General features: G+C 38.1%; 4 protein-coding genes across 5 annotated transcripts; 1 reads left to right on the top strand and 3 right to left on the bottom strand.

Moving 5' to 3' along the window:
- Positions 1 to 170,833: 170,833 nt before the first annotated feature.
- MTRR (5-methyltetrahydrofolate-homocysteine methyltransferase reductase) lies at positions 170,834 to 196,943 on the bottom strand. Of its 2 annotated transcripts, none has more exons than XM_005153370.4 (16): positions 196,739 to 196,943; positions 195,751 to 195,879; positions 193,028 to 193,216; positions 190,401 to 190,554; positions 188,950 to 189,067; positions 187,447 to 187,819; positions 185,068 to 185,190; positions 183,540 to 183,693; positions 181,743 to 181,831; positions 179,952 to 180,132; positions 178,114 to 178,156; positions 177,380 to 177,566; positions 175,572 to 175,690; positions 173,948 to 174,040; positions 173,680 to 173,862; positions 170,834 to 172,749 (listed from the first exon to the last, which is right to left on the bottom strand). In XM_005153370.4, exons 3-16 carry the CDS (start codon positions 193,169 to 193,171, stop codon positions 172,605 to 172,607), a joined length of 2,106 nt encoding a protein of 701 aa, XP_005153427.2. In that variant the 5' UTR covers positions 193,172 to 193,216; positions 195,751 to 195,879; positions 196,739 to 196,943; the 3' UTR covers positions 170,834 to 172,604. The 2 variants fall into 2 exon arrangements, with proteins under 2 accessions (XP_005153427.2, XP_030908790.2); XM_031052930.2 differs by having other exon boundaries at positions 196,801 to 196,943.
- A 41-nt stretch (positions 196,944 to 196,984) lies between these two features.
- FASTKD3 (FAST kinase domains 3) lies at positions 196,985 to 203,650 on the top strand. Its single transcript, XM_005153371.3, has 7 exons — positions 196,985 to 197,013; positions 197,565 to 199,028; positions 199,963 to 200,048; positions 200,407 to 200,569; positions 201,147 to 201,216; positions 202,564 to 202,678; positions 203,380 to 203,650. The coding sequence occupies exons 2-7, from the start codon at positions 197,594 to 197,596 to the stop codon at positions 203,476 to 203,478; spliced, it is 1,968 nt and encodes a 655-aa protein (XP_005153428.2). The 5' UTR covers positions 196,985 to 197,013; positions 197,565 to 197,593; the 3' UTR covers positions 203,479 to 203,650.
- Positions 203,651 to 206,824: 3,174 nt separating this feature from the next.
- CFAP90 (cilia and flagella associated protein 90) lies at positions 206,825 to 214,418 on the bottom strand. The gene is made up of 3 exons (XM_005153563.3): positions 214,227 to 214,418; positions 210,574 to 210,690; positions 206,825 to 207,049 (listed from the first exon to the last, which is right to left on the bottom strand). The coding sequence occupies exons 1-3, from the start codon at positions 214,416 to 214,418 to the stop codon at positions 206,870 to 206,872; spliced, it is 489 nt and encodes a 162-aa protein (XP_005153620.2). The 3' UTR covers positions 206,825 to 206,869.
- A 7,446-nt stretch (positions 214,419 to 221,864) lies between these two features.
- ADCY2 (adenylate cyclase 2) lies at positions 221,865 to 427,250 on the bottom strand. Its single transcript, XM_031052834.2, has 25 exons — positions 426,971 to 427,250; positions 407,981 to 408,178; positions 363,274 to 363,435; positions 326,826 to 326,975; positions 291,096 to 291,244; positions 289,852 to 289,963; positions 288,652 to 288,779; positions 285,204 to 285,362; positions 284,731 to 284,863; positions 284,221 to 284,397; positions 282,796 to 282,839; positions 279,611 to 279,691; positions 274,817 to 274,886; positions 272,984 to 273,081; positions 265,709 to 265,793; positions 256,826 to 256,963; positions 249,777 to 249,896; positions 245,347 to 245,531; positions 243,739 to 243,823; positions 237,159 to 237,317; positions 230,618 to 230,764; positions 229,368 to 229,475; positions 227,221 to 227,335; positions 223,668 to 223,792; positions 221,865 to 222,369 (listed from the first exon to the last, which is right to left on the bottom strand). The coding sequence occupies exons 1-25, from the start codon at positions 427,199 to 427,201 to the stop codon at positions 222,217 to 222,219; spliced, it is 3,312 nt and encodes a 1,103-aa protein (XP_030908694.2). The 5' UTR covers positions 427,202 to 427,250; the 3' UTR covers positions 221,865 to 222,216.
- Positions 427,251 to 576,716: the final 149,466 nt, after the last annotated feature.

The following is a 576,716-nucleotide window of genomic DNA, read 5'->3' as shown; positions in this document are numbered from 1 at the left end:
GCCAAGCTAATCTGGAACATTAAAGTGGCTGGGCTGTGACATCCACAGAGTGCTTGTAATCATGGGTTATTTCCTAAAAATAAAAAGAAAGGTTAGACATAACTGAAATACCTCAGGTGTATTTCCTTTCCACTCACTTTTCCTTTCACCTCATCTCTTTAGAATCCTTCAGGATTCTCAGAGGTTTTTGGAGGACTTTTTGTTTTGTTTTATTAAAAAAAAACAACGGTAAAATAAAACCCTGTGTGTGGTCTTCTCTATATAACTATACAATGTGCTTCAGGAATGGGGCAAGTCAAACAAGGGAAGAGATTTCTGCTTGTAATGGCAAATGCACACAGTGTGAAAAAAACATACATTGTTTCTCTAGAAACACTTCAGTTTCTGGTTTCTTACATCTGTTTTTGAACCTACCTTAACAAAATTAACCCTTAATATATTTTTGAAGCCTTGTGGCTCATTGCACTCTATTGCTGTGATTCATCTATTGGATGTCAGCTTGGTGGCCTTCCTAAGCTGTTCTAGCTTAACTGAGCAGACAACATGCATCAACTGCATGAGGTCTCTCACCAATTCATAAGAAGTAGACACTTAGCCACAGAATGGGGACACATATCACCAGAACAAGGAGCAATACTCAGGCTTGCAAGCTGGCAACATACAATATGAACAAGAATGCTTTTTGACAGATTTTTCTCATTATGAATAGAAGGAAAGCATCAGAGCTGACCTGGCAGCTTTCTGAGGATTCAAATTACCAAGCACTTTAGACAGGAAAGAATTTCACTGAAAAATAAGTATATGGGAAGAGAATAACCAGTCTCAGTAATTAAGTTTTCTTCTGGACTTCATCAAGCATTATTTTGCTTTACAAAATAAACCCCATAAAATATGTTAAATGATAAGCACAAGGAAAAATGGGTCAATACAGTTGTATGCACAAATTATTATCTTTTTTTTTTGGATGGTAAATAAATATTTTCTTTAAAGGATCAAGTTCACAGGTAACTTTTTTATATCCAATAATAATAAATAAAACAATTTCTTTATGATTCACTTCTCTTTCCCTCCAAATCAGGGCACTTTTTTCTACTTGGGTAAAATCCAAAAGCACAAAATACTTTTCTCTGAAACAGTCCAGCTGTGCATCCCTTCTCCCTAACCAGACCAACAAAGGTAAGCTTTCCCCAAAATGTAGCTTGTATCTTTCCAAACTTTTTGCGCATCTTCAGGGGTGTACACCCTGAAATTCTTAGCAATGGCTAGACACCTCAGTTCAAATGTGCACTGTGGGTTTTTGTGTAATTTCCTTTTTTGTACATACACCATAAAATATCAAGGTGATCTCTCAATTTCCTGCAGACAGATGGAACTAATCCTTAATATGAAGAAATCTTGCTATGTGGATTCTCACAGCAGAATATAATGTTCTGCTATTACCTAAGACTTCATCTTACCTTTTTTATTTCAGATACACAAAGCAAATTAATTTTTGAGGGTTATCTACAAGTATTTTTTGGGGGTAAAAAAAGAATTCACATGTTTTCAAGGAAAAAATATTTTGTAAAAGGCATATAAAAAATTGCCAAAAATCTTCCAGCTGACATAAAAAGCTGCATGATAATTTTCAGTGATTAATCCTATACTATCATGACACTCAGCCAGAAAGAATATAAATCACTTCTATCTACATTTAGAACTTTGTTTGGTTTTTTGATTATGGAGAGCATATTTACTTTTACTGAGTAAGCAGCAGAAGTTTTAACAGGGCCTTCTTATTTGTTCAGAGATTTTCCCTTTGGAAAATGAAAACAAGTGCCGGAGGGCCTGAACATTTATTTCTTCAGTCTGGTTTTGCTTCAGCAGCAGTTTTAGTAGATTTGAATTCTTTGAATGTTTACACCCCATGGGGTGTAGCATTGTCTGTATTTTGATAGAAGAAAGTAGCATAACAAGACATATACCTATTGTATCATTACGATGGACTGGGTGTGGTGCAATGGACACTTTTGCTCAGGCAGTAAGTGATGAGAGTCACAGCCCTGACTTTCTGAGGAAGCTCTGCCTGAATGTGAAGGCATGGATTCAAAATACGAGCAGAAGAGTTGTAAATAACAGTATACAATGCTGACAGGTACAGCATCCAGTAATCAAGACCCTAGCACACACCTACCTGAGATTTTTCAGGACAATCAGATCTGAAGAGATCATCAGGGGACATTTATGTTAGATATAAGGAAGAAATTCTTTACTATGGTGGTGGTGAGGCACTGGAACAGGTTGCCCAGAGAAACTGTGGCTTCCCCATCTCTGGCAGTGTTCAAAGCCAGGTTGGATAAGGGCTTTGAGCAACCTGGTCTAGTGGGAGGTATCCCTGTCCCTGGCAGGGGGGTTGGAACGAGATGACCTTAAGATCCTTTCAAACCCTAACCATCCTATGTTTCTATGCAACATTGACTACATTCTGATAAGTCACAGAGGTGGGACAGGATAGAGATAAATCAATACTCTGAAGGGTATGATGAGACACACCAAACTCTAGCACTCTCATAGGAAGAACTCAGGGAGGTGGGGAGGGATGCAAAACCTGACGTCCCTTGTCCTCCATGTTACTGCAAGCAATCCTTCATAACTTGCTTATTAATCACTTAATAAAATTGTGGTGGTGATGGACAAGACCACTGGTTTTGTTTTGTTTTGTTTTTTTTTCTTTTAAATTGTTGCTAGGAGTACCTGCTACTCACTTCCTCATTTTTTTTTTCTCCCAATGAAAACACTTCTTTTATCTAAATAGGCCTTTATGGAGTGTTAAATGCAGAAACCAGTAAAAAGTTTGTCCCAATAATCTGGTGTTATTATCTTTTGACTGAATTCTGATTCTTTAAAATATGTAGGGTTTTTTTAATCACCAGTTGAGTCAAATCTCAACATCGTGTAAACAGCTGCCATTCATTTTAGAAATAATAAAAAACCTGAAAAGGTCTTTGCAGCCTAAAGAAGAAAGCTTCTTATGAACTGGATTTATTTTCCTTAGAGAAGAATGTGTAAAAGTCACCTATCGAAGATAAAATTACTATTGCCACTTCAAACCCCTCTATAATATGTAATCTTGTGTTTTAGTCAGGCCTTTGAGAGTCTTCCATTCTCATTTTCAAAAGATATCCAACAACTGTATACATTTATTAAGTCTGTTTGGACTTGTCTTATTGGAATTTAATTTAAGAAAAATCATTAAGTTGACTTTCTTTAAAAAGTCTGCACAAATTGAGTTAGGATCCCTTTTAGGATAGAATGTCTGAAAGTAATTATGTCTTGGAGGTATTCCCATGCCGTTCTTTTCCATGATTAATATAATTCATATCTGATTAAATGTTATTAGGCATTTTGGATTTCTGCCAAAACAGGAAAAGTGAGAAATAGACATCTAGGTGTGTGAAGTCAGAATCATACCACAGTACCCAACATAAAGTCCTGCGGGGTGGTGTACGCCGTGCATATATACTGGGGAGGGAGCCCCATCTCGTCGTTCGTGGAGTCTGAAAACTGTCAGATTCTGGTCTCTTATCACAGCATCAGTTCCCTATGCAACTCTGGCCAGATAGGGCTAAGCTAACACCTGTATGCACATACAGAAGAATGACCATTAAGAGTAAACAGGATTGTTTAATTTTGCTGTATTCTGGCTAGGATATATTTCCAGCTATGGTGTCCATAATTTAAGCATTAGAAGACAGGCCTTAAACCAGGAGTGGTTAGTTTTCTGGAAATACTTATGCAAATAGGATTGTGTTTAATACCCATGTAGCAAAGAAGACTGGTAAGAAATCTAAGGATACTCTTGGCATAACAGAGCTCAGTGCTGAGCTGGGTAGCAGTGAGCTTCTGAAACACAGTGATACCAGAACCAGTGCCTTCTGCTAACTTGCTTCCTCTCACACCTTCTTTACTCTTAAGAACTAATGCTAACCAGTGTTGTAGTTTAATCACCCCTGTCAGAGACATACAAGCATGGATCAAGTAAATTTCTTTCAGATAAGTTAAACCAAGTTATTTTGTCAAGGACTGTAAGAATCCTAGTAAGAAATGATAATGTGATCATAGAAGATACTATAACAGTCAGGACTGGAAGCTGAAGGTAAGCAAATTCAGTACTGAATAAAATCTTGGTTTCTGTGTCTTATTTAAAAATTACTTCAGAAGGAGAGGTGTATGTGGTAAAACGTTAAGCCTGCTAGTATTGAAATTACTCCAACTCGGCAGATAGAAATCTGGAGGGTCAAATTCTTCTAACTAGCATAATTCATGATGCAAGTAATTTCAACTCAAACTATATAATTAACAAATTATATAATTAGCTGCTGAACACATATGATGTCCAAGAAGACCCACAAAGGACAAAAAGTCATAAGAAAACTAAGTTTATGATACAGATTACTTACATAATAGTTTCAAAATATACTGTTGCAAAAGTTTCACATAATTAGGGAAGCCTCTGACAGCCTGGGATGGTATGTAATACATCAAAATAATGAATATTTTTAACATCAAAAAAAGGCTGTTCATACCCTTATTTCTTGATGTAACTAATGTTTTATATGGGAAAATTTAGGAGGAATTATTACTAACTATTTTTCTGAGGAAAGGCTTGGAGCTCAGCCTGTTACTCCTCCAAATTTCCAAAGAAAGAAGAGCGATTATCTCCTTGTCCTAGCATTTATTGTCATCTTGTAGCCTTTAAGAAAATCGGCTACATTACTGGTTACACTGTAAGACCACGAATAACTTTGTGCTTTAGATGTGGAAAGCAAAATGAAAACACTTTGATTATCTCTCTCCCTCCAAATTACAGGCAATGAAATCTCCTATGAAACATCATCACCATATCTCTCCTGCATATATGCAGCTTGTTACCCTTGTACCAGGCAGTGATAACACTGGATTGCCCAAACTGCTGTACTTGCACCCTGGGAGATTTTGTCAGTAACACAGCTGCACCCAGGTCTTGTCCTTTTCTCCCTATTGTTTCTCTTTCTCCCTGTGAGACAGCTGAATATGTTGTTTAAGGTCCACTTCTTGATTTTACCTTTATATTTTCACTGAAGTTTTTACACTTGAACCATTTGTCCCTCTGTCTTGCAGTTTTGTTCTGCTGCTGTTTGCTGCTTTGATTTCTATCAAAAACACCCTGTTCTTTTCTGAAGGTCTTGACAGACTGGCTGCTGACACTCCAAGAATTCTGTTGCACTTGAGAGTGCATCCTCCTTGTAAACCCAAGCTTTGCTGAGAGATCTTGCAAGCACAGCTGACATTTCAGCCATGGGCCAATGAAGTGATTTATTGATGCTTCTTTCCATTTCTTCCTTCGTGCTCTGTGGGCATGCTACCTTTCAGACAGATTTGTCCAGAAGTTGTGTTATTTTGTCTCCTGCTTCCAATCTTCACTACTGTCCATGTGCTCACCATAAAACTAAAACAGTAGTCCTTTCCCAGAAGAGCTCTTGGTGCCATATGAGACACTAAGTAATAAGCATCTTTAAACAGATAATAATAAAGATTAAATTAGTGAGATTTAATAAAGTAAAATCTTTTGGTCGAACGTATTTTGGATGTATTTTGGTCCAATACACAGAACCTTGTCCAGCCCTTCCCCATCAGACAATTGGGCCAGAGCCCCCACTTTGACAGCATAGCAATTTTATTGCCTTCTAATGTCTAAGTTGTAATTCATTCCAATATATAAAAGATTTTATCTAGCATGTGTGTGAAAACCAAAGCATATTACTGGTAAGCTAACACTTATAAAAAATGATAATACATACTCTGACACTGTTATAATATTCTAAACCCTCTGTACTTTTGTTAACACAGACTTTTAGCAGTGGCAATCAAAGCAAATAAAACCTAATATTCAGGTCTGGCAGACATTTTAAGACACTGAGTCAGTCTGGCATTTAAAATATTGATCTTCCTGATGGTGCCTTACTCTGCTAGTTCATATGTACTGTCAGGAGAAGTTCACAGGATGGCTGATTTTCCTGCTCAAGGCAGCCCAAATGGGTGGTGTCTTATTCCAGTCTTTACCCTGCCTCCCCTCTTTGCTGCTACCCTTGCATCTCCTTGAAGCTCATCTACCCCCACAGGAAGGCGATTCAGCTTTTTAGAGCAATAGAAAAAGCACTCAGCAGCCCGTGCTTGGCTGTCTTGTGAAACTTCAACCTAAGGTTATTTCATGAATTGGCAAGTATAACAGCATACATGGAAGACTGCCAAGTAAGCATCAAGTGGCAACAGAAGCAGAAATTTAATTGTAAGAAAGTTTCTTATAGCACAATTAAAATTAATATTGCACTATCAAACTGCAAAAAGATACACGTTTGGTAGGCCTCCCCTGCCTCATAAAAAAATCACAACAAAAGATAAAAAAAAAAAAAATGTTACAAAAAATCTTTTGAAAGACAAAACATTCCAAAACTGAAGGGAAAAACGTTTTGTGTATGAAAACATTCTTCAATATTTTGGCAGACATTATATACCTCATATTAGCTCCACTGTAACTTAACAGCACCTGGAAAAAGAAAAGGGCTTCTTCTCGAGCTAACAAAGATATATCTCCTATGATGCATTCTGGTTTTGGCTGGATAAGTCAGCAAAGATTGGGTGTCCAAGCAGGTAAATAAAGACACTAAATATAAATAAGAGATTGTCCTGGGTTCAGCAATAGCAGTATTTTTTTTCCTTCTTAGTAGCTGGTGCAGTGCTGTGTTTTTGACTTTCAGCCTGGGAACAGCGCTGATAACACTGATGTTTTTAGTTGTTGCTCAATAATGTTTAATCTGACCAAGGACTTTCTGAGTCTCATGCTCTGCCGGGAAGGGGGGCGAAGCAGGGAGTAAGCGGAAACAGGACACCTGACGCAAACTAGCCAAAGGGGTATTCCATACCACATCATGTCATGCCCAGTATATAAACTGGGGCAGTTACCCAGAAGAGCTAGATCACTGCTTGGGTCAGGCTGGGTATCAAGCGGTCAGCAGTTGTATTCTCTTCCTTTGTTATTTCCCTTATCATTATTATTATTGGTGGTAGCAGCAGTGGTTTGTGTTATACCTTAGTTACTGGACTGTGCTTATCTCAACCCATGGGAGTTAAATTCTTCCAGTTCTCCTCCCCATCCCTCCAGGAGCAAAGAGAAGAAAAAGAGTGCGGGGGGGCTAGCAAGTGGCTGTGTGGTTCTGAGCTACTGGCTGGGCTGAAACCATGACAGTCTTTTGTGATGCCCAACATGGGGCACGAAGGGTTGAGATAATGATAGATCTGACCAGAGTGTGTCTAATCATATTTGTGATAAATATTAATTGTTTCAGATTAATAGTCAATCATCACAATGCTGATTTATTGGCTCTCAAAGTTGTTGCTTCTGATCTCACAGTTCCAGCATGTTGTACCTTACTTACAACTGGTATTTGCTGTGTTAGTGTTTATCGGCTGGGGGGCCTTGGCTAAGGTTCTTATTTTGCTGTACTTTATGGTAATGACTTGTAATACAATAGACTTATTGATCATGAAACTGATCTGGCTTGTGTTCCCAGTGTAGTCATCATCTCTATATTTTCATAGGTATATAATGGGAGCACATATTTTTTCCCCTCCTCAGATGGTCAACCCATGAAGGAGACATTCCCTTACGTTCCCAGCTCCCCCACCAGAACATTTACAGCATCATTTGAGAGTTCTGAAGGTTTTAAATGGCCTTTGGATACCCCTGAGACCTGCTTGCTGATTGTCATGGGGATCACCACGTTGGCATGCATACAGAGTGTGTTTTACCCACAGCCATTTTGTCTGATCTCAAAAGTTAAGCAGAGTTGGGTTTGGGTCTTGTCTAGGGTCAGACAACGATATAGAAGAATCAAGATATTTTCCTGAGGCTGGACAGTCATGAGTGGCAGGGTGTGTGGGACAGTATGGGCAAGTATTTAGGCTAGTGGGCCCCTCCAGTAGTTCGGAACGTCACCACTGAAAGTTCAAAATCCAGAAAAAGTAGTAAAACACTTAAATGGGGCGTGTTGTCATACTGGTCATACCAGAGACATCTTTTTCCCTTTGAAGGTGCTGGATAGTGTTGAACAGGGCTCTGTAAGTGTAGGCCAAGCGCCAGCACATTGCCATGATTTGTCCCTCCATATAATAAACTGTCAGAAAGCGAAAAGCAATATGCCTTGTTTACTGATGGGTCCTGCTGTACTGTGGGAAAGCACCAGAGATGAAAGGCAGCTGTATGGAGTCCTCAGCGACAAGTTGCAGAAACTGCTGAAGGAAAGGACGAATTGAGTCAGTTTGCCGAGGTGAAAGCCATCCATCTGGCCCTGGACATTGCTGAACGAGAAAAGTGGCCAGTACTTTATATTGACTCATGGATGGTGGCAAATGCCCTGTGGAAGTGGTTGTAGCAATGGAAGCAGAGCAACTGGCAACACAGAGGTAAACCCATCTGGGATGCTGCACTGTGGCAAGATATTGCTGCCTGGGTGCAGAAGCAAGTATGCCATGTAGATGCTTATGTATCCAAGAGTCAGGCCACTGAGGAATACCAGAACAACCAACAGCTGGATAAAGCTGCTAAGATTGAAGTGGCTCAGATGGACTTAGATTGGCAACATAAGGGTGAATCATTTTTGGCCCTGTGGGCTCATGACATTTCAGGCCATCAAGGCAGAGATGCAACATACAGATGGGCTCGTGATGGAGGGGTGGACTTAACAATGGACACTATTGCCCAGGTTATTCATGAGTGTGAGACATGTGCTGCAATTGAGCAAGCCAAACGGTTAAAGCCTCTTTGGTATGGAGGACAATGGCTGAAGTACAAATATGGGGAGGCCTGGCAGATTGATTATATCACACTCCCATCAACCCACCAAGTCAAGCGGCATGTGGTTACCATAATGGAAGCAATCACCGGATGGCTGGAAACGTGTGCTGTGCCCCATGCCACTGCCCGGAGCAGTATCCTGGGCCTTGAGAAACAGATTTTGTGGACACATGGCACCCCAGAGAGAACTGAGTCAGACAACAGGATTCACTTCCAGAACAACTTTATACCTGCAGTGCCAGCTGTAGTGTAGATATATTTAAGCCACCTGTTTTGTTTAATTTTGGTTTAATGTGAACATGTATTGAAACACCATATATCTTCTGAGTATGATTTCAGGTTTCAGGCATGCTGCATTTGCAATCACACCGTAGAAACTTGTCATATATTCAGGCCATAGTCAAGGGAGGGGATTTTTAAGAACAAACAACAGTGTTATGTTATTTACTTTTGTTTCAGACAATGAAGAATGTTTTTTTCTGTGAAGTCCTTCTACCTGCTTCTAGCAGGAGTATTTTGTAACTATTCCATTCTGGTAATGTTCACAGAGCCTGTGCTTGCCAAATCTTTTGTATTAAGATTTGTAATCTTAATACTAAATATTAATACTTAATCTTTCAGTATTAAACACTAACAACCCTTGTTAATGAGAATATGAGGTTAAGCAGCATGTGTGTGTATCAAACACAAAAAACTATGCTTGCCAAAATCTAATCATGTTTAAGAGGAAGATCGCCACCAGCAGGATTAAACAGCAACAGGAGAATTTTAAAAAGATCTTTGAAACAAAGAATAAATAAACCTCAAAAAAAAAGTATAAAGCATGAAAATTCATAACAGGGGCAGAGACCTTGGAGTGGAAACAGCAGCCACCAAAACTCATTTTGACACTGCCAGAAGTTGACCCATCAACATCACACCTTTATCTCAACCAGCAAGAGCAGCTTTCCCCTCAGCTTCGCCACTGGACACCACTGAGGGCTGCCTGCTCTCAGCTTGAGTGATGACAGTGTGTGTTGCAACAAGCAAGGACCCACACCTTGGGTTTTGTCTGTACGCAAGGACTCCCTGGGATGCTTTCTCACCAACCTGTGGATTGGTAGGCTGTAGAGAGCAGCACAGATACACATACCTAAAGCAATCATGTCTCCTTATAGGACATGTGCAAGTAGGGTAACCCATGCTTCCAAAAAAGTGATGGTGCTTGTAACACACACACTTTTTGAAGAATGTGTGATGGTAGCTCTGTGAATGTGTGACTTTGTGTGTTTGTGATTAGAAACTTTGGAGACTGGTTATTAAAAAATGTTCAGAAATTTGTAGGTGCTTAATAGAATTTTGAAAATGTCTAGTACAGTGAATTATACACTGTATTACAGATATTGACTCTGAAAACACAGTTGGTTGCTGGTTAGTTTTTAATAAATTCATAATCTGCTTCTATCCTTATTCAGTTTAAACAAAGTGAACGGAGATTTTCTGTATAACATAATTTTTCATTAATTTTCCTCTTAACTGTCTGACTTTACTTAAAGCACAGTCTTCCATTTTATTATGTATGTTAAGTTGTCTTTTCATATTGTGTCTTGGAGATTGTTTGTAAAGATACTGGCCAAGACACAATTCCAACATGCATGCTAGGAATAAATGAAAGCAGCAAGCTCCTCATTCCCCAGGCTGTTTTCTGTGTTTTGAAATAGCAGTACTATGAGAACGAAAGATAAGCTGCTGTTCTTTGTCAAAGATCTTTCAAGCTTGTCCAATGGAAAGGTGTTGTCGAAAGCTGACACCCTTTTTTTAGGCTCCTTTTTTGATAGATAGATAAGTGAAATGATTTATTTATATTGATTTCAGATTACACAGTGCAAAAAGGTATACTGCCTTAGAACTGGAGTCCAGGCAACCTTTTACAACCTCATAGCATGAGAGATCTCAAGTTCTGGAGTTTTACAGGTTATCTCCTACAAGACAATTTTACATGCAACAGATAAAGATATTTTCATTTGGAAATCAAGAGTTGGCTAAAGGGTTGTGTGAGTACAGCTTGTATTGTTCTAAGCTATGCACCCTATTACTATAGTCAAGCTGTTTCAGACCCAAAATTTGATACCATCTTAGTTAAAACCAATATGACCACACACAACCACATACACAGATATCATTATGATCGAAAGTAAAGAACTAGCAAAAAGAACACCAGAATGTGAAACAAGGAAACATTCAATATGAAGGAGACCATTTCTGCTTTAAGCATTTGTATGATGCATGATACGATTTCTAGCATATAATTTTCGTAAAACACAGGTGGCTGTTTGACAGAAAAATTAAAAACATCTAAAAGTATTGGTGTAGTGGCTGGTTATTATGTCTCAGTTGAATGTCATTCTATTATTACTGGGTCTATGCAGCATGCCATTATAACGAAGAAAAGTATTGAAGTTCTTGTTGAATAACAATCAGGTGTAAATTCCTTCAGAATTTACTGTACTCCAGATGACATACAGTTCTGAGGGATGATTTGTAATTGGAACAGTTCTTGAACTGCTCTTCACCTGCTTAGACATTTGGATTTATATAATGTGAGATCCTTTACATACTAAAAGCAAATAGTATTCTCACATTTTGCTTGTTTATTCAAGCTTCCATGTAAATAACCTGTCATTCCCAGGTTTTTTTTTTGTCAAAAAAACACTCACAAACAAATGCCTGTTAAAATATAGTTAACGGAGGTTTTGCATTGTATTTCTTATACATTCCCACGCAAATTTATTTCTGTTGTTAATGTCTTACCCTAGGTTGTGTGGCATAAGTCCAAGAAGCAAAATTGTGGAATCGTTGAAATATAAAATAATAGAAAAGTACAGGATGGAAGGGATCTTTGAAGATCATATGATCCAACCCTAGATTAAGTCACTCAGGACTCTGTCAAACACAGAGCTGTATATTTCAAGGAGGGAAGATTCCAACAATTCTATGGGCAGCCTCTTCTGACATATAATTGTTTTAATGGTGAATAATCTTTTTATTATGTCCAAGTGGAATTATTGAAGTGTATTGTGCCCATTGCCTCTTGTCACTGCGGATCCTTGTGAAGAGAGTATCTCTGTCTTCTCCGTATTATATTTTAGGCATTGGAAGACTGGATTCCCTCAGCCTTCCTTTTTTAATAGGCTAAGCAAACACCAGTCCCCCAGCCTTTCTCCAACTGCCATGTTCTCCAACACTTTACTCGTTTTGGCAGGCTTCAGTGAACCATCTCAAGATTTTCAATCACTTTACCTGCAGAAACCAAACTGGACATGGTACTCCAGGTGTGGCCTAGCAAGTGCAGGGCAGAGTTTAATTAATCACACCCCTTGATGGCTGTAATCCTGCTGATGCAGCCATGGAAATGGTTTGCCTTCCTTGCTGTAAGGGTGCACTGCTGGCTAGCATTTAGCATACTATTCACTAGGACCTGTGGTTCTTTTCAACAGAGCTGCTCTCCATCCAGTCAGACCTATTCCTACACTCACGCTTGGGATTTTTCTGTCCCAGGTGTGGGACTTCAAATTATTGTCATGCAAATTCTTGCTGGCTTTATCTCTCAGCCTGTCCAGAATTTTCTGAATTATGACTCTTCCTTCCAGAATGTATATCTCTCCTACTAGATTGCTTGATTGTACTTGGTGAGGGTACATTCAGTTTTACTATCCAGCTTGCTTTAAAGATGCTGGATAGCATCAGACAAGCTACCAACCCCAGAGAAGCTCCATTTGTTACTGCCTGCCAGCTTGATTTTGCATCATTAACCACTACCCTTCCGGCCTACCAGTTAGCCAGCTTTTTAATTCATTGTCTGGTCCATGTGTCCAGTCTATGTCTTATTAGTTTACCAACAATTATATCTGGGGGAGACAAATTGCTACGATTTAACATTGACAGCTTTGTCCTCATATGGTGAATAAACTCTTTTGTCACAGAAGACCATGAAGTTGGTAAATCATGACCTAGCCTTGGACAATCTTTGCTGTTTTTTTCCAAACATGTTGTTGTCCTTCATTGGACATACTCAGAAATAACTTTTGTGAGGACATGATCCATAATTTTCCCAGAGACTGAATTGAGACAGACTGGTCTGTAGTTCCTCAAAATCCTTTTCCCCTTCCTTGTATGTGGATGTAATACTTTCCTTCTACTCATCGGGGACTTTCTTTTGCTTCTATGAGTTTTCAGAAATGACGAAGGACTGCTCTGTAGTGATGCCATCCTCATCTTTTAGTACCCTTGGATGGATGTATGCTGTCAGGTCTCATGGACTTGCAGATCCCAATTTGTACAGATGATCTCTAAATTGACTGTCCTCTGGGGTTTTCCATTTGCTTTGCTGTTTCAACTCATAGAGACATGAGGGCTAAATTTACCCATGAAGGTTGAAGAAAAGAAGGCACTAAGTACACCAAACTTTTCTGTGTAATTTGTAACTAATTTGCCAGCCACTTTCAGTGGCAAACATCTCTTCCTTGTACTTCTGCTTGTTACTAGCAAACCTATAAAAACCTTGTTATTCTTGACATCTCTTGACAGTTTGAGTGCTCACTGAACCCTGCTTTGCTGCTCTGGGCCACCACAATTGCTGATGCTCAGCTAAATATCAAACAGAAGCTAAACACAGTCATCTGTTGGTCCTGTGTGAAGTTTCTGCCCCGTGGGTCCCTTCTCCGGACATGATGAACCCCTCCCTTCCTCTGCTCCTCAACACTCTCCATGTGTGGTTTGCTTAGCTCATGAGTATAGTTGCTACCACATGGACATGCTGCCCTCACAGCAAACTTCAGGAAGAAATCACTGTCTATTAAATGCTGATTCTCCACTGACTTATTTTTATATATAAGCTCTTTCAAAGAGTGGAGTTATTCAGACACCAATTTGCTTGAGTGGGAAGAGCAGGGAATAGAAATGCTGTGTCTGTTGTTTGTGAGTTAATGGGAGCAAAATATAGAAAGGGCAGGAAAGTATATGTATATTCATCTGGACCAGTCTAGAAAAAATAAAAAGTAATTTGTCTTTCTGTTCAAAGACAGCCAGCTAGAGATAGCTAGTTATGCTGCTCTGCTGATGGCAAATAAGACATCCCATTTTAGTGGCCACAAAATAACAAGGAACACACTTTAGAATAAATTTTCAGATACCAAATGAAACAAATTCCAGACAGGATTTTTTATTTTAAGAAGTAAATATGTTAAAGTGACATAATAATGGGCTTCCACTTTATTGATCAAAACATTTATGCGGATTGCTCTGGTCAATATGACATTAATAAGCAATAAAGTATTCAAGTATGTAAAGTACATCTTTTCAATCAGTTCTCAAAATAAATAAGCACTATCAACAATAGTAATTACATGTCATGCTGCATTGCTGGCAGCTCTGGGTTGCCTGTTTGCACATGAGCAATCAAAATGATTGTCATGAATTACTGAAATTCTCTTTAACATATGCAACACTAAAAATTATCACAGAGTCTGAGAAAGAATGTTGGGTCTAGTATGACAAATAATTTGAAGCAGTTGTGAGTCCACCAACTACTTCTGCACAGACTAAATACTCAGTAACATAGATACATGCAAATGTGCATGCTCAACAGTGTAATAAGGAATAAAATTTGCATTGCAGACCTCAAGTGCACAGGTCTTCTTATTGCAGTATTTTTATACTAAAATGTTAACAGAAAATTAGGCCTTGAACTGTACTTGCAAGCTATGCGATCTTTTCCCATTCAGACAGCTCATATTGCAAAGTGGTGTAACCTGGCCATTATGGTCAATTTTAAGGGACAATGATTAGGAAGAGGAAGAATTATTTAATCCATAATTCTTCATCCATGCTTTTCATTGCAAAGGCTTCCTAAAATATGAAGAGTTAATTTTCCATCCTGATGTGATCCATGCCAACAGAATTTAAAAACTTATTTTTAGTACACTTTTGTCGCTATCTAGAAAGACAATACAAAAAGCACGTCCAAAATATTTTTGTAATACAGGTTTCCACAGGTACGTAAACCTGAATACAGAGGAAAGGCAGTTAACTCCTTTCACACACTAAAACAGGACTCCTCTTTTTGCTACTTTATATAACATTGTCATCTCTGGATGAATCTAACGTGGAAATTAGAATATTATCATTCATTTTAGAGAACAGGGAACAACTGATGTATTTCACCTTACTGTACCAATATTTTGTATTCAGTCTCCACTGGAAATACCATCTTTGTTATTTGGATTGAACTGAAATAAACAAGCTGCAGAAACAGTTACTTTCTTCTTCTGAAAAAAGGCAATTTGTGATATAATTAAAAATTTTCATTTTCCTGTAAAGAAATGAAACGTGGAATACTCTTTGGCATCAGCTGCATTACATGTCAGCATGATCAGCTGCAGTACAGAATCAATAAACAATATTGCACATGCCCAAATGCAGTAAGAAGTCAATGGTTTTAGTATTAAGATGATAAGTTTTGCAATCTATAATGTTCTCAAGTTTTGTCTAATAATCTTGTAAGAATCTAATAAAATAGCAATATTTAATGACAGAATTTCATAGCTGGATTATAACATTATGTTATAATAATATAACCCTTTGCATTTAGATAACTATCATTACTTAAAATAAAGAAGTTTTAAGCTTAGGGAAATACAAATTTTTTTACATGTCTAATTTGGCATTTCAAAATCAGGGTTGTCTTTCTTTTTTGTTATTTTGTGGGCAGCAAGGTTTGTGATTCAGAGGATGTGGCATTCTCATAAATAAAAACTGGATTCTTTGGGTGTTGCTTGCTTAGCCAGTGGAGCTGCTGAATAAAACCTCAGTGTCTCTGCAGGTTCTATGCCAAAACATTGATTTACATACATAATTACCTCAACCCACATCTTCTAGAGATTTATGTAGAGAGAGAGTCCTTCTTCCTTGGACACTCCCTTGCCTTCAAGTTCAGAAATATGCAAGTCATTTTTGAGCTCTTGCTGGAAAAACTCCTGGGTGGCTGAGCATAGGGTGGTCAAAGAGATTCTCCTTTCTGTTGCTATTTGAATTGAAAGGGAAATAACTTGGACTTTTCAGTTCAGTCTGTCCTTTTCTTTTTTGATCCCTCCCAGCTGCTCAGCACTACTAGTCTACTGCATGGTTACCAGAGGTTTCATGCAATTTGAAAAACTGGGAAATGGCTTGGGGATTTTTTTTTCCTGTTTTTTTCTTCACCCCAATGTTTCATTGTCTGATGCTATTTCAAAGTGAGATACAGTTTCCAGAGTTTTTCTTATGCAGTCAGTAATTATTGTATCCTTGGCCAAACTCTCAGTTACTGGTTTTATAGTAATAAAGTCTATTTCCATTCAATCCTTTGATATCTAGGACTTTACATCCATTTAATTGAAATCTACTAAGTCACTATGACTACTTTGAAATCCTTCAGACAATTAATTTAATTTAGACATTTTTATTATATTTTCACAATAATTATTTCATATAGATCCCTGAAGGGTTCATACAAAGCATTTTAATTGAATTTGAAGAAAGAATAGAATATTAAAGGCTGATCTTTTGGTATAGTAATTGCAAATTTAAGTAAAAATTAAAAACAATGAACCCTTCTATTGCTGTTTTTACGTTCAGCAATGCATAAATGCATTTTAAACCTATAAAACCACAAGATATCCACCCACAGTACTTCTATGTGCACGGATAATATATTTCACATAAAGCACCTCTCAGTTCCATATCTCTAAGTTACAACATAATTTATAAGTACTATATAATAAGATTGACTTCATTTGTTCAGTGCAGTTAATTTTTATTATATATTTTGAAATGCAGTCAGATCCTTACTTAATGAGTCAATAGATATGTGCAAGTCCAATTACAAAAATAGAAGGGTTAGTTTCTGAATTATCTATTCCTTAGGTATGCAAACAGGGTCTAGAAATATGGAATAGACTTTATATTAATTCCTAAAATAGATTTTTAAAGACAGAAAATAATTGAACTTCAATACTGCAGAAAATTAGTTTTCTTGTTTTCACAAACACGGTGAGTATGCATGCATTGAACAGGCAGTACAAACTGTGTGAAGTCTTTTACATTGCAAGTATACAACATCAAATTACATACGTTATAAGAAATAATAAAAATACTATGTAACCTAAGCAAAGCCTTACAAAGAGGATTATAGCATTAGCTATCATGCATTTTGATGTACACATATGAAGTTACTAAGTGTATCAGAAACTGGACATGCAAAAATAAGAGATGGAGTAGCATATTTGATTAAGAACCAGATGTTTGAACTGAATAGCACAGTTTGAACAATCTAGTAACTGCTGGGAAAGTTTAATTGTTCAACTTTGCTTAATCTTATTGAGAAATAAGAGCTAAATTCTTTCAGTTCATATTGGCCAGCTGTGGGAGGAGAATTGTTCTCAATAGCTCTGTGAGCCGTATGAAGGGAGACTTTACAGCAGATAGAGAATGTATTTCACTTTCTGCCTATATGACAGAGAAATTTACTCCTGCTATAATGCTGTAAATGTCAACAGACCTTGCTGAATCTAGGACTATCATGATGCAGAATTCACATGAATGTAGGCATAGCACTGATATTAACACATTTACTATGTTATTTTTGGAAAAAGAAAGCTTTGTACAAGATTTTTAAACTACCTACATTCAGTCCTGCGAGTCCAATGGTGCACATCGTTGTCTGTGAATATACTAGAACATATACTTCTTCCTCAAAGTCATTTTATTCATAAGCCTTTGAACATATTTTCCAAAGCTGTGAGGCTTGATAGGATTTTTCAATAGTTTTCTTAATAATCCGGGAATTCTAACACCCTGCTTAATATCACTTTAAAATTTAAATAATGATCATCTTTAATGATCAGGCAGTGTCTCCTGCAGAATCAATAACATGTGAATAACTAGTAATAAACTGTAATCTATATCACAAAGGCACTGATTTTTTCCCTGCCCTCAGATTTTACCCTATGTTTGTCTCATGACCTTCCCTATTAGATCTGAAACATTGCCTTGAATTAATTCATAGGCTGATACACTATTGCAACAAAACACTTTAAATTAAGCATGGAATAAAATTAAGGTGGGGTTTTTTTCTGCAGTAACTACATAGCAGAAGAAGGAAGTTTAGAGCTTATTTACTAAGCCTGAAAAAAAAGTTATTGCAATTTATCTTGACAGTTAAATGCAAACATGACATAAGGATTTTTGAAAACAGCAGTGTATTAATGGCAGATTAACAAAGTATTGCAAATCTATTTGTGCGGCAAGTTTAATGGAGGCAGACCTTTGTCTCTCTGAGATATATGACATTTTCCCAAAAGCGTAGGAAATTGTGATATGGTAGAATTTGCTTAAATGAGGTAAATTGTGACTGGCGTAACTCTGGAAATTATTGCCTTTGTCGATTAAAAAAAAACCCTCAATCCCTCTCAGACTGAATATAAATGAGTAGCCAGAAAGAATCGCTCTCCTTAATCTTTTTTCTTCAGTGTAGGTATACCGTGAAAGTGCAATACAGTGGTAACTGATGAGAGCCAGTTACAGAACATGAATTAGTTAAACCAAAGAGACTTGGTTGAATGAATCATTCAAAGGTGTAAGTACCGGGTTACAATGAACAAAACTTATTCCTAGAAGTTCTGTTGAAGATAGGATCCTTGATATTTCCAAAGCTGATGGAGCTCTGAAATTCTGATTAGATCCACCAAATGGCTTTTAGAATATTTTCTTATGGCAAATTCACCGCCTTTTCAGAAGAGCAAATCTGCCCAATAGCACATGAAAGTAAAACAACCCCTAAGGATCAATAAAGCTGGAATAAGCAGATTTTCTTCGCAGTACAGAATAGGAACCAGGTAAGAGTGGAACACTGGATTGCCATTGGAGAAATTGATGGTGCTTTCACATTTGTCTTGTAGTACACCAAATATATTTTTGCAGTAGAACATATCTAACTTCAGCCTCTAAAACCAGCTCCTTTCCTCCTGGGTGTTACTGTTTTCAGCAGTACCTGAAGGGTCTTCAGCTAAGCCAAACATTGTTTGCCCATGAAGAGCCCATGAAGAGGTGCATTTGGAACATTCCAGAAATTGGCTATGGACTTGTGGAGCTTTAGCCTTTGCTGGCTTGTAAGCAAATTCTTGTTGTGTGTTTGATCCATTGTACTACAGTGGAAACATAATGGTTTGCAATTCACAGCACTAATGTTGAAACTAGCTTTGCCATCTGCTGATGTTTATTATTAGATCATGATCAGCCTGGTTGTATGGCAGTGAAGTGGGAATGATGAGCAGCTTTCACTCTTCTTGCATGTCTTCTGAAGAAGACAGTTTCAACCACAAATCTCTGAGGAAACCTGTCAGACTACCTGCAGAGCATTCACCTGTGTCCAGGAAGTTCTGGGTTCTGTGTGGTTATTGTGCTGCTTATATGCAGCAGTTTGTGCATGGGGAGAACTGGGTCCACTGTATCTTGTTTTCCTTTATACATCACCGGTGCAACCAGAACACCTGACCATAAAATACAAATCCAACCTTCTATGATAGGTCCTCAATAAATAAAAGGATTCAGGAAAGCAAATATTCACAATTTGGTAACTAAGAAATTTCTATAACCAAGCACATGGAAGTGTTTGAGTTGCAAAAATGTCACAGGGATCAGGAGCAGTGCCAGGTTTTCTGTGTTATTTCTATGGTGGTATTAAAGCTCTTGTAACGGTTAGCAGCAGGCTTTCCTTTCCATGTCTGCTTGCATGAAAAATTAACGTCTTAATTTCTGGTCACTATGAGAGAGCAAGTGGATCTGTTCATACATATGCATACAAACTAGGATAACTTATTTACTGGCAGAAAGACCTTTAAAAAAACAGATGTAGTTTTTTGCATCAATTCCTCTAGCTCTTAAAAAAATTATTTCAATCCAAGTAAAGAAAAATATAGCTTAAAATTACAAACTTTCACAGATATCTACCCTAAGAAATCTACTTAGACTTCAGATTGGAAGGGATTTGGTAGTGAATAGGGTGTAGCTAGCAAGGTGTTGCTAGAGGGGGCTGGGGGTCTTGCAAGGATCAGTCAAAGTCAAGTCTGCTTTTCCTAGCATTTGGTGACTGTTTTCCTTGTCTTGATTTTGACAAACCATGAATTTTCTCTCATTCCTATGCCTCTTCTTTTCTCTCCTGTCACACTGTGTGTGTGTGGGTAGGAAGCGAACAAGCATCTGGGTGGGTCCTGCTTGACAGCCTGGGCCAACAGCATGAAGATAGCAATTTTGAAAGTCTTGCATTTATGCATAGATGGCAAATTCATATAATTGATAATTAATTATTTCCCCTAATACATATAGCTTATAGTATATTTTTCAACTACTAATTTCAATGTGTCAATCCCCATCCAAAAGAATTTCTCCATCCAATAATTAGCTCTCTTTTTTCTTTTATCTTTCTGGAGTGCAATAAAAGTGCAATTTAAAAAATCTATTCTTTATTGTTTTGCATTGAGATTCCTGTCTGTTATGCATAAAATTGCAGCCTCTCTCTCAAACTTTGGTGTTGGGATATTAGTCTGTTAAAGCACACTTCCAAAGCTGTTCACAATAACATTTTTACATGGCAGGCAGTTGAACTTTTTTTAGCAGATCCTTCCCATTTCTCTTTTCTGAACAGCTTATCTCAACTCACTCTCTATCAAACCACCAGTATAGCAGCATAAGGCAGTAATGTTTCTTAATCAAAATGCAGGGCTACCTGCAGTGTAATTTGAGCAGAATCCAATTGCAAGAGAATTTCAGTGGAATCACACATTTTTTATATCTCAGTGCTACTGAGTTAATGCAATTGTCATTGATCTGACATTAAGATATTTAGGGTTTCTGGAACATATGATACTACAACATAGAGTTAAAACATGAGTTTAGTTTCCTAATGTTTTGTTGACAAGTTTTCAACAATAAATCAAACAGTACAAAGCACATATGAACCCAAAATTCTTTTTAAACCTTTGCACATGGCATTTGCAAACCAGTCTCACTAAGAGTCAACTTATTCTTCTAAAAATTATATATAGCAGCTATATTGACACAGGGTTTGTTACCTCTTAAACATTAAAATTGCACTCCTCTGGCTGTTGAAAAGCCAAGCATTTGTTCTGCCAGAGCATCTAAATTTTCCAAGAACAATTTTGGCTTACTAGATTTATATTTAGATGAATTTTCTGTTTGTAATAAAATAATCTTTGTATTTTTATCTGTGCTACATTAAAGGCCAAATTTTTGCAATGTAATTAATAAGATTTTAAGTGCAAGACTGTGATTTTCACATTTCATTTGTAATTTTTCTTTTTCTTCTGCTTAGGACTATTTTACAAAAGAAATGAATAGGCTTTTTTATTCAGGAAGAAAATGTTGCTGTGACTGATTGATCTCAATAAAATAGTTTATATTACATAAAATGTACTATGACTTGTAAGAGTACTTTTCAAGCTTACTTTTACATTATAAAAATGATCCTTTGTTCAGTTTTGGCACATGCAGACATGATTCTAAAATCCCATCTGGAAATCATTTAATGGGAATTTTCATAAGAATTATGAACAAATGAATACCAGGTTCATAATAAGGTTTTGTTCTACTGCAGTATTACTAGGAATGATATAAAATTTAGTGTGTCAACTCAAATCCAAATACTGAAAATAACTATAGATATCCTCCATAACCTTCAAAGAAATCTGAACTAACAAATCATAGTTCTTTATTCACAAAGAATTGTACCCTTTTACTAACCTTCTGAAACCAAGTTATAGTTCACACTTCTTAATCATAAATTTTTAAAAATAGTTTTTCTGCATTTTCCTATGAATTTTAGATTTGAAAGAGCAGTATTTAATTAAACTGACTAAAATCCTTGACATTTTTTGTCTCATTACAAGACGAGAGTTTGTATAGCTTTCAGGTAAAATATACGGAGTATAGATCTTATCCATGGCATATATCTTAGCATAGAGAGTTACACATAAGGAACAAGTTTCACTGCATCTCAGAGTGGAGGGTATAACTCATTTGTGTTTTGAAAACTAATCTGAAAAATGTGAAAAAAATAATCTGAACAATGTTTTTGCATTTAAAATGCAAAAAAAAAATCAGCTTACAGTATTAGTGTTACTGGTACAAAATCTATTACTTGAATGTGTTATTTAGCCTCACTATTTCATCAGCAGGCTTTTTAAGCAGAAAACAAAAACATTAAAAGTGCCCTGACCTGTATAAAGTTTCTCTGTTTCAAATATGTTTTTCCTTGATATTGCTTCCCTCACAATACAACATCAATATGTAGTAACTGCAAAATAAATTCTGAAATGCTTAGGGAATGCCTCTGCCTTGCCTTGCCTTGCCTTTTTTTTTTTTGTTATGAACCTCACATCTGTAACACAGTTGACTAAGAGAGCACTGCACTACTTCACCTAAATCACTCATAGAATCATAGAATAATTAGGATTGGAAAGGACCTCAAGATCATCTAGTTCTAGCCCCCTGCCATGGGCAGGGACACCTCACACTAAACCATGCCACCCAAGGTGTTGAACACCACCAGGGATGGAACAGTCACTACCTCCCTGGGCAACCCATTCCAGTACCTCATCACCCTAACAGTAAAGAATTTCTTCCTTATATCCAGTCTAAACCTCTGCTGTTTAAGTTTGAACCCATTACCCCTTGTCCTATCACTACAGTCCCTAATGAAGAGTCCCTCCCCAGCATCCCTGTAGGCCCCCTTCAGATACTGGAAGGCTGCTATGGGGTCTCCATGCAGCCTTCTCTTCTCCAGGCTGAACAGTCCCAACTTTCTCAGCCTGTCTTCATATGGGAGGTACTCCAGTCCCCTGATCATCCTCGTGGCCCTCCTCTGGACTTGTTCTAACAGTTCCACATCCTTTTAATGTTGAGGACACCAGAAATGCACACAATACGCCAAGTGAGAGCAGAGTAGAGAGGCAGGATTACCTCCTGCGACTACTTTGCTCACCCTGATGACCTGGCAGAGTTATGTAATATTCTCTGCCTCCCTAGGATTTAAGAGAGTATACCCTTGATGGAGTGGAGAGAGAAAGACTGCAAAACCCAAATGTTAATGCCCTCCATAAAACTCTATCAAAAAGAAAGAAACAGTCCTGCAACAGACCTGGTGGCTTAATCTGACACTAATCCTCAGAATTAACATGTAATACAACTGCTCTGGAATTCCTTTATTGTGCTTTCAATTTGCAATTAGCACAGTGCTAACCCAGTGCCTTTTAGGACTTTTTACATCAGTGTGTGCTTTTGCACAAAGTTACACAGGCCTCCTTCATTTCAGCATTTCTAACTTCTGAAGACTTGGGTTTACTGCATTACTGTACTTTGAAAGCACTTGAGGATGGCAGATTTTTGCCATGTGTGTCATTTACTTATTTGCCACAGTTTCTAAAAGCATAGTGGCAGGTTATTGTAAGCTAGACCACCACTTTAAAACATCCTGTGAATACCAGCTCCATGCAGAATACTTCAAGTAATTTCAGAGAGCTGGGAAGCTGAGAAGCCTGAGGAGGATCAGAAGGGATATTGCTGAACAGCTTTGGGAAGACAAGGCTTCCCAGATGGCTTCTCCCCCTGTATACTGAGCTCAGCACAACACAAGAAATCATGCAGCTGTAGAGGAGGGTTCCTGCTCAGCCTGCTGACACTCTGGAGTACAGGGAAGGCCCAGCTGCAGATCAAGACCATCACCTTGCAAGGATGCAAACCTGTGTAACTGCTTCCAGCAACCTGTTTTTCTGACTTCTCCTGGCTGAACAGCTGGAAAACAACTCACCAGTGGGGTATGTCTTAGTTCAGAGCTCTTACTGAAATCTTATTGCAGCAGGAACTGTGGGATGTTGGTACAGGAGCAAAATCCTACCTCCCAAAGAAAGTCAGATCCTTCTAGCTCCCATTGCCAAGCCTGATAAAAACTGGGATAATGAGTCCCACTGTTACTGAGCTGGAACTATACTCCCATAAGCCTTCCGCTTCTCACACCAAACACCTGCAATAACTTTTCCTCAGATATACATCTACATGCTATAATGTCCCCTCATGTTCTATGAAAGGTCTCCTTGCAACATTTCTTCTGCTGTCTTGCTGCTGCTGCTGCGACAGGCCCATGACCTGAATCATCACCATTGCAGAGCAATTCTCTTTGACATTACATCAGAGATTAATTTGTTTCCTGAAGCCTGTGCTGTGATTGAGAAATTAGTCATTAAAAAGTGATGGTCTACGTTTGTTTGTTTCTCCTCTACAGGCACTGAACCAAAATGTTTTCAGGCCGTTCAGCTGAAATCTGCACTGTTAAAATTAGGTCATTGCCCTGAAAAATCCTTCCTAACTATATATCCAGAGAGCTGATTAAAATCCAATCTATCTGACATTATAATTAAGCCTTACATCTAGTTTACAGTTTTATAATTACAGCTCTGCATCCTGAGAAAGATCAGAGGTCTCTCCTGTTCAGCTGAGGGACCAGAACAGTTCTGCTGAGAGCATTCAGGGGTACTGGCCTTAATACATATGCAGGAGATAGATACATGCTGCTGAAGGAACCCCTTGTTGATGAGCAGATCTGCCCAGACCCGCAGGAGCAGGGTGGCATTTGGAATACGAGGGGGAGACTGATTTTTCAATGCATCTTAGCAAGCAGATGTCAGTTACCAAGAGCAACACAGGCTGATTCTTTGTAATCAGTATGGCATAATCCAGCTCTGTGCAAACATAGAAGCAGGCCTCCAAGTCTACCACTACCCTTATTTTGCCTCATTTTCGTATGCTTGATTTTCCAAGCCAGTTTTTGCTTTTTTGTGTGTTTCTCAAAAGTGTGTGTAGGGAGGGCAAGGGAGGTGCAGATGGGAAGGGAAAGGGCACAGGAAAGAGGGAGAGCTGCCCCTGAAGAGATGCCCATAATGCTAGAAGATTTTTTCTCACTCTGAACTTGCTTAAAATATGCTCTGAGGAAATGGAAGCTTGTTCCTTTCTTCTGGTTTCAACGAATCTCAGGTTATTTGGAAAGTAAGGGGAGAAGGCTGAGTTATGGAGTGTCTTCTACTACAAATCCCAACAGAACCAATAGCCTTTCTCAGTAAGAAGCGCAAAAATCCCTCAGGTTTTCTTTGGCAGACAGCCACTTTCATTCTACCTGGGTTTATCCTCTCTAATCAGAAGTTTGTGTTGTTTGGTCAAGGGCTCTTCCTCATCTGTTATTGCTGGTGCTGGGAATAAACAGAAAACTGATGTTTTGAACCTCACCAAGTGCTAATCCTCCAGAACTTTTGTTATTACACCATGGGCTGATGCATGCAGTCCTTCTTCTGCAGAGAACAGTACAAACTCTGGTGCATGAGGACAATACATGTGTGACTTCCAATGGGATTTCTTTAAAAAGATGGCAATGTGCTCATACATACTTTAAACATCACTTATCTACTTACCTGATGACCACTTACATGAAAAGCAGTATTATACTTTTCACCACCATTATACTGCTTGGAATAAGTGTGAAAAGGGACACATGGGAGGGGAAAAAAAAATCCTGGTAATGGCTATTACATCCAATCAGAAACAAAACCTCCACGTGTCCATTTTAGCTCCTCAGCACTTTACTTCAATTTTCCTTCCAAAATGTGCTAGAGACTCTGTTTCTCAATCAGCCTTTTATCGAGGTCCCTAACCAGCCTGATAGTCCAATTTTTCCATTGACATTTCTTCTAAAGAGAGAAAAAAAGTTTTATCAGTTTATTAACTTCAGAAAATATCTAGTCATTGCAGAAACATAATTCTCACAGCTGTTACATAGCAGAGTGGCCCAAACCTTCACTGTATTTTAGGTGCCCCAAGAGCCAGTGGTGGTTTGCATTTATTGCCTGTTCTGTTCAGTTGCTGTTGCTCATGTTACATAGCATCATTTTGCTACCAGGACCTTTACCTCTGTATCTCACAGCTGGATGAGGAACACATACTGATCACTTATTTTTCCCATTCAAACAGATGGCTTATTACTCTTCATTACCTTGGGAAGCTTACCAATGCATCCTAATCTGATTTCACTCTGCTTTTTCACTGTAAAAAAGAAAAGCTAATAACACTGTAGGTAGCTCTCCAGATAAACCCTTTTGTCAGCCTTTATAATTGTATTGTTTTTAGAAAGTGTTGTTCTTCCATACATAACATTTTCATTTGATTTCTGCTGTACCATTTGCAGCTTTAAAAAATAGCAGTAAAATGTTTTCTTATACTTTTGTGTTCAATTGTTTCAGTGGCTCCAGATCTTTTTTTCAGTAAATGCAAAGATTTTTGTAAGAGTATTTTGATATGCATTAGAAAATCTCAGCTAGGGCATTTCTTCCTGCTTTATTGTGATATTGCTTGCTGCGTTTACCAGAATACTGTATGTGTTCAGGTGTCGCAGTGAAGAGACTGGGGAGCATCCTCTCATCAGGGCTTTCTCCAGCTGAAATCTCATTTCCGTTCTTGTACATGCTCCTCTACAGTGATCTTCTTTTGTAAATGTATTTCTAAGTATTTGCAATTTTGGAGTTATCTACCCTTTTTATCAGGAAAATACAAATTTCAAGATGCTATTAATTGCTTCCTTTTCTGGTAATGTGTCATATTACTGGCACTAGTTGCACAGATATATATATATATATATACTTTTTAAACTGGTTTTACTTTCTGAAAATGATCAGTCACATTCAGACTTTATTTTGCAACCTAGACGAACCAAAATGTAAAATATACCTTGTATTACCTCTGCAGTAAGACAGATAGGTTTTTTTTTTTCCTTCTGCATGTCTTTCTATCACCTTTTCTGTTTGGTAATATGCATCTCTCACTCTGTGAGAATCAACCCCATCTGTTTCTGACAGATTTTTTTTCCTTGCTTCACTCATATAACTCAGATTGTCTTTAGTTATCTGCCTCCTCTCTCCCTGTGTCAGCCATGAATGAATAAAATTCATGCAGTCTGTTACCTTCTAACTATAGGCAGAGAGGCAAAGTTAATATAATATCAGCTAACAGGGCCACACTTGGCAGTGCTTGTTTGCTGGGGTCCGTTTCATCCAAAGTCACACTTCCCTGTTGGGAACTCACAAGCCGTTCAGTGTTGTCTCTCTCGAATACAGATCTGTGCAGTGATAAGGAAATTACAGTTAACACAAGAATGTTTGATCCCATAGTCAGAATTTATTCTTCATTTATGCAGACCAGTCTGCAGTTTTTTTCCTACTTTCTCTCTGTTTTAGTGCATGTGAAGAAGCTTTGTCCTGCTATCAAGCTTGAAAGAATGGAGAAAAAGAGTACTTAGCTAAGGCATGAATGGTTCTTTCTGAGCTCTCTACCCTCCATGCAATTAGTTTAACTGTAACCTTGTCTGAGAGGTTTAGACTGAGACTATTCTTACCTATTGCTTTGTGCAACTGGGAAAACATTTAGGCTCTACTCTTTTTTCTTTTCATATCAATACTAATACTACTGGGAAAACAGTTAAACAACTTCCAGTTAGACAACAGTCTAAATCCCTAATTCTATGAGGCTGTATAATTTTGATATATATAAGTGGTATATAGATATGTATATGTATAATTTTAAGTAAATTATTAGTCATATATAGCTTGAACTTCTGATAGTCTTCTGTCCTAGTGGCTTATATAGCTCATCTTTTCCAATTGTTTGACAACAACAGATACTCATATTCACATACACTAAAGACTAAACATACCTACTAAAATTCTGGCATTGACTGGCTAGACAACACTAACCAGTTAAGTCTAATTTTCATCATGAGGAGAGTAACTGAACACAATCAGTTCAAAACACAGAATTAATTGGAAGAAACTGTGTTTGTCTTTCCGTAACATTCCCTTTACATTGATTGCTAAACTGGATTCCACTAAAAATTTGGTTATAATGGAAGCTCAGAGACAACAAACACAGTGCCTACTTCTAACTGTTATAATTCTTTTTAGTAAATATTAAAGTGCTTCATTTTCAGATAGAAGATGTAGTGAAAGAAAGCTAGAGAATTAATAAATCCACTGTGCTAAACCTCTCTGCTCTTCTGATAATTATTTTGAAGATGTTATAGCTGTATTTTCATGAGAAAAATTATTTCTGTTATATATAACCTGTGATAGAGGACTAAAAGAAGGAAATATGCAAATTAAAATGAATATAAAATTAAATAATAGAAAAGGAAGGACAGCCTGTACATAAATAGTCTGCTATTTATTCACTTTCAGAAGTCACAATGTTTGTCTAGTTGGTTTCTCTACCTGCTGATAAGCTTTTTTTATCTATTATTTCTTTTTAAGGAAAGGCAAATACAAAGGAGAACTAAAACCATTTTATCTAGCTAGTGAGAAGGAAAAATTAAGCATGACTGTTGAAGTGCAAAATAAATACAGTCATTAGGGTCAAGTATTCCCTGTGTGCAAGGGATTTTTGAAGGGGTTATAACTGAGTCATTTCTGTTATGATAGATGAATTTTTTAATACAAGCTTCCTTCTCTTGCTGATATTTGTTTGTATTCAGGAATCCAAAGTCTTGTGAAATAGGGAACTGTACAAAAGTTAGTGTTATCCTGAGTAAAACAAGGCAAGAAAGTGAGAAGCAGGAGAATGAGTAACTATGCATGAGCAGCATCTAGTGGCTAACATCTCATTATGAAGCATGGAGGCACTGGACATTATATCAAACTTGGTTTTGACACTGAATGTTTCTGGGAAGAAGTGAAGCATATGTGTGGAAAAGATAGCACTGCCTATTGGTGCAGCTTCTGAACCTAAAGTTCTCAAGAACTAATATTGGTTCTTTCTTCACCAAGAGGTAAACGGAATGTGAGCTGGCAGTATGTGCTTGCAGCCCAGAAACCAACCGTACCCTGGGCTGCATCAAAAGGAATGTGACCAACAGGTCAAAGGAGGTGATCCTGCCCCTCTGCCTTTGTGAGACCCCACTTGGTGTATTGCATGTAGTTCTGGTGTCTTCAACGTATGAAAGACATAGAACTGTTGGAGCAAGTCCAGAGGAGAGCCACGAGAATGATCAGGGGGCTGGAGCACCTCTCATATGAAGATAGGCTGAGAAAGTTGGGGCTGTTCAGCCTGTAGAAGAAAAGGATGTTTGGAGACCTCATAGCAGCCTTCCAGTATCTGAAGGGGGCCTACAGGGATGGTGGTGAGGGACTCTTCATTAGGGACTGTAGTGACAGGACAAGGGGTGATGGGTTAAAACTTAAACAGGGAAAGCTCAGGTTCAATATAAGGAAGAAGTTCTTTACTCTTAGGGTGGTGAGGCACTGGAATGGGTTGCCCAAGGAAGCTGTGAATGCTCCATCCCTAGCAGTGTTCAAGGCCAGGTTGGACAGAGCCTTGGGTGACATGGTTTAGTGTGAGGTGTCCCTGCCCATTGCAGGGGGCTTGAAACTAAGTGATCTTAAGGTTCTTTCCAACCCTAACTATTCTATCATTCTATGAAAGAGTTATAGTTTTTTCATCAAGAATATCAGTTTTTCCTACATTTCTTCATAATGCCATTCATTACTTCAAACACCCATTTTCTGTTGCTGCCTCTACTGAACCAAATTCCACTTCTGCATGTCTGCTTGAATTTTTCCCAGCTACATGCTAGAAATGGATAACAACATGCCTTCTTTTAACAATATTTATTTAAAATTGCCATCAAACCCAAGTAAATTCACTGCTTAAAATATTTTGTTTTATCTGCATCTCCTGCTATTGTTATTTGAGACATAAAATACTGCTATGATCTGAACACAAGTTTGAGTATATTTTCTAATGTTCCTACCTTCTTATTTTTCCATTGACTTAGTGTTGACAGCCTTATCATTGGAGTTTTGACTTCTCCTGTAGCTAGATTAAATCCTTTTTTCCTTCTCTTTTCCAAATCCTAAGTCTTCTTACAAGTTAGCAAGCAGCTATGTGAAGACTGTAATCTGGGGAGCCAGCACACAGTCTTCACTGAGAATCGTAAAGTAACAGTAAGTTAATGTCTGTGGTCACACGACAGGTGCAGGTGAAGACAGAAGGCTACATGACTTCCATTGACTTATTCTGCATTGTGAAGGTCTCTAAAGTAAAGGAATTATAAGGGATGCTGACAAAGATTATAACTCATGTACTAAGATCATCAATCCAGTTCCTATGCAGTGAGTCTGAAGCCACAGGTTCGTTTTGCCAGATTGTGATGTGTGGAAACAGATCTTTTGTGAGAGATTCATGCTGAATTTCCAGGTTGTATTTCAGTGTTTGTAGAGAGTATTTTTCATAGTTTAGTGGGATGGTTGAACATCAGTACCTATTCCCTTTGTAAACTCTGACAGCACAAGAGGAACAGAAAACCTGTCACAGAAGGACAACTTAGGAAGCGTCTTGTGCAAGTCATAGCTCTCTAGTACAAAGCTGGACAGATACCCACAGATCTCTGTCAACCCTGGTTAGCTACAGAGACATTATATTTTGTAAAAATGTACACAGTTAACTAAAACCATTCCTTCTCATTTGCAATGCATGAGCCTCTCCCCATGGCTGTTGACCCCATCACAGTCTGAAAACAACACACTATGGGGAATACATCCTCTGATTTTACAGTACATTAAACACAACACCTCCTGATCCAGTTTACCTTGCTTTTGGGAAAACAGCTCTGCTTGTCTTAAACTAATAGAAGTAGTTAAAAAGCTATTTAGAAACTTTCCTTATCCCTTTCTATATGTCCTCCTGGCAAGCTTCAAAGGGTGCCCAGCTGCAGAAGCCATTATGAGATGACTTCATTAAGCAGTTGTCTTCCCCATGATGAAAAATTTCCTAAGAAAAGGGAAAATACTTTTGTATTTATTTTGAACTGTGAACTGCTGCCTTTCAACACCCCATTGCATCATGGATTTTAAAGGATAGCTGAGAAGGTGGCAGACACACTCTGAATGGGAGACTACAAGATGACCTCCAGACCACCTTTCGGTTTCTTTAATTCCATGAAATATTATCACACTGAGTCTCCAAGCTGATGTATCTGCCCATAAAGGACTATAGTTAACAGCAGAATTCAGAAGATGAACAGACTTCCCAAAACAGTAGTTTTCTTGATCTCAGATCCTCAGATTATATCACCTAATTGCCTCCTATCCTCAGCTGTCATTTTTAGTCCTTCATACTAAAGTTCTAACTGATCTCAGAAATAGTCTACTCATTTTTCTGCAAGCATCTGTCAAATCATTGGATTTTATAGCATATTAGAAAGCTTTTTTATAAAGGGTCAATAACCCTTTCAGGCAGTGTTGAAGAAATATAAGCAAGGAACATGCTAAATTGCAATAGATCCCAAATGATATATTTTGCACTTTCAAAAGGTAATTCACAATTTTCTAGCTCCTCAGCTGGGATGTTTTAAATTGGTACTGCAAAATGTCTGCCTTTTACCACCCAGATGCTCACCTCAGCCCTGTTATACCTGCAAAAAGGGAAAAAAAGAAAAAAAAAAAGGCAGAAAAAAACCCAGGAGGCAAAAGGAAGCATAAACTTAGAAAAGAATATGGGAAGAAGGGAGAAACAGAAAAAAAATGAAAAAAGTGGCAATGTCCAAAAAACAGCTCAGGTAAAAAAGGAAAAAGGCAACAAAAATAGGAAGAGAACTGGGAAAGTGAATAGAAATGCAGAAAAGCTAATGCGGGGAAAACACTGCCTTATTGCAAATCTTTTTGTACTAGAGGAAGTATTTTTTTCTGTATATATTAATATTCTGTAGTTTATATCAAGTGATTGAGAAAATATTCAAGCACTAGCAATAGGGTTTAGTTCCCATTGCCTATGTATGCTCACTGTTTTTTTTCGAGTTTGAACTGCTTGGCTATAGCAGAGCATCCAGGAATTATTTGTAGGGCAGTTTTTCCTTAGAAATTTTAAAACAGACAGGAAATGGCACGTAGCAAGATAGGAGGAAGAACTATCACTTTTATATCTAAAAGATCCCAGTGTCATGGTACTTCAAAAAGCCTGATTTCAGAAGCAAAAGCTTGGCCGATATTTTTAATTTGTATGAGTATGTTGTGAAATAGACTAAAGAATATGGGGCCAGACTTCTTTGGTTCCACTTAAAGGCCAAGAGACATTGGGCAGAATTTAAAATATAGCAAATTCCACTTAAGCCTCAGGACTTATTTTTTGTACTTTGAGGCTGGTCAAAGGTCACTGGTTATCCAGGGAGGCTGTGCAGTCTCCACTGTTGGAGATATTCAAAACATGATTGCAAGACCAAGGAATAACAAGGCTAGATTATACATCTTTAGAGTTCCCTTGATTCTGTGATACTAAGACAATGGGACACCAGCTCTGGGAGAGACCAAGACTGTCTGGAAGCAGATTAGGACTAGAGATGGCTGGAAAAGAAATAGGATGGAAGAGGACAAAGAAGAGAAGGGCAGGAAAACAGACTGCATGAGGAAGGATATTTGGGTTTGGATAGATTTTCAGAACATTTCTAAGAGGTGATTCAAATAAAGTAAAGCTGTGAAAAACTGTGTGATGATACTTGACAAAGACATAATACTTTAAAGGCACAGAGTATCTCTGATTTTGTTTCAGGGAGCTGCAAGGACAGGGTTGTTGCATGAGTAGGGCTGAGCTGGAAAACAAGGCTGACCACACGGACAGCAGGAGACAAATCTGGAGATAAGAGTGGAGGCAAGTCTATAACAGGACTAAGTTCTACACAGGAGACAGGGCTGGAGATAAACCACAGACAGTCTATTCAATGTCCATCAGGAAACATGGCCAGAGAGTGAACTGGAGACAAGTACAGTTACAACATAGTTTAGGCAAGGAAACAAGGCTCGGGTCTGAACTTAAACGGGCCGTCAGTGTATATGTGCATGGACATTCCAGATCAGGCTAGTCAGGGCAATGAAGGCCCATTTGTACACACAGGATCCCTACATTTTGAGACTTTCTGGGTTTGGTGCTTGGTTTTAAGCCTTCAATTTCTTTAAATATTGGGTGTGATTTCCCAAATCCTGAAAAGAACAACCAGTATGTAGTCATTCTGTCTTACAGATATCTACCTTGATCATCAGTATTATTAACATTACTAGAATACTTATGATTAATATAATTTTTGTTACTGATGGTAGATCCTTGAGAACAATACAGGCAAGGGTCTTTGGTTTTACCCTTATGAATCAGAGTTTATCTACAGTCCATTGTTCAGCATGTATAAAACATGTAGTGTCTAGTCAAGATAAAGACTCATGAGGGACTAAGGCATATTCCATCGAACAACAGCAGAATTTTTACCTACTGTGCTCCTATGTATAATATCCATGGAGGGTACATGAACTGAGATTATTTTCAAAATTAACTTGAGTAGCTTTTCACTGTGCCATAAAAAAGCACATCCACCACAATGGTCACCTTCTAGAACGTTTCAAGTGCCAGTATTAAAGTGATGAAGCACTGAGAGAGCAAAGAAAATGTAGGTAGTATATTATTTAGTTCCGTTATCTGTACAGCTTATACTGCATGTGTATCATCTTATTGTCAGGACTTTCTTGCTTGATTCATTTCCAAAATAAAAGCAAGTCCTCTCTTAAGCCTCAGGCACAGCACCAGCATAGAGAATTTCATTCCCAGCCTTTACACTGGTGAGTATGTAGAACTGGCCTACAACAAAGGCTATCATGGAAATGACCTGATAAAATGAAGCAATTTCAACAGTCACCCTCCCCTAATATTTCAATTGGATTTATAATTTGAAATCCTCAAGCTTCAATTTATTGCCTTGTTTACTGAGAAGAAAAAATTTGGGTGTAATAATACAGTACAGTTCTGCTTATACAGTTTCTCAGTATTAACCTCATCAAGGATCTTTAACCCTAATATTGGAAGCCAAATCACACAAAAGAACAGTAACTTAAGACCTTTTATTTTCCTGTCACTTCATTCTCTTTGAATCTTCTAATGATGTAATTCAGGACCAGTTTTTCTGATTTGGATAACACCCACCTTATGTCAGTGTTTTCACCAAGACTGAAACCTTCTAGAGAAGTAATAAAAAAAAAGTCAAGTCATAATGCCTATCAATCATCTAGTGCAAATGTCAGCTGAAATTGAATGAATGAGTTGGAGGAAAAGCACAGGCATCTTTTGAGTTATATTGACTCTCTTTTCTGACATGAAAACATTAATACAGTTAAAAAATGGTCATGTTGAAGCAAGAGTAGGAGTCAGAGATGTCAAAATGAAGATAAGGGTATATTAGCATATTGTTGTGGTAAATCTGCATGCTCTTGTTTCATATTCTGTATAGAAAATAATTTGTTCATTTTTAGAAGGAAATCCTCTCAATGCATATTGAAACAGATGATAGTGACTTCCAGATATATTATGCAAAGGACTCAGTGAATTATGTGAAAACTGCTAGCAATATCATATGTTTTGAAAGACAAACTCTGTGTAGCATGAAATGCTTAAGAGCTGTATTGTTCCCCAGGTGCATCTGAGATAAGAAATTAATCCTAAGAGTTTTAACCCATATAATAGGAAGTGACTGATAACTCATTACATAAAACCACTGAAATTAGCATTATTATCTCCTATGCTAAAGGTGTGGTAAAAAACTGGTTTTATAATCCATTTAAAGTCAATTAAAATGTCAGTTAATAATGAGAATTGTTATACAAGCATGCATCCACTCAAAGGTTACATTCAGTGGCTCCTCCTCTGCCCTTCTGGTGTTTCATTCACTGAGGTGATTATTAAGTACTTTGTGGCTCCATCTATTGTGAGCATGGAACTGCTCTATAATTCTTTCTTCATTTAGATCAAGTTCATTGAGAAGTTTAATATTCTAATTCACAGATTTTATTCAACAACTGATACTTCAAAGTAAGGAACAGTTAGAGAAGGCTAGCTCAAGCTATGTCACTCCTCAGTTGTTTCTTGACAGCAGTAAACCCACCAGCTTTGAATATGTGGCCTCTGTTCCTGCCAGCCTACAACAGTATCTAAACCATGAATGGAAGAAACACATAATGAATAACAAATACCAAAAGAACTATAGTCAGTTTATGAGGCAGTAAAATAGGATCACTTTGAAGGAACAGAAACTGAATCTGAGCCCTCTCAAAAGTGCCTCATGAAGTTTTAAAGTGTTCTTTCTTGTAACAGACAAGTGTGAAGGACTTAAAAAAATATATCTCGTGCTTTGCCTCCATAAAGAAGAAAAACAAACTGAAATTTTTGTTTTAAGAAAACTGCTTGATCCTTGTATTTCACTTATAGCAGTGCAAAAAGAAACATGGTTTGAACCTCCAAGGAAAGAATTGTTATTGCTGTAATCCAGAAGCCAGTCTAGGAAGAGGAAAACAGGCAAAATTCCACCAAAGAACAGGGAAAGGCAAAACTTCTTCTATGTAGGAAGATAGCATGGATACAAGAACTAAATATAAATCCCATCACAAATCAGTTTCATATAAACTCTTGACATTTTCTGGATAAGAGAATGTATTTTTTTAAATTTTTTAAAACTATATTTTTATAGAAAGATATTACCATTCACATCATGCATTTACATATGGGATTTAACTGTAACTGAATATTGAATTTTCAGGACTAATTTGACACTTGCATGAATGCTAAAACTATGAAACAAGGCCCAGACCCCCCTACTACTTCATTCTTTTCTGGTTTCTTATGCTGCCTTGTACCTGATGGTAGCTCAGCAACTCAGCATGTTCTGAGTTGCTCCATATGGATCAATCTTGTCCTTTCCACTCTGCTAAAAAGAGATTTGTATGTTTAATTCATGATGGGTTTTTTTGTCTTACTGTGCATTTATCCTAGAGGATGTGAAACTGAAGAACACCCCAAACTTGAAACAGAGGCTGTGGAAGTTAGGAAGGTCTAGTCTCCAGCAACAATTTGGGACCAGTCTTTCACAGTGCTTTGCTTCCCTCACAGGTGACTTCAATCATTGCTACAAACAGTGCTGTTGTTCCTGAAGGGGTTACTATGAAGGTTGCTATCTGCTATTTTAAAACTCTGGGACATCTCCGTGCATTGGGTCTAGGTCACTGACTGGCTTATAAGTGAAAAACTTGAATTCAAGAATGAGGAGAAATGCACAAAATTCACAGTAGCCTGCAAAACAGACGACTTGCAACATTTTCTGCTGTAGGAAACCTCTGTTCTTAATGACAAATCTCACCAGTAAAGTCCACACACAGCAATGTGTTGAAAATCAAAACTGAACACTTGTCTCTGGTTTCAGGAGATATTCTCCACTCTTGATACTATCACTTTTCTCCTCCCTTTGCTGCTTTTCATCTGGCTGTGACTTAAAGACATACAAGCCACAGCTGGTAGCTCAGTTAGAACTTTTCAGTGGTTCTTGTAAATTAATTTGTTCAATCCTAAAGGCTGGCTATATAAAATAAATATGTACTGTATAAGATTATTATTTCTATTAAAGCAAAATAAGCAATACTGAATATGAAACCCTTAGACGCAGTGTTCTGTTCCAACACTGTAAATTACTTGGAAGCCATTAGGGCATTTCACTTTGAAGGTTCATGTATATAAAATGCATTATTAACTTACTAAATGTTATTGAAATGTACAGTTAAATAAAGTGACTAACAGAATACAGACAGTGACTCTAAACTCAAAGTGTCCTTTCCATTATAAAGTAGTGGTTTACCTTTTTTTACAGATTATAGTGGGGCTTAGTTTAGTAACTAAAATTTTTTGTTTATAAAGGGAATATTCTATCTACTATGTACAAATATAAGGTAACTCAAATTTTGATGTTATTACATGACTTTAGATGTTGTAGTGCTAGGTGTGTACTTATTATCTTGATAAATTGACCTGACTCCTTTTGAATTACCACTGATATTAACTGATGGCTTGGCTTCACGAGTGAAGATTTGGGAAGGGCTTTACCCACGCTTACTACAGGCAGGATAACCAAGGGCATGTGGGATAGGCAAATCTGGTTGGAAAAAAAGCTGCTTAGTAATCAGGAAGTTTCTGACCAGGATTGTCAACTCCTGGGGCAATCTCGAGCGACCCATGTCCCATGCCCTGCTCCGCCCAGCTCTGTGCACCACTGATACAACTCTATGGGAACAGGACATGAGCTTTCATTCTCTGTACCACTCTCAGATTATCATGTTTGTTCACACTGATGGCTTTCAGACTTTGGGCAAGTAAACAGACTTCTTTATGGAAACTCGGTCTTGGTTCTTTCTGTGTAATCAAATCTTCATAATCCCCTAACTTCACTTTTCTTTGTGAATATCTCCTGCAAATCCTCTTTCAAAAAATCTCTTCTGCCTGCAGAACATTAGGTTTTAGAAAGGATGTAAATATCATTTCTATGCTGACGTATGATCTGAATGTCACCTTTGTATATATTCTGTTTTGTGTTTATACTGGGGTTAGGGCTAGAAAGAAGCAGCCACAGGCCTGTACATGTACAATAAAAAGAACAATGGCTGACTCAATGAGCTTACAGTACAAATGAGTGATACTATTTTCTTTTCAAGTGTATGTTAATGATTGGCTGTATTGAAGAGGTACATATTAATATGTAAAGTCAAAGAGGGAAACCCTAGCATTTCTTGCATATATTTGAACAATTCAAGTAATGCAGTTTCACTGATCAGGTCACAAGGAATTTAAATCAAATCAAGGCTTTCGAGTCACCCAGGAAAATGCACTAAGTTTTACTCTTCCCTGCAATAATAAATGTAATTATGGAAAGAATTATTTGCAACTTCAGAGGTCTACATCTCTTTTTATTTTGCAATATTAATATTTCATGTACACCTCTTTATAGCTCACTTGATCTGGTATTTGTCTTCCATTGTCAATAATTCGCTTGCAGCTTTGTAATCTGTTAATATCACTGCCAGTTCCCAAATTTATGCCTATCAGAGCTCTTTAGTGATCTTTGCATATGTAAACCCTAGTTAACCATACAAATGTTACAATCAGATAAGTAAAGCTATAAATTTCTGGACAGCTTTGATATCATTAGCTGTATTTATGGTACTATTGCAGGAGCTGTTATGCATTTGAGACTTGAGAGTTGGTGGTAATTGTACAATACACTAGCCAGGAATATGTTTAGTTAAATCAAGACTCGATTGAAAACCAGTTCAGAATATATATTTATGTTGAAACTTGGAAAGAAATAAAGAATCTCTTTATTGGTTTTGCTATCAATAATAGTTAAGAAGACATCCACAATCTTCAAAGGTTATCTTCTTTTATCTTTTTAGCACCTCTAGTTTTCTCAACTTCTGGTTGTTAAACAGGACACATGGGCAACCTATGATTAAAGAAAAAACTAATACATCTTTCAAAAACAGATACTATCTAGTCACAGAGCTTATCTGCTTAAGTAGAATGTATTCCCAAAATGACACAGAGGAAACCAAGTTCTTAATCAGAAATAAGAAATGAAGAATGACAAATTTCAGGGTTTATATGGAGAAACATTATGCAAGTGCCTCATCATAACGTTTTCAATATTTCAAATGTGAAATATATTGCTTCCTCCATCATCATCAGTGTCCTAAATGTTGTGGTTTAAACCAAGTCCCCCAACTCCCAGAGAGTTAGGAAGGAGAATCCAAGGAATGTAGCCCCCATGGATTGAGATAAGAACGGTTTAATAGCTAAGGCATAACACAATAATAATGATACAGCCAATAACAAGCGAAAAGAATACAACACCCCACCAGCCACCGACCCATAACTCACTCCACCCTGCCTGGCCGAGCACCGCGTGCTCCCTTCTCCATTTTCCTCCAGAGCTCCACCCCTCCTCCTCTCCCAGTTGCATCCTGGGCATCACGTGCTATGATATGGAATACCTCATTGGCTAGCCTGGGTCAGGTGTCCTGTCTCTCCTTCCTCCCAGCCTCCCCTCCTCCCCTCCAGAGCACGCGCTCAGAAAAAGCCCTGAACAAAAACACCCTCAAAACATGCTCACCACCAAGCAACCGCTCCCAGCCCAGAAGTCAAAACCCAGCACTGCACCAGCTACAAGAAGGAGAAAAAATGACTGCTACTGCTTAACCCATGACACTAAATTACAAACATAGCATTTCAGTATCTTCATGGACAACTCTACCTTTACAAAGAGTAAAAAAATCTGATGAAAAGAGCAAAAATGCTCTTAATTCTATAAGTCATTTTCACTGTAGATAAATATGATTACATGTAGAAAATATCAAACCAAGAGTTACATTTTAAACAAAAAAACCCAAACTTTAATAATTTCAATTTTAATTAATTTACTAATTAAAATCCCTCATTATCTGCAAACACCATTCATTTAGAAAGAACAAATGAGAGCAGGTTTAATAGGACAGAATTAGAGGAAGCTATCACACATAAGAAGCATACATAATTAGGAAGCAAGAATTTCAAATTCGGAGCCTTATAAATTGTTGCATATTGTATGCATCATGTGCGTATTATTTGCTAAAGCAGATTGCAACATTGTAAGAAGCTATTTTCATTTAAATTCAGCTTAAAGTTTCATTTTACCACAGGGATGAGTAGAGGCTTGTCTAAAACAAGAAATTATCAGAAAAAAAGGGTGTTCTTAAAGTTTTGAAAGGTTTGATTAGTCTTTTCTTATCTTCATTGTTTTGTGCATTTGTCCTAAGCTTTAAAAAGGTTGCAAACAGATAATATAAATACAAGGAAAAATAGAAAAATTCTCAAAGAGTCTCAAACAATGCCAATGAGTGTGTCTTACTGAAATAAAAGAGAATTACAAGAGTTTACCTTGACTGTGAACCTTGCCAATTGTTTTTATAATGGAGTCTAAACAAGCAGTACTCACAGTTTATCAAGAAAATTCATCTTTACTTGTTACCTAATGGGAAAAAAAAAGCAAAAATAAACCCAGCCAACCAAAAAAAAGAAGAAAAAACCAACCAAAACCCCAAATAATACCTTTATTACTTTTATTACTTACCACCTTATCCAGTACTTTAAGATAACCTTAAGGAAAGAGAGAGGAAACAAATAAGAACCTGTTGACCTAAATCAGACTTCACTTGCACCTGCATGATGTTGTTCATCTAGTTTGCTAGCAGTCTTATCAAATTAGAGGAAAAGTATCAAAGGCTTGTGATAATTCTAAGTTACCCTGATCTGCCATTCTCAGGAGCTAGCTGTGGCTTGGATATTACATCCACAACCCATACAAAGGTTTCTTCTATAAATATCAGCCTTTCTACTGGTGATGCATGGACCATACTTAGTAACATAAGATGTTAATACCATCCATCAGTAGCCTTGTAGTAATCAAAAGGTTTCATCACTTTCTTTCTGTTGGTTGGCTTTCATAAAGGCCAAAGAGAACTTTGTTGGATATTCATATATCAGCGAAACCGTGGATCATTAAACATGTCTCTGTATATAACAATTCATGTGAGAAAATGCTGTCATTTGCACTGGCACAAATAACATCGGTTAAAATGTTTTGCTTTCATTCCTAATAGTTCTTTGACCAAGAAAGGTTAGATTTTAGAAACAGAGAATTTTCTGTCAAACTCCCTGAACTATTGAATTTCTTCATTTCTCTAGGCAAATATGCAGATCTGCAGTTCTTTAACTATGTAAAAGGGAAGAGAAATATTACCTTGTTAGCATGCCTATCTGGCTGATAAGCTAATATATTTTGATGTGTGCTGAAAGAAATGTGAGGGAGAAGGTTTATGCAGTTTACAGTCATGTACTCTTAAAATGAATGTTTTATCATGAAATAAAATGTAGGAAATGAAAAAGTTAAAAACAAACTGCAAAGTTTTAGATTTAGTCTTAATAATAGAAAGTTTTACTCATTCTCTGCTAGAATTTCACTCTTTCTAGAGCTAAGAACTAAAAGGTCAGCACATTGTTCTCTGTGTTAGTCTTTTCTATGTAATAGTGTATCAGATCAGTAACTAAAAATATATCAGATTAAAGTATTTGAAGACAGTCACAATTATCTTGTTCCTGTGATTGCTTATGTTTAACCAAGCTAATTATGCCTTACTTCTTTCCAGATTTATACAGTAATTGCCAAAGTGTGCTTTTAGAAGGATGGCTGCCAGAAGGTCAGAAGGAACAGCTTAGACAATGCTAATGGGACTTATAAACAGCAGCTTTAAAAAGGGCTGTGACCTATCATTTGAAACTATTTGACTGCTGCATCTTAAATAAGGATAGGGAGATGGGGACTAGTTTTGTGGTTTGCCTTGAAACTGATGACACTGCTCCAATTCACAGAATAACAAAATTTGTATGGCAGAGCTCATATTATGATTAACAGCAAGGAGTAGGTGTTACCCTAAGGCTCAGTCTAATACTTCACTAGCAATGAATATACATAACTATACAAAAGGTAAAAAATAATATGGACTTGATTTTTTTTCTGCTCAGTGGGCACTTTAAAAACAAGCAACTCATACAGTTTTGTATAGACACTAGAAAACGTCTGAGGCTTGCACAGCTGATTCATGAAGAAAGTGACGTAAAACTTCAATTGCTAGAATCTTTGGTGGGGATACTACTTAATAGCTTACTTCTTCCCATTGTAGAATAAATACAATTCCAATTTCCTTTCTGGATCAGCTACAGAACATAGCAGTATCTTGAATTTTTAATACCAGGTTATAAAGTTCATATAGAAGCATGTTTGCAATCAAATCTTATATTAAGGAATACCTTTTTAAAATAGTGTAAATTTAAACTTCTACTAACTTTGGAGATGCTTAGGCATCCCAGGAAAAAAAAAAGGAAGTTAAAGTTGAGAGGTGCATTAATTATAATGTGTTGTTTGTTTTGTGCTTTAAACACACAGAGATGCATCTGAAAGTTGCTCCACTAACCTACATTCCCTTTTTCCCAGCAGGACTATGGAAATGACTGGTGTGACTGGTGGAAATGATGAATATTTTGATATTGTCATTAGTACAAATCTCATCGAAATTAAGGCACTCCTATTGCCTAAGCAAAGCAGGATCTTAGAAACAGATCCAGAATGTAAGTCTAAACAAAATATGGGTCTAACTGTCATGGAGATTTAAAGTTGCAAAGGTGGTCCATCTTAATGCACTGATTTGCTCTAGGAAAATTCTGGGCAATCCAAGGCTGTGGGAGTCTGAGATCCAGTTCCACCTGCAAACTGATACAGTTTAAATTAACTCTTTAAATATCCTGGAAGGTGTTAGGCTGTTGGCCATTCTGGATCAGTAGTCAAATTGATGATTTTTGTTTAAATATTCAAAAGACAGTAGAATGGGATTGAGAACAGCAGTGAACATGACTTCAAAGAGTAATGATTCAACAGGTAGAAACAAAGGAATTATTACTGTCAAACCCTACTCAAAGAACTGGTAATGTTCTCCATATAGTAACTTTATCTGAGAACACTCAGATTTCCTATTGAGGACATTGGTTTTGTCATGTTTGGACCACCCTGTTTCAGGTAGCATTGATCCAAAGACTAAGGAAACAAAGGACATGCTCTGCAGAACCAGCAGCTGTCAGAAGTTCAGTGGAAGTACAGCTCTTGTGTATAATATAATGACACTCTTGTGATTAGTTCCTTGCTTAAAAGGCCATTTTTATTCTTAAATTTTTTTAAGTATTTTGTCCATCAGTATATCACATAACGTCTTTTACTTCACTTGTCTGTTTATGTGATAATTTTCACAGTACTTCTTATTCTGCATGATACACCTAAGATGACAATCAACTGTTATAAACATTTAGTTTGTATTGACTGCACTTTGTAGATAGGTTATAAAATATTATGGCACTAAAACATTTCATTAAGCATCATCACTCAGCCACCCAGCACTGTCTTACAAGTAATATGAATTACTTCTCATACATCACTGATGTTGTTCCATTTGCTTGGGTATCATTAGCACATTTAAGTATTAAAGCCAATAACAAAATCCTAAGATTGTGAATTTCACTAACCCACTGGAAATACTGATCAATCAGTAGCTAGGCAGAAATGAAGTCAACTTAGTTTAATTACATTGAAAATTATCTGCCTATACAAGATGTATGAGCTACAATTTAACAGCTTAAATACCTCCTCTATTGAATTACTGTATTTTATCTGTTTTTTACAGAAGATGCAGTGTACTGGTGCCTGAAAAACCATGTATGGCATTTTGTGATATTTTAGTACCTTCAGTGTACTCATCTACCAGGAAATCTGATTCTGTACTAATTAGTTATAGGAATTAGCTATATGTGGGAATGATTTTCTGTTCTCAATATACTGAGCTTAAGCTCAGTGAAACAGCAACAGTAAGGGTAATGGAGTGAGGCTGCCCACACTAGTTTTCATTCTTTCAATATAACCCTTTTTAACTAGACTGTGTTAGTCTTGTTGATAGCATTATATTAGTGTGATATTATTTATTGCAGAATCAAGCAACAGCAAATGCTTAGATTTAAAAAAAAAAAATTCTTACCAAGAAAAAGTTTGCTATGAATGAACAACATTGAAACTATTCATCATCTAACAGCTACAAGATGTGTGGCTTGTTCCAGGGAGGGTTGATCTTGTTCAGAGATTGATGCTTTTAGTTGTCAGAAAAACCCTTCAGGAGTCTTGCACTTGCACACAGTGCTCAGAGTCCTCTCATCTACTAACTTATCATTTTGAGCTGTTGCTTCCAGAGTTGCCTGGACTGCTTACTGTGTCTGGCATTTGAAAAGAATGGCAAAAGGCTATTACTTTTAGTGCAGAGGTAAAATAAATCAGACTCCAAATGAGGACTATTTAAGTTTGCATTCTAATTCTTGGAGTGAAAGTTGCATGAGAGAATATTTTCGTTCTTATGGACTTTGTGATTTAAAGCAACAGTTGGAAAATGCTGGATGAGCATCTTTTTGCAGTACTGGTGATTTTCAATAGCAACCAAAACACTAGTAGAGACCCAAAAGACTGAAATAAAACAAATATTACACCTTTATTTTGAAAGAGAGAGACAGGCTAGAGAAGTGGCCTGACAGGAACATAATCAGTCCAAGAAAGGCAAGTGCAAAGTTCTGCATCTGGTAAGGAAACACCCCATGCACCAGCATATTCTGTGAGAAACCCAGCTGTGTAAAAAAGGACCTGGGAGACCTGGTGGACACCAACTTGGACATGAGTCATCAATGTGTCCTTGCCACAAAGAAGCTAGATGTTAGCTTGAGCTGCCTTAGGCAAAGCATTGCCAGCAGATGAAAGTAAGTGCTCCTTCTCCTTTATTCAGCACTGGTGAGACCATGTCTGGAGCACTGTGTCCAGTTCTGGGTTCCCCAGTACTAGAGAGACTCAGAACTACTTCAGGGAGTCCAGCAAAGAGCTACAGAGGTGATTAAGCAACTGGAATACGTCATGAGAGTCAGGGAGAGCTAGGACTGCTCAGCCTGGAAAAGAGGATGCTCAGAGAAAATGTATAAATACCTGATGGGAGGGAATGAAGAAGAAGAAAACAGCCTGTGAGAGGACTAGAGGCAATGGGCACAAACTGAAACATAGGAAACACTTTACTGTGAGGGTGACAAAGCACTAGCATAGGTTACCCAGAGAGGTTGTGGAGTCTCCATCCTTGGAAACACTCCATCTGGGCATGGTCCTTGTCAGCTGGGTCTAGGTGACACTGCTTGAGCAGGTCGGTTGGATCAGATGACCTCCAGAGATCCCTACCAAACTTAACAGTTCTTTGTTTCTGAAATGGATTTTTGCAGTTCTGTCAGCTCCACATTCATCTTAGGAAAAAAAAAAGGTGGAATAATTGGTATGAGAATATAAACTTGTAATAGAATTATTAAATAGCTAGGAAAAATTTAGAGAAAGATATTTTTAAGATCTATATAATGAAAAGAAGGGTAATAATTTTCTTGAACATAGTCCTTACATACATACATACAAAGAGAAAGAATCTTTTAATTAGTAAAAACATAAAAACATGGCCGAAAACTGACAGTGGGAAAGTGTAGACCAGAAAAAACTTGCTCTATTGCAGCAGTTATGGTACTTAACCATTAAACCATTTTTTCCCCAAAAAGAATTGTTGTTAGATCACATTTTCTGTAGCAGTATTTATATTGGGATAGAAATACAAGCATCCTCTGATCTCAGACATGAAAGCAGACTACATTATCTCAGTGTCCATACTAGTTTTACAACCTGTGACTTAAGCATTGTCCACTGCGGTTCATAGTGTATTTTTATTAAGAATCCAAAGTGGTTACACTTTTTTTGTTCAGTTTCCTCTCCCAGCCCTTTGTTAGAAATAGGCAAATTACTCTAGAGCTTCAACTTCGTAACATAACACTCTTTTTGGTATGCTGGACGTGATTGGTGTAGGGTAGAATCCAAGTAAATTATAACAAGCAATCTTTCTGTGGACTCCACAGACTTTGCTATATTCCAAAAAAAAATTGTGTGATTTTTCCCTAAATTATCACCTGAGTTACTTATACTCCAGGGTCAGTCTTTTTCTGTGTGGGTCTGTTTGCTGGGTTATTTTTAATTACCTAATCTTCAGGTCTATAAATTCTAGGCTATAATTTCATGAAGATACAATGAAGACCGGTGAAGATCAGTTTTCTTATTTGGTTAAATAAGAAAATTGATCTTTTATAGGTAACTTCATGTCAATTCCTTTGGTGTGGAAGAGCTATGTTACATCAATCTAATGGGCAACAAAATCAAAAGTTTAATTACCAACAATTTTCAGTTTAAACATATCTGCATTATAATCATTGTGATAATTTACATGATGCTACTCAAATAACACATTGCAAGTTGTCTTTTAAACTTGAAAGGATTGATACAGAATAGTGTAGAGTGTATATTTCTGTTTAGCAGGTAGTATTCTCATTTGTATAACTTGAACCTGTATATATGCCACTAATGTAACATTTCTGATATGTACACATTTCTGTATAGAAAGATACATTTTCCAAACCCTTCTTGCATATAAACATTACAATTATTTCGGTTCATGTTTTGGGATATGCAGAGTATTATATGCATAATCTGAAGAACAATGCAACAGGTAAGGTGGGGCTATGAGCGCCATAAATGTTACATCAAAGATGTATAGGGCTATCTCAAAGAACTAACCATAAAATATTTTTCTTTTGCTTGCTGTTTCTATGTAATCTTCACTTTAGCATCTAGACCTCTGATCCCATAGAACTTAAGCCTAATGTATGAACTAGCCAGGGTTGCTGACTCAGCAGCTGCTAATTTACTCTAGGCAGATGATTATTCTTTGAACAAAACTTAATTTGCATTCTTGTAAAGGTCCTGCATCCTCTATCGGACTATAAAGAGTGCTGATCTTTACATGTTTCTCTCTATATTCTTGCTTTCTGAACAAAATGCCTCATCCACATGCATTAGCAGTTTTTAACTTGCATGAGTGGGCTGAATATGTGATAGGTATTCATAAAATGTTTGTGAATAGAGCTGGTAGGTCAATGGTGTTTCCTAGAATCTCTCATTCAAAAAATAAGTGTACTTGCTCCATAACTTCTCTTGAAAATGACTAATTAATATATGTTTAAGGCAAATTCCTATTTTTAATGATACAGTCATTCTACTTGTGAGGCTTTATGCAGCTGTTCATTGATGGGGTTCAGCTAGTTGGTGTACTGGAAAATAAACCTAGTAGAAGGAAAGTTCTCTGCCAAACCAAGATCTTGCGGAGCAAGAGTCCTAGAATTCATGGTTAATATAGGGAAAGAGGGAGAATAGACCAGGACTACCCTCTTTCAAGACAGTTTTCTGTTATATTTTCCTAGTCTTTATATCAAGTTACATCAGTACCAAGAGGTGTGATGTTAATCAAGACTCAGAGAATTTTTGAGTTATATTCCCAAGTTTGATTTAGCACAAGCTAACTAGATTAGCATAGGAGGTTTATGATTCTGCTGTTAATCATTGTATTATTTGAGTTCTGACTGCTGAAAGACAGTAGTGATATTCCTGTTCCTTATTTAGGACTGGGGAGTTGTTAAAGCTGACACAGGATTAGATTTCTGGTTTTGTTAAAATTTACTACTCCTACTTTGCAAGGTCAGTTTTGGCAAATGGCAGAGGCTTGAATATGGGGTTCTAACTTTGCAGATAATTTGCAAATGTTTAAGCTAGTTATCAATATCACAGCTGGAGAATATTTTAACATTGAACTTGCTGCTAGTATTTCGTGGACATCAGTGAATTTTGCCTAAATGTATAGTTTTGTATTGCTGTTAATACAGTTTGCTTCCTGGGGAGTTTTAACATACTCAATGTAGGTAATCGTTGACCATTTTCATGTTATTAAATAAAGCAGTTTAAAGAATTAAATAAGTAGATAACATTTATCTTTATCTTGTCTTCATAGATGAATTTCCCTTTTACATGTTTTGGTCCTCTCAGAATTTGTCATGCATTACAGAGAACACATATATCCAGCTGGAAAGGCACAGCTATTATTAACTTAGCACAGGCTTCACAGGGAAATAAACAATGGGGGAAAATGCTCAGTTTTTTCATAGTAAGTAAAACAGTTCAATATTTAACATTTTCTGTCTCTGTAACCTTACTGATTTCCCTACAGAAAATTCAGATGTAAACAATGATATTAGGTAGGGAAATTTTTACACACAGTTGACAATTCCATTTACTGATGCTCCTTTTCAAGGCTTTTATTTCAAGTGAAAATAGAAAGTGTATTCTCCATTGATGGTGTCCTGTCTCCTGTGAATGTTTACTGAACATCAAAGGAAAAGAGCAATGTTCCCTGAAGGTATGGTCTCAAAAGACATGAACTCTTTAAACTTTTCTGCTTAGGATGCCATTCTAGCTTCTGCAAACACTGCAATGAATCCCTCTCCTGCATCTGCAGACTTATGCCTTAATCCATTGCTGACTTAGTAATAATAATGAGACACAGTGATATGGCTATAAATATAATTCTAGCATTTATTTTATTTTTTTTCCAGCTGGCTTAGGGCATTTTTTAAGAACTGAATTCTCAGAGTGAAAATGGCATTCAGCAGTAACCTGGACACTGGATTTGAGTACACTGAATAAGTCTGCCAGCAATACCAAATTAGGAGGAACTGTTGATTCCCTCAGGGGTAGAGAGGCCTTCAAGAGAGATCTTGATAGATTAGAGTATTGGTCAAACCCCAGTCTTGTGAAATTTAAGAAGTACAAATGCTGAATTCTGCACTTGTAATGGTGTAGTCCTGGATGTAGTCCTGTACAGACTGTGGGCAAGGGGCTGGAGTGCAGCTCTGCAGAAAGGCATATGGGGGTTTTAGTTAATGGCAAGCTCAATGTGTCGACAACTTGTGCTGATGGCCAAAAGGGACAACCATATCCTGGGCTGCATTAAGCCCAGTATAGGTAACCAGCCAAAACTGATGATTGCCCCACCATATTCTGCACTGAAGCAGCCTTACCTAGGGAACTGTGTTTTGGGTCCCCCAATAAAAGGACATAGAAATATTAGAAAGTCTCCAAAAGAGGGCAACAAAGATGTTGAAAAGACTAAAGGTCATGACTTATAAAGAGAAGCTAAGGATACTACTTTTGTTCAGCTTAGAGAAGGGGAGCCTGAGGAGTGCACTCAGTGCTATCTACAACTTCCTTATGAAGGTGAGCAGAAAGGGAGGTGATGATCTCTCTGGTGTCCAGTGATAGAACACAATGGAATGCCTTAAGGTTGTATCAGGGAAAATTTAGATGAGATGTTAGGAAAAGTTTTCCATTTAGAAGGTGGCCAAGTACTGGAGCAAGCTCCCCAGGGAACTGGTTAACCTCAAGTCTGTTGATGTACAAGAAACATCTGAACTATGCTCTTAAATATATGGTTTAACTTTTAGGTGGCCCTGTGTGGAGATAGAATTTGGACTCCTGTTTGTAGAGCAGCAATCATTTACCTTTTAAACTAAGACAAGTCATTCTACTTGAGCCTTGAGTAATCTATCGATTTCTTAATTAAACACAAGCTTATCCTATGCACAGACCATTTACGTGTCTGAACAACAGACTAACATGCTTTTCATGTTCCGGTTTTGTGCTCACACAGCATCCTTGCCCTTGAAAAGTTTTAACTACTTTTCTGGTTCCTGGCAAAGGCTGTAGGTAGTTATGAGGTTTTTGCAGCAGCAGGACCTCTTGCTTACAGTAAGACAAGTCACAGGTTGGATCCAGAATTTTTTGGGACCTCTGCTGGGTACAATAGCCAGAGCTCAATATTACTCAGCACTACAAATAGTAGCATAAAAATACTTTTGCTGTGCTAAAACTGCAGTTTAAGACCACACATGCCATGCAATTCTGTATTTTTTTTTCTTACACCCTGTAATGAGACACAGTATGAGTAATTTTCTACTTCCCTTTCCTGGATTGGCTTCCTCAGTAAGTGGGGTTTAAACCCCCTCCCCAATATGTAGACAACTCCAAAATTCTAAAACATTCATCCTGTAGATTGCTCTTCTCTTACTGGATACAGATCATTTTGAAGTTTCAGATTAAATGCAATAGGCATTTTTGCACAACATATGACACATGTGTACTGCTATGATAGCAGAAGCTTCCTCTACCCCACTCCAATATCTTTTCCCTATTGACAGCTCTCCAACCAGGTGCATCAATTATGTTTTAATCGTATTCACTGTATTTTTTTTAATTTAAATTAGTTTTTAGTTTTCTCTCTAATTAGTAACTCCTGCTTTGGGTAACTTTCTGGAAGATTTCTTTGTATACACTTTAATCATTAACAAGTACGGATAACTAGAAATATGTATATATAATTGATATAAACTTTCAGTTTTATATACAAAACTATCTGCATGACAGTTTATTTAAAAAGAGACAACCTGAGAAATTCCTCTTACCCATTCAACACATTTTCCTCAATAATTTTATATTGCTTTGTTAACAGTATTAACAAGAAAAATTAACAGGGAGTTCAGATTACAGTATTTAGCTCAGTTTAGAAACTCCACAGTGATCAACAGAAACAAAGCTTTCAGTATAATTTGGTGTAGGCTTTATCACCAAGCTGCCAAATGATCAATCCAGACAATGTGAACACTGAGGAGAGAAAGAGAAAAAGTAGGTAGACAGCACACAATGTAGTGTGGCTGTAACAGAAGCTTTTAGGATGTACTGAGTAGTTCCTTAAGTGCATAAAAGATCTTCTAGACTCCATAAATTCTCATCTATACCTGAAATATAATGCAAAGGCTTCACCTTTTCTGAAGACAGTTCTCATAACAAACACTTTTCTCGTTTTCATTTCAATAAAAGTTCTGGGTCCAGAAGTGTGTCCAGCATCCCCATTGTGCATGCTGAGTCCAGTTTACCCGAGCTCCAGAACCCTCTTACATTTTCAACACATTTAAAATCAACCTCAGCAATGAATCAACCTGCATGAAGATCTGACAATAACAAAAGGAGAATGCAAGTAAGTGACAAGGGCTAAGAACAGACCAAAGAAAGACTGCCAGGACGCTAACCATGGCACACTTCTACCACTCAATTCAGTAGAATATCTTAAGAACAAATTTTGTAGAGTTTTGTGATTCTTAATATCAGGAACTCGCTTTTCTTCTCTGATATAGAGTCTAATGATAAATCATCACACTTCAGAAAACCTACTTGTTCCCCTAAGAAAAAGAATTTTTTATTCCTGAAAGCAACTTTAGTATCCTTGTTGTTATCTCAGGGGTGAGAATATGCAAAGACTTTTCTTATCTTTAATGGATTGGGAATATGTAATGAGGATTAAATGGCATAGGGTTTTTTGGAAAAAAAATTACAAAACAAGAGCATAGGACTATTTATGAACTAGATTAAGCATTCAAGTGCTTTCATTTTTAGTGTCTTTTTTTAATAATGGAAAACCTGGAGATTATGACTTTCAGCTGACATCCACAGTTTTGTATTAGTCTCACTCTGAGAGCAACAGTATAGTGGTGCCCTGACTTGAGATAATAATGGTCATATGTTGTAGCCTAGAGACCTTATCTGTAGGAGTCCACTAGAATCAAAAAGCCAATGAAAACCTCATCACTTACCTTATGTTTCTAGTTTTATACCTTTGGTACATCACTGGCTTAATCTCTGTTTGTTTGCATTGCATTTTACATTTATTTCTAAATTCTTTCAAGAGCATATTTAACACTTCACGATCACAAAGAACATTTCCCAGAATATTTACTGATCACTGAACTATAGTACTATGATTACAAACCTGCTTTCATAAAATTTCATGTCACTTGAAAAGATTAATGTGAGTGCGTAATATGCCTCTGCTGCCTACAGTCATACACATCTGCAAGTTCTCCTTCACTTGTGACCTCTTTCTGCAAATACATCAATTTCCTAGATTTAATACTAAAATTCTAGTCATAAAATGCTCCAAAAGAATTTTCCTCTAGAGCTATTCTGAGATTTTTCCAATTAAGTTAAAAAATGACTGACACTATAAAGGTCACATATTCCATCTCCTCTTTCATAACACCGCAATGTCAGAGAAGCATTTGGAATAGTCGCATACCACAGGATCTTTTTTTGCCCTAGCAATATTTTTTGTTTCTTTTAATTATGATGTAACATGATTCTAGTACATGAAAAGGGTAACAATTAAAAATAAAATAATAATAAGCCAACAAAAACAAAGAACAAAACAAACAACCAACAAACAGCAAAAAAAAAGCCTTATTAAAAAAAGATTTCTTCTTGGAAGACACCTTAATTACCGATATTAACCTAACTTCCTAAGCAATTAGAGTCTTTAACTGCAGGTGAATGTATGTCCCCAGTACTTTTTGAACTGATCTGAGATACTAAAACAAAAGTATTTCAACAGACGCTGTGAAGATTGGTGGAGTAGAGAGCTTTCATCACAAGAAAGACTGTGTTATATCAGACATCAGAGAACCCAAATACAGGTTACTTTCACAGTGAGCAAGGTTTCATTACTGCTGTTGTACATTCTATGATTCTATGATTTAAATGGTTTAGCTTAATTAAAAGACTGAAAGAATATATATATATATATAAAAAAATCAGCAGTTTTCTTCAGAAAACAGACATTTGTTCCTAGCAGAAAAGTCAAGAATAGAGATGTATGGTTTTTTTTTAATTCAAATCTATCTTTGATTTCAAATTGTAACGGTATTTGCATGTTTCAGTATGGTTTGCTCTTCAGATTCACAGTTAATTTTTGTGAAGATCTTCATATAAATTAAACTTCATAAATCGGTCAAAGCATTTAATAAGAAAGAAAATGCTTCTTGGATTTTTTTTCCTTAGGTTAAAGAAGGTCCTTTAAAAACTAAGGAATAGTTCTGCAGTGGTTGCTTAAGTATTAATTTTAGGTAAAGTATGACATGTTTCACTTCTGTTTTGCTTTTTCTTACAGTAAGATACTTCTATCATAGCCACATTTAATCTCCATATCCAGTCATTCTCACCTAGCCTGACTATAGTTCTTTGGCAGGAAACAATACAAAATATCATCAGATAATAACTCCATTGGTAGTGACCTCCATTAATTTCTTTCAAAGATTAAGAAATTCAAATCACATTTTTTGGTTGCCAGCTGCCACAATTAATGATTTTTTAACTACTTTTTAGCTCTGCCTCAGAGGGGAGATAAGAATATGGCAGAAGTATTTCTGGAGGAAGCCTACCAGTTCCCATCAGACCTAGTCACCAGAACAAACTCTCTAAGTAATGAAAGAAAAATGTAGCTTCCTTGATGCACACCAAAGGTCTGCCATAAAAGCAATCTCACTGGGAACATGAGATACATTTTGTAAGGCTGGTATAAGCTTCTTTTGAAGTCTGGCTGTTGGAAAAGTGAGGAAGTTAACATGGAATGGTGCCCATGTGTAACACTGCCTTATACTGTCAATGTGTCCCTAGGGGTAGTTAAGGATTCAGTAAGATTTATAGAAATTACAGTCATTATATGACAGATAGATAGACACAACACTCAGAATGACAGTAAAACACATAGAAACAGCATCCTTTTTTCATCATTTTCTTAAATAAAGATTGAGGAGATGAAGTGCAGAGGTGTTTATTGGAAGGTATTTTTTCAAAAACAGAAGAGGGAAGGATTCTATGACCCACTGGAGAGGTTCATGTTGTTATTGTACTCTCATATCACTAAAGGTGTCACACATGGTGTTAAAAATCCAACCAAACAAATCTGTAAAGAAATGGAAAATAAAATTGGAAAAGTTTTACAGACAGAAGGAGCAAAGTACATTAACTGTTCTGGGAATCAGTAAAGTGTATTCCTTCACTGATAGCTCAAATTCACCACTGGATGCTACGTGTTTATAAGAATTCCAAGTTTCAGATAAATACAAGAGGTCATGCAGGGCCATGGAAGAATGGAGAAAATCCAGAGAAAGCAAGGAGGAATTCATAAAAAGGTTCTACATCTCTGGAGACAGGTAAAAAAAGACTGAAATACTTTATGTAGGACACTTCCATAAGGATGACCCAGTGTTAGGGTTTTTTTTTCATTGTGCTGACGACGGAGGAATTAAAAATTAAATTAAATACATTTTTGTAAGGACAAAATATTATCCTGAGAAAGCATCTTAACTGTACCTGCAGTGAAGCATACCACAGAAACAGAAATGCTGCTTCAGTGATTCATTCCACACCCTAGTTTGTGGGGAGCAAAATATTAATCAGACCATGTTGCCTGAATTTTACTCTGGGTCCACTAAAAAATTGCAGGCAGTGTCAGAAAACCTGTCTCAAGCCTTAGTCTGGAAAGAAAAACTGCCTCTTTTCAGATTTAACTATCTAAATTCTCTGGTTGCTACAGCACATGCCCACCAAAGCCTCTGTCACTGTATTAAGATACTTCCTGAAATATTATATTATTTTTAAGAGCAAAACATCATTCTGCAGCCAGCTAGGGAAAATTGAGCTTGAGAATTACGTTGTATTACCACATCCTAAGAAAATGCACAATGAAAGAAATGGATAATTTTTTATCCAGGCTTTTTAAATTTCTTCAGTGAGAACTTTCCTGGAAACTCCACACTTCTCAGCAGTTTTAGATGACTATTCCTCTGATTAAACACTAGTTTCACCTTATCATTCTTTTAATCACTATAGATAATTTAAATTCTTGTGAAATTATTTTGGGTTTTTTTCTCCACATGTGTTGACAGAAGATGTTATCCTTTAGCCCTTCCATAGGATGAAACAGAATAATTTTAGTAATTGACATAACATGACATACTGGAAAGAAGTTTTTCAACTTAACATTCTAATTTAATAATAACATTAGCATTCTGCCTACGTAAGGAAATATAGTGACACAGGTTGTTAAACTTCATGATGGAAGGAGGAAGCTAATTGTCTGTAGAGGTCAGGAAGGAAGTTCCCTTTACTACAGTCTATCATCATACAACGGGGTTTTGTATTACCCAAGAGTTCACTTACATTTAGAGTATCAGCTTCAACTTATCTCTCAAGGGAGAATACCAGCTAGGATAAGCCTATGTTCTACTCTTTTATAGGCTTTCTTACATTTTTGCATATGACAACTTATTTCTTAACAGTTACTCTTAATATTAAATAACCTTATGTTTGATACCCTACAAGTTATGATTATTTGCCCCACTCATTTACACAGGATTCACATATGTCTCCTCTGGTCTCCTCATTTTGGTTGAAAATGCTGTTGAATTTAACATACTACACTCCCAAAATCACGTGCTTAGAAATTACAAAGTTCCCTTAGTAAAGCAGAAGAAAAGTAATAAATATTCTACAATGTATTTGTCAGTGTATTTTCACTGTACACTTGTGTATTGTGCCTTTTATAGTGTTTAATTTCCGATGGCACAAAACTCTGTTCTATACATACTAATCACAATACTCAAGCATGGAAAGCAGTTCATTCTATATTCAAAAAAATGCATTAAGTCTAACAATAAATTTGCTTTGTTGTTACATATGCAGACTACTTCTAACCATATTCTAAATTCTGATAGAGAATAAACTGATGCAAAGTGATATTTTTATAAAGAAACATGTAGAAATATCTACCTACCTCATGGGATTATTCAAAATAGAGGTGGTCTCTAAACCAGTTGATATCACTTTTGAAATAATTCCTGTTCAGTTTAATATAATGTCAATATACGTCACTGTTACTGGTAAGATCTTTTACATACCTAATGTTGGGTGCCACAGAGATAATCAGGCACCAGCTGTGCCCATGTGCCCTAAGATCCACAGTCTACTAGACATAGTTGAATATGGTGGATTTCATGACCTTGCCTGACCCACTAGAGCTAAATGTGGTGGAATCTGAGATCTACTGGGCAGAAGGGAGGGTGCTGCTGTTGTGTGCTGCCAGGAGTAAAGCTGAGTGTGCACTCCCAGTAGAGACACACAATGCACACAGAGCCATCCACACAGGAGGCATGGCTGGAAAGCCTCTTTTGCTGGAAAACCTTCTTTTTAGCTATTTTTTTATTCTAGCAGTTTTTACCTTCAAAACAGCAAATCTGATCACAAATGAAAACTGTAAAGCAGTTGGCATGAAATTAAATGAATGGACCACAACATCCAGTTCCCATCTCAATCATATCTGTAATTTGTCTTTTAAGGGTATAGATGATTTCACATGATGTTGATTTCCATTATAAACCACCTTCTGCATCAGCCATTCTCCTTTTGTTTTCTAGTGATACACTTGGCTTCCCAGTTAATGGTCAAAATGTCATAAATTTGTCATCCTTAACTGTCTCCACTCTGTCAGCATATAGCAAATTTGTCAATGTTTTTTGATTACCTGTGGTGAGCTTGTTTCTTTTTATGCTCTTTCCAGCATTGTGTTAAACCACCTAATATTGAAAAGAGTATTAAGCAACCAGCAATATGACCTTATCAAAGAAATATCATCTCAGGAACATGAACCTAGCAGCAGCCGCAACACTGATTTGTTGTTGCAAGCATGTGCTTGGAGCCTCGAGGTTTATTGCCAAGTCATATGAAGTATCACGGAGAACATAATCACAGGCCAATTCCATCCATTTATTGCCGCATCCCAAGGGTGTGAATGCTGGCAGAACATCCTGATTTTGTCTAGCACTAGTTCATTGTTCATTGAGTTTTTAGGTGTTCTTACAGAGAAGGTTTACATCTGCTTAATTAGCAATTGCCTGAAACTACCTTCCTCAATAACATTTTATATGTTCTTTTCTTCCAGAACTGTTATTGATTTTAAATTTGAATAAGTGACAAGTCTTCACACCATTGTAAGGAATGTGAAAACACCTCTTGAAAGTGTTCAGCAGCTTGTCTTAAGGAGGGCTTTCAGCTCCTGCAAAGTGGTTAGAGGAAAGTTATGTACAGAACTTAGTTCTTCTTTCCTATTCAGTCCAACAACTTCTTTATTGACTTAAATATCCTTTCCCCTACCTACAACTTAGAAGGATCTAAAAGACACCACTTACCACTTCAACTGTGATCTGAGCTTCAGGAAGGAAAATGAATGGAGCTGATTCTTCTCACACTGCTGCATGCTGATAGAAACCTTACCATTCAATGTGGCCTACTGTTGTGTTTTTGCATAGTCTTCACCATCAGCTGCAAGACCATGCCCTTCTTCCCCTTTCCTCCATTCATCCTTGAGTAGCAACCATCTCTTAAACTCTAGCTGCTCTACCTATGCCACCAAGCTCCACAGAAGAATGATGAATTCCCACAGCAGTCTGTTTTTCCATAGTACTGACATCACTGACTTTCTTACTGACACAACTATACAAAAAAAAAAATAAAACCCACCAAAAAACCCCCAAACCATCCACTTTACAATGGCATCCAGAATTATGCACTATCTGATTGCTCTCCAAAGCGGAAAACATTGTGTCTATTGTCCACCCCTCTCTGCTGATTCTAATAAACTTCCATGGTTCTTCCATGCTGTTTGTTCTGAGCACATGCTGATTGGAAGCTGGTTTCTGCATTTCTATTGATAAAACATTGAGTCCTACTCAAAGTCCAGGCTCATGACTTGGTCTTATTCTTTTTGTTTCCTTTAGCATCTTCCTCTCATGTGCCACAGGGGCTACAACAGTGGTCTGTTCTTCAGACATCTACTTCAATCCTGACAAAACCACCATCTGAGTGTGTTGTTATCAGAGGCATTACATCCTTTTTATTTACAAAATGTGATATTCAAAATTCACTTTCCTTGCATTTACAAGACAAGAAATAGGTACTCAGATTTCAGAGCCTCTGCTGAGATGTTCTCTCAGTTTTTGTCAGGGGCATCTTTCAAATAGTTTTCAGATGTCTGCTATGTATTTCAGTTTTTCAGTGTTTCTGCTGCTACACCTATCATACTAAGCCAGGCCCTTACACTATTTATTATTAAAAGTAGAGCGGGCACTATTCCTTACAGGCATCTCTTCTCTGACTAGTGGCTTTTTACTTTCTTGCGTGGTAACAAACCCATGGACAATTAACTGCTTCCTCATTCTGTCTGACAATTCCAGTGAAATAGCTGTGGTTTGTTCACCAGCACATTATACTTCTTAAATCCTATATTAATAGTGAACGCTCTAGGCAAATGATCAGGTTGCTGACTAAGCCCTGGCTTGAGGTTAACCAAACAATGTTGTGCATTAAGTTTAGACAGATTAATTCCTTTAACTGTTTCTTTTTTTTTTTTTTTTACTAGAAGGTTTTGCTTAGCATGAGTAGTCCCTTAGCATGGGAAACTGAAATTGCTGGAGACTTAAGTTGCAAGCAGCTAACTCCTACTTAGATAAAGCTAAACTTTATTTACAACCTGTGTTTAGTTATGTAAACAAAGGCTTTGAGACCAGTGCAAATTGAAAGATAAAGGAGTTGCATCCATTAGCAAGGAGCAACAACCTGAAAGACAAGAAGAAATTTATGTCCCACTTTGAGACAATGAAAAAGAACCAAAGATGGTTGAGGAGACGCCATACCAAAATTCTCTATGGGATCAAGAGATGCATACCAGGCGAGAGAAGAGCCTGTGATAGTTGTGTGCATAGATTGTAAAGTTATAAAACCCCAGTAATTTCTTTGTTCTAGGTCCCTCCCTGGAGGCACCCAGCTCAACTTGTTCCTATTCCTGTACCACTCAATTATTAAATTATTTTTCTAAAAATTGGATGTCTGAGACTCTGCTGTGGGAAACTTAAGGTGGAGAATTTTCTTTAACAACAAATATGAAGGACTACTGTATATGATATTATAAGCTGTTGGATGTGTCAGGCCAGTGTAAGGAGCTGGTAAAAGTTAGAGGAAACATTATAAAGAATGGCTGGACTTCACAAGTAACTAAGGAAAAGTCAAGTGGAAAAAATGGTGAGGAGACATGAAAAACAAATGTGTAGCTGAACAATCACTGCTATGTTTTCATTTTATTGACCTGGAGCACATTAAGTTATGAAGTTTTCCCAGGTTTTTACTGGAGAGACACAGAAGATGTAACTTTCCCGATTTTATTAACACAGAGCATTTGTAGAGCCAAACTTTCCAATATATACTTTCAGAAAATATTCACACAGAATAAACACTCACAAATATGCTACAGCATCCCACTTAAAATTGCTACTTATTTCCAGCACTCTCATGTAGTTTTTTCTTTCCTTTTTTTTTTTTCTTGGTCTTCTTTTACTTGTTTGTGAATGTAACACACAATTCATAGCTTGTGTGTTATAACTTGACAGATACTCTTCCCACTGTTGAACCATATTTCTCCTAGGCAAGGCGGAGATTTTGCTTTGGGGAGTTTGCTACTTAGTGCCGTTGGCTGTGAACATTCAGAAGTATAGGTCAAAAGATACATAACCTGATTTATGCAACACCAGTATTCCACTGTTATTGCCCATGTAAAGCGATCTGACAGCACTACCTACAGCTGGTCTCAAGGCACCTCCAGTGATGTAACTGTTTCCATTCTTTTTCTTTCAATATAAGTAATTACCAATAAAACTTAGAAAATGTTAATGAAAAGCTAAAAAATGACAAAGAACTGTTTATTTAACTGTCTTATCTCCCAATTATGGTTTAAAGTACGATCTCTGATTACATGATCACATATTATTTTTTCTATAGGACCCTGTCTTATTTGGTACACAAAGTACCATTGTAATATTAGTTCTTTGTCTCTTTATTAAAAAGTAAGGAATTGTCTATCAGTAGAATTTTTGCCTTTTTTGTCACAGAACCTAAAGGTTTGATAACAAACGAGAGAGAAACTGCAGGAGCATAAAAGATGGTTAAAGCCAAATAATATGTCTAGAAAAGTGCTGTAATATTCTTATATCATGCTGACATTATGCTTTTTTCTTGCTAAGCTAAAATATACTTAAAACGAGGGATCTATTCAGCCTATCCTGACAGTAAATCTTATATAATATTAAAGTCATATTCTTTCTTGCCCCACTACACAGACTGGAAATTACGGCATTTTCTTATCTACTTGTGCAAGCGCATTGCTTGTGAAACATTCAAGTATCTAAACTCTAGGTTATCTGAACCCATTCTAGGCTCTAGAATGGAACAGCTGCTCAATACTGGTATGTCTTAACACGCACACTAAACATATTTGTTTTCAGTTGGCAACTGCAGTGAATAAAAATGACATGTGGAATATAACCACCTTGATATACAGTATATTTAAGTTTCATTCACCTACAGGACATGCTTTATAAATTATCATTTCCTATAAGAGATTAAAATGATTGTAATAACATTTATCTACCTCAGGGATCTGTATACTATTAAGCTTGTAATATGTGCTATTACTGTTACAGCAGGCTGCAGCAGGATAGAGAACCTGCAGTAGAAGTTAACAAATAAACTCCAATAAACTCCTAGTATTAATAACAATGTTTCTCAGTGAGAACCATGAAGAACTTTTGTTTAACTCACTTCAGATTCATTTATGTATTCATATTTACGCTTATGCTCTTGTAGTTATTGCTTAACCTTGAGTAATCTTAGTAACATGCTTTTTTATTTAAGGAGTGTGCATGGAAGAGTGAAGGTTAATGAGCTATTAATATGACTTGTATACTTTAAATATATCTAGCTCAAACTATTCTTCTTGGGGTGATGCATCAGGCTCATCTGCTTTGGTTGCACTAAAAAGGTCAACAGCTATAGCATACCTAAGTTGCATAAAACATAATCACATCAGTGTAATAAACCTGTTATTTCTGTAAAACTAGTGCATGAAGACATTATCCTAAAAGATATAAATAGCCCTGAGAATGTCTGCACAATTTCTTCAGAGACTGTTAATTGCTTTTTGAAATACAGCTCCTCAGAAGGAGGATTTAATTGATTTTGTAAACATTTCATTTTCAATTAAAACATCAGTAGAGAAGAATTATGGTTAAACTCCTTTTTTTTTTAGGTAAACAAGTATCTTAGAATAATTTCTACAGCATGTTCCTATTAGCGGTACTTCAGCCATAGTGGTCCATGGGCCATGACTTCCACATTCCGCTGTTGATGCGAACTATTGTAGCATCAGTGACATCTGTGGCATTATGAGAGTGCACAAGGGCTCCACGTCCCTTACATTATGATGCCTTGTAATTCCTGCTAATTGCCAGCCCACATGCAGTGTGCAGAATTACAGAATCCCAGAATCCCAAGGGTTGGAAGGGACCTCGGAAGATCATCTAGTCCAACCCCCCTGCAAGAGCAGGGTAACCTAGAGTACATCACAGGAACTTGTCCAGGCGGGCCTTGAATATCTCCAACGTAGGAGACTCCACAACCCCCCTGGACAACCTGTTCCAGTGCTCTGTCACTCCCACAGTAAAGAAGTTCTTCCTGATGTTAATGTGGAACCTCCTATGCTCCAGTTTACACCCACTTCCCCTTGTCCTATCACTGGATATCACTAAAAAAAGCCTAGCTCCATCATCCTGACACCCACCCTTTACATATTTGTAAACACTGATGAGGTAACCCCTCAGTCTCCTCTCCTCCAAGCTAAAGAGACCCAGCTCCCTCAGCCTCTCCTCATAAGGGAGGTGTTCCACTCCCTTCATCATCTTTGTGGCTCTGCGCTGGACTCTTTCAAGCAATTCCCTGTCCTTCTTGAACTGAGGGGCCCACAGCTGGATGCAATATTCCAGATGCAGCCTCATCAAGGCAGAGTAGAGGGGGAGGAGAACCTCTCTTGCCCTACTAACCATACCCTTTCTAATGCATCCTAGGATGCCATTTGCCTTCTTGGCCACAAGGGCACATTGCTGGCTCATGGTCATCCTCCCATCCACCAGGACCCCCAGGTCCCTTTCCCCTTCACTACTTTCCAGCAGGTCAACCCCCAACCTGTACTGGTACATGGGGTTGTTCTTCCCCAGATGCAAGACTCTGCACTTGCCCTTGTTGAATTTCATCAAGTTTCTCCCTGCCCAACTCTCCAGCCTGTCCAGGTCTCGCTGAATGGCAACACAGCCTTCTGGTGTGTCAGCCACTCCTCCCAGTTTAGTGTCATCAGCGAACTTGCTGAGGGTACACTCAGTTCCCTCATCCAGGTCGTTGATGAAAATACTAAACAGCACTGGTCCTAGCACCGACCCCTGAGGGACTCCACTAGTCACAGACCTCCAGCTAGATTCTGTGCCATTGACCACAACTCTGCCTTCTTCCTTTCAACCAATTCTTGATCCACCTCACTACCTGATTGTCAAGCCCACACTTTCTTAGCTTATCTATGAGAATGCTGTGGGAGACAGTATCAAATGACTTACTGAAATCGAGAAAAACCACATCTTCCACTCTACCATCATCCCTCCACCTAGTCACTTCCTCATAGAAGGATGTAAGGATGGTCAAACATGACTTCCCCCTGGTAAAACCATGTTGGCTGTTCTTAATGACCCCCTTGTGGAGTTCAGAGTGCACTCAGTCCCCAGGCTAACATGACATAACAGTACATAGATACAGAACACATACTTCTCCATTACTAAGCAATTATCAAACTTGTCTTTTCCTTAACCTCTAGTAAGTAGCCATTGTCTAATTATGATATCCCAAGCTTTCTACTCAGCACTGAGTGAAGTATTACCACAAAAATCTCAGTCTCTGCGTGCAGTAATTAACATCTGTACATATTTCTCTTTCTGAAGGACTGACCCAGAGCACTGTAATCTGGAAAATGCAAATGAACTTTCAGTTATATTACTAAACCTATGAAAACTTCATAATTCTAAGAGCCATCACACTTCATATTTCTAAGAGCCATAGTAAATGTTTTAAATAGAATTGAGCATAGCAATGAAAATCAGTGATAGAACAAGAATATGAGATGTTAAGAGAGTTACCAATTTACAGTTTGAAAATTATGCACCCCATCCATACCAGCATGGGTTTTGCTTTGATGCCATGTGGCTTTTCTTCCATGCTTACTACATGTTCATTTCAAAAATAGTTTCCACTAGACTAGACCTGAACCTATTAATTGCCCTTTGCAATCTCAGATAATGCTGAATTTACCTATTATTGCAACAATCTTTGTCCAAGTTAGCTCTTGTGTTAGATATTACCACAACTTTACACCCTACAACAACATTAGAAAAGCTATGCTCAATGACTTTTCATTTTTGCCTTTGAAGAGAAAAAAAATAAAATCTTTTATTTTATAAATATGACCTTCTCATTTTTTAACAATTAATTTAATTGACTGTGATTTCCATCACATCCCAAGAAGAGAGCCATGGGAACTACCTACCTGTCAGCCTACCTTCTGAGCCTGGGAAGATCATAACAGATCCTCCTATATGGTAAGCAGAGTGAAATGATTCAAGACAGCCAGCATACTTCACCAAAGGCAAGTCCTGCCTGACCAATTTGGTAGCTTTCTATAATGAAGTGACTACACCAGCGGACAAAAGAAGAGCTATGGATGTCATCCATTTGGACTTCTGTAAAGCCTTTGACATGGTGCCCCACAACAGTCTTCTCTCCAAATTGAAGAGGTATGGATTTGATAGGTGGAATGTTCAGTGGATGAGGAATTGGCTGGATAGTTGCATAGCTGGGTAGTGGTCAACAGCTCAGTGTCCAGATGGAGATCAGTTACAAGCAATGTCCATCAGGAGTCCTTATTAGGACCAGTACTGTTTAATATATTGGTCAATGACACATCAGGATTAAGTGCATCCTCAGCAAGTTTGCAGATGACACCAAGCTGAGTGGTGCAGTTGACATGCCTGAGGGATGGGATGCCAGCCATCCAGAAGATGTAGACAAGTTTGAGAAGTGGGCCCATGTGAACCTCAAAAGGTTCAACAAGGCCAAGTGCAATGCCCTGCACCTGGGTTGGCTATCTTCATATGGGAGGTGCTCCAGTCCCGCGACCATCCTCGTGGCCATCCTCTGGACTTGTTCCCACAGTTCCATGTCCTCTTTATGTTGAGGACACCAGAACTGCACACAATACTCCAAGTGAGGTCTCACGAGAGCAGAGTAGAGGGGCAGGATCACCTCCTTTGACCTGCTGGTCACGCTTCTCTTGATGCAGCCCAGAATACAGTTGGCTTTCTGGGCTCCAGCTGTACATTGAAGCTGGCTCATGTTCATTTTCTCATTGACCAACACCCCCAAGTCCTTCTCTGCAGGGCTGCACTGAATTTCCTTTTTGCCCAACCTGTAGCTCTGCCTGGGATTGCTCCGACCCATGTGTAGGACCTTACACTTGGCATGGTTAAACTTCATGAGGACAAGGATGTCATGTGGGACAGTGTCGAACGCTTTGCACTACTCCAGGTAGATTACGTCAACTGCTCCACCCCTGTCCATCAGTTCCATACCCCCATCATAGAAGGCCACCAAATTGGTCAGGCAGGATTTTCCCCTAGTGAAGCCATGCTGGCTGTCACCAAACACCTTGTTGTTTTTCATGTGCCCTAGCATGCCTTCCAGGAGAATCTGCTCCCAGATTTTGCCAGGCACAGAGGTGAGACTGACTTGTCTGGAATTCCCTGGGTCATCCATTTTTCCCTTCTTGAAAATGGGGGTTATATTTCCCTTTTTCCAGTCATCAGGAACTTCACCTGACTGCCATGATTTTGTATCAATAGTGGCTGGGGATAAAGAGATTGAGGGCAGCCCTACAGTGAAGGACTTGGGGGTACTGGTGGATGAAAATTTGGATGTGAGCCAGCAGTGTGCACTCACAGCCCAGAAACCAACTGTATCCTGGGCTGCAGCAAAAGGAGTGTGACCAGCAGGTCAAGAGAGGTAAGGTATGTCTTGTCTGCCATTTTCCATTCAGACTTAGGAGTTCTTTGGATTTTGGTTTGTGAGAAGTTAAACTTGACTTGAAAATTTCTGTAGTTATCAAGCACAGAAGCACTAGTTAGATATTAGACATCATTTAATGACTTCAAGTCAAGTATTCTAAGTCAAAGTCTTTCTGCATCAGAAGGATTAAATCAGTATTCAAAGACTGTCATGACTAACATTACAACAGAAATCTCAGGAATTAAGTAGCTTTCTGAAATAATTTCAATCACCTTTTCCTATTTTTCCTTCTAATGTGTCACAAGAAGCCTAATAACAATGTATTAAACTATTAATTACCATCTTTGTCATACTTGTCTCAGTACTCATTAATATGTGATGCTTTTCTTTCAGTGATATCAGGAATAATGTTCTTGATCCAGCCCTGCTAAATCAAGATAATTGTAATTTCCTTTGAACAACATGACAGCAGCCCTGCCTAAGTATACAGTCTCTTTTTCTCTTTCACATAAAAGCCATAAAGGGACAGAAAAAAAGCATTTTCTTTTCAATAGTCATTTACTCCATACATTTGCAATTCTGTAGAAGATATGGACTGATCCAAGGCAAAATTACATTTTCTCTGAGAAAGACCAGATATTTCTGATCAAAATATTTGTCTTTTTCCCTGCACTTATATATTATTGACCATACTCTATTTGTTGTAAAACTTTGATTTGTGGTACAGTGACATGTGGGATATGTGACTGTATATTGCTGGAAAAGAGGCCTCCAAAGAATGTTTTCACCTTTTTGTCCACCAGCTGTAAGTCTCTTAAGATCAAATATATTTTAAATAAAGATATTGGATTTCAGAGATCAGGAAGAAGGTAGCCTGATGGACAGGAGTTTTGCTTGGTAGACACAGAATAAATATTTGAAAGTTTTTAAACATCATACTATAGCATGCTTGACAGCAGCATTTCCAGAAGCAGAATTGTGACTCTTTTGTCTCTAAGTACATAATACTTGTTTATTTCATGAATAAATATAGCAGCAAGAGGCCTCCTGGGTCGCTTCTTTTGTTGCAGGCAACTGCATTTAAAATCCCTCTTCATAAAAGAAATAAGATTATCTTAAAATAACTTTTTAATTTCCAACCTACATTTGCTCCTAGTTACTTTATATCAGTTGCTCAATACCTTTAATAACTGGGGAGTCTGTTTATTCAGTACAAAAATGTTTTCCTACCGTTCTTTGTGCTGTGCCCTATAAACTAATTGGTCATTGTGCTACTGAATTTCATATGGATTCAATAAATCTATCCCTCAAAATTATTAATTTTATTATGTGCCCATTCCAACCCTCCTGTGTATTGGCCTCCAGACTTTGCCTCACCAACTTCATGTGCCATGGCATTTGGGTTGTTGATTAATGGTAGCAAGAATTTAGATCTGAAGGTCATTTTTAGGACTGATGGCAATTGGATGACATTAAGTCAGTGAAATTAGTCAGGGCACTTAATACCAGTTCTAGTAAATTAACATATACAAGAGCAGTAGCTCTGTGGACAAACTTTATGGCAGTGAAAGCACCGTGTAAATGCAGCATATCAATTAAATCACAATTTCAAATTAATACAATTCCCAAAGCAGTGCATAAGATCTCTGATAAAAGCTTAAATAACTCCAGAAGCTTTTGTAACCAGTGAATACTTTCTGAAACACAGTAAAATACTGCCCTTGAATATCCTCATGGTGTTTCAAATTTCCCATATACCAAGATTTATCACAATAATTATTTGAAACTACTTAGAAACTGCGTTATCTTAGCCAGATATCAGATGTTGTTACTGAGCCCTTGAGCAAAAAAGTATAAATGCTGCTAAACATTTTACAAGGTGAATGGTTTAAGTTTCTAGCAGAAACGTAAGATAATTTAAAATGTTTTCATATAGAATATTATAGGATTACTTACAGTTTAGTCAATAAAACATAGGATTAAATATATGAAAAGACCAAATACTTAGATTCCTTTAAAATGACCCAATCTAGTAACTCTTCTCTTTATATTTTGCCCTCCAGGCATTATTTTAGGTCTTCTCATCTATCTAGAGAAAAATCATAAAGAATGTAAAGTCTTAACATTATTTACAAAGCAGACATACAAGTCTAATACTAATATCTGTGTGCAGAATAAAAGTGTTGCATAAACAATTCTCTGAAATGCACACTTTGGGAAGCTTTTCATAACTCAATATGAAATATTTAACTATGTGCAGCTGTGGATATGGATCCACAGATCTTTATTAGGATGCAAAAGCAGAAAGAAAGCCCAAGGAAGCAAAGATATTCTCAACAGGTTCACCATGTATAATCAGAATAACATGATCTTAAGAAGGATGTTGTAATTACTGTTGCTGCTTTTCTCAAAAGCTAATAAATGTAAAGAAGCTTCATTCTTTAAAAATAATCCCAGTAGAACACACAAAAATATCTCAGTGAAGAAACATTTTATTAAACTATTTTGCAATAACATTTTATTCCATGAGCTGGAGGTGTAGATTGCTTTTGCAGCAACTGTTGAAAGCAATTCAATTATATATTTACAGCAGTGTTTACCAGCAAATCTCTGTTGCTCAACAGAGTTCTGTTTAAAAGCACAACTGCTTGTTTTCAAAGGGTATCAGAGGTGTGCAATTTGATTGCTGCCTGCTCTCTGTTATGCCTATGTCAAAGATGTTGAAACCGAGATGTAACAATAGCTGAATTGACAAAGGCCTGGCATTCTAGAATTACATATTCTTATTCTACTCTTAGAATAACTCTAGAGGCAAAATATGCAAATATGATTTTTCTCTAGTCTGTAAGGGAGGACGGAAAAGCCTGTTAAAAATCTTGCTTGGCTGTGTGTAAATACATGACTGTTTTGCAGGAAAAAAAACAAACCTGATGTTTATATCTACAATCAGTGAGAAGTGTGGGGACTCCATAGCTAGTTGCATCTTTCCAGTCCTTTATGTTTGGTGGGAATTTAAGCTATGATGTCATCACACCTGTATTGTATATTCTCATGGAATAGCTTCTATAAACCTTCTCACTCCGTAATGCAAATACTCTGCAAAATTATTGTGACTGATTTAGTATCTCCCCCGTAGCAGAACTTCTCCTGAAAATGTTCAAAAACCAAGTGTTAGAAGATCTCTACTAAAGGCAAGTATGAACCAAGCAGCTTGGATCTTACAGACAGTGAATTGTCACTATTTAGAATGTCGGCTGCTTTTCTTATCTCTGTTCCTCCTTCTTGCCTCAGCTTTGATTGCTGAGCATGATGTTATATGGTACAGGATATCCCTTTGGTCAGTTTGGGGGTCAGATGTTTCAGCTGTTTCCTCCTCCAGCTTCTTGCCCACTCCAGCCCACTTGCTGAGAGGGAGCAGTATGAGAAGCAGAAGAGGCCTCAGTGCTCTGCAAGTTCTGCTCATCAATACTAAAACATGGTTCTGTTATCAGCACTTCTTTTCATCACAAAGTGTAGCACCACACAAGCTACTTTAAAGAAAATTATCTCAGCCAAAACCCATACATCATTAAAATAGAATTACTATCAGTCTTTACGGTAAGTATGACTTTTTCTGCCTTGCTAAGGCATTTTAAGTGAGGGCTTTCCCATTTTCCTCTCAGCTGTAGGTTAGTAAGCAATGTGTTGCAATGTATTTGTATACAAAACTATTTTAAAGCAGCACTTGGGCACACAGCTGAATTGAATCTATGTTATTATGGCTGGAAGATATTTCTGTTATGGCTGTTATCAAAATAGCATATCAGGCTTAAAAGTGTGGTATTGTTTACAGTAAATATATATACATGCATCTATCTATACCAGATATAGATATATAGATAGATATACAGATATCTATATATCTGATTTTGTATGCCTCCGTGATGTTTTTCAGTAAGAACTCTTCCTAAATCTTTGGCAGGATTCTCTCAGAACACTCAGAGTTCTCTCAGAACTCAGACTTTGACTTTTTCTAATATTTTATATGACAGATAAACTGTATGTTTAAATGAAACATGAAGAAACCTTCACAGCAGGAGATGGCTGTGATACACTGATGTATTCATCTGACATTTTCAGATATGTTGTCTGGGTTTATATCCAGATACATCCCACATAGCTGTATCAAGTGCTTATTCCTGTGTGACAAAACAGAGATAACATTCAAAATGCACATAATTATATTTCTATTATCTTCTGCTTTCAAGTGAGCATGTAAAAGCAAGGCTTATAATGATGCTGCAAATCAATGGAAAATAAAAAAAAAATCTTTACATTGGAAAATAAAAATCAAACTAAAGAAATCTGTAACTCAGCTTTTTACCCAGAAAACTTCAATCTGTTTCCCAGTCTTAAAACTCTTAAAATAAAAGGTAATCTTGACTAATGAGGGCTACAGTATTTCCCATTAGTAAAAACATGACAGTGTTGAATAATATTATAAGAAGCCAAAAATAATTAACACTATTGAGATATTATTTGAGGAAGTAATGTTTGCCTCAGCTGTGAAAAAAAAATAAAGAAACAAAAGAACCCAGACAGTTTATAAATTGGATATAGATGAAGACAGAAAGAATACAAAAGCTCACTTGATATTGTTAAAGATGTCCTGGAAATTTTAGTGTATGTTGTCTAAGACTGTTCTACCAGAAGCTGTGTATTCAGAAGTAAATGTCGAAACCCATCAATAGCAGACTGAAGGATACCCAGTGACTCCTTGTACATGACTTAAAAGGAACAAGGACTGTGTATACACCTCTGAAAACTGAGGAAATAGACTTTATTTGACAAATGAGAATTGCTGTGGACAAAAAATTGAACATGTGGTTCAAATATCTGAGTGTTTCATGTGTTAACATCTCCAGTGAGATCAAAAAGGGAAGGGAATTATAAATTTTTGCACTATCTTTATACTGGTGTTATCTCATGTGAGGGTTCCTCTGGTTACTGGTGAGAGATAAGAAAGCATTTGTTCTTATTCCCTCTGAAACACGTGATAATGAGAACAAGAGGTACGATGTAAAGCGGCACAAATGGCCATACAAGCAGCCTATAATCTCTGATCTCCCATCTTCTGCATGCTCAAGATCAGTCCATTCACCAATGAGCAGGGAACAGCAAGGATACACTTATAGTGGATACACTTGTAGTGGAATGCTAAGTTCTGACTGTGGCTTGGTGGGGTTGTCCAAGCTAGCACTGATTTAGTTACATCAGATCATAACTGCAGTGGAAATAATTTATGGTCTACAAATGCTGTGTTGGATTTCAGATTTTCTAGTGCAATAGGAAAGCTATTCATTTAATTCTCTGTAGTAAAGTCTTTTAAAATGTGAAATAAATTCTTTTTTTTTCAGCCAGACAGGGCCATATGTACCTTAGTCTGGTGGGACTGGCAACAAATGTAACGTTGTTCACTGCTGCAGAATTAATAAATTCAAAGTTATTAAATTCTGATTTATATTACTAGAACAATTTGTTTGCTAAACTCAAGAGGTTCAACACAATTTATTATTGATTATTTTACATATATGATTTATTTTTGCTCATGGATCTAGTAGCATAGCTCCATAATCATCTGCTGACCCTATTTTTTTTAAACTCTAAGTCTACCATACTAGTTATGTTTCAGGATAGTTCTGGGAAAAGAAAAAAACCAACACTTGGACAATTTTATTTTCCTGAAATACAGGGCACATGTTGAAGTTAAAACAAAAATTAATTTAAAATTCAAATTGTCCACTGCTGGATTGCTGTTTTTTTATATATTTGACTACTCTATTCTACAGAAAATCTATTTCTAAATTTGCATGAAAGTTTGCCTGAAAAGTACTTTTCTCACAGCCTGACTATAATGTAATCCATACTGTATTTGAATATCATCTTAAGAAATTAACCAGAAGTAGTAAGAAACTAAGCAACTTTGTGAATTTGCAATAGCATGGCTTTACTCTACACATCCTGATGAATAATTCAACCTCGTCATACAAACAGCACAGTGAGTTTCAAGAGTATCACTAGTGAATAAAGATGATTAAGATGTTAGTACCCAGAGAACATGCAGAGAGCTCACTGGTTTGGTGAATAAGAGCCAATGCATTTCATTTTATTTCAGCACACAACTGCATGACATCTCAGTAATCTCTGTATTCATGGAGGTTAAACATAGGCATCACATGTGGGACACCATCACACCGCTTTACATCTTCTGAGAGGCAATATAATGTAGACACATGTACAAATTTCCTTTTTGCCAGACAACAAAGGTTCTGTCTGTACAGGACATTAACAGTAATCTTATTTAGCACCAGAAGTAGTTCACATTAGAGAAGCATACCTATCGCTTTTAAAGCGAGATAGACAGTCCTTTTGGAACCACTATCAAAAACGTGGATAAAACATGCTTGCCTTCATCTCTTTATAAATTAATTAACAGTGGCATTCAAATCTGTCTTTCCCTCCCTAATATCCCCAATCCAGAGGGAGAAATTAAACACATCTTTTCTTTGCTCCAGCTGTGAGACCAGAACATTACAAGTGGAATTTACTACCTTCACTGTCCACCTCTAGCAGGTTCTTTGCCCTATTCTTAAAAAAAAAACCCAAACATTTCCCAGTTAAAAATATGGTGTGAACTTGCTTAAATTTATTAAAAGCTTGGGGCATGATAAGACAAAACATCTTCATGAAATTTGCTATTTTTCAAGGGAGAAGAGAAAGTCCAGCCAGAATAATTGGCAGATTCATTCAATTCTGAAATCCAAACTAGAAATAATAGCAGCAAAAGTAATTTCGGGTCTCAGATATTTTCTTTTTGTTTTCCCCTGAAACAAAAAATCAATTCAGTCAGTTGGAACAGGCTATGTGTATTTATTGTGACAATTTGAAAAGTGAGTACCACCTTTTAGCTTTGAGAATTCTAATGACATCATTAGGGTTCCTCATAGAAGTCTACAAAATCAAATCATTGCTGTTGAACAACATCATCTCTGAGATGAAGGCTGAATGACATCTGGTTCTGATAAGAGGAAACAGTCTTTCATTTCTAGATCACTGCTTTGAATTCCAGCCAGGATCACAACAATGAAAAGTTATTATCAGCAAAAGACAGGCAGCATGCTCTATGAAAGGAGTTTATTGTGTCAGGTGGTTTCCTAAGGTGCTGGTACCTTCCCAGGAAGCATGTTTTGCATGCTGTACTGCTCTACAAGGACAATAAGATCAAGCTAATGCCTAACCAAGAGCACAGTCCCTATTCTGGAGAGAGAATTTAGTTCCAAGTATTACCAAATATCCAAATTCCACCAAAATTAAAGTAATTGTGTAGAAGAGAAAGTAGTGACCTCCCTAATACATATTGTTTATGATTCTGACAAAAAAAATAATATACAGCTGCAGATAAAACAGCCTCTGTGATGGGGGAATCCAGGAAGAAATCCCCGGTGTGACTGGCTGTGTATGCTCTTGGTCTGGACCCTAATGCTGATTTCCTGGTTTGACCTTGAACTTTCCTGGAGAGCAATGAGCTATGGCTAACCCTAGGTACTATCTCTGGATCTGACCCTAACAATGGCTGTAGCTTGCTGACTTGACTTTGCTATATGGCTTCATACCTACCTCATCACTGCAGACTATCAGGTGATCTGGACCTGTGGCTGGACCTGCTGGCTGTCACTAGACCTGCTCTATTTACCTCGTTCAGGTCTGTGGGATCATTCCCTTGTTGGTGAGGTCTATGTATTTGCCTGCTTTTTTATTGTGCATACTCCTCGTTACCTGTCCCTGGCAGAGCAGTCTGCCCTTGCTACTGCCCAATCCTGTGTTTTGAGGATACTCAGCAGGGTTTGGGTGGCAGGAGCTGTGGGGTGCCCTCTGTAGATGAAGGTGATAAACCACGCTGTGCCAGTGTCCTGGGTTCAGCAGTTGCAGTCATTTTTTCTCCTTCTTAGTAGCTGGTGTAGTGCTGTAGTTTTGACTTTCAGCCTGGGAACAGCGCTGATAACACCAATGCTTTTAGTTGTTGCTCAGTAATGTTTAATCTGATCAAGGACTTTCTGAGTCTCATGCTCTGCCAGGGAGGAGAGGAAACCGCGAGGAAGCAGAGACAGGACACCTGACCCAAACTAGCCAAAGAGGTATTCCATACCACAGCACGTCATGCCCACTATATAAACTGGGGGCAGTTCCCCAGAAGGGCTAGATCACTGCTCGGGTCTGGCTGGGTATTGGTTGGGGGGTGGTGAGTGGTTGTATTCTCTTCCCTTGCTATTTCCCTTATCATTATTATTGTTGGTGGTAGCAGCAGTGGTTTGTGTTACACCTTAGTTACTGGACAACTTTTATCAAAACCCATGGAGTTACATTCTTACGATTCTCCTCCCCATCCCTCTGGGAGCAGCGGGAAGAAGAAGCAGTGGAGTGAGTGAGCAGCTGTGTGGTTCTAAGTTCTTGTCTGGGCTTAAACCACTACAGCCAGTCATTCTGTTTCTCAATAACTGAATTAGTAAAAGTTTATGTTATTCAGCAATAAAATAAATTCAGTGAAATTTCCTGAATTTAGGTTTGTTTTGCTCAAAAGAACATGGAAAACTGAACTACATCAAGTTACTCAGACTCGTTCTCAAAAGAGCTAGCTCAGTTTTCTGCCCCCTGAAGTCTTGGTGTGAAAAATTGTGTTTAAAACAGCATGCTTCTAGATGTTCCAGACTTCTTTTTAATGACAGTAGTATAAGCTGGATAATACCTTTTATATGCAGGAGAGGTGGGCAAAGAGGTTACCTATTCAGAGTTTCTTTCTGCAGCTCACCTTTCAGTTCTGCTTGTTTGACTGTTGGTATAACCAGTCTCTAACCTAGTTCTGTGAGACAGAACAAGTCCCTAGCATACATATTTAAAAATAGTATGTTCAGAATAGAGAAGGCTCAGGGGGCATCTGGTCAATATATATAAGCATCTGAAGGGGGGGTGTCAAGAGCATGGGGCCAGACTCTTCCTGAGTGCAAGGCAATAGGCCAAGAGGCAACAGGCATGAACTTAAACACAGGAAGTCCCACCTAAGGAAGAACTTCTTTACTGTGAGGGAGACCAAGCATTGGAATAGGTTGCCCAGAGAGGCAGTGGAGTCTCTTTACCTGGAGATACCTAAAAGCCATCTGGAAACAGTCCTGAGCAATGCGCTGTAGGTGACTCTGCCTGAGCAGAAAGGTTAGACTAGATGACCCCCACTGGTTGCAACCTCAGCCATTCTGTGATTCTGTGATATTACCAAGCCTTTAAATACCAGGGAGTATCTCCTGGAGTAACAGCTGACAAAAAGTCTCATTTCCTTACAATATTAATACATATTCTAGAAAAATGTGTGGATGACAAACACCACCACAATACTGATACTGAAGAACACATCTCTTCACACAGCTTGGTACTTTAAAGCTCTGACATGCCACTTCTAAAAATGCAGTATTTTTATTCAAGTGATTATTCATAGAATTTGGCTTTAATTTTTTGGCATAAATATTAAGAAATTATAATTTATATGATGAGTTCTGCATTCATGACTCTGAAATTAGACAAACACTTAGCATTAAGTTAGTTTAAACTTATATTGAATGCTAGGTGTTCCCATGGATATTTTTGAAGTTCTTAGTATGTTCTTGCTTACATTTTTAACAGTTTGTCTGAGTTGTAGCATGCTAATCCAGATTGTATGAAAAGATCATTCTTAGATTGCCACAGACTCTGAAAAGACTGAATGGGTTAATTATTTTATTTATTTTTGCAGAATACTTCCATCTTGGCATTATTTAAACTATTCTTTTTCTTTTATCTTTTCAGAGCATTGTTAGAAAATTGCACTGGTTATGAATCCTTCAGTATGGCCATGGCTTTTTAACCTGAAAATGACAAGGTGCATTCATCATTACCTGAATAGGCCTGCTCATAGTAGCTATTACAAAAGAAATTAAATATATGCCAGTGTCATGTAGCAATGTGCTACTTATCACTGCAGCTTTGTCAGTAATCTGCACAACATTAGAAATATAATCTTTACTATTTCTGGTATTTAAACGCTTGTTTTATTCTCAGACTTCCTTGACCAAAGAAAAAAAATAAAATGGCATTTCAAGAAATTTCTACTAACCTTCAATTGCAAGCAAACATTTTGTAGAGACTACTGCCTGGAAGCAAATGCAAAGACACAGCTCCTGGTTATTCACACTGTTAGACAGCTTCTGAGTCCTGCTCTGGAGTGATATAACCAGCTCCCTCTGGGACCAAACCTGGAAAAGCTGTGGGGTAAGGCTCTTCAAAAATCAAACCATATAAGTGGTAGGGTTGAGACTGACCAAGTTTATCCTACTGCCCTTGGCATAGCCCTCTCAATCTCTGCCAACAGGCCTTTCATGCCTATTTGCCCTCACACTATTACTCTAGGCAGTGCTAACCATTCCAGCATCCTGTCATAAAACAAAACAGTATTTTCAGACATTAGGTAACATACATGCATGGAAGATGCATGGTGAATTGAGATTATGAAGAGGTTTCCTTCCGTAGACAAGTTGCCCAAGACCTTTGCTGGCACACAGGTTTTCTGGTCATAGTATACAGCTTCCTACATCACTGTGCAGAGCTGCTCTAGTTAAAAGATGAAGGCAGCTACACCAGAGCTTTTGCAGGACTACACAGTCAAACACAGCAATAGCAAAATAGCAGCACTCATCTTTCATAAAGAGAAACTCAGCTGCTTGGATAACATCTCTACTGCCTGAATTGCTTCAGTTCCAAATTAAAGCTGTCCAGCTTGTGACCCTCCTGGAACATGGTGTACATTCACATGCTTCACCAGGCACTGTCCCTCTGAGGCAATCTCTGCCTGCCCCAGCTGGACCTGCTTTGAGCAGGCTGTTTGGTGATTTGGAAATCTTATGTGGTCCCTCCCAATCTCAGTGATGCTGTGATTTCAGATCAGTGCTGGAGCAGCAGCTCAGTTCACAGGCACTGTGGTGGTTGGTCAAGAATGTTAGGAGTGTTTCTTTCTCAGTTAGACTTTCCAACCACCAAATCCAGCTAGTACATGCAGAGGGAGGCCCCCAGGCAGAGTCTTTGTCCCATTCCCATAGCTGTGGACACCACTGTTCCTTTTTGCAGATATGATCGGAAGGGAAGCTAAATATGTATCGCAGGCAGGCACACACACACACATGTGAGGAGCACACTGACATAGCTGCCGCAGTCTATCTGCCTTTAACAGCATTCAGATACCACCATCAGAACTCACAAAAATCATAAGTAGAGAAATACAGAGACCAGTGCTCTTCTTCCACTCTGGCTGATCAGGATTGGAGTTCATTTGTGAAATCACACACACTGTCACCGTCTAGTCTTACAAGCACACTCATGTTTGTGGATCCCTCAGGTGTCATCAGTGTGTCTAATATCCATGCCCAGACCCTGGTCCCACTTACCCAGTACACGGGTTTCTTGCACATTGCCTAGCCTAGCTTGATGTTCACTAGCAAAGTATATGTATGCACACACACACACCGTCATCTTACAATCACCACAGCAGACACACATCCCTCAAATCCTGTCACAGATATTAGCCTGCCTAATATATATGCTTGGACCTGGGGCTCACTTATGGCCCATTGGCTCTGACCTTGGGGACACATATGGTATTAGATTCACTGGAGGGGAATAGCCACGCTTAGCTCTTTCTACCTCCTGGCATTTAGATTCCTCATATATACACATACATTGATGTCCTTCCAGTTGCTGAGCACAGACCTATAGGTCCTGTGGCCTGAGGTCTTTTCTCCAGTTGCAGGCATGCAAAACTCTCTTACATACAGTTCTCTCCAGATAGCAACATATAGACCTTGCAGCACACACTCATAGGTAGAAAATGGGTTTACACAAGGAAAATTGTTAAGAAGAAATTTTGTTGGCTAAACTGAGGTGATCATGCACAGAGAATCTGTCAGACAAGTCATTGACTGGCAGGCTGGCCCCTTTTCTTATTCTTTTATCATTTTTTTCTAGTTTATTCCTCCTGGATCCACCCTGGACCCAATTTCTCTGCCTTCAGCCTTTCCCTTAGGTTTTCCATAATAAGATTTGAAAAGCCCACAGGGCCCCTCAAGTATCTCCTAATACTCACTCTAGTTTCCATCTTCTTATCAGCTACAAGGTTCAAGCTGACCCTCTTCAAGACTGTGCCTAAACAGTTTTTCAGTGGCCTGTCTGAGAGTGTTCTAGTTTTTGTTACTCTCTCCATTATCACCTACCTGTCAGATTTGTGTATCTGTGTGTTCAATTTATCATCTTTCTTGTTATTTGTTATTTAATTTATAATTAATATTTCTTAACCAGGTAACTTAGTGAAACATTCTCTCAAATTTCCTGTCCCCTTACAATGATCAATCAGCCTGAAATGTCTGCAAGTGAAGTCCAGGATGCATTATGTGATATAATAGGGGAGGGAGGGGGGTGTCCTGTATGTGTCCTTTGATTTCTAGCATGTGAATGGTTCGTTTTTGCTACTTTGAATTGTTGTGTTCTGTGCTTTGTGAGGACAGGATGGACCCACTATATGACCTCTCCAGAATATGCTGTGACAATGAGCAAACAAGCTTCTATAGCCACATAACCATAAATAGACAACATTTATGTTTGTCTGTCTTCTCTGCTTCACATCCAACTGTGGTAGCAGTTTCAGGTTGGACATACGAAAGCTTGATGATCCAGTCCGGCAGCAACTGGTCTATAAGGAAGGGAAATAACATCCTCACATGCTGTGCTAAAGAGGCATCTCGATGAGTAGGCACAAAGCTCTTTGTGATGTTGTACAGAGAAGATATCCCTTAAAGTGCAATGCAATATGAACACAGCTTTTCTCTCTAAAGTGCTTTGAGCAATATAGACATGAAAGAAAATACACAACTAGTCCTGAGGGGCAGGGAAAACTCTCAGTGCTGAATACTGTCAGCACCATAGACACAGAAATATTGTATTTACAATGGTGAGGAGCAAAGAAATATCCTTATGATTCTCCTTTTTATTTTTTTAAAGAACCAAGCAGATCATATACCTTTCTCTTGATCAGATTGAGACACTGTACAGAAATAAAAATGCCCTGTGTAGGTGGAAAATAAAGAAAACTAGAAGAAATAATACACTTATTATTTTTGGTGCTGAATTGCAATACCACATTGCTCTTATTACAAGGTAATTTAACTCAGTGTAATACTCCCAGTTGTCTTATCTTCCTTTAAACAGTTTGTTTCTATCCATGGCTGAAGTAAGTCTTCAAAGTTCTGCAAGAATGATGTAGGGAAAATTCTGCTAGTCAGCAGTGACTGCTAATGGGAGAAACATTAAGGAATTATTATTCTTCATCCACACTTTATTACCTAATATATAAACCAACATTTCCTGGTGAAAAGGAGCAGATGAAAAACAATTGAGAAAGTCAGAGCATGGCTGAGAGGGTTGTTCACACTCTCACCAATGCTTTCAGTGCTAAAACATGAATATGAAGTTACATTAATGTCTGTGATTAGGCAAATCAGCTTTCAGACACTTTCCAAATTAAGTGTAAGGTACCAAAGTGCTTGTATTTCCACGAGCCTTGGATTAGCACTTGGGTTGTGCTGTGGCATGGCTGTGATCTGAAAGTTAAGGCTCTAAACCAAACGTATGTGGTCAATATCAGCTTGCTTTCTTTGAGTTAAAACAGAAGGCTTCTCTGCAACAATCTCTGCCACAGAAGCAGACCTGGATTGACTTGGAGTTAGAGCAGATGAGGCTCTAGTTCGCTCCAGCTACTGGAGCACAATTCCGTGTCCATTTCCTCTCCCCCTGTCCTTCCCTCTCTGCCACCTTTACACTGGAGCTGCCTGCCTGTAATCTGTGAAATCCGATCCCATAGAAATCAATATTTTTGCCACTGATTTCAATCTGTTCCACAAGCATTCTGTGTCCTTCTTTGACACAAACATTTCAGGATCATAATTCTGAGCCACAGCAAGAGGCACTCTTGTGTGCTGTTTGAAGAAACAAGCAAGACAAAAAAGTCTGTGTACTCATACATGTATATGCATGTGTGAAAAGGGAGACACAGACATTTCTGTTTGCCTGTGGTCTTTATAAGAACTTGCTTTAGCCACAAACATCTCCAAGTATCCCTAAGTTCTCTAGTACTAAAAATGGAGATGTAACTTTAGTTTGAAACAGAACGTACTAGTTTGAACACATCTTCACCTTTCATAAATCTTTCAGCTAAATGTGAAATCAAAATACCACAATGCCTGGCTCTTCCATGTCTTTGTTTCTCAGTGATACTAGCTAAAAAAAGAAAGGAATCATGAAAGTAACATATTTTTTAATACCATATCTGGAGAGGACTGTTTAAAATGCACTGTTTTGAGAGAGGACTTTGATTTGTAGCACTGTTTCAGACTTTTATATTCACAAATTGAGTGCAAAATTATGCTCTTCCTTTTGCAGGGTTTTATTTTTAACCTCTGACCTGCCAATATGAATAATGTTAATTTAATGGAAAATGCAAATATAATTCCACTTTAGCTACTTGAAATGTATATGGATTTTCCTGTGCTAGTTAACAAAAGGCTAAAACAATTTCAAAGGTAAGGTAATTAGTGAAATGACACAGCCCTTTTAAGTGAAACCATTTCAGAACCTTTCTGTACGCTACTGGAAAAGAGACAGATGTGCCTTACAGTGCACATCCTGAGATCAAACATGGCCTTCATTCCCAAGGCCACTTATCTTACCTTGATGAACTCAAGAATCAAGTCCACAATCAATTAAGGCTTTGAACAGACACTTTATGTGTGCAAGTTGTCCTGTTGTTTTCAGCACTTCCATTCTGTAAAAATGAGAAACAATGCTGCAATTCCCTGTGACAGCATAAAGATGTCCCTTAAGGTTTATAAAGATGAATTCATTATGCATTTGAATATCTTAGCGATAAGTGCATAAAAAAGAAAATACCAGAAACCCGTGAAGGCAGTGTTATTACTGTCAGAGAGGGATTTGGATGTGATTCAGTAAACAAAGCATGCAGCCACATGCTGAATGAGTATAAAGAGACTTATAGGACAGCTGGTTCCTCACTTGAGCACCATCTATTCTGTGTTTCAAGGACCTGATCCAAAGTCAGTGATTGCCACAAAAAGGTTCCAGCTAACAGCAGTCAGCTATGGACTAGCTCTTGGCAAGGCATCTCTTCTAAAATTAGCAAACTGTGTCTTAAGACTTACAACACGTACTCACACAGGCAGGAAAGATCCTGGAATCACAGAATAATTTGGATTGGAAGGGACCTCTGGATGTCTGTAGCCTAACCTGCTGCTCAAAGCAGGGCCAACTTCAACCCTATAACAGGTTGCTCAGGATCTGATTCTCTCGATATTTTAAAATCAACACTATCCTTTTAAAGCTACCAGGCACCCTATTCCAGTGCCCAGCAACTCTTGTGTGAAACGTGCATAAGGAGTCCTCCTTCAGGCACTTTCTAGCTTTGTGGTATTATATTTCCCAGGTATGCTTTTTTTTAGTCAGGGGACTGGAGCACCTCGCATATGAAGATAGGCTGAGAAAGTTGGGGCTGTTCAGCCTGGAGAAGAGAAGGCTGCGTGGAGACCTCATAGCAGCCTTCCAGTATCTGAAGGGGGCCTACAGGGATGCTGGGGAGGGACTATTCATTAGGGACTGTAGTGACAGGACAAGGGGTAATGGGTTGAAACTTAAAGAGCAGAGGTTTAGACTGGATATAAGGAAGAAATTCTTTACTGTTAGGGTGGTGAGGTACTGGAATGGGTTGCCCAGGGAGGTAGTGAATGCTCCATCCCTGGCAGTGTGCAAGACTAGGTTGAACAGAGCCTTGGGTGATATGGTTTAGTGTGAGGTGTCCCTGCCCATGGCAGGGGGGTTGGAACTGAATGATCTTAAGGTCCTTTCCAACCCTAACTATTCTATGATTTTATGATTCTATAATAGCTATTTTTGCAAGTTCATATCCAAGTTCATTTGCATATAAGGGAAGCATCTTTGAGATAGAGTTGCATTTCATACAAAGCTTTTACATTGTCTGTTCTTCATTGGTGAGTTCAGCAATGACTGTTACAACAGCCATAAAATTAGGACTTAAAATAAGCAGGAAACATTCATGTTTTGTATTCAGTCTTACTTTTGGTGCTCCAAGCCTTTGCACCTTACTGTTAAAAGATTCTTTGCCCCATAGATAGGAGTGTGCACCCTTCAAGAAATCACTGACGTAATGGAGAAACACTTTACAAGGACTGTATCGTGGTTTAAACCAAGTCCCCCTACTCCCGGAGAGTTAGGAAGGAGAATCCAAAGAATGTAGCCCCCACGGATTGAGATAAGAACGGTTTAATAGCTAAGGCATAACACAAAACCCCTACTGCCATTTACTACTACAAATACTAATGATACAGCAAACAGCAAGTGAAAAGAATACAACACCCCACCAGCCACCGACCCATAACTCACTCCACCCTGCCCGGCCGAGCACCATGTGCTCCCTCCTCCATTTTTCTCCAGAGCCCCCCCCCAGCCTTCTCTTTCCCAGTATGCATCCTGGGCATCACGTGCTATGGTATGGAATACCTCATTGACCAGCCTGGGTCAGGTGTCCTGTCTCTCCTTCCTCCCGGACTCCCCTCCTCCACCTGGCTGGAAAAAACCTTGAACAAAAAACACCCTCAAAACATGCTCAAACCATGACATTATCCACCCCTTATTCCATACCATTCACGTCATGCCCAGATCTCACATTTCCAATACACAATCACTCTTAAGTCCACCCCTCGATCATGAGACATCTCTATGTTGCATCTCTGGAATGATGGCCTGAAGTATCTGGGCCCACCAGGCTCAAAATCATTCACCGTCCCCTTTAGCAGTTCTACAGCTTGCTGCTGGGGACTCCATACAGCTGCCTTCCACCTCCAATGCTTCCAAAGCACTGGAGGGGCCCAGTGGATCAGATACCTGGCCATACTGTCCCACATGCCCTGCCACTCATGACTGTCCAGCCTTGGGGACAGTCTCCTGGTGCTCCTATATCCTTGTCTAACCCTAGACAAGACCCAAACCTGACTCTGCTTAACTTTTGGGATCAGACAAAATGATTGTGGGTAGAACACACTCTGTGTATGGGCCAACATGCCAACCACCATCACAATCAGCAGGCAGGTCCCAAGGGCACCCAAAAGCCATTCAAAACCATCAGAACTCTCAGATGATGCTGCTGCACTTGTCACTGGGGCTGATGTAGCTGCCCTGCTTGCCAGCTCTCCCACTATCAGCTTCTCTTCTCCCGAGTCCAGATCTTCCTCCTCTGCCTTGCTGGGAAGTGCTGCCTGGTCTCCTGTATCCTGCTGGGGCTCGGCGGGTGACTTCCGGGGAATATTCTCGGATGCTGCGGGGTTCGGAACGGCGGCAGGACTCGGTTCCTCCTCTGCCTTGCTGGGAAGTGCTGCGTGGTCTCCTGCATCCTGCTGGGGGTCGGCGGGCGACTTCCGGGGGACACTCTCGGCCGTCGGAGGATCGGGAACGGCCGCAGGACTCATCCCCCCCACCGCCTGATCCCCCTGCTCAGCTACCGCCCTGCTCCGCTCCTCCCCCGCCTGCTCCCGCTGCTCTGCCACAGCCGTTTGGCTCCCCGTGCCGCTCTCCCTGGCAGCCTCAGCTGCCGGCAGCTCCCGGGGCCGCTCCTTCCTGGCTTCATGCAGCTCCACACAGACGACGACGAGGATAAAGACAAGGACGGCGAAGAGCAGCGGGACGGCCTGGTACAAGTCCAAGTCCACGGCCACGTCCATCCCCCCCTGCTGCTGGAGCCCCACCGTATTACAAGCCTCCGACACAAAGTACAGTGAAACAAAAGCTTTAGCCCGAGCCTCAAACACATCCAATCCATACACAAAGTACCCGGCAAAATCCCGAAACAGCGAGATCCAGAGAAAAACCTCTAAGAGCCAATAAATCAGCATTGTGACAAGAGACCATAAATCCGCTCAGATCTGTTCTTATCTCAAACCCTCGGGCCCCACGTTGGGCGCCAAAAAAATGTGGTTTAAACCAAGTCCCCCTACTCCCGGAGAGTTAGGAAGGAGAATCCAAAGAATGTAGCCCCCACGGATTGAGATAAGAACGGTTTAATAGCTAAGGCATAACACAAAACCCCTACTGCCATTTACTACTACAAATACTAATGATACAGCAAACAGCAAGTGAAAAGAATACAACACCCCACCAGCCACCGACCCATAACTCACTCCACCCTGCCCGGCCGAGCACCATGTGCTCCCTCCTCCATTTTTCTCCAGAGCCCCCCCCCAGCCTTCTCTTTCCCAGTATGCATCCTGGGCATCACGTGCTATGGTATGGAATACCTCATTGACCAGCCTGGGTCAGGTGTCCTGTCTCTCCTTCCTCCCGGACTCCCCTCCTCCACCTGGCTGGAAAAAACCTTGAACAAAAAACACCCTCAAAACATGCTCAAACCATGACAGACTGTTTGTTCTTTAATGCAAAAATGAAGGTTTTCCTATGATGGGCACTTAGAGAGGTGTGATTAATTTAATAGCACATAAGGATAAAAACTTCATGGGGAAGAAAGACAGCTCTGGGATTTAGCTTTTCTGACATGTAAGCTTTTCTGACCCTAATATCACCGGGTGGTGCAGCACCTGTGGTGACACACTTCTGTCTATTCAGAAGAGAGCTGTAGTCTGCCTTCAATGTACACACAAAACAACAGTGCCTGTTTTCCTCCTATAGAATATATTTTATAGATTTAGCATTCTTGTTATTACTAAAAAAAGTTCATTTATTGTTTTCTGTTTGATTCTAATTAAGTTTAATTTCCTTTTCTGTTTTCCATTGTAATGCTTACCCATGATCCTTAGTAAAAGTTGTTAGTCATTTTCAAAAAACAGACTTGATCTAAGGACTGTAACCAGTACACAGTATTAGACAGTTTGCTTAAAGTCTCATTTTCTGGGGTGTTTGCTTTTTGTGGACCATTTCATTATTATGCAAATAGAGTTGGGCCATTTTGCAGATAATCTAATTGTTAGCATAATACATCCTCATTATTTGTATAGCGCAGCTGTTTGCATTAGTCATTATCAAGTGTAACAAAAACCCATATAACAGCATGAGTTTTGAGAAATTAAGGCTATTTTTTTTTTACCAAAGGCTGTACATACTGGATACCAACTCCATCCTAGAATCACTGACAAATCTCAGCAAGCCTAAGCTGCACACCTCTTCTGGAGTCTGTGTCGATAGGAGCAACATCAATTTCTTAGCCCATACATTTAAAGTCTTCTTCCCCCAGTGCTTTCATTTTTGAACAAGCTTTAGTCTTAAGCCTGGAACACAGTATTATGCTATGCCTACATTTTTGCACCAAAGAAATTAAGATAAATAAAGCACTACTAAAATTGCAAATGGAAACCAAATTGATCTCCTTTTAGCTAGCAATCGGAATGGAAAAGCTTAAACTTTCATCTTGTTTCCAAACAGTAAATCTCATCTTTTCAGAAAATGCTGCCAATTTAATACTGTTGAACTTTGGAATACAGCCATCAACACATAAACACATTTGCACATTATTTTAGTTGGCTTTTGCTAAAGCCATATGCTGGGGTTTTTTTAATTAAAAAGACACCTCAGAAAAACTTCCAGTCTTCACACAGAGTAAAACACCTTTCAAGAGTCTATAATATCAACAAAATACTAAAGTAGAATGGTTACCTCCTCTTCCCCAATGCAAGTAATGTTTGCAGAGTGAATTTTAACAGCCATTTTCACTTGTTTATGAAGACACTTTTCAGTTGCTTGTGTTGTGACAATCAAGGTTTTGATACAAGAAGGATTGGTCATTTCCAGATCACATTGACAGGAAACAAGCAGTTGATGCTCTTTTGTCAGTCACCAGGGTTATAACTTTTATCTAGGTAGCACAGAGTGGCAAAGAAGTGAAAGATCATGGGTTATTTTTCATTTTCTGACAATATGCAAATTTATCTAATGTAATTGAGTAGATCAAATCTGAAATATCAGAAGAGGGTTTATATTTTTTTACTATCAGCTTCAAGCTGAAAAGTGCAGCTTGTAAATATATATGCTGTGCTAACAAGGAACAGATTAGATTGCAAGTACCATTGTACCTCAAGTACGAAGGAATTTGTTTTCTTGTCTCCTTTCACTTTAGCCATTAACTTTTATTCAACAATATTGGATGCTGGGTGTGGATTTGCCTCTTCTAGTCATTAGGAAGTGATCAATCACTGTCAACTGTTTATGTAACTGCAGAGTATTGAGCGGTTGTCACTAGTGCCACTGTTTTTCAGCCAGAAGAATGGACAGCCCAGTTTCCATTGCCTTTCTTGCACACATGCATTTAAACCAAATTTTCCAGTCTACTAAGAACTTCCAGTTTGCCATACTCTTAGTTTTCTGTAAAAGGCTCAAAAAACTTTCTTGAATCAAACCAAATGTATATTCCCTGAATAGGACAGAGAGAAAGAACAGATGAATGAATGGGCCAGTGATGTGGTGGGACTCCGTTTCAAGGCCTCACTTCCAGCAGCAGCTCTATCGCTGATAGTGCTAGAGGGCTTGTGAGGAACCATGGCCCTTCTGCCTCACTGGGGAGGGTGGATGGAGGAAACCTTTCTCCCTAGGCTTCCAGCTAAACACTTTCATGCTTCAATAAACATTTATAACTTTAGTTATAAAGAGTACAATAGTGTCAACAAAATAATTTTTCCCATCCCCACTCTTACCAAGAGTAATGCATAACCTAGTAGTAATGGCAATCCCAATGAAAGTGAAAGATATGACCTGGTTTGATTCATTTGGTTGATAGATTCAGATTAATTTGACAGTTATGACCAGGAGCTGAATTTTCAGATCTTCACCAATGGTTACTAGGTGAAGGCAAACTAAATATACATGAACAGCATCAGCTATTGCTCCTTTTATTTTTATCACTAAGGCTCTGTGTTTTCCTTTCTTTATATTTGTTGCTGCCTTTATTACAAATGCCTGAATTGGTAAAAAATTAAACAGTTTGCATTTTGGTTCAGTCCAAACAATACATGCTTTTGTTTTTTCAGTTGCAAGGACACATCATTATGTTATCTACTCCTACAATCGCAACAGCATGCTGTACACTTTCTTTACAAAATGTTTAATATTGTAAATTGTAATCTAATGCTAGGATTGAATATCGTCGTTGTCTGCTTGTAAACTCCTTCAGTTTTATACTTTCAACACTTTCAATATATTCTTCTGCCAATAGGTAAATTATTACCAGCTGCCAAAGGTATCATGATCTTTGGCAACATCTTTCTCCCCCATCTTTTCATTGTCATCTGTAATAAGCATTGATTATGTGTGAAGCTTCTGGTTGATCTCTGACTAAGCTGATCTCATTCCTGTCCTACAGCTTTTCCTGCTTTTCCAGATTAAGAGAGTAGGGGTTGGGTTAGCAACAAAAGTAGTGTGACTCAAAGTCGTCTAATGAACTGCACAAACTTGTACAAGTTTCAGAACTTAATCTAACAGCCTTATCAGCCTGATGTAGCTTGATATGAAGTGAGAAATAATGTCTTTTCTTTGTTCCATACAGATCAGTGCTGACTCTCCTGAGTGTTAAACAATGATTATTCAAAGTGGAGATTTATGTCTATATCAAACCTTGTCAGGACAGAAATCTAGATGTTTGGGGGAGGAACAGATGTACTGACAAGAGCATACATGCTGAAGAATTTTAGCACGTTATCAGTGTGAGAAGTACTTCAATGTTCCTTCTTTTCTCCTTGCAGGGACTTCTATATGCCCTTTTCTCCCTCATTCTAGTTATGGAAATACTTGTAGCCTCCTCATCTAGTTCCAGCCTGTGGCTGGGTTTGGATGCAAGTCAATTTCAAGAGAACAGTGGCAGCTGGAACCAGTGAGAGGCTTCAGGATGCTATAGCTTGCCTCTGCACTAGTGGGCACCTTTGTACTATCAACACTGCTACCTCACCTTCACAGTATTCAGTTCAGCCTTGGCTCAAAGCTGACGGTGTTTCTCCAAACACCCCTCTGAGCTTTCTATAGAAATACTGACTGATTGTAGTGGTTTTATATATGACATACATTGCTACAGAACCTAAAAAAAAAATTGATTTGTAGCAGTGTAAACACTTTGGTGATTTTGTCTAATAAGTTACTGGTTCAGGCTACAATATCTTGCACTGATTAATGTTGGGGAAAACTCTGTTTGCCTGTAAAGCTTTTCTGAGTCTTGCTCACTTTTCTGGGTTCACTTTTGATGCATTTTTAAAAGGATTCTTTGTCACACTGGGCAAACTGTGTCATGGGAGAGTCCTTCTTATTTGTGTTTCTGCCCTGAGACAATAGTTTTATAAACAATATGTTAGATATATTTCAGACTCTTTCCACCACACATATTTTCATCAAAAAAGTCAGTGAATGTTCCTAGTAAATTTTTGGACTAAATTATGGTATAATATAATACTATTGACAGTTACAAAGAGATTTGTTCCTCAGTTTTAAGCATGTTGTGATCATATCATGTGAATTAGTTTCCTCTTCCTGAATTGTGAAAAAGAGTGAACACTGTACACTTTTCAATCTTTCTGTTTCTGCTTGCATTCATTATTCATCTTAGATCCCTTTGTGGAAATGATGTTGCCACAGAGAAGAACCTGAAATTATTCAGTCCCTGTACCTCATAGTTTTATGTTGGTTTAACCTTTCTGGATTTACTCCTCTTTGAATTCTTCCTTATGTTCTCTCTTTGTTTTCACACTGAGCTAAAACTTTTTGTTTGTTACCTGTAGCAACCCACAGGTGTTTCTACCTGTTACAGTTAATTTAGAATCCAGGAATACATTTGGTGGTCAGTGTTCCTTTGGAACTTGTATTTGTCAACAGTGAATTCCACCTGATGACATGTTTCCTGCTTACCCAACATGTTTTCTTTGGGACTCTGAAATGCCTCCATCTGCCTGAGTCTAAACAACATCCTGTCATCTGCAAACATTTGCCTTTCCTTATTTATTGGCCTATTTATTGAACCCAGAGTGGTTCAGAAATCAGTTTTGTTTCCTACTGCAAAAATATTAAAATTTTCGGAGAAGCCTTGAATCCCAAGATGTAACAAAAGATTGCATGGAAGTCATAGGTGTCAATCTTGATTGTGAAGATGTGAGAGAGCTTGAAACTGACTTTTCTGACTCATCAGGCAGAGGCGCTGCCTTTTCTGCTAGAGAAACCAGAAAATGAATAGCTTTTTTTCCTGTTCAAACAGTGATTATTGTTCAGTGTGCTTAGGCAGGTAGCTCTTGAGATCTTGATGGATTGGAGAAACAGACAAAAAAAATGTAATGAAATTACATCCAGATGCAATTAAACAACTGCACATGTACATAGTAAAAAGAAAAGTATTTAAAAGTTATTGTACTAAAAAGCCAGTCAGTTCCCATTGTGGAAGAGGCAAACACACACATAGGAGTACATTCTGTAAGAATAGGAAGTAGTCCTCATGCTCTGTTTGGTAAGATGTTAGCCAGAACGATGTTCATGTTGCAGTGCTTTTATTTAGTGGAAGATCTTCTCTAAGCAAGAGAGAGACCAATTAGAATGAAGTCTAGAACTTGCTTTGTTAAGCCTGATGAGGGAAAGACAAAGGGGAAAAGGACAACTGTTTGCAAATGCATAAAATGCTGTTGCTAAAAAAGAAGGAAATAACATCTCCCATGTCCATGCGACTAGTTGAACAACATAGGAGTCTAACATTGTTTAAAGCTGAGTTAGAGTTTTCTTCCTAGTAGGTGATACAGTGCTGTGGTTTATATTTAGGATGAGAATAATGTTGATAATGCACTCATGTTTTAATTGTTGCTGAGCAGGGCTTACCTTAAGTCAAGGACTTCTCAGCTTCTCATACTGCCCTGCCAGCAAGGACTCTGGGGGTGCACAAGAAGCTGGGAGTGGGCACATCCAGGAAAGCCAACCCCAGCTGGTCAAAGGGATGTTCCATACCATTTGATGTCATGCTGAACAACAAAACTGGGGGGAGCTGGCCAGGGAGTGGTGGCCCACTGCTCAGGGAGTGACTGAACATTGATCAAGGGGTGGAGGTCAAGAGCAACTGCACTGTGCATCACTTGGTTTGTATATTGTGTTATAATTATTATTATTTTGCCTTCCCGTTCTGTCCTATTAAACTGTTTTTATCTCACCCCACAAGCTTTATCTTTTTTCCAGTTTGCTCCCCCACTCCATAGGGGGAGAGTGGGCAAGTGGCTTTTTTGGGCTCACTGGGCTAAGACACAACAACGGGAGAAGCAAGTTGTATGGTAAGAAAAAAATAATCCCTTCTTAAAGTAAGCACCAGGTGGAAGTGCTGGAGAGGCTACGAAGCAACAAGACCCCCGTAAAAAATGTCTGTTGCAAAATTTTTGAGGCATGACATAGCTGGTATCCATCTTGCCCAATTCTATCTGTCAAAATGGATTCACCATTCAGTTTGTCATCTGAGAAGTCCTCACAGTCAGTGAAGGCAGGGCAATTTATCTTATCCTAGATGAGGTATCTAGACTAGGCAGCATAATGGGGTGTCCCTTAGTTAAAGTAAAAGGTGTCTGGAGGTACCATACAATTTGGGTGGTGTGACTAGCTTCTATGGTAATTTTTTAATGGTTGAAAACTGAAGGAAATGTGTGACACTCTTTAAAAAGCATTACATCCTGCTTCTTAAAAATGTATACATCTTTACAGCTGTGGCTGTGACCCAGGTGGTGAAGGAGAAGCTGCTGTGTCATGCCATTGTGGGAGAGGAGGGAGTGAAGAATCTGATCATGCAGGTGGACGTCACGTGCGAGTTCATTGCTCCTGCTCTGCAAATATCCACCAGAGAAATCACTTTCTGGGTGGAGAAGGTGAGTCTCTGGATTCCATCCTGGCACTGACTGGTGTGGCTGGGGTGTGCCTGTGTCCAAAGGAGGAAGTTCAAGAGCTTCTCCAAGTCCACGGAGCTTTAGTTATTGATTTGAGCCAGGCCAAGCTTTCGTCATGAATGCCGAGATCATTATTTCCCCCCTCTTGGGCTGGGGACAGTCTCCGCAGCTCTGTCGTGCCCTTCTTGATGTGGAGGCAGAATTGAGCTGCTGAGCCAAGAGCACGAGCTGAAGATGTGGGACCCATGAGAGCAGCGTGGGCTTTGGAAGAGCCACCCTGTGTGCTGGGGCTGCAGGTGGAGAGCACATCCCTCCTCACCCGGGCATTAAAAATTACAGATTCTAATCCAGGAAAACATATGCTTACAAAATTGACCGTGGGTATAGTAACTAATCTTGGACAACTGCAGCATAATTGGCTGTCATCCCATGAGGACTTTGTCCCAAAGTTACAAGTAAAAATCTACTAGACCAGTGAATTGGAAAAATGTCATTAGGGCTCATATGTTTGGTGATAGAGTTTGTACCAGATAAAATCTAATCTAGGAGAGGATAAGTACCTTATGTGATGGCATAAAAACTGCCTGGAATGGTGAACCTCTAAAAAACTGGAAGAGACATTGTCCTTGGAAAGGCACTGTGGAAATTTTGTCTACTGACACATAAACCCAGCTGTAAGTCGAGATGAAGCAGATTTTTTATTATTTCTCTTTCAGGGGGAAAGAAGGGAAAAAGTCAGATCATAAACATGAACAACATAAAATGACCTACTGCGTCGAGTTGACCTTGGCTGGACACCAAGGGTCCACCAAAGCCGCCCTATCACTGCCCTGCTCAGCTGGACAGGGGAGAGAAAATGTAACAAAAGCCTCATGGGTCGAGATAAGGACATTCAGAAATCTATCTCCATGAGATCTATCTATGAGATTCTATCATGGGCAAAGCAGCCTTGACTTGGGGAAATTTATTTATCATCAATCAAATCAGAATAAATAATGAGAAACAAAAAATCTTAAAAATACTTTCTGCCCACCCTTCCGTTATTCCTGGCCTCAACTCTGCTTTTGATTTTCTCTACCTCCTCCCCAACAGTCATGCAAGGGGATGGAGAATGGGGGTTGCAGACAGTTTGTCCTACATCGTTTCTGCTGCTCCTTCTTTCTTAGGGGAGGACTCCTCATGTTCTTTGCCTGCTCCAGCCTGGGGTTCCTCCCACAGCAGACAGTCCTCCACCAACTTCTCCAATGTGAGTCCTTCCCATGGGCTGCAGTTTTTCATGCACTGCTCCAGCGTGGGTCCCTTCCATAGGTGCAGTCCTTCAGGAACAGACTGCTTCAGTGTGGGTACCCCACAGGGTCACAAATCTTGCAGCAAATCTGCTCCAGCATGGGCTCCTCACTCCATGGGCCACAGGTCCTGCCAGGATCCTGCTCCAGTGCAGGCTTCCCACGGGGTCAACAGCCTCCTTTGAGCATCCCCCTGCTCTGGTGTGGGGTCCTCTGTGGGCAGCAGGTGGAGATCTGCTCTACTGTGGACCTCCACAAGCTGTAGAGGCACAGCTGCCTCACAGTTGTCTGCACCATGGGCTGCAGAGGTATCTCTGCTCCAGTGCCTGGAGCACCTCCTCCCCTCCTTCTGCACTGACCTTGGTGTCTGCAGAGCTGCTTCTCTCACACATTCTCACTTGTCTCTACAGCTGCAGCTGCTCCTGTGCAGCAACTTTTTCCCCCTCTTAACTATGTTACCCTGGAGGTGTTGTTCCCATCACTGATGGGCTCGGCCTTGGCTAGCGGTGGATCTGTCTTGGAGCTGACTGGCACTGGACGTGTCTGACATGGAGGAAGCTTCTGGCAGCTTCTCACAGAAGCCACTCCTATAGCCTTCCCACTACCAAAACCTTGCCATGCAAACCCAAGGTAGGCTAGGTGTGTCATGATATCAGCATCCAAAGAGTTGTATGTTCTACATTCTCAGAAGGTATTAGCATCAATTCCAAATATTCATGTAACACTACAGAGGCTACTGTTGTCTCTTATGTTCTTATTTTAATATATTTGTCAGGTAATTTTTACCTGCTATTTTGTATGTATAAGAATATTTGTGCAAAACATGTAACACTACCACAAATTGTGGCATATTCTCCACTTTGACTCTGGACTTACAATTGACATCTTTTCTATGTATTATGGTGTGTCTTTTCCATGCCTTGCAGACCTGCAGGTGAAATGGGGTCCAGTTATAGATGGTTGTCAAGTCATAGCATTTCTCTCATTTTGCTGCAAACTCAGTAAAGCTGTTAGAGGTTGAGAGGGTCACATCAACACCTACTGACAGTTCTGTGATCTGATCCCTTACATTCACACAGGAAAAAAAAAATCCTACTGCAAATTCAGTATCCAGTATTCCCTGATAATAATTTGGGTCATGTGAAAGCTCAGGTTATACATGAAACAGGACTTTGATCTTACAGCAAGTAAATCCCTAATCCATTCCAGGATCCCTTTGTCTGAACAATGACTAGACTTCTGGAAACAAATATCCTGAATAATTAGGAGTCTTGCTTGTGTTTGTGGCTGCAATTTTTGTGACTGCTATGCAAGCCATATTGCTACAAAAGAAACAATTCTGTAAAGCAATCCAGGCATCTTCTAAAGTATGTACCACATCAAAACTTTAATCAATCCAAGTATCTATAGAAATGCTATGTTCTTGTTGCTTATGTTAGTGGTGGATGATTTATGTTGGCCATGATTTCAATTTTGCTGCCATCTGGCTGTATTCTTACTGCAGACAGAAGGGTTTTCATGTGATTAACTCACATTTCTTCGGGGTGGATAATATCTTGATTGAACTTTACGTAGTCTGGGTCTTTGCCATCACTTACATTTCTAGTTCTGTTCTGCCTGAGTTGATGTCGCTTTTATCACAAAACCACGTCTTTAATATACAGTATCTCCAAAAGTTGTATTGTTCTTTTGCTGAATTCTTTCATTAATGGAAGACATAAAAAAATGGTTACAACACCTTGGTGCATACTTGAGATAATTCTTGTCTAAACCAAATTGCATATATCTGACTTTGTTACCCATAAGAATATTTTTAACTGCCAGTTTGGCTTTATATATATTTTGATCCAGAACAGCCTTGATAAAAACTGGCAGTATCAAAACAAATGTTAAAAATGTAATCTCTATAAGTATAACAGCCTCTAAAAACATAAGACTAATAATAAGCCCTAATGCCTAAACAAAGACAAACAATAACCCTAATCCTTTACCCTAACCCTAATCCTAAAATTAAACAAAACCCTAAACGTAACTCTAACCCAAACCTTAAATCTAACCCAGGTTTAGACCTAACCTTAATAATATTCACAAAAGACTGAAAAACAAAATCTAAGCCTAAAGCATAGCAGCTTTACCCCAATCCTTAATTCTAACCTTAAAAGCTGTCCCTAACCCTAACCCAAGCATAATGCTAAAGCCAAATCTTAACCTGAACCAAATTATTGAACCCTAGACAAACATCTAAATCTGAACCCTAACAGTAAACCGTTACTCCAAACATAAATGCCCCTATCTCAAACCCTGAACTCTAAAAAAGGCAAAGCATAACACAAATTGCTGGCTACAAGCATAGCCATAACTTCTGAACCTAATCCTAATCTGAACTCTAGTTCTACTATGCCCAAACCCATAAACATAATTGTAAACCCTAGTACTAAACCTGACAATATGCCTTAGCCATACACTCTTATCCTCACCCCAACACTAGATCAAATCCTCAGCATCAAACTCAAACACAAAACCAAACCTAAATTTTTACACTGAACCCTAACATTAATGCTATCCCCAGATTTAGCTTTAGGGGTTAAAAGCTAGGGGCTTCATTTTTGTTTGGGATTAGGGACTTATGGTTTTAATTATGGGTTAAGTTTTGCTTAGGATAGGATTTCTAATGGGGATAATGATTGGAGTTTGCATTAAGGTTTGGACCCTGTGTTAGAGGTTGATTTAAGATTGGCATTACAGAGCATTTTTTCATGGCATGAGAGATACCACAGAAGAATAAATTTTAAATTTAAATGTAAGGAGAATATTAAAAAAAATGGTAGGAATATCTGGCACAGAAAATTTTTCACCCAGGTAGTCCTGAGAAACTGTAGGGTAAAGAGCTGAGCTAGTAACCCAGATCTGTGACATTAAAACTGCCAGAAAGCTGGAATACAGAACACAGAACGCTAATTTTTAATGATAGTGGGATCCAGCATCTAAAGACCAATACATCTGATTCTTACACAGATAAATCAGTGACAATCATGATAAAAAAGATAATTAGAAAAGTCATAGATAGATGTCAGGCACTGTGGGAGTCAAGAAGACTTTTGTTGATGTAGAATTACATTACATATCATGCATCTCTAAAAAAAATATATGAAGTGTTACAGAAGATGGACATCCTGTTCATAAAGGTTATTTAGACTTCAAAAGATATTCAACAATGTTGGTCGTCAAATGCTCTTCAAGAAATTATTCTATGGGGGATAAAAAGCAAGTCCTTCACATGACCGAATAGCAATTCAAAGGTTGGAATTAATTATATTAAGTTTTCTGCATATATGGAAATTGCTAGTGGAGTGCAATGTGCTCACCATATTCATAAAAGATGTGGAAAATCTTGATGGTTATTGAGGTGACAGAGTTTGACACCTCAAAGTATTTAAAGATATTAAAGACAGTGACTGAGTGTGCAGGAAGGCCTTTAAGTACAGAAGAGTGAAGGAGCAAAATTACATTCAGTGTAAAATGGATGTAAAATGACATAGAAACAAACAGTTCTAACAGTATATACAGAATGATTGACTCTACACATGCACTGAGTGGTAATCGTGTATTACCACCTAGGAAAAGGTCTTCAAAGCTCTTCAGAAAAAAAACCCAGACTATCAGACAACTCTGGAGATAAAATCAAATAAACCAGAAAACGTTACAATAACAATGTACACAAGAAATGTGTACTCATTATTGGATTACTCTATATAGCTCCAATACCACCTTCTGAAAAGGGATAGAGTAGAATTTGAAAACAGAAAAGAATGAAAAGGGCAGCCAAACAACTGAAATAGCTTCAGTACAAAATCAAATTAAATAGACTAGTACTCTTCAGTTTGATAGACAGACAGGTTATGAACAGTTGTTCAGTGTCACTCCCAAGATAAGAATTAGGTAATACCAAACACAACCAGATTCGAAAGTGATATAAAGAAATTTAATATGTAGTTAAATTCCGGAAACTTCTGGGTGCTGAATGTTGTGGTAAAGCTGACACTACTTCAGTAAAAGGCTGGCTGCTTTACTGAAAAAAGGTTGTGTTATGTAATACAAAGATATCTCTAATTCAGGAATCACAATTTACCAGATACTAGGAGAATATCTGCAGTATAAAAAAATATTTTCACCTACATATTTATGGCCACTGGCCACTCTTGAAGAAAGGATGTTAGCCTAATTATAGCTTTTGATTTAATCTGGAGTGGCACTTCTCAGATTTCAGGTTGACAGAATGGATGACAAACCAGGGCAGAGTAGATGGATAAAAAGGAAAGAAATAAGTGAATGAAAGCAATAGAAGAATGAAAAATAGGCTGGATCATGGAATAGAGAATAGTGAGGGATGAAGAAGGAACAGGATACAGGAACAGTGATACAGAAGAAAAAAGGGAATAAAATACAGCACACAATAACTTCAATTCTTCAACACTCATGAGCTCAGACTGAAACAAATGTAAAGAAGGACTGCTGGGGTAAATAGAAGAACAGAGCCATGTATTATCAGAAAAGACAAAAAAAACCCCAAAAAGGCAGTTGCACCAATATAACAAAAAATTCAGTCCAGACATGACTGTTTTACACAAATATTTCCATACACATCAGGAGCATAATCTGAACGACAATGCTGTCATGAGAATGAATGAGCGTAAGGAAACCATGAATGGAAGTTTAGTCAGCAAGCAGTGAGACTCTGAAACAGCCTTTGAGTAGGAATATTTGGGGCTGTTTGCGAAATTATCATGAAGTACCGTGACCCATCAAAACAGCAGACACGAATCAGTGAACCCAGTGGTCTATTACAACTTTAGGTACCATGTTATAAATACCAGGAAAAAAAAAATACGGGAAAATATTTCAGACTTTGTTTTTTTTTTTCCTGGAATGTGTTTATGCATCTCTGTACAACATAACAGGAACAAATAGATTCAGAGAGCATAAAGCTTGCAAAGACCATTAACTTGCATCTTCTTGAAAAGATTAAAGAGACTGATCTAAGCGAATCGTTTCCTCTAGCCCACAAATACTGCTTGTGTATCTCTTCTAACTCTTGTCATTTTTTTCATCAGTCTTTTCAGAATATGGATACCAGATGCATTTGCACAATTTCAAGACCAGCCTTCTGTGCTGGAGTTTATAATTTGGAATCATAGGTCTTTCAAAGACATATATATTAACAAGTTGCACATTATTAACCTACAAAGTATGGCAAAAGACTGTTACATCAAAGTATCTTTGCTATACATGTATTTTCCTGGCTCATTGAGTAATGATTTTGGAGAAACTACTGCAAAGATAAGGAGAATTACTGTGAACCATTACTATAAATTAAGTACATTCACCTATGGAAATTTCCACATTCAAGAGACATGGAAATCTATGTGTAAAGAGAATTCAAATACAGGACACATATACTGGCAATGAAACAAAGTCTGGAATTCAGACTTGACAAACCATTATCAGCATGAGTCCAGTATTCTGACCAACTTGCTTTAAATATTCCACACATGAAGGATTTAAAGTTTAATGCCAAATTTGCTTATTTGAATCTCTTTTTGTGTTACATGGGATTTTGATTTTACAGGGTGATACAGAAACGTACTTAAATCACAACACAAATACAAATAATCAGAGTACAGCAATTGCTTTTTTGTTGTTGTTGTTTGATTTTTATACCCTCTGTTGGTCACACTTTATGTTGGGTATTCTATTACAAGTTATGTGACTGCTTCAACTTTTAATTAACTGAGGGACAAAAAGTTATACCTGCTCTGGCATGGCAGGGACTACCACGGAGTCCTCTGTGTCACACAACTTAGCCTGGCTCTACTTTCATAGGCCATGAGGTTGCCGTTGAAAGCTGTAGCAACTTGTGCCAAACTGCCATACCACAATCCAATGGAGCACAAGGAGACTTGGTTTTGGCTGGTAACATCTGAACATTTACGTATAACTTGCTAGGTGCTAGCAAAGAATATTGTAATAGCTGAGATTAGTACCAAAAAACAAGAGGGAAAAGGATAGATTACTGGTGGAGGTGGCCCTGGTTTGAAAGTTATATATAAAGTAATGAGAAGCTGAAGAAGGAAGGATAACAGGAAAAAGATACACACCTCCTGAATGTATCTTCTTAGATTATGGAACTGCTGACAAAGAGACTGGAAGAATAATAAAAAGTCTTTGCCAACAGAATGACAGGAGGTACTGGCAAACCCCTTCTGTTTCTCATATTTTTGTTCCTATGGTTCTGTTCAATACATTTATGTCACATGTGACTGTATTATATATAAACTGGAATGCAATGACAAAACCAGGTGTCTCTAATTTCATGAAGTATATCATCAGACTCATAATACATTAAGAATATTTTTACTTTCACATTCGAATTTACTTGAATGTTTTGCAGAGTTATTACCAAAGCATATGATTTTATTTAAAAGTTTGGTTTATTCTTCATCTTGCTGTATTTTTAGAGGAGCTGCTTATTTTTTTTTTTTTGTTGTTCAAATAAAATAGTGAAGTCAAATAGGGAGTAAATTCTGCATAATGGATAAAAACTTGTCTGGAAGAATAACACATGTTAAAATAGTATGAGAAACTCAGACCAAAGATAGCTGAAATACATTTTTCTCTGAATATGTGATTGTGGAAATAGATGTAATACACATACCAGATGTTCAATTTAAAAAAAAAATAAAAATAAAAATGTCAATTCCTCAATGTTGATTCTATTTCATATTTAGTAAATATGTGTTTTTTCTTTACTTGAATTGGGACAGATAGTTAGACAACTTCTTAAATATAGTAAACTAAACTATATAAATAAGTAAGCAAATATGCTTATATATAACTTAAAAACAAAATAACCAGATGACAACATAGTCCATTTCTAGATCATTATATGCCACAGGAACTTTAATATTTTACAAATGTGGCTCACCCACAAAATATCAAACCTGCTGAATGGGAACTGGGCTGAAGTTATTACATCAGACTCAAAAGGATATTGTTGGTATGTTTTGTAACAGACTCCACAGAAGAAATACAATTTAGTGATTTGCTTGGTGTATTTAACAAGCTGGTAGAAATCTACTGTTACAGAATGCAGTGGAATCTTGAAAGCAAAGCAGTATTGAGAAGTGCTGCATATATGGATTAATCTCATTTCTTCTGCAGAACTGAGTTCCAATTCCAGAAAACAGGAGTTTCTGAATAGAAGGTGCTACAATATTTGTAGCAGTTAGCATACTAGGCTTCATATTTTTGTCCTGCTTGCAGAATCTCTTTGCACTGGGCTAAGGAGCCTGAACAAACCAGCTCAAAGAGGGACCATCACAAAGGGTGAGAAACATATTTTGGCAACAGTGAAGACTGCACTACGTCAAGTGGTTGCATAGCTATGGCTCAGTCTGTGATACTGCTTTATCAGATAACATTGCTTCTATTTACTAGAAGACATAAGGAATTCATTACTGTGGTGCAACATGGACACCAGCATGGAGATATGGCTCTGCATATAATCAGAATTCTAAATAAAGAAATAATGTAAGGTAAAGGTATTAGAATACATATTGGTTCAGCATTAAACAATGTATTTCCTATTATCAGATCTCAGTTTTCTCCACTTTGTATTAAAGTGTTAGTGCTTTGCCTTGCCAAATTCTGACTACCGAATGTGTATATATATATATATATATATATATTTAATAAGATACTGCCAAAATATTTCTTGTTAAGAAGCTTAATTACTGGGATCATGAAGGATGGTAATTTAGATCTGTCAAATAAGTAATGCCCAATTTGCTGCTTTCTGTATATGAATCATTTTCTTCTGTTGACTACATTTGCATTTGTTCACAATGTAGAAGCTACATGTTAGTATAGCAAGATTTTTTGTTACTATTTACCAGAATGATAGCCTTGATGATTCTTCTCTAGGAAACATGATATGAATTAGAGATATTCAAATATCTTCACTGGTTCTTGCCTCTCCCTGTCTTTTTCATAGAAGACTTTCTGTGCTTTGAGTTTGTAATTCTGTACAGAAAGAGCAAAGCCAAACACTACAGTAAAGTTTTGGGTAGCAATGGCTGCCAAGGAAATAAATTTGATATAGTCCTATAATATTTCAAGAGCCTTTTGTAGATACTCTTATCTCCATCCTAGGCATGGATCAACAAGCAGCTGTACTACAGATGAGGGAGCGGGAGTGGATGAGTATGAGCAGTAGGGAGACTGAAAAACCCTTTGCTCACAGATAGTTTTGGGGTAATTTGGCACCTAAATGTGTTTCTTTTCTTTTTCTCTCCAACAGCATGCTTATTGTGATGTTATTAAGCATTTATATCTACAGTTCATATCTGTTAGAAACTCTCTTGTTGGAAGCTAAGGTAGGTTACTAATTGCTGCATTGGTAGCAGGTAAAGAAAGCCATAGAAAAATCATTATAATCTTCCTTTAAAGTCTGTTCAAGAATTTGACTACACAGGTACTCTTCAGAACATCCCAATGAAGCTACACTTGTGACAGGGACCCCCCAGGAAAGAGCAGACAGTACAAGGACCAGTGTGTTACATAAAAAGAGCTTCTGTGGGGAAACTGGGCCAGAGGGTCAAAGCCATAGGTATCTTTCACTGGATCACAGAATGGTTGGGGTACAAGGAACCTTTGGAGATCATCTTGTCTAATCCCAGTGCTAAAACAGGTTCACATAGAGCAGGTTGCATGGGATTGTGTCCAGGCAGGTTTTGAGTATTTCAAGAGGAGACTCCACAGCCTCTTTGGGGAGCCTGCTGCAGTGCTCTGTCATGTTATTACTAAACGAGATTTTATCCAGATGGAACTTCTGGTGTTTTAGTTTGTACCCATTACCCCTTATCCTGTTGCTGGATACCAGTGAAGACGCCTTGGCCTCATGCTCTTGACACCTTCTCTTAAGATATTAGTACGCATTGATAAGATACCCTCAAGTTTGGCCTTATTCAAAGACTGTGATACACTATATTCCTGGGTGTCTTCAGGTTTCTGTGCTGGCCGTGGTTTGCAGGTCCAAAATTCTTTGTACTAAGTCTTTCTCCCTCATATCCTCTTTCATCAAATAATAAACACACTTTTCCCCCACCTAATTGTCATAAATTTTCAGCTTACCACTTGTAACTCTGCCTTGACAGTCTTGTATCTCTGAGTGACATTAGATATGAGACACTTGAATACATTGTATCCAGCTTTTTGAACTTCTCAGAGCCTGCATGTTGTGCTAATTTATGTTAATTTGGGTGATTGGAGAGATGCATTTGCATCATTGCCTTGATGCACAGTGTTAGGCTGTGTGTCGTTTGCACAAGCAGTACTCTTGTCCATGAAGGCTATCAGCTCTGCCATTGGATCGGGTCTCCTTCAGTGCTCTAAGCTCCTCACACTGCAGTGATTCTTATGTTTGTTCTGCATAACAGTTTTCCACAGCATATAAGTATTTTTCAAATAAACCACATTCAAAATATCTAGGGAACAGTTACCATTTCAGCAAAATAAAACCTCACCAAAAATGCTCCAGAAACTAAAACACTGCCACATGAGCAACACCTGAGAAGATTCTCTCTTCATCATAAGTAGGTAACAGAGAAAGGTTAGATCAAACTTTGTCATTTACCCAGTGCTCAGGTCCTTGAGCTCAACAATTTTTTTAATGACTTGGCATTAAGTTACAACATTCCAATTACTTTGGTTAGTCTACTCAATTAGATAAAACATATGAGGACAATTAATGTGTCTTTTCCCTTCACGTGAAAATTTTACTTTTCTTTCATGAGGATCATTAGTCTTTTAGATTAAAATAACTTCTTGCTTGTGAAACTACAACTTATATTGTCTCAGATGACTAATTCAAGTCTTGTCTTCTTTTACTGACCTTTGCCACACCTCTTTCTACATTATACCTGACATCCATCCACTAATGAAAAAGATTAATAATTTGAAGGAGTTTGGGTTTGTCAGCTCAACATGTTTTTGCTGACTTAGAACAATGTATGCTGAGTTACAACTTTTCCATGCTTACTGGAATCAAGACAAATGAACAGAAGTACATTCTGAAAATTCATCATTTTTCTAGCAGGCTACAGCCACACAAGAAACTGTTTAGTATGCATAGAATGGTTAAAATTAATTTTTATATATTTGGTTAAGCTTAATAAGCCCTTGCTTCATAGCACAGTGTGACCACCTCTGGAATTAGGAAATATTTAAACATACTTTCAAGATGGATGTCAAATATGAAAACAGTGAAACTTTCAACTTTGCCTAGTAGTGCCCTAACAGCACATTATAGTAAGGGTTTATTGCCCTCAAAAGCATTAGTGGCCACTCCACTAGAGACACTACACTATTGAAATTACGATAAGAGCACCACTGGACAAAACATGGGATAACAATGAAACATTTGCTGACATAAAGATCCAATATGATAGACTATTTGTCTTGGCTAGAACTCCAAACCCACTACTTGTTTTGTTGTACTTTCCTATATTTTTCTTTCTGAAAATCCATGCATTTTCCTTATATTCGTAGCTTCAGTTATATAGTTTGAGAAAATGCAGTGCATCTTGTTGAGGATGATCTACTGCTTGCTTTTCTAGTTGCTTCCATAAATACAACTATAAAGGTTTGTTAACTTTGCACCTTAACAAGAATTGTGAACAAATTTCACAGTGCTGCACCAAATGAGCAAAATTCACCTGATGGGTTGTAGTGGATTCTGATAGAAATGACACTTGCACGTTCAGTTTTAGTGCAAGCTGCAATATGAGGAGTAAGGAGGCAAAAGATGGAAAACAGAAGGGAACCTGGAAGCCATTGTGTTGCTCATTTTATGCAATAATCAGACCATCCAAAGTTTTGAGGTGCGGCTGAGCCAAGCTACCTGGATGAGTGCTTGTATCTCAGCAGAACCATTCCTCCTAGATGCTATAGGAATGGCCAATTCACCATGAGGCCAGTAGTTATTAGATGTTAAGTCTTCCAATGTGGTCTTTAGACTTCTAAATAATCATCAATTCGAAATTGCTCTAAAATCAGGAGGAAGTATGCTGTGCCTTCAAGATCCCGCTGGGTTGTAGATTGTACTTTCTTAGAGTAACCAATTTTTTTGTACCATGCTGTCTCTTTAAGCAATTAAATTAGTGTATTGTAACAGAAAAAGAGGAACACAAATCAAGCATATGCATCTAGTGCATGTGATCTGCATTGCTATGGTTGTGCTGTATCAAGATCGATTATCTTACTACCTTATGGCCAGAAGCCTGTATGTGATTTTTGAAGCAGTTCACTAACAGGTTGAGAAGAAAATATTTACAAAATGTGAGACCGCAAATAAAAAAAATGCTGTAAAAATGGAATTCCTTTAAAGTGACTTTTCTTTTTTAATTTTTATTATCATCTTGTTTTCAGGTACATTCACATGGAACTAGAATTTCAGTCTCTGCCCTTTAAATGGATGTTTATACACCGATAAACATCTGTGTAGTATTAAATTAGGCCACAATTACAGTGATAGAAATGTCAAACATATGCATGCCTTAAATAAATCAAAATGCTGATAAGATTTTTTCATTGCTTCTTTTGTGGAAGAAAAAGAAGTCATCTATTTCCTCAATTTACATTGGGCTTCCAGTTTATCTGAGTGTAAACAGGTCTCCGGACTTACCAGCTGTGCTTGCATTTCCTTTGTGTTCTTCCATTCCTATTGTAGGTTTAACCTAGATATTGATTAAATCTTGTTGCCCTCTGCCCAGTCCTACCACTTATTTCTCTGAACATCTCTAAATATCCTCAGGGGTGGAGTGCTGGCGTAATTCTATCACAGTTTCACAACTCACTACATTGGTTCAGCTTCAGACAAACTTCTCTACAAGACAGGATGTATGCAGTATGCCGTGGCAAAATCCACCCAGGATGCATTCTGTACTGCACAAATAATGGGGTTCCCAGCATCTGGAGTGAAGTAAAATCTAATTGCAATCTATATTCCCTTTTCTATGCTATCACCTTATTAAAATCTTATTAAAACAACTACTTTATTAAGGTCAAGGAAGAACCTGCACTGCCTCTCTTACTTCCTTACCCTGGCACAGAGCAGTTGCAGTCTCTGCATGAGTGTTTGTGAAAATGGCTGGAAAAACACTTCTGCTTTAGAAGAGTGCTTGTAAGCAGCCTTACTTCCATCCCTCTTCTTTCCTAGTGTGCACTCAGATCACAGTGATATCACCCATGTTTGTTATTTTAAGACTGACAAAAGAGCAAATTTCAGTCTTCATTTGAATTTTCTAATTATATGAGTTCTCTTTCCAGCCTCATGCTGAAAATAAACAGGGTCTTTATTCTTTAAAAACATATATATTTTTATTATCTAAAAACATACATAATCATCAGATAATTATTGGAGGGTTTTCCTTATTTATGATGACAGGAAAAGGAGGTGTCTCACTAGAGTTCACAGGCCAGAACTGTCTGAAGTACTTAAACAATTAAAATAGTATATACTGAGTTCCACAGTTTTATAGGGACATGCATCCAGATGGACTGTAGCTTGGCAGGGGAAAACAACAGACAAACTGAAAAATAAAAATAGATGCTGAGAAGAAGCTAAGAACATCTCCAAATTTACAGCCCTGATTCTGCTTTCATTACATAATTATACAGCTTCTATTATTCACATTTGTTAACTATTTGCCCTTGCACTTCTTGGAATGCACATTGACAGAAGATGTAACTGTAACTGTATTAGGGTATTGGGGAGGGAAAAAAGAGGATAATTATTCTGAGCTCAGCAAGAGCTAAGTGACACTATCTCAAAATTTTCTATCAGCTCAGCAGTGACACTTTGTATGTCTAAAGATAGTGTCCACAGTTCAAGGAGATTCTGTAGCAAAGAAACACAGCCATATACTTGTGAGGTGTGCTGCTGATATTGTTCAACATGCTCTCAGTGCCCTGTGTACACTGATAGTGTGACAAGAAGATGTAAAAGTGAAAGAGACAATTAATAAATACAAGAAATAAAGGTGACAATAAATGAATGCATAAAATCATAGAATCAGCTAGGTTAGAAAAGATCTTTAAGACCATCAAGTCCAACCTTTACCCCAGGACATCTCAAATTTTAAATAATTGCTAGACGGTCCTGCGGTTATTAACAGTGGATACTAACAAAAAAGCCTGTAGACCTTAAATAAATAAATCCATGTCTCTAAAGGGTGTTCTGGTCTGACATAATTCAGTATGCATGCAGTAAAAAAATGCGTAAACTCTTTGGCTCACACCTCACATAAAGTAAGAGTTGTCAGATGAATACTGAAGTCAAGATGTTGTTGGTTCTCAATAAGAAAAAGTTAGTTCTAGAACTCAACTCATGCTCATTCTTCAAAAAGTCAACAGGATTTTTTTTTTGTAACCATATATGTATTTCTTCTTTGGCATTTTATAATGATTCAGATCTTTACTGTTAATGAAAACAACAAAAAATGTTGCAATGTGTCAGCAAATGAATTTGGATCTAACTGTCCAAGTGAGGAAAAATGAGGGCAAGGATGGAAAACCCAAGAGACACCACACAGACTTAAGGAAGGTAGATCTTTGTTTATTAGCACTTTGAGGGACTGCCTTTTAAACATACACAGGAGAAGGCTGGAGCAGCTCTGTTAAACAGTAAGGGTGCACAGCCTTTATCTTCTAGAAATTAAGTGTCAGCAAGGAAAATAGACTTTAAGACATTCACTGTGAGTCCTGCAACACTTCATGTTTGACAGCAGGAGGCTTCAGGAACTGTCGTGTTACTGCTTCCTTTACAATTTTCTCCTAGGTTTTAAGTCAGAAGATGAAGGGTTAAAGCTAATAACACTAGAAGTTACATTAACTTACATTATTTTTTCCAACTTTCATTTCAAAATTATGTTAGGAGTCAGAATCTAATATCAAATTCTGAATATCTGCCTCTAACCAAGAAAAGGAGTACATGGGGTCTTATCTGCACTTGGTTACTGGTGCTGTGCTACTGTTCCAGTTGCCCTAGCAATAGCAGGCTCAGCCAGAACCTGATCTTATTGTGTTGTGTGCTGTAAAGTCCAAAAGACAGAGCTTCTGCTCTAGAACTGATAAATTGAAAAGCTAAAAATTGACAAGGACACAATGCACACATGAACAGAAAGACCAGATTCAGAAGTGTTCAAATTCCACTTACCTTATATGGAAATCATGTTTAATTGCAGCCATGCAGTTATTTGCTAGAAATCACCTTGCAAATTAAGACAAGAGGTATGAAATGGTAACAGAAATATTAATTATGTACAGTTCATATCACTTTTCAAGACTACAAATCTTCATTGTGGTGTTTGCTCTCAACATCAGCTCTAGCAGGCCTTCTTTTAATTTCTTTATTAATTTTGCCTTGTTTAATGTTGTAAATGTATTGCCATTTTTGAGATGAAATTGTATCTATTTTTGTTGCTGCTGCTTCCCAGGAGTATGAGGCACAGACAAGTTACACCTCATCAAACCTCACATTTTTCTTCTGTGATATAACTAGTCATGTTTTCTTGCTTGTCCATAATTCAATTTGTAGATGTCTCATCAGCCTCCCTCTCTCCTTGATACCTGTCAAATGTTTGTCCTCTTGGTGAAGGTGTTTAGTGCATTGTTATTCCAATCTGAGGAAAGTCCTTGGGAAGTGTCTGTCAGCAGAGTGTGTATCATTGAAATACAAACTTACATATTTCTCTAATCCACTATTCAGGAATGATAACACAAGTCAAAATGCTGAGGCAATACAAGAAATAGTCATTAAAACCCTTATGCTTTAAACAGTCAAATAATTTTGCAACATATTTTAAGGATCCTTATCCTGCAGTGAGCTCAATGCACATATGGAGAACCTTGGCTCAGTAAATTTTCATAGCTGCTTGTAAGATTTAATTTTGAATTACCAAAATGAGTTGTAGCTGTTTAGAAAGCAGAAAAAAAAATGTATTTTATTTCTGTCTCTGAAGTAGAGCCTCCAAAAGCATTCTTCACAATATTTAGACCTGGTATGTTTTAAAGGGTAGATGTAGGCAGCATGAACAAACAATAAAGGTTAAAAACAAATAACGTTAAGATATATTACTGATAAGGACTGGTGGCTTAAGCAGAGATTTTTTGCCAGAAAATTATGGCCTTCAGGATTTGTGCAGTAACTTTTTCTAGGCATGTGATCTCTTCTAAAGTTAGCATAGCAATTCTGAACCATGTTAGATTGACAGGCACAGAGAATGCATGCTCTCAGCATGCACTCACACAAAGAAAACAAACCAAGCAGTCAGGCATCAGCAACCTCAGGCCTGAACTGAAATGACCAAGTCTTGGAGTGACAGAATCATTTAGTCATTTATCTCCTAACTGTTTCAATGCCCGACCTCTGCTGAAACTGTCAAATAGACATTAATGCCAGTTATAACATCAACTGTATAATATAAACATCTGTCAACTGAGAACTAGCCACCACCTACATTTCAGTTAAGTCACCAAAGAGCCATCACTCAGCAGCACATCTTGTAGACAAGCCTGCTCAAGCTTGGAATGTAGTGTACTCCACGTTTACTTCAGTGGGGTCTTACCTTTTCAAATAAACTGAAAGATGCTGCACTGAGCATAAGAGAACAGAAGAAGGCATCAAACACCTCTGCAATGAGGATTAGTCACACAAGATTCTAGGATCAAGAATATACAAATACAGATGTGATAGGGCAAATGAAGGAAATTAATCAGATCCACATGACCTCAGGGACCAAATTTTATAAAGTGCTGGGTGATGTGTACATTTGGAAAAGCAGGAAGTAAAAAGGCACCGATAGTCATTAAAGGGTATTACAAGAGTCTAAATGGGAGGTCTGGAATAAGATAATGAAAATGAGGTGAAATGGGGGAATGCTAAAAATGAAAAAGCAATGCAGGAACATATCATGGTTATCTGATGTAAATGAGCAAAACAAAGCCTTCAAGTTTTGTTGTTCAAAATTGTCACTGAACAGGGATGGAGGGGAAGAGAAGCTTCAAAAGAAATTCAAGGTGTTAACTTTTGACCATACTGAGTTAAAAGAGGTGATGAATCATTCTGGGTAAGATATTGGAGATACCACCACCAGCATGAGATTAGAAAATTCATAAATCAGCACAGAGCAGATATGTATGGATAAACTGCCAGAAATAATGTACTTCATGGGAGAAACAGAGAGTGAAGGACAGCATTTTGGAGTACCTCGGAGGCAACAGGAGAAAAGTGGTGCCATCAAAATAGCTGAGAAAAGAACAGTTTGTCATAGAATCATAGAATAGTTAGGGTTGGAAAGGACCTTAAGATCATCAAGTTCCAACCCCCCTGCCATGACCAGGGATACCTCACTCTCAACCATGTCACCCAAGGCTTCATCCAAGCTGCCAGGGATGGAGCATTCACAACTTCCTGGGCAACCCATTCCAGTACCTCACCACCCTTATAGTAAACTTCCTCCTTATATCCAATCTAAACTTCCCCTGTTGAAGTTTTAACCCGTTATCCCTTGTCTTATCACTACAGTCCCTAATGAATAAAAATGTCCCCTGTTTAAAGAAAACAAAGTGATTGGATTATTATCCTGAAGGCAAATGGCCCTCAAGCACCAGCAGCATTGCTAACAACTCTCAAAAAGAAGAAATAAAGCCAATTCCCCCAAATGCAATAGCAACTAACATTACTGGATTCTGTTTCAGCTTAGGGCAGCACTCAGAATCCCAGCAACAGGAAGGCAGCAGAAAATCAGCAATACCCATTTCAGCTAAAATCAAGAAAAATTACAGTGTATTTGAGTATTTGAGGCTCCAATTTTTGAGCAGGAGCAGACATTACAAGCAATAGATATGTACAATGAATATTTAAAGGAGGGAAGGCAGCATTTACACAGTGTGCCTGAGGAACAAAATGGAACATCAAATGAAGAGGGTGTACTTTACCTAAAATATTTCTACTTCTTTTTAAAGAAAAATGAAAGCAAAACTCAGTTGAGTTGATTGGTACTATAGTTCTGTATTTCAGAAATTTGTTTCTATAAAAATATGTCATTCCCTAGGATATGATACTAGGTTTCTGGCTTGTTTTCCAGGCAAGGTCCATCTATTAATATAAACTTCAGGCTTTACTCACTAACCCTTGAGAGATTTTACCTGATTTCCATCATTCTTAAAAACATTCAAAGTTTTAATCAAGGTAGTAGATAGTAAAAAATTCGTTTTCTAAACCTTAAAGGTTTTTGCACAGAGAATCTTAACTAAACTGGGCCACACAGTTGCACTCTTGCATTTCACTCTGCTTGGTGCAGAACATCACTTCCAGAAGCCCTGTTCACTTCAGAAACATTTGACAACCACCCTGATTGAATTCTGAGTAGCTCTAAGGCCTTCACAAAGGAGTGATGGTGCTGGAAAAAAAATAAAGAATTTATTTTTAGATGAACTTCTGGTATTACAGAAAATGAATGCTAAAGGCCATCTGTGACACAAATACAGCTTTCTGTAGTAGTGTGATTAGAGCTAATTTTGTGCTGGAAAAATCCAGAGCAGCCTGTGCACCAGAAGCAGTTCCACCTGTCAGCTGTCCTACCATATTATTTGTAATTTCTTACATATTTATGCTTTAAGTGCCTCTCTCCATATAAATTAGTTCCACATTTCTTACATTAATATCTATTCCTTTTTCTCTGAAAAAGTATTCCAAGACTAGTGTGTCTAAAAGTAGATTATTTCGTGTCTTCCCCATGATAACAGAAAATAACGATAATAAAAAGATATCAATCTTCTCCTAAACTTAAAAATAAGTAGACTAAGTAGCAGCTTTTACGGGGCTCTAAGTATTGATTCCTTTCCATTTGAATGAGCTCTGCCCTTAAATTCAGCTTGATCAAAAACAAACTGGCAGTTAATTGTTCTCAGTTAAGCTTTCAATAAACTTTGATTAACGTATGTATACTTTGCTGAATTCAGCAGTACAACATAGTAATCAGTGCATTGACTAAGCAAGCTGTTATCATAAAAGTACCTGTCTTTAATAACAAATCTGAAAAGTTTTTAAAGAATAAGCTCTTTCATATAGCCCTGGAAATATATACTCAAGCTGCATCTACTTGTTCATTTGTGTTTGATGTGAAATCCTTGAACAAAAACATTTCTTAAACTATGCAATCTCCTATTGCTTATTTTCATTACACTAAAATTAACCTTGACATTTTAAGTTAGTTAATTCTTAGAGAATACAAGCAGTTGTTATTTTATCAAAATCAGTGAGCAAAACTAGGTTTGAGTGTTCAGTCTAGAATACAAAGCTGAGTGAAGATCAACATAAATCTGTCCTACAGGGATTTTGCACAGAATGCTGAGCTCAGGCACACACCATGGAAACTGCTATGCAAGAGACATACCATGAATTGTAAACACTGCATCACAAAGCTGCTAGCTTCAGGCTGCAGCCTTGCTTTCTTTGTTGATAGACCTTTTATCTGTGGTTTGAGATGACGACACAGACATTATTCTTTCATATCTAGCCCAGCTGAAAAGTTAGTCGAGACACAGCATTCCTATGTTATTTGTTTTTGAGTCAGTTCATTCAGTAAAGCTAACACAGCCACTTAACAAGCAAATAAGCCTTGGTACTCATGGTATTGCCCTCTCCATTCTGAAAAGACTACTGTGGCTTGCCTGCAAAGGACAGTGTTATCCCTGAATGAAAAGAGGGGCAAGAACTTAACTGATGTTGAGGGCAACTCTCAACTGATCTACTGCAAAGCATTTATAAAAAGTAACTTTTTCCTGTAATTAGAAAACAAGAACAAAGCAAGCTGTTACTTCTGTGAAATGTCTTTGGATATCTAGGCAACAATAACAGCTTTAGATGAACTCCCAAATGAGCTACAATGTCATCCAAGCATTAAGATTTTGAGTCTAAAGCTCAAATAAGTAATGAGAATTAAAATATGGATTGAGATTTTTTTTCTAAATATCGCTACTATATGTTTCTATCATGTAGATAACGATAGGAGGAATGAGAACACTGAAAACATCACAAGATCTCTTTCCTAAGTATTGCCAATAAGGTCATAAGCAATACTCACACATGGTTGCTGGCCCAGCCAAAAAAAAATAAAGAGATGATGTAGCTCAAGATCACCAGAAAGTCCTCCTCCTGAGCATTTCATACAGAAATGGACTGACAGTGTAGTTTGCCAGAACTCGCTTAAACCTAGTAACCCCATCACCTATCAGTGCTTTACTCACCTAGGCATCCAAAGGCCCTCTTGAGACAGATGAATCCAAGAAAAGTTTTTCTTAAGAACCGGGCTGGCTGGCACAAACATGTTTTCACCAGCTTCTTGGCATCAGTAAATGGGGAACATTTCTTTCAGCAATTACCACATAAATAATTGCAAATTAATGTGCTACTATTAGTCCCCTAAAAACCTTCTAATCTAGTGTAAGCATATTGCTAATGGCTAACTATCAAAGAAAAATGCAAGATTGTAAAATGTAAGATGGTCAGCTGCTTATCAAATACTGGTTCTCATCAATATCGACTTTAAGTAAACCAAAAGATTCTGGTATCATCCAATTAGTAGTCATAGGGAAGCTCCATACAATCAGCTATGCACTGGACTCCGTATGTGTATGTATTTATAGGCCATCTGAGTCCATTAATGTCAATTTTTGCCCATTCGGTTCTGCGGTCAAAAATGTTTCAGATACATAGTAAAATTCTTAATTAGATTGGCATTTTAGGATGTGCGAACACATTAAATCCTTTCAAACCAGATTTATATGCAGAGTAAACAAATGGAGAATCAGGGACACATTATTCTTAAATTCATAACATTGAGCCCATGCATTTTAACTTAATAAGGTCATAATCCAGAGGCAACAAGTGCACTCTTATAAATTTGAGATTCAACATTATGTGGCATGCAATGTTGTATCATTTTAAATAAAATATTCCAATTACATTTGACTATCCATTCCTATTAAGCTTAATGAGGCAGGGGAAGTGAACACAGACTAAAAGCTAACATTGAAATACATGGATATATATATTGCATATGATACATTGATTTTAAACTTCTATGTACAGGATTTCAACCTGAAGCAGAATGGCTTTGGGTACATGATCTTCTCCAGAACAAGTATTAATAATAGAGACATTAATTAAATATGTACACTGAAAGTTAGTGTCTATTAAATATTATTTTTGTGTCAGTGTTCTGAATTACCTTAATACTTGCTATTTGATACCCAGTCATCCAGCGGTTCAGTGGTCTACATTTCTCTTTTTTTCTTTTTCAAATTAATTGCTTGCAAATCAAGTTGCTATGTGAGTAAATGCTAGTCTAGCTATTCAACAAGCATTTATGCCAGGATGCAAATTTTTATCATTTTTCTGTGGAAGATTAACATAAATGAAATCAGATTCATGCTGCCTTCCAAAATAAATTACCAGCAGTTTTATATTAGAACAAGTGCTTATTAAATTCCCAAATTACAGAGAATTTAATTTAATGCATTTTTTTGCCATAAAATTATTTTTGGCCATGCTGGAAAACACGTCTAATGTTGGTAGTAGGTGCATACAGGAAATAGTAATTACTCAGTTATTAGCAATGTAAGATTTTTGTCCCAGTCATATTCCCTGTTACAGCTAAGGGGCAATTTCCACCAGCTTTATTATGAAATGGATCAGACAAAGTGAATATATATATACATATACACACACACGCACACACATATATATATATGATAATGGTTGAACTTGATGATCTTAAAGGTTTTTCCAGCCTAGCTCATTTTATGATTCTGTGATTCTGTGAATGACTCACCACCTGAGTGGTGAGAATGGCCTTAAGCCCCAAGAACTGTTAACAAGTTTTATAAACCTTCCTTTATCTAAGGGAGTAAGAGTTTAAGGTATGACTAGCAACTGTTTTACAGGACTTTCTACACTTCTCTCTTCTTCAAAGTATAATACAGAAGAGCAGCTTTAGGTCTTTAGACTGAAATAGGTGCAAAACCTTATAAAGGAGAACATGATCTTAACCCTTTACCAGGATTTTCTATATGCTGAAGAATACTACAGACATCAAGAAAAACCTACATTGAATTTGCATATCAGAATCTTGTTTGCTCTCCCTTCTACCCCAGACTTTATGAAACTTGGTTCCTTGAGTATATTCCCCAAACATATTTCAACAGATCTTGTGACAGATTTCACAGGGTGATTTCTCTGGCGATACTGAAACATGGGATGGCCTGAATTACCTTAGTTTTTCAAATGTGGTGTTAATAAAATTGACTACTACTAATGGCTATAAAATGTCTCTGATTTTTCCTTTTTAATTTTGTTAGCTAAATTAATTGCTGCTAAGTTCATGTCCTGATTAATTTTTCCTGTGCTCATCATTTAATACATTTGCATTTAAAAAAAAAAAAAAAAAGAGGGAAACACTGATAAACTTTCAGCAAGTTTAATAACCCCTAAGGACACATTATGATTATGCTGAGAGATTCAGGGGCTGGTGTTAATATTAAATGAACATATTCATACGGTACAGACAATGAATTAATATTTGGATTATCCTGACACAAGAAAACCAAGGCACGAACTTGTGGGATTGTTTGGGTTTTTTTCCCCCTTTTATAATATAGATTCAGTTTTAAAATATTCTCAGCCGCCAGTGAAAATGTTTCCTTTTGTATTCTTATAAGATTTAAAATACTCAGTTCTCAAGGTAAGTACAAATAATTTGATGAACATCAAAAGTGTTATCTGCCTTTAGAATACTCTGTTCTGGAAGATTTATTTTCCATTGATCAGCCAGCTGAACTAAGAGAACACAGGCAGGAATATTGCATTTGTTTCTTGGTTTGCCCAGTTCAGGTCTGACCTGCACTCACTGTTGTTTGTCACGACCTGCCTAACCTCCTTCCCAGCCTCTTTACCAGATACTCATTCTCTATTTCCGTATTTTATTCTGGCTAGTCCCAGTCTTCTCTGAACTTATTTCCCACCAGCAGGGGCAATCCTTTCTCTCCTTATGCCTTTGCACCAGTCTCTCTTTTATGAGATTGATAGTCTTGCTAACTCTGCCACTTGAGTAATAGGTCTGAACTAGAGCACCTGATTAAAAACCTTCAAACATTTCTGTATATGATTATCTATGAATGTTAATAAATGAACATGATTTCTCAAAGCTTATTAGAACAACCTAATTTCTGGCAGCAAATGTCACCTCTCTGTTATTAGCAGAAAGGGTAAACCATGTTGCATACTGTATTTTGGAAGTCATTAGCAGAGAATCTGCTCTGCAAGACAGTCATTGACTTGTTTAAAAGATCACATTTTTTTACAACATTTTATAATTAGGATCTTACACAGTAGACTAAAGCAAATCCAGCTCTATGCAGATAGAAACAAATAATTGATACTTCAACAGTGATTACAAATAACGACCATCATGATTTTTCTTTTAAGGGAATTAGTTATATTTGTTTGTTATAATATCCCAATAGATAAGTGCTGCAAGAATCTAGAAGAAAAATAGGAAGAGTCACCTCGTGACTTTTCTTCTTGATTTCAACACATCCTTGTGCTGTATAAGTAGTTTCCCATTGTCTATCACATTATAATTCAGAGATATGCTCTCACTAAATTATCTTGTAATTGTCCTGCTTTCTCTTACTCACTCTTCCATAGTTCTGTTACCCCTTCACTGTCTTTCTGTTCAAAAAAGGATCTGTCCGACTGAGCCTATCATATGAATCTACCATATACATACCAATAGTATGCTTAACTTAAAGCATTAATGCACCACTTCTCACCAAAGTGAGCATATCAGTAATGCAGTCTGACAGAGAACCTATAAAGTAAAAACATTGTGCTGTAAGTACTGTTTAGTTCTTTCCGATTTACACTATCTGTAGATCTTTCTTCATCCTTTTGGTTGGGGTTTAGGACAGTCTATTCACAAAATGGCAATTTGCATGTACCTTCTCGCTCTCAGTGGAGACAAACGTAAAGTAGCCTGTTCTTGCAAGAACTGCATTTCTTTCTTTGGCTTAGAAACGATATATGAACATTACAGATTATAAAGATGTTAGGCTTATTATCTCCTTTCACTCTCAGGTTTCTTTAATTATTCTTTTCCCACTTTTTACCATCTCCTATATATGTAGACAGCCTAATGCAGCCTGGAAGTACTACTTCCCTTCTGCTGGTCTCTCTCCTTAGTTTGTATGCCATGCCTGTATTATTATATTATACTGTCCCAATAAATTTTCTTTGGTGTTGGAATCAAATTTCTTTAGAGTTAACTTTCTAGAATGGTGTCTGGTATAGATTTGGTCCGGGCCAAATAGCACATTCCTGAATAATTTCCACATATGGTTCAAGAATTAAAATGGACAAGTGGCTATGCCTAGCAGGGTTAAAAAGAGGTCAGCTTGTTTCACAGACTGGATTTCATTAGTACAGTTGTGGTCCAGAGTGTTCACATTTAATTCACTGCCATAGACATCGCAGATCTACAGAAAAGTTTAGATCAAACATCAGTAGCAAGTAGTGAAATGTTTGTAGCTAAAGGGTGGAAATGCTGATTGATCCTTACGTTTTAAGATTAGCTGTTATCTATGGTGTCTATAAAGTACTGGCTATAGATTTTTTACTGCTTCCTGTAATATTTATGCCTTCCCTAGACATCATTTTTCTTCAGAGTGACTACATGGTCAGTCTTTTTCTGAAATCTGAGTAGGTTCTTTTATCTTCAAAGGCCCTTTATATTTTTATCTCTACCTTTTTATAATATTTTTTATGGTAGGCTGTCATTTCTTTCCATGTAATTTCAATAAGACTTGCTTGACAATGGTGGCAGTGAATAATACTATAAGGGACAGAATGTTGTATAGTGAGTTGCTGTTCAGGTTGAGTAAAAGAGGTGAGATCAGTTTTCGCCTAGACTTATAGGACAGCATGGTTTTGTACAAGACATGGGTCTTGCCTTTAAACACCAGTCAAAGCTTTCCACCTCAGAGGGCCAATTAGACCAGGAATTTAGAGCCTGTATATCTGTCACTTTCCCTTTATGAGGACCTTTTCCATGCAGTCAGCCAGCTTTAGAGGACATTGCTTAGAAATATGTTTGAAATTCTTCCTATCCATGTCTTCTTTCAGATGTTCAGAGTACAAGAGAGAACAGGAATAGACTAGACCATAGTTAACCATCAAGCAAGAGCCTTGCCCTCTCCACCTGGCAATTGTATACTTGAATAATACACAGAATGCAGCAATGATTTGTACAGTATAGCTACCAGGTTCACCTTCACCACAGGCTTGTACTGCAGCAGGTCATGGATTCCTCTGTTGCACTGGGAAAAAATGTCTTCAGTTTCATATTGTCTTCCAGAGTTAGGGACTACTAACTAGCTTACAACAAATTTCCACAGTCTTGTCATTTCTTCTCAATCATGTTGCAGGCTTTCTAATTGCTCCTTCTCCTGAGGAATGGGGGGATGATTCATGGTTTCCTGGTTGCTTGTTTGTCTGGGTTTTTTTGTTGGTTGGGTTGGGTTTGGTAATTTTTTTGTGAATGGTAGTATGGGGATGAGCAGGTTATCTATGTAGTCTCATCCTTCAAGTTTTCCTTCTTCAACTTTCCAAATTTCTAATTTTATTAGTTGAATACTTTTCTTAGTTTTGACTATTTTCAATATTCATCTGAATGTCTTCCATCATATAACTTACAGCAGTCTTTCAAAACATCAGAGAAACTGTCATACTTTGCCTGAATGTCACTATTCGTTTAATCCACCACATGCATTTTAAAACTGTTTTGCAGTACATGTTTGCTTTCTTTACCTTACTTGTTGGACACCTCATAATTTGTCATCATTCCAACGTATACTATTACTTTAAATTAGAACTGCTGTAAGAAGTTAATCAAGATACTGATGTCTGATGAAAAAAGCTTACTCACATTCTTGTATAATACGATTATAACTGCTCTCTTCTTTACCGAGCTAGTAAAAAAGTGCACATGAAGGAAGGAAGGGTGGGGGGAAGAGTAAGTTAGAAACAAACTAGAATCATACCAAATGAGCTTAAAAAGTCAAACTGCAACAGCATGAAATTCAGAGAATAAAATCATCTGCTTTTATTTACAATTACAGACTTGTGATGCAATTGCCTTTTAGTGACTGGTTAATGGCCCAGTTAAATTGTGAAGTAGATAAAAATACATTAGTTACTGAGATTTCAGGCTATGAATTTGCTTTATATGAGGACTTTTTTCCATCAGTGCATCAGCACAAAAAAGTCTTCTCAGAAAATAGTTGCTGAGCTGGTAACTCCATCATCCATTTTCTGCCATTCTGTTTGGGAAAGAATAGGGACTCTTCTCCTGTGGATTACTACTGTTGCACTCAGAAATGCAGCAGTGGTCAGCATAACTGTGTCAGCCTTCAAATTATGATACACAGAAAGCCTGCATGCCGGAACACCTATCTATATAAACCAGCTGCCATCTGAAACATACAACAAAAGGAAGAAGATCAAGGTGAACCCTCTTATAACTTTTCATATGGTTTGTGATAGTTACCTTAGTAAATAAGAGGACTTTTACCCAAAAAAAGTTACCTAGAATAAGAGATCGTATTTCTATAAGTCTCCAGAACAACATAGGAAGAATTATATAGCTATGAAAAAAAGAAAAAAAGTCCCACTTAGCCCATATCATTCCATCCTGAAACTTGCATAGAAAGTCACTAAACAGAGCCTCTACTGAAAGAAAATCCTGGAAAGAAATCTTTCCTCATCTGCATTCCTGAGCCTTTAAGCTGCTTCTTAGCTTCATGAAATCAATCAATAGAAACAAATGCTTCATAATCCTAAATACACTGAATATAGACTTGCATGTAAGCAGCAAAAGTGAGGCATATATGTAGCTGATACTGGGCAACTATTATGCACCAGCATGGACCAATATATCCAGGCTATGTACTCAGCTGTCAAAGAAAGGTATTTCCCAGAAAACAATCACTCCATCTCCATCTTTGTGAGATATTTTTGCCTCCACAAAGGAAACATAACAAGACAAACCTCAGAACCTTCTTTATAACATATTATTATGCTCACCACAGCACTGACCTTTCCATTTTCCGCAGACTATACACTACGTGTCTCTTTCCCTTAAGTGATCAGTATCTCTCTCAGCTTCTCTTGTTCTTGCTTTCACACTCTGTTTTTCTCTCCCTTCAGCTCTTTTCACCCTCCCAACATTCCCCCTGCTCACTGGGTAACAAGACCTATTTTTTCCAGAGACAGTTTAACTGGTATATAATTAAGTAAATTTTAAGTAATTGTTCTTCACATGTATTTTGATTTGAAAGCTGCTATTTCTATTTTGAGACCTGGCAGAGACCTTGGGTGCATGCTCACATCTACTTTTTTTTTCCTCAACAGTATGAACAGGTCTGCTAAACCACAGTACTTCTGCCTACAAAACATTTCTTGCCTATGAATTCTTAGAAAATCATGCAAAAGAGCAAACTATTCTCATGATTAGTCTTTCTAAATAGTTAGATTTCCTAAATAAATTTGCTAGATACTTTTCATAGTATGCGCTTTATGAAGTTATTTGTTCTTGCTTGTGCTGTGTAATGTATTCATGATGGAGTAGCAGAGATGAATAGTCAAGTTAGAAATTTTTTACTGATGATAGTACATTGTTGAAGATAATAAAGATGGGGACTGATTGTGAAGAATTTGATACTGAGTAACTGGGCAATAAAACAGTAGGTAAATGAAAACTGATGCACATTGGTAAAAACAACTCTAATGTTCTTTATGGAACACTGTGCTCTGATCTGGTGAGATTGCAGGGCTACAATAGACAGTTGGATTGAAAAAGATCATTCAGAAGTTGTCAACACAGGAAGTTAGATGTTACTAATTACTAGGAAAGTTAAAGAGAAGAAAATAGAAAGCATCATTATGCTATGCTGTAAATCCATGGTGTGCCATCTTCTAAGATACTGTGTGGGATTTAGGTCTTTCAATAAAACAGGGTAAATAGAATTTGAAAGGAGAAACGTGATACGAATAATCAAGAATTTTGAAGGGATTCTGTACAAGAAATTAAATAGCCTCTTCAGGATAAAGAGATGCCACAAAGGAGAATGATCTGGCTATAAAATAATGTGTGACATAGAAAAAGTGAACAGTAAAAATTTCACTGTCTTCCAGTATAAGAAGCAGGGGTAACAAATATGCCTCACAACAAAACCCATAGTGAAGAGCTTCCTTTTTCATGCTGAGCTGTGAAACACTTTCATTGAGGATATTGTAGGTGACAAAAATTGACATTATCTCTCAGAATTATTGATTGGCAGTAGAAAAATCTGTTGATGGATATGGAAAACAGAAATGACCTCCAGCCTGGTAAGTATTCGGGTAGAACAGGCTGAAGGTCAGGAGAACGATCTGGGGAAGCATCACTGTCTGCTGTCAGAAACAGGATATTGGTCTAAATGCACCTTTTATATGAATCCACACAGACACTCAACAGCTTTTGTTGGGGCTAAATTGCCAAAAAATGTTCTTAGGAATCTCTGCTGTCCCATAATTGATACAGATTGGGTGACTTAATCACAGTCAACTCAGAACAGTTATCTTCTGGGCAAACTATTTGCTAAGGTGACCATTTCTTGAGGATCCAGGATCTTTTGATGGGAGGTAGGATGTTAGCCAGAATGATCACATTTCACTGCTGAAGCCCTTAAACTGATAACCTGTTTATATTGTTTTTTTATAGTAGTTTCTAAACCTCCAGTACTCCAAGTTTCTTGGGAGTTTTAGTCCAAAAATGTTTTTGCAAAAGAGAAAGCAGGGTGGTGCTTGCCTTCTAGCAATATACATACACACCAACAACGTTGAACCAGTGTGTATGAAGCATGTGTAAAGGGTTTCCACAAACTGTCACAACCCCAGTATGCCTAACATCTTTAAAAATTGTGCATGAGCTACAGAGAGGTGACTCAGTTTGCTTTTCATGTTTGCTCTATCTTAAGAAGACAAAATGTCCTATGTGCATTTTAGTTGATTAAACACTCCTTAAAGGCTTCAAATCAGAATTCTTAATTTGCATTAATTCTTTACATTATTAATACTATTCATGGGCTTCAAAAATGTGATTCTTCTGAAAAATCCTCATACTTCTGAGCTTATCTAAATTAAAATGCACTATTTACATTACACATGTTGAGGTCCTAGAAATTCTGCTAGTACAACATGGCAGTCATCATGTGTTGCAAGTTTCCACTCCATTCAGAATTACATTTACAGGACTGCAGTAATCCTACTTAAATATATAACAAAGAGCGAATTTCAAATAAATCATTAGATCCAAAACCAAGTTCTATCATTACAGTCAGTTTATTAATCACTCTAACCTTAATATATTATCTGTTATGCCACAATGCCTATAAAAATCTGTGGGACACAAACCTATTTCTCTCAGCGATGTCTCGATCTGAGGAAGAATAGAATTCAATGCAAAACTTCTGCAGTCTTCATTTTTAAGAGATCATTGCAAAGATACATGCTTTTGTATCATAGTGTTTTAGAAATATGAGAATCATTTCCTACTAATACCGTTGCATTATTGGAAAGTAAATAAACATGAGCAGAATGTACATGTTCTTTCTATCTGCTACTAGCCAAGAGCTAGCCCATGTCCAGATGCAATATTTTCAGTTGTACATAATGGAATATTTTTATATGATATATTGCGAGTGGATATTAATACAGAAAGAAATTTCTATATGTGTTTTCATTTGTCTTAGGAAATTTTTATTATGTTTTGGTCTAACATGAAATCTATCTGATATATCAGTAATGAATGTTCTGTGGCTTACAGGGCAGCCTCCTGTGTCAAAATGTAATAGATCACAAGATCCATCTTGGTGCATGAAATTATATAATTGCAGTGGATTAGAATCATGCAGCGTGCTAGTAATCCTTTTAAATCACAGTGTGGGGTATGGGCTCTGTTTTTGCAGATCATTTTCAGATCTTAAGATTTGTCATGACAACTCCACAGATCTGAAAATACAAGACTAAATAGAGCTCTGGGAAAATAAACACACTTCAGAAGCTTGGTGCTTTATTTAAACCAATATTACATTTCTATTTAACTTACATCTCACAGAATGCAGAAAATTATTTTGATAATTCCCAGAAGACTGTTAGTAGTGTTTTGCACACTAATGTAAACCAGATGTGAAACTGAGGTAAACAAAACCAGTAAGAAACAAAATATCTTCTGCAAGTCTGCAAAAATGCTATGTTGGTACACAGTTACAATTTACAAATGTGTACACAGAGCTGGGGATAAAACACTCAACTAGATATCTTCACATTTAGGATAATTCTGGGGGAAAAAAATTGAATAGGCTGCCCCAATATAGTAACTCCATTTGCTATTAAATGTAGATTTATTGTTTGGAGGATCACCCAAGTGCAAGTATTTGCTTTTCCAAGTGCTTTGAAATACTATGGTGCATTAGTTCTATATATATGTATACAGAAAAGAATTTTTCATAAGCACTTTGCCAAAAGAATTTTGCATAAACACTTTGCCTTTCTATGAGAGAAGAAGCATACTAGAGTCATCATATCATCGCTGTAAGAACAGGTCAAATCTAAACCTATATTTGACATGAACTCTCTATTTCATGTTATCTGAATAGTGCCAGCACACCTAAGAGGAATAAAAAACCACTGCATCTCTCACACTCTCTCTATTTATAAATTGGAGTCACAATTCAACTCAGTAAGAGCCAAGTTCTATCCCTTATCCAAACTATCAGTCTACTAAATCTTAGCTGGTCTTTATGCTGTGCCATAGGCTTTCTTCTTAGCCTTCCAGTTAAAAGCCTTGGCTGAGTATTCTGTATATCAGATTGCTTCTTTTCACTCACAGGGGAAAAATGCCAGAAAATGGCTCCTGCACCTCATATTATCTGATAAAAATATGCATCATTTAAGTGTTAAGATATGTCCAAGTTCAGGGATGAGGCACGCCTCAAAACAAGCACACTTGGATAAGAAGGAAATTTTAACTCTAAGTAGAGTTCATGATACTGGCTCAGACATAACTTGTCTTCTCAATGTTGACATCCATATAGTTCTGGAATAGTAATCCAAAAGAACCAAACTAGAAAAAAAATAGAAATAGAAAAAGTAGAGATTAAAATAGGAATATTCATCCTATATATGTATTGCTTATTATTATAAGGTATATAATTCCCTATGTTTTCAGTTGAAAATAAAAATGAAAACATGCCCACAATTATAGTTCTCTATAGTTCTCTATCTCTTTATAATTCTCAGACTTCCACTTTAGATCTTCTTTACTAAATCAGTTACTCTGACATCTTTCAGATCTCTTCTGATAGCGACTGACAATCCACTGTTCCAAACCCTCATCCCAGTTCTACATCTAGAAATCACCAACCCAACCAAGAGTCATTATGTCGTTGGAAATATTCTACATATAATGACGTGGGAAGTTACATGAATATCAAGATAGTTCTGTCAGAACGCCTTATGTACAATCACTAAGCCTTAGGCTGTTTTCTGTGGTACCTCCTGGCAGATACAAGATAATAAAGCTTCTTAACTCTACAAAATCAATTATCCGGAACAGGCGAAATATTTTTGTTGTTGCAGTCCTGTTTTTCCCACTAAGAACTGTTTGCAGTCCCTTCATGAGACTGCTTACCACAGATTTCTTTCTATGGTATCTTTCATTATTTGAAAACTTCCTTGCCTCAGTGCTACTTTATATGTTTATCCTGAAGACAAGTCCTAATGCAACTGAAATATAGATATTCTTGTCCTGTGATACAGTATTAGAAATTTTCATTTTTTCTTCTTTTTTATTCCAGTCTTGTTCATGGTTTCTCAATTGAAATATCTGTGAATTCTGATATCAGTTCCAGATAAAGATCCAAGGTCTGTGCTGCATACTCTTAAAAAAAAAAATCTCTATAAATTGCTTTTTAAAAGCTATTTCCTAGTTTTAAAATTCAAATTGAGACTTCTTCAAATAAACAAAATTGCTGAATCTTATTGTATACATTTGTGCCTTCCAGAAGGGCTTATGCGAAAATTGTTTTCATTTTTCTCCTTGCTTTTTTATGCAAACTTTTTAAAATTAAACATTTTCCTTCCCCCTTGATACCAGACAAGATATTTAAACTTTGAGGAAGCTATGAGAAACCAGAAATAGGGTTAAAGATGAAAATGCTAACTCACATATAAACTGCAGGTAGCTGCTATGCATCAGAACAATGCTGCTGTGGATTTCTGCTGTGAAGAGTTCTGTACCTTCTGTCACAACTGTTTTTTACACCAATTAAACATTATGAATTCAAAAGCTGTCTCACATTGTCTGTAAAGCCAAGCTGTATTCCCTTTTCAAAATAAATGTTATATAATATTGCAGTTAGCCTATACATTAAGATCTGATACCAACAATGGTACCATTGTCAATGGAAATTATTTGCACCACTGAAAAGTTTTGTTGTTCTTAAGAAGTTTTCTTCAAGATACCTGAGTACTGTACCAAAAAGAACAATTCCTTAAGGAATGCTACTTTGTCAAACACACTCTGGTAATAAAGGCTTCTAAGGAGGGAATCAGCAGCCTATCTTCATATGAAGGTGTAAGAACTCGGAGCTCTACATGTGTGAAAAATCACTGCAGAAGCTAGGGTCATGTTAGGCAGAGTTTCTTACTTCACAATTAAATTTAAACTACTTTCATGCATCAAGTCTTCATGTCAAAGGACAGTAGAAAAATATATTAAACAATAATTTTAATATAAAGATATTTAATTCCTTCACTTTCTTCTTGACTAGTAGCTAAAGAGCCATCCAGAAGAAGCTGCTAATGGCAAAATATCACTTCAGCAGTGAAAGGGCATTAAATACAGCTTATATTGTATGGCACAAGTATTGCTGAGTCAAAAGCAGAAACTTTATAGCAAATACATAAAAAAATATCTCCTATCAGAAAAAAGCATGTTGGTTGTGCAATTCAATGGCTCTAAGGGATGCTTGCGAGAAGCTCTGAAGCAATGTCTTACAACATACTTTTAATTCAAATCTTGCTTTGTTCCCGACCCAATTCACAATACAAAATTTCTATAATGCTGTCATGAGAAAAGGTTGAATAAATGAAAGCTTAACTGGTAAATAAAAGCAACAAAATATCGTTCATAATCACTCAAGGAATCATTATCTACTCCTGTGTATACATCTTGCACCACACTCATAAAAGAATATGCATTTTTTAGAAAGACAGCCCTGCATAACAGTTTCATATGAAATACTTCATTGAAAGACTGTATCTGGGTAGCACAGGGAAAGCTGCAGCTCTTACATTATTTACTACTATACTTTGGGACAAGTGGACCCTTCAGAAATTAAGGGGAAGATATATTTCCCCTGAGGACATACAAGTGTTCATCAGCAAACAGAAGCTTTTAGAGTTTCTGTTTCTGAGGGAGAAATGAGAGCTCCCCAGGATTGTAGTTTACAGAGCAACAGATACAGATCACTTCAAAAGAGCAAGGAGCAGGTTTGCTGCCAAAGGGGTGGAAGGACAGAATTCTTGCGAAGAGACTGTCTATGTTCTGCTGCAGTCTAGAAAAACACTTATTTAAGAGTTTAAAAACGAATCCAGGAGATAGGATATGCTCTGCAAAGGCAACACAGAGAAGGTTTCTCCATGATGCCCTTTTTTTTTCTTTTGTCTTCTTCAAGTGACTTTGTGCTCTCCCTGTTTTAAAAAAGTCTATGGTCTGCTGCTAAGTAACTGCTCAGTTTTCAAACCTTTTCAGTCTTTTGATGTGTGCACCTTCAGGGAAGAGTTTAGAGAGACTCAGCTTGAAGGGCTGTCACAAAACCACTCTTGAAAATATAGTAACTGTCAGCACACATTATTTTTCTCAAGATCTTCCCTCAAAAAAGTGTCTTTCATTGTGTATGGAATCACATAATTATCAAAGGCCATCTAGGTCTCTAGTTCTCCATCTCCTCCTTCCCCCACAGTTTGTAGGGAATGATACAGTCAGAAAGCCCAGAGAATACCTTATCCATGTGTGAGAAATGAGAAAAACTTCCCACAACACTATAACAAACTCAATGAATTCTAGTACAAAAGTTAAAATCTATTATGAGTTAGGGTACCCTTTGAGAATGCTAGAGATCAGAGGTAGCTGGTGTGTCTTAGGTTAACTGTTAAATGACAGCTCTGCCACTAATTTTCTGGTAACAGAAAAGTCCCAAAGCAATGGGGGAGGGGAGGGGGGGGTGTTGAAGGGCAAGGGGGGAAACAGAGAGGGAGGACAGAGAGAGAAATCTGGTTTGAATTCAAAGTTACCAGTTGCAGATTTGAAGGGGAAACTTCCCACATTTGCTGCTAATTACTGTGACACCAGCTGCGAGACACCTTTGTATGGGTACAAGCCATAGGCAGTACTTGATTGTGCAGGATTCCGAGTAACCTGATTTAGCCTTGAAGTTAAAAACTCATCTTTATGTCATACTATAGCTCCTACAAATGGCCAGAATCAGGATGAGGAGAGTCTTCCAGTTCTTTCTTGTGTCACTTTGGGACCTGAGAAGACCAACAGCTCCTACAGAGAAGAGTAACACTTCTCAGGTAGGAAGCATGCCTGGTACCTGTGCATAGGAGAAGCACAGGAAAGCACTTGATAGTGCTCTGTGCCATGACAGGAAGATCTCCACCTGCCCAGACAATAGTGGAATCATAGAATCATAGAATAGTTAGGGTTGGAAAGGACCTTAAGATCATCTAGTTCCAACCCCCCTGCCATGGCCAGGGACACCTGACAATAAATCATATCACACAACTCTTCATCCAACCTGGCCTTGAACACTGCCAGGGATGGAGCATTCACAACCTCCCTGGGCAACCCATTCCAGTATCTCACCACCCTCACAGTAAAGAATTTCTTCCTTAGATCCAGTCTAAACCTCTGCTGTTTAAGTTTCAACCCGTTACCCCTTGTCCAATCACTACAGTCCCTAATGAATAGTCCCTTCCCAGCATCCCTGTAGGCCCCCTTCAGATACTGGAAGGCTGCTATGAGGTCTCCACGCAGCCTTCTCTTCTCCAGGCTGAACAGACCCAACTTTCTCAGCCTGTCTTCATATGGGAGGTGCTCCAGTCCCCTGATCATCCTCGTGGCCCTCCTCTGGACTTGTTCCAACAGTTCCATGTCCTTTTTATGTTGAGGACACCAGAACTGCGCACAATACTCCAAGTGAGGTCTCACGAGAGCAGAGTAGAGGGGCAGGATCACCTCCTTCAAACTGCTGGTCACGCTCTTTTTGATGCAGCCCAGGATACGGTTGGCTTTCTCTTCCCAGTAGTTTTCCTCCTTGTTACACCTTCTGACCACTCACCACTTCTCCATGTCTCAGCAGCTGCAAGCATGGATTCACAACATGTGCAAGCTGACCCCAGTACAGAGTTATCCTCAACAAGCCCTAAGAAAGATCACAGCTACATATTGAATCATCGTATCTGCAGCCTGCCTCCAAGCAGTCCTTTCAGGATATAATCTGTAGAAGAGAAACACCTCCACAGGTGCAGAGATTGTGCCCATGAACATGATAACCTTAACCCAGTGTCTGCAGGTGGAATAGGTACAGATAACCATGCATTGTGTCTCCAATTCTACTAAAGCTTATTAATTTTTTTTTCTTTTGAGGAACATCAAAAGGGAAGATTTTTATGTCCAAGCCCTTTCCAGGACTGCCCCACTTTGAGTTATAAGCTCCCTAAAGATGATAGATTGGAAGTAGAGGCTGAGTCATATAAGCGCACAACCAATTTTGGCAGGACAAATGCCAGTGTCTGGCTATTTTTAAGTGTTGGTTATTTCTTTGAAGTTATAAATATAAGAATCGTTATCAAAAGATAGGCACTGCAGCCCAGTTCTCAGTTTTTATCACTTCTCATTAAAAAAAACCCAGGGTAATAGTGAGCATTACTTTAAGCAAAAACTGATGTCTACATGTTGGAAGAGGTTACCACTTTAAGAATAAAATTATTAGGCAAACATTGTTCATGAATTCACAGTGACACAAATTCAAAAGATAATGTATACATATATTTGGCACCTGGCAATAAGAAGCTAACAGGAGCAGACAGATAGCAAAGATCACTTCACAGATAATCTCATTACAAGAGAGACTTCTACATGCCCTTCAAAAAGAGAAAATGAAATTTGCATTTTTATCTGTATTAACCTAATCAAAGCAGATAAAAATTAAAAATCTGGTTTAGGCCAAGAGTCTAGGTAAACAACTACATTCAAACAAAAATTTGCTGATTTAGTACCCTCTTTAGGATGTTCCTTTTTCTTGTTAGAAAACCAGAAATCTTGAGAGAGCCAGATCTTTGTGTGTTGAAACCTCCTGTGTGGCAGTGAGGAATAAAAAGATGGATGCATAAGGAAATCCCAGGGTGACCATAACTTCCTAATGGGAAAGTTGAACTAAAAGTTACCATTTTCTCTACTGGCAGCACTGCACAGTGCAGATGCTTGCAGAAATTCATCTTCATAACATGATTCTTGACTTTTTCTTTCCAGAAGAGGAATCCCTTGTGAGTGCTGCCTGTGAGTTTGGTCACTGTGCTTTGCATGGCAGGTGAAGGAAGAGCCACTGACCACATTTTAGCTATGTCTCCGTATTTTTTTTTTGTTTTTTCACAGACCTGTTTTAAAGTAATTGAAGGGAGAAAGGAAAATGTGCTTTATACTTCCCTGTAAAATATTTTCAAGAAGGAAGTAAATGTCCCCCAAGTTGTACACACGGAGTTAAGTCTTCAAAATAACCCTGAAACAAAGTGAATGGATTTTCAAAGGCCAAGGAGTTACAAACTTCTTTGATTATTTGTCTTTTATCCTCAAAACTGTTTGTTTTTTGCTCAGGATCAGTTCCCAGGTTTATCTACAGCATGCTGCACCTCTGATTTCTGGCAAACACCTTTGCTTTGTCTGGTATTCTGTCACTATCAGAAAAAAAGCGATGCAGCTTTAGGCATATTTCAAATCTCAAATTTGTTTTGACTAATTAAATCTACAGCTCACTAACTAAATCAACACAAACTTATTCAAATTAAAGCCTGATATTAAATTCAATTCATTTTATGTTTATAATATTAACTTTTTTATGTTAATATAGTCATATGCTGAGAACACACATCTGCATTGACTGTTGCCTGAGAAGATGTACTGGGTTTAACTGTTGTTTTGAGCTGGGCTTCTCAAACTGTAGACATGAGGAAATATTTGGGCAAACAAGATGATTTGAAATTATATGTTTTTTAAATGCTATTGAGGTATTTATGTCTTTAGTTGCTGGGGAACTCAGTAGAAGATAGATAGTAGGGACATCACATTTTTGTGGGTCTTTTTAAATTTTGTAAAAACTCTTTGACATTTTACTTAAAATTGTAGCAAACCAAATTTCTACAAAACTGTTGAAGAAATATGTGCTCATCAAAAATGTATAGCAAAGTGACTGTGAGAAAAAAAGTTCCTGTGGAATGTTGAATGTTTTGTTAATAAATTATATTCAAAGTAGTATTTATATGATAAATCTTACGTATTTTGTTAATTCATTTATTCAATATCAGTGACAGTACAGCTGGCATAACAGCAGACTCTAATACCAACTGTCTACTGAGTCAGAATGCTTACCTGTAGCCCCTTGGGCTCCAGGCACACCAAGCAATAATGACAAGACTATAAACTCAAGCAACTATGATCAACAAACTCTGACAATCTGAATGCATAAAATACAATGGTAATTATTTATAACAGAAATGTAATTATGAGTCTAATACCCACCTACTTGCAGCACATACACTGCAAAAAGACAAAGCCAGTTTTCCACCAGTTTCAGTGAAATGTATTTGCTTGTCCCTTTCTTTCCAAGAGATTGTTTTCTCCCTCTAAAAATTTACTTATTAGTAAAAAGATTTTCCTCAGGAGTAGCAGTTAAGAGAACTTCTCTCTTTTTGAACTTGTGCAAAGGACAAAAACCAGGTGTTTGTAAAGAAAGAACTGAATCTTATGGCTCTCAAGAATTCACTGTGTTTGGCACTCAAGCTGCTTACATAGTACCTGGGCAGGGTTAAGCATCTCATGGCAGAAATCAGTATAGCCTAGGGTTTCAGCTGTTCGTTCCTAAACCACTGGAAAATACTTAGAGGTGGAGGTGACCATTTGTCATGGTTTAACCTGGCAGACAGCTGAATACCACACAGCCACTCACTTGCTCAACCCCCACAGCGGGGTGGGGGAGAGAATTATAAAAAAAAAAAAAAAGAAAAAAAAAGTAAAATTAGCCTGTTGAGGTAAAGATAGCTCAATAGGACAGAAAAGAAGAAAAAGAAGGGGGAATAATAAAATAATAATAATTGAATTAGAATATATAAAGCAAGTGATGTACAGTGCAATTGGTGGCCCAGCATGTTGCAGTGATTGGTGCCTTGCTGGTATTGCCAGGGTGGCAGCAACATTTTTTCAAATATTTTACTTTTTTTTTTAACTACTCTGCACATGGTCGGGGGTGAAATTCCAAAACTTTGAAGGTGACCATTGTCCAAGGCAATTGCCCATACTATGCCACACACCCTGTCATAGAATCATAGAATCATAAAATCATAGAATCATAGAACAGTTAGGGTTGGAAAGAACATCAAGATCATCTAATTCCAACCCCCCTGCCATGGGCAGGGACACCTCACACTAAACCATATCACCCAAGGCTTCATCCAACCTGGCCTTGAACACTGCCAGGGATGGAGCATTCACAACCTCCCTGGGCAACCCATTCCAGTACCTCACCACCCTCACAGTAAAGAATTTCTTCCTTATATCCAGTCTAAACCTCTGCTGTTTAAGTTTCAACCTGTTACCCCTTGTCCTATCACTACAGTCCCTAACGAATAGTCCCTTCCCAGCATCCCTGTAGGCCCCCTTTAGATACTGGAAGGCTGCTATGAGGTCTCCACTCAGCCTTCTCTTCTCCAGGCTGAAGAGCCCCAACTTTCTCAGCCTGTCTTCATAGGGGAGGTGCTCCAGTCCCCTGATCATCCTCGTGGCCCTCCTCTGCACTTGTTCCAACAGTTCCATGTCCTTTTTATGTTGAGGACACCAGAACTGCACACAATACTCCAAGTGAGGTCTCACGAGAGCAGAGCAGAGGGGCAGGATCACCTCCTTTATCACTCATAACTATCCAGGTCTTTGAGCAGAGAAGTGTTTGTTTAACCTTAAACAAGACCTGAAAGACATTCAGAAGAGATAGCAATAGGAACATGCTGATTTGAACATCCTGAGATTATTAAAAATTCTCAAGAGCTATGTAACTGGCCTGGAAGAGAAAGGGGAGATAGGGGACAATGTCTCCCCCTTATATTGGCTCTCCGGCTAAAGTCAAAGGTTGTAATTATCAGTAGTTTCCGATAGATGGCTCCCGAAGTACAAAGGCGATGACAAAGCTGAGTACACTTACCAGATTGGTCTCAGAACTGGTAATTTTGTCATAAAAAAAAGCACAAACCACAACAAAGTGATAACCTTAACCCAGCCCCCAGAGGTGATAAACACCACAACAGGGAGCATACACAGAAAGTAAGGTGTCACATAAAACAACTCTGAGAACAACAGCAACAGCTCTTGAGAGCAAATAAATCAACATTGTGATCAGTGACCATTAAACTAATATAATGAATGCTTACAATGAATTTGTTATAACACACTCTGGTCAGATCTGTCATTATATCAACCATTTGTTCTCCACGTTGTGTGCCAAAAAGGATGGTAGTGGTTTAATAATAATAATAATAATAATAATAATAATAATAGAATTGGAATATGCAAAACATGCGATGCACAATGTAATTGCTCACCACCTGCAGACCGATGTCCAGCTACTTCCCAAACAGCGGCCCCCTGACATCCTTCTGCCCAGTTTATGTACTGAGCATGACATCATAATGTATGGAACATTCCTTTGGTCAGCTGGAGTCAGCTGTCCTGCCTGTGTCACCTCCCAGCTTCTTGTGCCCTCCAGCCTCCTCATTGGTGGGGTAGTTTGAGAAGCTGAAAAGTCCTTAACTTAGTAGTGTAAGCACTGCTCAGCAACAGCTAAAGCACCCGTGAGTTGTCAACAGTATTCTTACTCTAAATCCAGCACTATACCTGCTACTAGGAATAAAATAAACTCACTCAAAGCCAGGACCCTGCTGCAAGGAAGATCTTCCATCCACCCATGATGATTCAAAGAGAAGAGATAATAACATTCAGTGGGAGAATAATTTATCTGTACAACAATGTTCCGTCTCCTCAAATGTTTACCTTTTTTGTGAGACACGTATGACCACAACTATAATCTTAGTTCCAACCAAGACTGATATTTGACAATTAAACCTCAATCCTTTCAAGAACAGAGTCTATCTTCAAGACTAAAAAAATGAAAAAAAGGAAAACCAAAACTTGAAAAAGCATGAAAATAAAAATTTGGTGGGGAAAGAAAATGTACCCTTTACTCCAGGTGATTTCTAAACTTTAGCTGGTAAAGCACATGTTCCCTGGCAGACTCCTCAGGGATCCACAATACCAATGTTGGACAGAAGTCTTTATATGCAACTACATATACTGAGTAGCTTTCATCTTTAAGTATCCCAAACTGCTTTACAATATTTTTTGCATAGATCCTTTCATCAACAAAATGCTGCCATTTTTTGCAGTGGAATATGATATTTTATTCCATTAGCGTTATAGATAGTATGTAAGAGAGGATCTTTGCAAAGACTAATTACAAAAAAGCTTAGTTTCTAGTACTCTTAACTACAGTGAACATTTCATTAACAGCAGTGAGGCAATTATTTTAGCGGGACTAAGGAAGAATGGGAATAATTTCTAGTAATTTTCCTTAATGGATTAGTTTGGTCTTGGTCATATTTAACCTGAGACTGCAGTCCAAGGGGGTATATCCATAAGCGTTAGATGCTAAAAATCTAACAAAGCATAAAGTCATTATGTTCTCTACAAAATTTATTAAGTCATCGTGACCTCTAATTAACAAAAAAAAATCAGTTCTACTTGCAACTAGATGGGAATTAAAAAAAAAAAAATAGATTTTCCCCACAAACTAAGAAATACTGATCCATCAGTAATAGAGCAAGAGTTAGTGATTGCGCAATTTACGGTTCAGATCATTCACCTGAACTGAAATGGGACTAAATCAGACTCTCTGCTATGGTTAATGTTTTATTTAATATTAAAAAAAAAGCCAACCCAAACTAAACAAAAAACAAACAAACAAAAAAACCCTAGAAAGACATAAAAGATACTAGGAAGCAGACTGCCCTGGCTATCCAGTACCTACAGGACTGAGTTATTTTTGTGAGAAGACGAATACCTAGAGCTCAAACTATAGGCCAAATTTGGGAAAATAGATATGTGAACCAGCAGATCACATTACAAATGAGACTTCTTCTGAAGTACACTGGGTCTTCTATTACTCTCTTTCTTGCATTCCTCCCTGGTTTTGTGCTACCTTACTCAATAGTGGGAAAATCCTTGAAACTTCAGTAAAGTTATATAAAATGATAAGAAAATGTTTCTTTTACAGCTCAGATTCCCAACATTTTGTTATAATCCCATCAGGAGTTAGTAAACCTTAAACAGGATTAGGTAAATCATATTTTACGCTACCCATTATCAAGACATGTTTTTTCCAGCATTCATATGAGCGGTTTGATATATATTCTCTACTAAAAGGTAGCAGCTCTCAATATCAACACACTTCTCACTAACAAATCATATAAATTTATTTAACATCAGAGAATGAGTCACTGGAGACTGAAAAATTAAATTTCATTTCACTTTCCTCACCAAAAGAAAAAGTGTTATAGCACGTCCCCTGGTTACTTAAAAATGGCATAATTGATTAGCTTTGAGAGGGAATATTTATTGAAATTAACTTTTATATTGTCAAAGATCAAAATATTAAAAGCACTCACATAAAATGGCTCAGAATTTAAGCTTCAGTTTTACAGATTGTTACTACACCTCTTAGCAGATGCATAGCTGCTTAAAACTGAGCTGACCACCTGCTTTCTCATCAGATATATTTATTTCTTTGAAAAAGTTCTAGACATGACAGAAAGGAATGCTTTTAGAAAGGTAATTTTTACAAAATCACAGTTGCTGTGATTTTTAAAAGCACAGATTTCTGAACCATTTACTTGAAACTCAATTGTATCATATGAAGTTATCAATATAGATTGATTAATATAAAAGGCTTTATCAAAATGACAGGGTAATGCAATTAGTGTTGGAAGAAAATGGGGTTATGTTTGATGACAGAGCTGATTAAGGCAGGAGAAAAAGAAATTAATTCTATGTTTAATTTGGCAATGCTATTAACCTTTTTTTAAAGCTTGTAAAATAGAATGGTTTATTACATTTTTCTTTTCTAAATGGTCTACACAACAATAACTTGATCGCTACTAGCTGCAACCTTGAGAAGAATATAAAGTCACTCATCATTATAAATTCAGTCATTCTCTAATATGCCTCTTTTACTATGACTGACCTTTACTGTAAAGCAACACAACTCTAATATCAAAACATGATCAAAACAATCATGACCTTTCTGAGATAGTAAGAATGATACCGTAATGACATATACACTTAAACAGACAAGAAGGAAGACCAAGACAAGATCAAAAATCTCATTATTAAAAAGAAAAAGAAAAAAAGAAAACCCAAACAAAAACCACTGTTACCCAATATACATGAGAGGCTTATTTTTGTCACCTATATTTTCCATGCAGACTCTTAGACTGAAAGATCAGAGGATGAACTGGTCCTAGTCATCAGTATTCAAGAGACCCCTTTTGTAAAATCTTCCCTTTGTTGTTCTCCCATTCTTATAGAAACAATCCTATTATTTCCACTTTTACTCTCATTCCTCAAGAAAGGTTCTATATTGTTTCCATGTTAAATCTGCCTTTTGTCTTTGTTCTGTCCTCTGCCACTGTTGTGAAAGATCACGTCTTTCTACGCCAACAACTCAGTTTTTTCTAACAGGTAATGGAGCTTCTGTGGCTATTGATAGAAACAGTGGGAGCCAGGGATTTTTCTTGCAGCTTCTAGTTTTGCAGTGCTTCCTTGGAGAAGGAGAATATTTTCTGCTGTAAATAGAAAAAAAGGTTACTTGTGGAAAAATTTCTCCATCATAATGGTGTCTTCTAGGTAAAGTTAGGCTGAATGGGGGTCTGTGGAATTTTAGGCCCTCTATTTCTGCTGGTACTTCAGTTATAAGGAAGATGATACAAGTAGAAATCAAGACTAACATCTTCAATAATGATTAACGCAACAGGAGATTCAAGGAGTATGCACTCCTGCAAACTACCAGGTGTGCGGGTCAACTCTTCATTCCCCTTGAGCAGCTGCAATGGCTCTGCCAATGAATGTGAAATAGCCATTGAATCACTTGCCAGGAACTAACATCTGTCTCAGTCCCACTCTCAGAGAAGGGTAAAATGTTGCCAAAAAAACTACTTCAGAATTTCACTGAGGCCTTTGGAACAATTTTGTACCCTTCGGCTCCTTCCAAACTAGAACCCTTCCCTTTACAGGCTGGATATTTCATCATCTTCTTCTAGACCATGCATTTAGAGACACTCATTGAAAAAAAAAATGCAATTCACCATGTGTTTAGATCACCTGGTTTGTAAGAAGCTAACAAAGGAAGCAGTAGCATTTGCTCCATCAATAAAACAAACACTGCAGATTTTTTTGTTAAATTACTGCAGTCTGCCATAGGACACTCATTTGTCCAGCACAAACTCTTAGTTTCTATGGCCCACCAGGGTCTGTGGTGCAACCAGTTATCCATTAGGTCAGTGGTCTTTAATCTAAATCTCAGTTCCTTGCCTGCATTTCTATATTTGAGACATCAGACTCCAAATTCTAAATGCCAGTCATCGCTGAGGTTATCTGTTTAAGCATGCCCTAACTCTGAACAAATATGCAGATAAATTAATACTAGCCCAATTTTGGTATGATTTACACTGACTGGAATGTTTGTTCCTTCCATAATTGGAATTCCATTTTATAATATATTTATTAGAATAACTGAGCCTTCAAGTTCTCAAATTTCTTGTCATATCCTTCCAGCATTATTAAGAGTGTTTGAAATTCCACTTTGGTATACCACTTCTCTATACCAGCTTGTAGGAGAGACTCTAGATAAATTTCAGGTTTGTTTTGCTAAATAATTTTCCTTGAGTCACAGAGATAAAACATGTGGGCTAAAAAATAAAAGCTACATGCTAAAGCCTTCAATAATGTGTGTTCTTTTGGCTATCAAATATAGAGAAAACATGGCATTTTGACGCTATAGCTTCTCTTAGGACTCTAATTGGTCTCATCAAAACCTGTGAAAAGAAACTTCTGAGATCATCTGTGGGAACACCACTGAAGGAAAGGGAGAAAGATTCGCTTTTCTCTTTCTCCTATCACTCTGAGCATAAATGCATAATATAAATTCAACTGTGTATATATATGCATACATTAGTGAACAAAATACAGAAAAGCCACTTCTGTATGGCATGGAAAATATTTAAATCCTGGGAAAAATGCTGGCAGACATAAAAATGAGGCAAGGGACATTACTATAGAACCCACATCCAAGAGAACATAAGCTTCAGAATGAAAAAGATATAAGCTTCAAAATGAGCTCACCCAGGAAGCAGATAATAACGAACTGGTGTTATTGCATATTGGAAAACTGAAAACACACAAAGGAGTCAGTCTTGACCTTACACAACTGTTCAGATTCATCTGACGCCTGTGGAATTGCTCCTTAGCAGTGACACTAAGATTAGGTCTCTCCTCAGGCTGTTAATTTCCATTTTTAGTTCTCCTCCAGGAACTTTTTGGCCGTACAGAACCTGTACAAGCAACAGCGAAGGAGCTCTGTGTGCAGCGATCTCTACACAGGCTGTATGGAGACAGAGTAGCAAAAGGTCATCATGTGGGGAACATGCTTATTAATAAGTTTATTCCTGCAGTAGAGATCAGTGTTCTTCAGTTAGTGGCTGGAGCAGTTTTATTGGTGCCAGGTTTAGCTTTAAAAAATGGCATGCAGTGGTTTATAGAGGGAACAAAACAACTGTTTCTCTTACCCTTCCTTCCTGCTTTCAGATAATGTCTCCGGTGTATATGTCTCTTTTCATCTTCAGGATTTCTGCTCCAGCTGTGCCACAGGGCTTCTAGATAAGGCTGCAGAATATACTATGCATCTCACCTTTTTCTAACCACAAACACAATGTTTCATTTTGGGGTTCAAATATGTTAATAAAGCTACAAATACTTCAGTTGGTATTATAGACACTGAATGTTTCAATCCTTTTTTGATGAGCCTATTAGCTTCTTCGAGCCAAATAAGAATTCTTTCAAAGGTGAAACAAAATCCTCCTTTCATTCATTTCTTCAGCTGGTGACTGGGGTTTTTGGGGGGGTGGTGGGGTTTTGATTTATTGGTTTGCATTTTTTGCTTTATTTTTCCTGCAGGTTCCACTAGGAACTGTGGGAAAACTGTGGAATACACTACTGAGCAACAGTGCAAATAATTTCATTTTCTTTTGTTTTCATACCTTTGCAATATCTTGATTTTCTATCACATTTCAAAGCTTCTTAGAATTACTTGCAGCAGGCAAGTGTCTGAGCTTCACTGACTGCAATTCATTTGGTGCAGGGACCAGACTACTGACTGATAGTGTTTTTTTCCTCATTACATTTCTGTTTAAAAATGAGTTTTGGAGAACAGAGACAATCTGAAAATCAAAATCTCAAAGGATTAAAGGAAATATTTTTCTAATTATGATTTTATCAGTGAAGTCTCAAAGGTTTTATTATACAGAGCCAGAACCTGCTAAAATCCAGATTAACTATGTTTAAGCATACATAATTAGGCTGGGAAATGGCCTTAAGCTTATAATCATAGAAATACTATTCAAGCACCTTTAATTTATAATGGAAAGCATCCTATAAATTGGATGAAGAAAATATGAAGCCCTTAATACTTCCCATTCTTATCAACTCACAAAACAAAAATTTATGTCTCTTAAATTCCTGGGTACCCTGAGCTGCAAAATATATGGGAAGGTTTCAGCCATCATCCAGGCAAGCACATTGTCACCTGGATGCTTCAAGATTGTGATAATGGGGTCAGTAGCCTGAAATCAAAAGGTAAGGAAGCCATGTAACTGGAATCCTTTTCTATGGAAGCGAACATTGACAAAGTAGTTGGAACAGAGACACAAAAAACATGATGCACAATGCAAGTGTTCATCAGCCCTTGATCAACATCCAGGCAATCCCCAGGCAGCAAGCAGCCACCCCTCCAGCCAGCTCCTCCCAGTTTATATACTCAGCATCGGGTCAGCTGGTATGGAATATCCCTTTGGTCAGTTGGGGTCCTCTGTCCTGGCTGCATCCCCTCTCATTTTCTTGTGCACCCCAGCCTACTGGCACTGACAAGGCAATATGAGAAGCTGAAGAACCTTTGACTGAGTGTAAAAACTGCCTAGCAACAACTAAAAAATCAGTTTGTTCTTTAACAGTATTCTCGTCCTAAATCCAAAACACAGCACTATAACTGCTGCTAGGAAAAAACAATAACACTATCCCAGCCAAAACCAGGACATAAACTTTTCAATACTGAGAAAACAGAGAAATGTGGGTCTAATACCAGTCAATGTTCTGGGAAATCCTTAAAAAATTGTCTCCCCTTTTACATCATGGGACAAGTAGTAGATGCTGGAAAACCCTGAGTTCCATCATGGAATCCCCTAAGCCTAGCTTTTTCCCAAGTAGGAAACTAGCATGAAAAAGCTGAGCAAGCACACAGCTGCTTTACTTCTAAAGGCAGAGACACATTCAGATCTCCTTGCCATACCGAAATCTTGTACACTGTGGTTGTCCTTTCAACTGCCTCATTAATCTTGAACTTCTGTTTGACAGTAAACGTGAGGTATTTTCATACATGTTTCTAATGGATGGATACAGGCCCTCTGAGGAGGAGGAGTTGCCTTTGTAGCAGAAAGCAGCCGGAACAGATGCAGTTTTGCCTGGGGACAGATGATCAGGGCCTTCATAGGAATAGCAGCAGCAACAGGAAAACTAGGGAATGCTAGAAATAGTCCTGTGCTGAAAAAGCCCTAGTGATGAAGGACAAAAAAACACCAAGGTGCACAATGTTTTCTTCATCTCCTCCTTTTTTATGGCTAGGATTGCCCCCATGACCTTTAGACCAATGGCAAAGTCTGAAGAAATGCAAACTTGCCCCTGATAGAGCAGGCCCAACTTAGGAAGCATTTAAATGAACAGGACATGCACAAGCCCATGGGACCTGACAGGTAACAGCACTCTTGAGTACTAAGGGATCTGGCATTGTGAGACCACTCATTATCATCTTTGAAAGGTCATGGTGATGGGCGAATTTTCCTGAGTACTGAAAAAAAGCAAATGTCACTTCTGTCTTCAAGAAGAGCAAGGAGGAAGATCCAGAGAGCTATAGCCCAGTCGGCTTCACTGTATTCCCTTGAAAGATGATAGATCAAATCCTCCCAGAAACCATTTCTAACCTTATTAAGCACAAGTTTGTCACTGGGATTAGTAAGTGTAAGTTTGTGAAGGAGAAATGCCTGAGCGGCAAACCCTTTTTGATGGGGTGACTGGCTCAGTGGACAAGTAGAGAACACTGGATGCCGTTTATCTTTACTTCACCAAGGCTTTTGACACTATCTCCCATTACATCTATAACAAATTCTTCCTTCTTCTCTAATATAATTTTTTCTCACTCACTCTCTCAAAGATACATAAATTGATGTGTTGAGATTTTATCTACAAATTGTGAAAATTATTTCCTCTCAAAGTGATTTGGCCTATTTTGTTCAGATTACCCCTTAACCTCAAAAGTGAAGATTAAGTTATGGGCATATTCATACTGGAAATTGACAGTCATGAAAGACTATGTTTTTATTTTGTCCATAGATTCAGTGTGGCTTTTAGCTTGTATTTGTATTTGCTGTTAGCAGATGGAATACATGTCAGAAGATCTGAGAATTAAAATGGCATAATGAAGCTGATGACAAACAAAAAGACAATCAAGAAAATATATATTTTTAACAGGCACTAGCTTACTATGAACTTGCAAATAAAACACAAAAGGCAGTACTGACATATACAGAATAACTGATACTGAAACATCAATAGGACAGCAGCAGTGTTTTATGAAATACCCCAGATTTTCTTTATTAATCTGTCTAATACGTTTTATCTGTAAAAATAAAGCTGCATTAATTTTGATAATTAAGGAAAAGTCTTCTATGTTCAAACATTGCAGTTCTCTATTTTGTATCATAAAGGCTGGCTATTACTCTTTCATATCACAGATGTTGTGTTCATATAATGATCCTGCATGCCACATTATGCAGACGACTTTGTTACACTTACCACACTGACTGAATCATGCATACTTCAGAAAAGCTCAGAAGAAACATTTGTTTTTTATTCTGAAACTTCTGAAAGTGACATTATAGTCAATGGAGTGAAAAATATGGATGAAGCACAGAAAACTGGAAAGTTTTAAGAGGTTGGTGCTTTTGAGATGGTAGAAAATAATCTAGCTCTCCTGACCTTTATCTTAAAAGTTGTAAGGAAATTGGCATTGTGGAAAAGCAGAGAGTGCAACGGGAGATGAGTTTAGATAAGAGTCAAGAGAGAAATACAATAAGTGAAATCCGTAATGGACCTGGAAACAGAGAAAAGATTCTACAGAATGGCACAATTATTGATTGAAAAACACAACGGCATTTGAGTTAGGTTTTTGAATGAATGTCTGTCGTGGTTTAAGCCCAGCTGGCAACCCAGAAGCATGGAGCCACTCACTCACTCCCACACTTCCTCCCCCCGCTCCCAGAGGGATGGGGAGGAGAATCAAAAGAATGTAACTCCCATGGGTTGAGATAAGCACAGTCCAGTAATTAAGGTATAACACAAACCACTGCTGCTACCACCAATAATAATAATGATAAGGGAAATAACAAGGGAAGAGAATAGAACGGCTCACCACCTGCTGACCAATACCCAGCCCAACCAATCAGTGATCTAGCCCTTCCAGGTAACTGCTCTCAGTTTTCGTAGTGGGCATGACGTGCTGTGGTATGGAATACCTCTTTGGCTAGTTTGGGTCAGGTGCCCTGTCTCTGTTTCCTCCCATCTTCCCCTCCTCCCTGGCAGAGCATGAGACTCAGAAAGTCCTTGGTCAGACCAAACAGGATTTAGGTAGAACTAAAAACATTGGTGTTATGAGCGCTGTACTCAGGCTGAAAGTCGAAAACACCACACTGCACCAGCTACTAAGAATAAGAAAAATGACTGCTACTGCTGAACCCAGGACAATGTCCAAGATATTTCCACTTGTTTCCCCAACAATAGGTCTGTCATCTGTACAATTAAATACTAGTTTGAAGAAAGTAGATGTGGTACATGGGAGGAAAGTCAGTAATCTTTATTTTCTCAAATACTGAATTTCAATTTAAAGTTGAAAAGGAGTGGAATATATTGAAGGAAATAAAGTGACAATCTAGCTTCCATCATGTCATTATTCAGTAATTTATATAATTCATATAAATCATAATCTGTCATTTATATGTTCTAAAATGCTGTTGAGAAGCAACACATTTGTACCATGTTAACCATTACAAACACACAGTCTATTAGGCATTTGAAAGTCAACTTGAACATATAGTTGACAACTAAAATTACTTCTCTTCATAACCTACTTCTAGTTCAGGCTTTTTAAGGCTTTTTAAATGTAAGACCCCTGCTTTCAAAGTATTGCATAGAAATAGGAAGGTATAAGTAAGTAGGTGAAGCAAAAATGTCCATGGGCTACAGGGGAATCTCTTCTCTGGTGCCTGGATCACTCCTCCTCCTCCTTCTGCATTGATGCTGGTGTCTGCAGAGCTGTTTTTCTTACATATACCTACTCTTGCCCTCTGGCTTCTGTTTTCCCTTCTTAAATATGTTACCCCAGAGGTGCTACCATTGTCACTGACGGGCACAACCTTGACCAATGGAGGGTCCATTTCGGAGCCAGCTGGCATCGGCTCCATTGGATATGGGGGAAGCTTCTGGCAGCTTCTTACAGAAGCCACACCTGTAGCCCCCCCTGCTACCAAATCTTTATCATACAAACCCCAATACATTCTGACCCTTGCCTCTCAAATATTTAAGAATCACCATTAAAATACACATTCATCATGTGATCTTCACAAAATTCACCTACATTAACAAAAATTTTTTCTTCACCAAAACCACAATAATATCATCATAACATCAAGAAAAGTGAATAATTTACAATCCACCCTTCGTCCCTTCACCACAAATGCAACAACCAAAATTCCCCATAATCATTCAGCTCTGCCCCCTCTAGCTACATTCAGTCCATGTTTTGCCCATTACCTCTCTGATTATTGTCCTTATCTTGACCCACAAGCCTTTGTTATACTGTTTCTCCCCTATACTGTTCTGGAGAGGAAGTGATAGGTCTGCTTTTTTGGGCACCTGGATTCCAGACAGGGTCAACTCACTTCAATAGCTAAGACGTTTGGTACATAACAAGGAGTGGTAGCCATTTCATGCACACTGCTCAATATGCTATATGTATTCATAGTATATTCATAGTATCATAGGATGTGGCTAAAGGTCCACCCAACCCTGCAACATGCATGCCTTTTTGTACACATAATGGATGGTAATTTCCTAGCCATACTGATAAAATTTTTTGCTGCATAAAGTACCTTTCTGGCTAAAATATTATACAACATATTCTCAATTCTCAGAAATTAAACAAGATTCAGATAAACTAAAGTAAAAAAAGAAAAAGTTCAGGTTAAATGAGATGTGCATAGTTTCAATCTTCAAAGCATTAAGGATTTTTACTAATAATATATACAATTGCAAGCATTTTTGCGAAATGCATTACAGCTGTTTAATGCACAAAACTGAGGCTGATTTTTCTCTAGAACTGATAAACATATTCAGCATGAGAATCAACCTGATGTTCATAAAACAGAGATGAATACCTTAGGCCTGCCTGAGGTGGCTAAATTTTTAATCACTTTGGAAAATTCATCTGTTATGTATATTTTTATTAGCACATTGCACTACAGAAATTCCCAGAGAATGTAAAATAATAAATGTATTAAAGTGACATGGGATAGTCACATTCTGAAGGCATCAGACCGTTTTGAAGACCACCCTTGATAATCAGGCAGTCACTTAATTTTAAGGCTTCTGTAATCTGGACTCCACTCTGGTCAAAGTTTAGTTGATAATAAAATAAAGGTTGGTAGTAAAATAAGGGTTTATTTATACTTAAATTTAATTACAATTTGCTGACACTTCTGCTGCAGGTTTCTTCTTTCTTCCCGGCAGTTACTGAAGCACAAAAACACAAAAGTACTGCTTACTTTAGGCTGAAGTTGTGGGTTTCAGTGGAAACCTGAATATGAAGGAAAGCAAAATGTTCTGCTCCAATAAGGGGCTTCTACATTCAAGTGCCTAGAAATTATATATAATCTAAAAGTTGTGATTCTGTTATATTCTGTAGTACCCTAGTCTAGTTCTATTTGGGTTCATAAAGTGAAATCATGTGAGAAAGAAATAACAAATTAAGAACAGGTTATAGTAAAAAAACAAAGGTATCAGAAGATAGCAGCAGTGTTATAAGCCATTACGTCCATGATCCAGAAGGCCATCTTTTTATTTAAGCACAAAAAATATCAGTTCATAGAGACTTTTGTGTCACTGCTTGTAATTATTTAACCAGTTAACTCCCTCTATAGCTCATTTTGAAGCTGCTTTGCTATCACGCTTCTTTTAACCCTATGGGTGCATCTCCTTTCATAAATGATCAGAAAGCAAAAAATCAACTTTAAAAGCAAATATGCAACTCATTTAAACTTTGCATTTACTTTGAAAGAACTAATTCAATGTGCAGAGTTCATCAATGAAGCAGATGTAATTTCTTTTTTAAATTAAATCTTAAGTCTGAGAAATCAAAGCCTACACTGCGGTTAGTCCAAAGAATCAAGTATTAAAAATATCTAAAGAACATATGAGGCAATATGGCTTTGCCTCAGGCCTTTGGTACGCAAAATTTCCATGGACATTTTCAAGACTCGTCTGGATAAAACCATGGCTGACCCAACCTTGCTGCAAATCAGAAGCTGGCTGAGTACCACCGTTGATCCCTTCTAACCATACAAAGTCTGTGATTCAATAAAATAAATCCGAGCACTGTAAGCTACTGCTGACATTGATGCTATCCAGAAAAAGAAAAATGATCAGTGATGATGACTGGAAGGAGCCCAAGGGTGAGAATGGGACATCCAGTGCTTCAAATATCTCTATTTTTTTAATTGTCTCACTATGGCTCAGAGTTCTTGTCCTATTAAATCAGAAAGGAAAATGCCTGAAATTAGTTAGCACTTAATATAACTTAATTACCACATCTAGCAGAAACAAAGTCATTTTCCCTTGGTTAACAGAGCCACCTATAGCTCATTGCCCAGATGTTCATTCTTTGGTTAAAGGAAAGCTAAAAATGTGTTTTGGTGATCCTGAATAGCAAACTGGTCTTTAGTTTCTTGTGTCCCATTTTACTACTGCAAGATACAAACCATGACAAATATAGTTAGAATTATAGCATACTGTCTTGACACATATCTTGAATTATATTTTCAGTAGGGTCTTCTGTACAAAACTTTGAGTTTTTGTAACAGGTATGAATCAAATTCAGCCTAGCAATGAAACAAATCCTTTTGGAAAACCTGCTGACATGAAATACATGTGCCAGGGTGCTTTTCATACAGAAAAAAAGTATGTTTAAAACTATGGTCAACCCTTCTGTTCTGATGGACACTAGTACATATTTACCTAAATTTAACTTAGTTGCTGTTGTAAAGCAGCGACTGCAGCCATTCAGAAATACTTAATACTCCAAGAAACCAGCAAAGCATAACTGCTGACAGCATTACCACTTTTAGAACAACCTTTACAAAAAGGCATGCTTGTTAGAACTTTCAGTATCTGATCTGTTCAATGAAATGCAAATGCTCTGGTTTATGGTCTTCTCTGCCTGTCTGTTGTGACCTTTAAAGGTGAAATTTAAATCAGCAATGTTTTTTCAATAAAATTATCAATATTACCTTGCATTATCCTAAAAGACTGAGAACTGTTAATTTGCCTATTTATAGAAAAGTAGCTTGTTGCACAGAAACATTACAAGAGCTGATGCAGAAAAGAACAATTTAAAGTGGGATCTAAAGCTTACTGAAGTCAACAGAAGTATCTGAAAATATTTTTACTTATGTGCCTAACTTGTATAAAATTGACCCTTTATTTTCTGTCAAATTTTATATCTGTAAAAGTAAACTACATAATCCAGCTAGTCACAAGTATTGTTACATATACCCACTAGGTATACTGGCGATAATTACACATGCAAATAGTTCTACAGTGACTTTTAACAAGCACCTTTGAAATGTGATCTATGCGTGGCTTCACAAAGGACAAACAGAAAAAAAATTAAAGACATGACCAGGTTTGGAGAACTGAGCTTCTTTTCCCCCATTTTATCCTTATCCTCTATGTCCGGTGAATTTGTCAAGGCATGGGTAGTAGAAGCTCAGTTGATAATCTCTGCAAACATTTCTTCTTTCAATAAAACAGATTTCCAATATTGCAAGCTTATGTGAAAAGCCTGTTATATTTTCCTACATACCTCACAATCAGAGCAGTGTCCATACTGACTCCTTGTTTTGCACATAATTTTACTATATCTTAAATCTAAAAGTGATGATATAAAAGCAGATATAATTCTGTGTTTTCTACAATTTGGGTGCTTTCTCTTTTAAAGGAACATGTCTCAGACATTTTCTTGGCATTACTTTTGAATTCAATATATCCTTCTAAATAGCTTATCTTTTTCTTTATTGTATTTCACAAAATTTGAAGTTATCTTTAAGGGTGAGAAGGAATATGATTAATGTCTATAAATACATCATCAGAAGCATAAACTCTGGGAGGAAAAAGAAACCTACTTAAGCTAAAGGACATTTTTTGGCACATGAACAAACGGTTCTCTGTTAATGAATAAATGTATGCTTGAATCTAGAGGTTTAATCTACTTGAGAAGTGAGTTCTGGAACAGCTTTCTAAGTGAAACAGGAGGGAAAACACATAATTGGTGTTAAAAATTAAGTTTCTATCAGTGTATAAAAGAGATGAGGTAGTGTGGCTGTCTGCAACAGCAGGAAACTTGGTGGCTCTCGGTGAGCCAAGTGGCCCATACTTTGTATATTTTCCTACTCTTTTTGTCAATAAAATTAAACAAGAAAACTTTAGACACTGAAGTATTAGCACTGCAAAACTTGGAAAGCTCCTCACAATGGGTGGCATTTATATTACTTTTTAACCCAGTAAGAACTGATTTTTTTTTACACAGAATTTCATCTCATAGTAAAAATATTATCTTCTGGCATTTTCCATCCCAAATAATTGTGACTGACACCTGTAGAACCAAGATGGGAATTATTTTTCCTCAGTGCATATCTATTCAGATGAAATGTATATTAAAGCCACAAACATACATCACTGAAAACAGGCATTTGAGAGGATGATGAAGTATTCATCTGATTTAAATATTCTGTGCTCAACATCTTCCCAAAAAGGAAAAATAATTGCCTCAAGTTACCAGGTGGTGTTGGATTATGAACATGTCACTGCAAACAACCTGGAGAATAACCTGGGATGGAACTTCGACTGAAATTTTCCTTCAACAGCATACCGATTTCATTTGATTGACTAATCAAATTTTGTGTGAGCCCTTCTCTCCAATGAAATCTGATATTACCTCTATCTCTAGCCAGCAATTTAATCACAGAATCATAGAATAGTTAGGGGTGGAAAGGACCTCAAGATCATCAAGCTCCAACCCCCTGCCTCTCACTAAACCATGTCACTCAAGGCTCTGTCCAACCTGTCCTTGAACACCGCCAGGGATGGAGCATTCACAGCTTCCCTGGGCAACCCATTCCAGTGCCTCACCACCCTAACATTAAAGAATTTCTTCCTTACATCTAATCTAAACTTCCCCTGTTTAAGTTTGAACCCGTTACCCCTTGTCCTGTCACTACAGTCCCTAATGAAGAGTCCTTCCCTTCCTAATGAAGCCCCCTTCAGATACTAGAAGGCTGCTATGAGGTCTTCACGCAGCCTTCTCTTCTCCAGGCTGAAGAGCCCCAACTTTCTCAACCTGTCTTCATACGGGAGGCACTCCAGTCCCCTGATCATCCTCGTGGCCCTCCTCTGGACTTGTTCCAACAGTTCCATGTCCTTTTTATGTTGAGGACACCAGAACTGCACACAATACTCCAAGTGAGGTCTCACAAGAACAGAGTAGAGGGGCAGGATCACCTCCTTTGACCTGCTGGTCACGCTCCTCTTGATGCAGCCCAGGATACGGTTGGCTTTCTGGGCTGCGAGTGCACACTGAAGCCGGCACATGTTCATTTTCTCATCGACCAACACCCCCCAGTCCTTCTCTGCAGGGCTGCTCAGAATCTCTTCTCTGCCCAACCTGTAGCTGTGCCTGGGATTGCTCCGACCCAGGTGTAGGACCTTGCACTTGGCATGGTTAAACTTCATGAGGTTGGCATCAGCCCACCTCACAAGTGTGTCAAGGTCCCTCTGGATGGCATTCCTTCCCTCCAGCGTATCAATCGAACCACACAGCTTGGTGTCATCAGCAAACCTGAGGCCTGGTCTCCAGCCAGACATTGGCCATTGATTACAACTCTTTGTATGCGGCCATCCAGGCAGTTCTTTATCAATGCCCTGCCTGGAAACTTGAACAACATAGGACCTTTTCATGTCACATGCATACATCACCATTGATTGCTTTAACCGTTGAAGACCTCTTTATTTTTTTACTGTGCCTTTTGATATGAGAAAGATTTTAGGATGGTCTACACAAAGTTATCAAATTATTTATGTGGTCCAATTTTTTGGGAGTATGTGTTAAGGAGAGCAGATTGGAGTATGAAACAGATAGGAATGCCTACACAATGCAGTTGTTTATAGCTGCAGTTTCCTCACACAACATGTTAAAATTTGACAATGCTGTGATCAGTACTAAATACTGTAATTGTGCGAGTCATTCTGTTAATTCACTGCAGCAGAGCTCCTGTTGAAACCTTTGTATGCTATTAGACTTCATACTGTTGGGTTTAATAAACAAATCAAAGGGAAGTTTTACATTTGATCTGTGAGGTATTTGAAGTCAATATAAACATCCAAGCAGAGGAGTTAATTCAGCACTTGTAAACAGTCAGTCAGACAGGACTTCATTAGCAGAGGTTAGGGTAAAAACCACTGCATGATTTCTAGGATGCTCTTGCTTTCATTCTCTTTGCAAGAAACAGAATGCCACTGAGGGGAAGAAAAAATAGGTGATTACAAAAGAAGTTGACTCAGAATGAGGAGTCTTGAGACAGCATCTGAGAGGCTTTTTGAAAACTAATGGCTACTGGAAATTCTTGACTTGATTGCCCAATATTTCCTTTCTTAAAACTAAGATTTCTTTTGTTCCTGGACCTCAAAGTACTGATGCATTCTTAAAACATTTCCTTAGTCTATTATGCTAAAGGACACACTGGCTTTACTTAAATCTCTGATTGCTTCCATTTATTATCCTCCACTGGAGCAATTAATTAGCTGCTTCCCTTACAAATACTTAGAGTTCATTTCAAACTGCACTTAAGGAAGCAATATTTTGTGAGCACGAATTTGATGTCACTAGAGACCCTATTTAATCTTTTCTTGATTTTATTTCCAACTGAACTAGCTGAAATTTAAGAGGCATATTCACATGTAAGGACATAAGAGTGTCATGAGACATGTTCCTCTGTGAGTCTAAACGATACTAGTTGCTGTACCACTACTATTTTTAAAATAGTTAAATAACAAACACAATAACTTTAGATCATTAATCTGATAAGGAAAATGTATATTTCTAGATCATTTGTGAATATTGGAGAAGGGAACATTTATTGGTATGCGGCACTTCTGAAAGGGCAAAAAGAGGTATAGAACAGAGTAATAAGTTGACCGTTTTGATCTCCAGCTTCCTGGTACCTGAATAACCAGGTTCCAGGTTCCTAATTTCAGTTCATGAGGAAACATCATATCATAGAATCGTAGAATAGTTAGGATTTGAAAGAACTTTAATATCACCTAGCTACAACCCCCCTGCCATGGGGGGTTGTTCCAGATGCATTATCGAATTAATGTCTTTACTCACAGTTTCTCTGGGTTGTGTTTCTCCTACAAGGACACAAGTGGTTTCTTTCTTCAGAATGTTATGCAGAAAGATCTGTGGTGCTCACTGGACCAAAAATTCCTGAGAACATCTATGCTTGGGGGTGATTTTTCCAGTCCAGCTAGATAAAGGAGAAGACAGGGTAGCAAAGATCTAGCCAGTTGGAAGCCTTCTACAGAACCAAGGGCCTCCAGGCTGTATAGGAGAGGAGAGCACATGTATCAGACCCCAAGGTGACCAAAGAGAGGTGGGATGGGCATTTGCACCATCCATTACAGTCTCTGAACTGTCCTGAGAGAAAATCTGACAGAAAAAGCTATTTGAATTTAAAGGTCTTTTTGGAGATGTTCACTTTAGGGAAAAGGACAGCCTCGGCAGTCCAGCCCAGGCATTCAACATGACCTAAAGTCACATCACAGTGTTTATGAAGAAATATGACCTGCATGACTGTAAGACTTCTCTGCATATGGTAAGCTTATAAGCAGGCTCCCAGAAATGCAGTACTGTGGCTGCTTACATCTTCACCTGTCTGCCCTTGTCCAAAGAACTTGAACAACCTTTCCTTATACATCTGGAAACTCAGCTGTGTACAGGCAAGCATTATTAGCACCCACAGCTTCCTTGTTCACTGTATCTGGCATATGTATTTCTGAAGTAAATGAATGCATTTGCAAGTCAGTGACCATTTCTACACCAGCACAGAGATAATTCATCTAGAGGAGCAACACACCAGCCACACAGGCTCTGAAGCAGTAGCACAGCAGGCAACTTGCATGCTTGTCTAAACAGTGCTGTCTAGGTATGAAGAAAGTGCCATTTTTGTCTCCTGATGATGCAGCATTCAGCCATCATTTCATTTACTGTGGCTAATTTACTCAGAAAAATGTGGTATTTTATGTTGCTGTCAAAAGTAGCCCTTGTTATTTTTTGAGTGCTCAGACATAAGGACTGTTTCCCTGATGACTTCACAGTGTTACAGTGCATCGCAAAACTGGACTGCTTTTTGCCCATTTTCCCCTGCTTTGAAATCCCTGCTGCTTCAGCTATTAAAAAGAAGGAAAGGACTAAGAGGCAAAGGAAAAATCAACTCCAAATTTGATTAATGGTATTTATATTTGTCTCACATGTGGCCAAGAACCAGTTGCACACAGAGAGCATTTAATGTCTGGATGAGAAAGTGTTCATTTACATTTCTTCCATTTAGGTCATCTTTCATATCAGCAGTTTGCCTCTGTTGTGATTGAAATGCCAGGTTTTTATATAGCAGTATTAACGCGCTGGGTGTGGGGAGGGGAGAATGGGGTGTTTTATCATATAGTCTCATTTGTATTTGTTTATTATTTCAATATTCATGATGAGCTGACAAGTTTATGAGTTCAATTCTGGGGATGAAAAATATGAAAAGGGCTTGTGGGAGCATAGATCCTGAAAGGATTTCACTTTCAAATTTTGTAGACACAACTTATATTCATCAACACCCCCATATAAATGATCAACCTTTAAAGCCCACAGGGATGGTTTCAAGCTTCACTCTATTGTAACAGCATGTCAGCCAGACAGTTGTTAGTGAGCAGATAAAAGTGATGCAGTTAGTTAGATTTGAAGGTCTCAAGACTGAGAGGTAAGAAATAAAATTCAGAAATGCTGCAGCTGGAGTTACTGAGGCTAGAATTTGCCATCACTCAGAAGTGCAAGGTGAAAATGGAGAATGTGATAACATGATAAATGGAACTGATCATATCTTTTGATCTTCAAAAGCCCAGAGGGTTTGAATTTTGCTGATAAATCTTGCTATAATTACTTTCTGTCATTCAAACTCTATATGGCACAAGACTAGAGAAGGCTGCAGGTGATACTGTTATGGAAAAGGGCTTGTGAGCCTTCTGATCACCTCTACATCCAAGATGACACCAAAAAAAAGGCTGCAACTGATGGGGTTTACACTGACAAGTAGGGGTTTTACTGTTTCTCATGATCCTGAGATTTCTTGGGCTTTCAAGGAGTTTTTATGTATCTTTCAGACACACTGCCTTTCACAGAAATTTAACTTCTCCAGTTCAGTGAGGAAAACACTAATTCTTCAGTATTAAGTAAATTCTATAGCAAGTTTTTAAGGTCTGTGCTGATTTGGTACAGTGATTTGTCCTGTATCTTCTAATCTTTATTTGTTGAAGCATGACTTTAAACCAATGGTAGAGTAAGCACAAGCACATGAAAGCAGTCCCTTCCCCACAAAAAGCTAAAGCAGGAATTTCTGCATGTGACATCTGGGATCACTAGACCTGTTCAGCAGCCCTCTAAATCGTCTCTTCTTTAATGTCTGGTTGTGCTGGGTAGCCAAATTCTGTTGGCCACATAAGGGAGTGAGGATAGACAGGCTGACCCGAGTAGCATAAGAGGGGCTGCCTCTAGCATTAGGACCCCAGCTCAGGCATCATCACCTGGACCCTCTGAGGATCAATAAAGGGCTTCCTGAAATGGAATCAAACAAGCCAGCACAGGGGCTCCTCTGACTTGTGCAAAAGACACTGTACTCGGAGGCCAGCAGTTCCCACTTTCCCAAGTGATGGCTTCTGCTAGAGAGGAAGAAGCATCCTGCCTGTACAAAATCCTCACCCAAAAGGAGGAAGGGAGATCTGGAATGAGGAGGGGGATCCATACCCTCAATACATAGGGTTCTGAGGACCTAGGGTGACTACAGTTAAATATAGGCAGTATATCACTTCAAGGGTAGACTAAACTGGCTAAAGAAAATTATTCCCAGCAGATGATGGGAAATCCAAGTAAGAATGAGTGAACAAACATGAAAATGAAGATATAAAACTTCTTTTCTTCTAAACCTAAACCAAGGTTTTGCTGCAGTTCACCTGTAACCATTTCAGACCACAGGTCCTGTAAGAATAGTTTTTAATGCTATGATCCCGAACTTTTAATATCACCAGAAGCCACAAGAGGACACTGTTAGAGAAATGCCTAAGAACAAACTTTATCAATAGGTCATTTTAATGTATTTCATGTATCAATAGAAAAGTCTGTTTCCACCAGGCTGTGTTACTGGGAACTATTTTTTTTAAGATGTTGCCTAATAATTATCCACAAACAAATGTCTTAAAATACTGATTTTTGTAAGAAAAAAAAAAAAAAGTCCCTTCATTTTCCTGTTCCTAGTGCTTCAGGGTAGGGCAGTGAAGGGCTTGCCCAAGCTCCAACAAATTGCACTAAGCAATGGCAACTGTTCAACCGATTTTTCACTCAACGTGCAGGTCAGCATAAGTCCATACAAACATGTAAATGAATATATAAAACTTCTCTTTTCACTAGAGAAATCAAGCAGCTCTTAAGACAATGAGAGAGGACAAGCTGAAGCAAGGCAGAAGGTCCCCTTAGGAAGAAAGAACCTCAGGATAAAGCATAGCTGAGTGAATGAACCTTGCGCGAGAGTACAGAAAGCTTGAATAACAACCCAAACTGCTGGATGAAAGCTCCAAGTCTCTGTCTGATGCTAAATGTCTGAATCTTCTGAGAGTCCCTGATACAGAGTCCCAGCCAATACAATCATTGGCTGTTCGGACTTGATTGCAAGTTGCCATCTGCTTTATTAAGCTGCTATCATTTGATCATTAGCCATGTACGTCTCTGCAATTTACTACAAATGGAAGGCATTCTATTTTACCAGTGCCAATGAACATTGCTTGCTGGGGCTGGCAACTGGGAATTGTATGGACATGAATGAATTCAGAAACCCAGCACATGAAGCTAAACCATTTGCAATTTGACATCATCCTAACAATACCCGAGGAAGAGCAATAGAATATTTACAGTAACATTACATTAGTATATCAATGATTGGATAGTGGAATGGAGTGTGTTAAAATACTGGAGAGCTATAATGTGTCTGAGAGACTGCAGAATCGACCAGGCAACCACAACTGAAAAATTAGAATGTGCTTTGTAATGGCAGACTGAAATGCACAAAATCAGCAAGAATTTTAAATTGGTTGATTTTTTACTGCATTGGTCATTTATTTGTATGTTTTGCTTTTCATATATATCTTATTATATATTATGTGAATACAGCCTATTTATAGTTAGGATATTTGAAGAACAGGTAAGTGAAATAGTTGTATGCTGTTTTTGCCATCTGTAGAAGTACCCCAAATCATTTACAGATTTGAGGTGATCTCAGTAAGGAGCTTACAGTGAACTTCTGGAAGAATGACATTTTTCAATGAGACAGAGATAAAAAAAGAAAAAAAGGAAAGCAGTTTCTATCTTCTATTTCAGAATGTAGAAGAACTAACTTTTTAAACAGGGAAAGTAAAAGGTGATAAAACCCCCTAAATTATAAAATCATAAAAAATTAGCAAACCACAAATTTTTAAAGCTCATAAGCCACTTTTCTCCCTGCTTGCTTTCAGTTTAGTCAAGAACTTTCTGGGTTGCAGGAAACTCTGCACAAATCTTTTGAGTTTTCACTGTCACCCCCCAGGTGTGGGTTTTAGCTGCTCCCTGTTCCTCCCAGTAGTGTCTCCCTGTGGACTGCAGGCTCCAGTTCTTTGCCTCTGCCCCAAGGTCTGTCGGCTGCAAGACCGCTCCTGGGAACAGTCTCAGGTACTCCCAAGGGAAAGAGCAATGTGCCCTGAAAGGTCTGATCTACTTATTGCTTTTTGAAGGAACACAGCACATAGATTGAAAACAAAGCAAACAAATGGATGTTCTCCATTGCACCCTGCAATCCCTGGGATAAAACTTGCATTGTGGTCCAACATAAACAATCCCTGTAGTTCACTATTCTTCAAGCACAAAAGAGCTCTTTTAAAAGAAAACAAACTGCTATATCTTCTGCTTTATAGCAAAACAATAGAGGAAAAATCTTAGAACTCAGAATGTTAGAACTGTTACTGAGATGGATGATTTGTCAGAAATGAATTTTTTTCCCCTATTCTATGCTGACAATAACCTATATATCAAACTGGCTGAATCGTATTGCCTTATTTTCGTCATATAAATCTGATAATTTTTTTATAGTTCTGACTTGGAATGTTATCTTTCGAAAAGACAGCACCCCCCTGGAAGCAAAGAAAACACATGTAGCAAAGCTTAAAACAAAAAATCAACCCTATTTTGTATATTTATGTAATCCATTCTTGAATGAAATATGCTGTAAACATACTGCTAGTCCTTCTGGATGGTATTGCTTCCTTCTGCATGGTCTTTGAGAGACCTGAAAGATAGAAAATTTAGCAAGGTAGAGCAAACTGAAGGGAATCAGTCATTTTCCACATTACTGCCTTGAAATCTGTTTTCAGTAAAAACTAGAACAACTGCAGAAACTTTGCACAATATTATCTTTCAAAACTGAATTGTTTTGAACTGGAGAAGCTGGCCAGGGAGTGGGAAGGAAAAGACCACTCATGCCGCTGTGAAACTGTCTCAGATGCCTTTTCCCTCCCCATAATTTTTGTTAAAGACATCTCAACTTTAATGAAGGCTCATTTTATCAAAATTAGTTTTGACAAGCACTTAGTGTTAGCATTGAATTGCACCAATTCCTCTGATTCCAGTACATCCACATTATTCCAAGGAATTGCAAGCACTCAGTCTCACCGGCACAGCACACCCCATCTCCCAGCAGAGACATCACCCTCCAGCTTGACGGCAACCTTCCTAGGGTTAGGAAAGTATCACTGAGGGCTGCACCTTCAATGGGAGCTCTGTTCTCTAAGCTGCCTAGGTTTTCACTGCTGCTTATAAACTCTGTTACTGCAGGCCTCAGTCAAATGTCATGTACAAGATACATGAGTGATGGGAAGACATGCAAGATGTGTTGAGGGGTACTGGAAGGGATTGGGGAAGTGGTTCTGAGTACAGGACCCATCATAGATAATTACCTGGGTTATGTGGGACAGCAGACAGGGTTGACAGAGCTCAAGGCAGACAAGAAGGATGTGTGAGGCTGGAGAAAGAGGACTCATATGAAAGCCCTTTTCAGGGAGAAGGAGGAGGGCTGTAGCAACATAGGAAACAATAAAAAAAAAGAAGAAAAAGAAGAAACACAGAAATAAATGCAGAATAAACTAGCATGAACTTTTCTGAGATTGCAAACCAGTGAAAGATAGGAAAATGGACATTTTAAATATGCATAAAAAGTTCATGCCAAAGCATAAAACCTAATAAAATTTATTTCATTTTGGTTTAAACTACATCCACAGCTTCCTTGCAAACTTATCTCTCAGTCCCAAAGACCACATGGCTCATGAAAGGAGAGACTGTGCAACATGACTCCTCATATTGGTTCAATAGGTGTTCTTTTTGAGGCTGTTTCAGCTCCCAACAAAGCAAGTCACCTTAAATCCTTGTGTTTTATCATTCCTTGCTCAGTCTCCAGTCTCCTGGCTGCCTCCTGCTAGAGATGCCAGAAACTCAGTCAAGATTTCTCCTCTGGAGGACTCGTTACACAGAATTGGAGGAACTCCAGTGCTATCCATGCGTGATTTGACAAAGAGCTACACATCATATACATCAACAACTCCTTTGCTTTCCTTCTACTGTCTCCTCCAGTGGCAAAAATATCTCTCAAAAATGCAAAAACCTGAAAGTAGAATCTCATGTGAGTCAAATGTTTTTTTTAGACCATGAACTCTCTCAACAGGATAAGAAAAAGGAGCTTGTGGTAGCTTTCCTAACAATCTTTACCTACGAGAGCCTGAAGTCTTGGATATTTCACTGTTAACAATTTCAAGCTTCCAATCAGATTTGTAAGTACCTCAGTCTTCATTCTATCATGACTTTCTGTGCAGAATCTCCTTCAGGAACCAGCAGGGCTCAAGTCCTGGCTTGTCAGTGACTGTAGTTGCACTGAGTGCTGCCAGATACTGAGAATTCTTTGATGCTTTCCAATAGCCCGAGCCAGGCGAGGGGTTGTCAGCTTTCCACGCAGGATGCCAGGGTGGATATTAAACTAACCTGAGCGTTTGTTTCTGGTCTGCTCTTGTCAGAATTGATTTGTGTGTGAAGGCTCCCAATTCTCAGCCTGTATACTTAATACGTTTCTCCAGTGATGTGCTTTGCACAATCTGCTAAAGAAACAGCCATAGGGATTTCTTTAGAATCCTCTTTCTGGAGAAATTGGGCTGAACCCCAGTGATCATTGCCAGTATTTCTGAATATGCAAAACATAGGCCCAAGAGTCTTACTTCATGTCAGCTGCTGACTGTTCACCTTCAGGGGTAGGAAAGGTTATTGTACTCAAGAGTGGAAGAGCATAATTGTCCAGCCTTTTCATTACTTTTCTGGAACTTAGTTAGTTCTTTTGACAAATGCTGGATACAGAGGATGTGGCCAGCCAAATTAAGGTGAAATTATTTGTTTTCTTATTTCCTGTTTGAATTTGGAAAGCTTTCCCTGGGAAGTCAGAAATTGCGTTTTGTGTGCAAAACTATGCATTGTTAGTGACACAAATATGACTTTATTCAGGTTCAGGAAGGAAAAAAAAGGTGTGGAATCTGACTCAATTTCATTCTGAAGCACCAGATGAGGTTGGTGCAAGTAGATGGAAGATCCCTTCCTTTCTGGAGCAATTCCATATAATTCTTAATGAACCTCATAATTCTTGCAACATGGATTTCTGACATTATTTTAATGAAATGTGGGTAAACCTGGTAGGCACTCTCTTTTAACTGGTGCACCAGGGACATGCTTCAGCCTTGCATTCAGTCTATGCGCTTACTGCATTGCCCTGGTTCTAGGGACAGACAGCACATTGCCCCTGACAAAGGGTTAAGAAAGTATTGCTAGGTCAGATATAAATCTATTTCACCTACATTTATGGGCAATTGAGTCTAATGGAGAAATATTTTCTTTACTGATTTTTAGAGCCATCCTCGTAATAAATTATAGGAAATTAGAAATAGTGTGTGCAACTACAACACATTAATGCCATGCCTTCAGGGTAAGTCACAGCAAGCCCACCTATTGTTTTCCACTGAACATATGCCAAAAGAGGAATGATTTGTTGCTCCTAACACCATTCTTTGTGTTATTGTGGACCCAAAGGAGCCCACAGACCACACTTTGAGCCTTCATGTAAATGCAGTGAAAGCTATATCATTTTCTGAAAAGGTTGTAATGCAAGAGCAAGGTAAATTCAAAGTGGAGGAATTATCATTACTGTGTTTATACAGCTTGGATTCTGAACATACATAATTCTCCAGAGGCTAAATAAGAGCTGTGTGGCAGAACCACAAATTATCACAGATTTTCTGAATCCTGTACAAAAACCTTACTTATGAGGCTATTCTTTCATGTTTTCTCTGTACTCATCATCAGCAATTGATGGCTTGGAGGTACTGACGGAGCATACAATTTGCAAGTCACAGTTTTCCTGACTGATGCTTATTAATGAAAGACAATGCCTACAAAAGGTCAGCCAAACAATAAATAAGTAAAGCATGTGATGACAGAAATAATCACTGGAGATAGAGAGCACTGGCACTGGATGGAAAATGCTCCCAGTAAATCATCCCATTAATACAAATACACATTGTACTTTGATAAAGTCTCTGCATGTGAGGATAAGATTATTCCAAAAAAATAAATCATTCAAATGAATTATTAATTTAAATAAAAGGACTGTGATTTTGGAGCTCTCATGGATGAGGCAGTGAATAATGAGCAGTAATGAGAATTAGAGGAAGCAGTAATGAGAATTAGAGGAAAAGAGCAAAATGCAGTATTTCTCCCCAGGCAGGTCTAAGAAGAGTTTTGGGTTTATGTAGAAACAATTAATGGAGGCTTTCCTCTTTAGTGATACTTGAAAGAAAGAGGATATTTCAGGTTCTTCACTTTCATACTCTAGTTTCCTAGATTTCAATAATGCCAAATGTTAAACAGGTCAGATCTTATTTTGTGATTTTACCTTTTCATAGGAGGGCAAGAAATGCTAAAGCATGTACTGTATGGAATCTGCTCAGATTTCTGTTTAGCTTGATCTCTAGCCAAATACAACTAAAAAGAGGCTAAAATGAGGAGGAAAATATACAGGAATGAAGTAAGAGTCTGTGGTGTTTTCTACAACAGGACACTCAATTTCATACATACCCTCGAGAGAGAAAGGCCATTTACAGTATTACAGAACGCTGAATAACTAATGAGAAGTTACTTTGGGAATCATGGTGTTGATGACCTTTTTGTTATGTGTTTGGTTAAGACTGCTACCTTAGTAAGAAGTCAGTGTGGTGGGATTTCCACACATGGGGTCTCTCATTCTTAGAGGTAGGCTTTGACTGCAACCATAATCTTCTTTTGATCATGGGAGACACTAGCAAGATAAATACCACCTTTCCTGGAAATTAAGAACATAAGAGGCGTAGGTTTACACAAACAAGTCAGTAACAGCCTGGACAGAGTTCTGCTGTCTCTTTTCCATACACTCATCCTCTTGTGATGTTTCTGTCTGCCATCTGTATTTTTGCTTCATATCTTCTCCTTGTGCTCCATTTGTGCCCTTCTAACACTTCTGAAACAATTCAGCCAACATTTAAACACTAAGATGATGTATAATCAAACGCAGACCTGTGTGTTTTTTCTTGCTATCCTGTGGTCCGACTATCCAGGATCAATTCATTCAAAAAGAAATTAATAATGGCTTGCGTGAAAGTTAGAAAGATGAACAGACTCAAGCAGTGTATTGGGAGGGGAATTGAGTTGAAAATGCTGGCATTTCACAGCTCAGCGGCAGTTCCTAAATACTCACACGATGGTGACTGGCTGGGGGTCCTGGAGGGGATCCCTTCTTTCCTTCCAGCTCCTTTTGTACCATATCAAGTGTTTCTAGCACTTAATGAAGAGATCTCTGATGGCACTTTAATTTTGCATCATTCTTTAGATAAAAGTGGCCAGTTTGCAGCAATACATCACAAATGGACAAAATAGGTTGTTTCTTTAGGACAAGGTTGTTCATACAGTTTATAAATCATTTATGTTAGGACTTTAAATTCAAACATTGTCAGTAGATTGTGACCTCAAGACAGTGAGCATTGCCAGAAATGGGTCACTAAGCATAGGATTCACTTTATTTGTTTGCCTGGGTGGAACAGGGGAGGCCAAGGAGTCACTTTTGATATGTCTGAGATTTGCCTGTAGGATCCCTTGTCTTAAAACTGTGCTGCTCCTTTTTTAACTGCTGTCTGAAGCAAAGTTAAAAAGAAAAGGAACTTTTGGCTTTAGGGCACAACAAACTGAGGGTTTATTGGCTTAGTGTGGAAACTACATTTAAGAGTGCTACAGCTCTCAGGTTTCTGCCTCTCCCCCATCTTTTCCTGAAATGCTTTTCCAACACAGACAACCAAAGGAAGTAATTATATTTATATGATATAAAATTATGCTTAAACTATATATCACAAAAATTAAACATCCCCTTTCATAATTATTTTATTATATGCTTATTCTTGATGTAATAAATGCCATACAGCTTCAGGCTGCATGTTTCTAATCTAAAACTCTCAGTTTTTAGAGATTGTGTGATGGCAGTTGGTAGGGCATGCCCACCCCCTTCACTTTCCAAAACATTGAAATCTTTCGCAAATTTCAGAATTAAAAAAGAGGGAATATCACACTTCTCAGTCAAACCAGTGCTCAAAAGAATAGTTTAGAAAAAAAAAATCATTTATTTCTACTTACTTTCTTGCTTCAGCTTGAAATGTTATTCTTTTACATAAGAAAATCGATTTTGTAAGTGAATTTAGAAAGTAAATAAAAGTCAAAGTAAATAATTAATAAAAATAATAAAAATTATTATAATAAAATAACAAAAATATTATGTAAATAAGTTATTATTTTTTTATTATTTTTATGACACATGCTCCAATTCCTTAATCATCTTTGCTGGACATACTACAGTATGTTCATACCATTCTTGCACTGGGGAGCCCAGAACTGGGCACAGCAGATCAGGTGGGTCTCACCAGTGCTGAGCTGAGAGGGAAGGATCCCTGATCTTCTGGAAACATCTTTACTAACTCCGTCTAGGACAATGTTGGCCCTCTATGGGAAGGGGACACTGCTGGTTCATGTCCAGCTTGGTGTCTACCGCATACACTGGTGCATGGGTTTTTTCTCCTGTTGTTGAGGACTTTGCATTTCCTGCTCTTAACTTCATAAGGTTATTCCTCCCATGTGCAGTACTAGGCATTCCCCTTCACTAAACTTCATGAGATTCCTGCTGGCTCCACACTCTAGCCTGTCAAGGTCCCTGTGAAAGACAGCACATTCATCTTGCTAATTAACCACTAACCTCCCAGGTCTGGTGCTGCATTATCTGCCAAATTGCTGATAGTGCACTGCCCGATGGTCCAAGTCATTTATGACGTTAAGCAGGACTGGACCCAGTACTGGCCTCTGGGGCACACCATTAGTGGCTTGGCTCCAGCTGGATTTCATGCTGCTGATGGCAACTGTCTGAACCCAGAAGTTCAGCTAGGTTTCAATCGCTGTCTATTCCTCCAGACTACGCTTCATCAGCTTGTCTGAGAGGGATGTCATAGCAGGCAATGTTGAAAGCCTTTCCAAACTCAAGATAAACAACATCCACTGCTCTCCCTTTATCTGCCAAGCCAGTCATCTCATTGTGGAAGGCTGTCAGGTTGTTCAGATACAATTTCCCTTTCATAAATCTATGCTGACTACACCCCAAAAGCTTCAGAGTGTCATTTTAGCCCTTCTGATGTGGGTAAGAACCTATATCTCTGCCTGTAACTGCAGCCACAGATTCTTTGCTACTTTCTGGAGTGATTTCCCTGTAAACCTTTTCAGGTAATATGATAGGACAACCTGCAAAGAAATCTATTGAGAAAGAGAGAACTGGGGGTAAACTGAAATTTTACAAGAAAGTGTCCCAATAACTTGAAAGAAACCTGCCTTTACTTAGCCTAGAAAATTTACTTCACTACCTAAGTGAAGGGCTCAACCAAGAAAAGCACATTGTTCTGATAGCAGAAACAAGTTGCAAGTGCTGACATGCTGATAACAGGCTGTCACACAATTCATTGTCATGCTTCCTTCTAGCGTTATTAAAAAAATAAAGTTTCATCCCTTCCATTTCAAAAGCTTCACTTGTATTGATTTGACATACTTACTATTTTCCCCTTTGCGGTGGACTAAAGGCGGCAGTTACCATACCCCCATCCTTATTCTGATTTTCTGTTTTTTCTAGCAGATGACAACAGTTGATTATTCTCCAACAATTACTATGCTTCAACAGTTCTTGTAAGTAGAGAAAATGTATTATTATGCAGTAAAAACACCAGTACATACTAAGAACAGGATACTACAAAATGTAAGCTAATACTGACGGACAAGAGATGAAAGTCAGGAGACAAATAGAATAAACATGAAGAAAAGACTGTTCCCTAAGAATAAGCAATATTTTCAAGACCAGCTCTGCACATAAATCAAGTTCCTCAGAGACAGTTAAATATTAAAATTATAGAAGTTAAATCATACACTGAGATCTTCAGTCGTAAATTTCTCTTCTGATTATTGGTAAGACAAGCAAGAAACCCCTTGTAGTAAGTAGTACAGACACATTCGAATATTACAGACTCTTATAAATAAATTTACCTCATCATTTTTTATTAAATAAATAACACCTTAAAGCCCACTTTAGCTTTATGTTAAAAAATGTTTCCTGTTTCAAAAGCTTATAATTATGCTCTGCCCAAAATCACACCTATATGCTGCCTAGTTTAATATAAAGGTCCACATCCCATCTTGCACAACTTTTACATTGTTTATTCCATACTTCCATGCCTGAGAAGAGGCAGAACACCACAAACTGCAGGAAAGCAGCTCCTCTCACCCTTTATATTGATTTTACAGCTGTTGCAGAGTAGATCTACATATTTAACATTCTTTGAAAGCTTCATCAGTGTTGACACATTTCCACAGAGTGTTTCACCTTCAGTGCATCAGTGCACTGTGATAGAAATGTACCTGTGTGGAAATTTCCACTGATCCTAAATCCAGTGTCTTGACAGCACTCAGGCCTGCTCTATTTCCCTGGTGCTTGCTGATTTCAAAAGGATTTAGAACAGATCCTGAACAATTCAGTAGAAGACCACTATCAAAGATGAGAAACTTCAGACAACTAAACCAGAATTTATTAAAAAGAGACCATCTTCCACTCTCATAATTCTTTCTGCGTAATTGTAATAGTTTTAGAACTTGAAACAGAAACCTAAACTTTAAAAAGTTATACTGATGTATGTATACATATATATCCTCCTCCACACATAGCAATTTTCACGACAGCTGGACAGTGCCACAGGTTATCTGAGTAGCACTGGTGGCAGGAGTGCTCTGAGCAGAATGTTGAACTAGAAACCGCCAGAGAAGGAGGTCTTCCAACCAAGAATTCCCAACACTGCCTTACTTTCATCATGGAAAAAAAAACAATGCCGGAAAGAGAGTCACTGGTTTAAACACCTTTGAGTAGTTCTGGAAGAGCATATTGTGAGATAATATCTTCTGAACACTAAAGCAAAAGCCTCTGTAAAATTGATGAGCTCTTTTACTATACTGTAGCTACAAATATAAAAGAATTACATGAAAATATGTTATAAAATCAAGCTAATTTGTGTTATTTTTATAATATAAAATCAAACTGTTTTCACAGTTCATTTTGACTACAATTCAGAATTATGTGTATTTCCTTTTGAAGCCAATGCAGCCCATCATTTTCCCATTAGCGCACACTTTTAACAGAAATGTAATGAAAAAATTGCACTTGCTCATTTAAATCTGAGAATATTTTTTCAAAGCTAAATTTGTCACAGGTACAAAGAAATCAGTCAGTGTTAGGATTTTACTATTTACCTATCTGCTTTAAAAGCTTCCACAGCATGTAACTTGACTGTCTGAGAGAAAAACGGGCTGTATAGGCCAGACAAAGTAACATGCTATAAGAAGAGAGATCGTTATCTCAATCTTTTTAAATTGAATCCTGCTAACACTTGGCAGGAATGCTGACAAAAAAAAAGGACCTGACTGCCAATATTTGTTAATCATCTGACTTCACAAAACCCCTTGTGCATTGGGGAAATAGGGAACAAAATTAAAGTGCACAATTACATGTACAAACTTTTCAAGACCAAAGAATGAACTTACAAAGAAGTCCCAGTGTGGTGCAGTACCACACTGCAAAAAAGACTTTGAACAGTATTTCTACATTTACATGTAACTGATAATGGAAATGGACTCAAAGTGTAGAAGAATGAAAAAGACTTGATAAGAAAAACAGAGCCTGCAGTTGTCTGAAACAGCAGTGTCAGGCATGGTGCTTCTACTCATCACTTTGGGAGTTACACCTTAGTCAGCCTCGACCAGTGCCCCCCACCCAGCAGTGATGACAGATGATAGGAAATATGCTCAGTCATGCATATTTTCTCGACATCTACATTATCTCTTAGTCATAACTGTCTTTATCATGAAGTATTGCTATTTGCCAATGGATTTGTTTTTAACTCTCCCAGCTGCAGGAAGATGGTTTGTTTATTTTCTTTCTTCCTTAAGTACACGAACGCATACAGATAACTGTGCTTTGGATTTAGCCTCATGTGATTAGACTTGATCACCTCATAGGATCATTGAAGAATTTAGGCTGAAAGGGATCTCTGCCATCTAAGCCATTACTCTGCTCCAGATGCAGCTGACTTCCAGGACTAGATTGGGTAGCTTAAGGTCCAAATCAGGCACATTTCACAAATCCCCAGCAACAGAGATTCCAGGACTGCTCTGCACACCTGATCCAAGGAAGCACTTGACATGCTCCACTTACAGTGGTAGATTTCCTTGCCCATAGCATCAGGCTGAAACAGATCCTCTAGACTGCAAACTCCTCACACAGCATCATTTCCCAATTCTGATGGAATGTAATGTTCCAGAACTGCAGACGAATCAGCAACATCTGAGATGGGGAAATGAAAAGTTGAGAATATATACATGGGAATCATGGCCTCTCTCACTGAGAGAAAGTGTAGATGTGCAGATGTGAGCCTGTGCTCAAGGAGCATGTCCAACTGGAAACCACCAAGAATTCAAATCTGACAATACTGATGGCTCCAGCAGAAGCATATCTATACAATCCAGCAGAGCACCCAAGAATGTAGACACCTAAGCAGTATATCTCAGTCATGTCACTGCAAACGTGAGCTATCTGTGCTGAAGGACAATATTTAAGTGTTAACTCCTGATGACATTTGGCTTTCTTGATACCATTCTGACATGAATGGACAATGTTTTCCTTTGTTGTTTATTGCTGAAAAACAAATGTAACATATATATAAATACTAGAGCAAAGCAAAGCAGAAGAGTGGGTGGGAAAAGAAAGAGAATAAAAACCAAACAAATTCAGATGTTAAAATGGTTAAGACAGAGCCAACTTTCTAAATGCATCCAAGACAATTTGAAGTATAAATAATTAAGCATACTTGAAAAATCCTGCCAAGTTTGAACATGTTTCTGTATTTGGGAGAGCAGAAGCACCAATGCTCATAAGGGTTTCTCTAAACTAAAGCCCAGCCAGGCCCAGGTGTTCATCTCCCCAAATCTCTCACTGACCAGCCTAACCACTGCAGTTGCCTAAAACTTAAAACATTACTGTTCAACCACACAAAGAAGCATAGATCCAAGCTTGGAATAAACCCACCAGTTTTGAAAATCAAGTTGCTGCTTTAAAAACATTTTCAAACTCATTGGTGGGTTGGGTGCTTTTTGGACATCTTATTAACAGCAGTTTCACTACGAAAGATTATGTCTTAAAAAGAAAACTAAATAGAGCATGAAGACTGATGACTGTCTTTTGTAAGATGTGATTTTGTGGCTACACAAGGAACTTGCCTTGTCTTCTGTTGGAGATCAATAGAACTCCCATAGGTCAATAGAAAAGATTTTTGCTACAAGGGTTTTAAGAGTGTTTCAGGCCTCAGCCGAAGTGTATCATAAATCAAGAAATCTATCTGTCATTGCTTCTGAAATGAAGCTAATTCTATGAGCCAAAAATGATAAATAGAAGTGCTTGGGGTTAAATTTGTTAAACAGTCTCTAAGCTTTGCAATCATTTTTAGCTCTTCTAAAATTGTTCCAAACTTAAATCAATGGTCAGACACATTTTGGTTTCTCTCCTGCTCTCTTCTTTTAATGTAATCTTTTATTTACTTCTCAACATTGACATGATACTTTCTCTTTACAAAGGTCATCACAGCAGGTATCTCTTTATATGCATTCTCTCCTTGTATGGTGCCAATGCTATTGAGGCATGTCCACATGAGCAGGAATAGTACAAAGAATACAGCCACAAAACCAAAAAAAGAACCCAACTTATCTATAGCTCTTGTATTCTTTCTCAGGGAAGTGAAACAGATTCAATGTAAAAGAAATGCAGAAACAGATGTCAGGCATTAGCTAGACTAGAACACAACAGATGACAGTGGATCATATCAGTAATGATTTCCTGTGACACAATGAGGATGGGACACTGCAAATAATGTGTTTGATCACCTGAAATAAAGACACAATAGATTTCTTTCATGCTTAACCCTTAACATTATGATTTTTTCACTGATGATTTCACACATAAAATATATGGGTTGCAGAAAGACTGTGCCATCCACCCACAATCTCTAATTTAAGACTTAAGAACTCCATACTGATGCCCAAGCACAGATTTCTGCTGATTGACAGCATTATTTGGGCAGAAGTTCCATCCCCATTTATTTCAGTATAACACCATATTTTGCCTTATTTTGAGTAACAATTTCCTATAAAGCAAATAGATGGTTTTTTCCCTAGTAAATCTGTGCTAGCCTTAACTTCTTTCTACAAGATAATGTCAGAAAACTCCTTTTAACATCACCCAGGCTGCCATTTTCGAAAGCATTTTCTCTTTTCATCCTTCCCCACCTTAAACAAGGCATTATAAATGCCATCAAAATGTATTCTCTAGTACTGCAGCTACACATGGACCTGCAATGAGAGATCAGTGATGCAGTCTTCCTGTAACAGGGCAAGAGTGCTTGAGGAGCACAAGAGGCTACTGTTCATATACCCGGTAGCATGAAACCTGGGGGCACACTCACTCCCTCAGAGAGGTCAACAAATTCACTGAAGGCTGATGTGCATGCCACTCTTTAAAACATTAGCTCACCAGGAACGTAAGTTGGCCAGAAAGCACTCACCCTTCAAAGCAGGTGATTGACTGTGTTAGTTCAGCACATTTCCCATACTGCTGACTTTGGTGGAATTTTGATCTAACTTCAGTTGCAAATTAAACCTGACCGCAAGACAGCAGGCCCCAGCAGCTACTGACAGCAGTGCAAGCGTTCTCTGCATCCTGAGAAATCAAGTCCGCCTGTGGTAAAACTGCCTTTATTGTATTTCTCTACTACAGTTTGCTAGCAGAGATAAACTGGGCAGTCTGTCTCAAGAAAGATGCTGTGTTTAGTCTGCACGATGTAAGCAATGGATCACAGGTGCCCTGTCAAGAAATCTTCTCAACCCCAGCATGCAGCAAGGAGGCAAAAATCTGAGAATGAAAATGAAGTATACTGAAAACTAACACCCTCACTCTTCAGACACATTATTTCCACCCCAGTGATCCTTCTCCTTTCTTAAAAAAAACAATGCAGATGCATATACCACGGGCAGATTTACAGCAACAAAAATCTGCATCTACTGTATTGATCATTGATTACTTATTTGCTGGCTTGCCAGCAGCTGATTTCCATACACAAACACCCTGCCTGGATTATGATAAGATAGGAAAAAGAGGATGTCCATTTTTTTTCTGTCATCTTACACACAACCAGTGCTGGGGGCATGTATATGATGCATGTATATTTTTTGTTTCCCTTGTCAGGAGATTTTTGAACCTGAAGTTCAATAAGCCCAAAGGATGACATGGCTATCTGCATCATATTCACTAGGAGCTCACCAATGTCAGTGCTAGAGAAAACAGTATTTCTATCTCTCTCTATTCTGAACGGTCTATCAGAGAAAAAGAAGGGCATATCCTCTGTAGAAGAAAACCCAGAATTTGCAGAAATTCCCTGCTATGACTTTAGAGATGCAGAATCAATTCCTTAAGAGACAAATATTTGTCCTATCAAAAAATGGGGATTTTATAGCAATCATTTCTGAAATACACAGCAAGGGGTAGGAAAGTTTTCCATTGCTGACTCCTGGCTTTCAGCCTTTTCTATATGCTTCTTTACACTTTATTGCAAGAGAGGTCCCAGACCTCTGCAAGAGAAAAGAAAGTCAGATTTTCAGCCTAGATGCTGCCATCGTAATCATTGTCATGAAGCAGAAAAAGGTACAAAAAACACGAGAGACCTTCAGGACAGCAGAATCACCTTTGGAAGTAGGTATGCTCAAAATCTGCCAACAGGATACCTTTTGGCATGAGAAACACAACCACAAGTGAGTGCAGAGGAGAGAGGAAAGGTTATCAAAGGAATATATGTATCTGCAAAAGAGGATAAGCAGATGACAGAAGTGTATACCTGAAGGTGCAAGAACAAAGAAGCAAGAAAGAAAAGAAGAAAATAGAGAAATTAGCTAACCTTTTGCAAAGGTCCCTCTCAGTTACATCGTTGAAAAGACCTCTTTAGTCTAGCTTTTCCATAAAATAAGCAGGAATTGACACGAAACTATGAGAATTAAGAAGCAAGGAGGTGGTTTGTGCAAGGTGACAATGGAGGATTGTAAGACATGAGATAAATCGTTAAATCAAAATGTGTGTAATACTATAAGACTTAAACACCTCAACAGTGCTTCATATTTATACTCAGTACTGTCCAGTATCTGAAAACTAGTTATTTAACAAGAATTTTATATTCTTATGGATTTTATGAAGTTTAATGAGAAAATAATTTAAAGCAACTGTGTTGCCCCAAGTAACCACAACTTATTTGTGAGGGCAGTAAGAATTTCACAGAGATCTCTGGCAAAATGAACCAAAATTCCTAAGAATAATGTAATGACTATGTTATCGTATATGATAAAACATGGATTGGCATGCTGCACATACAAGGTGATGACAAGCAGCTTGTGAAACTGTTCACTATTCAGCCATCACTAGGTCATAAATACAAGAATGTACAGAGTTTGTCCTTGACAGGAGCACATGCATTCAAAATCTGAGTCCTTTGTTTCAATGCAGAGTATTGTGAGTTAGCGCTGGTAGGCTTAGCCGTATATTAACATGTACTTTCTACTTAAGACTCCCAGAGTTTTCCACTCTGCACATCAACAATACAAGTAAGTATTAAACACTCACTTCAGATGCATTAAAAATGTAAGTGATTATCTGAAGCTCAGAATTACCTGTATCTCTGCCCAGATCAAAGCTGACTATTCTCCAGTGCTGCAGAACCTCAATAAATGACTCAAAAGCAGTGCTATCATTCTTTGCACAGGCCTAACATTAAAAATATAAACGAAAATTTAGTTTATTAGGCCACCTGGAATGTATACTTTGTCTTTCTGAAGCCTATATGCATACTTTTTGCAGTCTGACTCGCAGTGAATCACCCAGTTCGTTTTTAATTTATCTCTGTTGAGGACGAACTTGCCCAGATGTACTGAATTGCAGAAGTTCATACCATGACTTCAGCATTTCCTTTCAGGAGGTTAATCTGGATTTGGCCCCAAACGAAGCAGAAACACAAATAAAATGTAGTCACAAAGCAGTGCTTAAGATGCTGCCGAAAACCTTAAAAAAGAAAAATATTGTTGAACTTCCACATAAAATTTTATGAGGAAACAAATATAATAATTTTAAATGTAAACATCGAGGAAAGGGAAACAGCTCTACTGGGTAGTCTGTGGCAGTGGTGCAGGAAATCTCTTCCCCTTCTTAATATGTGTAACACTGAACATTTCAGAAAGCATTAAGTGTCAGGAGAAAAAAAATGTAGATCACAGACCTTTCCATAATGATGTAAATATCGGAGCCATCAAAGAACACCTCAAACTCCCTAACATGCAAGCTTTGCATAATCACTACAGGACTTCCTCTTCATGTGCAGGTTTCCTTAGGGAGTATCTTTTCATTGTCTGAAGCTCAAGCCAGATGCCTTCTATCTGCAGGAAACTATGCTTCATGTAAGAGAGGTGCCAGCAGTCTGGTTGAAGACAAGCATGTGAAAGTGAGATTTCTGTTGGCTCTGTGCTCCAGCCTGTCAGGTTCCCTCTAAAAGGCAACATATTCATCTTGACTGTCAAATACAACTGTATCTCCTACTCTGTGTCACCTGCCAGCTTGCTGAGGGTGCACTCTGCCCCTGTCATCCAGGTCATTAATGAAGATGTTAAACAGGACTGGACCCTGTATAGTCCCCTGAAGCACACCTCTGGTGACTGGCATCCAGCTGAGCTAATCACAGCCATTGAAGACCAACAGTTCAGTCAGTTTCCAATCCACCTCACTGTTCACTTCTTTAGTCTGTATTTCATCAGTAACACAGTGTTGAAAGCCTTAGTGCAACTGAAATCAAATGACATCCAATGCTTTTCCTAATCCAGCACTCAGCCTTCTTATTTTAGAAAGTTACAGTGTTGGGCAGGCACTATTTCTTCATTATCCATGATGACTAATCCACATCACTGCCCTTGGAAACGGTTTCCAGGAGAATTCGCTCCATCACCTTCCCAAGGATGAAGACGAACCTGATCAGCCTGAAGTTATCCAAATCTTCCTTCTGGTCTATCTTGAAGATAGGAGTGATGTTTGCTTTCTTCCAGCACATTCAGTACAGCAGTTTACAGATTTATGCCTTCTTTTCTATTTATCATTTGTGCACTCACAAAGTTCTTCCTCTCTTCAAAATGAAAAAGCAAGGGAAATCTATTCTTCTCGTAGTGCCAAATGGAGGGAACTACCATTTGGCATTTTCTGAATAAAGATCTACATATATTTTAATAGCAAAATACAGCTGTGTAAACTGAAGGACACAGATATCCATACAGGTGTTTCACAATATAACCTGTAAAGCAAGGACAAAAAATAAATTAAGACCTTGGCAATGAATAGATACGTATCTTTATATTTAGATACACATATATGCATATGTATGAACAAAACAAAGATGTTTTACACAACCCATTAAAAAAGAAAAAGCAAACCAATTAAACTGCTGAAAGAATTATTATCCCCATTTCCTAAGAGTTCTGAACTGACAGTTGCAGGAAATTTTACAAACATGAAAAATGTTTCCATTTACCTTAAAATGCAATACTCTCCTTGCGTAAAACTCTAAGAGCCTTGTGCATTGGTAAAGAAACACTGCAGTTTCTATTTAGCAATTAGCTTTTTGTTTGAGAATTTTACAAAAATAAAATAAATCAGTGTGTTCTACTTCTCAGAGGAACAGATGTTTCAAACCCCAATTTGTGTGAAATTCTTGGACATCAAATCATCTATATTAAAAAATGTTACAGGATCCCTATCTCCTCCTCCTATCTGTGTTTGCTCCAGCTGTTCTTATGCAAGGAAAACCTAAAAATTTACTTCCACTGGCCCCATATGCCACCCTCTCCCATCATGTTTAGGAATTGTAACATTGAAAGGGGAAAGAGATTCTGCCCTGAGAACAGTGTCTTCCAAGACCACAGGTTATCTGGCTGCTCCTATACTGCTCCTATACTGCTCCTTTCTCATCTTCACAGAAAACAAAAAGTGCTGGTGGCTTGTTCTACAGGAATCTGTGCCCACCGAAGGATGCAGCCAAGAAGGCCAACAGCATCCTGGCCTGTATCAAGAAGCAGAGTAGCCAGCAGAGCCAGGGCAGTGATCATCCCCCTGTACTCAGCACTGGTGAGGCTGCACCTTGAATCCTGTGTTCACTTCTGGGCCCCTCACTATAAGAGACATATTGAGGTGCTGGAGCAGGTCCAGAGAAGGGCAAAAAAGCTGGTGAAGGGTCTGAAGCATAAGTCTCATGAGGAATGGCTGAGGAAACTGGGGTTGTTTAGTCTGGAGAAGGCTCAGGGGGGACCTTATAATTCTCTACAACTAGCTGAAAGGAGGCTGTAGTGAGGTGGGGATTGGTCTCTTCTCCCAAGTAACAAGCAACACAACAAGAGGTAACAGCTTCAAGCTGCACCAGGGGAGGTTTACATTAGATATTAGGAAAAAATTCTTCACAGAGAGGGTGTTCAGGCATTGGAATAGGCTGCCCAGGGAAGTGATGGAATCACCGTCCCTGGAAGTGTTCAAAAACCATGTAGATGAGGCTCTTCGTGACATGGTTTAGTGATGGACTTAGCAGCCCTGGGATAATGGTTGGACTTGATGATGTTAAATGTCTTTTCCAAATTAGTTGATTCTATGATTCTACATTGTAGACTTCAGAAGTAGTGGCCTTTAATAACCACAAGCAGGGATCTGGCATTTAACTGTGAGACAGAGCAGTTTACATAAAAACACAGAAAAAGGTTCCTGCAAGCCAGGCACAAATACCTATTTCAACATCTGTCCCCTCCCAAAAATGCTGAGCAGTCATAGCCACCTAATTCTGCTTTTGTTTTCACAAGTCAAGGGCAATTGACACCGTTTGCTCCCAGCACTTAAAAACCAACTACAGAGTGCCACTGCCCCACCACTGAGTACTGCAAACAGCTCTGCTGATCTCCTAGCAAGTTACAATAAAATGAATTTAAAAAAAAGTTAAGGGAAATCAATCAATCATCTAAGCAATACAGTTAAAAGCAGATTAGAAATGAATATCCCTGACTGATGGAGCCTTACAAAACCGCTGTTTTCAAACCCACTATAGAACCTTTTCTTTTTTAATCAGCACAATTGGCTTTGAGTGCTTTGTCAGTGCAACAAACCTTTTCCACCAGAAGTGAAGCATTTATTCAAATGCTAATGAAAGAGAATGCAATTTGTAGTGGTGCTGAATCAACTTTTCAAGACTGCAATTTGCATTTGTATGAAACTAATTTTTTTCAATATAAAACATATCTGAATACGGTTCTGAGACTAAACAAATTGATGCACTGCTTTTGCTATCGATTCAAAAGTATTTTGATTTCCTTATGATGGGCAACTCTAATAATACTGAGCAGCTTTTTATATTTACACATTATTTTTCAACTGGAGAGAAGACTCAAGACTCATTAAAATCATAGCTCGTATATTAAACCATTGTATCTACTAGCTCAATTTTCAGATCCAAAACAATACCTCGTACCATTCTGCCAATGTAGATTCATCTCTCAATTCACCATAACTGACCAGAGTTTGTAGACCATAACTTTCAGTAATGTAATGAACTTCCTATAATCATCAGCAGGCACACGTGGTTCTTCCATTTTTATTTCTCCACAACAACCCAAAACCCAGAAGAGAAAAGAAAGTAACACTGAAAATATTCTGCTGTTATTTATTATAAAATCACTGTGATGTCTGAAACTGGATTACTGGATTGTTTTGGTCTTCCCAACTCAGATGAAGCATAACTGGAGTGAGATAATCAAGAGATGGAGGCATAAAGTTTCCATTCAAAGAGCAGGAAAAACTCTGAAGCTGTGTCAGCTTGACACCAAGGATGACAGCTGAGCAAAACAACCCCAGGCCTTTTTCTAGAAGGGATATCCAGTGAAACTGAGACATTAATACATTGGTTTTGCAAGGCCACCAACATATCAATTGCTAAACGCATAAACACACAATGAGGATACCCATATTTACTTTATAGAAAATAAAAGTAACAAGCATGTGATTTCATGTGAACCCTAAAGCTCAAAGTTGAGCTTCAGACAGGTCATTTCATAACTGCTCACTATAGGTGTTCTTTTATTCTTCTTTCAAAAAAAAATCACCTACAGAATAATGGGTTATTTAAGGGGAATTCAGCATTATATACAGCTGCAGCTGAATTTGTCCATTCAAGCAGAGGATTTATGGGTAAGGTATATTTAAAATTATCTATGGCATGGTATTGACAAAGGTTTTAAAAAGCACAAAGTCTTCAGGTATAGGTTTCTGAGATCATATCCAGCATGGAAACTACTTTAGCCAAGCATGGAACTTAACAAAGTATTTCTATCCTCGACAGAAACACTATCATCTGGGAAGTACTATTAGTAAGGCAAATGGTAACATTTAGTTAAAACATGCATGTGTTTTCAGTATGGTTTATGTAACAATTCATCTTTGCCTAGTAACTACTATTAGGTAACATAAAATACAACCTCTGGAGAAGTATATGCAGGGATGGTTTAAACAAAATTTGGAATTTCAGAGTATTTACAACAGCTAATGGCACAGTAGGCCACTGTTACTGGGAGAGTCCACATAAAATACGCATAGATCATAGAATCACAGAATCATAGAATAGTTAGGGTTGGAAAGGACCCATGCACACATGTGCAAACAGGCCTCAGCTGACCTCCAGACTCCATTTCTAGTTCCAAAGTAAAACTGGAATGCAGTTATGCCAGAAACAGTAGCCTTGGGCTTAATTACCAAAAACCCCACGCAGTCAGCAACACACTACATGTTCCCCAGGAGCAATCGAAAATAGGATAAGACTTATGTGTGAAATGGGTTCAATAAGCACAGCACACAACTTGACTCTGCCCTGTTCCCTTGGGGTAAAAAGCAGTTTATCAGCCAAGAGTTTGTTTTTTGGGTTGGTTTTTTTTTGTGTTTTGTTTGTTTATTTTAAAGTCTTTTCCTATTCTATTCACAAAGTTGAGCAGGAAAGGGTTTACAGAGGCAGTCTTGGCAAGTCTGTAATGTATTTGGTGATGTATAGATCAGTGTGTAATATATTTACTCTGTAGCTTATTTATGTATACATTATAGGAAAAAAACCCCGATGATAAAATGCAAACATACAATTGTATTTGTACAAGTGCAGAAGCATTTGCTTTCTGCATTAAACTGACATTAAAATGAGAGAATCAAGGCACTGAGACAATCCATGATATAACATTGTTAACCACCATACAATTCCAAAGGCAGCTGGTTTCCTGTCATTTAAAACGTGTTTATCATCTTCCTGCTTGAAAGGTCAATGGAGAAAATTAAGATTTGGGTGACTACAGACCACACTTTTGACAATAACTTTTAGTCAAAAGCATGTATGAAACAAAATCTTCAGTGTTACAAAAGCATAGGAAATGCTAAATATTTAGCTCCACACATCCTGCAAATATCGTTTTGCTTCTCGAAGAGTGGCCAGGAATTTCATTGCTTCCAGTTTGTCGGTCTCCATTTCCATGCTTAAAATGTCCACTACAGCATCACTTACACCATCAGCCATGTGCTTCTTATCTCTGAAAGAAAAAAAATATATATACACTAGGAAAATGCTAACAGTGAATTTTTGGTTTTATCAGTAGCTTCAGAGGTGAGGCAAGATAATATTGGAAAAGAGGCATTAAAAATCCAAACCAAAAATATAGCTTGCATGTAGCACAGCAAAATTCTCACTGAGTTCTCAGACAGACGAGCACTGACAGCAACAAGGGTTTCTCGCAATCAAACATGACAAAGTTTTCAGCATATTATAATTTCTAAGAAAAAAATCCCTTGGAACCCTACTTGAATTGTCCCAGAATAACTCTTCTTTTAGGGAGAATTCGACCTGCTGAAATATTTTTATTATTAAATCACCATATGGTTCAAATATAACAACCCAAAACAACCCAAACTCCTCGCATATTAATAATGGTATTTTTAATACACATTACTGAAATTTATTCCTGCAGAAGAATCTACTGACATTGGGTTTCATATTCAAATGTTTTGATAATTTATCAGCACACTTCCTAAAAATTTCAAACCTTCAGGTAAGTTAGCAGCCACAAATAAAAGTTGCACTGTAAATTATATTACTGAGATTTAGCATTCTGGCCCACCCAAGCCTGGAGCACTGCTGCTATCTCACAATGCAGTTCATAGTCACATGTACTCAAATATCTCATTTTCTCAAGAGAAATCTATTAGCTTGAAATCTCCTGCTATTAAAAAACAAAATAGAAATAATAAGTGACTAAAGCAACCATGGATTTGTGTGATTACAAGCTACACTTTCAAGACAGTATTGAAGAAAATAGACATAGTTATAAAATTCTAGCATTCCAGAGAGGCTCTTTCAGTATCATGTTGGTCCTTTTTTTCAGGCACCACTAAGTCTTTGTAAAGCCTCAAACTTCTGCCAACTCTGTTCTCTTTCTGCGACAGTCTATCTCCACTCTACTTACCCACATACATAGAAGTAACCTCTCTCTTTCAGCAGGACTCTGGCAACTTCCTTAGCATGAAGCCTAATGACATCTTGCACATATTTAGGTGGGGCTACTTCTGCAGTCGAAGAAGAGTCTCTTGAGAAACAAACCTTAAGATGATTTAAGGTGCCATTTTCAAGAAAACATCTGAGCTCATCTCTGAAAGGCAACAGCAACTATTAGTAACAGCTCAAAGATAAGAATTCCTCATGAATACAAAAAGAATGCTAAATAGCGAACTTGCTTGAACAAATAGTCTCGGTCCTGATGCCGACAACCAAAAAACAGCCATGTCTCTCCAAATTCCCAGTCTGTATGTTCCTCTCTGAGCTTTTGCCTAAACAGACCAAAAAAAAAAATCAAAAACATCCAATCCTGTTTTATCAAGTGCAGAATATAAAACATCTATAACCTAATTCTCATGTAAAGTAGTGCTTTAATAAACTTCTGAATTGGCAGAAATGTGAAATGACTTAAAGTAAATCACAGTCAAACCCTTCTTACTTACTTGATTTTCTTGACTACTCACTTTTGGCACAGCTCAAAATCAATCAACTTCAAAGAGAGGCTTTTTTTGCCAGTTTCATAATGGAATACTCAAGACTGACACTTCCAAGCGCCTCGCAAAACAATCCTGACTGCTGAATAAGGAGATCACTAGCCTTTATCCTTCACTGGAAAGGGAAAACTCAGCACAAAGCAGTTTTAGCATGCTTTCCATTTAGCTGTAGAAAGCTGCTAGAGTTTATGAATAACAATCTATTTACTACCACATCATCAGAAGAGTTATTGCATTTTCTTGAAATAATGTTGAAGGTATTACTTTAGAAGGGTTTTAGCTGAAACTTTCTAGTTACATTTTGAGAGATTTCACTTCTCATTGATCAAATGCTTATGAAATGCTGTGAATCCTTTAAAATAAAATGCAAAATACTTCTGAGAGAAAAAAGTATATTTGGGAGCTAAAGATAAGGAGTAAGGACATAACGATTATACATAATGATTTGGTCAAAGTGGAAGCATGGAGTCAGAAACGCTGTGTCTAAATTTCACTTTTCTCTCAGCTAAAATGATTTAAAATTAATTGCTGCAGGATTCAAGGAACTCCATAATCTTGCTAGAACTGAGCCACACAGGAATCATATGTGTTGGTTACCTACAAAACTTGCAGCCATTCCCACTCAAATATTCTACTCTTCCTGTTCTTCATTTTCTCCAAATAAACATATTTTTATATATTCTTGGTGATGTGGTATCTGTCAATTTTTAAACAAGCATCTCCTTGCCATGCAAAATTTCACTGCTGGAGTTGGAGGAAGGGAAAAAAGGGACCTACCTTCCCTTAAACACAAAACCCACAAAACCCAAGACCACTGCCCATTGGAAGGTTTATGTGCCAAGCTCCTCATCTTAAAACAACAATATATATAAACACACAGAAATAAGGGAATATGGGAGAAACCTTGATATTCATCATGCCAAGGCTTTTAATATAGATGTCACTTCTGAATGAAATAGATTTTGAATACCAAACTTAATCCACAGCATTAATCAACAGTGTTACTATAAGTACCAACATCTTACAGGACTTCCACACAGATAAAGGATTTAATTCCTTATAACAATTTCTGCAATCCACCCAGTTCCTCATATATCTACTATGGATATTACATACTGTCAGATGAAAGTGTAACCTCTACTCATTTGAAAAACAAAAATATACAAACACTGCTTGTTTAAAATTAGCAAGACTATTTATAATCAGAAAGAAAGAAAGAAAAAGATTAACTGCATCTGCACTCAAATCCTAAGGCTTTATTGTCTTCAACATAAGAAGGCTCCTTTCCAGATAACAACTTTGTACATACCTATGCTGTAGGAAACCAATAAATGGTGAAATTCCTGTTCCTGGGCCAACCATCATGAGTGGGACAGATGGATCTGAAGGTAAGTGGAAAGCATTGTTTGGACGAGCAAAAATAGATATCTAAAATGAAATTAGATAAAATACAACTGAAGAACACTGTTAAGAAGTGAATATATCATGAAATTTTTAGAACCTTGAGGACATTTACACAGTGTATGTGTTGACACAACATTCCAAAAACTGAGCTTCAAGGTTTATCTTTAATGTCACATAGACATTTAGAATTAAATTTCAGATGAGTTTCTGGAAAAAATCTACATCATATTTACAAACCAATTAATCCATCTGGAGGAAAACTAGGGAAAACCACACAAATGTAAGCTGTTGGTTATGAAAATTTTGGGGAATACTGTTACAGAATTCATGGAAAGTTTAGTGTTGGTACTCAAAGAGAAATAAAGCTGGTTTATTGCTATTATAAGCAGCTCAATCTTTTTACACAGTGGACATCTAAAAATATTCCAGTGGAGGTGAGAATTTGTTTATAGCAAATTGAAGCCTACTGATACTGAGCTTGCCTTCTTAATTTTCGTAGTTTTACATGATCTCCAAAAATGCATATGGGTGAGAGGAGGCAGTTAAGTGCTCAAAGATCTTGGAAAATGGTTTTTATCACTCCACTGATAAACACTTAATTCTGATCTTCAGCTATGTCTGAAAGGAAATCTAAACATAATTTTTATAGGAGCTCCATAACTATTCTCTGAGGCATGGTTAACAATGTACAGAAAATGAGAGATGACTATTTTTAATTCTTTAAAAGATGATTCAAGTCTCTGGTTTCATGACGATTAAAAATTATGAGATAATTATTGCCTGCGGGGGGCAATATTTGTATTTATGCTATATTTACTCCTTCAAACCACACTTAAGTTAAGAGGCTATTTTCCCCATTAATGATTCCAAACTGATCATTCCTTTAAAAATACTGTAAATGGTAAACACATTTATACTGCAGATAATTCTGAAATTTATTTGCTCATTTTGTAATAATCCTTTTTAACTCCACCTCTTTTTTGTGTTTGATCATTAATATACTTTAAATTAACTAATATTTTAAATAAAGAGCAGATGTGAATCCTGGAATAAGATATATGATACACACATTTTAAAAATTAGCTTACACCTAAGAACTTTGAACCTGATTATATAGACAGATTCTCTGCCACAAAAAGAAAAGAGAGGGAAAAAAAAGTACCTTCTCCTAATAATACCCATTATGTCAAACAATCTTTGATGCATATCAGAAATGACACAGACAACTCTATCCTGTGTCATATGCAATAAACTGGCCTTTGCAAACTGTGCAAGACCTGGCGAAAAATGAGTTTTACAGTTTCTTTCCTACTATCTGACACCCTTTCCTGGAAGTGACCAAGCACCTCTCTTCTACAACACTAGTAGTCATAACCATTTACTTGCACAGTAGTAGTTTAGTCCACAAGAACATTCTCCATGACTCACTCAGGACTACAGTGGGGTGGAAAACAACCCTGGTCTTTCAGCAATAGGAAGTGTCACAATTCAGGTATCCATAGATACCGTAAAATATAAGCTTAGCAACTTAGCAATTAAGTTCTAGACATATTACAGTGGGAAGGGTGAAATTACAAGTAGGATAGAACTGCAAAATGAAGATATATACTGCCAAAACACCTGCATTACACCAGAGGAGTGAACAAAATAACTGCAGTTGTTTCAAAAATGTATAAATTTAGTCGTTAAGGAGCTTAGATCTATTATCCATACCTTTTCAGTTGAACAGCTTCCTCTATTTGTATCCACAGTGTTTCTGTTGGCACGCAGCTGAGGTGCAACTAACTCTGCAAGCCACCCTGTACATACTCCTTTCCGTGAGACTGGTCGAGTGGGACAGGCAGCAAACTCCACAATACTAAACACAAAACTCAGTTTCCCTGGCTGATATAAGTTTGAACTGGAAAGCCAAAAATATTGATAAATAAAATTACAAAAGAAAAAAACAACCCCAAAACCCCAAACTCCACCAAAAATCCCAAACCACAAACAAAATAACCCCTCAACCCAAACCCCACAACAAAAACAACAACAAACAACCCTGAGAGATAGCTGTACAACCTTGCAGCAGGTCAGTCTGCAGTCCAAACCACATTAACTGAATCAACATTCTCAGTATTCAGTGTGATATTTATCCATAGTTAGAAAAAAATCTTAATATTGGACTCAGACGCCAGTACCTACAGAAGGGAATTCAAATTCCTACCAGATTCACATGTATGTGAGCTTGTTCTTAAAAACACCAACAAAGTCTTGCCAGACATTCAAAAACAATGTTGTCTGAAATAGTCAAACCCCACTGGATTTTTTGCAACAGGTATACAATCACTGTACCCTCAGGTTTTAGTCTTCATGTCTCTCTTTCTTCTTTATAACATGCATACATATATATGAGTAAAAAAGCATACCTAAATTATCAAGGAGATACAACTTGAATATTTAATTACCTTGATGCTGAATAGTATCTGGCTTGTAATTTAGGAAGATGTTCTGAAAAATTTAAAAAAAACAGCATCACTTATTACTCGAGTCTCCCAAATGCAAATACCATATAATAAGTGTTTACACTGCAACACAGTACAAGCACACTATAATTTAGCTGTAATTTTACTCTATTAACATTCAGTGTTTGTGGTTCAGAAATAAGCTATTAAGACCTGAACTCTATTTTGAATGGTTTTTAGACTTCATGGAATATGTTACAGAGCCTATAAAAATGAGGCTGCAATAGTTAATTAATGGGGTTCTTGGTCAATTAAAAACAACCGTAAGGTGCACAGAAGAGATGCCAGGAGCTGGTGGATACAGTGAAGCCTGAAATTTAATTTTGCCCACTTTTCATCTATGAGCTTGAAAGCTATCAGAATAGGAATTGCTTCATTGAAAGTTTCCTATATAGTATGTCCTAGAAACAGATGTGCCAGTTCAATTTTAAACCACTGTGAGTACATAAGCAAGTTTTTGAAACCACAGCTAAAAACCCAACAGAGACAGGATTTTATTTGAAACTTTTTCAGTGAGAAGTCCACTCTATATATCACACATCACATTTTTATCCATGTATGTATGTACGTATACAGCAAAGGTCAAACTCACTGATGCCTTCAAAGGAATGACTTGCATGCAGACTACAAATGGCTGATGACAAGGGTATATTGAAAGGAGAGAGATATATCACTAAGTGAACAGTGTGGTGAGGACAGTAAGTGAGCAATACCAGAAAAAAAATGGCATAGCAAACGCCAGGAAACACAGTGGAGTAACAGAGTAACCTACAGTTTAACTGCTTTTTAGTTGCTTTTCTACATGTACCACCCCTTTGCAGATGTTCCAACCAGTACATGGACACTCCGACATATTTTAAAGATGTTCTGCTACATAACATAGTTGCAAATCAGAGTGAAGAAAAGCTAGTTCAATGAAATTACTTAAAGATGACTTTAAGACCATTCAGCACATTATTCCCTGGGGGAACACATTTCAAGAACTTGGAATATTTCCTTTTGTTCAGTTCAGTTGCTACAGCACATTCCATACCACCTTTGAAAAGCAAAGTAGTTTTGCTTTCACTGTGAAGATTCATGTATTCATATAAAGTGGAGCAGAACTTGTATTTTTTTTAATCCCCACAGTGTACTAAGAAGGAGAGATTTAGGGTAGTGTGGAGAAGGTGACAGCAAGAAATAGAAAGCAATTTTTTTTGGTTTTGTTTCTTATAATGCAACATGTTCAGAAATTCTGGGTTTTTTTCATCTGGAAAATAACTGTCATTATATTTAGATGTATTTGAGATGGCTTCAGTTGGAATCTCATTCCTTCAATGTTTTATATAAGGAATGCAATGAGCGTGTTGGACATTACATAAATACCAATACACTAGGAAAAGCTTTCTATTTTAACAGGTAAAAGTGCAAGAAAAGAACATATAGGTAGGGACATCAGGAGTTGTAAAAACATTTATTTTTTAATTGTAAGCAGTTATGAACTCTTTCTTAAAGACCCTAGTCTTGCAAACACCTTATGCTTATTTTTTATGTACAGGAGCAATCCAGAGTCAACTGAAGCACAGGTATGTACCCAACTGTTTCCAGAATGAAGGCCAAAGACTAGAAAGTGAAAAACAGAGCTTCGCTCCCCAGCGGTAGTTTTAGTTTGATCACTATGAATACTATAATATTTCTAGAGCAGTTAACTGAATAGTTATTCCACTTTCTTGGAAAAGTGAACATTTAGTCTGCTGTATTTTCAGGAACTGTATCTAATTAAATCTAAATTGGTCACTTACCAATTAACAGGTTAAGCGAAGGCTTGCAGCTTGGAAAAGCATGTAATAAATCCAGCAAACAAACATTAGGATCTCTAATAAAGCGTGTGTAATCAGAGGCTCCTTGTCTGCTGCAAAGCTCTTGAAGCCTCCGTTTTTCTCTCACATCACTCGTACATTCTACAAGAGCTCGCAAAAATGCCTGGGGGGAAGAAAATGAGAGTAAAGGGTAAAAATCCTTATCCATTTGAGAAAATGGTAACAAACTGGGAAAAACTTGGGATGCCTGGGAACAGGAAACAGTCACCTTACAGGTTAGTGGATAACACAATTTATTTCCAAATGTGCCACTTTCACCTACTATGAAAAATTTACAAGCTAGCAGGTCAGAAAAATTTTACTTAACCTGAGCAGGGAAGAGACAGTCACAACCCATTCCCTGAAAAAAAGACAAATTTATGAAAGGCTCTCTTATTTACGTATTTGCACTTTAGTTAAATAAACAGCTCCATAACACAAATTAATTCAAGACAAAACACCACTCGCTAAGTTACAGAGCCAGGAAAGGAATAAAAAAAAAGTCTTAGGAAAGGTATTACTGTAAATAAAGCATGGTATTTAATGAGTCATGTAAATATTGCTGTGGTATTTTATTCCATATTTTATGCTTACATAATGGTACTGAAAGCTTTTCTTAAGGGAAAATTAAATTGAGCATTGCAAGATAAAGTAAAAATCAGATGTAAAGTGTTACAGTTTTTTTTTTTCCAAAAGCAAGGTGGAAATAAACACAGTGCATAAAAGCAGGGTGATCCAAAACACCAAGTGCAATCAGACAACGTATTCTACACAAAAGAATACTTGGAAAATAATTTGAGTGTACTCAAATGCTGAGCTTTCAGACAACAGTTTTCAGTACAGAGTTACATAAAGCACACTGTACATTGTACAGGTAATAAAGCAGATTGTTATAAAAACGAGCCTGGGTGATATTCCCCAGCCAGCACTCTCTGCCTATTCTTATTGTCGAGACAAATCTTCCAAATTGTTAAATGCAGTTTTAAAAAGGTTGAAACATTTGGAAGATTCTCTTCTCTTCTGCTGCAAAATCCACTAAATTGAGTGAAAGGGCCTTCCAAAAACTGATTTTTCCCAGAGACCAAACCAACACAATTGTTTAGCTTTATCCTTCATCCAAAGTTATCTTTACGTGTTTTGACAGTATCAGAAATACACACGCATTTCCACTTGCAAGCTTCCATTTTTTTGTAGGCACAGAATGAAAAGAAAATAACAGTCACACGTCATGATAACAAATACTATACAAGCAAAAATATTTCTTTAAATTCTGCCAGTCTACTGAAAAGCTGAAGAAAAGCTTTAAAATAATTTAAAAGGCATTATGATATGTTTGCATAGAGCAACATGTGCATTTTCAGCAACAAAACTTGACAGATACAGCTCCCTCTGATTAGAAAGAATGATTTCCCTAAAATACCTATGGGGCCAGCCTCAGCCAGCTCTTCAGTTATCTGACACCAAGCATCTAATACTCTTCTGTTTATGTCCAGACTAGTTATGAATCAAGATACTGCAGAACAGGAATAGAGATTTCAGTATCTCATAGTTTGCCAGATAAAGTACCAGAAGTGAAATTTCTCAGAATAAAGTACAAACAGTAGCATACAAACTGACAATCCTTATTCACCAAGAAACCTGGTAACTGCACACAAAGCAAGTACAGAGCTGTAAAAGCCCACACAGCATAGAATTACTAAGGATTTATCTTTAAGAAAACAAACACATAAACACCTTTTTGGGAGTTGCCCTTAATTCCAAACACCAGGTTAGAATGAATTTCAGAGTGCTTCTTTCAGGGATGTGTTGTGGACGAGCTGCTCCTAGTTCAGTGGGACAAAAACAAAACGTGCATCTATTAACATCCAAAAATGGTATCACAGAGTGCTTGTTCCTTCAAGAAACACAAGAGAGCTAAGTTGCATTCAATTCTGTAGGTTTATGCCCCAGCCAGTTATTGAAAATTATAAACTAAACAGCAAGACAGTTTACCAATGAAGTATCAATAATAATTTTCCAATGAAAAGTCAAAACATACTAGGAAAGCAGAAAACAAAAGGAGGAGTACAATACATCAGTGTTCAAATAAATTTCACTGCTAAACTACTCAAGGCTTTCTTACTACTTTCAACCTTGAGGAAATTCAGAGGAAGACTTACTAAAGAAAGGAGCATACACATTTTTTCCCCTCCATCAATAAGCACTCCTGAAAATCGGAACATGCTGAGGTTTTCAAATGATCTAACCAAAGGTGCATGCAGCCAGTTCCATGCTGGAGCTTCTGAGGGTTCCAAGAACCCCAGCAGACCCAAGGGGTTTCTGTACAAGCAAATAATCCATCCTGTACTCTGAACAGGTTCCATTTCTGAGAAGGAGGTACACTGACATCCCATTTATCCCTGCATGGAATCAGCTAGGGTGCAGCTTGGCTTATCAGCCTCATGCCACATCATGCTAAAGTGGCTATTCTAAATTAATCCCAAGACCAATCTAAGAGCATTTATGTGACAAAACACCTTTAATTAATAAGCTCTGCAGGTTTGAAATTGCTGGCATTTCTCTTTACAATGTTTCTCAGATTTGACATCCAGCTATTGATTCTTACTGTGTTTTTTCCATGCCCAAGAGCCCTCTAATACTACAGAATTTTCTCTCCAAGAATATACCTATATAACTTGCAAAATTACCTCTTTGTATCAGCATTACTTGACTGTATCCTTGCTACAAAGAACAAATTTTACTTTCAGAAGAGGACTGGCATAAATATAACGCAGGAAAGAAGCATCCACCTTCATATTTATATAAACTTCTTTTCCTTGAACATGCAAATAGCATGTTACAAGAAGTACTTAATCCTCTTCCTAGGAGGCTATTCAAATTCAAATCCAATATTTGAACAACAGACTTTGTACCAGAGTGCAAATAATTTGTTTTGTCCTCTCAGCTTATCTCATGTACTTCATCAAAGAACTGACAGACTGGAAAAAGAGAGGTTGTGAACAAAATTCAGTGGAATACCTGGTAAATCTTGAAGAAACAGCAGAGTCACAGTCTGCTGTCCACGCTCTTCTCCCAGGTTTTTCAGTTCTTTACATTCAGTAAACACACAACCGTAATAGTCTGTAGTAACTATTACAAATTCTTCAGAAATCTTAATGCAGTTAAGAAACAACCATATCAAAAGTAAAGCAACACTGGAACACTGCTAGGAGTTGTGAAACTACATTATAGATGAATTCTTTGGCACAGAATGGCAACAAGTAATTAAGTTACAGTAACTTAATGAGTCTCTGCTCACCAGCAAAGCTCCAGTGGAATTAATTTCTGTTTGATCCTAAACCATTTAAATTCATAACTGCAGTGCATGGAAGTCAGTGCATCATCTCTTTTTTAACACATCTCTGACTTCCAACATACCTCCCTGAAGTGACTGCTGTGTCCCAATACTAAAGATAAAACCATTCAAAACTATGTATGATGACTATGACTAACACAGGAGTATCTGTTCATGACCAGTGCATCACACCATACCTTTCTTTTTAGTGCCCTGCTTAACCTTTACACAAACGAAGTAATCTCCTTTTTCAGAAAGTTCTAAGATGTGAAGAAGTTCTTCTACCTCACTGACATTATTGGGACACATCACACAGAAGGCATCTCCAGGTTGGTAGTCAAAGACTGTATCCTGTTTTAAAATACAAAATAATTTCTATTAAGCTGTAACACAAACCAATACTAATAGCATTCCCATTCCTAACAACAATCTTCTCACTATTGCAGTCACATAAAGTCACAGGTTCTTTTACTTCGTACAAGCCCTTCACTGCTTGAAGTACATGTTGGAGCACAAATACTCGTGTTTTCTTTTCAGGTTTAACCTTAGTAAATAGAAAAATCTTTTCTTATTTGGTTTAAATATTTGGACACTCTTCAATAAGAGCTGCTGGGCAGCCTAAACAGAAGGAAAATAAATATGTATTAAGAGGATGTGTTATATATCAGCCCAGATCACAGGTTCTTGTGTGCAACTGCTGAAAGCCTAGTCAAACTTCTGCCATTATAGGAACATACAGAACTGCAATTGAATCATTGTATTTCTCTTATGCACCAGAAAAAGTTTCCTGCATACACAGACTGTTAAGAATGGTAGGGAAAAAAAGATTCCAAATATTCAAATTTTCAGTGGGTGCTGATAACAGGATACATGTATACACACAAATAAATGCAAAACCCCAAGTAATCTCAGAGACTCAGTTGCTCAAAACTTAATAGACTCTACTTATTACTGGGATTTAAAGATGACCTATGGCTACTGACACAGATGAGGCTGAGTACAATAAAAGTTACTGCCAAAATCACAAAATCCCAAAGGTATTACTCTCCAAATTTGGAAAAATTGCTCAAAGGCAACATACTTTCCTTTTAAATATTTCTTGTAAAGTAATTTTGAGCATTCTCTGCCTTTCATCTTCAAACCAGTATACAAAATATTATCTTAACTGAATAATCTAAACCAGCATTTACACCTAAGGTAACAGAGATTGACAGTTTAAATAGTATGTTGACGAGTCAGAGCAAATGAATGCCAGAGGCAGAAGCAGTGCTCAAGAGCTAACAATTCTTATCACTTAATTGTATTAATCAAATTATTACCTACCACAAGGAACAGTCACAATTTCCTATACAGTTCCTGAATATTCCCTGAGTTGTATATTTATGAAAGATTATTAATTCTCAGTATTCCCTGCCTGCCATTCTTCCCTGCAAATTCTCTTCAAAAAGGTACTTCAGTCAACACAATATCCATGGACCAACAAAGAGATTAACTTGACATTTTGTTTCTGTTTTGACTTCCACATAGTCATACCTTTCAGTGAATAAATCAAGCTTTGCATTTGCAAAATGAATCAGCTTAAGCTGACATCCTGCTGTATAAGGAATTAGGCTTTATAACTTTTCAACAGTCTGGTAAATACATTTCCTCCAGCTATTATACATAACACACATGCTTTTCACCCTTTATTTTTACCCATTAAACAAAAAGCCATCACAAACTTACTGCAATATCAAGTTCTAAGAGTAATGCTGTTTTTACTGCATCTTCTCTAGTGAGCTGGACTGCTTTTGTAACTGGCACTTCAAAGACTGCTCCCTCTGAAATCAGTGAGGACAAACATGGATTCTGAAAAAAAGTACATGAAAACTTACACTAAAAATGCAAAAGCTGAATGATATCTTATTACAGCATACAGGAATTACTGTTGCCACGTTTGGTTTTTTTTTGTCTCAATCCTAACAATTCAGAACAATAAGGAAAAACATGAATATTCTACATACATACTGAGTTTTGCTCTACCTGTCTAAAAATCATATCCAAGCAGTAACAGGCATATATTCAATTATAAAATGTCAGTAGGCTTAAAAAGCGTAATGGGCCTAAACTACTCTCAAATGCAGCTTGCTGTTCCTTTTTCAAGAGTTGCTCTGAAAACAGCCAAATTAAAGAATGGCATTTATGTGAAAATGCTGAGAACTCCCACCTAATTAAAGCATTAGTAGATGTACAAAAAAGACCTAAAGAATAAGAACAGAATTTATTTAAAAATATCATTGCAGATGTACCGTTTAAGACTTCAGGGAGTAGATGGGGCTATTATTATAGACAATTTATAAAAGGAATATTTAAAACTGCAGTTAAATTTAAAGGTAATCAGCAAACTCTACACTATGAAACAGCATCATGTTATGTCGCATTTCTATGCAGGTGAAAATGTGCCCAAATGATTGCAGATGGGCATCAAGAATAATCCCAGACCACTTCTGTCAAAGGCTGTCAGTTGAAGATTTGACTACAGTCCTCATTTCTCCATCACTATTGTCAGCAAACTTCATCTGAGTTACAGGCAAAAATGAAGAGGTAGAAGAGATACCAAATGTCCGTAACAATACCCTCATATGGAAAGGAATTAATCTACAAATAAGAGAATATTTGTTAATCTGAGGATTTCCTATTTACAAAAAAAGAAGGTAGGAGAATGACTTGAGACCAACAGTTGGAAGTTTTATTATTCTTTAAAAATCTGACATGGTGAATAGCGGCTTGGGCTATATCAAGTTAATGTGCATCAGCTGGACTATGATAACTGTCCACATTCATATTCCCTCCAAGTCAAGTTCAAGGCACAGTGAGAGAAAGATTTAAGCTAAATTGTATTATCTTACACTTGCCATAAAGTCTTAAGATGCAGACCCCTACTGCTCAGCTACTAATAAGCAGCAGCTTGTTAATTCAATCCTGAGATTCAACTGCCCAGGACAGAGATCATATAAGAAACTGAAGAGACCGTGTACCCAGCCATTTTTAAACAGCAGAATGTCTCTGCTTTTTTGGGTTTTTTAAGCCAATTTCAGATGTAGTTGGCAAAAAATACCACAATTTTTGCAATGTGACATACTGGAAAAGGACATGAACTGTTGTCATCGTTTAAGCCCAGCTGGCAACCCAGAAGCATGGAGCCGCTCGCTCACTCCCCTCCTCTGTCCCCCCACTCCTGGAGGGATGGGGAGGAGAATGGAAGGAATATAACTCCCATGGGTTGAGATAAGAACAGTCCAGTAACTAAGGTGTAACACAAACCACTACTGCTACCACCAATAATAATAATGATAATGAAAATAACAAGGGAAGAGAATACAACCGCTCACCACCCCCCAACCAAAACCCAGCCCAACCCGAGCAGTGATCTAGCCCTTCTGGGTAACTGCCCCCAGTATACATCCCCAGCATGATGTTAGTTTGGGTCAGGTGTCCTGTCTCTGCTTCTTCCCGGCTTTCCCTCCTCCCTGGCAGAGCATGAAACTCACAAAGTCCTTGGTCAGAGTAAACATTACTGAGCAACAGCTAAAAACATTGGTGTTATCAGCACTGTCCCCAGGCTGAAAGTCAAAAAAATAGCACTGCACCAGCTACTTAAAAGGAGGAAAATGACTGCTACTGCTGAACCAAGGACAACTGTGTCATACTTATAAAATCATACTTGACCCTACATGGCACCTACTTGTTTAACAAGGTCTAGCCAGCTATGTCAAAAATGGTGCCAAAGGAAAACAAACCTCCATTTGATTCTTTCCAAGACTCAAGACACCCATCCAGTTTTATACTTGAAATTTGGACTATAATCTTTAACCTGTACACTGAATCACAGATTAGTAGATTCAGCTTTTTCAATCTGCTGCTTGAAAGCAATATTTACTTATTTATCTCTATTTACAAAAAAGTTAAGGCAAAAATATTGGAACCTGATGACTTGCAATTCAAAAACCTCCTGTTTTCCTTTATATAGGAATCCACTTGTTCTTTTGAGCCATACGTAGTAGTATACACACTCATGCTCTTACCAGAGCTGGAGGCTTCCCTCATTCAAAACCAAGTCCTTACCTCACCATGGGTGTCCTGAAACTGCACCTCTATATATTCTGGTGGTAAGGCAGGAATATTAAGAGCAGACTGAGAGATAGGAGGGACAGAATGAACAAGTGAAGCTTCGTTCTCTCTATTTGAAGCCACAAGGCTGATGTCAACCAGTTTCTGAGAAAGAACATCAGAACTCTTCACTCCTTCATGTTCCAGCTTTAAATTCTGTACTTCGGAGCTTAAGTTTAGTTCATGCACAACATGCGGGGCTTCAGAGAGAGAGTTCGAAACAGCATCAACACCACTGTTCATGCCTTCTCTTTCTTTCTGCAATAGAAATACTTCCTTGAGAGCATGCCAAAGTCCATCAATCCAAGGATCAACTACTAATTCCAAACTGGGAAAGAAGGAAGGAAAAAAAAAGGAAAAAAGAGAAAGGAATGGATGAATTGTTATGATTTATTGGAATGTTAATTTACAAATAATGAAAATAACACAAAACCTAAAATATTTCTTTTCAATGTTTAATATATCTCTGCAGAAGTTAACAAGATGACCTTTTTGTTAAAAAGCTATTTTTATTTGTTACAACTGTCTAAATCTATGGAGTCTAAAGTGTATAACAGTCTTGCTCTTCCGAGTTTTTCATTTTTATTTTCTCGTGATGAACTTTATGACAGGAAGTTAAAGGGATGGTAGCAAAATATGCAACTTTCATTGTGCAACAGCAACATCAAAAGCTTACGCTAATAGTCTATTTTTATTATTTTAGAATGCATCATATAAGTCTTATGGTTATGGGAATGTTTGTATGCAACTGTCTTGCAACATCATGCACAGAGCTGATATAATCTCCAGTTCAACATAAATAAGCCAAGACTGCAGCCTACTGGCCAGAAGGAGCAACAGAACTGGAAGGGTGCTCTTTTCTCACATAATTCCCCTACAGCAATAAATTCCCTACCCCCTTTTTTCATAATTCCTCTACAGTGATCAAAAATCAGACAAACAACCCCCATCCCACCAAAAAAGAAAGAAAAAAAAGGGGAAAAATGTTTTATGGGAGAGAGAGAGAGAAATTAAGTAAATGCTGTAGGGTTTGCCTAAAGTAGCTCTACTGCAAGATGTGAGCTTGGATTAAAGTCTGATGTGCATGCAGAAAGACATCCCATTACCAGTACCACACATTCTGGGAACTGCATTTATTTTTATTTGCTTCAGTAAAAAGACTACATTTTTAAATCCCTCCACTTATTCTGAATTACTTAATTTCTAGAACTGCTAAATACCCTCTATTTTTCCAGGGTGTACATCTGTTCACTCACACTTTAAAAACTGAGTTTTATTTAATGGCAATTGAGATTGAAAAGGCATACTGTGTTCAGACAGGACTTGTTCAGACAGGACTCCTATGAGGTGCTGAATTTTCAGCTTCAACTGGTTTAAAAGAGTTCAGAATATTTAGCCGAACTCACATGTAATTATTGCATCTTGATAAAATAAAATCCAGAGTCATTCAGGTCTTACCCTACACAATCATCTGCTAATCCTGTGTCGTAGAAGTGCCGGGCTCCAAGTTCTTGAAGTCGTTGGTCTACTGTCTTTCCACCATTACAGAAGAACGTATACTCTGAATCTCCCAGACCTAGCAAATTCATGGAAAGAGGAATCATGTCAACCAGCCAGCCACCCAGGCTACACAGGCAAAAGATCTGCAAAGGCAACACAGGGTTTTCCTGTAGATAGACAAAAGAATCTGATATAGTAAAGTGGCCAGTACCGTGACACTTTTATGACTTCTGAAAAAAATCTGTGCTTGTCCTAAACTAGAGCTGAAAAAGTGGTTTCTCCTTCACAAATGTAAGACACAGAATTTCTGTGAAAATATTTATTTTTCAATATCTTTTATTTCAGAAGAAAAAATACAAAACTGCTATTAAGAAAAATGTAAGAAGTTGAAGTAATTAAAAAGAGTGAAACTGATAAACTGTATGTGAATTACCAAACTAAATTATCTCACCTTCAGATTAAAATTCTTAATATATGTCAGTAATGTAACAGAGTATTTGAAGAAATACTGGAAAAATATTGGAAAAATATTTGAAAATATTAGAATCTGAAAAAAAAAATCAAATATATAAGTGATTTAAAACAGTATGAAATAAGAAATGTAGGAAAATGGAATCTGGTGCAACATCCTCCTCCCCAGAAATCAGAGGTTCTTTGTAGATCTCATTTTCACTGAACTAGCTTTTCTGCCCTTTAACAGTCATGAAGATGTTCTGTTAGAAGATGCTCTTTATTATCAATTAAACAGTCTGTGCATTAGGAGGTATGCTCATGGGGGACCACTGACTCACCCTAAAAGTGATCAACCACACATACCTCATCCTTAACAGATGCTTATCTAACAATCCCAAAGACCACTGGTTAGATAGTCCTCACAAAGTCTGTCAGTAATCCAGAGCAGCACTCTTTCACTATCCTACCACAATTTTTCACAGCCTGACGCTTTCTTGTGTGCAGTTTCAAACCACTAGATCCTTATTATTCCCACCTAACAATGGATGATTCCTTTCTTCTTTATAACAGCCTTTTTTTTTCACTAAAATACTTCTGTTCCCTCTCAAGTACAGTACTTACAGCAAACACGTCATGGGATAAGATGAAATGGACACCATGAATGTATTTTAAGACTGGTTAACTTTTTAGACTAAAATAACAAAACATGTTGTAAGTTAGATCCCACAATATCTGTTACAACAAAAATTAGTATTACTGCAATGCTTACCTTCATATATGCATGGGTACATATGCATTCAGTCAGCAATGAAATATCTGATCATTTCAAAAACTGTAATGTCTAACTAGGCAGTAGCATAACAACTTCTCAAAATGTTACATAACTAGAATGCGTATATTTCAGACTTCCACATTATATATCCACTAGATAAATAACATATGAAGTACCAGATCACCTAGCAATCCATACTGAAGATGTGCGAAATGATCAGGTGGCAATGTCGTGTCTTGAATTTTCTTCACAAGCTTGCGGGCAGTGTCTGGTGGGTCTCCAGTACCAGTAGTGGAAATAACAATAACTACTGGATCCTTTTCTGTTTCCAAGTTATACTACAAGTAATAGAACAAGTAAGTTACAAGGTGACATTTGATACCTATTTGTAGCTTTAGATATTACCTGTCACCCTTGCTTTCCCCAAAGGTACACAGAAAAATGTTTAATCTCAACTGTATTAAAACACAGAAAGTCTTTCATGTAATTCTGGGGATACAATTTATGTCAGTGGTGTTTTCAAGACAAGATTGGGTAAAACCCTGCGGAATTTGCTCTGACCTCAGCTGACTCTGCTGCGAGATGACCTCATGAAGTCCCTTCCAACCTGAATTAACCTATGATCCCACACAAATGCCAAAGGGCACCATTTTGAGCAGGCTAGTCTGCATGCAAAGAATATTTCACAACTGCACTCAGGCAGTCTAAATACATAATTCCTAGAGTTTTTGCTTTGTCAAGTGGAAAAAGTATTTTTCTACACAAAGTCACAATCACATAGTGAGCCATAATCCCAATAAATTCACACAGATAACAGGGGTGCGGTCATACAAATTGAGGGGATCATTTACAAATTTCATTAGGGATCATTTGGTTCTCTCTGATAACTTCCATATTACATCTGCCCTGGCCATAAGAAAACTAAACCAAACCAACACCAAAAGAAAACCCACAAACTATGCTTTGGGTGAACTAAAGTAGCTCTGAACAGTGATAATCAGTCACTGTATTCTACAGTCTAATGCATCTCGGCCCCACTCCTCTGACCCAAATTCTTTTCTGTCCTCTTTGCTAATACCAATCTTCCACATTTCCCACAGTTTTACGAGAGCTTCTCCCATTATATCAGGTCAAGAACTGCTTATACTTGGGACTGTGTGCCAGTTCCGTAAATTCAGGCCTCATGGAACCATTTAGTTTTTCTCAAGTAAAAATCATTCTGTTTCCTTGATTATTCCATCTTTCCATGGATAGCAGGCTGCAGCACTGAGCACTGTGCTAGCATGCTGTCTGTCAGGTCACCCATACAACATGCTCTTTCACAGCACTTCTGCAGGCTATGGGTTTTGAATCAACAGCTAGTGACCTATGTGAAACACAGCTCCACAGAACTACAGACACCTTGTTTGGGAGTGACCTCTGGATGTCATCTAGTCTCACTCCATGCTCCAGTGGGACTAACTGCCAAAACTGCATTATGTCAAGCTGTGACTGACTGAATTCCAAAAACATCTAAAGGCAGAGATTTCACTTTACTGGCAGCCTTTTCCAACCAGAAATTCTCCACTGCTGTAAAATCTGAGTTTATCAGGCTGCACTCAGTGGATTTTGCATCCTGTTGTACAGTCTTCTGCTGCCAAGAAGAATCTGGATCAAGCAGGTTGCTATTAGGTCACTCCTTATCCTTCTTTTTGCCATAATAAGTAACTTAAGCTTTTTTTACTGCTCCCTGTAGGTTTCAGTTTGAACTTTCTCCCAGTATTCCAAGTTTAATAAAATAGTCCTGTTACGAGAAAATATAAATAAAGACTGCAAGAGAAACTATGTTTCATTTCAAGCAGAAGTCAAATGCAGAAGAAATGAAATGGAAGAACATAAGGAGAAACTTCACCTTCCCTACTGGGTGTATAAGTCTCTTCCCAAGACTTTGCTCCATACTTGGTAAACATTAATTCAAAAGCAGATGTCCAGCTACCTACCATGTAGTGCATACCCAAGAAAGCAACTTGCTAAAAGGAAACTTAGTTTTATAAGCTTCTCACATTTCCAAGTGCATGAAAAAAACAGGTGTTATTTTCTGCTCCTACAAAATACCAGACTATCAAGTTTTGTTTGGTTGTTTTGGGTTTTTTCTTTTAAATGTTTTTGTTTGAGGACATATAGTTGAAAGTACTTTGTGAAGGAAATTACAGTCCATATTGCTTTAGCTACAGACAGATGCTAACAGTTTTCAGATCCTTATCCTTGGAAAATAGCAAATAACAAAGTCACATCCTTGCTTCAGCCAAGCTTTTAATTTTTTTCTAGAATGTAACTTGAATGAATCCAGTGTGAGCTGGAGTGAGTGCATATGCTAAGTAACTCAAGAAGACCCTAAAAAAGCTCAGGGTCATACTGGAGCTCAGTTAACAGAACACAGGACCTCAATGCAACACAAAAACAACAGGGGAAAAAGGTGGCATTTCTAAGAACAGGAGAGCTGACCAGTAAAATACAGAATTTGTTTGCATACATAAATAGTTTTCAAGAACTCACTGTGCTGTTATTAGATGAGAGGTCAAAGATATATTCGTTTACTGTTCTAATAACAGAAATCACAATGAAGATGTACCTTTGGCAGAACGATATTAAATGTCTGTGAGTACTGGTTAAAATTAGTGATTCATAAGAAAGTAAAATTTAAAACTAGATGGTATTTTAGGTGGGTGCATGTGATCAGTCTTAATGATTATCAACACCCACCACTTGAGCACATAAAGAAAAATGCAGCTCTTAAATACCTTTCTTTCAAAACAGCATGGAGTATCTCACCTTGTCCATTTCACTCATACAGTGCATATCAGCTTCAAATCCACGGGCACCTGCCTGCTGCCATATTTCCTCAGCTATAGCTTTTGCCTGCCCCTTTTGTGTTGCATAGAGGAGCAAAAACCTCCTTTTTAAACCACAGCACATTTCCCAAAATAGAGTTGGTTTGGTTTTGTTTTTCTTTTAAAGACACTGCAGGAGAAAAAAAAGAAGGGGAAAAATTGAATTTATTACACGCAGAACAGCAAGATTTTTCTTTGCTTATTAAATTAAAAAGACATACAAAAAGGACAGCAGTATCTGTGTTTAACTTGGAAATGAGGCATCTGCTCTGAAGAGGCACCATTTCCCATAACCAAGCTTTGCAGGCCAGGTTGCAAAGGACTCTTGGTATTGGTTGTATGCTCTGTACTGCCTCAATGGTGCAGTCATATTTCAATATCCCTCTATCAAGAATCTAGTTTGTAAACAACACAACAGAGAAACTAGTTTCATAAAAATATATGCTACTTTTATTATATAAGTTACGTTTCCACTTTAAAATCAGTGACTGCTTTAGTTACCTTTCTGGTATGTATTTGAAAACAAAACAACATACAGACCTGCTGAAATCAAACTACACTGGCTGAGAAAAAAAAATAAATTCTCAGGTTCTTCCTTTCTTAAATCAGTGCTTTTTGCCTGAATGCATTTATGATTCACTGCCCACTGTGTCTATACCTTAGAACACAAACATGGGTTTTCATTTCACATTTCAAAAAGGAGCAACTACAGCATTGACTGCTTGGGCTTCTCTCTCCTAAAAATAAGAAAACATCTTAGAGAAATCTGCTGTAGTGTACAATGCCACTCCCTCACAGTCTTGCAAGCAGTTGGGGTGAATGAAATGTATATCCATCACCATTTACCTGGCCCATAAAAGTTCAAAAGAGAGAAGCTTTATTTCATGATTTTGACACAGAACACAACAGATCAAAGACAACTTCAAGAAGCAGTGAATAAGGAGAGACAAGCAGAATGTCTCTCATGCATATATTACAAACTAATCTTCTGTCTATTTTGTCGCTGCTAGAGAGCTGCAGTAGAACTCAAACACGTAGAATTACAACTGAGTAATTTTCAGTTCCAAACTTGAGGTTTTTTTCATGTGTCCGGGCCCAGTTTGCTGTACTCCACCTACTGCTCCCACACAGGTTCAACTACAAAAAGCTTTCAGTGTCCAAGCCACACACAGTGATTTATGGAAACCTGGGGCAAAGGTGTATCTTTTTCTTGCTTCTTTCAAGGGAAAACATGTGGTGAAACTAAGTGATAGGTTCTTAAGAGTACAGTGCCTGTGCCATACATGAATTCCATGAAAGATGTAATTAATAGAGAAATGTAAGGCTTTCATTGTATTTTGTTCTAGTACATTTTCCATTATAGTTTTCACTCTAAATTGATTACATGACCTAAAAATATTAATAATTACCTTAGCAGTTGCTTTAAATAAATTCATTTAAATAACCAGCTTCAAGTGTATATGTACATGCACAGACAATGCATACGCTAAAACAATCCACAACCTTTTTCAGTCTCCTTTTCCAAAAGAAATACAAAGAAATTTGATGACATGCAAATTATGGTGATTCATATAAAAGAAATACCGTCAGATCCCTGTAGCAATACAGATTTATCCAGTCATATGCTATATTTTCACTTTAATTGTTCTCTTGTCAGTAGGTGGCATTGCCTAACTATAGATGGAGAAAAGCAAAAGATGAAGTGGCCTGTCATTACAACATTCTTTCTTACACCTTGGAAAGGGAGAAAAATAATCAATTTTCTACAGGGACAACACCACAGTGCAGAAGCCTTCTATACACAAAAAGCTGAGGGGCAAGCTGCCAACATTATTGCAAGAGGATTACCAACAGACTTCAAACAAGAGCCAGCTTGGGAACACATATAACAGAAGCATGAGAATTTGCAATGGTAGAGGGAGAGCAGAGAACAACAAAAAGAACAACAGTCACAATGTGGTCTGATATGGTTAGATGTTGCCCTGATAGTGCTATGACCTCTCTGTAGGCCAGGCAGAGCAGCCCCCCACATAAGACACTGTGAGCTGCTTCCACTCCAGCTAGTACAGTAACAATAAAGGGTGCAAAAAGCAGCTACCCACATCTTGGGTGGATGATTGTGAACATGTGGGGAGCTTTCTCATTAGTGTGGGGACTAGTAGGTTGCATAGAGACACAAAAATTAGAGAAACCACACCTCCCACAGAAGGGACAAGAGAACCCACATGGCCAGAAGAGGGGCTCATGCTTGAGATGTGCTTCTCCTGAGAGGAGACTGCTTGTATGTAACAGTGAGAACGTGTGCATGTGGGAAAGTGATGGGCCACAATTAGAAAAATCCTTAGAATTAGATAAAGAGGGGTGTTTAAATATTTGCAGGCATTTATTAACATTGAGTGCTTAGTATCATATCTGTTCCACTGTTGTTATTGATCTTGAATATATAGTTCAATTAACCAATTAAACAGCAGTTAAATTATCTTTCCATCAGTTAATTACATCACCAATAGATCAATAAACTTCTTCAATCCTGATGTGATCTAAACCACACAAGTTGAGGAGTTTCTACATGTTAGAACATCTTCTGTCATCAACCAGAAAAGCTCCATGCACAAACTGATGAAGTGATGCCTGCTAGAAGAAAGGAAAATTAGTCGTGCCTACCTGCAGATGATCACAATTGAAAAGCAGGAGCACACCTGCACTCAGATGAAGGTACTGCCCACATTGCTCTTGCTTTGCTCTACTCTTCAAAGATGATATACCACTTCCACTTATGTGATAGAAGTTCAACTGAAATAAAGAGGGGTGAAAATGTTAATTCCCAACTGTCAAGCTTTCTAGAGAATCTTTCTAGCTTTAAAAGTATTACCACATCAGTGGCCTTTAACATGGCGATGTGCTGGAACTCACATGTTAAAGAAACCCAAAACAGTGTTAGGCTAGGAAAATAACCCAGGGTTTGCTGGCTCAAACCAAGGCTTAACATGAAACTGAAGATGAAATTCCAAATTATAGCTTGTCTGATCCAGTACTCAGAAGTCAGAAAACTAAAAGTCTGCAAAAGACTAGCAGGGATTCCATCAGCTCCAGAAGTCAACACCATGTACAAGCAAACAAGCCATACAGTTTCACTGAACCAGATGTGCTGGCCCTAGCAATTACACAGCTGTACTGCAAAGCCCAAATACCTACTTCATGTACCTGATCTGCCAAAAAATGTCAAACTGCACGGCCACAGAGTAAAACCACAAAAAGCTTCTCTACTAGCTTTACACACTTATGTATGGCTTCAAACCGGGTTGTGGGACCACGCCTTCAGAGCCGTGAAGCTATTCCCTTATCATTTTATTAAGTTAGTGACTTGCTCAGCATCACCTTCTCTCTACAACCAAGACAAACATAAAAACTCCACAAAACCTTCAAAGTAACCCGCATGTGAAACCCTCAGCGGCCCAGGCCTGACCTTTCCGCCCAGAAGCATTTGGCTGTACCACAACCCGCTACGCAGGCGGAGAGCTGTCTCTGAAGGACAGCGATTTTCGTCAGTTAAAGCCAGCTGCGCACGGCCGGCGGCAGCAACAGCGTCCCCAGAGAGCCGGTGCCTCCATCCCTCTTGGGGCGGGCCCCGGCTGCCCCCCAGAGCGCGCACCCGCCAGTCCGCGGGGAACGGGAGAACTTGCACTGAAGGGCGATGTTGTGATCCACACGTACACAGACACAGATCCGACTCCGCGGCCGCCCGGGAGCCGTCGCGCCACGCCAGACCTCCAGCGGCTGCGAGGAGACGAATGCGGCGGACTGGGGTAATGCGGGGTGAACAGAGATCCGCGACAGAAACCGCCGGCTGCCGGCGCCCGGACGTAGCCGCCGGGAGAGCGCCGGAAGCTCCCGGCAACCCCGGCGCTGCCCGTCATGGCGGCGGAGGTGAGGCGCAGCGCTCGCCAAGGGCTCGGGCACCGGCACTGCCGGATGGCCCCTGTGGCAAAGTGGGGAGGAGGGCGGATAGGGAGCGACCCCCGCCCGGCAGCAATAGGCCCTGGGGTGGGAGGGACTCATCTCGACCCCGTCGGCGGAGGAGGGCTGGGACGGAGCGGCTGTGCCTGTCCCGTTCACATGTCGCCCTCCGGCTGCGAGCCCTCCTGGGCCCGCTCCCGCTGTGGGTACCGGCGGTGTGCCCCTCTGCTGCCCGGCCTCCGAGGATAAAGAGATTGGTTCCGGCGCTGTGCGGTTCCTGGGCTGTGTCGCACGCGATCGCTGGTGTCCTAACTTAGGAGACACGGGGCAGGGATGCCCTGCAACCTGTAACTCGGGTCTTGCTTCCGGTAGTTCATCTTCTCTTTGCATTGCCTTACGCACGTGGTCCTGGGAGAGGGATCTTGCCAGATTGTGTCCAGCCACTAAACGTTGGGTGGGTTTTTTTGCTATATCGTAATGACATTGGTGCTGTTTTCCAAACTGTATTTTTCTTCCTCTAGGTTTCTTATGAGACCCCACTTGATCCAATATGGCTTTGATTAGCCAAAAAAGTTTCCAGTTTTATTCATCCTGCGCACCAGCAAGAAGGTCCATTTTGATGACGCTAAGCAAAAGGTTGAGTTTTATCAGTGGGCAGCGAAAGCCCCAAAGCTGTAGCTCCGTAGCCATGAGGATGCTATGTTTCAAAGATAAATCTCAGTATATGTTTTGTAGAAAAAATCATGTACAATTGCGGATACAGTCTCTTTCTGTTAATGAAACTGTGCCCCTTTGTGCGGATACTGGGAGCAGCACTAAACCTAATAATGTGTGGATGGATGAACAGCACTTTTTCCAAAAGTTGAACAGCCTTTCTACATCAAAAGAGATTTTTGACTTTCTCAGCTCTGTGGAAATCATGTCTGATACTATGGCATCAGGAGCCCTGCAGAGGATTTCTGAAGTTGAGATGGATGACAATGGTCTGAAAAATCCTGAAGGAGTGTTAGAGAATGAAGTTTTCAGGGCATTATGCTTCCATTTTGAATTTGAATCCTCAAAACTGTCAAACACTGGGCTGCTGAATGCATTGCAGGCTTTGATAAAACTGCGTATAGAGCCACGGAGTATGCTCATGGTAAGCTTGCTTTCAGAGGCTGAGGAACGGCTTGGCAAAGGGCAGTTGACTGTTAAAAATCTCTGTGCTCTTGGGGAGAGTTTGCTTGAGTTGGAAGGCCCAAGTTGTGTGACACTGGAACAGATTGTGAACCACATGCAAGAAAAAGACATGGAGATGTGGACTCCTCGGGAAATAGTGATGGTTTATAAGATGCTGCAGGGGACTGTTGGGGAAGGGAAACAATACCAAGACTTGCTAAACAGGCTGAACAGTGTCACGTTAACCATAGTTTCCCAGCTAAGCCCAAAGTTCACAAGCATTATACTGAATTCACTGGTTGTCCTTCATCAGACTCAGGCAGTTCCTTTAGTCACAGCACTGTGTAGGCATTCTGTGAAGCATATACCATATTTCACAGGTGATGAACTCATAAATGTACTGGAAGCCTTCCTATACTTTGGACATCGTGAACAAACGTTTACAGTGGCACTGGAAGCACATGTTCCCAAGTCCATCATTACCATGCAGCCTCAAACAGTCAGCAAAGTCATGAAGTACTGCTCCCAAAAGAGGATCCTTTCTAAGCCCATTTTCGATGCAGTGGCAGAAGATTTCATTGCTGATGCTGACAGATTTACCACTGAACATATTGCTGAGTGTATTATGCCATTTGGGACATTAAACTATCTGCCTCCAAGTGCTTCTTCTTTGTTCAAGAAGCTTGAAATGGTACTGCATGCTCGCCTTCGTCACTTTCGGCCTCACACCTTGCTGAACTTGCTGCACTCGTGTGTCCTTATTCAACGTTACCCAGTAAATTTTTTGCCAAAAATATTTAGTCCCTATTTTCTGCATCAGCTTCAAGGTAAGAAGGAGTGTTTCTCTTTCAACGTTTTGCATTTCTTACTGTTGCATGGTGTGTTTGTTGTCAGTCACACATTTCTTACTACTGCCATCTGTCAAATCAACAATGACCTGGTTGAAGTTAATGGAGAGTAGTCATCAGGAGTGCAGAGAACGTTGTTTCCTTGTGGGGTGAGGTAGAACTAAGTATGGACTTCTGCTGTCATCTCCACTTCTGTTCTTTTGGAATAAGAATTATTGTGTTACATTCTTGCTTCCAGCTTGGTGTATTTCTCTTTTGTATTGTTATCACAGTCACCTTGTGATATATGAAAGGGGTAAATGGATAAAGCTGAAAAAATTAATTTGCAGAGCATAATTGTTGGCTTAATTAAACCCGAAGTGAGATCTGAACCAGTAAAACATAACAGCATCATAAATGTGAGCAGTTAAGGATTGGCTGGTATTTTTTTTTTATTATCTGGGTAAAATTATAAATTGAATTCTAAGCTCACATATGCTTTTACAGGCATAAAATTCATATTTCTTCCTGATTTTTAAATTACTTTTAATCTAGAATCTGATATAGTGATGTGATGCTTTTTTCCATTGGCATCCCATCTGCAACTACACTCCCCTGGCAGAGGCTTCGTGTGCCCTGAGCTCCTTTCCTTTCTACCTCTGAACAAGCACTACAGTCCTGTCCTTGGCCCTATGTCTTGAAATACTGAGGAAAACATCATGACATTTAAAAATCTCTCCCATGTTTTATCCCATCTTGCTTAGGAGATCTCACAGTCTGTTCACCTAGCACTTCTGTCTTGTCTGCAAGGGCTGCCTTCACCTAATAGTGTTTTTTCCCCAGTCTAGTAAGCTTCTAGAGCAACCCCCATATGATTTTGTGTAAGAATACTTTGTTGAAGGTACACCTGAAAGCCTCAATATTATCCTTTCAGCTCAGCCACCTGGTTTGGACAGAACTGTTACCACCCAGCTAACCCAGCTTTTTCTGACTGTTACCCTGGAGTGCCCATTTTATGAGGTATGGTACATACGAAACCAGAAGAGATGTTAACAAACTAATTTGGTAATTAACTGAAGACAGTCTTCTGCAGAAAACCATAGGAATTGGGTGAAACAGTTGTGTTCCTTTGATGAAAATATGAAGCATTTCTACCTGTTTGATTGGCTTGATATATTTGTATCAATATTTGTGTGTTTGACAGAACTGAGTTGTTTTTTAAGTTTCCAGCAGATCATGCCTTGGACTGTAAGTCTGTCTCACTGGATGTGGCTTTGAAATGCACAGAATATATTTTGCTACATTAATATGAGGCAATTACAAAAAAATGTTATCTCCTCATTTATTTTGTTTGATTTGGTTTTCTGTCATTATGTAGGGTCCCAAACTCCTTCCAAAGTATCAAGTAAAGGCCTTTCCCACATCTGACAGTTCTATGGATGTTCACCTTCTTAAAAGGGTGAAGGCTGGATTACTTCATTTACTGAAAAAAAGAATGTATTTTTCATCAGAGGTATCAACACCATATTTCTATACACTTGGTAAGTATAATTTCTTTAGAGGTGTGCTCAATGTTGTCTAAACTTTATGCACAGTTATTTTCCAGAAATAAAAATTATTTCTTTTATTCCTTTTCTGGGAATTCTAAATAGTGCAAATACAGAAAAAGATAACTGGAATAAAAAAGTCTGTAAAAGGTCTGCAATAAGGAAATACAAGAACTTCAAGGAACTGCTTTTTCAAAGTCAGGAAGAGGACAGGGAGAGAAAAGAAATGCAATGTTACTTGGAATTTAGCCAGTCTGCACTGAAAATAGCTGCTAACTCTTGTATTTTATTATCAGCTCCTCTTTTACTTATCTTGTACGCAATTAGTGTCATTTAGCTACATTATAGGTTTTAGTGAACTTGGAATACTGCTTTGCTGTTAGCGTTATGGAAGGCTGAGTGAAGTGTTACCATCTGTATTAAAAATAGCCTATACACATCTTTTGCAAGCTTTTGTGATTCAGAAAAATTATTGCAATAGTGTTCTAACAATGAACTGTACGAAGATGAGAATTACAGTAAAGATTGTTATATGCAGTCTTAATGTCACTTCTCTTTTCATTCATACTAGATATTGAGATTAAATTAGATGAAGAAGGTTTTGTACTGCCTGCTGCCCAATGTGAAGAAGTACACAGACGGTAAGAGAAGCAAATAAACCACTGGTAAAATGTTAGTTAACACTAACAAAGAGCATCCAGGTTAAAACCTTGGCAAAATTTAAGCTAATTGGAGTTTTGCCATTGACCTCTAACAAAGTTCAGGTTTCACACTGAAACCACTGACAAAAGGACAAAGTTGGCAAAATTAATGATCTATACCTTTTCATCACTGTTTTGCCTCCTGACTATAGGGTGTCAGACAATTAACCTCTTTACCCAGGGATAGTCAGGATCAAAGTGATCCTGAATAGTAATGTAGTATTTTGTATTAATTTTGTAATGTATTTTGATGTTCTGTAATTAATTTTCAAATTAAAACCAAATTAATTCTAATTGATCATGTATGCATAGATTTAACACATTTTTAGCCAGTTTGAGTTCACAAATTTACTTCTGTAAGGAATCCTGTGTAATGAAGATAATTGACACAGATGCTGTTTTTAATTGGAAAATGCAGAAGTGTTTAAAAATGCTTTAAACAAGGATTATTTTGAGAAACCTCAGAAACAGAGTTAAGCAACCTGCCTGTGTCATATCTGCAACAGCACTTACATGGATTAAGAAAAAGTCTTTGGAAAGGTTATGTTTTCTTCAGCTTAACCTTCCCAAGACTGACAGACTAATACAGGTTCTTTCCAAAATCCCAAGTTTAAATGTTTAAGAATGGGCTCTGATTTTTTTCCTTTTTAAAGTACAGCTTTCATGTGTAAATAAGGTCACAATATACGTAACTTATTGAAAATTTAAGCAACTTTTTTACAGTGGATATATAAATTTTGATCGAAGTTGATGTGATTTTTATCACCAAGAAGAAAAAATACAGTCATAATCCATGATGCTGCCATCTATCCATACAGGTTTAACTTGAACAGATTTATCTTAAACTTAGCTTGAGCTCCCAACAGATTTAACGGGTACACTAATAAGTTAAATAAAAATAACTGCTGAAATGTTTCAAGCTGAGACAAGTAGTCTGTTTGCTTTTCCTTCTAGAAGAATTCAAAACAGTTTACTAATACTTATTTTTGTTCAGAGCATATAAATAAGCTTTTCAGATCAGTTTCACTAAGCTTTCAGGCTTTACCCCTCCCACTGTTCAAGTGAGTGATTTTAATCATCCTGAACTAGGTAACTCCCATTCTACAGCATCTAATTCTAGTGATACTAGGGAGTAAGAGTAGAGGCATTGTCTCCTGGTTCTTAGGAACTGCAGTAGTTGTGGTTATTAAAATAACCAAGTTTTTTTTGTTTGGGTTGTTTGGTTTGGTTTTGGGTTTTGTTTGTTTAGGTTTTTTTTTTTGATACTACTCTTCTGCTTGATTGTAGAATTGCCCTCTGTGTTGATGGTCAAAATAGATTTTGCATTAATAGCCACAATCTGTTGGGAGAAGAAGCCATCAAACAGAGACATCTTCAGTTACTTGGTTATGAAGTTGTGCAGGTAAAGTCGAAAGACAGTGGTTTGCTTTTGCTCTGAATAACGCTACAAGTGAACAATTATTATATTATAATGCTTAAAACTGTAGTTGCAATTACTTGCCAAGGCAGATATAGTCTTGTCCTTTCTGTATTGTGTTCTCTCTGCCTAGATTTGCCTTTTGGAGGGTGTTACAGAAATTCCTTCTTCTTCCTCGGATCAGTTAGTGTATTCTAACTGATTAAGGTCCAAATCTTGACTTAAAGGAAAATGTTATCTAAGAGTTCAGTAGAATTGGAATTTTTAATTAAATAATTTTTAGAAAGGTCTGAATTCAGAGTTTAAAAAGCGTTAAAAAAAAACCCAAACTGCTTGTATTGTAAATAATATTTTCACAACACAGTATATCCTTTATTTTGCCTGTTGAATTAATAGGGGTTTTTTAAACATACTTTGGACCAAAACAGTTACTTTTAGATTTTTGAGGTTTTCTTTTCCATTTATCATCAGTTATCCATTATATTTAACTTACACTGTAGCGGATATCACTCTTTATTTTACAGTAATCTTATTTCAGGTAGTTTAAAGACCAGTAATATTATTGGGCTTAAATGTTTAAAACAGATAAATCTTTGATGGGTGATTTTACATCAGTTTAATGAACATTGGTCTTATCCAGTTGTTTATTAAATGTATTTCCAGTAATTGTTTGCTTTTGTTTCCAGATTCCATTTTTTGAGATAGAGAGTCTACAAAACTGCAGAAAAATGGCAGAATACCTACACAAAAAAATCTTTTCTCATACATATGGACTCAGCTGCTGACACTGAAGAATAATACTAAATCACAGGTTGGCTTTCTCTGCTGTAGATACTGTAAATATTGTGCATGAAGAACAATTCTGTTTTCTAAAATAACTCCACCTAAGATAATTTGAGCTTCTGAATATGAGACCTTCCAATAAGTGGAACAGTTGATATGTAAAGAGTAATAAAGAGCCACATATTTTCTTAAATTTTGTGTAAATATTTATTATAAGCTAGCAGATATAAGTGCCAGTCACTGCTGTGTTTCCTTTGTATGAACACTGGTTCTCACAACTGCAGATGGACAAATCAGGGATACTGGCTGGTCTGAATGTACCTAGTGTGCCATGCTACCTACCAGTCAGGGTTTTTCTTAACAGTATAAAAAGAAACTGTGCAATTTGCTTATAGCTGTTTGTGTGATTTCTCCAGTGCTTCATAAACCCAGAATTTGCAGTAGCTGCACAAGCAATATTGGCTTATTGCTCATACTCAAAGAGATTCAGACGGCTGTTCACTAAATAGCAATGCCTTATGGAAAATGAGAGTTTTTATTAAAGATTCACTTTACTTTGTAGAAGAAAGCTGCCACAGGATAGTGGACTTGCACAGCTGTTTCTGTGAGGGCCATCTGAAGTTCTTAATACATACTACTTGTAGTTTTGTCTTTGGTGGCAGTTTTAGCTAAACTGTCAAATGGGGTATTGTATATACTCCGGAGTTCCTTCAGTTTACAGTCTGCCATTCAAGCCTAAACTGAAACACACTGAAGCTCAGAATAGCTATGTCCCACACAGTCCGTTTGTTTGAGTATTAATTCTGGCAGAAAGGTAGAACTGAGAACTGGAATCAGTAACCATGTCAGTTGGAACAAGGTTGCCCTTACTTGGGTCAACATATTTCTGTAGAGATGGATGAAGGGAAAATAACATAACCTTACTTCCAATTGCATAAAGTATACTTGATGAGCTGCCATGTAAATACATTTTCATGTTAGCTTGTGCATCCCGTCCTGTGTGGAATTATTATTTGTAAGTAGCAAAGCAGAATTCCCAGTATCACTTGGTTTGATTTTAACTCTTAGGATTTGATACAGAAAAGGTACATCCTTTATGTTCTGTGTTTCACCAGTAGATACAGAATGTGGCTATTTTTTCTTTTTAAGGCTACTGTTTTGCGAGTTGTGGGTGTCCCAACAATCCCTGGAGATTTTTTTATGCAAAATCCAGATCCAAAATATGATTTACATTGTGTCATGTTGTGCAGTCTGTTAATGTTAATTTGTTGCATGTATAAAACCCTTACAGTAAGTAGTACCTCAGCCCTAGCAGGTGAGGCAGCATAAAGAAGTAATGAGATACTTTCCAACAGTACAGCAAGCTTACAGCACATCGGTTATCTACCAGTTGTCATGCTAGTGAAACAAACTGAAGAAGGACTTACATATCTTTGCAGACAATTATAAAAAGCTCCCTAATATGGAAGAAATCATCATGGTACTTTTTTGACACAGAACTGAAGGGAAAAGTCAATCACTAAGCTGAATGAGAAACAAGTAGTAGGTGGAACAACTTGTGAAAAGTTCAAAAATGAGGAGGGATGAGAAGGAACTGAAAGAGAAGGGGGGTGACATAAGCAAAGAAATGAGACAGGAAAAATACTGGTGTTTTGATGAATTATGACTTTCCTCACGGTGGAAATGAGCCAGTGATGCCTATTTCTCATATAGGCCAGAAGGTGGCGGTGTTCCCAAACAAATTTGATTTCCAGTAGTTTTTTTTTTTTTTTTTTTTTTTTTTTTTTTTTTTTTTTTTTTCAAACACAGATGGTTTGTAAATATAGTAAGACTAATTAAAACAAGTAATTTGTACTGACTGTCCCAAGCTAAAAATAACCTGCTTAGAATAGGGCTGTATTCCAGCTCATTCTTCTCTGGTATACATCTGATACTGTTTTTTGAGAAAGCATTCTGGTATTGTTAGGAAACATTTCCTTCTCACTTTGTTCTTACTGTGATTCATTAAATGCTACTGGATTTGTTTAACGAAGTATTTATTGTTGTAAAGGAATGTAGCAGTTACTGCTCTCTTGTTCCTAGTTCATTGAATATAGAGGAACTTTGTGGTCATGCTCTCATTATGAGAGTAACAAACACTGCTCAGAATGGGCTGCTCTGTGTGCTCTGCTTCTCACATCATGCCAAACAAGTGCTATTGATTGCCTACTTATGCAGGCCCCAGATTAGGAAGTTATTTGGTTTTATTATTTTTCACTAAGAGATTCACGGTGTTCACAAATGATCCATGTTCCCTCTGTGTAATTACCTGACAGAACTCCAGTACCAGTTAAACCTGTGGACTTCCAGTCCTTGTTCTGGTGTAATCAGCCTGGCTGTTGTTCTTTTTTGAACAATACTGCTTCAGCTTTAAACAGCAACAGGATCAGTGGCTCTTGAGAACCAAACTGATGCATATCCTGTAGGAGATATTCTTTCTCCTGAAATCACCGTAAAATATTAGTGCTGGATTCAGTGAGAATACAAGGCACTAAATGTTTAAGCAGGGTTAGACCTTTACTCTTAAACATGTTTTAAATGACTATTGCTCAAATCCTTATGATTTTTCCATTCTTTCTACTAAACTATTTAGTGCTTGCTCTGCTAGTATTACTGTTTGGTGGTGTTTATTTCTTTTTTTCAGCACTGGATACGGAACCAGAGATGATTTTTCTTGTGATACTTTTGAACAGGTCCAATCCGTCAGACACCATTTGTATAGTGAAAGCAAAATGGATGTCCAAAATCAGCTAAACCCAGATTTTATCTATTTAAATGCTAAATACACTGAAGTTCCCTTTACTTGGTCATCCACCTGAAGTTTACTGAAACTGCTAAGCACTTCTGGAAGTCAGATAATTTCTTTACTTGTCTTTTTAAGGGTAAGCCCACCCTTTGCAGAAAATCTGGGTTGAACACACATTCAGCTGTTAGGCAGATAAAATGGCACCTGGCAATTCTGTAACAATACTGTAAGGACTAAGTCAGTGAAGACTGATTCCCTGAGGACCAGTCTTGCTTAAATGTTAAGTCTATGTATAATTATGTATAAGCACTGCCTAGAATTGCAGAGACAGCTGTCTTCTAGGTCTTGCTTCTAGTGTTGCTGTCCAAAATGTTCAGCTCTTGCTGATGGCTGTTCTTCATGAGATTTTCATGAGATTGTATGAAGAAGACATGCATTTGAATAAGTATGAGGAAAAGTACAGCTGCTATTTCATCCTATTTTTAATCTGAATCATTCTCATTAACTAAAATGTAGAGGAAAAGGCAAAAGAGCACCATATTGCTTTTTGACAGGAGGTGGGTTTTTTTCCCACATAAATGTTGCTGGCAATGACAGATATGAGAGATTTAGCATGGATCCAGGCTTGGACAAGGTCTTTCCGTTAAGCAGATGATGCCATTTCTCCTGTAGAAATCTGCCTTCACGTGATTAATCCTTGCATGAGTTTTAACTGGCTGCTCTAAGGGCTTGTTTATGCGCTTCCCATACTCTGAAGATGACAAAACAGCGACAGGTCTTGCCATTTCCTGTGAAAATGTAGAAGTTTCCTTATGAGAAAATCACAGAGTGAATACTTGACAGTTACCCATTGCTAAATGTGCTGTGGCCAGAGTCAAAATGACAGGACTGTACAGCATCTGCTATACAGATGTATGTGTACTTAGCAGTGCTCTGCACTCTGACTGTTCCATCCCTGATCTAGTTTTTAATGTATATTAATAAACCATGAATGTATCACTAGATGACAAGATGGTAAGATGGGTCTGTTGCATGAGTTACTGTGGACTGGTAACTTTTTATACTATCACCTGCGCATACGCACAAAGAGATGATTACTATGTGATTACTAGCAAACTAAATGCTATGTTACTGGAAAGTGGCATAGATTTTCCCTTCATATTTTTCTTGTACAGTGACTTGTGTGATTCATTTGAAAAATAGAGATTTGTGTCCCCTGTTACAGGAACACCTATGCTGCTTGCACAATTCAGTGAAAGCCCCATATGGAAAAAATCAAAGCCTAAAGAAAAGCTCTGAGCAATCATTAGTCCATGAAAACTTTCCCTGAAGGATATAAAGCATATATTGGTGTATTTTTGCCCAATGAAAGGATTTACTAAAAATTATTGTAGTTGTAAGATTACAGAAATAACTGCTCTGCAATGATGGGAAGTGGACTTGGTGAACAATAACCTGACCAAGAAAAGATTATTTTAAGCCTCTTCTTAGAAAACTGTACTTTAAGTGACTGTGCAATTACTGTCTGCAATCTGCAGTTCTTTCCTGTGCTAGCAGCAACGGGGAGCTCAGGAGTGGGCAGGGAAAGAGAGGAATTGTTTGTTTTTCTTTCCCTAGCCAAAGGTCTCACATTTATCAGGCTGCTTGTATGTTTGCACAGTGGCTAACACAGTAAGTCTTGGTCCCCAATACACTTATCTAGTCTTACGATATAAATGATATCTAAAAGGAGAATCAAAATGTTGATGCCACACCACAGTTCAAGTGCAAACAAATGACTTTGCTACAACAGATGCAAGCCTGAGCCATATCAGCACTTATGATAGAACCCATGAGCCTCTGTGTTTCCTGTGAGGATACAGGTAGGAGCACAGATCCAAGAAGTCTCTTAGTTGGGCAGTCAGCTAAGAGACATTTCTAAACTTATGGCCAGAACTTGACCTGTGATTCTCAGGAAGATGCTATAAACCATTTTCAAAAACCAAACCAAAACCCATAAAGAAAAAAAAAAAAGTCCCAACTAAACCAAAAACCCAACAGAAAAGCCCATTCCAAAACTACCATTCATCCCTCAGCTCTCCACTGACCCTTTCTGCCTTCCTTACTCTACTCAATTAAAAGTTATTCGATATACCAACTTTTTAACTCCACCAGAACAAAAATCAATTCAAGAAGAGTGGCAGTCAAAAACCAGGAACATTTCCTCCCTCACCCCAGTTGAGAAAAAATGTTGAAAAAGGAGAAACAGCAGAATCTTTATGCTATCAAGAAGGACTTTGCTAGTGATACAGGGTTTACAGTGCTAATGACAGGCAGCAGTATGTAATTTCGATAATTTGTTTTCCCTTTAAATAAATAAGATTGAGTTTTCAGCATCCTTGGTAGCTGCACAGCGCTGACTGTGCACAGTGGCATTTCATCTTTGTGGCTTCAGCATTCAGCAGATTTTCCAACAGTTGGCTGGGAAGTGTCCTGCTACACGCCTTCACAAAGTGTAATTCTAGCACTGTGAACACTTGAAAGCAGCCTTCTGCAAACACTCCGCTGCAGTCACAGTGCTACATGTAGCTAAACCAAGAATCTATGACAGTACTCTTGGATTCCTAGGGTGCACCCAGGCTCTACAGTAAATGAAGGGCTTATTTGCAATGTTTTTTTTCCACTTCAAGAAAAGCAGTGTACTGTGGGGGGTTCTGCCTGTCTGCTTTCAGCATTGTACTAGAAAGATGTGAATTGTGGCCTTTTTATTTATAGTGTTTTCTAGTACAGTTATTGTTATAAAAGGTCTGTGAGGACCACTGAGGTAATTAAGGCAGGAGTTGAGTATGTGACCTGAACTCAGCTATGGGTAAGTAAGTCCAGTGTTGGGTGTCATGAAGTGCAGGAGGATCATGTTGTAACTTTTAACAGCTGTGGGTTTGATGTGTCTCCATGCTAATTCAAGGGCTGGATTAAGTGACACCTGTTCAGGCAGAGTCCCTTGCGTGCACTGCCCAGCAAAGCTGGTATGAATTCTGGCCCATACATGTTTTTCTGGTTGATACAAGAGCTCAGTAAGCAACCTTAACTCTACACTGATAAAATGTTTATATACAATTTTCCTATCTGGAGTTTGGTCTTGAAACTGGGGAAGGAAGTTTATATTTGTTTTGTTTAAATAAAAAAGAGGTTAATTTTTAATTGGAGTAGTCATTTGCATGGCTTTTGGTCTCATGCAGATTTGCAGTTGAGTTACTAGGCACGAGCAGCTGATGGGAGTGTGCACTCCTACGATTCCTTTGGGACCACCTAATATTCCCTGCACTATGTGATAATGTTGAGGGGCATTATGGTTACACACTTGCATTGAAATGTCCTGCATATATAGCTGCTAGTTAGACAAATCAAAAGCAGTGGCCTTTGTCACAAAATATCAACCTTTTTTTGCACACCGATTAAACTAATTTTATTTTTTGTGTCTCTCTTCTTTCTTCCACCTCTATCATATATAATTACCAACACAGGCAGCCATTCCTAGCCTACCTATCTCTTTGCATCCCACGAAACCAATAGGATTTTGAGGCTATTAACACACAGAAGCTGCACTTCATTTGGGTTTTGACAGCTTTTGTGTGTGTAGAAACAAAAATATATAAACACTTTTGTATGCATGTGTATTGTTCAGGTTGCTACATGGAAAAATACATATGTATATATATATTACAGTATTTCTGTTTTCAAAGCAGCTGTTTAAAAACATGGCTGCATACCTGTTTAGCTATCAAGCTGCACACCAAACCCAGATTCTGCTGGCCTTGAATTCTTTGCTGAGCCTTTTCCTGGCATGTCTGCGGTCTTCTGACTGACCCCTCATTTGCACCAGCTCACTGTGAATTTCCTTCTTGAAGGGCAATCTGTTTTAAATTTGTATAACAAACTCACCAGTGTCAGGCACTTCAGCGCTCTCACTAATGCTGGCACAGGGTGTATGTCAGAGGACAGTGGTTGATTTGGGGCCCTGAATCCAGCCCTCTTGGGAAAAGGAGTTTCCAAGGATAACAGATACAGCTGTGGGTTTGCCTTGCTTTGTGTATATCTCGCATATGCCTTGTCACCTGAAAATCTACAGGATGTCAAAGAGAAGGAACTAACTCAGGTATCTTCTCTAGCTAATGCTTTCCCCTAAACTTCCAGGCTGAGGACAATGTCCTGATTCCTTTGCTACCACACAGACTGCATTATAAAGGGTAAAACAACACCTAGGGTCTCCAATCATGTCAAAAAGTAGAAAATACCTTCAACAAAGATAACTATGAATTTATCAAAGGGTTACCTCCTCAATAATGTTAAGACCACGACTCTTTGCATGTTGTCGGTCACTTCGGTGAAGATGTTCGTTGTAACCCTCTTGTCTTTTAAAAATGGCATCATAAGTGGAAATATCTCCTGTCTTGAGAAAAGGGGAAAAGATGGCTAATTCACACTATTGCTTAACTTTACAGGTTACAGAATATACATAGTCAAATCAGTACTTAAATGCTTCACATACATGATTAGACAATCACAACTGTAGTATCACTGAGGTACCATTAGCAAGTTTGGTCACTCATTTGGATTAGTCTGCAATACAAATACCTAATGACATGTGATATCTTTTTTTTTTAAGTCTGTTCAGCTCTGAAATTTCCCTTGTGGCAATTTAGCTCATTTCCCCCTGTAATTTGTTGTAACTTCTGGAAATTTAACTGCTTTATTTGTTTTTAATTTCTGAACTTTATTCTCCTTCTTAATTTCATGTAATTGTCAAATGATCTGTCACTGTAATGTGAAAGGAAAGCAGGCAGTTTCAAAATTCATTTGGAATGAAAAAGACAAAGGTATCCTGCAGTAGAATCACCATTTAATTGCTTATTAAAGCAGAACTGAGAAGAACTCAGAAACATGCCACAGTGGTAATCTTGTGATCCACTAGTATGTGTGTATCTGTTATGTATCAAAATACAGCACAACCCAAGCCAGAATATTATTGTATTTACAGTACCTATTGACATAGTTGCATCCAAATATGCAACATTAAAGAGCTGATCTGCTAACAAATGCATTTGTGAAATCCAGTCAAGAAGCTTCATGAATGGAATCAAAGGTATTTCAAAACAAGAAAAGTTTTCAGGGAAAGAAAAGCAAAATCCTCTTTTTAAATATGCTGTCAGTTCATTAAAAGGTCCATATTCCTGTAAACATGTCAATCACTGTTTTTGTGCATGGCTGACTACAAATTTGAAAAATTGTTCATTTTGTTGGATTTTCTTTTCCTCTAATTTCACAGTGTGCCTGATTTAGCCATTAAAAACCTCTTGTACTTTGAGTCTTACAAGTCACAATTCTATCTTCCAAAAATAATCAACTTGGGGCAGGTCAGGAAGGCTGTAATGGTTCCATTAAAAGATTAAAAGGAAAACATAGTTAAGAGTGTAGTGAGGCACTGCTGTAATCACAGGCTTAATTTGGAAGAGTATCTCCATTACTTGGTTCTGGCAAGAGGAGAGATGGTTTGATTTAAACCTTCATTTCTCAGAAACTAGCAAGCATCAGAGAATTTCAGGCACATTTAAGAACATCCTGCATTTGATTTCTTGCTTCCATCATTACTATTATTTCTGTGCCTCCTTGTTTCTCTTTTCCTTCCGCTGCTACCAATTTTATTCAGAATTTTAAAGGGCATCTAATTTGCACTCACCACTGGGAATGCTATTTGCTCCTTTGTTTTCATTCATGTGGCATTATTCGTCCATTATTTGTTCCCTGTGTCAGAGTAGATAATTCATTCTTTCTGGATTCCGCAGATAGGTAGCCAAGCTGTTATTTTAAAAATTAGCCCTGTCGCAGGTGATCTTTTTAAGGTCTGCCAGAAGAGGCAACACTTCTGTGCTCAATATACTGATGAACTTTTGCTGTTGTTTCTCCTTGTTAAATGCTGACTTAGTTGGCATGGTGGTGGTGGTGACCTCTTTTCTAAACCCATCAGAAGAAGTTAATCATACAGAGCAGACAATAAACTTGCACTCAGGGTGGGCATCCTCTGTGTACCACTACTAAAGCTAAGCACTTTGCATTCATTAATATTGCAGACACACAGAAAACAAGTAATAGCTTTTTTCATGTCAAAGAAGAGGAAAAGCCATACAAAGTGTCTACAGTAACTTTTTTAAAACAATCAAAGGAGCAACTGTCGGCCAATAGGTTAAAAGCTAGGAATTTCTGGCTTCTGGCTTTGTGCTGGACACATCTTCCTCTTAAGTCTCTCCGTTTCTGTCTCTGACACGTGGTTGATTTTAATGATATTCCTGCAAAAAGGAATGCAATTCCTTTTCCTGTATAAATAAAAAAATTGAATGACCTGGTTCCTTAATTGTGAAGAAGAATAGGTCGATTCTGCTTCCTCCCTTTTGGCCAAGTCCTGTGCTGTGAAGAAACCTAACAGCTGTTACTACTTTTTGTATCCATGCCACTGGAGCAGCATTTTCCACAAACCATGTAATCACTAGTGTGTAAACAGTCCTTGTAAGCAAAAGGTCTACCATATGGTTGTTAATTCTATGCAGACTGCAAGCTCTACCAGCCCCAAGAGCACCATGCCAGCACTCTGACCTGCTCCAGCTTTCCTCTTGTTGTGCTCTCTTTCTGTTCTGTTCTGTTAAGCATGGTACCAACTGTGCCTGCTCAGATTTGGCTCAGACACCTTCCCAAGGAAACACAGAATTCAACACAAAAGACTCTGACACTACAAGTCTACCTGTATTTTAGCAGGGCCACGTGGTCAATGCAGGAAATTTACTGTCCCTTTCATGCCCAGTGCTGTGCTATGGTCTGCACCCTACCCACATCCCAGGACCACCCAATGGGCAAACTCACCACTGCCCAGTGCTCTGCATTCAGCAGTCATTTGGGTAGGGAGGGCATTCATGGAGTATATTTATTATTATAAATAAATATATGTTGCCAGAGTATTGGTATATTACATTGATCTAATAGACATTTCAGAACTTTTTACTGGGTTTTGTTTGGTTTTGGGTTTTTTTTTGGGGGGGGAGGGTTGGTTTTGGGTTTTTTATTTTGAGGAAAAAGCTGTACAGTTCAATGTCTCATGTAGCTCTTCAGAGAGACAAAGATTCGTCACCCAGGAAGTATAGTGCAACTGGAGCAGAAGGTGTAAGATTGCTTTAATTTATAATTTTAAATCTGAAGACAGAATGAGGGAAAGGGATAACATAACACAGCAGAGAGTGACGAGTGAGAATCCCTGCTAGTCTATTTGAGTTACATGTTAATTGTTAGTGTAACACCTTCAGAAGCATTCAGCTATCAAGGTAGATATTGATGTTATTGTTTCAAATATCTCTATTGATTTTCTTAATTAAAGCTGAGCATATGGAAAATTTTGGCAAGGCACATTGAACGCCATTTCCCTCTACTGAAAATGGAGCAGTTCTTATTAAAGGGTGTCTGAGAGTGCACATTACCAGAAAAAAACCATGTGCTGCATCCAATCCCACTGACAGATGATGCCTTGCTAGGTTCTCCCTAAAGATGTCTCACGTTTTAGTGATACCATGTACCTTAATCCCCAGCAAACCATGTCACTGCCTTCTCTTGCCATCCAGTGGAAGACATTACCCTCATTTTCCATCCACAAGTAGCATACACACCTTACATTTCACAAAGGCCTCTGAAAATGAAACCTGCTATATCGGCATTAAATAGCCTTGCTCACGGCCAACATATGGCATTTCTGCTGGCATTTAAACTATGAATGGAACTCTTTTAGGCACCTGCTTGACCAAGTGCCTCATGATGAAGGCTGAGCCCTTGCACCTGGACTGAGCACAGTATCGTTAGCTAGCACAGGGAAACCCACGGAGGAAGCTTGGCCCTTCCGCCTCGCTGGAACCTGCTAAATTCCTTGGCTCATCCGCTTGCCTCCCTCACCTTGGCTTTCCTGTTGAAGTAGCTGAGCTCCGGAGGACCTTCCCGACTGGTCGGGATGAAGCTAAAGGCGGACTGGGCGGAGAGAGGAGGCTGTCTTTTCCTTCCTGCCGCAAAACCGAACGTCCCCTCGGCACCTCCCGACCCTCCTGGGCCGTGGCCTGCCGCGGCCTCCTCTGGGGCAGCAGACACCATGATGCCGAGCGGCACCGTTACTCGGCAACGCTCTGTCGCCGCCCAGAAGGAGGGCCCGGGCTGCGGGGTCGAAGCGGGCAGCAGGGCCCGTAGCACCGTGGAAAGGGCTGCCGAGGCAGGGAGCATCGGACCAAGCGTTTCCCAGAAGGGGTCTGGGGCAGGCTGTGGTTGGGCTGTGGGGTCGCGGCGTTTCCACAGAGTGGTGTTAAACGTGGAAGTGCGGATGCCCGCACAGCCAAGTGTGAGGGGTTGGGTCCAGTTTCAAGCAGCGGCCTCAGTGCCACCTCAGCGGGTAGCATGGCCCGCAGGCCGCCCTGCGGCTCCAGCAGTGCTCTCTCTCAGGCCAGCTCCCTCATCCCTTATGTCCTTCCAAGCTGGGGAACAGAGTGAGAGCAAAGCCTTGCTTTGTTACTGTGCTGCTTTGGGATGTATGACTGAGTACCTTGGTTTGTTCTCCCCTTCTTTTCTGCAGCCACAGTTGCAGAACTAGTATGCCATAGGTGCAGCATTACTTTTAGTATCTTTTGGCAAGCACTTTCACAGCAGTGCTTTTCCAGTCATCTTGAATTCTACTGAACATGTAAGATTTATTTTATAAACACCAACATTTAGAGTATCATAAGTCTTCACAACTGATAGTTTTGGGCATCTTGGACCCAAGCAGTCATTCATGCCTACTGATTTACAAGTCCCATCCCTGCTGCCATTCTCCCATCAGCAGTGTACTGAATAACATAACCTCTCACTTCTTTGCAGGTGCTGTATGGAGGCATTTATACTCTACAGACTTGGGTGGGTGGTTTTTTTAATCAGTTGTGACAATTCCCACCTGCTTATCTAATAACATCTCCTTATCAATTAGGATCCTCTCCTTTGTGTAGCATGGGCTGAATTAGCTCAGTGTAAGCAAGCAGTGGAATTGAAAACCCAGCAGCTGCCTCACATCAGCTTCCTGTGCAGAGACACGTTTGCCACGGTGCAAGTGCTTTTTTGTAGTTTAGTCCAAGCAGCAAGAGACAGCACACCCATTTATAAAAAGCAGCTCAGCTGAAGCTGCAGCTATAAATAGAGCTGCAAGAAACCATTTGCTAGAAATATAAACTAAGCTTGAAAAGAGCTCTGAAATCACATCTAAAAGATTTATCTCTAAGTTTGTTTCCACTGTTCACATATAACTCATTATGTTTAACATTTAAGATGGCATTAAACTGTATTATAAAATGGAATTCATATCATTAAAAATATTGCTGGATGCCTGTTACAGATTTGTATTGTGTGTCCCCCATTTGACATAATTAAAATCAATGCTTTTCAGTTAATTTTTCCTTCCTAATAAAGGTATGAATCCCTTTAGAATTATAGAATTATCTGAACCTTGCAAAGGCTTATTCTTCCTTGTCACCTTTTGCATGCTTCCCAGAAGCAGGATATTAATGCACAGGGGTGTTTGTTCCAGTTACAACCAGATTTAGATCATGAGCTACTAATATGCTACTGTTAAGTGCATGTTCCAGTTACAGAGTTGCACAGAAGGTCAGTCTGTTTCCCTAGTAACTTAAATATGAACATGTAAATAATTGTGAGAGGCCGATGGAGCAATTTTAAGCTATATGGTCAAAATGACACATTCAAGTACAGCTGAGCTCAGAGACCAAAATATTAAAAGTTGCTTTGAATTCAGTGTTTGAAGGAGGAGAAGTTCGATTGCCTGCCTTTTTAGGGAGCAGTATTATCCCTCTCAGGTTCTTCTAAGGTTCCTGATGTGTACTTTTATAGCCATAAATGTCTCAAAGGCAAAAAAAATCTTAATTTGTGAAGCAAATGGTAAGGGGGCCAGGAAGGAATATGACAGAGATGACAGAGAGGGGAAAGAAGACAGGATGGACACAGGAGGACAGATGATATATAACTGAACAGGTTATTGATATGCAGAAAAACCACAGTAGCAGTTTTCTTACTACAGGCTGGCATATCTGTTTTAAACTCACATCACTTTATCTGAGATGGCTAGCCTGCTGTCAAGTTACAGCTTAGCAATTCATCTTCTGTCCTTGCTGTTTGACATTAATGTGTATCAGATTGCTGTGTGTTCCCTATCTTCAGCTGAGCCACAAAAGAGACAATCTTAGCCACAAACGTTCCATTGATGGCCCATGAAGAAGAGGCTGGAACAAAAATGGCTCAAAACCTCTGCCCCCTTTCCACTACCATAGCTTTGGTCCAAGCCAGTTGTTTTACACAAGTGCTTGTTTTTTCTAGATCCCAATTAGTGACAGATGCCCATCTCAAATAGGAAGACTTCAAAAGTTTTCTGAAGGAGGTGCTTGACTGGAGAAGTACACTTTTCAAATAATCTTAATTATTTTAATAATTTGAAATCAACTATAAAATTATAACTCGTCTACTGATCTAATTTGCAATTATTATTTTTATGCTGATGTGGTTGGTTGATCATGGCTGGACACCAGTTGCCCACCAAAGCTGCTCTATTACTCCCACTCTGCAGCAGGACAGGGAAGAGAAAATACAATGGAAGGCTTGTGAGTCAAGACAAGGACATGGAGAAATCACTCACCAATTACCACCATGGGCAAAACACACTTGATCTGGGGAAATCAGTTTAATTTATCATCAAACAAATCAGAGTAGGATAATGAGAAATAAATCCAAATCTTAGAACACTTTCCCACCACTCCTCCCATCTTCCCAGGATCAGCTTGACTCCTGATTTTCTCTACCTCCTCCCCTCCAGCAGTGTAGGGGCACAGGGAATAGGGGTTGTTGTCAGTTCATCACACGTTGTCTTTGCTGCTCCTTCCTCCTCAGGGGAGGACTCCTCACACTCTTCCCCTGCTCCAGCCTGGGGTCCCTCTCACAGAAGCCAGTCTTCCATGAACTGCTCCAGTGTGGGTCCCTTCTATGGGTGCAGCCCTTCAGGAACACACTGCTTCAATGTGCGTCCCTTCCATGGGTCCAGAGTCATTTGCTCCAGAGTTCCCCGCAGCAGCAAATCTGCTCCAGCATGGTCTCCTCTCTCCACGGGGCCACAGGTCCTACCAGGACTCTGCTCCAGCACAGGCTTCCCACAGGGTCACAGCCTCCTTCAGACATTCCCCCTACTCTGGCATGTGATCCTTCATGGGCTGCAGCTGGAGATCTGCTCCATGATGGACCTCCATGGGCTGTAGGGGAATCTCTGCTCCAGTGCCTGGAGCACCTCTTCTCCTTCTGCGCTGACCTTGGTGTCTGCAGAGCTGCTTCTCTCACACATTCTCACTCCTCTCTTCAGCTGAAGTTGCTCCTGTACAGTAACTTTTTCCCCTTCTTAACTGTTACCCCAGAGGTGCTGCCCCCATCACTGATGAGCTCCACCTTGACCAACAGCGGGTCTGTCTTGTAGCTGGCTGGAATTGGCTCCACTGGACATGGGGGAAGCTTCTGGCAGCTTCTCACAAAAGCCACCCCTGTAGCCCTCCCACTGCCAAAACCTTGCCATGCAAACCCAGTACAGCTGACTGAAGTCTGCTGAATGGATACTCTGGATGAATATGCTGTTCAATAACCCTCTTGGTAAGTAGAGTAATACATGACTATATATGAGGTAACATTACTTTCATAAACATGTTATTTGTAACATTTTGGAGCGCAAACATAAAAACTTTAGTTGAGAAATTTTAATTTTTCAAATTACTTCATGTTCATTTTTTTTCCTGTCAAAACAGACTTTCATGAAGAGCATCTCAATGGCTACAGATATATTTGAAACATACTCAAAAATTTCAAACAATTCTTGGCAGAATCTTTTTTTTTGAACAGTGGCATCCTGCAACATAAAGGGGTTCATATCTTCATAGTTGCAAACAGGATTAAAATGTCCTTATCTTGCCTTTTGGCATATTAAAAATGACATTGAACTGAATAATTCCTGTCCCTAAATTTGAAAACATTTAAAATGAATATGTAGCGAACCAGCTACAGTTGATTTATACAGCACCTTTGATAAATCCACACAAATTTGAAGTACTTCCAGGAACAAAAATAATCTCTTAATTGCATTTTATTTAAGGCACATATATCTCATTCTACATTTGTTTCCTTCCCAGAGTCACTCCACTATTCTGAAAAAGAAAAAAAAATAAAACTAAAAAGTCCTACTCTTAAAATCCTTTGGGGCCCACCAGTAAAAAGTGTTGAAGAGTTCTGTTTATGTCAGGTGAAGGAGGATCTGATACTGAAAATGAAAAGAATTAAAATATTGTCACAGAAGCACAACCAAGAAGAAAACTAGACATCAAAGGAAAAAGTAATCATTGCGTTTAACAGAAATCTCCTGCTATGTGCAGCATCCTGACAACATAACTATTTGTCCTGATACAAGGTTCTGAAAACAGGACAGGCTTTCAACAGCTCTACCTTCATATGTGCTCAGCTGTCACTTTAGAAACAAGCAGACTGACCTACTTGTATCTCAGTAGAAAAAGAGAAGGTCTTTAGGTATTCTACAAAAAAGAGGAAACATAAAGGAATATTAAGAGAATGAAAAATGCTTTATACAGCATAAATAACATGGTAATGTCTCTTTAGAAGCAGCAGCTAAATAGCATTAATTTACAGGTAATCTCGAATATTTCTGTAGTTCACAAAAATATCTGCAAGTCTAATCCTTCTTCCTGTCTTCTGGTGGCCCTCTGTAAATTGGAGCAAAGCTTTGCCTTTGAAAAAGAAATCCAGCAGGCTCCCCAGGTGTTCCTGTTTGAATTCATTTTCCCATACCGCAGTGAGTCTCTTACATCGGTCTTCTGGCTGTTGCCTCATGGTGTGAAAGACGTTGGCACTTTTGGAAGTCACACTCTTTGTAGTTTGCTACCAACCTAGGAACTATGGCACCAACACAGAAATAGCAGAACCTGGTGAGCCCTACTGCGATGCAGAATATATGGAATGTCAAATACTGATCTGCATGATTATAATAAAGCTTTTCAGGTTACACACTGATACATGAGCAGCATTACATCCAGTTATTGAGGACGAGGAAATTGCTGCAGGAGAGGATGAAAGAAGATACAAGAACTCTGGGTCAATCTAGACAGGGGAAAAATAAAACAGTATAAACAGTAGATGTAAAATGCACTGGAAGACAAGAAGTATTTATCGGATACAAATAGCTTCTTGGCACTAGAAAGATAATAATAATACTCAGCAACTGAATGCTAGAAAGAGGATGGTATGCACCTCTTTGTCTAGGCATCATACTGCATACATAATCATCTTTTGCTGGCTTTTTTGTTCTTTAGCAGAATTGGGCTGCAATAATCCAAATGCAACTAAAAATGGGAGAACACCAGTGAAATACAAGTGCTCTAAACAAGGGCATATTAAGCATGCTCATTAAGCATGCACATACTTATCTTTCACTGGGCCAGTCAGCTTACGCCATTCAAATGTTTTAACTTTTCATGGCTTACAGAAATATAATATTGTTTCACTTTCATAAAAATCATAGAAACAAGGCTATTGAGCTATGTACAAGGTTTGCTACTGATGTGCAAGAAAAGAAATGAAAAGCAAAATCCTGACTGTACAGCTTTTATACGCATAGATACTACAAAACAATAAAATCAACTTTACATAAAGGGTTTTCATACACAGTAAGAAATGATTGCTTTGACCTGTGATAATACCAAATTTAAGAAAGAGATTAATACATATATTTTTTTAATTGTTCCTTTATAGGTTTTATAACCTACTGGGGAGGAGGGATTTAGGAGAAGTCTTGAGCATAGCTAAGTTATAGCTTGTTTTAGACAATGAATGGGACATTTTTTCTGCTGCCATGTGAGCTATTTGTAAAGTCTTTCAATTCCAGTGGAAAATATTTATCATAACTTATTAATTAAAAGGAAGAAATCATAAAGACAGCAAAATATTTTTACTGATATTTTATTAGATTTAGCACCTATCTTGAGAGTTACTGATCACATCTCCAGATCTGGGTGGAACATCAAGTGTGATATGTTGGACATAACTGAAATAGCTTGCATTCTGCTTTTAGACTCTCTTAAAGGGATCAAAATTCAGGTTGTCTATTTTACTGCAAATGTAGGCATTTTGAAAACTACTATCATTCCCATAGTGGGCAGATGGCTGCTCTGAGTAAATCATGCCACACTCTGTGAGACCATGGCCTCATGCCATTTATTCGTGACCCACAATTTTGAGAACTCCTTCTGAAAGGACACCGATGCAATACCAATGTAAATATCTATTTAGTGATTGAGAAATCTGAATACTTTTTACATTTTAAGAACATGCCAAAGTTAATAGCATATAAATTGACTTCTATATTCATATGGTTATCAGTCAGAAAAAAAATCTTGTAATTATATGGTCTTTTGTAATTAGGTATTATATTGCTGTTGTGATTTTATTAAATTTGGTCTTGTTAGGAGGTTATGACTGAAAGAATGTTAATTTCAAGTAGTGATTAGAGCAAAGCAAAAATTAATCTTTACTGTTTATACTCCTTCAAAGGAGCATAGATAGTACAATTACTTGCCTTTTCAGTCTTTCACCTAGCTCATCTATAAAGTGTGAGACTTGTAAATTAAATGGGATTGAAGTTAATGTCAAATATCCACAAATTGGCAATTTTTGTGTCTTCTGCTGATGTCTTGATAAAATAGATTCTTTCAAATATTCTATGGACTCCAGTATTGTAATGGTTAAGTGACAGGCATGCAAGGGCAAAAGAGGTTGTCAAAGGGCAAAACAAACAAGACTTTTCTTCTCTTAAACAGCTTCTCCTAGCCATTAAGCATTGCAGGCCAGTTGCAAAGTAGCAACACTGCAGCTGTCTCCAGTATCCTGCATTTTGCTTGTGGTTATAGATTTGAGGTAAGTCTTCTGTATCACCTAGGGAGTAAATGACTGCAAGTGCCTACGATGCCACCCAAGACTGAAGACAATAGAGGTGATTCAGTTTCTGAAAGGCAATAGCAAGTCTAGCAGATATAATTGAGGCTAATAGTCTGCCTCAACATCTAACTGCTGAATAAAAAGCGGTAGCAGCAGCAGCAGCAGCAGCAGCAACAGAGGATGCAGAAGTTTAGAGCGTTAGAAGCCATAGAAGGAAGCAAAACTAAGAGACAGCAACAGTAAGACAAAGTACATATAAACTTTTAATGAATTAACCTTACAAAAGACAATAGCTTCAAAACATTTGACACGTTTGTACAAAACTATTCCAGCATTGTTAGTTCTCTCTTCAGAAAGAATGCCAGCAAGCCACCCAACGTGTCCCTGGCTATGAGATGCAACTGGTGATCACATCCAAATCATGTGTGGATAGAGTAAACTTATTTACAAATACTGTATACTTTAATACCAGATTAGTGGATGCTATTGGGGAGCGACTGTATTTTCCAGAAAACACCATGCATCAGAAAATAGTATGCACCCCTAGCTTTATTGCCTTTTTTTCACGCATTTGTCACTAACATCTCTTTAAAGTCCTTTCAGGATGAGTTATCTCCTTTTCATTCCTATTCCTTCTTTTCTTGTCTTTGAATAACAGTGCAAGTAGCAGTACAATCTTCCAGTCCTATAGTGTACATTGCAACTGTCCTTGAACATAAGGAATATCAAGGTGCAAAATGATGGCTCATGGGACTATTCTGCAGCCATATTAAAATAAGTGCCACATACCAGAAAATAGCACGCATGTTAAGGGCCAAAATGTAGTTAAAAAGTGCGTGATACTTTCCTGAAAATATGGTACTGATGACACGTACAAGCATCTTCAAGATGCCATGTTCCCTTGTGAAAGGGATCTTGTCATTTCAGTATGTACAAAGTATGTCTTCAATTCTCCTTTTCCTTTTACATTTATTATTCCTCTGCAAGTGCTCATGTACCCCAGTGTCTGCAGGACGTTGTTTGTCTCCTCTGTAACCTGCAACAACACAGTAATAGAATCAGTGTTGATAACAGAGCAAAACAGAATCTTCTTCCACAAAGTAAAGAGAACGTATGTTCTGAGGAATTATAAGGGGGTTGCTATAATGCTTATAAAGGCCTTTAAGGGTCTCATGTGAGGTTTGAGCACCTGAGCTTTCAAATAGTCTGTTGCCTATTTTAATTGCTTACATTGTGTATCAAATTTGGCGTAATCATTTCTGCAGCTAGGATTGCAAACATAGTAGATACACAAATGGCACTAGGGACAACACTCTTCCTCATACAGCATTTTTTTCAACTTCAGGAGGTGTTTTTCTTTCCAGTAGACCCAACCTTCCCCATCATTTTGCAAATACCAAGGCTGTGTGAATGGCGTGATATTAAGATATTAGCGTCAGTGTCAGAGATGCTGTTGCCAGTTTTGCACATAACTAACAGTGAACCAAACTGCAGGCAGTTCTGCCATTTTAGGTGAAAGGCCATTAGAATGGGGGTTGTTCAACAGCATCAGTTGTCTCAGACTGTTTCTTTGTGAAACAAGCAACTGTTTTTAGATGTCATTGCTTTGGCATCCCTTCTGTTTTAAGTTTTGACCACAGTTGGTAACTTTACTTTTCCATTATTTAGTTCTGAATAGTCTTAATCATAGATTCAGAGTGCTCTCAATTGCATGCTGGGATTCCAAAGTGCAGGGCAGGATACTAGGCAGATACATAAAATGTGATCCATGACTATGGTATCACTGGAAAGTTAGTAAATTGAAGGTCTTTTCTATAAGATCTATCTATAAACAGATAATAATATATAAAGATTATTAATCAGCATAGTTCACTGAAAGGGAAGTTTCATGATCACTTTATGGATTTAATTCAACAGTTATGGTCATTGAACTTTATTTAGAAATAACATCAGCAATGCCCTTCAGAGATAAGGTAGCCAGCATTTTACAAGTTTTAAAATCTGCAGAATAAAAATGTGATTTCCCTCGAATCATCCTCTTAACCTAGGGATGCATTTCTAGACAATCCATTATGTCCTCCACTGTATTCCTCTGTAGGGTTAAAACAAAGTTTTGATTCTCCTCCCATATTGCCCATAATTTTGTTTTAACTCTTTAGTTTCCTGCCCAGGTTCTAATTCTTCTGAAATGCAAAGTTACAGCTGGTAGGTAATGGTTTTTTGTAGGCATCCTTAGCTCCAAAACACAGACCTGTTTAGTGTACAAATAGGCGTTTTTTTTAAGCATCAGGCTCAAAAGTTTAAGATAAATACTAGTACAAAAGCAAAACTTACCTGTATTTTGTCTAAGACACCAGTGCTGTCCATCCTGCTGGCCACGTTTACTGTATTGCCCCAGATATCGTATTGTGGTTTTTGAGCTCCAATTACTCCAGCTATTACAGGTCCATGGTTGATACCTGGAAAACATCAGAACTTAAGAACAACATCCATCAAACAGGGACTCACAGAGCAGCTGGTAACATACCAAGCCAATAAACATGGTATTTAGCCCATGCCGAATAGTGAATAAAGCTAACAATAGTTTGTTCACAAATGCTTTATTAACAAATGTACATTGTAAGGGTGAAGAACAACATGGTACAGTCCAGTATTAGACTCTGGCCATTTTTAATCTTGCAGTCATTTTGTATCCTATGTTATGTTTGTAAAGAGAGAGAGTTGTACTCTGCTAGTAGGGAAGGAAACCAGGAGACAAAATCAAAAGCACTATCATTAACCATCCATCAAATATACTATAATTGTAACTCTAGTTACAGTGATGAGCAGAAAAGCCAAGTTAGATGAGCAGGAAAGTCACGTCAGACCTAGTGAGAAATAAACTCTGGGCAAGCAAGTAGTTTGGAGTTCTAAAATTATCTCCATGTCAATGGATCATAACTGACTTCTATTAATTCCTTGATGGAAACCATCACTAGGGATGTATCTGTGCAGTAAAATGAAAGTGTGATTGTAGACCAGGGAGGCATTTCAGAGATGGCTCATGTAGTATGGATTATATGTGACATGGCAGCATGGGCTAGCAACCACAGTATGATCCCACTTGGAAGCCCTGGAAAAAGCGACTGCAGCAGCTAAATTTAGAAAACTGGGGACATAGGCAAACCCTAAAGGATACCAAATAGAACCTGCTAAATATTTGTCTAAGTGCTTGAGATTAAATGCACAAAGGGACTCTAGGCCTTGCAACACACTACATTAACAACCAGGCCATGGGTGTGTCTTTCTGCCTCAGATCACCCAATGTGTATAAAGCACTAGGGACCTAAGAGTGGAATCCACAAAAGCCATCTGCTGAGTAGCCCAAGCTGGCTAGTAGAGAATACCAAACAGATGTGTGTGGCATACGTTCTGCCATGGTCCAGAAATTAGGGCAGTGTGGTGCGACTTTCCTACAAAAATATGATGGGCAGGAGGTGACTTTATATTTTTTACCTCTTTTCTGAACCATTCTGGTGGTTTGAGTAATACCTCAGGAGCTGGAGAGCCATTTTCAGATCCCCTGTCCTTCAAGGAGACTTCTACCTATATCTCTTAGGAATGCGTTTTGGTCACCCAGGATTTCTGGGATGTGCTGCTCTATGTCATTCCTGCTAGTGCAGGTCTCTTTCGCATGACACGTGAATGTTTACTGGGGCAAGGCTGAAAGAGTAGTACTGTCAGTCCAGGTGAATGCTCTAACAGAGGGTGATACCATCTGTCTCTTTCTCTCATATCCAAAATGACATTTAATTATTACATGAAAAGGAAAATACTGTTCAGCAAATACTATTCTGCAGGACAGACAGAGAACATCTTATTCCAAAGTATCCTACAACCTGGGCTCATAGGATTGATTCTCCAGGGAAGAGGGATCCCTATGCTTGAACAGCCTCAGCCAAAAGAAGAACCAAATTAAGGTCACCTACAACATAGACAAATGTTTTAACCATAAAGCTATATGGAGAACAACATGTGAGCCTTTATTCTGTTCTTGAAAAAAGCAATGCCTGTGCAAAACTGGCTGCAAAAGCTTACCTGAACTTGTCTAATAAATTAAGCACTTTAGTGAACAGAAGGAGAGGAACACCTGAAATATAACCTAGGTGCTCCCTTCCCTTGCCTGACAGCGTCAGAGTAGGCTGTGTACTTCCTAAGGCACAACTATCATTTCAGGCACTCACAGAAAATGAAGGTTGAAAGCTGAGACCTCTAGTGAGTTATGATTCAGGGTTTAGATGCTGGCTGAAGAAGGCTTTCACAAATAGTGGTTTGGGCTTAAGTCCTTTCAGTGGGGATATTATCAGAGGTTCAGATGTTTCTGTGGCTGTAATTGCTATGGATATCAGATGTTTTCATGTGGAGAAGTGAAGATAGAAAGTTGGAGACTTCAATGGTGCCTGTATTGGATTAAGGTGGCAAAAGTACTATTTCGGGGCTTGCATTCCTTTGTACATTTAAACATTCCTCATTTCATGAAGCAAAGGAGTCTGACTTTTCAGTAGCCTATAGCAAACACTTTAAAAATCACAGTGGGAAACGTTTCCCCTAGAAAGTTTGCTTCACAATTCCCACTTTAAAGGAGTCAGTATTGCTTTACTCAGTTTGCAGATTCAGCCCCAACTCCTAGTAGCTCTTTATCTGTACTGACATTGCTGATAAAAGTATGTTTGCAAGTATGTAGCATGTCTTCTAAGGCAAGAAGAGAACTTTTATTCTGTATGGAAATATGGTTTCTCTACATGTTTGTTTTAAACCTGTCAAGTTCTTTAACACTTTGAGAAGGAAGTATACTTCGGATTTCCTTTCTCATTTCTTTAACTGTAGCAAGGAATACAAAACCGACTGGAAAAAGGAGCGCTCTAAGGAACATTTCCAGTCAGAAGATAGCAAATTTTGCCAGTGGGTGGCACTGTGAAATAAACATGAAAGGAGCAGCCTGAAGTAAAAGCCAGTGGCACAGCAAGGAAAATACAAGACAGGAGAATAACTTGGAAATCAAATACTTCTGACATGTTTACAGGATTTATGGGTTTCCAATATTAATTTAATGCTTTCATTTCACACTTTCCAAGTTACATATTACATTGTAAAATTGCTGTACTGCTATCAGGAAATAAACATTTTGGAACATATGCTTCTTGACCAGCTTTGAATTCATTTATTTCATCATCCTTTCCATGGCTTACTGTAGCTGCCTATTTCTTTTTTAAATACCATGATACACAAGTAGAAGCAACTATAAACTGAAATATAAGGGATATCCCTTTCAAATGAAACAACTAATCATCTTTGCTCTTATTTGTCAATAACCACAAAATAACAAAGAGAAATACCCTCCTTTGTCTAAAACTGTGATGGAAAGGGTGCATTTTTTTGTACGCTTACTTGAATTTAGTGCATCTAAAATATTTCAGACTCCAGCCTCACTGGCACCTTATAGCTCCTGCTCTCCAAAACCATTTATATGGTTTTGTAAAGCCATGTCCAGAATTTTCTTGTGTCCTTAGGTATTAATAAGCTTAAAAAAATGTGGTTAACAATATCTAGAATAATTATTATGGAGTTACCATAAAATTATTCAGAGCCATGTGAGCATTTTTTTCTATTGCTCTTTACTCAGGAATACTGTCCTTTCCCGAGTCCTGCCTTGAAACACGCCTTGCAACAACAGCAGCCATGGTTAATGGGCAATACCACATAGGCTGCCTTCAAACACAGTAAAGATGGTGCTATTTACCTTCATGGGACTTTTGTTCAGTTCTACTAACACTTGAATCAGCTGATACTTCACAATGAATTCTCCCTCTCCTCTGTGATATTCTCATAAAAATTCTGTGATACATACCTACTCGTAACTTGAAGTCATTGAATGAATGCTTGTTTATGACATCCAGTTTTGCCACCAAGGCAAATGCGAACTCCACCATGGTTCCTATGTGCATATACTGTCGTTCAGGTTCCTGAATTCAAACAGCCAAACAAATAGAGTAAAATAGTTTCCCTTAGCCTTAGAGAATACAAACCAAAATATTCATAACACTTGAAAGCACTTAAACCCTCAGATATGTCCTAGAAGATGGTGTCCTGTCCAGCATTAGTTAGATCAAACAATGGGCAATAGACCACGATGCATTTTACTTACAGAGTCAGGCAGTCTGGAGGTGATAGGTCCAAAGCATACATAATCTAATGTTTTGATTGTCAAATAACTGATTAGCTGCTACCTAGTCCCACAGGCACTCAATAGCTATGTGTGCCTAAGATTTGCTCATTATTTTATCTAAGTGTCTGTGTCTATTTTATGCCCTTAAATAATAAATAACGTTTGTGGACAGCCCCACAGAGACTTCTCTCTCTCACTGTTGCACATCTCAGTACCCTAGTTAACGCTTAAGAACTAGTGAAATTCACAATTTTAAGAGTTTCTCTAATGATCTCATCTGGTAGAAAAGCAAACATCTCTGGGAATCTAATAGACCTGAAAATGAATAAAATACAGGAGGAAGAAAGGAAGAAGGCAACCCATCCTCTGTCCCCTCATTTCGTAGCTCAGAGCTTACACCACTTATAAAACCTACAGGCTTCATGTCTCCTCTTACATCAACAGTGTAGCCTGATTTCTAAGTACTGGTTTGAGTCCCAACAAGGAGAAAGCTGATTTTCAGGCTCCCACAGCCCAGAGTAGGCCCCTGACAAGAGAATTATTTCATAAGAGATGGATTCATCTCTATGAGAAATGACTAAATCTTCCTCATTTCTTGAGATAAAGTGACAGAAATGATGGACAGAAGACAACTTCAGGAGATGATTCATGGAGTAGATGCATCAGCCTAGGTGGGACAGTAGCGGTAACTGCCAGAGCAGCTGTTTAGACGAATTAAGCCTGCTTCCTTTGGTGTTCACTCCTACTTTAGACAGATGATTTCATGTTCAGTTGATGTATTCAGACCCCATCCTCAAGCACTTAGTCTTTCTTGGGTGTTTGAAGCTGGGGGCAGTTCCCAGCAGTCTGCCTAGCAGTCAGTCACTGCCACACTAGGTACCGAGGTATCTGTGCATCATATGGTATCTGGACTGAAAGCTAAGTCTTGGTGGATTTCTTTTGCAAACATGTACTGAAGTACCAAACGAACACTAAAACTTGGATCTCTTGATTCACAGCTTGTGGAAATAACTGAAATTATACATTTCTTCACTAGTTTTAGTTGTGACTGGGAGCTCCTCTGTCTTCTCATCTTGTCTACAGTTCTGTATTTAATTCATCCCCTTCACCTCCCTGTATTAAATGTCAGAGCTAATTTAAAATCAGTCTTTTGCTCTTTTTTAAAAATTTTATTGTCTTTTTGTCCTCAGGGCCCTTAGGGTCTATAGTTCAGGTGTTAATTGCCTCTGTCTAGAAGGAACATGAGTTTGGCAAGACCACAGTTATTCTGAGCAGAGAATGTATTAATTCATAATTGCTTTCTCTGTCACTAACTGGTAGTACTCTAAGGATCATGGCAAAAGCAAGGTTTTTGCTTAAAAGTTATATGAACTTCATTTCAACTGACTGAAGTTCCAAATCCTACCCTATTAAGTAAACAAGGAACAAAGGAATACATTCTCAATGCTGAGCCTGAAGGTTCCACAAGTGTCTGGTTAGTGCGGCTACTCAACCCTCCCAGCTTGCAATGGAAAATACTAATTTTTGTAGTGCTTTTCACACTCTACAGATCCAGTTCTGCTGCAACATGTAGAGATAAAATGCTGTATTGTATTTAGAAGGCCTGTTTTAGACTTACCAAATACAGAGGTGGCATTTTGAAACCACAGTGTGAAGAGCAATAATTCAGAGACACTATTAAACAAACGTATACACTTGTTGACTACAATACAGTCTATCCTAATATAAAAACACCTAGGCCACAACATTATACATAACCTGCAGTTTAATAAATAGTTTTAGCCTTCATTTGAACATGAATTTTATTAACCAGGAACCTCTTCCTGTACCTGACACTGTTCTTGGTTGGGTGTGGCACTCAGTCCTGTTGCTGCCATGTAAGTACTCCCAATGGTCTTTATCTTTTCAACTCCACTGAACTTTGGCTTTGACAGTAACTGTAAAACAAGGATGGTTATTCATTATTCAGATAAGCTGCCTTATTACTATAACAGCATTGTTACTCTAACAGCATTTAGATCTTCAATTCTTAGAACAGTCTCTTAATAAATCTCAAATGGCTTCACAAATATATACAGGACGAAGGACTTAAGGGTGGTTAAAACAATGGTTACAGCCTCCAAGCAAGGCGAATGTCTGTCTGCTAAAATTTAATCAAATTTAGTCCCTTTTCATCACAAAGGACTAAATTTATAGTAATAATAATAAATTCCATGTTATTGTACATACAGCTGTTTAAAGTCAGTAGGCTTTGCACTCATTTGAGATTGAAACTGAGTCACCATGTGAGACAATAGTTGAAGATATAAGCAGTTTTCCAAAAGTGAGCATCTCTTCCACACCAACAGGACAGTCAATGCCAACAGCACTAAAATACAAGGATTTTAGTTCATATCCCAGGTTGTTGTGAACATTCCAATGTGCCCCACATGGGTTTGCTGATATAATACCTTCTATAGCTGCATGTCCACAAATCCAGACTGTCTTTCTGAGTCATAACATGGTCTTAATGTCTTTAAGACATATACTGTTCTCGGTGAGACCTTTACAGTTACACCCTTGTCACAGTCCATCTGTAGTCATACTCTGTACTTGCTTGTAACTTCAGAGAATGGAATATTAGAACTTACACAATTCTTTGATTTGTTCATGTAATCAACTGATCAATGCCCTGTATAGTGAGACAGATCAGGTGTAACACAAAGCTGTATCAGTTTAGGGGACACAGATTTACATACCTGACTTTAGGCAGTAGTAGTTAGAAACTGTAGTCAATATATGGCATGTAATATGACTGCCTCATGAACTGCAGCTAAAGGGCAAAAATTTCTTCATCAGATATACACATAGGATTCTTACTACAGTGAATCAAAAGCGATTGACTATGTCAGTTCAATATCTGACTTATCTCATGTCAACCTCTTTTTCCTTTAATACTCCCTGTTAAGTAATTTCCATGTGATTAGGCACACAGAAGTTCTTTTCTGACAGCTCTCTCTTTCAAGTACATTTGCTTACTGTTGCATACCCTGAGTTATAAGATTGAAACCATATGTTGATTGCTGTTAGAAGTACATACATCATCGAAGTCAGCAATGATCTCATTTAGCAGCCTGAGACATTCCAAGCCTTCCTTATTTACATCAGATTCTGTGTAAAATTCCTTGAAATCCGGAACAGAGGCAAACATGACGCAGACACAGTCATATGACTGATGATAGAGATCCTGTCCAAAAGAAAACAGAATAAAGAAAAAAAACCTATTATACCCAGCACTAAATAAAAATTTCCTCATTAATAATATGCAGTATCTTTTTTTCTGAAAAGGGAGGAGTTGCAGTGGTTGGAATGCCTTAAGATGGTGGTTGGGTAGTTTTTGCATCTAGTTGCATGTATTAATTTTAAATAGTGTATAAAGGGACTCAACACATACAGCTGAAAATATTTTAGTGATTTAAAGTTACTTCTTTCCCTCCTGAACATTAACTCTGTGAACATAAAATGTTCAGTAATTTATTAGGTAGGACCCATTTCTGAGGCTTCTTATAGAAAGAATTTGGTCTGGCTTGTATGTCTGAAAATACATTTTGGAAAAGAATATCTGATTTATTATTAGCTGTTCGTGTTATTGTAATAACTAGCAAACTGAACAAAATAATAAACTGAATACACTACAAATGCATAATGCAACACAAGCCTGACTGAGACCTCATTGCAGCCTTCCAGTATCTGAAGGGGGCCTACAGGGATGCTGGGGAGGGACTCTTCATTAGGGACTATAGTGATAGGACAAGGGGTAACGGGTTGAAACTTAAACAGCAGAGGTTTAGATTGGATATAAGGAAGAAATTCTTTACTGTGAGGGTGGTGAGGTACTGGAATGGGTTGCCCAGGGAGGTAGTGAATGCTCCATCCCTGGCATTGTTCAAGACCATGTTGGATGAAGCCTTGGGTGATATGGTTTAGTGTGAGGTGTCCCTGGCCATGGCAGGGGGGCTGGAACTAGATGATCTTAAGGTCCTTTCCAACCCTAACTATTGTATGATCTATGATAGTTCCTAACCAAAAATAGCAAGATCCCCATTAGGACAAAATAATTATAATTCCTATAACAAGGAGCTGAGGCAAAGGGAAAGAAGTCATCTGAACTAGAACTCATTTATGTGAAATTCTCCACTGCCTTCTGTGACCACCTCAGCTCCATAGGAATATGCTGGTGCTAAAACTGACCACCCCCCACCACCGCCCATTCAGTTGGAGAAGGTGGATGATTTTCACTAGATTTTTTTGCCCCTTTGTTCTCTAGGGATTCTGTAACGAGAGCATCACTGAAGCTCCACCACGCCTCTGGGCAGTGGGGATGGAATATATCACTGCAATTCATCATTATTATTTGTATTCTTATAGCTGAGCTGGTTGTACCTGACGTCCAGCTTACAGCCATATATACAAAAGCAGTATTACTTTAACGTGACCTGATTGTGCAAATGAAAAGCAACTAAACAAAATGTCCAAGCCAATGAGTCCACAGTCAGATTGCTACTAAACTTCAAAGGAGTTCTGGATCTCCTGTGTCCTCCTGCCAAAAGAGTTTTTCATAAAGAACTAATATCGTGATTATATTTTTCTGCCATCTATTTTATCAATTTCCATCAACACTTGGTTAATAAATTTAACCTATATAATAATGTTAAATGCAAATGTTAAGTAATAATGTAAAAGTAACATATAATTTAATCCATATAATGAAGTAAGCAAATGGGGGGGAGAGGGAACCCCTCTGGCTGGATGATGTCAACTGCATTTATGCAATTGAGGCCTAACTGAATACCTGACTAATGTATTTAATTTGAGAGTGTGGTCATCCTATATGCATCTATATTGCCAGAACAGCAGATGTACATATCTGGGAAGTCACTTTAATGCCAGATGAGCAGAATCACCTGAGACAGAGTTTCCTTCTCTTAGTCAGTTATGGAAGAAAGGCTAAAGAGGTAATTTATCCTAATGTAAACACTCAAGAGGAATACCTGAAACTCTACAGGATGACTCTGACTCTAAGAAATTCAGAAGCTCAGTCCCCAAATGACCTCTCTCTGCTCCAGTCTTCCACACTTAAAACGAGCTCTGCTCTGTAATACTGCAGTGACATATGCTGGGGGCTGTCTTGAGTGTTTATGCACCTCGACTCACTGCAGATATACTCAAGTAAGCTTGAAATTAGTGAATTGGAGCAGTAGAAGATGAATAACAGGCTTAGTCTGGAAATGTTTAGCTTTTGCAGTCTGCCTTTTGCTTCACATCTACTTACTTCAGGCATGCCTACACTGAAGCTACAGTAAAATTTTCCTATACATACAGTCAAAAGTCAAGATCTGATGTGCTAAGTGCTTTTCATAGACAAGTTAGCAGAATAGGTACAGAGATTACATTCTGTGGTTAACTCGGCTTTTTTTCTATTTCCTCAAGTCACCTTCCTTGTAACTTAATTTCAATTTTGAGTGAAGGAATTCAGGCCAGACACAGTGCTGGTTATTAAAAGAGGACTGCATCACAAATACAGGGCCTTGGTAATACAATGTTATATAAAAGACTGGAGGGAGACACACCAATATTTATAGGAGAATGTAGATAACTAATATTCAAAACATGGATTATTACAGATACCTTTGAAACTTTACCTTACAAAATAAAATTGTATACATCTGTGATAAATACTTTAAAAAAAATAGAAAAAAATCAGATTCCTACCAGACTGAAAAATCCAGTAAATTAAATCCAGTCAAATTAACAGGACACAATAATACATAATTCTGTTGTCCTAGGGATTGCTAATTGGTAAAAAAAGTTGGTTTTAATTTATCAGCTAAACATGAGATAGCAGCTGTTTTATTTGCTTCATTGAATCCAGCTGATTTTGCATCCTGAGAACGCAAAACATGCCAGAATTACATTACGGATGGGATTCTGGTTGTAAAGACAAAATCTAGGCACAGAGGTGATATTGGGACACTGCCATATCTGAAATAGTACTTAGAAACTAGCACCATGTAAAGGTTTATTTGAGAATAAACTTCAAGTCATAAGAATACAGGTCTTTCAGGAGGTACAACTGAACCCTTACAGGAAAAGTAGACCAACTAGCAGAGCTGCAGGCATATGATATTACTGCACAATATGAAGCAGAGATAGTAGAAGATGGTTTCATTTTATCACCTCATAATATAGGAACCAGAAGATAAACAGGACATTTAAAAGCAGAATAAGGAATGTTTATTTCATTACTATTCAACAACATGAAAGAGCTTAAAGGGTTAAACACCTGAATGCTTATGTGAATACTAGAAAAATGTGTAACTAGGAAGCATATACAAAGCATAGGCAGAAGCAAAATACACCCTTACATTTACAGGTAAAAGCACAAGGATCAAATAGTACATTAAGCTTCAGCTGTTCCTCAAACTTTAGCTGAAGTATCTAACACTGAATACTGCTAGGGCCTTGCAATTGACTAGACGGCTGATAGGCAGCAATGATATTTACTACGATTGTCACTGAAAAAACAGTCTATCTTATTAAACAGGAAGACCTAATTAGCTATTAGAAAATGCCTTTGCTGTCCTCCTTGAAAGCAGAAATGTTGCCCAGAATAAATCATGGCAACTTGCACACTGCACAGTCATCAGGAAGACAAATATGACTGAGCAAAAGACAGGAACAGAGCTTCGAACAGAAGTGCTGTCGTGACACAGGAAGATGAGTGCGCATTATGCTGTTGGCACTCCACCCAGTATGGGGATAACCAACATGTAAGATATGTAAAGTCATGCCTGACTGTTAGAATTACAGACATAAATCCTATTTTTCTAAAACCAGAGATATCACTGCTTCCTCTCCTCCACCTCAAAAATACATGAACAGATTGTATATGAACAATTGTCATATGCTGAAGCTCAGCAACAGTGTCCCGTTTCTCTTACTTTCTCTCTAATACTGGGGCAATATCCACCTCCACTAATGCTCTATAGCATAGTAGCAGCACAGAAACAACAACAAACGGCACTGTTTATAACCAGATGAGTAGTAATTGTGGCTGTCACAGTAAATGTCAGAGAAAGTAGGCTTTCCCAGCTAGTTTATTTTGCTCATTCTTAATAGTAAAGACTGGCAACTGAGTGTCTTAATTTTCCTGAGTAATTCTCTTGAAACAGTACTCTCCAAAATGTTTAATCAGAAAATTAAATGCAACACCATTCCAGGAACAGCTTTGCTTCTCTCAAGAAAACTGAGCCCGTCCTTTCTTCTGCAGTCAATTCCTTTTATTTTTTTCCCTTTGATAACATCTGAATTACTGTTGGTTAGCTTTCGTTACTGTCCTCTCTTCTTCTTCAGTGTTTGGACATCTTGTCAGAATGTAGGAGGGAAATGCTTCCCATTACACCTCTTGGAAGGGTATGTTGATGAGCTTCTCTGGGGCAGAATTTCTGTGCTAAGTAGGATGCTCACTCTAACCTGTAGCTGATGAAACAGAATTGCTCTTGCTGAGTAATGTGCTTGACAATTAGCTTGCAGCACAAAAGCTCCTGAGCTCTTTTTACTAATAGGGGATCTAGATGCTAACAGCATAAATGAAAAAGCTGCATAAGCCAGGTGCAGATATATTTAATCCTTGCTCTGTTTCCTGCTTTTAGTTTTATATTTGTTCCTATCTTTCTCTCTGTCAACTGGGAAGTACCCTGTTTGGTACCCAGCATGCAGACTATAAGCAGAAACTCGGTTCCAGAGGTTCTGGTAAAGCAAACAAACCTTTATTACATTTTGCTCTGAAGTAACTTTGCTTTTCCCATATCAGCATTAGTTAATGTGTATCCTGCTATGAAAAGACCTTTGTTGGTCATCTAAAAGTATAGTCCCATTACTCTCAGTTAGCATTCATCCACTCATATATTTCCCCTTTCATCCTTGCTGCCTGCTCTTCAGCAGCACCCTTTTCTCCATTGAACTGCATGCATAAAATTCTAAGAGAAGTAGTATTCTGAAACAGACTATTTATCCATTAGATTAATTTTCATCTCAAAATTGGGTTTAAACAGAAAAGAATATACATAAAACCACATCAACATGAGTGTTTGCAACTAAGGAAAATGTGGGCAAATTTCAATTCAGTGTATGTTGACCTACCTAAATATCCACACAAAGAAAACAAAGGCTTGATCTGTCTTAATGTATTCTTAGGTATATACACACACATACAGAATGTCCTTTAAGGGTCAACACATTCTTGCTGACTTTGAAACAAATCTGAGGATACAACAGATGCTTATAATCCTGAATATTTCCAGGGATTTGAAAGGTTCTTCCCTCTTTGAAAACAGTGTTTGAAGATAAACAAAATAAGAAAAAACTCAAGTTTTTAAATTTATTTTTTTAAATGGATGCCACTAAAATAATGACAAATCATTTTTACTTCAGCTGACATGATAGATTGGAGAGCTAAGCACATTACAATTCCTGTTCTTCACTAAATTTACTAAAGCTTATTTCAACTCAAGAATCTTGAGGGGTGACAATATAAATCCAGTTGCCAATACAAAGGTGAGCAGATGGTGTTGCTCTGCTGGGGAGCTGAGATGGAATAGCACATAAATGAGAAAGCAGTCTCCTGATGGTTTGCCGTGTTTAATGCCTGAACTGAGAACTGGAGCTGTGCCAACCTGGCTTCCAGCCAAGGTCTTCACTGGATTCAAAGGAACCCCGCAGCAGTTTTTATTCGATATTAGCTACCAAATGAATATTTGCAGGTAGCACTAACACACTGATACAAAGTACTGATTAGTAGTGCTTAATGCAAACCACAGTGAAAGGGAAGACACTATCCTTATTGACTCGAGAGATCAAAAATTAATCCCTAAAGCTGCTGTCTCCCCTCTTTTGTCAGTCCTGGAACAGTTGCTTGGTATGCACAAGTAATTCAAACTATTGTTTTTACAATCTCTAGAACTACTAAATGCTTTTCTTTTTCTAACCTTTTTTTGTTTTATTAAAACTGTAAACCAATATTAGGAGCAGATCTTATTTCCATCAAAGTCAACAGGGAACTTCTGGTTGACTTTTCTGTTGCTTGGATTGGGCCCACAAGCAGCAAGTAAACAGGTAATTCAGTGTACAGAACCTCTTCCCAGAATTAACACAGCCACTTTAGTTTAAGGGGAAAGGTTAATTTTCACTCCAGTAAGCAAGATCTCCAGTCATCAGAAGAAAGTTCAGAACCTGGATGCAACTCCATTTTATTCACAAAGGAAAAAGTTTCTGAAAGCATATGATTTAATTTAAATCTGTGTTAATTCAACCATCCCGTTCTTCCTCCTCACCCTTTTCTTACCTTCCTTTGAAAGGCAGAGTGCACTGCCATCTAAGATAATCTCATATTTTTTTACTTCAAGGCACCTCAGGGTGCATTCAGTACTGTAAAGCAAGCCTTTCAGGTAGGCAAGGGGGAATGAAAGTGACTGTAAATCTATAATCTCGCTGTATGGGCCTACTGTTCAAATCAGCAATAAGTGGCATTTCCATCATATGCTGCTTTCTTACAGAGAAGAGGATATATAGAGATGGCTGACCTCATTCTTCAGGTTTCTTGCCAAGAAGTGTTCAGCTACGTGGGCTGGAAGCACATTCTCCAGAAGCACCCGATTTAAGTTCTCCATGGTTTCAATCTCCTCCCGCTCTTTTTTGAACTTGTTCTTCCACAGGAAGTCTAACCTACAGTAATATTCATTCTGTTACAAGAGGACACAGAGGTAAAGAAACAATAGGCATCTTGTCCTGCTGGAGTACAGGTTTAAGAGACAAAATAAGCACAGTACATCACCCCTACAAGGCTGTTATTTGGCCACTCAAGTACAATTCCAGACACCACAGAAATCAAACCTCAAGCACGCAATATGTGACATACATTTCATGAAACTTACATAGCCCTCCCAACAAAGTGGCCCATAAAACCAGGAAAAAACTAATGAAGTGCCTTAAGCAGTGAAAGCTTTATTTATTTACTCTCAGGCTTTAGTAGAAATTAATTCCAGAAATCAAACACTGTTATGGAAACAATTTACAGTTTTGCAACTTGACATGGTTTATTAAGTGTAGAATTTCACTTGCAGTAATGGGCAATTGAGGAATACTCTAACTTTTACCAACTTATGTCATGCAGTCAGCCTCGTAAGAAAAAACAGCCTAGTAACATGCCTTAAGTTTATCAAATCATTATCAGGTTATCAAAAATGGCCCAGTCAATTAAGCCAACCCAGCTGAGTTTGTTGGGTTTTGTTTAAATATCCCAGCAATGAAAATAACTGGAAAGATATGGAAACGTATAATATTCTTGGAATATCAGTATTTTTGGAGATCTGGTTTCATGAAAATTATGTTGAAAAATAAGGAAAAACACATCTCTGTGGAACTCTCCCTACTTCTTTGCGATATTGTTAATGTTTTGTCAAAAAATCTCTGTCATTATTACTACAGCAAAGCCTCCACTAGCCTAATATAAATCAAGAGCTATTTCAGTATGGTTCAATGGTTTCATGTTATCATGCAGCCTCAGTAAAGACTATGCTATTAACCAAGGGAACATGATTATGATGACAGTCTTATTATAGAAAAATCTGAAAATGATAGCTAGCATTATTAGCAGTCAGTAAGCATTCACATAAAAAAATGAGAGTAGTCCTGGTTGGACAGTGGCTGTCACAGATAAAAATGATTCATACATGTTTTGTTGAGATCACGGCCAAAGACAGAGTAGAAAGTTGAAATGAGATGGTATCAAAATGATTTGGAAAGCTTTTAGAAAACAATGAAGGCAAAAACTGGTGGAGCAAAAAATGTATCTGCAAATACTTGCAAGATGAAAAAACAGTACCCTCAGGTTGCCTTTAAATTGGCTGATAAAGTCTGGGTTCTATTTAGGTACTTAATTATGAAAACAAGAGAGCTCATTCATACCATGAAATCCTTATTGACAAATTCTTTTGTGCTGATACATATACTAATAAGAACAGAATGCAGGCCTCAAATTCACTGTAAAAGAAATATTCTGGCTCTTTGGACACAAAGGTAACATTCTTCTGAAAGTAAAATGGGACTTCACATCTTAAAAAGGATCATGATGCATCCCAGAAATCTGGCCTTGAGATGTCAAATAAGCAAACAAGCTGGATATTTTCAAGTAACTACATATTACTAAGGGATATTTGCAGATTATAACCAAATGAAGAGTGGGCAAAGAATTAAATGTGTGTAAAGACAAACATGAAGGATCAGTGAACCTGAGAACAGGCTTCTGCAGGAACTTGGAAACAGGATTTTATTGTTGTTCTCTAGCATCTGTATCAAATGGCAGTTATCCCTTCTATAAGACAGGAGATCATGAGCAGCTTTTTTTTTCCAAAACTCACTACACAATGCAAAATAGATGGAGTCACATTTTCAGAATGTCACATTTGTATGTATATTACATATTTACACACTGAAGTTCCCCACATGGATGATAAATTCAACTGCTACCACATGTACTCAAGCAGAAAAAAAAAACCAATCAAAACCTGGGATGTCAAAATTACTTGCATAAATTGAAAAAAGTAAACTGGATGCCTGTTGAAATTAGGTATCTATTGTGACAACTTTGTACTGAAAAGAAAGGGTACTGGGTAAGCTGAAGTCTTCAAAAGGATATGTTTCTTTTTTAAGAGTTAATATTAAACAGATAATTTTATTTTCTGCTTTTTATTTTTATTGAATGAAATGTAGGCTGCCACAAAAAATGGCAAAGAGAATTCAGAAATAATCAAACAGAATGTATTCTAAACTTTGTTTTGAAGTAAAAAAAATAAAAATCAACATATATTTCAGAATGTCTATTCAGGCTTTTAAAAGAAAAAAACCAAACCACCACAAACCACACATTACCTTATTAAAACTTATTTCAAATTCTGTTGGTGCTTTTTCATTTGTTGTTGGGTTGGGGTTTTTTTAATGTTTGCATGATCCATCCAATTCAGTATACAGGCCATCAAAGATCCTGTTCAATCTCTGTAGCCTTACAGTCATATGAAAACCAAGATTGTTTCCTACTTTAAATGTTATCTCCCGGACCTTTTCAAGATATCAGGATGAAAGTATCTTGGAATGGCTCTGCAGGCACAATATCCTTGAGATACAAAATTTTCCTTCCTCATCTTATGCTGCTTTATTTGACACCACTTCCCAGCAGGTGAACATAGTAGAATGCACAAAGAGGCATGAAGGACATTGCATTCCTCCGAGTACCACAGATTAATTGGCTTCCGCCAGGACGAGAGACTACCATATATCTGGGCAAGGCAACCCACAGGTTCAAATCAGCGGTAACTTCTTGAGCAAAAGTAGTTAAGTGCAACAGGAACTGATTTCATGTGTCATCGATTGAACAGAGATGGATTTATCTCTATTTTTAAATTCTAGTGGGACACTCACCTGGGTCTCTTTTCAATATTTGCTTAAATAAGGCAATGAACTAATTCTCCTCACTGAAAGAATGTTACATAGAAAGTAAACATAGGTGTCTACAGTCAGGGAAGATGAATGCTATGGCATTCAGCAAAGGGGCAGCAAAGGCAGCACTGAAGCAGCTAAGATCATAGAAATTAAGCCTAAGTTTTCATTCAAGTGAGGGAGCTAAGGACATTCCACCTAACAGCCATTATTTGCAGACAGCAAGTCTGAGAAAGTATCTCAACATAGAGCATCAGCAGAAGATGCCTTAATAAACTGATCAGCCAGAAGTCATCAGCTCAAAAGTAACCAAAATGAGAAGCTGCTAGTCTGAAACTCACAGTGGAGAGCCAGTTCATTCATAACAGCCACAACATTAGTGAAATGACAAATGGTAAGGGTAGAATGCAACTCTTTGGAAAGAACTGTGCTGACCCTATGAAAACTAGACCAAGTTACTTTGAAAAAAAATATGCCAAGAAAAATAGCTATTTAGATATACTAGTTAAAGATGATACAATGGGAGAGAGCTGACATCTCTTCTGTGAACATGCCTCCATCTGTTATGAAGTCAATGGTCAATAGGAGTGAAGTTGAAAATAAGTTTTCATTACATTCTTTCATAAGGGGCTCTTGAAAAGACTACATTATCTAAGAAGAGAAGGAACCTCTCACAGAATAAAAGCTTAGTAAAAAGCAGAACAGAGACTACGAATAAACAGTTTTCATTGCTGAGGAAAGTTGCTATAAACATCTGGGCAGTAAAACAGCCAATGAAGTTCAGTGTGGATAAACATAATACAATCCATCATGGAAAAAACCCAAAATATTCACCTAGCCTACAGAGTAATGGGCTATTAGTTATTTTAGGTACTGATAAGAAAGGAATTCACAGGCCATGATGATACTGGTAATGCAAATTGGGCCATAAGAGAGATTTTATGCTCAATAGAGTTTACATGCAAGTATACACCTTACACAGTCTAGCCCATACCTATCTGCATTCTCCTGGGCAATGTCTGAGCAGGGTGCAAGAGATTGCTATTCTCAACATATTGTCTGCCTGCTGCCATATTATCTTCAAGTACCTGTAATGGCATGCATGAAGGATGAAATGCATCACTTGATCTCAATGTTAGGGATCAGTGTTGGCATGACCATAAAAAGAAAAGAGTAGTTCTACTTCGGCCTCATGTCTGGCTGCTCACTCCCATTCTGTACTCATTCTTTTGTCACAAGCATTGCTGCAGCCACACCGTAAAACAAGGTCTGGAAATAGATCTGTCAGCAACCCAACCATTTTTCCGTTTAACTTTTAAGGCAGATTTTTACCTTATTTTGAGCCACTCTACAGTTCCACAGACAGCTGTGCCAGTACAAATGAAGTGATAGAACAGTAAGAATGAGTAGCTGAGGGAAGGTCTACTTCTTTCGGTAGGGATGCTAGTTGTGCAGCTAAATATATTAGTTGAACCTGAGAATTAAATTAGCTTATAAAACATGTAATGACATACTAGCTCTCTGTCTCTTCATTCCCATTCAATCAAAGACACACATCTGCCCTCCTGCTTTTGCACCAGGACAGGCATCTCTTTGTCCAGTGTTGGCAGGTTCACAAAGCAAGGCTTGTAGGAAAGTATCCTTTGGTTTAAATGATCTTTCTGGTTATCCACTCTGGGGACAGAGGAGCACCAATGCCAGCTTAAGAGAAATGGAAAGACCACCATTTTCATAAGCAGCTATTATCTCTGGCATTGTTAAAATAATTAGATATTAAAAAGAAGAGACACAGTATTACCTGCAAATCAGAAAAAATCAATAGCAAAGAGAGAAACTACTTGTATTACTTCTCTGTGGAAGAAGGGTAAGGAAGAACTTTACTTTGCCTACACTGCCAAGATGACTTGACAGTGTTCTGCAAGTGCCACTCAATGAAAGTAGCAAGCAGAAAGTTTAAGAACAAGACACTTTCACAGGACATTTATCAAGATGTAAAATTCATTATGAGAAAGCATTGGGAAGATCAAGAAGATTAAAAAAAAGATTAAAAATGGATCAGACAGTGTAACATAAAGCAGAGCACCCAATAGGTATTAAAAATTGCCACAGAAATGCCAACTGGCAGAAGGTAGGAAGCAGATGTCCCTGGAGGGGTCACTCTACAGAGATTCACTTCCTCCCCTATTCTTTTCCAAAGCATTTGCTACCAGTCAGTATCACTAGTGGTAACTTAAAATGGACAATCTTATGCCAAGTAAGTACTAAAATCAGTTCACAGAGTTTTCTAGTTATTATTTAGACTTTGCCTGAGAGTGTTTGAAAACACAGATTTTTTTGCCTTTCTTAAGGAAGAATAAATTAGCAGAAGAATCAAAGGCAAAAGACTGAAGAGCCACAAACAAATGGTATCAAGACAAGGGTCCTGAACCTATAGCTCTGAAAACAAAGACTTTTTCCATTATGGAATCATTTTATAGTTGGTGTGACAGGGAACAACACCTGCACACTGCTGTATGCAAAAAAAAACTTTCTTCTTGATGTGACTGAACCTACAAATAAACACCCTCCTTGCTCAGTGAAGTTGACTTCTCTCCTTTTTTCCTTGGTGTTGCACCCAGGGACTACAGGTTGTCAACTGGTGCGATGAAGTATTTATCCTGCTTTTCAAGTGGAAGTAGATGTGCTCCAGCCCCACTCTGCTACCATCACCAAATTAGCAAACTCATACTGTGCTGGCAGCAAGACAGATGAAGAATGTTATTTCTAACTCAAGAAGGCTGCTCCTCACTACAGCAAATCTCTGGATCTTCTGCTGGAGAAGCTGCCAGGTGAGAATTTTTTGTCTAGTAATCTGCAAAGCCTGCCTGTCAATTTAAATGACAGTCATTATATTTAAAGGAATTGTAATGTAAATGAGTGATTTAAAGACAGTCTGGGATAAGATCCTTCCCAAGGCTGCAGGCTATGGGGGTACAGGGTGATCACGAGATCCCACATGGATTGCTTCTTCCATCCCAGAGCCCTCTCATGTGCACTGCATCATTCCTGGCTCAGTAGACTGGAGTTGCGGTTTTAACCATGGATCATGGACAGACCAGAGGCTTTATATAAGGAATTGCCCTTGCACCTGGCCTCAGCTTCATAGAAAGTAAGACCATTGACATCACACTGGTACTGAAAAAGTACAACTGGGTGACGAAAAGAGTAGTTTCCTGTTAGGTCATAGTTTCACAATGCAACTGTGGCCTCACTATGTGGTACACTTCTGTTTGCATGCTACACTGGTTCTGTGTCTTCATCAAATTGTAATAACTGTGAAGAAAATAGCTTGTAATTAAGCAACTAGGGAGACAGCAGATGGATGCAGACAGATGGGATCACACTAGGAAGCCATGAGACAATATTGGTCAACATGACAAGCAATAGTCACAGCACACTATCAGCATAATGTCTACAGTCTCAATAACAGTTATTGGTGAGTTTTAAGGGCATATGGGAAGGTAATAAGAAAACAGCTTTTTAGATGCTGTGACACTTCTTTGCAAGGGTGTGGGGCAGAACAGAATAAAGGTGCCAGAAAATCTATAGCACGTTTGAGAAGGTAGCAGGCTGCATGTGGAGGCCGGCATTGTGTCCACTGATGCAAACAAAGAGAAGTGTGAATCTTACCTGTCTGCCCAAAACCAGTAATGTGATGAAGAATATAAACAAAGAAATTGAGCCCATTGTCTTCAGGTCTTTCAGTATTCCTGGCCTACAAAATAAAAAACATAAGTAAAGGAAGTTGCTCAAAAGTTAAAACAAAATTAGTTCAGTACAAGAATAAGACCACGATTTATACTACTTTCTGCTATGTAAACTAAGACCATTTAAACAGGATATGCTTTATTATTTGTTGAAATATGATTAAATATGATTAATTCCATTATGGAGCTATAATTACTGCATTTTGTGTCTACAATTTGAAATCTGATATTAAGATGAGGATTTAGTAAAAATAATGTCCTTGTTTGCTTACAAACGGAGAGCATTTGATGCTTACTCTATACAGGCAGATTAAAAAGAGTTGGTTTTTTTTAATGTAGTAACACTACTTCCATAACGGAGAGCTTGACCGTATCTAATGAATGTCAAGAAACAGAAAATAAAGCACCTAAGTCCCAAGATGTCTTTTCACCTCAGAATTACAGGAGGCAAGAACTAGATCTCATAAGAGTTTATTAATGGCTCTGCTTTGGGAAAAGACACTACAGGTGATGGAGAACAATTTTCCCTAGCACTCTCCTACAGATGCCATTGAAAGAAGAATCTTGGTGAGAGATTCAGGAAGGAAAATATCAACAGGCACATGTCTTGACTGGCAAAATCAGGGCTGCCAGAAACACATGCTCAATCTAACCTGTTCCATGGCTCTCCATCCCATCACACAGATATCTGTTCCTCTAATGCAGTGAAAAAAAAGGACCTGGGTTTGTTTATTTAATCTTTAGATTTAAGTGCAAAGAAAACACACTTTTTAAAAACTCAGATCCTTTTCGATGGTTGTCTTTGTGTTCTATAGATCTCGAGTAGTTTGCAGCACAGGAAAAAGGAGACTGAAACACTGTTCTGAACATTCAGTTTTTCTGTTGTGGTACATGCACTGCACACTCAGCCTACATAAAGGAGAATCACCTCTTTGATTGAAAGTGAGGTAGAAATTACAGATGTCCAAAAATTACTTTATACAGCTGTACTTAGAATTGAGTCATAATTTTGGTCTTACCTATTATCGCCTCCAACAAAGATTTCAGCTGTCTCACAGAAAAATTAAGATACAAATTCATGAGCACAGCAAAAAAAAATCCAAACTGTTGGTTTATTACTTTTTTCAATAGCTAAGGCTGAATTTGTAGAGCTTTAAGACAATGTACTAGTTTGAGGAAGTTGATTTTATTTGGCTTGCAGCAAATGTCTTAACAGTGTTAATTATATTCAGCCTTAGGCCTTAACTACCTTGATGATAACTTCTTCCTAATGTCCTAATGTATTAAAAAAATGCAAATTAAACCATAGTCTAGTTCCTGTAGCATGTGCCCAGACTTGTTTATTTTATTCTAATCCTCTGAGGTGTGACATTAAAACCTATATTAACTGCAGCATGGCAATGTTTTTAAATTATGACTTGTAAATTATATAGCTAAACACACATAAAAAAAATCTGTTCCATGACTGAGAAATGCCATAGGTAGTATTTACCTTCAGTTAATTTCAGAAGGACTGGAGTTATTCACCTACCTTCTAAGAGGTGCCATTGCATACATAAATTTGCTGTAGTCATCCAGCATGGGCCCATGAGTGTGTAGAAGGATAACATTGTAGCCCACCAATGCAATCAACATTATCACCATTTTTAACTCATAATTAATCCTCAGGAAAACAGAACAGGAAATGAGCCCTAATATGCAGCTGTATATAAAATACTGACAAGGAAAAATCAAATGGAAAATGTTTAGAATTCGACTCCTGAGTAGGACATCATACATGATAAAATGCTAGTATAAAATAAACATATTATTGACCACTTAAAAATGAAATCCTTTACAACCTGGAACATTATGACTTACAGACAGTCAACTATAACCAGATGTTGCTATTTAATAAAACAGATAATTTCTCTTACTAGGCCTCAATTCACCCCAAACTCAATAGAATCCAGATTATACTCCTAATTTTCACCCTTTGTAATTTTTTTGTTTATTCTTCTGCAGTAGTGAGGAGGGCCTATTCATGGAACACCACTGCTGGTGATAAAGTCTAACTTAAGAGTCCACTGCCAGCAGACTGACAAAAGATTTATTCCTGTGCCACTGCACAGTTTTAATTCATGCCTGAGTTCAGTAACTACCCTATATGTATCACTACCATAAGGTTCAAGGTGAAATGTCTAAATATCTGAAAATAACAATTTCATTGCCTATATTTGCTATATTTGTAAACTGATGCAATAAAGAGTTATGAACCTCATAGATACACAATTTTACAAACTGCAGAAATACAGCTGGCATGAAAAATAAAAAATTAATAACATGGCCTATGCTTAATACAAATATAAAAAAAAATCTGTCCAATCAATCCTCTTGAGTTATGACTACATAAGAACACATTAAGTTGCTAAAAAAAGGCCTTTTCTTTCCTATTGCATATATATCAACAAAAATATACATAGTTGAAATTAAATTCTTGGAAAAATACTTTCTCTATATACTTTCTGGAAATGTATTAGGGCAGCAATATTAATGCTAAAACAGGAATTATACATTCTCACTAGGATTGTTATCTTAGTCTTTAGCATACAAGGCCTTTGCTGAAGACGCTTCCTGAAAATTACAGTCCTACACCTTGTAAGGAAGTTATATTTTCTGGAGCTACAAAGCATTCTATTTCTAGATATGCTATTTCAGACTACTGTTGACTTGTTGATGGCAGCACTTCTTGACAGAACTTGAATCACTGTATACTAATGTTGGAAGATCACTAAGAAGAATAATTTTCACAGCACCCATCAGACAGAATTGATCTGCCATCTCATTCTCTGCCGTTACTGCAATTTGCTTGCAGATCTGCTTGAAATAAGAAACAAAAATAGCTACTGTTCAGAATCACCAAAAATAAAACTTCTCTGATGCCTGCATTCCACAGGTCACACACTGTAGAGGAATAAAGGTAACTGTCATTCTAGATAGAATCTTAGAAGGATGCATGCAGTTACAAAGCAGGGAAGACACTGGAACACATAATGATTTGGTGAAGGAACAATCAAACAGAACAGAACAGAAAATCAGAAGGAACAGAAAGTCAGGACTGGTGGAATGACTGTCCTAGGTATATCATGAGAACTCTGGTCTTTGTCAAAGTACAAAGATTGCAAGCTGTCAAACAAATGGCAGCCTGTCTTAGGGACCAAGCCTTCTGCTCTCTGTTCATCAAATGAGCATGAACATTCCCAGAGGAATTAATGCCCAGCTGTGAAAAAGTTACTTCTTTTGTGTGCAGGTATACTAGGCTTGTTTCTTAGTGAAGATCCACATTCATCCTACACCTTTGTACAACTTTCTACTGAAGAAAGAAATGTGCTCTGACTACATAAGCATTGAGGCTTTCTCCAAGGCAGAGTTGCAGTGATACCTATCTTTTGCAGTGACCCTGACGGGAAGATCATTGCACACTACGTGTTTGCAACCCACACAGCACTGAAGCTGACCACCTGTGTTGTGCTCTGCATATCCCTCAGCTGCAGGATAATCTCAGGCAGCTCAGCTAACTTACTGCAACCAAGGAGCCTGCAGGCAGCTCCCACTTGGTAGCAGCAGTTATGCCACCTCTGTGGCCTCTCCTTTATCTAGTGCAGCAAGCTCTCATGGATGTTTTTTCTCTGACAGCAGGAATGACAAATAGAAATGTTTCTTTAAAAAAAAAAACCTGTAAGAGCTCAAAAGATGAAAATATTGGGTAACATCTCCATAGATGAGATCTGCACCTCACACTATTCCTGACTGCAGAACTGTCTGGTGCTGCACAATTCAGGGTTCCTACTATATGAAGGGATGTAACTCCATCCATCCTCTTTTTTCGCCTTGTGCTAGCTCCAATAAATGGTATTTTAACCAATGCCTACAGAATTTGAGTGCCTTGCTTACCCAGATCATAGGCTCTGTGCCTTGCACAGCACACTACACCCTTAGATCAAGCCCAGTCCATTTGATCTCTTTGAAAAAATGTAAGACCTACAGTTCTGTGGTTATAAAGAGCTTTACTGAAGTAAAAAGGGATTCTACTCAATATGTCTGTGAAGAAAAACTTGAAGTAATTTTGGAAACCCCTAGTCAAATAGAGTGTATTCTGAAACTGCATTTTTTAGAAGTCAGGATTAAGACTTTATTTATTTAACATGTGGAGGTTGCAGCACTAATACCAGACTGTAGTTTATCACAGGAACAGACATGCATGACTTGAAATCTCCCAGGCCTAACTTCTATTATACAGAAACAATAGAAGCATCACAGCAAAACCAAACAAAACTCAACACAAGCAAAAACCTAACTTACTGTGTAACATTTGCTGCATCTTGAAAAAGAACAAGAAAACAAACAATACAACTCAGAAAAGTTATTCTGGGGGCTGGATGAGCGGGGAGAATCAATTTGCTTCAAAATGAACTAAATTCTGTTGGGGCTGAAGTAATTAAAAAAATCTCTTGCTCATTCATTTTAGATAACATAGTCTATAGATCTGTCATGTCCTTTATCATAAATCACAGGAAGTTTATCTACATGAATAAAGCTTTAAAGCTAACACAGATTCAAAAGATTGATTTTTTAATATAAGGAAACAAACTTTGCAGCTTAAGCATTCAATATCTCACTTGATAAAGAGAGAATAATTCTGGATTTTTCTTTTTTTTTTCATTTAACATCAAAAGTAGTAACTTGAATTCACAGCTTTTTCAAGCTAGAAGTCGTGCAGTTGTGCAAGCTGAAAATTATGTGTATTTGAGAGATACTTAATAAAAATAGGTTAGGTAAAAAGTTTTTAAAAATTTCACCCAACATAACTTTTTCATTTATTATTATCAGAAGTGACATTTTAACAGATTTTTTGTGCCAATTAATTGAAAACAAAAGAAGACACAGGCACGTTTCCATATTTGGTGGCATTTATTTAGCTAAATTTGAAAATAAGAAACAAAGTCATGCTCTGCTGTAGCTTTACCAGGGAGATGCTGAAAATTTCTAAGTGCTGCAGTTACTATAACTGGTTTGGTTTTTCTTTTTTCCAGGATGGGTCTATATATAATAACATTTTGGTTTTGTGTGTGCCTAAGGATTGTTCAGACAGACACAGTGAATAGCTGTTTTATGCAAAACACATTGTGTGGAAATCAGCACACACCATTCTAGTACTGGTTTCATCAGTTCTGCATAGAGAGAAAATAATTCCCTTCTCCTCTTGCTGCCTCCTACTTATTCATCCAAAGACTGTTGACCTGTTTTGGCACAATATACAGCCTGTTATGTTTAACTGTGGGTCTTTTGTAATCCCTTTAAAAATCATTGTTCTCTAGCATACAGATCACATTTTTTCCAGCAATGTCCCTGCTCCTCTTCTTGCATGTGCTGCTCTGCTTTTGTTCACACTAAAACACTTTCAAATCAGTTCAGTTCTTTTAAAAAGTCTATGCAGTGGTACATGAGTATTGTATTTCTCCCCTTCTCACCCTACCTCTTAATCAAATATGCAATGACAAAAGTGTGATGATCATAGATTTCACATTTACTGCCAGGACAATGATAAAATCTGTGAATATTTTCAGGTCTACCACTAGTCCTTGTGAAACCCATTTGTGGACCTACCTGGCTTTCAGTGCACAGCCTGCCTTGGAGTTGCTGTGTATTCTCCTGTTATCTTGTAACACTCATTTGCTGGCATGGGTAAGCTAGGCTTCATAGTTACCGTACTGTTTCCTGCTTTTTAATCTGACACTCATTAAACCCTCTATTTTCAGAAGTACTGACCTCCTTTTACTTCCTACTTACTTCAAAGTGAAAATAACCCAAGCTTTTGCTACAGTCTTAAAAACTGGTGGGTGTTTAACTTCAAGCAGATCCAGCAACAGTCAATTTAGTATAATTGTTGTAAACAAAGAAAGAAATGTAAAATGGACTTACCGGTAGGAAAAAACAGTTGTTTTGTATACACCACCGTGTCTGATTACTCAAATTAGGAAAACTCGCATTTGATGAATTAAAAGCTGAGGGAAAAGCTTTTACAGCATTATCCAGGAAAAACTAGAGAAAAACAACATATAATCCATTAGCTTGTCAGCTGTTTAAGGTCAAAACAGAGAAGACAAATGGCGAAGCAGTGAAAGCCTTGCCAGTAATCATTTAACTTTGGTATTTAACTGCAAATTGAAATAGCAAAGGGAAAATGACATCACTTGATTACTTGTTCCTGCATCTTCAGACAAAACCACGTTTATTAGCCTCCACTTTCCATTTGAATAAAAGACGAAAGGCTCTTTGTTACATTACCTTTATAAGCTCACACAACGAGAGACAATGATTAAGTAAATTCAATATGAAGAATTCCTGGATTTACCTCAACTCAACCTCCTATTCAAACACAGGAAGAATTAAAGAAAGAATAAGAAGTCTTTACTGAAGTTGATTTACACAGATGTAATAACGTAATAATCTCAATAGTATTGGTACTAATGTTATTGAAACAGAAGATTGGAACCAGTATTTCCTGGGTCATCAAATTCAGCCAGCTGATGTCACATGTAACCATCACCACACAGCATCCCTTAAATGTATTGATCCAATGCTTTCTTAATGACTTAGATTTCTGCGACTACATTAATTACACTGCTTTCAATCTCACTACTTAGTTTCTACATTTAACCTATATTCATGGCTAGTTTGCATGTTTTTCTTCTTGTATGAATCTTATTCTTTAATTTCTAGATATCTCCTTTCTCTCACTAGTATTCTTAATATTTAATGCTATCACAGCCTTCATTATGCTCAGCAAGCTATGTTCTTCTAGTTTCTTCCTAGAAAACAAGCTCGTCATTCCCCTAATCATTTTAGTATTCCCTTTCAAGTCAACCTTCTGGGTGACCAAACCTGCAAACACACTTCCCAGATTTTATCAGTGAGTCATGCAATAGCATTGATACTGATTTCACAGAAGTATGTTTTCATACATCCTTGAATGACAGCTCGTTTGCTCACAGCTACAAAACCTTAATAGCTTACACATACAAGTGAGGCTCAGACAGATTATGAGGTTATAACAGCTGAACACATTGTTACACATTGACACAATCCCAGCCACTAAAGCCATGCTCAGCAAACATGAGGTAGCTTTCCTTCACTGGGAACCACTTAGGTAAACGGGATTTATACTTACCTTAAGAGCAGTCACATGGATGGTTATTGTGATCTAGCTGAGTTGTCATCAAATACACAGAATTAATTAAAATCCTGAACTCACTGCACCTCCACCTGATGGGTTTCCAACTTGTATCAGAATTTCTTGTCACTAATCTGTCAGACCAACCATAATCTTGCACTTCATAACACTAAATTTCAAACAAGTTCTTTTACTCAGCTCCTCAGGTGCTTCCTTTCTAAAATCCCAAGCCTTCCTCACAGACATTGTCCATTACCTTATTTTCATTAGAAAATTTCACTGTCTTTCTTATACAGAAATCCATTCCAGGCTGACCATTGCAGAGCTCCAAGGGTTGCCTCCTTCTCACCTGTTGTTTCCTGCAGATCTAAATGCCCCATCCCTGTCTTTACCTACTGCTCCAGAGAAAACTGCACAGTTTCACTCAGAGTAACCAAATGTGGATCAAAAAGATTTATCAATTTACAACCTAACACTGTATCTGGTCAGCCACAGCTCTGTATAGCCAAGTCTTGAAAACCTCCAAGGATGGAGACTCCCTGGTCCCCCTTGGCAACATGTCATAGCATTGTACTACACATACAATGAGTTTTGATTTGGATTTTCTTTTCTTATAGACTATACAACCTCCCAAGCCACCATTCATGGTCAGTGTTATGTTTTGGGGCGCTGCTGAGAAGAGTTTGAAACTATTAACCCTGTAACACTACTTCAACAGAAGCAGGATTGGTTATGGACTTGAGAAGGTGATCAATACACATCACCTGCTACCAAGACCAAATTGGCACTCACCTTTCTTTGTACAGTTGCACATTCACGTTGTCTTCCTTCACTAACATGATTCTCTGTTTATGTGAAACTACACATAATTAACCTGCAGTCAGTAAACTGTACTAATGGTAGTGTCAAACCAGGTTTTGTCAGTCAGCTGTTTCTACCCACTGGTCTTTGCCTCCTCTTACAAATTTCTGTGCTTCTTTTATACTACTTCTCACACTATTTCCTCCTTCAGAAATCCTTCTTGGTTACTGGTGCTGGTCTTTGCCTTTAACAGGAACAATCCTGAGCAAAGGTTCTCCAAATAGCTTTAAGTATTTAATCCCCTTTCCTGCCCCCAACATTCTCATCTTAATAGGTGTCATTTGCAAAGGGTGGGAAGAGAGTTCCTACATCCTACCAATAGTGCATTTCCTTCTTTTTTTGCAAACATCAAATAACTATATTTTGTTTCAGAATCTCATCCCCCGCATGTCCACAGAGCAAAAGATTTAATATAACAAAGAACTCAAACACAATTATCCTATATAAACATATATGCATATGTATGCTTACATATATTAATTCCTATTAAAGCATTTTAATTTTGGTTTTGAGCTTTGTACAGGGTATTTGTGTCCTATAAACATTACCTGCATACACAGAATGCTATATGAAATGTGGTGTATCTGTGAACACATAAATAAATATAGAAAGAAAAAAAAAAAAAGATATGGAAATGTTGTCATCTCCTGTGAGCCAAACAACACTTATCTCTGAATGATGTGTTTGTACTTGCCTTTCTTGTCTCTCATCAGTTACCTACATCTGCTATCACGCTTTGGAGATATATATTGTTCTTCAACATAGTATTTTTTGTAATAGACAGCTCAGTCCTACTAAGCAGTCACACCTACTCAAATGACTCAAATGAAAGCAATATTTTTTATGAATACCAATGTTTGCCAGGGAACATCTGAGCACATCACCATTAAATTCTCATTTTATCTTCATGTATTCTAACAGCTTTTTCTTTTCTTGTGTTTGTATCATCTGCAATCTTTAGTTGTGAGTTTTTTGCCTTACATGTTGAAAATACTCCTGTGCTGCTACTTCTTTCAATAGGAGCCATGTGGTGATAGATTCTGCCCCCCACCCCCCCCCCCCACCCCCACATGGCTAGTGTATCTCCCTTGTTATCTGACCACAAAACTGCAAAAGACTAATAGACTGGGTCATCATCATCATCACCAGAATGGTAGAATCAGCTAAGTTGGAAAAGACCTTTAAGATCAACAAGTCCAACCTCTATTTAAGCACTGCCAAGTCCACCACTAAACAATGTCACTAAGGGCCTCATCTTCACACTTTCTGAGCACTTCCAGGGATGGTGATTGCACCACTTCCCTGGGCAGCCTGTTCCAAAACCTGATCCCCCTTACAGTGAAGGAATTGTTCCTAATAACAAGCCTAAACCTCCCCCGGTGCATCTTGAGGCCATTACCTCTTGTCCTGTCACTTGCCATTTGGGAGAACAGCCACCTCCTTGCTCCATCCTCCTTGCAGGTAGCTGTACAGAGCTATAAGGTCACCTTTCTCTTACTAAAAACAAAGCCAACTTTTTCACTAAGGTACTTTGAACCCTTTTCCTTGCCTCTTATGAACATTCAACTATACTTTAATTTTCTGATGTTCCAGAAGAGCTATGCAATCTTCTCAAGACACAATGGTCTACGGTTTTTATAGAGCTGTTGTAAACAAAGTTCTTTGTAAACAAAGTTCTTTATGTTTGTAGCCTACTCTTGTTCAGCAGAACATGGAGTGTATGTTCAGTATGCTTTTATGTATGGCAGAAGCATGCAAGTCTGGTAGCACAAGTCAAAATACAGGATTTACATCTTCCTCAACACACACAGAAAGAAGCACCGACGCTTTTGTTCAGCATTGTTCTTTTGCTAAATCTCTAAGGCAAACATGCAGGACTCCTCTTTGTTTTTAATTCTTCTACCAATTCTCTAAATATCCAAGTAACTTATGAGAACCTTCTTCTCAAAATGCGTATCCTTCATGATGCGAATTCCTTCCTTCCTGGGCTGGCAGATGCATCAGGAATTTATCTCCAGATTCCCACACAAATGCCCCAAGAATAATACAGAGAATTCCTGATTCTGGTATCATTCATTCTCTAGTGAAACACTAGAATAGTTTGCCCAGAGAGGTGGTAGATGTCCTATCACTGGCTATTCTGTGATCCTGTTTGGGGACCCTCCTGGGACAGTATAGCCCTGAGATCCTATCACTGTGCCAAGAACCATTCATGCATTTGATGCAGAAGTCACTGAAACAAAGTGTTATTCCAGGTTTCTTTTATCATTCCATGTTCCTCAAGATTATGTGAATCGTAGAGAATGGTGAGATACAATCATTTGACGTACTGTATACAGTCATTCATTTAGCTTCCAAGAATAAACCCTTTGCAGTCATGCAGTCCTACCATCTTCCTGAGATGTCTGGATTGTTCCCTGCACTATACTTTCTTATATTCCGTTTAATACATGCCAGCTTCAAAAAAACATTATGCCTCAGCCACTGATTGCTGCCCTACTCTATATATAGCACCAGATCTAATTCTCAATGGAAGCAACATTAGTCACCCTCTCCCTTCAGCTAAGAAGTATTCGATACTTATGTTACATTACCTGGTTTTAACTTCCTTCCACTGATGATGACTACGTACCTCTCAGATGTGAAGACTAGATTCAGATGTCTGCTGAAACAGCTAATTTGAAATTAAATTGCACCCCTAGTCTTTTCTAATGTCTCTTGACCATAAAGGCTGAGTTTTATTTGACATTTTGATCTTAATTATGATTTATTAGGTGTGGGAGAGTTAGAGGCTTTTTATCTCCATTAAATCTTAATGGCTACATTTCGCCTTTGTCTACTGAAAGAGTTCATGGAAATAAATGCAGTTAATGGACTCTGCTACTAAGTACATGTTGCTTGGAGATATAATAACGATACTTCAGAGTCTCTCCCACAATTTGCTATTAATATTAAGGAAATGCAAATTTCACAATCACATTTAAAGTAATTTTGCTAGTCAAAGTATTAAGGTTTAGTTTCAAGGTGGGAATTGTACTTAAAATTATCATCTCATGAATATCATGGAACATGATTATTTGTAATGCTGCAGTCACTACTGATAAGGCACAAAGACTAAAATACAGCCTATTAGGTTTTCCTGTAACATTTAGTCCACATAAAAATGGATGTGAACCAATAAAATTAAAATCTGTTCCTAAAAATGATATACTAAACAACCATTTTTTTGCTAGAATGTCTTTTACTAGCTGAAAGCCAAATTTTAAGTGGGCTGTACACAACAGTAGAACTTTAAGAAGAAAACAGTTGCTGACCATTTCTTCTTTTACACCTTTTAACTTAATAAATAACTATATAGATGCAGAACTCTATGCTTTAAACCCAAGTAGGCTATTTCATTTCTTCTTACATATTTATAGAGTTCAAAATAAGAGAAAGACTAATGTAATCTCCATTTTACAAGCTCCTCCATCTCTGTTTTTTTCCTGTAGCATACCAAATAATTTTTGCTTGGCTAAAGGTTATCATTCATAAAGACATACAGTCATTAGCTGAGGACAAGAAGTAATGGAAAATTAACAGCTTTTCAGAATAACTGTTTTCATTTCTTACTCTCTTCACTGATGAAAAGTGGGCTTGTCATTTTTAGCCAAAATTTCTTTGAGTTTTTCCTCTGCTAATCTTAAACATCAAATTCAGTTAGCTGAATTGTAAATTTTGAACATGGAATTGTTTTGGAATCTATCTCCTCTCCCTAAAAAAAACCCCACAAAAGCAGGAGAAGGAAGAGAAACTACCTACTTTTCTGAAAGGAAAACAATGAATACAAAACTAGGATCATTTAATAGACTAAATCAAGAGAAAGTTCACCAGAAAATTCAAGTGTTTGTCACATCATCACATCATTCTGACAAGTCTAGCACTTACTGTAACAATGATTGAGTAAGGTTCCCCTGAAATGTTGTGGGAAAACAAATTAAACAATGTAGGTATAACTGATCTTTAAGTCCTTTATGATCCTCAGGTAACAAAAGTACCACCAACTGAAAGGAAGTGCTGAAGTGCAAATCTCACTCACTTAAAATGTGACTAATATCTATGCATTAATGTTGGAGTGGAAACATTACCTAAATAAATATTACAGTTCCCATTTTGCAGATACAGAACTGAGCTGGAACACTCAGCTTTCAGAAGTTTGCAAACAGAATCAGGCTCAGCCAACAAGGCAAAGAAAAGGAAGTTTTTTGATCACACATACTGCTCATGCTATTTAGCCAGAATAAACGAGGGCATTATGATTCAGGATTTAGGCAGATTAATGACAGAGCTACTCTACATTTGCTATAATTACAAAAGAATAATAAAATTACATAGATTTTGCATATTAGGAGAGAAAAGAAAAAGCACAGGTTGAAACGCTCAAACTAGAGGAAAGCCCTAACAAATCCATAGTCTGGTACTTTTGAAGTTTTGGTGTAACTTTGATCCTTTTTTTTTTTTACAAAGACAAGAACATGAAATTCAATCACACATAGATTATGATCATTTTGTGATCAGCAAAGGAGAATTACAAATCTGGATAAAGCTTAGTTTCACACAGTCTTTCACAGTCATTTTCTGAGCAATACTCCGTGTTTCTAAGCTATGCATAAATGAGCAAGGGATTTGAACGATTCAAACCTGGAATTCAACTACCGTTAATTTCTTATAAATTATATTTTTCTTTATTAATAAACGTAGCCAGGATCTGAGCTCTTGCTGAGCATCATGTTGGCAGAAGTCCCCATTATACAATATGTTTTCTGTTGCTCTACTTTACAGTTTTGTCTCTGGCAATCATTATCATATAGGTTCCTGGCATAGCCATAGGCCATAAATTTGACATCTAGAATACTGAACAAAACAAAACAAGAAAAAAAAACCCTTTTCCACTTACCATGTTGAATACAGCCATAGTTAATATTATAGCAGTGGTTGTCAATGTGAGCGTGATCCGAGGCCAAGGACGGTTTGCAATTATTCCAGATGATTTCAGAATCCATAACAATGAAGCTGATGCTTTCTTGCTACATTGCTAAGTGCAAAGAGTTTAACAAAGAGAAAACAAAAATAGCTTTAGTATTTTTGATTACTATAAATAAGGGTAGAATTAAGAAGGCTTAAGGTTGAAGGCAATTAATCTTGAAACATTGTACTGAAGTATTCAACTATTTTATTCACCTGAGTTACAGATCATGATTATACATGAAACTAAATGCAAATTTCATTAACATATCTGCCAGAATATAAATTATGCTAAATAATTATAATTTGCACGTACCTTATTAAACATTCATTACATATTGCTAATAATAGCAAATACAGAGTTGTCAGCAATATAATTACCTCTAATACTAGTAAAAGGCAAGCAAACAAACTGACCTTCCCTGTCTCAATTGAAAGAGAATTTTTAGTAGTTTCTGGAAACTTCAAAATGTAAGTAATGACTGTGCATTTTTTGACAGAGACAAAGGTTTCTTCCTGCTGGATAAAGCCTGCATGCATAGGTATATTCCTGGCAGCCTACAAAATAGGGGGGTTTCTGGGTTTTTCTTTTATTTGTTTGGAGACATCTTTGATAATTTACGTTAAGTGAAAGGTAACTCAGCAAAGAAAATCAACCTTCCCTAAAACTACCTAGAAAACAAATAAGCATTTCATACAATTGGACTTACAATTTGACACAAAGAGCATTTACTGAATTGAAATTTTTTCATACATAGTGGCAAAAATGAACAATAAAAAACTGACTCATTTAACCTGCTTCCAAGAACATGTTGCAAAGCCTCCATTCATATATGCATAGTGCCTAGAGGCACAAGATGCTCACACAGAATAAGCAACAATTTGTGGCACATCCAATAAATATTAATTTCCCAAAATTTAGCGATGAGGAGATAAGCTTGCCTAGAAGCATCTTGTGCCCTTTCCAAATGTCAAACATAGCTTTACTGAAAGCTCTGTAAAAAAAAAGGCAGTGAAAAGTTAAGGAAAGCTACAGTCCCAAAAAAGTATTTGCTTTTTATCAATTTGTTTTCTCTATTTACTTAATATTATCAGAGATCATTTTACATATTGTTTTCACTTCAGACACAGAAATCAGCAGAGATGCAAGCACAGGAAGTCTCTGCAATGAGAACTCAAGCACTAAAACCTACCAAATACAGGCCTTAATTTATACCATGTATTTATTAGTTCAGGTTTGATAGCTATGGCACATCATGCTGAACTATATCATTACCCAACACGTGTGATATAGTTTGCATGAAGGTCTTTGTCATTCTGCACATAACTACTTCCTTCCTTATTACACACTATTTGGACAAGTCCACTACATAGCTAGAACTTTTTTTACATTTTGCTTTGGTTTATGACACAAGGAGTTTTGCATACTGGATCAGAGAGGTTCTGAGTGAATGAAGTCAGTTTCAGGAAGGTCAAAACAATAACTGGAATCTCAAAGATGGACAAGAAAAGAATAAAAAAGGCAGCTTTATATGCACATTAGTACTCCCCCACATTGAAAAAATCCCAATACATAAACTCAAGGAACCTGCATTTTTGAGCAAGAAAATCCCTGCTCAAGTGCTTTGTGAACTTTCAAACATTGTTCTCCACCCCTAAATACATAGTAAAATTCACAATAATATTAATCCATATGTAGATTATAGTAAGGTTTTGTCATCCTTCCCACCAATAAGATAAAAAGCACAAAGCCTAGATTGCTGCTGTTGCTACAGAAGGGGAGTATTCAGTTGGACACATCTGTGTGAAAATGAGTCATTCAGTTATCGGTCTAGTCAGCCTAAAACCTTGTGAGTCAGGGAGCATGGATTTATGGCAAATTAAAACAGCCATGAAATCACGCCTTAAATTACTCTTTGTCTTAGTTACAGCACACACAGAACTTTACTACAACTTCATCTACGTTGTTCTGTGATTTTTTTTTTTTTGAAGTTTAGAAGTAGCTGGCATAGTTCAAGTTCGATTAGGGAAAAAACTAGGCAGGAACACTTCCTAGTGCCTTCCTATAAGGATTAAAAAACGGATAGGAAATTATATAGATAAAACTGTACATTGTGTTCCCCTTTCTGAATTATGATAGTGGGTCAAGCAAAGTCTTTAGGATAAAAATTTCCAAGAAAAGAAGTTAATGATGAAAAAAAAATTTCTGGCCTAAACCAGATAAATGTTATTGTGAATTTTACTGGGTTTAGGTTATCTGACTAAAACCTAATCAAATTAAAGACAAAGATCTGGTGATTATCAAAAGGACAATGACAGATGGTGGAATCAAAGTAGCCTAATCAGTGGAGAATTGATGCCAATGAATCTGCTGCTACGAAGACCATCGAAGGAGAATGTTTCAGCCATGGTTTCTGATGCCCTGCATGCTAATGGTGATTAATGCCTAAAAGGATAGTAGGTAGGTAGAGGGCAGATGATGTTGTAATGCAGCACAAAGAAACTTGGGATAGTGTAAAATATTATGGCATGTTTTAAGGGCGTTGTGCACATGTGGAAAACTTACAGAGTGCTTACAGGATGGACACAGGGAGGAACATATATGGATCAGAGAAGAACAAACATACTTAAATGGAGAAGGGATGGCTGCATGTAAAGAATTGTCTAAATGGTCTTACTGCATAAACTCCATCTCTAACCATCTTCTGTGTAAATCTTCACTAATAAAAGCTCTAGAGAATAAAATAAATTTCAGGAGACAATATGTCATTCAGCCAGTGTGATTAATCAATAGATTCCCTTCCTTCAGCTGCTATTGCTAAAATTACAGATATTGCTGGCTTTGACCTGAAGAAAAATCTAATAACTAAAAAAGTTATTACACTGCAACTTCAAAAATTAAGTTGTAGATTATTTCCATTTGCAAAACAGAAGGACACTGGAACTTACTGATGCATTTCTTACCAAGCTGTTTTAAAGCACAGCTCTGAATTCTGGAGTGGAAGGACCAGTGTTTACTTGGAACAGTTGCCATGCCCACCTATTCATTAAATAGATGACAAGACTCTCTAATGGCAAAGAGAACAGCCTACAGAGGTTAAGCCAGGGAGGCTCATGAAAGGAAAATTTGTGACACAGCCCTCAGTCACACTAAAAATCTTTAAACCATTGAGCAGAAATTCCTTAAAAAAACATGAAAGAATATGCTGTTGAGCAGTAATTTTCTCTGTGGATCAACAGATTTGCCGAACTTCACTTTTGAGCAGTCTAAATACAGACCATACGCAGTAAAACTGCAGCAGTTCAGCAATTCTGAAAACCTAGGGAATTCCTGGAAGCAGAATTGGAGCAATATGATGATCATTAAATTCAGATTCTTAATAGCAGAACTATGCAGGTCTATTTTGCTGATTCCTTAGCTTACGTCAAACACTTTTTCTTGTAAATGTTATGTCTCATTTGCAGTTTTCTTAAGAAAATGGAGAATGAGATGAACGGAAGAAAGTAATCATTTCTAGAAAGCATGCCAGAAGGGTAAGACATCAGATCTCAATAGCATTAGCTTCTTTCTGTTTTCTAAACAGAGCCAGCAGAATATGTTAAGTGTTTATCATTTACCAACCAGAAATAATAGGTATTTGTAGTATAAAAGGTGACTAATGTATTATCTTTTCATCTGAACATGTTAAATCTGATACGACAGCTCAGCATGATAGTGACTCATAATTTATTTTGAATATTCAGGTTATTAAAATGTATCCTGTGTTGTCTTTCCACACAGAGAAACGGGCTTCAGCATTTAACAAAATGAATGCTGTCTTTCTGAGTTAGATCAGGGAATGGTGCGAGAATTAATTGTGACAGCTATGTTGTAGATTAAAGACAGTGTCGAAAGAGCTGTCACACTTCTTCACATGCTGGTAGAGGTTGGAACATCTTGACTGAAGACCTCTTATTTACAGAAAGCCAGCAAATCACATTTTCTATAGGTCTATTATTGTTTGGTTTTGAATTTAAAAATGATATTTTACAAATACTGATGTGACAAAGAATGAAAGCAAGAGAAACAAAAATCAGATTTTTTTTTGAATGCTCCTTTTAAGTCAGACTTGAAGACACCAAATTTCAAATCCAAATAACTGGCTGACAGTAATTACACTGACCTAAGCTTGGAGAAGGGTGATTTTTTTGTATAGAGACACAAGCTTTTAATTTACTTTCTCTCTAAAGGTCCTATTGTTGGTGAAAAGTACCAAAGTACTCCTAAAAAGCATACTATAACATCAAACTTTTGAACTCCATGGTGGCACCTGTAAATCTAACCCAGGCATTTTGAATCATACCAAATGCATCCATGTGAGGAGTCTACTCAACTTACATTGGATACAAGTGGTTTGGCAAAAACTAGAATCCAAAATAAAGAAATAACAGGAAAACCTGAAGTCAGTATCACATTTTTAATTTCACCAGACTTTGCAGTATGTACTATGCTTCACAAAGGGTCATGATTAAATGGCTATGTTGGTCATTTCAACTGTCTCATTCAAAGGGAAGAACATAGCAGTGAGCTGTATAAAGATGCCTTTAGGCACTCTTTCAGTCCTGATACTACTTCCTGTGCTGCTTTCCTGTTCAAGAACATGTACAGTTGTTGTGCTATAAGCTATTTTAAGGTAAAGACATTCTCAGTCCTTTGCGTCAAAGTTTCTCCATTTCACATGAAATATTTAAAGAGCCACTGGTTTTGAGAAAGACCAAACCTGATTAACTTTTAAATGACAGTGTTCAGGGCACTGAACTAGAGGAAGGAGTTCTACACTGACTAAGCCTTGGTCTCCAGGTAAGACACTATCATCCAAAACCTGCCTTACACAACAGAAGCCCTGATAAATGACAAAACTGTGGTACTTATACATCATGGATATCACATTTCAGGTAAATACATATAAAAGAACCTTCAAAAGAATCTGGTCGCTCTCTCCTTTTGTTGTTCTTATTAAATTTATATTTATTTATATTTATGTAGGAAATTTTTATATATATATTTATATTTGAAAAATTAATTGCCTAGTGGACTGTTGCTATTAGGAAGCACACTTGAGTATCTCTTTTCTGAAGGTAAGTTACAGTCTCATCTTGGGCAAAGATTCTAAGAGGCACCATTTCTGCATTTAGAAACAAAATCAAGTCTCACTCATAAAAAAATATTCAAAGAGAACTTATTGGCACAATGGACATAAGAAACCTGTGGTTTTCACCAGGTTAGGCAATTTCTTCAGTTGATCACAATCACATAACATGTCATAAATGTATAACTCAATAAGGAGCAGGGATAAGGATTTTTGTTACTGAAATCAGTCCATTTCTAAGTTCATGAAGTCTGAACATGGTACTTAGTAATGATGGATTTGCTATTCCAGTGCCTGTGCTTGAGCTTATCAGAATGACTTTTAGGTTTGATGAACCTCTTTCATGAGCCCTGCTGTAGGTGCCAAAGATACTCTCTGCATTCTCCCTGCCTTAGCCTATACCTGTTTAAATCTTAATTAACAAGCACAGCCTTACTGTTGATGAAACTGAAGGGCTTTTATTTTTCATTTGTACCTGCATTGAGAGACACATCAGAGGTAAGATACTAGGTTGAAAATATTTTCCAAGTAGTGCTGGTGCTGATATTCCTGTCTCTGCAGAGCTTTTACGTAGCTTAAGTGTGCACAGTTCTTCTGACTGTTAATATCAATGCCAATTGCTTTAGAATAAAAGACATATCCCTGCAAACAAAGGTGAAGACTGTGTATCACTCTTTATACAGCTGTGTAGCATAATGCAACTAACAAATAACATGCTCTTTTCTAGCAGGGACAGGACTCCTCACATACTGGCTGCACATTGTTAGATGCTCTGGTGACCTCAAATCAGAACATACTTCTTAAGTGGATCCAGTTATTTTATGATGATTGTTTTGTTGGTATTATGTTTTGGATTCCATGGTTCAATTGGGCATTTGAGAGACTATAAACATGTTCAGATGAGATTAGAGGAAATAAAAGATTTTACTTCTAATATTCCTTTTGAGCTGAAGTAGCTGAACAGGTTTGCAAGATAGTGACATATGCAATAAAAAAACATTTCATATTAATGGAAAATAACTGGCACGAAGAATATGTAGTATCAGTTAACTGCACATGTATCCCAAGTAATGCAAAGATATTTTTGAGATGCTATTTGAATCAAAGCACAAAGAACATCTGCTTGAGACTAATACTTCTTTGGCCAATAACTCAGCTACTACAGAGATCTTTTCTTTACATGCTTGCTGTGTTTTCTTCTTCTATTGATCGCATTAGATTTTCCAGTGTGTCATTTACACAACCAGATCTGCTTTCTTGCATTCACATCAGGAGGTAAAACACATCTAACAGTTATCAGGTCTGAGGTATTTCACAGTAATTCTAAGAACGAGCATATACTTCAAGAAGATAAAGAGAGACAGAAAACATATGAGCTAAAGGACAACTGCTGTCCTCTATCTGCAACTAATTTGGAAAGGAAACCCCTCAAGTAAAAATTCAAAGACAATATTCAGGATTAATAAAAAAGAATAGCCCACATTTAAAGAATGAAAATAGAAGTCAGAAAGGATCTTTAAGACCAAACATAATGTTAAGATTTAGCTCTGCGTAGTGTGATTACCTAAAAAAAAAAATAAACAAATCAAAATAAATACATAGGCATAAAGAAGTAATTAGAAATCAGAATACAAAAGATATAGATCCATTTCAACTTTCAGGACATATGCCATTTTTAGCTGGGATTGGTGAAGGTTTAATACCCATGGGCAAATGACTGTCTGTGAGAACGGTCAGCACTCCCTGCCTTCAGCCTGTGTGCTCAAGACCAGCAGATGATGACACACCATAAAGGCAGGCTCTGGAAGTCATTATTTCTGCTACCACTCTGCTGCATCGCTTGATGGAAAAATTCCTATTCTTATTTAATGGTTGATATTATCACTCCATAGCAGATTGAGTTGGACTGTGCTGTAGGGCTGCTGAACAGTAAAATCAACTAATAAATCAGAGCAAAAGAGTAAACATAAATCTCTTCTTACAATATTTTAATTAAATTCTGAAAGAGCTAGTAATTTTAGCATTGCAGTCTGGATGTTGGTGCATTTTTTTTTGTTTGTTTTGGTTTTTTTTATTTTCCAGTGAAATGAAAACAGTACAAAGAAACTTGACCAAAGTTGGTTTTTATGTGACTTACTCTGCGATGGTGTCAGTGGAGACTGGGGGCAAAGCGTCAAACTATGAGACAAGCACATAAGGCAGTGACAGCCAGCTGTCCTAACTTGAACTTGGATTTTGCTGTCCTTGCTGGCAGTATACATCCCACTCTATAAATCTCCTCACAGACATGTTATTTTTAGAAGAGAGTTATTTGGTGGTTTTATACTGTATAGTTGTAGCAGGTGTGTGTAAATAGAAAAGTGTCCACATTTACTACATGCATTCTGCAAGAGAATCCAAAATTACCACTTTAGAAAAAGAGGTGGGAAGAACCCACACTGACAAAAAAACCCCAGCAAAACAACCGAAACATAATTGGGATTAGGACAATAAAGCTTGATTTCTGTTAACACTGACTATAGTGCTAAAAATAAGATACTGATACTTGTTTGCTTGAGAATTTCAGGATTTTTCTTCTAGAAAGAAAGCATGTACAGTTATGGGGCAGATATTGCAATGGGTATGCCACTGAAACATAACATAGGGTCTCACTGTGGTTAAAGCTGCAAAAACAATACTTGAATTTTTTACATGAAGGAATAAATCTTAAGGAGAGGACAGAGGAAAGATAAACCTACTGCCTCTTTCGTTAGCTGCCTCTCATCCACCACTTTACAGAACCATGCCCATGCTTGTGAAGGAAAGACAGTGCTGCATCAACTGTTGTCATAACTTACTGAAAGCCTTCTTAGCAGCACAGCTTTTGCATTAGAGTAACTGAAATTATAAAGACACGGGTGTATATAGCTCCTCTTCAAGCTGTTTAGGCTAGAACATGAAATCTCACCAGTGAACAGAAATGAGATAATAAGTCTCCATTCCTGGAAAGTATTCACTGTACATACAAGACGTGGGAAAACCAGCATTGAAGGTGTGAGATATTATTCAAGTGGCATGACCCCTCAATGGTGACTTGGGATATTTGCTTAGCCGTCCCTTTAAACACAGAAAAAAAATGTTTGTATTCCTCTTAAGCTTCACTATAAAAAGAAACTCCAAGCGAGTGTGTCCCAGGACTTCCCAATACCATTTCATTGTCCCAGCATATTGGTACAATACCTTCCAGTAACACCTGGCCCACTCAATGGCAAAACTACTGTAAAATTTTACTGTAAAACTTTTATATATCAAATTAAATACTTATAATGAAATAGTGTCTAAACTCAGACTTGAACAAATACACTGCCCCCACAAATTAAAGTACACATGAGTCATGTCCTGTAAGCACAAAAGCAAAATTTTTGAAAAAACAATCAATCAAACAATAATATAAACCTCTCAGAGATTCCAACTTCATGGGGGAAAGAAAATATCACTGTAAGTAGGCACTCCCTGTGTTTCAGATAAATGAAGACATTCTGCAGTAAGTTAACGTCAACAAACCAATGTTCTCAGAAGCCTAAGCATGCAAGCCTTTCTCATTTAACTGGTACCCTCTATCCAAGGTAGAGTGGCTTGGCAAAAATCAGAATTTGTTATTTAAAAGAAAACATTAACTACTGGATTATATTTCCTTAAATACTTACCAAAAGCTGTCCAGCAAAGCAGATAAACAAAATGAAGGAAAGCAAGAGAAATGCAGCCCCAAATGAAATTCCAAGAATAGATGTTCTACAAGAGAAGGAAAACATGTATTAATTTCTGTTACGCATCTGTAGCATGACCTTTCTTTGTGTATAATTTGGAGAATTCTAAACATTACCATGTGCAAGTTGCATTTTCCAAACAACAACACCATGGAAACACAATTCCAGTCCTTATCAGAATGACAGGCCTTTTTCTCAACTCAGGAATGCTTCAATTGGCTTTACCTCTGACTGCAAAACTGTTACCAGGAGAAGATACTAATTTCCACACATATTTTAAATTACAGAGTGCATTGACAATAGCAATGTTTTGTTTTAACTTTAGGAAGCCTGTATTTAAAAAAAAATCCTTACTGGTTTATTTTTATGCTGCTGATTTTATAATAATTTAAGTGACCAACAGATATACCAAATAAACTTGTTGGTATTGTACATTCTCCCCAGAGGTAGAAAAGTAATAGCATGGGACAGTGATGTTCAGTTTTCAGTGTCTCGCAGATAGAACCTGTGATATCTGTGATGCTGTAGTCTCTCAGTCAGCAAGGACCCTAATATAGTGTCTATTTCATGAATGGCTGGGAATCCTACACTTCCGAAAAATCTGTCCAGTAGTCTGAAGTACCAGAGGACAGAGGACAGGATAGGAAATAAAACTACAAAAACATGAAAAAAAATGTCAACAAAATCAGACTTTAGATGAAAAAAAAAGAGTAATCTCTATACTCTTCCTGAAATCCTTCTTACTTAAAGTGTTCTAGATCATCCTTGTGTGGCACAAATAGGAACTTCTAGCCAAAATAGCATCACTGTATGCTCAATAAACAAAAATAGGGATAAAGTAACAATCCGTGCATGCATTCATTCTGCAAATGTGGAAATCTCTCTATATGAATACTGCAGTAGAGCATAATTGCTCCTTCAGGCACTGTACAAGAGCTACTTAGCATGGACACCTAGGGAAAGATGCTGTGGGGCCTAATTATGTTTAATGAATGCCAAGGGATTAGAAGCTTTGGGCCAACTGAGTTGTTTAAGAAAAAAACTAGACGGCATTACGAAGTCCCTCACCTGAGCATAGAATTTCAGTTTTAACCACAGATTTGACATTTTTACAGAATTAAAAATATATTTCCCAACTACTTTGAGCACAAATATTTTATCAAACCTTATATGACAGAAATACTGGAATGACATTTTAGAAATAAATTGTATATCCCTTGCTTTTCTCACAAAACTACAATAAATGTTCCATTTTAAGTTAGCTACTCGATAAATGTGTAATTCAGAATTAAAATACATTATTAATAAAAGTATGCATCTCTCTTCTTTAGAAATGCCATTTGAATTCAAATATTTGCATTTTAGAGACCATAACTCTAAAAAGTTAAGAGTAGAACTCTATGGAACAATTTTCTTAGATTATGTACAAATACTAAAAAAAAATTGATCCATTTTAACCACAGTGTTATAAAAGCTATTTTCAGGAAAGAACTAAAAAACATTAACTTCTCAAACCAATTTAATGCCATACTGCTGCCATTAAAAGCATTTTGGAAAGTAATCGATGAGCTTCCATGCCAATCATACAGATAACCTCTTACATGCTATGTATTAATCAGACTTTGGGTTGATGTGACAGATGACAAAAAAAACAAACAACTGGTAATTTGCAACATATATTAATCTTGAAATAATGTTTCTTTCTTGAGGTTATTCGAAAATTATTATTTCTTATGAATATGTGTTCTCATGGAGACTAAGACAGTAAGCTGTACATCAGAATATGTAAAACTAATCTCTACCCTTTGGAATTTAAAAACTAGTAAGCCACAAAAAAAGAGGTGAAAGAAAAGAATATAATTAATGGGGTTATTTCTTACATATGCATAAACACTTCCCTTTTTATTTGTCCTTCAATAGGATTCAAGTAATCATTCCTCCATTTCAAAGTCTCTGATATGATGGATACAAAACACAATCAATCAAACAATAATAAAAACCCCTCAGAGTTTCTAACTTAAATGATTCAACACAAGAATAGCTTTGAGTCAAGTTTGGAGTGCATCCTTGTAGAGAAAGAAATTATAATTGTAAGAGAAACTGGAGAAGAAGGGAAATAAAATTAACAAGGCATAAAGAGTGCTTATGAGAAGAGTTCTAAATCACATGGGCAACAGACAAGAACAAAAGGTCTTTGTAGCTGTTTTACATGACTGTCATGTTATTGGGTAGCACAAGGAAAGGAATTACAAAGCAAGGTGAACAAAAGTCTAATTATCAAAGCAAAGAGAAAAACAGGATAAGGAAAAGTAAAAATCCTATCTTAGAGTCCACATCTGAGTGGTAAATACAGACAAAAAAAAAGTTGTAAGACTTTTGCTTCCCACACCCCTTTCTTTTCTATGAACAGCAGGACTTCTGTTTCAGTTAAGCTGTTCTGATATAGTTCCATGCTGCTCCTAGAAACAAAGAAGTGGGCTGAAAATGCTATATGATGAAGAAAAATACTAAAATGTAAGTACCACCATAAACAAGCCTCATTTGAGGCAATGGGCATAAAGCTATAACATGCATTTATTTTTCTGTCACTGGAACACTGCAGAACAGCACAGGTCTTTACAGTAACCTGTGAATCATAGAATCATAGAATAGTTAAGATTGGAAAGGACCTCAAGATCATCTAGTTCCAACCCCCCGGCCATGGGCAGGGACACCTCACACTAAACCATATCACCCAAGGCTTCATCCAACCTGGTCTTGAACACTGCCAGGGATGGAGCATTCACCACCTTCCCAGGCAACCCATTCCAGTACCTCACCACCCAAACAGTAAAGAATTTCTTCCTTATATCCAGTCCAAACCTCTGCTGTTTAAGTTTCAACCCGTTACCCCTTGTCCTATCACTACAGTCCCTAATGAATAGTCCCTCCCCAGCATCCCTGTAGGCCCCCTTCAGATACTGGAAGGCTGCTATCAGGTCTCCACGCAGCCTTCTCTTCTCCAGGCTGAACAGCCCCAACTTTCTCAGCCTGTCTTCATATGGGAGGTGCTTCAGTCCCCTGATCATCCTCGTGGCCCTCCTCTGGACTTGTTCTAACAGTTCCATGTCCTTTTTATGCACACAATACTCCAAGTGAGGTCTCACGAGAGCAGAGCAGAGGGGCAGGTTCACTTCCTTTGACCTGCTGGTCACGCTCCTCTTGATGCAGCCCAGGATACAGCTGGCTTTCTGGTCTGTGAGTGCACATTGCTGGCTCATGTTCATTTTCTCATCGACCAACACCCCCAAGTCCTTCTCCGCAGGGCTGCTCTGAATTTCCTTTTTGCCCAACCTGTAGCTGTGCCTGGGATTGCTCTGACCCAGCTGTAGGACCTTGCACTTGGCTTGGTTAAACTTCATGAGGTTGTCATCAGCTCACCTCACAAGTGTGTCAAGGTTCCTCTGAATGGCATTCCTATTGTGTAGAGTCATGAAACACATTAAACAAGCCACTAGATTCATGGCACTGGCAGATTTGGTCAAACCATCTTGTCAGAAGAGCACTTGTGATCCCATAAGACAGCTAACCTCTTTACCTGCCTCTTCTTATGCCTCAAGGAATGACCTAATTTCTGAAGGTCTGTTCTTTGTTACAGTGCCTCACAGCAACCCTGACAGGACAACCCTTGACAATAACCTACAGGAGGGACAGAGTTTAAAACTGAGAAAACAATATGAGATCTCGCCAGGCTTCAGATACTTGCAAGTCTAAATAAGTTATAGTCTTGGCTATCCTTTTTTATATTTTTTGGTTTCTTCAGTAAATATCTGTTTTGAATAATTAATTGTTATCCAGTGGTATGAGACTGGAAAAAAAAGTCCTATTTATACATGTTTTGTGTTGGTAACATTTTAACTGAAAAATGAAAACCTGTTACAAAGATAAAGATACTAAAAAATTGAGAAACTGTGTCTTTCTACACTTCTGTAACTTTTAGGAAAAGATGCGACTTAGGGCTCACATTCCTTAATGGATATAGAGAATTTCCTTAGCTTGCCAGGTAATTAACATTCATGTTGTGAACTATGTGATTGCAAATTCTCTTGAGGTGATTAAATCATAATGAAGCAATTACAAATGACAATTATACAGAGCTATATTGAATTCAGACTTTTTTTGGCACCTAGTAGTAGCTATTTCTTTCTTAATTCAACTGATGCTTTCACTAAGCCATCAATGGATTCAGTGGCTATGAAGACTAACTGTATGGCACTTCCAGTGCTAAGAAAAATAACCTGAGTATTTATCTCCACATGAGGTTTGGTTTGTTTTTTTATTGTTTTTTATTTTTTTTTAATTAGACACAGCAGTAAAATAGCTCGTAATGGTGGTTTTCTTTCCTTTAAACTGTATTATATTTTACACATATGCTTTCACACAAAGTTTTAAAGTACTACATTTTCTATGGAGAAATTTAGCTGTGCCTTACTGTAAATAGTATGTTAAGCCCTACTAACCACCTTCCATAGGTAAAGCAAGAGGACTGTTAGTTTGGCACGACTCAGGACAAACGGATACAGTTTCTTGAACACAGCAGTCTCAGAGACTGAAGACAGGAAGAATCTTAAATGCATCCCCAATAAATCCCTTACTTGAATATCAAAAGTAGTAAATCCCATTCAACAAGGGTACACTTCCATCAGTTCACTAGTCTGCATTTAAAAATACTATCAATTCCATGTTAGTTGACTTTCCCTAAGGAACATAGCTTCCCTAAATGAAGAACATAGGGTTGTCATGAATTACTAGACATCCTGCTGTCATTTTGTAATGCAAGAACACTAGAGAGCAACTGAAGGCCTGTTCCAAGGAAATGTAACAATCAAGATTTGCTGTCATTTTAATGTCAATAAGGACTCTCCATGATACATTTCACTCCAAGATATTGATTACTTGGGTTAAATTTATATTTACCACTTTGCATAAAGTTTATTCTGAAAATATCATATCAGTTTATTGACCCTGGGCAAATTAAACATTAATAGATTATTTCAGCCTTGAAATAAATGTTGAGTGATCTTGGAGATATTACTTATCACTTGCAACTTGCTGGATGTTACTCTTCAAATATCTTCATATCTACTTTAAAGCAGCAGGTGATGTGTCTGCACAGAAATCAATGATATCACACTGCTGTAAAACCACATTAATAGAATAGTGAATCAATAAAACCCAATGACAGATGTGGTTTATCTCCCAGTTTTCATTAGATAATAATTTATAAATCCTGTAGAATTTTTGGAATAAAACAAAAAGGCTAGATAGAATTTTAGACTAAACTATGATTTATTTATTCATTATTTATTTTTTGCTGGAAGGAAATAACATCTGCAGCACTGGAGTAGTTCGATTTAAGCTACACTTGCGATGACTACATACACTGGTGATTTCTCAACTTTTTCTTTTTTTTTTTTTTTTAATTTACAATGTTCCCAATTTTCCAGGAAAGATGCAGATGTCTGTATAATACCTTGCCTTTCTGACTACTATTTTGGCATCTCTTAAATTAATCCTCAGATCCCTTGAAGGTGAATACCATTCATGTTAGTAAAATCTGATTTTATACTCTTGCTTTACCGATTCAATATGCAGCCCTACAAAGGGACCAAAAGATAATTTACATTTTGGTAATGAAAAAGAAAAATCCTACGTATCTGTTTCTCTGATACTAGAACGAGATCATGTAATAATTGCATGTACTTTTACAGGCTGAAGGATGCTTTACTCAGGTGAATACAGCTCCCTAGAATTCACTACTTTGAAGTAGCTGATATATTTTAATGAGCTTCACAATTGGTTTAAGAGACATAAGGATATCACAAAATGAGCATCTTACTACATGCATGATAGGTGATAAATTTAGATTAATTTTGATGGCTGAAATCAAAACAGAATCAGATTCATAAATCATACTGCTGGGAAGGGACTCATTAGATCCAAGTTTGAATTTTCGTATATCACAAACCACAAATTTCCCTGAATTAATTCCTGCACTCATCAAAATAACAGTATGAACTTTTAAAATATGCTCATTATACAAAATTACAAATAAAATTAGCCATGAGTCTTAATTTCATATTTTGCTATAGTAATACCCGAAGTCAGACTGAACCATATACAGGCTACTGATGAACTCTTGAAGGAGTGTCCTTTTGTGGCTTGTGTCTCTGTGTTAGAAGCCAGCTGGGAAACTGTTTGCAAAGAAAATGCCGTAACATTTGAACAGAAGCCCATAAAGCTTTATGTATGTTATAAAACAAGTCTACAGTATGGAAAGTCAATTTATAATGACCTAACAGTTCCTTCTGGCTTCGAATCAAAATGTGAGCAAGTACTACAACACAAGACTGAGGCTATAAATACTACTCCTGATAGTGCTGCACAAAAGAGATTATGAGTAAAGAAATACTGTAGCACAGGGGATATACAGTGTTGGCTTTGGGAACAATTACTATAAAACAAATACCAACTTTCTACTTCTACTATGTAAATAATCAACAGCAAATTTTTATTTCAAGAAGTCTAATAAAATATTATTTATTACAACTGTCTTACAGCTTTCTCAGACAAAAGGATAGCTGATTTATACGCACAAATATAAATTAGCTCATAATGTATACATTCTGATGAAAATAATAATTCCAGAAATTTATTATATTTTAAAATTAGTTTTAAAAGAGACATCTTATGAATAACAATGCTCTATTTGCATGCTGGATAGAGCAGTATTATCACAGTAATATTTTAAATACATTTCTTTAATCACAGTCCTGATTCTGCAATCCACTTTGTCCCACTTCAATGTCCAATTGTCATTCTAACTTTACATGTAATTTTAGTTTCAGAAACTTATAGCTTGTATTACTTTTTTTTTTCTTACACATACAGATTTCATTCCTGTCATCATCACACATTTTTGATTCAGAGGGAAAAACTAAAATGAATGAAGAGTTGGTACTAATGCTTGGCACCATACTATTTACAGCATTTAAAATTAGAAATGAGCATAACTTTGGAAATGGGCCGAAATCATCAGTCTTCTCAGTTCAATTTCAGTTCCATGAATTAAGCTCCGTAATCTGACAATTCCAAAATTATTTACTTATACATTTCTATTTTTTACATTACTGAGCAAATATACATAGGAATGAGTACACGTTAAAGAGCACTTACTTTGGCAATACCAGAATCTGCACAACAAAAATGCAGAAGAATATGAGACAGGCACAAGTCACATAATACTTAAATGCAGGCAGAGTAGTTGCTCGATACTAGAAGAAGAAAAAGCAAATGTTAAAACCATGATTTCCAAAGCAGATAAAGTATCACTCAAATGAAATTTCAGCTTAAAGATGCAGATATGTATAGGAAGTCTTTAGCAACAGTAAATTTCCTATTGTTCAACGACTTACAGATCCACTCACATAGGACTAGGGATTACCAGGCATAGTATCGAATCCTTTTACTTCCTGGAAAACACCTTAAGTAATATTGTCAAATGGTTTTGTCTTGTTCCTCTGCAGAACAGGACTATCTTAATTTCACCACAAAAAAATTAATAACAAAAAAAGTGAAAGCATTTTAAAAATATTTTTAGGAACTGTCAACCACTCTTACCTGATTTCAAGTTTCCTAGTCATTAATTCCTCAAACTGATTTTCAATTATTAATAAGTACTGAATGGGATAATACAGTTATAAAAACTGTTACAGTCATTTAGACAGAAAACTTCTGAACACAAAGCAGCAAAGTGTAAAATGTGCTACAGATGTGTATATACGTTCTATTTCCAACAGTACAGCTAGTAGTCATATTGATACTTACTGGGCCTATGGTATTACTTAATTTGAAATATTTTATGTCTGTGTTAAAAGGCCTTGTATGTCCACTGATACTATCAAACACTTGACATTCTTAAGGCAGAGTCAATTTGATCTGCTTTTTCATTGACAAAAAAGATAAAAAATCTATTTATGAATCTCTAATTGCCCAGTCTAGAGACAAAAGAATTAAGCAATGAAATACTTATCAGAGATATTTTGCTATTTGAGATAGCTGTGTCTAGATTATAATCAATTAAGTACTCTAAGGGAAATGGCCTAAGTTTTGGGCCTATTAAAGTTACTCACTCTTTCAAAGTAGGATAAGAATTTAAAATTTTATTATTGAAAGAAAATGTACCAAAGATTACTTTCACTAAGTGTTCAAATTTCAAACTTCATAAAATGGGGAGTGTGTGAGCTGAGCTTTCTAACTGCAAGCGCACAGCTGTGTCTTTGTGCTTAGTGCCAAGTTCTGCCCTTGAAACTGGTGCACCAAGCTTTAATGAACATTTAGAAACTGACTTTAGCATCCCAGTGGCTTTCTTTTCAGTTTCATTCTGATCATTACCCCAAGGACTAGAAACAGTATCATTTACTCCATCTGTACATACATGTCTCAAACATATTTTATCACACACATATTAGTCAGAAGAATATTAAGTGTGTTGCATCCAAGACAGCTAGACATTTTCCTTAGAAAAAAGTTTATAGTATTGGTTCTCCCCAATGACTATGATTATCAATGCATATGGAGAAAACTAATGAGCTAATATCATCAGACTATCATTAGTACAGGTGGAGTCTTTGAGAAACGGCAAAAAAAAAATAAACTAAAACAGTGGTGTATGATAAAAGCCTTTTACAGACGTATGTGATGGAACTTAGGAATTCTTTGTTCCAGCAACATCAAATTTGGACTATCAAACCTCTTCCCACTTCTGCAAGACCATGAAAATTTCAAGTGAACTGCAGAGCCCTACAAACAGGAAGGCAGTCTCAGACATCACATTCATCAAATTTCTTCCATAAATGAACTAAAATACTATTGTAAGGTTTGAGAACTTCTCCCTGCAGGAGAGGTGCTGTGACCATGGCTCTGTGTTTCAAAAACAAAGGATACAAGCTTCACTTAGGATAAGGCAAAGAAGGAAACAAACATGAATTTGCAGTGAAAATAACTTACTTCTTTTTCCAAGGTCTTATTATAGAAAAGAAGTGATATTCTTTGAATATCTTCAGATTTAAGCCACTGCCTAGAAGAGAAAAGAAACATTATAAGTGATATAAAAATAAAGTAGTCCTGTCTTTTTCAATTATTGAAAAGCTGTAAAATAAGAAAATAACTTTGAATAAAGCAACTTCTTGTGTACTCCAATGTATATGGTAAATTGCACTGACAATAAAAGCAGAATCTACAAATCCCTTCTCCCTTTTGACTTTGGTTGCTAACACACACATGAAACAAAAGCTCAGTCAAAGAACTGTGGATCATTCCTAAGGATAATCAATGAAGAGATTTATATGATGTAATTCTGACACTGATATTCCCCTCATGTCCAAAATGATGTGATATACCCCGTGGACATAAAGGAATGTGAGACAAAAACAGTCCTTCACAAGGAACCTTTAAGAAATGCAGTTATAGTATGCAAGAGTGGCAAATAAATTACACTTTATGAACTCCTATTCCAAATGAAAATGTTAAAAACATTATTACAATAGGTGGAGTGATTTTGTCTTTGAGCTGTATTAGTCTCTTGACCATGACCCTGTACTCTAGAGGTAGATTTTAATCTTTATACAGATTATAAAATCTTCCTCCCTGCTTAAAGGTGAGACATAGAGTAAGTACTTCTGTCAAAATGACAGATCTATTTTAAAAGAAGTGAATATTGACAAAGGCTTAACATAAATTTTACAAAATGAAATGTTCTAATACAAAAGTTTACATTTATTTTAAGGGACACTTGAAAAGACACATTTAAATTTCAAGAGGGTTATGTTGCTTGCACCTCAAGAGGACTAGATAAATCTGAAAGAAAAAATATTTAAGCAGACTACTTCTGTCAACATGCAATATTTGGACTTGAACACTAATAGCAGGGCTTTAGATTTTTTTTGCAGCCTTTCCAGCAATAACTTTAAATTAGGCCTGAAGCTAGTTGTGTAGTTAATGCCTTCTAAATAAAAGCAAATGTCTCAACTGACAGGCTGCAATGCAAATAACGCAGCAGCAATAAACCACAGTGGAATATATCCTAAGTTAAGGTCTTGGGAGAACAGGAGTGGATGGAGTGTAAGCTATTAACTTTGATTTGTGAAATCTAAAATATTTTTTCCTTGCCTGGGAGACTGTCCCTGCTCCTGTGCAATCAGTTTCCTTACAAAAAGACACTGAAAACACGTTCAGTTCTAGGTATGCTTAATTCAGTATATTTTCCAGTTTGCTCTGCAGTGGCTCACATCTATGTCTGATCATAATTAGGATTCTGAGAAGAAACAGGTATGATAGGTTGTTGTATATATAGCATTATTTTGTTTGGGTCTAGATGCAATCTATTGGAAAAAACATTCAGTTAGTGGAACATTTTCGGTTAACTATGAAAACTAAGTGCAAGTCTTCTTCCATTTAGTTATAAAAATTGAACAAAAAGTAACTCCATTCTCCAAATTGGTAACCAATTTCCTTTCTTTTCTTACCATATCTGACAGGCAGATTCATTTAATCACCATTACCACCAAAAAGTTCTGTCTGCAGACATAATCCCAAAGACCTAATTTGATCTGTACACACATGACTGCATGTGAAATCAGTAGTGCCATTTACTGCAAATGCTGCCTTTTACTTCACATTGCAAGCTCCCGTTTTCAGGAGCTTTTAGTTGTATTTAGAAAAAAACTCTGCTGGTTTTAGGTTGCAGATGCCAAGAGGTCTGAGATGAGGCAAACAGTTTAACACAGACAAATGGAAGTGGAGGGTAAGTACAGAACAGGGAGCACAAAGTCACATATCTCCATGACAGAGAGAAGGTCTGAAGAATTCTGCCCTGTTTGACTCCTCAATGAGCCTAAAAGTTACCAAAGTATCTGCAAGTACCTGGGGATATGCCTCCCAGGAAGCTAGGTACCAAATTTCTGTTTACATTCCTTTGCGATTCAAGGAATGACTGAGACAGCTGAATTGTGCCAGTATCCACAGAAGCACGTGGTTTGATAGGGCTTGTACTGACTGACAACAGCGAATTATGCATGGAAAATAGCAGCCACCATGACTTAGAAGAAAAAAAGAGTGTGTCTCCTTAACACAGTAACCTACTTATCAAAGAGCAAATAACTTTAGTTTAGCTCCCTCTGTAGGTATATATTTAGCTCGCAGAGAAGTCTTACAGAAGTCCCTTAATCACCAAGGTTCAGGGTGGTATTGCTAGAGCTGCTCATCCCTCTCCTTTGCAGGATGGGCATTTTGCAGACAGAAATATCTTGTTCAAGGTACAAGGAAAAGAAATGTGGAGAAAGTACGATATTATACCCTAATGCCTAAAGCACTCAGCTGAGAGACAGAAGCTCTTTAGTCCTCACTCATTCTGTTGAATTTGTATTTACATATCTTTAAAGTAGTGCTCTAAAAGAGTAAGAATGAATAAACAGGTCACAGCTTTCTTCATGCAAGGAGCACTGCCAACTGAATCTACTACCCTGAATCATGCAGTAAGGCCAGTGGACTGCTTTTTAGATGCCATAGTTTCATCTGCATTCCAGAAGAAGGAAGCGAACCCAGATGCTCTGAGTTACTGACAGTGTGCATGTGCCACTTGGCAGTTTTGTGGAAAGGCAGCTAAGCTAGCTTGTGAAACAGCAGAACAACACTAAGGGAGCCCAGAGAAAATGCAACACTGATTTGAAAACCTAATGTACCATTTCAGTACATACTGTGCTACTTTACACTACCTAAAAACAAAGATGCATTTGGACTATAGCTTTGTCTTGGACTAGGATCCACACTCTACATTCCCTCGTCTTCTAGTTACTGGCTGTTAAGCACCTGGGCATGTAATGTCCAGAGACACATATATTACAACCATTTGCTTGCACACAGTTACAGAATGATATATGGCAAAGAACCATGATGTCAGACCGTGCTGACAGCTCAGAGTAGAAGAAACAATGGCTCTGTGCAACCAGTGTTTGGGTTTTAATCGTTTCCATTGAGTTTTCTAATTAAAAAGCTTAATGGTAATTTTAATACCATATTTTAAGTGCAGTTTATTTAAATTTTCCTCAGTCACAGACCTAGTCACTATATAATCCAAACTTTAGACTTAAAAACATTAAGAAAAACCAGTTTTCTCACAGATTTTCTTAAAACTTTGCTACTTGAGTCACAAAAGCAAAAGCTTTATCTTCACAACCAATCCATTTAATTAGTTGACAAAGTTATTTTCATTTTACAGCCATAAAATTGAGGCACAAAAAACCTGCACAATTATAAAGAAAACAAAAATGTGTTTTGTGTCCTAAATGTAGGAAATATTTTTTTGAGTGCTTAACATTCACGTCTTTAAAATATTATTCAACTTGCTGTTTGGGGAACCAGTGTTTTGACAACTTATTCTCAGGTACCCAACTGAATAATGCTGTTTAAGTGACCCAATCAGCAAATCAATACAGGGAGAGAGAATTAAGTATTGGAAGGTGGCATTCAGCCTTTTAGATACATAATATCTCTCCTTCTTTTTCTGCAGTTCCCCAGGTAATTCATAAAATGCACTGAAACATTTTCAGAAACGTTTTTATCATGTCTTTTATCCCTAGGTTTCTTGGAATTTTATGCACCAATTAGAGGAGGCAGGGATTCCCTGAGATAAAACAACATACAGTATGATCATACCAGTGCTTTATTTTAATGCATTTATACAGATGTTTTATTTTTGGCATTGAATGTAATTTTTACAATCCACTTACTGAGGCAAGTGTACCTGAAGACACATACAAACTACTAGAACCTACAGGCTGTTTTAGGCAAGTCCAGTGTAATCAAAAGGCTTCGCTTATCATCTGACCTACCCTCTGTCACTGTATTCCTTGTAGGACCTGTAACTATCCACACTCTTTCCTATAAATAATGACTTTAAAATATTTTCTAAAGCCAAGTACCTTTTAATAGGGCTATCAGATAAAAAAAAAAAAACAACCCAAATGTTACATGTGAGCTTTTAATAATTAGGTGCAATACACAGATGATTAAAATTCTAAGTAACAAAAGAGCAGCTGGGAGAAATGCACAATTCATCACAATTACTGTCCACATTTTTGAAAGGTAATTCCCTTATTTCACCAGATAACTACAAGAAGCCTGAACACTTATTTTGGACTCGTATTGATTTTTCTCAGTCTTATCTATTCACCAGCAAACACAGAACATCCATACTGCCTCCAGCTCTTCCTGGGACACAGAAAAAATACATGCCACATTGCCTCCCCCAGCAATTTCAATATGCCATCAAACTTAGTCTTCTTTAAGAAATGAACCTACCAGTTGAAACAGAAACTATGATTTTAGGGAAAGTTTCTAATTCTGAGGAGATGCTTCTGTGATAATTGTGAAGCATCAGTTTTCACATCATTGTGATTCCTGAGCTATTTCTTGTCTTTTACTTCTTTGCTCTCAGATGAGTTAATTCTGCAGTTATGGCTATGAGTGTACAGATACAGAGCAAAAATACCTTTTCCATGAAGACAGAGACAAGACAAAACCTCTGTCACAACAGGATTCACACTGTCTTATCTCATATAGTACAAAATGTTACTGTACAGACTATCTTCACAATGTGCAGAGCTTCTTATGCCAGTGGCAATTGACACCTTTACAGTTTTCAGCCTTCTGTGTGCATGTGGAGTGAAAAATAGTAAACACTACCCTCTCTTGCAGATTTATGTCAAAGTTGAATGAAGGTGACAACAAAGGATAAAAACATACTTTTGAGCATTGATTCCATCAATGGCCTGGATCATTCTCTCATTCAGTTCCTCTTCAAACCTTCTTTTCTGTGATTTTGTTCTGAAATGAAAAATGTGAGGAGTTACTCTGGAAAATCATTATATTGTTAATACACATTAACTTTTAAACAAAGGGTGATGTCTGGCATAAACTTTTGAGGATAATTTTTTTTATAATTTTTTAATGTTAAAAATGTCTTGGTTTAATGTCCTGGTTTCAGCTGGGATAATTTTCTTCCTAGTAGCTGGTACTGTGCTCCGTTTTGGCTTCAGTCTGAGAATAATGCTGATAACACACTGATGTTTTAGTTGTTGCTCAGTAGTGCTTACCCTGATCATGGACTTTCCAGTCTCATGCTCTGCCAGTGAAGAGAGGCACAAGAAGCAAGGAGGAAGCAGAGACAGGACACCTGAGCCAAAATAGCCAAAGGGACCCAAACTATGACACAGCACCTCATGCCCAGTATACATACTGGGGGAGTCACCAGAAGGGATCAGTCGCTGCTTGGGTCAGGCTGGGTATCACCATTACTGGTGGTGAGCAATTGTGCGTCCTTGCTTTCTCTTTCTAGTTTTATATTCCATCCCTTTGTTATTTCCCTTTTGATTCTCCTCCCCATCCTACCCATGGAGGAGGAAGAGGGGATGAGCGATTGGCTGCATGGTACTTAGGTGCCATCTGGGTTTAAACCATGACACATTTATTCTGCAATAGCAGCTGTAGGCATCAGGTACACTGAGCCTCATAATAAGCTCTTAACAAACCCAGCACACACTGCAATCTCACACATGCAAGAATCTAGAGTTTACATATTAGTGAGCACCTAAAAAATATACACAAGAAAACATTTTCTAAAAAAAACCCCAAAACCCAAACAACAAAACAAACCAACCGACTAAAAAAAAACAAACACTACAAAAGCCAACCCAAGAGAGTTCAAGAAATGCTTATTGAAGGAAAGGTTTCCATAGTTTTATGGATTTATAAAGAAGAACGGAAATATGCCCAAACTGATAAAACATTCCTGTTTCTTCTAGTTACTTTTAATATTCCTTGTCAAAATGGTATGATGAGCAATAATGGGCTAGTACAGCAAAGCTTAATAAGTATTCACCACTGAAAGTCTGATAACTTCTCTTCTTGGCAATATTTTACTATTTTTAATAAGAAAACTGAGCACCAAGTCTGAAATGAGTTTCAAACATATGTCATGTTTCTCTGTTTATAACTTATAACACAACTACAATACAAAAAGCATCTTTTCACTGGACTCAGCATGAACCCAACAAATCATCACCAGAGTCAGTTTTGTCTTTGCTAACGTCTGTTACTGCAAACATCATCAGTCCTTTCAGCAGTTGCACTCTCCTTAAAAAGGGAATATTTCAAATATTGCCAGATTATGCCTTTGCCTCTTGAAAACTTAAATCCAATGTTTGCTTAGTGAAATCTTCTTAACCTACAAACTGAACTCCATCAAAGGCACCATGGATTTTCTACAACATCAAGTTTTTGAGTTATTTCCATCAAACTGGTAACTTGTTACAGGATTCAAATTCATACAGAAATTGTATCAGTGTACTTAAGAATAAACAATCCAACTGATTTCATACTTATTCAATGGCACAGAATTTAGGTAAGAAAGCTCTTACAATTTATTCTTCTCCTATTTCCTAGGAGAAATAACTAGACAAACGAGGAGACATTATCTAATCACACTTAATCCTCTTGGCAGCTCCCTAACAACATAAGAGTATTATAAGAGCTAAGACTGCCACAAACGGAAGACTATATTCAGACTTTAAACCCCAGATTTTCATATTCTAATAAAATACTGATTTTCAAAGTGCTGATTATTATTTCAGGTCTCTCCTGTGGAAATGACTAATTAGCTTGTCTAGAATCCTAGCTATATGCCTCACAATGGACATTAGACTCCAGCAACGGTTTCTAGAAGCTCCTTCTGTAATATGGTATCAAGACATATGGTAACATTTGCAACTTTTGGATCTATTTTGGAGTGGAATATAGAAACCAACAGCAAGAACATCTCAGAATCTTAAAGAACTGCATTTGCATATACTACAGTACAATTATCTTTACCATAAAGCCAATAGAAGTCCTTTTGATGTACTGTCCAAATGCAAATGTTCAGTTTTAAAATCAGAGACTGTTTTTATTACTATCATGTACATTCAGTCAAAACTTGTTCATCTTCTCAAATTTAGCAGTATTTTAGGTAATTGCATAGCTTTCCAGTAATCCGGGATTTGTTGAGGAGACATTTACCCAGCAGAGAGATGGGGAAGGAATAGACAGAATGATTTATTTGCACAACCAAAGACAATAAACCCACATTTTTAAAAGCTTTCTTTCAAACATTTTTACAGTATTTGTGATGTTACTTCCAGTATTGCAAGAAAGATATTATCAGAATTGTTATCAGGTCATTAAAATAGAAATTAATCATCCCAGGTTTCTGACAGTGCTAAGCTTGTTTTTTAAACAGATGTCATTCAAGACTGTTTCCATTTCTCAGCATCTTACCCTAGTCATTGAAGTACTAAGCAGGCATACAAAAATGTAAAGCTACTGTGTTTTTGCAAACATCTTGTGTAGCAAGAGCACTACAGGAAGACCACAAAATAGCTTTGAAATGTTTACTACTGTAAACATACTATAGACTTTGAAATAATAAAACACAATGCAAATACAAAGCAATTAACAAAATATAGAAAATGTCTCTTTTAGTACATATTATTAGCCTTTGTAACACAAATTATTAGCAATCCTTTCCATCTTCCCTTTTCTTTCCCCTCTGTGCCTCCTCTCGATTTTCCTGCATATAATTTTCTCCTCACTGACAGAGCAATAGGGTTGTTAGGAGAAACAAATAGTAGCCCATCAACATACTTCTCCTAACTCAGAATAATGCTCTTTGTTAGCAGGAACTGTATTCAGAGTTCTTAAGTAACACGTCTGACAAAGCTGTTTTCATAGCCCTTCTCTATGTAAGAATTATCAGCTGAAAAAATAGTTTTGGTGAGAAACGGCCTTCAAGATTTGAAAGCATGCATTATATACATATCTTTATGAATGCCTATGAATACATATGTATTTATATGGACTTCAGATGGATAAACAACTTTTAGAAATTAATTTACCTCTCTCTGCAGCGCTGAAAATGATACTGCCCCATGGGAACATCCTGAAAGGAATAAAAAGAAAATATCAACTATAACAGATTTTGACAACACTAAGTTGTTTTAAAAATAGTGCTGAAAACAGCATCAAGTAAGGAGTAAAGCTTCCAATACAAATACTTTCAGCATTAAGATTAAAACTATGTAAAAGAAAAGTCCAGCCAGGAAACCATCACTTCACTAGATGGAGTGACCTGGAGACTAATTGATCTGTTGTTATAAACACTAAGGAACTAACACAATAGTCCGAATCTAAGAATGTTTGTTTTACTAGAAAGTCACTGCTTCAAAGTCTCCACTTTTTTAATGTAGCCCAAACTCCAGCCAGGTTCAGCAAAAAACAATGTGAAGTGTTTCTGAAAAAAAAAGCCAACCAAAACACCAAAAGCAACAAACTAGATCTGTGTGGCCAAATACAACAGTCTTTTTTTTTTGATAAGCAACAGCAGCCATCACATCACAGTCACATTTATTTTGTGATTAATAGTGATGGCTGGATACTTTCATAATGAACATGTCACAATCTACATTCTGATGCACTGTATTTATTGAACAAGATGGGTTAGGTGACTCCATCCCATGTTCTCATACGTAACAGGAATAAAACCGAATGCCAATGTTGAAAACTACCAGAATTTACTTTCACATTTGCACATGTTAGAAGCAGAAGATAAAATAATGTACAACCTGTGGACTGACAGCATCTCTCTGACAGCAGTGAAACAGTGTCAGCAAAATTGAAAAGAAATATTTTCTGTTCAGTGTAAAAGATGTAACATTGCAGTATAGACAGTACTATGAAACTCAGGCCATCAGCCACAGCTGATGAGTGGCTAGTGCCATTTCAAAAGGCAGATGCTATAGTGAGTATGGATTTGGTTCCCAGAGAACTCTTCTAATAAAATCCACTCCAGACACCATGAGAATATTCAAAATTCATGTTTGAATATTCTCTAGGTTTGGCCATGTTCTAAATGGAGGATGTGTCTAAACAGCCAATAAATCTCAGGAAATTTCTCCGTATCAATAGTGTTCCTTCCCAAAGGTGTTGCATTCTGGCTTTACGTTCAAAATGTCTTTCCACAGGGTGAATAGCAGCCACTCTTCATGCTGTGACTGGGGTTCACATGCAGAGGGTCCAGTTCTGTATTTTAGTAAGTATGTTGCACTCCTTATAATTCAGAGATGCACTTGTAGCAAGACATGGCTCTTTAGAGTCTAATCTAAAGCTCAGATGCCAAAGGAAAATCTCCCAGCAGCTTCACTGGGTTTATGCCTTGTACAAACGTGTATCTTCTATCAGAAATATCCACATATTTAGCAGTGAGCACCCTTTTCCTTTCAAATATTGCTAAGTTGTATGAAATGACATAAGTAGGCCCCTACTGTTGTGCTAATCTTGCCGTTTTCAGTGGTCATGCTGTCCCTGTGGTGCAAGTGTGCAAATGGCTTGGCTGCTCCCCAAGATTCCAGGTACCGGGTCATGCGGACAGAAGCTCTCATTTTGGCTCCATCAAGAGTATGTCGAGGTCTAATGTGATGCTGAGGGCTTCGTTTCTCTCCCTGGTTGACAGAGAATAAAAGGTTATATCAGTTTTGGTGTTCATTACTTTCTGAAGTAGTGATGCATTGTCTGGTACCACTTATCTGCATGCTTAGGAACTTAAAAATGGAGAGCTGCTAAGAACCTGCAATTCTTAATGATATTGCTGGGAAATATCAGAGACTTATTTCTTCTGAAACCAGGAAAGATTTGCAATGCAAGTATTATGTATCTGTGAGCATTAGTAATAGCTCTGATCAATATCTTCTGGTAGTGAATTAAAAAAATTCACTAGAGAGATTTGTGGTCCTGCTCAAAAATAACTATGGCAACAAAGTAAAAGTGCTACTAACCTTAGGATTGATTACAAAGTAAGTCTTAACATTATGCTCTTTCAGATATGGGTCCCTCACATCTCCATCCCCATCTTCCACTTTGTAAGCTCCATTCAAATGTGCCAAGGTGACTGAGGTGATGTGCACACGGCTGAAATTATATTTCAAAAGAATGACAGAATCACAAATACCAATCAAAAACATAATTTGAACCTGATCAACTGTTTTTTACTGACTTTTGATAAATTTTTTATATGCTGCTTACTTCATTTACAGTCACTCTAATCTCATTTTTAGTTTCTAACGGGCATAAATCTAAAAGATTGCATCCACAAAGAAATACTCCTTAAATCACAGGAATTACTAAGTGCCCCCTTTTTTTCTAAGAGCAGTACGAATCAATTTGGGCTTCACCCTCAAGACTGATGACTGAAGACATGGTACCTATGCACTTCTCCGTGAGTGCCAAACCTAACAGAGAAGGCTCTTACCCGGGGACTCCTCCAGCTTCCATGTGATTTGCCAGAGTAACATCATGCGACCACACATCATACTGCCACTTCTGTAGCCCAATGACACCACAAAGCACATTCCCAGAGTGTACTCCCACACGCATGTTAATATCAACTCCAGTTGCATCTCTCACTTTCCTGCAGTTGAGAAGAAAATGTGTTAACATACATAATAAGGCCTTTGTTTTCTTTTACCAGTCAAATCATCAGTAACAACACTTATTTATATTTAACATTGCCTCCATTCTTTTTATGCTAGGGTTATTTTTGTATCCTATTTTTGCAATTATCTATATTTGCAACTACTGGTAGCAAATACTAATTCTCAAGGGACTATTTTTGTATATTTGCTCTTGGAGATCTGGAACTACTGGTACGTGCCCTTCTATCTCAAGACCCTAATATGTATGTTGGAGACCTTCTCATACCTGTCATATCTAAGAGGAATGATGAAAAACACATCACCTCAGGATATTCTACAAGCTAGTTCACTTACAGGGGATAAAAAATGCAAATGGCTCCTATATATGAGTCAGATTCATAGTTCTAGTAACATCTTCAGTCTCAATGATAAGAATAATCATTACAGAATTAATCTGGCCTGTTTCTCTTATTTTTTTGAAAGGGGGTATAGAACTTAAGAGGCTTAATTTGATATGGTAAATCCTACATTTAAACAGTAGTACTCAGGTGTTCTTTTTCTGGGAAATTAAAATAAAGGGAGCATGATGAAGTATTTTATTAAAACTGTATTTTGAAGGTATTAAGAAGATGAGAGGAGAAGCTTTTAATAATTTCTTCAGTCTCTTTCAAGTGTTTATTGGCATCTCTTTTCACTTTGCCATTTTATACTGTTCTCGAGTAGTTGACACACTGGAAAACAAACTGCTTGTAAATGAGCTTTGTAAGCAGTCAGCAAATTACAAACACCACTTTGCACAAGTAATAGGGCACAAGCTTTTCACTTTGGGGGAAAAAAAAAGTGTTTAGAAAACTGGGGAAAGTGGAAGAGGAACATTTAACCTCTAGGACTGCCTGCTGAAATGCTTCCCCACCATATTTTGCAGCGCAAGCTATAAAGTCTGTTTTATAACAAGCTCTTAGGGGTTAAGGAGGATAACAAGTAGAATATATTCCAGAACTTAATGGTCTCTTCTGTCCCACAAATTAAAGAAACCATAGAATATTTTAAATTACAAGTGTTACTATAGACCAAATTAAGGTTTACTACTTCCCTCTTCTGCTCCCTGAACAATTGCTATGACTATGCAGGCACTGACTGCGTCTAAGAATGTAATCTATCACACCCCCATAGGACACCTGCCTTACCTACACAAGTATGTCTGAAACTTCCCATTATTATTTCATTTTCTGCTCCCACGGTCTCTCTGGTTTCCCTTAGCACACCACAGTCTATATGCCCATCATGGCTAGGCAGTCAAAATACTCATCAAGGCTGTATTTTTTCTCCTGCAGCCTGAAATTTGAGTTTGCAAGGTTTCTATATTTTTCACAGGTATGGTTAGCTGTAGTTGGTAGGTAGTTGTAGCAACTTCACACAAGCAAGAGTTTAGATCATTAAGAAAGCATCTACCCTATTTACCTGAGCTTTATTCATTGGTAATTCTGGACTAACGTATCTATGACTCACCTAGTCCTGTCTTAACGCACTTCTACACATTCAGTGAGCCTTGAGCATTTACCTGCAAATTGCCTGCTTTAAAACCATAGTTACCTTTTTTTTCTCAGAGCTTCAGGAATGAAATCACACCTACAAACGTATTTTATTTTGTATCTAGCTTACAAAGTGGTACAACCATCTCATCCAACTGTTTCACTTTCCTCTGCAATGGAACTCGTTTCACACTAGCAAATCAAGGACAGCCTTTGAGAACATGTAGCTGAGAACATTTAAACTAAGAAGTCACCAGACAGACAAGGGGATGGAAGTTGGGCTGGAGGAAAACAGTACATAATATTCATACATAAAAAACAAATTTTTCCTTAACAAAAAGCTTAACATATAGCCTTAAGGCACTCAGTTAAGGTGGCCAGCTCTCAACAACACAAGCAGCACTGGCATCTATGGCTAGATAAGGTGAGCATTCCACTCCTGGGCAAGTACGCTGCAGACTATAAGAGACATTGGATTTGTCCCAACATAAAGCAGGGAAACAAAGCAATTAATCAATGGGACTACTACCACATTTAACAGGAAACAATCACTAGTGTAGTGAGGCTGAATTGCTCCAAATTGACTCGACATGTTTAAGACCCTTCAGCATAACTTGCAGACATCCAGACTAGGTTTAGGTACTCCCATACTGAAATATGGCAAACTACAGTTACCCACAAATCAAAAATCCTGCTGATAAACACATAATTCTCAACAGTGCCTTATTTGTTAACTGACAAAACTTTTTAGAAAATCCTCATCTAAAATATTGATTATAGAAAAGTTGAAACTAACACTAAACCTGGGGTCTAGTAAGACAAGCATACTTAATTGCTTATTTCGTAACGTGGGAAGTAGGCCTCTCATCCTAGGAATCCATAAACTGTTAGAAATGTCTTTGGCAGACATGCTCCGTATCACTCCACAGGCTCAGGGCTTGAGGCATCTTAACTGTGGAGGAGCAACTCCTCCTGACCACCACTAAATATCACACTCAGCAGGATGCAGAAGCTCTAACCTCCCACATTCTGTTTGACTAACAGGTGGGTGCAGCATCATGACTTTGCAAAAAGCGAAGCTTCCACGTCCTAAGTGATGTCTATCGGGATATTTACCATCTTGTAATCACAGAATCACAGAATAATTGAAGTCAGAAGGAACATCTGAAGACTGTCTAGTCCAACTCCTGCTCAAAACAGGGTCAGACAGAGCAGGTTATTTAGGGCCTTAACAGATAGATTTTGAGTGCTTCCAAGGCTAGAAACTATATAACATCCCTGGGCAATCTGTCCAGTGCTCAGTCACCCTCACAATGGAAAAAAACCCTATGTTTCCTGATGGTCAAAGGAAACTTCCTGTGTTTCAGTTTGTGCCCATCATTTCTTATCTTGTTAGTGGGCACCACTAAAGAGCCTGTCTTCTTTTCTTTGCACTCTCCCTTTAGGTACTTAATACATTGATGACATCTTTCCCCCTCAGCTTTTTCTTTTCCAGGACAAACAGTCTCTTCTCTCTCAGCCTTTCTACATATGAACAATGCTCCAGGCCCTTAATCATCTTTATGATATAGTGACAACATAGCCTGGCACAATCCAGTATTTCTTTGCTGAGGCTGACATCAATACCGTGCAGGACCCTGCAGCGAAACACACCAGCTACTGCAGGTCTGAATGTTTCAACCAGCAGAACAGCAAACGAGAGAAAAGACAGAATTTTAATTGTTAAGTATTTAACAAAAATTTCAGCACTTACTTAATGGCTTCACACATGTCTAATCCCATTTTCACGCAATTCTTGGCATGATTTTGAAGAGATATAGGTAGCCCAGAAACACAGTAATAGCAGTCACCTAGGATTTTAATTCTCATACATTCATTTTCCTGGAGGAAAAAGCAAGTTGAGACTGTCACTTTCCACTTGAATTACATAAATTCAGGGTTATGATTACAAAGGCTGACTTAAATACTGTTAGCAAAATCATTCTACATTCCAGGAGGAAAGCTGAGAAATATAAACTAAAAAAGAAGTCCTGTCAAAGAGTTTTGTACGGATGATTGCATTAAGGAGCTCATATGGTCCTTCATGGGCCAAACCAGGAAGTAAGTTTACTGAAAAACATGTATCTGCAGTGGTATTCACACCTTTAGATTAAAGAAGTGAACCAAAGTATCACGTGCTCAATCTAAACAAAGTCCTACTGTTTGAAATATGAAATCAAAAGACCTAGCCTTCCACAGTTATAACTTTGAAGATGTACTATGCAATACTTTCTGAAACTAGCAATCATAATCATATTTCTATCTTTTGTACTCTAAGGCAATGTAAAGATTTATTTTTTTTACCAATACAGGATGATAGTTTTTGAAATAATAATAAACACAGACATTTTTTATCTGTTTTAGTGTTTCTGATTTCACCTTCAGACACAGCATGAAATTTGTAGTATTCTTATAAAAATAACACCTAAATAAAGAGAACAAAACCTTCTGATTGTATGTGAATCTTTTCTCGAATAAACAAGATGCTGTGGTCAGTAATTAAATTGCTACAGGCAATATTGTCTCTCTTGTCCTCCAGCCTCTTAAATGTTTCTCCCAAGATCTGAAAACTGACTGTATCCATTTTCTATCTTGAGTTTCTTAATCCTTGTTACTGTAAAAAAATCTATTTAAAGAGCAGTTCATCTGCCATTAGGCTTTACTGGGCTCCATGAGCTGTCTCTATTGGTCCTGTTAGAGAGCTATCTTGGGTTTCACAGATTGTCACACTGGCAGAAACCCACTGTTGCACTCAGCGCAGAGCCAGATTTTTTCTTCACATGCTTCAAGTCTAATCTTCCTGCCAAAGCCTCAGAAAGACTGCCTGAAGGTAGAAGAGTCCTCAGGAAGAAAAAGACGTATTAAATATGATGTCCTTATCTAAACTAACAGTAGCAGCCCAGTAGAAACCCACCTTTGCAATCTGATCAAACTTGCCAAACAGCTCATTTAGCATGTGCACCAATTCCCCTGGTGAGCAGTCACTGGCCAGGCGAGTGAATCCCACAATATCAGCATACAAGATGCTGCAAGAGAAATGAACAGAAACTTGGTCACGGTTTTCATCTGCAGAACTCAGATTTAACAATCAACAGCAAAACCTGGAAGCAGGCATTCCTGACTTCATAAAGGTATGCCAGTACCCGAACCAGCCACTGCTAAGTGCAGGACAATAACTATATTTATAGGTAAACCTACATTTACCTTTATACTTGTTACATTTACAAGTAATATATACTCAGATTTACCTCCACAGGTATTACCTGTAAAATGTATTACCTTCATAGGCACGACTCTATTTAGAGGTATTTATAGGCATTCTATACTTCTATTTGTTACAGCATATTCAAAAAATACAAATAATAAGAATAATTTGCACATAATCAATATAATAATGGCAATTATTTCAATAAATATGTTTATTATTAGAATGTGTTAAGTAACTTTTTATCATTGTAGACATTTTCTATCTAGATTTACCTGTCTGTGACAGGCAGCATGGGAGACTTTGTTCCCTTGTTACTCAGACTATTAAACTCAGTCTTGATTGTTAAGATATTCAAGCCACGCACTATGTTTCTATTCACCAAGAAAGCTTGTCCAATTCATTGAATCAGGCTAAGGAAAAAGTGTGTGTGCTTGCAAGTGAAAATGAACTTCCTCAAAAGCCCTGCAATATTTGCTTTAAAAAAGCAATTTCTAAGGATGTCAGGCAAATTAATTTGTCCAATTGAACACAGAATATTTTAGCTCAGGTACTGTGCAAGATACGTATGTAATATAGCTGCCTCTATATATATAATATAAAACCTAATGAATTGCTCCAGTTAAGAAATTACAAATTCAGAATAATGTAACTGACATGAACTACAATTTTGATGGTGTACATGAAAGCAGGATTTGGTAATTTAACCTGAAAAATCAAGGCATTATGAAGAAAACCAGTTAAAGAGTGGTCTTTTCTAAACAACTTCTTTGTGTTTATCACTTTTGCTGCTCTTCTGGAACATGTAATTGTTAGCATTTGATCAAAGTAATTGATATTAACATGACTGTTTTGAAAAACATATTAAAACAATTATTTTCTTAATTACTCCCTTAACTTTCTTTCCAAAATTTCTCTGAATGTTGTTGATACATTTTATTACAGTACGATACCTTACATTGGTGTGCCTTTTGACATACAAGTTGTGGAAGTTGTTTGTGTTTTCCAGCTGGCCTGCCTTGGGACCTTGTAGCCTCTGAATGATCTCTGCTTTCATTTCCATGGCAATGTGAGCCGGCAGTAAAGACAGTAGAAGACGCTCCTAAAATTTAAAACGAAATGTCCACAATTTCTTTTAAGAAGATTTAAATTAGTACGGCAGCAATATTGTGCAAAGCATATGCTATTGTCAATACTCTAGAACATTTTGATGAGGCTTGCACTCAGGCATATGCCTCCAAAATTAATCAGTTCCTTGAAGAACTTGACAGAAATATACACACATTTCCTGACATCTAACATCTTCAAGGTTTTGTGTATATTAGAAAAACATCTGAAGAAGTTATATACAGTAACCTATTCAATATCTGAGTACAATGCAGGAAATATAGATTAGCAAATGAAACAAGAGCTGCAAGGACCCTTCAGAGGACTTCAGGAAAATGCATTCCAACTCAGGCAAGTGTAGGCTAGTATTTTTTAAATGTTTTGCCATAGTTTCAGTGGTTGTTGACTGAAAACGAAAAGACAAAATCAAGACACAGACAGAACATGTTGAAAATGTAAGACTTTTCCAGACTATTTTGATATGTATTCTCTCCTTCCTTTAATATGGCATTAGACAAATGGAAGTTTTCTAACAATATTAACCTCAAAGGAAATTGATTTTTTTGTTTAAAACCCTCATATTTTTCCTTATTTTTTATCGGTGTTATACTCTTAGTTTGCACATTGTGAAGTTCTTACATCAGTATATTTTCATTTTGCCCATTTTATCTGTGACAGCTTTTCACTGAATTCTCTGGAAAACTAGATCAAGGGAATAGCTTGAACTCTGCAAAAGAGAAAAACCCTTTCTGCTTTGATTATACTCCACCTCAAAACTGAACAGGAATTTCACATTTTCTCATAGGCAGAGCAGAGAAGCTAATTTTGGCTAAGCACAAAAAACAGAACCCCAAACCAGCGAGGAGGGGAAAAGCAGCTGTAAAAGCTCTGAATGAGTCAGAGAAAGAAACAGATATGCCAAAAAGATGATGACCTCAAAACGTGCATGGTCTGCAGGTGTTACTCACAGTGATGTGTTCTCTTTGGTTCACAACATGTATTTTTGCAGTTTGCAGTTCTATTCATAAAGGTTCCAGAAGTGTAACCATTAATTCAATGCTCTGCCTGAGATAATTGCTCCTGTTGGAGCCTAATGACCTTGAATAGAGCATTGCAATAACAGGACTGTAGATTCACTGATATTTGCAGCTACCTCAGCTGTCTATCTCTGTAATGTCTCAAGACTTCTCATTCCTCATAGCATTTGTGTACCTGTGAGCATAGCATTTACTTACATGAGGCCCTATGAAACTGATCCCGCACACACTTTGTAAAAATCCTCTATTTCATTGAATCTAGACAGAATTTTGCTTTGTTGCTAAATGATACTGAACTAATCATTTTCTTTCTTTTTTTCTTTTTCTTTTCCCCACTTTGGTGAGATCTAAAAATAATTTTGATTCACATACGTATGCACTGCTAATTAATTCACATACTAAAGCATATCACATAAACAGTAAGACAAGTCATAAAATAAATGTTCAAGGTAAAGCATACCTGTCTCAAGCCTGACTAAAGGAGGTGAGAATAAGAGAAAATACGTACTGTGTTACTACTGCTAGGATCTCAGACTTGACACAATGTGCTTGAGAAGAAAATGTACAATTATCTTAATAAAAATGTTAATGTGGCTCTATTCCATAAATGCAAGATTAATTTAGTAAGTTTAGGTATTTTAGCAAGTACACATCCATGGGGCTGATATATTTTCATTTCTAATGTAGTCCACCAGTCCTCCATGGAGGTATTTTGCTGAATTATAAAGAAAACCTGCAAAACCAATGGACATTTTTCTATAATAAAAGTTTACTCTTGCAAGCTGCTCTTTATATAACAGAAATCTGTTGTTTTGTGATGTACAGGATGGGTCAGCACTTGGTAATAATTATCATGTAATAGCTTGCAAAGAGGTGAGTGCACTTAGCTCCAATTTTGTATCACTGTGCTCCTGTAATACCATGGCCAGTAAATACAATCTAGTTTACTGTGATCCTATGACTCTGTTAGGATTGCATACACACACTAAGGCAGACACTCAAGGTCCAGGTTACTTCTTAGGTCTTTGAAACCCAGGCAGGCTGGCAAAAGGTCAAATAGAAAAGCAATAGTTTTCAAGAAAGCAGTAGAAAAGGTAATGGAAAAAACTTTAATAGGAAGCAGGGCAAAGTCATCTACAAGCTAAAGAATCATAAGAGAAAAGGGAAAACAGAATGCCCTTATTTTGTAGGGACAGCAGGAGAGATATTTCCCCTCCTTTTTCTCTCCAGGCCAGACCACTAATCTGTTCTGCTTAAAGGTCCTGGCGAAGCTGTTCACCACATCAGAACTCCTCTCCAAAGATTTTTTTCCTTCCTCCAGTTCCCCTGTACAAAAGAGAAGTTTACAACCAGAGGTGGCTTTAGAGAACTGCAATTGGTGAAGCACACTGCAAAATATCCTGCCATGCCCAGCTATACCTAAATGCTTCAGCCACCCTCTCCAGCGTGCAGCCTGGGAGTGCTCACGTATCTGTCCTCAACTTACCAGCTGTCTGTTAATGTGTTATCAAGTCACATACTGCATTTCAACCAGACTGTTAACTTTTATTTCTTTCACTAAAAGACAACTGTGAAAGGAGCTGAATCTCACCTCTTTAGGAAGACTATGGCTGGTCCTATCAGCTACCCAAATACAAAAGTTACCTTATTCCCTCTCTTCCTGCTGAAAGAGCCCAAGAAATGCAAAGGACTTAAGAACACCTCTTCCTTCACGTTTTGTTATCTCTGGTGGCTACAAATTGCATAGGGAAAGGATCAAAACCAACTACTAATCAGACTGTCGTGCCTGATGTGCACTAAAATTTCTGTAGACAGTGTAAGAAACATAGCAAATCAAGATTGCTGCTTATGACGGCTTTTTTATTTGATAATACATTCTGTGCTATTCTCTCAGCTAGAAAATCCACACAGCAAAAACTAGGTGAACTAACATACAAGACTGACTTTGATACAAAACACTTGCCTATTAGTAGTAGACAGAGAAGCCATTCTCAGAGCTATAACCTGCAAGAAATAAACCAAAGTAATTCTGAACACAGGTCAAGATGCAGCATTTAAAAGTCTTCTGACTAAAAATACCAGTACCTGCTTCTGGTGAAAGAAAAACTGCTGTGCTATGGCAATAACAAAAATTTGCTTACAAATGTCTTTCTCTGACATATTACCAACATGAACTTACATCCAACACATGAGGCCAATGTACACAAGACTATTTCCTGACTATGTAAGTTCTCTGGGGCTCTGCTTTCCCCCCACCATGCACATTACTTATAGCTGAGATTTTTAAGTCCTAGGGATAAAAGACAGAGCATACAATCCATATGGATTATAAAATTGTGATGCCTTTCAGTACTACAGGGTTAAGAACTCCCTTCTTCTCTGAACAAGTCCATCTGGATCCCAGTAGATGGCTAACAAGTAGTCATCCTCCCTTGATTTTCTAACTGAGGATTTTCAATGGTATTTGTCAAACTGTTACTTGAGTTCTTGTTCTCTCAAACCCTATATAGGGATATTTTTGCCCCTCACAATGTCATTGAGGACACTAATATAGAATTCTACTTTTTCTGTGGGTTGGGTTGTTTCCAGATTCCTGTGGCACATGTCTACTCATTTACTTAGCAAGTTTGACAGAGCAGGCCAGTAAGTCAGCAGTAAGAGCTCTAGATGCAATTAGCCTATACATGCATCCAGCTTCACAACAAAGTTTACAAATAAGCATGGCCAAAAGATGATTTTCAGCTGCCCTTGAAAGGTATAAAAAAATAAACTAAAAAACAGAAATCTTGTGATTCCTGATCACACAATGATCTATTAGCCCATAGAGATGGTGATCAACAGGATACTTGTTTTGCAAATTATTGTACTGCTTACCCAGATCTCATGCACATTCTCTTAAATACACCTACAATATTAAACAACTGTAAATTTGTTTTATCTTAAAGTTAACTTGGACTCCTAACTGGGAGAGGAGATTGCTTTTAAAAATTAGGCATTATTATCCCCTTAAATTTAGCCTATATTAGTAACCCCCACCAACCTTATTACTTGTACTGAGACCAATAAACTGCATTTTACTCATACACAGCAAGAAAGGCATTCAATCTTGATTACAGAGACATAAAGAGATGGAGAATTCATCAAATCCTCAGCTGTTTGTTCGAGTGGTTAATCACCTGAACTGTTTAAAACTGTTAAAAATGAGTTCTGTATTTCTTCCTTTGAAGTCTTGGTCCTGCTATATCTGTCTCCACTCAAGATTAATGTCCACACTCTTTTCCCAGTGAAGTTAAACACTGACCAGATAACTCATTTTTCTTTCTGATCAGGTAAACAGACTTGCCTCCATACATCTCCTGCTCCTAAGTATTTTCTACACTCTCTTCTCTAAACCCTCAAAAACCTTCAAACATTTTTTGAAAGGTCATTTGACACAAATCCTATCATTATGCTCCAGTAAACAAAACACATATACCCTCCTGCTTTCCTCCCCTCAACATGTCTATTCCTTCCACTGCACAACTTCTCTGGAGTTCCCTGTCTGCTACATATGCAAAGGTTTTTTCTAAGTTGCAAACTCTTTGCTTTTAAAAACATGACTTTCCAAACTGTTGTTCTAAACTATCTTGATGAATATAAAGTATTCCATAACATGGTATTTACTATCAGATCATTATTCAGCTTTTCGGCAAAAATAACTGTCTGCCATTACCTTCATGTATCTCCTACATCATTAATAAAAAATGCATAACAGCATAAACAGTAAGAACTGGTTCTCGCAGAGCATGAGACACATGACAAGTCATTGAACACCTCCACAGATAATTTCCAGTTACCCCACTCTAGATCCATTAGACTGTGCTCTTTTGACAGGCAGCAGTGTCAGTACTTTTAATCAAGATGCCCAGAATCATTGCATCAAACACCTTACTGAAATCTAGTGCTTTTGGAAAGTTACTTAACCCAAATCTGTTCCCCCTTAAAAAGTTAAAAACATTTTCATATGTCTCAATTTCCTACAAGTTTTTGAGTACATCACTGTATTTCTTTGCAAATACAAAACCACCATAACAGCATCTTTTATTTCCCATGAATTGTTTATATTCTTCCTATCTAGTGGCAGCCCCTTCCTTTGTTGGGATGGCTTTTTTTCCTGGAATACTTTCAAAACACTGTCATCAGCCTTGACAAAAACAGGTAAGAATTTTTCCTGACATCTACAAGTCTACATATCACAATTTTTGTCATATTGAACCATTTTTCTACATAACTAATTGTCACTTTTGCTTTCACTCATGGTTCGTAAAGGCTTTATACTACAGCTGACATCTTTTCTGATGACAGAATTATGAACTCTTGTCTGCTCATTAACAGCCTCCTAAAGGGCTCCCCATTGCTAACAACATTCATCTGTGGTTTGGTTTGGGTTTTTTCTTACGGAAAACAATATGTAGTGATAGGACAAGGGGTAATGGGTTGAAACTTAAACAGCAGAGGTTTGGACTGGATATAAGGAAGAAATTCTTTACTGTTAGGGTGGTGAGGTACTGGAATGGGTTGCCCGGGAAGGTGGTGAATGCTCCATCCCTGGCAGTGTTCAAGACCAGGTTGGATGAAGCCTTGGGTGATATGGTTTAGTGTGAGGTGTCCCTGGCCATGGCAGGGTGGCTGGAACTAGATGATCTTAAGGTCCTTTCCAACCCTAACTACTCTATGATTCTATGATTTTTTCAAGTCCCCAAGCACAGCACTGTAAGACTTCTTATCTTCATGATCCTGTAGGTGAAACTTCAAGCTGGCAATACTAGGAGCCGATATCAAACCCAGAAAGTCAATACACATAAGCAGAATGAGGGCACCATCCTCTCAGTCCTCGCTACTTCACCAGCCATGGGACATGAACTCCTTCATGAAGATGTTCTGAAGAAGACAACCCATAGGTGTGTGGCAGCTGCTCTAGTGAGAAAGGGAGTCCTGAGCAGGGGCTGCCAGTGAGGCAGGGTCCAACCGCACAGCTAGGCCAGTGGGGCAGGCCCAGAATGGCCACCAAGGGCTCAAGTGACCAGCCCAGACCCTGGCAGAACACCCGTGGCATGACTTCCTCATTTAGCAAGAACAGTACAACAAACACAGGCTTTGGATAGAAATACACATATTGGTTTTCAGGCTAACTACACACCATTCTGCATGCTCATTTGCTGCGGAGTAATTCTGCGAATATACTGTTAAACATCTAGCTAGTCACCTTCATCTCCAAATAACACTAAGGCTACCCGAAAGCACTGCTTTGTTGTGACAGTTGCAATGCATGGGTCTGAGAGCTAATTTAAATGCACAAGCTCACCATGTATTTGGCAAAGACAAATTCCTTCAAGGAGCTTAATGTTTATGCATAAATTATAGTTTGCACATGCAGGCTGTCTGTGACTGATTTTTCAAATGAGGCTCACTACACCTTCAGAATACGTGCCTATCTTGCAGCTGTTCAAGAGACGAGTCATCAAACAGCAAAACAATAGAGTAAAACTAGATCATAACTGCATACACAGTCAGAGCTTCTTAATTAACTGACACAATTTCAAGGTTTGTTTCTGTCTGACTCTGTTAGCTCTTGCTTTAAGTCTTCTATATCTCAAGATCACTGCTGAATACACAGAAGCAGCATTTTACAAAGAATCTATCTGATGAGATGAACATGGTTATTACTATATCAGCCATTAATAATAATGAAGCATTATGATGCTGGCATTTGCTCAATACGATTATTTTATTCTTTTAAAAAATAAACCCTTTAACTCCAGTACATCTGATTTCACATTTTGATGACAAGAGTTTTATGGTATATTCTTTACTACAACTGGACAAAATGCTACATGGCTCTCTTTCCGTCTTCTAAGCCATCCATGGGACATTTCAAGGAAGATATTCCCTGAGAACCTATGCAGCCCTTCTGCCAAAGGATGTGTTTTCTTGTTCAGCTGCCCAGTTTAGAGTCAAACCTTATAGTTGCAAGCACCAAATCCAAAGCAAAACTAAAAGCATATGTAAGGCACAGCATTACTCTTCAGTTAGAGGATCATGTTTGAAGGACATTGGCAACACAATTCCTCCATGCTTTTCCAGGTAGCATGAAACTGGTTCTTTCTGCCTCAGACTTTACTTGCTGATGTTTTAGCTACCCACTTGCAGAATACCAGTTAAGCACCTAAGAATGAATTTCTGTATTTCACTGGTAATTTTCCACTATTTTATCAGATACCTTACATTTGTGTGATCAAATATTAGTCACCACATAGAAGAAAGATCAAAACCGATGATCAGTCACCCAACTATGTCTGTCAGGAGCTCACAAACACTTCAAAGTGGGTCAGACAGAGTGGTCAGAAGCAGGACCAGACAACAATGAAAATTAATCAAAACTTTCAATCTCTGCATTAGATTAGACAAGAGTAGAGGCAGATAACAATTGGTTTTCCCATACAACAGCCTATTTAAATGGAGGGAGAAGTTTATTCAAGCAGAAGCTAATTCAAAAAAAATCATTTTATCCATATATAAATGAAAAGTGAGCCTGCAGTGAGGATCTGTCCTACTTCTTGTGAAACAGTGATGATAAATTTTCATGACGCAAGCTGTATATTTTAACGTCTTTTTTCTGAGCAGCAGTAAGCATCACTATTCATTCAACAGCTCACTTCCTAGCCTTGAAGACAGAGGAAGCTGACTCACCCTAGGTAGGAATCAAAGAACAGGCAGATGTCTGCAGGGTATATTCTGTTACTGCATTCATAAAGAAGACCTTTCTGTTTCCTTACAATGGTCTAAATAAAAAGGAATAAGAATCGTTCGCATTACATCTCTACCTTGGGAATGAAAGTTTCTCTTGCTTATTCATGGAATATGTATCTTGTGGAAATCTCCCAACTGCTCTTTAATGATTATATTCGCTAGCTACTAAATATAGAGATATTTAAATGAAAAACTTTTATCCCACTGGAAAAAAAAAAACAAGAAAAACAGAGTTTTGAAAACCTGTTCTCTATTTTGGGGCACCTCATCAGAAAAAAAAAAACCCAAACCAAAACTACAATAACTTACTGTACAGCAGATATGGGTTAAACTATTAATGAACACTCATTACTAAGCCTAACCACAAAACAAAATTTAGCATAAATCATAGCAGGGATTAAACCTTTCATAATTATTTTGGATTTATTTTCTAAAACACCTAAACAACATTTTCCACGTTACCATGTGTATGATTTCTGTGGTAGGTTTAGGCATGAGGATGCAGACAGAAACTCCAGCTTAACCCACAGAAAGAGTGGGATGGTAAATACCAGACTTTCAAGTGCCATGTCACCTAAGCAAAGCCAATCCCAAGAGGATAGGCTCTAAAACTGTGTGTGTAATGCACAGAGAAAAACAGAATCTAAAAATGCAACTGAGAAAAATTAGAGCTGAAAGTGGAAGGGGTAGGAGGCACATAAATGCAAAATGCCAAGAAAAGGATGTTGCTTATGATTCTGTAGTCAGAGCCACCAGGTCCTGAAGCCCCTTTTATTGGCCTGGGGATCTGTTGTGGGCAAAACAGTCTAGAGTGAGAACTTCGACTGAATTAGTTTATTGCAAACAAAACCAAACCTCCCATTGCTGACTGCAGGTTTGGAAAACAAACAAACTGTTCCATTATGAGTTGTCCATGGTCTACAGTCCGTGAGCAGTGTAGGTATCATCTTTTGATGTGCGAGTCTTCTACACACACTAGGTTGTCTTCTGCCTCCAGCAGCTGCCTGTTCCTTTCTAAACTCTGTTTGGGCAGGGGCAGCATGGGCCTCGGATTAGGTATGGTTTTGGTGCTCAATGGGTGAGTTTTTGTGCACAAAGCAGTTTTTTCCATGGTTGTTTTTATGCACCTCATGGTAGGCTGGAGGCAGCTTTGACTGATGTGGCAATTCGAAACACCCACCTCACAACTCACCAGTGGAGTCCCACACAACCTGCAACTGCTACAGGCTCTGTACAGAGCCATAGCTACCAGTGCTGCAGAAACAGGGTGTCAGACCTAGAATTTTCTGTGTTTTAAGAAGAGATCCAGGGGTTAGACAATGCACTCCACAAGAGACCCATGTTCAAGAGTCCTCACCCAAAAGAGACTTCTCTCTCTTCCTATCCCTGAGGAAAAATGTTATCAGCATGAGGTTATTTTGAAAGTAGAGCCCTAGCAGCCTTTTCAGGTGAAACTAATCCGCTCCAAAATGAACAGATTTAAAAACCACTGAAGTATATATTAGATCCCTTGCCTCCACTGTGCTCTGGGTGAATTCCCTAATCCCCAGGCTCCTGCACAAGGGCTGCTGCACTCCCTCTTCCTCTCTCATGGGATGTACAATTCAGTAGAGATATCTGACAAACGTCCTTCAACACAGGGGAAACCTGGTCCAGGTTTGTAATCTTGTGGGATTAAGTACCGACTCATTGCTATATAATAGCTTCACATGCTGAGAGGTTTTATACGGATCTAATTCTTACTAATTCCACATTTTATTTCTATTGCTTTGAAATCACAGTTTATACACTGATGCCAGCACATTTGTACGTGTGAATATGAGTTAAATATACAGTAAAAACAAATACCACAGCTACAGCTGATGATTTTGGCAGCATTATATCTAATGGCAAATAGTCCATGGATAATTATTTCTCTATGATTACTGCACTTTAGTTAACTTCCAAGCTTTTGAGAAATTTGGAAATGGTTTGTGACTTCTTTTTAACAGTTTTCTGCATACATCATCAGTATATTCAATGCCTCTATTTAATTTGATGAATTTTGAAACTCCACTTTTTAAACATGGGTTAACTCATCTATCCATCAGAAAAAAACTATTGACGAGGGCTGTGTTTTCATTTAAAGAGGTAAAATTAAAGGAAACCAGAAGTTAATTTTGAAGACACACCCTTTTCTGAGTATGTATAATAAACTGATAGCATTTTAGCACGTAGTTCCCAAGATCATAATTTATTTATCACTGAAACCTCAACAATACAGGCACAGAATGCCCGCTATGTAGCACACAGGAACCATAATTCCTGGAAAGGGAGGCAGAACTTAGAATTTAATTTTAGTGTAACAGGATGCTTATTTTAATATTTGGCTCCTGTTCCAGTCTTCTTCATGAATTCTTTTTACTGCTTAAAAACTCTTTCTGCATGATATTAGCAAAGATTACAGAATATGTCCTTTTTTACACTAGCATTGCTGTTCTCAGCATTTACTTTGAAGAAAATGGCAAAAAGACAAGACTTCTGTACATTTTCAGTCATTTGTAGGAAGAAATGCTCTAACATATATATATATTTTTATTAGCACGGAGTTGTTGTTAATAAGCCAAAGGAAGACAATTTCCTTTTCAGTCCTGATTTGGTAAAGCCTCCAAGACACACCCTAAAGTGACAGCCTCAGATCGGTATTCAGCAGCACTTGCGTTGCCACATCCAGCACAGCTTAGCAACATGCAAATGTTAAATCCTGCCAAGAATTCACAGAACATGTGCTAAAAACAGTCATGTTCTGGTGAATCAATGTCTTCCTACAGAAAAGTGGCTCACATACTCAGTTTGGGTCATTGCAGAAGTTGCTTGTTTACAGTTTACAATCTCAGTATTAAAAAAAATAATACTTTTTTTTCCATGGGGTGTGACTGGGAGTGTTATTATCCAAATGCTGCATTCTGAGGATCCACCTAAATGAGAACCACTGAGAAGCAAAGCAGAAGGAACCTTTCAGAAGACAGAACGGAGCATGCAGGGAGACAGCACAAAGAAGCAGGATATTACTCTCCTGCAGTGCAACTGACTTCTGCAGAGAAGACTGTCAACCAAGCATGAAGGTGACAGGAAGATTCCCTAGAGACCCAAAAGGGACTTGCTGAGGTTGTTTCAGTGCTGGAAGCCACTGGAAGCTGTTGAACTAGAAGGGCTTTGTAGAAGAAGGCTCGAGGAAATACTACCCTGCAAGGACTCAATCAAAAGATTTCAAAAATCAAAAGGTTTCAAGTCTTGGTATTTTCCTCTGTTTCATCTGCAATTCTGAGTTTTCTTTGGTTGAAGAGTTAACTTTTCTAAATAAATTAACCATGCTGTAAATAAAACCAATTGCTTTGAGACTGGAAGCTATTCTAACCAAGGATCAATATGAGTCATGTTACATCATACTGAGTGTTTGAATAGTCATACTGAAAGTCTGAATAACCTCTCTCAGTGATCCATCAAGGTTAAGCCTTTGCCTACTCCTGTATGAATTGCAGCCTGTGCAATGAGCAAATTCTATAAATTGTTTGGGGCAAAAGTTTATTCCATATTTGGGTGAGTCAAGATAGAACTTTTCAGGCAAAAGCTAATCCCTTAGTTTATAAAAACTGCCATTCAAAGACTATCATTGCACCTACACAAGGCAATTCTTATTTAATGCTTGACAGATAAAGGTCTGCATCTTATCTGTCTGGTGTGCTATCAGTTCTTCTGCTATTCTCCTGTATCCTTTTTTCCTTGTGTAGTCTCCAAAGAAGCCTGGCGCTTTGGTCTGAGACTGTATGCTGAAGTACTGACGGATGTTTCAGTGCAACCGGTTCTTTTTCGGCTAATCTACAGCTCTTCCAGCAGTGCAAAATTCACTGGGTTCAGGACAGTAATAGCCACCCAAACCTAAGGGGAAGGTGACATTTTGATAACGACCTCCTCTGCTGGTTTCAGCTAACTTTCTTCATCTATAGATTCACCTTTGCATTCTTCAGCAGCTTGTTTCTGGTGTCTAGGAGCAGCACACCAAAAGGATGACTGCCCAGATGTAGTTTTACCATTCAAGTGGTACAGTAATCTAACAGCATATGTACGGTATTTTCATACTTACAGTGCAGAAGGGAGTAAACAGAAAGGAACCAAAAGTGGCGCAGGAGGAACTGGAAGACCAACAATAAATCATGTTTCTTCAATGTGATATAGGAGACAGAAAGGGAAATGTTCGTGCCGGCTGGCCAGATTTAAAATCTGATGGTTTTCCTTTTTTTTGCCTTTTTTTGTTTTTTTCTTTTTTTTAAATGGCCAACAGGAAAGCACAGGGCTGCACCAAAAGCTGAAGCCCAAGTTACACTGAAAGATGTAGCCATAAACATAGTCGTTATTTTCAAACACTAGCCAGAAACATTTTTATGAAGAAGCAAAGAAAATGCTTGCTGTTAATTTTACAGTAACAATTCATCCTACCCTAAACATCCATGTTATTTCATAAACAAATATATCTGGCTACAGTAACGTGAGAAAAAAAACAGCCAATCTGCACTTTATGAATTCTAGAAAACTACTCTTTCAGTATTTTTTTCACCTTCTAGAAATGTACATAAATTATCATCTTTATACTTGCATACTCAGGGTTTATTTTATATGAATACAGATCTAAAAATATCTTACATAGCAAATCAAATTTATTTACAGATTTACTTTGATAGCATAAAGCTTACTGTAAAAGCTGACGGATCTCCATGCTGTGCTGTACTATGAAAACTAAAGCACTTCTGTGAATAACACTATGTAAACTGGTGGAACATGCTTCAACAGGAAATTATTGTTTCTAGGACTCGTACATATTTTATGTACAAGCAATTTGTGATAAGCAACTTTCACACAAATCTTTAATTTGAATGCAGAGAGCGACTCTAAAATAATCTGAGCATAAAGGAAAATTAAAGGGACATCAGAGGAATTTTTCTTTTTTTTAATACATTTTTTAAAAAAATCTCATAAGGGCAAATAATCAAATTAAAAATATTTGATCACGCAAAGACATTTATCCTGTCCCATGGCTTACTTCCTTCAAGACCCTTTTGAGAGGGATCTTGTCTTCCAGAAATATGGGTAGTCCATATCAAATGGATCTTTCTTACCCACAGGATCACTAAAACTGTCAGAGAATTCTTAGTTTTTTCTCTACTGTAGTGGTCTCAACTTTTCTTCCATACTTCACCCTCATCCAAATGTGCAGGGATTTTATATTCAACTTCTGCTAATATACTCCAAACAGACACCATGCTTCTAAGTCAGTAGTGCTTTGACCTCCCCTGGAGCTCTGCCACTACTGGCATCGCAGTTGCCTCCCTTCTGTGCTTCAGTATCAGCACAACTCTTGGTGAGAGACTGCATAAGAGGTAGCAGCAGCATTTCAGCTGTTTTGTTCCTGAATTTCTTTAGATGTCTCTGCTGAATACACAGATACAAGAGTTTATTGCCACTTATTTTATTTAGTCTATCTATTCCCTGACCTCTCCTCCTAATGCTTCACCTTGACGTAAATTCTGTAGTGAGTTTTTGATAAACATGAGAAACTCCTTTCTTCCACAATGAATGTAGAAGCATAAAAAAATTACTTGGACTAGATTTACTACAGGGAATCACATGGCATAGTTCCTGAGTATGAACTTACTCTGAAAAAGACAAATAAATTCATTTTTGTACAATCAAAAAAATACTTCATTTTTTTCCCAATAATTGTCAAACTTACAATGAGATTTATTTTCAATGCTAATTTGCCAAAAAAGATGTAAAACACAGGGGTTAACATTTTAATATACTTCCAAGTAAGCAAAGTAGGCAAACTACGCAACACAGAATAGTCCTTTAAAACGTTTACTATTTCTTTTATATGCAACTACATTCTGTACCAACAGGAGCTTGAATTCACCCAACACGACTTGCAAGAGTGGGTAACTTACATGTATTAAAGCATAACTAAAGGTACCTTTCTCAGTAAGTGCTCAACTTTGTTCTCTATGTTATTTGTAAAATTAAGTACTATATACCAGCTTACAAGTTTAAAGGGCACAAATATTTCAGAATGCCTTAAAACTGTGTTTTTCAAACTTCTTAAAGCTGAGACTTAGCAACATGAAATTAAAATGAAACCAAAACACAAATTAACAAAACCTTACTATGCCATCTTCTCATTCTGCTGTAATTCATTACAGCAATACTCTTTTTTATATATATGCATGTATAAAAAAATCATTTAATTTCAATGATAGTGTATTCAGCAATGGATGCTACGTAACTTTCAGCTATAGTTATCCTACATCATGTCTAGTCCCCTTGAAAAATGCAATTAAGCCAGCAGCACAGCTCCACAGCTAAAAGGCTAAAATCTTCATTTTCTGAATGAATAAAACTTATGAGCATATTCTTCTGCATATGTGTTGCCCTGCACAGAACTATCAGACACAAGACAGATAGGAACTTGTGGCAATAAGGACAGAATGGCAATCATGCACTAGTTATAATTACCACAAAGTGATGGGTATGGTGTGGTTACAGCAGCCCTTGCAGTGCTTTTTGCTAATTTGCTCAACAGCACATCTTTCACTGAGGGGTAAACAACCCTGCATCTGTGTTAGCACAGGCAGTGACTCAGAAGTAGCTGTCAGTGCACTCACCCTGCAGCTGATGCCAGAACGTTCCCAACTCCAAACCTACCTCACAAAATAAAAAACTCTTTTCAGGGCAATTTATTTTATTTGTTTTAAATATGTAGGCTTTTTCAGACTAAGAAACTGATTCATTCAATAAGGCTAGGCTAAGCATATGACCAACTCAAGCACACATTTCCATGGAATGAAAACCTCGCATCATATCAGTAATTTTATCTTCTTTCTATATCTTAAAAACATGTTTTATTACCTACTCATATTAATAGCTTGAAATTCCTGCATATTTTAAGATAAGTCAGTGTACTGGAGAACTGCTAGTGACTTTGTGCCTTTCAGAAATAATAAAGTTGACTTGTCAAATAATGTTAGATTTTTCAGTCATGTTACCCACCTTTTCTTCCTCTCAGTGAAAATGTGTCTCATTGCAGGTGAATGACTAGTTGGTATGATATTTTTAGGGAAAAGAGTTTAATTTATGAAAGTTTCAGATATTACATCTGGAAAGGGAGGAAGGCAGTGAGTCACTTAAAAGACAACAATGGTACGTAAAGTCTATGCTTATGCTCAGGAAGAGACAGAAGAGTTTTGGCAATAGTCCTCAATTCAGTAGCAATGCAGCTAACTGTAAAAAAATGTGATATACTAGACAAAGACAGTGATTGAACCATATGCTGATCTTGTTATCAGATTTTTCATGTGTATCAAAGAAACTTGCTTGAAAACGACTATTCCATGGCAAATCTCTTGATGAATTCAGCTCCCAGAAGAGGAAGTGGAAGAACAACTTCTGACATAGGGATATGAGGACAAAGAGGCTACATAAAGCTGACACAAGGAGGCCACAGAATTTAGTAGCAGTGGCTAGCTGGGAGAACTCTAGTCAAGTACTTTCATGGACTAAATGGTTGGCCCTTCTTATACATAGCAGAGATACCCAGACTATATCAGCAACAGCCTTTCCAGATCTGAAACCACTGCCTAAGTAAGGCTGTTCTGAAGTCTGCTGTGTGTGCATATTACGTCTTTTTCCACTTTGCTCCTGTACTATAGCTATTTATTATGATTTAAAGAGTTTTCTGAAACTCATTATAATAATTTTCAATTACAATTTCATGTGCTAACATGTTTTTAAATCTGAGCAATATCACTGAACTTGATCAATTCCTGGTCAACTCCAAGCTTTTTGAAACCAGGTATGGGGAATCCACTAGAATGTGATTCTAGATCTGAAGACTAGATCTAGACACTAGATCTGTCATGATCAGAGTCATCTTCAGGGCATCTGGTGATACCTGGAGTGGATGAAAATCCTTTGGTGTATGCCATTGCTTGGTTTTAACAGTGATATCAGTGAAGCCAGTGGAAAGGACCATATTTTGATGTGATTTTGGCGGTTAAAAGGATATTGAATCTCTTTTGGAAACTTTCCAACTACATATAGTAGTGGTATACATTGTGGCCACTCCTTCAGCTCCTCCATCTCTTACATGTTCACCCTGTCTCTCATGGCTCTCCACAGTCCACAGTTTAATTGTCTAGTTGTCCTGCTCCATTGCTTACGTAAGATAACAAAAGGGCTGAAGTCCTTATCAATTTCTATAGCATTTCATCCTTTTATCTTGTCACTGAGACTCTGATCACTTAATTTACTCCCACTAGTATGGAAAACTATAGTATGCTTTTTCTGAAAACCACTGTAAATCATTACTATGACTAACATATGCTTATCACATGGCTTCTACATTTTTATCATAATCTATAAAAGTCACTTTCTTCCTCAAAATGGATGGCTATTTTCCTACACATATTCATAACATACACTTTTTATTTTTACCAAGGTTTCAACAAGCATCAAGCTGTCTTGACTCCTTTTTATGTATGCCCTGATAGTGTGTCATAAACTTTGCAGACCTTACAACTGCCTAAATTTTAAGGTATCCCAAACATACGCTGTTCTACTAAGCTGTCAGCAGAGCTTCCTGAGATTCACTTATTGCATCCATGTTTGCATTCCACACATATTATACTATAGCACTTCCACTGCCTTTTCTGTCAGGTTCGTCTTCATTCATACTGTTCACACGGCCAACCAATCCACCTTCAGCCAGTCATATCTTTAAAATGCTAATGTATGCTATGCTATGCAGCAATGTACTTACGCCTTTCAAAGGCTGGATAATAATTTTAACTGAATGAAAAAATTTATGAAGTAACTGGTACAATGATTTATGTAAGTTATAGTACATCTATTTATAGCATTACACAGCCTTTTAATGATAGTCTGTTGGCATAATTGAGAATCCTTTCACAGAGCTTCGACAAAACTAGTAACAATAATATTTAATTGCATTTTATATGCAAAAAATAATGGGTCTTCAGCTAACAGCAACATGTTATTCATGTGCTACTGATTCTAAATTGGGTTGCTACATAGTGTTTGTTCCTCTACTCATTGAAGATGCATACATTAATTTACAAGAGCTCTAGAAAATGCATGTGGGAAAGAAAATTACCTCTACATTTTAAACAAAATGAGGAAAATGGAGAGAAAGTTTATCACAGAACACCCACAAGATAAGCAATCAATTCTCATTAGAAATGTTAATGGAACATCAAAAAAATACATATAAAAGAAATATTAGCATGAAAAGCTGGTATAAAAAGTAAACCAAAAGACTGAATTTGTTTAAATTATCTTGTTAGAGGAATACAAAACCCCAGACCTCCTTGGATGGATTGGCAGAGCATTTGCATGCCACAATAACAGTCCCAGGGAGACGAACACTTCCATCTTCTATTTTTATACCTACTATAACAAGCTGAACATACTTTTTACCCTATGGTAGCAGAAAATAAATGTTCATTCTTAACATATGGTGACAATGCAAGAATGCATTTTAAAATAACCTGGAAGAATTTCTTAAAATTAAGGAAAACTACAGCAGCATTTTTTTAATTTATTTTCATTTTAATATGGAGAGAAAATGGGTTTGTAATTTAATTTAGAATTCCATTCTTCACAGACAGACTTTGTCCAACAACCTGTACATTGCAAAATCAAAGATGAGGAGTTACTGGTCTGGAGTAAACCTCTTTACTGTAATTGTGCTTCTAAAGCACAATTGTGTTCTCGGTGTGGATCATATTACAGCTGCACATAATCCCTATGAGCACTAGGCCTTTTTTTTTTTAATTAATTAAAAAAAAAGAAATGTAGCTGCAGCATATCAGCTCTGAGCTGCCTCAGGGTTTACTTTAATGCTGTAAAGGGCATTATTAAAGGTGTCTGTGATTTACTGATTTGTGCACAAAACCAGACGTGACCTGTAAAGAAAAGGGAATTTAACAAAGCCAAATTATATCCTTATTTTTCCTCAGTCCTCTCACATTAGAAAGATCACAATAGCCAATACAGCATGGAGTTGGGAAGAAAGGCAGGTGTCAGGATCTGCTGTGGCCAGACATTTCTAAAGGATCATATTTGTGACTGGAGAAAGGCAGTCCTCCAAAACTGACATTCTTTTCAAACACAGGAAAGAGAGAAGAGTATAAAATCATTGAAAGGCATGCAAAAATGTTCTGCAGAAGCAACTTTCTCTAAGTAATAGAAACAAAGAATTTTTTTTATTAGGGAGTTTAACCAAAGTTGGTGGGGCCAAAGGAAGATTAAAATGCACTGCAGAAAGACTGTGAAAAAGCTAGGTAACTTTTTTCATTCCTATCAACAAGAGGAGATTGGGAAGATGCAAAACTATTAATTATGGGGTATGAATCAAATAACTTGATACAAATTAATGTCACAGTAGAACAGGCTTTAGAGCAAAGTCATAATATGAACAGGAAGAATGACCAGGACAATTTTTTTCCAATCATAGTTTTTCATAACTAGTTATTAAAACATAGTTTTTAATAACTAGGAGAAAGATGGACTATGAAAAGCTGTAGAAAGGGTTCAAAACACCAAGGCCATTGTTTCACAGGACACACAATACACTATAACCACCAGCTGTCAGTAAGAGCTCCCTTCCAGCCTCCCCCACCACTGTCACCCATGATGGTCCTCATCTCTCCTCTGTGATACCTGTTTGCACTGGGCATGGGTGGCAGGGTTTTGACAGCAGAGCAGCCACTGTAGGAAGAGGTCAGTGGACCTACCGCAGAACACAACTGAGCCCATCAGCAAAGCTGGCAGTGTCTCTGGGAAGATAACATGCAAGGAAGAGTAGGAAATGCTGGACAGAGGAGGAGGAAACAAAAAGAGTGCAACATAGCAGCAGGAACATCAAGGTCAGAGGAGGAGCTCCATGCTGCAGCAGGTATCCATGCTACAGCCCATAGAGGACAATGCCAGAACAGATGGGTATGCCTGAAGGAACTGCAGCCTGTGGAGAGCGCACACTATATCAGAAGAAAACTGTGAGGAGGAAGCAGCAGCAGCAGAGGGGAACTGCTGTGTACTGACCACCCCTTTATTCCCCCTATGCTGCTTGAGCAGAGGTAGAAGAGTTGGGAGTGAAGGAGTGAAGCTGAGCTTGGGAAAGGCAAGAGGAAAGATGTGGCTTTAATATCTGTTTCTTTTGCTTCTCATTAGCCAAAGCTGTTAGTTGGTAAGAGATTAAGTTAATTTTCCCAGTGTTAAGTTTGTTTTGCCCATAATGATAATTTGGGAAGTTATTTCCTGCCTTTATCTTGACCCATGAACTTTTTAATCCCTGGCTGGTGTTTGGTTTTGTGGGGTTTTTTGGTGGTTTGTTGGTTTTTTTGTTTCTTTTTTTTTTTAATATTTTCTTCTTTTTTCCTGCTGGGTTTTGGGGGGAAGTGAATGAGTATCTGCGCTGCAGCTTGACCGTGCACTATGGCTAGCCCACCACGACATTAAACTGTTTCCTAACTACAGCAAGTTTCCTACTCAGTGCTGCAAGAATGTTTGCACTTCTCAGCAACCACTAAAACTAAATGAATTTTCAATTCATGATCCTGTGTAAAGTTACCAATAGAGTAAGTTTCCACTGCCTGCTAAAAGTAGAAAATTAAACAATGCTACACATATTTGGTAGTGTTTTACTGCTTAAGCAGTCACATTTGATGACATGTAATGAGGAAACTGATAATGGCTGAATCTGAAAAATCCAATGACAGTAGCAAGGAAGAAGAAACTAAAATAGGCACACAGTGATCTGGGCATTAGACAATTTGAGACAGACTTGAGCAGGCGTCAAATAAAACTATGCAGGCAATGACTTAAACCAACAAAAAGAAATTATTTTTCACAGCATATGTTGCCGAGTTGAAAAAGTGTGCTGCAGGACTTGCGAATGTCAAAAGTGGTTAAATGCAACAACATCAGTTCTGGTTCGTTAAGCAACTGAGACACAGATTTCCTTGTGCTCAGGCAGATTACTGGGGAAGTATTGCTATATATATATGTGTATATATGTATATATAAAAGGTTGTTTTTTTTCCACTTTTTCAGAGACATAAGCTATTGGCTAAAAAGATACTGGGCTAGACGGGAATTTCTTTGTTTCAGAGTGCCTGTTCTTATATTCTATTCCTAGCTATCTCTCTTACTTTGCTTTTCAACTTCTCTCTTTTGGTCTACTAAGAATATTTTAAATAAATACACTTGTTCTCTGAATCTCTGCTGGTGATTTAAATAGACTTCATTGTCATTTTCCTGCCTTTTCAGATTTCATGTTATCTCCTAAATGTTGTTTTCAATCAGTTTCCTGATATTTGTATAGTTCTCTTTTTTAAAGGTAACATTAATTTTGAGTTTGGGTTTTCTTGTTTGGTTGGTTTTTTTTTTTCCTTGAAACTGTGCGGGGATGCTCACATACAATGCTCAGAGAATAAATCAAGGCTTACTTTCCTTACGGGATTTCTCCAATTAGCGTAAGAATTGAGAAGGAACTTACCTTAAATATTTGACCCTAGTAAGCTTATGTCTGCACACCTATGCATGCTATATCACAGTAACCCAAACCAGATCATGGCCCACAATATTAACTCAGCCCATACAGATGTGACTGAAGCCTCCTAATGTTATTGCATTTGCCACTGGTAAAGATACCCTTCTCCCCAAGCAGTTGCTCGTCCTCAGAGAGAGGGTGAGAATACAGAATAACTGGGTTCTCACTTCACCTTTCATGTTTCCATGTTTTCAAGAGTTTATCATTCTTTGCACAGACTGTTTAGGGGCAAGTAGTAGGCAGGTTCTTGAGGATTTTATTGAATGGCTATTTGGCCATCTAAAAAATTAGGAAGGGGGGATAAGGAAAGTAAATAAAGTTTGAACAGAATCTGCATATCAGACACTCACAAATATTTATAAGCATTAATCTGACTAATCACACAGAAGGAAAACAGTAGTAGGAGTAGATGGCATGTTTTCAAAAAGTAAACTGCGTCTGGATTTTATAGGATGGAAAATCACTCTGAACGATTGTACAGGGGAAAAAAAAATAAGTATTTTAAAACAAGAAAGATATACATGAGGAACGAAGGAGATGTCCCAAGAGATGAAAAGAGGTATGAAAGAATACACAGAATTATTGGCAGAGAGAGACATGAAAGAAGGAATAGAAAGATATTTATGAGAGTAAAATTAATTTTGAGATCCTTTTAACAAGAATATCTGATAAAGACTAAGGATGCAAAAAATGCAAATGACAGAGAAAAAGGAGTGCTTCTTGATTAAATTATGTACAGGATGGTTTGGGGCATTCAAAGTGATGAATCTGAGAAAAGTCAGTTTCAGTTTTTTGCTCCATCAGATTTCATTAGTTCACTAATAAAAAGAAAATCCAAAGCAGTAGAAATAAATAACAGTGTGGGGAAAAAGGCAATAGTTAGCTTATTAAAATACAGAGCAGCCACAAATGCATATGAGCTGGGTAGAAAATCCTCACACAGTCAAAAGAGTAAGACTATGAAAAAGCTTTCAAATACAAGCAGTTGCAACAAAAGCTCTACCTGGTGTTAAGAGGGAGGCATTTAAAGTTACAAGGCTGAGACAATACACTTCTTTGCAATGCTAGGGTACAAGATTCCAGGGATCTTGCAGACTTCCTTGTAACCAACTAAAGGACAACAACATTGCAGCCATGTTTTGTTTTGTTTTTTTCTTAGATTGGGTATTATCCTACAGAGACAGCTGAGTTGTATTAAAAATATTAAAAACATGAATGTACTTTAAATTACAGTAAAGTGGTACAGATGATTTTTGTTTTCTCACTTTAGGAGGAAACAGATAATTACTAAATATTTCTATTACATTTTGGTTACAGCAAATAAGCAAAAATAACTTGTGCTTGAATTAATATCTGTAGTTCAATTAAGTAGATGGTGGTTTATGCAGATAGACTCTGAAAGTAGGAAAACCTACTATATAGAATGAAGCGGTGAGAAATCAAACAGTGAAGATAAATCCATGCTGTTGTACTGGATTGGAACTAATTGCTGACTCTATCTGCCCTCTAGTAATCTGACTTTTAAACAAACTTTGGGAAACACAAAGATGAGAGGACAATAGCACATTATACTCCAAGGTCCTCTGAAATATCAAATTGGACTTAACAAGAAAAACAGCACTGCCAAAGTGTTGCAACATTACAGAAAATCATCTGGACCAACTGGAGAAAGTCTGACAATACAAAATATCAGAGGTGTAGAAAACATGGCCTGCAATGCACAGTGGAAGAAGCTGGGTTTGTTCATCCTAGTAAAGGGATAACTAAGCAGGGAGGGGGCAATAGCCTTCAGGTGCACGATAGGCTGTAATGAAGAAGGAAGCAAACCATACCCACTGTGAATTGCATTCACAGGCCTAGATTGCATTGCAGAATATTTAATTTGAGCAATGAGGAAAATATTCCCCCAAGATAGAAACTGAGGGGAACAGATTGTCTAGGAAAGACACAGAAGCTCCAGATTTTGAAAAGCTGGTTAGGCAGACATCTATCGAAGGCGTCTCAAGTATACTCGGTCCCACCTTCAAGCAAGGAGAAGGATTAAATAACCTCTTCACACTCGAAATTTCTTTTTCTACATTTTACAAAAACATTCCAAAGTAGAAATAAAACCTTGTGTGAATTATATTTTGAAAGGAGGTCTAGTTGGGTCTACTCTACAATTCTGCTTTTGCTTATTATACAAAAATCCCTCTTTTTAAAAGAAACAAGCTAAGTTCACAAAATGGGTTTCAATAGATATGCAAGAGGTGAATGTAAAAGCAGTAAGTAATTAAATCTGCGGACTTCTGCTTTCTCTCTCGTTTCTCTTTTTTCTCTTTATTCCTTTTTGAATCTGTCACCAGAAAACACATTAGAATTGGAGGAGGCTGGAAAGTGGCTCTAGAAACGGCTTAGAAGTAAGTGTCAGGTTTCAGCAAAATAAGGAAATACAGGGAGAGGAAGTTCAGGGACGGTGTTTATTTTCACCACTCCAGCATTTTAAAAAGGTTAAACAGATTTTTATCAAGATGTCAAATTCGCTTTCAGCCACGATCATACACAAAGCTTCATTTAAACCAGAGCTACATAAAGAACTGAAGCATCTGTAAAGGTTTTTTTTTGTTTGTTTTTTTAATAAGAGGACATTTGTTGACAATAAGGACAACTGTTCACATGATAATTTAGATTTATATAAACATATGATTTAGTGTTATTCAACATTCTGGTTTAAAAATTAGCACAGATTGAATGGCTCACAATCCAACTTCCTGACAGATTTTAAAATGCTGTTTACTGAGAAACATATTTTTTGTTGAGTATTTTGTGTAGCATGTCTGAGATACCACAGGTTTCCTTAAAGCTATTTGAGAATTTAGAAGAACAAATAATTTTAATGCCTTTAACAAAAAATCACTTGCTTCAATGTCTATACCCTTTGAGAGCTGTTGTACATAGCCATGCTACAGGTATGTATATGCTCAAGCATCTAAGGTTGGACATGCACGTTTTAGCTCTAATAGTAACAGCATCAGCATGTCCCCGTTTCTACCCCTGTAAATTGAGTACATTCCTTTCAATCTGACTCTTTATTTAAAAGAAAACCAGACTAAAACAAAGCATAAAACATGGCTCTGAGAATCAGCAAGGCACAAAACTGTGGACATCTTTCAGCAGAATACAGTTCACAGAACCTCTATTTACTAGTAAGCAGATTTTCTTTCTCATTTCAGTAAGCATCCACAAGCTTATCTTATCACCTTACCAATACCTCAAATATAAAGCAGTTGATTGAACAGAAGCCTGGTGACCTACGGGAAATGACTGTCATATTCCTAACACTATCTTTGAGTATAAAATGATGAATTCGGTGACCACCACAACAGGAAAGGAAGTGTTTTTCTTTATAAAGGAAAACCCAAAAGATGTTTCTAAGAAATCCCACTGTATTTAAGAAGACGTTTCAACACCTACTATGAAAAGTTGCCTCTGCTGAAGGTGAATGCTATCTGATATAAACCCCACCAAACAAGAAAACCAAATAAAAACTTCAGTTGTGTTCAATGTCAGACCCTGCCCTGAAAAACCTTCTATAACTGGTTATGCCAACCTCCATCTCTTCTACAATTGTAGCTGAATCATTACTAAACACACAGCTTATTTCATTAAGAGGTTAAGGGGGACACAGGAAGCTATTGCTCAAATTATTTTCTTTTTACACTAACCAAACCTAAGTTTTGTTCCCACCACAAATATCAGATTTTTGTCCAGTGGAAAACTCCAAATGAGTCTGCTAAGAAAGTATCCTGCAAGTAGATGAGAAAAACCTAAACTCCATAGTTTTTGCACATGCAAGTCCAAAATAACTGTAAATTAAGTTTTCCTGACTAAATAAAGAATGGATATCTTAATTCTCAAAGATATTTTGGAATTTAATACAGATAGACTTTCTCAAGAACTACAGAATAGTTAACACATCAATAAAAAAAATATTATATTGCCACCCACAGAAACTTTATGGATTCTTGTTCTTCTAGCCATGAGGATTTTCTTCATTCACATAAGTTAAAACCCCCAAACTTTCAGGTTCTAGATCATGACATGCAGAGTTCTCTCCAATTCTTTATAAGGAGATGTAACCCAATGCCAAGTTTCAAAACTGTGTGCAAAAACAGATGAGGAAAGTCCCAAAATCAGCAGCCTTGTCTGTGCTGGGACAATTAAAGTTACCTTAGATGCACAATACACCAGGGGTGAAAGGATGAGCAAGAAATTAACATCAGCTTTGAAGGATCTGAGCAGGATTGGCTTTGAAACAAACAACCAGGAAGTAAGAGCTGTGTGTCCAGCATGATGATGTTATCCTGTAAAAACATGGTAGACACTGTTTGATAGGTATTATGGTATTCTCATGTCTCCTGTCTTTGGCTCTCCTTGAAAGACCTGACTTCCCAAGGTTAGAGTAGATTCACCAGATGTAGAGGGGAGCACTTTGTGGCTGGAATTTGGCAAGGCCAAGAAGACTGAGTAGTGGTGGAGGAACACCTTTGATATTAATTCTACAGGAGACCGACTCCTTGTCTGAGATACACAGAACAGTTTGGAAGATGTTTGTTTCTTCTGTCTAGAAGATGGGTTTTGATAAAACATCCAAGAAATAGTCAAAGTGCAGTTAATTAGAAGAAGTACCATTAAATAAATAAATAAATTAGTCTCTTAGTCACTAAGCAGTCAGGGCAGACTGTTTTGCCAGGGAAGACAAACTGGGGGCCAAGAGACAGGACTCAAGATCTCATCAACAACAAAGTATGAATTGTGTTAGCAAGTCAGGGTCTGGATCATCTCTGGAGACGGTAACCAAGGTAAGTCACAGTCCAGTGATCTCAAGTCAAGTACACTGTGACAGGCAGATACGAGGTCAAGCCATAAAGTCAAGTCTGTGGGTTAGGGCCCAGCTCAACAAGTTTGATGGCACACGCTTGACTGCAATGCAGCTGCAATGTAGCTCTGGTGGGGACCAAGGGTGATAGACATAACAAAAAGCAGCCCAAGGGAAGGAGCAAGGATACTATTCCATAACTTCCTACAGCTTTCTTCATAACAGCTCTTATTAGCCAGGTGGCCACTTGGTGTGTACTTTTTGTTGAAAGCACCTGGGACTAGTGTATTTTCCAGAATTATCTTTTCCCCCCTTACAGCGTGTCCTACAGTCTGAAGTCCCAGTTTAGCCAGATTGCAGAGAGGATCTTAAGACATTGAGCACACCTCTCTCTATCAGTCTGAACGTTCATATGGACAATCACTTGAAGAATCAAAAATACTAGAAGTGACATAAAGAAGATATTTAGAATTGACAGGATTATTAACAATGCCAGAAAAATACAGACCTATTTGTGAGCAGCAATACAGAAGGTATTTAAAATACCCAAAGGAAATTAATTCAGAATCAAAACACCTATTTACAGTATGGAAGCATGTATGTTCGAAAGCAATAATTCTGGAAATAATATAAAGTTCATAGTACTTAACCAAATGATCAGGATCTTCCAGCATGATGCTGCTGTTAATGAGGCCAATGTGACCTGTAGACTTGTTAAAAGACTTCTTTATGGATCTTTATGTCTTTACAAGCTATTCACCAAGAGCATTATTGACAATAGTGTGTGCAAATATTCATGTTATAAAAATTACATGAGAAACTATGAATGAGCTCAGTAAAAGGGCACAAGAATGATCAGATGCCTGGAAAATCCTCACTAAAGAGAATCAAACGATTTGCAATGTTACAAGGATGTTTATGACATGAGTGAGCAATTCTGTACATAAAAAAAATAATATTGGAAGAAGCCTCTGGGTTATCAAAATCTAGGTGTAGTTTCTGTGGGCACAATATCCTGCAATCCCTGCTTGTAGATAATATCTTTTTTAACATAGAGAGATGAAAAAGACAGCAAAGACAGTAAGGACAAAGGGGTCTAGATTGATTTAAATAATTCTTAACTGGAAATAAAATGGCAATTTAAAAAAGAAGTAATTAATTAAAAGAATAATTAACAATTAAAAACTTTGGACTCACTGTCAAAATACATTCTCTTTTTTAAAATAAGTGCATTTTAGCTATTCATTTTAGGTTTTGTGATGCGGCTGACAAAATTGCAGGTGGCATGATAAAAATTTACATGTGCCTGCCAGCTATATATTTCATCAGAATTATCAGGATATCTATGAAAACACAGCAATTAGTGCCTGCTTAAACTATGCCTTTTAGTATTAAAACAAAGCAATGTGACTCATCGGTTTATCTGATCTTGTTAGATGTAATAAATTACTGCAGATCAACACACAGAGAAGCCGCTGAAATCTCATCTCCTGCACTGCAAAATGGTACATGACCTTTTCTCACTATGAAGTTCTAAGGTAGAAAAAAACATTATGTGCAAGAACTCCAGCGTCTCTATTGACCTGTGTAGTAGATATTTGCACAAGGCATTTTGCTAAGCCATTCATTTCAAAACAGTGGACGTATGAGTGTCTTCATGTAGATAACAAGACTTCCAATAATGGATCTCTACCCCTAACAATGAAATACACACTCCCTGGGGTGCAAGGCACAGCTTATAACATTTCTAAACATCATAAGCCTTATTTCTACATAAGGGATGTCTCATAGCTCCTACAATCAATTTAGCAGGGCAAAAATTGGAAAATAGCATAAAAAAAAAATTGGTCTTTCTGTCAGTAGTGTTTCTCCACACATTTCAAGGTAATTTCTCAGATCCCTGAGAAAGCACTGAAAGGGCAGTATCCCACACCTGATGGGCTTCTGGAGTTTTCAGAAAGGGTAAACTGAAAAGCTACCTAGAAAGAGGGCTAACCACCCACCCCACTTCACTACTCCATCTCTAGAGGGCAGAAGCTCCTAAGCAACTCTTGAAATACAGAGTAACTTTAGGACTTTAAACAAGGTGTAGCTTGCTAATGTAGTACATGAGCCATTTGCACGCAATGAACTGAATATCTTTCCTATCTTAAAAAAAGCTTTGGTCAGCAAGGTCTATACAAAGCCTCTGTAGCTCCTATAACTACCCTTGCTATTGTTTTATTGATCTACAGGCCTTTGCCATGACATAAAAGTAAAGCAGAGTAGCTGGTTTGGGTAATAAGAGCCTGGACTACCCCCTCAGTCAACGTGTTCTGTGCACAGGATGTTCCACAAGTCACTGGAAGCAGAAAAATATTTTGCCAGTATCCCTTATACTTATTGGATAGTCTATTGACTCAGACCTATTCTTCAGAAAAGACGGTGGTATGTTTACCACCATCAAAGTGTCAACTGAACCAATAAGCATCATGAAAAGGAATGAAGAGAGGGAAAAAAGGCAACTGCAGCCATGCTAACTGAAAACTGTTTTTGATAATGACTTTACTGTAATGTTTACAGCACTAAAAAAGAGGGTCCAAGAAAAATTCTTTATGGATGTGGAGAAGGGTCCAATTATAATTCAGTATGGACGTGGGAAAAAAGGAAAAAAACTCACGTCTGGGAAATATTATATTTTTATGGTATATCCAAAGCAAACAAACCCAAATCCATCCACTTAAATGCTTTTTAGGTGTCTCTCACTGTATAATATCATCATCAGCTTTGCAACAAATGGCAGATATTTCTTTGGTAATAGTGCAATGGAATACTTGTTATTATCAAATATAGATGTATTAAACTTGTGTAGTACCTCTCCCTAAAAGAAAATGCTAAAATCAATTTTTTTCTTGTTTTCCTAGTGAATAATAAAAGCCAGCATGAAACAGACTATATTGAGATGCCTCCAAATAGGATTGAAGTGAATGAACAGTATAGTCACTATTAAAGCTGAGTAAATGTCAGAGATACATTTACAGCACATGCAGAGATGCTATTAAGAGAAGTGGTCTATTTAAAAAAGTGGAAACATCTTTGGGGTAAACCAGCAGCTAGTGCAGAGTCACCAAGAATGGTGGTTAAAGTTTCAGTTGTTTTACTAATAGTGACAGGAGAGCCCTAATTATTCTCTATGATTTATTTACATGTACTTAAACATACCAACGCTTCCCCCTCCCCTCCCCCCAGATAGCCTGGAAACCAGACAATTTAGCCCTGGTGCGCTAGCTTTGAAAATATACTTCTAGTACAGAAATGGTTGGTAAACTGGGACAAGCCCACAATTTCATTCTGAATATACATCATTATCAGAACCTGTCCAATTTAAAACAGCAGCTTCCATGTTAAAAATCACGAAGGTACAGACATCTTCGTAGAAGAGGCAGCAGAATACCATACCCCAGTGTCAGTGCAAAAAGCTTAAAATATTAGTGAGAGTAAACAATAAGCACAGATACTGAAATCCCTCTATTTTACTGGCCTCTGAAGTGTTAATTTCTGAGGCCAAAAATAACAGTCTTTGAACTGCTGACGTTGATAGAACAATATAAAAAGAACAATTATAACTGTAAAATGATCGACCTGCTGCGCTGCTATGTACTTATCCATTATTCTGCGAAACTTCATGAAGTAAAGGTCTGTGTGACACAGTGATTTTTAATGAATTTTTTTCAAAACACTATTGTACATTAGATTAGAGACAGAGAATAGAGAAGCATACAAACCTACTGAAAATATCCTACTTTAAGTTATTCTCCTTAGTTCCTTTTGTGATAAATCAGGCTTCCTACTTTGTTGGAGAATACTAATGCTAAATTTCACATTCATTTTACCTCTCTCACACACATCATTATACTATAATCACTAATGTTAATTAAAAACATTATAGGGGTCATAAATAGAAATAATAGTACTAAGCAGCTACTCTATGATGAGTAGCATAACCTAGGTTGAAAAAGCAAAAAGGTATCATAAATATTATATGGTCTATTTTCATCAGTAAATGACTGGTGTATGATGTAAAATTACTATATTGGCCATATGGAATTTACCAGTGAAACATACTTTGTAAAACATGACCTAGCTCTAGCCATAACCTAAGAAAGCTGACCTATCACACATTAGTGTGGAAAGAGGGTTTTTAAATCTGCATTTTGGACCTTTAACAAGTGACCTAATTTTTGTCAACCATCTACACTAAATGTTTCTGTATCAAGAAGATTTCTGTACTTTTAATTTTAAATCTCCTAATATGTACGAATTCTCTATTTAAAAACACCATTTATGTGAAATGGTTCAGCACGTAAATATAAAAACAATTCTAAAATGTAGAATCAAAAGAAGTGTTTCTAAGCTTTCAGAAATCAAAGTTTCAGATTTTTATTGAAATATTGAACCTCGGCTGAAAATCAGTTGCAGATTCTTAAGCAGATATCAAAAAACATTCTTACTGCAGTATCATCATTCTTATGTAATCCATTTTAACTTCTTCAGTGACTGACTAACCTGCATATAATGAAGTGACAACAAGTACGTACGTAATTTTCAAATCACTCAACTTTTGGCAACAAAGATACACTCCTCTTGCAAAACTATGATTATTCTCATCAATAAGTTGGAGAAAAAAAAGCTACATTATCTCTGGTGTTAAATTTCTGTAAGCTAAGATACAGTATTAGAAACTTGGAAAAATTTCAGTAGTACCTGATAAGATTTTTTTGTTGATATAAAAACATTACTTTGACAATACCGGATATGATTCAAGGGGGCTCTTATCTTTTCATTTCTCTCTGAAATCAGTGTTCCTGTGTTTCACAACACTCTGCTATAGGAAGGACATTAAAGAAAACTACAGACTCACTGAAAGATTCCAGCTCAGTCTTGAAAATCTCCCTGCATACAGATTCCACCACCTCTCCAGGCAGCTTTTCTCACTGCTTCCTCTTATAGAAAAACTGTTTGCCTCCTTCCAGCCAGTATTTCCCTTGTCATAGCTCATGCCTATTGTCTCTCATCCTTTCACTGTGCACCACTGACAAAGATCTGACCACATCTTCTCCATAAGCTCCTTCAGCTGGATGTTAGCTGTTGACACCAAGCCTTTTCTTCCACACACTAAACATCTTAAACTCCCTAATTCTTGTCACCTGTCATAAACTCCATTACTCTAATCACCTCTGTGGCCCTTTGGTGGATTCCCTCCAGTTTCTATTTGCACACCCTATCCATCTTCCACATGAAGAGCTTTGTATGTAAGTTCTTCCTCCAAACATGCTATAATTCTGGTAATGACATATAGATTAATAGAAGAGATTGGCACCTCACTCAGGTGTATGTGTATGAACATGCCTGGAGTAGAAAAGGGATTCTAAAATACAGAAGACCCAAATTAGTTTTTGTTGTTCGTGTTTACTAACTTTGAAGCTCTGTGGGGAAACAAAAAGAGAAAAAAGAAATGAGGAAGCCCTTAGAAGTATTCTATGTTCATGAAAATATTAGCTTACATTTTAAAATGCATTATTTGAACTTACAGGAATACACATTTGATATATTAGTTTAAAATAATATATTTCAAATATTGCTGTTCTTTACTAACAGCCTCAAGTCATAGAAACGTATGAGGCTTCTCTGGTTTAGATTAATTTAAAAACAATATTGAAATATTGGAGTTCCTGTAACTAATGCTTTTCATTGCTTCACCACATTTTGGTGAAACAACAAAAACCCCTCAATTATGTGAAACCTCATTCATTTTCATCTGCTACCTGACCATTGTTTCTAAACCCATCATTACACTGCCTCCTCTTCAAAGACAGCATTTACAGAACCCACTGAACACCAGCACCTTGCAAACACCTCCCTGTGATGTTGCAAGGATTTCTTAGTGTATATTCTTACATCTCAGGATGCAAAGCACCAGAAGAGAGAAAAGTGATTAAGTTAACTGCTTGTCAGTGATAAGATCTTGCACTCAGTGTTAGTGAGTCATTATCCTTACAAACTGTCAGCCAGGCTGTATCAGTGAGACAAATAACACTATGAGAGGCTATTTTAAATATTTATCTTGAAATAAGGCTGCACCTTAACAGAGGTCAGGAGAGCTTTACAATTCTCTTTTATATACACTGAAAAGATAGAAAAGCTGTGTGAGAAACACCAGAGTGGGCATTTAAAATACTACCACAGAAGTTTGAAAGTGACTCTCACGACAAAGTATATTAATGGAAATAAAATCATAGAATCATAGAATGGTTTGGGTTAGAAGGGACCTTAAAGATCATCTAGTTCCAACCCCCATGCCATGGGCAAGGACAACTTCTACTAGACCAGGTTGCTCAAAGCCCCATCCAGCCTGGCCTTGAATACTGCAAGGGATGGGGAAGCCACAGTTTCTCCAGGCAACCTGTGCCAGTGCCTCACCACCCTCATGAATTACAGAATTTCTTCCTAATACCTAATGTAAATCTACCTCTTTTCAGTTTAAATCTATAACCCCTTGTCTTATCAGAAACTTTGTCCTATCAAAATCCAGTGTTCAGTGCTATCAAACACAGCCCTAAGTAACCAGAGTTCATAAAGTTGTTCTTGATACACTTAAGTATTTACACATCTACAGCTGCAGGCAAACACATATTATATAGTGCAAAACCAAGCCAAGCCAAAGTATGAGTCCTATGCAATAAAACAGATGAAACTGTAAAGGCCTTTGGGGCACTGATTGGCCTTGACCAACATCACCTGGGCCTCAGCTTCTGCCCATGGCCCAGGAGCCATATTTGAGCTCAGCCACTGTATGAGTTGTGCTGTAGGAGCTGGCTGTGGACCCTGTTGATCCTGGCCCCTGGAATGACTTCCCAGCTTCGTATTGGACCTGCCTAGCAATTGTTGGGCCTGACGCTGAGATGTGGATTGACTTCCAGGCTTGGCCTCAGACCTGTCTCATAACCACAAACTTAACTAGTGTTCTAGACTCTTGCTCAATCCTGGGTGCCAGCAACTGGGTTTGCCCAACTCTCCCTGTGCTGTGGATCCCGGCCTTGCTGGAGTGTCACCACCCATCTCCTTGGGAGCCGCCAGCCTTTGCCGTGCCCTAACAAAAGTACACAGTGGTATGGGCACATGTCTGACTTGTACCTTGGTATAAATATGCACAGCCCTATTTAACCAGATACTAATGTATGCTGGTCTCACTCAGAAATTATGAATATAGCATTTCTCACGAGTTCTTTGGCATAACTGTTGAGTGGTAAATTAATTATGATTATGTACTGATACTGTCAAAATGGTACTCTCAAAAAGGCTATTCAAAGACAACCCCCCCAAAAAAAACAGCTAAAATACAATACTTAGGTACATTGTATGAGCCTACTCTCAAAACACAATAAGAGGAAATCCATGGAATAATTTGGAATACAAATTGTACACCTTTCAAAAACAATTATTAAAACATAATACCCTTGATCTGGAAAAAAATGCAATTTGATCTGTAACCCTAAGCATTTAGAAGCACATCCTACGCTCTGCACTTGTGTAAAAGTAGTGTTACTTCTCACTCAAGTAAATCAAATCAAGTAGAAGCAAGGGTCATGCTACAATCTTTCAAGGCTAATAAAGGCTTTGATAAAACTCAATGTGTTTTTTCTTAAATGCACCTGCTCCTACAGTTTCAATGTATCCCAATCCTTTAAAACCAGTCAGCAATATGATTGACTAGCTCTCTGAATTCTAAAATGTGGATGAAGATACAAACTTAAACAAGTTTAAATGGGATATAAGGGAGAAATTCTTTACTGTAAGGGTGGTGAGGTACTGGAATGGGTTGCTCAGGGAAGCTGTGAATGCTCCATCCCTGGCGGTGTTCAAGGCCAGGCTGAACAGAGCCTTGAGTGACATGGTTTAGTGTGAGGTGTCCCTGCCTATGGCAGGGGGGTTGGAACTAGATGATCTTAAGGTCCTTTCCAACTGTAACTATTCTATGATTCTATGATTCTTGGCAAAGCAAGCAGTATTAAAAGACAGACTAAAGTACATCAATTTCTGAACAAATATTTTGCAAACAAAGAAGTGTGTTACACCTGGGGGAAAAAAAAAGAAAAAAGAAAACAAACCCCAAACTTATCTAATTAGTCCTCATTTACCTTTTCACATTTAAATATCTAGCACTCATAAGTGCAATAATAAGAAGTGCATCTCTATCTTTTTTACTGTAAAAACTGTGACATGAGATAAAGGACATTATGAGGATATTATGAGGTTGAGAGGATAAATGCTAAGGAAATCTATGTAAGTTCTAATGAGCTAATGGTTCATTGGAGGTTAAAGATCATTCACATTCATAAATACTTCACTTCCATTTAATAAGACATTGATCCGCTATTAATCCAGCCCTGCAATACACTACTTAGATCTGCATAGGTATCTGAAATAATTTGATGTTTATTTATTTGAAAGCACAAACATGACAACATATATATATATATAACAAATTATATATGATGTCCTTCATTGCTCTATAATAACAACACAATATATCAATGAAAGATGGCTGTTGCTGCTTTTCATCTTGCTAGGCTCCAGCATATATGAAGAAGCATCTGGTGTAAAATTCCAGATAGTTTTGCTTCTCTCCATTGTCAGGTTCTCAGCCATTTCTGTAAGACCTTCAGAAGTGCCATGAAACCAAAACTACTTTCTTATGTCTTCCTATAGAATTTAGTAGTGTTTAGGCAAATAATATATATTTACAGAAACCACCAGCTAGCACTATGTATGCTCTAACTATTGACTTCTACAAGCAGCATTCTTACCCCTTTGAGTTCACCTACCAACAGTGTCTAGTAACACACACTCCTGCTTCTTGCAGATACGCCAATGAATTTCCTATGTCTGTAGGAAAAAAATAATCAATAGTAGAAACCTGGGCCCTTACAGCTGTGCTCAGCAAGCTAAGGCTCACAGGTCCCTCCTGAATAAAGGAGACCTTGTGTGATAATGGTCTGCACATATCCTTTTGGCAGCTGAGGCCTAAGCACAGGCAACAGTGTTAACTATCTTCTACAAAGTCATTACAATCCTAGAAGCCATCACATCAGCTCTGCATTGCTGGAGACTGCCCAATCTGCAGATACCTGCAAGTCACAAACTGTCTCACTGGAACTAATTTGGAGATACTCTCACCCATATTCTCAACAGATAGTAAAATGCACATTATGTGCTATCAGCTACAAAGCCTACTGATTCACTGCACACAGATCATGGAGGCAGAGGTGGAAACTTATAAATGACTTCTCTTACACAGCCTCTCCTGCTACAGTACCTTATGCAGATTTTACATCTAATCATCAAAGCCTGCTTTTAATGTCAAATGTTCTCCTTAAGACTATCTTAAATGTTCTGCAGCAACTTTGGCCAGTATGCAACCCAAGTGCCCAGCAGAATAGAGCTAGCCCTCTGAATGCACACACGACCTTGTTAAAGTCCTGGTATCGTCTCTCCATTTGTTTTTTCTGCAAAAGAAGTGTTGGTTATGGATCTTGAAAACTTTGATTTAATATGGCTACAGGTATTTGTGAGACAAATATGACAGTTAAGGTCAGCTGGGACATATGAGCTGTATGTACATCTGCACTTTCTGTGACAACAGAAAAGTGTCAGTGAAGGCTTTATTCTCTGACCCTTAACAGTTCGTAGATGTTTGAGTCTGGTGACCTTCAAAACAAAACATACCTATCTTCTTTACTACTTGATGAACTAATTTGTATTTCAAATTCCTTTAAATGAAGCACCTATCTGTCAGGATGATAGGCACTGTACAGAACTTGCAAAGAGAAAAAGAACTATATAAAGCAATCAGAGAAGCCTTTTATTCAGCTGCTACAATAAATGACAGATAGTCTCATTATGCAATTCCCCCAGCTCCTCTTAACATACCTGACCCCTAGAGCTGTATCACATGATTCACCAGTATTATAGTTTCAAATATTTTTTTAAAAACAGTGCAGTAATATCTCCTTGCAGTGATTTTGCAGTATTGCTCTTGGGCATGAAGAACTGAAGATACCCAAAGTGCACATGCACATCTCACAGATCACTCAGTGAGAACAACAAAAGAGATGGTGTGCAAACAGAATCTATATATGAATGGGAGGACAGTGTGAAAACAGCAAAAAAGACCCCGACATGGCTGTGATTTTACCTGTTGCCTCTTCTCAAACTCTAACTTGATACGGGATTTGATGCAGTTGCACGTGTCCTGATAGGTCTGCTGCAGCGCAAGTTCCATGAGGTGTTTGTGGTATGCTCCTGCCAAGTTTCCGCAGATAAAAATGATTACGTTTGCCAATATCTAGGGGTTTAAAAAAAAAAAAAAAAAGAAAAAAAGTTAGGAAATATATTTAAATAAATTAACAGAACATAATCCTAACCTACAATGAAAGATTGCTGCAGTTATACATTTTGATTTTGTTTGGTTATAGCAAAGATTCCAAAAAGCCTTTCCAAAAACCATCACAATTAGTGGCATAATCTCAAGCAATAATACCATTTTGATTTAGGTTTAAATAAGAATGATAATGAACAACATGTTTTTGACTCAATGAGGCACACATTTTCTGTAAAAGAAATTCAGCTCATGTTCTACATCCACTGCTGAGTATTAATTGAATGGAATCATGATCTACTGACATATAACAATAGCTATAGCTCCTAATAACAACATCAAAGGCCATGTTATTGCCACAAGCTTTTAGCAAGACATTTTCTTTTGCAGTGCCATATGATTAAGGGGTAAAAAGTTCCACCTACGTCAACAGCATGACCTGCATTTTACTTCAGCCTGATCCACTACTATGTGTCAGCCAACTATAAATATTAGCCTTGGTGATGGTTAAGCAACTTTTAAGTAGTGAGATATGACATCTCTACTAGAATATAATTTTTACTACTACTGAAGAACAACATTTGGCTAAGACTTAATCTACTAAGTTTTAGGGTCAAACTTACAGCATTAGGTGATCAGTGTACACAGCAACACATGAACATGAGAAATAAGTTATCTTAAGGGATACACTTATTTAGTAATCGTCAGTGACATTTCAGAGAGTAAAGGAAGGAGAGAGGCAGGCTTTTCCCGTGCTTGAACTCTGAAAGGGACAAAATACTGTGTGGTGATGCTAGTACTTTCAACTGACTCCAGTTTATTGCTGCCAAAAAAAGACACATTTACCCATCCTAGCTCTCCTGTTTCTTTTGAAACACAGTAATGAACCAATTCTTAATTCAATGAAAAAAAGATAGATACAGCTGAATGTGGTTAGAGCAGGTCTCTGTCTGTAAGGCCCTAGTGTATAACGCCACATATGATTATAGTCTGCATTACAAGTACTACATGATATCATAGTACTCATCATCTGGAAGAGACGGAAGAAGAAAGGAGGCTAAAATTTCATGAGTTCTCCAAAGGTAATGTAATCATGAGGTTTATGATATATTTTCCCAGCCATCATTCATTGGTTGATTTTAGTGTACATTTGGTTTGGTGTACATTTGTACATTTGGCTTTTTTGGTGAAAAAAAAAAGAACAACAGTATGTGATAATGGTTCAGAGAAGAGAGATTTCCTATTAACAGAAATCCATCTCTTTGACTTCACAAAAAAATTACCATCTCTTTTTATTAAAAAAAAAAAAGAGTTTTAATGCTCCTTTTATAAATGCACACTTTAAAATTAAAGTGTTAAAGGAATGTTTTTATTTTCCACACAATCTGTAACACTGCTACAGGCAGTACCTGTTCCTCCATCTGTGACATGTCTGACATCTCACTTCTCATGGTTCCACTAAGCTAAAAACTAGAGATATACACCTTTGTCACAAAAAGGACTGATGTTTTAAATTTGATAAAATTTTTCTATCTTTCCCTAAAACTTTCTGATCATGGGATTATAATGTTCCTAAAAGCAACATCTGAGTTCTTAAATTTTTCTAAAATATGTAAATGTAAAAACAAGGAGAAAAATCTAAATATTTCACTTTCTCCAAAGAATTTATGCTATGAAATAGAGGAGTAAGAAATTATTTAAATGAAACCTTTCACAAAAGCCAACAATTAAAAAGAAAAAAGTAAGAGCTGATGGTGTAGAAAAACATTTGAACTCAAAATACTTCTGTATTTCTTTGTTAATCACAACTGCTTGATTTTGCTTTGATGTTAGAAACGTCACGGCACTCTTAGCGAACAAAGATCTTCTATGACAGGTTACAGTGCAGGGGTAGGGTGTTCCAAGTGGCAATCATTGACAGTTTTTGAAATGAAATTATGAGAACAAATGCCTGAAAATAAAGGTTGTTAGGCAGAGAAATTCTCAGATATGCAGTGGGAAGGTTTAGTAATAAAATGAACACTGAACTGAACTGAAATCAACAGTGTGCTGTCATAATCTCTATGTAGAGATCATTGCTGAAAAGATGCATACAAACTTAATAAATGCATTGTCCATAAAGTTATAGACTATTTAAAAAAAAACCTTCAGGAATATAACCAATCAGAACAGAAATAATAAAATACTGTGATGGGTAGATGGAGGAGTAAATTATGAGTATCATCTTCACAGCCATAGAAAAACAGATTACAGTTTTATGACTGAACTAGCTGAAGTGAGAAAATAGATGGAAACAAATGACTGACAGGTAAGGAAGCTAATTAACCAGGCTTTCAGATTCTCAATGGGGTAATTCAGCCCACATGAAGCTCTGTTCTGGATTCCAGTACCTGAATTAGGCTGTTCAAAGACAACTCAGATACCTCAGCCACTGCCATACTTAATGCAGATGTCACACGTAAGCGTATAAGTGAATAAGCAGATAGAAAGTGTGTTAAAAACATCCTTAATTCTTTTGGCTAGCATGGAGTTTATTCAGAAATTAATTACTAGTGTACTAATTTAGAAAATAAATTTCCAAGAAATAGACAAACTGGTTTCTGAGTCAGACCAACAGATTTTTGCCTTTGCATTGTTTGGCTTCAGTGAATATATCTGCATGTGTCACTGAAGAGTTACGGAGTGAAATACGTATTTTCTATGGACTGTTAAATGAAAAATGTAATAAACATTACTAAACAAAATAAAAGCATATAGCCTTCATACTGAATATCTCATTTCTCTAAATCTGGCAATTTCCTCTGAACTGTGGTCCAGATCCAACATATGAGCTGGAGATGTGCTCAATCCCACATTTACTCTAAAGTCTCATAGGCATTCTCCCAGAAGGAACAGGTTCAAAGTTTTCATCAGCCAAAAAAAAAAAAACAAGAAATAACTGAGCTTTCAACTTCCTAAGCAAGTTCTCTAATCAGAATGCAACTGTACAAAAAGTTCCTTCTGTTCAAGCACCTGCTCTGAGAAGATACCATGCTGCTAATCCTACCTGTACAGAAACACTTGGAGTGAAATCCTGTGGTGGATCAGTCTTCTACTGTATCATTTCTTTAGGCCACAACTACGCAGCTCTCTTTTCCTCTTTTTTGCTTTTATCTTTTGACACCTGCCTCCCATCCCCCACCCCCCCACCCCACCCGCCCCCTCCCCCAATGAATGCTGGCTAATAAGAAAAGATGTGGTGGATCTTCTGGTAAGAAAATGCATCTTGCTGCAAGAGCTCTGATCAACTATGCAGATAACGGTATATCCAAGAGTCCTCTATAACAGAGTTAAGGGCACCTGAATAGACTTACACAGCTTTGTGAAGGCTTCTGCCAAGAAGGGTAAGCCTGAACTTTGGAGAAGGGTGTAAACAGCAATGTAACTCAACAGCAGAAAATGACCAAGGTGACCTCAAAGCCAGTGTTGTATGAACCTAATTAATCTCCTTACAAACATATATTATATAAAAAAAAATCCCACCCCACAATAAACATAAACTCTAGTAAGCTCCCATTCAATTCAACATATGGAAACACTGAGTCACATAGCAGAATTTCTAATCTCTGTACAGTCAGTGAAGAGGCAAATCCATCTCCTGCACCATCTGTACCCCTTTAGATATACCCATGAAGTGTATACTATAGTGAGTTTCTGCTCAATCAATGAATAAATTCAATGTCTACAGAAGGTAGTCTAAGCATCAGCCAAAAATTAATGCAAGGAACACCAAGGTACCTCTGGGAAGTATCTCAGGGTACTCCAAGTACCAGCTTGTATCTTTGATCACTTAAGGATCATTATCATGCCTGATCTCTCTTCCATCTCTTTTGACCTATACAAAACTGTAAGCACTTCCAGGCAATGGGGTATTTCTAAATTGTATTTTTGCATTCAAGCGCATGTATTTTTCAGAATCAGTGAATATAAAGTAATCTGATGTCTAGTGCTTAAGTATCAAAATAGTCTGTATTTAAAAGCAAATGAAGACAAAGTAGCTATGACTAATTTCTCAAGAGAGTACTAAACTTCACTAAGCTGCTCAAAAACATGCAGTGTACTATATAGAGGTTCAACTGATGAAAAGTGCCTACAAAGGTATATGTATACAAGGAAGTACTATGCTAGATAAAAGATTTATAGTATCAGCTGCTTCTTCTGAACCAAAGCATTATTTGTTAATATATTAGTAACTGCTGTTCAAATACTGAATATAAAACTCAGAATTCTCTACAGAGTTTCCCTATATTGAAAGTCTCCAATTTATGAGGGTTTTAGAGTTTTTTTTTTGCTTTTCTTTATTCTTAGCTATTGTACATATCCTTCCTGCAGTTCTTGCATGAACAGCATTTTTACCCCAAGCACCCAGTACAAACAATAATATTTTTTTTAAATAGACTCCATTTTTATTCTGGACAAGAAAGCTGAGGAAATGGAAGCTGAGGGGTGGGCAAGAAAGGCTATAATCGATAATGTCTGCATGGAAATTAATGGGAGAAAAACAAAGAATTCTTGTGTCATTGCCAAGATGCAAATTCTTTAGCTCTGCAAAGATGAATTGTCTCTCCCCCATTTGATCTTTCATTTGCTGGTCTGTAGTGTGACTAGCCAAGCTAGGAAACAAGTCTATACTTCTTTGGAACCTGTACAGTTTTAGACTCAGGCAAAATTCAGCTAGTAAGAACACCAGAGTGTAGAAACTGAAAAGCAGCATTTGAAAAGGAAATGCTTAGCTACCATGTAAATTAGTCATTCACATGGTCACGATGTACTATGCAAAATACCATTATTTTAAGTACTAGTGTTCAGAAGGCTCTCCAGCTATTCCATGCAACACTTGCCCACGGAGCTGTGGCCAGTCATACGCTGTTGACATTTTTCTTTCACATTTCCAGACCTATGGAGGTCCAAAGTGAGGAGTTCCAACATTTTAGTACATTTCAGTGTCAGCAATATCTATAGCTATATGATAAACTCACAAGAAAGATGACAGAATTAAAAACAGGAGACAGTTTGCCTATATGGCAACCACTGTTTCAAAACCAAGGAATTTGGTTAGTAGCAAAGTTAACCAAGTCTATATTCCTATGGGTTTGCATCCCTTTGCCCATTATTTCCTTATTATATGGTACTTCAAACTCCTCAAAAAGACCAAAGATAGCTGGCCTAAAACTAGTGATCAAGTGGTGCCTGGTCCACCAGCTGCTGTTGCACAGTGTAACAACTGGCCTTTTCCCATATTTGTTTTAGTGAGATCACTGAGTTGGCATCTTTACCGTAAATACTTGGCAATTAAGAGTAAAAATCAATTTCTTTAATGACTACAACATTATATTGTATACTTTGAAAGGTAAAAGGTATTTAAATCCTTAAATACGAAAGATGCAATAAGAATGTACTACAGAAGGACAGAAAAAATAGGAAGTTCTAGTACCCTGAGAGACCCTTTGTCTATATCAAGGAGATTCTCAAATGTTTTTCAGCAAGATAAGTAGGAAAAAACCCTGCAATTTTGCAAGAAACAACCCAATTAAAAACAAATAAACAAACAAATCTCTAAACAAACAAAAAAATACCCAAAAAACCCCAACAACATGACTTCTCAAAATATCTGAGAGTCAACAAAACAACATAAATTACTCATTATTCCAGACATCAGCAAACTGCTCCATATCTTCAGTGCTAAAGTAAACTTGGTAAAAAGTCCCTTTGTGGAAGGCGAATATATGTCATTTTACAAGCCAGGAAGCTGTGATGCCGCTCTTCTAATTTGTATGTGTAATTTCCTTGTAGCTTATGAAATCAGAGCATTGTGAACACCAGCAGGATATCCCTTTTCTGTAATATCTGTGTTATTTGATGTGATTTTCTTTTTATCATTATTACAGATTGAAGCTTCTCATAGCTCCAGGCTGTTCTGTGGAATTACTGGATTTATTTTATTCAGCTCTGTGAATACACAGAGCCTATCTATATGCCAGTATAGAAGAAAACAGATCATACACTGTAAGCTCTTGAATTGAGCCCAGGAAAAATACACTAGAAACATGAATCAGAATTATGGTCCCTTTAGATCACTTCTTTGTAATATGCATAATCAATATCATTGACTCTAATTAATGAATTTTCACATTCTGAATCTAAAATAAATTTTTCAAGAGGGGCACTCATACTCTCTTCATTCAGAAAGAACCAGGCAGCCACTGCATTCCCCTTCCTGCCTACAGTGGGGTTTGACTGTGTTTACATGCACCTCTGGGATAATTTTATTTCTTTACTATTAAAACTGCTCAGACACATTCGAATATACAATTAGTTGAAACAAATGAACAACAACAAAAAGTACAAAATTCAAATTTATTCAGATATATGTTTAGGTAAAACTAACAGTAATTTTGGGTTTGCCTTAAATTTTGGAAGCAGAATCTGCAAACAACTGATGCTCTCGTCCATCTTAAAAGCTAAAACAATACCCCTAAACCACCAATACTCATTTTTAGGTCCTGTATCTGATCTAGGAATGAGTACTAGCATGCTATAAAAAGAGAGACATTTAACACCATAAAACTTAAAACAGTTTTCTTAAAAAGAAAAACAAACACTACGGGATAATACACCAACCTTTGATATATTACAGAAATAGTGCCATGTCTGATTTTGAGATACCCTCAGTCTTTTTCAAGAAATTATTCTACTTCACTCTTTAAAAGAAAAGACTAAAATTTCTAATATGAAGGTATTTACTTACAGCACTATGCTGCCAAGTTAAATGTGTCACAGTAGATTTCTCCTTACTTCCCTTCATCTGGAGTATTACTAGGCTATCTCTCCTGTACTATCTCATAGTCTTCATAAAGTTTATTTCCTATTAATATATACCAGCCATCAAGAAATTTCTTCATACATTATATATCTCTAAGCATCTCCCTTTCTGGCAAGTTTTATAGAATTAATCAATAGGTTCAAAACCTACCAGAAAAAGGCAGGACAAACAGATAAATGAACTGACATTCACATATGTGCTCCTTATTAATGTACTAACTTCTGGCATGCCTAATTGGAAATGAGATTGCACTCAAAACCACAATGATTATTTCAGCTTTCTTCCCCAATCACTGTAGCTTTATATTGTGTCTAACTGCAGTGCATATTACTTATGCTATGTGCTCTCAGTTTTCAATATACAATGAAATAAAAATCATTACATGGATAAATTACAGTAAGAACATATAATTTTTTACTGCATTGCAAACTGTTAGCAATTAAGTATTTTAGTCTAATTAACAGACAACAGTGATTAGACATTTTGAAATAGTATTTCTTATGATCTCTACCAAAATGAAATTATGATTTATATAAGAATGTTTTTCTTACTTAATACTTTTCTCTATCAGTATTGATAATGATCTGGATAAGCTTTTTAATAGGAAACATTCCTCAGGTATTTGTGCTGCTTCCCTGATGACTATGGCAAACTTTCATCAAATTAATTTTTCATAATTTGGCGGTCTGTGCTAGGAAGCACCTGTCTTAGCTATGTACTTCACAATGACTGATACGGAGCAGAAGGGAGAATAACAATAGCGGTGTATAACCAATGAAAGTGATGACCTACAGAACTGGATTAAACTGACTCCAGAACCTCCTCAGAGCCTAAGTTTTGAATTATCGCACTCTTGTATGTATTTGCAATGTTTTTAAAGACCTTGGTTATCATTTTATATTGAGATCAATCAGCATTAATTCTTAACTGGAAAACATCTAACAGGAAAATTTACTCTCAGGAAAACTCAAAGTTCAATTTTCTGGTGTCAGCCAAATGCTATCAAGAGTCGACAAGTCAAGACAAAGATAGTACTTAATTTGGTTTACATTCAGGAAGGAATGAAGTACATATTAAAACCTCTTCATGCTGCTGCTAACAACTTATTCCACCTTTACACAAAAGATGCAATTTTCTTTCCTTCATGCCTCAAAACTGCCAAGATGTCATTAGTCAGGTCAGGCTTTCTACTCCAAAGCCTCAGTATGAAGCATACTGGACACCCTGAAACAGTTTTTTATAAAGCACATGCATTGTGGGGATATATTCTGATTAACACCTCAAAAGTTAGCATAGTACCTCAACATTCATACCAGCATCAGTGACAGCCCCTATACAGCAGCATGTGATTATACCTCACATATTAAAATACTATGCGGCATTCTTAGGAATAGGCTAGTATTTTTAAACTAGCTGAGAGCAACTGTTAAACAAACAGCTACTTGTCCAGAGAAGGGATATTTCCCATGCTCCCACACTTGTACTGTTCTTTAAGTCTGAAAATAAGAATCTACTATTCACTCCTATCTTCTGTTCCTTGTCTTTTAAAAAACTATTTATCCATTCATGGATCTTCCCTCCCAGCTAATCAGTGCATTGAAGAGGCTTGGGCAAAGAACTCTTCCAAAAGCCTCTTGGAAATAAAGTAGAACTATCTATTAAATCAGCCTCATCCACATGTTTGCTGATGCATTTTGACAACTTAAATATATTTTAGTGAAATACTGTAAGAAATAGAATGCGTTTATCCCATTCTCTATTCTCACATCTTCAATTTTGACCTCATGAAGACACTGAGTTTACAGACCCAAGGTGTCCCTGTCTCCTTCTAGAACCTTCTCTTATTCTCACATTTGCTACTTTAGGGTCTTTAGAAACTAAGGTCTATTACAGAGCAATCTATATATGCCCTCATTCCCCCATCTCTCTGAGAAGGATTTTAATGTGGGAGTTTCTTCAGTTTCTTCTTCACTGAACAGGGATACAGAAGTTGTTTTCTTACAGTGGCCTTGTCCTCCTGAATGAGTTTATAATCTGGATATCAAATAACCTTAAAGACTCCCAGGAAGCCCCTTCATTACTCAACCGCTGAAAGAAGGATTGAGCATGCAAGGAAGAGAAGATTGGTTTGATTCACTGCCATGGCTGTAAATGGCATCTAATATAAATTACATACTTTCAGATATATGTTCCTCAATTTCCTATCTGACCTATCTAACAGCATAGAAATTCAAGAAGTTTGTTCAACACAGTGTTAATCACAAACATCTATACTATGTTTGTAACTTCAATGGGGATACACCTGCCCTTAGCTACACAGGCACTGTTGGCAGCTGCACAAAATATCCCTTTCAAAGTACTCAGGCCTTCCTGAGCCCTAACCCAAGCACCACAGGGCTTCTGAAGAAAGCTGTGAGCCAGCATGATAAGGACAATTGATTTTTACTATCCGTAAGAAAAGTAATATGAACTTTGAATTATAATTTTTGGAGAGTTGCAGTTTCTTTTTGTACCATTTTATACTAAGACTCAGCCACAGTGTTGTGCTGGCAGTACAACCGTTTCACATGTTACTCTGGAAAGAGATGCAATTCAATTAACTCCATTTTCGTTAAAAGAAAATTATTCACCTAAGAAATTCATATCACTGCCTTCAAGATTTTCAAACAATTTCACTGGATTCACATTGAAAACATAATCAGTGCTTCATAAATAAACAATGACAGGAAAGAGTAAATTCATGAGATATATTTTGATTTGCTACACATTAAAATAGCATACTAAGTCAGGACTAGCACATATTGTGAACATTTATTAACTTTCTGTAGCATAGATACATACCCAGGAATATTCCAGCCAATTAATACACCAAGCTTCGTCCATGCTTCATACAAGAAACTTTCATTTACTTTATGAATAAAAGTTCATTGAATAATTGATAGCTTTTATAAACATGATTTCCAGTTACTGTAATTATACACCGGGAGCATTTCACATGGATTAATGCTTAAAAGTTGCCTCTATATCATCATTTCTAGAATTCACCAATGTCCCCAAACTTGGGCTTCAACCATTGCTTTGATGAATAACAAGTTACACCCGTGCATAAGCTTGTACAATAAATCATTTTACTGTACTAAATCATAAGCATAAATATTAGCTTCAGCATACATAAGGAAAATACAGTTTTCATTATATGTTATATATACTATATGTTGGTAAAAATTAGAAAGTTTATAAACTGCCATGCGAAGTACTACTAAGTGTAAACTCATCTTCAAAATTGCAGAGATGATATAACATTGGTAATTTCAGCAAACTGGAGTTTTGATTAAAATCAGTGCTAACTACTACGAAAGCTGATTTTTGTACCTTTAGACTTACTTCCCTAGGAAGGCCAAATTACAAAATATATTGAATTTTTTTTTCTTAAGTGACATAAAATGACCAATACAGTCATCAAATCTTTCACTAATTTCTATGTAAATGCAGTAACTTATGTTTACAGACAATAAAGACAATGTAACTATATATATATATATATATAAAAATATTCAGAAATAAATACTACATTTAGTCTGGGGAACCAAATTACTTATTTAAATTTAGAAAAGATAAAATTCTAAAACCGAGCTAATCATAAGTATTTTTAAGGATCAAACAGTTTATACCTCTGTGAAGAAACCTTAAAATCCTAAGAAGCAAATCACATATGAAGTAGTCACTATGAATAATGGTGGTTTCATCTTAATGAAAACACATCCTGCTTAAAAAGCATTATTTTATTCGTTTGACAAAAGCTTAAAAAAAACATCATTTTAGCAAACAATGAGTTGTGCTGCCACATAATAAAAGACAGAAACTACAAATAAGTTGCAGAGCCTGTAGCTAACGAGCATGGCCAATAGCTGAGAGCCACTGTGTTACAAACTGTACTACATATCCTGTAAATGCAGTTCTGTATGGCAAACAGCTAACCAGAGAACTGCAAGACCAAGACCCAAAGTTTAAAACCTTAGAAAATAAACTTCTTTGACCAAGAACACAAAGCTCAACAGTAACACCCTGGTCATTCATCACTGCCAGCACAATACATCATTAAATGTTGTAGCAACCCTTCCCAAATTATATCACATGCTGCAGGTGCAGGTAATCCAATACTATTACCAAACCACTCTCCTTAATTCTCCTCTCAGATGGCCTTTGGGATGTCACAGAGAACATGCTGGGATGCTGTTATCCTCTCTGGTACATAGCTGTAGCTGTACACCATGGTCAGCCACTTTCATTTTGAGTTAGAGGTCTACCAAACCCTCTTATGGAAGAGTTACTCCAGGCTCATTAGTACAGTTCAGCCTGAATCCCACTACTGCTATCATGGAAACTACACAGGCTTGCAAGTGCTTTTATGTAGCTGGCAGCAGTCAACCAAACAGGCCGCTCTGCAAAAGCACAGCCTGACCATACATTGAGTATTACACACAGTATTAGTCTACCCTTCTCAAGGAGGAAAATATATGGAAAGAAGACCCAGAAGGAATATCTTTCAGCTTGGAAAAAGGACAATACTGTGGGAACATTATGAAGAACAACAGACTCCTGGATGGATGGAGTAGAGTGTGCAGGCATTGACTGTTCACTAGTCTCACAGTAAAAGATTTAGAGGATGTCAATGTCAATGTCAAAACAGGCATATTGGACAGACGGCATGTGCAGTTCCTTGGCATGTGATGCTGAGGAAGCTAAAGTTTGTATTAACCTCATGTCAACTGGAAAACTTATCAAAAAATAACTGACCAACTTTTATTAAATACAACGACACCACCTCTTGCTTAGGAATTGCTGGGAGCTGGGGGAGTTGGCTTGGAAATGATTATAATATTCTTATATCATTATTTGAGATTAATTTTCCCATGGCCATTCCAGTGCTGTACTCATGACAGCATAGTTAGAGCTTTGCTCAGGCTTAGTAAGACTGTTTTTCCTGGTCCTTGCCTTTTCCCAGGCAGTGTGGTTAGTGATTAGGCTGCTTTCGAGCTGGAGGAAGCTGCAAGCAAGCACTCAGGGTATCTCATCTAGCTGCCTATAGATACAGCCTCACATGCACACGTAAGTGCAGTACAGTGAGGATATAATAATACACCATTCCAGGCTAATGAAAATGTACACATGCAATGCATCAGCCAATTTCTACAGAAGTACAGCTGGGCAAGTGGCACTCTCAGGTTTAGGCTACACATTGTTCTCCTGTTGCTGGAGAGCAACACTGTACTGATTAATGAGAGAAAATAAAAATTAGCTTATGTTTTTTTTATTCCTCCTACCCACCAAAGTAGTGATCTGACAGAATAGGTGCAGTGGTTCTGCACAGAGTATGTTAGGACTGTACCAGACGTTACAAAATTAAATGCTTTTTCCTTAGAATTTCCTTAATTAAAGCTCAAAAGAATCTTTTCTAGAGTAATGCATAATGCTATAAAAGACTACAAAATGATTTTTCTCTTGTTTTCACTGTAATACCTGCAAGCTCATAATCTTTAAAGTGTTTAACTCCAGATTTTTGTGGGAGGTAAAAAATACTAATTATTGTCTTCTAAATAGAGGTAGAACTGAGGTAGCAAAGCTGCATATGAAGTATATGTTGACATTATGCAATCACTTTTACTGTGCAGGTCACTTCAACTTTTGTTACCTTCCCACCCTACAAATTAACTATAAGACTTTGGAAAGTAAGCCTGGTACTAAAATTCAATTTGTCTGCACACCGTACCAATGCTGCAGTGCTACTAAATGATGTACTTTATGCTTTGCTTTATTTACAGATAACCCAGGCATTCAATGCCTAAAAAGAAGGGATGCCAAGTATATTTTGAAGGGAGCTAGCTGGGTTAGCTGCAGGTTACAGGCAGCAAAATGACACTATATGGTGTCTGTAATGGGCTGGCACCTATTAAAATATCAAGAGAGAGGGTAACAATTATTGGTCTATTCAGATTTTAAAAACCAACAGTCTAACCTAGCTGAAAAAGACATAGAAAGTTCCTCCATGTTCTTAAAATACTGTAAGTTTTACTAAGACTTTTTTAGCATTTCTTGCTAGTGAACAATGGCTATATGTGTTCAACAAATGATGAAATGAATGAAGCTTAAAATAAGACAAATTTTTAAACAAATGCCACAATAGTCAGAGAATACTCAAAGACCTTAGCAGGAATTAAACTAGTAAGAAATAAAAACAGAGTTAGAACAGTTCATTAATATATTTAATGACTATGCATTAAAAGCTAATTAAAACTTATTCTAAAAGCATCTAAAAAAATATCTAGCTGGCTTTAATGAACTTTTATTCAGCAGTCTATTCTTCCATAAGATCTTTGTACGCTTTCCTGCTCTTTTATATTGTAGGCAATATTAATCTGATATTTAAATGATTCTCTGCCAGTCTTTCAACATTAATTTAATATTCAATACAGATCTCATGGCAAGCAACATGCTTATCATCAGATTGAAAATGCTCAAAGGATTTTCAATTTGAATGTATAAATTCAAAGAACCACCATCAGTTATTTCAAACAAAAATTTAAAAAACAACAATCCACCTCACAACCCATTATAATTTCGTGTGGTTAAAACATACCTAAAAATAAGCAAACTATAGGACAGTAGTTGGAAATCCATTAAAAATTTCTGTTGTGGATGAAACAAAAGATTAGTCTTCTATCATAACTATTACAAGATAGGGCTGGGAGGGTAAGAGAATGTATCCTTCACATGTTGATCACCCGAGAAGGAGTAAAAAAGATGTGCAATTGCTACGCAGTTCTATTATATACCTCCCAGAGTATAAAGGTGGTGACCACACTGGGAGCACAAGCCAGATCAGTTTCATGACCAATGATTCTATTATATTACAAGTCATTACCATAAGTACAATGAGCCAAGAACCTTAGCCCAAGCCCCACACTTGCAAAAACACTAACACAGCAAATACTGGCTCTAAGTAAGGTACGATATGCTGAAACTGTGAGATCAAGAGCAACAACTTTGAGAGCCAATAAATCAGCATTGTAACGAGTGACTATTAATCCAAAACAATGAATGCTTATCACAAATACGATTAGACACACTCCGGTCAGATCTGTTGTTATCTCAACCCCTTGTGCCCCACACTGTCGTGGTTTAAACACTGTCATCAAGTTAGCCACGCAGTGTCCGTGTTCGTCCCCCCCCCCTCCGCCCCACTCAGACAGGGAGGAGAATGGAAAGAATGTAACTCCCACAGGTTGAGATAAGAGCAGTCCAGTAACTAAGGTATAACACAAATCACTGCTGCTACCACCAATTATAATAATAATAAGGCAAATAACAAGGGAAGAGAGCACAATACCACCCACCAACCAAGCCCCACCGAGCAGTGAGTGCCCTTCCAGGTAACTCTCCACTACATCCCGGGCATGACGTGCTGTGGTATGGAATACCCCTTTGGCTAGCCTGGGTCAGGTGTCCAGTCTCTGCTTCCTCCCGGCTTCCCCTCCTCCCTGGCAGAGCATGTGACTCACAAAGGCCTTGGTCAGACTAAACATCAGTGTTATCAGCGCTGCTCCCAGGCTGAAAGTCAAAACACAGCGGTTCACCAGCTACTAAGAACGAGAAAAAATTACTGCTACTGCTGAACCCAGGACAATAATAAAGGACTGAAGTACACAGAGAACACAAAGATCAGTTCATTTAATATACAGAACAAAGTGAAAAAATTGTTAGAATTATTGAGAAATAATCTCACAACAGAAGAAAATGTAAGAAATTTGAAAATACAAAAATTATTTAATTCATTATATTAGCTTCTATAGTACTCATACTTGGGAGAAATACTGAAAGGAAATCAACCACTTTAAAGATTCAAGTTGAAACACGATGCTGACCAAGGTTGTTATAAAACACCAAGAGTGTCATGGACATGTTAAAAAAAATACCTTACACTTAGAGACATGTCTGTAAAATGACTCCTGGATTCTAAACCTCCCCAGAATAATACTTTGTGGCACACCAATGATTTTTATGATTTCCACATATGATACTATCAGCTTGTTTTAATGGTTTGATATTTGAAATATCAAAAATATCATATCCTATCTCCCATCAAATAACTTTTTTTTCTCCACAGGTCCTTTTATAGCAAAGAAAATTAATAACCTTATATCCATGATAGGAAAAGTAGAATAATATCAGAAATTACAGACCTGTTGACCATCTTGTTTTGCATCATGGCACAGGATGTAACAGTACCTGCTAGCTCTCAGGGTAAGGGAGCTCAGGAAGGTGATGCCTACAAGGATAATGCCTTCTCCCCTGCTGTAACAGCACAGTGACTTTCCCTCTCTCCTCCTGTGAGCTCCAGGCAGTCTGCCTAATCCCATGCCAGAGTGGGTCCCCAGGCAAGGACAAAATTACAGGCTGTACAAAACAACATGCAATACAGGAACTGTAGGGGAAAAGGAAAAAACAACTACCAAAAAAAACCACAAAAGGGAGAGTAGGTGGTAAATGACTAAGTTTTCATGTGCTGTGTTGTAGACAAGAGGTGCCTGTTATTGCTGTTAAAAATAAACAAACAAATTAAATACTGCAGATTTGTCTCCCATCTAGCATGTTTATGGTAGTTACAGGAACTTCTATCATATCATGGGAAATGTTTCCGTAACTGAGGAAATTTAAATTACATTTTAATAAAGATGTTTTGGAAACAAGTTAAATGCATGTCTTTTAGCTTGCCTATGCTGTGCTGGCTTTTTGAGCAACTACTGCAGCAGGGCACTATCAAAATAATGTGTGACATTACCTGAAACACAGTGATTTGGTCTTTAATTAAGGTCAGCATGACCTAGTTCATAGCAACCATCTCTAAGCCTTAATTCTGACAGGACAACACATTGGCAAGATAGAATCAGGTTTCTTCCATGTTAAGAGAAACAAATCAATCTGGAATTTAAAGTGCAGGTATAGTGGTGTCAAAGTGGATACAGAAAGGCTCTTTGAGCCATGACAGATGAGCAGAAATAGATTTTACTTTCCTTCATTTTGTGCTGCTTCAAATGCAATCACCATCCAAACTTACTGCACTGGGGGGGGAGCCAGAAACCTTTATGAGAATTGCCAGGTGAGGAACATAATATTGATCTGAGCAACACTCACAGGTTGCTGCATGAGATTATTTCTTCCTCATTTTTCCTCTGGTTATCAATCATTTCTATGTAAGTCTCTATGCAGAGCCCTAATAGCCTTTTCTTGTGTCAGTCTTCAGATCAAAAGGCCCACTCAGCACAACAACCTGCCGGTAGTGTGCCCCACTCTAGAAGTACAAGATCCTAAAACTTCAGAGTTCATTGCAAGGCAAGCAGGAAATCTGTACCTAACTCGTGTGGAAGTCAAAGCACTTTATAAAACATTCATAAGCGGCTTTTAGGTACACAAATATCTGTGCAAATTTGGTTGCAGTTCTTTTACACTGAAATAACCTATTTGCACTTCAGTCACGACTGGCAGCGAGCAACTCAGGAGACTGTTTTATTCCAATTCATCTCATCCTGCTTCCTTCTGCCAGTCACTTTTCCGTCCTTGACTTTGTATGCATCTCATTGAAGCAGTCCCAACCATATGGAGCTCAGGCCTTGCCTCTGAGAGAGTCAGTAAATCAGCTCTTCTTCTCAAAATTAAGGTCACTGAGATGCAGTTTACATGGCAGGAAAGCCCCAGTCTCTCACTGTTTTTCCAAGACCAGCTTTCTAAGAATGGTTGGTCTGCTTCTCAATCCAGCCCTGCCTCAGTGACTACAAAACAGACTTCCTAGGGTGTTTCGTGTGGGAGCTTCGTGTTTTTCACAGCCATGGCAAGAGGGCTACTGAACTACTCTCTATTTGCTATGGTGGTCTTGCAAAGTTACAGTAAGACAGTCAGAGCTAGTCTGTGCAACCAGAGTTTAAACTAAAAGTTCAGCAACAAGGATGGATGGTGGTCCACAGGAGCTGCTGTAGACTTACAGTAGGCCAAGATTCAGAGCTGGAGAGCCACAGCTAGAGTGAAAACAAAAACTAAGTTAAGGTATACAAGACTACAAGACCTATGGCACCAGATGATCCTCACAGCTCTTTCTGGCTTTGAAATCCATACATTAGCCTTTACTTCTGCTTGATCAGCACATTTAAGACCCTAAGGTACTTTCTGTCCCTGGACAATGGTAATTTCCAGGCTTATACAGAAGATACAATGTACCTCCTGCTCCATGTGAAAAGTAATTAAACTCCCTACAGTGCAGAAGGAGACAACAAACAAAATCACAATAAGGAAACCCATTAAGTTATATTGATTTTTATAAAACTTTAAGAAAGCAGGATAGTTTTGTTGTGTATCATATGAAAGATCTTAAAATAATAAATAATAATGATATTCTGAGGCTAGACAATATGGTTAAACACAAAGTGTCAATTTCCACTCCAGATCTGAGTTTTTCCTTTGCAAAAATCTTCCTCAAGATAAAATATTATAGCGTGCTACAAACATTATATAGCATGTTTGAGGTAAAACTGTATGAAACTAAATATTAAAATCAGCATTTAACCAATAAGGAGAGGGAAGAAATGGAGGCATACACCAGAAGGATGATACTTCAAAGGACTTCAAATAAATCAACAGGACTTCAGGAGACAAAGGCAGAGATAAGAGTCAGCTTTTCTGAATCCCAATGCAATGCATCATGATGGCACTGTGGCACTGATGAAATGTTGTCATCACTTTAGCTTTAGAAAACACAGAATTTTAAAATAGTTATGTAAAAGAATACAGCTTTGGATTTCTTTTCTTTTTTTTTTTTTTAATCCAGATCAACAAACTTATTAAAAACTTAAAGAGAATTCAGCTCTTAGAGATCTTTTAATTTGATTCTCTATAACATCATCAGGAAAGGGGAAAACAAACCCACCCAAAACAACAGAACAGGCAAAGCTGTTCATACAGTATTAATCACATTTGCTGTTCTCTTTCCAGAAGCTTACTTATGTAAATGCAAAAGTGCAAGAGACTTACCAAATATTAAAAATAACTAGGGTTTTAAAGATAAATTATTATTTTTCCATGTGCATCAGCTTTTAACACTGCCCTTTACCTCTGCTACCTCGCCCACACTAAAATGCTGTAAATGACAGTAAAAGAAAATTGAATATCAACACCCTGAATCTATGTAGGAGGTATAATCACTACCTGCTCACCTAAGCCTATCCTGCCCTTCCAGATAGTCTGACTCTCAGAAGCAACACCACATTCATCATGTGGTCTGTGTTTTAAGCTATGAGTTGCTCAATCCATGGCAAAGTACATGGAGATGCTGAACAAGTACAGTGCACAGAAAAAGAAGAGTTCTATACATGGGTTCATAGTTCTGCAAAGGTCCTGTGATATTTGAGTGTGCTTAATTCCAGATGGGCTCACCGAACTAAAATGGAAGGTACGTACACTCAAATCTAACAAAAAACACTTCACTAACCACAGCTGAAACAGAACAGTATAGTCCAGACCCTTTGACTTGCTACTAAAATTACATGTGTAGAAAGAGGGGAAAAAATAATGTATTTATCTATATTAAATGTGTATTTAGAATTTTGCATATTACATGTATAAATAAATACAGTTATACTGTCAAGACCTCATATAATTGAAAATATTTCATAACTGTTAAAAGGTTGAATATCACAGAACATACCATGAATTTCACCTGAAAAATACTGTGAACTATCTCTTATCCATAACATGAAAGATCTGCAAGCCTGAGTTCAAGGAAATAGGTATGATGTTCAAGTCATACATGCTGCAGTTGTACTTTGATCCATGTCTTGGGCACTTGTTAAAGGAAGGTTCTAATATGTGAAACATAACACCCCATTGAGACACTGCTTATTGCTTTTTTGTGAACTGAATTTGTCAGGATGAGACACAACATCCATAATACATTATGAAAATTCTCTTATCAGCAGCTACACAATTATCATTGCCTTCTTTTGTCATCTAGTTAATGAGACAGTAATTGTATTATCATTCAGATACAGTGCAATTTTTCCTTTTGAATTCATGCCCATTATATGTCTTTTGGTGGATACATTTTTTTTTAAATAGGAACACAGTTATTTTAGAAAACACAGGAATATCAAATTATTCCTCCCAGACTAGAAAGGATTCTTTGACTGCTCCTAAACATGGATTTTCATTTCCCACATCCCAAGTAATATGGTAAACTTTTTTTTTTTAAATTTGGTTTCCCAACCCTTAAATTGGCATTATTCAAATAATAATATATAATAATAATAAGCCAATAAGCAACATCCCTGCAGAAACAATCCTAAATGCACAGGATTTAGCACAATGCAGCATAACCACAATCACCTTTTTCTTCTTTAGAATCATTTTTACTATAATCAGACCTCAGCATTTTAACTCCTGACATAAAAAGCATATTTATTTCTATTAATTCACTCTAATAAATGAGTAACAATTCTTTTGAGCCTCCTTCACAAATGACAGAACCATGTCCATTCTGTTAAGCAAAACATTCTAAGTCTTCATCTCAAAATCACATGGGTCAGGTCATAGATTTTTCATTTCTTTCACTAGTAGCATTTCAACTAATTTGTGCTTGCCTTGAGGATCAAGCTCATCTCTTCTTTCTTCTTTTCTCTCTATTCAGGGTCATCAGAATTTACAATGACCTATTTCCTTACTAAACAAGCAAGCTATAAAGTATTAATGGATTTTCTATCTTACAGACTGTACTTTCATTGTGCAAGTGAAAACTCCTTTCAGATCAGAGAAAGCCAATAGGAAAGATAAAAGGTACAGAACAGGTTCTAAACAAGGAAAGATAAATAATTTCCAATTCTTCAACTTGGGAAAGAAATGATAGGGGAAGTGTGGTTTATAAAATTATAAATGGCCTGGAGAAGATGAAATGAGACTGACTGTTCAGCTTTTTCCAATATAAGAATCTGGGGGACTCAGAAATTACAGGTCTGAAACAAGCAAAAGATGGTTCTTCCTAAAATGCAGTTAAGCTGCTGCACTGTTTGTCACAACATGCTGCAAAGCAAGATGCATTTTACTGAAGGATTAAAAAAAAAATAATCCCCAAATTATTATTTTTTAAAAGTCCAGCTGGATCAGAAAAAGGCAGCAGCAATGGGTTCATAAGAAATAGAAAATAAGAAATGAGAAAAGATAATTGATGCGAGAAAACTTTCAGTAATTTACAAGGAAAACTGTGACTTTGAAAAGCTAAAATAAAACAGCAGCCTTCTGACTTTTGCTAGTTTATAGTCAAAATGAACTGAAGGTTGCCATTTTCAAAGCTACCGACATGAGGGCAAACAGTCCTAGTTTTTAAGGGAATATTTCTTTTTCTTTCCATAGTGCAAAAAAAAAGCCAATTTAATTGCATGTACTTCAACTGCAAAAACACATCACAGATACAGTGGAGCATCACCCTGAAGCAGTTAAGCGCAAAGGCAAACAACTATAGATCTTTCAACTCTTGCTTTACCTCTTAACTCCTCAGTTCTCTAACATACCCCATTATGCCTAACATCAAATCATCCAAAACGTGCCTAGCATTAATGAGAATATGGACACCACTATCTTCCTGGTACTGTTTTCACAAATTAACAGGTAATATTAATTTTTAATGAGAATGGAAGGAACTGCGTCAGACATTTACAGACAGAAAGAGCATTCATTACTGTAGATGCCTCTTCAGAAACTTCATTAATTCAATCTGGTTCTCAAAAAATTATAACAACCTTTCTGGCTTACTTGGGGCTCACCTCTGCTCTTTACCTTTAGGGTTTTTTCAGTGAAGATTAAAAACCAAAAAGTAGACCACCACCTGAATGGATGCTCAGTGTCTCTAGGGACAGCACCATCTGCTCTGGTAGTCTGAATAAGTAAAGCCTTTTCCTGAACATCCACAGTCCCTTCTCTCTGCAGCCCTATAAGGACTGCCTGCAGCAGTCCTTCACTGTCAGGTAATGTATCAGTCCAGTTATTATAATCAGCATTTTCACAACTATTCTTTTTAATTCTGCTACTGTTGTGATTGCCTGGAACTCTGACACTGATCAGCAAGTGTACAGTGAAAAATCAATTACCTCATCATGAAGTAATGCATATGCCTGCAACTCCCAGAAGGAGATAAGAAAGTTCCATGTTACTCCTGATGACCATGGTTTATGGATTCAGAATGTAGCACATCCCGTATTTGAATATGGAGGGAAGGGATGTGCAGAGAACAAACTGCCCCATGTTATATGAGCATATGTCACCTCAAGTAGTGCCAAAGAGTGGAATCCTTTCTGCAGAGATTTCTGCAGATGTAAAAAGACAACAATCACACTAACAGAAGAAAGAATTGCATGAAGTTTTCCAGGGGAAGTATATCGTTTTATTTACATAGCACATGAGGTTATATTGATTTATTTTGGCAGAAAACAATTCTGTGACCTAGTTTTGGGAAGAGTGACCAAAAGAGAGTGCAAGACAGCTAAATCATTCATTTGTAAAGATACTAATGTAAATCATCATCAAGATCACCAAAAAACCCACTCCCTACAAAAAAAAAAAGCCATAATGCTCTTTAATAATGTGTGGAATGCTATTTGAAAATATATGACTCTGGTTTATGTTAGAGGTTGCTGAATCTGGTAGCCTGACAGAGGCAAAGCTGCTGCAGCACCAAATTCCCACATCCATCCAGTTGTGAGGCATACGGGCACATCGTACATACAATGCATACACACATACATCCATAGCCAGCCCCACAGAACAACACAGACTGAAAAGGCAACACTTCAGCGAACAAAAGCTGCATGAACATCCTGATCCTGATCCTCTCTCTGGCTGACCAGCATGAAAGCAATTTAGCACAAAATACATACATAAATGTATTATGTATCCTGCCAGTAGCTGACCATATAGATATATAGATAGATATCCAGTCCATTCAGTAGCTGGTGCTTGGATCACCTACCCACATATACAGACAGGTCTCTTTCTGGGCCAGTTTGGATCCCCTGCTTCCTCCAGCAGCCAAACCACAGAGCCTCTAGCCCTCCAGTATCTGACCCAAACATACAGCATCATCTCCCACTCACCCATGTCCCCTTGCCCTGTAGCTGATACTTAGGCCTCTCCATTCTCTCCAGATGCACCACCACAGACACCTGGGACTCAGTGGTCTCCCCTCACATATACACAGAATACATGTCCCTTCATCTAGCTAGAAATGGAGGCTGAGAAAAAGACAGGACAGGCAGCGTGGATCAGGCACAGACAACTGTACTGACCAGTAGTAGCCTGTTAACACAGGATCAACCCCTTTTTATTGCCTTATCCCTCTTTCCCCACACTTGTTCCTCCTCCAAGCCTCTACGATACATTGATCCCTCCCTTCCCTCACCTTTGGTTCCTCCCCTAAACATCCCATAGTAAGCTTCGCACAGTCCAAAAATGCTCTATCCCTGCATCCATATTAAGACCCACAGGCTGCTGGCAGTGACCCCCTCCATCTGTAGGGTGAGCTGGGGAGCCATTCCTATTGACCCACCCTTTTGACTGTTGTCACACCTAGACACTAGGTCTAACTGGCTGACCTGTCATAGTCCAGTGAGGAACTGGGCCATGATATCCTGTTTACTCTGACTGAGTTATTTGGGTTCGTCTGTCAGTGTTTCCCTGCTCCCTTATATTTTTGCAGGTTAGCTTTTAATTAACACAGGCATCAATCTGAGAAGAGTCAGTGGAGTCTGGAAAGTACAGACATGGACATCAGGAGAAGGTTATGACAAGGAAAGCATCCAAATCTCTTGTGAAATTAGGGGCACATTTTTTTTCCAAAGAGGACCAACTGGGTACAGCTGCTGTGATTTGTTAGCCCAGCAGTAGCCTGTAGAAGGTTGGAGTCACTGCTGGGCTGCTCCAGCAGGTCTGAACATGGCTCTCCAGCACACCTTCTGCTGCCTCACTGGTATCCTACCATAAGAGGAGGGAAGGTAGCAGAACTTTGCCACTCGATACTTCTCTGCACCAGTCTCTCATCCAAGCCCTGCATCAGGCAATTCAAATGCTGAGCTGGGTCTAACACTGCTGAGGAAAGGAGTGTTGCAAAGTGGGATCTTTCTTTGCACTTTGCTCTAACTGAGCAGGAGCTTAAAGCTTACTGACAAAGTCCAGGACTGTTGACACAGGGAGGTCCACGGAGGATTCAGAACATCTTTACCAAGGTTGCTGCTTGCTCCCCCACTGTCCCAGGCAGGCCAGCTCTGCTTGCAGTCAATCCCAGGATTCAACTCAGGAATCTTTTCATAAAATCATCATAGGACAGTTAGGATTGGAAAGGACCTTAAGATCATCTAGTTCCAATCCCCCTGCCATGGGCAGGGACACCTCAGACTAAACCATATCACCCAAGGCTCTGTTCAACCTGACCTTGAACACTGCTAGGTGTGCAGCATTTACCACTTCCAGTGCCTCACCACCCTCACAGTAAAGAACTTCTTCCTTATATCTAATCTAAATCTATCTCAGTTTAAAGCCATTACCCCTTGTGCTATCACTACATGCCCTTGCAAAAAATCCCTCTCCAGCTTTCCATTTTTAGCTAATGCAACTCAATGGAAGCTGAAATTAATGTAGCAGAGAGAAAATAACTAATGATTTAGGGGGCTATGTGTGCAGCATGTACAAAAGACTCTGAAGTGACTTGGTCAATCACAATAACAACAGAAAAGGATTCTGCATTTATCAAACATCCCTGCAGTCAGAGGTCACCAGCGCAGCATCAATAAACTGAACTGAGGTAAGAAAGTTAGCCAAAAACCCAAGGAAAACATTCACTGTGTAAACTGCTGCAAGGCAGGAAAAAAAGTGTCATTACTCATGACTGAACAGCAAATGAAGCAAAAACTTAGGGCAAATAATGCAGAGCATTATCAAAGGTGTCTTATTATCCACATTTTATTTTTTTCAGCATCCCATTTCTCTTATTTATTCACATTTATGCTTTTGTCACCATTTTTGCAGGGATAATTTCCATCTGTTTCTTCTCTCTGCCCCTGCCCTTTCTGCTGCATGTTATGTTTTTTTACATCGTGACTGTGTCTGCCCTTTAAAGGTTTTCAAAGTGTTATCCTATGCTTATTTTACTAAAAACAAGGGAGCGAGAAAATGCAAGATAAGCCTAAAGAGTCTTAACCAAAGAGTCTGTTACAAAATCAATTAAACATGAAAAATGAGTGGACTTAAACAGCACACTAACACGAAAAAAAAAAAGACTTGAAATGCCACCACTTCACTGCCCAGTTAGGCTCAGGAAACTGTCACTACAGCAACAGCCTCTCCAGGTGTCACACAGGGAGCTCATCATCTCCTCTCTCTGTTCCTGCTTGCTGGTCTGTGCAAGTCGGTTGGAGCAGGCAGACAGCCTGGGAGCACTTATCATTGTCACTATGGGCTGTTCTTTTCACAGGCTAAATTTTAATGACTCTTACCACAGGCCAAGCAGAGTGTAAGTATCCAGAACATCTCAGTAAGACAGAGTGCATGTGTGTGTGTATGCAAAGGCCAGCAATAGTCAGCATTCCAAGACCATCAGCAAAACCCCAGTAAACCTACATCTCTGGTAGAAGTATTCTTACCACCTACATCCTAGAGGAAAGAGGAATACTGTACACCTATTTGCATTCAGTGTGAAGCTCTCTCATGCAAGCTGCTGAAAACCTCTAATCCAAACAATTTCACCAGAAACATGTATGTAAGCACTCAACAAGGCACAGTGTCTTTCTGTCTAGAAAAAACTTTAGGAAAGATCTCATTTCTATGAGTCTTGGGGCAAAATACAGTAAATAATGCTAGTAAATAGGACAGCCAAATCCTGATGTGGTTAGCATGAACAAATGTTGCTCTGATAGAGATGTTGCTGAACTAAGACCACACAGTGAGACAGCATTCAAGACTAAGAAGATTATTCAAAAGTGGCCCTGAGAAATCTTTTAAATAGAGCAACTCTCTTCAGAGCAAAACTCAATTTATCTCTTCAGAGCAAAACTCAGTTTTGGCTTCTAAAACAGAGTGCGTCTCTGTTGAGGAACTCAAAATCTCATGCTTCAGAGCCTGAGCTATTCATTTGCATGGAAATTGGCTTAAATCATTTCCCTCAGTTTAAAACTGATCAGTTGGACTTTTAAGTTTTTCTCTTCATCGTTTTCTTAAGTAGCAAATACTGGCAACAACTGTAAGAAGTAAAGGCACTGGGATCTTGAACAGCTAGTCTTCTGCATGCATGGAAGTCTTCCTACTTATAGGATCAATGGAACCAAGTATTCTTTGGGAATCGAGAAAATTTTCTCTGGGCCAGACTGATAAGGATGTGTACAGCAGTCCTTCAGCACTGAGAACAAACATCTGCTGGGATTATTTAGGGTTATTTTCTTCAGGTGTTTGTTTCTTCCCATCTGAGGCCTCAGGGACTGACCACCTATTAGTCTGAGTTTTGTGCATTTGTAAGCAGCTGAATCTTCTGGAGAGAGATAGTGTTTTGACATTGATAAGTCTAAATTATTTGTTGAAACAGTGTAGAATACTGTGGGTTACTTGTGTTATTGTATGTCCAAAGATATTGGAGCTAGCCTAAGATTCTGGTTCAGAAATATCTCTGTGTAGCTCCGTGTTTCCAGAGCAGCTCAAGTGCTACCACCCAGCTTGAAATCCCAAAGAATGTGGACACAAGTTAGCTCAGTGCAGAGCCAGCTTACTTCAAGCCTGTATTCTTCTGGCTTCTGTGCTGATAGACTGCAACACATCTGTGAGAAAATACATCCTCAAAGGGATAAAGCAAATAAAAATGCAAACAGATTCACAAATATAACTTTATGTCTGATAGCTTATGAACATAACTTTATGTCTGACAGCCTAAGCTGTTTTCAGACTGCTGCTGTCAACGTTAAAACGTATAGGACAAAACCAGTAATAGTGGAGGAGCCAAATGTAAGTTCTAGCTAATAACTGTCCCACACAGAAATTGACAGAGCTTGCAGAGTCCATGCAGGTGCAGAAAATTTGCAGCAAATATGCAGCATATAGTCTTTAGCATACCCAGAACCTGTCTAAACTGACAGCAGATAAACATGATTTATCATATGTAACTAGTGAGAGGCATGGGAGAAACATGATACATCTTTAGGCCCACACAGAACAAATACTGATGCCATTTACTGGGTGTGCGGTAACAGAGCTTGAGAAGGGACAGAATACGCTGTGTAATAACCAAAGGTGAAATCTCTGCTGGTTAACCAAATAAGACTGGAAGGCAGCTTTGAGCTCCATAATCATCACTGCTGTATAGCTGTTATCTTGCTCACTAGCACTGTTTGGATCTGGGTCAACCATCATTTCCCCAGATCCATAAGACATCTTAGGGTACAGAACGTGTCAGGAATTATTTGGAGAAAGCTGACACCTGGCCACCCTGTTTGTGGAAGAAAGAAAGGGGGGGAGTTTAGGCATAAATATGAGCGGTGCCATGCCACCCAGCTCCTGGGACAGAGAATGTCTCCTCCCTTCTACCACCAGTGAGCCTGTAGCTGCTAAGAAAATAACCCAATGTAAGTGGCAGAAGTCTGTGTTACCTGACTTTGCTTTTTTGGAAGCATTAGGCAATTCCATCACACACTTCCACAGTGCCTACAACATTGGCACTTGAAGGCTGTAGTTAATAATGAAAAGCCAGGCAGCTTTGTAGGCAGTGCTTTACTGAAATACACTGAGGACCAATATATGGTAGAAGTGGGCTGAGGGAAACTAGGGCTATCCAAGGACTCGCATGAGCGAGCACTGGCAGGAATGCAAAGGAGTGGAAATTTTGGCAGGTGACTGGAAGAGGAGCGACTTGTCCTGCCTGAACAGCAGCTCAGCATCAGGGGATGGCAGGGGCTCAGAGGACATAAAAAAGATCACATCCTATATATAAGGCATCTCCAAACAGATGGGAGCCTGAACCACTGCAACTTTAGAAGTCAGTAATTTGGGGAAGGTAGCTGGATTCTGACTTGCTATAGGCTTCTCTAAACAACAAAAAGTGTTTGTTCTCCTGATCCATCTTATTTTATACTGTGCTAAAAGTGGCTGACAGGATGGGGAAATGTATCCACATCTTGATAGTGAAAGGTATTTTTCTTCTACTGAATTCTTGAAAATGATATGTTGGGAGAGATGATAACTCTACAAGTACATAAAATGACAGAGCATCATGTCTAAAGTGAGTATCTCACCCAGAATTTTATGCTTCAACTGCAATAAGAAGTAATTCATAATAAATTTGACATAATACCACACCATAAAGGTACTATGTAACTGAAAAGGCTAAGCAGGGTCTATGAAAATGGAAAGAAAACAGCAAAACTAACTCAATTGAAGGAATTGCAGATTATTTACTCTGGAAAAATCACCTAGAAGGAATGTATAACAAAATTCTGAATGCACAGATTTAGTATTTCACTGGTAAGTTATTTACATTAATATCATCCTTAAAACGATATAGAATGCAACTCCCTTGAAGAAGGTATTCTGTACAGTGAGAGCTTAGTTGCTGCACCAGCAATGTTGTACAAGAGAGTACGGTACAGCTGGTACAGCATGCTGCTTTCTGTTCCAGTTTAGAAGTACTGGAATTAGCAAACACCTGTTTAACTGTTGCGTATTTTTGGAGGTATAGCACCCTTAGCATTGAACATTCTAACACAGACATTTTATAATTTAAATAACATACTAAAGTACTGTGGACTTGTTTATCAAATAAATTCCTATTCTTGAAAATTGAAACTCCTAAAGAAATTTGTCAATTTTAGGACAAGAAATGTAAGCTAAATTAGTGTAAGAGTGATAAATAAATATACAGGTCAAATGTGTTGATATTAAAAATATTAGTTTAAATGGAGCGGACACAAAAGGCAATTTGACCCTTTCAGTAAAGCTTAAGTACCAAAGCTAACTGGAGATACTTACACAATTTTTTAAAAAGAAGGCATTTATTACTTATCATCTGTGCTTTGAAGACTTCCTACACATTTCACCAGAATTATTTTCTATGTATTTCTTAGATGCTGAATTCGGGCTGCAGGTAAATGCCGGCCTTGAAAACCCACATGGACACTTGCATACATGATTTCATTTCACCATGGCACTGCAATTATCAGTTTTTGGTTTGCTTTCACCATGGCACAGCAATTCTTTGCTGAATTTTCCATGATACTAAGCATTGCAGGACTTCTATTTACATCTTCAGGGACTTGCTGGAAGATGTTCACATTCTCCATGTTAATTCTTGAATACTACAAAATGCAGATATGCATTCTCCCACATACTCTTGTAGGAAAGTGGAGTCTTCATAAGCATATCAAAACTCTGCAGGATAGATAGATCTCTGCCTTAAAGAGTGAGTGAAACCCAAAGTATACCTGCAGATTGTAAAAATTAGTTAAAACAACAGATGGTATTTCAATATCTGCCTAGACATAAGTATAAAATCAAGAGTAAAGAAACTTGTGCAATAATCATAAAATATGTCTACCATATTGTGCTACGCAGAATATAGCAATCCCCTCTCAAATTGGTTTGCAGCTGCTGAACAACATGGTGAGCCAGACTGCTGCTGGTAGTGGGACCAAAGGAAGAAAGGGGCGAAGGATGGGACAGCAATAGCTGCTGCTACAAGAAGCAGTCTCCCTCCTTCAGTAGCAGCCATTGCTCTCCACCCCTTCAGCAGGGATAACAGCAACTCATTTTGTGTAACTGCAGTAGAAAGCAAGAGTTGTTTAAGCTGTGGTACCTTCATGAATAACCACTCCCCATTTCCTTCAAGAAAAGGTATTCAAGGAAGAAGGATAAATTCAACCCACAGCAACAGCTTTTAGCCATTCATACTACTCAAATTCCTATGTGCTTTAAGCTTTCACTATGTAAGCTATACAACCTCAGTAATGAATGTATTTAAAGACATGGTCTTTTTTTCCAGCCTATTTTCTTGATAAACATTATTTTTTCTTGTACTGCATTATAACAACATCAATCAATTTCTATTTGAATTCCAAGCCCCAGAGCTGTACTTTTTCTTCTTTTACTACCTACTGAATACTGAACACTTTTTATTTTGCTGTTACATCACTCTACCACATAAGACATTTTTTCTTTAATTATCATCACCTAATAAAGTTATTCAGTTAACAACGAGTTTAAATCAGTGGTTCAAACAAAAGGTATATGCCTATATGCTGCATGTTGATTAGAACATCTAAATGTATATTCTAGATGCCATGCATATCAAAGTTGACCATCTTTGAAAATCTGGTCCACCACCTGACACTGTGAATTACTTATTTTTCTAAGAGCTGATAAGATCTAGAAGAATAAGAAGCACTATTAACTCTGAAAACCCTAACTAGATCTACAGAAGTATTTGTAATTTAGATATGGCATGTTATTTTAGAGATTTTCCTGAAGTATGAATTGTGTAAGATGTGTTAAGCATCATCTCGTAAATCTTGATAGCAATAATCATGTACTTGTTACACACACATACACAGAGGAGCACAGAGACACAAATAGCAAGGGGAAGCCTGAATAACATCCAGCTGCTTCCAGACCCATCACAGGAGCTATCATCAGCCAATCTGAGCAAGCCCAGAGGGGAACAGAGGCACAAAGGCAGGCAGGAACCCAAATTAAGGACCAAGAAGAAGGGGCAGCATGTTCAGACCCCTTTCCGGGCTGTCCCGGGGGAGCTTCAGCCCTAGTGTTCAGGTGTGACACCCATCCCCATAAGTCATCAGAACGTAGGTCACCTCTTGGACTACGGGAGGCCACTGCCTGGGGGCACAGGACATGATAGATAAAAGGCAATGCAAGACTTATGGGATGTTTAGGGCAGTAACCAAAAGAAGGGAAAGGGAGAGACTGCTGGTTTGGGGAAAGGCAAAAAAATAGCAGGAAAATAAAAGGATAAAGGGAGTCAGTTGCATCTAAACAGGTTATTTGTTGGCATGCTGGCCTGGCCATGACCACTGCAGGTCAGGCAGCTCTGTCTCCTTGCTAAACTCCATTTTCAATTCTTTTTCTTTGTGAAGGACTCCCTAGTCTGTGTGGATGTGTATGTGGGTCTTTGTGCTGCAACTGGGGTATGGCCACGATCCACAGGGGCCCCTGTGTCAGCAACCAGAGCAAATGTAGGTGTGCAAGTGAGTGTATGAGCTCTAGCAATGATAGAGCTGGTGGGTAGGTGGCATGAACTGGGAGAGATGTCTATGTGTGTGTGTACGGCTGTAAGCAAGGGGGCTGTACCAGCAGTTGGAGTGGGGCTTGCATGCCCAGATGCCAGCAACTGGGGAAACTAGGCTCCAGGGGCACAGCTGCTGGGAAGACTGGGTGTCTGAGCCCAGCTGCTGGAGGGATCCACACAATATATGTGCATTGATATATGCAATGCACCACATCCACTGACAGACCTTCATCCTGGTCAACCTGAGAGCAGAGCAGGATGAGGCCATTGGTTCAGTCTGTGTGGCCAGCCGTACAAAATACACACAGAGTTGCTGTGTACATGTGCTCAAATGCAGTGCACTTTTGTCAAGTGCAGTTCATATCAGATTAAAGTTCCCCTTGACAAGACACATGAATTTTCCAGAGAGAAAACACACACACAGCCGATCTTGTATTTTAAACTTAATAAAAAACTTCACTGGTTACTCCAGAAAAGACAGGGAAGATTATAACTGCTATCTGTGGAAGAAGATATACAACACAATTCTGAAGGCTCATATTGCTGGTGGGACTCTGGGACAGTCTCAAAGAACCAGCATGGCAAAGGCAACCATAGCAGAGGGGGTTTTGTTCATCAGAGGGTACCTGCTGAAAGTGCTCTGAGGACTGAAACAATGACACAAACACTAGGACCCCAACAGCAGGATTGTGAGTAGCCAAAAAGAGGAAGTCCTGCCACATCCTACCAAAATTATCTACCTAACATTGAAGAGTGTCCGTAAAATTAAATCTATCAACATTTTCAAAGAATGAGGCCCCAGAAGAAGGCATCTGGGCCACCCACCCCTCTAAGCAGGAATAAAGAGGTTCTAGTAGCAGGAAAGTTAGTGATTCAAATAAGCAGGAAGATTTGCCTGATTGCTAAGCTAAAAAACAATGGCTATGGCCTGTTAAAGAAAAAACAAACCAAGGAACCAACGGTGGGTTGAAAACAGGAAGGTGGCTTTCGTAAAAGGCAAAAAAAAATAATTACCAATTTCTTAGTCAGTACAGATCTTGAAACAAATTATACCAAAAGTTTATAATCAGAAGTGGAAACCATAATCTGGATGTACACTAACACCAGTGGGTGCATATACAACAGCAGACCACATAAAACTAAGGTAGCAACTTCATCTTTAGCTGTTTATAGCACATGGGATAAAATTCGTATCATAATAGGAAGTCTCAGCAAATGTGCAAGACCTGCGGTTGTAGCCTTGGAATTTCTCAATTCAAATATTCCTGAAAACAACAAAATTTTCATGCAGCATTTGTTTTTGTTCACCAGGACAGACTAATATCTTAGCATTTATCCAGGCTACCAGAAATTAACTGACCACATAAACAAACACCACTTACATAAAAGTTGTTACAAATCGTTTCTTTTTGCTATATGCATTCTTGAACAGAGTAAAAAAAAAGAACAAACCAATCATATATATATACGTACATATGCTTGCTGCCCAGTTACAAGTTTTTGCCTCTAAAAGGGACCCCTTTTACAGTGCTGAAAGAAGCCTCCAAAAAATTCCAAAAAGCAAAGAACAATAGTTTATTAAAAAAAGGAATGACAGTCTGCAGTCATTTTTCCAGTCTGGAAAACAATTTGCCACAGCTAATGGAAAAAGATTACAGGAGCAACAAAATTGCTTACTGAGAGAGTAAAACAACAATAGTTTTGTTAAAGACTAAAGTAATCACACTCCTCATATGCAACACGAGGAAAAAGAAAAATGAAAGCTTATAGGATGTTTAATAATTTTGGTTAGCACTTTTTTAACAAATTAAGGACAAAATGACCTCTAACGACAGTACTGACCCATTATGAGATCAGAATGGTTGAGCAGTTGATAACAGAGCAGGAAAAACTCAAGTATTTGATTAGAATCTATTCTGTTTTGGGGAGAAACTGGTTATGTGTTTATAGCAAGGGATGGCAGTGAAATACTTTACATTCCAGCAATAACTGAAAGGGATGTTAAATCGCAGAAGTCTTCTGAGGCAAATGCCTTAACGCCACAGAGTCATGTTCCCTTCCATTAGTCCTAACCACCAGGCTCCCAGGAGTAGACAGAACAACATCCTCTGCTTGGCGGTAGGATTCTTACCTGGAAAGACACAGCAGAGTCCTGGTTCCAGACCATGTGCCTTGTAAGGGTTAGAATTAAAATTTTCAACAGTAAAAAAAAGAACCTCATACATACACAGTTACTTTTTCATAAACAGAGACTGGAACACAGGACTCTTTTTCCTCCTCCCTTTCACAGATCCCATAGCCATGCATTAAACTCTCCACAAAACAGCAAGGGGAATCTGGGTTTTTCACTGTGGAGTCTGTGTCTCTGTGTCAAGCACTGCAGCACACTAACCTCTTTGTAGACTTTGCCCCTGTTAGCATTTGGCACTGCTGCAACTGCTCCTGGCATGTTCCTCTAAGGGTAATGTCCACGTTGCAAGAAAGATGTTGATGAAGCACAAGGACTCGAAGAAAAACTATGAAAGTGATGAAAGGCTTAGCTAGTGCAAAAGCAGGCAACTCATTTATTTTACTGTCAAAAAGGTTAAGAGGCAATTCACAATAGTCTAGAAGTACTCTAATGGGAGAAACAGAAATTGGATGCTACTGGGTCTGTAAGTCTACCAGCCAAAAAAATACAAAGCTCCATAAGCTGGATGACAAGGCTAGACAAATTCCTGCCAGGAAAGAGGAACAAAGTTTTAATACCGACAGTAAACAACCATGGAAAAAAATATGAAATCTTGTGGGAGATCATCTCCATCACTTCCAATTTTTAAATCAAGGTTGATTCCCTCCCCTCAAAAAACATGCATAGGTCAAACAGAAACTAGTTCATGCAACCAGCAAAGAGTGTATTGAAGGACTGTTTGTCCCAGCAGGAAGCTTTTATCTCAGTATTTCTGACTGCAACCAACACTGGATAATCAACAGCATGCTAAGCCTTTCAGCTTTATGAAAGCCAATTTTGGCTGTAAAACTTTACAGAAAACAACAAAGGAATGACAATCCCAGTAAGATAGGCTGTGCCAAATCTCAAAATAAGAAAAAGCTTCTGAACATTGATTTTTCTCTCCTGATAGACTGAAGGCATGATTAACTTCTACAATGCTACAGACAATCAGTCACTGAAAGATGCTGAAAAAATGGAGAAAGTCCAGCAGAGAGCTACCAAAAGCATTATAAGGGAAGAACTTGAGATAAGAAAAAAAAGACTGAAAGAATGGGGTTTGTTCAGCCAAAAGAGCAGAAAGCTCCGAGATCTAATTAGTCTTCCAACACATAAGAAGTAGTTATAAAGGAGATGCAGGTACTCTCTACAGAAGGATACTTGCTATATGTACAGTATATATATGTTATAATATCTGATGTTTACCTACAGGTGGATTTGTTATACCACCATCTGCTTCATAAGTGCATACTCCTGGATCTCCATCTGTCCTCTAGAAACAAATCCATGCCCAAAGGAAATCTCTATTTATTGCTAACACTGTAATATAATTTTATGAGTTTTTTGAGACAAATCAGTAGCCCTGAAATCAAAATAATATATTTTTGTCCATGTTAAATGTAGGTCTGCAAGCCAAGTTTACTTAGCTCTGAACATGTTTCTGTAAACATCTGAATTTCAGTCTACCCATAGTTCCCCATCCCTGGGCCATAGCGACCAAACTCTGCAACACAGCTTCAGTCCAGGCCTCACTATTATATTTTTTTTAATTTTCTTTTCTAAAAGAGAAAAAAGGGGAAAAAATAAAAGAAAAAAAAAACCCACAAACAAACAAACAAACCATAAACCCCAAACCAACAAAAAAAACTACATTCAACAGCATGGTCCTTTTAAATAACTATACTCCAGCTCTTTTGTTGTTGTTAATTACACACACATCCCATACCAACTTGAGGTATAGGACTGACAAATGTTATTTCTCTTTTTAGTGTAATTGGTATCTCCAATCTAATCCTTTATTTGTGGTCTCGATTTTCAATAGCAGAGAACACAAAACAAACATTTTCTTGCTTACACTCCAAAGTATAAACAATACTAATCTTAAAGTGTACAGAGGGCAAATGAACTGCAACAGTGGCATTTAGTCTCTTCCACGTGTTCGTAAGAATGCAGTGCACTCAGTACTTTCAAACTGCCAAACTACTCAGAACACTTAAAACATTTTATAAAGAAAGAATAGGAAATTAATAACATCCTGGAAGTTAAATACTCTTAACAGAAATTGCTCAGACTTCCTCTTTTTCTGAATGAAACAGGAAGTTACAGAAGAGATGAAACACACAAATTGTACATCACCATGCATGATTTATTTCTTTTTATTCTGGAGAGTGGATGTGTCTAGAAATGTAACATCTTCTGAAAGTACTGGTTTAAATATATCAAATTTTAATGGTCTAGAAAGGTAAAAAACTAAATTAAAAAATAGGCAGGAAAAATAAATAAATTCTGCAAACAGCAGCTTTAACCCATGTTTTAGTGAAGGAGTTGCTAACTAGAATACTGTTTTAGCAGCTTATCTATGCCCAGAATAAAAGCCATAGATTGACATAAACCCAAGAATATCATTCTACGTGTTTTATTCCGTCAACTGTCAATAACAATTGTCAATTCCGACAATTGTCAATAACAATACCTCAATTATTAAAATACTACATTGACTGAGATGACCACAGTCCTTGCTTAACATACAGCACATCTTAGCAACTTCTGCAAAAAACACACAACTAACCCAAATCAGCAAGAGAAAGGCTTATGTCACCAACTAAAATTTTACAGAGAATATTCTTAGAACATATTTTGTTCATGGGACTTCAGTTCCAGTATCCCATATAACACATCTGCAGCCACATCGGGAAATAAAATGTATTTTCCTGAACAGTAACTTACAAGGCATGCCTTCTCTAAAATCACTGCAATTTTGAAGTCATTCTTTGAGGGACAATGTTTTTCAAAATAAGGCTCAAGTAACTTACAAGGTAAGTAGAAACTATTTGCTTCACTTTTCATGCTATTCACAATAAATAGCATAAAGTCTTTCTTGTTCTGCTGCTATGTTTAAAAAAATGTCCTTACTTTTAAGGTTCAACATCATTTTGATGCAAAATTTAAAATAATTCTCTTCCCTAAAATGACATAGCTATATTTAGAAAATACACACATATTTGCTTTTTAAAATGAAATCTAAAGTTTTCCTTAAAAATGCAGATTTCTATCTATGACAGCTGGGATCGTCACAGTACTACAACAAAAACTGTAGTATTTCACCATTTAAAAGATCTTCTGCAAAGCAGTAAGGAAAAACAACTCCTAATATTTGGATTTTTAAAAATTATTAATCTGCAGTATGTCACGCAGTAAATTGTCAGAGCTGAGTTACAAGCCAACACCCAACTGCAAACACAGATGGGTTCCCTAAATGTCACGGAGTCTGGAGCCAGCCAGTCCCCTTCAGTCAGGAGGCTCCAACAGGAGGAGGCTGTGAAATTCCTATAAAAGGGTGAGAATTACAGGAGATGCCCTACAGCAGGTTTGGAAAGGGCAGCATCTTCACAGCAGATCTTTAACCCAGCAGATCTCAGGGTATTCAAAGGAGCAATGCTTTTTTGAGTCATAGATAACACTGATGCCTGGAAAAAATCCTTGTTCTTAGAAGTCAGGCTGAGGTGGCGAGAGGAGCAATGCGGTTTACATACCAGAGTGGTAATGCATCTATCACAGTACAGCTGCATCATGTAATTTTTTTAGCAATGTTAGGTTTTACATTGGCAAGCAGTATGTGACTGTAGATTCTACAACTTAAGTACGTGATTCATCAAGACATAACATTACTGACACTCTCATTATCAGAAAGTGACTACCTGTGACTTAAGTCTGTAGCAATTCAGAAATTAAGAGGGAAATATGTTTATACTCTCAAGCACCCACTGAGGCACTCCTGGCTCATTTGCCAGGCTATTCAGTGCACAATTAATCATTAATTCCAAAAAGCACCTACCTGCCAAACCAAGTGTTCCTTTACAACAGATGTACCTGATAGACAGACGCTCAGCACAATCGTATGAGATGCAGAGGTCAAGACGCTGGCAACTATAGCATCTCTCATGTTGAAGGGCAGCATGGTATATACCACAAAAATAATGAACAAGAAAAATGACACCTGTGCAAGACAGCAAGACAAAAAAGAAACATGTCAAATTCACTTTGAAATAACACTGAAGAAATAGCATTTAATTTTGAACTGTCTTTAGCATAAGGTTGCACACCAAGTTTTTTTACAGGAAATTTACTATTAACAGCAGAAAATCAATTTAGGAAAAATTCATTTTTAAAAATGTTGGAAATTTTACATTTAAGAAATACATTTCAAGATCCTATATTATGGTTCAAGAAGTACACAAAAACACAAATATTTCAAATTAAACTTAAAATTTATCTTTTAAAATTTTAATTTCATTAACACTCTGTTTACAGATAGCATATAGTTCTCCTGGGTCTGGTGGTTTTTGATTGTGAACTGCACTACAGAACAACTGGCCAAACCCTCTGCCTCAATTTTAATGCAGAGAAATTCTTTCAACCTGATGCAGTCAAAATTCATAATTAAATATTGCATTGAGCAAAAAAACGCAAGTTCAGCTAAGCATTTTGGTTTAACAAAATTATACTTTATGTCTATCTATATGACTCTTGCCAAATTTCATTAAAACACTACATTTTAAGCAAACACATATTTGTATTATTAAAAAAATACATATTTGTGTTATAAAAAAAACTACTTCAGACAATCACAGCCCATAAGAAGAATATACTGTCAGCGTCTTTAAGGGGTACTAGCGTCAACACTAACTTTATGAAACAAGCTCTCCAAATGCACAACCCAACCTGTAACAGCAAAAATTCCTTCACTATACACACAAAAGGTTATATATTTGATGGTATGCATATGTTCCAACCTACAACACGATTTCTTTGCTATACACACAAAAGGTTATATATTTGGTGGTATGCATATGTTCCAACCTCCAACACATATTTGAGAAAATGTAACTAGTTTTGGGGGACAGATTTTGCACACATAAGTAAGTAGGCAATTCTGAAAATGTGCCAAATTACATGTAATTATAACCCTACATAAGCCTCTCCATCAGTTTTAGTTGACTTACAAGCCTATTAACCATCTAACAATTGTATGCATACAGTATTTAACTCAGAAAGCTCTCAAGCAGGTATAAGCAATAACAATTTGCTGCTCACTTTCCTTATTGTTGGTTTGTTTTCTTCACATCTGCATGTGATGATTACATACTCAAAACTGAACTCTAGTGTATGCATATCTACAAGACAGTGGAGGCATTCTTCTCCATCATGGACACAGAACTGGATGGAGCAGAAAGTCCACTTCTCCACTCATCTTTCTCCAATTCTACCATTACTTTAATCCAACTCCTTCCAGACCACTCATACTGCCCAATCATCCCATATATTCAGGAGTCAGAGTGTTCAATGGCACGAAACACAACGGAACTGCAAAGGACACAGGGGTTAATAAAACAAAAGTAACAAAAAAGCTTCCCTAGTCTTTCAGTCTACCAACAGATAGCACAAGCTAACAGAAGTCTGATATCTGTTTAGTTTCTGTCCTCCCTAGAAGTTTTAACTGAGATCAGATGCTAATAAAAACAACAACAAAGAAAAGGGTGCACAAACTTGGTCTAGATAACATCAGGGTTATGTATGCATGACGTTTTCAAATTGTCCTGGCTGGGTAAAAATCAACTGTGATACTGAGAAAACAGATAGTCTCAAAACTCGGGAAAGATGTTGAAAGTTCCAGCATTTGTCTTTGAAAGGTTGATGAAAAGGCTGACAAATATGAACTGGTCAGCTTAGGTTCAATTCCTGGACAAATAACAGACCAAAAAAATAAGCAATTCATACCCATGAGTTTCGAAAGCTAACAAAAATGTAAGTAACAGCCAATGTTATTTTGCCAAGAACCAATCATGTTAAAGCAATCATCTTCTGTCACAGTAACAGGCATCAGGGTAGTGGGGAAAACCTGAATAATGAGTTATGCAGCAACAGAAACGTTCATCCAAAATGCACATCAAGAATGGCTCTTGTCAATATCTCTTGATTCTTGGCCCCAGTCCTTTCCTCCTATTTCAAGTAGTGGTCTAATGTCCCAAGGAGTTGAGAGCTCCGTTTAACACAGAGGTTCCTTTTTTTTGTCAAGAATATTCTCCCCAAGTACCCTGAAATAAGATGCTTCTACCCTTCGTCTGCTATCTCTGACATCAGGCATACACAGTATGCAAGGCTCTGGACCTTTCAACGTATTTCAGAATCTTGCCGTATTTGATATTGTAGAAGTCAATACTCAAATGCTTCTGACTACAGTGGTTCTTCAGATAGAAAGAGAAGACAGGCTTTCTGGAGTCACATTCCGCAGAACGAACAGCAGTCCTTGACCCTTTTCATGATCTTTTTGTGAGAATTAACAAAATATTGTTCATACAAGCATTAAAAGACCACAATGACAAGTTCTGAAGGATACCATTATCCCATTACAAGAGTTGCCAATGCGTGTCACTGCATGTCTGCTCTTGGTGTGTCAGTAAACACTATTAATTTACAGTGCACTATTTTTGTCACTATCAAAAGCAGCCTGTTCCACCAAAGTGGGCCATAACCACAAAGCCTACCACTGTTTTGAAACCGTGTTGGAAGGAGTCTTTGATGTGAGTCATCACTACAACTGCCTAGTTGAAACATGAGATGCTTTTTGTCCTGATCTGAACTTGAACTGCTTTAGGAATTTGATTCTCAGAGACTTTTTCAATGAGCTCATGTTATCCCTAACTTAGAAATGAGAAGTATTTGGGCACTGATGGTATGCCTTATAGCACACAGCATTCACATTTGATTAACAGTGAAGTAACATCTTACAGAGAAGTATGTGACTTTCCTGCTTTTATTAAGTGGTATCCAGTACTCTTGTCCATTATCCTTGACTGTCTGAGTTAGCAAACTCCGAGTGTGTTTGCTGCTCATTGTACCTCTTCCCCCACACTTCAACAGTGCCACATTTTCATCTGCTATGTAAGCAGTTCTTTTCCACCACGATTTCAAGGATGATGAGCTGCCACAGTGTGGCTGTCTAGCTATATTGAGTGTGAAAGGCAGTGAAAGCTCTCACACAGATTGCTGTGTGATGCCATTAGAGAGACTCGGACACCAAATGGTATAATCACAGCATGGCATGGGACATCACCAATGATATTCACATTCATCCTTGTCACAGAATACAACATAAAAATACAGTTAAGCAACTTCATGCATCTTGCAAAACATAGTTCCTTCTTTAAATCAGCCCATTCTGAGTATTTTTAATGCCGTCATTTTTGCTCCAGGATCTCAAAGATGTACATTGGCGAATTCAGCCTCCGACCTATAATGGTGACAGTGACCAAGGAGAACTGGTATGAAGTTGGTAATACTCGGTGTTTCACAGACACTGTCATTGGAAAGGTCACTGATTTGGACTGTGATGGCACAAACTGCAGTGGACCTAACCTGGTTTTGGAGCCCATAGACCCAACCTGTTCTCAGAAACTTTGTCTCCCTAGTGTCATCAGTTTCTACTCTGAATGGCAGTGCCTTAATTCTAGAGAGTATCTGGAGTAGAAAGTTTAACATATTTTACAGATTAAAATTGTCTTTCCTGACATATAGGGTAGCACAGGGGATTTTGCTTTTGACACTGAGAACAACTGTACAAAGAGATACTAATCATTCATTTTATATAAATTAAGTTCCAACAATGACTCACAGTTTCCCAGCTAGACAGGCTTTTAAAGATTGTGCTAAATGGTTAATCATAACCGGCTTGGCATCATGAGTAAAATTCACTCAACTTAATGTTACTCTGACCAGAATTCCCCCTTGAGTTGTATGACATTTTGGCACTGAAGCAGGCACGCAAATCTAAATGTGCTATTTCAGTACAAGTTAGGGGAAGGTACTGCTTTTGATAAAGCAGTAATGAGGCTTCAGCTCATATCTGTAGCTCTTTGGGCCGACTTCTTACACACAAATGTAATCCCAGCAAAATGGTTGGGAAAAGAGTGCTATTCACTGTGTAACCAGAGAAGAACCTGTTCCCATAATTAAACTGTTAAAATACAAATATTCACACAAGGTAGGCCAGCCTACTAGAGGATCACTTTTAGAGATTTTTCAAGATCAGTTTCCTCCTTATTGTGTAAAGGGAATCAAAATTATCAGGCAGTTAGAATAAAAGGGCACTGAATTAAACTAGTCGATTGACCTGAAACACATGAAAAGGAAGTACATCTTTACCTGGCAGACCTTCTTGAACTTTCTGCCATTGGAGGCCATAATGTACCAGCAAGTTCAAAAAGAGATTAAACAAATTCATGAATACCCTGGCCATAAACCAATAATAAAAAGATAGGGCAGGAACATACCCTCTGATATTGCTAATACAAGTGTGGAGCCTGACAAGGTATGAAAATAACAGACCAAAAAAAGTGATCAAACTTGTGTGCTGCCTTTTAATAGCAGGTTCTCTTGCCATTCTTGGAGACAGAATGGACTGTGGCCTGTTCCTGCAAATCTTGTGTTCTTGTGCTGCACCAAGCCAAGAGGAAAAGAGGAAAGGGGAAGAAGAAAGGGGAATGACAGAACAGTTATAATACACTATACACCCTGACTTTAAAATAAAGCAAGGTTATTCAGAAGAACTGGTTTAATTCATGTAAAACCAAAGTTTCTTAAGAGTTACACATACCATAAACCTCATGAATAAAATCAACAAGGAAGACTTTTCTTGTGATTTACTCCACAACATTATGTCCACAATAAATTATTACTTCACCCATTTTTACCAAACATAAACTTTCATTTTCCAATAATTATCACAGAAGTAGTAAACAACCCTGTAAATCATGCCTTGTTCTTAATCATGGAGAACTCTCAAACTAATAATCCTTTTCTTTCGTGCAGTGGTCAGGATTTAAATGTCATCAGGAAACAAAATAATTACAGCCTCTGCCAAAAAATCAACCACAACCATTAGCAAAATAGGAAAGAATAAAAGCAAGTTGACTGCAGGGAAATGGATATTTTAAAATAACTGTGCAATAAGAGACCTTCAAATGTGCTGCTAAAATCACAGATTAAAACAATAATAAGATGAAACACTCCAGAAAAGGAAGGAAAATATGTGTGAGATAATCAAGATATAATCTGATAGTGTGCTGTCTACTGTGTGATTGCTTTTTATGTCACAGAATCTTTCCTTTCACTGAATGGGATCAGTAAGAGGATATGGAATCTGGAAGGAGTGACCCAAGGTTCCATAATAACTTTTGGTCCTTTCTGCTACAGAAAGGGGGCCTGAGCTACTGTCATCTCTAGCAATTTTAAGATTATTCCTGAACACAGTTGAAAAAGAAATAATTTGGTTAACTCTGCAATGCCCATTTTTGCTATTATTCACTTCCACTGTATCTTACTGTGCTGCAAGCAGAAACACAACTTCATAAGGCACTATACAGCCCAACAATGGCCTGTGTTTGCAGTGATGAGTCTCTAAGTGGATCAGGAGACAGGAAGCTATGCCTTTGTTTTCTTCTTAGGGGGCATACAGGGTTGCTGGTGAGGGACTATTCGTTAGGGACTGTAGTGATAGGACAAGCGGTAATGGGTTCAAACTTAAACAGCAGAGGTTTAGATTGGATATAAGGAAGAAATTCTTTACTGTTAGGGTGGTGAGGCACTGGAATGGGTTGCCCAGGGAGGTTGTGAATGCTCCATCCCTGGCAGTGTTCAAGGCCAGGTTGGATGAAGCCTTGGGTGATATGGTTTAGTGTGAGGTGTCCCTGTCCATGGCAGAGGGATTAGAACTAGATGATCTTAAGGTCCTTTCCAATCCTAACTATTCTATGATTCAGAGATAAGAAGTGAAAAGCATCAGAGAGAGAGAATGTTTTGCTCATTCTTATTATTATTCCCTCATATGTTTTGCCCATAATATTAAGACCAAAAACCTACAACAACAGTAATTCCTGATATCACAGCTAGAATTTTCTCTTGAAGGGACAGCTGATACACTTGTCTTCCCATGCCACTGCAGAAGTAAAACCAGACACATTTTATTCTGGCTAAGACTATGGTGCATCCTCTTTGAAACAATACCACACAATTCTAAAGTAAACTGCAATTAAATTAATGTGTTTTAAATGTGAAAATCAAAAGACATCCAAATGCTTATATAGTATATGTAAACAGACTAAAGTCTAAAGCAATAAAAATCATTTCACTCAGACTATTAAGGAGGAAATTTTACAACACCCAAGCACTTGTGCCTCAAATTTAAAAATAATTGAATAAAAACATATATTGAAAACATTTTCCAAGCTGCCCTAAAAATGAAGAAACATACACAACTGAGAAAGAAGCATAAATTGCCTAAAAAACCTAACCGGCTAGAAAGGATGTGAAAGTCCACATAAAAATATGCAGGCTTTCACATTCACAAAAAATATGAGCAATGACAGCAATTAGTTTAAATCAGAAATTCAGTAAGGGCAAAAGATGAATACACTGCATTTCAGGAGATCCAAGGAGGTTTTCCTGCATATTAAATGTGAAGGGAGTCTAACAGTGAATTTATTATAATAAAAGCAGAACCATTAAATAAAAATGGCTATTATCTATTAAGGGAAAAGCTAAACTATATATTTACATTATGCTAAAGAATAATTGAGGTTCCTAAATATCAGCTCATGAGTACAGAAAGCCACAGACACCAATGCTGAAACATTTTTAAACAGCAGGTCTAATAAACTATTCTCAAGCATACTATAAAAATTCTGGATTACATATGTTGATTTTCAGTATTTCCCAAATACTAGGACAGTTCCAGAGAACTGGAGGCAAACTGGATTGGTAACAGGTAAAAACAGAAGGTGAAAAACAGTAAATAGAAAATGGTCAACTTTTACACTGCCGTGACTGTGTTGGAGCATTCAGTGAAGTTTTCAATGTCTTTCTAAATGTTTGGTAAAAAGGAACAGAATAGTAATGTGGCAATGTTTGATGGGGTTTTAATATTATTCAGAGTATGCAGAAGAAGTTGCAAAAGTGTCTCACACTACTGTGATTGGGCCGTAAAATAGCAGATGAAATTGAACATAATAAATGCAAACCAGCAGGCATGGGGAAAACAACTTTAACTTAGAAAAGCAGGCTTCCTTCCCAGTTCCTAGAATCTCAGAAAAAAAAATAAATACAGGAGTCACTGTGACCAGTTCTTTGGAAAACAAAAAAGAACAAAAACACACACACACAAAAAACCAAACCACAAAAAGGAAAAAAAAAACAACAACCAAACCAAACAAAACCAAACAAAAAACCCCACCAAATTGTAGCAGTGGTTGAAAAGGCAAATAAAAGGCCAGAAATTATTAGGAAAAGAACAGAGAATCCAGCATCTTGATGACATTGTATGAAGCCATGATGTGCATAGTTCTTGAATAGCTCATGCAATTCCTTTCTTTCCATCTTGAAAAAAATCCAAAGAACAAACCCTATGTTGATGACATCCCCCCTAAGCCTTCTCTTCCCCAGGCTGAACTGCCACACCTCTCAGCCTTTTTTTTCAAACAAAAGATGTTCCAGTTGCTCAGTCATCTTTGTGGCTCTTCACTGAACTTGCTCCAGTAAAACAAAATCTCCTTGCACTGCGGTACTCAGGATTGGACCCAGCAGTGCAGATTTGGCACCATAAGAGCTGGGGGGAAGGATCACTTCCCTCAGTGTGCTGGCTTGGCTCCTCCTAATGTATCACAGGGCATGACTGAATGACCAGGTCCAGCAAAGTACCACACAAAACTGTGATGAAGTCTAAACCCTACCAGACTTATGCCTCTGACACACTGACACACACATTAACAACAGATCAAGAAGCCCCAGAAATCTTTTGTGTTCATGGTTATTAGAGAACCCACCAAGAGCAGTAATTGAAAGTAGAGAAGGGAAAAGCAAGGGTCAGGGTAAGAGGCAAAAATTTATTGCAGCTCAGTAGAGTAACTGCACCTTTGTGTGTTGAGGTGCACAAGATGCTTCAGAGTAAGAAGTACCCAGGGTAAGGTACCCAGTAACTCAGCAATTTCCCAGGAAAGGAGGGCATACCTCTTCCTGACCTTATCTACTCTCCAACAGATGTATGATAATGCTGACAAGAGCAGTCACTCCCCCGAGAAAGCAGGAGGCCTCCCTTCCTTGAGACACACTAAGGTCAGCAAAGGACAACGTACCACTGATGAGCTGACATACGCTGTGCAAGGTATCAGAATGAGAGGAAAATAACCAGAAGGGTGATAAAGGGCCATGGCTGAGGTGTATCTAATGGAAAACATTAAAATAGTGAAGAGCTTGAGCAAAAGATTGGGTTTCCTCTGCACAGATCAACAGCGTCATGAAACAGCTCCAGACAAAATCTGCTGCAAAGGAAAGATGCAGAAAATTGAAATGACTGTGAGGTATGACTCCACCTACAGAAACCTGAATAGATGTTTTTTGCAAATTACATTTTTTCATAAACATGCATTTTGGGGCAAACCAGACAAGAAACACAAGAAATTGCCAAGGAAAGGAGCCTCTGAATGATTGCCATGAAACACTGTGTGTATGGAGTGATAATAGCATAATATTAATAAAGAGGAAGTAAACATTTCTTCTTTATGAGATCTGCCAAAATAGGACATAACACCAGTTTGGAAAATTTTATTAATAATAGAAAACATGCAACTAGAAGAGTGTAATGTCAGAAGAGCAGACAAAATCATGTTGAGATAACATAAGCTTTGAGGGAAAAACCAAAGAAAAAAATCATAGCATTTAATTGTCATGAGGTTAAGTCAGGTTTTGCAGCACTTACCATCTACCTGCAACACCTGTCTTTCCCAATGGTTTTCAAATCATCTGCTAATTCAGTCCCAAAAACTTTAATAAACGGTGAAATTACCACTTGGGTTGTAGTACAGTGCCTTTGGAAGTCGGCATTTTGTACTGCTTAGAGCTTTCTATTTGCATCTGTGGCCTGCACATGGCAACCCAAACAGAACTGCTATGGTGGGTTCTCATGGGAAAGGATTGCCACTAGCATGGGTATCATCTCTTTTTTCACCTTTTCCCCCTCCTCAGTGATGGCTTTTGGTTTACATTAGGGGACCCAATAATAAGCATGCAGAGAGCTTAACAGCCAAGCAGCATGCAGCACCTGCCCCCAACATAAGCGTGCTCCAGTCAGCACCTACAGCATCACATGCAGGAACAGTCATCTGTGAGTCTGAGCAGATCCTGAAGAAAAACATACAGTCACTATGGGAGAAGTATTACAGGGAGAACCACCCACTGCACTAGACACAAAGGGAAAAATGCTTGCTTGCAGTTCCCTTTATACTTCTCACTCCAACTGGCCACTGGGATGAGAAGTTTGTCCTTTCCCTTTTCAATCTCTCCTAGTTTGTTTCTTCACCACTAGAGTCAATGCATGCCATCAGCTAGAAACCCTGTCAATAAGTATTTGTGCATGTGAACTTGTCCCAGCAACCTTTAGGCAGCATTGCAAACCACAAAGTTATTTCCAACTTTGGAAAGTGGTCAGGTTTTGGTAGCCACTAAGTCTACAGCCTTTACATAAACCCTGGGGAGCAACAGTGCTAGTAACCTGGATGCTGCTTCCTTATGAATAAAGTAGTGCCAGAATGGGCATGTGTACCAAACCTAGTAATGATGATGACAATCATCCCTCTTTTCCAGTTTTTACATGTAAAAATTGCATGTATTTCACTCAAAACCCTCCCCCAAGCAATACAGGAAGAAGGAGGTGGTATTCAAACATTTATTTCCCACTGCCTCATTTCTCAGCCATTTTTAGGTGCACTAATCCCTACTAGATTCATGGATATAGATCAAAGCTCTTCATTCTCTTACAGGGATTTAATTTTGATTACAATTCAAGCAAAAGATATGGGTAAAATAATTTAATGGTAAATCACAGAAATTCAACTTGTTTTGATAACATAAATAGGCTTTTACTTGAGAAGTTCTGGCCTTTTTTACATGAAGACTGAAAGAAGAAAGAAGATTAAACTGCTGAGAAGTTACACAGAGATTATATTAAGTTTTGAATTTAACCTGACAGCCAAGCAGATTCATCATTAGCACAGTCATCCCAAACTTCTCTCATTGCCTGCCTGTGTATTGATCAAGGTCAGATGCTTTTCTCAGCACTGATTTTTCACAATTAGCTTCTTTTCCTCCTAAATCCAACCCTAGTTGTCATAATGGAGCTGATATTTGTTCTCCAGAAATTTGTATGGATTTCTTTTGGAATTTTGAGTATAGTGATGTAGAAATTAATCAAAAATTATAATATAGACAATGTCTTTGTTACTGAGAAATTTCCAGATTAATTTCACACATACACACACACACTTTGTTATGGAAATTAAAAATATAATCCTGGTCATTTCTACACATAAGTAAATAATTATAAACTGATGTTACATTAATGGAACATCTGTATTTAAAACAATATTATGTAACATTTAAAGTAAATTTGCAATGGAGAGCAGCAGTGAAGAATATCCTTAGGCTGCATGATTTTAACAAGCTTAATAATTCTGATTTTAAATACAGAGTCCTCCACTTTCTAAATATTGTAAACATTTTTATAAACATGACTAATGTATGCCCAGATACTCATGGACTAATGATCTGATTTCATGTGCAACTCTTAACTAGAGCTATCTTCTAATTACAAAAGGATTCGTTACGTAGCTGTAGGATTAATTAAATGTGGTAGACTAAATTAACCCCAGAAGAATGAATATAGAGAAGAAGTTATTCTATTCTGTTTTAAAAAGCATGGGGTTTCATCTGTCACTGCATTCTAAATATTAACATTAGTCAACATTAATTTACATGTTATTTTGCAGAAGGTTCCAGCCATTTCAGCTTGCTGAAAAGATTGTGTTATTTTATTTCACACCTTTCTTTTCACACCTTTCAAATCACAAAGCTCTTTCTCCTCAGAAGTTTTCACTAGAACAATCTGTATGGAACTCTGAGTCCCCATAGGAAAAAATTGCATACGCACCCCAGAAAACCCCATAACTTCGTAGGAATCAGAACAGCACCTTCCTACAGTGAAATGTGTGTAGGCACACACATCACAGGAAAAATTATCTGAATTTTGTAGCACAATGTTTGTCATGTTTCTCCACTTAACAGAATCAGAGTAATTTAGGATGGAAGGGACCTCCAGAGGTCATCCAGTCCAATCACCTGGGCTGGTTTCAAAGACAGACAAAGTTCAAACTATTTCACATAATGGGCACAAATCTTGAATTAATTTATTCTTGTCTACCAAAACTGTATGTGCTTTTATACAGTGATGAGTTCATTAAAAGAAACGCTTTAAACATCAACATATCTTTTAGTAAGAGACAGTGTCTTCTTATCAATAATGATGTTCAAATTTGCAAGTGAACCACACAAGGGAATTCCCCCCATATGAGAATACTTTTCATCTCTTTTTGACATATCCAATCCCAAATCACTGACAAAGCCAGACTCCTAAATCTAATTAAGTTTCTGCTCTTAGTAGACATGACCAGATGAAAACAAGTGCCAAAATCAGAAGAGTCACTGAGTTTTAAAAAATGAATGGTCTCATTCTGCTTAAATTATGCCACAGTCTCACTTAATGGCACAGCACAACTTTGCCCATGAAAAAATACTGGGAAAATAAAGGCAAGAATTTCCACATACTGCTGGGATTGAAATGACAAAAAAGACACTCCAACAGAAGAGTGAAACACAAACGCTCTCCTTGCAGTTATTACAGCAATATAGTAGAAACCTTTTCTCTTTTTTTTTGCTTTATAATTGTTCACATGCACAGAAATAGATGGAAACCCACAGACATTCACATTAACAGATATGGCTCAATGCTACCTCCTAATAAATGCTTGTGGAGCTATTACAGAAATCAAAAGGAACCATGCATGGCTTGTAGCAGAATACAGTCACAAGATAACATTCTCAATATATTTCTGAGAACACTGACCAACTAAAAATGAGTGTTCTGTGTCCGATTCAAAGTGACTGCTGATCTGATTTAGGTGCTAGCAAAATGAAGGAAGCACTTCAGAAGTAGCTGGACTTTACACCACCTCCGTAACAGCTGAAGTGAAATCTATTCCTGCAGTCAATTTAAAGGCCTGAGCATTTAAAAAAAACAGAGAAATAAACTAAAGTTTAAACTAACTTTAAACTTTACATTCTGCATCCTCGATTTCTTTCCCAGGCAGCCTATCCAGAGGATTAACACACTACTATCACCAACAAGTCTATATCACCGTATATTCTTAACACTAAGCTGCCTCATTTCTTCTCCCTGAATGGATTCAGCTGCCTGGTCAGTGGTACAGAAGAATGTTACAATGCTCAGCATGAGGAAAGCTTCATTCAGGTCAGGGCAAAATGTCTCCTGTTTTAATTTGTGTTTCCCCAGAGGGACAAACCCCAAGGAACTACATGGGAGCAACAAGATAGATATATTTTTGCTTATCCATTAGCATGCCAACTGTCTTCCACTCTTGCAGTGGCAGGTTAAAAGTCAGCCATAGCACAGTGACTGATTATCACTGTGTCTCATCTAACCCAGAAAGCCACGGGTATTAATTCCACTGAAATGACTGGATAAAGCAAGATTGACAACCCACAGCTGTAACACACAATGTAATATTCAAAGACTCAAAAGATATACTGAGCATGAACATTGCCCTGATCAGTGAACAAAAGTGCTTCATCTCACACCAGACTGGAAATTCGTAGGTTAATAACTGAATGCAGCACTGGGTCTTTCAACAGTCCAGTGGGAGTGGACTCAGTAACCATCTCTGTCATCAGGTAGGGATGGAATGAAATAAGAAAAGGATGACGATGTGAATCTGAACAGAACCACCACAGGCCAGATTGCGTGTAAAGGAAATACATGTCCAGATCAAATTTCTGTTCCATGAATAAAAATACAGAGTTTGCGTAAGAACAGGTTTCTTATGCATAAAAACATTATGCCCAGCCACATGATTAGACGGATGCTGCAAACAACCAGACAGCATGAGATAAGCTTTGGAGTTGACCTAAGGATAGCTAAACCCAAGTGTTCACTTGTTTCTCATCTCTAACCATTCGCAACTATGTAGCTTTCTGTTTTCCTGTTTTGTAGACAAATTGTTTATTTTCTAATTATTTTAACCTGCATTGTGTTAATGGTGGTTGGTAGGTAACTGACAAATACTATCCCTGCCAAAGGGGTAATCCTTAAAAATTAGATACTGAATCATACACTCAAAGTGCTCAGTACAGCTCCAGAGAATGTAAAAGTAAGTGTCAAGCTAGATAAAATGCATGGAAACTTGCTCAGCTGGAGTTCGTATGGAAGAGATGTCTTCTGATGATAAGCATGGACCAATGACTTTTAGAGACACATGAGCAACAGTTTTACCTCTAAGAATCTTTCAGCAAGTTCAGAACATCTATGAAGATTATTCACTTTATTCAATCTATTCCCCTGCTTCACGCATCATAATTCACATCTAGTTTTTATTCCTTCATGCTATGGACATCAATGAAAGCAATATACCTGCACTGAAGTGCCAAGCGAGTGACACAGAACAACTAATTCTAATACACTGGATGTTCAAATCCATTGATAGTTACATATTTCCAATTCTTACGGATGCTACTATTTTTAGGTGTAAGATAACTATATTAGGAACATGATTTAGCAATTAATAAACTCTGAGGAGTCACAGACAGGTTATAAGTATCACTATCCTCAGTGCCTGAAATAAGCCAGTGTGTGCTAGTACACTCAAACAGCGTCTGAAAAAGTTATGTCAGTACTTACCAAGAAGGGGAAAAGGAGAGAAAATCAGTTATCACAAGACTTCAGTGTTCACATACTCATACTTTTAGAGATTCATAAAAGTACTTCTGAAGTCTTATTACAACATCTAATTATACACATCTCACAGACACTGTAATTATTTCAACAATATGACAGGAAAAATCTGAAACAGAACTCCACAGCTCTGATATGCAATTTTCAACACTTTGAAGTACTAATGGACAAATCTCAGCATTATTCTGTATTCAGTCCACCTCTTCAAGCAGCTTTTTCCTAAAGGAATAGTTTAGTGAAAGCATTAGCTACAAATGGAAAGAAGTATGATTTAAAGCTGACAGATTTTAAAACTTTAAAACTATAAAAAAGTGGGGCTTTCAGTAGCACCTTTCACAATCACTGCTTCTCTAAAAAACAGCTCACACAAGAGACAGCTAGCTACATTTTCAAGGCAGGCAATATTTGTCATCACTGAACTGAAGTTGAATAAAAAGATGATTTATGTATTCCTTAGTCTATTTCCAATTAGCATTATTCAAATTATAAATTTCTTTTACCACAGATATTATAATTTTTATTCTAATGCATATTTTAGCATATATAAAAGCCATGCAAATGTTTCTTTTCCGGGGCATTTTCATTTCTGTCTTCATAAAAGAGAAGATGTTCTCTGTTCCAGTACACGAATTCTCAAAGTAGGAAAACTGTCAAAGCCCCTGGTACCAAAGCCTAACACAGCAGTATCTAGTGATTTTACTACAGATGTGTGCATGGATTTCTTCTCAGATTGCATCCTGGAGATTCATGGCCTAAGGCATTAAATTTGCTGATTCCTTTCACTCCTCTCACTGTTACTGGAATACATCAGCTTTCCCTTGTTGCCATGTAAAGTTATAGACACGATGTACTTTTCTCAGTAATTTCCTTCCTCTTTTTAAGTCTTACCACCTCATGTTTAAGACCAGACTGGACAAGGGGGAGTGGGGGTTTGGGAGTGCAGGGGGTGGTGTTGAGCAACCTGGTGGTGGGGTTGGAATTAGATGATCTTAAGGTCCTTTTCAACCCTAACTTTCTATGATTCTGTGATTCTTATAATGGAAAGGGATTAAAAAAAAAAAAGGCATTGTTCTTCTGTTGCTGCCACACTCTGACAGATGTTTCCATACTACATAGTTGGGGAAAAAAGCTACAATTTAACACAGGTAGGATTGAATACAACTGGAAAATGTTGCAAATGCAAGAGTTCGAAGTCCCCTTCCATCCCCACACACAAAAAGCTAAATTTCTCATGCCCTTTTATGACCTTTATATTCAAGCTGTTTTATAAACTTATCTCAAAATGATGCTCACACATTTTAGGTACTGTACTTGGCCCTGTCCATGAGATAGTAACACTTTTTACTTCATTATTTAATTTTACACAAACAGCAGAGCAGAAAATCTTGTTCGGGAGGGAAAAAGCACAGGCTTAATTTTGTTCTCCCTCACCTGGTTATACTAAGTTGTTAACAAGAAAGATATTTTTGATATACAACAGTATGGGATGAGAATCAAGTTTGTTATGTTAGAAACAGATCTGGATTCAGGCAGTCAAACTAAGACTTCTAAACTTGTTCATTCTTATATTTTATTGTGTTTTTTTGCATGCTCATTTAACTCATTTTAGTAGCTGGGAAATAGCTAAAAAAAATAAATCTTGGAGAAATAATGAAGTGAAATTGAAGCTGAGAGAGGCAAAACTCTCCAAAACTTCAAAATGCAAACAAGTAGAGTAGTAGAGGTCAAAATATTAAAGTTAAAATGTTATTGGATGGAAAAATTTATGTTATACATCTAAAGTGAATGCGAAATCACAGCACGCATCAGCTAGAGAGTAATTTGGCAACAGTGCTTTTCTTCTGCAATATAGTGTGGTGGGTTTTTCTTAAATCCACTTATCTTTCTCCTATACTTTTATCTTAGGCCCACAGACTTACATAGGATTAGGCACTGGAATAAATGAGACAGTACATTGGTTTCTGCGGAACCAACCATTTTCAGTGCACTTTATTTTCTATCTTCCCTCCTCACACTTCTTCCCATTTCAATTTGGAAACATTCAAGTTTCACTTCACCAAAAGAATCGCTGATGATCTGCCAAGAGACAGAGAAGCATCAGTTTCATTTGTAATGTGCAGCCTGACAGGCAACTCACAGAGCCATAAATGCTTCCAGTGCTCCACCTTGATCAAGGCAATCTCTGTATTGCTCACGTAACTAATAATGTTAAATCATTTAATTTGTCCTGCAATTGCACATGCTTTGCAGAAAAAAAAATATCTTAAAGATATTCAACAAAGCCCTGCATATGCTATCACAAGTGGAAGTTTTAAACGGAGAAGAACTGATGGGGTTTATAGCTCTTATGCAGCTACCTAAGATGGGTTATCAATACCTGCTGTCACTGTTCAAAGGTTCAATATATTTGGTCCTGCTAGAATAGACACAGCTTCTGAGTGGTAATAGAAACATAATACCCTTTGAAAAGTGAGATTCCTAATTAACTATTTTTAGCCTAGGTATGTTATGATATGTATAAAGAAAATATCTCTGCATTCTCAGGGGAGAATATGAAATAATATGATGTTCAGTGTAAAAACACTACTCACTATTCCCAAATGCCTGGTAACATAAAAAATAATTACAGAGTGGACAAGATCCCAGGTCTCCAAAGCAGCCAGGAATCCCTCTTCCTGGGTGCTGGCCCTCCTTCCTGATGGTCACCAAGTCTTTGCCTTTTCCACCCATGGTTTGATTTAGGGAGGGAGGAATTGGGGGTTTTAACTGGCAACAGCACAAAGGTGAATACTAGAAACAGATAACTTTGCCTTAAAAACAAAGGGAAAACCCTTTGGGGAGAACCAAGACAAGAAGATAAAATAATTTGCAGAAAAGGGAAGAAGAAAGCTGGTAACTGGGAAATAGCTGTAATGTTACCAGACTGTGACACAATAAATGCAAAGAAGCATTTCTTTTTAGGATTTTAATGGCAATGTGTTGGAGCTGAGCTACCTAAGTTTATAAGCTCTTCTTTTTAACCTTTTGTTGCAAACAAAATGGCCTTGACTTCTGAGATTTTTACTTAATTCTGCAGCTAACACAACTTCTGATCACTGCTTTGGTTAATGGAGAAAAAAACCAACATGAACAACTACACCAGCACTGCCCTGGCATGAATCACCCATGGCCACTGTCCCTTAGAGGTGTTCATGCCCCAGTGTGGGTCACCCGTGGCAGCCGTCTCTTGGTGAACTTTTGGGTGTTCATTTTGGGTACTCATTTTGGATGGACTGCCTCCTTCCAGGAGGACACCTTCAGCCATGTGTCTCAGCAGCAGCCTCTCTCTCCTCATGTCTGCTCATGAGCATCTCCCTGCAGAGATGCGGGATGCTGCTGTGGCTGGCACACCATGGGATGCTCACACTGGTTTCAGTGCTGTTTGGATCTCGCTGCAACCTGCATAGGCACCTTGCAGCCTCTATCCCTGCCACATATGCCCCATATGCTTCCCCAAACTGCTCTGTTACATGGTGCACCTTCTGAATATTAGTTGTTAGTTTACTGTTTGTAAAAACAAAAAGTCTTCTGGTATCATTTATATATAATTGTTCTCGCTTATGAATAATTACACGTGCAAATACATATTTACAAGAGTCTATAGCTCTGCTAATGTTTGAATTTATTTCCAAATAAGCTGCTTAAAAGTTCTTGAGTGCTTTCCCACACAAACCTGTCAGAGTTATACAGCTGTCAGCATTAGGCAGAAGAGCTGTTTATCACACATACAAATGCCTTCTCTTTTAAATATGCTGCAATACAGATACCTCTGTGTGCATTAGCAGAGTGGAAAAGAAGTCTGAAGAGGGCACAGTCTTCCATTAAGGCCAGAAATGGAATACAGAGTCATAATTAACCAGAAAAAGGTAATAAAATATCGGTATATATTCCTAGCATGAATTAAATAAAAATTATTAAAACCCAGTACTTTGGAACACTCCACTTCCCCACTTTTCAGTGATTTGCATTGCAGAAAAGCCTAAAAATGAATAAGCACTGAGCGGGCGGAAGTCTGCACCAAAACTGAGCTCCACTGAGGCTCCTGGGCTCCAGATGTATTTGTTTCTTATTCATAACAAAAAGCCCCTCCTGCTGGATCGTATAAGCTAGTCTTGCTCTCGCATGAGCAATTCCACATTGGAAACCCCATAATGCACATTTAAAGAGGAGAAATATGTGCAACTAGTGCATCAATGCCAAGAAAAAACTAAGTAAAGCTAAGCTTTGCTACGGAAAGCAAAACATAGCCAAGTACACATTCCACAATGGCAAATCCACAGGTCTCATTCACATAGCTCAGTAATGACAAGTGCCCACTACTGCTGTAGAAACAAACTTAAAAGAAATCTCTTTGAGTTTTCAAGGTGAAATACTCTATCAGTGTGATCTTGTTTGCCCAAAAAACTCTGAAATGAGCCATTAAAACAAGCAAAAGTCAAACTGACTTCCAAATTTTCCTTTTGATCTTAGTAAATAAGGAAATGAAATACCAAACAAAATTCAATTGTTTACAAAACTAAGACCATTTGATTACATCAATAATAAACTAAGGAAATTATTTAAAACTTTGTTGTTAATATTTTTAATGGCATTCTACGTGTAAAGGCTTCCCTTGGAGAAATTAAAATCTGCTGCTTTGAGCACTGCTGTTAGACAAATGAGTAGGTCCCCTGACCTTCGAAATAAAACAGTTCACACCTCCTGATGTGTCATTAATTTCATCTTCTGGGAAGGTTAGGGAAAAATAACAATTAATTTACTGCCAGAAAACGGTCTCAGATTTAAGGCCGTTTCCTTAGCTACCAATTGATGTGTTAGTTATTTTGCTTTTATTAAATGTGTAAATCAACGGTCACTATTTTTTAATGAGGATAGTACATAGATTTTTGATTTAAACCACCAACTTTAAATCTGGACCCACATCTCTGCTCACTAATAATATTCTCTTGAAACGCTAGCCTATATGTCCAACAAAAGCTTCAAACATAGATTCTGCTTTTATTAAAATGATGCGCCTTTCAATTTTTCTCTGTGAAATCTAACTTTTTAATGAGAACTTTCAAATCAGATAAGATTCACACTTTAACTGGTGAATTTTCACTTCATACTTCAAGCCTTGAAATCTTGAAGAACAATTTGCTTTCATCTCTGAAGAATTAATGTAAGGCAGTAGTGCTGGAAAGGTAGCTGAAATTAAGTGATACAGCTCTCCAGCATTCTCTCCCTTACACCTTCCCCAAACCTTTTCTCATGTATTTAATTCTTTATCTTATCTTTGCAAAGCAAGGATAAATAAAGACACAGCTCTCAGAACTCCAAGTCATTTGGCAGAATTAAAAGTACTTCCAGAGAAATGTCACATTATAGTAAGATTAACTACCAGCAGCACATTAATACTTTTTTTCCTGTTCTCATTTAAATCATTTCACAGTAATTTACTTCTTCAAAGGTTATTTAAGACAGGTGTTACAGTGTCCTGGTGGTCAAAAAAGTGGCCTTGATTTGGCTGGTTTTAGTGCTTAACAAAACCCAAACATCATTTCCTCTTTCTTGTCTTTCCCTAGGACCCCATTTACTAGTGGTTCCCGGACAAAAATGAGAACACAGACAAGAAGACACTGCTACACCATTTTCCAGTGAATTTCGTTTTCTCTGATACACTTCTCTGTTCAAGGTAGTTAGCAAGCCTAAATAATACAGCAGTGTTATTGAAACCTGTCCTTGGAGTTCTGCAAGAAAAAGCCCGCCTCCATGCAAACTGTAAGACTGGATGCGTGGAGAGATAAAGAGCCCTGAAGAGTGATCAGAGAAGGCGCCAGGAGGAGGAGGGGAGTAAAAGGGTCATTCAGGTCACCACTTCACCTTCTTGAAGGCAATCATCTTCATTCCTCAAGGGAAATCAGAGTAGCAGTTTCCCAAACGCTGTCAATTCAGCGGTGTATTTACATTTTGCCAGTAGCTGAGCCCTCAAGTCCTCTTCCATCGCACATCCCCAGGCTAATGTATGAAAGGAAAGCTAGTGGACAAAATGGCCTTTTCAGGGAAATTCTCCTGTGAGGGCAGCAAGAATATTATTACAGTGCACCTGTATTGTTGAAAGAAGACAAAAGTGCTCATTGGAGTGAAAAGGATCCTTCAGACAACCTGGTTCTTTCCTTATTTACACTGACTCTGAATGCTTGTATTATTGGAGTGAGCACAGCTGCCTGCTACCACTGACAGACAAGAAGAATCAAGTTGTGCAAAACTGGTGAAATGCTTTCTTAACAGAATTATCAAGGTACTGCAATAGCCCTGTGCTAAAGTACACTTCCATTTACTATTCCAAAGTACAAAGGCCTTTCTGAAATAGTAATTTTATCTCATGATTTAGCAAAATGCTAGTGTAATTTTCAGCCGAGTGCTAATGCACTGCAAAATTCTATTGATGCTTACTTTTCAGACTGCTGTCTTCCATGTATGCCTTCTGTGAATAAGGAACTAAGAGTTACTCATTCTACCAGCAAGCTCCTTATTTGTCTCTGCCAATAACAAATTCATTCTGATGCAAACATTCCTCTTACTTCCACTCGTGAAACAATGTCTTACCTACAGATCATGGTGAGCAAGCAAAACTGTGTGTGAATTTACTTGCAAAGTAAAGACAAATCAACCAGCTACTGTGGAGTCTGGTTAAAAATACTGCATGACACCATCTTCTCTTTTGATGCAATGCTTTATGTTTTTTACCGGTTTATGAAAGACATGAAAAGGATGTACAATGTAATGGGATAGTATGTTGCTTGTTCACAGGGTAAGGAATTAGATAGGGACTTTCATTCATCCAACTAACAATTTTCCTTGTGTGGTAGTACAGCTGTGCAAGTATGCTTAGTAGTTAGAAAAGGACCTCTACAACAGGGTGAAACCTGATTTGGAAGGGAAACTGCTCCCAGCTGCTGACAGGTTTGGGCAGGTGGTATTTTTTTTTCTTTTCAAAAGACCAAGCTCTTTTTGCACATTCTGATTACTTCTCAAACTGTCTTTTCCCAAGCATGTTATTGAAGTGTCCTTGCATCTCAGCACTCACACAAATCTTTCCACTGCCAAACCAAAGATTATCTCTTAATTCCTGTACTGCTTTCCCAAGCAGTTAGAGGGACACACATACCCACCCCCAAAATCCTAAACCAAAACCACAACCTAACAATAACAATAAAACTAAATTATAAGTTTGGCTTTGCTTCAGGCAGAAAAACATTACTTTCCCCCTGCTTTCTGGTTTCCTCAAATGCAAATTATATATACCCTGTCTTCTCCTAGCTCTTCTGTCAGCAGCTGTCAACACCAGAAATTTATTCTTCTTGGGTGAAAGCTAGGATTATCTGATGCTAGAACCTGTGGCTGTTTTACTCAGAATCCCAAGACACAAAAATTAAAAATACTTACATTCTCTTCTCTTCCTAAATCTTCCTTTTAATTATCTAGGTTTAAAAAATCAAACCTTTTTTCCACTTGTCTTTCAACTTTCTTCCCAAAACTGTGAATATTTCAAAGCATGAAGATTTTCCCCTCTTCCAGTGCTCTCTTTTACTGAAGGAAAGCAGTATCTGAAAGGGATTTCTGAAGTTTACAATATGAACTGTGAAGTCAGAGCTCAGGCAGCCCATCTGGAAAAACAGCTACTGGGCACTCAGAACCTACACCCATGTGAAAGTCACCATGCTGGACAGAAAAGATGTTCACCCATATCCTACCTAGGAACCCAAACCCCTTGCTCCTGGTAGAGCACTGTGCAGCTCACTCTTTCCCCATGTGTCTGTATTTCCTTTGTTAGGTAATGGCGATGTGGAAAGAAAGATAAGAATCCAAGTCTCATCAAAACACACCATTTAGTCAGGATTCAACCATGGGTATCAGGTCTGCAATGTGCACCACAGGGTAAATCAGAACCAGTCTCTCAGGACTAAATGACATAAAGGCTGACTTGCTTTCTCTGTCTCTCTTTCTCTAAGGACACCTTCTTGTTCAAGAACAACAACAAAGACTATTTAAGAAACTGTTAGACAACGTCTTAATTGCCAGTTATTTAGTGGAAGTAGGGAGTGAAGCCTCAAAAGACCTTTGCACAAGCTGAACTATGGATAATACTGCTAACCTGCTAGTAGATTCAACCTCTTGTCAAAACAAATCTGTGACTACTCAAAGACAAGACTAAAGAGCTTATGAAATGATTCAAACACAGGAGGGCCCAGAAGGCCACCCAGGAGGGGAAGGGTTTGAGGAAACATACAAGGAGAAAGATGATAGCTCATGTCCAAGGCAGGTGATCAAACATGTTACACACCTGCAGCCAGCCACATGTATTGTCAAGAACAATTTCAGGCTATCAGCCTACAGAGCGTACAAAATGGGGAACAAACCTCAATCACAATCAAACATACCAGAATAAGCTTCAGAAGCAGAAACTTCTATCTATTCCACACTCCGCAAAACTTATTTTGGAGAAAAAAAGGCTGTCAGATTCCAAAATCCACTTGCGTTTATGCTATGTAGACACCTAAGATGTACTGAACATTTAAGCAATGGGGATTTTTCACCTTGTAATTAGAGTTATAAAAAACCAGGAGTATTACGTGGCACATTATTCTTAAGGACTCTGCAGACCATACAGAAAATATCACATCGACTTGCCTACATTTAATCATACGAAACCTCCCACTTAAGTTCTTGTCAACAGCAAAAGCATCAGCTAAAAACCAGTCCTCCCATCATATATGAAAGACAGCTGTTGACTGAGAGCACCAATTTATTCCACCCAAATCTGGAAAAAAAACCACAACTCTGCATCCACTAAAAATATTAAAAACTATTTTCAACACAATTCAAGCAATGGTAACCATAAGATCTATACAGTACTGACATGTGTTAACACTTCTGCTTCCCTTCTATTACTAATGCCAGTTGTGATCACATAATTTCTCAGTAGGACTTATGCCATGATGTACTTATTTTTCAACGTTGATAAAAAATAGGTAACAAAAATATGTAACACACAGATCAGTTTTCTTCTAAGCAAAAGACAAAAAAAGCTCAATTCTTTGCCCAATTCACATTTACACAATCAGGCAAAAAAGGATTTTTTTTCTGTTAAGTAATCCATATCATCCAAAGATGATTTGTTCAACATTTTCTCTTATCCTTTATGCTAGCCTGCAAATTAATCAATAAATATTAATTTATATATAAAATTTCAATAAGATATTCTCTTTAGGAATCATATTTCGCAAGATAGCTGTTTTGAAACAAGAAACCTCTTTTACAGGCTTTCCTTGGACAACAGGAAGAGCAAGTGTTTTGTAGAAGGTTCCCAGATACCTGTACAGTACAGGCAACGTATTTATAGGGATGGTTTATCTCACAAAGCCATTACTCACCCATAGGTAATTGCAGAGACCAAATTCATTCCCAACTGTGAAACATCAACTTCAGGAGCTGTTTATATATGGGAAAACTGCATTGAGACTATATTAAAAAATTTTACACTTTGCTCAGGCCAATTTAGGGTTTTGAAAAGACCTATGTGCAAGTCATCTCATACTCTTTATACAGGGATTAAAAGCCATGATGATTATGCATTAACTTGAACAAGCTAAGAAATGGTAGTATTTGTCCAAAAGAAGAGCGCACGCATAACATGTCTGAATATCGATAGTATGAGAGTTTTGGGGAAAAATTAGCAATTACTGTTCACTCAGTCAAAATAAAATTACATTACTGATTTATTCTCAACAAGTTCTAAAACAGTTTTATCATCAGTCCTGGTTGGCTTTTTTCTCTCTCAGCATCCTGTAGATTTAAGTCAATATATACCAGCAACAGAGTCAGTCTTATCCAGGAACATACTGAGCACTAACACAGTTCTCTGTTTATTTTGCTGTCTGGACTGCAGCTGCACATGGTGGATGAAAAGATGGCTGTCTCTCATAAATGTCTGCTGTTGGTGTAACTGCTTTCAATGGCCCTGTTTTTAAGACTAATGACTTTCACTTCTAGTATTAGCATCTTTCAGTACAGTATTCACTCAACAAACCTACAGCAGTGTATCAATCTAAACACACTTGGTGTCTGGCCTTCAGTGCTCACAAAACGTGAATTTAAATTCAAAATAGAATGCCTACTTCAAAGTCAGTTATATTTTACACTGGTCTTTTTGTTACAAATTCAGTGTTGAGTGGTTTGGGGTTCAAGAGAGGCTACCATCTTAGGAGAGATCTATTCTCTCAGTTTCACAAAAGAGCATACAGAAATTCAGGTAAAGCAATGACCCATATGATTTCTTTAAACAATTCAAGTTTCTGAATGTACAAAATCCATGCAGAAGTGCCCAGAACAACTCTATTTTAAGGCTGCCATTCTAAAATCAGCTTCAAACGATATCTGCAGTCCTGTTTTCCTCTAAAAGCTGATGCTTAAAATCAGTCAGAAATGTGAGACAGAATAATTGTTAAAGTTTCAGACTTTATGGTGGTTTTCACTTGCTTTCTCTGTGCACTTTTTAAGATAAATGTGGGTCTTGAAGAAATAGTTCCTTGGAGGTCCTGTTTTTCATTACTGACCAAGTTATCTGCAAAAAAATACTGCTTGTCCTACCAAAATAGGAATCTCAAATACACCACATCACACAATATAATGATTTTTTTTTCAGGGTTGAATTTGGTATTCCTTAATCAATAGGTAAAATAATTAAATGGATGTGAAGCTAAATGTTAACATACATAAAACATGTTACATTATTATAAAGTGCATGTGCTGCTCAAACAAACACAACTGAGCTATAGAACAGGGCAGCAACAGAGGACAAACCTAGAAACAGTGTAAGAAACGAACCATACCTGGTCCTCATTCAATGTTGTATTTTCTGTCTGTTTTGTGGGGAAGGTAGTCCTAAAAAACCCACATATTTGTGTTGAATTGCTAGTATCTAATGACTTATATGTGATGAACTTTAGAACCTATGATTCCTGTGACTTAGGAATTCTCATCAATTCTATGACATCAGCATGCAGCTTTTACTTAAAAAGGTTTCTCCGTCATGAGAGGCTTCCAATATAATCCTCTAGTTAAAGGGCAATTGCAAAGCCTCAGCTTTTGACATCACTTCAAGCAATAGTGCTTAGGATAAAAGGAAGTGGATTTTTTTCCTGCCTCCTAAGAGGAGAATGCAGAATGGAGTTTCCTACCAAGTCAGAGAAAGAAGCCTAGGAATTTTAAAGATACCTGGAGTATCTTTGACTTTTTTTGCCAGCTCTTCAGATTAAGATATCTAGAAACTATCTAGACAATATATATCTAGATAGATATTTTGCATTTGAAAATATGCAGCTGCACCTGGCAAAAGCCTTAAGGAACTGGGGTAAGAATATGGGAAGATTTGATGCTAACCCATCAAGCTTGTAGTGGCAAAGGGAGCAGCAATCACAATTCGGAAATATGGGAAAAGCAGTATCCCACACTTTAAATGACATAGGACTTACAAGCACACCGCTGAAAATTCTTTATCAAAGAGAATACAGCTACCTGGTGGCTCAGATAGCTCTTTTTGCTGATAGTATTTTTACCTTCTTTTTCTTTTTAAATAGATGATATACTTTATTTTTTAAATAGCACAGAACAGAGGCCAGGTGTTCCCCCTAATGGGAATATGACTATGAAATCAAAACACTAGTGTTCAATCTTAACTTTTCATCTGCCAAACTCCTGACAAATCCAGAAGAAGGGCTCCCAAACAGCAGATGGCACATAAACACTCTCAGGTTCTGAGCTGCTACTGCCGCCAGATGAAGCACTGAAGCAGGGATTCTTTAAAACCCCCCATCTAGAGCTTTAGAAACACTGTTCTGTAGACTACAAATATACACTCAAATTGGCATCTGGAACATCAGCTGCTTTCCTCCTGCATCAGACACTGTCACTTGTGTAGCAATTCAGGTAGTGTTATGTAAGGCAGCACAGACAGCAAGACTTCTGCTCAGCATTAGTTCTTTCACATGGGTAAATCAACTAAACAAACATAACTGAAGGACCTGCAAAATATTACTCTAGTCTCCATTACATTGCTTTCACAGCAGTATAACTATTAGGATGTTTCCAGATTGATTTCTTATGTGTTATTTTGCTGGTAGTTCCTGGATTGGGTTTAGATTTGTTCGCTGATGAAAATGAGAATTCAGAAGTACTCAAATGAACATTTAGAAACACTAAAGCGGGGGACGGTGGGTGGAGGAATATCTGAATACGTGCCTGCTTCATCCCATTTATGCTGCAGCACTGGTGTATCTCTTTGAAGTGCTGGTGTGGGGGAAGAAACTGTACTACCCAAATACCATTTACATAATCATTTTTTCCACTTTTGAAGAAGACATTTCTCTCTCTTTAATTTGTTCCTTGTAATCATATACCTGTGACAATAGATATAAAATATATGTTAATTTACTCCATCGTTTCTACTTCAAAGAAAGATGTCACCCCCAGTAAAGGAAGCATTATCTTTATGGCACTGACAGAAAAACTGTACATTGGCAATTTATTATTTTGCTACCGTCTGAATCCCTTCCCTGTCCTTGAGAGGAAAGAAATCTCCAGCTACTGTTCACAGGTCTGAAGCTCCAACCAAGTGCAGATAGCTAGATATATAGGAATCATATATCTATACCCTGCTTCTGGGGACCACATAACACAAAATAATATACATATTCATTAAAACTTTTCTTGCATCTGAAAACTGCATCCACATGAAGATTTTATTCACAAAATATGTCTGAAGTTAAGACTCTGATGCATCTCACAGGAGTAGTGGGTCCGGACTGTGCTGCAAATCAGCATGTGTTATTCCATGTATGTAGTTTCTTCTATGTTTGTTATTAGCACTGTCCAGTACCATATGAAGACAGATAAACAAAAAAAAATAATCTAGTGTTTTCATACTGTATAATGATTGGATATTACCCTTACACTCACCAAGACTATACTAGAAGTATTCATCTATGTCTTTTTTTGGATGTTAATGCTAATGAATCCTGTGAGGGAAGTCTTCAATTCAACCAAAACTAAGTGGAAGTACATTCTGTGGATTACTCCACACACTAATGCCCACTTTTAGAGCATTTTACCAACTCTCCATAGCCCAGCAATCTCTCCATCAGCAGTAGGAATTGATCAGTGCTGGTAACACTTAAAGAAAGGCAGAGAAAACAGCTCCAGAAATGTGTGCTCTTCTCCCAGTGTAATATCTTTAGATTGAGCACCTGCTGCTGTAAATCCCACTTAAGATTTCCTCTGCTAGGAAATACAAACACCAGGTTCCCCATTACACCCCTGCTGTGATATCACACTCTGCCATGCCCCATGGCCTGTTTCCCACTGTGGCCCAAGGTCACCACACAGAGCAGTGCTGGCACTCAGCCCTCCCACCAGCCAGCTGAGCAAACCAGTAGCATGCAACACTCCTTCGTGCCACTGTGGCAGCATGCTACCTGCCTGCTGCACAGGCACAGAGGAGGAAAACAGGCCTACCTACAATGATTGCAGCTAGGCTCCATTCCTACGTATCCCAATTCAGCAAAAGGTACCCCATTTCTTGGTTCAGAAAACAATTCAAGTGTTGCTGCGGATAAAACATGTTCTTCCTTTTTTCATTGTACTGATGGCACGGAAGCTCATTATGACAATACTTTGACCTAAAATATATCACCTTCTCCATACCCACTTTCTCTCACATATATATGGATTATAGCTGTCCTCCAAATAACCAGCTGCACAGGTGGGCATCAGACAATTGGTTGTCAGTTTACATGACTTGCTACTAGCAGAACTATGCTACAGGTGAGCAATCACACCTTTGATAACCTTATCCAAGTGTCAACACTCTGATTTCTTTCTTATCTCTCTTCCTACACTATTTGATTATTTCAGCTGACAACGTGAACACATCTCTGATGCAGCTGCAAAGGCTCGTCCAGCTGGAAGGACTGCCAGAGCTGGCTCCTATCAGCAGAGCGGCAGGCAAACAGTGGCAGGACCAGTCGCACAATGCCACTGCCAGTTCATCAGCCCTGCCCGACCTCCAACAGCACCGCAGGGTCCAACTTCAGCCTGCCCCGCACAGACTTCGAATGCTTTTTGCCACTTCTGCCTTTGTCTAGGCTTGCCACTTTGTATGCTTTTCCATTTCAGCGCTTGACAGGAATACTTTCTCTACAGCATTACCTTCATCCATTTCAAAGCGGTCCCTGGAGATTTTACACCACTATTGAACTGCAATAAAGTAGGACATTGCCAGAACACTGCTGTGACAAGCAGTCGATCTTGCTCTGAAAGGACTCCTTGAAAAATCTGAGAGGCAAACACTTGCAATAGACACTAATCCACAAATACAGTTCGATGAGGAACTCTCAGTACTTCCACCAAAATACAGCTGTTGTTACAAGTACCTACATTTATTCTCCTACAAGTAAAACCTTCATTTTGGACTATCAATATAGACATAACAATGGTTTGTAGCCATAAAACTGTCTTCCTTTATAGAAACATATAAAGGATGCTGGATAAAATAATTTACTATTCCGTTACCTCAAAAAAAAAAAAAGGGGGCACTATTCTAGGGGAGAAAGAACGTATTTTATTAAACTTCATACTGTGCAAGTGGTAAATTGAGTCTTTCTCACATCAAAACACCTAAAGTGGGAAGCTAAGACACTAAGTATAGAATTCAAAGTTCTTGGCTTCTGAGACCAAGGCTTTTTGGGAATAAAAAGGTAAAAATAAAAAAAAAACATTTTTAAAAATAATTACAATATGACATGCAATTTGTACAAATACATTAGCTATCTAACGGAAATCCACTGCAATCAGAAATGAACAAACATTACTGTTGATGTATTAATAACTTCCCATTTTTTATTCATCTGAAAGCCATCTATTGCAGGCTTCATCACAAATCTGAATGAAGTTGGTAACAGACAGTATCTGTATCTCATCTGAAATGTAAATGAGTCATTTTTGCCTTTTGGGGGACTAGGATAGAAGAGACTGCTCTTCAGTCTTGTGCTTCAAAATAACTTTCCACTCATCACACACAATATCCCCTTTAATGATCCCTGTTTAGTATTACTTTCATGATGTCCTATTAAACAAATGCGAATATGATGCATCCTCCAAAATTCAAGGGAAGTCAGATACTTAAAATAAAAGTACGCACATGTAACTTAAGATCGGATATTGCATTACATCCAAAAATAGCCTGCTTAGATTCAGGGGGGAAACAAAATAAGGGAAAAAACAGGGGTGTGAGATGCTGCACAAGAGGGTTTTGAACTACTGGCAGTCTTGACTGTTCAGAAGAGATGCCACTCCAGGGGATATTTCATACTGCGCTTCAGGCCCTGCGGGACATTGTAATTGTACCAGCTGGCTCTTCAGCTGTTCTCCCTTCCCTTAGAGTAAGCCAAAAAGCCATCATCCCCTGAGTGCAAAGAGGATAGATCATGTGTCACCTTTGCCTTCATTCATGCAAATATCTTCTGATAATCATGATAAAATGCTTGCCCAAGCACAATGGATTAATGATTGCAACATACTCTCAACTGAGCTATTCTATGGTAGTTTGTCAACATTAAAACTACGTAAATGTCAAAGTGGACAGCGGCAATATATCATCTGGGAATTTCTAACTGTAGTAATCTAATTACAACCTTTATAACATTGCTTTTCACTGCAAGAGGTTTAAGCTGTAATGAAGAAATTCAAGAACAATCTTATAGGAGGCTTCTTTATAGCTTTTAAACCAGTTTTCTAGACTGGGGATGGAACAAAGCCTTCTGGTAAAAGGATGGATAGACAGATTGGATCAGAGATATTATTCTGTGAAAGATTCAGCTCTGGATATGCCAGTGGAAAGAATCACTGTCCCACATCATACCTGTCCCATTTTAGCGGTCCCACACACCAAGATACATGTAGAACCAGACAGCCACTTTAGCTAGATCTTCAGCTAGATCTGATGTAAGTGAGGCTGCATCAGTGTGCTAACTACAGTACCATAACACAGTTAATTTACTGTGCTGACAAGGTCCACTGTGAGTGATTCCCAGCTTTATTATCAACCAGGACTGCCCACCATAAAATTACTAGGCTGTAAGATGAAGAGGAAGCTTTTACTAATCAGTGGTGATTATGTCTTAATACTGCATGATGATTTCTGATGTGGTCTACTACAGATGGTTTTATGCATTCACAGAAACTGCATACTTCAGTCATTAAGTTTTTTTTTCATTTCCCTCATTTATCTAATATTATTTTTTCTCTAATAGTAGAAACTTTCTCTCTTTAACAAAACCTGAGAGACATAAACTGGCATATTTTGAAAGCTGGCTAAATATGCACTATCCTACAAGTTTAATGAAATCAGCAAAATGGCAATTTGAAAATCAGAATTAATAATTGGAAAAGTTTCAGAAATTATAGACAAGTTTAACTGCATCATGAATAGACTTGCTGTGTCCTAACTCTTCTTCCAGCCCTCGAGAGTCTTGTCCAAAACAATCTGATAAATAAAACCCCTCTGAGCTATTTAAACCAGAGCAGAAGTTGTGGCTATACATCTTCAGAGAACCTCTGATGAATCAGGCCCAGCTATTTTTAAAGACTAACTAAAGACTGCTAATCTGCTGCCAAGGAGTGAAATACCATGTCACGGTGGAGTAACAACAGTAGGATTGCTGCTTGAGCAGATAAAAATGTGGCAAAAACTGTGGCTGGGAAGCCTAAGAAGTAAAGGACAGAGACATTTCCTGGGGCGGGGAGCAGGGAGCCTTGACTATGGGGTTTCCCAGTATCTTGACTGCTGAGAGAGAAGTTTGGGAATAACTTAGAAGATCATTTGGAATAGGAGGGTTTGGGTGTAGGAGTCAGGGTGTGCTGGAGTTGTGAGAAATCTGAGGTTTCAAGTAAAAGGGGTGGGAGTCCATTTCTGGATAACAAGAACTTCCACAGGGCAACTTGGCAGCTCTGCTTGGTGAGGCACCAGTGCTACCATTTCTCACCCCACCAGCTGCCTAGTGCTGCCTCTTCCCTAAATTGCGGCTTTAGTTGTGAAAAATGTATTGCCCTAAATATTCAAGTTCCGTAAAATTAAAACAACACTAAAAATACTCCAATCTCTCTAGTCAGAAAATATAATGACACTCGGAAAATATCACTAGTTTGAGAACTTGAAAAATGGGTTCTTCAAGCAGTAATTCACTTCATATTAGGAAGAACCCTAACTAGAGCAACAATTTTAATTGCATAGGCACAGCTATGGGTGTGTTTAACTGCCCAGTTACAATTTAAGTGATGGCTTCATCTGGAGGATCTTAAGGTTAAGCCCATTCAGGATGAAGGAGGGGTTAGAACACTGCAATTTTAAACAAGTGTTCAGAGGTAATTTAGTTACTCCATTGTTCAATAATGATGATGATATGTTGCCCATTAAGGGGATAGTGAAAAGGTAATTTCATTAAAAGCACATTACATTTGGTTGGTAAACCTTTTCTTTTCTTTTTTTAATTCCAAGTATAATAAAATACGGAAAAACCAACTGGAGAAAAAGCAGAAACTTCACTTTCATTACCACTAAGTCACTGAAGCAATCACATTTTCAGCTATATTTCGTAAGAAGAATATTTTTAGAGAATTTTTTCCCCCTGAAATTTCTTTGCTTTAAAATAAATTCTAAAATTGTGACAAGTCAAATGCATTACTTCATATTGCATGACTTCAACAACAGATCCTGCCTAAAAAGAATGACTTCCTTATGCATATTCTGCATTAAAATTAATCTATTCAAAACACACACCCCCTCTTGCTAGTGTTACATTTTTTCCAAACACCTGAGAAATAATATTAATATTAGTGTGCCAATTTTTAATCTTCTGCAGGGTGTTGTCTGCCATCTCATTCCTATCCGTTGCTACAGGGTACACAAATAACAAGAGCTGAAAGTCTATTTCCTGTACACACAAAATGCACACTGTTCCTTGCCTACGCAACCAGGGTTTTCATTTACCATCAGGTTACGCTAACTTATTTTTAAGACTGTATTTCTTTTACGGTTTTAACTCAACCCTTCTTCACCTGAGACTTCTCCTCCCCTGACTAAAGTGGAGTGGAGGTGCACGGTTTTCACCACACTTCCAGGGAGCTGCTTCCAAGCTCTGAAACCCCAGGACCTGGGATCAACCTCCAAAGGTTGTGGCCAGTCTAAACTCCCCAGTCCATCCTCCATAACAACCTTATACAGCAACTCCGAGGTTTTTCCCCATTCCTGGAAGTGTTCAAAGCCAGGCTGGATGGGACTTTAAGCAACCTGGTCTAGTGGGAAGTGTCCCTGCCCATTGCATGGGAGCTGCAATTAGATAACCTCTAGGGTCCCTTACAAACATTCTGTGATTCTCCAGCATCTGATTCTCAGCCTGTGCACGCCAAAATGCAGCCATCAGCCCGCAGGCAGAGGTCTCATACCATGGAAACAGAGGGGAGGCAGAAGCCAGACATGGCAGTGGCGGGGCTTTTGTCCTGACCAGTTGCCTTCCACTCTCATTGAGACTACAGCAATCTTGAACAAAGGAAAATATCTGGCCTGGCAATCCCAATCTGCTTTGATAAAACAGGCTAGAGAAACCTCAGTCAAAACCCAAAAACCCTCATGTAAGAACTGCAAAACATTTGCAAATGTCCAGACAATTGAAACCTGACATTTTATTACATATATCAATTTTATTTATAAATCATTATGATTTGTGGTTGCTGAGCATGGTAAATAAGAAGCATGCAAACTCTACAACAACACAAGAGGCAAAGTTATTTTGTTCTCATTCCTACATTACATGAAATCACTAATTTGTGATCACTACCACTAGATAAATAATAAGTCACAGAAATGATGCAAAATCCTATGGATCCAGATTTTTTATTCGTAGTGGACTTCAGTGTCCACTACATATCCCTGAAATACTGTAAAATGCCATCTGTAGAATATTCACATGTTTTGAGAAAAGTAGTACTTACTGAAATGTGATTAAAAGTAAACAAAACGGGGTGAGAAGAAAATGAATTAAGAGGTATTAAAGTACAGATTCTTTTGCTAGCCCCTCTGCAGAAATATATCCTGTAACCATCTGCCTACATCACTAATGAGTACAAAACACTTGTGCTTATGTAGAGCAAATCATGTGGTAGCATAGAAATACATATGATTCACACATGATAATGTGCATTTTTTGCACTTTTCTGCATTCTGGACTTTGTTATTAAGCAGTATTTGCTTTCCAGTCTTTATCTGACCAAAGAAACATGATCTATCTCAACTTTTCTTGCAACCCTGACCTTTTAATGGAACTTAACATACAAATTAATGTCATACAGGCAACATACTTTCCTTCCCTTGTCAATAACCTGCATCATCCTAGCTAGACCTAGCTAGTTTACCTTTACTGGACCTGACAAAGTATTTGATGCTCCTAAATAAGTTTCTAAATGCTGAGTAAATTCACATTATTGCAAAGAAGAAAATAAAAAACATCTACGTGTATCTAAGCAAGACTGTAATCTCATCTATGTGAAAGTAATTTAAAGTACCATATTATACTTGTTTATAGACCTGTGCAAGTAATATGTACACACTGACAGGAACTGTCATTAGATAACATATGCAGTCTTAATGGGTAATCAGAGCGTGACATGAAAAAAAGACTTACTCAAATCTCTACCTCATTTCATTGCACTAAGATTATTTTCTTTATGAAAAGTAGACATTTCCAGGCACATGTGCGTTTAATAGGATTTATTTAATGTTCACCATTTCATATAAATATGAAAGACTATTTAATCCATTTCCTTCCTCACTGTAAATTCTTTGAAAAAAAAATTATGATCAAGAATAAAACCAGCATAATGAAGAAAAATGTATACAACACTGCCACATAAAATGCACAATCCTATTTACTTAGGATCAATTCTAACTCAGATTAACAAAACAAAATAAAAGCTTTTATTCTTTGGGGGGGGAGGCAGGTGGATGCAGAACTGTAATGTGGTCAAGGGGAGTCAATGACAAAATTTTAATTGAGCCCTCAGGTATTTGAGCTTGCAACACTGTCACCATCCTTAATGACACCTAAAAGTTGTAATTAAAAAAAAACCCTTATCTAGACTGAACAAGGCAAAAAATATTGTAAGACTACAGCTGACTGCAAGACAAAAATAGAGTAATGAAAGAAATTAATGTATTAGATTGAAGAAAGGCTGTCTTCATTTATAAATGTGAGAGGAGACAAGTGTCATGGTAAATACAAGAAGGTGATGCAAACTTAGGAGGAAATATAAGAAAGGAAGTGCTGAAAAGGACTATGAAGGAATTGTGAAATCACCAAAAGAAACAGAAAACAGTCAAAGGACAGTCATACCACAAATATGCAAGATGACAGATTACAGAAACCATCTCAAATTGGATTATTACAACAAGGAAGAAATCAAGAAGGCACTAATATGTAAAGAGATTGCAAATCACAAAACGCAAATTACTTTGCAATGCCACATGAAGAAGTTTTCACTCCACCTGCCATCTTGAATAAGATTCTTGCAAAACAAAGATATCCACGAAACACTTAAATGTTGCAGAAATCAGAACATTTAGGAAGAGATTCAAGTTTGCCTATTTAAGCAAAGATAATGCCCTGGAAAGTAAGATACAAAATTTATATACATATATATAACTTAGCTAAAACAGTGTGCACAAGAAGCAAATAAGTAAAATATAAATTAGAAAATCCAACATGATTAATATGTATTCAGTTTCTAAATAAATCAAACTAAGTCTGCCGGAACAATATAATCCAAGAACTTAAGTTATTACATAAAATTGACACTACTGAGAAATCTGTTATTTTACAGCAAGTCTATTTTAAGCTATAAAATCAATATGAAGCTTTCTAGTAGTAACAGAAGTGTACCTTTTCCCTAAATGGTTCAACAGTGCATGCTGTATTGCATGAAAACACGATTATTCTTCTTAAGCCTTGTGAACACATGTATGTGGTGGAACAAAGGGTAGTTTTTTTCCTGATAGACTGAAAAGGTTCTTCTCCCAGTGTCACGGATACTTTGTGTAATTCTCCTAGCTTTTAAGACGCCTCAAATGAAACTTCTAGTATTTCAAGCTGTTTGTTTAGGGATAGGTAGGTTTTTTTGTGGTTTATTTGGGGGGTTGCGGTTTGGGTTGGATTGGGTTTTTTTAACATAACCCTGCCCCAAATCCTCTATAAATCAGTGAAACCTCGCCTGGGCTTTCACTTACACTACTTAATGTTTGCTGTTCTCACCTTGCAAGTTCAGATGAACTGAGATAACTGCCTCTTCCTTCTGTAAGGATGAGCAACACTCAGCTACTGTGATGAGATGAAGACAGGCTGATCAGCACTTCTCAGCACTCAAGTACTTTTTATTTTTGCAGAAGAGACAAAGCTTTTAAAAGACAAACACAATCCAGATTGGTAAATAAGTTTCTGTTACAGCGACCCAAGAGGCTTCGCTTGTCCACAATGATGAAGCTGGGAGATGTTGTGTCCTTCTCCCTGGTTCGAATGTCCCAGTTAATAGCTCCCTTTTGAAAGACTGTTCCTTTTGAAAACTGTCAAAGTCCCCTTGCCTTTCCTGTTCTCAGCCCTTCTTCGATTAACATGTAAATCAGTTTCATACATTACCTAAAGAGGTAGCAAAATCATAAAAGATAAATACTTCTGCAATTGTCTCTCAGCAACACTGAAACGTTTTCTGAGAAGTGACTATTATCTCAGTCCACTATTTTTCTCCTTCCTGTTTTTCTAGATAGCTAATTGCTGAATCAAGCCAATATAAACAGAAAAGCTAAGTCCCAATATATAAGCAACATACAGTGCTTTATATACAAATAATTATTTTATCATATAGGAAAGTAAAACAAAACAAAAAAATCACTAAATGAACATGAATAATCTCTTGAAAGCACAGCTGTTTTCTCATTCTCAATAAATTTACCATTTATAAAATATAATTATGTATATAACTTGCATCTTAATTGTACATTATTCTTAAATAGCTGAATTTAAACACATTTGAAATAATAAAATAACACAATTCCAACATAATTATATTTTGCATTTAAGATATCCATATAAAATTATTAATCTAAATTTTTAAAATTATAATTTTTTATATGGATATAGTAAACATTAACCTTCCACAGCTCATATAGAAGCCTCACTACACGAAATGTATTTCTACCTTTTTATCACTTCCCTTTGTAAAACTTTATAAACCTAGCACCTTGCTTGTCAACAAATTCGTAACAGGCAGACCATACTGCTTTCTTTCAAATATCAATTAATTTAAGCCAAGCATAGCACTGTATATTTGTAGACTGGCAGCTAAAACTGAAAGCTATTTCGCAGCCAACATATGGCAAACTGCAAGCACACAGGGGAAAATTCTGTTACCTGCTTCCTAGACTAAAAAAGGAGTGATCCTCTAACAATCCAGATACTAAGATTCACTTTTTTAGCACCACAGTTGTGCCTAAAACTTCCTAAAAGCTACAGAAACAGGGAACACCCTCAAACAAGCAAACTGAGGTCTTATGCAGCTTGCAGAAAACATTTTCACCACCCACTTATTTCCTTGTGTAACAACTTACTAGCTAAATTGCTACAGCACTAGAAACCTGAAAATAGAAACGGATAAATGCTGAAAAATGACCGAAGGTCAAGATCTGTGATACACCCCCTTCATTAATTCACAAGAATAAAAACAAACAATATCACACCAAACGGCCTCATAAAGGTACAAGCTTTTCCATGGCAGGTGGGTAAGCAAAGTCAAAGTGTTCAAACCAAGAGACCCATGCAGTACCATACCAAAAACTTCTCTCTGGGAAGTCAGGTAAACTGTTACATTTCTGAATGGAAAACACTTCCAATTAAAGGCTTACATGGCTACCCTAAATTATACTTGTTAACAGAAAGTTCTAGATAGCTTCTTTAACGGTTCAGTGGTAGTTTCATCATACAAGCAACTGTCAAACAATAGGTACTATGAAATAAATAGATGTTTATGTTTATTTCTTAATGTCAAAGCAATTATTAAGCACTTAAGAAGCCTTATGAATGTCATAAGTTATTAATTTCCATGTGTCATCTAGTCTCTTGACATCAGCAACATCTAAGCAACATTATGATATTTGAAATTTGCATTACTGTTTCAGTACTCACAGAAACATTAATATTCTTATTGATAAGTGTTATTTTGCATTAGAGAGAAAAATCTAGCCATATTCAGCTTTGCATATTTATCTGAGATTCACATTTTTATCATACTTCAATGGCATTACCTTAACGCTTCCCTTAGTAAAATTCATCCACATGACTTGCACAGCAAATATCACACAGCACACAAACTATGCAATAATCTTGACAAAATCTATAATCAGCTCAGCCTTTGTACTTAATTGTATAAACCCAAGATGGAAAAATCACTACAGGAAATGGAGTAAAGAAAAATAAACTAGCAGGGAAGCAACGGTTTCATAAGGTTCTTCTGATCCAGTTTCTCCTGCTTTACTTTACACTAAACCTCTCTCATAAACCTTATAATGAATGCCACAAGAGATCAGAAATATAGAAACATAGAATAGTTCGGGTTGGAAAGGACCTTAAGATCATCTAGTTCCAACCCCTGTGCCATGGGCAGGGACACCTCACACTAAACCATATATATATATATATATGCACATATATCAAGATTTTTACCACTGATGTTATAATTCTTGAGACTACTGCTCCAGAAGAATTCTGGAAGGATGAAAGACATTTAAATAAGAAAAAGCTCTGAACTTCTATAACTTAGAAAATCCATCTCTTCTGATTGACTTCAGGCAAAGGTCAAAATAAATTGTCATTTAAATTAGTTCAGTAGTCCCCAGATGCAAATAGTGCATAGAAATAAAAGCCTAAAAGGATGCTACTGAATGACTGAAGTCCATGTCCCTGCTAATCGAAGACATTGAATGACTCTCTGCTAAGGGCAGCGTTCCACTGTAAAACCAATTCATTATTCTAATTCTTACTATCCTGAGGATATTAGCCACTCCACAAACCCAGTGTTCTAATGGCTATGGGATTTATTCCAATTTCCAGTTCAAATTTTATTAATAGCTGGCTGATTATTTTTCTGGTGTGTGTGTCAATAGTCCTTTATCTTTTGTAGCTTCTCCTCAACTTTGATGTTTGCAACCACAGATTATCTGTAGATGGCAGTCACACCACTCTCAGCATTCTTCACTTCTGTTGATCTATACCCAAGTCAAGTTTTTCTCCTCTCACAAAAAGCTTCTTTCTCCTGGTGATTTCACTTGGTGCTCTCTGCATTTGTTCTAGATTCAGTTTATCTTTCTGAATGCGGGGGACGAGAAATTTACATAAGTAGTTCAGGTGAGGTTTCATCCTTAGCTGGATGCTTTGCCACCATAACCTAATCTTTACTGGTTGCATATCCTAATGATCCAGTGGCCAGCTAATGCTTGTCCTCTTCATTCTGCTTGTCTCTGCTGATTTTCTACTCTGAACTCTCAACCTATAGCTGAAGTTTCTGCTGTTAGCTCCCAAATGCAGGCACATCACATTGACTATTATTAAATTTCATCTAGCTGCTATTACAGTAGCCCTCAAGGTCGTTCTTTTCTTTCCCATAACATTCTGATCTTTTGCTCTATTAGGAATCTTTTAACTGGGTCATCAACAAATTTCATTACAGCGGTGACATTCTGTCACCCCTCCACAAGTAAAAAGCACTAATAAAGGCAAACATTCCCCAGAGAGCCCCCTTAGAATCCAGCCAGCCATCTTCCTCCTGCCTCATACACTCGGAAGTCATACTTAGCCATCTACCCTCATCTGCACGTACAGTTATTTTAATAATGCCCATCTCTTCTAGCAGTGCTTCTAGTCTTCCATTTGGCAATAAAATATTTTTTTTTCTTACAAAATTGCTTTCCCCATTTAGAAAAGAAATCCATTCTCTTTCTACGAAGAGCAATAACAGTGCCTTGCCATGACACACCAAAGGTTAACAATGGCACATTAGTTATGCTAACAGGGTGTTCCAAGGCTCCACACACTATTCTGCTATATTAAACTACTATATTACTGATTTTCATGACTGGCAAGTCTCTAATAGCTCAGCTTTTTCCTGTCTTCTATACAGATGTAGCCATACCAAACTTGATAAACACATATAAATGCCTTGCTATTAAGCCTGTGAATTCATATGTCTATAAAAACTTAATATTAAGATAAAAATCATCTGTTCTTCTCCTTCCCCATATATAACTGCAAATATGCTTTATACTTGTGGATTGTGGGTTTCTTCCTTTTCTATCACACCTACTCCTAAAGCACAGTATCATCTGCTGGGCAATATTTTCCCCTTTCAAGCAAGACTCCTGGTTTCCTTATATCCTTTTTCAGGTGACTGTTCACCTCAAAGTGACTGAACCATCCTCCTACAAGATTTACTTCCTTGCCTGGGATACTCATTCCTGATAGTCTGATTAATCTGAAGCTTGAAAAAATGTCAAGTCTCCCCCACACTCCAGATCCTGAGCCAGCAGTACAGCTGACAGCAACATATCCTCACTCTCCTGTGTTGCAGGGACTTCACTGACACCCACCCTGCTCTTCTCAAGCATCTAACTCCTTTTATTTGCACTGCTTAACCACACAACGTGTTATTAATACATCAGCACTGACCTTGGATAAGGCAGGTCCCAAGCAAGGTGAAGAAATCAGAGCCAACACAATTCTGTACAAAGAAAATTCTTCCCTTTCTGCAGACCCGCTGGTTTGCCCTGCTGCCTGATACAGGAGCTAATTACCACAACTGCAAAAACTCTGTAGAGGCTCTCACCTCTCCATCTGGTACCTTCAGGTACCCGGAGAGCATAAAAAAAATGAGAATTATAAATACTAATACAGAATATTTTCCATGCACTCTGTAAATCAGGGCTGCTCCAGGGCCCAAACTGAACCATTCCATATCAATGCATTAAAACAAAAGGGCTTTAGATTCAGCTCAGAAAGTAGCATTTAGGCTAAAATAGACAAACATATTCTAAACACATCACCCTCTGGATAATTTTTTTTTGAAACCAGAAGTGTCAAATCATGCTTGAAGTAATTTCTGTGCTGTAACTGAATACAGACAAGGAGGAACACATCTGGTGCCTGGGCTGTGCAAACGTATTTATAATTAAGTAGAATTGAATACCAAAATCCAGCAAAGATAGAATTCATTAGGCTAGCATAATGCTGTATAATTACTTCCTTTTTTTATATCATCCACTGTATGCTTTAAGAGCTCTTTTTACCCACTGATATCAATGTGCTATGACATATTTACATACACCCTGTATAAAAGGTTGAGGAAGTGTTAGACATGTCAGAGATGACATGGAAAGGCGATTGTTGTACAATAACTACATTGTCAATGAGACAAGAAGAAATTATTTTAAATTCATTCCTGGCATGAATGTAACTCTATAGATAGGTACTGGATTTACATTTTGTAAGGAAAGGTGCTCCTTTCTAGAGTAAGGAGAAGATCTAACATGACAAAATCAATACATCACCTTTTTCCATCATACTTCCTGCCTTGCATTACTGGCCCTCCACCAAACACACCATCCACTGATTTCCACATGGACCTTTCTAAGCAACACCCTGAAGTCCTCCCTCACTGAAACTATTTCCACAAACTCCTGCTCAAACCTTAGGTTTGCAAAAATCTGCCAGCAGGCAACTGCTTCTCTGAGCCTCTGCACTACCTCCTTTGCTCTACTTTTTTTCCTACCAACCCTGGCCAGGTGTTCTGCAAATCCCACCAGACAGCACAGCCACCCTCCTGGGCTGTAACACAGAGTGCTGTGCATCAGCATCGGTCCTATCAGAGCATCCAAGTTCCCCAGGACACCAGTGAAACCCAGGGGCTCCACCCCCAAGTTTGGCACTGACAGAAACTTGGGCTGACACCAGTAAGAGAGGCTTGCAATGCTTCTTTAAAAAGTGTGTCAGGTATCAAAGACATTTGCCACCATTGTCCTAGGTTGTTTTTTTCATGTGAAGCCATCGACTACCTCACTAAGGTACCCTCCGTCTCCTTCGCAGTGTACTTGCTTCTCTTCATCGACCATATACAGAAGTAAAGGACCTACCTAAGAGGTTAGTTACTAAGGTTAATAATGCCAGTATCCTGGCTGCTCTTGGAGATGGGCTTGTGATAATGCTCATGTAGCCCAGCAACAATAACAGCATTTGCACCAGGCTCAGCGGGTGATTGTGGAGCCAGCATGGGGCTGACAGATCAGCTCAAGGGATGAAGTAAAACCGTCTACAGCTGCGCTGTCTTCCCCTTCAAACAGTGGCCAGACACCTACCTGATAATAGCTATCTCTCCAAAGCTGTAGCTGCAAAGACAAGGAAATGCAGACATAAGAGCAGTCTGCAGGGACAGCAAAAAGATAGCTGAAACCAATTATGATTTCCACATATTTCACATCAGCCTACAGCTTTCTAACAAAAAAAAAAAAAAACACAAACCAACACTGGCTCTGTCCAGCCACTTCATTTCCAGCCCTCTACTGTTTGTGGAAGTTATTTGAGCTGTGTGCCTGCAGGCTCAGGAGGCACTGCTCTGCATTAGATATATATTGAGTTCATAACCAAAATAGTCTCTCTGATGTGGCATTTTTATTGTAAACTGAACCTGCTAAAGTTCACACCTAAGTTTCCTTCAGACAACAGAGAAAAACTGCAAACAGCCAAAAGGAAGATTAAAATCATTAAGCCAAAATTTAAAGGATGCAGGGTCGTCCTTTAAAGGGAGAAGGCTTCAGCAGAAACAAGAAAGTAACATGTTCTTTCTATAAACTACAGTATCCAGAAAACTTATCTCTCAATAGTTCCTAGTACAATTAAGAAATGCCATACTTTTAACAGTCTTAGGACTGAGAATACATGAACAATACGATGAAAAGAGTATTTTTAAACTCTGCTGGAGCAGAACAAAAGTTAGGCTGTAATTTTAAGAAAATGAAAGCACTTGTTTAGTACGTAAGTGTGGACAAACTTTTATTTCTTTTATTTTCACAGTTTTCTAAGTAGCTATGTTGACAAAGATACTTGAAACAGAACTATTCCAGATTTAACATCATACTTCTTTTCTTTCATAAAAAAGCATAAAGGAACAACAAAAACATCCTAATAAGCCACAAAAATAGTTTTAAAATTCATAAAACTTAAAACTTCAACAAAGAAACTGTCAATGATCACTGAGGAAGGATTTTTTAGATTTGCTTTCACATGTAATTATAGGAGAGAACACCAGTTATTGACCCACATATTCCTGATACAGAGCAATCAAAACACCAGCAGCCCAGGAATACATAGCAGCATTTTACTGCTCACAGCTTTTTTACAAACCTTCAAAAACATGGAACCTGCAATTAGCCTGTTGTGTAAGGTGTCAAGTGCCCAGAAAGATTCCCGGATTTCCATAGTTTACTCTTAACTGACATCAGGTGAAAGAATACCTACAAAAGTCAAGAAAACAGCACCACTATTCAAAGGGGAAAAAAACCCACAGTGTGGTGGATGTAAAGGGTCTCACTGCAGGGAGCCACGCAACCTCCAATTCTTAGCAGTGGCCATGGGCCACCCTGGCACAACCCCTCTCCTGCTGATGCCAAATGCACATTGGAGTTAGCCACCTATCTGCAGCCGTGTCCAGGCTTCCCGGAAATCCTTGCCCACTGTGGGCTGGAGCCTGCACAGTGCTAGGCAAGGCAGCTGCCCCAAGACAGCTGCTGCTGGCAAAGGAATCCATGCAGCTCCTTCCCAGATACCTTCTTCTCCAAGCAACACTTGCACACAAAGCAAAAAGCAGACTGGAAATTAGAGGACTTGAGTCCTGGCAACCTGTTGGAAGACAATGCCTTTCCCAAGAGCTCTGCAGCCCTTCCTGCTTCACATGGCCACCACATCCCTCAGATGCTGTGCAAATGCCCACATTCGAAAGAAAGGCAGGTCAAACCACCTTCACAGGCTAAATAAAACCCCAGGACTGAGACATCAGCATCCCTCTTAGATATCTTTTATGCCCCATGCTGCTGAAAATCATTATCATATCTTTCAAATAACAAAATTTAACTCATTAGAATTTGCAATGAACAAAAAATATGGTAAATTAAATACCTGCATTTAAGCCTGAAAGCCTACATATTCTAGTGTAACATCCCACAATTGGCAATTAAAGAAATAAATTAAAAAAGTAAGACCATGTAGATTATCTAGACTTGATATCACAAAGATACAGGGACAATCATTGTGAAGTTAGATCTAGACAAAAATATTACATGCTCTTCTTTGCTTTTTATTACATGCAAGTGTGGCCTGGTTTGTAGTTTCAAATACTTAAAAAGCTAATGAAGAAACCAAAACAAACAGGGAGGCAGTTTCATGGATAATTAATCGTTGAACCTACCAAGAAAATGAAAATATAAGTCACCCACAAATTTAAGGGCCCCAAAACTAATATTACCAACATACACCAGTAATTTAAATCATTTTAATTAAAGATTATACAGGAACTACTTGCATATTTAAAGTTCAATATTTGCATAAGTCTTTGCAAGATCTGAATAACAAGTCAAAGAAGGCATCCTGCACACATCCTGCACACAGTACCACCATTTATGGTTATTCTAAACTGAGGGAATCAGCGTCAAATTTTCAAAAGACATATTTGTATATTTGCATGCTTTTTTCCACCCTTTGAAGGGTTTCACAACTATTATATCAGGAGTATTCCCACATAGAGAGGCTTGGGAAATGGAAAGATATGGCAGAACACAGAATAATCGATCAAGCAGTGTTAGATATTGTACATCATTTATTCATATTTCAGAAGTGGTGCTATTAGAATGCAATTATAGTTTTTGGTTTGTCTTCATTACAAAATTTTTTATATATGAATGGTACTTCACTGCTGCTCTTTTCATACATTTCCATAAAAATGTGAGGAAAGTCCCAATCCTTTTTTCTCATGTGTTGCTAGAGAACATCTTGAAGACCACAGAAAGCCAACACAGAGAAATTTAACATTTTAAGCTGAAGAAGATAGCATGAGCAGTCTTGAACCAAAGCAGAAGTTCTGTCAGGTTAATTGGTCACTATGATCAAATATTCACTACACCAAGAAGTTGAAGACTGGAATCAAATGTTCATTATGCAAGGGAGCTTAAAAAATATAAATATCCTTCAAATACTTCCCTATCCTAAGTATGTACATCTCTTTGGTATTCATAAATGCATGCAAACAGTCACAAAAACATTTTATGAGATGTCCCATAAAAATGAATGTGAATGATTTGGCATAGAATGGTTCCTGGAAATCTACTCAAGAGCAGTAAAATTAATAATAATGTCAGTCTTACCTGGTCCCAGGGACAGATGATTCCTCCAAAACACATAAAGAGATATCCCATGGCAACAAGACATACCCAGACCACCAGAGAAAATACACGAAGCAGCTTCTTAAATACAGGTTCTATGCAGACAAGGATAAATATAGCAAAAAATATTGCTAGGGCCGTTGGAACAGTTATTAAAAATGCCACATGGTCTTCAACTTCCTGGAAACAGAGGAAAATGAAAATGAAGTTAAAAGCTAATATACTTAAAGGTCAGACAGAAATCATACACTCTAAACTGATCGCATATGGAAATCCCAGAACGACATGACTGAATATCAAAAGTGATTTGAATCAAAATAGGATTTCTCTCACTGTAAGAAGCTGTTACATGGAGTAGTAACTTCATAAACAACTGTTAACCACACTACTGCATGGTACTGCAGGAGGCAGTGGGAAGGCTGTGTAACATCAGGGAGGCTGAGAAGGAGTTAGACAGTTGGTTCTAAGTGCAGACTGCAGTGGACCTACAGCTATGGCCAGTCAGTCAAAAAACTCCCACACCAGCACACAGAAGTAATAGAAACTTGCAACAGCAAGAACCTGCCGAACAAAAAGGCTTCCCCTGAAGCACCTTCTGAAGGTGCAGAACCACCTTGCTGCTCTGCAGGCTGAAGAGGAAAGACCTGTCACAACATGAGAGATGCTGGTGGTGAGTAAGGCAGCCCTCCTTGCCCTTTTAGAAAGCTTGTCTGTTGGGGACTGATGGAGTCCATCTGTCAGAGAAGAGAAAGAGCACCTTTGGTTATGGGTTTGCCAAGCTGGTGAAGAGGGCTTTAGACTAAAGTTGTTGGGGGAGGAAAACCTCAATCTAACCAACTCCTATTCTGATGCCAGTGCCAGCAAGAGATGACCAGATCCTGCAGAGCAGTCGCAGGTCAGTAGGAGAGCACCTGAAGAGCAGCACAAAGGAATTCCAGGTACTCCATACAGTAAGTCAGCTTCTTCAGGGGTCCAACTTAAATGCTTCTATGCAAATTCACATAGCATGGGTAGTACCTCTTGTCAACAAGATGCTCAATATGACCCAACAGTGTGCACTTCCAGCCAGCCATATCCTGGGCTGCATCAAAAGAAGCGTGACCAGCAGGTTGAGGGAGCCAATACTCCCCTTCTGCTCTCTTCTCATACCAGAAATAATGTGTTCAGCTCTGGGGTCCCCAAAATAAGAAGTATATAGACCTGTTGGAGCAAGTCCAGAGGAGGGCCATGAAGATGATCGGGGGGCTAGAGCACCTCTGCTATGAAGACAGGTTGAGAGAGTGTTGGGCTTGTTCAGCCTGGAGAAGGCTCCAGAGAGACCTTAGAGCAGCCTTCCAGTATCTAAACAGGGCCTACAAGCAACCTGGAGAGGGACTTCTTACAAGGGCATGTAGTGATAGGATAAGGGGTAATGGCTTTAAACTCACAGAAGGTGGGTTTAGATTATGTATTAGGAAGAAATTCTTTACTCTGAGAATGGTGAGGCACTGGAATAGGTTGCCCAGAGACATTGTGGATGCCCCATCCCTGGCAGTGTTCAAGGCCAGGTCAGACAGAGCCTTGAGCAACCTGGTCTAGTGGAGGATGCCACCAGCTGTGGAACTAGGTGACCCAAACCATTTAATGATTATATGATACTATTTGAAGCAGATTGAGAAAACTGTAAATCACAGTACAATAACGCACCGGGCCCATAGGACTGAGAAAATTAAAAGCAAACCCAATCTACGTTAGTGGAATATTCTTTCTGCTCCAGAATTCCAAACAGTTCTGTGATTAATGTGGTTTGTAGGTGAAATTCAAGCATCCCTACTGAATACTGCAGCTGTCAAAATGCCTCCCAAATCAACTATGTGACCATAACTCTATAAAAGCCTTTTTGACAGTGATATTTGCCAGGCACTAGGCATTTTGCTTCTGTTTGAAGTACTTATCTGTAAGGACGGGCTTTAGATTACATATATACACTTTCTCACAGCAGCTGCTTACTTCAAAATGTTCTAACACCCAGAGTAAGGACTAGAATATAACTTGAAGAGAGATTCAGAATAAATAATATTTAAATTTTATTTACAAAAATTACATAGGAGCTACTAGAGTAATATCTTTAAATCACCTAGTGATGGATACATTATAAAATAATAAATATTTGATTTTATATTCCTGTATGTGATCGAAAGCATCTCTAGCTAAATTACAACACTACATCAAAGACTGGTCATAGGATTTTACTCATTCCCCCAGCTGTTATGAATTCTAACAGCCTCATTTGTACCAAAAAGGATTACAAAAGCAGGCCCCAAATGCTACTGCTGCAACAGCATAAAATCCTCCACTAACCATACACTTCAAGCAGAAAAGCTTCGTATTCATTTTTCACACTGGTGAAATCTTGGGAACAATCTGAAAGTAGCGATTTGATGACGTGTAAGAAACCTAAGAACAAAGAAATAACATTTCTTTTCCTCTTGTTTTTTAGTTTCTTCCTTAGTGCCATGATAAATCTTGTTTATGGGTTTTCAACTTAAGTACTTCACATTTTGCTTAAAAGCTTTTTTTCTATGTGATTTTTTTCTTTCTTATGCACTTGCTACACTTAGAGCAAAAGTTAGAGCAAAAACAGACTTGCTACAGTTAGAGCAAAACTAAAAATTTACTAGTAGATATGCAAATTTACCAAAAAGAATTACAAAAATTTACAAATGGTGTCAGCAGTATTTTGTTGGTTGGGGATTTTGTTTGTTTTCCCCAGATTTAATAGGTTTTAGAACCCAACATCTATAGATAACACTTGCAGTAAGGTTCTTTCCCCATCCTCTGTTCAAGCTTCTTTGTTTTCCTTGCAGCCCTGACTCCATGTGCACTGAACATTGCAACCCTCACCTGCTGCATTGGAGTCTGCCCACTCTACTGGCTGCAAACTTAGCACCCACATGCCTGCACCTACTGCAGCACTGGGCAGCCCCTAGTACACACAGGCCCACTCCAGGACCTCAACCAACCACCTCCACATTTCAGGAGAGGAGAGAGGAGCTGGGAGGCACATACTGCCTTTCTGCAGAGCACATTAGCTGCAGTTCTACTCAGCTCCATATGGCCTCTACCCCAGGACCAGCCACCACACCACCAGGTTTAAAGCAAGGGAAACACCATCATTAAATTATGTCCACATCTGATTGATAGCGCAGACTGTAGATTATCTTTCATGCACCCTTCCCTGCCTGACAAAAGCCAGCCCATCTTTCAATTCTTTCCTCCCTTTTAAATATAGGAAGTCACACATTTCAGCAATTATCACAGCACTGATGATCAAATATATGAGCAAAAGAAGAGTGGAGAAGCTGTAAGAGATGGTGCTAACTTTGAAATGCAAATGCTAATCTTCTGAATATTAAATACACTCATGAAGGCTTTTAAGCACTTGGTAGTTGTACTGAAAACAAATTTACAGGCTTAAAGTTAGGCATAGAGATAAGTGACCACATGTGTACTGAGCTGTATTAGGTAAGATACATGTAATCTTGCATAGTATGAGACAAAATATAAAACCTAACTAATAGTAGTAAGAGCTACTGATTTATGTCTCCAAATTTTGTGATTTTTGATCATTCCCATCTCTGCAATTTGTTTCAGTGAATTGATTTAATACTGTCACTACCAATGTCAGCCCAGATAACACCAAAAGTATGTAACTTCAGCCTTTGACTTCTGCACTTCAAAGTGGCATTGAAAAACTCTTCTTGCAAGGTCAGAGAAACGATACCCTCTGCCAACGACAGGACAACATTAAGTTCCTTGCACTAAGTGCACTTGCATTAAGTCCAGGTCACGGCACAGCAGGAATCTACAAGCTCCTATAGGAAGCTGAGACTCAGGAAAACCACAGGCTGAAATGACAGTAAACTGGTATTTTAATTATAATGATGATGCTACACATACACTAGCATGAATATCCACATGCATTTCAACAGCACACTTCTCCATGTCAGTAGAAATATAAAAGTATTGTTCTTTCTAGAATTATCTTGTTTCATAACACATCAACAATATTTAGATTCCAGTTTAGAGCATATGTATGCTCATACAGCTACATATTTTTATATGTATTCTATCATTCAATCCATCAAAATCTTTGTTCCAAAGTAACAGCTAATCAGTCAATTTCCTTTTTTTAAGCGTACGCTGATCTCAACTCTTAGCTGAGCCATTTTGATCACTAAATCTAAAATCTCATTTCCACTCTCTCCCTTCCGTTGGTTGCCTACTGCACAATTTTGCCTTTTTTTAATTTAAATATGTGCAGAGAAAAAACAGAAAAAGCCAGACCACAATGTAGCAGCTTCTCCTCACAGGTAACTGTATGCAACCTCCTTGACTGCAGTGGGACATCACCTCTTTGAGCTGACTACACAATAACTTGCTTGCAGTGTCACAAGCTGGTTGCACGCACCCACACACTGTGTGAATTCTGAAGGAAAATTGAAATTTTAAGGCAGAATAGTACATTCATTAGGCAACTAAAAACACAAGAAAATAATTGTTATTACAATTTGGATCTTTTCCAGGGAGCCTGAATGTGTACAGGGGGATTTTTCACAATCCTACCTTTAAAATACACATTCATGTCAGGTCAACAAAAGCAGGCTTGGAAGACAGCAGTTTATTTAGAAGCTACTTTTAAGACTATTACTCTATTGCTTCACAGAAAATAAATGTTTATAAAATTGTAACTTTGAGATAAAGACATTTAAAACAGCTTCCTGATCAATATTTGCAATCATCAGTGGGTTAAAGGATGATGTTGGATGCAAAGACTAACCCTGAAGGCTGACTATTCCATTACCCTAACCCTTTTCCAAGGAAGTAGGAAAAAATCCCAAGCCAAACCAAAACCCACCACTTTTCCTTATTTTTTTATAATCTCAGAAATTAAAATTTACCAGAGGTAGTGGAATTAAAACACCAGCATGACACTACTGAAATAATGGCTAAGGCTGCAATACATGTATCTTGCCTGGCAGATCTGTCTTCCTGAGCATTTTCTGTCTTGCTGTCTTTTAATTACTGAAGAAATTAAAAAGAGTACTGTTAGAAATTTTCCCAGCTCCCATAAATTCTTCAGGAATATGTGATAATCTTATCACCACTAAAATCTGAGAATCACTTTCATTTTCCCAAAACCCACAACCTTCTCTCATTCTACATCCTGTTCTTTCCTTTTCCAGATAATGCCATGCCCTCAGTTTAATTTTAAACAGCAAAGCTGCTGTAAAACATTTCACTGGTTTATATAAAACCATATAGCCTGACAAAGTACTCTATAAAAGGAACAAACAAGCATTTAAAATACTGGGTTTAGCATAAAGTCCTTTAACACGGTCCCTCACTCTTTTGCTACTTTTTCCTTTATTCACCTACTGGAATTCAACAATCTATATAGAGAGGACTCCTGCTGGGATCTGAAATATCACATGCTTTGAATTAACTCAAACTATTTACTATACCAAATTCCTATTAAGATCACTTTTTACTGAGATCAGCAAAACACTTTCTAAATGTAAATATAAAAATGAATTAGTAAGGTTCTTCAGCCTAGAGAAGAGAAGGCTGCGTGGAGACCTCATAGCAGCCTTCCAGTATCTGAAGAGGGGCTACAGGGATGCTGGAGAGGGACTCTTCATTGGGGACTGTAGTGACAGGACATGGGATAACGGGTTAAAACTTAAACAGAGGAACTTCAGATTGGATATAAGGAGGACGTTCTTTACTATAAGGGTGGTGAGGTACTGGAATGGATTGCCCAAGGAAGTTGTGAATGCTCCATCCCTGGTGGTGTTCAAGTCCAGGTTGGACAGAGCCTTGGGTGATATGGTTTAGTGTGAGGTGTCCCTGCCCATGGCAGGGGGCTTGGAACTTGATGATCTTAAGGTCCTTTCCAACCCTAACTATTCTATGATTCTATAACAGAGACAGGGTGACAAGCAAAGGTTCAATAAGTAGCTAAGAAAATGTGTTAAGGAATTCAAAGAAACGGGGAAATTTGGGGAATAGGGAAGGAGCCTCTAGAAGGCGGCCAAGTTTAATCTAAATGAGAAAAGAATGAGTTTGCAGGCACTTCAAAGGTCATCAGAAAACATTAAAACTGAAGAAGTTATAGAAACATAGCATGTGGTTTAAGAGAAGCATTCATATCATGGAGACCTGTATATCTCAACTAAAGGAAACCACATAAATTAATTAAACTCATGCTAGAAGAAAATGGTAAAGAAAAGCCAGAACAGATACTTTCAAAAAAATTTTCCGAAAAATAAAACACCCAAATGAAAGCATATGCTCTTCTATGTAAACACCAAAAGACTAAGAAGTTAAATGGAAGAACTAAAATGCCTGTTGTTAAAGCAACCGTATTTACACAGTAGTCTTACTGAAAACTGGTGGAAAAAAGACCACCACGAGAATACTGGCAAAGTAGAAAAGCCTGAAAGCCATACACTTCAGCAAGGATTGATGAAAGGTTTATATTAACAATCTAGGAGTACCGACAATTAACATAAAGTTCCTATGAACCAAAAAGCTACACTGAACAAGCAAAAGCTTATTAAAAAAAGAAAAAAGAATGATCTAGAGAACATCTTCCAACCAGGATAGAAACTACCTGAGCTTCTAAGAAACGTAGAGAAAAGAAAGCCTGTCAAAGAAGAAAACACAACAGGTCAAGGGATAATTCAGTGACTCAGACTGGTTAAGGATCACAACAGCAGATGGAAGCTGAGACCACTGCCTATGTCTCATGCACAGCTGAAAACCAAAACAAAGATGTAACAAACAAACACCCATACAAGGAAAGAGAAACTCTCAATCTAATCTCAAGAAGTGGAAAGAAAATGGCTCATAAAATCTTACTGTTGAGAAACTGCTTTCTAACATTGACATAGCTTGTTAATCAAACAAATGAAAAACAAAATCCAAACACTAAAATTGAAAGGGGGAGCTAGAAGTGTACATATTAAAATCTTTGTAGATGGCCTGAAGACACTGTAAAGCTCAGAGGCACAGGCCAAAATCTAATCAATTCCCAAAAAACTACTTGAGAAAGACCAAAACACAACCAGAATGCCTGAACAGCCAAGCAAGGAAGTTTCTGAAAACTATCTAAAAGAGATAATAAAAAGGATCATAAAATTTATTGGGATTAATATAAAGACTCAGTAATGCAAGCCAAGAAAAGAGCTTGAGAAATCATTTTTAAGAGTATAAAAAACAAGTAATAAATTATTATTTTTGAAACTTAATCAGAAGTTGGCAGCCTGATAAAGGATTTCTAAGAAAACAGATGAAGCAGGTACTAAAAAGAGCAGCTAGAGAAGAGCAGACTGTAGCAGAAAGGGGTTGCTGGGGTTTTCTTTGTATTTGTGTTCAGCACGTGGTAATTCTCATTCCAAAATACTTTATACAGGGGAACACATCAGAAGATCTGTCTCAAATAGAAGTATCAGTATAAGGCATTAGAGAGAAAAGAACCATCACAAGCAGATAAGGTTCACCAGAAAAGGCCAATAGCACTCAAAGGAGAAATAGCTAAACTGTAGCAACACATAACTGCTACCCGGAAGTGCCCCAGTATCCAAAGACAGGAATATGAAGTGACTCCAGTTTCCCCTGGGATCCCTCCCAAAGACTAAGTACCAATAGGTCTGGTATCTATCCTGGGAAAATTTGTCAAAAACAAAGGTCCCAGAGTACCCACAAAAGTCCTCAATAATCCTAGGGTGTATGTTTTTCAGTATATCCATAAACAGCTTGGGAAGAGGGGTGAATAGCAATCCGACAAAGACAAAGGCCAACTATGAAGAATTATAAAAGAATCTCATAATAGTCACTACCGAGCAAGAAAATGGCAGATGAATTTTAGTGGACATATATGTGAAGTAATACAGCTCAAACAAAACAATTCTTATTTTATGCACATGACAGCAGGCTTTTGGTTGACTATTAACACTTAGAAATGGAGATATCTGATGTTTATCATAGGTAGACCTGTGGTGCTCACCAGCAGTCAACACCAACTCAAAATGCAGAACATGGGAAAAAAAAAACAGAGAGAACATCATAATGTTACCTCAATGCATGATGAACACTGTAAACTATTCTGGTCTTACCACCACCACTTCCAAATGAAGGGAAAAGTAATGGAAAAGACAAATTTCCAACGACAGTCAAAGCTCTAACACAGTGGCTAGATACTGATGGAGTAACATTTGTACTTAAGGTTTCTCTTCTCTGAATGTTCTTTGCTACTGCTCTTTTGATTTTTAAGGATAGTTTCCATTTCAGACCAACAGGGAACAACCTTTAACTGAGCTACCCACACTCAAATGTGTAGTAAATATGTAGCCAGGGAACACCATGAGCCTGTGACCATTCCTACTATATCATATGCCACTGGAGAGAGGTCAGACACCTATTCGTGCCAAAAACATACTAGGCAGAATCAGGATGTGTGTGCTTGTGTATTTTAAATACATGAATATACCCTGTGCAAAACTCATGCACCCAACATGAACAGTAGGTAGCTCTTCCCATTTCTTTATACATCCTCATTTGTCATACAGACAGCTTTCTCGATTGCCATTGATTTGTCTAATATCATTAACTGCATGTCATATAAAATCTGTCAATGCATACTACCATTTATTTAATAAGCAGGTGTTCAGAGGGTTCACAGGGGTCAGGGAACATGAATGGTCCTGTCATGCTTTTTGTCCTCCAGCACTACCTCAGTCTTCTCTCAGGCTGGCAATTACCAAAGGTAGCTAGCTCTACTTTAAGACATTTAACAGCCTATGAAAATAAAGATGAACCAACCCAGTTATTAGTGGCTACAATACTTAGCTGGTGCACTTACAAAATTGTCCTATCCAATGGCACTAGCTGGCAGCCACAGAAGATAACCATGTTCCAGAGAGCACTGACAGTTAATTACACTCTGCTCCCTGAAGTGTCCCTTCAGAACAGGGCTGAGACAATATGCAGCAAAGCAAGAAAAAGTTTGTACCTTGATGAAACTAATTATTTCAGGCTCCACAGCTAATTAGCGCCTACTCACATCATTTAGAATATTTGTAATGTAAATGTAGTGATCAACATATTCTTCTTTCATGCTTTATTCTACACATACGGGTTCTGAATTCCTCTCCAAAGATGCAGCTTAATAACTTAGTTTAGCTGTTTTTTTCAGATGTTCTCAAAATCCTTCCTCCTCTTATTTTCAAAAATAATCTTAAAGAAACTCTCCAACAAATTCAACTGCTATTTATGCAACATCCAAAAATGTGGATACGTGAAGATAAATTGAGTAAAACGCTTATGAAAAATTTATGCTTTGCAGTTAAATATATTCAAAATATGTCATTGTTGAAAGAGCTCCATCAGTTAAACATTATGGATAATGCATTACTTCACAAGACTCAAAGGCATGTTTTTCAGATTAAACTGCACTGTAACACAAAAGTGAAATTATGGCTTTCCTTATACTCATATAGACCTGTGGAATTCAATATTTCATCTGATTCTTTGAGCTGTTTAATACCAACTTACATATTTTGACTGTCACTTTTATACAGAAGTTAAAAGGTGGCTTTTCCTCATCACTTCTGACATAATTACATGAGAATCTGGGTGTAATCAAGAAAAATGTCAAGATGGAACTTGCTTAAAAGGAAGGATCAGAAACTTTGAACCAGGGAGCATATATTCAGCACACTGAGGAAACAGTGTTCATTTTAGAGGTCTTGTTAATGAAGAAAAAGGTAAGCTTAGACTTTCTTCTCTACTGAGTTTTTTAAAAATAGATTTTGCCACAATATTACAGAGATTTAACATATCAGCATAATAAGGTAACATGAAAAATGGCTTTAATATCAAAAAGTCACTACTGTCATTGTGTAATTACTTTTCAAGTTTTTCCTAAGGTTTTGCAATTACTTACTAAATACAGTTATTATCATAGAAAATGTTCTTAAAGTTTACTCCCATAAGGAGACTTTCTACACTCTCATACATCTCTCAGTTCAAATAACTTCAAAGAGCTTTCTTATTTCATTGCTGATTCCAAGATGAAGCTCATGTTCTGCAATGGGTATTACTTCTACAGTGATAAAATTTCAAATAAAGGTAACAACACATTAACTTACATTTGAAATATAACCATGCCAAATAAAAGCCATATAAAGGAGCAAAACTTCAGACACATTCACAGGAAATAGATAAAAAAAGATTCTGCAAATACAGACACTTCTATTTAGCATTAGCTGAGGACTTATTTAATGAGTATTGTTACCCCACTACATTAAGGCACACATAAGAAAATAGTAAAAATCAAAGTAACCAAAAACAAATGGGTAAATTCTTTCAGTGCTAAACAGACTTAAAGAAGTGTCTAAAACCCTACCATCTACCAGTCAGATTTGGAAGTTGCCTGAGCTCGCTGGGGAAGAAAACAAGCCCAAGTGAGAAACTGGCCACTTTCTGGCACAAGCTAACAGGGTGCCAATAGGGACTACAAGAGCAGTTACTGATCTGGACAACCTACTACCTTCTACATCTTGCCCAGAGTAGGCTGTGCTCAGACCACTGTGCCACTACAAGGGACTACCACAGTGGCTGCATTAAAGAAAGGGGGCCAAACCTTCTTCCAGGGTCTATAAAGAAAAGAGGAGTGACTTATGAGGAGCAGCTGAAGGAACTGGGATTGTTTAGCCTGGAGAAAAAAAGGCTTGACTTAATGAAGGGAGACTTTATTGCTACCTATAATTACCTGAGAAGAGGTTGTAGCAAGGTGGGTGTTGGACTCTTCTCCCTAGTTACAAGCGATAGAGTAAGAGGAAATGACCTGAAGTTGCAGCAGGGGAACTTTAGATTGGATATGAGGAAAAAGTTCTTCACTGAAAGGGTTATCAGATATTGAAACAGGCTGCCCAGGGAAGTGGCTAAATCACCATCCCTGGAGGTACTTAAAAGACATACAGATGTGGTGCTTAGGGACATAGTTTAGTGGTGGACTTGGCAGTGTCAGGTTAATGGTTGGACTCAATTATGTTAAGAGTCTCTTCCAACTTAAATAATTCCATGATTCTGTCAGAGTGGGAGCACCAGCACGCAGGTCCTGAGCCAAGTTCAAAGAACATGTGCTTTCCTAACACACCTCCTAGGAGAAATAAAAGTGTCCACGTCTTCTGCCTAAATTCAGTCTTGCTGGAAAAGTAACTGGAGGAACCTAGTCTTTCTAGAACTTTCCTGCAGGGCGGACCAAAGTACTAGTAAATTGGAGATGGGGATGGGGAAATTTTACCTGGAATTGGAAGCACACCAATCCCACTTCTCCAGGCAGTGGGCATTTCTACTCTGTGTGCCACAGCACTTAGGGTCTTTAAGAGGTTCTACAGCACACAGTACATCTGCTTGAGGAGACATGTGGAAAAAGCAAGTTCTAACTACTTTTGCAAACCCCAGTGAGTGGCTCTGAAAAGACATCTGTCCATGTGGGATCTCATGGGACTATCCAATGGTAAAACAACAGACTGGTTGTACCTCAAGCTATAAGGGAAGCCTATCCAGGCTAGAGCATATCTTACCTCAGCTGCCCTCCAGAGCACATTATGAGCATGCAACCAGAGGCTCCTGCACTCTAGAGCACATCTTCCAGGTTAGAGAAACTTCAAAACTAGAAACATGGATGGTCAAGAAGTGGATGCTCACACAACAGACCTGAGGGCAAGGCTAAGAGACTGATGAGTACAGCTTCCTCTCGTCTCCCAAGCAGAAACAGCAAGGAACTTTTACATCACGTAACCACCACTAAGAACAAGACCTCTGTTTATAGAAAAAAGATAAAGAAAACGTTTCTATACAGGTTGGAGAAACAGACAACTGGGAGGATAAGTGTAGAGACAGCCTCACACTCCTCTGCACAGATGGCACAACAGTTACTTGAATTTTCAGCATCATCTGAAATTCAGTGTCCGGAGGTTGCTTATTCAAGATGTAAAAATAAAAGATCTGAAGAAGAAATGTGTGGAGCCATTTTTGGTTCTGGGTTTGTTTTTGGGTTTTGTTTGGGTTTTTTTCAATAGCATCAGGAATGATACTCATATGAAAAAACAGAAGGCAAAGGAAAGGGGCAGAACTGTGCTCACTTTTTTTTTTTTGGTGTCCAATTCCCCAGTCCAGAAGTTAATCTGTGGGTATCTTCCCACCATCATGTATCAATAAGCCTTGAGCTGGCTGTTCTTTCTTAAATATGCAGAAGCCACTGTGGCAGTACTTAGTTTGTTTGGGATCACAGTTTGGCTTGCCATGAAATACTACAGGTGTTTAGCTACATTTTGTTCCCATGGTGCTGGTACACCCAGCTGCTCAAGAGATTTGCAGGCTACTTCTGTCTGTGTGAAATGTCCATGCCATTTGGCATGGGCACTCCAATCTTGGACTGATTCATGGTGCAGTCTGGAAGATTCCAGTGACTGCTACCATTATAACAAGGAAGCTTTCTTATTAACAGCATAAATGCAGAGACTGAGATTCTGGTTAAGGTCCTTAATGCAGGCAACCTCTTGAAGGCTCAGCCAAAGAAATCTGTTCACCATTTTTATAGCAGTTCTAAGGTCCCAACAAATGGGTCAGATATCTTTGTCCACAAGGAACTTGGAACCAACTGAAAAATTTTTAAGGAAGATAAGCTGACAGGTATTCACAGGTCCATGGCAGATCTACTATGAAGGTGCCAATAACGTGATTTGTGAATCCACATACCTGGCTTGACGCTGATAAAGACAGCATACAATCATAGCCCAATCTATCATCTGCCTTATTCCCACTGCACCTCAGTAAACAACAGCTCTAGTCAGTATGTTATTTGTCATTTTTGTCAACTGCACTAATGATTAGAATTTGTGGATCCACAATTTTGAGTCACAATCTGTGACATTAAATAACCTTTCCACTGCCAGGATATCCACAAAACATTAATTTATTAAGATTACAGTTCAAGGCTAAGTATTTTTCCAACATAGCCATACCTATGGTTTTATCCAGTACTTATTCATCATTTACGTTATTAAATACGAAGGATAAAAAACAGGTATGTCACCAGCATGTCTTTATCTCAATGGCTCTCTGTTTCCAGGTCTGTTAAGGACTGGCAAATGAGATGAGCTTTTAGCAACATTAAAAGTAACCACAACATAAAAAACAACCACAGATGTACTGGGCGAGTCATTAACAAATAAAACAAAAAAAGGCCCATACTGATGCAGTAGTGAGAAATGAAGCCAGACACAAAACTATGCAATTCCTACTTCAGACATGAAAATGCAGCAAACTTGGGCCTAACTACAGAGGTAACACTGGCTACAAAAGTTGCACTCAGACAAGCAGAGATACTACTGGAAGGAACATAGGGCAGGGATGGCAATATCCTAAGAGTGTATCAAATAGCAAGCAACTACAGCTGCCAAATAGCCAGCAACTATAGCTGGAAGAATATATTGTAATATGGTGCCTAGAGACAAGACATAGAAACATAGGATTTCCTCATGGAACATTTCAAAACAGGACGTGAAAGCAGAAATGTATGAACAATTATAGTTATAATTACATAAGGACAAGGTATTATAAATACACTCATGTTTGTTTGAATTCTTCCTCATCTTGGTAGTAGCAATAATCTGGCAGAATGAGTTTAAGAAGAGGAAGGATACCTCCTGGGCACAACAACCACAGCATCAAGCATGCAAACAACCTAGTTTCTGCTTGTCCTTCAATTAGTGAGGATTTTCCCACCTCATTACCTCTACTGTGACTTAGCTTTCTTTTTTGGGGGAACACATAATCTGGAATTTGAAAACAGTATAGAAGATGCTTTGGCTTACTTTCAGTCTGCAAAGATTCCAAGGAATGCTTTCAAACCTTAGGTATTCTTGTACTTTGGGAAGACAGTTGGTGCTCTTAAACAAAACAAAACAAGCTTTAAATTACACAGGGCTGATCTCAAAAAAATTCCTAAAATTGAGAGTGCAAATGACCATACAATACGGCTGTATTATTCTATGCAATTAGGTTATAACAGAGCATCTCATAGATAGGGATATACCACCACCACATCAGCATGGTGACCTTTTGGTCTGGACAGATGACTTTCAGATTCAGAGTACTGATGATAACATTACTGGAGGCACGCAGCACATGCCTCATGCAGACACCTCATAATTTGAGACACTGTGATGAGAATAATGGAACATGTCTTCCAGAGCTACTTCATCCACATGGACTGGAAGACTTTTCCCCCTTCATTTCAAGCTGAGATTCTAAGATAATGAAAATCTGGAAGGGTTTGACTGAGACCCAGTTTTTAACAGAAGCAGCAAGTATTTCTGTTAAGAGTAAGACCAAGTAGAGGGAGGGAAGATTTGCTATCATTCTGACCAAGGGCCCAAAGAAATATCACATACCACTTGAAGCCCCAGGAGGCGTACAGGACTCTCAAGATTTTCTTCTCTTTGCACAGAGGCAGGTTGGCAGCCATAAAGTTTTAATGTGTACCTTCAGAATGAGGCAGCTACCTCTGCTTCCATGCAGGAGCAGCTGAAGGTAAATCCAGTCAGTGTGATGCCAGAAAAACAGTTCCTTCAGAAGGTACATCTCCCATGTTGTAGGTACACCTCCCTGGTTACTTGTACCCCCCTTTGAGAATGATTACCTACTCCCATTTTTGCTACAGAAGGTATTTGGGCATGTCCGTGATGTAAGTGTGCAGTCAACCTTTAGTTTCTTCTATTTATGAATCATTTAAAATGTTCAGGAATCACTGCATGATCAGGATCTTTTCAGGAACTTCAAAGTGGTTAAGGGGGATAAGTAATGGGGATAAGTAATACCTCTGTTCCAACAGATAATCATTAGGCAGCTAACGCAAAGCATGGTGCTTTAGAAGAGGGAAGACATAAGAACACCACACTGTAGAAGCACTTTTCATCCAGCACGTGCTCTTCTTGGCCAGTGATACCATCAAGAAACATGTGGCTCCACATCCATGTCAATACATAGACAACCACAACTTAAGAGCTTTTGCAAGATCACAAGGATCTGGGAGATAGGTGAGGTCTGAAGACTAGTGTTGAAGGTAAATACTGCACAGCAAGATTGCAGTCTTTGAGCAAGCAGCACAGGCCAGTCTAAAAGAAAACATGTACCTCAGGCAGCAAACTGTGGACCATGAGTTTTGGGAAAAGAGACAGAAAGAAGATCTTGACAGACTTAGGTCTTCTCCCACTTACACCACAAGCACTAAAAGATTCTGAAAGGCCCAAATTTCAGTTTTTAACTGAAGCCTGTAACTATGGACTGTGCACTTTTTATGTTTAGAAATACATGGATAAAGGAAAGTTATGGCCTTCCAATAAATTGTGAAATTTGGGCATCATCCCTGTTTTCAGTCATTTTGGTTTAACCACATAAGAAACAAAACATCACAACTGCAAATATTTCAGATATACTCACATTTTACACTATGAATTTTAAAATGTTTTTTCTCCTACAGATTGCAGTTATAATAAGTATGTTCTGGCCAGAGACAAAACTGCTCTAGATATCACTAAAAATGGTCATAAGTTTTTAGTACTAAAAAGGGAGAGGGGGGCAACTAATGAGTTTGTCCTATATATTATATTGAAAGAACAAGACAATAACCAGACAGTAAATGAAGCTGACCCCTGGCATTTCTAAGTACTGGAAGGCTTTCACGGGTTTGGGAAAATAATTTACTCTCTATTGATTAAAGCAGCAGCTAAACATGGATGACTGATCTCATTTTGCCAGTTTCAGTTCACTCCAGTTTCAGTTCACACCAGGCACAGACAAATACAGGGGATACTCTGACACAGGAAATTCAAAGGTTGATACTATCAGTACATTAGTTAAAACTCTAAACTGTGAACGATCACCTTTCAAGCAGACTCTGGGTTTGAGAAGATAGAGTGCTTAATTCCAAAGGTCAAAATCACAATAGTTTTCTGAAACAAACAAAAGCAGAATGTCTCAAGAAACTGCTCTCAGTAACAATGACAGCACATTGCCTGAAAGAACAGTAATCAGGTTTCCAGGCACACTCTGTAAGTAATCTTGTTTACTGTAATTTTGCCACAGCTTTTATAAATTTTTCATCTGAAATCAGGAAAGCTACAGCTCATACTCTGACAGGTTGAAATAGCTGAGTAAGTGGAATACACCCCTGTGTTGTTGGCTGTGTCTGGGAACATTTAAGAATACATTGCCAATACAAAAAGAAAGGCAGCTCAGCCATCACAGCGATATATTCTAACAACCACATAAAAAAGTTAAAATAGAAGGAAAGTCTCTCACTTCCATTGGTTTCAGGGTTGGATTTTTTTAAGAAAGCCTAGAACATAAAAATGGTTCATGCTTCATGAACATCCATCTTGTCTTAACAATGTCCAGTCCCACATTCCACGTTCTAAGCTTTTCTTTGAAGTACAAGTGAGAAATATGAATCAAGTGTTGTGGTGAGTCATTTTGGAGTTTTGTTTCCACACCAGGCTTAGGTAATTTTCAGTAAAATCTTAACTGCTTTGTACAAAATCTAAAGGAAACAACTGTTGAGAAAGATTTCCTTTAACTTCAAATGCACAGACCTGCACAAGACCTACACAGAAGTATCCCAATCATTTGTGCCTCCTCTACAAAATCAAATCTTCCGTCAAAACAATTACGTACTTACTAGATACACAAAATAAAGACAAGGTTACTAATACTGATTCTTGTGGCTCAGACACTCCTGTGTACCCGTTTTATATAATCAGGCATGAAAAAAATTACTAAGATTGTACAGCTGTGTGAAAAGGTTATTCTTTATTCAGGTATGGGAGAAACAGATCTAAACCTTCAGGAATATTTTAATCACAAATGCAACCAGAGCTAGACTAGAATAAAACGCTTTTAGGTGAAACTCTGGGCAGGGCTCCAAAGGATTCTGTCCAACATCCTGTGGCTGGAAGTCTGTATAGGCAAGCTTTCTCTTTGCCTGAAGTTACTTTCATCCCTCAACTGGAAACTTTAAGGATGAGCCCCACCTCTCTCTCCACTCACCCTTCCAGTTGTTAGCCACAGGAAGATAAAGGCTCAGGAAAAAGGTTTTAAAAGCATTTTTTTTTTCCTCTTCCGGTATGTCTGGAATTCCAAATGCAGACTGAACTATAAAATTCCCCCTTTCTGAAGTAGCAATGCCAGGCAAGATCCAGCCAGCTCACAGTTTTGTTTCCATAACTTTTGGCCGTCCTTCAATCTGGACCCAGGGTTATGCCACCATTGTTACCGTGAACGATTTACCTCAAGAAACAGAATTATGAAAATAACCTTGTGCAACTTTTAAACAAGCTGTAGATTGTACCATGAAGGTATGAAATGTAGTGCTAAATACTGTCAAGCCCAAGATCTGTTGCCTTACTGTAGGTATTATTACATATGCCTCCACACATAACTATGCCTCAGACTTAGCATTCGACAGACTTCATTTCCATCATTGGTCCTTTCAGCTGTGATGGACAAGAACCACACCAGAATGAGATATGGTGTAAAACCTGTACTTTGTACACAGAGCTTCAAAACTGAAACATTTAGGCATTAAACAACTGAGTTATGAGGTGTTGCTATTTCTGGCCTCACATTAGCTCTTTTACAACTGCTATGTATTTAGCAGGAATGGCAACTTAAGCAAAAACCTAAGAAAACATTTAATACAAATACCAAAAGCAAATAAAACACCAATTAACTCTAAATTTAGCTGATCCTTTCCATCAGTTCCTGCAGTTTTTAAGACAAAAGTTTGGCCACGAGCAAGAAAGCAGGATTCTGTCTATTTAAGCAAACACCGTTACGTGCAGTGCCTCTAGAAAAGAAACCATTAGATTATACTAAGCTAATCCTCACTCTTAATGTTGAACCAACATTAAGCTTTCCAGAAGACCACTAGTTAGGAAAAAAATAAATAAAACCAGTAAAACGCCTAAGACTCCTCAAATCCCCATTCTGTACCTCGGAATATACAGTAACGCAAACAGACTGCCTCTAATCACTAACAGCAGGAAAACTCTGTAAAGAGCAAGAATTTTACTGCCCTCTGCAGCTTTTCCTTTGCGTTCAACGCAAGGGCAAAACGCCACGGATTGCTGGGTGAGATAAACTGATACCGACTGTCATCTGCCGCTGTGACATATTTTTCCTCCCAAAGGCTGGAAACCCCGCACTGGACATGCAGAAAAGGTATCCAACCGCCCTAACTTCACCTCCCTTTTTATAAACGAAGGCTGCTCTGCCCAAAAGCTTTCTTAAGAAAACGGGTCAAACGCTAGAAAATGGTAATTTGGGGGGGGGGGGGGGGGGGGGGGTGGAGAGAGAAGGAGGGAGCATTGCCATAAAAAATGTTATTTTTATGGCTTGCTTGCCATAAAAATGTTATTTCAGGTACTGGTACAGGCTGCATTTCTGTGCGGCGATTTAAACCCTGCCACAGAAGAGGCCAATACGGCCGAGCTGCCAGTTGGAAGGGAGCGGAGCCAATGAATTAAGTGTATTAAACTCGATGCGCTTGTTGACTCAGTTTTCGCTCCATCAGCCGCGCTGCCGCCGTTCCAGCTTCGCCTCAGAACACCGGGCAGCAAAGTTTGGGCGGGGGGTCCCCGGGCTCCGCAGTCGCTGCCCGCCGCCACCCCGCGCCTCCCGACACCAACTTTCCTCCGCAGGAGCAGCGGCACCGGCTCTCGCCCGCCCCGTCCCACCCCACACGGCCAGGCTCGGTTAGGCTGGGCGCGGCGGAGGGCGGCGAGTGCGGGGATGCCAGCCGGCCGGCGGGAGCGGGGATGCCGGGTGGAATGGGTCCCAGGGCGGGAGGGCGTCTCTTACCAGCCCAGAGGCGAAGAAGACGGCGAGCAAGGCCAGGCAGGCGCCCATCACGATGAGGAGCAGGAACACGATGAGCGGGTGCTGCTGGCTCATGCAGTAGTAAGACTCGTAGAGCCAGTCCCGGGAGCGGGACTGCTCGCCGCTCGCCCCGCAGCCGCCGCCGCCCGCCTGGTCGGCCCGCTCCAGCAGGTAGCGGCGTCTCCTCCTCATCATCATCGCTTCTTGCCACATCGGGCAGAGCCCGCGCAACTCCCTCAGCGCCTCCGCCGCCGCCGCCGCCGCTGCTGCTGCAGAAGGCAACCGGGGAGTGGAGCGGAGCGCGCTCCCGCGCGGGAGGCGGAGAGGAGGGGCCGCGGCGGCGGCGGCAGCGGCATGGTGCGCCGGGCAGCCGCGGCCGCCGCGCAGCCAGCCCGGGGCTTGGTGCGCCTCCGGAAGGCACCACCCCGCACGCACATGCCTTGCCCGGCTCCTCCAGAGGTGGGGGCGGGAGCCTCGCTCCTCCTCGCCGGGGAGGGGACCGGAGCGGAGCGGAGCGGAGCGAAGAGGGCGGCCGCCCCAAAGCAAGCGCCCGAGGGCGGCGGCGGCAGGAGCAGGAGGCGCCTTCGAGGGCGACCGTGGAAGCGACCCCTCCCGTGCCCTCCCGCTCAAGGGCGGCGCCGGTAGGTGCCCATAGGGCACGGCCACCTGCCAGTGCCCGGTCACCGCCTGCGTGCGGCCGGACACCTCGCCATCCCCGGAAGGTGCCTCTCCCGACGGCCGCAGAGTCGGAGAGCGCCCGTGTGCCGCTGCCGCGGAGCGGGCCCTGCCCCGCTCCCAGCAGGGCAGCTCCGGGGCGCGCTGCGCCTTCCCGCGGGTGCGTGGCAGCACCTCCCGGCGCACAGAGGGAGATACGTGTGAAAATCTCGGAAATAACTCCCACGGGCAGAGGGCTTGGCAGAGGGTTTCCCTCGGTACCTCTCTGGGGGCTGCATCTTCCTTTTTAAGAATCTTAGTTTCTGTCAAAGCCAGGAATTCCAGTGGGGAAGAAGAACATGCTGGGAAAACAGGAAAACGTATGGCTTTCCTTGTCCTGAAGGAAGCAAGGAAACTTTCCTTGTTCCTAACAAAGCAAGCACTTGAAACAGACTGGAGACATAACCCACTACAGTTACACATCCATCATACACAGCAAGTACCAGTTAAAGTTTTGTAAGCACATGGAGGCACTGGGAAAGACATTACCCTGAATGTTGTCCTCGCAGGACAAATCTCTCTCTGCCCTTTCCAATCCACTCTCTGATCTCTGCTGTATTTTTTCCACATCCTAGAATATGTAGGCCCACATAAGCTTTTTCCTAAGGGAGAGGAAAAGACCAAAGTGACACAAATGCTGCTGGGCCTGAATGTCCCAGGTGTGGCTCCTGGTGACTGGAGTAATAATGTCAGAAGCAAGAGGGACTTGAGAGCACTATGATACTAGAATAGGTGAGAAATTTGGGCTACCATAAGTGGTTCTAAGTGAGAGATAAAGAGCAGAGAGCTAACCATTAGCCAAATGAAAGAGAAGGCTGGTAACTAGGATGGCATGGACTGAAACTGCTCCTTTAATGCCTAATGCTGCCTTCTTTCTCTGCCACTGCATGTTTGGGTCTTTTTCCAGGAGAAGAGGTACACTAACCACCAATGGAACAAATCATAGAAACCAACAGTACATATAGTTTGGAAACCTTGTCCATACATTTCCAATTCCTAGATTCCCCAGGTTTCAGACAAGGATGAGGCCTGTACTTCCTTCCCCCCTGTTCCTATCAGCTGGCTGGAAGAAAATGTCTTTGCCTTTCACTCTGCCTTCCCCTGAAGTGATTGCTTGGGCAGGAGGAACAGATGAGGAAAAAGTAAAAAGTTACAACTGCACCCACTGTTCTGGGAGAGAGAGGGTGAAAAACTCTCAGCATCAGCAGTGATAAGTTTGAAGGACGAACACAAATCTATGTGGGGAGAACATTCTGGCAGAATTAATTGCTGGGAAGAGGTGGGTGTGAGAATTTCTGCAACGTGAAAAGGCTTTACTTGCAGTCACTTCAAAAACTGTGGAGCTGGCCACCCTCACTGTGACATACACATATATAGCGGGATAAGCAAGGAGAGTTCAAAAAAAAATCAAGAGACAAACCAGAATTATAACATAAAACTCATTTTTAAAAGCAGACTGCAGTATCTGGGCTTTGGAGGCACCTAAGTTTTGATCCGTCAAGGGTGGAAAGACCAGTATCACATATACACTTACTGAAAATACAAGAATAATAACATGATTCTGTATGTACTCACAAAAATGTGAAAGGTCTTAACAGGCAAAATGAAGTATGTCCTCTACCCCACATGCACAACGACCATTCCCCCAAAAGCATTTGAAACATGCACAGTGTGTTAAGACAGATTATGGTACTTTCTGCCTCTCTGAATTTGAACAGAAAAGGCCATTCCAAAGAGTTTACTATGTCAAGCATGTCAGTTGTTTGTTGTTTCAGTAAGGTCTTTTGCTTGTAACAGATAATTCCTCATTATATTAGCCTCATGCAGTTTCTCAGGAAATAAAATTATAATTCCACAGCAAAAACTTAATTAACCCAAAGGTTGCCCAGTGGTATCTCATGCCTTTCCAGAAAGATGAGTTCAGCTTAAGTATCTTCTGAAAGACCAGACACAAGGTGCTTCACCAGATAAGCAAGTGGAAATACCAAGTTACGTTCCCACTTGACTGTTTTCTTGCCTACCTGGTGGACTCATGCCTCAAATTTCCCTCTCTAAACTAGAAACCTGCATCTTTTAATTCATTTTTCACACTCCAGCTAGGGTCATCCCACACCTTAAAGTGTAAAACCCCCATCAGTCCTTAGAGCATACCTATAGTTAGAGGCAAAGTTCAGTGAAAAACAAAATCACACTGCCATGTAATTAATTATTGCAGCATTCTATATATGGACAAAGCAATTAAAACTGCACAGTACTTAAATCTGAATTTGAACTTCTAATTTAAACACTCTACTTTTTAACTAACATTAACTAGCACATTACCACTTTCCCCTCAAGACACATTTAATTAATGAGATGAACATTATTACAGTCAAATGACAATTATGTCACTGCTAAAGTTGAAATGCCATATGTTTTTAGACACCAATTTCCCTAGGTAGCCTAAAGCATATATCCTTACTTGTTCCAACTTGAAAGTTTGCTGTGCCTCAGGGAAAAGGAAAGTACAGTGAATTTTATAATCTGGTCTTGAGAAGCAAAGGGCTTTCAGAAAAAAAACCCCTCTGTGTATTCCACCTTGTTTCTCTAAAAGGATAAAAAGCAAAGCTAGCACTTAAGATTGTCAGAAACTATCCACTGTGTCCCCTTGGGATTCCAACAATGTCAAGGTATTTGTTCTGTAGACAGATGGTGTCTAAGCATCTGCTGTACCCCTATGGAGAAGTAAAACAACACAGGAAAAAAAGTTGAGGTCTACAGCTGCTTGTCAAAGCAAGCATGTGCCAGAGGCATTACGCTTTCCAGTAGCAGGTTGATTAACCTAGAGAACTTCTGTCTGGACTGTCTCCAGAGGTCTCTTCCAGCCTCAGCTGTTCTGTGATCCTGCGATATCACTGCTTATTACTAGCACCAGGGGATCTGTGATAGGTCTTAGAGAGAAAGCTAAATAAGGATAGGAGATACAGGAAAACCTCCTGTTCCTGACATAGCTTTCTTTGCCACCCAGGCTTAATCAATCTCCATCACCCTTTTCCTCAATTTTCTCTTCTCTGTTGTCGTCTCCTGCACGGATGTTCTGGTTAGGGATGCAGACTAACTCTCAGAAGAATGAGAAGAGAGACAGATCCTTTGCTCTCAGCTACTCTGCTCAGCTCAAAGACATCCCTAGCCAGAGGAAATAAATTGCAAGAAAGAGGTGCTGTAGCCACAGTTCTGCAACATAGCAAGCATTCAGAAGACCCAAAGTAACTGGCCTGAGCAAAATACACTGCCCACAAGTCCACTGGTAGCCAGATCACCCCTCAGCAGCCAGCCACCAGAATTGCCCAGAAGAACCAATGCATCACTATATCTTGACACTGTGCTGCCACTGCCCACGTCCACACTTTACGGTGAGCTGCAATTTCAGGGCAAGTTGCCCTGTCCATAAGATGACACATGGCTGACTGCTGAATTGCGCAGTACAGCCAAAGACAGGTCAACAAGCCCTTCTTAGTGCTGCTTTTGGGGGACACCAGCCCATGAGCCATCCTGCTATAAGAGCAATAATACAGCAATACATCTGGCTTGTCCACAATTGTAGAAGGGGGGATTAAATTTTGTGCAGGGGGCCTGCTGTTCACTCTCACCTTGAAACTCATAGGCTGAGAAATAATAAATATATATGGGCAATTACTTAACATCATTAACGTCTCCATCAGGGATGCACAACTTTTTCTTACTGTTTAATACTGAAGACTGCTATTTTTAACTGATTTTTTTCTGGATTCATTTTACTGAGCTCACTTATCAGGACTTGTTTTCTCAGACCTTATAACTGCAGCTATGTGCTGCTGTTGCTGTTCAAAAACTGATGACAGAATTAACTACAGGAATACACTTGATTTCACACATCTGGAACCTGGTAAAATTCACTTTTGACTCAGTGCAGACTTGCTTGAGCTGTTTAGTATTACCGTTTAAGATGCTAAATTACAGTCTGACTGATCTATAATTCTTTGTGTTCTTTTGCTTTTCTTCCTCACCCATTTTGAATCTGGTTTCTAACTTTGGGCCTTTCTCAGCCTCCATAAACTTTGAAGAATAAGTACTAAAAAATCACTACTACTGAAGGAACTTCTTGAGACCCAGATGATCTGATGGTACCTCAGTAATCTCTCTTCTCTGTTTTCATCACAGATGGTAACTACTGAGATAACCTTTTTATTGAAGATTGAAGCAAAATGCAGATCAGTATTTTAGACGTTTTCATGCCATCTGCTACTAGCTGAATAGTGGGTCAACTATTCTCACAGTCTGCTTCTTTCAAAAAGCATGGATGAAGAGAAAATAATACAGAAGTGCATTAGTTTCTCTCTGCTTGGGCCTTGCCTTTTCTTATTTTGATCAGGCTGTTCTTTATACTCACTGCTATAATTTGACTTAACTTCCAAGTTCTGTACTATATAATGTTTTTCCATTTTCAAGACATTAACCTTCAGTTACACACTTCCTAATCTTTCATATGGGGGCTGTTTGCACTTGTACTAATTTTGTAGTACTATTTAGGAAACCGTCTTCTCTTCCAGATAACCTGCTTTCAGGTGGGATATCACGGGAAGGTGGGAGAAAAGGAATAAAACTCTTCAGAAATTTAGAACTGCTCAGGAAGTTTTATAGAATTCCAAGTTAACTGGACGTTCTCAAGACCAATACTGAAGGCAGCTTAGGAAAGACCTATTCAATATACAACTACGACTACAGTCTAAACACTTTTACAGCATTAGAATGTATGAAGAATATGATGGTGAATAATTTAGAGCTTACAGTAATGACTTTATATTGATTAATCATACAGCTTCATCTTGAGTCGCATTACCCTACTTAGCCAAACTCATTAAAAATATTGCAGAACTAGAGACAGATTCTTCAGAACATAAGTAATCAAAAACAACAAGAAAGAGTTGCTGCTATTTATCAAGTGTATAGCACTGTTATACACAGAAATGAAAACATAAAAGACAACACAGTAAAGGCACATAACATGAAAACTTTAGAAAAGACTGTTTGGAATCTTATGTTTTCTTTCTTTATTTTGTTTTAAGAAAAAAAAGACACTGAAAATTAAAGGAATGAAATTCAAAATTAGTAAGTGGTGTATGTTATTTCACACAGCCTGTAGTTAGTCTGTGGATCTCTGTCATGGGAGGCTTTTAAGAACAAGAATTTATCACGGTGACAAAATGGATTTGGTTTTATATGGTTGTCAGAATAACTGATAATCAATAAGAGCATAAATTACGATGAATATTGATCCTATTGTTACATGAGTCGTGTCAGTGAAAGGCAGTAGATGCAGAGATGAGACAAAAATATGAAAGGCAAACCATCAAAATTGATTTCTTGCATCTTACACTGAATTATAATGTGGGATTTTTTAGTTTGGGGTTTATTTAGGGTTGTTTTTTTTTTCTGCCTGAGGCAGTTTATTAGACTGGATAATTCTTTCTTTTCATTCAGCTGTGGTAAATGGTGCTCTTGTTCATTTCCATTGATTAAAAAAGATACTGATTTCCTGGATACAAGGCAAGACCCCTGATTCAAAGACCACTGACTCACACAACATAATCTACATATTCTCCCCACAAGAAGGAAGGCACATATATGATAAAACTATTTTGTAGACATTTTACTATGATCTTTACTCCATCAACACAATCCACTGAAAGTAAAATAAAATACACCTAAGCAAAATTGTAACTCTGCAACACTTCAAAATTATTGAAATGATCAGATTTGATATGTGGCACTTACTGACCTTTACAGATTACTTAGGTTAACCCATACTATGGAATAGAAACATATAAAACTTAATATAAAATGACCACTTAAAATGAATGTATACATGTAGCTACATTCATATCAAAGAAAGACAACCATAGCCTGGGCTGCATCAAAAGGAGCGTGACCAGCAGGTCAAAGGAGGTGATCCTGCCCCTCTGCTCTGCTCTCATGAGACCTCACTTGGAGTATTGTGTGCAGTTCTGGTGTCCTCAACATAAAAAGGACATGGAACTGTTGGAACAAGTCCAGAGGAGGGCCACGAGGATGATCAGGGGACTGGAGCACCTCCCATATGAAGACAGACTGAGAAAGTTGGGGCTTTTCAGCCTGGAGAAGAGAAGGCTGCGTGGAGACCTCATAGCAGCCTTCCAGTATCTGAAGGGGGCCGACAGGGATGCTGGAGAGGGACTATTCATTAGGGACTGTAGTGATAGGACAAGGGGTAACGGGTTGAAACTTAAACAGCAGAGGTTTAGACTGGATATAAGGAAGAAATTCTTTACTGTGAGGGTGGTGAGGCACTGGAATGGGTTGCCCAAGGAAGTTATGAATGCTCCATCCCTGGTGGTGTTCAAGTCCAGGCTGGACAGAGCCCTGTGTGACATGGTTTAGTGTGGGGGCCATGGCAGGGGGGTTGGAACTAGATGATCTTAAGGTCCTTTCCAACCCTAACTATTCTATGATCCTATAACAGAGACAGGGTGATAAGCAAAGGTTCAATAAGCAGCTAAGAAAATGTATTAAGGAATTCAAAGAAATGGGGAAATTTGGGGAATACGGAAGGATCTATGTATCTAAAAAAGCCTTTTTTGCAACATCTCTGTCACTGTTTCAGTGTTTTCCTCAGTAGCTGTCAAAGTTCTTTCAAAGGAAGCTCTCTCCGAACAGCGGCTGCAAATGAAAGTGCAGGTTAGAGGTATAGCCCATCAAAATTCAAGATATGATCCCAGTTCAGAAAATATTTTAAAAGCAAACAGAAGTCTATACCTCCAGGACTCATGTAAGACTTTTTGAAAGCTAGCAATTAGTGAGTGAAATAAGGGTTTGCAGGATGGAATAACCAGTATTTTTCCTAAATGAAACATTTCCTGATGTCAATTTTATAGTCTTCTTGGCTTGAAGAAAGTCAATCTGGGCTCATGTTTTATCATTATTGCGCTGCTATGTATTTAATGGCCATCAGTTACTATTTTGCTTAGACCAAGACAAGAACACCCTAGGAAATGTTATCAGGAAGTTAATATTTAAATTCATTTGCACATATCCACAAAACAACAGAAGAGTTGAACATCATTACAGATTTGAATCTCAGGTAAATTTTGTCTGTGATTTTCCCACTTGCCAGAGCTCTACTGTCTCTCCCATTTCTGCAGAGGTCCTGCATTTCTTAGTCTCCTTTTCCACAGCTTCAGCATGTTCTCACAGACAAATGACACATGCTTCCCTTGGAGATGGAGCTGACACTGTTTGCTTTCAAACAGCCCTCAGCTGAGCTACTTAGTGACCTTAGTATAAATGTTTTAACCACAGATGGCTTCCGGAATTGTGTGAAGCAGTACGAGGTAATGGTTTTGGCTCCATATTTGATAAGAGCTCTCAGCTGACAGCAGAAAGCTGTAAGAATTGGTAATGCTCCAGGACCTAAGTTTGGGGAGTTCTGCCAAGAGCAACGGATCCCAAGATTTTAGAGAAAGTGTTATTTCTGGAGTGAGGGAGGAGGGGCTGAACTGCTGCTGAGGACAAGAGGTTTATTCTGGCCATGAAATCCAGTGGTATTAACTTAGGTGCTGGGGTTTGGGAGGCTGGTGTGCTTTTCTGAAGAGAGGCTTTGAGTATGTGGGCTGAATCAGGTCCTGGCACGGCATCACACCTTCACCATAGGGATTGTGGGTTGAAAGCGCAGCTTAATGCTACTGCAGCTGCCACTAAGCAATGGGGAGCTGTAGAGTAAACGTCATTAGCAAACACAGCCCAGCCCTTTGCCTCACTAGTGAGGCCTACTAGACATTGGGAAAGTTTCTCTGAAGAATGTGAGGATTACCCAGTCTTGTTCCTTTGGGGAAAAGGTATTGATATTAATGAACAAAATACTCTAACTTCAGAAGTTTTCATCAAACCGGCTGAATGATATACAACTGGGTACTGCTGACGTGTATTTGGAACAGAAGGTTAAAAGTGGCCATTACAGCAACCTCTCAGATATTTGAGCACCATTTTATCACTGAGAGTCTTTGTGTGAATTTTTTGAGATCAGGATCTCAAAAACTTGAGTACCAGAGACCTGTGCATTTCACAGGGGCTTTCTGTCTTCTCAGGACGGAAAACAAAATCACAGAATCACCGAACAGTTGAGGCTGGAAAGAACCTCTGAAGATTGCCTAGTCCAACCTCACTGCTCAAAACTGTCACCCAGAGCAGGTTTCCCCAGAACATATGCAGTTGGGTTTTGAAATCCTCCAAGGATGGGGATTCCACAACTATTCTGGGCAATCTGTGCCAATGTTTTATCACCCTTACAGTAAAAAAGCTTTCTGTAAACAGAATCTGTTGCCTTACGTTTTGTATCCATTGTCTCTTGTCCTTTCACTCAGCAGCACTGTAAAGAGCCTGACTCCTTCTTCTCTGCTTCCTGACCCCATCAGGTATTTATAACGTTGGTAAGATCCCCCTTGAACCTTCTTCTCTACAAGCTAAATAGTGTCGACCATTCCTCATGATCCTCCAAATGCTCAATCAACTTCATGACCCTATGTTGAACGCACTCCAGTATTACCATATCTCCATTGTACTGAGAAGTGCAGAAACAGATATTTGGCACTCAGATGTGTCTCACCAATGCTGAGAAGAGGTGAATAATCATCGCCCTTAACCTGCTGGCAACGCTCTTTCTAATGCAGCCCAGTAGGCTGTTGGCTTTCTTTGCACAAGGACACATTGATATCTTATTTTCAGCTTAACCATCAGGACCCTGACGGTCCTTTGTTGCCAAGCTGCTTCCCACACAGTTCATAGTATCAAATATCAGGTAAAGATCTACATGTTCTTAAATCCTCTTGTGTCCTCATTTGTATCCTTACTGATTGCCAGTATTATCATAGGATTAAAAGGATTTGTTTGCTAATACAAATATTTCCAATGTATTTTTTTAATTTTAGTTCCCGAGCCTTCATTAGGTACATTTACTAAATTTCGCGTGTTTTACCTCAGATAGCTATGAGAAATTTTCCAGGTTTCTCAAGTATTTTGTGATCTCCAAGAAAGAAAAGTAGCACAAAAATAAAGACATTCTTTCCTACTTACATAAGGTTGAAATATTTTCCACATGGTTTTTCAGCTTAGCATAACACAGTGCTTTTCTGTTCCTTGTCAGTTTCCAGTATATAAATGGCACAACATTCATCCAACCAGCACTAATTTTTGTTTTTTTTTTTAAGATAAAAATATTAATCAGTTAATAAGTGATTTTGGTGTTGAGAATATTTTTATTCAATATAGGTCTCAGTTATAAGGATCAAAGATTTCATATGCAACCATTCAGAACTTACGTGACTGTACTGTTTTCTGTGATATCGGAAAATGCAGCGGTCAGTTTCATAGGCATAAGAAATCGTCCAGTAAATGCATTTTTTAAGTTAAAAGCATAATAATCTTAATCCTGCATTTTATACTATTACTCTCAGTCTTATATTTCTCAGATGCATGTTTATTGGACATATGTGTTATTTACATTGTTACTGGAAGACCACCTGTGTTAGTTTGAAACAGCTACTTAATAAACTGCTCTTGAGTCCATGCTAATTAGGTGAACATTAGACTATTGTGATGACATTATGCTTCCTACAGTAAATAATGTAACGTGATGTAATAACACTACAGTGGTATGATAGAATACTCCTACACCTCCTCATTTTCACTTTTAGGGCACAATGGGTGATTTTTTCAACCAAGAAGTTATGAACTATTATGTATAAGGTAATTCAAAATAATATATGTTAATGTGTACATTCATGTATCAATACCCCACATTTACATTTTTCTGCACAATTCCTCTCTCAGAAAAAGTTATTGAACATGAAAAATTATGGAAAAGGTTGGTGCTCTCATGTTGGAGCAGAGACTTAACAGAACTAGACTCTTCAAAAGAGGACATATCCTCCCAGTCTGATTGAAACCTAGAAAATATGAAAACCATAAGGGCAGTGAATAAAGATAGCCTTATTAGCCTTTCATTATTTTCTGTAATGCAAAACCTAATACATACTTGGTAAAACTGTCATATGGCAGGCTTAAAGCTAAGATACATTTATCTTTAGAACAAAAATATCACGAAACATAATTAAGTTGCAGTATTCACTGCTAGTTCCTGTTACAGAGACTGTGTATGAATTCATGAAAAATGGACCAGAAAAAAAAATCAAGGGTTTAGATAATCAGGGGCTATTAAAATTATAATCAGGGTAGAAAAGCTTTCTAAGGAAGACCCAAACAAGTTGATCCGTGGAAAAGTGAGTAGTTAAACCAGAGGGAGTATTATGCTATACATGCCCTGTTCTTATGTGCCTTCTCTAATCTTCACTACTAATAGGCAGGAACTTGTGCAAGAGCTTGGACAGTCTTATGATTTTTATCCTTGTGGAAAGACACCAGAATTAGACATAAATAACTATGGCAGTTGTCATCAAAATTACGTTCTTGTTGTATTTTATGATGAAGTCCTGTTTCATTATAAGTTCCTAGCATCATACCTGCTATATGGATTTAAATTAAGTTTCCATGTAGGTCTCTAAGTGAAAACAAGCAAGCAGACAAATAACATTTCTTTTAATCATGAAAGAGTAAATTCTTTGTGATGCCAGCAATTTAGCTATTGACATGATTTTTCACTAGCAATGTGATTTCTTCTTTATGCATTCATAAGTGTGTAATCATCCAGTAGTGGAGCTGTGTTCAGTCACACTGGCTATATACTTGATTCAAAGCAGTGTAGCATCTAAAATTCACATGCAGATAAAGGCAGCAAAATGAGAAAACCAAATGTGATAGAGAAATATTTAAAGGATGTAAAGTATAGATACCAAGTACTACTTAAAAATAAATTTGAGGCTTTGGAAAGGAAATAGCGTTTATAGAGAAACTACTTTTACTTTTAAAGATAGGGTAGAAAAAGTCACAGAATAAAGAAATAAATGGATTCAAAAATAAAGAACAAGCAACAGTTTGACGACAGCTAGAGGAAATCAGTTAAGGATCAATATGAAATTTGGAACATTTGCCCAAAGTACAACATTAGTCTTCAGCAAATAGTAAAGTCAAAAGAGGGCAATAGACTGATGAGAAAATACAAAGGAACACTTGTGTGACTTGGTAAAGAATACTCAAAGACAGCTGTGACAGTAGCGTAGGAGTATTTTGGAAAGTTATCAACATATAGAGAAAGGGATAAGAATTATAAGGTAATCTAATAGAGAATAACACTAGGATAAAATCTTCTGATTAAAAAAAAAATCCAGTTATAAAACAATGAAGACAGTACTTTAAAGAGGTCCTACATAGTGAAAAAAAGAAATCCAAAACCAAAAATTGGATATTCTCTAGGCAGCTGAGACATTTAGAAAAGAGTAAAATTTGCAAGTGTAAGTTTAAGTACATATCTCAAAAGGCAATCAAAACTCCCAGGAGCAAAGTATGAAATGTTCATAATTGTCATGCTGAAATACTCAAAGCAAGAGGAAAAAATCTAATGCAATCTTATCAAGTTCATAAACTGATTATGTTGGTCTGCAAAACTGAAAATATCCAAAGGAATGAGGAATGATAGCTTGCCCAATTAAAAATAAAATCAAACAAAAAACCCCAAACCAACAAAACCCAAACACAACGATGACAAAAAATACCAAACCAACAAAACCAGAACTTTTGCAATGGTTCGTAGCTCCTAGACTATGAAATCCTTTCTCCTAATTTTTTTTGCTACTGAACTGTAGTTTTATATCTTAAGCACAAGAGAAATACAGTAATTTTCTGGATCTTTGAAAAGCTGATTCTTTTAATATTAAACGTATTCCATTCACTGACTTCTTTGGGGGAAAATAGAATTTATAAAAGCTGCACAAGTATTTTGAGAAAGGTCACAGTAATACATTATGAAGTTGTGGGGAGACCAGTACTTGTTTTGTCTGCTATCAATTCCTAATTAAGCTAGGGAACTGGTTTTCTGCCATTCAACATGAACTAGCCATGCATGTGTCCCTTTTATTACCAAATTCACAGGTCTGGTAGGAAACACTGACTTAGATGAGATTATTTTTTATAAAATTAATGTTCTTAGTTGCTGTAGGAAAAGGCAGAGGATAAGGTATAACAGAAATAAGGACTTAAATGTATTACTCTTCCACAGACCATATTTGATCTTAACCTCATTTATTTTATTAGGTTAACAAGGTTTAGTAGAGAGAACTGGAAAAACTTTCAGGCACATGTGTTTTGTTCTCATCAATTTTCAGGTCTGAATCAAAAGCTGTAGAATTTACATTAAATATAGATTGGGGAAATTGTCCGAATTTAAATGAGACATTTCCTTACTTTGTGTATAAGCAAGGTGTGCAACTCTCTGCTGAAGGATGCTGTGAATGCTAAATCTTTCCAAGGGTTCAACCAGCAAGTTGAGAAAGCTGTGGGCTACTGAGGAGAATCTGCTGGTGGCTGTTAGGCTCAGAAAAAACCTTCCCTTCAGAAACTTCCTAAACAACTGGTTTTCACAGCCACAAATTACTAAAGGCTGAAAGGGGAGTCAGAGGAGGCATCATTACACATTTTGTCCAATTTTTGTACCCCTTCCTGTATTGGCTCAGCCAGTCTGGTATTTTAAGTTGGTTTTAAGTGTAGGTAAAAAAAAAATAAATAAATTATGGAGTTTCTTTTTCTCTGTGATCAGATGACTATTGACCAGGTTTTTGCAGCTGTAACAGCAAAACTAATCAGCTTCCAGGTGTCTGCTGCTTGTCCTCTTGTTTTAAGCTTGTTTTATATATGATGTTACCTAACTTGGTTTAGCTAAATTTTTGCTTAGCTTTGTTCAACTACGTAATTGCGGTTCTAAAGGAATCATGCCAATAAGATATACCAAACCTAAGTAACTGTAGTATAACTAACCCTAGTGAAATCAGAAAACATGACAAAATAAGTCTAAGCAAACCCTTGAAGTGAACCTTCAAGACTGCGTTCTTCTGCAAAAACTCAGGACACTGATAACTTGCTGTAACAATCCACTGGAAGGGTGAGACCTTAAAGGGCACGTAGTGTTGATTTCATTATATTACTAATGGTCATTAATAGAATTAAGAGATTTGGATTAAAAGGTGGTAACGTTGTTGTAACTGAACTGAAAATAAGTGGTCGATATTGTGTGAGGTGTCCCTGTCCATGGCAGGGGGTTTGGAACTAGATGATCTTAAGGTCCTTTCCAACCCTAACTATTCTATGATTCTATGATATTTTTGATCAGGCTGTTACAGCATTAGAATAGTAGGAAAGCCATAAATCTTCACATAAGGTGTGATCTACTTTTAATTCATCATGAACTTCTGAGCATAATACTAAGCACCTACTACTGGCCACTGTGAGAGATGGGTTCCCAGATGGATAGACCTCTTATCTCACTCAGTAGGACCTTTATTGAGAAGAAGCTTTGACAGAATTATCTCAATGGATTGTTCAAACTATTTCCCTAGAATTATTTCAAAGTGGTTTATTTTTCAAATGATTAAAAATCCCACCTTGGACAGTGGCAATCTGCACACATTGCAATGGTCCTGCTATTATAATTTGAGTTTCTGGAGTGTTTCAGAAATCTTGGAGGATAGTCATTAAGACTGGAAATAGAAAACAGATATCTTTTCAACAAACAGATCAACGGATGCAATTTAAGTTCTCACCCACACTGTACTCTCCCAGCTGTATTAAAAAAGGGTAGTTAAATTCAATGCTACATAAGCATCATTCAAAAGTAAGCTGCAAAGCCATTCCCTTTCCCTCTTTTACTTTTCCTAGAGAATTATCAGTAAATTAACTGGTGAATCAAAAATACTAGCCCACATGCAGTGAAGATGAAACCATGCAGAAGCTGAAGAATATCTGCCTTTGGAACTGACCAGATGACTTCTGTCCACTGAAGAAGAGATTATGTTGGCCAAGAAAATTTCAGATCAGCTATTAATTTTATCGTTCTCCCCTCTGATTGCTGTATAAAAATGGCATAAGCACTGCTCCAATGCAACAGGAACAGCCACTCTTCTCTAAAAAAGACAGACATCCATAACAATGAGAAAAAAGCAAAAAAATATTAGTCTTAGCATAATGCCAGAGATTTTTAAATGTGAAATACTAGTGAAAGGTCAAACAATTTAAATTGCAAAATTACTGCTAGAAACTATAATTTAAAAATAAGGTCATTCTTTTATTATTTTTGGGCCAATTCCTGCGGCTGTCTAAATACTGATATATCCCATTGAAATAAAGCTCACAGTCCTCTAAACATCAAGACCTCAGTACAAACTGTTTCAGCATTCCTAGGGGTGTGATTTATAGAACTCCTCTGGTGAAAAATAAAGGGACTCGGCTTTATGTTTTCTTTCAGCCATACCTATTTCCAAAAAAGTAAGAAGCCTTCTGTATGAACACTACAAATGGACTTAAATCACTTCTATCCTGTCACTCAGTTTACAAACCCTTAAAGCATTCCCTGGCAATCGTCTTCGCTCATTCAAATTACTGCAAAATATTGGAATGTTTTACATGCACAGATGATGCATAAGGCTATTCTGGTGGTTATATAAGAATATGCTGTTGGTGATCAAAGCTATTCATTACAGAATAAAAATCTGGAATATCCAAAGGCAAGGGCATACTTTGAGAATTTTTCAATGGGTGGCATAATAGGTAAAGACAATTCGTAAAAAAAACCCAACAAAACACCAAACAAAACAACAACAACAAAAAACACTAAGAAAAAAAACAAAACAAAAAGAAAAAAAAAACAAAAACCTGTAAGAAGCAAATGTCACCTGAATTAGAGGAACATAGAATTTAAAGTGCAACAGGTAAGTAAACTAATTCTTCTCTTTAAGTCAAAATGCTTTAAAAGTGCCTGAAATTTCTGGGGGAAAAGACATCATTTTATAGATGGAAACCTAGAAACACGAAGCAAGAGGAATAATCACTCCTTGATAACACTCTGACACTGCTCACTTTCCCTCCCTCTCTGATAAGGCCATGTTTTGAGAAAAGTATCTGTGACTTAAAAAAAACAGTTCACAGATGATTTGCATTAACTCACCACCCTCTCTCCAGAACATACTGATAATATTAATTAGACTTTATCATTTAGCTAGTACTGCAGTAGGAACACACTAAATAGCTATTAGCTTCAGGAGCTTCTAAGTGAGCCTGGAAACTGTAAGAATGTCATAAAAAATGGTTTTATTAACACTGTATGGTTTCTGATGTTGAGGGCTAGAGTGAAAGATCAGTAACAGAAGAGTGAGTAATGTATAACTAATACATTATATGGTGCTAATGGATAAAGAATAAAGGTCTTCCTGTAACACAGAGGTCCTCCTTATTTTCAGAGGAAATCAGGCATGGGAAGGAAGGAACCACATCAAGTATGCTTGAGTACAAAGGTCTTCAGACACTTTGAATGTTGACACTTAGCCCTGGCTCTGTGTGGACACAAATTAAAAATAAAGCATGTGAAGTCTTCAGCCTGATAATAAAACTTATTTCAATTCTCCAAAATAAATGACAATTGAAACCAGAGTGTTTAGCTCAGAACAAATATTTATACTGACTGAAATCCCATTTGGGTAAAAATATTCTCATGATAAGACAGTCATTCTTAATATGAAGCATTCATTGCCATATTTGCCAGAGGTAGCCTTTTCTTCTTCCCTCATCTATAAATAACTGCTTTACTTTGTTTTATTATTGAAAATATTGCTTCACTTTGCTTAAACAGGGGATATGATTATCATAACATTGTTACTGTTATTATAAGCAAGGCAATAGCATTAATGTAATCATGAAGATGAAAAATCAAGTGCTGAAAATGCCAGAGCAAAGGCTGAAAGCTTTATCCATGCCTCGGGTATTATTTGCATCACCAAGAAACTGTAATATACTATAAACCAATGTGGAATATCTAATCTAGTATAACAAATCTATATATGGAACATACATTCTTCCTCAATGAGTTTGTTTTATAGATTTGTGTGATTTACAAAGCTTGCCATATTTAAGAAAAATTGGAGATTAGCAAAATAGGGACGGAGTAGTTAAACTAAAATTTGATAAGAGAAACTTCTTATGCTTAGCGCTTTATTCTGTAGGAAAAAAAATAGGTGAGAAACGTTTATCATGTGAATGTTGTTAACTTGGAATGGATTAAAATGAAGTTGTAGACTAGTGCCAAATTGTTACTTAAGAAGAAGGCATGCAACAAAGTTGTGCAAAGTATCAGGAAAAAGAACTCTAAGCTGATATCAAAATACACAGCCCTGTGAATTGTAGATCAAGTGCCCTATAGTCAAGTGAACTGTGAAAGAGCTTCATGCTTTGTTGAAAATGTTGGCAGGAGTAAATTTGTTTTGCAAAAAGGCAGATTCACAAGTGTTGAAAATTGCATATTACATGTGTCATAGACAATGCAAAGATTTTGTCTTCCTGGTGTCTCGATACAGCTACCACTTACAGGAAAAGGCACCAAATTTGAGAATTTCTGGGATAAGAACGGCTCATCTCAGTGGAAAAGAAAAATAACAAAAGATGTGGCATTTTTCAGAAGAATCATGGTGATTGTGGTTAACAGATTTAGCTGGAGTCCAAGACAAAGTGGTGCAATTCTGGATTTGCTATAGACTTCTAGAACTGTATCATTCAGGAAAGTGATTTTCCAGCTTCCCAAAACTGTCCTGAAAATATAGAGGTTAATTTAATATTGAGGTACTTCTTGTGTACTGATGATCCTTTCAGTAGAAAGCAATACTTTTATAACACTGAAATAGTCCCAGGAAAAGTTATGCAAGACTTAATGATCTGTAGAACATACAAACCAAGCAAGAGTGCTTGTGCAGGGCTACAGATTGACAGGTGTCAGTCCCAGTCACCTGTCCTTGAAAGGTGTTCCTGCTTTCTCAGTCTCGGGTTAGTACATGTCTGAGTTTTTCCATAATTTTGCTCTAAAAGAGCCTGTCTTGCAGATCATCCACTCCAGTCTCATTCCACATCCGTCTCTATACCACATGCCCAAAACCCTCCAAATAAAATCTTTGGAAGTGCTTCAGGATTTCTTTCATACATTTAAGAGCAACCATATAAGCTGATTGTAAGATTCTTCCTATTCTCCCATTTTCCTTGTTTTCTGTTTGGTTTCACTTTTACATTTAGCTAGATTTTGTTTCCTGTTTTGGTTTTTGTTGGTTTGGGTTTCTTTTTTTCTGGAGGGGGAGTGGTGTTGGTATTCTGGCTATGCTGTCTATGTTAGAAAATAAATGTTTAGGTCCACAAAAGAAGAGTCCAGGAAGTCTAATATTAGTAACAGGTTTTATAGTTTTCCTGTTGAACAACCTTGGTCAATTCCTAGAAAATATACTTTCCCTTTAAAAATAATAAATAACGAAATATGTAGATTGAAAACCCGGGTCAGATTAAAAAGATGAGTGGAAAAACAAGGAACAAAATAAATAAAATAAAATAATATATACATCAAATTATATAAATTATGTAACAATAAGGTTTTTTAATTATTTGAGTTGTGAAATTGAAACCAAAGACCTACTGACTATGAGGGGATGCTGTAACAGGTGCTATGGAGAAGCCTGTTGGTTAGGCATAATTTTTTTCAGGGTCAGTTGCAATCAGATGGCTATCAGAGTAAATAGGATTAATAAAAAGGTAAGAGTCTTCCCTCTAATAGAGGCAGAATATCTGGGTAGAACAGATGCGTTTAGATCAGCTAGACCTGATTTAATTCAACCCTAGGCACTGGTGGATAATACCTGATTTATGTCTGTGACAGTGTAACAGACTTTGGAGAAAGATACTTCAATAAGATTTTTTAAACCACCTCAGGTGGCATTCTCATCTGTAAACTAGGGAAGCAATCCACAGATTAAATTATTATGGAGTGGGTGCAGAATTGCTAGAGATCAGAAAATTTGCACCAAGAGAGCAGCTATTTCTGACTCAGTGTCTGAATGAATGAAATGATCTAGGAAGATGCTGTGCATGTCTGTCTTAAGTCTGATCCTAGGGATGAGGTAAGGGAATGGTTTCTTAAATCTGCAAGTGAGATCAAGCTTAAAGAGGACTTAAGTACATTTGAAAGTAAAATGAAACTTAAGAAGCTGGAGATACAATAGAAGGAAGCAGTATTCTTCAGCACAAGCTGAAACTCATGGTGCTACCTGTAGGCAGGAGAAATCCACTTCATACAGAAACTTCATACAGATCAGAAACAGCTGGTCTTGTACAGACCTGCAAAAACGGATCTAAAGGTTGTTGCAGAAAAGTAACCATGATATGTTCCCTAGAAAAAACTACATATCCCCTGGAGTTTATAAGCAGAAATATAACCTCTAATTCATACTGAGTGATTCTGCCACTCCACACGTCACTGGCAGGGCAGCAGCTAGAGCACTGTGTTCACGAGTCTGGCACTGGTGTTCAGTAAGGAGCTAGACCAGAGTAAAGATAATCTATAATATGAAAATGAGAGTGGGTAAAAGATGTAAAACATTTAGAGCAGTTGCTGAACAAACTCTGAGAAAGGAGGGAATATGATAATCAGGGAAAAGTAATGGATTGTAGGTTTAACAGGGAAGTTTTATTAAGTCTGTAGTGTGGTTGTGGGTTTTTTTGCCTAGAAAGTTTCTTATGCCACTGGAACAAGTCAGAGAGCAGTTGGCATGATGTACGTAATGGTAAATGACCCTGTCCTGGACCATGGGATGGACTAAATGACTTTTTGAGTCTGCTCATCTTATGATGACTCCTGCGGTGGTGCGACCATGAAGCTCAGATAGTTGCAAGTTCCATGCTAAATGACTGCTTTTAATACTTGAGATCTTCAAAGCAACTCTGAAATATGCATAAATTAGAAAAAATATTTTGGGAAAAGCTTGGTTCAACATCTCGATTTTCTCAGACTACTAACCTGGCTACTAGTACTGCTCTATGTAGACTACAAAAATATTTCACCAGGTGGTGCTGTTACACATAACCTTCCAATTCTTACCCTACCACCTGAGCACATGGTAGTCTTGGCAAAACATCTGTGGTTTATGCAAAGGTGTCTGTAGAGGCAGAATTACTTTTAGTCTTTAACATAACTGTAAGAGTTGCGGAGAGAGGAATTGTCTAGGAGGCTGCTTGACAGACTTAATTCCAGATTGCATAAACAATATTGTATAAGTATAAAAGTATAAGTAGGAGTAGGAGTAGAAGAAAAAGTTGAAGTAGAAGAGCAGAATTAGTAGAAGTTGTGTATGTATATATGTGCGTGTATGTTTACAGATTTATTCTTCCTTCAAAGTCCTGGATATGACTTAACAGAACGCTGCTGTCCATGACTGGTACATATACAGCTGAAATATATAAAAGCATGCTCTACAAATGCATTTTGAAAAGCACAATTAAGGTGAATTCATTTAGGGACTGTTTTTATTTTACAGCATAACAAAACAAGCCTTCCGGAGTATATGGTTAGCAAAGATAAGCTTTATATTTACATTAAACTAAACAAACTTTGGGAGACTATAAGTCTGCATTCTAAATATAGAAAATGTTTACATTGTCTTCTAAATGTTCTCTTTTAGAAAATGAGGAAGTTAAAATATATTAATACAGTCAATCTTTTTACAGTGCATTAAAAATACAGGATACATACAAATTATGAAAAAAAAAAACCCATAGAATCTATAAATCAAGGCCAGAAGCAACTTCTGATAGTCATCTAATTCAAGCAGGTTCCTGCTTCAATTAGGGTCAACCAGATCACATTGTTTAGGGCCTTGTCCAGGTGAATGGATGGAGATTCCCCAACCTCTCTACACAACTTGTTTGAGTGCTTAATTGCTTTCATTGGATCTAATCACAATTTTCTGTCTTGCAAACTAGGTCCATTGCCCTGTGTGCAATGAACTCTGCACCTCTGAGAGGAGCCTTGTTCCACTTTCTCTATGCCATTCTGTTAAGAACTGTATAAAAGCAGTAAGAAATTCTCTTGACTTCTCATTTGAATGCTAAACAAATCCAGTTCCCTCAGTCTTTCCTAATACTTCATGCGCTTCATCTCCACTGGACTCACCTCAGTATAGTGATGTTGCTCAGCTGCAATTTGTGCTGCTGCAATTGCTATTTGTCCCATCCTGATCTACCGCTGAAAAGAATCTGGATCTGCTTTTTCCACACAGTCTTGTTAGACAGTTGAAAACAATAAGATGTCTCCTCAGACTCCTCTTCTTTTAAGGGTAAATAAAGCCAGGTCTCTTAGCCTTTCCTCATAGGCCATGTACTGCAGTCCCCTAAGCATTTTAATTACCCCCACTGGACTTGAACCAGGATGGCAATGTCTTTCTGGGAAGACATGGGGAAGCCCGCAGGCAGGCACAGCACTCAAGCTGTGAACAAGCCAGAGGGGAAATATTACTGCCCTTGACTTGCTGCCTACACTCCTTCTCACACAACCTGATATGTTTTTGTCAGTCCTTGCTGTAGGGGCACTTTGCTGACTCATATTTATATCCTTACCCTTACACCACGGTTCCCCACCCCTTTCCTGCAAAGTTGCTTTCTAGCCAACTGGTGCCGAGCCTATATAGTTGTATGGAGTTATTTCATTGTTGAACTTCATAAGCCTCCTGTCAGTTTGTCCAGCTCATTGAGGGCCCTCTGAATAACAGCCCTGTCCTTCAGTGTATTGATACACATCCCCAATTTGGTGCCATCCATTAACTTTCTGAAGGTGCTTTCTGTCCCATCAAATTATTAGCAAAACCTCTAAAAATATCACCACCATTGTCGTGGTTTAAACCAAAATCTGCACAGTTCACTCACTCACTCCCCCCTTTGCTACCCCAAGTCCCGGAGAGATAGGAAGGAGAATCCAAAGAATGTAGCCCCCACGGATTGAGATAAGAACGGTTTAATAGCTAAGATATAACATAAATCACTACTGCCACTACTACTACAAATAATACAGCAAACAACAAGTGAAAAGAACACAACACCCCACCAGCCACCGACCCATAACTCACTCCACCCTGCCCGGCCGAGCACCGCGTGCTCCCTCCTCCATTTTCCTCCAGAGCTCCACCCTTCCTCCTCTCTCTCCTAGTTGCATCCTGGGCATCACATGCTATAGTATGGAATACCTCATTGGCTAGCCTGGGTCAGGTGTCCTGTCTCTCCTTCCTCCTGGCCTCCCCTCCTCCCTGGCAGAGCACATGCTCAGAAAAAAACCTTGAACAAAAACACCCTCAAAACATGCTCGTTATCAAGCAACTGTTCCCAGCCCAGAAGTCAAACCACAGCACTGCACCAGCTACAAGAAGGAGAAAAAATGACTGCTACTGCTCAACCCATGGCAACCATATTAGCCTCTAAGAGATGCCACTAGTAGTGACTGCCATTTGGACTTTGTACTGCTGATAACAACTGCCTGCTTATGTGTGCATAGTGTGACCAGCAGGTGATCCTGCCCCTCTACTCTGCTCTCGTGAGACCTCACTTGGAGTATTGTGTGCAGTTCTGGTGCCCTCAACATAAAAAGGACGTGGAACTGTTGGAACAAGTCCAGAGGAGGCCACGAGGATGATCAGGGGACTGGAGCACCTCCCATATGAAGACAGGCTGAGAAAGTTGGGGCTGTTCAGCCTGGAGAAGAGAAGGCTGCGTGGAGACCTCATAGCATCTTTTCAGTATCTGAAGGGGCCTACAGGGATGCTGGGGAGGGACTATTCATTAGGGACTGTAGTGATAGGACAAGGGGTAATGGGTTAAACAGGGAAAATTTAGGTTAGACGTAAGGAAGAAGTTCTTTACTGTTAGGCACTGGAACAGGCTGCCCAAAGAGGTGGTAAATGCTCCATCCGTGGCGGTGTTCAGGTTGGACAGAGCCTTGAGCAACATGGTCTAGTGTGACTCGTCCGTCCTGCAGGGAGGTTGGAACTGGATGTTAAGGTCCTTTCCAGCCCTAACCATTCTATGATTCTATGTGACATCTCTGTATTCCTCCTGGGTAGTCTGTCCACATCTCTGCCTGCCACGAGATTTGTTTTGGAGATTGAGCTAAGTCAGGAAGTCTTTGTTCATGCTGACCTTCTGGGTGTGCATCAGAGTGACCTGCTGTTTTTTGAGGAGGATACCATTGAAGATCTAACAGCTCACCTAGGTTCCTCTCCCCTTTAGGGTTTTTTATTTCCTGTAAGCCCATGGTTTTGATTTTTCTCCTGTTTTGCTCAGTGTTCTCAGGATTTCAAATGCCAAAATCTCACAGCCAGTGCAGAGAAAGCTGATCTCAGCCTTCATGCCTCCTGGTAATTTTTTGTTTTGTTTGTGAGTAACAAGTTATACATATTGTATTCCCTTGTGTGGTTCATTGATCACCTGGGTTAGATCTACGTTCTAACCTCTGTTTAGGATGGAACTTCTACTTTTTTTCTGTCTTGATTCCTTGTTAAAAACATATTAACCTTTAAATTGCAGACAGTAAATAAACAGACAGCTCAATAAATATTCAATCTGTTTCTCTTTTCAAGATTGAAATTAAAAGGATCATGGGATGATAGGATAATTCAGGTTGGAGAGCACCTCAGGAGGTCATCTTCCTCAAGGGTGGAAAATGCTGACCTCAAAACAGGGTGAACTATGAGGTCAGACTGTGTTACTAAGGGCTTTATCCAGTCTGGTTTTGAAAACTTCCAAGGATGGTGACTGCACACAACTTAAGTAGGTGACCAGATCCAATGATTAACTGTCCTCACAGTGAAAAAGATTTTTGTTTTATCTAGCCTGAACCTACCCTGGCTCAACTTATGCCTGCTGTATCTCATCATCTCATTCCTGTGAATAGCTTGGCTCCATCTTCTTGATAACTTCCTCATAGGTACCAGCTGAATACTGTTAGGATCCCCAAAAGCTTTTCTTTTCCTCAGGTTGAACAAGCCTCATTCCCTCAGCATATTCTAGTACGGCATATGCTTCCTTAACATTTTATGCCATCTCCAAGTCAGTTTGCAGAATTCTGTGGCATCAGGACAAAGCTCTTCTCACATGTCATTCATGGAACCTTTAGAACCTACTTAGGGGTTTGAAATCCCACTGTGGTAACAGACCATCTGGGATTCAGGCATTGCACTGATGAATGTGGCAATGCTTAAAAACCCTGCGGTAACCTAAGCTGATGTGTTTTGATGCATTTAATCTTTGGAATGAAAAACAAAATAAGAAACTTAAAAACAAAAGAAAAATTGAAAAAGCAGAGTACCCTAGCGAGATTTTCAGATACAGAGACCTAAGAGAGTTAGGAAAGACATCCTCATAAAATAGTAAATATAATGATTTTTTTAACAGTTTTGTGTCTTTTATCAATTTAAACTGTATAGGCAAACTTCTCAACTTCTTTGAAATACAAGGTAGACCACTAAGGCATTAATAGTATCAGAGGTATTATCTCACTGTAAAGAAAACTCCTATTCAGAGATAACTGTGTCCTGCTATCACTTCATGTATTTTTTAATTTGTGAATAGTTGTAGCAATTACAGTTACTTAAAATTTGGCTATAGGATAAACTTAGTACTTTGATCTTATATATATGTATATGATTATTCGTTAACTCCTCCCCCCACCCCTACTATAGCTAACTATGTCAAAAGTGATATACATGGGGGCATTATAACTTTCTGATGTTGTATTTTATCACAAAAAGAAAATCTTACCTTATTCCTTTGAATACAGGGAAAGTAAAATAACATATATCTAAATGTCCATGACTGTGGTTCATAACTGCAGTGATTAAAGCCTACCAAAAGGTTTAAACTAATTTCTCATAATATTGCTTAAGAGGGATATAAATAATACAGCTCTTTGAGCCATCTTTCAGCTCAGGGATGAATTTCACAGACTTGTTAATTTATGTGAGCTGAATGACTAAGGACTTTTAAATTGTCTCTAGACACTTTTAGTAACACAAGAAATGAATGGAATTCTTTTCTTGCATGGGTTAGGGTTTTTTCCTAATTAGTAACTTCTGTGAATTGTTCAACTATTTTTGATTGAAAATGATCATGTATTACAATCTGCCTTTTGTTTGAACTCGTCTTTATTTACCTCTAATATGTGTGTGTGTGAATATATATATATAAGGAGAGAGAAAGTAGTATTTGGGGATATGCAATGAGACAAGTTTGCACTCACATGGAAAGCAGGCTGGAAGAACAATCAATCAGACAGTGCAAACTATCAATGATGTTTCAAGAAGTACGAGGTTGAATTGATTAAGAATCAGTTGGTGGAGAGAAGAGAGAGAATTTATCCTCATAGGAAAAAAAGATCTTAAATTTCAGGGTTGAAATGAAAGGACTGTTGAATGGGTTCATGCAGTTTGGAAGGTGGAAGAAACATCATCCAAATCCTGGAAATCCTGACTCAAATTCACCTGCTGTTTATGTCCAGCCTACTATTCAAAATAGGAAGTATCTGTTCCTGTGGTGGTTAACGTCACCAGAAGAACCTAGAATCTGGGGGATTGTGAAGTGTTAACTGCTTCATTTTGTATAATTATTTGTAAGACTTTTTGACAAAAGGCAACCTAGAGAGTGCTGCAGAGTCAGTACCACATTCTCTTTGCAGTTTAGCACATGGTTTACGAAACCCCTGAGAAAGTTTCACAAAGTCTGTTACTGCTTTTAGTAGACTTGCTTTTGTAAATTATTGTTAACCAGAATAAGTGAGAAATTCAGAATCTAGCCCTAATATTAAACATGCCATAGAATAGAAACAGTAGATATGAACTATCTGCTCTATTTCAAGTATTTGACTAAGGCAAATGTCATATCTATAACTGAAAGCATTCTAAAAATATATAGCTTTTTACAGAGACTTGTGTTAATGATAGCTCAAATCTAGAGCTGTTAGAGGTACCCATAATGGCAATTCTCACTTGGTTTAGAGCTGACTTTGCTCCCCAGCAATAAACATGTGGGAATAATTATCAATCTGAGCAACTGGGAAATACTTGCAAATATCCAGACAGATGGATATTGCCCTAAAAACCACACTGCTGTTAATTGGTTGTGCTACTTTTATTATCACATTGCTTGTGAAAGGCAGTCACACATCAAACTGTGACAACTATCTTGTTCTTCCTTGACCTCTCTTGGTCCAAGTTATGACTGTAACTTCTAGGACCACAGTACTGTGTCATCACACAGCCAGTTGCCACTTTCAGATGGGTTCAAGATGAACATGATGCTTTCCTGGGGAGGAGAAACTCTGTAACTGAAATTCATTCTGTTGACTACAATACCCTCTCCCAAGTGAACTTTTTGAAAGAGAAGCAGATAATTTCCATGCTTGAGACAGGATTTCTTCCAAAGCTAGAAAATATCTAGCATCTGCTAAGCTTTTAAATGCTCTGTTTAACACTTATTGTTCTGTTAATACCTAAAGTAAAGTTGCAGTTGCAACCAAAAGTTGCAGTTTCCTTTCACAAATAAAGATAATTTGAACAAATTGGTATAAATCAAATAAAACTGTAAGGATATGAAAAAACAAAAAAATCCCAATAGTGTCAGCTTAACCATGCCAAATGCAAGGTCCTACACCTGGGTGGGAGCAATCCCAGGCACAGCTACAGGTTGCGGCAGAGAAGAGATTCAGAGCAGCCCTGCGGCGAAGGACTTGGGGGTGTTGGTTGATGAGAAAATGAACATGAGCCGGCTTCAGTGTGCGCTTACAGCGCAGAAAGCCAACCGTATCCTGGGCTGCATCAAAAGGAGCGTGACCAGCAGGTCAAAGGAGGTGATCCTGCCCCTCTACTCTGCTCTCGTGAGACCGCACTTGGAGTATTGTGTGCAGTTCTGGTGTCCTCAACATAGAAAGGACATGGTACTGTTAGAACAAGTCCAGAGGAGGGCCACGAGGACGATCAGGGGACTGGAGCACCTCCCATATGAAGACAGGCTGAGAAAGTTGGGGCTGTTCAGCCTGGAGAAGAGAAGGCTGCATGGAGACCTCATAGCAGCCTTCCAGTATCTGAAGGGGGCCTACAGGGATGCTGGTGAGGGACTATTCATTAGGGACTATAGTGATAGGACAAGGGGTAACGGGTTGAAACGTAAACAGCAGAGGTTTAGACTGGATATAAGGAAGGAATTCTTTACTGTGAGGGTGGTGAGGTACTGAAATGGGTTGCCCAGGGAGGTTGTGAATGCTCCATCCCTGGCAGTGTTCAAGACCAGGCTGGATGAAGCCTTGGGTGATATGGTTTAGTGTGAGGTGTCCCTGCCCATGGCAGCGGGGTTGGAACTAGATGATCTTGAAGTCCTTTCCAACCCTAACTATTCTATGATTCTATGATTCTATTTGCACATGTACTTGTCTTAATACTTTTTATTTAAATTTTCTAGTATCCTTGCTTTGGGTAAACATGTGGAACTTTTAATTTTTAATGGTTGACAAGCTCAGAGTTCCTTAAATCAACAGTTAATGTACTTCAGAAAAATAGAAAAATTTTAATAAATTTGAAAATTTTTAAAATAAAAAAAAATGAAAAAATTTGAAAATTTTTAATAATTAAAAAAATGCTTCCAACATACAGACATGTCCTTTTATTTGCTCACATGAATTACTCTTCTTAATTTATCATGATTATTCACAGCAATGATATTAAACATGAACATGGGGACAAATAGGATGATCTCACTAGACCCTTTCCACTTCTGTTTCTAAGGTTTCTTTTAAATCTTTGACCCTTTTAGCATCCTCATTCAGCAGCTCTCTTATCTGAGAAGTATATAAAGGAGACAAATCTTACTTGGTGAAAATTATATCAGTGCTTTAAAATGAAGAAGGGCCAACATAGACATTTTTTAGTTACAACATTTCTCTTCATTAGCAAAACATTTTGTTAACTCTTAAGTATGAAAACTGCTGAAATTAATCCTTAATACATTTTATGGTGTTTCTTCTGCAAAATTTAAGATTTTTTTTTAGTTGTTTCAGTTGCAGCTGCTGTAGAAACAGCAAAATAATACAAAGAACAAGTAAATGTAAAAAATGTTAACTATATAATTGCGTGCTTACATTTACTCTGATTTTCATAGTAATGGAGTGAGAATGAACATGTACTTAGCTTGTCAGTGTTGAAGCTGATGAAGCCTTGCCCAGTGGCTCTATTTGGTCTTAAGTGTTACTACAAGCTGTTCAGTCAGGTTCACAGCTTCTGAGAGCAAAACTATGCACACAACAAGTCAACAAGTAACAGAAGAATTCATATTAATATGATCCAGTCAACAGCTCAATGCCACTGGTAACAACCTACTTAAGAATCCTGGTTTCAGAATTCAGGGGAGGTAATAGGAAATGCCTGAGGGCACAAAGGACCAAGTCTGTGGGTGCCCCAGTGAAGATGGACTCACCTAAGTCTTGCCAACTTTGAAGATACTTTTAAAGCTGGTCAAAATGCATTAAGGGTGACAAAGGAGCCTCAGCCTCTGTCCTGACATTCCTGACACACAACCAGCTCCTGGAAAAACCTTTTATGATTGCAAAATCATGCAAAATATGCTGGAAAGAGCTAGGAGAACAACTGCAAGCACTTCAAATTATAATTTATTTTTCTCCTTGTAACTGTTTCACCTATTTAATGAAGGCTGTCATCTTAATTATTCTCTTCTGTAAGCTAGGAAGTCACAGCTTGTTCAGTTTCTTCAGACCATATATACTACACTTTCCTTTTTTATCATCTGAGCTTCCATTAAGAAATTTACATCTTTCTCAAAAATTAAACTTCCCTAGTAAGATACAGTACTCCAGCCTTACCTTGCTTTGTACTACATAGCAGAGTTACTTAATATGCCTGTTTATACTTCCCAGAGTCATGTTTATCTCTTTTCACAGTATCCTGACACTGTTGTGTCACAGTCATGTCATCATCCTCTGTAGTCTTTTATAGGTTTTTTTTCATAGCTGCTAGAAACTCACTTCCACTGATGTAATCCAATCTTCATGCTGTTTATTATTGCTGTATAGGATTAATTTTCACCTTCTGCTGAATTTAATTTCTTTCTTAACTTTCCTTAAGTAATTTTGTTTTTTTTTTTTTCCTTTAAAAAGGTTCACTGAAGTCAAAGCAAGCAAAATTTGTAGCTTTTCCTCTGTCCAAGTAGAGCAAGAAGTAGTGGACTTCTTCAGAGGAAACTCTGATTAGATATTCAGGAAATATTTCAGCTGCTAAGAACAGCAGAAGAGTGGGATAGAGTGGGTGTGAAATCTTCATTGCTAAAGGACTTTCAGATCAGGATCGACAGGCATCTGTCAGGAGTGACATAAGTACAAGTACAAAAGTACTTTATTCCAATAAGGGAACAGATGAAGGTCTTTCCAATGATTCTCTACACAGAGGAAACCAAGAATTGTTTTCAACTGCATGAAGCTGCAGAGTAATTTCACCACAGGGAAAATAAGGAAGTTTTGATTAATGAACAAAAGCTACGTTTTAATCACATTTGTCTACATGGGGCCTTCCTAAGGATTTCCATGGAATCTGAGGTATCAGGTGTTTGAAAAGGTACATGTATGTAGACAGAAGCACTGTTTGATTTACTTTAAAGCACTTTTATACAAACATAAAGGATATTTTATTTGTGAGTTGTGCTCTAAAAGTCACTCTTCTCAATGAAATGGGGTGCTGTCATACATATGATCTTCTATGGCAAGTCTCAGGGACTGCTATTAAGATGAATTGAACAAGTGGTTTTATATTCTAGCAGCAACCACAATAAAAATATCATACTTCTCTTTCCCTTCTCCTGCCCCAGCAATATTCTGCTTAGGAAATAACTGCATCTTAGCCGTTATCTTGCACATGAGAAGTTGACCTAAACACAAGAAGATAAAACTATCACAAGGAGACCTAACAGGAGAGCAATGGTGTACAGTAAATGGCATATTAGACGTGGTGAAAGAAACGTAAGTAAGCAAGGCAACTTTGGGACAGAGGAGCACCTTCTGAGTGAAAGACAGTTGAGCAGTACAAGAAATGTGAATTTCTGACTTGAGTGAGTGGCAAATACTTATATTAAAGCTTCTTCTCACAACTTTAACTTTAAAATCTTCCAAATAATTATGTCGTTACACAATGTTAAGAGATTAACAGCCAGTATGTAACAACTGTTAGTGAAAGTACCATCTAAGAGAATGAATAATAATAGAAAAAGCTTAGTTATCTTAAAATAATAGAGTATCTGCTTTTATAAAGCAAAATTAATCCAGCAAAAGAAGGAATTAAAACTCCAGCAAATAAATAAGTTAGACTTGAAAAACAACAGAGATTAGAAATAAGGTCAACCATAATTAAATACTTTTTGTAATTGATGCCCACTCTAAAAGTGTCATAAGGCAATAGAAAATGAATAATGATTAGAAATTTTTATGTAATTCGATCTGGGCTTTGGTTTTTTATTTTATTAGAAAAACAAATTTAAGTCTATGTAGTCATAACTCAATGATACCATTAAGGACAAATGAGAACTAGGATCTGTGTTTCAGGGGAGTTTTGCCATTTGTAATTTCTTCTGCTCCAGAACAGTAAGGAAACAAACAATAATTGAAGTTACTCTGAAGGCTGCATGCAATTCTGACAACTCTTTGCATTTATGTACTTGATGGCATTTGGAAGTAGAGAGCTTCACAAAAGTAGCATTTTATTGTTGGCAGACTATTGGGTGGAGCATGACAGTTCTAACAGCATCTCATCCATGCCATGCACACAGAGTACTCTTCCCTTCCAAACAAATTCCACATTTCTTTTCAAAGGGAGCCAGCTGCTTGAAAACAGAGCCAGGAGCAACTTCGCATTTGAATAGCAAGAATCATCACAGAATTTGTTCCCATGTAACACTTCTGGGCACTGTTTTGTTTTGACATGATCTCTTTCTCTCCTTGCTTTTCTTTCACATTAGATCTTGCCTTTGAAGCAGTCACAGTCCTTCAATACATATTCCATGTGCTGGATTTATCAAGAAAACTAACGTTCCACCTTTAATTAATAACACTTTGATTCTGGCTCCATTATGTAGAATGGGATGTGTAACTTCTACTGAACTTTTGAAAATGCAGTGTATGCATGTCATTGTGTTTGTCCTTGTGGGTATTCTTTCTATTCCAGCATGTTTACAGTCTTCCTGTTGCATTATTCTTCCTATTAGCTGCAAGATAGGAGTCATATGCCCCTCCTCCCTTTTTAAGACATATCATAGGTAAGCACGTTAGAAAACACAGTTTAGTCTTATGAACTAAGAAAAATTTAATAACTTACCAAATTGCTCTTGCTGCCAGTTTGAAAAAAAAAAACCCATTACCTGAGTGCAAGTCTAGGCTCACCAGATCATCACCACAAAGAACATGTTATAGGATGCTTACAAAAGGGTATTGAGTCAGCCACCAGCAATCAGGCACAGTGAACATGGGTTCATAAAGGCAAAGACCTATTTAACCCATTTGGTATCTTTCTACAATAAGTTCACTCATCTACTAGATGAACAGAAGGTGGTAGGTGTGGTTTTTCTGGATTTTACTAAGACTTTTGATACTGTCCCTCACAGTATCCTTCTGGACAAGTTGAATAACCATTGTATGAGTGGTTTCACAGTACACGGGATGATTAAACCTGTCTGGATGCTATAGCAGAATAGACTTCTGCTATAAAAACCTAACAACCTAACATATTTTACTTACTAGAGAGAATCCTAAGAGAGTACAGGGAAGACTGGAAATCCCTGAGGTACGAAAGGTAGAAAAGCCAACAGCTAGCTGTCAGCATAGAATGAGAGAATTTCTCCTATCTAATTCCACTGAAAGTAGCTTTCTTTTGATTTTGTCTCCCTTTTTTTCACTGATAATGTCAGACATTTCCAGCTATGATGTTTACTTCAATGGATGCAGAAATCAGAGCTCTCTAGAGGTTGTGAATAACTGTCTTACTGAATGATTTTATCTGCATAATAGTAGGGTATCCTTCACAGAATGGTGTAATGACAATACAGATCTGGACATTGAAAATTCAGCAAGCATTTTCCAGCAGAAACTGTGCTTGCTAGGTGGGGAGATGGTGCCACAGATGTATCTGAGGGAGACCATCCAACCCTGGGACCTCAGAGATCCTCATCACTGCTCAAAAAATATATTGCCCAAAATGCTGCTTGTGTAACCCATACTTTAGTAAATTTAGTCTTTAATTCAGCTGTGCTGTATTGCTGGAAAAATATGGCAAGCATCAATGTTCAGTTAATAAGCACTATGGATATGAAATCTCAAAGTTTTGCTGGAGGAGAACGAAAGTGAGACTGTCACATATAGACTGAGCACTATATATTAAAAAAGCATTAGACTGTTCTTTAGAGGTTTCTCTAGTCTGTAGGCCTCTTGTTTCAGATTTTGCTGGCTGGTATGTTTTGCTATGGAGTATTGTCTTTTTTACACTGTTTCTGAACATGTGCTTACTCTGAAGTTCAATGTTTAAAAATTCAATTGAAGAATCTTAGCAGCAAGGGTTGGTGAAACCATTTTTAATACATTCATTTTACTGATTTTAGAGAAAAATATATCTATGCTGGTAGTATAAATGTTCATTAACTAGCTGGGATGAATTAAACAGCTGTGAAAGACTGCTGAATTAAATGCATTCAAGTAAAAGGAAGTATTACTCACAAGCTCCAAGCACCTGCCTTAGATGAAATAGGCATCACATACTGGAAGCAGCAGAGCCTTGTTTCGGTGTGAAAAGAAATTATCTTATTCAAGAGGTGAAATCAGTGTACTGGACTGTCTATGGTTAAATAATTGACACCCCACAGGACAAACAGATGAGATAATGCTGAATAAGTAAGGAGAGTCTAATAAATGACTGAACTGTATGCAGCAGTGTGAAGGGGTTGTTTTGATAGATTTGAAAAGGGTTTTGTTTAGGGCAGAGAATTACAAAGATTTATTAGAAATGTGAAGAGACAGAATAACATAAAGCACATGTTTTCCTCATCTTCAGAGAAGCTATTGCTTTATTCAGTTAGGAATAAATTAGAAATTGGCAAAACACATGCCTCTCAAAATGTTGCACTGAGTTGTAACACATGAATTAAAAGTTGCTGAAAAGTTACAAATATTAAATCCAAGGATACTATACAGAGGTTTTTACACCTTTTCTCAAATGTCAAAAAAGGTGCTTAAGGAAAATACATACTGAGTAAAAATCTTTGTATATTCTCCTATTATTCCAGCAGAATTTTAAATTCAGAAAAAAAGAAGTTCCCTGTTCCAGTCCTTCCTCCCCTCTCATTTTTTCCCCCTATGCTAGTAACTAAAATAGTCACACTTGAAAAATAAAGGTGCTCATTATACACTATTAGTTTCAATTTCATTTGCCTGGTTAATCTTTACAGCATGATGAGGTATGGGGAAGAAAGTAGCATTTCTCTTTTTGTATAAATTTCAGAAGTTTGTTTCTTTATGTCATTATTTTCTTCCTTAGATAAAAGTTGCATGAACATGGGAACACTTTCAAATAAAAATTAAGGACTTTTGCTAACCAATTTCAAAACATTGGGAAATAACATGACAATAGAATATCAACTTTTACCTATAATATATGAGTTTCATGTTTCATAGGTGAGAGTGTTTAAAAGTAATAATATATATTTATTTTCTGAAAATATTAAGAAGGTTCTCCTAAAATCTCTCAAAGTCTACTAGAATGGCTGATTAATTTTGCTAATTTTTCTTCTGTTTTCCCCTTCTCAGGGGGAGGAAAACTTGTTCCTTTGACACATATTCTAAAATATCTGTCAAATTCCAGACAGTATCATTGCCTCTGGAAATCTACTAAACAACATACAATATTTTGATCTGAATATTAAAGTTTCCAAAACACTATTTTATACCTTTTCCTTCTTCCTTGTAAATGAACTGTATTGGCCTAAAAATTAAAATTAATGTGCCTTATAATTATGAATGTATTTCCATGAAAGATCTTATTGCAAGTTAAGCATTCAGTCACAAGTTAAAACTGGTAAGTGCCTGCAATCTGTGTACAAAGCATACTGATGAAGCACTCTGGTTTTATTTACTTCACATTTTGGAAATATAGCTATAAGGCCTATTCATAAAAGACTTAAAATGTTTCCTTTTTTTTTAAATTTCTGCTATTGCTACATAAAAACATTTAATATCACATGCTTCATATATAAGGACTTCTTCATATAGGTAATATTCTTAACAGACCTCCTTATGCAGTTAGGAAGCTGTAGAAACCAGAAGAGGAAATAATATGAGCTGTGGTATTCCCTTTTTTCAAAAGCTTCTTATAAAATGTTTTCGCATTGTTTTCTATGTCATGTAGAACTGATTTCTAATGAACACAACTTAAGTGTCATAAGGAGCACTGAACATGTTCTCTTTCCTACAACAGCACTCTGGAAACACAGAAGTGAAACATCCTGTAACAGGTGAATTAGAAGAGTCTGAAAACCATGAGAAAGGAGATGACTGAGCTGGGGTTATTCTGGTATTTCACTCCTATGGCTATTTTCATTCATTTACTTCTGCTGGTTTGGACAGAATCACATGCTTCCCTAAGCTTTTCACAGATGTATTCAATATGTATTCAAGATTAAGAAAGAGTCAATAAGCAAATGGGTTTGAATGATCTCACACAGTTGAACAATTCAGACTCCTATTGTTTTCACCAGACACTCTGTCTGTTGCTGTCCGTTTCCCAAATATGGCTAACATTTTGCAGAAAAATGCTGAAACCATGGGAAACTCTTGCTGCTGACACTGACTCCAACACAGTTTGCGTGCAATATGAGCAGCTGCAAAACTGATGCTCATTTAAGCTAATTAGAAAGCCTGTGAAGCAAGGATGAAACAGGAATAGAGTGGAAAGCAGTATAGGCTTATTTAAAAAGTGCAACCATCAGCTGTGAATAAACCTGACACACCCATAGGTCTCTACCAATGTGCAGCCTTGTGTGAGTTATGAACTCACTATCACTTGATGCCTCTCTCCCAGCCCTGGCAGCTCTGGGATCCCTTTGGGGCACACCAAGGCACTCCCAGCTCAAGACAATCTCCAGCAGGTTCTTCCCAGCCAGCTGCCTCTTGTTAAAGATGTACAGATCAACTGCTAACAAATAAAACAGATACTGCTGTCACAATCTAAAACTTACATTTCCCATAGGAGACAAATTTACTTTGTGAAATGTGAAACAGAAACTGATAAAGTGCATATGAAATTATTACTGACTGGATTTTTCTATTATAAGTTTCAAATGCTCAAACAACTGCTATGAGAGAAACATGTCTAGCATTTTTTTCCTCTTGTTCTGAGACATAATAAAATCTTTCTACATTTTTAAGCTGCCTTTTCTTAAGTTTTGCTGTCTTCCCAATGCTGGCACCCCTTCATTTTTGCAAAAGCAGCCTGCATTTCATATCAGTCGTTTCACAGTCTAGCTCTCACTGAAATTTTCAGATCTCTGTGGAAGATATACAGAAAAGTTCACAGTAAGTTGACAATGTTTCCTTCTAACTTTAACATTTCCAGAGGACATCTTAACTGCTTCACTATCCAATCATTCACTAATTTTGCCTCAGTGGCCACTTTGCTGGGAGCGTTTTAAAACAACTGTAAGCAGCTACGTTTTGTACCTTATAATTTGACTCTGATTTCTTTTAAAAATGCTCTGAGTGTTTATCACGCCATTCTGGATCAGGCTGCTCTGAGTCATGTTCTGCCAGTAGCAGCTCAGTCTTCATCCTAGCTATCACAGTGTCCCAGTCTGGTATTTCGGACTATTTGAAAGAATAAGTATGTATGAAATATTACTGCCATGGATAAAAATAAATCTATATAAAGAATATTATCACTTTTCATTATAAAAACATTAGAGCTGCAATGTAATTGTAAAAGTAGCGATCACTATATTACAGTTAAAATATAAACTTATAACTGTAGTAAAATAATGTTAATAGTAACAGTAAAGATCATGTTTATTATATAAGCAATTAAATGGTGATGAAGCCAGTATGAACTAATGCTTATGACAGCAATATTGTTTATAATATTTCCTGGGTTTACTGTGTTAAATATTGTTTGATTTCATGTTTTATATCTTAGTATGTCCTGTTAAAATTGATCAGCCATAAAGCATATGTATTTTGACTCCTTGTTTATGTATATGTCATCGTACTTTCAAATACCCCACTCAGTGACAGGCCAATCTTTTTTTCCAAGGGCTATGACAATCGCTGGCCATAACCAGTGAGATGACACATTTCTACAAATTGCCTCTTCCACCCAAGATGGGTGAAACATAATTCCAGAATTGCCTTCATTATGGTATAAAAATAGTCCTCAATAGCCAGCTAACACAGCATTATTCTTTTTTATCTTCTCAAGGGAGATTTTTTACTCTGAGTCAGACAACACTGCATGGAATTTAGTACTTTTCTTTCTGCACCTTTTCCTTTGTTATTAAAAGCTTTATTTTGCAGAGTCTCAGTGAAGATAATAGAATTACAGTACACCAGCCTTAGGTCTATGTAAGACCTAAAAATATGGTGTTTGCCATATTTCTCTCTTAGTGATATTCTGCCAGTTTAAATTAACCAAGTTAATGGCTTATGTTTTATAATAAAATGATAAAACTTCCTGAAATACATGTGTTAAAAGAGGCTAACCATGTGATAAAATCTTCAAAATGCCTATAGGTTCCTGCATTTTACTGCCAGCCTGCACTGTCAAATAGCTCTATATGCCCTAATCCCAGGACAATCTGCACACCTGACCTCTACAAGGCACCATAGTTCATCACTTGCATCTAGCAAGAAGCCAAAAATCCTGCACAGGCTCTGGGCACAGGGGATGGGAAGCAGATGTATCATAACACCAGTCTCCATTTGTTGGCCAAGATTAGAGATACTTATTTCTAACCACTGCAGCCTCAAGCATGAGGCATCCCTGCCCGTGGCAGGTGGTTGGAACTGGATGATCTTAAGGTCCTTTCCAACCCTAAGTATTCTATGATTTTATATACCAACTACTTCTCATTCTCCCAGAAATCATTAAGGTATTCTAAGTGCATGCCTTGAGTTTCCCATTAAAGGACATATTAGTAAGGTCATGGGCATAGTTGTCTGCATTACGGTATTAAAAACATTCTTATTTTTAAAAGAAACAGTTCTGGATTAAATCACTGTATTTCCTTTCAGTTATCTTGCATTTCTGCACCACCTTAACTTTTTCTTCCCCTTTACTGAGTTTTCAATATCCAAATCAATTCAGCCAGGCTCAGAATTTAGAAATATCTTCTGCTGGTTTTTGCTTCTGCTGGTTTTTGTCAGCCTTTTACTATGACACATCCTTCTCTGTTGATTCTTTCCTCAGTTTTCTATCCTTACAGGGGGTTATGTGTTTGGGGTTTCCTTATCCTTAGACAACCAAGCATTGTAACTTTGGGTTTTTTATTTTCTTTCCATGAATTAAGGGTTTCAAGACATGCTTTCTCTCCTCTCTCTCCAGAAAAAAAATTATGGCTTCAGGTCCCTCCTAAGTAGTTATCAGAGTATGTAGATATTGCAGTCAACTAATCTGGAATTATGCAGTTTCATCAGCATCCTGCCTCAGTGTTTTGAGTACAAATAAAAAGTATTGTAGGTTGCCCATACAATAGTGTCTCTATCTACCTCTACCTTCACTTTAGGAGAAGCCATTTTTCATAGAATCATAGAATAGTTAGGGTTGGAAAGGACCTTAAGATCATCTCTAGCTATTTTTATGACCAGGGCTTATTCATAACCTGTCACCACAACCAGGTTTGTTAAGAATCTATGCTTATACTGTAGATTTGAAGGAAATAGCAGTGAAAGATGATTAACAGTATCAGAATTTGGATAACTGTTCTTAGGTGTCATAAAATAAAGCTCTTCTTACCATGCTAAAGATGAAAGGAGACCTCATCTCCTTTGAAAATTCTGCTTTTCATTATGGACTATTATTTTGGTTTGATATTACCTTGCCTACTTTGTTACACTAAATTACACAATTTTTCATCTTATGGGGGACACAATGCATTAAATTACTACATGTGAATCAGCCAAAAGTCAATGAATCATACATTTGATAGAGCTAAGCAAACAGAACAAGAAGCACTGTGGCTTACTTACCTCATATTCATCAATATTGGAAGTTAACTTAGATCTCCATGAAATGGGGTAGGGGACAGAATGCTAAAACCACCCACAATCATTCAGGAATGCTGATGGAGCTGGCTGATATTGCAAGAAGAGACTCTATTATCATTAAAAGTTCATGGAAAATGGAGAGGAGGGAAAGAGAAGATGCTTCCCTACGGACAGCAAAAGGCAAGTGTCACACCCCTGTTAAGGAAGGGCAAAAAGTTTCTCCTTGTATGCCCTGTGCTGCAGTCCTCTAAGTGTTTTGATTACCCTCCATTTGCTTCTCACCAGGATAGCCATGTATCTCTTGTATGGAGAAGCCCATAAGCAGACACAGCAGTCCAGCTGTGAAGTCCCTAGCATTAAACAGAGGGGAGCTCTAAACCTTTCTTGACTTGCTGGCTATATTCCTGCTGCCACAGCTGCTGGCCAGCTTTACTGCAGAGGATACAGCTTGCCTATGTGTACTTAAAGTCCTTGTAGTATACCAGGATTCCCTGATCCTTTTCCACAAAGCTGCTCTATAGCTGGTTGGTGCCCAGCCCATATTGCTATACAGCTATTCCAGCCCATGTCTGGGATTCCTGGGGCAGTACAGTTCGAAGTACTGACCTTTTTACAGAAATCCTAGGAAAGAGGTTAGAAGGCTTCACCATCTGCTGAAACATTACAAGGGAGAAGCAGCTGACAGATACCACAGAAGACAAGTAGCCCAGTACCTTTAAAGATGACCATTGGGGAAAGGAATCAATAAGGATGATGTCAATTTTCTGAAGCTTAACATATCTGTTCTGAACTGAAGCTAAGTTTTGAAGCCACTGTTACAGTTTGGTTGTGTTCCTTGTGCTGCCTTTCATGTTTAGTTGTGGAAATGGCTGGCTAGTTCACTTTTAAAAGGAATATACACAACAATACTGATTGTTTTGCTGTTACTTGGTGATACAACTCCAGAAAAGTTTCAATTGTTGATAGAGGAATAGCTATGAAGCTTTATGTTGAGTCAGAGACTAGTTTACTGTAACAGAATAGATAAGAGAGGTTACCTGCATATGGGTTCTCCATCTTCCAAATCAATCCCCTTCTTATTCCACCTTTTTTAAAGAAACATTTATATAACTACTAGTTTTATAGAGGAAGACTTGATAACATGATCAAGCATAGGGGAATATAACTCAAGCTATAGACACTGTAACAGACAATGCCCAGTTACAGATGAATCTAATTCAAAACATATGGTCTGGGAGCTAGAAGAGGATAAATGGCTAAAGGATACAATGTTATAAAATGTAAATTACTATTCCATAAGGAAGGTGAAAACTACAATTAGCATAAGAGGTTGTACAAACATAACAAAGGAGCAGAAGTAGGGTTCTAATTAATAGGAGAAAGAGCAGTATAATCACAGACTAGGATCTGTCTGTCTCTGTTTCAGCCTCTGGTTTGCATTGGAGTCTCATTAATGAAATATTTATGACGTACCTTTTTGCCAATTAAAGAATAATCATGTCTACCCTAAGTTGAAAGGTCATTTATCTAAGGAACCTTGCTCCAGATTAACTCCTTTCATCACATGTCTTTTATTTGAAGCAGTTCTTTCCATGACAGAAAGTACTGAAAGCCAAAATTAACTGAAATTGCAACTTGTCAAGCTATTCAAGAGTATACCAGACATTATATTATTATATGGAGGGTGTTTCATGACTGAAGAAGCTTGGGGAAATGCTTTTTTGTAGTTAACATATCTCCAGGTTATTTCTTTAAAGAAAACTAATGAATGCATTTCCATAATTCGTGTTCTTGCTACCTAATATGACACCAGTGTGGAACACTTTATGTGAAGTTTTTAGTGTTTCAGCTGTGTTTCAACATATGTCACATTTAAACTTTACAACAAATTAATCATGCTTCTCAAAGGAAAAAAGAATTGTCTTTCCTTTTTAGAGATGTTCTATAGGATTTCTACAATCTTTGAATATTTGATGGCAAAGTCTTAAAGATTTACCTTCTAGAAATCTAATTTGAATGTGTCTTCTTGGTTTAATGACAAAATGTAGAATTTGGATTTTCCTTCCTTTCCCTTTCTATATTTTTTCCTCTGAATTTCAGAAGAGCTTTTAGATGCATTTTTCCAGGTTTCTCAGACAGATAGTTGAAGATAGTCTTTCTATGGAGGTCCTAATATGCTTAGATTTTTTCTCGAAGCAGTTCAGATGGGAAACAGCTCTCATCTGGAAGCTATACAGGCCTAATAGAATTGACTGTGCTTGATTTACTACCTCAGCCCAGAGCAATACCAACACAGAGTGTTTTTGATAGCACACAGAGCAAGCTCAGGACTGCTTGCAGCCAGTCTTGCAAAGACACTCCTTAGCTTGCCATTGGGATATGAGTAAGATGCTGCCAGTGCTGTCGTTACGAAGGTATGGGTTCTTGGTCTGTAGCAGAAATTGGTTCTGGAAACAGGACTTGGTGCCCATAGAAGCACTGGTTACTTATTACTTATTTAAAGCTACCTTAAAAATTACATAAAGCACCTCCCTGCTCAAAACTATTCCTTTCTGAAACAAATAAATGGCATTCCTGCAAGAGGTAACTTGCCAGAAACTACTGGTCATTATCACCAAGCCACCAGTCTGACTGAAGGAAGTAGAGGTGCTGCGTTTAAAAGGCCCAGGCCTTTCCTCATTATCTGATTGTTTCCTGAGCAGGAATAATTTCTGTCATCTCTGGCAAATTAAACTAGAAAAAAAAACAACAACAACAAAAAAGAAATCCAAGCAAGCTACTCCCTGAGATTTATTTCTTCTGTATCAGTCAACAGTCCATTTTCTTGCATGTCAGCCAGTAGCCATGCACAGCCTGACTTAATACAGTGTAGTTAAGAAAGAACTGTAAGTAACTTGAGAAAAAGGGATGGAAAATGTATCATTTCCTTTGCAAATGTATGAAATATGAAAGTGGAAATACCAAAGCATTTTAACATTAACTCTTGATTCTAACTGGTTTTCATGACTCATTCAGCTGCTGTATGAGCAACGAGATTGTGCCAGAAAATGAACAGATGAACAGCTTATTTAAATTAACATATGTTTACTCATGAAGATATTTCCTGTTCTGATTGCAGGTAGGGGTGAACTAACTTTATATTGCCACAAATAAGCTTAAAAGCAAAGAAACTGGAAATGTGGATTGAGGTAGTCTAAGTATCGTAATACTTCTGCCTGGTGGTAATACATGCCTAGAGATTCTGCCAGCTAGTGCCACATCTATGTGCCCTGTGACATACTATGTTATGCACCATACTAATGTTAAACAACTCTGTCTTCTGTGTAAAGCACCTTTAGCTACCCCAGTGGAATTTTAAACAGACAAACCTCTTGAAAGTGCTGGAAAAGCACATGGTGCAGGGTTTCAATCAAAACCTAAACCTGGACTTTCTGAGCCCCCCTTTCCCCCCTATGTGTTTGTTTGATGGTTCTCAAAATGAACAATTTCCTGCTTAGTCTTTCTCTGAGGACTGAGGTGCAGTACTTGGATGAGACAGCTGTGGTAAACTGACTCATGCCCAGTTTATACTTCATTTTCAGATATCAAACTGACATTCTTACACACGGTAGAGCTGTATGCAGTGCCCCACTGGATTTCAGACAGATGCTTTAATGCACATTCTCTCAGCATTTTGCTTTTTAAGGCTTTTTTTCTACATTCCCCATATTCTTAATCACAGATGCTTTTGCTTGCATCTGTTTTCTTAGATTTTTCCTTACTCCTCCTATTTACTCACTGGGGAGTCATGCACGTCTTCTAAAACAGTCTCCATCCCACAGTATCTAATAAGATTTTTTTGTACTTCTCTGCTTGTAAAGTGCTTTTATTGTTTGTTTATTTTTAACCAAGATAACTCACATTACATCACTATATAATATGGAGATGGCAGAGACTCTGGTTAATGAAATTTCGAGCTTCAAATGTACCCAGTGGAACTGTGCTGCTATAGAGTTTATATTAGGGTGGATCTGGTGTTTTTTTTAATTAAACGTTGTGTGTGTGTGTTTATGTGTGCATATTACCTGTGGATAGGTTTTTATTTTTATCATAGAAAAGCGTATGGGGATTTAATCTCCAGTCCCAAGTTCACGTTACCTGTTGCTTACATGTTCAGGTAGGTAAACTCTATTTGTGGATGGGAAGTATAGGTGAACAAGCTCTTCTGCTATGAATGAGGTAAAATTCTGTCAAAGTTTAGGATTAACCTGAGAGTAAATTTTCTGTTAATGACTGTGGGTTCATCTCCAGCTTGGAGCTCCTGAGTACAAGAAAGATACTGCCACAAGTCTAGTGGAAAGCCACCACTTGATTATGGAGCTGTAGCTCATGATATGCAAGGAGAGGCTAAGAACTCAGTTTATTTGTCCCTGAGAAGGTTAAGGAAATATCTTACTGGTGTTAAAACTATGTAATGGCAGGGTATGGAGAAAATGTAGCCATATTCTTTGCAGAAGTGCCAGTTGGAAACAGAAGGGGCAATGGACTTAAGCTGCAAACAGAAAATTCAGAATAGATAAAAGGAAAACATTTTTACTTTGAAGGCTGATGAGAACTGAAGCAAGTTGCCAAGCGAGGTTACAGAATCTCCATCTTGGAGATATTAATATTTCAACTGGATGAGGTCCTGCGTAAACATTTAACATAGCCCTGATTTGAGTGAGAGAGTTAGACCAAAAGAGATATAGAGCTTGCTTCCAACAAGAAAGACTATTGCCAGAACTATGCAAAATGGCAGGTATATCTCACAGCACCAGTGGGTTTCTTTTCCACCCTGTGGTGCAAGGAAAGTAATGCCCAAACCTCTAAAGCTGAAAGTTTCTTCCTTATTTTCTACTATCAAGAATGTACCCTTATTTTCTCTTAGGCTGGATAATAAAAATAAAAGGCTGTGTCCTTGAGACAGCGAGAGAAAGGTGTCATACACTCTTAATCTTCCTCTGTTAATACTACACATAACTTTACAACAAAGTGTAATATAATTTGTGCAATTTTTTTGTTAATAGATTTATTATTTATTATTTAATTAAATTTAATTATTTTAAAACTATTAATTTAAAATGTATTGGTACTTTGGATAACTTGTTTCAGTTATCTAAAGAGCTCATTATAAATAACTCCAATTGCTCTTTTGCCTTTTCCCTCTTCAGCTTCTCTTTCCATACACTATACTCATTACTGCTCCCTCAATAGCTTGATCTATTTTTATACTTCCCCCCCCCCCCCCAGTGTGTTTCTGGCATCTGGTCTCTAATAATCTCCTCAAATGAGCTTCCCCGTCCCTTTTAAATGCTCATTTGGTCTCCCACAGAGTGTGGATGACTCAGCTGAGAAAGGTAGAAGATGAGAGTTTGCATTCCACTCTACTCAAAGATCAGAAAATGGAGTTGTGATGACAAGTCTGGTGGGTCTCAATTTCATCTCTCTACAGACACTGTCTCTTCTGTTTCCTTTGTGGGCATAGACAGTTGAAGTGATTAAATGGCAAACATGCTGAATCAGCTCAGCTCGCATTCTGTGTGTTTATCAAGCCTGCCCAGGGAAGTACAGGAACCCATGAGAACAGATTAAGAGCAAGTGCTACCTCTCACTACAAAATATATAGTGATATTCTTTTCCAGACCTCAGAAACCCCAGATAGCTTGCACCCTGGATAGAACTGAGATTATTGATGAGAAACTTTGTAAATGTGTCTAAACATGTATAATTACAGCATTCTTCTTTTTTTTTTCCAAAAATTAAAGTGTTTAAAATCTCCATCTTAAAACTGCTATTAAGCCCTGTAGGTAAGAGTTAAAAGTATAGAGTTCTTTTCATTCATCCTCCAGGTACCACAGAACTGAAAGAAGCTGGGCAGAATCCTTTATGGGAAATGACACTTCCTATTTCCCCCCCAGAGATTCAAAACATTAAGTCCTTGTTCCATAGATAATTCCTGACAGTACAAATGACTCCTTAGTGTCAACCGGGGGTGCTAAGAACATTAGAACAATTGTATCGGGTCGGAACAGACATCCGTCTAGCCCAGCATCCTGTCTGGTGGAGCCTTAGCGGATGCCTTGGAAAGTATATGAGAACAGAGCAAGCATATAATGATGTTTCAAACATCTGGTGATTTGCAGCTCAGAGATTTTTATCATCGAAGAAAGTGTCTTGGAAGTCAGTATGTGTTGGTAGAGTTTTTTACCCCCCTTTTTTTTTATACCTTCTTTTTTTATACCTTCTTTTCTTTTAAATACGTTTAATCTTTCGGACTCCACGGCCTGTGTGTATTTCTAGAACCCAGTGACATGTTGTGTCACGACCCATGACCTTTTTTTTCCAAATCTGTCATCACTACATTAATTCAAAGATCTCTAGGTCATTCACAGCTTGGAGTTTTGTTTCATATCAGTCATCTCCTTTTGTGGTTGAAGAGCCCCAGTATTTTCAGTTGTTTCTTGTACAGAAGCTACTCCGTACCTTTGATCACCTCTTTTGCCAGTCCTACTTTGCTTTTGCTTTTTTTGAGATGAGGAGCAGAACTGATTTCACTGTTTGACATCTTCCAGCACTGAGAAACATTAGACTAATACACAAATGAATGCATCAATCCTAATGCAAACCCTAGTCCTGATGTTGCAGATAATTGTGCTGTCGCTGCTGAAGAACAGCAAGAGTGGGACTGCTCCACAAAAGAAGGTGAGCCAGAAGCCAGTGGGGACAGCAAGGCATATAGGTCACCTATACGTAAGTTAGTCACCTGCATTTACAAGAGATAGAGTCCTACAACAATCAAAACTGAAGAGCATATACAAAAGTGGTGACCAGGATCAGCTGACAGGCCACTGACTGTCACACAAGCCTGTAGCAATGAGGCAGACCCAAGATCAAGCCAGGAAGCCATTTCACAATGGCAGGAACAGCCAGGTACATAGACAGGCACAGGCACAGCTGAGGTGTAGGTTGGGGCCTGAGCTTACCTACACCTGACAAAAAAAGGAATGGAGACCTCCAACAAAGCTTCTTACAGCTCCTTCTCATGTGCCCCCTACACAGCACTGGGATCTGAGATGCACAGTACCTGAGCCAGCTGTCAGCTAGAGCAGTCAAACCCTGACCAGGGTGGAAGAGGCAGCAGGGTTTCTGCACCTTGTGCAGCATATGGACAACCACTTCATAGGAATGAGAAGCTGGAAGTGAAAAATGAAAAAAACTAGAGAAAAACCTTGTGCTGCTATTGTCACAAATCCATTATGCTTGTTTGAAATGCTAGATGCAGTTTTATCTATCTCAACAAATCTAGTAATGGTTGTTTGTCACTTACTTTTTTTTCTACATGTTTGAAAAGTTCTGTATGTTCTCCAAATGAAGTGGAAAGACTTGGCTACATTTCTTTCATGGTTTTCCTTGTATGCCTATTTTGAATTTTCTTTCTTCTCTGCTGCTTCCCAGATCAAAATACATTTCCACCCCAGGCTGTGATTCACACTTCTCTGGCTTAAAACTATACAAGAAAAAATAATATAATATCTGGAACAGCAGAATGTAACAGGCCATCTAACAGCTTCAAAATTGAGAAAATCTGTCTGAAATAGATTGAGAGGAAAGCATGTAATGTATCTTAAAAATAAATAAGTGAAGCAATGCAAATACTCATTTCAGATATTTAGAGCATTATTCCCTTAAAGTGAGTGGCAAGATCCTGTTAACTTCATTAAGAGTTAGAATTTAAACCAGAAGAATAACACAGCTATACAAACCAAGCAAGACATTAGTTCTGGAACCCTTTGTTAGCTTGTGTATATCGCTTGAAGTGATTAAGATGCTGAATGCCTCCACATATGTGTGGGTATATAAATATTCATGGACTTTGTGGATTTAGTTTAGATCTTTCACCTTGATCCATCAGGTCATCTTAAAAAGGAATTAAGGCTTGCCTCAAAATAATGTTTATACAATAGTGCTGATTCAGGTCGGATCTCACAGTTAGCTACAGTTCTTTGTGGCTCTTCAGCTGTGAGTCTGTGAGTCACAGACAATGCCATTTGGCAATAGCTGCCAAAACAAAAACTTTGTGAAGAGTCACCCTCAGGTCATGAAAGAGACCTTGTAATAGAAAAAGGTGCAGAAGGCAATTTTTCTGCTTGCAACACTTTTGAAGTAACAGTACTTGGAATAAAGTAAAAAAAGATGCCAAGTGGTCAAGACTTCCAGACTGAAGAAAGGTGCAACAGTGCAACTTACCAGCTACATGTGCAGCTTCACGAAATGACTCACCACTGGTAGTAACAAAAATTCCAGGGAATGACTAAGGCCACTGTGCAAAATGGGATATACATTTTATTCTCTCTTATATAACATCTTCCTTCAAAAATATTGGATGCATCAAATATAAAATGAACTGAAAGATTGCACCAACCCTGAGGTACACAAAAACCGAATATTAGGTGGATTGAATCTGACTAGTACCATCAATTTTCATAGGACATCTTTCAGAGGTTGATAAATCACGTTTCTCAGCTGGTGCTGCGAATTCACCACTTCTATTTATAGAACAGATAGAAGGCGAAATTTCAAACTGTAAAGTTTTCCATTTTCTCTTAGTCGCCTCTGAACAAATCCTGAACTGGGAGTGACTTGGAGATAGCCTGGCCCAAAGATAAGTTCAAGCGTGTTCTTTTCTCTCACTCCTGAGCACCCATGCCCATGGTATTTCCGGAATGGTAAGATTTTGAATTGTAATTCTTCTTTCCCGAATATACTTAAAATTATACGTTTTAAAAGAACAACAACAAAAGATCTTTTCATCTACCTACTAATATTCTTTTCTTTTTTAAGTTTTTATTTATAGTTTCATCATCCAAATCCTGGGGAATAGGAGTTCCAGTTTAAAAAGTCACCCCACTGCAAAAGCTGGTATTCTCAGGCAATCACGTAACTCAGACATTAAGAAAAATACCAGTATTATAAAGTTCACAATAAACACATGAAAACATTAAAAATCCTTCATCTCAGTGATGAAGCAAGGCAGCATCACTAGACAAATTTGTATGGTAAATTTATTACAATATTTGCATTTTTAAAGGTAACACCATATGGAGCATAACACCCCAGGGACAATAATCCTCATGTATTATTTTCTTTAGAGTTTGCCTTTTTTTCCAGTAAAAGGAAAACTACCTCAGCTATTCTGATTTTAAGATGTGATTGTATGTTGGGAAAACTACATCTGAAGGGTAAAACAGTATTTACAGACTAACAGTGCCCTGGTCATTAGCCTGAATGAAAGTTGCATTTTAACGGGAAATACACATTGCTAACTGCGAGTGGGGAGGGGGTGGGGGAATAAACATACAGCAAAGTGAAATATGAATATATATTTGGTTTGGAGGCATAAATACGTATACACTACAATAAAGAAGCTTTTGAATGCCAGCATGTTTACGTGTTTACAACTCTCGCTAGTCCATGATGCATTCATTGTGTCAACAGTGTGTATTTGCTCAGGAAACATTAGTCCCTGTCAGCATCTGTGTATTTTGCTGGCAACAAAAGTGATGGAGTAAACAGCCATGTCTTGGAAAGCTCAGGTCTCCTGAAATGCCAGCCTCTCCTCCTTCCTAGCCGGCATTCTAACGTTCAAACCAAGCACAACTAAATCGCTCATTCCTGCTCAGTAAATGCTCAGCTTATCCTCTCTTCTGCAATTTATTTCTATTTCTGTCACTGCAAGGCCCTATTTTAGAAGCTGATGCATTTGTGATTTTTACACTGTGGGAGATGAGAGGTGCTCCTGCACAGACCTTCCTTCCCCATGTTGTACCTCTCCCAGAGATCACTGCTCTGGTGGCTTTAGAAAAACTGCATACTCCTTTTACTAAATTAAACTCTCAGTAGCCTTTAATTAAACTTCCAGTGGTTTTGTTAATAGCTGCTCCTATTTGGGTGTAACTTAATGATAATAGCTACCCTGTAAAAATATGCCGCTTTCCAGGATGAAACGTCACCATCTAATCTTTTCTCCTTTATTTATTTTTGTTTTTCCTGTACTAGAATGTTTCTTATCAGCTTGCCTTATCAGAAGAAATAAACTCTTTCTACAAACTAATTCTTCTCTTCTGAATACTAACAACCTGGCACTGGAGAGAGGCTCTACACAGAGCTACATCTGTGCTTTTCTTCTGTTAGAGCTGAATAAGAAAATGTACATTTCAAATCTGATGTATTTTTTACTTGAAAAGGAGCAGAAGTGACAAATATAGCCTCAGTTGGACATGAAAGAAGGCCTTGTAAGAACGTTAAATTCTGCATTTTTTACATTTAGTTATTATTTCTGAAGCTATTTTATCTCAGTCCACTTAAAGTAGATTGGATATAATTACTTTAGCTATATTGAGAACCGTTATCTAAAAAAACCCTTACAAAATAACATAGAAAATTTGCAAAGTCTTTCTGTTTGTCTAGTTTTCATGTAAATAGTTATTATGATCTTGATAATTGTGAATCTGAACAGTCTACCGTGAAACTTGAACTTTTGAACTTTTGCTCCTGGAAAACACAAATATTTTTGTGCCCTAAATTCTGATAATTGTACTATTGCACGTCTATTGTACATAATACATCTATTGGCAGCATCCAGCTAATTCCCAACAGCTGTGTTAGGTCACCAAGTCCAACGTATGTTACCTGCTCTAAAACTGTATTTTGATCATTAAAATAAGAAGATAAAATCTAAAACTCCCATAATATAGTAAAACTACCTCTTATTTCTGCTCCATTTTCAAGAAGAGTTTTAACAATAAAGCAAGTAACACTTGAATTGTGTTTAATAGATGTAATATTGTTTGTTATTACTCATTATTTTATTATGGAAATGTAACATTGCCTGGAATGGATAATAGTAAACAATTGCTCACAATGAGAAAAACTAAATGTTTTTTTAAGCAGGGACTCTTTCTGACCTACAGGAAAGAAAAAAAATCGATAAACAACATTTTAATGAAACCCATACCTGAGGGCTTAGTAAACACTTTTTAATATTAATCCAGCATATACAGAAAATTGGATTCTGCAATTATGTACCTAAATATAGACCAAACATAATAGATAAACATAGACCAAGGGGCTTGATGTTTAATGAATGTTTTAATTTTTTGGACAATATTTACAATAAGCAGTGGCATATATGTTGCCACTGGTCTTCAAGCTGTCCTCCGAGATATGCACACAGGGTGAGTAGTCCTTCTCCTTATAAACAATTGAGTTTGTGTTTCAGGAAAACAAAAGAAATATTGATGCAACAAGCTGTTTGTAAGAAACGTGGTTCATCCTGGTGAATTTTTAGAGTTCCAATTTTCCATCAGAAAGCTCAAAGCAAAATATTTCATTTCATCTCGATTCAATCCTAACCAGAATGTTTTGTGTTGCCTTATGATTCCTGTACTTCTACCTTCTGGTGTCTTCCTGGGGTCAAGCTACAACTCTGACACAGGACTATGAAGTTTTCCAGAGCATCACAGGACTGGTGGGATCCTTGGTGCTTAGTGAGCACTGGTGTAAGGCTGTAATGTCTGACACACAGGCAGTCTCTATTTTAATCCAGGTTATCATTTTCCTCCTCAAGGGTAACATTACGTCAGGGAAGACAGAGATTAACATTAAAATACCTGTAAATTAAGCACTACAGTTCATTTCACCAAGCCAAGAAGAAGTAGTTCAATTTGACGGATTTTTGAAAAGCTTTGACATGAAATTGCTGATATTTCTTGCTATACATTTTTCAGGAGTTCCCATTTTGGAAGGGAGAAGAGATAAATATTGTTTATATTTCAGTGTAGTTCTTTGTATTTTTCCACAGAAATTTGTCATATTTGTAGAAGCAGAAAATATCTGAACGGTTTTCTTCCAACCTTTTTTTTCCCTAGAGCACTGTAATAGTGTTACTGTAGAGAGCAACACATGATGTCCTTTGGAGAATATGAAAATACATGAGCAGTGAAGGAGAACATAGTGCTGACCATCTCCTGTGAATAATGCTCTCATTCAATCCACCTCTGCAGTATTAGGTACGGGAGGAGGAAGAGTGAGATGAAACCAGATATAAACACCTGTGACGGTATTTAACTGCAGAAGGTGAGGACAACAGAAAATTATTTGCACAAATAGTTTTGTGCAAATGGTGGAACCAGGGAAATGCAATAACCATCTGCATAAACAGAGCTCTTCCGATAGGACCAAAGTCATTTCATGCTAAAAGAACTCGGTTAGACTTTCAAAAAGGAAAAACTTTTCATGCACATAAAAAGGATTAAAAATCCATAATCTATATTTTTTTATTGTTTTTTCCTAATTCCAGGCAACACTTACAATTTCTAGAGGAATGGTTGAGGATTTTTTTTTTCTTTTTTAACTTTTGTTTCTACATTTTACACGTGATCTTAAGGGCTGAGCCATTCCATCTGGAGATAACACCTACAGATAAACCATGTCTAAATTGGCACAACAGCAAATGCAATTGGAAATTATGTAATATAACCCCTCATCCTGCCGGAAAAGCAGATTTAAATAGGCATTTCATAAAGTGAGTGGACTAATAGGTTGATCTAAGATCAGAATACAGCAGGCCAGCTGAGACCCCAAAGACAATAAGAGACCTTACCTCATATGCTTTTACACTTTCTGACACAAGTAGAAGCAAATAAAAAAAGTTCTAATTATAGCACAATCATTTGTCACCAACAACAATTCCTATATTTCAGTATTTGAATTTATAGGAAATGTTTTGCTATAAGAATATTTCTACCCAATATGAGAGATAAAACGTAAGTAAAGACTGCATTATAATAATAAATGTTCAGTTGCAACAGTACTGACTGCAATCTCTCTTTTTTCAGACCTCAATGGCTGGTTTGAATTACAAGTCTGAAAATTTGCCTGGTCATTAAAAATGCCTCCAGTATATATGAAGAAAAAAACTCCTCTTCCACCCCCCTACTCCCCACTGTTTAATGAAGGCATTCCTCTTTGGAGGAAAAAAGATAGAGAGGGTTTATGTAAGTTATTTGCATTATCTTTGCAAAACACACATAAACTCCAGGATTAGCATATCCAAAAGACAAATACACGCAAACAAAATGCCACTGTTACTGTAAAGTTAGCATGTCTGTAGATCTGCCAGCACTACAGGTCATATTCTGGGCTCCTCCAGCATCACACAGGTATCTCAGTGAATGGAAGCTTCTGGCTAGTTAGCTTGGGCAGCACTTGAGGGACTCAGGAGGCATATGCACTGGTCAAAGCTGCTTCTATGCCACAGATCTAGTTTAAGGACTAAAGCCATATGCTGTCAGCAGTATTTATTACTACTTGTCACCTTATTTCAGGTCAAGCAAATATCAGTGTTCTAAATTCAAAGGCTGGACATAAACTTTCAAACTATTTAGCAAGACTCTTGATGGAGCTAAGTGGGTGCAGAGAACTGTCAAGATTTTTGCTCTGGTTTGGAGCCCTCAAGTTTTAAAGAAAAATAAATAAATGAGATAATTGTGTAATACAAGGAACCACAATCTTGACTCATCCAGAAAAAAATCCTGACACATAATAGGGGAAATTTTGTCCTGGCTTCAAAATGAAAGAACACCACTTTTCTCTTTCCTGAAGAAAAATAAAAATTCACATTCAGATATGGTTTATAAAGATTCAGGAAAGGGGCCAAAAATTGTGATCTGGCACCCTGTGCATTTGCCTCTGTGCAGCAGCAGAAGCAACCTCCTACGGCTGTAGAGAAGAACTGGTGCCAGCAAGACTCCCAGTCTCTTTGCTTTTTGCAGCAAAGGAACTGGCAGCAATGCTCTGTTACTGCTATGATGCACAAGTGACAGACATGGCCTGCCATATATCTTAACTCATATGCTGGGCTGCAGAATTGCTTTCTAACTGCTACTTTTTCAAAAGTGATGTTCTTCTGCAAATCCCAGCTGTGAAGGGGCAGTATGAAGCAACAGCAGTCTCTGTGAGGGTGGTAGCAGCACTACATAGGATGCAAAGCTAACACTCCCACTCACCACCTCCTAGTTCTCCAGAAACCAAACAGAACAAATGCAGCACCCAATCCCTCCAGCAGATTTTTCCAGTTCCCAGGGTACCGTTACTCCAAGTTATCTTCTTCATCGAGCAAGCCTAGTAAAGATTCCATCCCACATACTTATACATCCCACACCTGTAGCAATTCATGATACCAGCCACCTACCAATATACTCCCCATATGTCTGCTCAGTTTTCCAACTTTCCTGTTCCACACATATGTTCATGCTCTGAATCCTATCCTAACACTGCACTTGTAGGGAGATTTGATTAAGGGCTAACACTTGGCATGTAAGTATATCAGTCTGCAAAGTGCCTCAATGGGTTTGAGAAAGTATCCCATGCAGAGCCACACAAAACTTGGTAACAGAAAACCGATGGTAATATTGTATTCCAAAGGATCTTAAAGAAAAGTTCATGACATGGGAGCAGGATTTCAGTTGCTGCAAATGTTTTAGGCTAGGGTTTCAGATAAATTGTTGAAAAGCATCCTGAAGTCTTCAGCTATTAAAACAAAACAAAATTTAAAAGAAAAAAAAGTCTTTTCAGCTCAAATGTCTGAAGTTCTGCTCCCAGCTTTTCCTAGGTCTAATAGTGAGCAATCCTCTCTGCTTTCCATGGGCAGGTTGCTCTGCTGAGAGAACCTTACATCTTTGCTTCTCATTGCCCTTTGGCTTTTCTTCTGCTTTCATGAACAGGCTGGCTAGAGAGAAGCTGGGTGCTTTCTCCCTTTGTCTTTGCCTCTGGCTCTGATGTTTAGAGATATTTTGGGGTATTACAGACTAGGAATTGGGCTTAGAAGATGCTCTTCTGAAGTGTTACCTAGGGATGACTAGACTTCAAATGGGCCAACTCTTGCTGCTGCTGCTGCTGTTGCTGAAGTTACCCCACTTGTCAGGCTTGGAAAACAGTCTGCATATGAATTGGTGCAGAAAGGAGAAAGGGAACAAGCTATTAACTGAGCAGGAGATGGATTATTCATGGCTTTGACAGATTTTGGAGCTGTCCCAAAGTACTGTCAATTGCCAGTGGTAAATAGCCAAAAAATGAAAAATGAGCTCTTTTTTAGGCTGTGTCAGCAGTATCAATCACAGCAGCATCCAAAAATCTTGAAATGAATAGAGCGCATTTCTGGCTGATGATGCTCAGGCAGAATATATTAAAAATGGACATAAAAATAAGGACATATCACCTAAAAGTTTTTTGTCTAACCACATTTTTTCAGAGACTACACAAAAACAGAGGGTGTTTCTGAGCATTCCTGTTTTTTCTTAATTGCTTCTTTTCCTCCAAATGAAGAGATCGATTTTACTGAGAAGTTTTTTGGCATGCTTATGTTTAATTTTCAGGAAGAATAAAAGTTTGTTATAATACACAACATTATGATACACAAGATGCATTTGCTATGCTGCTGGACACCATGGAGAGAAACAGTAGGGGGTACTAATTGATAGATTTGCCACAGACCAATGCCAAATGCACACTTTTTGCCTTCAATATTTCTATTTATTGAAAAGTAAGTATTGGATAAACTTCCACATCTGTGAGGCATTTTAGCAATTACAGTTAAATTGTTTCTGAAAAACAGGCAAAGAGCACTTATAAACTAATGTGGAGGTCCACATAAGAGACATAGACAGAAAACAATGCAAAGCTGTGAATATTTGGGTCATAGGGTTTTCGTTTGGAAGGTTATGAAACCTAGCCTTTTAACTTCTAAGCAAAACTAGCACACTGGTCACAGCCCAGATGCAGGTTTCTTGGGATTACTGTTGTAAAAGGAAGCAATAATAGTAATAATCATGACCATTTAAAGAAATGTTGTTCCTCAGTTCTTTGTCCAGGTCTTGGAGAAGCATGGAGAAAATAGCACAGGTAAAATGGGGACTATGTTAATACCCAGTACATGCTAAAACTCCCCTGTAAAGGACAGGACTTTGAATATTCCTTTAATACTTTCTGTGAGAAATTTTCACAAAATTAAAGTTGGACTATTGAGTTTCTCTAAGATTTTTTGTTATTTTCCTGTTTAGTAACAAATAGCGCCAACAATTTCACTATTTCTGTTTTGTGCCTTCCAATTTTAGCAGTTGCCTTTAAGGTGAAAACAGAATTCAAATATCTCTTTAATTTTTTAATGTAAGCCTTATAACTAGTCTCTTAATTGAACTTCAAAAGAGTTTAACTTAGTTTCCTTCAATACTTGTCTTCTGTCTTTCCAATAATCTTGGATTACTTTTTCCTTTAATTCAGTATAAATTATTCAGATAGTTACTTCTTAATTTGAAAATCCTATAGTCAATAATGAAAGTCTTGATCCTCCAGAATGACTTTTCATGTATATCTCCTATAGAGTGAGTAAACTTCTTGTGTAGCTGTCTTTTTCGTAAGTTTTAGAAGCTCACATAGAAGAACTGAACAACAGTGAGGTGGCTTGCTCCTCATTGTATGCCATATAGTTTCTTGCAGTAATTTTTACAGCCTTTAGTACAAATACGTACCAACATACAGTATTTAAACCTATAATTTGAATGCTTTCTCTTTTCATCTACAGCTATATTAATAAGCATAATATTAAATTATTATACTTTTAAAAATTAGGTTCTTACAAGTCCTATGTTAATACAAATTTTGAAAACTGTAGGGATTTCATATCTAAATGAATGCAAGTAATTAGCTTCATATTCTATCCTCAGTGTAGCTTTAAAAACGAATGAGCTTCAGTGGGAACCATAGACGTAGGACTGGAGTTGATCACAGTGTTTGGCAAATTAATCAGTCACTAACTGTGCATAGACTGTGCCTATAAAACTAGGGTTTCATCCTAGGCTAAGGTTGGGTTCTTCTTGTTTTGTGAATTTGATTCATTGGGTTGAAGTATTATTGAAAATGCTGAGAAGAGCTCTTATTTTATGGCAGCTTCAGAATTAATTTGCTGACCATTGCTGCTCATTTGAATTTGAAGCCTCCCTCATAAACTCACAGGTATCCAGCTGACACAGCACAGCTGTCACACACCTGCAGGCTTACACAAAAGCAAGGAAGTGGGGTGTGGGATGAGCAGCGTGCTTGAGAGTAACCTGCTCCAGCACCGCAGCCCCCATCCAGGGATTCACCTCTGCTCCCTCCTCCACCCAGATGCAAGACAAGGGCAGCTTGATGAAGAGGTCACGTAGCCCTGGCTGGGACCTGGACTTCCTTCCACCATGTTAGCTTCCCCTGTGCACTCTCTCGCTCCTTACCTATGTTGACTACCTGCTCTTCCCTCTGCCCTTTCCCTAGTGCCAGGGAGGTTTGGGATGCTCCGAACCATTCGTCTCCGGACTCAGCCAGCATTTTCCCTTTCCCCTCCATGCCAAGGGTGTGTTTGCTTCAGTAGGTGCTTTTCTCTCTTTTCCTTATCTCCCCTTTATTTTTTGACTGCCTGTGGGGCAGCCGTACAGAGCCAACAGGGCACAGAGCTGAGGCTGTCACTGAGCTAAACTTGCAATATGATTTATCATGTGATGTCCAGACTTACATTCAATCAGAGGAACACTGTCAAATTAAAAAGAAACACTCCTGTGCTTCTTCTATAATGACCAATATACATACATATCCATCCATATATAATGTATATTATCCATATATATGTAATATGGATTTGATGCTATAATGTCTCTAATAATTACAATAGTTCTACAGCCTGTTTATTAAAATTATTTTAAAAGGCTTGTGCAAGCAGTAATTATGCCTTAGAAATCTCTTGTGGATATCACCTTCAATTCTTGGCTCGGAAAACTGATAGCACTTAGAAGAAAAAAAAAAGATATTTTTGTTTTCCTAATTTTAAAATTCAGTGAATTCAGACAAAATTTTCCTTGAAATGAATTGCATAAAGATGTGCACCATGAGTGGACAAACACTATGGAAACTAAGGGTAATACTGTGTAGCTGAGATGATATCTTTAAAATATAACCTAATATTTGGATGATAAGCATAAAATCTAATAAAATGCTAGCTAGTTGTAGGCATATTATTAAATACATAAGCAAGTAACTAACTGTATAATTTCTATTAGAATATGTCGTTGCAGTGTGGCATGTGGCATGTAACCAAATAATTCAGTAAGGTTTGAACTGCATGCACCACATTGTCCTAAGATAAAATCAAAGCTTTGCTTTTTCCAAAGCAAATTACTGCAGAAAAGCATTACAGGGACTATCTTTGTCAAAGTGGTAATGTGTGGTGACATTCTTCACTGCTGCAGAAAATCAGTACAATTTCATTACCTTGTCTTCCTGAAGGGCAGCTTGATGCATTTACATTAAAGTATCCATCTCTTACCTGCTTCTTAAAATGTTTGCTGTTTAGGTCTTCAGAGTTCTAATCTAATTTTAACAGAAAAGAACCCTTTAAACCAACTTATTTTAGAATCAGCTCAGTGATATTTTTATCCTGTATTTAAAAAGCAAACCAACCCTAAAATAAAAATTAACAACATATGCAATGTAATGCAAATCCCATAACATCTTTGCTTGCCAGTTATTTTTTCTCTTAGCTTGTTGCAGTCATAGGTAAAACCTCTGTTTTGTCCTGCTGTTTGCTTTAGTGTTTTGTTTAAACCGTTAATGTGATGAACATTTCATGAAGGACTATAATGAAAACATACCACTAGCCCTGAGTTGCAACAAGATAAACTGAGATAGGAAGCAAAAATGAGAAGCAATGCAGAAGGCTGGAAGGAGGACAGGGCTCCCTAAAATGAACCTACAGATAGGAGAAACAATCTCAAAATAATCTCTAAACCATTTATATTGCAATAGTTCATAATACATAAGGCTAGCGATTATTCTTCATAGGGAGAAGAGATCTGCTAAGGGAAAAAATACTTTTTTCTGTATATACAACCATATAATTTAGTCACTCATTTTTACATAATCTTCAAGATGTCTTTGATATTAAAGTATTTTAGCTAGAACTCTGTCTCCTTTAAAATAATGGTATATCATAATTTTCTAACTTCTGTTTTTGTGTATCAGATTTATTGCTAACATCAATGTCAACTTGAAAACAGTGGGGGCTAGCCTCCCCTGTAAAAAGAGTACTTTATAGGACACAGCAGTGCAAAGTTCCACATGCTGTTCTGCATTATAATTCAGTACTTAACAGGAAAGGCCACTTCTCGATGTAAAATGTAGTTCAATTTTCATGCTGTTTTCCCTCTTCAGGCTGCTGACAACTTTGCCAGTGTGCAGAAGTGAAAGCACTATTTTAATAAAAGTTGTCTGAGGGCTCAAGTTCCTCCACCTCCACAAAATATAACGGTAACAGTGATACTCATCCAGCCTGCGATTAGATGAGTTTCCTGACTATATTTTAGGTGTTACAGGACTTACCATGTTTTGAAGGGGAAAGATGGGAAATGTGTCTGTAAAGTTTTATATGTGCATTCACATCTTGGGACTTAATTTAAGGCTGATTTTCAACTAATAAACAGCTGCCAAATCTGGTTCTTTGAGGAGCCAAAATTAGTAATATGAAGCCTAATTATTTTCTAAGCATAAATTGTTCTGTTTACACACATAACCCCAGTCTTAGTAAATGCTTTTTCCAGCTTTTTCTTATATCCTGAAGGAAAGCTATATCCCATGAACTGCAAAGTATCATAGAAACATAGAATCATAGAATAGTTAGGATTGGAAAGGACCTTAAGATCATCTAGTTCCAACCCCCCGGCCATGGGCAGGAACACCCCACACTAAACCATATCACCCAAGGCTTCATCCAACATGGTCTTGAACACTGCCAGGGATGGAGCATTCACAACCTCCCTGGGCAACCCATTTCAGTACCTCACCACCCTAACAGGAAAGAATTCCTTCCTTAGATCCAGTCTAAACCTCTGCTGTTTAAGTTTCAACCCGTTACCCCTTGTCCTATCACTACAGTCCCTAATGAATAGTCCCTCTCCAGCATCCCTGTAGGCCCCCTTCAGATACTGGAAGGCTGCTATGAGGTCTCCATGCAACCTTCTCTTCTCCAGGCTGAACAGCCCCAACTTTCTCAGCCTGTCTTCATATGGGAGGTGCTCCAGTCCCCTGATCATCCTCATGGCCCTCCTCTGGACTTGTTCTAACAGTTCCATGTCCTTTTTATATTGGGGACACCAGAACTGCACACAATACTCCAAGTGAGGTCTCACAGGAGCGGAGTAGAGGGGCAGGATCACCTCCTTTGACCTGCTGGTCATGCTCCTTTTGATGCAGCCCAGAATACGGTTGGCTTTCTGGGCTGTGAGTGCACACTGCTGGCTCATGTTCATTTTCTCATTGACCAACACCCTCAAGTCCTTCTCTGCAGGACTACCATGAATTTCCTTTTTGCCCAAGCTGTAGCTGTGCCTGGGATTGCTCCCACCCAGGTGTAGGACCTTGAACTTGGCATGGTTAAACTTCATGAGGTTGGCATCAGCCCACCTCACAAGCGTGTCAAGGTCCCTCTGGATGGCATTCCTTCCCTCCAGTGTATCAACTGAACCACACAGCTTGGTGTCATCGGCAAACTTGCTGAGGGCACACTCAATTCCATTGTCCATGTCAGCGACAAAGATATTAAACAAGACCGGTCCCAACACTGATCCCTGAGGGACACCACTCGTTACTGGTCTCCAGCCAGACATTGAACCGTTGACCACAACTCTTTGAGTGTGACCATCCAGCCAGTTCTTTATCCACTGAGTGGTCCACCTATCAAACTGATGACACTCCAATTTAGAGACAAGGATGTCGTGTGGGACAGTGTTGAACGCTTTGCACAAGTCCAGGTAGATGACGTCAACTGCCCACCCCTGTCCATCACTTTTGTAGCCCTGTCATAGTAGGCCACCAAATTGGTCAGGCAGGATTTCCCTCTAGTAAAGCCATGCTGGCTGTCACCAAGCACATTTCTCTTTTTCATGTGCCCTACCACGCCTTCCAAGAGAATCTGCTCCCAGATTTTGCCAGGCACATGGAGATCTAATTATCTGAGATACTAAATAACCAAAAATAGCTGCATAAAGTTTGATCAGGATGCAGACTGATGATTATAACTATCTTTTGCTATTTAAAGATTTTTCTTGAGATGAGGGGAATCGTGACTTTCTTTATACCTGTTATCTTCCAACCCAACCAGAACAGTAATAGCAGTGTCCACAGCAGTCAGCAGGATATCTATTAAATCTCTTCTGCATGTAAAAGTCCCTTTCTTGTTTATTCTATGACTGACTGGAGGTGATGGGAAGCAATATGGCAAGTTCCCTCTCAATATGGCAAGGCTCAGCTGGCCTGGAGACATAAATGTGCCTCATCATTGTCGCTGCTGCATGTAAACCAGTGTCTGTCTTTTACCTGCCTGGAACCACTGCACACAGCCATGATAATACAACTGAAGAGCAAGCACGCACAGCGTGGTATGAACAAGCCAGCTAACCTCTACTATAATTGAATGCTGAAGAGAATCTGCTGTGATATCTCTAGGTCTCTTCTCATTGGAATACTGTTTTACCAGCAGTGATGAAGACCAAGTTTGACAGTCATTTCTTTCTCTGGTCTCATGACAGCTCATGCTACTGGCCCACATGCTCAGGTACATTCAGAAAACAGAAGAAACACACATACGCTTCTTCTGTTTTCCCCAAAGGTATTCATCTGAATGACACTGATGCTTTTCCTCTTGCCTACTTTATCTCTTTTATATTCACTGCATTCCAGGAACTTGTGAACATTATTCTACTTCAGGCTATACGTCTGGTAAAAGTCATATACCTTTAACTCAAAGAATTTATTTTGTTGTTCTTGTGTAATATGATTTACTTCACCTTTGTGTAGAAGTTGGGATGGAAACAGACCCCACAGTAGCCACGATCATTTTTGCAATGGGAATCCTCTAGTTATAACCAGAGAAGGGATGCTTTCAGATCTGTTCTTGATGTGTGGCATCAGTCTTACTTCCTTACATAAACAGAGCAGGAAGAAAAAACTCAAATGCTGGGAAATAATGAAATGAATTATCTAGAAGAAAAAGAAGAGCACAGAAATAAAAACCAAACTAAATATTCTGTGCACCACAGTTAAAGAAACCTGGAATCGCAAGATTTTTAAGCTATCAGAACCCCAAGAAAGAGCTCTGTCTCCATTTTACATCTGAAGTGTCAATTTTACCATCTTTTTTTACAAGTGGAGGTTTACTCTGTCATTGTTACATGGATTATTCCAAGGCCTCCAGCCAAATTATTAGTCTTTGCTTTTTCATCTGATCAGCCCCAGGAGAATCCATATGGAATTCACACTCTTGAAAAGTGATTCCTTAGCTGAAAAAAAAGTCAATGGGAGAGGGAATTGTTGTGTCATGTAGCTTTATAGCAAAAAAAGATGTTACATGCATTATGTACATTATTTACAGTGGTGTTACTGAGCCTATACTGAAGACTTTATTTAATATTCAGTCAATGAAGGCTTGTCCAAGAAGAAATGAAAAACAGCTACAGATGGCCACCATGGAGCAGCCTTTTTGACTGATGAGTAAAACATCCTTCTTTTTTAATTACTCTTTATGTGCAACGTATAAATAGCTAAAAGGGACAGTTTAACTTCACTTGGGGCTGATGTTGTGACTAACAGTAGTTATGGGCTGTGATCATTTAAAATACACCAAAGCAAGATGTGATACTAGTTCAAGACCATGTGCCAAGCTGATGATCAGTCTTACCTGTTACCCTCTTGATCTGTGCTGGGGACAAAAGTGGTATGTGAGGCATACTGTCTTCAGAAGACTCTTATTCTGCATGGAAAGTTGCAACTTCTTGGTACAAGGGTGTTTTCTAATCCATCGTCTTTTCCTGATAAGTAGTTTTTCTTTATGTAGAGCATTACAAATGCCATTTAGAGAAGCACAAAAGGAGTGTGGTGAGTTTACTTTGGATATGATGACTTCTGTATGCTTTGTAGGAAGTCAGTGAGCTTAATCACTCTTCTGATAAGCATTTAAAGCCTCCTATAGTGTAAACAGGGTAAGAAGATATCTATCCCAGAGGAGGTGAATTGCAGCTATATGCAGGCATCTTCTCTGGGGAATGTGGAGGATGACACTTAGAAGAATTACAGCTTGTATAATAATTCAAATGCATGGTGTGATATGGAAACTTTTTGTTTGTCTTTACACATTTGTTTTTTGTCATCAATGAGATGTATTTCCTTTTATTCCTCCTTTCATGGAGTCAGACCTTAGGAATGTTTATTTTGTATATACAATATTTTTAAAACATTTATCTAGCTCCCTACACCAGATTTAAGCGGAATGCCCATAAAAAGCTGTAGCTTATTTTTCTCTCACAGTAATAAAGAAAAATTTCCAAGTATAAATGAAATTATATCAATATAGAATTACCAAAAAGAAAATATAGAGATGAAAAAAAAAAAAAAAAAAGGAGATACAAACTGTGCCTCTCCATCCCTGCCAGAACTTGTTAGGAAACTCAAGAATTAACAGATTAAGACAGTGTTTTTAATAAGTAAACATGCAGGACTGCTGTCACAACAATTAACATGATTACTGAATCTAAAGACTGGTTTCAAATGGAGTTTCCCAAACTTTAACCAATATAAAACCAACCAAACGTAACACAACAACAAAAACTCCAACCAATTCAACCAAACTTTTTAATTGATTTTTAATGAGTATTCAAATCTTTTAAAATTTAGGTCTAAACCAACATAATTGCAGAAGATTGCTCAGATTTCTACCCAAATACTGTAAGTTGAACTAACAAAAATACTAAATCACATTTGTAGCAAAAGTAATGTTTCAGGTAATGAAGTTGCCTCTGTATTTTTTTCAGAAAGGTGATGTAGGTCATTCTAACCCACTAAGACAACATTTACATAGGTGGTTCTCTTTCACAGCCAGCAAATGAAAAACTGAGCTGAAATACAGCAGAAAAAAAAAAGGTTATTTTTCACTTGCAACTACATTTTGAAATGTTTCAGCTACTTTTTCACTTGATTCAACTCCTGCTCAGGGTTAAAATACCATTCTTCTGCTGTACCAATCAAACCGCCTCGATGCCTGTTTTAACAAATATAAATTTGGCATGTCCACACTCTCTTCCAAACGTTCTTCCTAAGGCACAAATCTAATCTGCTCTGAGCCGTTGAGGTTTTCAGTGGAAGTGTCTTTGCACTTCGAGGTGTCAAGATTTTTAAAAAATGAAGGGCAACACTTTGCTTACAGCTCTTAATACCCCAATGACACCTCTTGTACACGAAGTATATTTCTTTACTTACGTTCCTTTGGGAATCTGCTTGGAGCAGCTTAGTGCAATTGTGCAGTAATTTCACTAGGTGTTAATTTCAGTAGCTTGTTGACTCAAAACACAATTAGCTTTGGAACTTTTATTAATCAAATTAGTTATTATGGCATGATTGTGCCACAATCACTATATTAGAATATATGCCAGCTGGTGAACAGGTGACATGGTCTGGGAGCAAGAAGTAGGGGTGTCCCTAGGGGCAGCTCTGACTGTGTGAGTCAGCTGTGGGAAAACAACTGAGGTGAGCACTGACTGGTGCCTGGACCTGCAGATCACACCTGGCCAAAGTTGAGGCCAAGAGGGTTTTTACAGGCTGCTCCTCTTGCATTTATTGGTTTACATTTTAAAATGTCCTTAAAATGCCTGAAGATGCTACAGTGAACAAAGGGTTACCCAAAAGTCATAATAGTCCAAATCAATGAAACCTAAATAAGCATAAGCGTTGAATCACATTATTGTTGCAGATAAACATTGTGGATAAACCCAGTTCCCACACAGAATAAAGCTGCAAGAACTTGATCATTTTTTACATAACTTTTTTCCCAACTCTAGGCACATCTAGGAGAGATATGGCAAAATTCTGGGTTTTTTGCTACTACCTGACTTTTCTAACTCTGTTCTGTCACTTTTTATCCCACGCTCATCAGGAAATGACAGATTTCTTCACAGGCATATACAGGCCAAGAAAAACAACAACCACTAAAACAGGGGAAAAGGGAAGATTTATAAAATCATAAGTATTATTTAAAAAATTCTATTCTTCTCATGAAACAAATTTTTCAAGGTTAATATGAGCCTGGGTACAATGTCAAATATTAACAATTACTCACATGTATAGGCTTGCTATATTGCTAAAGAGAATGGTCATTTAGTATCTTCTTTTTACAATATTGAAATATAAAATGCAGCTAGTCCAACCATTATCTGCATTTTCCCTCACATTCCAAAATCACTCGTAAAGACATGTCTGGTAATGAAAGGATGGATAAAACATGGTGGATAACTTAGATATTAAATAAGATGTGGCATGAAAGAACTCCACTGATTTTGCTAGCAAAAAGGCAAGGACAAAACCTAGATGATTCAGAGATTTTTTGAATACAAAATACATATTTTAGTGTTACAAATATAAATATTTGCATTCTGTACTGTTTAGTTACACCTGAACTCTGTGATAGAGGGACACAGTAAATATCCAAAATTGTTAATGAAAAACACTGAATCCACTCTTTTCCTTTTTTCATTTTTCCCATAAAAATAAGGAATATAGCAGTAATAAAAAAAAATTAAAATCACTAATTATTAGGTTAACTTAAACAGAAGTAGACCTTATTGTAGCGAGTAGAGACTGTCTATTTCATTATTTAAGGTTATTAAAGAAATTATTAATGTCTTCTTCACAAAGACAGCATGCCCTCCAGAATCTGGTGGGGAAGGGAAATGAAAGAGTTTTTACAGCTTTTCTTTCCCACCTGTACCCTTGCTCCCTTTTACACTCTCTGGGCTGTGGAACAAGTAAGCATTTTTTCAGCACATAGTCTGAACAAATGGCATCAACTAAACACCTCTTTCTTCTCTTTCCCCATAGAAACTAAAAAATGATCTCTGATTGCTTCATGTCTAGCAACCTAATGCAGTATACTTGACTATGTACCCTGAGTTTTCTATCACATTTGGCTGGACAAAATACTGAGAATCTGAAACTATAAATTCATGTAGATATCTATCTGGAACCTTTCTATGGCAGTTGATGGATGATTATGGTTGAAATAAAAGCATCGTGACACATTTTCAGAATCAGTCTTCATTTATGTGTCTTCTTTTGATCTTTTGTAGATAAAAAAGAGCAGTCCTGCACTTTTCATCCTGGTAATGATTCCCTAACCATTACCTCTAAAACTGTAAAATTTCACAAATACTGGAGTTTTAGTTTGCACTAGCTTGCCATGTATCTAGCTCCTAAGTAGAATTACAATGCATCAGAGAAAAATCTTCATTTAGTAAAAACAAATAGTTTCATATCCTTTAGGGGATTTCAAATAAAGACATTTTGACAGGGACAGATCTTTTTCAACAGCTGTGATCTCATGTTAAATTTAGTAAGTTATATGACAAATAATTTTGGGGTGCTGAATCACAATACTAACATTATACAGAAACATATCACAAACAAGGCTTGCTTCTTCTTAAAATATATGCAGTATAAATATGGAGGAACTATCACAGAAATCCTTGATAATTTTTAAAAATGTGTCTGCCACTTCTATGAATCTAGAAATGATGCACAAACATTCTGAGGTAGAAATGTAAAAATCCTAAGATTACAGAATTCATCCCTCTGGAAGTGCAACATATGCTATATTACAATTGAGTTTAATATAAGAACTTGAGTTCTTTTAAACATTTTGCTATTGGCATATGCTTTTGAACATCATAGTGAGGCTTTTGATGTCTAGGATATAGAGAAGGCAAAGGTATGTTAGCAACATACTAGCTTATTTATAAATTGCAAGGTGAAGTGTTCATTAAAAGATGATTATTGCACATGTATCTTAGAGTCATCTGTATAACTGCTCACCTCCTACCTCCCCCAGCCTTGAAGCAGTGCCTAACTTATGTATGACAGTGACAACAGTAAGTCTTATATAATGGAACCTTCATAACACATAAAAATACTCTGGAATATTTTAGGTCCTAAGTTTTGTCAGTAAGAAATATTTTCTGAACCCAAGTTCAAGAATTGCTTTATAGCTCCTGCAGTAATACTAAACATTAAGAACCTCAGTAACTACTTGCCTGAAACATTATTTCTGTTAAGAGAGTGTTAGTAAATGTGTAAAGGGCCATATGTTTTCTTGATTACAGGATCCACAGTTTATGAGATTATTAGTATGTGGGTTGATTCAACCGGAGTCCTTGTAGACCTTTCTGATGTCACTGATAATGTTTCCCAGGGCAAATAGCTCAGAATCTTGGAGTCTTGTCCATTTCAAAAGGGCGAACATCAAGACATCCACAGGTTGGAGTGATGCAGGTGATGGGATTACTCCAGAGCTTCAGGATACAGGCCTCCATTTTAAGCACTAAATGCACCAATTTCAGGGAAAGACCATAGCCTTTGGCCAAATGGTCCCACTTCTTGTATAGGAGCCTAGAGAAGGCTGAGTGTCTATCCTATATGGGACTTGTCTCTTTTGACCTATCTGTTGTCCCACTGCATTGTGACAATATTATTAGTAACAATGCAAAGGCTGTGCTGCAGCTGCCCAGGACTGTTATTCCGTAATGTGGAACTGAGGACATATCCTGCAATATGGCACACTAAGACACAAACTACTCTGAGATAAGGCTGAGACAATGCATGTGGTAGCAAGAGACAAAACTATTCATCCTTACTACAGGCTGGGAGGTGTCCAGAGCCATAGCTGGGTTTTGTTCTCCGTGCAAGAAATTGATTCACTCCAAAAGAAATTCTGAGGCTGAATTAAAACATGTGAACAAGCAGAGGAGCAGAACCCTGGAGAGAACTATGAAGAGAAGAGTCTAGTATAGATAGCAGGGAAGCACAGAAGGTAATAAATATATTCAGTGTATTCAGCATTTCTATATAAAACTATCTTTTATCTGGTACTTAATGCACAATATTAATTTTAATAAAAATATACGAACTGATCGTACAGAAATCTTCACATTCATAGTGACCCACTTAGCTCCCAAAATACAGACCTCCTGCTGTTTCAACTTGATTATTACCATACAAATTCACTAGAGTGTTACCCAAAGAGTAAAGGGATTCCGATAGCTAGATGCAGGGAAGCTGTCCTGGAAGAGGTGGCAAATTCCACTAGATATCCAAAAAACTCTCTTCTAAACATGCAGGCCCTCACTCCTAGTAAAAAAGACCCTTCAACCTCATTTGAATACTTGGGCATTTGTGCTGTAGTTGGAAGCCATGCATGATTCATCACAGAATCCCAGAATCCCAAGGGTTGGAAGGGACCTCAAAAGATCATCTAGTCCAACCCCCCTGCAAGAGCAGGGTAACCTAGAGTACATCACACAGGAACTTGTCCAGGCGGGCCTTGAATATTTCCAATGTAGGAGACTCCACAACCTCCCTGGGCAACCTGTTCCAGTGCTCTGTCACCATGATATGTTCTATTCAACCATTCCCTCTTCTCATTTTGGACTTTCCAAAGGCATTGCCAGCATTCCCACTCCTACTTCTGAGAATGGCACATACCATGGGCTCCAGCAAACAGAAAATGCAGACAAGGAGACATTAAAGAGTTCCTCTTATCCAAAACTGCTGGGAAAGCTTCCTATCCCATAAAAGGCCAGTGAATCCTATAATACCTGAAGATCCCCATTTCAGAGCTGGCATTACAGGGGACAGGTCAGCACCACTACTGACACTCCAACACAGACATAGAAGAGGCAGCCTGTTTTCTAGAGTAGAGAACCATATTGCCTATCTGGTCAGTCCAGTTAAGTATGGGGTATTTTGTGAATAGCTGGCATCCTAGTTGTACACTGAAAGAGGTTAAAGCATTTCTACATAAAAATAAAAAAGAACAAAGGCAAAATCTATGCCTGATTTCGGTAATGTCACTCGGTTCTTCTAGTCTTGTAGTAAAACAATCATAACCCCAGTCCTGGCCAAGCTCACCAACAGATACATATATAGGTCTCTGTCTCTCAGACTTCATCCCCACACTGTCCACCTCTTGTTCCTCTCACTGTACATTTCTGGAACACAGACAGGTTTTTATTGCTCTCAATTACTGATTTGAGCCTTTGGACAAGATACTGTTCTCTCCCATAATTTGAGGCAGAGGAGGTTCTTCACCTGGCAGAATGTCTCCAAGTACTCAGCATCCAAAGCATGCAAATCTGTTCTCCAGCCAGTAAGGAATCTGCCATGTGAGAGCCATCACTCCGTTCTGACCACAACCTCTGGAATTTCTTGTGCTTACAAATATTTTTTCCCTATCTCTAGAATATGCTGATTACAATAATGACATGCTTGTGGTCCTGCCTTCTTCAGATTATTGGATGAGGAAGTGGACACAGAGCAACTGAAATGTATGAAGGAATTCCAGCTAGTGTTGAATACTGTTGACCTTCCTGGAGCCACCTGCAGTGAAGAGCTTAGTGGCTGAAAGTTTCCTGCTACTGAGTGTGGTAGTGAATGAATGCCATTTGTAGTGAGCAATTGTTTTTTTCAAAATGTTTTTGACCAGAATGGTACAAAAAAAAAAAATCAATGTAAGATGAATTTTTTAATTCCCTAAAAAATGTTGCCTTTCTATCTGGCCTTCTGAAACAGACAAAACTGCCTGCTCCTCTGGGGAACTACATGCAACATCAAGAATTCTAGCTTGGGTTTTGAGTAGCAACACTTTTCCTCTCAGTGGTCAGATATACCACCAGGTTCCTTCCATATTCAGAAACATGTAAAAGACTTTCTAATGCAGGCTTCTAAAATGCAGTAAGAAAAGCACTATTCATTTTCCTTTTTTTTTTCTCCTCTAACCTCTGCAATGCTTTGCTAGCACTAATGAAGGCTCTGCAGGCCTACTATGCAATTGCTAACATTTTGTAAGCACTAAACCATTTTCAAGTTCTACCCACTACAGAACTTCATGGTTTCTCAGAACAAAAACTTTTATTATTTTATTAGTATCTGCCTTACATGGACCACACAGTGCAGCTGAGATCAAGAGACAGAATGAGAAGACCAAAGCAAAGAGCACTGTGGAACGAGCACAAGAAAGGTGAAGTAGGTACACTTCGCTACCTGTTGAATTCATATTTTACTTTGTATTGACATGAAGTCATGTCAGAAGAAGACACGAAGCAAGAAAATAAAATATCTCCTTTTCTTAATTTCTTTGTTCAGAAACAGCTGCCTGCCTCCTTTATCTGTATGAGTCTGAGATAAAAATGTGTATGATTGTACATTTAACAGTCTCAAGCAGTTATTAATTAAGGAAAGAAAAATAATATTGATAAATGTCCTGTTACAAATCTTGATTCAGAGAAGTTCTTTAAATGATGCCAAAGAGTTGTCTCAACTTTCTGAGATGGGGACTAATGTATTCACCAGTGTGGCACAGAACCAAAATCAATGACAATAGATTAACTTCAATATGCTAGACATAATGGCTATATTTTGGAAAGAACATTATCTCAAAGTGGTTTTAGCCATGCTGCTAGAACAAATAAGGACAGTGCTTATAGAAGTTAAATGCATTTCAATCCATTTAAATGAGGATGTATTCAGTTGACACTAACATACAAGCATTTTACTCCAGTAGATACAGCTCTGTGACATCTCTCCAATGACGTTAGGTATAATGATCGGTCAGCCACAAATACAGTTCTTCCTAATCCAACCAATGCTGAGGGCAGGTAAAATAACCTCAGAAGAAGATTTAGTTTAATACTTCCTCTGTATACTAAAAATTTGTATGTAGAGAAAACAGAAAGCATTTCCAGAACCATTTTCATAACATGCACATCTTTTCTGCTCTCTCCCCCGCTCCCAGAGCAAATATTATTGGATATATTACAGTTCTGAGAAGGTGATAAAAGGTGCTGCCCCATGACATATCAAGTAATATATCCCCATTTGTCTCTGCACTCACTTTTTCCAAACATTTTTACAAATCTTGCCATAGTTTTGAGATGTTTTATGTTGTGCAGGTGATGTTAATTGCTTTAGAAATAGGTTACCCACTTGAGAAAGAGGAGTGAGGTAGCTGAGCATCCAAATCCCTGCTTCATTCATTGTTTAAGAGGTAATACCAAAATTTAAAGATGTCTAAAGAGCCTGTCAGAAATAGCTGGGAGAATAGAGGGCAGTCAGAAAACCACTCAGGGAATTATTTCTATTTGGTTGAGTAGCACAGAGTGCTTGTCAAATATTAGTGGAGTGAGATGCTTTGACTTCATGAAGTGACAGTCAGGGAGGAGCTGAGATGAATTCATAAATACGTGCCAGCCTTGGAATTCAACCAACCTCTTCATCTTAGTGAAGGATTTCTCCTTTTTTGGTCGCAGGTTCCACAGGTTGATTATGACCTCAGTTTTGAAATATTTCCTTTCATCTGAGGAAAAAAAAAAGAAAGAAAAGAGAAAAAAAAGAAAGGGAAAAAGTGTGAGTATATCAAAATATTCCTTTTCTCTAAATTTTCAGTTGACATAAGTAGCTTCTATTTTAGAAGAGCCACTGACAACACGAAGGTTAAGAAGACCATAATTCTGACCAATGAAAAAACAAAGTGCAGATTATTTTTAAAGAAGTATGAATAATCATTGCTGTTTGCATCTCTCTTTTGTATGACTTTTATTTGTGAAGGATTCCTAGAATTATCTGTGTCTGAATAGAGAATTTTACAAGATTGGGTGACAGTTTAGATGTGACATAATCTGTTTTATGAAAGATGATGTAGACAAAAGTGCTCATTACATGCTGAATATGAAACTATTATGTAAAAAGATACCACAATTAGAACTAAAAACCCAATTTTCTTAAAATACCATGTAGAATTTAAGGTATGAATTTAATTCACTGTTAGAAAAAAATAAAAGTAATTAAGATAAATTAACAGGATTTCAAATATTACTCATTTATACAACTAATTTCAATCTAATGGCTGGCAGACTTCTGGCTACCTTTTGTGCTCATTGGAATGTTTTTTCCCCCCTTTTTTCGAAAGTACCAAACACTAGGTGGATGCATGTCTCATGAGAATAAAATCCGTATTTCTGTATGCAAGGCAATGCACTTGAAAAACACTATACATCTCGGTGTACATTGGGAGTTTCTTTTCAGAAATAACTGATAAGCAACAAGACCTGTAATCTTGACTAATTAGCTACAGATTCACTACAAGCTATCAAGATTAAGCACCAAGGAAGGCAAATGTAATTCTATTATGTATTCATCTCAAAGAAAGAGAGAAATTTTAGTATCATTCTAATACGTAGTGCTGGGACCCCATCAGGAATGCAAGATAAACTGACTATCAGTGCTGAAAAATATGAATGCAAAATAGATGAGGTTCAAAGAATTATAAAACTATGTCTATGCTGTGGATATGGGCACCCCACAGCATTTTTTCCCTATGTCTTGCTAAAAGTATAACCAGCTGGAGGCTGTTGCTGCTTCATTTCATTTGGAATTATAGACTTGTGTGCCTTGATTTTCTTCCCATGCATATGGACGAAAACAGACTGCTGTACATCCAGATTTCACCCCAACACAAAACAAGAATCCTACTGGATAACACACTTTAACAGGGGAAGTGTCCCTTACTTCCAGAGGACAGGCATATTCTTAATCATCAGGTCAATGAAAGAAGTCTTTCTTACTTTACTTTCTTTATACTTTAAATGAGACTAGAAGAACTTGTTTTTTCCTAATGTTGCACAATTAAGTCTTAGCTGGAACAATTGCTGTCTATAAATAGAAAGGACTGTTAATACCAGGAAGAGATAAGATCAAAATGATAAAACTATCACAAAAGCAAATGGACAAAAGCAGCCAGTATGTAAGTGTACCTGAGTGAAAAAAAAAGTCCATAGCAAATATCAGAGCACTGAAATTCTGGAGCACCTTTCCAAAGGGAGATCTGGCTGTTCCCAAACTTCGTTGCTTTTGCAAATTGAATTTCAAGTGCCTAAGAGGAGTATTGTCGGATTTTGTCCTTGTCCAAGGAGAGGATGGGACTCAAGCCCTAGTAAGCCTGTCTCTGCAAGATTTCACTAGAAATACTGTTGTAAAATGGCTGGTTGTCTTTCACATGGACTTTTTCAAGGAGACCACCTACACCTGTTTGTCTCTGCAGAATTATATATTCATAATAAATGAAACTGTACACTTTTTACATTTCTGAACATTTTAAGATAGTGCAAAGCAAGCCGCTCAGTGGTAGTTCACTATACTGGCATTGGATTCAAAGCTTAATATGTGCCCTGAGCGTGTTGTGTTCTGGAATGAAGCACAGTCAAAAATCGTATTGGACTGTCGCATGAAGCAGGCCACAGCTCACTTACAGTCAGCTAGTGACACCTGTACTGCTACAGGTTGTGAATCTGTGTATCATCAGCCATACTGTCAGACCTTGGAGAAGTCTTCTTCAGAAATCTCACATTTTTGAGAGATTATGATGAAGAAAGTGCTTTTAGCATGCACTCTGAGATCTGTTGTTCCATATTCCATACACAAATGGTTGCTCAGAGGATGCAGCCTTTGAACAGCTCTGACATTAGTGAGGTCCTCAGCTTTTTTTCCTGCTTCTGAGGAGCAGGTGAGGAAAAAGACTAGGTTTAATAATGTGTCTTTGTAATTAAACGGCAATCTAATCTGTTTCTTTGTTCTTCCCACTTACCTGCATAGAGAAATGTGTGATTTATTAAGTAATAATGTAAACACAAGAATTTCACTAACATACATTGGAAACGAGAGTTTGGAGAGAGAAAGAACAATCATTGAATGCTCACTTTGCTCAGTACTGCCTAGCATTAACTGACATGGGCAACAGGTGCTTCAAATTTTAAGCTTTATTTGCTTAAAAATTGCAGGGTGATTCAATGATAATGTTTACTCAGTCAGAAAAGGGGACAATTTGTCCTGCCAGCTGTATTGCACACGCTTCTCTCAGGAGACGGGCAAGGTCAAACAAAGATAGCATTCCCACTCGTGTTTGGTTACTCCCTTGCTTGTGGCAGAAGCAACATGCTGAAATATTTCTGTGAATATGGTGGAGTGCAATAGAGCCAGGATTTCCCTGCTAGTAGGGCAGTACACAGCACTCCAGAGATACCCAGTGGAACACAGTTACATTAGGGATTGACACTGTTTCTTACCTCCATGTGAACTGGCCAGGCTTCTGACATGATTCTGCCTTCACCATTTCCTTAAGCTGAAAACCTAAAATACTTGTGAATGCTAGGCTAATACAGCAGCAACTAGAGCAGAAGATCTTTTGAACAGAGCGGTTCATAAACATTCCTCCCTCTACCTACTGCCTCCTTTCACAGTCCTTCCGGTCTTGTTTTAACAGGTTTCATCAGATTTCCAGTTGCAGCAGGTACTGTGTTAGCCTTCTGTGTCTAAGAAACTGGCTGTGCCAAGCCCTATGTTTCCTGGAGTTTCTTAGTGTACATTATGCTGCAGACTTCCAACTCTCCCTTCCCCCTGTCACAATCCAGAGAAAGAAACTGCACTTCTCCTTGTTGTCCTCCCACTGCCCTTCTAAGGGAAGATAATGTATAGCATCTGTAAGTTCCAGATAAACAGCTCCTACTCAATACATTTTATACGATTAGCGTCCAAGTGGCAAGAAGACTGCCTGTTAATTATTAGTGCCACTAAGCTGGGACTGAACCTTAGTTATTCCTATATTTATGTAAAAAACCCCAACTAAACTGGGTTCTACAAACATTTGCATTGAATTATACAAGATCACGAATTTAAGGAGGTATTGCTGCCTTTGTAAGGATAATTTTTGTCTCAAACACACAAAATTCTGTCCTATCACTCATCTGAGAATATTTTTATCTTCTTTCTTTTTTTTTCCTGGTAGCATCTGCTGAAGGGAAACAATATGTTTCCTTGCATTAAATAAGTACTGTAAGCAGGGGAGGGCTGGCTTCAAAGCTTAAACTCCTTTCTTTTGGTTATACACTTTTCATGGTTGCTGAAAATAATTTGACAAAAGGCATATTACTTACTTTGGTAATTGCAAACTAATAAATGTTTCTGAATGTCACAGCTGCAAAGATTTGCACTAGTCTCTTGCAGTTTCCTAACTACAAGCTTGCATATTGTTATGTGTATACCAGGAACACAATAGTATTAGGAAAATCAACTTTAACTGTATTTGAACACACTAAAAAAGAGAGGACTGCACAATTGGTACAATTCCTATGCAGCTGTCTAAGCTTTTTAACAGTCCTCCCTCTCCACATTGCTGTTTTGCATAATGTTGTTAATAATACATATACTCAGTGCCAGTTTTCCAGGTTGAAGTTGTACTGTAAGAATTATAGAAAAGCTCAGGTGGAAAAGGACCTCTGGAGCTCCTCTATATGAAATTTAAACAGGACTGGCTTCATAGCTCCCAGGTTGCTCAGGGCTTTCTTATAAGGGAACGAAGATGATTTCCTGTTGAGGGAAGATGACTGCATGACTTTTTTGGGTAGTGTGATGTGATTTAGCTGTCTGAAACTAATAACACTAGCAATAATAAATACATGTTATTTAAACTTCAGAACTGTCTTGTACGCTTAAGACAGTTAGGTCTAAAGCATTTTAGGCAACAACAGGAAGAGCTGAGAAATCAGATTTATGAAGTTTCTGTGCAGGAAAAGCCATGAGAGGAGGTACCTGACATGATGTAAAGCATCATATGAAATACCTCAGCAGAAACAAGGAGAGAAGTGAGAAAGGGAAATATACAAGAATACAGAGCCAGGAAAAGGAAGGTTTGTATATACCTGTCTGCTTGTTGGAGGAACAGGTTTGTGAATTTTGCCATCCTTCAGCTTGTAATAGCCATTTTATACAATTTTTTTTCTCAAGGTCTGCTTTATAAACACATTGTGTAATGTAAACCAAGAACACTTCAAATACTTATACTGACAACTGGCCATGAACCTGACTCTGTTCTGCCTCAGTTGTGCCTTGTAGGCTCAGCAGCATGTAAAAAAATTAAAATGGGCCCAAAAAGTCAAAAACTGACTCTACAGAAGCAACACGTCCTGATGCTGTAAATGAGGAGGCTGCTATCTCTGTATCATCAGCTTTTGATCTCCTTTTGCTTAACGAATACCTCAGAGTAGTTGTGAGGGGATGGGGATAAGTTATGACCAACATTCACTGTGCATCAGTGGTCCTGACAGCCAGAACAGTCCCTGTGAAACAGTATGGCCACTGAAAAATAGAAGAGCTCTAAGACTAGTTTAGCATATTTGTTGTGTCAGACAAGAGCATGTCTCCCCCAAGCATGAATGTATGTAAGGGAGGATGAACAAAACCAAGCTGCATGTGCCTCATAAGTGGTTATTTGTCCTGATTCTGCAGAACCCTTGTCTGAAATTATATTACAGAAGGAAGGCTTTCATAGATCGTTTGAATCAGAAAAAGCAAATACCAGAGTGTGATATCAAGGATTTGTCCTGAGAACTCTATGATTTTGATATATACAAACACAAAAACATGTTTATGGTTATGCAACATCCAATCAAGCCGATTTTATGTATTTGCCTAAAAGATGTATTTTATTATTCAGAACAGTCTTCTTTGATTGATTTCACTGGGTTTTTTTTTTTCAAGGAAAAGAGCCCTCTATCATATTGATATTTCTAGCTTATGCTTTTTGTTTTTTTCTTCCTTGTGAAGGATTAGGATTTTAAAAGCATTTTAGCAAGGCGTGAGTTGGAAATGAAAATTGTCATTAAAATTCTGTGAAATGGAGTACCACAGAACTTTTTCAGTCAATTCCTTTTGATTTGTTTCTCATAATCCCATTGAAAATTAATGGTTATAGTTAAAGTGCATATTTGTAATGTATGTCATGGAAAATTGTAATCTTGGCAGGTCTGATAAATAGATTTTCACAGTCTTTCTACTAACTTACAGAACATAGAAAGAACATTTTGATTTATAAGTGGACAGTATTTTAAAATATTTAAAATAATTTAAAAATAGCATTTTAAAAAAGGAAAGGAAAATGGCACTAAATTAATAACAGGTAATAGAACTCAAATAATTTTGCAACTTTCCCCTTTAAAATGTAATGTAGGCATTTGTCTCAGCACTGAATCAATATTGAAAATACACAAGAATTATCAAATTATTACAAAGCTAAATTATTTGAATTTTCTCCATATGGTGCAAAGTAAACAACAATTTTGACACAAATCAGAGTGCCTATTTGACATCAGGATTTCTGTCAAAACGTAGGTGGCTGGGACAGCATTCATGTCTTCTTCTAAAATTACACATGATTGTACTGTCAAAATAAAAAGGAAAACTTTGTGTAGTTTTCTAACCTGATGTGATAATGGAATCTGCATGTTCATAGTCTGCACGTTGACAAGGTCTGATAAAGGAAACACATTTCTCAGAAGAATGGAGAATGGAATGACAAATGGACGAGACAGAAATACCATATGAAGATTAATTAAATGTCTGAAGATAAAGAATATTAATCAGTAGCAGCTGTTAGCTAATAGGGACACAAACATCCCTAAACAGAATAATTTGTTCTTAATTCTAAGCAAATTGTTTCTGGTATGATCTTGTGTCAATTTACAATGAGCTCTCTATGGAGGTGTCATTGAGTACTTTCAAAATAACCTACCTAAAAAAAAGTCACAGAAGTAAGTAACATTGTATGTTAGCTCTGTTGGCAATGAAAATTATTTTTTTTACTGTAATTTTACTGGGTATGCCCAGCTGATGCATGGTGTTTTTTAAGATGTGAAAGTAGCCACGTCCCACACAAACTTTCCTTGCTGAAATTGTGGAACATCAAGGACAGCATACATCTGAACCTTCCATGAGGATCTTGAATGGACTCTGAAGAAGTGTTTCTCATTGCAAGCACTACACTTTCTGGAAGGAAGGAAAATTTCAGCTACTTGAGAGCTCCAATTGCAAAGGACTTTCTGACAAGTGAAAAACTTATCTTGAGCCTCCAGAAAATGAAAGCTTTGTTCAAGTGTTGCATGGGAGTCTGTATAAGCACACAGGTGAGACGTTATCTATCTAGTGTGCATGGTACCCTCTCTTCTGTGTGTTTGGCATTGACAAGTATCATTCCTATAAAATAAGTGCAGAACAAACAGTAGCAAAAACATGTTATTAAAAAAAAATTGTTTTGTATAACATCAAGGCTTACCAGATGTTTGGGCAAGGGTTTTATGTTGGGGCTGGGATAGAGGAATTAAGTGGAGATTTACCCCTTAGAAAAAATGAAGATAAGGAGGCTGCACAAGGGCAAATGGTAGCATATCAGGACCATCAGCAAGAAAAAGATATAACTACTTTGCTAAAAAATCTGGAAAAGCCAAGACTGTTCAAAAAGTGCTTGCCTGTCACTGGGACCTAATGATGCTATGAGGAAGATTCTCTTCCAAGCAGAGCTGGACACTTGTAAAAGCTAAGACACGAATACCCTTCTCTTTGTTTAAAAGAGAAACAACTGTTTCTTCAGTTTCAGACTGCTAAGTTTTTCATCTATCATAATAGCAATATGCTTATTCAACTAAATACTGAGGATCAGAAAAATAAAATAAAAGGCAGATGGCATAAATTAATTCAATTATTTATTCCACTTCATGTAAATAAAAAAGTATTTCTATATCTTTGTAAATGTCAAGTTGTCTGGAAAGCTTTTACAGTCTAGAACCTTAGGAGGTTTCAAAAGTCACCTGAACATGCCTTTAAGCATCCTCATATAACTTTGAATTCAGCTTTGCTGAAAGGGTAGATGGGACGAGGACACCTCTAGAGTCCCTTGCAAATAACATCTTTCTATGACTCTGTGGCTCTATTTATGAATAACAGGAGAAAGAAAGATCTGAGAAAAAATGTGCAGTAATGACCGAAAGTTCATTGTCCCTGTGGAGAGGTTGAGCCTTATCTGTCAAGAGTTTATATTTTTCACTAACTGGTCTTTTGATGCTACCATCATAAAGAAAAAAAAAAAAACAAACTAAACCAAACCAAACCTGGAATTTGCAGCCATCTTGTTACTGTCCTTAGCATTAGTACAAACACAAAAATGACATTCTTCACCTTATAGAGAAGTAATTAGTTAGAGGAGAGAAAATATTATTGTGGCATAAAAAAAATAAGCTCAGAGTCCCTTTAGGTAGGAATATAATTATTACTGGTTACTAAAGATTCTGTGGATGATTTTCTAATGTCCTGCCAGATCACAATTTTTTTAGTTTTCTTAAAGGAGATGATACTGTCATACACAGCTTAGCTTCTTAGTTCATTTTGTGCCTAGGTTCACTGCCCCCTAATAATTCTGTGACAGAGGCAATAATGATGAATAATAATGAAAAATATCCTTTTTTGCTGTCAGAATATATAGCAAAGCACATCTTTGGCTGCACTGTACTGGGGAAAATGCTTGCAAAGGTATGGGGGTCTTATTATGTGTCTTTAGTTTTGATGAGCTATTGCAGTGATTTGCTTTCTGACAGCCTCTAGTAATATCCCATTCAAGGATCCCTTGTGCTGAACTACATAAATATGTGTGTACGGTAGGGAGTGTTGTCTGGCCTTCAAAGGAAAGCTTAATTGGAACTATCACCAAAGGCAATGAGCAATAACTCACTATCCTCTAAGCATATAACTATGCCACTGTGACCCCTCTACTACTTGCATACCTTTTGACATGCCAGCAGGTATGAATGAGTGCATACACAAGCTTCTCCCTATCCATGAGTATGGAAATTGATAAGATCTGTCCTTTCTTTCACAGCACCATCTTTCCCCACTTCATAGCATTGTTGCCTTCCCTCCATCCTCCCCACTGGTACAATAGCTAATACTTTCTGACCTCATTTAGGCTGCTTTCCCTTCCTGCCATTCAGGGGAGCTCAGCTGCTCAGAGACAGAATTGTCTGTCATGATTTTCTGGCAAAGAAAATAAGAGGAGTTTATTTTATTTTTTTAGAACAAATGAATTCAGATTTAATTTAGTGTTGTGAATATAGTACTTCTGCACAAATATTCCCATGATGGTTGCAGCTGGCCAGGCACAAAATGCCAGCAGTACATAAAACCTCTCCAGCCCTGGCCTTATTTACATTTACAACATGCTCGTTTTCACATCGATTGAATCCTTTGACTTTGTTCGGCTGACAAGTAAATGTTCCTATTATCATACTTTGGTAATGTGGATGCAGTTTCATAACTATGCATGCTAGGAGTGGAAAGCAAATTAGCCATGATGGAGTACCAATTTGAGGCAAAAGCATTCCCATAAAGGAGTCACCTAAGAGTCAAATCCCTCTGAACTCTTAAGTCAGATTTCATTAGAGGACGAAAGCATTAAACACCTCTGTGCTTTGTTGCTTGGTGCAGGATCCAGCTCCTTCACTGGCACTCTCTATGGTGTCAGGCAGCCTTCCCAGCTTTGTTTTGCAGTCCCTCTCCAGTATTTTTCTGGGTTGAGCATGCCATGCACAACCACGTCTGCATTTCTAGGATTGTCTCTTCTTTGAAGTCTGCTCTAAAACTTGACCTGGGCCTGCCTCATTCTGGTGCATGACAGCTGCTAAAGAGTAAAGAGACACCCCATTCCCTCGAAGGACAGCCACTCTTTTTATAGTAGGACATACCACACAGTGTGCATAAATCAAATAATGAGCAAAACATCAGAACTGTTCTAGCATCTTTCACATTAGTACAGATCATTGAATAGGCATCAGAAATGCTTATTATGAAACAATAAAGTATCTAAAAATATGAAAGAAGAATTGGGAGGAGTGGCTGACACACCAGAAGGCTGTGTTGCCATTCAGCAAGACCTGGACAGGCTGGAGAGTTGGGCAGGGAGAAACTTGATGAAATTCAACAAGGGCAAGTGTAGAGTCTTGCATCTGGGGAAGAACAACCCCATGTACCAGTACAGGTTGGGGGTTGACCTGCTGGAAAGTAGTGAAGGGGAAAGGGACCTGGGGGTCCTGGTGGACAGGAGGATGACCATGAGCCAGCAATGTGCCCTTGTGGCCAAGAAGGCAAATGGCATCCTAGGATGCATTAGAAAGGGTGTGGTCAGTAGGGCAAGAGAGGTTCTCCTCCCCCTCTACTCTGCCTTGGTGAGGCCGCATCTGGAATATTGCGTCCACTTCTGGGCCCCTCAGTTCAAGAAGGACAGGGAATTGCTTGAAAGAGTCCAGCGCAGAGCCACAAAGAAGATGAAGGGAGTGGAACACCTCCCTTATGAGGAGAGGCTGAGGGAGCTGGGTCTCTTTAGCTTGGAGGAGAGGAGACTGAGGGCTGACCTCATCAGTGTTTACAAATATGTAAAGGGTGGGTGTCAGGATGATGGAGCTAGGCTTTTTTCAGTGATATCCAGTGGTAGGACAAGGGGCAACGGGTGTAAACTGGAGCATAGGAGGTTCCACGTTAACATCAGGAAGAACTTCTTTACTGTGAGAGTGACAGAGCACTGGAACAGGTTGCCCAGGGGGGTTGTGGAGTCTCCTACGTTGGAGATATTCAAGGCCTGCCTGGACAAGTTCCTGTGTGATGTACTCTGGGTTACCCTGCTCTTACAGGGGGGTTGGACTAGATGATCTTTCGAGGTCCCTTCCAACCCTTGGGATTCTGTGATTCTGTGACTTTAATGTCCAGAACCCTCAAGTGTCAAACTTCATTGCTAGGTTTTAAATATTTCTTCAGTATTTTGTCAAGCTGTTTAAAACATTAGCTTTCAAATACATCTGCATATATTTTTTCTGATTCACTATATTATGATTATTTCTTATTTTTGGCTGACTTTAAATTCAGAATTAATGTTTTCCCTGTTACTAGTTATGACATCTTGAATCACAGCTGACAGAATAGAAGCAGATGAATGAAAGGCCATTGGACTACTTCCCTCAATTCTGCTTATTGATAAATTCAAAATTCAATCTCTTTTTAATCTCTTTATGTTCAAATGAATATTCCTTATAGAAGTGAAATAATGGGAAAATTGTAACTTGCATCAGCAGTGCTCCAATAGACTACTGTGTGAACAAATGATGCAGTGGGCAGCAAAGAAATGTGCTGACTCTTGGTCCTGGATCTAGGTATCAAAATAGATGTGCTGAGAAAAGCAACATCTTTTAAAAGGTCATGTTGTCCCCATTTGTTGTTTCTTTCTGTAATTTATTACCTTTCCCTTATACCTTTCTCTGAGGAGAAATAATCAGATTAGTTTTCAAAGCTTTTAGAAAGCATAGATGTGTTTAGGATTAATTCCTGCAGCTCAGCTTCTGGGCTGTGTGCCACCTTCAAGGAGTGGTAACCTCAAATCAGTAGCCAGCCAGATGATTCTTGTAGCAAGCACTGCTTCTGTCTCTGAACAGTCACAATATGCCTCATCACAAAGCAAGAGGGAAGAGGACAGAAATGTTCAAGGGGCTGAAGCTTTGTCTCTCCCGTGCCAACAAAATCATGCTGAAATGGTAAACCAACACATATAGAAGACTGCATCCAGCTGCAGAAACCCTCCAAGCATCAAGTATACATGATTTATTCTTAACCAGTAGCACACTAGCAAAGTGTACTAATATGATGGTGAAGGAAATATGCAGTAAGTGCTCTGTGTTCTACAGTTACACTGCTATTACTCTTGAGACATTCTGGATGGCTGCATTACAGTGTACAGCTCTGATCACCATGGCAGAAGTTCTGCAGTTCTGGTCCATATTATACTAAGGAGACCCAGAAATCTGAGACTGGTGAAAATGAAAGATCCACGTCTTTATAACCTCCGTTTGAAGGTGATCATATGCACAAGATGGGAATTACAGATAATCAGTGCCTAAGAATAGGTCATGCCGCTTTTAAGGCTTTTGTGCTCCAGCTCTCCCCATGTAACTCTTCTGTGGAAGAGGTGATATTTGGACACCATCAGTGTGCTCCTTTTCACAAGCACTGAACACACAAATATTAAAATTTTCAAGAGACCATGTGCACAGTCGTTGTGCCAATTATACTGATTTGTTGGAGTTACTGGCACTGATTTTTGTGATGCAAGATTTCATGGGACTACAATTACTGGAATTGTTTACTTCTTCCCAGTCATCATGCTTTCTATTTTAAAAATAGAGTGTAGGTGAAGAAAAGCGCATCATGCAGAGAGATGGCAGGCATTCCTATTGGGAAGCTCAGTTTACATCCACGATATCAAGTTAAATAAATCCCAGGATCATAGGTTGCATATAGATACCCAAAATTATCTAAAAAAAACCCCAACTCATTGATCTATTGATATTGATACTCCAACCAATTTGTATCCATAACTTTTTTCTATATGTCAAATAGGCAATAGGATTTCAACTGTTAAATGATCTCATATCATAAGAGTTCACGTTAAGAAAAAAGACATGAAATATGGCATACAAAGAAACACTTTGTAACCATTTTTAATGACAATCTAAAAATAACGATAGAAAAGCATAAATTATGTAAAAAGTTGAAAAAAACACTTTTTTAATTTTCAATATCAAACAAAGGAGCTTTAATCTCCTATAAAAGTGTTTCTGGGTTTTTTTTTTCAGTGACTAGACAGGGAAAGCTGCATATATTAATTTGTTTGGTCTCTTTCTTCTGGATATAAGTTTTTATGCCTCTGCAGCCAGACCTCAACATCTGCATTATTTTCTCTACTCTGGCAAGACTTCCCAAATTCTGTTATCTCTTCCTCATCTGCATATAATCAATTGTTTTTATGCACTTCCTTGGTTTCAGTCACCATGTATGCTTAGCAAGTCACACACACTTGTCAACTGCAAGCATACCTTGTCCTTCAGCCTTTTCCTTGTCATTGCCTCTTTCTCACCCTCATCTGAAGGTTTGCTATGAACTCAGTCTGTACACACTTGCAAATTTGTCTTATTCCTGCCCAATGTGTTTTTTTCTCCATTTTGCCTTCTGCATTCCCTAGGTCTGTACAAGAGGAGAAAAGCACAATAAGAGAAAGATTCAATCAACCCTTTCATTATGTAATGATATTCTCTCACAGTCTTGTGATCTGAGAGCACTGATCTGAGAAACTTGCTGGTTTACTGGGGAATCTCCTTTGCAGTTTCATCCCTGACAGTCCTGTGCCCGCCATTTTATGTTTTAACAGAATATGATGAAAAACCTCTTTTCTAATCAAAACCATATGCAATATACTTTTTCTGCATTTGTATTTTAAACTTCTGAGACAATTGGCTCAAAAGAGAGTATTTTTCTCTGGAAAATTATCCTTTTTTCAAACTGCAATGGAAGTAACATACCAGCTGAATGAAAAGGATCTGTATTTTTTTGGAGTATGCAATGAAACTGAAGAATCCTAAATTTTAGGAGAGTTTCGCTTTCCTTTATAAATGCTTTGATTTGATGTTAAATGTTTATTCTTGGGTAGACTGTTGGAGAAAAAGTGAATTGCAGGGATGAGAGAAAAGTGCATTTGGCAAAGTAGTAGGTAACACAGTACATCTGTTTACCCCACTGACTGACAGGACTCGCTATATCCTGAAAGAAAAGCTTGTTAAAAATACTGCAACGTGGCCTGCTGTTGTCCAAGTGCATTAGTTCTTATTTGTAGGAATAAATGCAGGGCAAAAGAAATAAAATAATTTTAAATCCCTAAGTGTTTCAAATTTCATGTTGGTATTCATGCCTAATTGAAACAGTTCCAGTCAGTTTTGTACAGATTCTGCCTAGAAGACAATCATGGAATGGTTTGGGTTAGAAGGGACCTCTAAAGTTGCTCTAGTCCAACCCTCTTGCAACGAGAAGGGACATCTTCAACTAGATAAGGCTGCTCAGAGCCCTGTCCAATCTGACTTTGGATGTTCCCAGGGCTGATCATTTATCACTTCTCTGGGCAACCTGTTCCATTGTTTCACCACTCTCATTGTAAAAACCGTCTTCCTTACATCTAGTCTGTATCTACCCTGTTTTGGTTTAAAGCCATGACCCCTTATCCTATCGCTAGTAAAAGGCCCTACTAAAGCAGGCTGTTCTCATTTTTCTTATAAGCCCTCTTTAAGTATTAAAAGGCCACAATACTCCCCTGAGCCTTCTCCTCTGCAGGCTAAACTACCCCAGCTCTCTCATTCTATCTTCATATGTTATATCAAATTACAAGTACCTGATCTGAGACCAAAAAATGGCTCTTGGCTGGGGACAGTGAGGTCCGCCCCTACCAGAACATATAACACCTCTCAGTAAAATCTAATTTTATGTCTCCTTCATGACAAGCATGGAAGAGAAGAAAACTGTTTATGTGGTATTCCATGTATAATGTCATTCATTTTAATTAAAACCAAAGCCTGCCTTCATTTTGCGATACAGAGAAAAGGATGAGAAGAAAATTCACCACAGTTTTTTGTACATACAATTTAAGAAAAATGGAGTAACTGCACAGGACTTGACAGTGTTTTTTGCTCCCTCTTTTTGGCAGATAAAGGCAGCATTAGCAGTGCTGCCTCAGATTCTTGCATAACTCCTCTTTGTCCAGGTCATGGAATGTCTCAGATGGCACAGTTGAAAAATAACTTCTATATCTACTGCCTATGTTGCAAACTTATGTGTTATTTAGCCATTGTACTGGGTTGAAATGTAGTTTATTAAACTTGCATATCTTTTTGTCAGCAATGGAAAACAAACAACCTAACTTGGCTTTCTTGGTTATCACTAGAACAATACCAAATTAGATTTTGTATTAACTAGCTGGTAAAATTCATCTGAATGTGTCACACAGGAATTATAATTAGTAGAATCTTTAATTTTTTCTTCATTTTCTCACCAAAAATGAAACCAGCAACAGGCCTCTTTCTTCTGAACTTCTTCTGAAAGTATTTCTTGGGTTTTTATCTGTTTAAACAAAGACTGATGTTCAGCCTCCTTCATCTCTGTAACGTGCTTGAGCTGTTCTCAACTCTGCCATAAGTAACATCACAGCTTTGTTTCCTTATTTTCTCTCTCCTTTACTTTCTCACACAGCCACTAAAGTGGCTTTATTGCTGCTAATTATTAGCTCAGAAGAAAATGTTGACTTGTATGACACAGGCTATCATACATCATTGTTTTTTTTTCCAAGAGAGCTGCTCTTTTTCTTTCCATCCAGGCAGATTTTTGATAGTTGCATTCTGGAGCCAGCTTTTGTTCTGGGGACAAAGGAACTCAGATAACTGTCTACTTACATTGCACAACACTGAAAAGCACAGGAGCTAATTCACTATTTCTTTTATAGTTGAGACTGTGGTATCTTTGTTGCTGAGTCTCACTTTGTTCAAGCAGTCATTTGCGCCTATCATATTCCTGACAACATGCTCATCTGCTTTTATACACACACACACATGCAGTCCCTATTCCCATAATTACAAAGTGCAGAGCTTAAAACATTGTGCAAATGTTTTAATTTGCACAAAATTTTAAGCCTCTGAAAAGAAGCTTAAAATAATGCTTACTGCACTGACTACAACATGGCAGCTTTAACAACATAACAAAACATAGATTGCTGTTATCACCAGTAGTGGTACATTTTTTAATGTTTGCTTGGAGTAAATCTGACAGGAAAACCCCAGATCTACAGCTTCTTTTAAATTTTATCATTTTTTACTCTGACATATGATGCGTCTTCCAACAATGATTTACTGTGATTTTCTTAAAGTTCTGCCTTTGTTTAATTTCCTTTTTTAACCTCCTGTTGCTTTAACTCACTTTAAGTATTATTTGTATGACAGATACATCTTATCTTCTTTGAGAGGCAGGGGTTTATTACCACAGAAATTCCTTGTGACAGACAGCTGTGTAACCTAAGAACAACATGGGAGGGATATCAGTGAAAAAACTTAGTAATCATATTTCTTTTACTGGGAAACTTGTACCCACTTCTACACCCTGTTTCTCTCCATTTTGCAATTATTGTTGATACTTGATTACTAAATTATTACAGCTTCTGAGTTTTTCCAGACGATCTCAGCCTCCAATGGGCTCAACACTGCAGACATATAAAAAGAAAGGCCTAAAGGAAGAGTCAAAAGCTAGAGAAAGAATTCCCCCCATCTGTTTACCTCTTTTCTCTCCAATTCTCACAGCCTTACAGAAAACCTTCTTACCTGGTCAGAACATGACAAGCTGCAGGGAACCCCAAAAGTCAGATATCTTAAGCTTCTGCAATGCTGCTTTTCACTTCTCTGAAATGTCCTCTAGTAGGCTATGTCTAATGCAGGAAGCCAGCTGAGCCTTGAAGCATAAAATATTGAGACCAAGACAATATCTGAAGGACACAGAGAAGAAGAGGGGTGAGTGGAACTGCATGGGATGCAACCGTGGTGAGATAAAAGCATTAGCTAATTCTCATACATCAGGTTTTAATTCCTAAGCTGAGATGGTGGCAGGAGGATCCTAGTATTTTTAATAGAAAACAGTTCAGCTCCTTTCCTTAAAGTGGTGAAGAAAAATCCATGGAAGGCCTGAAGTCACCGAGGGGAAATAATTCTGGCAAGAATGGCCTGCCCAGCCTAAAGCAACCTCTAGAGAGTTCAGTAATGGTCATGGAAAATAGCAGGGAAAACATACAATGCAAGAGGAAAAAGGCACCAAGAAATGCATTGAAAAATATGGGGGTTTTGCTTAGGAGACATAACTAATGCAGTTCCAGGATGGTTATAACCAGTTTTCTTAAGAAGTCAATTTAGTTTTAGAAGTATGGAGTTCTTTCAACTGATCACCCAATAATTCATGAAGCAATCTTCAGATCTCACTGTTCTTTGTAGTCCTGCCAGACACACCCCAGAAGACTACATAAGTATATTGAATAGCAGGATAGATTTACAGAACTACTTGATGAATTCTTGCCCCACTGTGATAAGCCCCAGTTGGGATGACATACAGGTCACTGGCACTGCTTCAGCAACTCAGCATGGAACTTTGTTTTCATACAGCTGTGGCACAGGATTGCTGCTGACTTTTGTCTTACGGGATACCACCCTTAAATTAAAAGGAAGATTGCAAAATACTTAGGGAAGATGATGAAAACCCCTTATACTTGGGGAAGAGAATGTGTTTGCAGGAGGTACCTTTCTACTATTCAAGGAGACTTGCCTGCAAAATAAAATTAAGCAGATGGAAGAAGGAGGAGTGAAAATATCACTGTGAAGGGTAAAAATTCTCAATTGTGGCTCTTTCATACTGAATTTCAGACAAAAGCCAACCAGGAAAGTCTGATCTATTCTCAGCCATTGAAGTAATAGAGGGAGTAAATTAACAGTGTCTTACTTCAGGGAAAGTATATAAATTCTCTGGAGCACAATGACAAAATGTGAGACAATGCTTCATCAGGGTGGAAATCCACTCCCTCAGTTCTGTGTGGCCTTTTTCAGTCAGGGTTTGCTAGCCATGAGTGCAGATTTGCAACAAAAAGTTCAGATGCAGAACTTCATTTCACCCTTGGCTCAAGCTTATGGGGAGGATGGGGCTGGAATGATAAATGCAAATATGTGGGAGAAGGATACATGCACAGTGAAATCTACAGCTAGATTAAAAAGTGCACAAAATCTGCGAGTCCTGTAAAATCCTTAAGTTTCTTGGACAAAGTATACCTGAGGTAGATGTTGAATATCTAGGTACAGTATGCTCACCCTGTTGTGTATTAGAGAGAAACAGTAAGAGGAGGTTTCAGTACTCTGAGTTCACACTGAGATGTGTTTCAAAAACACCAAGGATGAAGCAGATTGAGCTTTCAAACCTTTGAAGAATTATTAGGTTCAAGCCTAGGGTGTGGATCTGGATAGAAAGGCTATTCAATTTACACCAACAGCTGAGCTACAGACCTGACTTTATAGCTCTGAAAGTGTTTGGATCTAGGGTTTACAGTCAAATATTCTATAAAAGCATCTGAAATAAAGGCAGTCTAAGGTGTGGGTGAAACACCAGTGATTAAGCAGTTCCCAGACTGTAAAGTAACAGGATTGGTGTTTTAAGATTTGGATTTATTTCTCATCATCCTACTCTGATTTGATTGGTAATACATGTAACTAACTTCCCTATGTTGAGCCTGCTTTGCCCATGGCAGTAACTGGTGAGTGACCTCTCCCTGTCCTTGTCTCAGCCCATGAACTTTCTGTTATATTTTCTCTCTCCTGTCCAGCTGAGGGCAGGAGTGATGGAGCAGCTTTTGTGGGCACCTGGAGTTCAGCCAAGGTCAACCCAACACAATCTCATATTTGATTAAAACATTTACTGGATCAGAGAGAAAAAAACACTAATTAAGTGTCTTTGTTTGGAATATAGGAAACCACTGGAGCAGATAATGACAAAAATGCTTCATTGAAAACATACTCATTTTTCCAATTAATAGCTTAGCACCAACACCAGTCAAATAGAAACCTGAAATTACCAACTGCAATAATTGAAAAGTGACTGAAGTATCAATAGTAGAAAGTTTGTACCAGAAAAAATGAAAATCATTCTTAACAGAAGTGTCATGAAAAGCAGTCCCAAAATATTTATCATGCTTAATATTGTACCATTCCTAATGCTATATACACACATGGACATCTGCTTATCTTTTTAAGTAAACTTCTGATTATTTAATTTGCATATAGCCTATTATATTCCTGGAGTCTAACATTCAAGGAGTCTAACAATTCAGGCATGCAAATGTAATCAAAAGTACCATTCAGTTTTTAAGGGAGACAGAGGGAGTTCTGTTAAGCATTTTAAACTGGCAAAACCTGTCTATCACATTCTAATTGGCTCTAATTAATACTGCCAGAAGCTACAGCTATAAAAATCTTTACCAAACACTGAGTCACACTTAAACTGGTGCAAAATCCTTCTTTTGCCCAAGCAAACATTAGAGAAAATCACTTCCAATGTGTTCCTTAAAACTGACTGAGAGCTGACTGATGACTGTAAGTGAAGACAAACATATAAGCAGAGAAGAAGCCATTTTGTTGAAATGTAGGATATGATGTATTTTCCTAAATGGTCAAGATAGGTGTGAAAATCAGTGAATTATATTGCATACATAATGCATGTAGGTATGTTTCATCAGAGTAGAAGAGTTAAGCGTCAACCTTTTAAAGATGGAAAAGTGGGATGCGAAGAAGTGTGTCTATGTAATGAGCTTGTGTGATACCTGGGCCAGCCCCGGCACATGAAAACAAGCGTGGAAAACAAACATCATGTATAAAACCTTAGCCATCACACAGAGAAACATCTAATCAGAGGGGCACACGGTGCCCCTTCCCAAACACAGTTCAGAAAGAAACTTGCACCTGCTGGAGGCTGGAGACACACTTCTATGGGGGAGCTCTCCAGACAAAACAGGGGTACCTACACCTCTGGGGGAAGCAGAGTCCAACTCTAGGGAAGAAAGCTTTGATTTGAATAGATGAGATTGGTACCCCCACCTTCTGCTGCTGGCCCTTATACCCCAGGCTTTATTGGGATTTAATATCTTGACCACTGTAGGACTTGCAGGGCAGGAAGGCTTGGGGTCACTGGAGTAGGTGGTGCCTCTCCTGCCTACATGTGCTCAGGTAGACTGTTGCCATTGTTGAGAGATCAATTAATTTGTGAAAACAGTATCAAAGCCAATTGAGGGGATTGCTGTGAAATTTAAAAATCAACTGGTTCTTTCAGAAAACATCGGGTTGTGTCCAAAATGTGTGCATCTTACAGCAGTCCTGTTTGTCCTATTCAGAAGAACATTGCAGAGTGGTGGCTAACAACTGACATTGAATTAGGTCACACCCATTAGGTGCTGTAGTTCTGGACATGGTACCGCCACTATTGGACCTAGAGGCTAAAGGATATACCTAGTATGCTACAAATGATGTAGCAAATGTCTCTGGGGTTTTTAACTCTCGGCCAGAGAAGTGAGATTCCCATTTGTCTTGTCCCAGAACAGTGTGCAGTACACTAGGAACCAGCTGCCATCTTGAAGGAAAGAGAACAAGAGTCCTACCATCTGTCATGGCATTATCCATGAAACCTTAAGAACAGTTTTACAGTGCTGATAAGGTACTTACTAAAGGAACAAACCCACACAAAAAACTAAGGACAACAGGTGATATTGCTTTCTTCAGGTAAAATTCACTGACTTTATACCAGTTTGTGTGTGATAACCCAAAATAACATTTTAGGTGATTCAAGATAAAAAGTGGCCAATACTCCACTAAATTTGGAATAGTATTGTTACTCTTGCCAACCATTTCTGTCTTTTTTATTTTATCAAGTCCATGATATTCATCTTCTCTGACAGACTGAAAAGAAACTTGTATAAAAAAGAAAAAAAAATGTATTTCCTGTTAACTTTGGTCGAGTGTATTGATTCTTTGTCATCAGTTGTGTGGCAGTGGGTTTTCATCCCTTTCAAAGACACAGGTAAGAAACACAGATTTCTTCCTATGACAGTCATCTCCAATCACACAAAAAAGAAACAGTGGCATCCCTTTTCTTGGGAGTAAGAAGAGAGTGACCAAAAATCTCTTCTAGCTGTACAAACAGCAGTTAGGCAATATACACCTGTATATCATAGATGGAAAATGATGAGTGAGTATCAAATTAATATGAGGGGCATAACACTGGTTCTGTGGAGCAAGCCCGACATTTTTGCATTGCACTTTGGAAAAATTGTTGACTTTTCCTCAAAGTTGCAAAGGAAAGTAATGCATACTTTTATAACGATAAAGCAAGTTTTCTGTTTGGAGTTACATGATTCTGGTGTCTAGAGGGTAAATAATAAGTCTATAATATTTCAGTTTGAACTTGTGCTTGTTCTAACCAAGGCAGGCTTTTTGCCTCTGTTAAGATTTCTTTTTTCGTTCCTTTCCCAGAAATCTGTGTGTGACTGGGAATAATCAATATCATTATATTTTTTTCTGGTTAAGGATAAGTTTTAGATACTAACACTTCTTTGCAGGTTGTTTGAGCTATGACCTGGGTGGTTCTCAATGAATGAAGTCTTTTCTCAGGTGAGCCTGACAATTTCTAATAGTTAGGGCAGCTGCTTTTATCTCTAGAATATCTGTACATGTGGCCTGCTCTGATAGTCATGATGTGCTAGATGGCTACACTCAAAATAGTGTTCAAGGCAGAGAGGCATACAAACTAGGAGTAGAGATACATATTAATGTTAGACCAATCAATGTTTAATTGGCTATTTTTATATGCTTCCTTATCACAGCCCACTTTCTTGTCACATCTTTCAGACTAAACATTGAAAATTGCATGTCTTTCTGTAAGTTGCATCTATTCCTACATAGCCACAAGCTGCTCAGAACTGTGGCAGAACCCAAATGTTAGTTCTTAAATAATGCAATATTGGACCTTTTTTAATGGCTAGCTGAGGCTGTGGCACTTAGCAAAAATGAGATCTATGATCTTTGACAGTAGAAGCAAATGAAGAGCAGGACATGAAAAAAGGCAATAAAAAAAAGTAAAATCTTTGTGTTGAAAACAATTTTTTGTTACAATTTATAAAAAGGGAGTAATCTGTAGTGCTTTTGAATTCCCTTTTTTCTTATAAGTATTTTAGCCAATGAGTGAAAAGATGTTAATTTGAAATTGGCAGGCCTAACACACACTTTTCTTAAATGCTAGATTTATTTGGATTTCTTAGATAAATGCTGGTCTAAACTAATCCTGCTTCAGCACAGTTCCACTGAAATGAAGAAATAGGTCTTGTACTGTGGTGACTTTTTTTTCCACATTCATAGAATGGGCCAAAGTGCTCATATGAGAATTCTCAAGCAATAACGGAAACATATTTATCATGAGAACATAGGTTTGAACAAAGATGAAAGCCCAAGAAGGAGCAGGAGCCAAAACTGCAGTTCTAGGAAATTCTAACATCAACATATGGAAATACAATAATAAAATATGTGGCAAAGTTTTTATTTCAAGTATTAGACTTTCAGTTTTGAAGTAATGCCCTAAATTCTTGAAAAGTAGCGGGAAGTCAAAAATGCCCTTGAGTAAAATTAGCATGATACTGGTCTATTGAACTCTGGGAGAAGGAGAAAAGACTTTGGAAAATGTTTACTCCGAATGTGTGGCTGAAATGGACTTTAGAAGATGTGTGGGCACACAGCTATCTCCAGGCTTCTGATACCAAGGGCAAAAACCACTAACTAGACTAAACAAGCTCCATAAACAGCATCAGAATGTTAGTCAGAATTATTAGAGCAACAATTAAAATGACAAGATAAAACTTGACTGCAGCCTGATGCTTGATGCAACGAAGAGCAATGTAATTTTTGTAGTGGATTTAATATTCCAAATATGTTTAGTTAAACTTCCCTGAGAGGGGAGAGAGAGTTGCTGGGGGGGAACAAATGAAAATGGAGACGAATAAGCAATTTTAAATAAGGTTTAGTTAGAGACTGAATAGGCTGGTTTCCTTTCTTAGGTATTTAAAAGATAAGCATATTAGTATAGGTGAAGTAATTCTAAAAATAACTATGAGACTTCATGCTGGAAACAATAAATTTCATAAGGAACAACGTGCAATTTTGCATGTAAATATAATATATTTATGGATTTGTATGTGTACATGCATACTTATAGGCTATCAACCTTGGAGATTAATTAAAGTTAATGGTGAATCAGGGGTATGTAAAAAATCAGTATGGCATGAATTAATTCAGGAGCTCTGTAGCTTCCCTGAAACTTAAAAACCAGAGCAGCCTGATGTCAGCTATCCCACTTGCATGGTAAAAGTTACATATAAATTACAGACATGCAGTAAGAAGCCTTTGTAAATTTTAATGGTTGATTATTATTCAACAGGGGACATGGCACTTAATGATAGAGACCTAACTAGTGGCCCAAATTGCTTATGAGAAAAGCTGGCATCACTGGAAACTTCTGCAGCCTAACTTGCCAGTAGACCTCCACTCCAAGACAGAGTCTTTTGTTCCTTGACCTTACTGTAGGACAACTGGCTCCTCAATGTTGTGCCACCTATTCACTTAGCACAGGAATGTGGTTGTAGGTCCTAGACAAGTGCTCAAAACTTGAAGCTTTTTTTAAGAGAGCATATAGCATCTTCTCAAGGTGTTAGATTTGTTTACTGCTGGTGCAGTTGCAGCTGTGAGACTTGAGTTTGTACTGGGCCATCCCTAAACACCTTCCTGAACTGGGAATTTAGGATTAGCAGCACTCTATCTATCTGTCTTCTGGATCCCTGTAGTCCTTCAGCAGGAACAAGACGCACAAAGGCTATGCCATGTGAACAGTGTACAGACCTCTGAGATCGTCTTACCTCCCTCTGCATTTCTAACTTGCATGTCCACATCCCCAGTGTGACTGTACAGACACAGTTATTCTGCCCCGTCCCTCTGGAAGCTGAACACAAGCCAGGATCATTCTCAGGGATTTTATTTGCCCCGTAGGAGAACAGTGCTCCAAAATATGATGACGTAATTCATCAACTCCAGTAGTCCTGGGTTTGCAAAATACTTGGAGTGTTTGCCATTGGAAATGTGATCACGTATAAACATATGCAGTTTGCTAATAGCAAAAAGGAAAATAAAATAAAATAGGCAATATATTTTGCTGAGTTTAAAATAACATACTCTGTACTGTTTAATTCTAAGCCACAACATATATATTATGTTGAAACCTGTTATTGAAATGTCTAACATATATATATTTGCCAAAAACAAAAAGTTTTCTAAGACTTTTAAAGCAGTTATTCATAGATTCAGATTCCATTGTTATTCTTTAAGCAATTTATAATGCATTCTTATCTCTCAACACAATTTACAATATTTAACTAAGAAAATCTACAGCAAGCCCTCTGAACTTTACTGAGTGCTATTAACATCTATTTATAATTGTATTTTACATGCAATTTCATTAAGGTTTAACTTCTAGTGTAATGTTAGATAAAATTAGATATTCAGTTCTGCTACAAAGAATTAATCTGAGAGTAAAAAAAAAAGAGTTTAATAAAATACTATTTTGGTATTCCCTAATTCTCTCTCATACATAGAGACTTCTAAAATTAAACAAATAAGGCAAAACTGCTAATATAAACACATTTCAGCACCTGGAGTTTCATTAATCATATTTTATTCCTTTTTTCCACTCACTAGCTTTGCAAAATGGGAGGTAAATCATCAGTAAGTGAAGTTCATGTGTGTTAGGTTCTGCAAGCCTGCCTTTTCATGCTGTAGCTGACTGGAATTCTTGCAGATGTTGGTATGTAATACTAGTAGATGTCCTGTCTGTTTTGAAATTTGACCCATAAGAAAGGGAAAGAACAAGTGGCACAGAGTGGGATACATGATCTAATTTATAACAAGAAGCATAAGAATCCTTGGATACAGTTATTAGCACCTGCCACATCATGGGCCTGTAAAAATGGATCTCTTTTCTGTTAGAGCTATTAATCATTGTAAACTACTTTAGGCACAGTCACTAAAATAAAAATGCTAATGTCCAGTCATTAAACTGATATGGACACTCAGCAGCTTCATATTCAACAAATACTCTTGCAAGATCGCAGACTTTATAGCAGTAAGCTGTGGATCTCAGTTGCACAATAGCTTTTAAATAGAGAGTAGGAATTGTCTGCCTGGGGGTTTGGGTTCTGAGTTATGACTGTAGTCTCTTGTGTCCCTGCACTCACAACTTGGTCTCATAATATAACTAGAGGTCACAAAACAACATCCTGAAAAGGCAAACAAACAGGGCCAGATAAGTTGGTCAGCAAGGAGCTCTCCATCAAGCTCTACACTGTATTATCACCTTTTGGACTACTTCTGCAATAAGGATATTGTGTCGCTTCCTATTCCTACCTACTTAGTAACTTGGTCACATAGTCACATTAAGAAATCTCTCATTTCACGAGTGATTTCCCTGGCAAAGAAATTCATTTTTATAGTACATATCACTAATCACCTAAATTAGATTTAGCAAGATGAAATTCCATCGTTGCTTAAAATCAAACCCCATGTTGCTATAGCCCTGTCCTGCCCCCTCTACTGCTAGCCACATATTTCTGTGTGCTCCCTGGCAGCAGCCTCAGTTACTATATGAGTGAGTGGGAAGTAGTCTGATCATTAATTGTCTTTGGTTTTGGTTGTGGGTTTTTTTTAAACCATGACACTTCTATGATATGTTTTGTGTGATCAGATAGTTTGGCTGACAGATGGGACAATCTGTCCAGCCATCAAAAAAACCTGCCAGTAAAGGATGCCATTTCACATGGAGATTATTTAATGGAAAATTAACCACCTGCTGTGAGTTAGCTTCTCATTGATTAACCTCCATGGAGAAAGTCATGGCTGCAGCACTGATGGCTGACATTGGCTGTGTATGAGCTCAGCAATAACACGTCTTTAAAGTCATGACAGCCTGGATATTAGTAGTAACTAAGGATTGTTAGCGATGTTGACAGCTGTTTCAGAGCAGAAATCTGGTTTAGGTGGTAGAGGGCATAGATGGTGCTGCTTGTCAGCTGGATATAAACAAAGTTTAGAAGAAAACCGGTAAATATGTGAGGGATCTGTAGCAGGTCAGTGCCAGTAAACAGGCTGGTAGCCTTGAAACAGAATATTCAAAAGGCTAAAAGATGGCAAATGTTCTAGGCTGTGAATAACTTCTGTACATACAGGTTTTTCAACACCAACAGAAAATTTAATACCTGGACTTCTCATTTTACTGTAACAATAAAATCGAAGAGACTTCAATTTTCCCTGAATGAAGAAATTACATTACATGTAAATTCTTCCTGCTATCATTTTCTTGCCCAGAACTGGGCTGAGCAAGTTAACAAACCCAGGAGGATCAGGTCATTCAGAGAAGGATACCAGGAGGCTCCTGATGACTTAGGTGTTAAACAGTGCTAGACTGCTGCTGGGATTTAATGGTACTGAATCTATCCACTGGCAGAAAAACATGCCTATTGATTATCACTAGTGGGCTGTCAGTACCTCCAAAGTGGGAGGTATGGGTTTGAGAGGGTTTTCTTTAAAAACCTAAAATGGCAGGTAGATTATTTTACCATTTTTTTTATGCAACCATACCCCTCTGCATGCCTCTTTCCCAAAGAAGGGGGTTTTATGCATGCCTGCATAAAGTAAAGGCATAAAAATTAGTTCCTCTATGAAAAGCTGCAAAAAGCCTAAAAATTATTATGTCAAAATTATTCTTGTTTTCTTAGAATTTATGGCACACGTAGGAAAGCCATCATGTGCCAAATGTGAAAAAAAAAAAGTCCACATTTTAAAAGCAAGGGTCATTACTAACTGAATAACCACTAAAGAATGCTGGGTTATTTATTTCCCAAAGTTTTTCAAAACTTCTAGGAAGACATGACTGAAATCACTTGACTGACTTTTTAAATGCATAGGACCCTAACCATACTGCTGCATATCCTGTGAAGACAACTAATAGTTGTCCCACTACAGCTACAAAACAAAGCTCAGTTTTTAAGGTCTCTTGTGACTTTAAGTTTTATTAAAACCTGCATTTTCAAAAAGGAGCAATGTTGAGAGTTTCCTTAAAGCTATAATTTTAAACTCCTTGCAAAATTTTAAAGAACCGTATGCGCTTCCAGACACCAATTATTTTGTATCAGTTGGGGAAAAATTATAAGAATATGATTAATTATACATAAAATCAATTTCCAATGTGGAATGATTGAATCATAAAATGGCTTGGGTTTGACAGGGTCTTCAAAGACCACCTAGTCTAAACCCCCTTGCAATGAGCAGGGACATCTCCAACTACATCAGGTTGCTCACAGCCCTGTCCAGTCTGGTCTTGAATGTTTCTCTCTGGGCAACTGGTTCCAGTGTTTCACCACCCTCACTGTAAAACAATTACTTCCCTGTATCTAGTCTGAATCTACCCTCTTCTATTTTAAAACCATTATCCCTTGTCCTATTGCTACATGTCCTATTAAAAAGCCTGTCCCCATCTTTCTTATAAGCCCCCTTTAATTACTGCATGGCTGAAATAAGGTCTTCTCAGAATAGTGTGACCAGCAGGTTGAAGGAGGTGATCCTGCCCCTCTACTCTGCTCTCATGACACCCCACTTGGAGTACTGTGTGCAGTTCTGGTGTCCTCAACATAAGAAGGACATGGAACTGTTGGAACAAGTCCAGAGGAGGGCCATGAGGATGATCAGGGACTGGAACACCTCTTGAATGAAGAAGACAGGCTGAGAGAGTTGGGTCTGTTCAGCCTGGAGAAGAGAAGGCTGCATGGAGACCTCATAGCAGCCTTCCAGTATCTGAAGGGGGCCTACAAGGATGCTGGTGAGGGACTTTTCATTAGGGACTGTAGTGACAGGACAAGGGAAAATGAGTTTAAACTTAAACAGGGGAAGTTCAGGTTAGACATAAGGAAGATGTTCTTTACTGCTAGGATGGTGAGGCACTGGAATGGGTTGCCCAAAGAAATGTTAAATGCTCCATCCCTGCTGGTGTTCAAGGCCAGGTTGGACAGAACCTTGGGCAATGTGGTTTAGTGTGAGGTGTCTCTGCCCATGGCAGAGGAGCTGAACTAGATGAGAGTAATGTCCTTTCCAACCCTAACTATTCTATGATTCCATGTGCTGAAACATGCAAGCAATCTGTGTTTTATGATGGAATGTTCTTCTGCACGAATATGAATGCGTTATACTTTTCTGTCATGTTCTGCATCTTTGAATCTTTTGAGAAATAAAAAATATTTTATTTTCCTCTTCTCTTTTCAGTGTGTTTCTTGTTACTAATCAGGCTGAAATGATTTCCTCTGATCCGCTTCCTCACTCATGCAGCTGAGTCCTGTTTGCTTGCTTGTTTCTGCAGCTGCAAAAATTAAACAGAAGTCTTTTCCACTGTAAAAGCACAGCTATGAGAAGATGACGGAGGCATATGTTACTTCTAGTGACTCCTGCATAAGTGGTAGCAGAGCAATAATATTTCTCAACATTAAGGAAATTGGATACATTTCATATATTTTTGCCTAAATCCATCAACTGCCTAATTTTCAGGAATACAAAGTACCAGTGAATATGGATTAGGCTTTTGAGGCCAGGATAATTAATTGCATAAATATAGAATTGGAAACAGCCACTGTAGTAAACTGCCACAAGGAACATTAAAGATGCAAAAACATCTTGTGATGATCATGACAGTGAAGCAACTAGGATACATAGCACAGGGACATTTTCATTATTTGAAGGTGGGCAACAGCTCTACCTCGAGAACAGGTTAGGGAAATGTTATTTGGGAGCAACCTAGAGTTTCTCTGTCTAGCTGCTGTGAGGAACAGGATGGACTAGAAGACCTGAGATTCCTTCCAGCTCTGTGATCCTATAATCCCTCATTTCTTAGAATCTGGTCATTAATGAAATCATTACTGTTGCTTACTTGACCATAGAGACTTCCTCCCACATTTGCTTATTCAAACATGGTCTGGTCATATACATCTGTGTAGCAATTATAAGAGTAACTGTACCTGTAAGAACCTGAAGAGGAGACCAATTGTAGCTTTATGAGTGGATGTCAGCAGTCTGGCTGAGACTCCAGCCACCTCTTCTGCCCTTGTTTTTTTTATTCTGTTATACTGAGACATGTTTGTAAAAATCCACTACTTTCATGCTCTAAACTAGAATTTGCACCTCAGTCACCATCTTACTGTGTTACAATACTATTCAAAAGAAAGGAACAAGCAGGTAATTTGAACATATGCTTTATATTTTAAGTAAAGGGCAGGGGGTCTCCAAAACCAGACCTAAATCATCCTTGCAGTAAATTTAACCAAGCATGAAGTTAACCAGCTCCCTGCAAAAGCTGTAGCAGGTTTTCTGTATTACCCTCAGCTTTCCCATATATGAACTACTGAACTTGCTTATAGAGGAGAGGTGGTAGGGAAGAGGGGTCAAGACCCCATGGCTTGTCATCCTCAGAAAATTTTGTTTAAAATAAAAGAGCGATCCCAGCTTATTTCAAGCTTGTATGGGCTCTTTGAAGGAGAAGAGGACATGTTTGATAGTGGTCAAGACCTTTATGTGACCCGGAGATATGTGTCAAGGGTACAGAGTGAAACTCAAGACAAACCCTTATTTTTTAGTGTTTTCCAATTGAGTGGTACTGGGATGCAATCTCTGAGACTGTAGCCCTCCCTGCGGTCATCAACTTTCCCATGCACTGCTTAGGGAGCACACAGTTGTCAGTACACTAATTTTTAGCTGCCAGCTAAAAATTGAATGTTACAGTGATGTCTGCTATAGCAGGTATTGTTGGGGGTCGAGCATGGGCACTTTAACAGGCTTACAGCAAGCTGTGAGAAAGTGAACTTATGACCCCAGGTTAAAAGAAGAAGAAGTGTCAAGATCAGCAAAACAGGAATGCAATAACAAGATGCCAGTAATTGCAGAAGCATGATGTAACACTAAGCTGAAGCGAAGGTGTGAAACCAATCAGGAGAGGTAAAGGGGAGCGTGTATCCCTCGTGGGCAAAGTGAAGCAGCCAATCAAGTAATGCATGATCGCGTGTAAGACAGTATATTAAGAGCAGCCTTGTAATCAATAAACGGAGCATTTTGTGAACCTACATCGTATCGGTGTTTTCTCCCCTCCACCTGGCCGCGGCAAGGTATGCTCCTGTTTTAAATCTAGCTGTCACATGAAAGGGGGAAGATTTTCTCAACTTCTAGTGTTTGATTTGTCTATCAGCATTCCATTGTCCCCAGCCAGTCTGTCAACGTCCTGTTATAGGAACCCTTCACTGAACAGTCCTGCTGGATCAGAGGGCAGTTTGGCTGACTTGTTCAGGGAAAAGTACCAATAGCATAAGTGGGACTCCTCAGCAGGTCGTCCCAGTTTATGTTATCCACTGCCAGTGACAGCTAACACACATGAAGGACTAATGCTAACAGTTTATGGAATAACGCTGTTAATATAAAATCGTGACAAATTAAGGTCCAGAGATTGCCAGTGATAAGGACTTGTCTGCAAAACCAAGCTTGAAATGATACGCAATCAGACTGTAATCACTAACAGCTAGCATGAGTTAGTTATGTAGTGCGCATAAGATAAAGTTTTTACCCAATAGGTATCCTTATGGATGAGAAGACAGGTTCAGCCTCTTGACTGATCCCAGAAGTTAGAATGGAGTCTTCCCTGCTCTCCCTTTCCTAATTTCACATATTTATACAATTTGACTGTGGTTAGTAACTCCATACAACCCTCCCACCGTGTGCAAGAGTGGTCAGTTAATTTCCATAAGGTTACATCATTTTCGTTGAAAGAACACCCTAGTCAAGTTTTGCTGACTCATGACAGCCATACGTTGATGTTGTCCATTTGCTGTACCAGGCTTCAAGGATACACTTTCCTAAACAAAGATTCATTAGCTCTGTTTCTTAATCCACCAACACAAGGGCAAAGCCTCCTCTCCCTCTATCAGTTCTTTGTTCATCAATGTTGTTCATCCTGACCTTATAGGAGGCCCTTGTATCTTGTCCAGGCTTCTCCATAATAACATGGGTTTCAAGGTTTTAACTATATGCCTATGGAACTTGAGTGACTCTGGTCATACTTTGTTACTGATGGTTGTAAAATCCTCTTGCTTTACTTTTACAGATACAAATCTGTTTTCCTTGTTTGGCAGCTGCCGTGTGGTTTATCAGTACGTGGTGCCTTCAAGTTCCCGCTCCTGCACGGAGTATAGCAGAGTCCAGTCATGGGGCCTTTGCTCTGCTCCACCCTCCATTTAGTTTCTTTAAGCCTATGCTAAGGTTGCAGGGTTGTCTGGAGAACTGTCACTGAGTAGATTCTGTTCATGTCCAATGCATCCCATCCTGAAAGTAACAGCTGTATTTTACTCTAAGTGTTATAACTTTAGAGGACTGGATGGAGGTGGTCTCTAACTTCCCCCTTTTTCCTGCACTAGTATTTAAATTTAATCAGGAAAGCAGTCCCATTCACTGATATTCATATCCTCCTGGAGAAGAACACATCAGTGAATGGGGAAAAAAAGCACACTGGAAATGTTTTGCCTTTCCTTCATTACCGTTCCTACACGCACATCTAACAAGCAGATCAGTAATTTCACATTGCAATTGTTCAAGAATTCTGACAGATAATTTTGTCATTTTAAAAATGTTAAAATTATAGAAACACAGACTGGTTTGGGTGGAAGGGACCTTAAAGCTCATCTAGTTCCAATCCCCCTGCCATGGGCAGGGATATCATGAGCAGGGGATATCAGGTTTCTCAAAGCCCTGTCCAGCCTGACAACCTAAACCTCCGGGTTACAGGCAGTATAAGCATGTTGGTGTTCTCTGCACATGCAGAGAGTTTTGTGTTGTTGGGAAAAATCTTGTGTTACAATGGTGCTAATCTAAACATGAAGAAAGGTTCTCAAGTGACAATAATTTATACAATTGTGTCTGCATCAGTTCATGTGTTTCCCATCTGGGATCTATCTCCCATCTTATTTATGATCACTGGTAGATAAAACTCTGATTTGCACAAAGATCAACATTGTGTGGCAAAGTTGTTCTACATCACATTTTTTAAAGAGGCATGTGAGTATAATGTGCTATATTTCACAGGCATTCAGTACTAATAGCTATCATCTGGACTAAAAGACTATTAAGCTAGGACACTTAGACTAACAGCCCTGTAGTTACCAGCACTTTGCAGTGCACTGTTCAATATAATCAACTCATCTTGGGGCTGAACATCAAAAATGTGCCACTTGGAGTTAAGTTTAAGAGGCAGATGCAATTTACAACAAGAAGTCTATTCCTAATGACTGTTAAATGCTTACTTAAATGCCAAAGGCAGAAATCCTTCATCCAGCCCCCACATCTTAAAATGGTAATACCAACCAAGAGGGGATATCACATCACCCCAAGCTGTGATAGCCCGGCTCCAGTGAATAAGTAACACTGGTCAGCTCTTTTTCCTTAGTTTAAATACTTTAGTTTTTATTGTTTTAAATGGGTCACAAATCGCTAGGACCATTTCAATAAACATACGCTAGAGAGGGATATTCCATGTGAATTTATTCTGACAGACCCAAGGGGGTGGAAACTTTTGGGGAGAGGCAGTACTAATCTCCTGATACAAAACTTTTCATTCATTGTATGAAGCAGAATTCTACATCTGGTCATAACAGAGTGGCTAAGGAGCTCCAAGGGCTGGGATAGTACTAATGTCATGCCACCATGCAATGAAGAAAGTAAAGCAAGGGCAATTGACGCGACAACTGGTTAGTTAAATTATAATAATCCCAGGCAGGAGGGAATGGGGGGGAAGGGTGTGAGAAGAAACAATCAAACAAACAAAAAAAAGAAACAACCCCAAAACCATAGAATACAACAGCAGAAGAAATAAAGAATAGAAATAGAATTAGTGCTGATAAAGGAAGGGAAGGAAGGCAGATCCTATCAGACACATGTGTTTTATTCTTTGACACAAGTGCAACTGATAATCTACAAAACCTCTGATTTTCAAACATATCAAGCCATCCAGTTTGGGGTGGTTGTCCAAAGAAATAGCAGCACAACCTGAAAATGGCTCCACCATTTCATAAAATTTGGTTAGTCTGATCTCTAAGAACTTACATTCAGATAACTCCTCTAATTGATTTAAAGGCAGTTCTTCAGCAACATTTTTTCTTCAGTTTATTTTCCTGTACTTGAACTCAAGGTTTTTGTTTTCTCCAGAATCTTAAATGTCACGCTGGCTTGTTAGTCTTTCAGCTACTGTAGTATGTCAAGTGTATGCATGTAAGGTTGGATAAAAATTGATATTTTGCTAACCTATTTGTTGGGTGGTGACCAAACATTTATATTGTACTTTTAATGATTATCCATCTATCTCTTCCCATTGTTTTTACTTCTCCTTATTCTGTTTTTTTTTTTTTTTTTTTATTATGGCTTGCATTTTGCTCAGTTTTGTATTTTGGTTTTTTTTTTCTACTTTTCTCTCGCTTTCCCTTCACCTTTCTTTCTGCTCTGCCATGCCCTATTTTTCAGTCAGAGCAGCTCAACATATATCACAATAATCATAATACAGTGAAAAAAAAATGCAACTGATTTGGAGTTTTATGAATATTTCAGAGTTACACCCAAACTTTAAAATGTATTACTGGAGAATAATAAGACAGACTAAGACCAAATTACTTTTAAAAAGCACTGCTGTGGAAACTGAAATTGTAGATCAGCATGAACTCATAATTACCAGTTAGACAAAATAAGACAGATAGGAAGAGTTCAAACATTCACCTTTTTTAGTGTCTTGTATAATCAGTGAATTTTCCGGTGACTGCACAAGAACTACACAGTGACTAGAAAAAACAAACCCAGTGGTACCGTCAGGACATAAGGTCAAATGTGCAAATCGTGACTAATGCAAAGGGCTGATTTTCTTAAAATTCAAATTACATAACACTAAAATGTTTTTGTTTTGCTTAAAGATCATGTTAGCATCACTGTTGTCTGCATGACTTTCCAAAGCTTGTCTCTGACAGGGGAGAGCCTTAGGGAGCACGCTAAAGTTGCAATTCCCAGTTCCATTTTTCTGGGTCATGTAACAAGGAGTAGTTTTCCTTGACCCTTCATGCTAAGCTCAAATCAGTCTTAACAATTTTAGGGCCTACACCTTTACTGACAATGCACACAAGGATCTGAACTCCCTATTACTAATCTTTGCATACCAAACATACCTGGGAGAGTGAGCTGTTACTTTAGGGCAACTCAGCTGTTGCCTATTTGTCAGGGTACATCAAGGGCAGGCTGCACCCTAAAGGAAAGCAAGATCCCAGCTTCAGCCAAGAGTTCAGATTGCCAAGTCCACATTGCAATCACTATGGGGAAGTGCATGGCAGTGAGGTCAGTCTGGGATCACAGCAGGGAGTTGTGTCAGCCAGTCAGGATTAAGAATGAAAAGGTCTGTAGACAATGAGCAGGGTATGTCAAAATCCAGTGAGCTTCAGCCAAGTACACAGTGGCAGATAAGTCTGCAGTCAAGATGGAATGTTCATTGTGTGGGCCAGGGTCAGGATCTGGAGCAGTGGAGTAGGTGGGTAGGCACAGGCATGGCTGCAAAGCAGCTCAGGTGTGGACCAAGGGAGAGAGCTTCAGCACGAAGGCAGCTCCGAAGGGAAGGAGACTGGTCCTCTGTTGCATCTAGTTGCCTGTTTCTTCAGTACAGCTTCCATCAGGGAGCTAGGCATGAATGAAGTCAGCTAAACTCCCAGAACAACAGGAGTATGTTCTGGGCCCTGGTGTCATGAACTGCAAATGGAGACATCTTTATAGAGAGATATAAGGCATTCCTCAATTTATACAGCACAGCAATGTAAATCTAAGGAAGGCTAAGACTCTGTATTTGGGAGTATTAAGGGGCAGCATCAATGTAATGCATGATTTTTCACTGAACTGCAGACTGAACCAGCTGACAAGTGAAACTGAAAATATAAGGCTAACAATGCTGAAATTTACAATAGAAACGTAGGCTTTGCAAGACCTTAAAGTGTCTCCTTATGAATGTGAGCTGTTAAGCACTTTAGGAGTGATTCCATTCAGCAGTCACCTACAAGAGAACATTTGTATTGATTCCCACATGAGATATTTCAGGAGCAGATCACCAGGATGTGTAACCTGTGCAGTTTAAAAACATAATTTCTGTCAATGGTGAAGTTGTCATACATAACTCTACACTACAGGAAGACTTTGGTAGAGTTTATCAGTATGAGAAACCAGTGACAAACATAACTTTAGTTAGGAAAATACTCTGACTATGGGCTTGTGACTCTTATGAATTACCATTTAGGTGTAATAGTTGGAAGAAACATTATTCACACTGTCAAGATTTAGTCCTTTCATCTGAATTGTCTGATTAGCCCAATTAGCTATACAATGTGGGTACTTTCAAAACTTGCATAGATTACTGGAGACTGTGAGTAAGCACCCAGAAATGTATTGTGAATAAAAACTATCCAGAGTCTCTTACTGAAAAACAACCACCAGAAAAATGGAAATGCAAGAGTTTGGGAGATTGCTGCATATGGTGCTTGACATTACTGTTTCCCAATTAAATACCTGTCTGAATTAGGTAGGATCTATTCCTTCATGACTAATTTCATTATCATTGTGAATTTTTTATATTTTTCCTGATACCTCTGGGAAGTGTAGCATACATAGCAGAACAGTAAACTAGCAATGAGAAAATGGTTAAGAATTCCAGGAAAGCAGAGAACAAACATGTTAGGGGTTAAACAGCAGAGGTTTAGACTGGATATAAGGAAGAAATTCTTTACTGTTAGGGTGGTGAGGCACTGGAATGGGTTGCCCAGGGAAGTTGTGAATGCTCAGTCCCTGGCAGTGTTCAAGACCAGGCTGGACAGAGCCTTGGGTGATATGATTTAGTGTGAGGTGTCCCTGGCCATGGCAGGGGGGTTGGAACTTGATCTTAAGGTCCTTTCCAACCCTAACTATTCTATGATGCTATGATTCTATGATTTGAAGCCTGCAGTTGACTCAAAATGTAGAGGAGAAGGAGATAAAGAAAAACGGAGAAAAGCCAAGGAGCAAGAGGAAACTGCTTGATTTCCTGTTCCCCGTTAATTTTACTCATTGGAAGTGCCCCTAGACTAAGCCACATGCATAGTGTTTCACCAACAAGAAGTCATTATCTTGTGCTTGACAATAAAGACGTTCAAAAGCAGTCAGACATTGTCAGCGGAAGGCTAATATCTAATCACTGATGTAGCTGCCTAAATTAGTAAGGTGAGAAGTGAAAGTTGTTATGGCATGTGAACAAGGCTGCTTTTGTGTGCAAAGGAATTTTAATTTGGCTAATTTGTCATAGCTGAGGAACCACATTAAGAGCAGCTAGAGAATCTCCTCAAACAGATAGTTTTACTTTTGTAGAAGGTTGCTGTTTGGTTAGTGCTCATGCAGAAAATCACAGACAGATTTATGCTGGAGGCAACCAGAGTTCATCCAGTCCAGCCCCCTGCACCCAACAGGCCTACCTCCTAAGCTATGTCAGGTTGTTTATGACCTTGTCCTGCTGATTCTTGAACACCTCCAAGGACAGAAATTCCACAAACGCTGGTCAATCTGTTCCAGTATTTAACGACTCACATGTTGACTTTTCCCGTCTTCTCTTTCGTGTCTATACTTAGATACATCTTTTGCCTACACCTACACACACATTCCCCTCTTCTCTGTTGTCGTGACAAAGGTTCCTGCCAGCCATTATGCTAAATACAGATATGACAATGTGTATATCCAAGTGCTGAGGAAATGAAATATATAGGAGAGAGCAGCTATGATTTGTCTTCTTATCAGCTATTGCTTTTGCAAGTCCCAACTAGAGCTCTTTCTTCTCCATGTGCAAAAATTTTGTAGCCCCATAAATCTGATTGCTTAAAGTCTCATTAACATCGATGGGTTAAAGACAGATGAGCTGAATTATCAAAAAAAGAAAAAATCAACCAAAAAATATTAGACCTGGTCTGCTGTAGCAGCAGTGTCTTGTCTGCAGAGCAACCTGGTCTAGTGGAAGGCATCCCTGCCCATGGCACAGGGAACTAAGGAGGCTGGAACTTGATAATCTTTAAACTCCCTTCAAACCCAAACCATTCTATGATTTTAAAATTTAAAAAATGACAAAATTATGATTTCTCTACCATTTCAATACAAAAAAAGTGCTTTCTTTGGAAGAAGAAAAAGGTTATTCAAGATGAAAGACATGTAATGAGAAAGAAATGACCTTTTAATATTTTAAGTGATATAGAAAGAATCTTTCAGAAAGGCAGGACAAGATATATTCTGCTTCCTTACTTTATTTAAAAAAAATGAAATATTTGTAATCTGAAACAATTGCCTGTTTGTCACCCATCTGTAGCTTATGAAGCAACAACTGCATGAATTTAGTCAAGGCTTGTCAAATATAAAAAAGTGTGGGTCCATTTTTAAACACATTTATTTTATCTACACTTGGTAGCATTTTCTTTTCTGCTACAGTATGTTTTTCTTCTTCCTTTTCCTCCAAGATCTGTTGTCCTCTTTCCCTATCCAAATAAAACCCCAATCCAGCTGTTTAAAGGAATATTGTAATATGCTAGTGCACTGCCAGACTTGATTGCCTGCAAAACTACAGCAGATCCACACAGAGCCAAAATCCTACACATGAACTTCCCTGGGCAGCAGGGCAAGGAAAACACATGAGTGTCTTGGCATGCTAACAAACCAGAATACCACCAGACTGGAAGGTATGAGCAGGCACCTTTTTGGTTGCCACTCAGGGACACACTTAATCTGACTGTTCAGCCAGTTAAGAATCACACTTCCCTTTTCAGGTGATGGTAGGCCAAATGGCATAAATTATCTGTCACCAAAGGTATTGTTTACTGAGCTATACTCTGCACAAAGGACATATGCCATGCAGAAATGATTCAATCAGTTGTCTAGTATAGCTCAAATCACAGTGCTTGTCTGACTTTCTTGTTTGAAAAGGAACACTTCTTTTTAAAAGACATTATTACTTTTGTTTACTTTCAGGCAAAAATGAGATGAAAGTTTCTCCACAGTTGAAGGTAGACATGCAGTAAACGTTATTTGCATAAGGGTATATGCATGCTAATCACTGCAGTGATTGTCACTCTTACAGGCATATGTGGACTGTATTTTCACAGGAACATTTCTCTAAGGATTTACTCCTGTCACAGGAATAATAATACATTTACAGCTTCTTATACACAGCATATTGCTAAGGTGAAAGGCACATTACTTTTAATGAGCACCTTGTCTCCCTGTATTTACTAGATTGAAAAAATTAGTATCAGCATATTCTAGAGGGGGAAATACTTTCAGAAGCAAAACTATTTCCAGACTGCTTAGCATGCAGAGATGAGCTGCTTTGCCATTACTCCCAGCACATTGCAATTAGACTGGAAGTGTCTTGATTGGAAGTGTCTTGCATCTGACAAAACCAAACAGAACTCAGGGTAAGATTTTGCAATGCCATGTGTATTTGCAACTGACTGAGCCAGGTCTCCTAAAACCCTCTTAGTTACCACAGTTGACTGTGTTTTGGGATACCTTATTACAGAATACTTTGGATTTACATCATATGTAAAACATAAGAAGCAGTTGGTGACTTCAGCTTCTTTTGATATCAGATTTATGGAGATGCGAATACAGAGGAACAAAGAACATTTTGAGTTGGTCATTTCAAGAGTTTCAGAAGGCTTTTTAGTCAATTCATGAATGCAGGGCCATGAGTGCACTAACAGGCCTAAATGGCCTTGGGCAGCCTCACCTGGGACCTCTACACAAGCTCAGCAAATTGGTCCAGGAACTCAATTTAAGCCACTCAGGCTTGGTCCTTTAGTCCTAGACTGAGCTGTGCTGCTTTTGTAGGTGAAAAGCATAACGTAAATTGCTAATGCTTACAGGCTGCAGATAATTAGTTCTGGATGACTGTATGAAATGGAACTTTTGAATCCTCAGACAGGAAGCTGCTTGCAGCAACTGATACGTGCTGGTTGCAAATGTTGGTAAAAAATGAACAAAACCAAAGAAGCACATTCTGAATCCTCTGATTAATGAAGGGACATGAGACAAAACCACATTTGCATAGACTATATAGGTTCTAGTGAATGCAACTCTGCAGGGAAAACCAGTGAATGTGCAGTCTTCAAATAAAATGTCTGTTCTCTTTTTTTCCTAAATAAACCCTGGATCCACTAGGGGCTGTTGTGTACTTTGTCTGTGACACAGTTGTACATAACCTCTGTTTCTGGCACTGTCTCCTACATGGACTTCGGACCTATTAAGTTGTCTTCAGCCTTGCCTCCTTTCTTCATCTCTGGCTTCATCTCCTCCTCCTCCTGACTGCAGTCCCTGAGGGGACTATGGACCCCATGAGCCACCCTGTTTTGTTGGAGCCCTGCTATGACCCACTCTGCTCAGACGTGGGGGACTGCACCCTTGGGGAGAGAAGTACTCCCACCTGCACTGCAGTCACCCTCTGCTATTGCTGGTCTCTCCTCATGGGGCAATCCTGCTTTGGCTGTTTCTTGGCAATACCTCAGAACAACAAACCTGCCTACATTGCCGAACATCAGCTAAACTTGCTCTGCTCCTGGAAAACAATTCCCTGCCATTTGTAAGCACAGTGCAACTCACAGAAAGTCTGATATATTTTTGAGCTTTGTTTTAACCTTGATCTGGAGAGGACATGGGGTGGAACTACTGAATCCAGGAAGAAACCAAAGGAGAAAAGAAAAAGTAAAGGTGAAAACTAAGGGGAATGAAAATGAGGGACCTAGATTTTCGTAGTGGAGTGGAGCATTCAGAGCTGGCTGCTTGGTGCTCAAGGGACTCAACAATTCTCTGCTGTGCTGTGCCAGGTTAGCAAGGGCTAGGAGAAGGACTCTACAGTTACTAGGAACATTTTGTCTTGGAAGAGAAGAAATAGGACAAAACAAACTGGAAGAGTTTGACAATTGAGAAAGGGAAGTGTGACAATATATAAAAGCACAGCAGTTTCCCATCATTTATTGGTAAACTAACACTAACAATCTCAGTTTAAACCAGTTGTAAGGCAAGGGGAGAAAGAAGTGTCTGTGATTACTCAGACTGTGAACCACCAGTTTTAAGAAGTTATAGAAGAGGCAAATATAATGCTATGATGCATCAGGCAAACTGTTCCTAGTTTTCCACTTTGAATGTTATTATGTAAGAGCTCATCTAGAACTACTGCCTGTAATTCTGGCCACCCACTTCAAATTAATCTATTTTGAGTCAGATACAGTTAGCAAAATAGCAGGATCTCCATTCCATTCTATTTTTTGAGCAAATACAATTACTTAACTGATTCAAACCTGACTAGATACAGGCTGGCAGAAAATTAAAATATAAGAGTAGTAAACAAGAGAAAAAAGAAGTTATTTGTGCCAGGGCTTGATTCTGTTGGTGAAAAATCACTTGAACATTGAGCAGCAATCAGTAAGTTTAGTCCTATAGTTATAAGACCCTTCTATAAAACAAATGGATGAGCACAAGGCTAAAAGAGATTCAATGGACATTTTAAGGAACCATCGTATCTCTCAATGCATCATATATTTTTCTCTTATTTTATTTTCATATATCCTTTTTTATATGCATCAGTTATTTCAATTCAATGATCTGGTCTTTTTAGCTTGATATACCTTTACTTCTTGCAATCTAATGCAGCAAAAAATATTCTTTTCCCTGCTGTATCAGAGACAAATGGATATAATAAACCAACACATTTTAAAACTGAGAAAATTAATATTGAGTATGGAGTATCAGTTCTTTCCATAATACAGATCTGAAACATTCTTTTGCATTCTACTGTATTTCTCTCCTAATATTCCTCATAAAGACAAGCCATATCCAAACCTTTGGTCAACAGAAAGGTCTCTCCATCACTTCCATCTTTATTATCAAAAAATGCAATTGGGTCATAGACCATAGACTAAAATAGAAAAAAAAATCTAATACAAGGAAACATTTTAATATTTAAAAATGATAAAAGAACACACCTTCTGAAACTTCGAAAATCATTATGAGACGAGGACAAGTGACTGAACATCTTCGATCTTCTCTTTAATGTCTCAATAAAGAGTCAGTATGATAGGACAGGGTGCACACTGAACAAGCTTGCAGATGATGCCAAGCTAGAACGGCTTAGAAGGAGCAAATAATATTGCTTCTCCAAGAGGCAGGGCTGCCATTCATAAGGACCATGACAACTGGAAAAGTGAGCCAACAGGAAACTTGTAAAGTTCAAATTGTTTGGGGAAGAGTGTGGACAGGGAAGAAGCTTAAATTTGTGTGACGTACAGCTGTGGATTCTGAACTGACTGTGACCCTTACGAAAGAGTCCTTAGGGTTAATAACATTTTGTGAAAATATCAGTTCAGTCCTTATTGTTGGTCAAAAAAGAATATCCAGTTTTAAAACCTGTTAGGAGAGAGAAAAAAAAAAAACAATAAGCATAATGGCATTGCAGAAGTCCGTATGAGATCTGTATCTTGAACTTTACATGTGGTTTTACTCCTGAATTTGAAGAAGGTTGTAGGGATAGGGGGGGAAATGGTAGAAAAATAAACAGTATCAGAATATGACATTGATTTTGTTCACAAATAGCTAACAAAGTGTGATTATTTAGCCTGTGAAGAGAGGTGACTACGGAGAAAAAATGATGCCTTGCAAAGTGTAGGAAGCTTTTCTCTCTCTTTTCTCTCTTTTCTCTCTCTTTTCTCTCTCTTTCAGTAACAACAGGGAGCAACAAAGGAAATTAAGTGCAACGCTTTCAGAACAATAAAAAAAAAATCCCCTTCACAAAGGGTAGGTTTAAGATACATAGCTTCTTACCACAAAAAGTGACAAATTTTTAAGAGTTCCTATAGGTTTTAAAAAAGATTGGATGATTTCTGGTGTGGGGAAAAAAGACAGCAATGGCTATGAAACACAAAAGATGTTAACTGTGTTAAAAGAACAAAAGTGGCTAGATGAGTATTTGGAATATGCTTATCTGTTCTCATACTCCACCGTAAGCACCTTCTGCTGATCACTGTTAGAGGGGAGATACTCTGTTAGTTGGACCTCTGATCAAACACAGCTATACTTTTCTAGGTCAGCTCTTAGTCCTTGACAGAACACCTGTTGTGATCCTTTTCCATTCTAAGTGAAACCGTGAAACTTAAAGCTTACTCTTCCCTCCCTTGCACGTTCATTTTCACTCAAAGAAAGTCCAGGTATGTGTCCTGCACATGCTACAAGAGGTGCCAAACATGGACAACCAGAGTAGCAGGAGGCAGGGGGAAAGTGCAGTGTGCAAGCAAAGATTAATTCAAATACAGTCAGTGTGCTCTAACCCTTACTCCAGAATCAAACCCTAATTTAGGAGACCCCGGAAATTTGCTTAAATGTATTGTAACTCACTGAGGTGAACTGGGGAAAATAATAGCATCTATTTTTCCCTTGATTTTTCCATTTTGATTGTGTTTGTGTGGTACCTAACACAAAGAGAACACGTCAACATTTGAAGCTTCTAGTGCTAGTACTAGTGTTAATACTGTTATTATTAGATTGTAACTTTTAGCAATGAGGACTTAAAACCTAGAGTGCTGAATGCAAGCAACAGAAGAGGAGGCTGTAATTCAGTTCAGAAAATTATTTCACAAATGAGTTCCTTTCTAGCATCCCAGGTGAAAAAAAAAAAAAATCTATTTTTCAATGTCTCTTTTCTTTCAGTTCTCACTATCTAAGCCTGATTCCCCATAGGGGAAAAAAAAAAAAGGCAGGTTTAATGTCTGTAAGAATGCTTCTTACAAAGACAGAAATAGTTATGTTAAACACAGTTTGGGTATCCTTTTCTAGTATATTTATCCTATTCTTGAATTGATAATGGGTTCATTTGACAAAGTAAGTCTTTGCTATCCTCCCTCTAGCAAATAATACAGTTCAGAAAATCAAGCTATTGCATTTCCCCTGTGGCATATGCACCGTGTTTACCACTAAGAAAGAATGTTATTTTTCTCTGGAAATTTTGCCAGTTTTTTTCTTCATCACATAATTAAAGACTAATTTTTTAACATAAACATAAAGACCAGTTGTTTAACATAAAATAAAGTTTTTAGCAAAGTGAAATACGATAATAAATATGGTAAGAAGAAATTTCATTATAAAACTAAATGCTTAGCTTGAAAATGCATAGGGAGGTAGTAAATAGCTTTCCTTCCTTCCTCCCTCCCTCCCTCCCTCCCTCCCTCCCTTCTTTCCTTCCTTCCTTCCTTCCTTCCTTCCTTCCTTCCTTCCTTCCTTCTTTCCTTCCTTCCTTCCTTCCTTCCTTCCTTCCTTCCTTCCTTCCTTCCTTCCTTCCTTCCTTCCTTCCTTCCTTCCTTCCTTCCTTCCTTCCTTCCTTCCTTCCTTCCTTCCTTCCTTCCTTCCTTCCTTTCTTCCTTCCTTCTTTCTTTCCTTCCTTCCTTCCTTCTTCCTGCCTGCCTTTCCTTCCTTCCTTCCCCCCTCCCTCCCTTCCTTCCTTCTTCCTTCCTTGCTTCTTCCTTCTTTCCTTCCTTCTTCTTCCTTCCTTCCTTCCTTCTTCCTTCTTTCCTTCCTTCTTCTTCCTTCCTTCCTTTCTTCCTCCCTCCCTTCCTTTCTCCTTTCCTTCCTTTCTTCATTTCTTTCTTTCTTTCTTTTGCTCTTGCAATAGGTTTTCATTTGTGTTTAACTGTACTACGAATGATTGCAGATAATGATTGTTCAGCTTTGTGGAATAATAATATGCTAAAGCAGCAAGCAGATCAGAAACATTCTCTGGCTGTGCCATGTAATGTCTTATAAAGATCGCAGTATACTCACAATTCAATGTGAAAACCCAAAAGCCCTGCTTGCCTTCTGTGGAAGCAGAAACATCTCAGCAAGGATTTGCATGGAGTCTTGCAAAAGTCAGAGAAAAGATGTTCCTTTACTTACATGAAGTTCTGTTTCCCTTCTCTTCTTATTACAATCTATGAACTAACAGACACAGATGTGAGGTCCACAGAGGAAGACAATTCTGAAGCCAATTAGAATTATGGTCTGCATCTTTTGGAAGATCAGGCATTTTGTGCCTACTTGCCAACACTGACTATGTAACAGAAGTTCTCACTGTGCTGAACAGGAGTTGTCTCTATTTATTGAATGGACACATGAGTTTATTGCTACTCCTGTATGTTCATCTCTATTTTTGTAACCAGAATCCTAACTTTGGATTAATTTTAACCCTGGAACAGAAAGAAGAGATGGAACAGAGGTTCAGAGAAGTAAATTGCATTGTGGTTGAGAGATATTACAAATTGTAATTTTCAAATGTTTACACAATTTCTAATTCATTACTGTTATGCCCCATTTCTTTTCCTCCCGTGATTAGATTTTTCCCTAATCAAATGTATCATTAATGTGGGAGCTAAATCTATCACTATATACAAGGTCTTTGATCACTTAGATACAATTTTTGCTTGTTCATACTGTTTACCACATACATGCTTGGAAATCAAACTCTTTGTTTGATATAAAGATTTCCCAAACTAGAAGGAAACTCTAATCCTGGAAAAGGCATTTAACACTTTTCAAGTAGCGAATATCCTACCCATTTCTGCTAACCTTAGAATTTGGAATCAATTTTTCTCCTTTTCAAATTAAAATACAGACTTGTAAAGATGGGAACATGAAATTACTGAATGTAACAATCCTCAAATCTATATTGTAGAAGTATGTGCTGTTTTTGAGAACTAACTGCAAATCAAGAAAAATGCTCTCCCTTTAAGAGCATACAGCACCATCATAAGCTCTCAGCAACACAAGAGGCTTTCATCGTTTAACGCATTGAAATGTTACACCCAGTCCTTCAGTGTTTGACCACATCTTTCTCATAAAAATATTTGGCATTTTCTAGAGACATCTCACCCATTTGCAATCTTGCATCCCAAGAAAAGAAGTAGCAGAAGTAGGTGTGCAAACCCTTCTTTCTTTGTCCTGACAAAAAAGTTCTAAGGGCAAAGTTACTTCAGAATTACCGTAATGGCAAAAGGACTTTTATGAAAATCACAGCTAACTGCTCTGTATTTCATACAAAAATAATTCTCAAGAAACACTTCAAGAACTTTTTTTACATACCCCTGAAGCCGCTTCGATTGCTAACTCAATGTAAAATACCAGAGATATCCAGATGCTCTTATTACCAGGAAAACAATGCAACAGTTAAAAAACAATTTAAAAGAGAGCCCAAAAATGTGAAGTATTGTTTACCTATGCAGAATACATTCTGGGTCCCTTTCAAGGAAGCAGTAATTTCCTTCTAATCTGTGCAAGATGCTGGTCAGCTTCATAAAATGGCTGCATGGCACAACTGAACAAGGATTTGGATTCTGGGGTGAATCTGAGAACCCTCAAGAGAGACCAAGAGTACTACTCAAGATTTAAGAAAGTAGTTGAATTTTCCCCCGAATTATAAAAAAATAAATTAATTCCTTTAATTGTTTATAATTTTTCAAGTGACAATCTTCAGAAGCAGTCAAATTTTTCAAAATCCCGCTCTTAGACTGGGATCTTTCTGCTGAACATGACATTTAATGTCTTTAATGTTTTATTTTCTCACATTAAGGAGTATTATATTTTTCAAAACTGGTGTCAAAAGTGTATCTTTGTTTTTATATCCAGTCTCTCCTTATTCTATTTGCATAAAGGGCTCCATGACAGCTCATAAACCTACACAGGCAAGAGGTATGCCATACATGCCCATTTTCTAAAGCATTCTGTTAATGTCCAACTGCATGCATAGAAACTGTACACTTTCCCCAAGCCCAGATCAGGATCCCACAGTATTTAAGAATTCAGGAGCAATCTGATCTAATATACAAATTAACCCTGGGTTTAGTATGAGGTTGGGCAAAGTGACCTCCCAGGCTCCTTTCTAGCCTAAATGACAGTTTTCTGGTCTTCCTGCCCTTCCCACCTGACCACTTCACCAACTAAAAGCTCAGCCCCACACTGCCACGCTTATTCTCCTACCACCTATTCCCTACCTCTGTTTTTCTCCCCACCCCAGCCAAGATTTCCAGTTTTTTCCCCGTCTAACACATAGGCCATCTCTACAGCTTCATTTTCCCCCTCTTACATGAATTCTGTCCCATTCCTAAACACTGAAGTGCTGAGAATGGAGCTCTTGACATCTGGCCAGGCTCACACAGGATCTGTGAAAACCAGCAGAATGTACTTAAGTACTTGACAGTCACCTGGTTAAGGTAACCTGCATGAGTCATCTACCCACACAGAAGCACTCATTCCTGGAATCAGAGACCCTACATAAGCAGCCAGGATCTGTTGCTCTTAGACACTCAGAGTAGCCACAGACTGGGAAATTTCTTAGAGATGGTGAGAAACACAAAGTATTTTTAAGATAGTAAAGTCTCACCCTGGAAATCACTCTATTTTTGCTTGGCTTATCTGTCTTTCTTTTATACTCCAATATATCTTATTTTGTTTTAGCATTTGAAATATTCCCAGGACTTTATTTTTAGTATATTACCATGGTTCCTGCAACTTCCCTAAAATCCTTAGTGAAGCATGACTAATGTTTTTCCTCATTGATGGTTACAGGCATGTATATGTGGGAAAAACTGCCTGATGCTCACAAAGTAATGCATATCATTCATGTGATACCCAGCAATGTCAGTTCTTATGAAACTTCAGCCACACAGTCCCCTGTGTGAAGTTCCCCTAGAAACTGTTCAGAAACTGGGACAATAATCTCCTCTGAACAGATTTTCATCATTTATATATCTGTGATGCAAGGTCAGATATGGCTTTTAATCTTCAACCAGTTTGACTTAACTCATGGGATTCCACAACTGCGAGCCCTTTCTGCCGCATCACTTTAATATTTGAAGCACAAAATCCTTTTGAAGTTAGGATGCTTTTAGTTCTGCCTTTCTCATCAAGGGACCTCATTAGTGTTAGTCTTCAAAGTTATCAACAGGCAAAGAGAATCTCCACATGACTGTACTCTATTTTTTTGGCACACTTCATTGTTATATAACTAAGATGCTTACTAACTTTAACCAATATGATTATAGAATCTTTACCTTGGCACAGCTGCATTCAAAATGGAACATAAAGCCTTGCATGCTGTCCCAAATTAGCACCAACAAGGTGGGGGAGCATGTTGTTTCCTTTGTGCTTTCACGAGTTAGAGCCTAACACAAGCAGCGGTAGCTGAGACTGGCCAAGCCTCTGGAGGGTAAAGTCTAAATTCACATTCCTTTTATGATCCCATCTTGCCTTTTATACCCTCAGAAGCACAAATAGAAGACACTGATTGATTGTGTAATTTGTAATGGAATCTAATGACTGCCCTCTAGATGCTCTTCACAAGAAGAGTAGAAACTTTCATGTTTTTTATCAGACATCTATGTTTCCTAGGGTACTGCTTGTAAGTAGTTACCAAAAACACTGCACAGGCAGAACTTCATCTATTTCCTCACCCCCAGTAAAGCAAAGTCTTCTCAGAATCAATAGGTTATTGAAATCATGAGCCATAAAATCACAAATTCATGTACAACAGAAATTTTTAAAAGTCTTGGATCTGAGCTGGTTTAATGCAGGATCTAAAATATATTTTGTTAAAAAAGGGATGTCTCTTGCACTTTGTTTTGCAGCATCAAGTAAATGTGAAGTACTGCTATCACTAGTAACCAAAAAAGTAATGTTCCCTGTGCCCTCCAAAATTTCTTTACACCAAAAGCAGACCAGATCCATTGAAGGCACCCGGGGCTTTTCATTGCCTTAAGCCCACTAGTGGTGGCCTGCACTCTCATAGCCAGCCTGAACCCTTCTGTTCAGCCCCAAGTATCTCATGCAACACTATGCTACATTGCCACATTCCCAGTTGCCCATTCTAGCTCTATGTGCCCTGAAACAGCCCACTGGCACCCCACAACAATTAAATCACATGATATCAAGGTCGCAGTGAGCCTACCAGTCCTCTGTGAGGTCACACCTTCTTGGTGCTGGTGTCTTGCCTTGGTTGCTATTGCAGAACCTGACCTGCAGATTGGCTTTTTGACTTGACCTTGGCCCTGCCATGTTACCATACATTTGCCTGAGGTTCTGGACTCTTGGCCAAGTTTGGCAGTCCTTTGCTTTCCCTGATCAATTTGTTGGGTAGTATGGGACTGGGCACTTGCTGGAGTGGCTCCTGCTTTGCTGACCACGTTTTCACATCCCTGAGAGATTAGCTGGCCTTTGCTGCTCCCTGCCAGGTGCACAGGTTTGGTTTTGGAAAGTGGAAGTCTCACTTGCATCACCTTAGTACAATATACTATGAATGTACAGTTCTTGGTTTTTACCTGATTTCAGGACACTTCCTTGCCTTATCATTGCCATCTTCAATTATGATATTTTCCTCCAAACTACTTGAAACTAACTTCTAGTGTGGTATCTCTGCAAATATCACATTTATTCAGTCAAGACATTATGAGTACATTGACTAGGCTCCTACCTGAGGCAAAACCTCTGTAACACTTTGCATGATACATCTCTTCCAATTCAATGTTAAAACATGAATATAGCTTTCTATTAAGCTACGTATGTCCTTCAGTTCTACAACTTTATGTTGCAGTTTTTGCTTAAGTTTTCTGAATAGCATCATGGAAGATTTTTAATAAAGTCATAGCATGTGCTATCATACAGAAGAACAAGTTAGCTTATTCTTAAATAATTCATTACTAAAAATGCCATCTTGTTATTTTTCACTGTGTTACTTTCTTGTTGTTTGCAAAACTGTTTATCAGTTCTGGTAGCTTTTTGGGAACCAAACCCAGACTTTCTGATGACATCTCACCTGTGTACATCACACACACACCCCACCCCCCCAAAAAAAAAGAAGAAAATTGCTGTATCTAATATTTCAGAAACTCATTCATCCATTCAACAGCTCTCAGAGATATTCTTGGACTAAATCCTGGAAGTATCAGAAGCTGAATTTAATTTGTTCCTGTCTAGTTGAAATCATCTAAGTACTTTCCAACCCATCCTCTTTCTATTCTAGTCTGAGCCTTTTTTAGTTATATTAACCCAAGTGAAACTTTTTGTTGGATACCAACATAGAAAAGATCTGAAACTCAACGGCTCTCTTAACATTATTTCTTAGTAGTTTTTTACTTAACCTTTTATCTACCTCTTCCTTAGCTTTTCTGACCTTGTTCATAACCTTTTGTGCCTATTCTTTATTCTCAAATATCAAATCTTTGATGATTTGATTTATTTAATGCTTTAGTAGTATTCCTGCTTCCCTATATTCTTTTATGTCTTGCTATGCAACCTCCTTTTCTGGGGCTCTAAGTTTCCCATTTGACAGTGATGGCTGATGGTCAACAGCAAGCCAAGAGTGCAAGGATTTGAACTGAAATGACATTAGTCTGGTGAAATATTTTTTGCAGTGACTCTATTTCTCAGGCATTCAAACACCCACAGAAGACCAGTCCACAGCTTCAGCATAAGGCCAAAGCTTTCCTAAAAGAAACCTTTTTAAAGATTTGGAAATAACTATTAGAAATAATCAGACCTCAGTTGATTGAAAAATCACAAGTTTTCAATTTTTTTAAAACATCTGTATCATAGATATGCAAAAGAACAGGATATTTTCTGCCTTGCCTTTATATAAAATTCCTTTTTAAATATTTATATTTAAAATGGAAGCTCTAACTACTTAGGCATCTTTCTATTTAGGAGAATTGCTTATCTTCTGTTCAGATTTCATTTATTGCATGACTTCTCCAGTTCTGAATCCTTTCCTAGATTTTTTTTTTGCACAGAAACAAAATATAATCAATAAATAATTATTACTTATAGGGTGTTATGTGCCATACAGTGTTATGAATTGCAATTTTCAGTTTTATTTCCTGGTTTAGATCTGGGCCTAACAGTACAACCTAGCCATCTACAACCAATGTTTAGAATATCTGGTGGTACTAAAGATCTTTAAAATAGTCTACTGCATTATCCTTTCCTCTGACCCTGAATCATATTCTCTTGGTTAGACACTGCTCAGCATGAGAGATGTTTATACTTTGCTCTGGCTAGATAAACTTTCTATAACAAAGGCTTAACATTAAGCTCTAGTTAATATTTGCTAAAATACTTATCACAGGTTAAGGTGTGTCTACATACAATGCTGATTAAACAGCTCTTCAAAATGTACCCAGTATTTTCCAGGAGCCTAAATATAATATATGCCACACAATTCTGACTAGTACTTCCACTTTTAATAAGGGAGACATACCACTTGCACAAAGAATGTGGGGGGTTGTTCAGGTTATTTTATGGGTTGGCATTTTTACCATTATTATAAAAAATATATAATAGCTATGCATACAGATTTTTTAACACTTTTGGTGAATGACAATATCTCTGGCAGTGTTATCATTTCCTGTGTTCCGCCCATTTTTCCATAGTGGCATGGGTATCAAGTACAGCACTCATTGTCATTACTGAAATTCAGGATCCAAGTGTCAAGGTAGAGTTAAATGATGATTCTTCCTCTGGAACAGGCATAGAGTGCTTAAAACAGGTGTCCCTGCCCATGGCAGGGGTTTGGAACTAGATGATCTTGAGGTCCTTTCCAATCCTAACTATTCTATGATTCTATGATTCTAAACCTGAAATCTATAATGACTGATCTGCAGCAGGAACATTTTGCTTTGTCTTCAGTTTTTATGACTGAAACTATTGAAACAACTTATTTAGCAAAACTGACACTGGAAACAAAGCCGAGGCTTAGGCCAGAAAAGGAATAGAAACAAGAAAAGGTCTTTCTTTCAAACTGGGACTTATTGTGTAAGGAGATGTGAAATTGAATACAAGATAACTATTATCTGAATGATAATTATGACCTCAGTTATATAGTCATACTATGGGAGAGGAGATTTGCACATCTTTCAAATAATATTTTTATTATATTAATTATGCAAAAGGTTGTATGCAAATGGAATTTCAGTTCCTAAAATGTCAAATAGCAAGAAATCAGTTGGGGAACTAAATAACGATTTTTTTGCAAATGTCAGATTACTAAGGTGAACACATTTTTCAGAAACCTTCTACTAGCCAAGTCACTTAACCACATAAAGATAGTGGTTGAGGAATAAAAATCTCTCAGCTGCTGATTACAAATAGATAATTGCTTGCAAAATACGCTGCTTTTCCTACACTGCATGTTTTTGACTATTCATGCTGAAAGCAGTTCATTCAGAGAAAGATCATTTGGAGGAAGTAGTGATGTGAGAACAAAATATCATACTTTTGACTTCACAGTCTACTGTAACACCGTTCTCATGGGAAAACTAGAAACATTGTCACAGAAGTAATATTTTGGCATTAAATAGAATGAGCTCACTAAACTGCATCAAAGAGACAGTTCTGTTTTTATTTATTCCGTATCATTTTAGAACAGATATTGTGTATATTTACAGAATTTAATTCAGTAAACTAAATTGTCTCATGAAAGATTGCATCTTCACTACCTATACATTGCTCTGTTTACACAGTTACTGAATTTCTTTTCAACTTTAATCTTCCATGTCATACAATATGTCTCTATTGGAATGGAGACTATCCAAATTATAGTATGAGTGTGAAGGGACACAAAGTAGAGCAAAATAAAATCATCCAACGTTTATTATATTGTTCTTTGCTCTCAAGCAGCAAAAAGCAGAATTTCTGTTGGAAAGTTTCTCTGTAGAAGTTGTCATGGACTTTTGTACATTCATGTCAGACTAATAGGAAGAGGGATATTTAACCACTTTTATGTACATGATTTGATTTTAATGTGCAAGGTTAAGATTTTCAGAATATGAACTACACGTATACAGAAAGACATTATTTGTCTTATGTGTTGCATCAGCTCATTCATTCAATTTAAAGAAACAAAAATGAAACCTGCTAAACAGAAACTGAGGAAAGATGCCACACTAGCTGTCAACGGCAATGTGTTTGTTTAATATTTCTTCTTTTCCTGTGCTAGTTTAGCTACCAAATTTTGTATTGAAAATTTTCTTTTTTTTTTTTTTGCATTACAATTATATTTGGATCAAATGTAATATGACTGAAGTATCAGAAATTACTGACTCGAGTATCATAGATATGTGAAGGGACTCAGAAAATGGCATATGATCTACTCCCTATTTTTAGCAGATCAAATATATCTAAGTGATCTGTACACATACATGTCTAATCTTTCCTTATTAACTTGCAGTGAAGGAGATTCTAATATTTTTCTACAGTCTTGGTACAAGCTAATTATGCTATCTTAATAATGAGAGGGTTTTACCTCTATTTAATTTGTTTTATCCCTAGTAAGTTGGTTTTCTCTGATCCCTGGTTTCCTTGATTTCCTAAGGGTATATTTATACTCTCAGGAAGCCCACCACTTACATAACCATAAAGGAAGACTCTTGTAATCTCTCTCCTTGTCATGCCCTCTCCCAACAACAGAACAAATACAGTTTCTTTTGTCTTCTTGGTCTTGTATCTAGGGTTCGTTCGTGTGAAAAAGAGTTTTAAACCTTGGCATGGAAATTCAACTCAGCTTCTCCCAACACTGAACAGGCCAGAAAGTAAGTGGGATTTGATATCACCACAGCTTTCAGCCTTGAAGGAATTGCTTTGAAAGTCAGAGGAGACCCCTGGTCAGACTTAAACAGTGTAAACTGATTAAGGTGTTTATTGATTAATGAACACAATGTGAGGAAATTGGAGAACAGCAAAATTATCAATAATAAAATTAGCTAAATAGCATACTGCTAATATTAATTCATGATTATGATTGTGTAGGCTATTATGTACTGCTATGAAGGTTTTTAACTATTGTTCTTAAAATCAGTGAATCATATAAAGAGTCCCTATTAAATTAAAATTCTGCAAGTATGAAGGTGCAAGTCTATTCTCCCCACATCAAGTCATACAGTCATAGACATGATAGCAAACCCGGATGGTTGTCCCAGTGAACCTGGTATTTGCCTGGTGAATTTGGTATTTGCTAGTCAGATTCATTATCTTTTCTAGGCATCCACACTGCTACTGTCAGACAGTTGTCCTATGTTTGCTGATGATTTAATCTCCTTTCCTCCATTTTTCCTTAATCAGGTGGAACTAGTCACAGCCCTTACATCTCATTTTTTCCATCTAAACTCCTCCCACATTAACAACCAGTCCCTAAACACTATTTTTTCCCATATTGAACTCAGTTTTGCTACATTCATACTCAATTTGGCTTTTCTGAGGTAGACATAACCATTGCAGCAGGTTACAATAGAAAATGGGGGAAATGCTACTACTCTACCACTGCTACCATTACTACTACTACTACTACTACTACTACTAAAAATGGAAGATGATAAAGATTCAATAGAGCAGGGTGAAAGAAGGTATGTTAGGTAAAGATGAGAAAGGATTTTGCAACAAGAGATGGTGGATTAGTGAGAAAGGAGAAATGAATTTGCAAGGAATTGAAGGCTGGAACTTCTCCATAAATACAAAGGCACACACTCCTTATTACTGCTTGAAAATCATGTCAGGGTATGTTGCACCAACTTTTGATGGTTAAATGGCCAGTATGCTCTGGAGTAGTTCAGCTCAGTGTGATTAACATATTGCTTTGGATTGTTATCCCTCTTTAGGAGCTGGAAACTGCTTGGTAGGCACCTGGAGAGGATCTTCCAATTTCAGATTGCTCTGAAAGGTGTCTAGTTTGGATCTATGAAAACTTTGCTGTGAACAGAACCAATTCAAGGTAGGTGAGGACTACTGTGTGATTTGCTTCGAAAACACTCCCTTGTTCCAAGCCAAAACAGTAACATAAGTCCAGACTCCATCAGTTCAAACCACTGGTAGCCTGGTCAGAACACCTAACCAGGGCTCTCTTCTGAAAGCAAAAGTCTTTTATCAAGATGCAAGAGTTCCTAAAGTCAGCAATGTTTATCAAGAAGATGGCATAACAATCATACCGGTTCCACTCCAGATGACTGCCTGTGAGTTTACTAGCTAAACTTGTATTGTTGCAAGGAAGGATATAAAGGAAAATGTATTATCATGTGATAGACTGTAGTGTTAGGAATAGGGGTAGGAGAAAGGTTAGGAAACACTTTGTGTAGATAATGAGATCTTTGCCATGAGAAAGTGGATAATCAAACATTAAAACTGAAGTTTTCCTTTCACTCTGTGTGCATGTTTATTTTCCACTTATGAAACCTAACTTTGTTTCCTGTTTTTCCTGAGTTTTGCTCTTTATTGGAGAACACATATATGGAGATTTCTTTACTTCTTTATGCCTTTCTTTTACATTTTTATTGTATGGTTTTGTTAGCACAATCCTACCCTTAGAGTGCCTCTTTCAACTTCAGCTTTCTGAAGACCTTACAGAAAACTTCATGTACCGTATTAGGAGAGATGCCAAGTGCATAGTCTTCATCATACCTATTAAACTCTTTTTGTTCTATGAGCATTGTACAAGGATTTCCTGCCTGCTTTTAAGTGGAAGTATGATTGAATGAAAGTAACTAAAGAGTTGCTGAACGGTTTCATGGAATAACTTCTGGTGAACGTAGTACACTCTTCCTGTCCCAAGGATTATGCAGCCTCCATAGGCAAGACACAAAGAATGATAAGATATAAATTAAGAGATCAGATAACAAGTAAAGACACCAAGTGTACATATTATCATCATATGATTATCATTATATTATATAGCTTATTATGACCTTCTACCACACAACATGTGCCTATTTAGCATACAACCTCAGAAAGCTGTAAAAGCCTAGAATAACTGACAAAAAAAATATTCTCTCATAATTTTGGTTGAGCTGTAGAGACACACTGAATCTTAAACATCAAACTAAATTATGGGCAGAATGGAAGCCAGCATAGCTGTATGTTTTATATTATGCTGGTTTGAACTGGGAATGCTTCACAACCAAGAAAATCTCCTTGCCAATGAACAGAAAAGTAGCAGCAAAGCCTCCCTTGGATGTTTTTTGACCATAGGTCTAAGCAGGCCTGCTAAAACAAAAGAAATGTGCTCACACAAACTGTGTAGGACATACAAATGCTCAATATGAAGTAAACAGATTTGCAGGTAAGTTTGTGAGCATGCAGGTGCAAAGGCCTGTGCAACAGTGCCAAGCTAGGACTTATTCCAAATGTTCTGCAACATGAAGGTGCTTAGTTTACACCAACTGGGATTAGCAATTGAAAGGACTGACATTAGCTGTTTCGTTAGCAATTGCTAGAAAAGGAATTGCTCTCTCAATATGATCACAAGGACATAATAGATGTAGTCCTTGCCTGCTTATACTTCAGGCTTCATACTACTCGTTCTGTTCCTGTTTTTATCTCCACTGTCTCTCACTTTTTTTGGTTGGTTGGTTGGGTTTCTTTTTTTTCCACTCAGAGCAACATCCTTGCCCATCAGTCCCTTTCTTCCCAGCCTCTTCTGTCCTGGCCTCCACTTGACTCTGCACCTTGGCCACCTTTTCTCCCCAGGTTGTTTTTGTGATTGGTTGTTGTTTGGGTATTTTTTTGTTTGGTTGGTTTTGTTTTTTTATTTTTTTCTGTGTTACTTTTCCCTTTCTGCAGCCCACATCCATTTCTTTCTCATTTTGTCCACATTTTCTGCCTTCCCTCATGCTCATATAAAACTTCCTCTTTCCTTAATTAAGCACTAGAAATTGTAGAGTGAGGAGAGATCAGTGGTAGGAAGGGTGGAGTCCCCCTCCAACCCCCTCTCCTGGAATTTGGGAATTCCTCTCTCAGGAATTAAATGCAATTGCAGAGAAAGGGTGTGTGGTACTAGCTTATATTTTGCTAGAAATTTGTTGGTGCTGCTGGTTATATGCTTTTTACTCATTGTACAGCTTGGAAACTTGAATGATACTGCTAAAGTATAGAGGAATCAATGCTATGGATTCTGATGAGAAGAAATGTGTTTTTTTAATATCTAAACATAGCAGTAAAGAATAAGGTGTAAATATTGATTTGGTATATTGCGGTCATTCTTTACTTAAGAGTGTTCACTGAAGCAGTAATACCAGTGGTCAATGGTATTACATGGTACAATGGTTATTGCTGTAGTATGGACTGCAGCTAACCTGGGATGGAGACAGCCATTAACATGCTTTGAAATAAAATCAGTAGATATATATCCAGAGCTAAAATTAGACAATGATGTTTATGAGCAAGCTTGAGGAATGAGTCTGGTAGAGGACAATTATCTAGACTTTTCCTTGTAATCCAACAAACTGCTACTGCATTTTACCACAGAATGATATCTTGTAGGGAAAACAAAAATATCATGTCACTATCCACCCCACCAGTAGACCTTTACCTCTTCTGGTCTAGGCTTTACTTCTGGGTTGGGTTTTTTTTTCTCTTTTTTCACACTGGAATGAGAAGCATGCTTTAACTAGGCATTTAAATACCCAATCCTTGGATTTTTAATCCTTCAACAGGAGGGAAGAATGTAGTGGCTATTCAGGAATATAACAGAAATAAGAGCTAGGTTTTTATGCCAGAAACACCGATGTCCAACTTAGGTTTATACTCTGCAATTTGCTTTGCCACATGCATGTTGTACACAGTTATTCTTGAGACACCCTCTTTTTTCCAGTGGTAAAATTTGCATCCATTGAACATGCATAAAAGTGGGCTTACAAATGAGCACAAAATTTTGTTCTGCAGCCCAGACAGCTTCTCACCAGCACATCATAGGTAAATATTCTAACACCCAAACAGCACAGAATTTCAGGTCAGGGACTGAGGAACAGAAGGTGAATGTGGAAATAGATTTAAAACCATGAATATGAAAAGATGGCATACCCAGCAAACTCTCTGCTGGGTGAACATAAACAGCCAACACAAGTTGTAACATTATAAAGCTGCTTATAAACAAGTGTTCCCAGGTGTTTTTACATCACCACAGTTAATTAATCACTTCTGCATAGTATTTCATGGTTAACAAAAAGCTCTTTGAGATGCTTGGTAGTAGCTTTTAGTATGTAAAATAGGAATAGCAGTTCCTTGTTCTTAAACCTCTGCTTTTCTAGATAAGTGCACCAAAAAAAACCCATTGTCAGTAAACATACAATGTCAGAAAGCTTTCATCTCTCTAATGGAGCCCATAAAGAATGGTAAAACAAAAGATAATGGTGTATTTGCAATCCTTCAGCTTTAATGATGCTGAAATCTGAGACCATTTTATTTGGGAAAGTGGTGTAAGTGTCCTCAGAGTCAGTACTGTCAATACTGCTCTTTCTCTTTAAGTGAAAGAGTTTTGTTCTGTCGAGATATTTATACAATGTTGTTAAGCTGAAAGCAAACCACATTTGATGCAATCCACACAGGAACCAAATAGATTAGGATGCAACGCAGTGAGCTCTCACTGCAGAAGCACAAAGAGCACAGGGGGCTGAGTTTCAGTTAAAAGACTGGGACCGGCTGGGCAGCCTGGGGCTGGGTTCAGAAATCAGTGTGGGGCCAGAGATGCTTTGTGGAAGGCAGTCAGTAACTGAAGTGAGACCCTGAAAGTGATTTACAGAGCTAGGGGCAAGGAATCAGGGAAAGACTGTGGCTGAGCACTGAATTGGGAAGATCTACAGAGGGAGAAAAGAATTAGGAGCTCTCAAGAAAGAAAAAGCAGATAAGGATTTTTAAGGTTATGAGCTGGGTCTTTGTCCTGGTTTGAGCCATAGCAGTCATTTTTTCTCCTTCTTGGTAGCTGGTGCAGTGCTGTGTTTTGACTTTCGGGCTGAGAACGGTTGCTGATAGCAAGTATGTTTTGAATTACTGCTCAAATGTTTGGTTTTGTCCAAGGCCTTTTTCTGAGCTCATGCTCTGCCAGGCAGGAGGGGAGGCTGGGAGGCAGGAGAGACAGGACACCTGACCCAGGCTAGCCAAAGAAGTATTCCATACCATAGCACGTCATGCCCAGGATGTAACTGGGAGAGACCCGGAAGGGCTGGAGCTCTGGGGGGATGGAGGACTTATCGGTCGGTGCTCGGTCGGGCAGGGTGGGGTGAGTTATGGGTCTGTGGCTGGTGAGGTGTTGTATTCTCTTCACTTGTTATTGGCTTTATCATTATTATTTGTAGTAATAATAGCAGTAGTGATTTGTGTTATACCTTAGCTATTAAACCGTTCTTATCTCAATCTGTGGGGGCCACATTCTTTAGATTGTCCTTCCTAACTCTCTGGGATTTGGGGGACGAAGGCGGGGAGTGAATGAGTGAACTGTGCGGATTTGGTTTAAACCACAACAGTCTTATATATGCTCAAGATACAAGAGGCGTTGCAGAGGGATCTAGATAAATCAGAGCATTGGGCAATGATTTATGGGGTGAAATTTAACAAGTTGAAATGCTGGATTCTGCACTTAGGGCAGAGTAACAGTGGGCACCAGTATAAATGGGGAGAGAAATGGCTGGAGAGCAGTGCTGCAGAAAGGGATCTGGGGGTGCTGGTCAGCAGCAGGCTCACACAAGGTGAGTCAGCAGTGAGTCCTGGCTGTGCAGAGGGCAAACTGCATCATGGGGTGCATCCAACACAGCATGACCAGCTGGTCAAGGGAGGTGATGATCCTGTTGTATTCAGTGTTGGTGCAACCTCACCTTGAGTGCTGGGAGCAGTTCTGGGCCCCACAATTTAAGAAGGATATGAAGGTCCTTTAAGGCATCCAGAGGAGGGCAACAAAGCTGGTGGAAAGGCTGTAAGGCATGTCCTGTGAGGAGCAGCTAAGGACTTTGAGCTTGTCTAGTGTGGAGAAAAGGGGCTCTCTACAACTCCCTGAGGAGAGACAGTGGAGCAGAAAACACTGAGTTCTCCCTGGGATCCACAGATAGAACACATGCAACAGTTCAAGGCTGCACCAGGGGAGGTTCAGACTGGACATTAGGAGCACCTATTTACCCAGAGGGGGCAAAAATATTTTAAGTAGGTTGGCATATGAAATAATAGAAATGCTTTTTCCTCCTCTCATGTAAGCTTTGAAGGTAATTTTTTATTTTTTTTACTCTAATTTTTATTCTTGCTTATGTATATTTCCACTATGGTAGAAATCATATTTAAAAAAAAAGAAAAAACCCAAACCAACACTGTCAGGTTCTTATTCTGCTGTTTTCTGTGAAAATCCTGTTTATTTTTAGGAACTTAAGCCTACTGTGAATAAATATGGAAGGAAATAAATGCACTGACTGAAGGTAAACTTAAAAGGACCAGATGAAGGTAGGATATGGCCACTCATTCGTGGGCAGTACTCTCCTGAAAGAAGTATACTTCTTGTAGATAGAGAAAGCTGTAAGGAAGAAGTCATTAAAATGTTCCTGAATATTGATGTGAGGAAATGCTGCAGCAAGGGTGTTAGGAGACTGGCTTTAAAGCATAAGCTTGCAGACAGAAGACAGCTATGACTCACACATCTGTGCTGTCCTCAACCAATTTAGCACTGTAATCAACAGTATACACATTTGTCTCTTTTCTATCAGGTAAACTAAAAGAGATTTAGTCACATTTTCCATTCATGTGCTTTTCAAATTCCTTAAGATCAATATGTCCTGTTAGATTCATCGGTACTTCCTCTCAGTTCATATTGAAGTAGGTTCCTAGTGACTCTGTTCAGGTAACGTATTTTCTGCATTGTATAGGCTTCTGTGAGTAACTTTTAATTAAGATGTACAGAGTAGCTGGCTAAAATCCTACACTCCCTCTGCATTGCCATGTTATTAATAGATAAATATAAATAATAGTATTGAGTATTTCAATCCTAATTTCCTGAGGAAGTTTATTTGAGTGACTTTTCTGTTTCTCATTCAGCCTTGAATGCTTTTGATCCCTTTTTAAACTTGACTAGACAAGACTGTAGAGTTACCAGAGGTATGCAGCTGCGGCAAACATCATGAATCTTGAGGAGGGGTTCCTGGCAGAGAGAGAAGAGTACCTGGCAGCAGAGCCGGAGTGTGCCCCTCCATAGCAGAGGTCCCAGCAGGCACCAGGTAGCTGAATGTGCAGTTGGGTCTGATGGACACAGGAAGGTCCAACAGCCAAATATGTCACTTCCTGCTTTTCTGCTGTCCAAGTGTGATGGAGAGGACTGAGAGCACTGTCAGGAGCACAGACGGCAGCACTGTAGATGGAGGAAGTGGAGATTATGGTAGATGTGGTGTTGGGGGTGCTGTCTGGCCAGACAGGGAAGGAATGCAGCACGCTCACTGTGCAGTATCGTAGGGAATGAGATGAATTTCTGCAGGAAAATAGGCTTTGGTTGATGTATCACTTGGTTAACAAACATGTTTAAAAGTTTTTGTTTAAAAGGAAATATGTTGCATTTTAACAGAATCACTGAAAAGGTAAGTAAACATCTGTGTTTTCCCTTCTTTTTTATTGATTAGGCTTCTTTCTCTAATCCAAATGCAAACCTAATTATGAGTTTGAATTTCTACAAGTTGACTAATTTGTCATTTTTCTGGGAGAAATTATTTCTAACCCTCTGAATTTTCTTCTTTTAAAAAAAAAAGACCTTTACAATCTGTTTGTTGTCACTTTCCTGGTGAAAAATTCCTACAGGATGACCGCCGTATCAGTTCTGACCAGGTAGCAGGGGGCTGATTTCTGCTTCCAAACTTACTTGAAAGTGTGTGTGTTAATAAAACATTTACAGCTGCTGCTTAGTCCACCATTCAGTACTGAGCACCATGTGGAGGTTCCTTGTCAACAGCGTAAATATTTGAATATTGTAAATGCTACATCTGATTCTTACTCATTGCCTGCACTGGGATATATAAACAGCAGGATTGTTTGGATCCAGGTCAGAGCTTGTTAAAGTGTATTAGCTTTCACAGTCTAAATCACATTACCAGTACAAATAACACATTTGTATGCTACTAGGCAAAAAGTAGGAAGCCAACAGTACTTTGGATGCTTTAGTACCTCAGTTACTACTTTACAGTTTTGTAGTAATAGGGCAAGTAAATCCTCTTGAGACGATGAATGCTTAAAATTAAAGCTCTGTAACAGTATTTAGAAGATGTGTTTCTGCTCTTGAATTTGCCACAGGCGCTGCATTCAACCTTTGGGCAAGATAATTAGGGCTTTGCTCTCTGTGTTTAACTCACTGTCTGTGAAGTGCTGATAATGTTATATGTGGCTAGTAAGAGGTAAAATCATTCATGTTTGTAATGAATTGAAATACTGCGGTAATAAAAGACAGTGAAGGATAAGCAAATCTGTCAAGCTGCTTTGCTTCCAAAGCATCTTGTCTTTTCCCCTGATCCTGCGTGAAACACAGCTATTTTCCTTCACTACAAAGCAGTTAAATACATAGAGTCATCTGCAGTCTAGCTCTTGCTCCAAGTAGGACTGACTTCAGAGCTAATCAAACTGCCCAGGAATTTATTCAAGCATGTTTGGAAGTCTCCAAAGATGGACATTTTCCATCCTCTCATCTTCCACATGGCAATGTGTGTCAGTGGACAGACATTCTTGTGGAGGCGAATCTCCTCCTTTTATCCACTTGGAATTTCTTCCTTTCAGTCTGAGCATTGTGTCCATTCCTTCATGCACACCTCTGAAAAGTATCTGACTCAATTTCTCCATAACACCTCTTTGAGTAGAACACAGCAATCGGATCCTCCCAGGCTGACCTGCTAACATGGATCTTACAGAATAGGCAGACTATACCAAAACTCCCCCATGCTTCTTCAGTGCTAGAATAGGCACAATTGAGGGGCACAAAGCCTCATGAATTTGTGGCCAAGTTTACGGTAACCCTTGAAAACTTATTTCTAAAATCTTTCAACCTCAAACTCATGTTTTCCTGAGGTAGCTAATTACTGTTGCACATTGTCTGCATCAGAACTATGTTCATTAATGCCAATTAAATGTTTTTTTGCATATGTGTAACAATATATGATGGTTATGAGATATAGAACTTAGAGAAAGATGACTTTCAGCCACCAAAAATGAAGGAAGAAGAAAATGTTCACCTCAGACTGAGTCAAGGAGTTTTGCTAATAGGTTACAGAAGTACAGACATGACACAGAGTCTGGCAAAATAACATTTTTAACTCTTAAGATACAAAGCAGTCCTTAATTTAATGAGAAGAATTTATGCTATCTCTTCAATAAATTAGAAAAAATTACTAGCTAGAGTGTTCCACAGCTAAGATCTTCCTTCAGATGCAGATTAAAACGTAAGATTACACATATGATGAATCACCATGTAATATAAGAAAACATCTACAGATGTTTGGGTGAATAAAGGAGGTAGGACAATCACATTTTTGTATATGAAAATTAAATGTGTTTCTTTCTTCTTTTTTGGGGCATGTGTCATATATAAATAATCATGACAGTGGCCTACTGCAGTTGTTGTAAACAAATAATTTCAGTCTCTTCCTACTCTTTTAATATTAGCATAGTTTGAGCTGAAATGCTTAGCAAAGGTCAGTGGCTAACTTCAGGCTATTCTACACTGAGGAACAATGATGCTAGTGGCTGCAGCTCTGGACAAGGAATGCTTAGAAGGAAGCAGGCATGGAACAAACCATTTGATGTGTGTATGGAATAGTGTTTGCACATGGGCATCACATAAATTGCAACAAGAATCTTTATTGATAAAAACCCAGTGTTAATAGTGGAGTTATTGGTTCACATGTAGCAAGACCAATGAAGGTGTTCTGTGATTCTGTGTAATTAATAAACTGTCTCCTTTTCACTTCTTGGCAGATAAATCATTATAGATAAAGAATGTATTATCATGGAAAAGCTGACGTGGTTTTTCTTCTTTTTTTCTGCTTCCACGTCTGCCTGAGTGGTACATTGTGGCATTCAGACATTGCACCTGAGTGCTGAAATCAGGAACTGAGGTCAAGCAATCATTTCAAATTCTGAATTATGCTAATTACAACAGCATTAGATTTATTTAGTCCTTGAAATCTGTGGTAAAAGCTATGTAAGTAATGGGTAACTTCTGCAATAACAGACAAGTTCTATACTGCACATTCAACCTTATGTGATACATGATTACAATCCAGTTGTGTTAACAGGACTTCATATCTGGTTATACAAGAACTGAATTTGTCTGCAAGTCTGGGAAGCTCTAAAAACAAACCTTTGTGGTCACTTAGCAAAGTGATAAAAAAAGATTGGGTTTTGAGGTAGCAATTCAGTAATCTGTGCTTTTGGTTTATTTGAAGATTCAAAACTTGACTAAAATTAAATATACAGAAAACAGGGAACGTACATCTCCTTGTTTTGGAGAGTTCTAGGCAGGTACTGCTATATAACCAACTACTTTGTTCAGGGAAATTATGATTGCCTTTCATCATCTACAGCAAGGGAGTGTGCACTATGGCCACTTGAGAGTTGCATAGCGCTGCTTAGTGATTATCAAGTAATGGCTGATTGCTTTTGCTAATGGGTTTGCTTTTGATGTTGGTTTGTGTGTCACGTCACTCCACATGCAGGATTTTGAAGTGTTTTGCTGAACCTAAGAAGAATGTTAAATAAAACCTATCCTAGAATTCTATTGTTTGTGAATGCAGGGAGTATCAGCTATAGAGGGGTACAGGCACTGCGCCTCTGCCAACATCATCACAGGAGGAATGACAGAAAAATCACAGACAAAATAGAGAGCTTAGAATTATGTAGTTCTTCAAACAACAAATAATTACTTGGCTCTTATCATGTTTCTTCTTGCTATTTGATGTCATTATTAGTACTCCATGAGGTAGTTTTCATTTTTGAATGTTATCTTGCTGCACTACAAGTAATTCTCCAGTGAGCATTCTTGCTTATTGCTCATGTACTAAGGGCTAATTTTTATTTACATAAAATCCATAGTTCATTTCTGCTCTAAAGCATGTTCTGTGAAGTTGAGTTAAATATATAGATCACGTACGGCACTAATTGTTTCACTTTCTTTTATGTATTATGTTTTTGTAATTATATATTATATTATAGAACAGGTTGCCCAAAGAAGTGGTAAATTCTCCATCCCTGGCAGTGTTCAAGGCCAGGTTGGAGGGAGTCTTGGGTGATATGGTTTAGTGTGTGGTGTCCCTGCCTGTGGCAGGGAGATTGATGATCTTAAGGTCCTTTCCAACCTTAACTATTCTATGAATCTGTGATTCTATATCAGTAGCCCAGTGGACTTTCTTCTCAGTGCTCAGATGAACAGAATAAGGATGTATAAACATTGCCAGTCACAGTGCTGCTCCTGCTCCTTGTTGCTGGTACTGCTTTGAATGTGAAGAAAGTCTCGCTCCTGTTGAGACCTGTGCTGGTCCTTTGATTCTCAAGCCACCTAACTTAGGCCAGATGTCTCATTCAAGAGCTGTATACACACTTCCTGCCCAACTGCAGGCTTTCGGTCTTTGGTGTAAGCTGATGGGAGGCAAAAAAGGCTGAGCAGCTCTAAAAAGGAAAATTATAAATGAAGCACAAAATCAGAGGCATCCAAAACAGAGGAGCTGGTGTCTGCTGGCAGGTCAGGAGTGAGAGTATTCATTTGGAGACCCATCTTCTAGTTTCATGATTTCTTCAAAGGACATGCTCCTATATCTGCAACCTCCTTGAAGGGTGTTTCAGGGGCCTACATTTTATTCTGGTGAAGAAAGGTGCTACCAGTTTGTTTCAATGAACCTGATCCATATTGTATGAAAAACATCTCTGGAAAAAGTACTGATGTCTGCATGTCCAGTCTTAGAAGTTAACACCATAACCAACAGGTTTATAATATTTTTTCTCTTTCCTACAGGTATTTAAGTAATGAACACTCAAGCTTGCTCTTTCCAGTAGAAATGCATAGTACGAGACAAAAAGTACTTCCTTCTCTTTATCCCAGTGTACTCTATCCCTGTAGGATCTGGGTAGAGGATATATTTTTAGAGAAATATATACATGTTTAAATCATCTTAAAAAAAAAATAAAAATAAGAACTCTGACCTCACTGTTCCATCATTAAGCATTAGCTGCTAAACTGAATATCACATTTCATTTCCTCCAGAATGCTTGTAAATACAAAACCTACAAAACCAACTTTCTTCTTCTGCCAAATGTAATTAAAAATTCTGGATCATTCTGGGACAATGGAAGACACAGGAGTTTGTAAAAATAGATTCACAGAAAATTTTTAATAGTTTTTGCCATGCTGTAACTGAATGCATGTGGAGAAAGTACTGAATATAATTCATATTATGTAGACCAAGAAGTACAAAGTCTAAAGCTAATTATACAGTGAAAGTTTATGCGCCAAAGGAAATTACTTATTTGCATAGTTTTAATAGCCATATTTAGAACAGTGCTAGTATTGGAAAGAATTATTTCTTTGCACTTTTGCAAATTCAGATGGGTTCTTAGGTTCAAGAGGTTCTTAGGGTTCAGGAGGGTTCCATAGGATGATAAGAATATTCTGGTCAGGAGGTCATTCGGTCTAACCTACTACTCAAAACAGGGTGAGCTGTGAGGTCAGACCAGGTTACTTAAGGCTTTACCCAGTCTGGCATTGAAATGTCCAAGGATGAAGACTGCACAACCTCTCTGGGCAACCTGATCCACTGCTTGATTGTCTTTGTGTTGGAAAAGTGTCTTCTTATATCCAGCCTGAATCTCTGTTGTTTAAACCTATGTCCCTTGTCTCTTGTCCTGCTGGAACACACCTCTATGGAAAGCCTGCCTCCCTCTACTTGATGACCTCCTTGTAGGTTTTAGAAGTCTGATATTAGCTGTGTGTCCCACCCCAAGCCTTCTTCTTTCCAGGGTGAACAAGCTCTGTTCCCTCAGCTTGTCCTCCCAGGATAGGCACTCCAATTCCTTGACTGTTCTGGTGACCCTCTGCAGAATACGTTCTCTCTTACTAGTCTTTCTTGCATTAGTGGGCCCAAAACTGAGTGCAGCATTTGGGATGCTGTTTAAAAAATCTCAAGAAGATTTGAGTAGAAGGAGATAGTAATTTTCCTCAATCTGATACATATACTCCTGTCGACACACTCCATGGTACAATTGCCTCGGATGTCAGAGCACACCATTGGCTCATGTTCTGCTTGCTGTTACCAGAACTTCCATGCCAGAAAAGCTTTTCACCAGCCAGAACATCACCCCCCTGCATTACTGCAAGTGGTTTGTCCTTCCCAGGTACAGGACTTGTTGAACCTCACAAGGCTCCTGCCAGCCCCTACCTGCACCCTGTCAAGGTCCCTTTGAATGGTAGCCCTGCCCTTGAGCATGTCAATGATGCAGGAATCTGCTACTCTTCTCAAGTACCCGAGGCATTCAATCTGATGATTTTATTTTCCATCCATGCTATTTGTAGTGGAAGTGTGTAAAAATAGAAAAGAAACATCTGAAATAACAAACATGGAACAAACACTTGTGATAAATATCTTCCATGCCCTTTCCCTTTCGCTTCACCTGCTTCCCAACCACCTGCAGTATCTGCAGCAGCCTACTAAGGTGCTTTTAAGGCTCAGATATCCCTGCTAAGTCAGATGAGCAGTACAGACAACAATGTTGGCACAGGTGGGAAGGAACTCTGACTTGGCTTCTAAGCAATGTTTACAGCAAGAGGATGATTTTGGGGTGCATTAAACTCAGTATGCAGAGTCTGGAGGGCTGGTACAAACCAGTGCTTAATGCAGAATACAGGAAAAGTCAGAATCTGATGAGCTTGGCCAGAGGTGAAGTTTGCCACTGGAAGAAGGCAGAGAAAATCCATTTTTGACAGATATGAGAGAATATTGAAGGTCATGGGTGTTCACACAGGAAATGCAATTATTTTGCCATTGCCACACAGGCATGGATGGCCTCGTGCCTTCCCTGTCACCAGCTTACCTAGGGAAAGAATATAAGAAATGTGTAGTGAAAAGTACCTCAGATATTCTTCCAGAATCAAGGTTTTACAGCTTGGCGACTTCTCGGTGCAGAATTGACTTCTCCCTGTTTTACCACTGTGTGGGTTTCTCTCTCTTACACCATCTTGTCTCCCTTCAAAGCCATGCAAAAGGTTTGCTCTCACCAACAGCTGGCAAGGAGTTTCATAGTATTATGTTGTGTGAAGAAGCTCCTCCTTTGGTTTGTTTGAACTTGCTACCCTACTAGCTTTATTTAATGCATCCTAGGGTTTGGTTTTTTCATAGAAGCCTCCACCCAGGCTGTGCTGATTTCATAGGCTTTTTGTGTACCTTTTCTATAACTTCAGTTACCTCCATTCTAAATTGAAGAGTCCTTGTCTAGTTGTTCTCATACTGAGGTTTTCCATACCTTTTATTCTTGCTGTTGATCTTGTCCATATGTTTTCCAGTCCTGCTATAGCCTTTTTTGCAGTGAAAGAAAAGGGGAAGAAGTTAGGCAAGAAAGTTTTAGAACTGCATGGCAGCTACATAACAATGTATTTTATTCTCTATTCTTTCCCTAATAATTTACTAGCACTCACCATACTTTTTGCCATCACTGAGCACTGATCTGATGTTTCCATGGAACCACTAACATTTTTCATGAAAGAGCAGACTGTATAATATGCAAAACAGTATTAAAAATTGTTAATTTAAGAGGAAGTGCTGTATGTTAATGGATTTGTTTAGACAAATAATACCCAGGGGGAAAAAAATAAAAAAGGTAAATTATTTTATTTCTTCTATTTCTTGAGGGAAAAGTGGCAGGGTTTTATTCAGGCAATAAGGAAAATTCTGTAAACAGAAATCAAGAAAGTCAAGGACCCTCTACTTTATGGGTCAAGAAATGCCATGTGAAAGATAAATGATCCAGAAATCCCACAGATCATTTTTTCTTTATTATATGGAAATGTGTAATTTAAAATAGAAAAAAAGTTGAATCACTTTTTCTAAATTCGTCTAGGAGAGTCTCAACAATAAAGAAGTTAAATTGCAGGAGATTTCTGTTTGAGTTTTGTGTTTATTTGGTTTTACTTATTTAATTTGTGATTTTGTACCAGGAAAGTCCCATTATTTTTCCATGCCTTTTAGTCTACTGGTTTAAATATATGTCAGCTCTATGAAAGGAAGCAAGAACTTGGGCTTAATACTTTCAACTGTAACCTGGAGGATCAATGTTTAATTACTTCTGTAGTCCTAGCCATTGTGGCTGTCTGAGCCCTTTATCTATGAAACAGAATGAAAAATGATAGAAAGCAAAACTTTTTCTACCAGCAGTAATTTTGATGGCCTGTTCATGTGCACTTTCACAGATGATTCTTTGACAATATTTTTTATTTCTAATCCTCCACAACTGGGAAATAAACTGCACAATATGCTTCCCAAACTTCATTTAGAAACTAGAAATGGTAAAACTTCTCTTAACTCTTTGGAACAAGAAAAATCTAGCAGGGGAAAAAAAAAAGGGGGTAGAGTTCTATAACATCTAAAAATTTTCTGATCCACTGTACTTTAAATTCCTCATGTAGACAATTTCTGTCTTGCTACTCAGAAAGAGGAAAAACTATGTTTATATAAAACTCTAAATGACTAGTAAGATAGGTCAAGTTTATTAAGTGATAAAATATGCATACTTCAACAATATAATGAAAAACATCAATTTTTTCCTCAAGGGAATAGAATCATAGAATCATAGAACAGTTAGGGTTGGAAAGGACCTAAAGATCATCTAGTTTCAACCCTCCTGCCATGGGCAGGAACATCTCACTCTAAACCATATCACCCAAGGATCTGTCCAACCTGGCCTTGAGCACCACCAAGGATGGAGCATTCACAGCTTCCCTGGGCAACCCATTCCAGTGCCTCACCACCCTCACAGTAAAGAATTTCTTCCTTGGATCCAAGTCTAAACCTTCCCTGTTTAAGTTTTCAACCCGTTACCCGTTGTCCTATCACTACAGTCCCTAATGAATAGTCCCTCTCCAGGATTCCTATAGGCCCCCTTCAGATACTGGAAGGCTTGCTATGAGGTTTCCACACAGCCTTCTCTTCTCCAGGCTGAACAGCCCCAACTTTCTTAGCCTGTCTTCATACGGGAGGTGCTCCAGTCCCCTGATCATCCTCGTGGCCCTCCTCTGGACTTGTTCTAACAGGTCCTATGTCCTTTTTATGTTGAGGAACACCAGAACTGCACACAATACTCCAAGTGAGGTCTCACAAGAGCAGAGTAGAGGGGCAGGATCACCTCCTTCAACCTGCTGGTCACGCTCCTCTTGATGCAGCCCAGAATGTACGGTTGGCTTTCTGGGCTTTGAGTGCACACTGAAGCTGGCTCATGTTCATTTTCTCATCGACCAACACCCCCAAGTCCTTCTCCACAGGGCTGCTTTGAATCTCTTCTGCATGACATGTTACATTCTTCAGCTGATCACCTGTTTACAAGAATGAGATTACCAATATCACTTGCGTAATGAGAACATTAACAGATATCCTGCCTAAGTTTAAGAGTCATTGGGTTGATTCTCCATTCAGTGAGGCAATTAAAAAAGGAGAGAACCTATATTTCACAATGAAAAAAAGAAAACATTCTAGGAACCTCTGAAATACATATCACATCTATGGTTTTATTCTGTCTTTGCCCATTATATTTATGACAACTCTAATATATCAGTGAAGATCTACTGGTATAAAACCAGAGGGAAGCACTGGTGAAGCCCACCCTGGAGAGAGCACTCTAGGGTAAAGGAAATGGGAGTTTTGATTCCCATAATCTATGCCTTTGTACAGTGACTTTGACACAAGAAGATACAAGAATGGCAGCTCCAGGCAGTGAAGTGAAAATAGGGTGTTATTTCAGCTTCCACTAACTTCTGGTTTTGCTCTGTGTTAAAGAAGTAATCTGGACACAGTAAAAATCATCATTTCTCATTTCATACTTAAGGGTTTTTCTATAGTTAAGTCTTTCTCTTTTTGTCCTATTCCATTATTTTTTCCCTGTGTGCTTATTGTGAATAAGTTTTATTGTTCTTTCTATTGTAGCAGTGCCCAGAAACCAACAGAAATCAGAATCCTCATTTACTTGGAACTATGTGTGCAAGTGGTAGAAGAAATTCCTATGTTGAAGCATTCACGTCCCAAAGGGACATAGTTAACAAAGAGGGAAGAGAAAAAGAATTTCTGTGGCTCGGTCTTCTCAGAATTACACAGCTGGATAGCTGAAGAAGAAGAATAGATCAAAAGATGATAGCTCCTGTAGACTTTGTTGCAGAACGGAACATCTGTAGTGAGTCTAGTGGGCAGCACTGAGATGGATGAGGAGCTGGAGTACACAGCGTACAGTGAGAAGCTGGGAATTTGTTTGTTTAGCTTAAAGAGAAGGTTCGGGAAATCCGATTTCTGTATTCTTCTACCCAAAAGTGTGTTATAGAGAAAATGGAGTCAGAGGTGCATGAAGAAAGGAGAAAAGGTGCAATATTCATGGACTGCAACATGAAAAAATCTAAGTGGACAGAAAGAGAAGATTCATCTCCACAAGAGTGTCTGAGCATGGGCACAAGTTGCCCAGAGAGGACAAAAAATCTCTATCTTTGGAGATTTTTAAAACATAATGGAAGAAGCTCTTGGCCAGCTTGATCTAGCTCTGAAGTCAGTCCTGCCCAGAGCAAACACTGGACTAGGGTTCCCTTCAGTCCTGCATCCCTCTATGACTCTTGTGCATTCACTGCACAATTTTGGCCACATGCACTTTCATTAGACACAATACTGCTCATCCCCTGAAAACTAGATCTGGTGAGTTAAGAAAACACTTGTCTTTCAAGCAGGGAACCAGTTGAGAAGACAAGATAGTTTGGATGCAAAGAAACTGTACACATTTGCCTTCACACCAGTAGTTATTCTGTGATATTTGATATTCATATAGAGGTTTTCCCCCAGCCAAATCCACATCCCTTTATGTTGTCCAAAGGGGATGTGATTCTCGCTATCACATTGTTTTACTGGTTGTAACAAGCTGCCTGTCTTCTTCCATCTGAACTGAGCATCTGGTTACATAGATAAGACAAGTCATAGGCACTCCTGACAACTAGGACAAAACCACAGGAAACAATTGCTGTTGTCACGCTCTATTACAACAAGCATTTTTCTAAGACATCAGTGAATCCTTTCTCTTGATTTTTACAGGTGAAACTTACTTTTTTATCACTGTGTTTCATACAAGCTACATCTGTAAAGGCTTTTTTATTGCAGAATTGGAAGAATCTGAGAGTAAATGTTGAGTAGCTGGAGGCAAAGTGAAATAGATTCAGAATTTTTGAGATTAGAGGAAATAAACCCTAAAATATTCGATTTGGCATTGAATAAAAAAAGTCTTACTTTGAAGTCTTTATTCTTCAATGTTAGTTATTAATTTCTGGAGAATAGTCAGAAGTGTTGGCATGGTCACTACAGTGTACATTTTCTCTACAACTTTGATTAAATAAGTATAACATAACAATGTGAAATATTTATATCCATTTTGTATAGATATCCATTTCTATGTGCAGATCATTAGCAGCTATTATCCCAACAAGGAATGCCGCACAAGGGATCTTTGTTTCAGCAAGGGTTAATACCTTTAAATATACTTGTTAGTTTTCAGGCTGCCTGAATGAAGGATCCATAGAGATAGATAAAATCCTACTTATAAGCAGACTAAATGCACAAGTAGTATGAGAGGACAGCAACTGTGACCTAAAGAATATTTAAAAAAGGTCAGCCCATCCTCAGCTTGTTTAACTAAAACGTTTGCCATAAAACAGTGTACTTAATGTAAAATATTTGGCAGTTTTACCTGCTCTGTTTTGATGTGAGCTGCTGCCTTTGACGTTTTAAACAGTGACGTTGATTTCAATAGGTTTTGCATCAGGTCCTTCATCTCTATAGAAAGAGGCATTTTAAACACACATGACAGAGCAAACTGTAGATACATGTCTATTAACATCTGTCATATTTTTAGTCATCAGCCAATAGGGAAGGGGTGCACGTAATTTATCTTGAAAGCTCTTGTATTTTAGATTGTGTTTGCATATTTCATATATTTCATATAATCATATAATCATAAAATCATAGAATAGTTAGGGTTGGAAAGGACCCTAAGATCATCTAGTTCCAACCCCCCTTCCTATTTATGCATAAATTGTTCCTCAAACAATGTTCCATAGAATTACAAAATGAACTATAAGTCGTTTTTTCCAATAAAATGGAGTACATCTGTATTTATTTATTTATTTCCACAAAAGCAGATGTTATCTCACTATATTATACCCAAAGGAAATTGTGTCTTAGAGATTTTTTTTTACTTGCAGCTTTGAAACACAATAACATTTTATTGATCTGTGAACTTCCTGCCATCAGGTGTTATAATTGCATCAAGTGAAACATTTGATCCATAATATTAACTTTACTAGACCTAAGTACTTGGCGCCCTACACACTCTTTTTGTTGGTTTAGACATATAAAATAATGATGGATGGCAGCTTAGTCATTTAACAAAAACTCTCTCATAATGGTACATGGTGTTTTTTTTCTCACACTACAAAAGTTCTAATTTAGTTTATTTTCTGACACTTCTGGAGCTCCAGGGTTAGTTTTTTTTTCCCAGAACCATGTAGTTTTTCTGTGCCTGACACTGTGGTTATTTTTTTTTCTCTAACATCTCTTTTGATTGCCTTTCTTCTCTTGTTAATGGGGAATTGGCCTCTGGAAAGGTGTGACATAAGCAGTTAAGACCAGTTCTGACAAACGCTTAAAGAAAATCTGTTACCTAAAGGACAATAGGCTGAACTGCTAGAGACCTGAGCTTCTTTATTAGCTTCATCCTTTCTTTCCACAATATTTTGACAGATTTACTCATCATTTGAGACTAACTCATAACAACCCAAAGGATTTACTCAGGTTGGGGGAAGACTAAATTGGAATCGGGTATCCTGAAAAGATTTTCTCCAAGCCATGCAGTAGGTTCTAGGAAGTAGTACCATCTAGGAGGTGGGTCTCCCAGAATCACCTCCTGAAGTGCATGGTGCTAACTCTTCAACAGTGCACTGAAATCAGGATTTTCAGGTTTTCCTGTTCATTAGCTTTACAGGAGGAAGAATTATGTTTGCACACCTGTCATGTTAAAGGGAGAACAGCAGTGTTATGGGTTCTGATCACATCAAAAGATGGCTTAATTTATTTACTGTAAGTCTACAGAGAACAGCAATTACACTGTTTGGTTTGATCATTCACCTGGATTCAAACAGCTTCTCTGATAAAAGTGTTTTACATCAAGCATTTGTTGAATAAGAAACTGGAACCCAAGTCATTTTCTTCTGAGGTGAGAGCTTCTATTCACAGAGAACCACATTTCATTCTCTTTTAGCTTCAGTAAATTCACAGAATCATAGAAAATGTGGTACAACCAACAGTATGCCGCTTAGGCTACAGGCTACCAGGAAGAGCATTTGTCTTCAGTTTTATTTAACATGGCATGAAGGAGCTAGTTCATTTCTCACTCCTGTGTGTTCCCATCGTACTTTTGTTTTCTGTCTGTCCTAATTATGGCTTAATTAAATGTACAAAATGTGATATATCCAAAGGTAGCATGAGAAAGACACTTCAGAGAGTAGTGCCTGGGTTCACAACCATGCCAGAATGAGGACCCATTCTTGATTCTGCAACGGTATTGCCTACCCTGCATGAGAACCCCAATGTCATCAGGCTTTGGCTGTTCCAAATACTGGTTTTGCAACCACTGCCTGAAATTCTTCAGAATATGTCACTTTTGCTCCAGTGAAGAGAAGAAAACTGTTTTCTACACAGCTTTAGATATGGCTATCTGCTGGCACTGGCAGTTGGAGGAGATGACCAGGAAGAGATGGATGGCAGGAGAAGCAGCAACTGCAGTCAACAGCAGATAGAATGTCCTTGATGTGCTGATTACTGTGCTTGGTCTGCTATTGATCTGAGCTGCCACTGTATATAGCATGTTACCACAGTGAGCTTTTTAACTGTCAGTGTCAGAAAAGAGTCTTTTTGGCAGCCAGGGTTAGACTTAAGATATTTATAAAAACGTAAAGGCACCTCCTGAGATTCATTTCTGTTTCTCTGTTAGGTGCTCAGTTCATGCCACTTCTTAGTAAGAGGGAGGTCATGCATCAATCCACAGTCCCACCTTCTTTTAAAAGCAGTCCTTTATACCTCAGAGAATAGACATGGCGTCCCTCCAGATGTTTTCTGTAGCTGTTGGGTCCCTGTCATTCTGATTTTAGCAAACCCCAAGGCCCAACTGCCCTTGAGGAACTTCAAGAAGAATGCTGCTGTTGAGCTGAGGAGACAATGCAAAGCAATGGCTCAAAGTAGCAGCAGGATCACTGTGCGCTTTATCAAAATACCAAGTCAGTTATGCAAAGTGTGGGAATTTTTAAACTTTAATATATTGAAGTTGCAAAGGCTCTTGCATATGTGGAAAACTGTGGCTGTTCAGCCAAAAGAATACTCTTCCCCCCCAAAATATAAGAGGAAAAGTTAGGGGGAGGCATTTTAATCACATCTTTGCTATGCCAGTAAATCTTTGGCTAAAGCAGTAATGGAAAACCCTCAGTAAAACTGACAGTTACTGTTCTAAGTGTGAAGACAAAAATGTGTTTCACATGCATCAGCAGCCAGAAGTGAAAGTTTGGGGAAAGAGAATAAGAACAGAGCTAGTACTGAGTGATAGTGTTCTGTCAAAGACTAGGAAGACCACTAGTTGTGGGAAAACAAAACACATAATTAATAATCCTTCAGTTAAGGAACTATAAATAAAAAAGCCAAACCCAAACAACTCCAGTAACGAAAAGGAGTAAGAAACTCTTTGAATGCGGTGGTGAATCCAGTCTCCCAAACTCGGTACTTCTATTTTGGTAACATGTTTCCTCATGGGTTTGTTTTTTTACATTACAGCTGGCTCCATTCCAGGATCCCCAGGCTTGGGTTTCAGTGTGACTGGATTCATGGCAATACAATAAATGTGTTTTGTAACATGTCACATCCTTTGCATAAAGCAAAAGGGCACTTAAATCATAGTATCTATCTTTGCATCTGGTCAAAGGGGACAACACTGCTGTTTGTTAGGTACATGCCATTTGTTATCTGCTCAGACTGTTTACGCAGTTGCCAGTGAATGGATGAGAAAAGAGCATGGTTGAGCTTATGTCAACAGGCAAAATGGATGTCCTCATGCTCACAATACAAGGGACTTCCCACTTCAAAGGATATATCTGCCTTTTTCATTGTAATAACCTTTGATAGATGATCTTATGTGGATTTATCTAATCATTTTTATGAATTATTTATATTTTTGGCATGTATGGATTTCTGGGGTAATGAATTCTATAGTTTAATTACACTGTGTGTGAGAGGAGCTCTTTGTTTGTGATCTGCAGCTTGGTGATTTCAGAAGAATATATCTTTTATCTATCTTTTGATATTCCCTGTAGTTCTTATAAGAAACACTGAATTATTCCCTGCTCACCTTTTTCAGGGCAATCATGAATGTACAGAACTTGTCATATTGCATCCCTCAGTTATCTCTTTTCCATGTCAAAAGATCCTAAATTCACTTAATCTCTGCTTGTACAAAATCTCTTTCATGGATTTGTCTGATTCTGGATGGGCAGTAGGAAAACATTTGTCAAAAACACCCTGAATAGGCAGTCTGTTGAGGCTGGTGACACAAGCAGGGATAAGCTCTAGCTCTCCAGGCCTACACTGGTTTGCCTGAAAGAAACAAAGCTTGCTTTACTGACTTCAGTAGCTGCAAAGTATCAAAACATATTCTTGACAATGCTGCCTTCCCTGCTGCACAGCTCCAAGTCAGCCCATCCAATAGATAAGGCATGTGATGAAGGCTATGACTGAAAAGGGTCTAAAAGAATTCTTACTGGAAGCTATCAGACCGTGGTTGTGGAGATAAGGAATGCCAGGATTAAGGAAAACTTTCTTCTGCTTGTGATGTGTGCAAGTTTTGGATTTTCTTCTCCTCTAATGGAAACTGGAACTTCCCCCAGAAAACCCATATTAGATTCACAGAAAGATATATATTGGAAGAGACTTCTGCCAGTTTTCCCTCCAGCCTTCTGCTCCAAGCAAGTGCAATGTTGAATCATAGAATCATAGATAGTGCCATCCGTTTTAGTTGTCTCAGAAGAGTGATGGCAAGAAAAACAGTTGTCCTATTTCTTTGACTTACTACTGAAGAGGCAGGCTCTGTCAATGGATTTTACACCTATTTTGACAGAGTGGGATTACACTGGTCAGGGATCTTAAGTGCTGTTCAATCTTTCACCTTTCTGCACCTTTGTCCTTTGTGTTAGCGATTTTAGCCCATGATTTCTTACCACTTGTTCCAGGCTCTAGTCTCATCTTTTCCTTGTTCTGCTTCATGTTACATCCATTCTCTCACACCTTATCTTGTTTTTCCTGCAGTCTCAATCTCTCTGATCAGGCCATTATCCCTGGTCTCCTCCTGATGCCTCCTTGAAAGTTAGCTCTGGCAGCATCAGCCTGGTGCAGTCACTCCCTCTCCTTTCAGCTCAGGTGCTTCTCCCCATGTGCAGGGTTTTGGTCACCAGAAGGAGGACTCCTTAGGATTGGAAAGGACCTCAAGATCATCTAGTTCCAACCCCCCTGCCATGGGCAGGGACACCTCACACTAAACCATATCACCCAAGGCTTCATCCAACCTGATCTTGAACACTGCCAGGGATGGAGCATTCACAACCTAAGGATTTATTTTTATTTTTTTTTTAATTTGTATAAGGATGTCATATATTCATGGTTTGATTTGACTAGAGCTTCTGCAACAAACACATACAAGATAGTATACATATACATGTTTCTTTTTCCTAATCTGTTTTTTAGACTTTTTTTATTATTATTTTGCTTAAAATTTCCATTTTGAAAAACAACATCTCTGAAAATGACATAAACATTTTCCAAAATAACAAGGGAAGCGGGGGATGTGTGAAACATACACCAGATGCTTTATTTCTACTGAGGTCTTCACCCTAGAGAAAAGATATGCTCTGCTAAAGCATTAGTTATGGCATCACATAAAGACAAATACTGTATCTTAATAAGTCTCTAACTGCTTTCTAAGGATCTGCTATGTATCAGTTTGATGTCTGAAAGTAAATTGTTAATACAATAACATTATTATGCAACTGACCCTGTATGCTGAAAAGGAACAGGTCCCTGTTAGAGGATGCAGGTGTGTGGATTCTTTCCTGCTCACATGGCTGTTAGAGCCAACCAAAGCTCAACAAGATTTCAGAGAACAAATAGTTTAGTGCACTTACAAAGAACCAAAAGGAAAACTGTTTTGGCTAGAGGTACCCTTGAGACTCTGCTTCTAGTGCATCCCTGGAGCAGCTTGTTCCACCCCCTATACTACTAGCCAGTGTAATAGGAACAGTGTAATGACTTTCAGCATTCAGTTCTCCTTGCCCTACTTTCTTACATAGTTATTCAAACAATCATTTTCTTACGAATCAATAGTAATGTGACTTACCTCTTCATTTGTGACAATTCTACATTTCCTATAAAGTTGAAAATCAACAGCTGAATTAAAAGCTCTAGTCAATTGTCTCTTCATATAGTGACCAATTTCTGAATAAGGTCTTCAAACCCCAAAATTAAAGTTTTTGTGCTGATGACTGTAGTTGATCAAGGAGTTTTGCTAAACTCAGACTGGCAAGGTTTGGGTGGTTTTGAGGCTTTTTCTGTATCCTTTGTTGCCAGAAGTCCTCAGCACAATTTTTATACCATTTTTCAGTCTGAAGTGTTGCCCAGAGACCAACAAACATAAAGATTTTTCTTCTGTTGGCACTAAAATTTGATACAATAATGATACTAATTGAAGTAGAGTTGCCATAACATAAAAATTTTAGGTAATTTACAGAAGCAGATTTCCCAAACAGAAAATACCATTTGAGTGCATGTATTACTAAATCATAGTGATGTGCTCCCAGTTTGGTTTCAGAGCCTCATTCCCTCTCATAGTCCATATGGTATTAGGTCATTCCTGAGCTATTTATTACCTGTAGTGAGCCAACTGGATGACTTGACTTGGTGTATATCCACAGGTATAGTGGGCTGTAAAGTAGACTTCTTACAACCCAACTTTTTTCGCCTCTTTATGAAAAACAGCAAAATGAGGATGTAGGGGCCAGCTGGGACATGAGCAGAGCAGGAAGTGGCCTCCATATGTACATACTCTTTACTTATGGCTCCCCTGCAAGCAGCATCTCCTAGGCACAAACAGAAAAGGAGGCACAGGGTTCTGGATCTGCAAAAAAAACCACTCAGCGATACAGCTCCACATGGAAAAGATGAAAATTGCTTATGCAAAAGTTTGAGATACAGATCACAGATCAGTGTGCACGATTCCAGTGTGCTGAGCTGCATAGACTGTTTCATTGCTATGGTTTGACCCAGCAGGAAGCCAAACACTCATCCAGCTTCTCACTCATTCCCCTCCCCTATGAGGTAGAAAGAAAATAGAAGACTCCAAGTGAGGTCTTACGAGAGCAGAGTAGAGGGGCAGGACCACCTCCTTTGATCTGCTGGTCACGCTTCTTTTGAGGCAGCACAGGATACAGTTGGCTTTCTGAGCTGCAAGCACACACTGAAGCCGGTTCATGTTCATTTTATCATCAACCAACACCCCAAGTCCTTCTCTGTAGGGCTGCTCTGAATCTCTTCTTTGCCCAACCTGGAGCTGTGCCTGGGATTGCTCCAACCCAGCTGTAGGACCTTGCACTTGGCATGGTTAAACTTCATGAGGCTGGCATCAGCCCACCTCACAAGTGTGTCAAAGTCCCTCTGGATGGCATTCCTTCCCTCCAGCATATCAACAGAACCACACAGCTTGGTGTCATCGGCAAACTTGCTGAGGGCACACTCAATCCCATTGTCCATGTCACCAACAAAGATATTAAACAAGACCAGTCCCAACACCTATCCCTGAGGGACACCACTTGTTACTGGTCTCCAGCCAGACATTGAACCATTGACCTCAACTCTTTGTGTACGGCCATCCAGCCAGTTCTTCATCTACCAAGTGGTCCACCTATCAAATTGATGTCTCTCCAATTTAGAGACAAGGATGTCATGTGGGACAGTGTCGAACGCTCTGCACAAGTCCAGATAGATGACGTCAACTGCTCCACCCCTGTCCATCACTTTTGTAGCCCTGTCATAGAAGGCCACCAAATTGGTTAGGCAGGATTTCCCCTTGTGAAGCCATGCTGGCTGTCACCAAGCACCTTCCTGTTTTTCATGTGCCTCAGCATGCCTTCCAAGAGAATCTGCTCCCAGATTTTGCCAGGCACAGAGGTGAGACTGACTGGTCTGTAATTCCCTGGGTCATCCATTTTCCCCTTCTTGAAAATGGGGGTTATATTTCCCTTTTTCCAGTCATCAGGAACTTCACCTGTCTGCCATGATTTTTCAAACATGATGGCCAGTGGCTTAGCAGCTTCATTCACCAGCTCCTTCAGGACCCACGGATGGATTTCATCAGGGCCCAGGGACTTGTGTACATTCAGGTTTTTAAGATGATCTCGAACCAGATCCTCTTCTACAGTGGACCTAAGGTCTTCATTCTCACAGTCCTTGCATCTGCGTTCCAAGACCTGGGTGTTGTGGCCAGAGCATTTGCCAGCGAAGCCTGAGACAAAGAAGTCATTCAGAACCTCAGCCTTCTCCAAATCCAGGGTAGCCAGTTCTCCCGATAGCTTCCAGAGAGGGTCCACACTGTCCCTAGTCTGTCTCTTATTTGCAATGTACCTATAGAATCCCTTCCTGTTATCTTTCACATCCCTAGCCAAGTTTAATTCTAACTGGGCCTTTGCTTTCCTAACCTGGTCTCTAGCTTTCCAGACAACATCCCTGTATTCTTCCCAGGCCGCTTATCCTTGCTTCCACCTTTTATAAACCTCTGTTTTCCCTTGAAGTTTCCTCAGTAACTCTTTATCCATCCAAGGAGGTCTCCTGATCCTCCTGCTGCACTTCCTTCTAGTCGGGATGCAACACTCCTGAGCTTGTAGCAGGTGATCCTTGAATATTAATCAAGAGTCTTGGGTCCCCCTGCCCTCTAGGGCTATATCCCATGGAATCTTACTAAGCAGGTTCCTGAAGAGGCCAAAGTCTGCTCTCTTGAAGTCCAGGGCAGTGAGCTTACTGCACACTCTTCTCACTGTCTTGAGGACCTCGAATTCGACCATCTCATGATCACTGCATCCAAGACTTCCCTGGAGAGTCACATTTCCAACGAGCCCTTCCCTGTTGGTGAGCACGAGGTCAAGCAGGGCACCTCTCCTCGTCGGCTCCTTTATTGCTTGCAGAAGGAAGTTGTCTTCCACACAATCGAGAAACCTCCTGGATTGCCTGTGGCGGGCCGTCCCATCACTCCAACAGATGTCAGGGTGGCTGAAGTCCCCCATGAGAACAAGGGCCTGTGAGTGTGAGGCTGTTCCTATTTCTCTGTAGAGTTCTTCATCCACAGGTTCCTCTTGATCAGGCGGTCTGTAACAGATCCCCACAGTAATGTCTCCCATCACTGTTCTCTCTTTAACCCTGACCCACAAACTCACTGTTGACTGATCACCTGCCCTAAGACAGAGTTCCATACTCTCTAGCCTATCCCTAACATAAATAGCAACTCCCCTTCCCCACCTGCCAGGCCTGTCTTTTCTAAAGAGCCTCATCTTTTATTCTAGAAGAGCTCATCTTCTATTGCAGAGCATGACATCCTATGGTTTGGGATATCCCTTCAGTCAACTTGGGTCAGCTGTCCCAGCTATGTCCCCTACGAACTTCCTGACCAGACTACTCACTTTGGGTGGGGAGATGGAGGAGAAAGCCTTGACATCATGCAAGCACTGCTCAGCCATAGCCAAAATACTGGTATGCTAACAACAGCGTTTTAGCCACAAACACAGCACCATGTGGGCTGCTAT

The sequence above is a fragment of the Melopsittacus undulatus genome, chromosome 1, assembly GCF_012275295.1.
Source record: "Melopsittacus undulatus isolate bMelUnd1 chromosome 1, bMelUnd1.mat.Z, whole genome shotgun sequence".
NCBI classification, from domain to species: Eukaryota; Metazoa; Chordata; class Aves; order Psittaciformes; family Psittaculidae; genus Melopsittacus; species Melopsittacus undulatus.
This window is presented reverse-complemented; position numbering and strand designations above follow the sequence as displayed.

Excerpts from the sequence above, each read along its gene's own strand:
- ADCY2 (XM_031052834.2), bottom strand. The coding sequence starts at position 427,201 with ATGTGGCAAGAAGCGATGATGATGAGGAGGAGACGCCGCTACCTGCTG. Across the intron at positions 363,436-407,980 it reads TCATCTGTCCCTGGGACCAG|GTGTCATTTTTCTTGTTCAT; the intron begins GTAAGACTGACA and ends TGTCTTGCACAG. Across the intron at positions 227,336-229,367 it reads CCAACCAAGAACAGTGTCAG|GAACCTGAACGACAGTATAT; the intron begins GTACAGGAAGAG and ends GTTTGAATTCAG.
- CFAP90 (XM_005153563.3), bottom strand. The coding sequence starts at position 214,418 with ATGGTGTCTGCTGCCCCAGAGGAGGCCGCGGCAGGCCACGGCCCAGGA. Across the intron at positions 210,691-214,226 it reads ACTTCAACAGGAAAGCCAAG|ACAGGAGATATTTCCACTTA; the intron begins GTGAGGGAGGCA and ends CCTTTTCTCAAG. Across the intron at positions 207,050-210,573 it reads GTCTTAACATTATTGAGGAG|GAAATGGCAAGACCTGTCGC; the intron begins GTAACCCTTTGA and ends ACATTTTCACAG.
- MTRR (XM_005153370.4), bottom strand. The coding sequence starts at position 193,171 with ATGTGCTGTGGTTTAAAAAGGAGGTTTTTGCTCCTCTATGCAACACAA. Across the intron at positions 183,694-185,067 it reads TCTTAGAACTTGATATTGCA|GATACAGTCTTTGACTACCA; the intron begins GTAAGTTTGTGA and ends ATTTTAAAACAG. Across the intron at positions 177,567-178,113 it reads AGATACTATTCAGCATCAAG|TTCAAACTTATATCAGCCAG; the intron begins GTAATTAAATAT and ends TTGGCTTTCCAG.
- FASTKD3 (XM_005153371.3), top strand. The coding sequence starts at position 197,594 with ATGGCTTTGATTAGCCAAAAAAGTTTCCAGTTTTATTCATCCTGCGCA. Across the intron at positions 200,570-201,146 it reads ACCATATTTCTATACACTTG|ATATTGAGATTAAATTAGAT; the intron begins GTAAGTATAATT and ends CATTCATACTAG. Across the intron at positions 202,679-203,379 it reads TTGGTTATGAAGTTGTGCAG|ATTCCATTTTTTGAGATAGA; the intron begins GTAAAGTCGAAA and ends TTTTGTTTCCAG.